The sequence below is a fragment of the Hemitrygon akajei genome, chromosome 21, assembly GCF_048418815.1.
Source record: "Hemitrygon akajei chromosome 21, sHemAka1.3, whole genome shotgun sequence".
NCBI lineage: Eukaryota > Metazoa > Chordata > Chondrichthyes > Myliobatiformes > Dasyatidae > Hemitrygon > Hemitrygon akajei.
The window spans coordinates 10,901,170-11,477,885 of NC_133144.1; the positions used below are offsets into that span (position 1 = coordinate 10,901,170).

The 576,716-nt window shown below is 44.4% G+C and overlaps 4 protein-coding genes, 1 non-coding gene and 2 pseudogenes across 16 annotated transcripts in view; 2 read left to right on the plus strand and 5 right to left on the minus strand.

The window, feature by feature from the left end:
- The first annotated feature begins 3,608 nt into the window (after positions 1-3,608).
- LOC140714458 (somatostatin receptor type 2-like) lies at positions 3,609-58,800 on the plus strand. The gene is made up of 3 exons (XM_073025751.1): positions 3,609-3,789; positions 18,393-19,790; positions 57,453-58,800. Exons 2-3 carry the CDS (start codon positions 18,608-18,610, stop codon positions 57,653-57,655), a joined length of 1,386 nt encoding a protein of 461 aa, XP_072881852.1. The 5' UTR covers positions 3,609-3,789; positions 18,393-18,607; the 3' UTR covers positions 57,656-58,800.
- LOC140714526 (U6 spliceosomal RNA) lies at positions 30,846-30,951 on the minus strand. Its single transcript, XR_012095895.1, has one exon. It is a non-coding gene; the product is annotated as a U6 spliceosomal RNA (small nuclear RNA).
- A 1,196-nt stretch (positions 58,801-59,996) lies between the features above and the next one.
- On the minus strand, positions 59,997-99,706 carry LOC140714081 (creatine kinase U-type, mitochondrial-like). 3 transcript variants are annotated; one of them, XM_073024799.1, is made up of 10 exons: positions 99,502-99,706; positions 97,464-97,634; positions 83,086-83,284; positions 74,091-74,186; positions 72,902-73,123; positions 71,811-71,896; positions 71,105-71,228; positions 64,383-64,517; positions 61,076-61,201; positions 59,997-60,249 (listed from the first exon to the last, which is right to left on the minus strand). In XM_073024799.1, exons 2-10 carry the CDS (start codon positions 97,610-97,612, stop codon positions 60,133-60,135), a joined length of 1,254 nt encoding a protein of 417 aa, XP_072880900.1. In that variant the 5' UTR covers positions 97,613-97,634; positions 99,502-99,706; the 3' UTR covers positions 59,997-60,132. The 3 variants fall into 3 exon arrangements, with proteins under 3 accessions (XP_072880900.1, XP_072880898.1, XP_072880899.1); XM_073024797.1 differs by lacking the exon at positions 99,502-99,706 and adding an exon at positions 99,183-99,206; XM_073024798.1 differs by lacking the exon at positions 99,502-99,706 and adding an exon at positions 98,176-98,308.
- A 29,974-nt stretch (positions 99,707-129,680) lies between these two features.
- Positions 129,681-160,256, minus strand: LOC140714512 (creatine kinase U-type, mitochondrial-like; annotated as a pseudogene).
- Positions 160,257-195,224: 34,968 nt separating this feature from the next.
- ppip5k1a (diphosphoinositol pentakisphosphate kinase 1a) lies at positions 195,225-446,849 on the plus strand. 8 transcript variants are annotated; one of them, XM_073024800.1, is made up of 32 exons: positions 195,225-195,307; positions 226,380-226,828; positions 248,872-249,067; positions 249,645-249,735; positions 257,366-257,451; positions 259,065-259,219; positions 264,086-264,187; positions 265,442-265,603; positions 267,974-268,095; positions 271,252-271,353; positions 280,413-280,499; positions 291,706-291,781; positions 294,597-294,706; positions 295,691-295,776; positions 296,294-296,419; positions 305,369-305,413; positions 307,778-307,899; positions 308,138-308,320; positions 318,424-318,565; positions 322,795-323,018; positions 331,232-331,359; positions 335,073-335,187; positions 335,680-335,787; positions 345,184-345,300; positions 346,420-346,587; positions 359,592-359,685; positions 380,585-380,710; positions 387,036-387,098; positions 392,067-392,246; positions 427,402-427,539; positions 435,982-436,110; positions 440,177-446,849. In XM_073024800.1, exons 2-32 carry the CDS (start codon positions 226,685-226,687, stop codon positions 440,488-440,490), a joined length of 4,041 nt encoding a protein of 1,346 aa, XP_072880901.1. In that variant the 5' UTR covers positions 195,225-195,307; positions 226,380-226,684; the 3' UTR covers positions 440,491-446,849. The 8 variants fall into 8 exon arrangements, with proteins under 8 accessions (XP_072880901.1, XP_072880903.1, XP_072880902.1 ...); XM_073024802.1 differs by lacking the exon at positions 392,067-392,246; XM_073024801.1 differs by lacking the exon at positions 305,369-305,413.
- A 57,048-nt stretch (positions 446,850-503,897) lies between these two features.
- LOC140714459 (large ribosomal subunit protein eL36-like) lies at positions 503,898-504,261 on the minus strand (annotated as a pseudogene).
- A 55,288-nt stretch (positions 504,262-559,549) lies between these two features.
- Positions 559,550-576,716, minus strand: part of map1ab (microtubule-associated protein 1Ab) — a 169,907-nt gene continuing 152,740 nt past the window's right edge. For 2 of the 3 annotated variants that reach the window (XM_073024808.1, XM_073024810.1), the window contains 3 exons: positions 574,214-576,716; positions 569,600-569,835; positions 559,550-566,384 (listed from right to left, as the gene is read on the minus strand). The exon at positions 574,214-576,716 is cut by the window's right edge and continues 7,551 nt beyond it. In XM_073024808.1, the coding sequence (XP_072880909.1) occupies positions 566,229-566,384; positions 569,600-569,835; positions 574,214-576,716 (2,895 nt within the window). In that variant the 3' untranslated portion in view covers positions 559,550-566,228. The remainder of the gene's footprint in view (positions 566,385-569,599; positions 569,836-574,213) is intronic. The other variant, XM_073024809.1, reaches the window with a different exon arrangement.

Consider the following 576,716-nt stretch of genomic DNA (forward strand, 5'->3'; position numbering starts at 1 on the left):
TGTTTCCTGTAATGGGGCATGTTTCCAGAGAACCAGAGGGCACAGCCTTCAAATAGAAGGACTCCCTCTAGAACAGAGATGAGGAGAAATTTCTTTAGCTGGGGGGGAGGGGTGGTGAATCTGTGGAACTCATTGTTACAGACGTCTGTGGAGGCCAGGTCATTGAGTATACTTAAAGCAAAAATTGATCATTCCTGATTAATAAGGGAGTCTGAGCGGGCAGGAGAGGGATAATAAATCAGCCATGATGGAATGGCAGAGCTCGATGGGCTCTTGGCCTAATTCTGCTCCTGTGTTTTGTGGTCTTAAGTTTGGCCATAAGGTAACAAGATAATAATGCAATAATACTGGGAATGCTGAGCGGATCTATGGGAAATGGGTGACATTCCAGTGGTTAAAGCTGATTGTCATCTGCACAAGTACCGGTACATGTGTGCACGGGAACAATGGAACAAAGCAGCATCACAGCCCCTAGCATCAGATAAAGCAGACAAACCAATTTTATTATCACTGACATAGGTTGTGAAATCTGTTTTTCTACAGCAGCAGTACAGTGCAAGACATAAAAATCACTACAAGATACAATATGAATATATATCAATAAAGTGTAGGCCTCCGTTAGTCTCGATAGACCATGGATTTGCGCCTTGGAAAGTTTCCAGGGCGCAGGCCTGGGCAGGGTTGTATGGAAGACCGGCAGTTGCCCAAGCTGCAAGTCTCCCCTCTCCATGCCACCGATGTTGTCCAAGGGAAGGGCATTAGATCAATAAACAACAAACAGGTAAATAAATAGTGCAACAAGAGAACAAAACAGTGTAGTGCTGTTCATGGGTCATTCAGAAATCTGATGGCGGAGGGGGAGAAGATGTTCCTAATCACTGTGTGTGTCTTCAGGCTCCTGTACCACCTCGATGGTAGCAATGAGAAGAGGGCATGTCCCTGGTGGTGGTGGGAATCCTTCATGGCAGATGCTGCCTTCTTGCAGCACTGCTGTTTGAAGATATCCTCGATGGTGGGGAGGCTAGTATTCACAAGAAAAACTTCACAAGAAAGAACGCAATTAGGGCAACAACAAAAAGAAAGCATTTTAGTGCAAAGAGGCCATAGTGTTGCTGTACTGAGGTCGTGTGGTTGGTTCAAGACCAGAATGGCTGAAGGGAAGTAGCTGTTCTTGAATCTGATGGTGAGGAATGCCGGTATTGAACTCTGAACTCCAGTGTCCCAAACAGTAACAGCATTGTGCTAACTGCTACACTACTGTGGTGTTCTATGCCACTCACTACAGTGAGATTGGACCAACTAAAGGCACCACCGTGCAAATTCTAGTAATCTGGAATAAAAAATGTTGGAAGTGGTCAGCAGGTCAGGCAGCGTATGTGGAGAGAGAAACTGAGTTCATGTTTCAGGTCAGTGATCTAGCTGTAACTCTTGTCAGAGGCAATCCCCCACTTAAAATGGAAACGTGTGAGAGATCTGTCGAGAGCCAGTTACACCTTCAACACAACTCAGATGGGACTCGGGAAAAGGGTGTTCTCGTCACTGCTTAGACTGCAGGAGAGGGTCGGGCGGCCACAGACTGGAGAGAGGGCTTGGTTCAGGATGTTCGCAGGAAATGCTGGAAGCAAACAACTTCTGATGGGAGGGCAGGGCTCATCTCGGAACAGCACAACATACTCAGGATTAGTAAACAACTGAGAAATCAGAGTATGCAGAGAGAGAGAGAGAGTCACTTAGACGCACACTCTTACACGTACATGCGAGAGCCCCTCTTGTGCACACACACGTGATCTAATTACAGTTTACAAGACCATAAGATGGGCATTCGGCCCATCGAACCTGCTCTGCCATGGCTAATTTATTTTCCCCCTCAATCCCATTCTGCCTTCTCCCGTAATATGTCTGATTATCCAAATATCCATATTTACTGGACATCTCCCCGGATTGTGGAATCAAGAACTACAAAACACGGGTTTAAGGTGAGAGGGGAAAGATTTAATAGGAACTGAAGAAGCTTTTTTTTTGCACAGAAGGTAATGTAAAGATTAAAGATAATCTTTATTTGTCACATATACACCAAAGCATCGATACATACAGTGTCTGCATCAAATCAAATGAGTGAGGATCGTGCTGGGCAAGTGTCACCATGCTTCCAACACCAATGTAGCGTGCATTGACTGACTCATTTACTGACTCTAACCCGTATGTCTTTGGATTGAGGGAGCAAACCCATGTGGTTATGGGGAGAACTCCTTACAGACAGCGGCTGGGATGCAATCCGATTCACTGGGACTGTAATAGTGTTAACTACGCCACTGTCCCACCCAGTGTATATATGGAATAAACTGCAGGAGGAAGTGATTGAAGCAGGAACAGTAACAACTCTTAAACTCTTAGACAGGTACATGATTAGGAAAAGTTTAGAAGGATGTGTGGCAAATGGGACTAGCTTGGATGAGCATCTTGGTTTGGCACAGACTAGAGGGGCTGAAGGGCCTGTTTCCATTCTGTATGCCGATGACGTACAAGCACATGATACGCACACATCTTTTAACCTGTTGGGCAGTCTGTGTTATCAGGTTATTTGGTAATACAGGTGCAAAAATATCCCACCTTTCCCCACACCCTCCTCATTTATGTTACCCAGAAGCATTCACTAAGATGGAATCTTACCCAGGACCGAAATAGTTTGGGTTCCTTTATAATTAAAGGCTGGGAGTGTTGAGAGAGGTTTCTGGCCAGATTTGCTTTGAACCGACCAATCTCTCCAGTCAGTGTTGCTGACCTGTTCCTTCCACTCTACTGTGCAGCCAATGGATTAATAACAATTAGCGGAACTGCCTTAAGACAGTGCATTGCTAACAAGGAAATAGAGCCCTGAAACTTAACCCACTCATTGTCGGGATCTCTTCAACTGACCATACCCCTTTCTCTGATGCCTTTCCCTTCTCCAGCTCACAGTTCAACGTGTTTCCCTGCTGCCTGTTGTCTATGGACATGTCTTTTCACTTGCCCATCATGGAGGAGGTACAGGAGCTTGAGGATAGACCAATATTTTAGGAATCGCTTCTTCCCTTCCAGCATCAGATTTCTGAATGGTCCCTGAACCAATGAGCACGGCCTCTGATCTATCTGTCACACAGGAGATTCTGCAGATGCTGGAGAAGAGTTCACCCCAAGTGACCTGAGTCCCGATGAAAGGGCTCAGCCCAAAGTGTTGATTGTTTATGCCTCTCCCTAGATGTTGCCAGACGTGCTGAGTTCCTCCAGCATTTTGTCTGTGTTGATTTAACTACCTAGCTACCTAAATGTATTTGTTATTATAAATTATAGGAATTTCTTTTTAATGTATTTCACTGAACTGCTGCCTTAAAGCAGCACATTACACAACGTCAGTGATAATAAACCTGCTTGGAATTCTTTTGTGCGCCCTGTACCACATTACTTTCCCTGCCTTGCTCACCCCCTCCCTCGTTCCTCCTCCCCTTTATCCCTGCTCTGACAATGTACACAACTGAAGCAGGAGTGCCCACAGGGACTGGGCTGGCTTGACAAAGGAACACAAGACAGAAACAGGAAGCATCTTGCTTCCTTTACGAGAAGCTGAGGAATTTGACCCAGTGGCCATCACCCCGGGAGCAAGTACTCCCTCCGAGGACGGATGGCCCTGTGTGGGGAGACAGCGTGAGGCTGGGGCAGATATCCCAGACAGTTCAAGTCAAGGTTGTTGGAAGCAATTTTCTCAACAGTAGAAAGTGTGATTTGCTCAGGAAGGGTCGTGGAGCAGAGCTGGTAAGAACATGAGTTAATTTTACAGCTGGAGTGACTCCTTTTCAGGGCAGAGTAAATCAACTGTTCATTTGTTAACTTGCATGACTTTAATTATTTTTGGAGCAGTGTTAGGGTGTTAGTATGTGGGCAGTGGGAAAATTATCCCCCTTGGAGTTATCAATCTCATTACTGGAGATTCTATGCTACTGGACCCTGTCTCTTCGGGTCCTACTCTACTTCCTGTTCTGAGAATATATGCTTAAAAATCATTTATCTTATTATTGGTGGAAGGGGGTTTGTTTAGAATTATGTTATGCGTGGGAATGTGTGTATGGTGAGAGTGGAGGGACTGGGAGTCAGGTGGTGTTGCTTAGGGTAGTTAGCATTAGGGTTAGTTGTTGGGCAACAACTGTTCCTTTGTTAACGCGTGACTTTAGCTTTTGTAAGAGCAGGTATCTGTTTCCAAAGAAAGGGCAGTCGATGATAACGTGGACGCCAAGAAACCACTTACACACAGTGGCCACTTTATTAGGTACAGCTTGTACCTAATAAAGTGGCCACTGAGTGTATGCTCGTGCTTTTCTGCTGCTGTTCAAAGTTTGAAGTGTTGTGTCTTCAGAAATACTCTTCTGCACACTACTGTTGTAATGTGTGGTCATCTGAGTTACTGTCACCTTGAACCTCTCTGGCCATTCTCTGAGCTCTCTCACCAACAAGGTGTTTCTCGCCCACAGAACTGCCAATTACTGGATGCTTTTCTTTTGTTTTATGCACTATTCTCTGCAAACTCTCGAGACTGTTGTGCGTGAAAATACCAAGAGGTCAGCAGTCTCTGAGATAATCAAACCAAAATGTCTGGCACCTACAATCATTCCATGGTCAAAGTCACATTTCTCCTCCATTCTGATGTTTGGTCTGAACAGCCACTGAACTGGACCATGTCTGCATGCTTTTGTACATTGAATTGCTGCCACATGATTAGCTGATTAGATATTTGCAATAATGAGCAGGTGTTCAGGTGTACCCAATAAAGTGGCCTCCGATTATATGTTTAGAGGAAGCTTTCCTATTTATTTTGCTAAAGACTAGAGTCCTATCTGTTGGCGGTGCCTTGAAGTGAAGTCCTGCTGGCGTGCCAGTTTGGATCAGCTGATTTTCTTTATCGCTTTAGCCTGAGATGAGAAGTCAGGTGTTCAAATCCCTCTTCACTGACTTGATAAAACCGAGGTTGACCATTCTCCCCAGCGCAGTGTTGAGTCTACACTGATAGAGTACATCGAGTACAGAGGACTACTATACTTCAGCTCCTGATGTTGTGTCGGCCTTTTAACCTACTTTGAAATCAATTAAATCCTTCCCTCCTACATAACCCTCTATTCCTCTTGTCTAGATACATATCTAAGAGATTCCTGAATGTCCCCAAAGTATCTGCCTCTGGCAGTTTTTTCCACACACCCACCACTCTGTGTAAAAGACCTACCCTCGATACTTTCATTATGCACGCTGGTGTTAGCCAATTCTGCTTGGGAACATGTCTCTGGCTGTCCACTCTGTCAATGCCTCTCATGATCTTGTACAACTCTATTAAGTCACCTCTCACCCTCCTTCACTCCAGAGAGAAAAGCCCAAGCTTTTCCCCGTAAGAAATGCTCTCCAGACCTCTCCAGGCCTGCTGAATCTTCTCTGCCCCCTTTCTAAAGCTTCCACATCCTTCCTATAATGCAGGATTTCTTAATTGGGGCTCTGTGAGAGTTTGCTAGGGGTTCCATGGGAGTTTGTGATTTAAAGAAAACATTGTTTTTTGAACTTCGCAGTGATGGGCAGTGACCAAGCAGTCCCGTTAGCAATCTCGTTAGAGGTCTCTCAGCCCAGTATGGCAGACCGCAGTAGGACCGTGTTTATTTGCTTGAGTCCATTCTCAGTTGTTAACACGAGATGGGGAGGCCATTGATAATTGGTGAGCACTGTATTACACGGAGGGGAGGACGATAGGCTGATAATTGGTGAGTGCTGTATTGTACAGAGGGAAGGATGGTAGGGTGATGGTGAGTGTTGTATTGCACGAAGGTAGGACTGTAGGCTGATAATTGATGAGTTCTGTATTACACAAGGGGAGGACGGTAGGCTGATAATCGGTGAGTGCTGTATTGCACAGAGGGGAGGACGGTAGGCTGATGAGGAGCGTGAAGTGCATTTTCTGAGCATCGAATGGACTCGCCCAACTTGGGCTGTGACGTAAACCTCTCCCTCCCGAGTTACCTCGCCCAACTTCCCCTTACGCACCGCAGACTGACTTATAGGAGTGAACAAACTACCAGTGTAGTAGAACATTGGAGGGAAATTTTCATTCTAAATTTAGTCCAGTGTGGCGATTTTTGAAGAGTAAGCGTGGGATGGAAGAGGAGGATTGTAGGCCTAGGCCTACGGACAATTCTGATAAGGTTAACAATGAACAGTTACAATCTTCTGAGTCATTTCACTGTACTAGTGCAACAACGGACACAAAAAGCCCGTCTTTATAATGAAAGCTACTTATCAATGGGCTTTACATGGACTGGTGATCCAAGTTGTCCTATTCTGTTGTGCCTCATCTGTGGCAAACAATTTACAAATGTAGCAATGGCTCCAGCAAAATTGAGAAGATTCATAACCTTGGCAATTGTGGAGATGACTTACAGCAGACTGAAAAGCTTGAGCATGTAGACATTAAGAAAGAGGATGTGCTGGAGCTTTTGTAAAACATTAAGTTGGATGGGATATACCCCAGGCCTTGGTGGGAATTGAGGGAGGAGATTGTTGAGCCTCTTGCGATGGTCTTTAAGTCATCAATAGGGACGGGAGAAGTACTGGAGGACTGGAGGGCTGCAAATGTTTTCCCTTGTTCAAGAAAGGGAGTAGAGATAACCCAGGAAATTATAGACCAGTGAGTCTGACCAGTGGCAGGCAAATTGTTGGAGAAGATCCTGAGAGGCAGGATTTATGAGCATTTGGAGAAACATAATCTGATTAGGGATAGTCAGCATGGCTTTGTCAAGGGCAGGTCGTGCCTTACAAGCCTGATTGAATTCTTTGAGGATGTAACAAAACACATTGATGAAGGTAGGGCAGTGGATATAGTGTTAGTGGATTTCAGTAAGGCATTTGATAAGGTTCCCCGTGCAAGGTTTAGATTTTGCTAAATGCTTTGAAGATGAAGAATGGCTGCAGAAACTAGCCTACAGACATTTTCATCATATGAACCTGTTGAACAAGTCTATGCAAGGCCCTGGCAAAAATATTTTGACTTCGAGTGACAAGATTCTTGGATTTAAAGGGAAACTGAATGTTTGGAAGAATGTGGCAAAAGAAATCTTGAAATGTTTCCACTACTGCTTGGGCTTGAGAGTGAGGAAGGATATCAGACAACCTCAGGTCTTATTGAAAATCACCTGGAAGAACTGCAGAACAAAATTGAACAGTAATTTTCCTCCCTTTCAACACAAGTGAGGGATCCTTTCTCTGAATCTTCTGCTTAGCCTGAGAACTTGACTTTGAGAGAAGAAGAAGAACTTTGTTAGCTGCACTCTGATCATGCACTCAGGATGAGATTTACTGACCTGCCCATGCACAAGTTCTGCATTTCTGTGAAAGAAGAGTATCCTGTCACTCATAGGAAAGCAATGGTTATTTTGCTGCAGTTTTCAACTTCTTAACTATATAACCATATAACAATTACAGCACAGAAACAGGCCATCTCGGCCTTTCTAGTCCGAGCCGAACGCTTACTCTCACCTAGTCCCACTGACCCGCACTCAGCCCATAACCCTCCATTCCTTTCCTGTCCATATACCTATCCAATTTTATTTTAAATGACAATACTGAACCTGCCTCAACCACTTCTACTGGAAGCTCGTTCCACACAGCTGCCACTCTCTGAGTAAAGAAATTCCCCCTCATGTTACCCTTAAACTTTTGCCCCCCAACTCTCAAATCATGTCCTCTTGTTTGAATCTCCCCTACTCTCAATGGAAAAAGCCTATCCATGTCAACTCTATCTATCCCCCTCATTATTTTAAATACCTCTATCAAGTCCCCCTCAACCTTCTATGCTCCAAAGAATAAAGACCTAACTCGTTCAACCTTTCTCTGTAACTTAGGTGCTGAAACCCAGGTCACATTCTAGTAAGTCTTCTCTGTACTCTCTCTATTTTGTTGACATCTTTCCTATAATTCGGTGACCAGAACTGTACACAATATTCCAAATTCGGCCTCACCAATGTCTTGTACAATTTTAACATTAGATTATTAGATTATGAGGACACTCAGTCCTCGTTTATTGTCATTTAGAAATACATACATGCATTAAAAATGATACAATGTTCCTCCAGAGTGATATCACAAAATAAAAAAAAGGACAAACCAAGACTCACTGACAAAACCACATAATTATAGCATTTAGTTACAGCAGTGCAAAGCAATACCATAATTCGATAAACGCAGACCACGGACGCGGTTTAAAAGTCTCAAGTCCCGATCGACTCCAATCGTCCCGATATCAGGCAGCATACGGGAGAACTCTCCCTGCCATAAACTTCCAGGCACTGACAATGCCTCGGAAGCACCCGACAACAGCAGACTCTGAGTCTGTCCGAAAACTTCGAGCCTCCGATACAGCCTCCCGAGCGCCAGCCTCTGCCGAGCGCCTTCGACCTCGTCCCGGCCGCCGAAACAAGCAAAGCCGAGGTCTCGGAGGCCTTCTCCTCCGGAGATTCCGGACCACACAGTAGCAGCGGCAGCGAAGCGGGCATTTCAGAAGTTTCTCCAGATGTTCCTTCACTCTCTCACGTCTGCCTCTATCAAATCAGGATTGTGCACGGATCCCTACTTAACATGTAACGGATATCCATTCGCCAGAGAGGGCACGCACGCTGCTTCCCAACTCCTGTACTCAATGCTCTGATTTATAAAGGCCAGCATACCAAAAGCTTTCTTCACCACCCTATCCACATGAGATTCCACCTTCAGGGAACTATGCACCATTATTCCTAGATCACTCTGTTCTACTGCATTCCTCAATGCCCTACCATTTATGTCCTATTTGGATTATTCCTACCAAAATGTAGCACCTCACACTTATCAGCATTAAACTCCATCTGCCATCGTTCAGCCCACTCTGCTAACTGGCCTAAATCTCTCTGCAAGCTTTGAAAACCTACGTTATTATCCACAATGCCACCTACCTTAGTATCATCCGCATACTTACTAATCCAATTCACCACTCCATCATCCAGATCATTAATGTAAATGACAAACAACATTGGACCCAGTACAGATCCCTGAGGCACACCACAAGTCACCGGCCTCCAACCTGACAAATAGTTATCCACCACTACTCTCTGGCATCTCCCATCCAGCCACTGTTGAATCGATTTTACTACTTCAATATTAATACCTAACGACTGAACCTTCCTAACTAACCTTCCATGTGGAACCTTGTCAAAGGCCTTACTGAAGTCCATGTCGACAACATCCACTGTTTTACCCTCATCAACTTTCCTAGTAACCTCTTCAAAAAATTCAATAGGTTTTGTCAAACATGACCTTCCACGCACAAATCCATGTTGACTGTTCCTAATCAGACCTTGTCTATCCAGATAATTATATATACCATCTCTAAGAATACTTTCCATTAATTTACCCACCACTGATGTCAAACTGACAGGCCCATAATTGCTAAGTTTACTCTTAGAACCCTTTTTAAACAATGGAACCACATGAGCAATACGCCAATCCTCCGGCACCATTCCCGTTTCTAATGACATTTGAAATATTTCTGTCAGAGCCCCTGCTATTTCTACACTAACTTCCCTCAAGGTCGTAGGGAATATCCTGTCAGGACCTGGAGATTTATCCACTTTCATATTCCTTAAAAGTGCCAGTACTTCCTCTTCTTTAATTGTCATAGTTTCCATAACTTCCCTACTTGTTTCCCTTACCTTACACAATTCAATATCCTTCTCCTTAGTGAATACCAAAGAAAAGAAATTGTTCAAAATCTCCCCCATCTCTTTCGGCTCCACACATAGCTGTCCACTCTGATTCTTTAAGGGACCAATTTTATCCCGTACTATCCTTTTGCTATTAATATAACTGTAGAAACCCTTCAGATTTATTTATATTTATTTACATATGTGAGCATGCTTTTTCTTGTTTAACAGGCATCAAGAGCAAGGATAGAAATCATCTCATTTCAGTTGAAAGTGAAATCTGTGTGCTTATCTCAAGTTGACCCAGAATTGAGAAATGTATTATGTTTCCCTTATGATTTTTTAAAATTTATGAAAGAGAAAGAAAGTGTAATTTCAAGAAAGGTAAGCTAAGCTTAGCTATCTGGTTTTTTTTTCAAGAAAGGTTGACTAAAAATTCATTCTGTACTCAAAAGAGCATTGACAATGGTTTTTGGATTATTATATCACACTAATATACTGTCAACTGTAGATATAAAAAAATTATGCAAGGATTCCCTGAGATCTGAAAATTATTTCAAGGGTTTCACCAAGGCAAAAAAAGTTGAGAAAAGCTGCTATACTGAAACAAACAGAACTGAACACACTACTCCAAGTGTGGTCTATAACCAAAGTTTTATGGAGCTGCAAAATTACCTCGTGGATCTTGAACTCAATCCCCTGACTAAAGATGGCCAAAACACCAGTTGCCTTCTGAACCCCCCTATTGACCTGTGCAGCTGCATTGAACGATCTGTTGATGTGGACTCCAGTTATCCCTCTGTTCCTCCACACTGCCAAGAATCCTGACATTATCTGGGTGAGACATTGAGACAGTTGTACTCCCACTTCAGAAGTAATTCATTGTGAGTCGTAATACAGGATTCCCTAAAGGTTAACTTGCTGGAATGATGGAGCAGACTAGATGGACTGAATGGCCTAATTCTGCTTCTATATCTTATTGTGGCTAAAATGAGATGAGGCGTCATGAGTAAATGTAAGGTGCTGTAGAAATGCAAGTAGATTTAAAAGATCCCATAGCATTTTGCATTTCAGTGCAATGTCAGCAGTCTGTTACGTTCACTCTGTTTCTATCTCCTCAGATGCTGCACGATTTGCTGGGTATTTCACATTTCTAGCAAGAATCAGAATCGGCTTTATTACTACTTGCAGCTGCTGTGAAATATTTAGTTTGAGATCCCTTATCTCTCTGCTATTCTTATCACTATTTACATGTTAACAAGCCCTTCGGCCCAGCTGGCCCCTGCTGACCACAACACCCTCCCTGCAAGTGGCAGACATATTTAAAATTGCAAAACAGGTTTCACTTTACATCCCCGCCAGATCATTCAGCAGAGATTAACAAGCCTTCACCACCAACTGTCAGCAGCAAGAGCAGGGTAGTATAACAGTCAGTGCAATTGCTTTACCGCACCAGTGATCACTGATTGTGGTTTGATTCCCGTCAATGTCTGTAAGGGGTTTGTACGTTCTCCCCATGACCGCGTGGCTTTCTTCCAGATGTTCCTGTTCCCTCCCACGTTCCAAAGACGTACGGATTAGTAAGTGTTAGTAAGCTGTGGCATGCTATGTTGGCGCCAGGAGGGTCAAGACCATTGCAGGCCACCCCCAGCACATCCTTGGATTGTGTTGGTCATTGACGCAAATGACGCATTTCACTGTTTGCTTCGATCTACATGTGACAAAAGCTAATCTTTATCTCTCTCAGGCAGAACCACCAACACTTGCGCATTTAAGATTTTCAGGCATTCCCTCTCCTCCCTCCACCTCACCTTCTCTCACTGCAGTCCCAGTTTTCATTCTACCTGGCTGTCACCCACTTTTGAACAGACCTCTTTATAATAAGATGGACCCTTGACCTCACAATCTACCTCACTGTGTTCCCGCACTGCACTTTCTCTGCAGCTTTTACACTTCATTCTACATTCTGTATTGTGTGCAAAGCAAGCTTTTCACTGCTTCTTAATAATAAACCGATTTCAATACCAATGACTTTGACCAAAGTATTAAAAAACACAGAGCAGTATAGCCCAGGATGGACCGGGAGAAAATAGCTAATACGAGGGGCATAATTTTAAGGTAATTAAACAAATGTATGGAGGGAGTGTTATAGCTAGGTCCGTTGCACAGAGTGGCAGGTGTGTGGAATGCCCTGAAAGGGGTGGTGGTTGAGGCAGATACATTAGGGACATTTAAGAGACTCTTAGATAGGTACGTAGTCCCACTTGGTGGCACAATAACATCAGCGCCGGACTCCAGAGCGAAGGTTCCCGAGTTCGAATCCAAGTCGGGTTGAGCATCGAGCTAGCAACTCGGCCTTGTAAAAACAAGAATAGCTTGCTACTGAAACACCGTCATGACGGTGCCCCGATAACTCCACTGCCGAGTTAACGGCTATTCTTCTTAGATAGGTATGTGGATGAAAGAAAAATGGAGGTTATGTGGGAAGGAATGGTCAGATTGATCTTAGAGTAGGTTAAAATTCGGCACAACATCATGGGCTGAAGTACACTGCAGTACTGTTCTATGTCTTATGTTCTAAAACATTTTGGGCCGAGGAGCCTTTACTGTTCTATGGTCTGTATTTGAACTGTGCCCCATCAGTGCACGGGAGCACAGGACGAAGAGCCAACTTCACACAGGCCCACAACTGAAGATGAAAAAAGCAGCGCTTTATGGCAGTTTTTGGAGATTGAGCTGTCCCCAGTCAGCGAACGGGATTGTGAATAAAAATAAGGCAAGGGCAAACAGAGTGGACATTGTGTGAGTGGTCCAGTGTGAGAATGGCTTTGGTTCATCAGGCTTGGGCGAAGTAAGTATCTCCTTCCTCTTCTTTATTCTTCGTGCCTCGTGTGTTAGGACACAGCTGATGCAGTGAGTATATCTCCAGCAGCTGTGCTGTATTCTTTGTGTGAGAGATGGGAATTCTGGAAGAACTCCAGCCTCCCGGATAACCACATCTGCACCAGGTACACTGAGCTGCAGCTCCTCGGAGAGCATGTTAGGGAACCGGAGCTGCAGACCGATGTCCTTCAGCTCATACGGGAGACTGAGTAAGTGATAGGAGCTACAAAGAGGTAGTCGCCCCTAGGTTGCAGGAGACAGGTACTGTCAGGAAAATGAAAGGAAATGGGCAGCCAGTGCAGAGTACCCCTCTGGCAGTTCCCCTCAATAGCAAGTATACCGTTCTGGATACTGTTGAGGGGGACAAACTACTGCGGAGGATATGCAGTGACTGGGTCTGGTGCTGTGGCTCAGATGAGAAGAGAGGTGAAGAGATCTGCAGTAGTGATAGGAGATTCCGTGGACACGATAGAGACACCCAGATGGTATATTGCCTTCCAGGTGCCAGGGTCAGGGATGTCTTTCTCTACAGCATTCTAAAGGGGGAGGATGAGCAGCCAGACATCTTGGTACATATTGGCACCAATGACGTAGGTAGGAAAGGTGAGGAGAGGTTTTGGGAGCTAGGTAGAAAGTTGCAATGTAAGACCATTAGGAAAGTAATCTCCGGATTGCTGCCTGGGCTACATGCCATTGAGGGTAGGAATAGGAGCATCTGGCAGATGACTGCGTGGCTGAGGAATGGGTGCAGGGGGCAGGGATTCAGATTTCAGGATCATTGGGATCTCTTCTGGGGAAGGTACAGCCTGTAGAAAAGGGACGGGTTACACTTGAACCGGAGGGGGACCAACATCCTTGCTGTCAGGTTCGCTAGAGCTGTTCGGGAGGGTTTAAACTAACTTGGCAGGGGGATGGGAACCCGAGGGACAGGGCTGAGGATGGGACAGTTGGTTTACAAATGGAAGCTTTGTGCAGTGAAACTGCTAGAAAGGACAGGCTGATGATAGGGCAAAACTACAGACAACAAAATGAGTTGCAATGTAGAAGGGGACAGTATCAAAATGGGTGATGAATACAGGATAGAAGGTGTTACATTTGAATGCACGCCGTACAGTATATGGAATAAGGTAGACGAACTTGCAGCACAGTTAGAGACTGACATGTATGGCATTGTAGTCATCATTGAATCGTGGCTGAAAGAAGATTATAGCTGGGAGCTTAACATCCAAGGATATACATTGTATTGAAAGGGCAAGCAGGCAGACAGACAAGGTGAGGTGGCTCTGTTGGTAAAATTGAAATCAAATCCTAAGAAAGAGGTGACGTAGGATTGGAAGATGTTGAATCATTGTGGATAAAGCTAAGAAACTGCAACAGTAGAAAGACCTTGATGGGAGTTATATGCAGGGCTTGGAACATTAGCAAAGATGTGGGCTACAAATTACAATGGAATATAGAAAATGCATGTCAAAAGGCCAACGTTACCAAAGTCACGGTGGATTTCAATATGCAGGTAGACTGGGAAAATCAGGTTGGCGCTGGATCCCAAGGAAGAGAATTTGTAGAACGCCTACAAGATGGTTTTTTAGAGCAGCTCATGGTTGGCCCACTTGGGGATAAGCTATTTTGGATTTGGTTTTGTGCAATGAACCAGAATTGATTAAGGAGCTTAAGGTAAAGGAACTCTTGGGAGCCAGTAATCATAATTTGGTAGAATTCAACCTGCAATCTGAGAAGGAGAAGATAAAGTCAGATGTATCAGTATTACAGTGGAGTAAATGGAATTTCAGAGGCATGAGAGAGGAGCTGGCCAAAGTTGATTGGAAGGGGACACTAGCAGGGATGATGGCAGAGCAGCAGTGGCTGGAGTTTCTGGGAGCAGCTCAGAAGGCACAGGGTAGGTGCATTCCAAAGAAGAATAAGTCTTTTAAAGGCAGGATGATGCGACCATGGCAGACAAGGAAAGTCAAAGCCAACATAAAAACAAAAGAGCAATAAAATAGTGGGAAATTAGAGGATTGGGAAGCTTACAAAAACCATCAGTAGGCAACTAAAAAAAGTCATAAAGAGGGAAAAGATGGAATATGAAGGTAAGTTAGCTAATAATATTAAAGAAGATGCCAAAAGTTTTTTCAGATGTATAAAGAGTAAAAGAGAGGTGGGAGTAGGTATCGGACCACTGGAAAAAGGTGATGGAGAGGTAGTAATGGGAGACAAGGAAATGAATAAGTATCTTGCATTTGTTTTCACTGTGGAAGACACTAGCAGCATGCTAGAAGTTCAAGACTGAAGGGGTAAATGTGAGTGAAGTTGCCATTATTAGAGAGAAGGTGCATGGGAAACTGAAAGGTCTCAAGGTAGATAAATCACCTGGAGTAGATGGTCTACACCCCAGGGTTCTGGGGGAAAGGGTTAGCTGAAGAGATTGTGGAGGTATTAGCAGTGATTTTTCAAGAATCAGTAGATTCTGGAATGGTTCTGGAGGACTGGTAAATTGCTAATATCACTCCACTCTTCAAGAAGGCAGAGAGGCAGAAAAATGGAAATTATAGGCCAGCTTGTCTGACCTCAGTGGTTGGAAAGATGTTAGAAACATAGAAAACCTACAGCACAATACAGGCCCTTCGGCCCACAAAGCTGTGCTGAACATGTCCCTACCTCAGAACTACCTAGTTTTACCCATCATCCTCTATTTTTCTAAGCTCCATGTACCTATCCAGGAGTCCCGTAAAAGACCCTATCGTATCCGCCTCCACCACTGCCGTCGGCAGCCCATTCCACACACTCACCACTCTGCGTAAAAAAAACTTACCCCTCACATCTCCTCTGTTCCCACTTCCAAGCACCTTAAAACTATGCCCTCTAATGCTAGCCATTTCAGCCCTGGGAAAAAGCCTCTGACTATCCACACGATCAATGCCTCTCATTATCTTGCACACCTCTATCAGGTCACCTCCCATCCTCTGTTGCTCCAATGAGAAAAGGCCAGTTCACTCAACCTATTCTCATAAGGCATGCTCCCTAATCCAGGCAAAATTCTTGTAAATCTCCTCTGCAACCTTTCTATGGTTTTCATGTCCTTCCTGTAGTGAGGCGACCAGAACTGAGCACAGTACTCCAAGTGGGGTCTGACCAGGGTCCTATATAGCTGCAACATTACCTCTCAGCTCCTAAACTCAATCCTACGGTTGATGAATGCCAATGCACTGTATGCCTTCTTAACCACAGAGTCAACCTGAGCAGCAGTTTTGAGTGTCCTATGGACTCTGACCCCAAGATCCTTCTGATCCTCCACACTGCCAAAAGTCTTAACATTAATACTATATTCTGCCATCATACTTGACCTACCAAAATGAACCACCTCACACTTATCTGGGTTGAACTCCATCTGCCACTTCTCAGCCCAGTTTTGCATCCTATCAATGTCCCGCTGTAATATCTGACAGCCCTCCACACTATCCACAACACCCCCAACCTTTGTGTCATCAGCAAATTTACTAACCCATCCCTCCACTTCCTCATCCAGGTCATTTATAAAAATCACGAAGAGTAGAGGTCCCAGAACAGATCCCTGAGGCACATCACTGGTGACCGACCTCCATGCAGAATATAACCCATCTACAACCACTCTTTGCTTTCTATGGGCAAGCCAGTTCTGGATCCACAAAGCAATGTCCCCTGGATCCCATGCCTCCTTACTTTCTCATTAAGCTTTGCATGGGTACCTTATTAAATGCCTTTCTGAAATCCATATACGCTACATCTACGGGTCTACCTTCATCAATGTGTTTAGTCATATCCTCAAAAAATTCAATCAGGCTCGCAAGGCACAACTTGCCTTTGACAAAGCCAGGCTGACTATTCCTAATCATATTATGCCTCTCCAAATGTTCATAAATCCTGCCTCTCTTCTCCATCAACTTATCAACCACTGAAGTAAGACTCACTGATCTATAATTTCCTGGGCTATCTCTACTCCCTTTCTTGAATAAGGGAACAACATCCACAGCTCTCCAATCCTCCTGAACCTCTCCTGTCCTCATTGATAATGCAAAGATCATCGCCAGAGGCTCAGCAATCTCCTCCCTTGCTTTCCACAGTGGCCTGGGGTACATCCCATCCAGTCCTGGTGACTTATCCAATTTGATACTTTCCAAAAGCTCCAGCACATCCTCTTCCTTAATATCTACATGCTCAAGCTTTTCAGTCCACTGTAAGTCATCCCTATAATCGCCAAGATCCTTTTCCGTAGTGAATACTGAAGCAAAGTGCTATCTCACACTTTTCCACTCTCACACTTGATTGGTCCTATTCTCTCTCGTCTTATCCTCTTGCTCTTCACATACTTGTAGAATGCCTTGGAGTTTTCCTTCATCCTGTCCACCAAGGTCTTTTCATGGCCCCTTCTGGCTCTCCTAATTTCATTCTTAATTTCATGTTGAAGTTGATTGTTAAGCGTGTGGTTTTGGGATACTTGGAGGAACATGATAAAATAGGTTTCCTTAAGGGGAAATCTTGCCTGACAAATCCTTTGGAATTATTTGAAGAAATAACAAGCAGGATAGACAAAGAAGAATTGATGGATGTTGTGTATTTGGATTTTTAGAAGACCTTTGACAAAGTGCCACACATGAGGCTACTTAACAAGCTAAGAACCCATGGTATTACAGAACCCACGATACCATCATGGATAGAGCAATGGCTGATGGGCAGGAGGCAAAGAGTGGAGAAAAAAGGGAGCCTTTTCTGGTTGGCTGCCATTGACTAGTGGTGTTCCACAGGGTCTGTGTTGGGACTGTTTCTTTTTACATTATATGTTAATGATATGGATGATGGAATTGATGCCTTTGTGGCAAAGTTTGCAGATGATGCGAAGATAGGTGGAGGGGCAGGTAGTGTTGAGAAAGCAGGGAGGCTGTAGAAGGGCTTAGACAGATTAGGGGAATGGGCAATTGGAATAAAGTGTCGGGAGCTGTATGACCATGCACTTTGGTAGAAGAAATAAAAGCCTAGACTGGTTTCTAAATAGAGAGAAGATCCAAAAATCTGAGGTGCAAAGGAACTTGGGAGTCCTCGTGCAGGATTCCCTAAAGGTTAATTTGCTGATTAAATCAGTGGTGAGGAAGGCAAATGTAATGTACGTATTCGTTTCGAGACAAGTAGAATATAACAGCAAGGATGTAACGTTGAGGCTTTGTAAAGCTGAGGCCTCACTTGAAGTATTGTGAGCAGTTTTGGGTCCCTTATCTAAGAAAGGACGTGTTGACATTGGACAGGGTTCACAAAAGTGATTCCAGGATGGAAAGGCTCATCATATGAGGAGCTTTTGATGGTTCTGAGTCTATATACACTGGAATTCAAAGCAATGCGGGAGGGGGAGAAATCTCACTGAAACCTATCGAATGTTAAAAGGCCTTGATGGAGTGGATGTGGAGAGGATGTTTCCTATAGTGGGTGTGTCTAGAACCAGAGGACACAGTCTCAGAATAGAGGGACATTCATTTAGAACAGAGATGAGGAGGGATTTCTTTAGCCAGAGAGAGGTGACGCTGGACTTTGTTGCTTTAGGCAGCTTTGGAGGCCATGTCATTGGGTATATTTAAGGCAGAGGTGGATAGATTCTTGTTTAGTCAGAGTGTGGGGAGAAGGAAGGAGAACGAGGCTGAGAGAGAAATGAATCGGCCATGCTGAAATGGCGGAGCAGACTTGATGGGCCAAATGGCCTAATTCTGCTCCAATATCTTATGGTGTTATGTTTTGTCTTTGCTTCCACAGGTGCCGTCTTGGCCTGAGACCTCCGGCTGGGCCAGCAGAAGCAACGGTGTGGCTGAGAAGGCCTTAAGTCAACAGTGGCCTGGTCCTGACCCTTTCTCAGCCTCTGCACCAAGGTTCCATCCGAGGGAACGAGCCTCCCACGAGGACTGAGCTAACAAGGCCCCGATGGGCAGCCCGGTGCTAGGGGGACCAGGTGCTTCTGTCATCACGATAACATGGACAATCCCCCCACCCCGTTGTTGGGGGACCTACAACCCGATGGCTACAGACAAGAGGAGCAGTCACCAGCACAGATGGCCGCCCAGGCCCTCCTCTACCTGCTCATCTTGGTGGTCGGCCTACCTCTCAACGCCCTGGTGCTGGCGCTGGTCTCCAAGTCCCGGCCCCTGAGGAGCATCACCAACATGTTCGTGGCATCCCTGGCACTGGCTGACCTGCTGCTCCTGCTGCTCGGCCCTCCCTTTGTCCTCGCCGCCATCGTTGCCCAGGCGTGGCCACTGGGCCCAACATTCTGCCAGATCTTGGGCTTCCTCACCTTCTCCTTGAGGCTGGTTTCCATCCTGTGCGTGGCAGGGATTGCGGTGGACAGGTACTATGTGATCGCCAGGCCTTTTGTACTCACCATCACCAGAGAGAAAGCAAAGAGGATGATCGCCTTCCTGTGGTGGGCCGGACTCCTCTGTGGATTGCCACCATTTTTTGGCATAGGCCTCTATCGGTTTTCCCCCTCCAAGTGTTTGTGTGACTACAGTTGGCCGGATGGAGGTTCCAGCCTCGCTTACGGTATCTACCTTTTTATCTGGGTGTATCTGACCTCTCTGGTGGTAGTCACCACCTCCTATTGCTTGATCTACCGAATTACACGGAAGCGCCTGTCGGCCAAGGCCCAGCGGTTTGCCAGTAGCCTGTCCTCTAGACAGGAAGGCAGCTTGGTCCTCACAGAGCCGAGGTCCCTCAGACTACTGCAGGCCAGCCTTCCGCGCAAGTGGGCCAGCCTCATCTCCTCCAACTCGACCTTTAACCTGAGCGCCGGGAGTGCGTCGGACGTGGCGCTGGAGTCCAGAACGGTAAAGACCATTGTTGGGGTAGTGACCACCTTTGTTCTCACCTGGCTGCCGTACTTCGCCTCCAGCCTTCACCGCCGAACTCCCTCCGGGAGTGGGTCTGCCAGGATGCTGGACTTCCTCGTGACCTGGCTGACCTTCAGCAACTGCGTCCTGGACCCAGTTCTGTACGCTCTGCTGAACCGGCAGTTTAGACGTCGTGCCAGGGAGTGGTGGAGCCAGTGGTTCAGAGTCTCTTCCCCACGGGCACCAGAGGAGGCCGCAGCACCACCCGCTCAAGGTGTGAACAGAACCAACGTGGAAGCCAGCACAGCTCCCTTCTCCATTTCACGAGGTACGGTCACCCCTCACGTTGCTTGCTGTGGAGGTCTATCATCCACAACGTGGATCCCTCAGAGCTGCCACACAACTTGATAGGGTGGCAAAACGTGTGTTGGCCTTAATTATTCAATGAACTGAGTTCAAGAACTACGAGGCAATGTTTCAGCTCTATAAAACTCTGGCCACATGTGGAATTTTCAGTGCTGGCCACCTCATTATAGGAAGGATGTGGAAGCTTTAGAGAGGGTGCAGAGGAGATTTGCCAGGATGCTGCCTGGATTAGAGAGCATGTCTTATGAGGAAAGGTTGCGTGAGCTTGGGCTTTTCTCCTCGGACCAAAGGAGGAGGAGAGGTGACTTGATAGGGGTGTACAAGATGATAAGAGGCATAGATTGAGGGCACAGCCAGAGACTTTTTCCCAGGGTGGAAATGGCTAGTATGAGGGAGTACGATTTTAAGGTGAGTGGAGGAAGGTTTAGGGGAGATTCAGAGGTAGTTATTTTTACACAGAGAATTGTGGGTGCATGGGACATTCTGCCAAGGTTTTGGTAGAGGCTGATATATTTGGGAGATTTAGGAGACTCTTAGATAGGCATATGACTGAAAGAAAAATGGAGGTTTGTGAGCTATGTAGGAGGGTTAGATTGATCATGGAGTAGGTTAAAAGTTTGGCACAACATTGTGGGCCAAATGGCCTGTACTGTTCTATAATAACTAATGTTCAGCCTCAGAGGGATAATCCGACTCATCACACTCCGGACCGGTGGGATTAACAATTCGGTGCTTATTTCTGACCAGAACTGCCCTGGGAACAAAAGAAGAGAGGAGATGGGGCATTTACATTGCAAGGTTATACAGGAGAGGTTTTGGTTCTCCCGGAGGTTGAGAGGAGATAAAGGAAGACAGCAGGGTAAATGGAGGAAAACTCTTCCCTATAGTGAATACTTTGACAGATTTAATGAGCCAAAGATTCAGGAGGGTCTAGTGAGGAAATGGTTTCTGTTGCTTGATGCTGACTGTCTGTGGGGGATGTACAACATAGATCAGTGGAGCAGGAACAGCCTTTCAGCCCACAACCAGTTACATTAGTCATCAAGTGGCCATCTAAACTAATCTCTCCTGCCTACACAATGTCCATTTCCCTCACGTTCATGTGCCTGTCTAAAAGCCTCTTCAAAGTGCCTAATATATCTGTCTCTACCAGCACCCTGGGCAATGCATTCCATAATCTTATAAACCTCTATCAGATGTACCTTTGGCGTCCACCACTCCAGAGAAAACAACCCAAGTTTGTCCATCCTCTCATTATAGCACATCCCCTCTAAACCAGGCAATATTCTGGTAAACGTCTTCTGCACCTTCTCCAAGGCCTCAGCACCCTTCCTATAATGGGATAACCAGAACTATACGCAATTCTCCAGATGCACCTTGATGAGTGTCAGAGAAATTTCCTATCACCAATGAGACTCAAACAAAGACACAGACCCAGGTATCTGGTTTAATTACTTTATTACATGATCATGGAGAGCCTGCTAAGAGACTCTACTAAAGTGAGTACAATTATGGTCTTTTATACCTTCAAATACATGCAGTGAAGCAGTTTACAGGGGCCAACAGTTCCCGCTTAGACCTTATTGACAGGTTTCTGAATGCTTCCCTACCTTACACAAAATTAGACATATGGTTCCCCATCAATTAGAAGACACCAAGCTGTTAGTCCTATAGCCTTGAAGGCTGAAGGGGTCTCTCCATTAATTACAAGAACCCAAGCAGTTAGTCACATAGTCTTGAAGGCCCCAACAAGACAAAATCTGCAGATGCTGGGAATTCCGAGCAACACCCACACACCACGCTGGAGGAACTCAGCAGGCCAGGCCCGAAACATCGACCGAACTTTTTTCCATAGATACTGCCTGGCCTGCTGAGTTCCTCCAGCATTGTGTGTGAGTTAGTCCTGAAGGTCAATGGTTCCTCCACACTGATTATAAAAAAACAAATCATTAGTAATGTAGCCTTCAGGGTTAGGGTTCCTCCGTATACACAACATCCAGTGCGTTATCAGTCTTCATTACCAACAGGACTTATTACATCTGTGCATTATCAGTTCTTCATTTCTTACGGGACATTGCTAATTAATACAAATAGACACACCCCATCTGCCTCTTAACTTGTGATTCTCATGATTTGGTTAACCCTTAAGTCTCAGGCTTAATTAGAGTTTTATAAAATTACAACATAATTTCCTGACTTTTGAACTCAATGCCTCGACTAGTATAGGCAAACATACTATATGCTTTCTTGGCCTCCCTATTAACCTGTGAACCTGTGTAGCCACTTTCAGTGAGCTACGAACTTGTACCCCAGGATCCCTCTGTTTAGCGACACTTAAGAATCTTACCATTAATAGTGTGCTGCCTCTTTACATTTACATTGGCATTTCAAATGTGAAAAGCAACACTTCACATTTGGTCTGCTTAAACTCCATTTCTCTGTCCATATCTGCAAGTGATCTAATCACCACCAATATTCGTATCATCTGCAAACTTATTAACCCACCCATCTACATCTACATCAGAGTCAAACAAAGCTTCCCAAATGGAATGGGATGGATTTGCATGGAAATACTTTGCAGACATGTCAGGTAGGATTTGCAGTGGGACTGATAGGATTATTTAGCAAAGAAACTGTATTGAATCAAAAATTAAGGAATGAATGCAAGGAAGCCATTCAGCCCATCCTGTCCGTACTACCATCCTATATTTCAGTGCCACATTCTTGCACTAAGAATCCCTTGATTCTCTTAATAGCTAGCAATCCCTGTCTTGAATGTTCTCAGTGAGATGGCTTTGCTAGACAGCTAACTTTGTCATCTCAGTCCTGAATGCCTAATCTTCTGTTGTCCGATTCTAGACCTCCCACTCGATCCTAGCCTAATAATGGGACAATTTACAGAAACCTATCAACCGATATGTCTCTTAAATGTGGGAGGGAACCTGACCACCTGGAGAAAATCCATGTGGTCACAAGGAGAACGTACAAGCTATGTTGGGACAAGGTTAGATCCTCAGTTGTCTTGACACCCAGGAACTTGAAGCTGCTCACTCTCTCCACTTCTGACCCCTCTATGAGGATTGGTATGTGCTCCTTCATCTTACCCTCCCTGAAGTCCACAATCAGCTCTTTCGTCTTATTGACGTTTGGTGCAAGGTTGTTGCTGTGACACCACTCAACTAGCTGGTATGTCTTGCTCCTGTACACTTTCTTGTCTCCATCCGAGATTCTAACAACAGTGGTTGTATCGCCAACAAATTTATAGATGTTATTTGAGCTATACCTGGCCCCATAGAGGGAGTAGACAGCGGGCTAAACACACACCCCTGAGGTGCGTCAGTGTTGATCATCAGCAAGGAGGAGGTATTATTACCAATCTGCTCAGATTATGGTCTTCTGGTTAGGAAGTCGAGGATCCAATTGCAGAGAGGTATAGAGGTTCCATTGCTTTTTAATCAGGACTGTGGAAATGATGGTGTTCAATGTTGAGCTATAGTCACTAAACAGCACCCTGATATAGGTATTTGTATCATCCTGGTGATCTAGGGCTGTGTGAAGAGCCATTGAGATTGTGGCAATAGGCGAATTGCAGTTCCTTAGTGAGGCAGGAGTTGATTCTAGCCATGACCAATCCCTCAAACATTTCATCACTATAAATGTGAATGCTACCGGACAATAGTCATTAAGGCAGCTCACACTACTCTTCTTGGGCACTGGTATAATTGTTTCCCTTTTTAAGCAGGTGGGAACTTCTGACCATAGCAGTGAGAGGTTGAAAATGTCCTTGATTACTCCCACCAGTTGGTTGGCACAAGTTTTCAGAGCCTTACCAGCTACTCCATCAGGGCCTGCTGTCTTGTGAGGGTTCACCCTCCTGAAAGACAGCCTGGTATCGGCCTCTGAGACAGAGATCACGTGGTCACTGGGTGCAGCAGGGATCTTCACAGCTGTAGTTATATTCTCCCTTTCAAAGCGGGTAGAGAAGGTGAATTTATTGGAGGGGAACGCTAGCAGGGTTGATGGCAGAAGAACAACGGCTGGAATTTCTGGAGGCAATTCAGAAGGCACAGGATAGGTACATCCTAAAGATGTTGGAGCATTTTAAAGGGAGGGTGAGGCAACCATGGTTGACAAGGGAAGTCAAAGACAGCACAAAAGCAAAAGAGAGAGCATACAATACAGCAAAAATTATTGGGAGGCTTGAGGTTTGGGAAGCTTTAAAAAACCAATGGGGGCAACTAATAAAAGGCATAAGGAGAGAAAAGATGAATGGTGAATGGTGAGCTAGCCAATAGTATAAAAGAGGATACAATTTTTTTCAGATATATAAAGAGTAAAAGAGATGTGAAAGTGGATATCAGATCGCTGGAAAATGATGCTGGAGAAGTAGTAATGGGGGACAAAGAAATGGAGAACGAACTTAATAAGTATTTTGCATCAGTCTTTACTGTTGAAGACACTAGCAGTATGCCAGGAATTCGAGAGTGTCAGGGGACAGAAGTGAGCATAGTTGCTAGTACTCAGGAGAAGGTGCTTGGGAAGTTGATAGGTATAAATATTCTGGACCTGAGGGACTAAACTCCAGGATTCTGAAAAAAAGGTAGCTGAAGAGATTGTGGAGGCATTAGCAATGATTTATCGAGAATCACTAGATTAGAATCATAGAGTGATACAAAAGTACAGCACAGAAATAGGCCCTTTGGCCCATCTAATCTGTGCTGAACCACTTAAACTACCTAGTCCCATCGATCTACGCCTGAACCATAGCCCCCCCATACCTCTCCCATTCGTGTACATATCCAAACTTTACTTAAACATTGAAATTGAAATCGCATCCGCCACTTGTGCTGGCAGCTCATTCCACACTGAGTGAAGAAGTTTCCCTTCATGTTCCCCTTAAAGATTTTGCCTTTTACCCTTAACCCGTGACCTCTAGTTGTAGTCACACCCAACCTCAGTGGCAAAAGTCTGCTTGCATTTATCCTATCGATACTCTTCCTGATTTTGTATACCTGTCAAATCTCTCCTCAGTCTTCTACATTCTAGGGAATGAAATTCTAACCTCTTCTGTCTTTCTTATAACTCAGATCTTCCAGTGCCAACAATAACCCAGTAAATTTTCTCTGTACTCTTTCAATCTTACTTACATCTTTCCTGTAGGTAGGTGACCAAAATTGCACAAAATACTCCAAATTAGGGCTCACCAACATCTACAACTTCAACATAACATCCCAACTCCTGTACTCAATACTTTCAACTATGAAGGCCAATGTACCAACAGCTTTCTTTATGACCTTATCTACCTTAACACCACTTTCAATGAATTATAGATCTGTATTCCCAGATCCCTTTGTTCTACACACTCCTTAGTGTCCTACCGCTCACTGTGTAAGACCTACCCTCTAGTCCCAGGCCTCCATTCAGAGAGGTAACCATCTGCTACCACTCTCTGGCTTCTCCCACAAAGCCAAAGTATAATCCAACTTACTACCTCATCTTGAGTGCAAGTGCCTGAACCTTCTTGACCAACCTCCCATGTGGGACCTTGTTAAATGCCTTGCTGAAGTCCGGGTAGATAACATCTACTCTGTTGCCTTCATTAAATTTCCTTGTAACTTCCTCCTGATGTCCTTCTACGGGCATCCTGCTTCCTCAACACTGCCTGCCCTCCACATACATTTGGATTATATGCAAACTGGACCAAAAATCTGTCCAGTCTTTCATCCAAATCATTGACATACAACGTGAAAAGAAACAGTGCTAACCCTGCAGAACACCACTGGTCACCACCAGCCAACCAGAAGAAGCCCCCTTCATTCCCACTCTTTGTCTCCTGCCAGTCAGCCAATCTTATATCCATGCTAGTGTGTCTTGTAACATTACAGGTTCTTATCTTGTTAAGGATAGACTTAAGAATTTCTTAATAATAGACTCCAACATCTTTCCATTTTTTCAAACATTTTTGGGGTATGAATTTTCGGGGTGCTTGGAGGCATATGATAAAATAGGTCAAAGCCATCGTGGTTTCCTTAAGGGGAAGTCTCGCCTGACAAATCTGTCACAATTCATTGAGGAAATAACAGACAGGGTAGGCAACGGAGAGTCAGTGGACATTGTTAACTTGGATTTTCAGAAGGCCTTTGACGGGAAGCCGCACAAGGCCACTTAGACCGTAAGACACAGGAGCAGAATTAGGCCATTCAGCCCATCGAGTCTGCTCTGCCATTCAATCATGGCTGATCCTTTTTTTCTTACCTCCTCCTTAACTGCAGTTCCAGTAAGAACCTATCAATCTCAGCCTTAAATACACCCAATGACCTGGCCTCCACAGCTGCATGTGGCAACAAATTCCCCTAATTCACCACCCTTTGGCTAAAGAAATTTCTCCGCATCTCTGTTTTGAATGGACACCCCTCTATCCTGAGGCTGTGTCCTCTTGTCCGAGACTCCCCCACCATGGGAAACATCCTTTCCACATCTACTCTGTCTAGGCCTTTCAACATTTGAAAGATTTCAATGAGATAGCCTCTGATCCTTCTGAATTCCTTTGAGTACAGACCCAGAGCTATCAAACATTCCTCGTATGATAGCCCTTTCATTCCTGGAATCATCCTTGTGAACCTCCTCTGGACCCTCTCCAATGCCAGCACATCTTTTCTAAGATGAGGGCCCCACAACTGTTCACAATACTCAAGGTGAGGCCTCACCAATGCCTGATAATGCCCATGGTACTACAAGAAGAATACTAGCATGGATAGAAGATTGGCTGACTGGCAGGAGGCAAGGAACGAGAATAAAAGCGGCTTATTCTGGTTGGCAGCTGGTAACTATTTCTGTTCTGCAAGGGTCAATATTGGGACCACTTCTATTCACATTACACGTCAATGATTTGGATGATGTAATTGATGGCTTTATGGTCAAGTTTGTGGATTATACAAAGGCAGGTCAGGACAGGCAGTGTTGAGGAAGAAGAATATCTGTATTTAACTCTTGGGTTTAGCTAGTGGCTTAACTTAGGGAAAGACAGCCCCCACCCCGGCCAAACTTGAGAAATCTTGTTTGGGTGGGTGCTGTGTGATGTGTTCCCCTGTTACAAACCAGTACCACAAAATAACAAACAGTACACAATATGCACTTAGATAATTGAGCTTTATAATTCTTAAGTTGATTATGGGGTTAGTAAAGAAGCACAAAAAAAAAAGCCTATTTTGTAACATTGGAGCTCACAGTTTTCCCGACTGTCGTTCTCCGTCGATTTTCTCCCCGGGCGTCGACTCCCGACCCCTTTCCAAGTCCATTCCGTCCCGCAGTCTACGACTTCCCCGTTCTGGCATCTTCTCTTTCCATCTTCTGCTGAACAAAAGCCCGTGAAATCCCTTCTCTCAGACCCACAAGAAAGAACAACCTGCCTGTCACTGGATGGCATACATTCCAAAGCCCCGTTATCTCCAGTCATAACCCAAACGTTGCTGCTACAGAGAAACCATTACCTCAGCAGTGAAACATTACAGACAGGCCATTATATTAGCAATGAAACCTTACAGAAACACTTAGATTAGGAGAATGGGCAAAGAAATGGCAGATGGTATATAGTGTGGGAAGCGTATTCACTTTGGTCGAAGGAATAAAGGCATAGACTACATTCAAAATTCAGAGGTTCAAAGATTTTGGGAGTCCTTGTGTAGGATTCCCTAAAGTTAACTTGCAGGTTGAGTTGCTGGAAAGGAAAGGAAATGCAATGTTAGCATTAATTTTGAGAGGACTAGAAAATAAAAATAAAAGATGTGATGCAGAGGCTTTATGAAGAATTTGTCAGATCATACTTTGAGTATTTGTGAGCAGTTTTTCCCTTATCTCAGCAAAGATGTGCTGGCATTGGAGCGGGTCCAGAGGTTGTTAATGAGAATGATTCTGGGAATGAAAGGGTTAACATATCAAGTATGTTTGATGGCTCTGGGCCTGTACTCACTGCAGTTTAAATGATTGAGGGGATTTCACTGAAACCTATTGAGTATTGAAAGGCCTAGATAGAGTGGTTGTGGAGAGGATGTTCACTATAGTGGTTAAGTCCAGCTTCGGAATAGAGGGATGTCCATTTACCAACAGAGATGAGGAGAGATTTCTTTAGCCAGAGGGTGGTGAATCTGTGGAATTCATTGCCAAGTCATCGAGTATATTTAAAACAGGGGATGATAGGTTCTTCATTAGTCAGAATGACAAAGGGAGAAGGCAGGAGAGTGGGGTTGAGAGCAATAATAAATCAGCCATGATGGAATGGCAGAACAGACTCGATGGGCTGAATGGACTAATTCTACTCCTATGTTTTATGGTCTTATAGTCACAAAATGACAAATTTCACAACATACACCCGGTGGCCACTGTATTAGGTACATCTGTCCCCTGCTTGTTAATGCTATTATCTAGAAACAGCCTTTCATGTGGCAGCAATTCAATGTATAAAAGCATTCGGACATGGTCAAGAGGTTCAGTAGTTGTTCAGGCCAAACATTAGAATGGGGAAGAAATGTGATCTAAGTGACTTTGACCATGGAATGATTGTTGGTGCCAGATGGGGTGTTTTGTGTATCTCACAAGCTGCTGATCTCCTGGGGTATTCACACACAACAGTCTTTAGAGTTTAGAGTTTACAAAGAGTAGTGTGAAAAAGAAAAAAAAAATCCAGTGAGTGGCAGTTCTGTGGGCGAAAATATCTTGTTAATGAGAAAGGTGAGTGGAGAATGGCCAGACTGGTTCAAGCTGACAGGAACTCAAATAACCACACATTACAACAGTGGAGTGCAGAAGAGCATCTCTGAATGCCCAGCATGGCGAACCTTGAAGTGGATGGGCTACAGCAGCAGAAGACACTCAGTGGCCACTTTATTAGGTGCAGGAGGTACTCAGTAAATGGCCACTGGTGTATGTCAATGTTAATAAGCCTGATTCTGAATCTGCTTCTGATTTCACATGTTAGCCTTGGTCGATGACCCTCCATCACATACAAATTCTATGAGTGATAGTGGGCAGATGTTGTTACACTCAGGATTTGGATCTATTCTTGTATGCAATACAGTGACCATGGCTTATTTGCAGAACAGAAACTTTGAAGTTTGGCAGCTGGGTAATTTAAAAAACATTGCAAATTACTAAATAATGAGGGAGACATTTCTAGGAGGACATGAACAGTGAAGTGAATTGGGCAGGCTTGTGCCTAATGCATTTCAATCGAAGAATTGTAAAATGCTAAATCCCAGGAGGAGGTTGTGTCTGATAGTTGATAAGCAGAGCAAGATGTTAAGATGTTTTGGGTAAATATTTCTGTGAATTGAGTTTATGGAATTAAACACAGATTTTTAAATCACTAGTCAGGTCTTGACTGGACACAAAGAGATTCTGCAGATACTGGAAATTCAGCGCAACATACACAAAATGCTGGATGAACTCAGGTCAGGCAGCATCTACTGAGGGGAACAAGCAGTTGACATTTCAGTCTGTGACCTGAAACATTGACTGTTTATTCCCCTCCACTGATGCCTGCCTGACCTGCTGAGTTCCTCCAGCCTCTGCAGGTCTCGAGTGGCCATGGTATGAATTTCTTCTGAACAAATCTAAACAGAGAACAGGGATTTATTGTACCAGGGATGGGGAACATCACTTCAGTCTGGACACTGGAAAAGGTTTGTATATGCATAAATTAAACCCAACCTAGCCACAGAAATATAAACCTCCCCCCCCCCAGCTTGAAGGCTTTTGATACCACCAGACTCTAATGTGTGTTGTGTGTGGACATAGGTTCTTCATAGAGTTTGTTGGTGGTGAAGGGAACATTTGTCAACAGTATTCAAAGTAACAATGGATCTTACTGTAACACAACAATAATGCCTTACTGATATTTGGGTGGGTCCACAGACTCTGGTTACCTCTTTATTTGCCCCTCTCATTGTAGTGTCCCTCTCGCAGTGCAGTACTCCCTCAGCACCACCCCTCCAAAATGTGGTACTCCCTTTGCACTACCCCTCCCACAGTAACCCTCCCTCTGTACCGCCCCTCCCAATGTGACCCTTCCCCAGTACTGCCCCCTCACAATAGAATCCTCCCTCAGTACTACCCTTCCCATAGTGACCCTCCCTCAGTACAACCCCTCCCAGAGTAACCCTCCTTCTGTACCGCCCCCCCAGTGTGACCCTTCCCCAGTACTGCCCCTCTCACAATAGAATCCTCCCTCAGTTCTACATCCCTTTTATTTTCACAGAACTATAAAAGTCTATTTACACAACAAATTTATAAAGTACAAACATTAAGTGTTCATAAGACAATGATTAATTCAAATTAAAATATGATTACTACTATCTATAAAACCCTGGGGACTCACCAATCCCCTACTGGACCCATTGCGGCTGATACTCCCCCTCCAAGGACTGCCGGGCACGAACGTATCTTCAGAAGAGGGGTAGAATGTTGGCCCTGGCAGAGTTCGCGACTGTCCTCCGCCTAGAGCCATGAATGACCTTCTAGGCCAGGCCCAGGATCAAGCCCACCAGGCGATCCTCCTCCCGACCCACCCCGTTCCGTACTGAGCGCCCGTAGACGAGGAGTGCGAGGCTGAAGTGAAACCAGAACCCGAGCAGCAGCCCCTTCAGATACTCAACCTCTCACACTCCGTATAAACGTGGTACACTGACCCCTCCCGGGCACAGAGTGGACAGGTGGGTGGGGTGTCGGTGAACCTGCTCAAAAACCTGTGGTACGGTACAACCCTGTGCAACACCTCCCACCCCAGGTCCCCATAGTACAGGGGAAGGACCCTGCATAAAGAGACCTCCACCGGGGACCTTCTCCGCTGCTGATGCTGTCCACTGGAAGCCACGAGCCCTCCTGCAGTCAGCGTCCCCAGCAGAGCAAGTGTGAACCAGTGCACGCCATCTGTACAGGGGAAGGACTCTGCATAAAGAGACTTCCACCGGGGACCTCCTCTGCTGCCAGATGGCACACAGACCACCAAGGCGAGTCTGGTCGGAAAAATATGGAATGCTTCACAAATGCACGTGTCACTCTTGTGCAGGGACCATGCTAAACATCTCTGTATTGTTCCAGATTTTAGTATACATGCTGCTGAAGTGAATACTGCCCCTCCACCTCTGTGTCTCTTCCTCAGTTCCACTCTTCCCACAGTGTGACCCTCCCTCAGTACCGACCCCCCACAGTGTGACCCTCCCTTAGTACTGCCCCTCCCACAGTGTGACCCTCCCTCAGTACCGACCCCCCACAGTGTGACCCTCCCTCAGTACCACCCCTCCCACAGTGTGACCCTCCCTCAGTACCACCCCTCCCACAGTGTGACCCCCCCCCAGCACCGACCCCCCACAGTGTAACCCTCCCTCAGTACCGACCCCCCACAGTGTGACCCCCCTCAGTACCGACCCTCCACAGTGTGACCCTCCCTTAGTACTGCCCCTCCCACAGTGTGACCCTCCCTCAGTACCGACCCCCCTCAGTGCTGCCCCTCCCACAGTGTGACCCCCCCCAGCACCGACCACCCCTCAGTACCGACCCCCCACAGTGTGACCCTCCCTCAGTACCGACCCCCCCTCAGTACTGCCCCTCCCACAGTGTGACCCCCCTCAGTACCGACCCCCCACAGTGTGACCCTCCCTCAGTACTGCCCCTCCCACAGTGTGACCCCCTCAGTACCGACCCCCCACAGTGTGACCCTCCCTCAGTACTGCCCCTCCCACAGTGTAACCCCCCTCAGTACCGAACCCCACAGTGTGACCCCTCCTCAGTACTGCCCCTCCCACAGTGTGACCCCCCCCTCAGTACCGACCCCCCATAGTGTGACCCTCCATCAGTACTGACCCCCCACAGTGTGACCCTCCCTCATACTGCCCCTCCCACAGTGTGACCCCCCTCAGTACCGACCCCCCACAGAGTGACCCTCCCTCAGTACTGACCCCCCACAGTGTGACCCTCCCTCAGTACTGACCCCCCACAGTGTGACCCTCCCTCAGTACTGCCCCTCCCACAGTGTGACCATCCCTCAGTACCGACCCCCCCTCAGTGCTGCCACTCCCACAGTGTGACCCTCCCTCAGTACCCGACCCCCCTCAGTACTGCCCCTCCCGCAGTGTTACCCCTCCCTCAGTACCGACCCCCCACAGTGTGACCCTCCCTCAGTACCCGCCCCTCCCACAGTGTGACCCTCCCTCAGTACCCGCCCGTCCCAGTGTGACCCTCCCTCAGTACTGCCCCTCCCACAGTGTGACCCTCCCTCAGTACCGCCCCTCCCACAGTTCTGCCCCTCCCACATTGTGACCCCCCTCAGTACCGACCCCCCACAGTGTGACCCTCCCTCAGTACTGCCCCTTCCACAGTGTGACCCCCCTCAGTACCGACCCCCCACAATGTGACCCCCCTCAGTACTGCCCCTCCCACAGAGTGACCCTCCCTCAGTATCGATCCCCCACAGTGTGACCCTCCCTCAGTACCGACCCCCGACAGTGTGACCATCCCTCAGTACTGCCCCTCCCACAGTGTGACCCCCCTCAGTACTGCCCCTCCCACAGTGTGACCCACTCTCAGTATCGACCCCCCACAGTGTGACCATCCCTCAGTACTGCCCCTCCCACAGTGTGACCCCCCTCAGTACTGCCCCTCCCACAGTGTGACCCTCCCTCAGTATCGACCCCCCACAGTGTGACCCTCCCTCAGTACCGACCCCCGACAGTGTGACCATCCCTCAGTACCGCCCATCCCACAGTTCTGCCCCTCCCACATTGTGACCCCCCTCAGTACCGACCCCCCAGTGTGACCCTCCCTCAGTACTGCCCCTTCCACAGTGTGACCCCCCTCAGTACCGACCCCCCACAGTGTGACCCTCCCTCAGTACTGCCCCTCCCACAGTGTGACCCTCCCTCAGTACCGACCCCCCCTCAGTACTGCCCCTCCCACAGTGTGACCCCCCTCAGTACCGAACCCCCACAGTGTGACCCTCCCTCAGTACCGACCCCCCACAGTGTGACCCTCCCTCAGTACTACCCCTCCCACAGTGTGACCCCCCTCAGTACCGACCCCCCACAGTGTGACCCTCCTTCAGTACTGCCCCTCCCACAGTGTGACCCTTCCTCAGTACCACCACTCCCACAGTGTGACCCTCCCTCAGTACTGCCCCTCCCACAGTGTGACCCTTCCTCAGTACTGCCCCTCCCACAGTGTGACCCTTCCTCAGTACCACCACTCCCACAGTGTGACCCTCCCTCAGTACTGCCCCTCCCACAGTGTGACCCCCCTCAGTACCGAACCCCCACAGTGTGACCCTCCCTCAGTACCGACCCCCCACAGTGTGACCCTCCCTCAGTACTACCCCTCCCACAGTGTGACCCCCCTCAGTACCGACCCCCCACAGTGTGACCCTCCTTCAGTACTGCCCCTCCCACAGTGTGACCCTTCCTCAGTACCACCACTCCCACAGTGTGACCCTCCCTCAGTACTACCCCTCCCACAGTGTGACCCCCCTCAGTACCGACCCCCCACAGTGTGACCCTCCTTCAGTACTGCCCCTCCCACAGTGTGACCCTTCCTCAGTACCACCACTCCCACAGTGTGACCCTCCTTCAGTACTGCCCCTCCCATAGTGTGACCCTTCCTCAGTACCACCACTCCCACAGTGTGACCCTCCCTCAGTACCGACACCCCCTCAGTATTGCCCCTCCCACAGTGTGACCCCCCTCAGTACCGACCCCCCCTCAGTACTGCCCCTTCCACAGTGTGACCCCCCTCAGTACCGACCCTCCACAGTGTGACCCTCCCTCAGTACTGCCCCTCCCACAGTGTGACCCTTCCTCAGTACCACCCCTTCCACAGTGTGACCCTCCCTCAGTACCGACCCCCCCTCAGTACTGCCCCTCCCACAGTGTGACCCCCCTCAGTACAGACCCCCCCTCAGTACTGCCCCTCCCACAGTGTGACCCTCCCTCAATACCGACCCCCCCTCAGTACTGCCCCTCCCACAGAGTGACCCTCCCTCAGTACCGACCCCCCACAGTGTGACCCTCCCTCAGTACTGCCCCTCCCACAGTGACCCCCCTCAGTACCAACTCCCCACAGTGTGACCCTCCCTCAGTACCGTCCCTCCCACAGTGTGACCCTCCCTCAGTACCCGCCCGTCCCAGTGTGACCCACCCTCAGTACTGCCCCTCCCACAGTCCAGCCCCTCCCACATTGTGACCCCCTCTCAGTACCGACCCCCACAGTGTGACACTCCCTCAGTACCGCCCGTCCCAGTGTGACCCTCCCTCAGTACTGCCCCTCCCACAGTTCTGCCCCTCCCACAGTGTGACCCCCTCTCAGTACCGACCCCCACAGTGTGACCCTCCCTCAGTACCGCCCCTCCCACAGTTCTGCCCCTCCCACATTGTGACCCCCCTCAGTACCGACCCCCCACAGTGTGACCCTCCCACAGTACTGCCCCTCCCACACTGTGACCCTCCCTCAGTACCGACCCCCCCTCAGTACTGCCCCTTCCACAGTGTGACCCCCCTCAGTACCGACCCCCCACAGTGTGACCCCCCTCAGTACCGACCCCCACAGTGTGACCCTCCCTCAGTACTGCCCCTCCCACAGTGTGACCCTCCCTCAGTACCGACCCCCCCTCAGTACTGCCCCTCCCACAGTGTGACCCCCCTCAGTACCGACCCCCCACAGTGACCCTCCCTCAGTACTGCCCCTCCCACAGTGTGACCCTTCCTCAGTACCGACCCCCCCCAGTACTGCCCCTCCTACAGTGTTACCCTCCCTCAGTACCGACCCCCCACAGTGTGACCCTCCCTCAGTACTGCCCCTCCCACAGTGACCCCCCTCAGTACCGACCCCCCACAGTGTGACCCTCCCTCAGTACTGCCCCTCCCACAGTGTGACCCTTCCTCAGTACCGACCCCCCTCAGTACTGCCCCTCGCACAGTGTGACCCCCCTCAATACCGACCCCCCACAGTGTGACCCTCCCTCAGTACTGACCCCCCCTCAGTACTGCCCCTTCCACAGTGTGACCCCCCTCAGTACCGACCCCCCACAGTGTGACCCTCCCTCAGTACTGACCCCCCCCTCAGTAATGCCCCTTCCACAGTGTGACCCCCCTCAGTACTGCCCCTCCCACACTGTGACCCTCCCTCAGTACCGACCCCCCCTCAGTACTGCCCCTTCCACAGTGTGACCCCCCTCAGTACCGACCCCCCCACAGTGTGACCCTCCCTCAGTACTGCCCCTCCCACAGTGTGACCCTCCCTCAGTACCGACCCCCCCTCAGTACTGCCCCTCCCACAGTGTGACCCCCCTCAGTACCGACCCCCCACAGTGTGACCCTCCCTCAGTACCGACCCCCCACAGTGTGACCCTCCCTCAGTACTGCCCCTCCCACAGTGTGACCCTTCCTCAGTACCACCCCTCCCACAGTGTGACACCCCTCAGTACCGACCCCCCACAGTGTGACCCTCCCTCAGTACCGACCCCCCACAGTGTGACCCTCCCTCAGTACTGCCCCTCCCACAGTGTGACCCTTCCTCAGTACCACCCCTCCCACAGTGTGACCCTCCCTCAGTACCAACCCCCCCTCAGTACTGCCCCTCCCACAGTGTGACCCCCCTCAGTACCGACCCCCCACAGTGTGACCCTCCCTCAGTACTGCCCCTTCCACAGTGTGACCCCCCTCAGTACTGCCCCTCCCACAGTGTGACCCTCCCTCAGTACCGACCCCCCCTCAGTACTGCCCCTTCCACAGTGTGACCCCCCTCAGTACTGCCCCTCCCACAGTGTGACCCTCCCTCAGTACCGACCCCCCCTCAGTACTGCCCCTCCCACAGTGTGACCCTCCCTCAGTACCGACCCCCCCTCAGTACCTCCGCTCCCACAGTGTGACCCCCCCTCAGTACCGACCCCCCACAGTGTGACCCTCCCTCAGTACTGACCCCCCACAGTGTGACCCTCCCTCAGTACCGACCCCCCCTCAGTACTGCCCCTCCCACACTGTGACCCTCCCTCAGTACCGAACCCCCCTCAGTACTGCCCCTTCCACAGTGTGACCCCCCTCAGTAACGACCCCCCACAGTGTGACCCTCCCTCAGTACTGCCCTTCCCACAGTGTGACCCTCCCTCAGTACCGACCCCCCCTCAGTGCTGCCCCTCCCACAGTGTGACCCTCCCTCAGTACCGACCCCCCACAGTGTGACCCTCCCTCAGTACCGACCCCCCACAGTGTGACCCTCCCTCAATACCGCCCCCTCCCACAGTGTGACCCTCCCTCAGTACCGACCCCCCACAGTGTGACCCCCCCTCAGTACCGACCCCCCCACAGTGTGACCCTCCATCAGTACCGCCCCACCCACAGTGTGACCCTCCCTCAGTACTGACCCCCCCAGTACTGCCCCTCCCACAGTGTGACCCCCCCTCAGTACCGAACCCCCCACAGTGTGACCCTCCCTCAGTACTGCCCCTCCCACAGTGTGACCATCCCTCAGTACCGACCCCCCCTCAGTGCTGCCACTCCCACAGTGTGACCCTCCCTCAGTACCGACCCCCCTCAGTACTGCCCCTCCCGCAGTGTTACCCCCCCTCAGTACCGACCCCCCACAGTGTGACCCTCCCTCAGTACCGCCCCTCCCACAGTGTGACCCTCCCTCAGTACCGCCCGTCCCAGTGTGACCCTCCCTCAGTACTGCCCCTCCCACAGTGTGACCCTCCCTCAGTACCGCCACTCCCACAGTTCTGCCCCTCCCACATTGTGACCCCCCTCAGTACCGACCCCCCACAGTGTGACCCTCCCTCAGTACTGCCCCTTCCACAGTGTGACCCCCCTCAGTACCGACCCCCCACAATGTGACCCCCCTCAGTACTGCCCCTCCCACAGAGTGACCCTCCCTCAGTATCGATCCCCCACAGTGTGACCCTCCCTCAGTACCGACCCCCGACAGTGTGACCATCCCTCAGTACTGCCCTTCCCACAGTGTGACCCCCCTCAGTACTGCCCCTCCCACAGTGTGACCCACTCTCAGTATCGACCCCCCACAGTGTGACCATCCCTCAGTACTGCCCCTCCCACAGTGTGACCCCCCTCAGTACTGCCCCTCCCACAGTGTGACCCTCCCTCAGTATCGACCCCCCACAGTGTGACCCTCCCTCAGTACCGACCCCCGACAGTGTGACCATCCCTCAGTACCGCCCATCCCACAGTTCTGCCCCTCCCACATTGTGACCCCCCTCAGTACCGACCCCCCAGTGTGACCCTCCCTCAGTACTGCCCCTTCCACAGTGTGACCCCCCTCAGTACCGACCCCCCACAGTGTGACCCTCCCTCAGTACTGCCCCTCCCACAGTGTGACCCTCCCTCAGTACCGACCCCCCCTCAGTACTGCCCCTCCCACAGTGTGACCCCCCTCAGTACCGAACCCCCACAGTGTGACCCTCCCTCAGTACCGACCCCCCACAGTGTGACCCTCCCTCAGTACTACCCCTCCCACAGTGTGACCCCCCTCAGTACCGACCCCCCACAGTGTGACCCTCCTTCAGTACTGCCCCTCCCACAGTGTGACCCTTCCTCAGTACCACCACTCCCACAGTGTGACCCTCCCTCAGTACCGACCCCCCACAGTGTGACCCTCCCTTAGTACTGCCCCTCCCACAGTGTGACCCTCCCTCAGTACCGACCCCCCACAGTGTGACCCTCCCTCAGTACCGACCCCCCACAGTGTGACCCTCCCTCAGTACTACCCCTCCCACAGTGTGACCCCCCTCAGTACCGACCCCCCACAGTGTGACCCTCCTTCAGTACTGCCCCTCCCACAGTGTGACCCTTCCTCAGTACCACCACTCCCACAGTGTGACCCTCCCTCAGTACTACCCCTCCCACAGTGTGACCCCCCTCAGTACCGACCCCCCACAGTGTGACCCTCCTTCAGTACTGCCCCTCCCACAGTGTGACCCTTCCTCAGTACCACCACTCCCACAGTGTGACCCTCCTTCAGTACTGCCCCTCCCATAGTGTGACCCTTCCTCAGTACCACCACTCCCACAGTGTGACCCTCCCTCAGTACCGACACCCCCCTCAGTATTGCCCCTCCCACAGTGTGACCCCCCTCAGTACCGACCCCCCCTCAGTACTGCCCCTTCCACAGTGTGACCCCCCTCAGTACCGACCCTCCACAGTGTGACCCTCCCTCAGTACTGCCCCTCCCACAGTGTGACCCTTCCTCAGTACCACCCCTTCCACAGTGTGACCCTCCCTCAGTACTGCCCCTTCCACAGTGTGACCCCCCTCAGTACTGCCCCTCCCACAGTGTGACCCTCCCTCAGTACCGACCCCCCCTCAGTACTGCCCCTTCCACAGTGTGACCCCCCTCAGTACTGCCCCTCCCACAGTGTGACCCTCCCTCAGTACCGACCCCCCCTCAGTACTGCCCCTCCCACAGTGTGACCCTCCCTCAGTACCGACCCCCCCTCAGTACCTCCGCTCCCACAGTGTGACCCCCCCTCAGTACCGACCCCCCACAGTGTGACCCTCCCTCAGTACTGACCCCCCACAGTGTGACCCTCCCTCAGTACCGACCCCCCCTCAGTACTGCCCCTCCCACACTGTGACCCTCCCTCAGTACCGAACCCCCCTCAGTACTGCCCCTTCCACAGTGTGACCCCCCTCAGTAACGACCCCCCACAGTGTGACCCTCCCTCAGTACTGCCCTTCCCACAGTGTGACCCTCCCTCAGTACCGACCCCCCCTCAGTGCTGCCCCTCCCACAGTGTGACCCTCCCTCAGTACCGACCCCCCACAGTGTGACCCTCCCTCAGTACCGACCCCCCACAGTGTGACCCTCCCTCAATACCGCCCCTCCCACAGTGTGACCCTCCCTCAGTACCGACCCCCCACAGTGTGACCCCCCCTCAGTACCGACCCCCCCACAGTGTGACCCTCCATCAGTACCCGCCCCACCCACAGTGTGACCCTCCCTCAGTACTGACCCCCCCAGTACTGCCCCTCCCACAGTGTGACCCCCCCTCAGTACCGAACCCCCCACAGTGTGACCCTCCCTCAGTACTGCCCCTCCCACAGTGTGACCATCCCTCAGTACCGACCCCCCCTCAGTGCTGCCACTCCCACAGTGTGACCCTCCCTCAGTACCGACCCCCCTCAGTACTGCCCCTCCCGCAGTGTTACCCCTCCCTCAGTACCGACCCCCCACAGTGTGACCCTCCCTCAGTACCCGCCCCTCCCACAGTGTGACCCTCCCTCAGTACCGCCCGTCCCAGTGTGACCCTCCCTCAGTACTGCCCCTCCCACAGTGTGACCCTCCCTCAGTACCCGCCCCTCCCACAGTTCTGCCCCTCCCACATTGTGACCCCCCCTCAGTACCGACCCCCCACAGTGTGACCCTCCCTCAGTACTGCCCCTTCCACAGTGTGACCCCCCTCAGTACCGACCCCCCACAATGTGACCCCCCTCAGTACTGCCCCTCCCACAGAGTGACCCTCCCTCAGTATCGATCCCCCACAGAGTGACCCTCCCTCAGTATCGATCCCCCACAGTGTGACCCTCCCTCAGTACCGACCCCCGACAGTGTGACCATCCCTCAGTACTGCCCTTCCCACAGTGTGACCCCCCTCAGTACTGCCCCTCCCACAGTGTGACCCACTCTCAGTATCGACCCCCCACAGTGTGACCATCCCTCAGTACTGCCCCTCCCACAGTGTGACCCCCCTCAGTACTGCCCCTCCCACAGTGTGACCCTCCCTCAGTATCGACCCCCCACAGTGTGACCCTCCCTCAGTACCGACCCCCGACAGTGTGACCATCCCTCAGTACCCGCCCATCCCACAGTTCTGCCCCTCCCACATTGTGACCCCCCTCAGTACCGACCCCCCAGTGTGACCCTCCCTCAGTACTGCCCCTTCCACAGTGTGACCCCCCTCAGTACCGACCCCCCACAGTGTGACCCTCCCTCAGTACTGCCCCTCCCACAGTGTGACCCTCCCTCAGTACCGACCCCCCCTCAGTACTGCCCCTCCCACAGTGTGACCCCCCTCAGTACCGAACCCCCACAGTGTGACCCTCCCTCAGTACCGACCCCCCACAGTGTGACCCTCCCTCAGTACTACCCCTCCCACAGTGTGACCCCCCTCAGTACCGACCCCCCACAGTGTGACCCTCCTTCAGTACTGCCCCTCCCACAGTGTGACCCTTCCTCAGTACCACCACTCCCACAGTGTGACCCTCCCTCAGTACCGACCCCCCACAGTGTGACCCTCCCTTAGTACTGCCCCTCCCACAGTGTGACCCTCCCTCAGTACCGACCCCCCACAGTGTGACCCTCCCTCAGTACCGACCCCCCACAGTGTGACCCTCCCTCAGTACTACCCCTCCCACAGTGTGACCCCCCTCAGTACCGACCCCCCACAGTGTGACCCTCCTTCAGTACTGCCCCTCCCACAGTGTGACCCTTCCTCAGTACCACCACTCCCACAGTGTGACCCTCCCTCAGTACTACCCCTCCCACAGTGTGACCCCCCTCAGTACCGACCCCCCACAGTGTGACCCTCCTTCAGTACTGCCCCTCCCACAGTGTGACCCTTCCTCAGTACCACCACTCCCACAGTGTGACCCTCCTTCAGTACTGCCCCTCCCATAGTGTGACCCTTCCTCAGTACCACCACTCCCACAGTGTGACCCTCCCTCAGTACCGACACCCCCCTCAGTATTGCCCCTCCCACAGTGTGACCCCCCTCAGTACCGACCCCCCCCTCAGTACTGCCCCTTCCACAGTGTGACCCCCCTCAGTACCGACCCTCCACAGTGTGACCCTCCCTCAGTACTGCCCCTCCCACAGTGTGACCCTTCCTCAGTACCACCCCTTCCACAGTGTGACCCTCCCTCAGTACCGACCCCCCCTCAGTACTGCCCCTCCCACAGTGTGACCCCCCTCAGTACAGACCCCCCCTCAGTACTGCCCCTCCCACAGTGTGACCCTCCCTCAATACCGACCCCCCCTCAGTACTGCCCCTCCCACAGAGTGACCCTCCCTCAGTACCGACCCCCCACAGTGTGACCCTCCCTCAGTACTGCCCCTCCCACAGTGACCCCCCTCAGTACCAACTCCCCACAGTGTGACCCTCCCTCAGTACCCGTCCCTCCCACAGTGTGACCCTCCCTCAGTACCGCCCGTCCCAGTGTGACCCTCCCTCAGTACTGCCCCTCCCACAGTCCAGCCCCTCCCACATTGTGACCCCCTCTCAGTACCGACCCCCACAGTGTGACACTCCCTCAGTACCCGCCCGTCCCAGTGTGACCCTCCCTCAGTACTGCCCCTCCCACAGTTCTGCCCCTCCCACAGTGTGACCCCCTCTCAGTACCGACCCCCACAGTGTGACCCTCCCTCAGTACCGCCCCTCCCACAGTTCTGCCCCTCCCACATTGTGACCCCCCTCAGTACCGACCCCCCACAGTGTGACCCTCCCACAGTACTGCCCCTCCCACACTGTGACCCTCCCTCAGTACCGACCCCCCCTCAGTACTGCCCCTTCCACAGTGTGACCCCCCTCAGTACCGACCCCCCACAGTGTGACCCCCCTCAGTACCGACCCCCACAGTGTGACCCTCCCTCAGTACTGCCCCTCCCACAGTGTGACCCTCCCTCAGTACCGACCCCCCCTCAGTACTGCCCCTCCCACAGTGTGACCCCCCTCAGTACCCGACCCCCCACAGTGACCCTCCCTCAGTACTGCCCCTCCCACAGTGTGACCCTCCCTCAGTACCGACCCCCCACAGTGTGACCCTCCCTCAGTACCGACCCCCCACAGTGTGACCCTCCCTCAGTACTACCCCTCCCACAGTGTGACCCCCCCTCAGTACCCGACCCCCCACAGTGTGACCCTCCTTCAGTACTGCCCCTCCCACAGTGTGACCCTTCCTCAGTACCACCACTCCCACAGTGTGACCCTCCCTCAGTACTACCCCTCCCACAGTGTGACCCCCCTCAGTACCGACCCCCCCACAGTGTGACCCTCCTTCAGTACTGCCCCTCCCACAGTGTGACCCTTCCTCAGTACCACCACTCCCACAGTGTGACCCTCCTTCAGTACTGCCCCTCCCATAGTGTGACCCTTCCTCAGTACCACCACTCCCACAGTGTGACCCTCCCTCAGTACCGACACCCCCTCAGTATTGCCCCTCCCACAGTGTGACACCCCTCAGTACCGACCCCCCCTCAGTACTGCCCCTTCCACAGTGTGACCCCCCTCAGTACCGACCCTCCACAGTGTGACCCTCCCTCAGTACTGCCCCTCCCACAGTGTGACCCTTCCTCAGTACCACCCCTTCCACAGTGTGACCCTCCCTCAGTACCGACCCCCCCCTCAGTACTGCCCCTCCCACAGTGTGACCCCCCCTCAGTACAGACCCCCCCTCAGTACTGCCCCTCCCACAGTGTGACCCTCCCTCAATACCGACCCCCCCTCAGTACTGCCCCTCCCACAGAGTGACCCTCCCTCAGTACCGACCCCCCACAGTGTGACCCTCCCTCAGTACTGCCCCTCCCACAGTGACCCCCCTCAGTACCAACTCCCCACAGTGTGACCCTCCCTCAGTACCGTCCCTCCCACAGTGTGACCCTCCCTCAGTACCGCCCGTCCCAGTGTGACCCTCCCTCAGTACTGCCCCTCCCACAGTCCAGCCCCTCCCACATTGTGACCCCCTCTCAGTACCGACCCCCACAGTGTGACACTCCCTCAGTACCCGCCCGTCCCAGTGTGACCCTCCCTCAGTACTGCCCCTCCCACAGTTCTGCCCCTCCCACAGTGTGACCCCCTCTCAGTACCGACCCCCACAGTGTGACCCTCCCTCAGTACCCGCCCCTCCCACAGTTCTGCCCCTCCCACATTGTGACCCCCCTCAGTACCGACCCCCCACAGTGTGACCCTCCCACAGTACTGCCCCTCCCACACTGTGACCCTCCCTCAGTACCGACCCCCCCTCAGTACTGCCCCTTCCACAGTGTGACCCCCCTCAGTACCGACCCCCCACAGTGTGACCCCCCTCAGTACCCGACCCCCACAGTGTGACCCTCCCTCAGTACTGCCCCTCCCACAGTGTGACCCTCCCTCAGTACCGACCCCCCCTCAGTACTGCCCCTCCCACAGTGTGACCCCCCTCAGTACCGACCCCCCACAGTGACCCTCCCTCAGTACTGCCCCTCCCACAGTGTGACCCTTCCTCAGTACCGACCCCCCCCAGTACTGCCCCTCCTACAGTGTTACCCTCCCTCAGTACCGACCCCCCACAGTGTGACCCTCCCTCAGTACTGCCCCTCCCACAGTGACCCCCCTCAGTACCGACCCCCCACAGTGTGACCCTCCCTCAGTACTGCCCCCTCCCACAGTGTGACCCTTCCTCAGTACCGACCCCCCTCAGTACTGCCCCTCGCACAGTGTGACCCCCCTCAGTACCGACCCCCCACAGTGTGACCCTCCCTCAGTACTGACCCCCCCTCAGTACTGCCCCTTCCACAGTGTGACCCCCCTCAGTACCGACCCCCCACAGTGTGACCCTCCCTCAGTACTGACCCCCCCTCAGTAATGCCCCTTCCACAGTGTGACCCCCCTCAGTACTGCCCCTCCCACACTGTGACCCTCCCTCAGTACCGACCCCCCCTCAGTACTGCCCCTTCCACAGTGTGACCCCCCTCAGTACCGACCCCCCACAGTGTGACCCTCCCTCAGTACTGCCCCTCCCACAGTGTGACCCTCCCTCAGTACCGACCCCCCCTCAGTACTGCCCCTCCCACAGTGTGACCCCCCTCAGTACCGACCCCCCACAGTGTGACCCTCCCTCAGTACCGACCCCCCACAGTGTGACCCTCCCTCAGTACTGCCCCTCCCACAGTGTGACCCTTCCTCAGTACCACCCCTCCCACAGTGTGACCCCCCTCAGTACCGACCCCCCCACAGTGTGACCCTCCCTCAGTACCGACCCCCCACAGTGTGACCCTCCCTCAGTACTGCCCCTCCCACAGTGTGACCCTTCCTCAGTACCACCCCTCCCACAGTGTGACCCTCCCTCAGTACCGACCCCCCCCTCAGTACTGCCCCTCCCACAGTGTGACCCCCCTCAGTACCGACCCCCCACAGTGTGACCCTCCCTCAGTACTGCCCCTTCCACAGTGTGACCCCCCTCAGTACTGCCCCTCCCACAGTGTGACCCTCCCTCAGTACCGACCCCCCCTCAGTACTGCCCCTTCCACAGTGTGACCCCCCTCAGTACTGCCCCTCCCACAGTGTGACCCTCCCTCAGTACCGACCCCCCCCTCAGTACTGCCCCTCCCACAGTGTGACCCTCCCTCAGTACCGACCCCCCCTCAGTACCTCCGCTCCCACAGTGTGACCCCCCCTCAGTACCGACCCCCCACAGTGTGACCCTCCCTCAGTACTGACCCCCCACAGTGTGACCCTCCCTCAGTACCGACCCCCCCTCAGTACTGCCCCTCCCACACTGTGACCCTCCCTCAGTACCGAACCCCCCTCAGTACTGCCCCTTCCACAGTGTGACCCCCCTCAGTAACGACCCCCCACAGTGTGACCCTCCCTCAGTACTGCCCTTCCCACAGTGTGACCCTCCCTCAGTACCGACCCCCCCTCAGTGCTGCCCCTCCCACAGTGTGACCCTCCCTCAGTACCGACCCCCCACAGTGTGACCCTCCCTCAGTACCGACCCCCCACAGTGTGACCCTCCCTCAATACCGCCCCTCCCACAGTGTGACCCTCCCTCAGTACCGACCCCCCACAGTGTGACCCCCCCCTCAGTACCGACCCCCCCACAGTGTGACCCTCCATCAGTACCCCCGCCCCACCCACAGTGTGACCCTCCCTCAGTACTGACCCCCCCAGTACTGCCCCTCCCACAGTGTGACCCCCCCTCAGTACCGAACCCCCCACAGTGTGACCCTCCCTCAGTACTGCCCCTCCCACAGTGTGACCATCCCTCAGTACCGACCCCCCCTCAGTGCTGCCACTCCCACAGTGTGACCCTCCCTCAGTACCGACCCCCCTCAGTACTGCCCCTCCCGCAGTGTTACCCCTCCCTCAGTACCGACCCCCCACAGTGTGACCCTCCCTCAGTACCCGCCCCTCCCACAGTGTGACCCTCCCTCAGTACCCGCCCGTCCCAGTGTGACCCTCCCTCAGTACTGCCCCTCCCACAGTGTGACCCTCCCTCAGTACCCCGCCCCTCCCACAGTTCTGCCCCTCCCACATTGTGACCCCCCTCAGTACCGACCCCCCACAATGTGACCCCCCTCAGTACTGCCCCTCCCACAGAGTGACCCTCCCTCAGTATCGATCCCCCACAGTGTGACCCTCCCTCAGTACCGACCCCCGACAGTGTGACCATCCCTCAGTACTGCCCTTCCCACAGTGTGACCCCCCTCAGTACTGCCCCTCCCACAGTGTGACCCACTCTCAGTATCGACCCCCCACAGTGTGACCATCCCTCAGTACTGCCCCTCCCACAGTGTGACCCCCCTCAGTACTGCCCCTCCCACAGTGTGACCCTCCCTCAGTATCGACCCCCCACAGTGTGACCCTCCCTCAGTACCGACCCCCGACAGTGTGACCATCCCTCAGTACCCGCCCATCCCACAGTTCTGCCCCTCCCACATTGTGACCCCCCTCAGTACCGACCCCCCAGTGTGACCCTCCCTCAGTACTGCCCCTTCCACAGTGTGACCCCCCTCAGTACCGACCCCCCACAGTGTGACCCTCCCTCAGTACTGCCCCTCCCACAGTGTGACCCTCCCTCAGTACCGACCCCCCCTCAGTACTGCCCCTCCCACAGTGTGACCCCCCTCAGTACCGAACCCCCACAGTGTGACCCTCCCTCAGTACCGACCCCCCACAGTGTGACCCTCCCTCAGTACTACCCCTCCCACAGTGTGACCCCCCTCAGTACCGACCCCCCACAGTGTGACCCTCCTTCAGTACTGCCCCTCCCACAGTGTGACCCTTCCTCAGTACCACCACTCCCACAGTGTGACCCTCCCTCAGTACCGACCCCCCACAGTGTGACCCTCCCTTAGTACTGCCCCTCCCACAGTGTGACCCTCCCTCAGTACCGACCCCCCACAGTGTGACCCTCCCTCAGTACCGACCCCCCACAGTGTGACCCTCCCACAGTACTGCCCCTCCCACACTGTGACCCTCCCTCAGTACCGACCCCCCCTCAGTACTGCCCCTTCCACAGTGTGACCCCCCTCAGTACCGACCCCCCACAGTGTGACCCCCCTCAGTACCGACCCCCACAGTGTGACCCTCCCTCAGTACTGCCCCTCCCACAGTGTGACCCTCCCTCAGTACCGACCCCCCCTCAGTACTGCCCCTCCCACAGTGTGACCCCCCTCAGTACCGACCCCCCACAGTGACCCTCCCTCAGTACTGCCCCTCCCACAGTGTGACCCTTCCTCAGTACCGACCCCCCCAGTACTGCCCCTCCTACAGTGTTACCCTCCCTCAGTACCGACCCCCCCACAGTGTGACCCTCCCTCAGTACTGCCCCTCCCACAGTGACCCCCCTCAGTACCGACCCCCCACAGTGTGACCCTCCCTCAGTACTGCCCCTCCCACAGTGTGACCCTTCCTCAGTACCGACCCCCCTCAGTACTGCCCCTCGCACAGTGTGACCCCCCTCAGTACCGACCCCCCACAGTGTGACCCTCCCTCAGTACTGACCCCCCCCTCAGTACTGCCCCTTCCACAGTGTGACCCCCCTCAGTACCGACCCCCCACAGTGTGACCCTCCCTCAGTACTGACCCCCCCTCAGTACTGCCCCCTTCCACAGTGTGACCCCCCTCAGTACTGCCCCTCCCACACTGTGACCCTCCCTCAGTACCGACCCCCCCTCAGTACTGCCCCTTCCACAGTGTGACCCCCCTCAGTACCGACCCCCCACAGTGTGACCCTCCCTCAGTACTGCCCCTCCCACAGTGTGACCCTCCCTCAGTACCGACCCCCCCTCAGTACTGCCCCTCCCACAGTGTGACCCCCCTCAGTACCGACCCCCCACAGTGTGACCCTCCCTCAGTACCGACCCCCCACAGTGTGACCCTCCCTCAGTACTGCCCCTCCCACAGTGTGACCCTTCCTCAGTACCACCCCTCCCACAGTGTGACCCCCCTCAGTACCGACCCCCCACAGTGTGACCCTCCCTCAGTACCGACCCCCCACAGTGTGACCCTCCCTCAGTACTGCCCCTCCCACAGTGTGACCCTTCCTCAGTACCACCCCTCCCACAGTGTGACCCTCCCTCAGTACCGACCCCCCCTCAGTACTGCCCCTCCCACAGTGTGACCCCCCTCAGTACCGACCCCCCACAGTGTGACCCTCCCTCAGTACTGCCCCTTCCACAGTGTGACCCCCCTCAGTACTGCCCCTCCCACAGTGTGACCCTCCCTCAGTACCCGACCCCCCCCTCAGTACTGCCCCTTCCACAGTGTGACCCCCCTCAGTACTGCCCCTCCCACAGTGTGACCCTCCCTCAGTACCGACCCCCCCTCAGTACTGCCCCTCCCACAGTGTGACCCTCCCTCAGTACCGACCCCCCCTCAGTACCTCCGCTCCCACAGTGTGACCCCCCCTCAGTACCGACCCCCCACAGTGTGACCCTCCCTCAGTACTGACCCCCCACAGTGTGACCCTCCCTCAGTACCGACCCCCCCTCAGTACTGCCCCTCCCACACTGTGACCCTCCCTCAGTACCGAACCCCCCTCAGTACTGCCCCTTCCACAGTGTGACCCCCCTCAGTAACGACCCCCCACAGTGTGACCCTCCCTCAGTACTGCCCTTCCCACAGTGTGACCCTCCCTCAGTACCGACCCCCCCTCAGTGCTGCCCCTCCCACAGTGTGACCCTCCCTCAGTACCGACCCCCCACAGTGTGACCCTCCCTCAGTACCGACCCCCCACAGTGTGACCCTCCCTCAATACCGCCCCTCCCACAGTGTGACCCTCCCTCAGTACCGACCCCCCACAGTGTGACCCCCCCTCAGTACCGACCCCCCCACAGTGTGACCCTCCATCAGTACCGCCCCACCCACAGTGTGACCCTCCCTCAGTACTGACCCCCCCAGTACTGCCCCTCCCACAGTGTGACCCCCCCTCAGTACCGAACCCCCCACAGTGTGACCCTCCCTCAGTACCGACCCCCCACAGTGTGACCCTACCTCAGTACCGACCCCCCACAGTGTGACCCTCCCTCAGTACTGCCCCTCCCACAGTGTGACCCTCCCTCAGTACTGCCCCTCCCACAGTGTGACCCCCCTCAGTACCGACCCCCCACAGTGTGACCCTCCCTCAGTACTGCCCCACCCACAGTGTGACCCTTCCTCAGTACCGACCCCCCTCAGTACCGTCCCTCCCACAGTGTGACCCTCCCTCAGTACCGACCCCCCCTCAGTACTGCCCCTCCCACAGTGTGACCCCCCCTCAGTACTGCCCCTCCCACAGTGTGACCCTTCCTCAGTACCGACCCCCCTCAGTACTGCCCCTCCCACAGTGTGACCCTCCCTCAGTACCGACCCCCCCTCAGTACTGCCCCTCCCACAGTGTGACCCCCCTCAGTACCGACCCCCCACAGTGTGACCCTCCCTCAGTACTGACCCCCCTCAGTACTGCCCCTTCCACAGTGTGACCCCCCTCAGTACTGCCCCTCCCACACTGTGACCCTCCCTCAGTACCGACCCCCCCTCAGTACTGCCCCTTCCACAGTGTGACCCCCCCTCAGTACCGACCCCCCACAGTGTGACCCCCCTCAGTACCGACCCCCACAGTGTGACCCTCCCTCAGTACTGCCCCTCCCACAGTGTGACCCTCCCTCAGTACCGACCCCCCCTCAGTACTGCCCCTCCCACAGTGTGACCCCCCTCAGTACCGACCCCCCACAGTGACCCTCCCTCAGTACCGACCCCCCACAGTGTGACCCTACCTTAGTACTGCCCCCCCACAGTGTGACCCTCCCTCAGTACTGCCCCCCCACAGTGTGACCCTCCCTCAGTACCGACACCCCCTCAGTACTGCCCCTTCCACAGTGTGACCCCCCTCAGTGTGACCCTCCCTCAGTACTGCCCCTCCCACAGTGTGACCCTCCCTCAGTACCGACCCCCCCTCAGTACTGCCCCTCCCACAGTGTGACCCCCCCTCAGTACCGACCCCTCACAGTGTGACCCTCCCTCAGTACTGCCCCTCCCACAGTGTGACCCTCCCTCAGTACCGACCCCTCCTCAGTGTTGCCCCTCCCACAGTGTGACCCTCCCTCAATACCGCCCCTCCCACAGTGTGACCCTCCCTCAGTACCGACCCACCACAATGTGACCCTCCCTCAGTACCACCCCTCCCACAGTGTGACCCCCCTCAGTACCGATCCCCCCGCAGTGTGACCCTCCCTCAGTACTGCCCCTCCCACATTGTGACCCCCCTCAGTACCGGACCCCCCACAGTGTGACCCTCCCTCAGTACTGCCCCTCCCACACTGACCCTCCCTCAGTACCGACCCCCCCCTCAGTACTGCCCCTTCCACAGTGTGACCCACCTCAGTACCGACCCCCCACAGTGTGACCCCCCTCAGTACCGACCCCCCACAGTGTGACCCTCCCTCAGTACTGCCCCTCCCACAGTGTGACCCTCCCTCAGTACCGACCCCCCCTCAGTACTGCCCCTCCCACAGTGTGACCCCCCTCAGTACCGACCCCCCACAGTGTGACCCTCCCTCAGTACCGACCCCCCACAGTGTGACCCTCCCTCAGTACTGCCCCTCCCACAGTGTGACCCCCCTCAGTACCGACCCCCCACAGTGTGACCCTCCCTCAGTACTGCCCCTCCCACAGTGTGACCCTTCCTCAGTACCGACCCCCCCCAGTACTGCCCCTCCCACAGTGTGACCCTCCCTCAGTACGGACCCCCCACAGTGTGACCCTCCCTCAGTACCGACCCCCCCGCAGTGTGACCCTCCCTCAGTACCGACCCCCCCCAGTACTGCCCCTCCCACAGTGTGACCCCCCTCAGTACCGACCCCCCACAGTGTGACCCTCCCTCAGTACCCGACCCCCCACAGTGTGACCCCCCTCAGTACCGACCCCCCACAGTGTGACCCTCCCTCAGTACCGACCCCCCACAGTGTGACACTCCCTCAGTACCGACCCCCCTCAGTGTGACCCTCCCTCAGTACCGACCCCCCCCCAGTACTGCCCCTCCCACAGTGTGACCCCCCTCAGTACCGACCCCCCACAGTGTGACCCTCCCTCAGTACCGACCCCCCACAGTGTGACCCTCCCTCAGTACCGACCCCCCCAGTACTGCCCCTCCCACAGTGTGACCCCCCTCAGTACCGACCCCCCACAGTGTGACCCTCCCTCAGTACTGCCCCTCCCACAGTGTGACCCTTCCTCAGTATCGACCCCCCTCAGTACTGCCCCTCCCACAGTGTGACCCTCCCTCAGTACCGACCCCCCCTCAGTACTGCCCCTCCCACAGTGTGACCCCCCCTCAGTACTGCCCCTTCCACAGTGTGACCCCCCTCAGTACTGCCCCTCCCACAGTGTGACCCCCCTCAGTACCGACCCCCCACAGTGTGACCCTCCCTCAGTACTGCCCCCCCACAGTGTGACCCTCCCTCAGTACCGACACCCCCCTCAGTACTGCCCCTTCCACAGTGTGACCCTCCCTCAGTACTGCCCCTCCCACAGTGTGACCCTCCCTCAGTACCGACCCCCCCTCAGTACTGCCCCTCCCACAGTGTGACCCCCCCTCAGTACCGACCCCTCACAGTGTGACCCTCCCTCAGTACTGCCCCTCCCACAGTGTGACCCTCCCTCAGTACCGACCCCTCCTCAGTGTTGCCCCTCCCACAGTGTGACCCTCCCTCAATACCCGCCCCTCCCACAGTGTGACCCCCCTCAGTACCGATCCCCCCGCAGTGTGACCCTCCCTCAGTACTGCCCCTCCCACATTGTGACCCCCCTCAGTACCGACCCCCCCACAGTGTGACCCTCCCTCAGTACTGCCCCTCCCACACTGTGACCCTCCCTCAGTACCGACCCCCCCCTCAGTACTGCCCCTTCCACAGTGTGACCCACCTCAGTACCGACCCCCCACAGTGTGACCCCCCTCAGTACCGACCCCCCACAGTGTGACCCTCCCTCAGTACTGCCCCTCCCACAGTGTGACCCTCCCTCAGTACCGACCCCCCCTCAGTACTGCCCCTCCCACAGTGTGACCCCCCTCAGTACCGACCCCCCACAGTGTGACCCTCCCTCAGTACCGACCCCCCACAGTGTGACCCTCCCTCAGTACTGCCCCTCCCACAGTGTGACCCCCCTCAGTACCGACCCCCCACAGTGTGACCCTCCCTCAGTACTGCCCCTCCCACAGTGTGACCCCCCTCAGTATCGACCCCCCACAGTGTGACCCTCCCTCAGTACTGCCCCTCCCACAGTGTGACCCTCCCTCAGTATCGACCCCCCACAGTGTGACCCTCCCTCAGTACTGCCCCTCCCACAGTGTGACCCTCCCTCAGTACCGACCCCCCCAGTACTGCCCCTCCCACAGTGTGACCCTCCCTCAGTACCCGACCCCCCACAGTGTGACCCTCCCTCAGTACTGCCCCTCCCACAGTGTGACCCCCCTCAGTACCGACCCCCCACAGTGTAACCCTCCCTCAGTACTGCCCCTCCCACAGTGTGACCCTTCCTCAGTATCGACCCCCCCTCAGTACTGCCCCTCCCACAGTGTGACCCTCCCTCAGTACCGACCCCCCCTCAGTACTGCCCCTCCCACAGTGTGACCCCCCCTCAGTACTGCCCCTTCCACAGTGTGACCCCCCTCAGTACTGCCCCTCCCACAGTGTGACCCCCCTCAGTACCGACCCCCCACAGTGTGACCCTCCCTCAGTACTGACCCCCCTCAGTACCGACCCCCCACAGTGTGACCCCCCTCAGTACTGCCCCTTCCACAGTGTGACCCCCCTCAGTACCGACCCCCCACAGTGTGACCCCCCTCAGTACCGACCCCCCACAGTGTGACCCTCCCTCAGTACTGCCCCTCCCACAGTGTGACCCTCCCTCAGTACCGACCCCCCCTCAGTACTGCCCCTCCCACAGTGTGACCCCCCTCAGTACCGACCCCCCACAGTGTGACCCTCCCTCAGTACTGCCCCTCCCACAGTGTGACCCTTCCTCAGTACCACCCCTCCCACAGTGTGACCCCCCTCAGTACCGACCCCCCACAGTGTGACCCTCCCTCTGTACCGACCCCCCACAGTGTGACCCTCCCTCAGTACTGCCCCTCCCACAGTGTGACCCTTCCTCAGTACCACCCCTCCCACAGTGTGACCCTCCCTCAGTACCGACCCCCCCTCAGTACTGCCCCTCCCACAGTGTGACCCCCCTCAGTACCGACCCCCCCACATTGTGACCCTCCCTCAGTACTGCCCCTTCCACAGTGTGACCACCCTCAGTACTGCCCCTCCCACAGTGTGACCCTCCCTCAGTACCGACCCCCCCTCAGTACTGCCCCTTCCACAGTGTGACCCCCCTCAGTACTGCCCCTCCCACAGTGTGACCCTCCCTCAGTACCGACCCCCCCTCAGTACTGCCCCTCCCACAGTGTGACCCTCCCTCAGTACCGACCCCCCCTCAGTACTGCCCCTCCCACAGTGTGACCCCCCCTCAGTACCGACCCCCCACAGTGTGATCCTCCCTCAGTACCGACCCCCCCTCAGTACTGCCCCTCCCACAGTGTGACCCTCCCTCAGTACCGACCCCCCCTCAGTACTGCCCCTCCCACAGTGTGACCCCCCCTCAGTACCGACCCCCCACAGTGTGACCCTCCCTCAGTACCGACCCCCCCTCAGTACTGCCCCTCCCACACTGTGACCCTCCCTCAGTACCGAACCCCCCTCAGTACTGCCCCTTCCACAGTGTGACCCCCCTCAGTACCGACCCCCCACAGTGTGACCCTCCCTCAGTACTGCCCCTCCCACAGTGTGACCCCCCTCAGTACCGACCCCCCACAGTGTGACCCTCCCTCAGTACTGCCCCTCCCACAGTGTGACCCTTCCTCAGTACCGACCCCCCTCAGTACTGTCCCCTCCCACAGTGTGACCCTCCCTCAGTACCGACCCCCCCTCAGTACTGCCCCACCCACAGTGTGACCCCCCCCTCAGTACTGCCCCTCCCACAGTGTGACCCTTCCTCAGTACCGACCCCCCTCAGTACTGCCCCCTCCCACAGTGTGACCCTCCCTCAGTACCGACCCCCCCTCAGTACTGCCCCTCCCACAGTGTGACCCCCCTCAGTACCGACCCCCCACAGTGTGACCCTCCCTCAGTACTGCCCCTTCCACAGTGTGACCCCCCTCAGTACTGCCCCTCCCACACTGTGACCCTCCCTCAGTACTGCCCCTTCCACAGTGTGACCCCCCTCAGTACCGACCCCCCACAGTGTGACCCCCCTCAGTACCGACCCCCCACAGTGTGACCCTCCCTCAGTACTGCCCCTCCCACAGTGTGACCCTCCCTCAGTACCCGACCCCCCCTCAGTACTGCCCCTCCCACAGTGTGACCCTCCCTCAGTACCGACCCCCCACAGTGTGACCCTCCCTCAGTACCGACCCCCCACAGTGTGACCCTACCTTAGTACTGCCCCCCCACAGTGTGACCCTCCCTCAGTACTGCCCCCCCCACAGTGACCCTCCCTCAGTACCGACACCCCCTCAGTACTGCCCCTTCCACAGTGTGACCCCCCTCAGTGTGACCCTCCCTCAGTACTGCCCCTCCCACAGTGTGACCCTCCCTCAGTACCGACCCCCCCTCAGTACTGCCCCTCCCACAGTGTGACCCCCCCTCAGTACCGACCCCTCACAGTGTGACCCTCCCTCAGTACTGCCCGTCCCACAGTGTGACCCTCCCTCAGTACCGACCCCTCCTCAGTGTTTGCCCCTCCCACAGTGTGACCCTCCCTCAGTACCAACCCCCCACAGTGTGACCCTCCCTCAATACCGCCCCTCCCACAGTGTGACCCTCCCTCAGTACCGACCCACCACAGTGTGACCCTCCCTCAGTACTGCCCCTCCCACAGTGTGACCCCCCCTCAGTACCACACCCCCACAGTGTGACCCTCCCTCAGTACTGCCCCTCCCACAGTGTGACCCCCCAGTACCGACCCCCCACAGTGTGACCTCCCCTCAGTACCCGCACCCCCACAGTGTGACCCTCCCTCAGTACTGCCCCTCCCACAGTGTGACCCCCCCTCAGTACCGACCCCCCACAGTGTGACCCTCCCTCAGTACTGCCCCTTCCACAGTGTGACCCCCCTCAGTACTGCCCCTCCCACACTGTGACCCTCCCTCAGTACCGACCCCCCCTCAGTACTGCCCCTTCCACAGTGTGACCCCCCTCAGTACCGACCCCCCACAGTGTGACCCCCCTCAGTACCGACCCCCCACAGTGTGACCCTCCCTCAGTACTGCCCCTCCCACAGTGTGACCCTCCCTCAGTACCGACCCCCCCCTCAGTACTGCCCCTCCCACAGTGTGACCCTCCCTCAGTACCGACCCCCCCCTCAGTACTGCCCCTCCCACAGTGTGACCCCCCTCAGTACCGACCCCCCACAGTGTGACCCTCCCTCAGTACCGACCCCCCACAGTGTGACCCTACCTTAGTACTGCCCCCCCACAGTGTGACCCTCCCTCAGTACTGCCCCCCCACAGTGTGACCCTGCCTCAGTACCGACACCCCCCTCAGTACTGCCCCTTCCACAGTGTGACCCCCCTCATTGTGACCCTCCCTCAGTACTGCCCCTCCCTCAGTGTGACCCTCCCTCAGTACCGACCCCTCCTCAGTGTTGCCCCTCCCACAGTGTGACCCTCCCTCAGTACCAACCCCCCACAGTGTGACCCTCCCTCAATACCGCCCCTCCCACAGTGTGACCCTCCCTCAGTACCGACCCACCACAGTGTGACCCTCCCTCAGTACTGCCCCTCCCACAGTGTGACCCCCCCCTCAGTACCACACCCCCACAGTGTGACCCTCCCTCAGTACTGACCCCCCACAGTGTGACCCTCCCTCAGTACTGCCCCTCCCACAGTGTGACTCTCCCTCAGCATTGCTTCAGAGTGTGAGAGGGAATTTAGAAACATAGAAAACCTACAGCACAATACGGGCCCTTCGGCCCACAAAGCTATGCTGAACATGTCCTTACCTTAGAAATTACCTCGGCTTACCCATAACCCTCTATTTTTCTAAGCTCCATGTAGCTGTCCAGGAGTCTCTGAAAAGACCCTATCGTAACCACCTCCACCACCGTCACCGGCAGCCCATTCCACACACTCACCACTCTCTGCATAAAAAAACTTACCCCTGACATCTCCTCTGTACCTACTTCTAAGCACCTTAAAAATGTGCCCTCTTGTGTTAGCCATTTCAGCCCTGGGAGAAAGCCTCTGACTATCCACACGATCAATGCCTCTCATCATCTTATACACCTCTATCAGGTCACCTCTCAAACTCTGTCGCTCCAAGGAAAAAAGGCCAAGTTCACTCATCCTATTCTCATAAAGCATGCTCCCCAATCCAGGCAACATCCTTGTAAATCTCCTCTGTACCCTTTCTATGGTTTCTACATTCTTCCTATAGTGAGGTGACCAGAACTGAACACAGTACTCCAAGTGGAGTCTGACTGGGGTCTGTCCAGGGTCCTATATAGCTGCAACATTACCTCTTGGGTCCTAAATTCAATCCCACAATTGATAAAGTCCAATACACCGTATGCTTTCTTAACCACAGAGTTAACCTGCGCAGCAGCTTTGAGTGTCTTATGGACTCGGACCCCAATATCCCTCTGATCCTCCACACTGCCAACAGTCTTACCATTAGTACTATATTCTGCCATCATATTTGACCAACCAAAATGAACCACTTCACAGTTATCTAGGTTGAATTCCATCTGCCACTTCTCAGCCCAGTTTTGCATCCTATCAATGCCCCACTGTAACCTCTGACAGCCCTCCACACTAAACACAACACCTCCAAACTTTGTGTCATCAGCAAATTTACTAGCCCATCCCTCTACTTCCTCATTCAGGTTATTTATAAAAATCACGAAGAGCAAGGGTCCCAGAACAGATCCCTGAGGCACACCACTGGTGACCAACCTCCATGCAGAATCTGACCCGTCTACAACCACTGTTTGTCTTCTGTGGGCAAGCCAGGTCTGGATCCACAAAGCAATGTCCCCTTGGATCCCATGCCTCCCTACTTTCTCATTAAGCCTTGTATGGGGTACCTTATCAAATGCCTTTCTGAAATCCATATACACTACATCTACTGCTCTACCTTCATCAATGTGTTTAGTCACTTCCTCAAAAAATTCAATCAGGCTTGTAAGGCACGACCTGCCTTTGACAAAGCCCTGCCGACTATTCCTAATCATATTATGCCTCTCCATATGTTCATAAATCCTGCCTCTCAGGATCTTCTCCATCAACTTACCAAACACTGAAGTAAGACTCACTGGTTTATAATTTTCTGGGCTATCTCTACTCCCTTTCTTGAATAATGGAACAACATCCACAACCCTCCAATCCTCTGGAACCTCTCCCATCCCCATTGATGATGCAAAGATCATTGCCAGAGGCTCAGCAATTTCCTCCCTCGCCTCCCACAGTAGCCTGGGGTACATCTCGTCTGGTCCCGGTGACTTATCCAACTTGATGCTTTCCAAAAGCTCCAGCACATCCTCTTTCTTAATATCTACATGCTCAAGCTTTTCAGTCCACTGTCAGTCATCCCTACAATCGCCAAGATCCTTTTCTGTACTGAATACTGAAGCAAAGTACTCATTAAGTACCTCTGCTATCTCCTCCAGTTCCATACACACTTTTCCACTGTCACACTTGATTGGTCCTATTCTCTCACATCTTATCCTCTTGCTCTTCACATACTTGTAGAATGCCTTGGGATTTTCCTTAATATTTTCCACCAGGGCCTTCTCATGGCCCCTTCTGGCTCTCCTAATTTATTTCTTAAGCTCCTTCCTGCTAGCCTTATAATCTTCTAGATCTGTATCATTACCTAGTTTTTTGAACCTTTTGTAAGCTCTTCTTTTCTTCTTGACTAGATTTATCACAGTTTTTGAATACCTTTGAATACCACAGTTCCTGTACCCTACCATTACCTTCCTGTCTCATTGGAATGTACCTGCACAGAACCCCACGCAAATATCCCCTGAACATTTGCCACATTTCTTCTGTACATTTCCCTGAGAACATCTGTTCCCAATTTATTCTTTCAAGTTTCTGCCTGATAGCCTCATATTTCCCCTTACTCCAGTTAAACGCTTTCCTAACATGTCTGTTCCTATCCCTCTCCAATGCTAAAGATTTTAAAGATAATCTCTCTGGCTCCTTGTCACACTTGGGGCTGGTTGGGTCAGAGGTGAGTGAGACCAGTTTTAGCCGAAGTTCTGGTCCCTAGCTGCTGTCTGATGTAGTCTTTAAGCAGAAGTGAGAATGACTGGATACCAGCAGTTGATACCGTCTCTCTGGTCTGATTGCAGAGATCCGGAAGTCCGTATCGGCGACGTTCCTTGGGGATTCACCACTCCGCAGATTCCCTCTGCAGCTCCGCTCCTCTTCCTTCCGGCATGGGGCAGCTGCTGGTTGGGAACGTCCCAGCAACACGACCCATGGGCCTAAGAATGGGAACCAGCAACAGACCGTGACCTCGGCAACAGACCGTGGCCCCGGCCCCAAGCAGTGACTGCGGCAATAGTCTTTGCTCAGTGACCCGGTATCAGTCCGAGTCCTCTCTCTGTTTAGTGACCAAGGCAACAGTCAGTAATCCCAGCAACAGACATGAGTCTGTGTCCTGTCACTGCTCAGTGACCATGGTAACGGGTGGCGAACCTAGCAACAGACAGGCATTTCTTCCAGAGGTCACCATTCAGTGACTCCTCTGGGAATGGCCAGTGAACCGGACAGTCCCGGCAATATCCAGTGACCACCGCTCATTCGCCCAGCCCTTACTCTACCCAGTACCGGTCCGTGGTCAGTGTCCTCCGGACAAGCTCCCAGTGACCCCGGGAGTGGCCGGGGTCGGCTGGGGAAGTATTTTGCCAGTATCGGGGGGAAATGAGTGAGGAAGGGAGAGTGTGTCGGCAGGCTGGAGATGCCGGACTGCCACTGCATTGTTTCCCGTGTGATTAAAATGCCGGTACACGAATGGGAGAGCGTAACTCTGGCCCCAGTACACAGCTCTGCCCACAGTTAATTCAGAAAGGTTAAGATGCTTCTCACAGCTCAGGTGCAAAGCCGGGGTGGGCGAAACTGCGCTCATTGTGAATCTGTTCGCTTTAATAACGGACCCTACCTTTCGACACCGGACTGTCGATTGGGAATGCTCAGGGTATGGGCGCGGTCTCTGCCTACTTGCCCTGCAGGTACCGACTCCTCCCCCACTCTGTCCAGCCGGATCACGGGGCGGTCTCGTCCCCACTCTCCGTCACCCGGGTACTCACTCCTGATCTGGGTCTCTGCTCTCCTGCCAACGCCGAAGCAAAGTCTGCTCGTTGAAATATTCTGCATAGTTGAACAACTACCACTGTCACACAGGAACGCCTTTCATTCCACAGGGCCTCTGTCAGTTCCCCGGGACAGAGTGCGGATGGCGACCACTCAGGGATCGGGGACGGTCCTCTCCCTCGGGATGGAACTGGGGAAGTTCACACACGCACACACACACACACACACGGAACGCAGCAGGTCAGGCAGCGTCTATGGAGGGGAATAAACAGTCGATGTTTTAGGCTGAGACCCTCCATTAGGACTGGAAAGGAAGCGGACAAAAGCCAGAATAAGAAGGTGAGGGGAGGGGGTAGGACTACAAGCTGGCAGGTGATAGGTGAGTGGGTGCAGGAGGGGAGATGCTGGGAGGGGATAGGTGAGTGGGTGGAGGAGGGGAGATGCTGGGAGGGGATAGGTGAGTGGGTGGAAGAGGGGAGATGCTGGGAGGGGATAGGTGAGTGGGTGGAGGAGGGGAGATATTGGGAGGGGATAGGTGAGTGGAAGAGGGGAGATATTGGGAGGGGATAGGTGAGTGGAAGAGGGGAGATATTGGGAGGGGATAGGTGAGTGGGTGGAGGAGGGGAGATATTGGGAGGGGATAGGTGAGTGGAAGAGGGGAGATATTGGGAGGGGATAGGTGAGTGGGTGGAAGAGGGGAGATATTGGGAGGGGATCGGTGGAGGAGGCAAAGGAACCTGATGGGAGAGGACAGTGGACAATTGGAGGAAGGTAAGGGAGAGGGGCACCAGAGCGAGGTGACAGGTAGAGAAAGGATGAGTGGGTAACCAGAACGGGGAATGGAAAGAGAGAAGAATGGGGGGGGGGAGAAGGAGAGTTAATCAGAGAGATGATGTTTATGCCATTGGGTTGGAGATTAGCCAGACTCAAGAATATGAGATGTTGCTCCTCCAACCTCAGAGTAACCTCATCATGGCAGAAGAGGAGCCCAAGGACTGACATGTCAAAATGGAAATGGGAAGTCGAATTGAAATGGGTGGCCACTGGGAAATCCCACCTATTGAGCTTGACAAAGTGGTCCTACACTCCATGTTGGAACCACAGAAGTCAGCTGGTGGTGTAGTGGCACCTGCACCAGACTTTCAAGGCAAGTGGTCCCGGGTTCGAATCCAGCAGGCTTCCTTGCACACTTTCCATCTGTGCTGGGTTGAGCACCAAGCTAGCAACTCAGGCTTGTAAGAAAACAGCCAAAATGCTAATGAGGTTGCTGCCTGATGCATCTCAAGGTGTGAAGAGGAACAACGATACCCTAGAGAAGGCCAAAGACCACACTGGAATGGAACAAGGGTCATTCCTCCCCATGGGAATCAGACAGGAATCTGGGAAGCCCCCTCTCAGGAGTGGGGCGGGTTCTGTGTGATTGCCCCCATCCAGTGATGAGTTAAAGAGTCTGCAAATCCCTCCATGGTATGGGACGTCCCACAGCTGCTGGGATATTTCACCTGCAGTCAGTCATCGGTACTTAGTTAAAGTCAAAAGGTGATGTGATCGAGTGAACAATAAAGTGATTACCAGCCACGTTATATTGGTTATAACAGTCGGGGAGTTTATTTAATCTGCTGTTGGGATGAATTCCACAGGGTTTGCAGCCATGGGAACACATTAGCGACACATTGCCCCCCCCCCCCCCCCAGGGTGTGGTTGATTACAGAGGGCTCAACGTTTGCCCTGGCTCAGCGGTGGGGGGATCTTGATGTCCTGTCCTCTCTGCAGCCGCTTCTCACAATCAGTCAGATAGTTCACGCCGTCAATCACCAACTGGACCAGTTCCACCTGGGGATGTGAAAAACATTCAGCCTTAGAGCCATCCCAGGGAGTCCAGGGATCACTGAGACCTTGGCTGGAAATGAAACGGACCCAATTCTTCCCCCTGCTCCCTCCTTCCCACTCCCACAACCCAATGTGCAAAGAATCCTGCCTTCCCTTCCTTTTCTCTTCCTCCCACAACCCATTCCATCCCATCCAACATCCTCCTGTGCTCTCTGCCCTTGCTTCTCCATCTCTCTCCTTCCTCAGTCCCTTTTACGCTCCTCTTTGCCTTGTTCTGATCCTCTTCCACACCCCCCATCTTCCACCCCTCCCCCCTTGCAATCATCTCCTCCTTGCCTCAAGATAGCATAGCGGTTAGGGCAACACTTAACACCACTAGCGACTGGGGTTCAATTCCTACCACTGTTGGTTAGGAGTTTGTATTTTTTCCAAGTGACTGTGTGGGTTTCCTCCAGGTGCTCTGGTTTCCTCCCACATTCCAATGACGTACGAGTTAAGGTTAGTAAGTTGTGGGCATGTTACGTTAGCACCGGAATCATGGCGACACTTGTGGGCGACCCCCCCCCCCCAGCATATCCTTGGGCTGTGCTGGTCATTGACGCAAACGACATACATGTCATAAATCTTCATCTTCTAATCTTCCTTCCATCTTCACCCTTCTCGTCTTTCCACCTCATCTTGCTCTTTTCATCTGTCTATATTCCACCTTCCTATCGCCTCCCCTTTCCTACCCCCCCCCCTCAGTCACTCCACTCCTGTTCTTACTTCCTCTGCTCCAGGATGCATCCGGAATGTGCTGGGAGCACGGGGAACGAGACCACAAACCCACCTCAGATTTTCCCAGCCGGTCCAGGTTGGAGATGTCGAAAACACTGCCCACAGCTGCCGTGTCCACTCCCCCTGTGCCACGTTTCTGTAGCCGCAGGTTCTCCAGGATTTTCGAGAAGCGAGGATCCTGAAACGGAAGAACCATCCAGCTGAATGGTGGCTCCACACCCTAGCGAGGGTGCCTGTCACACAACATGTTCCCCACCCCTTGGGTAGGAGCTAAAGGCTCAGGGTGAAAATGGACCCTTGCACGGACAGAAGATTGCTGACTGGCAGGAGGCAAAGGGTGGGATTAAAGGGGGCCTTTCCTGGTTGCCTGCCCAGTGACTAGTGGCATTCCTCAGGGGTCGGTGTTAGTGGCCGAGTTTGTGGATGTTCGGTGGAGAGCAGGCAGTGTTGAGAAAGCAGGACTTGTACAGATTAGGAGAATGGGCAAAGTAGCAAATGCAATACAGTGTAGGGAGGTGTGTGGTCATGCACTTTGGTAGAAGGAATAGAGATATAGACCATCTTCTAAACAGGGCGTAAATTCAGAAATCAGAGGGACCTGGCAGTCCTCGTGCAGGTTTCCCTCAATGTTAACTCGTAGGTTGAACTGGTAGTGAGGAAGGCAAATGTGATGTTAGCATTCATTTTGAGAGAACTAGAATAGAAAAGCTTGGGAGTAATGCTGAGGCTTGACAAGGCATTGCTCGGACCACATCTGGAATATTAAGAGTGGTTTTGGGCTCCGTGTCTCCAAGATTGGATGTGCTGGCATTGGAGAGGGTCCAAAGGAAACTTATGAGAATAAATCTGGGAATGAAAGGTTAAATGTACAAGGACTGTTTGATGGGTTTGTACTCACTGGAGTTTAGAAGAATGAGGGAAGATCATTCAAATATGATGGCAGAATACACTATTAATGGTAAGACTCTTGGCAGTGTGGAGGATCAGAGGGATCTTGGGATCTGAGTCCATAGGACACTCAAAGCAGCTGCACAGGTTGACTCTGTGGTTAAGAAGGCATATAGTGTATTGGCCTTCATCAATCGTGGAATTGAGTTTAGGAGCTGAGAGGTAATGTTGCAGCTCTATAGGACCCTGGTCAGACCCCACTTGGAGTACTGTGTTCAGTTCTGGTCACCTCACTACGGGAAGGATGTGGAAACCATAGAAAGGGTGCAGAGGAGATTTACAAGGATGTTGCCTGGATTGGGGAGCATGCCTTGTTAGAATAGGTTGAGTGAACTCAGCCTTTTCTCCTTGGAGCGACAGAGGATGAGAGGTGACCTGATAGAGGTGTATAAGATGAAGACAGGCATTGATTGTGTGGATAGTCGGAGGCTTTTTCCCAGGGCTGAAATGGCTGCCACAAGGGGACACAGGTTTAAGGTGCTGGGGAGTATGTACAGAGGAGATATCAGGGGTAAGTTTTTTACTCAGAGAGTGGTGAGTGTGTGGAATGGGCTGCCGGCAATGGTGGTGGAGGCGGATACGATAGGGGCTTTTAAGAGGCTTTTGGATAGGTACATTGAGCTTAGTAAAATAGAGGACGATGGGTAAGCCTAGTAATTTCTGAGCTAGGGACATGTTCAGCTCAACTTTGTGGGCTGAAGGGCCTGTATTGTGCTGTGGGTTTTCTATATTTCTATCTCATTGAAACCTACCAAGTGTTGGAAGAGTGGATGTGCAGAGGATCTTTTTAACAGCAAGAGTCTGAGACCAGAGGGCACAGCTTCAGAATGGAACCGAGATCAGGAGGAATTTCTTAAGCCAGAGGGTGCAGAATCTGTGACGTTAATCGCCACAGACAGCCGTAGCCCAAGTCATTTAATATACTTAAGGCAGAGTTTCATAAGTTCTTGGTTAGTAAGGGCATCAAAGGTTGCGGGAAGAATAGAAGAGAATGGGATTGAGAGGAATAATAAATCAGTTATGATTGAATGGCAGAGCAGACTCCATGGGCCAAGTAACCTAATTCTGCACCTATATCTCTTGGTCTTATGGATTTTATTTAAGGCAGTGTTTTGTCAGGACCTGACTGAGTTGACCTTTATTCCAACAAAATGCACTCTGTTTTGAGCATGGTGGCTCCACATCCTAGCGAGGGTGCCTGTCACAGGACACGTTCCCCACCCCTTGGGTAGGAGCTAAAGGCTCAGGGTGAAAATGGACCTTTGCACGGACAGGAGATTGCTGACTGGCAGGAGGCAAAGGGTGGGATTAAAGGGGGCCTTTCCTGGTTGCCTGCCCAGTGACTAGTGGCATTCCTCAGGGGTCGGTGTTAGTGGCCGAGTTTGTGGATGTTCGGTGGAGAGCAGGCAGTGTTGAGAAAGCAGGACTTGTACAGATTAGGAGAATGGGCAAAGTAGCAAATGCAATACAGTGTAGGGAGGTGTATGGTCATGCACTTTGGTAGAAGGAATAACGATATAGACCATCTTCTAAACAGGGCGTAAATTCAGAAATCAGAGGGACATGGGAGTCTTTACAGATGCTGGGAAATTCAGATGTGATATTCAGGACCTTGCACATCTTATGTTGTTTAAGTCTGCTTCTTTGCCATTACATTTGTGCTCATTACAACATATGGTGCAATTAACACAGCCTTCTCAGGAAATCCCAGGGATAAGCAGCATGGATTAGAATACAGGGTAAACCTACCTCGATCCTATCCCATCCCATCAAGGCTGGGACGGATTAGGTACAGAATGAGGCTCTACACAGACTCCAGCTGAGGATAACACAAATGGCATACAGGCCATTCCTGGGTTATGAATGCCCATCTTACTGACATACCTACAATGAGCTCCAATAATAATACTAAGTTCAAAAATCCAAGATATGTACATTCTTATAAAGGGCAGAGCTAGTTTCCTCTTTCTGTCCACTCTGAGTAAATGAGTGAACATTACTCTGTGTCAGTGTTATGTGCTTTAGAATCCATTCATTACAATACTATGGAATTACAGTTACCGAATCAAGTGATTTTTGTGCATTCTCCAACAGACGGACATCTGTAAAAATTCAACTATTTCATTTCTTGGAGACACCTTTATGTGTCTCCATCTTTGGGGATTTCACATTTGTGCCCCTGTCAAGATTCAGCTCTGTACATTGATTAAACCAGAAAGGATTGGAAACAGACTAAATCTCCTTCTACACTGTCCCACCACACGCTTTCAGGGCAGAGACAATGCAGCTTAGATACAGAACTGTTGCTGCCCTGAAAGACTGTATTTCAGCACCTTGGCCAGTGTACAATTTGACAGCATAACCTCCATTCTCAGGGAAAAGAAGCTCTGCACGTAGAAGGGAAGCGATACCTTGCTGAGCAGCGGCAGCTTCACGTGCACGCCAGCTCGAAGTCCAGTGCCCAGGTTGGAGGGGCAGGTGAGGATGTAGCCAAGACTCTCACTCCACATGAACTCCCAGCCCTTCTCCGAGATCAGTCTCTCCACCTAAAGGGAATAGGGTTTATATGAGAAGTCAGAATCCGGTTTATCATCATTGACATATAGTATGTCATGAAATTTGTTGTTTTGCAGCAGTACAGTGCAATATATATATATAATTACAATAAGAAATATTTATGTTAAACTAAATAAGTAGTGCAAAAATAGCAAGGTTGTGCTCATGGGTGGGTTCATTTTCCATGATGGCGGAGTGGAAGAAACTGTTACTAAAACATTGAGTGTGTCTCTCTTCAGGCTCCTGTACCTCCTATCTGATGGTAGCAATGAGAAGAGGGCACATACTGGGTGATGGGAGTCATTAATGATGGATGACACCTTTTTGAAGATGTCCTCTTGGAGAAAGCTTCGGTCTGAACACTTCCTGTGAGCAGCAAGTCCCACAGGCGGGCCACTCTCTGGGATAAGCAGCCGTACTCTCATGTCTAAATGGCATTTGGCTGGATAACAACGAGGTTTCAACACCGTTCGCTTTCAAACCTGAGTTAAACTCTTATGTCAGGGGTTTGATTGGAATCAGAATCAGGTTTAACAACTTTGGCATACATCATGAAATACGTGGTTTTGAGGCAGGAGCACATTGCAATACATAATTTAAAAAAGCTATAAATTACAAAAAATGAATAAAGTAAAAAAATGATGCAGTGCTCATGGGTTCATGGTCCATTTAGTAGTCTGGTGGCAGAGGGGAAGAAGCTGTTCCTAAAACATTGAGTGTGTGCGTGCTCAGGCTCCTGTACCTCCCTGATGGCAGCAGTGAGAAGAGGGGATGTCCTGTGTGATGGAGGTCCTTAATACTGGGTGCCACCTTTATGAGGCATCGCTGTTTGAAGATGCCACTTTATGCTGGTTACAGGACAGTACAGTCCTGAAGTCTGCAATGTTGCTCCTCCGCTTGCTCAGGTAACAGCTCTTCACAATCACTCTACCTGCTCTTCACAATCACTCTACCTGCTCTTCACAATCACTCTACCTGCTCTTCACAATCACTCTACCTGCTCTTCACAATCACTCTACCTGCTCTTCACAATCACTCTACCTGCTCTTCACAATCACTCTACCTGCTCTTCACAATCACTCTACCTGCTCTTCACAATCACTCTACCTGCTCTTCACAATCACTCTACCTGCTCTTCACAATCACTCTACCTGCTCTTCACAATCACTCTACCTGCTCTTCACAATCACTCTACCTGCTCTTCACAATCACTCTACCTGCTCTTCACAATCACTCTACCTGCTCTTCACAATCACTCTACCTGCTCTTCACAATCACTCTACCTGCTCTTCACAATCACTCTACCTGCTCTTCACAATCACTCTACCTGCTCTTCACAATCACTCTACCTGCTCTTCACAATCACTCTACCTGCTCTTCACAATCACTCTACCTGCTCTTCACAATCATTCTACCTGCTCTTCACAATCATTCTACCTGCTCTTCACAATCATTCTACCACTCTGGAACACGTGATCCAGATTGAGTTCTTCCAGATATCCACAGAGTCTGGTGTGGTCCTGAGGGCTGGAATATTGGAAATGTGCACAACCATGTTCAAAGAAGGGTGTAGGGAAAATGGACCAGTTAGGTAAACTCAGCAGTGCTGAAACCTAGAAATTAACAGGGACTGGTCAGAAGACACCTTCATGGATATGCTAAAGATTGTGTCAAACCTTAGTGAGGATCTCTGATGAAGTAACACAGAGGATCCACGGAGGAAACACCAGCAGCAGTGGTGGATGAAGGTTCGATTACAACATTTAAGGGAGGCTTGGATATGGAGGGCTGTGCTCCAGGTGCAGGTTGATGGGACTAGGAAGAACAACAGTTTGGCACAGACTAGATGGGCTGAATTGCCTTTTTCTATACTGTAGTGCTCTATGTCTGTAAATCTCCCTTAACAGTGGTTAAGGAGCAGGCGGGACTCTGGGCTTCACAAATAGCGGCATTGTGTGAAGGAGCAAATTAGTGACAAGGAAACCTTGGTTTGTCCACAACTGAGTGCCACGCATTAGGAAAGAAGGGAAGTGTTTGGAGAGGACGGAGATTTCCCAAAATGACTGCAAGTCTGCCTTAATTATGTGGGCAGAAAGAACACAGCATGATAGCATAGCGGTTAGCGTAATGTCTTTACACTGCCTGCAAACTCGGTTTCAATTCCTGCCGCTGTCTGTAAGGAGTTTGTACGTTCACCCCGTGACCGTGTGGGTTTCCTTTGGGTGCTCTAGTTTCCTCCCACAGTCCAAACACATATGCGTTCATAGACGTACGGGTTAATGCAGTTGGGTGGCATGGGCTTGTTGGGCCTGTTACCGTGCTGGATCACTGAATAAATACACAAAAGAACTACAATTGGAGCGAGAGTTGAAACTGGTTCTGCCAGCCATTTATTGAAGCTGGAGTTGTTCGCTGGTCACTGGAGGTTGTAGGGAAGTCAGAGGCCGGTGTGATCGAGTAAATGGAAATGGTTCTCATTACCAGAGGACCCTGGGCCCAGAAGTCATGCACTGAGGGAGGATGGCAAATCTGAAATGAGGATTTCCTTTATTTTAAACACCGAGTGTTTGGGTTGGAATGTCCTGCCATGGAAATCGTGGAGACAGATGGCATGGTAGAGTTTGGATGGATTTCCAAGTGGAAAGGATTTGCAGGGATAGGGAGTCAATTGTGTAGCTGACCCTGACATAATGGGCCGAATGGCCTCCTTCCAAGCCATAACAGTTCTGCGATTCTTCAGAGTTGCAGTCTGCCTAATCCCCACCTTCTCCGGTCTGTGTCATTTGGAAATTTTCCAGGCATGTTTACACCCCAAACTGGTTGGCGGGAGGCTCAAAGAGCCCAGACTGACAGCCGGGGTATCAGTGGCGGCCGGTGGGAGGGGCAGGGGCCTGTACTCAGAGCAATTCTAATCCCGGCCGGCCCCCATTGTGCTCACAGGAGGCAGTTAGCGCCTAAACACTTCGGGAAGGGGCTTCACTGCCTCAACACCGTCCCCTCCCCATTCTTGCCTCACCTGCCCCTGCCTCAGCTCCTCCGACAGTAAGTAATGCCGGATTAGATGGAAAACAGAACAATGGGAAAAATGAGACGGGTGGGGATGGGCAGGTGGGGAGTCTGGGATCCCAGTCAGGGGCTGTGGCAGGAACTGACGGAGGCGTCTGATTACAAGGAACAGAGGGAATGGAGAAGAGGGTGGATGAGGGGGAGGTGGAGAAGGGGGAGGGAATGGTGAGGGTGGGGGAGGGGGATGTGTTTGGATATGGGGAGGTGAGGAAGGGGAAGTGGAGGAGAGGGTGAAGGAGGGGTAGGCGGAGGAGGAAAGGGGGAAGTGGAAGAGGGGAATGGGGAGGTGGGGGTAGGTGGAGGTGGAGGGGGAGGGAATGGTGAGGGAGGAGAGGGGGATGTGTGGCTGGATATGGGGGTGCTGAGGGAAGGGGAGAAGGATGGGTAGGTGGAGGGGGAGATGAGGGTGAGGATGAGGGAGAGGAATGTGTGGGTGGAGGAGAGGAAATGAAGATGGGGAGGGGAGGTGAAGATGAGGAGGGGTAGAGGAAATGAGGGTGAGGATGGGGAGGGGTTTGTGTGGGTGGGGAGGGACGTGTGTGTAGGTGGGGGAGTTGAGGGTGGGGAGGGGGAGGGGTGAAGATGGGGAGGGGGATGTGTAGCTGGGGGAGGGGGAGATGAGGGTGGGGGGATGTGTAGGTGAGGGTGGAAGCAGGCGAGCTGAGTGTGGGGGTGGAGGAGGGTGGTGAGCGGATGTCGGGGGGGGGTATTGAAGGGATTTGCATGTGTGCAACTGAACTAAAGCTCACTTGCATAATAGAATGATAAATCTGAATGTCACACGGAGGGGAAGTGCTTCCAAGGCAGGAGGGATGGTAACCAGGGCAACATGGACTGCAAATGCAGTGACTGACAAAGAAACCGACAGGGAGAGAAGTTATTTTTGCACATCGAGTTGTTGCTCCGTGTGCAATAAAATCTGCTTCCACCAATGACTTTCAAGAAGCAACCACCTTCCATTTGCAACTTCTCAGAAGGTGAGGCTGCTCATCCGTGAATATATCAAGACCAGAACACCCCTCTGCCCCTTTCGGGTACGGTATGGAAACACCAATGGGGAAGTCTGCAGGAAGTGGTGGACCAGACCAGTCCATCACCAGCAGTGAACACATTCCCATGGAGCACTTTCACAAGAAACTGGCATTCACCATCAAGGACTCCCACTACCCAGGCCGTGCTCTTGCCTCGCTGCTACCATCGGGCAGGAGGTACAGGAGCATTAGGCCCCACACCACCAGGTTCAGGAACTGTTATTACCATACGTCCATCAGGCTCCTGAACCAGCATGGATAACTTCACTGGCCTCAACACCGAACGGATTCCATAACCTACGTACTCACTTTCAACACTCTACAACTCATGTTCTCAGTATTATTTTTTTCAAATTTGCACAATTTGATTTCTTTTACACATTGGTTATTTGTCAGTCTTTGCCTATGTATAGTTTTTCATGAATTGTATTGAATTTCTTTATTTTCCTGTAAATGCCTGCAAGAAAATGATCTCAGGGTAGTCTATGTGACATATACGTACTTTGATAATAAATTTACTTTGAATGTTACCTTCATGCAAGTGCCACACAAGTTCCATCTCCAACAAGAGAGTGTCTAACCATCTACCCGGACATACAGTGAATTTTCATCGCTGAGGCCCCCATCACCGATAAACAGAGGAGGTTGGGGTCACCCCATGATCACAAACTCAACTACCAACTGCATAACTACCACACAAAACTCTGGAGGGACTCAATGGGTCAGGCAGCATCTGTGGAGCGAAATGGATGGTCAACATGTTGAGTTGAAAGATCTCAGTCTGAAACATTGACTGTCCATTTCGCTCTACGGATGCTGCCTGACCTGGTGGGTTATCAATTTTATTTATTTATTTAGAGATACAGTGTGGAACAGGCTCTTCCGGCCCAATGAGTCCCACTGCCCAGCCACCCATCTATTTAACACTGGCCTAACCACAGGACAAATTACAATGACCAATTAACCTACTAACCAGTACGTCCTTAGAGTGCGGGAGAAAACTGGATCACCCAGAGGAACTCATAGGCAGAACATACAAACTCCTTACAGATGGCGTCAGAACTCCAATCTCCGGAACAGCCCACGCTGTAATAGCATCACGCTAACCGCTACGTTACCATGGGTTCCTCCAGCATTTTGTGTGCTGCTCCACATTCCAGCCTCTGCAGTCACTGGTGTCTGAGTAAGCACCATGGTGCTCCAGAGGCTGGGCACCTTGCAGCTAGTGACTCATCTCCCGACACCCAGCCCCTTCCAATTATTTGCAAGGAGGGGAATGGAATGGAATGCTTAACACCACTCAAAAAGCTCAACACCATGTCCGCTTGGTACCACTGCCGAGACGAGGGAACATTCCTCCCCTCCGTCAGTGGTGCTCTGGGGCCGTGCACCTCCTACCCCGTCTGCTCCAACACCCGTGACCTCCACCTCCTAGAAGCTCAAGTGGAGCAGGCGTATCTCTCTAACCCACTTTTTATAATGCTGTTTACATCGTAAATACATGCTGGCATTTATTCATACACATTTTATTCCATAACCGCTAGCTTTATTTTTATATAATTTTATATTCTTTAATATTGCTGAATGTTGGGTTTTTTTTGTGCATTTTGGTCCCGACCAATATGCTAGAGAAAATTTCTAATACATGTAAACATACACTCAGTGACCACTTTATTAGGTACATCTGTAGACCTACTCGCTAATGCAAACATCTAATCAGCCAACTCAATGCATAAAAGCATGCAGGTGTGATCAGTTGTTGTTCAGACCAGACAGGGGAAGAACTTTGACCATGAAATGCTCACTAGTGCTAGACGAGGTGGTTTGAGTATCTCAGAAACTGCTGATCTCCTGGGATTTTCTGGGACCTCTAGAGTTCACAGGGGATGGTGCAAAAACAAAACAAACGGCAATTCTGGGAGGAAAAACGCCTCGTTAATGAGAGATATCAGGGAAGTGTGTCCAGAGTGATTCACGCTGACTGGGAGGCAACAGTAACTCAATCAAACGTTACAACAGTGGGGTATGGAGAGTACATGTTGAACCTGAGATGGGTTGATCCTTGATCTCTCTAGGTCTTGCTGCATGTAGCCAATGGCTGCTCCACTTTTTTGAGAAGATGCAAATAGAACTTGATTCCTTGTCCTCCAAGTCCCTCACTGTTCTTACTTGGAAATGTCTCACAACTGCATCTGAATCCTGCACCATTCCCACCTTCGGTACACAGCTTGCAGCAGCTGAAAAATATGACTCACCACCACTTTCTCAAGGATAGTTAGGGACAGGGAACCTGATGTTGTGAGCAATGTCCAGTATTTAAAGGGAAAATGTTCCTGGGGCTCTGTGGAAAGAGTTTGGGGAATATGACTGTATGGATAAATCCACCAAAGAGCCAGCACAAGCACGATGAGCTGAATGGCCTCTTGCACTACCCAGAGTAGGTTCCTAGAGCTTTGGATTTTACACAGAATCTCATTCACCTCTTTGAGGCCTTGGCAGAACCTCTCAAACACCCTCTTCATGTTGCCCCCCTTCTCCATGGAGATGACTCGAGTGTGGTCCTCCTCATTAACCCAGATTAGGAAAGTCTTCTCATTGTTATGCCTGTAGAGCAAGAGGAGAGATCTCAGTCAACAATGGCCTCATCTTTAGCTGTATTCATACCTGGAAATATCCACCTCTTTACATTATCTGCATGAGATACATTGTTTTAAAATCCCCCCCAGATGCTTGAATTTCGACTTGCCACCTTCAGGTTTCAATTTCTCCTGCAAATGAACCCCTTCCTTCCCTCCATAGTCATCTGTCTGCCACCACCTCCCATTTCCTGACTCAGAACTTGTCTGATCACACGATTAGTACAAATGTAAAGAGGTTTAGCAAATTAAAGTCGGAGTCCTGTGTAGTTGAGTATTTTGGCCTCTGGTTTCACAGCATCAAGCTTTGTCCAATCCAGGACAAATCAATCTATGAGGCCAAGGGAGAATTCGGACCAGGGAAGGATGGAGGAAAGCAGAGATGGGAGGTGAGGGGCAGGGACAAGGGTGCGGTCTTCAGGGCAGAGTGGAGGGAACAGAGAAAGGGGAGAAGGAGGGGGAGAGAGTGAAGGTACTAAACTAGGTTTCTAAGGTTCTGCTCAACCATAACTCGAAGAGTTGGGCAGGACAACTAGACTGATGGACTCACCAGATCCCACGGGCATCAGGCCAGTCTCTGGCCATCCCCGATGAGGTCAGCAGAGGAGACACCGGTTTGTCAAACAAGAAATGGTCCTAAGGATGGAAAAGTCTATAGTTATTAAAGTGCTTCTGCATTGGACCAAGTCATGATCAAACATAACTAGCATTAAATAGTGATGAGAGATAACAATGCTTTCATGGCAGCTCTCAGTGTCCTATCACACTCTTCTAATGCAGGGCAAAGCTTCCTCTATACACTTTCAGCTAACTCCCCAAGACAAAGCACAGTATGGGTTGGATATAAGATACAGCTTCTTTGACACCATCACATCAGGGGCAGCGAGTGTAACTCATTCCCGAGAAAGGAAATGAAATCTACCACTATGGCAACCTGTGCTCTTTGAGACGGAGTCATGTTGCAAGTCACATTTAATTTGGAAGACTCCAAAGCGTTCCCGAGAACTCTTACTGATATGAGAGCCTTTGATTGCCAAGACATTCTTCTCTGCACTTGGTGGCTGTAGATCAGGAGCGCGGGGCTGAAGTGCAGCCAGTACTTGAGCAGCGGCCCCGCCACCTCTCACCCTCATACTGTACACCGTCTCCTCCCTCACATAGAGGCGAGGCGGCCACCTCTCACCCTCATACTGTACACCGTCTCCTCCCTCACATAGAGGCGAGGCGGCCACCTCTCACCCTCATACTGTACACCGTCTCCTCCCAGCTGCAGAAATAGCAGGGGCTTCTAGGGAATCTGTTGCTCTGTGCAACGCTCTCCACCCTGGATCTCCAATGTAAAGCTGCAGCACACCCAGGTACAGTAAAGAGACAACACTGGGGAGGTCCCTTATTGCTGGATGATAAAATATAGTGAACAGCATGTCCTGATGGCAGACAAGTGTATGGTGTGCATGAGCAGCCTGGATAAGCACTGCCTCAGTCATCGTAAAGTGACTCTGTGAGGACCCCTGCAAGGCGGCTTAGCTGCCCCTGCCCCGGGAGTGTGGAGGGAGCTGTTATCGATGTCTGACCCCTGCCCTGCTCCACTCCAATGCCCCCACCCCCTGCAGAAGGGGAGCTGCTGGTTCCACATCTTACATCGATGAGTTGCTGCTGCTCCTTGTCCGTCATGGTGGACAGACTGTAGTATCGTCCGGCCAGGTCTCCCTTCAGCCCAGCGAGGGCGTCCACGGTCACCCTCTCCACCTCTCTCCTCTCAGCCCGGGTACAGGCAGGGGGCATACTCAGCCCACGGATACTGCGCCCCGTCCTCACGCGGGAAGACAGCACGTAATTCTCATCAAACTGCCCGCCTCTAATCTGCAGTAGCGATAAAAACAGAGAACGGTAAAAATGCCAGACAAAGCTGTGAATAATTTGTCAATCTGGCAGTGGTTTTAAAGTGAGAAATACTGAACACAAGAGATGCTGGAAATCCAGAGCAACGCGCACAAAATGCTGGAGGAACTCAGCAGGTCAGGCAGCATCTATGGAGGGGAATAAACAGTCGACATTTTGGGCCGAGACCGTTCATCGGGGACTGGGGAGGAAGGGGGGGGGGGGGGAAGAAGCCAGAATAAGAAGGGGGACAGAGGAATGAATACAAGGGGCAGGTGATAAAGAAACCAGGTGAGTTAATTTTATAGGTAGATAAGAGCTGGCCAGTTCTGACACAAACTGGAAAGCCTGGTTATTTGAAATGATTGCGCTCTTTCATGGCTGGAAAGTGCCGAATTGGAGGATGAGCCGTTGCTCCTGGAGCTCGCACTGAGCAGTGTCAGAGATGCAGAAAACAGGGCACAGGGAATACACAAACCAAGAGTACAAGTGAGGTGGAGCAATCAGGTGACAGGGAAATGGAACCTCGGGCTCGTCAATGCAGACTGGTAAAAAGAACCTGGAAATCGAGTTGGGAAGTGTTAACAGAGTCAGATACATTATGGACATTTAAGCGATTCTTTGATGGGCATATGGATGAAAGTTAAATGGAGGGGTATGGGGGAGGGAAGGGTTAGATTGATCTTAAAGGGTCAGCACAACATTGTGGGCCGAAGGGTCTTTATTATGTTGTACTGTTCTATGTTCACCTCTCTCGCCCACTCGTATTGTGAGACTTTCCTTAAGTCCTTCGTCAAATATTTTGTCATTAGTTCTGACATCACAAGGTAACCCAGCATTAAATCATGTTTGACTGTGAAGCCTCAAAGTATTTTCCACATCAAAGGCGCCATATTAGCTGTTATTTGTTGGTCAATAATATCTCCCTGTGTTTTACATCTACACTCACTTTACTTGCGTCCAAGTCTGTGGGGTGTTTCATGGTCCTCGGATCATATCCATTGTGTCTTTCCATGATCACAGGGTCAAAAATATCAGCAAAGACCTGCAGCATTGAAGGAGACAGTGTTAGGAAATCATAAACACAAGATTTGCAGATGCTGGAAATCTGGAGCAACACACACACAAAATGCTGGAGAAACTCAGCAGGTCAGGCAGCATCTATGGAGGGGAATAAACATTTCGTGCTGAGACCCTTCATCAGGAGCATTAGGAAATGTTTCCCGGAGGTAATACCAAGGAACTCAGCTTAATATCTGGAGGACGGTTTCACCACAACAGGACAGTCACAGGTCTGTCACCTACAATCGCACATTTTGTAGTCCTACCAAGGTCAACTCGACAAGGACTCAGTCCTGTGATAGATGTACAAGGGTCTACAACTCACAGGGTCACAAGGTGCAAATATGAAGCCCTGGATCCAGAGGCTTAAGTACAAATCAAACCTACATGCAGGAGGGTGTCGAGATGACATTGCACTGTTAAAAAGTTAAAAGATTAGTTTTATTTATCATATGCACATTGAAACACACAGTGAAATGCACTGTACATATTGTCCTGTGTTCATCACACCAGAGCTCTGTCTGATTGAGATGAAGGATGAACCTTCCTTGGGCATTATTTCGTAGAAGAAATGGTAACTTGTACTGAATATGAGATGTTGCTGCTCTCTCTCATCATGGCAGTACAGGAGGCCGTGGACCAACGTGTCAGAATGGAAATGGGAAGGGGAATTATAATTCAAATGGGTGGCACCAGGAAATCTCACTTGCTGTGGTGAGTGGAGTGAAGGTGAATGATAAAGCGGTCTTATTGAACATGATCAACCTGGAGCTCTGCGTATGGCTTCGTACATTGAAGGTGCTACAGAAAAGGCTCACTAGGTTGATTTCTGTAATGTGGTTGAGCCATTTTGGACTATAGACAGATGAGAGGTGACCTTGTTGAAGCATATTGGATTGCAAAGGCGATCGACAGAGCGGAACCAAGAATATGTTTCTTCCAGTGGGTGGAATTGAAATATTGAAGGGCCTAGACAGAATGGATGTGGAGAGGATGTTTCCAATAGTGGGAGAGTCTAAGGCCAGAGAGATGCAGACTAGAAGGATATCCTTTTAGAAAGAGAGAGGAGGAATGATTTCTTTAGCCGGGGGGTGGGGGGGGGGCGCAAATCTCAGGAATTCATTGCCACAGGAGGTCAGGTCATAAAGTGGAAGTTGATAGGTTCTTGATTAGTAAGGGTGTCAAAGGTTACAAGGAGAAGACAGCAGAATGGTGTTGAAATGGATAATAAATCAATGATGATGGAATGGTGGAGCAGACGATGGGCTGAATGGCCTAATTTTGTCCTGTGTCTTATAGATGTATCTGGAGTTAGGGTTCACAGTTTTAGAATAAAGAATGAGTCATTTCCAATGGAGGAATTTCTTCTCTTAGAAAAATGAGCATCTTTGGTCATTTTCTTCTCCAGGATGTGGAATTGTGTTTCATGATTCAGGCTTCTTTGTGGTTACTCTTCAGAGCATGAGCATAGAGGAGAATGAAATGATCGTTCGCTCAGAAGTACTCTGAGCAAGTAACAGGCAGGATAGGCAAAAGAGAGTCAGCGGACATTGTTTACTTGGATTTTCAGAAGGCCTGTGACAAGATGCCGTGTAACAACACAAGAGCCTATGGCATTACAGGAAAGATACTAACATAGATAGAAGATTGGCTGATTTGCAGGTGGCAAAGAGTTGGAATAAAGGCTTCAGGTACTAGATGGGTGACCACAAGGAGAAGTAAGGGATCCCCTGTGGCCATTCCTCCCAGCAACTAGTATCCTGTTCGGATACTGCTGGAGGATGACGACCTATCAGGGCACAGGAGCAGCAGCCAGGCCAGTGGCAAGGTGACCAACTCTGAGGCTCACCAGGGAAAGGTGAACTCATGCAGAGTGCTAGTGATAGGAGACGTGATAGTTCGGGGTACGGACAGCAGACTCTGTGGCCGTGGAAGAGAAGCCAGGGTGGTGTGCTGCCTCCCACGTATCTCAGAGGGAGGGTGAGCAGCCAGGGGTCAAGGTGCACAAGGGTAGGGGGTGGGGATAGTGAAGAAGTCCTGTGCAGTGAGTACAGGGAGCCTGGGATGAGGCTGAAGAACAGGACATCCAAGGTATAGTAGTAACCTCTGGATTACTCCCAGTGCCACATGCCAGGCAGGGTAGTTTCTGCCCCAGCACCAGCTCCACACAATCATGTGCAGGGGGCAGAGTTTCAGATTTCTGGATCAGTGGGATCTTTTCTGGGGAAGGTATACCATGCATAGAAGGAATGGATTACACCTGAACCCGAGGGAGATCAATATTCTTGCAGGCAGGTTTTCTAGAGCTTTGAGAAGGGTTTAAACTAAGTTGGTAAGGGGATGGGAACTGAAGTGATGGGGCAGTTGCTATACAAGTTGATGCTGTACATTGTAAGACTGTAAGGATGGATAGGCAGGTGAGAGAGTAAACTTGAAATAGGTGATGAATATTGGACTGAAGGTGTTATATTTGAAAGTGTGCTCTATACTTTATTTCTTACATCCTTCACATACATGAGGTATAAAAATCTTTATGTTACGTCTTCGTCTGAATGTGCAATGCGCAAATTATAGCAATTTATAATAAATAGTATGTACAGTAAGATATACAACAGTCAATATAGTTTAGAATAGTGGTTGCCAACCCGTCGATTGTGATCGACTTTCCCAGTAGATCCCGAAAAAAAATCAAAAAGAAATACACAAATACTGTTGAGAGATTGTTTCCGGGTTGCGGGGTTTCAGTTCCGTTCTTTCTGCTCAGCGCGCATGCGTGTAGCTCCCTGCACTACACAGTGTAATTCAACACGTACAAACACGCTGGATGAACTCAGCAGGTCGGGCAGCATCCGTTGAAATGAGCAGTCAACCTGCTGAGTTCATCCAGCTTGTTTGTACGTGTTGATTTGACCACAGCATCTGCAGTGTACTTTGTGATTACACAGTGTACTTCAGTGGTCTCCAACCACCGGGCCGCGAGGAAACAATATGAGTCAGCTGCACCTTTCCTCATTCCCTGTCTCGCCCACTGTTGAACTTGAACCCACGCAAGGTCATCAATCGCCTAAACGCGGTGATACCCTCACACCAGGGATCACTGGTTCGCCTCGGGCGGCCGGCGGGAACTTCCGATGCTGCTGGTCCGGAGCGCGGCCGGCAGGATGGCGTCGCCTCTAAACCTGTTCACCACACCGAATGTTTATGGGGCACCCGGTGCTAAAATATTCACAGACGATCTAATTCAGGCTCAGGGTTCCGTAAGTATCAGAGCAGCTACCGCGCTGCGATTTACTGAAACAAACTTTTGTCGGCCGATAGATCCTACAAAGGGGGCGGGAGCCCTGTCGCACTCCTCGCTCGGTCGGTCGCTCTCTCTGGACTGCGACCGCCGCGGCCCCGGCACGGGGACCTCCGGTCCTGACCTCGTCCTCTCACCCCACCCACGACCCACCACCCAGACACCTTGGCCAGGTGCAGCTGGTCGTGGCTGGGGTGAGAGGACGAGGTCAGGACCGGAGGTCCCCGTGCCGGGGCCGCGGCGGTCGCAGTCCAGAGAGAGCGACCGACCGAGCGAAAAGATCCTTTGTAGGATCTATCGGCCGACAAAAGTTTGTTTTAGTAGATCGCAGAGCGGTAGCTGCTCTGATACTTACGGAACCCTGAGCCCGAATTAGATCGTCTGCGAATATTGCTTTGGTACCTTGAGTCCAAGCACCCTGCACTTAAAGACAAACCCGGTGAGTTTTTTGAGTGGAAAAAACGTGAGCAAGCGGGACAGAAGCTAAGTGTCGAGAGCCGCGAAAACTAAATTGCAGAATAGACTGGACATAAGAAACCTGCTTTGAGTATCGCTATATTTCCATCGTGTTTAACAGCCCCCGGTCAGCCGGTCCGCCAGTCCGCAAGAATATTGTCAATATTAAACCAGTCCGCGGTGCAGAAAAGGGTGGGTACCCCGGTGTTTATACATTATTTCTACCTGCGGGTTGCGGGGTTTTACTTCCGGTCTTTTCTGCCCCGGTGTGCATGTGTGTAACTAATTGATGTGGGGTCGATCTCGCCTTTGACTATGGCCGAGGTAGGGGATCTTGGGCTTAAAAAGGTTGGTGACCACTAGTTTAGAAATACAATTGTGTCAGCGTGAATTAATCAGTCTGATGGCCTGGTGGAAGAAGCTGTCCCGGAGCCTGTTGGTCCTGGCTGCAGTACTGCTTCCCAGATGGTAGCACCTGGAATAGATTGTGGTTGGGGCAACTCGGGTCCCCAATGATCCTTTTTACACACCTGTCCTTGTAAATGTCCTGAATTGTGGGAAGTTCACATCTACAGATGCGCTGGGTTGTCCGTACCACTCTCTGCAGAGACCTGCGATTAAGGGAGGTACAGTTCCCATACCAGGCAGTGATGCAGCCAGTCAGGACACTCTCAATTGTGCCCCTGTAGAAAGTTCTTAGGATTTGGGGACCCATACCAAACTTCCTCAATCATCTGAGGCGAAAGAGGCGCTGTTGTGCCTTTCACCACACAGCCGGAATGTACGTGAGGTCCTCGGTGAAGTTTATGCCCAGGAACTTGGAGCTGTTCACCCTCTCGACCCCAGATCCATTGACATCAATAGTGGCCAATAGGAACTGAATAAGTATTTTGCATGAGTCTTCACTGTGGAAGATACAAGTAGTATGCCAGAAGTTTGAGAGTGTCGGGGCAGAAGAGAGCGTAGTTACTATTACAAGCTGCTTGGGAAGCTGGAAGGTCGGAAGGCAGATAAGTCACCTGAACCAGATGGACTACACCCCAGGATCCCAAAAGAGGTGGCTGAAGAGATTGTGGAGGCATTAGTAATGATCTTTCAAGAATCACTAGATTCTGACATGGTACCAGAGGACTGGAAAGTTGCGAATGTCACTTCACACTTTAAGAAGGGGGGGGGGGGGGAGAGGCAGAAGAAATTTAATTATAGTTCAGTTAGCTTGATCTCAGTGGTTGGAGACTACTTTCAAAGATGAGGTTTTGCATTACTTGGAGGCACATGTTGAAGTAGGCCAAAGTCAGCATGGATTCCTTAAGGAGAAATACTGCCTGAAGAATCTTCTGGAATTCTGAAATAACAGGTAGGATAGGCAATAGAGAGTCAGTGGATGTTGTTTATTTGGATTGTCTTAAGACCTTTGAGAAGGTATCACACATGACAAGATAAGAGCCCATTATATTACAGGATAGATAGATGACTGGCTTATTGGCAGGAGGCAGAGTCAGAATAAAGGGGGCCGATTCTGGTTGGCTGTTGGAGACAAGTGAAGTTATGCAGAGTCAGTATTAAAACTGCTTCTTTTTACGCTTCATGTCAGTGATGTGGACGATGGAATTGATGGCTTTGTGGCCAAGTTTGTAGAAGGCAAAATGGTGGGGGGCGGGGGCATGTAGTGCTGAAGAAGCAGGGAGTCTGCAGAAGGACTTGGACAAATTGGGAGAATGGGCAAAGAAGTGGCAGATGGAATATACTGTAGAGAAGTGCATGGTCATGCACTTTAGCAGAGGATTAAAGTCTATTTAGACTATTTTCTAAACAGGGTGAATATTCAAAAATCAGGGGTGCAAAAGGGACTTAGGAGTCTTTGTGCAGGATTCCTTAAAGGTCAACTTGCAGATCGAGTTGGTGGTGATGAAGACAAATGCAAAGTTAGCAATCATTTCGAGAGTATAAGTGCAAGGACGTAAAGGTGAGCCTTTATAAGGCATTGGCCAGATCTCACTTGGAGTGCTCTGGGCCTCCGATCTGAGAAAAGATGTGCTGGCATTGGAGAGGCTGCAGAAGGTCATCCCTGCATCTAGGAAACCCCTCAGTTCTGAGGAAGATTAATTGGAGAGGATCCAGAGGAAGGTCACGAGAATGAAAGGGTTGATGTATGAGGAGCGTTTGATGGCTCTGGACTGTATTCACTGGAGATTGGAAGAACAAGTGAGTTCTCATTGAAACCTATTGAATATTAAAAGGCCGAGACAGAGTGGATGTGAAGAGGATTTTTCCTATGGTGGGTAAGCCTAGGACCAGAGGGCACAGCCTTAGATAGAGGGATGTCTATTTAGAACGGAGATGAAAAGGAATCTCTGTAGCCAGTTCATGATGATCTGTGGAATCGACTGAACATGGATGGCTGTGGAGACCAGGTCATCGAGTATATTTCAAGCAGAGGCTGATAGGTTCTCGATTAGTAAGGATGTGAAAGTTACGGGGAGAAGGCAGGAGAATGGGGTTGAGAGGGACAATAACTCAGTCCTGATGGAATGGGGGAGTAAACTCGACGGACCCAGTGGCCTAATTCTGCTCCCATCTCTTATGGATCCAATGAAGCATAAAAAAGTACAAAATAAGCATAAAACATGATTAATATAAGACAAGATATCACACCCCATGACGTAAAAGCAACCATACAAAGCACAATGTGTAATTGACTGCTGAGTATGGCCAGGAGATTATCTTAGACACTCAGTGGCCACTTTATCTCGTGCACCTGCTCGTTAATGCAATTATCTAATCAGCCAATCATGTGGCAGCAACACAATGCATAACAGCATGCAGACTTGGTCAAGAGGCTCAGTTGTTCAGACCAACATCAGTATGGGGGAAGAAATGTGATTGAAGTGACCTTGGAATGATTGTTGGTGCCAGACAGGGGGGTTTGATTATCTCAGAAACCGTTAATCTCCTGGGATTCACATGCACAACAGTCTCTAGAGCTTACAGATAATGGTGCTAAAAAAAAAACAAAAAAAAACCATCCAGTGAGTGGCAGTTCTGTGGGTACAAATGCCTCGTTAATGAGAAACGCCACTTTATTAGGAACATTAAGAGATGATGGGGATGATGGGACCGGTTAATGGGTGGGGTGATTGATCAGTTTGGGGGAAGTAATGGATTTTGAGTCTAGTGGTCCTGACGTGGATGCTCTGTAGCCTCTTCCCTGATGGATGTGGGACAAACAGGAACAAAAAGGGAGTCAAGGAGTTTCAGGAGGGAATGGGGAAGTGTTGTTGAGGTCACATAGTAATTGGATATTATCAAATGGCAGAGACTGAGGACTTGACTCACAATGTTCTTAATATATTCATGATCATTCTTATGTGCTGTGGACGACCATGGTCTTGATAACGATTGTTCTTGGTGAATCTTTCTACAGAAGTGATTGCCGTTGCCTTATTTTGGACAGTGTCTTTACCAGACAGGTGACCCCAGTCAGTTTCATTTGGATTGTTGGAACGAGGATCCTGTTCAGCTTCACGGGAATTGTGGGAACCATCTTCCCAGTCAGTTTAATTTTAAGGAATTTATTGGATGGGGGGGGGGGGGGTGGAAGATGGAGGATGTCAGAGGTAATTGTTTTGCACATAGTATAGTGGGTGCAATGTATGCCCTGCTGGGGCTGGTGGTAAGTGTAGATACATTCAGGATATTTAAGAAACTCTTAGAAAGACACATGGATAATGGAAAAATGGAGGGAGAAAAGGGTTAGATTGATCTTAGAGTAGGTTAAAAGGTTGCCACAATGTTGTGCTCCCAAGGGCCTGTACTGAGCTGTAATGTTCTAGGACCCATAGGAAGGATATGGATGCTCTGGAGAGAGTGCAGAGGAGGTTCACCAGGATGTTATTTGTGACGGAGTGCTTCAGTTATGATGTGACTAAGTTTGTTTCCTTGGAATAAAAGAGGCTGACTGGGGACCTCATTGAGAATGCAAATTCAGCCAGCTCCATCATGTGTATTAGCCTCTCCAACATCGAGGTCATCTTCAGAAGACAATGCCTCAAAAGGGTGGCAACAATCATTAAGGACCCTCATCACCCATGACATGCCCTCTTGTCTTTACTAACATCAGGGAGGAGGTACAGGAGCATAAAGACATATTCTCAAAGCTTTAGGAACAGCTTCTTCTCCACCATAATCCCATTCTTGAACAATGAACCCATGAACACCACCTCACCATTTTGCTCTTTTTCCCCCCCACTGTGCCCATCCTTCTGGGCAGTGTCCTTACAAGATGGGTGACCCCAGCCATTACCAATACTCTTCAGAAATTGTCTGCCTGGCATCAGTGGTGGCATAACCAGGACTTGTGATACGCACCAACTGCTCATACGACCAACCACCACCTGCTCCCATGGCTTCATGTGACCCTGATCACGGGGCTGAGCAGGTGCTACACCTTGCCCAAGGGTGACCTGCAGGTTAGCGGAGGGAAGGAACGCATTACACCTCCTTTGGTAGAGACGTATCTCCATCCCTCCACCTTCTTAATATATTACGATTTATAACCATATGACAATTACAGCACAGAAACAGGCCAAACACGAGGAAATCTGCAGATGCTGGAAATTCAAACAACAACACACACAAAATGCTGGTAATCTCGGCCCTTCTAGTCCGTGCCGACACTTACACTCACCTAGTCCCACTGGCCCGCACTCAGCCCATAACCCTCCATTCCTTTCCTGTCCATATACCTATCCAATTTTACTTTACATGACAATACCGAACCTGCCTCTACCACTTCTACTGGAAGCTCGTTCCACACAGCTACAACTCTCTGAGTAAAGAAATTCCCCCTCGTGTTACCCTTAAACTTTTGCCCCCGAACTCTCAAATCGTGTCCTCTTGTTTGAATCTCTTCTTACTACTTTACTGAATTTACTTTTTTACTTAACACATGACAACAGTGATTTCTCGCGAAGAGCTCCAGTGATAGTGAGATACTTTGGGATGCCCTCAGTATGCAGAAGGTGCCGGAGAAACTTGTCTGACACCAAGTGACATAAGCCCACACGTGTCCCTCCCAAAATCCACACTCACTGCCCAGCTATCCAGTGGAAGACAGTTCTCCTTTTACCTCATAGGACTCCTCGTCGCCTGCGACCATGCCAACGATCTTGATGAATGGGTGTCCAGGATTGTCCACCCCAGTCTGGATGCACTGATCCAGTGTCCAGCCATTGGGCGTGGTCTTGTCCCGAAGTCTGGCGTATATTGCAGGGGTCAGGCAGGAGGACATGCAGTTGTTGTGCTTTCGAAGGTCGGGGTAGTCAGCACTGGAGAACGTAAAGAAGAAGAATGTCACAACCACAACATCTTTGTAGGACTTTAAACAGCAGAGGCACCGAAAGTGCTTCACAGGACTATAATCAGTGAAGATCAAGGAGTCAAAGGAGGAGGCGATAATGCTACATGTCTGAGAGGAGGCTGTAGATGCCAAGAGGCACCGTGGGTGAAAGGGAATCTGACTAACAAATTTTATTCATCAGGATAGATGCTCAAAATGTTCAAAGTAAATTTTATTATCAAAGCACGTATATGTCACCATATACAACCCTGAAGTGTGTTTTCTTGTGGGCATACTCGATAAATCTATTGGATAATAACAATAACAGAATCAACAAAAGACTGCCCAACTAGGGCATTCAAACAGAGTGCAGAAAACAACAAACTGTGCAAATACAAAAAGAAATAATCATAAATAAATAAATAACCAATAAATATGGAGAACATGAGATGAAGAGTCCTTGAAAGTGAGTCCACAGGTTTTGGGAACGGTTCAGTGAGGGGGCAAGTGAAGTTATCGCATCTGGCTCAAAAGCCTAATGGCTGAGGGGCATCAGCTGTTCCTGAACCTGGGAGTGTGAGTCCTGAGGCTCTGGTGCCACCTTCTTCCTGACGGCAGCAGTGATAAGAGAGTGGTGGGGGTCCTTGTTTGATGGATGCTGCTTTCTTGCAACAGTATTTCATGTAGATGTGCTCAATGGTGGGAGGGCTTTACCCATGATGGACTGGGCTGTTTGCACCACTTTTTGTAGGAGTTTCCGTTCAAGGACATTGATTTTTCAATACCAGGCTGTGATGCAACAAGTCAATATACAGTACTCTCTTCTACACTCCTATAGAAGTTTGTCAAAGTTTTAGAACCTCTGCAAACTCCTAAGGAAGTAGAAGAGCTGCTGTGCTTTCATTGTAATTGCACTTACACACTGGGCCCAGGACAGGTCCTGGACTTAAAGTTGCTAACCCTCCCCACCTCTGATCCTCCAATAAGGACCTGATCATGGACCTCTGGTTTCCTCCTCCCGAAGTCTAAAACCAGCTACTTGATCTTGCTGAAATTGAGTGAGAGGTTGTTGTTATGACACCACTCAGCCAGAATTTCATTCTCCCTCCTGTTTGCTGATTCATCACCACCTCTGATACAGCCCACGACAATGGTGTCATCAGCAAACTGTACTCAGAGTTGAAGTCATCATTGGGATTCATTCAGGATGTGTAGATTCTCAGGGTCTTGTTCAACCAAGCTTGGACCGGTGAATTAAAACTGCTGAGATGCATCTTCATACTGAATGACAGACAGACACAGACACACACTTTTCCACACACACACACACACACACACACACGTACGTGCAGAGTTCATGTGAAACATGGTAGTGGGAATGGGCACTAGATGCAGTCAACAGAAGTTGATGACAATAGCTGGTTGTGAGCACAGGGACTGAGAACAGTCTCCAATTACACAGATTGTTTTGGTAGACTGGGGTGAAGGTCAGACAAAATGCTGGAGGAACTCAGCAAGTCAGGCAGCATCTATGGAAGGGAATAGATAGTTGACGTTTCATGCCAATAGCTTTCATTAGGACTGGAAAGGAAGTGGGCAGAAGACAGAGTAAGAAGGTGGGGGAGGGCAGAAGTACAAGCTTGCAGATGATAGGTGAGACCAGGTGAGGGGGAAGGATTATGGGTGGGGGAGGAGGGATGAGTGAGAAGCTGGGAGGTGATAGGTAAAGGGCTGAAGGGAATTTGATAGAAGAGGAGAGAAGACCGCAGTTTTTGTAAGCACCGAAGTAACACAGGATGGCCCATGAAAGTCATTGTGTTGAATAAATCATGAACTCTCAGTCATAGAACACTACAGCACTGAAACCGGCCCTTTGGCCCATCTAGTCCATGCTGAGCTATTAATCTACCGAGTCCTATCAACCTGCACCCGGACCTCAGCCCTCCATACTCCTTCCATCCATCTAACTATCCAAATTTCTCTTAAATGTTGAAATTGAGCCTGCATCCACCTCTACCATTGGCAGCTCGTTCCCCACTCCCACCACCCTCTGAGTGAAGAAACTCCCCCCGTTTCCCCTTAAACATTTCACCTTTCGTCCTTAACCTCTGACCTCTAGTTCTAGTCTCACCCAACCTTAGTGGAAAAAGACTACCTACATTGACCCTATCTATACCCCTCATAATTGTACATCCCTCTATCAAATATCTCCTCATTATCATATGCTCTAGGGAATAAAGTCCTAACCTATTCAACCTTTCACTATTACTCAGGTCCTCAAGTCCAGGTATCGTCCTTGCAAATTTTGTCTTAACTCTGTCAATTTCTGTTGAGAATTCCTCCTTTGTTGAGCAGTTTTTAGTTTGCACAATCAGCAAACTGTAAATTCAAAGCAATATTGTCCATGACCCTGCCCAGGCGCCATGGTAACATAGCAGTTAGAGTGACACTATTACAGCTCAGGAGTTCAATTCTAGAGCCATTCTGTAAGGAGTCTCTGCACGTCCTCCCTGTGGAAGGACAAACAAGAGAAAATCTGCAGATGCTGGAAATCCAAGTGACACACACAAAATGCTGGAGGATCTCAGCAGGCCATGGTCATTGTAAATTGTCCTGTGATTAGGTGAGGGGTAATAGGGGTTGTGGGGTTGCCGGGGTGGTGTGGCTCAAAGGGCTGGAAAAGCCAACTTTGTGCTGTATTGCCAAAATAAAAATAATTCTCTGACCTGAGCTCGTGTGTGACCGCAGCTTAGCTACGAGGAAATCCCCTCCCTGCTGACCGCAAGCCCCAATTCTAAGATTTCAGGTCACAACTTTAAGAACATAAGACTTGGGAACAGAATTAGGCCATTTGGCCCATCAACTCCACCATTCTATCATGGTTGATTTATAATTCCTACCCTGCTACCCCCACTCCTAACCTATGACAGTCTTACTAATCAAGAACCTTTCAACCTCCACTTTACATATACTCAATGACTTGGCCTCCACAGTCATCCATCACAATGAATTCCATAGATTAGCCCTCTGGCCACAGAAGTTTCTCCTCACTTCTGTTGTAAAGGGATAACACAGATGCCTTGTGCAGGAAGGCACAGAGTCGACTGTACTTCCTTAGAAGGTTGGCGTCATTCAATGTCTGCAGTGAGATGCTGAAGATGTTCTATAGGTCAGTTGTTGAGAGCGCCCTCTTCTTTGTGGTGGCGTGTTGGGGAGGAAGCATTAAGAAGAGGGACGCCTCACGTCTTAATAAGCTGATAAGGAAGGCGGGCTCTGTCGTGGGCAAAGTACTGGAGAGTTTAACATCGGTAGCTGAGCGAAGGGCGCTGAGTAGGCTACGGTCAATTATGGAAAACCCTGAACATCCTCTACATAGCACCATCCAGAGACAGAGAAGCAGTTTCAGCGACAGGTTACTGTCGATGCAATGCTCCTCAGACAGGATGAAGAGGTCAATACTCCCCAATGCCATTAGGCTTTACAATTCAACTGCCAGGACTTAAGAACTTTTTTTAAAGCTATTATTAATGCTTTTTGAGTTAGTGATTTAGATGCATATCATATTATTTGTAATTATTTGTATGTAATGAGTTTTTGCTACAACAAGTGTATGGGACATTGGAAAAAATGTTGAATTTCCCCATGGGGATGAATAAAGTATCTATCTATCTATCCTGAGGCTGTGCGTAGACTTCCCTACTATTAGAAACATCCTCTCCACATCCACCTTATCAAAGCCTTTCAATATTCAGTAGGTTTTAATAAGATCCCTCCTCATTCTTCTAAACTCCAGTGAGTACAGGCCCAGAGCCATCAACACTCCTTATACATTAACCCTTTCATTTCCAGGATAATTCTCATAAACCTCTCTGGACCCTCCCAAAACCAGCACATCTCTTCTTAGACAAGGGGCCCAAATTTGCTCACAATATTCCAAGTGCAGTCTGAACAATGCCTTAAAAAGCCTTAGCATTATATCCTTGTCTTTATATTCTAGTCCTCTAGAAATGAATGCTAACATTGCATTTCCTTCATTGTTACCGACTCAACCAGCAGGTTAAACTTTAGGGAATCCTGCACAAGGAATTCCAAGTTCCTTTGCACTTCTGAGTTCCGAATTCACTCCGTTTTGAAAATAGACTATGCCTTTATTCCTTTTACCAAACTACTTGGCTATACACTTCCCTAAACTGTAGTATGGCTGCTACTTCTTGGCTCATTCTTCCAATCTGTCCAAATCCTGCTGATTCTGTATGACACTTTTGGTACACTGCTAGAGGAAAAGCTCTCTGTCAGAGTGGCTGTCTTTTAAATATGCTGATAAATCCCATCGACTCTCTCAGATAAGATAGACCATCCATTGATGGACATGTGTTGGGTAGGGACGTGGAGTGTGGGGGACTGACTTTGCAATATTCATCACACCTCCAAGAGGACCACAACCTTATGTGCCTCAGTGATCCAGAGAGCCAAGTTGACTGGACTTTGGCTCTTGGTGGAGTCACCCATGCCAAATAGGTCAAAGAGCAGAGGTCAGGCTAAGAGAGGTCCACCGGTTCTCCAGGTTTGGTGGGGGTGGGGGGGGGAGTGGTTCAGCTCAAAGCTAACAAAACAGGACTGGTTAAAAAGAAACTGTTATGGAAACAACAATGATGAATCTTTGTATATGGGAGTGTGACAGTATTCTAGAGTCTCCGCCCGAGACCTGCAGCACCGACAATAATGCTGAGAGTATGCTACTGGCACGATGAAGGAAACCCTAAACACCATTAGGGATGGAGAACCTTCACCGCTGCCCTAAACACCAGCGGCATAACGGACAGTAAGCAAGCACGCTAGCGCCACAGACTGTGCATGCTCGATCAGAGATGGTTATTTGTGAAAGATTTCTGGCAGTGATTAGATACATTACAACAGTTGATGTCAGTGGGCAGCACGTTTAGCATAACACAATTACAGCTCCAGCACACTGGCTTCAATCCGTGCTGCTGTCTGTAAGGAGTTTGCACGTCCTCCCCACGGACACACGGGTTTCCTCCCACAGTCCAAAGGTGTACAGGGTCAGGGTTAGCAAGTCGTTGGTGCCAGAAGCATGGCGTCCCAGCACACATTCGGACGGGTTAAATGCATGTCGCTCTATATTCCAACGTTTCAACGTATGTGTGACAATAAAGCTAATATTAAACAAATCTTAACTACACATTAAAAATTACTGTGATAGTTCTGAAGTGTATCAACCTGTAATGACAACTGTTTATTCTTCTCCATTGATGCTGCCTGACCCTGCAGAGTTCTTCCAGCGTTTTGAGTGTGCTTGTTTTTAACTGTAAAGTGTTTCGAGATAACTTGGAGGTTTGAAAGGCACTCTAGAGATACGAGTGTTTTATTTTACAAAATTGCACATTGATGGGGGGGGCGGAAGAAACAGAATTGAGGTGTGCAGATGTAAGTTTGGTGGGGCAGGAACAAGCAGAAAATAAGGATCTACTTTGACAGGCAGGCTTATGGATCTTGGGTAGAAGGTAGAAATGGGAGTTGTGAGGTAAGGGGTCTATGAGGTTGGTGGCAGTGGATGGTAGGTCCACAGAGTTGATAAGATCAGCCATGGTTTGTGATTTTCCCTGGTAGTTTAATCACAGTCACGTCCTTAATGCATTTTCCTATGAAGCCATTCACAGATCCTGCATATTCATCAGTGTTGATGAGATGATCGTAGGCCAGCCACCTCCCGGAATGTGCTCCAGTCCGTGCTTTCCAAACAGTCCTGCAGGTGACACCATCACCTGTAAATCTGGCTTGACCTGTTTAACCAGTGGTCTGTTTGCAAAATGGATACATGATTTTAGGGATCTGAGGTGAGGGCAGGGTGGGGTGGGGATAGGATCAGCTTTCAAGGTGCCACACCTCTGGAGCCACCAGTCCGCCCCCATTCATCCCCAGTCATCATTCACCATCCCCAGAAATAATAATAAAGAGATGGCAGATGAACTAACTGATTATTTTGCATCAGTCTTCACTGTGGAAGACACTAGTAGTGTGCCAGATGTTGAAGGGTGCGAGGGAAGAGAAGTGAGTGCAGTTACTATTACAAGGGAGAAGGTGCTCAAAAAGCTGAAAGACCTAAAGGTACATAAGTCACCTGGTCCACATGAACTGCACCTTAGGGTTCTGAAAGAGTTAGTGGTAGAGATTGTGGAGGCATTAGCAATAATCTTTCAAAAGTCATTGGACTCTGGCATGGTGCCAGAGGAATGGAAAATTACAAATGTCACTCCGCTCTTTGGAGGAAGGCAGCAGAAAGGAAATTATAGATCAGTTAGCCTGACCTCAGTGGTTGGGAAGATGTTGGAGTCAGTTGTTAAGGATGAGGTTGTGGAGTACTTGGTGACACAGGTTAAGATAGGACAAAGTCAACATGATTTCCTTAAGGGAAAATCTTGCCTGACAAAGCTGTTGAAATTCTTTGAGATTACACGTAAGATAGATATAAGGGCTGATGGTGTAATGGCATCAATGCTGGATTTCAGGGCAAGAGGACGGCTCCCTTGCACGCTCTCCATCCGTGCCTGGGTTGAATGTTGAGCTGGCAACTCGACCTCGTAAAAAAAAACCTGGAGAGGGCTGGGCTCTGCCAAGTTTCAGACGCCCAAGACACGCCGTACGATGAGCAATCACCAAAAAGATTGGTGCAAAGAGCTGGTCATGACGGCGCCCCGACGACTCCACCAGGAGTTAGGGGCACGTACGTACACACATGATGCAGTGGATGTTGTATATTTGGACTTTCAGAAGGGCTTTGACAAGGTGCCACACATGAGGCTGCTAGCCCAGGTATTACAGGAAAGCTACTGGCATGTTTAGAGCACAGGCTGATTGGTAGGAGGCAGCGAGTGGGAATGAAATGATCCTTTGTTGATTGGCGGCCAGTGGCTAGTGGTGTTCCGCAGGGGTTCGGTGTTGGGACCCCTTGTTTTTACGCTGTACATCAATGATTTAGATGATGGAATAGGTGGCTTTGTTGCCAAGTTTGCAGATGATACGAAGATTGGTGGAGGGGCAGGTAGAGTTGAGGAAACAGGTAGGATTCAGAAGGACTTGGACAAATTAGGAGAATGGGCAAGAGAGTGGCAAATGAAATACAGTGTTGGAAAATTCATGGTCATGTATTTTGGTAGTAGAAATAAATGTGCAGACTATTCTCTAAACGGGGAGAAAATCCAAAAATCTGAGCTACAAAGGCCTTGGCAGTCCTTGTGTGGAACTCCCTGAAGGTAAGCTTGCAGGTAGAGTTGGAGGTGAGGAAGGCAAATGCAATGTTGACATTCATTTCAAAAGGACCAGAATACAGGAGCAGGGATGTGATGCTGAGGCTTTTTAAGACACTGGGGAGGCCTCACCTTGGATATTGTGGACAGTTTTGGGCCCCTCATCGAAGAAAAGATGTGCTGGCATTGGAGAGGGTCCAGAGGAGGTTCACAAAGATGGTTCTGGGAATGAAAGGGTTGTCATACGTGGACTGTTTGATGGCTCTGGGTCTCTACTCGCTGGAATCTAGAAGTATGATGGGGGGAATCTCATTGAAACCTTTTGAATGTTGAAAGGTCTAGACAGCGTAGATGTGGAAAGGATGTTTCCCGTGGTGTAGTCTAGGACAAGAGGGCACAGTCTCAGGATGGGAGGGGGGGGCATCCATTTAAAACAGAGAAGCTGAGAAATTTCTTTAGCCAGAGGGTGGAGAATTTGTGGAGGTCAGGTCATTGGATGTACAAGTTGGCCCTCCTTATCCGCAGGGGAATTGGTTCCGGGACCCCCCCCCCCCCCCCGCGGATACCAATATTCGCGGATGCTCAAGTCCCTTATTTAACATGCATCAGTGCGGTGGTCTTTAGGACCCAGCGGAACCCCGGACTTTATTTAACATGTCTCTGTGCAGTGGACATTAGGACCTTACGACGCAGCTCTGAATGCGCAGTGTTTCTGTTCACGAAAATAATCACGATCACGATTGAAAATAAAGTGGAAGTAATAAAGCGATCAGAAAGAGGTGAAATGCCATCGGTCATTGGAAAAGCGTTAGGCTACAGTCGGCCAACAATCGGAACAATTTTAATGGAGCATGTTAAAGGCCCTGCCCCGATGAAAGCTACAATTATTACTAAGCAATGCAGTGGTTAAATTATGGAAATACACATGATTCTTAAGTGTTTTATATGCATAGAAAGGTAAAATATGTACTATATACTAAGAAAAACATTTGACTAACTGATGCTAAATAATACTGGATGTACCTGTTCCGACTTCAAATCTGACTTAAAGACGGACTCAGGAATGGAACTCGTTCATAACCCGGGGACTGTTTGTACCTTTAAGTCATTTCTAGATTACTTGTAATACCTACTACAATGTAAATGCTATGTAAATAGTTGTTATACTGTATTGTTTAGGGAATAATGACAAGAAAAAATAGTCTGTACGTGCTCAAACAACGAGGGCTGGAGAGAGAACTTCCGGGTTTTCCCGATCTGCGGTTGGTTGAATCCACGCATAAGGAGGGCCGACTGTATTTAAGGAAGAGCTTAATCAGTTCTTGATTGGACATGGCATTAAAGGATATGGGGAGAAGGCTGGGGAGTGGGCTGGGGAATGGGGTGGAGGGGAAATGTGGATCAGCCATGATTGAATGGAGGAGCAGACTCAATCTTCCAAATGGCCTAATTCTGTTCCTATGTCTTACAATCTTATGGTCTAATTTCTGCTTTGTTGTATGCCATCTCTTTTGCTTATACATGAGCTTTGACTTCCCTTGTCAGCCATGGTTGTACTAATTTGCCACTTGAGCATTTATTTGATTTTTGAATTCATCTATCCTGCACCTTCCTCATTTTTTTCCCCCCAGAAACTCACACCATCGCTGCTCTGCTGTCATCCCTGCCAGCATCTCCTTCCAATTTACTTTGGTCAACTCCTCTCTCAAACCACTGTCATTTCTTTCACTCCACTGAAATATTGCTACATTAGACTTTACTTTTTCCCTATCAAATTTAAAGTTGAACACAATTATATTGCGATCACTGACTCCTTAGGGTTCCTTTACCTTAAGCTCCCTAATCACATCTGGTTCATTGCATAACACCCAATCCAGTATAGCTAGTCGGGTCAACAACAAACTGCACTAAAAGGCCATTTCACAGGCATTCAACAAACTCACTCTCTTGAGAGCCATTACCAACCTGATTTTCCCAATTGACCTTGCACGTTGAAATCTCCTATGACTACCATAACGTTGACAAGCCTTTTCTATTTCCTGTTGTAATCTGTGGTCCACATCCCAGCTACTGTTGGGATTTTACTGTCGGTGGTATAGAACTACCATCAGGGTTCTTTTACCCTTGCAATTTCTTAACTCAACCCATAAGGATTTAACATCTTCCGATCCTATGTCACATCCTTTTACTGATTTGAAGCCATTCTTTACCAGCAGAGCCAGGCCATGCCATCTTCCTACCTTCCTGTTCCTTTGATACAACCTGTAACCTTGGACATTCAGCTCCCAACAACAACCATCCTTCACCATGATTCAGTGGTGGAACGACAGAGACCAATACAATTTGGCACCAGTGGCATTGTAAGTGTTGCCAATCAGCGTTGAACTCGACATGGGACTCTAGCTCCAGATCTTTCCTCGGGGTTTTTTCCTGAAGTCTTCCATATGGTTGGGTATAGTTCCAAGGCAGAAGTTTGAGATCAGAGTTTTCCTTCCCCTAGATGAGCTTCTCCCCATGGCTGATGAGCCCCAGCTACCCAAATGACTGGTTTTCAGGCGCCAGTAAACTGCCTTTGCCCCTTCTCCTGTCAGTAGAAATGGTTCCTCTTGGCTTATGGCCAGGAACTGGACTTGGTTGTCAGAGGCTATTGAGATGCACACCTTTGGGAGCGTTTAATATGCAGTGGGAGCTCAAACCCACAGCTATGACAACCTTGAAAAAAATGAGCCTATGGCCAACTTGCATTCCCTCTGCAAGTGTAATACTTGCAGCAATGGACCCTCACCTGTCACATGCCAACTGATAACATCAGGATAATCTTATTTCTTATAATTATCTAAGGTACAATTCCTCAGACAAATCTGGTCAGCAACTTTTGTTTCTCAAGTATGGCAGCCTCACCTTTAACCTCTGATTTCCTCAATCTCATATCTCCTGCGTTATTTATTTAGACATTCAAACAGCCCCTTCTGGCCCAACAACCCCATGCTGTCCAATTACACCCATGTGACCAATTAATCTATGAACCCGCATGTCTTTGGAATGTGGGAGGAAACCCAGGCAATCATGGGGAGAACGTACAGACTCCATACAGACAGCAGCAGGAAAAGAACCTAGGTCACTGGTGCTGTTACAGCATTACGCTAACCACTGTTCTACTGTGCCGCCTCAGGTCACTAAAGATTAGTCTGCTGTTTTATGGCATGCTTTGTTTCATTTGAGAACTCAGCTCAATAAGGATGTGAACACTTGGCAGTTCTCCTCAAGAAATAAAGATTTGTTGTGCAATAGGAGATATCTCCTTCCTGTGACCTTCAGTCACAGCCACCGTCCTTAGAACATAGAACAGTCCAACACAGGAACAGGCCCTTTGGCCAATCAAATGGCTGACTAATCTCTTCTGCCTACACGAAGTCCACAATCCCTCCATATTCCACTATGGGAGGAGCTTAGGAGGACAATGGCACCTAACGGCGACTCCTTAGCTTGCATCTTTGGAAACAGCTCTCTTTCTACCTTTGATATTTTTTTTCCCTTTCAAGGTTCTTTTGAAGACGCTGACGCTGACCGGAGTTACACGCTGACTTCGGTTTTTTGGGGAAATGGGGCCTGGTCTTGGGGCCTCAATACCGGCTGCTTTTCAATGTACCAAGGATGCGGCCTGGTAGACGAGCGCGCCTTCAGGGTGCCGGATTTTCGTGGCTCGAGGTCAGTGTTGCTGCCTGGTGCATCGTGGGAGACAGAAGATCGAAAGGCTGCTGGCTGCGTGTCCAGAGACCCGAGTTGTTTGGGCACAGAGCTCGGAAAAAGCGACACAATAAACTTTTAACACCATAAATCGGAGAGTTGTTTTGTTATATCTCCCCTCTCACTGTGAAACAGAGACACTTCTTTTTCCCTTATTAGGGAGACAGAGAGAGAGCCTGTGGGATGTCGAATACCGGGTGAACGAGTAGTCTTTGGGGTACTGCAAGCTTGTGTCTTTATTGATGCTTTGCTGCACGCTTGTGTGTTTGGAGGAGGGTGCAGATGTTTCTTTGCTGGTGGGGGTCGGGGGATCATCGCTTCACTGCTGCCTGCGCGTGGGAGGAGGGAGCTGGGGTGGCTTTGCGGTTCTGACATTTAACTGTCATTCATTCTTTGGGGCACTCCTCTGTTTTCGTGGATGTTTGCAAAAAAGAAGAATCTCACGATGTACATTTTATACATTTCTCTGACATTAAATGTACCTATCGATTGATTACATTCATCTGCCTTACTAAATGTTTCTTAAAAGCCCCATAAACCTGCTTTACCACCACCCCAGGCAGTGCATTCCTGTCACCCACCACTCCGTGTTAAAAAAAAACTTGCCCCTCACATCTCCTTTGAAATCACCCCCCTCACCTTAAACACATGCCCTCTAGTATTAAACATTTCATCCCTGGGGAAAAGATACTCCCTATCTACTCTATCTATGCTGCTCAAAATCTTATAAACCTCTGTCAGATCACCCCTCAGCCTCGACCACTCCAGAGAAAACAATGCATTTGCCCAACCTCTCGTGATAGCACATGTCCTCTAATCCGGGCAACATCCTGGTAAACCTCTTCTGCGCCCTCTCCAAAGCCTCCACTTCCTTCTTCTAATGGGGTGACTGGAACTGAACGTGATACACCAGAGGCAACCCAACCAGGCTTTTATAAAGTTGCAACATGACTTCCTGACTTTTGAACTCAATGCCTCAACTAATAAGGGCAAATATTCCATATGACCTCTTAGCCACCCATCAACCCGTGCAGCCACTTTCAGGGAGCTATGAACTTGGACCCCAAAATCCCGTTAACAGTCTCTTTACATTTGACCTACCAAAGTGCAATGCTTTACATATGGCCAGGTTTGCCCAACGCTGGGCTCCTAGGCCTGAGTCGACGTAGCAGCAGCAGGTTAAACTCCATCTGCTATTTCTCGGTACTTATCTGCCTTACTCTGATTATTGCCCAGACTTTATTCCCATTTTCTTGCCAAGGTCTAGATAAGACAATATTCCTGCTTTTATCCTTTCACAAAGTAATAAATCATCATAAACACAAGAGATTCTGTAGGTGCTGGAAATCTAAAGCCACACACATAAAACACTGAAGGAACTCAGCAGATCAAACAGCATCAATGGAGAGGAATAAACAGTCAACATTTTGGGCCGAGACCTCTCATCAGGACTGGAACAGAAGGGGAGGAAGCCAGATTTAGAAGGTGGGGGAATGTAGCAATGGCAGAAAGAGAGGGGCAGGGGAGGGTTTTCTACAGTAGGTGACCCACGAACATCCATGTTCTTTTCAACAGCTTGCTCATCTGTTCTTTGATGTGGGATAAATCCAACAGCATTAACCTGGCATTAAGCTCTGTAATCTGCCAGTAACCTTATAATCATTCAAGAACAGTAGCCAATCAAATAGGCAAATGTTTTTGTGTTTGGAATTAATCAACAGATGGCGTGATGCACTGGGCCATCACCAGTGTCCCACCATCTACGGCTCTCCAAAGATTCTTTTTATGTGAACTATAATTAGATCAAACTGCACGGTACAGGTGTAAAAGCTGAAACTTCATTGCTGTGGGTTGCATTTCTCTTCCTCCTTCTCCTCCCACCTACCTCCATTCCAGTCCTGAGGAAGGGTCTCAGACAGAATCATTCCCCGGCCTACATGCTGTCTGACCTGCTGACCTCCTCCTGCAATTTGTGTGCGCTGCAGAGAAATGTATCAATTGCAATGTAGGTTTGTGGGTAGCCTGCTGTGGAGAACTCTCCCTACCCCTCTCCGGTGCTAAGTAACTCCACTGTTCATGATCCCAACTCATCCTTTTTCTAATCCACTCCCAAACTCACTGATGGCCTAGGTCGCCATAGGAGACAAGACAAAGGAGCAGAATTAGGCCACTCGGCCCATCAACTTGACTCTGCCATCCCATCATGGCTGATTTATTATCCCCTTCAACCCCATTCCCCTGTCTTTTACCTATAATCTTGAACTCCCTTGCTAATCAAGAACATATCAACCTCTGCTTTAAATAAGCCCAATGACATGGGTCAGTGGCAATGAATTCCACAGATTCACCACCCTCCAGCTTAAGAAATTCCTCCTCATCTTTCTTCTAAAGGAACTTCCCTCTATTCTGAGGCTGTGCCCTCTTGTCCTAGACTTCCCCACTTCCGGAAACATTCTCTCCACATCCACTGTATATAGGCCTTTCAATATTCATAGGTTTGAATGAGACTCCCCATGCTTCTCAACTCCAGCAAGTACTGGATCAGATCCCGCGACCCCCCGTTGGACCCTCTCCTAAGCCGTTTCTCAGACAAAGGGCCCAAAACTGAGCTGAAACAGACTTTACCCCAATTCCCGCATTTTTCCCAGAAATGAATTCCAGCCCTTCCGTTTGTCGGTGCCTGATTGCCCGCAGACAGACCCCAGAAGTCTGATTCACGCGTCCGCCGCGTTAGCAGGGAAACAGAGGGTTAAAAAGGGAAGTTATTTCACTTGCAACCCTTCACAGAGCGGGCCCTCTAATGATTAGCGTTCAGTCCCAGCCATTCTCCGAATCAATTTGGAAATTAGTTAAATTGCGGTGGACGCTGCGACATTAGATTCATATCTCGGCGCTGCCCGGAGTAGAATTCTCCTGTCGGTCTGGGTGAGGAGCCGGGGACATAGACTGTACTGGTACAGCGTTCGGGTGACCTTGGGGTAGCGGTTCAAGTAAAGTCTAATACTTAACGGGCAGTGTGCGGCAATGGGAACTGAACACAAAGACCGCTCCAGCAACCGTCAGATATCTATCGGGGGAATGATCTCGGCAAAGAATTATTATCGATCCACCGACCGCTTACTCTGCGCCCTCTGCCCCCTCCCATTGTCTCGTTACCTGGCGGGGTAGAGTTTCCTCTTGTCGGTCCCTGCCTTCAGGCCATCCTTGGTCAGTAGGTAACCGGCCGCCAGGGAGCCGGCTCCTACCAGGGTTAGGATTCCGCTCGTCTTCCTGTTGGTGAGGACCCGGGAGAAAGTGCTGGCCATTTTCAGAGCGAGTGTCACGAACCTGTGGAAAGCCGGTTAGCGAGAGATTGGTATCAGTGGCTGGAGCGAGCGAGCGTGATGAGAATGCAGACTCACGCGGCTGGCGATTAGAACAGCTTGCGCACTAAAATACCGCAGTCAAGCTCCCACCAATTTGGAGCCTACGGATCCGAGGACGGGAGCGATACCCAACACCCATCCCGCCTCCCTGCACCGGGTCGAAAATGTGAGATGTCCACCCCCCTCCCCATTTCAAGTCGATAATAATTTAGCCGTGCACGTATATACAGATAATTAAATAAAATCCCCCCCCACCGGACCAAGGTGCAAAAACACAGTGTACATATCACAATAATTTTAACAAATAAAAAAAGTATTCTGTAGCTGAAACACGCACAGAATGCTGGAGGAACTCAGCAGGTCAGCCAACATGCGTGGAAATGAATAAGCAGCTGACGTTCTGGGCCAAGACCCTTCATTAGGACTAATGCTGTTTATTCATTTCCACAGACCTGCGGAGTTCCTCCAGCGTTTTGTGTGTGTCGCTCTGGAATTTCCAGCACCTGCAGAATCCCGTGTTTATTCTGTAGATATGCAAGCGGGCATAAAGTGACATATCAATAAACAATGCCAGAGGTTGTTCAGAAGTCTCACACCCCGGGGGAAGAAGCTCGAATTCGCCTTCTGAACCCACCAATCCGCCACACCAAACGTTCTGTATACATCGACTGTCCCACACACCTACTTGCGTTTACTGCATGCATTTACATATACTGCGTGGGCAAGAGGGAGTATATTCAAAAACTCAATCTTTTCAAAGATTCAAAGTAAATTTATTATCAAAGTACACGTCACCATATCAGAATCAAGTTTAATATCACCGACATATGTCGTGAAATTAGTTAACTTTACGGCAGCAGTGCAATGAAATACATGATAAATAAATATAGAGGCAAAACGGAGTTACAGTAAGTATATGGAAGTTTATTAAATAGTTCGGTTAAAACAAGTAGGGCAAAATGAAAAGTAGTGAGGTAGTGTTCACAGGTTCAATGTCCATTTCGGAATCGGATGGCAGAGGGGAAGAAGCTGTTCCGGAATCGCTGAGTGTGTGCCTTCAGGCTTCTGTACCTCCTACCTGATGGTAACAGTGAGAAGAGGGCAAGTCCGGGGTGGTGGGGATCCTTAATAATGGACGCCGACTTCCTAAGGCGCTGCTCCTTTAAGGTGTCTTGGATACTACGGAGGCTAGGATCCAAGACAGAGTTGACTAATTTTACGAGTTTCTGCAACTTACTTCGATCTTGTGCGGTGGCCCCCCTCCCTCCCCCATGCGAGACGGCCGCATACAACCCGGAGAGCCATTTTCTTACGGACATTCACAATAGGAACAAGAAAGACATCTGAGTCAGTGAAAGACCGACCCCGACAGGACGAGCAATGTGCAAAAGACAGCAGACTGCAAATACAGCCGAGTGAGGCAGCGTGTACCGGCACATTCCACCACTGCTTGTTCCTGTGGGTGTTGAATGTTTCGGCAGTCTAACGCAGATTAACAGTTTAAATTTACCTAATCAAAATTGAGGAGCATTTACGAAGAAAGGGCGCAGGTGTGACAAGCCAAGTAGCTTCTTTCTGCTTTGTATGTCTCCATGTGGTCATATCCCCAGCCATCACTGCACCAGTTACCGATGCTTGGCTGCTATTTTTACACCAAGAGATCAGGTGTAAGTGTTTAAGATGGCAGTACAGCCTACCAGCCAAGGAATAAATTGTCAGAACACAAATTTCAGAAGTGAAGCAACTCTACATCAATGAGAATACAACGCCGGGTTAACCAAACATTTTATATTCAAGGAATGATCAATCTCACTATGAAAAAATCTCACCGCAGGAGAATATTGAGCTTGAATGCCGAGCGATCCGCGAGGACGGGAAGAAGGGAGAGGTCCTGTTACCTTGCTCCAATCGGATTGATGATAATATCACCTGGGTTTCCGTGTTTGAGTTGGCAACCAGATCTGCTTTCTTTCACAATGGATTATTCTTCCAACGTCATATGCTCCCGACTTTCCTTCAACGTCTCCTGCCAATTGAAGTAATTAGGATCGAGGATCAACTCTATTTACCAGATAATTTTACATGGACTAGGAATCTGATGTGGGCGCGCTGGCGCGACGTGCAACCCAAAGCAACATTCAACAACTATAATGAATAAAGAATTATATAAAATAAGTTAAAAATTATCTCCTCAGCTTTATAAGTAGACTGTAAACAAGCACGGGCATGCTATGACAATGCCATTAGCAGAATCGCAGAGTCGGGGAGTGTTACAGCAGGAAAATTGGGCTTTTTGTCCCATTATGTTCGTACCGACATTTTGGCTATCTACACGAATCCCATTTGCCTGCATGAGGACAGAATTCTCCACTTCTTGTTTGCTTAAGCGCATGTCTAAATGTCGCTTAGATATTGCGATTGTGTCAGATTCCACCACCTCCTCTGGACTAGGACCAGAAGGCACAACCTCAGGAGGGGACGACTCTCATTTACAACAGAGATGAGGAGGAATTCCTTTAGCCAGAGGGTGGTGACCCCGTGGAATTCATCACCACAGACGGCTATGGAGGCCAAGTTATTGAGTATATTTAAAGTGAAGGTTGGTGGGTTCTTGATTAATAAGAGAGAAGGCAGGAGAATGGGGTTGAGAGAGAAAATAAATTTGGCATGATGGAATGGTGGAACAGGCTCGATGGGCCGAGTGGCCTAATTCTGCATATATATTTTATCGTCTTATGGTCTGGTAGTGTGTTCCAGATTTCAAAAACTCTATGTATAAAAAAAAATTCCTCAGGTCCCCTTAAAACTCATCCCTCTCACTGAAAACTATGCACTTATGTTTTTCATACCCCTTCCATGGTAAAGATATTTTGATTATCTATTGTATCAATGCCTCTTATAAATATGTATACCATCACATTGCCTCTCAGGCTCGCCCAGCCTACCCTGTATCCAAAGGTCCTGTTCTGTGCTGTAATGCTCCATGTTCTTTCTATGTTCTATCCAATCTCCATTCCCCCCACCCCCCATAGCTAAGGTCCTCCATTCCTAGTAATATCTTGGTGAATCTCACCTGTACTCCCTCCAGTGCAGTCAAGTTCCTCCATAAGACATAGGAGCAGAATTAGGCCATTTGACCCATTGAATTTGCTCCATGGCTGATCTATTTCCTTCTCAACCCCATTTTCCTGCCTTCTCCCTGTAACCTTGCATGCTCTGTAACCCTTTCATGCCCTACCCTCTCCCTGTAACCTTGCATGCTCTGTAACCCTTTCATGCCCTACCCTCTCCCTGTAACCTTGCATGCTCTGTAACCCTTTCATGCCCTACCCTCTCCCTGTAACCTTGCATGCTCTGTAACCCTTTCATGCCCTACCCTCTCCCTGTAACCTTGCATGCTCTGTAACCCTTTCATGCCCTACCCTCTCCCTGTAACCTTGCATGCTCTGTAACCCTTTCATGCCCTGCCCTCTCCCTGTAACCTTGCATGCTCTGTAACCCTTTCATGCCCTACCCTCTCCCTGTAACCTTGCATGCTCTGTAACCCTTTCATGGCCTACTTTCTCCCTGTAACCTTGCATGCTCTGTAACCCTTTCATGCCCTACCCTCTCCCTGTAACCTTGCATGTTCTGTAACCCTTTCATGCCCTACCCTCTCCCTGTAACCTTGCATGCTCTGTAACCCTTTCATGGCCTACTTTCTCCCTGTAACCTTGCATGCTCTGTAACCCTTTCATGCCCTACCCTCTCCCTGTAACCTTGCATGCTCTGTAACCCTTTCATGCCCTACCCTCTCCCTGTAACCTTGCATGTTCTGTAACCCTTTCATGCCCTACCCTCTCCCTGTAACCCTTTCATGCCCTACCTTCTCCCTGTAACCTTGTATGCTCTGTAACCCTTTCATGCCCTACCCTCTCCCTGTAACCTTGCATGCTCTGTAACCCTTTCATGCCCTACCTTCTCCCTGTAACCTTGCATGCTCTGTAACCCTTTCATGCCCTACCCTCTCCCTGTAACCCTTTCATGCCCTACCCTCTCCCTGTAACCTTGCATGCTCTGTAACCCTTTCATGCCCTACCCTCTCCCTGTAACCTTGCATGTTCTGTAACCCTTTCATGCCCTACCCTCTCCCTGTAACCCTTTCATGCCCTACCTTCTCCCTGTAACCTTGTATGCTCTGTAACCCTTTCATGCCCTACCCTCTCCCTGTAACCTTGCATGCTCTGTAACCCTTTCATGCCCTACCTTCTCCCTGTAACCTTGCATGTTCTGTAACCCTTTCATGCCCTACCTTCTCCCTGTAACCTTGCATGCTCTAACCCTTTCATGCCCTACCCTCTCCCTGTAACCTTGCATGCTCTGTAACCCTTTCATGCCCTACCTTCTCCCTGTAACCTTGCATGTTCTGTAACCCTTTCATGCCCTACCCTCTCCCTGTAACCTTGCATGCTCTGTAACCCTTTCATGCCCTACCTTCTCCCTGTAACCTTGCATGTTCTGTAACCCTTTCATGCCCTACCTTCTCCCTGTAACCTTGCATGCTCTAACCCTTTCATGCCCTACCCTCTCCCTGTAACCTTGCATGTTCTGTAACCCTTTCATGCCCTACCCTCTCCCTGTAACCCTTTCATGCCCTACCTTCTCCCTGTAACCTTGTATGCTCTGTAACCCTTTCATGCCCTACCCTCTCCCTGTAACCTTGCATGCTCTGTAACCCTTTCATGCCCTACCTTCTCCCTGTAACCTTGCATGTTCTGTAACCCTTTCATGCCCTACCTTCTCCCTGTAACCTTGCATGCTCTAACCCTTTCATGCCCTACCCTCTCCCTGTAACCTTGCATGCTCTGTAACCCTTTCATGCCCTACCTTCTCCCTGTAACCTTGCATGTTCTGTAACCCTTTCATGCCCTACCCTCTCCCTGTAACCTTGCATGCTCTGTAACCCTTTCATGCCCTACCCTCTCCCTGTAACCTTGCATGTTCTGTAACCCTTTCATGCCCTACCCTCTCCCTGTAACCCTTTCATGCCCTACCTTCTCCCTGTAACCTTGTATGCTCTGTAACCCTTTCATGCCCTACCCTCTCCCTGTAACCTTGCATGCTCTGTAACCCTTTCATGCCCTACCTTCTCCCTGTAACCTTGCATGTTCTGTAACCCTTTCATGCCCTACCTTCTCCCTGTAACCTTGCATGCTCTAACCCTTTCATGCCCTACCCTCTCCCTGTAACCTTGCATGCTCTGTAACCCTTTCATGCCCTACCTTCTCCCTGTAACCTTGCATGCTCTAACCCTTTCATGCCCTACCCTCTCCCTGTAACCTTGCATGCTCTGTAACCCTTTCATGCCCTACCTTCTCCCTGTAACCTTGCATGTTCTGTAACCCTTTCATGCCCTACCCTCTCCCTGTAACCTTGCATGCTCTGTAACCCTTTCATGCCCTACCTTCTCCCTGTAACCTTGCATGCCCTGACTTAACTAGAATCTATCAATCTCCACCTTAAATACACCCAATGACCTGGTTTCCACAGATGCTTGTGGCAATGAATTCCACAGATTCACCAAGATCTGGCTTAAGAAATTCCTCATTTCCATTCTAAATGGATGTCCCTCTATTCTGAGGTTGTGCCCTCTGGTCCTAGACTCCCCTACTACAGGAAACATCCTCTCCACATCCATTCTATCTAGGCCTTGCTACATTTGATAGGTTTCAATGAGATCCTCCCTCATTCTTCTAAATTCCAGTGAGTACAGAACCAGAGCCATCAAACACTCCTCATATGATCAGCCTTTCATTCCTGGAATCATTTCGGTGAACTTTCTTTGAACCCTTTCCAATGTCAGCACAGTCTTTCTCAGCTAAGGGGTCAAAACTGCTCACAGTACACCAAGGAAGGCCTCACCAGTGCATTACAAAGCCCCTTGTTTATATCTAGACCTCTCGAAATGAATGCTAACATTGCATTTGTCTTCCTCACCACCGACTCAACCTGCAAGTTAAACTTTGGAGAATCCTGCACGAGGACTCCTAAGTCCCTTTGCACCTTGGATTTTTAAAATTTTCTCCCTGTTTAGAAAATAGTCTATACTTTTGTTCCTTTAACCTAAGTGCATGACCATACACCTCCTGACATTGTATTCCATTTGTCCATTCCTTGCCTCCCTGCTTCCTCAAACACTACCTGCCCCTCCACCTATCTTCATACCACCTTCAAACTTGGCCACAAGACCATCAATTCTGTCATCCAAATCATTGACGTACACAACAAAAAAATAAGTGGTCACAATTACCAGCAGCCATTCAGAATATGCTCCCTTTATTCCCATTCTTTGCCTCCTGACAGTCAGCCAATGTTCTCTCCATGCTAGTATCTTTCCTGTAATACCATGGGCTGTTGTCTTGCTAAGAAGACTCATGTGCTGCACCTTCTTAAATTCTAAGTACACACCTTCCACTGATTCTCCTTTGCCTATCCTGCTTGTAATTTCCTCAAAAAGTTCCAACGGATTTATCAGGCAAGGTTTTCCCTTAAGGAAACCATGCACTCTTTCTCCTATTTTATCATGTGCCACCAAGTACCTGGAAATCTCATCCTTAACAATCGGCCCCAATACTTTCCCAACCATTGAGGTCAGGCTAACTGGCCAGTAATTTCCTTTTCTTCTGCCTCCCTCCCTTCTTGAAGAATGAAGTGACAATTGCAATTTTCCAGTGTTCCAGAACTATGCCAGGATCTAGTGATTCTTGAAAGATCATTACTGATGCCTCCACAGTCTCTTCAACCTACCTCTTTCAAAATTCTGGGGTGTGGTCCATCTGGTCCAGGTGACTTATCTACCCTCAGACCTTTCAGCTTCCCAAGCACCTTCTCCCTGGTAACTGCAACTGCACCCACTTCTTCCCTGAGTGCTGCCATAACAACAACCTCTTACTCAATGTCAGCAAGATCCAGGAGTTGATTATTGACTTCTGAAGAAGGAAACCAGAGGTCCACAAACCAGTGCTCATCAGAGGTAGAGAGGGTCAGCAACTTTAAATTCTTCAGTGTTATCATCTGCACAGTTTGTTGTCTTCTGCACTCTGGTTATGGTTATAGACTTTTATTGAGTATGGCTGCAAGGAAATGGACCTCAGGCTTGATATGTACTTTGATAATAAATTTACTTTGAACTTTTGAACTTTGAAATACTTATCCAGTTTATCCACCTTTCCTTGGCCCCCGATTTCTAGATCTCCAGTGTCATTTTCCAGTGGTCTGATAGCTACTCTCACTTCTCTTTTATTGTTATATATCTGAAAAAACTTTTCAAATCTTTTTTGATATCATTGGTTAGCTTACCTTCATATTTCATCTTTTCCCTCCTTGTGTCATTTTTAGTTACCTTCTGTTGGTTTTTAAAAGCTTCTCAATCCTCTAGCTTCTCTCTAATTTTTGGTTTTATGCTGCTGTTGGCTTCCCTTGTCAGCCACAGTTATGTCACCTTATCTTTGGAATACTTCTTGTTTGAGATCTATCCTGTGCTTTCTGAATTGCTCCCAGAAACTCCAGCCTTTGCTGCTGTGCCATCGTCCTTGCTAGTGTTCCCTTCCAATCAACTTTGGCCATCCTTTCTCATGCCTCTGTAATTCCCTTTACTCCACTGTAATACTGATACATTTGACTTTAACTTCTCCCTCCCAATTCCCCCTCTCAAATTGCAGTAGAAATTCTATCATATTATGTTCACTGTACCCTAAGGGTTCCTTTACCTTAAGCTCCCCCAAAGTTAACACTACTACACCCAATCCAGAATAGCTGATCCCTAGTGGGCTCAACCACAATCTGTTCTAAAAAACCATCTAGTAGGCATTTTACAAATTCTCTCTCAGGATCTAAAATCAGCACCATTGAAGCTCCCCCATAACTATTGTAACATTGCCCTTTTGACATGCATTTTCTATTTCCTGTTGTAATTTATAGCCCACATCCTGGCTACTGTTCGGATGCCCGTATATAACTCCTATCAGGGTTTTTTTTTTACCATACTGTTCCTTAACTCTACCCACAATGATTCTAAATCTTCCGACCCTCATTCCAAGGATTTGATTTCATTTTTTACCAACAGAGCCACCCCATCTACCTACCTGCCTGTCCTTTCGATACAATGGATATCCTTAGATGTTAAGCTCCCATCTATAATCTTCTTTCAGCCACATCTCGGTGATCCCCACAGTGTCATACCTGCTGATCTCTAATTGCACTAAAAGATCATCTCCATATGTTGCGTGCATTCAAATATAACACCTTCAATTCTGTATTCATCATCCTTTCTATTTTGTCCCCTTGTGACACTGCAACTCATTCTACTGACTACAATTTTGCCCTTTCCTCATCCAGTCCGTCTTCACAGTCTCATTACACACTGACTCTGCTTGTGTACCAACTGTCCCATCCTCAGCCCTCTATCACTCTAATTTGGCCGAATCCTCATGCCAAATTAGTTTAAACCCTCCCCAACAGTTCTAGCGAACCTGACCGCAAGGATATTGGTCCCCCTCGGGTTCAGGTGTAACCTCCCTCTTTTATACAGGTCATATCTTCCCCAGAAGAGATCCCAATGATGAAGAAATCTGAAACTCTGCCCCCTGCACCAATTCCTCAGCCACACAGTTATCTGCCAAATCTTCCTATTCTTAACCTCATACGCAGGCAGCAATCCAGTAATTACGACAAGGAGAGCCAGCTTTTCAGCTTTCTACCTAGCTCTCCCACTCTAGGAAACATCCTTTCCACATCCACTCTATCTAGGCCTTTCATTATTTGGCAAGTTTCAATGGTATCTGCCCTCAAGCTTCTAAACTCCAGCAAGTACAGGCCCAGAGCCAACAAACACTCCTCCTATGTTAACTCTTTCATTCCTGGAATCATTCTCATGAACCTCCTTTGGGCCCTCTCCAATGCCAGCACATCTTTTCATAGAAAAGAAACTTCAAACTGATCACGTACTCCAGTTTTCAGTGCAGGACACACCTCTCACTCCTCTTGTTTAACTGTTTGTTTTTTATATCAGTTTAAGCAGTTGCTTTGTTACTTAGACAAGGTGTGCTGTAGTTTGTTTGAAGAGTGACAGGAGACACAGCCCTAAACTTGTTGATCTTTGTAACGAATTGTGTGCTCAGCCTGAAACTTGTGAGACATGTATTCATCAGACCTCCCAAATCAAAACTTGAAATGTCGAATTAACCTGCTCAGCTGGTTAATGCAGTGGACATTTTGCAACTCATTCTACTGACTGCTCCCCTTCTCTATCACCTGCCTATCCTCCATCACACACTGTCTACTAGCTTTCTCTATTTGTGAACTAACCTCATCTCCCCAGTCTCTTCAAACTGACGAGGAAGTGAAAGGTGTGAATGAGCAACTCACGTAAGGACTACCTCAGCGCAGCGCAAAACAGCATGGTGGCCATCCATGCAAGATGGCTCATGTTATGTGGGACCCTCTCCTGACAGACATCCTGGGCCTTTGGGTCCTACAAACAATTCCGGCTGAGTGGGGGTTAACACAGACTGACAAGCCTTCCCGATACCCACCATGACGGAATGGGGACCAGTCCACCTCACAGCCAGAGCACTGCCCCTTGCTGGTGTGGGCGTAGGTGCACCATGACTGGATGCAACCAAATCACAGACTTTCAGCAGCTCCCAGCGAAACCAAGGCTGTTCCCGCAGAGCGGCGCGGTTAACGCTCACCGCTGGGAGCTGCCTTCCCTCCTGCAGGCGATTTCCCGGGAGAAGAAAGTCCGTTACTGGCGATGGTCTGCTCGGAGGGTGCTGGGTGGACAGGCCTTGAGGCAGAGAGCCGCCCGCTGGGTGCTTACGCACACAAGTGAGCCACCGCCCTCTGCGACTGAGGGACTCAGGCGTACAGCAGAGACCCAGAGCCCTTCAGCCTCTTTTGAGTCCTGGAGACAAAAGCAGCAGGTGAGACCAAAGTGAGCAGCCGGCACTAGGTCACAGAGGCAACCGGATGAATTATAACCAGTGCCCTTCCCCAGCATAAGATTGTAAGAATTGGGCCCTACCAGCATTCCAGTCAGGCAGAGACTTTCATCTCTAAGTTCTGCCAGTTCGCCAGCCAGGCCTCCTCATTGGAGTTCAACCCACTAAAAGGCCAGCACACGTTTCTCCGACTCTTCCTGCCCTACGTTGACGGTTCCATTGGTGCTGCCTCGTGCACTCATGATGAACTCGTTAATTTTATCAACTTTGCCTCTAACTTCCACCCTGCCCTTAAATTCACTTGGTCCAACTCTGACGCCTCCCTCCCCCTCCTCGACTTCTGTCTCCATCTCTGGAGACATCTTTTACAAACCTACTGGTTCTCATGGATATCTGGACTATACCTCTTCCCACCCTACGTCCTGTAAAGACGCTATTCCCTTCTCTCAGTTTCCTCGCCTGTGCCACATCTGTTCCCGGGATGCGGCTTTTCAACCCAAGCCGTCCTTCTTTAAAGAACGGGGTTTCCCTTCCTCTGCCGTTGATGCTGTCCTCACTCGCATCTCCTCCATTCCCCGTACATCCGTGCCCACCCCATCTTCCTGCCGCCGCAATAGTGATACAGATCCTCTTACCACCCCATCAGCATCCCCATCCAACACATTATCCTCCGTAACTTCCTCATCTCCAAAGGGTCCTCTCCCCCTCCGCTTTCCATAGAGATCGTTTCCTCTGTGATTCCCTTGTCCATTCATCCTTCCCCACTAATCTCCCTCCAGGCACTCATCCCTACAAATGGTCAAAGTGCCTCACCTGCCCATTCAGGGCCCCAAACTTCACCTGCGAATCTGCTGGGGTTGTCCATTCTGTCCTGTGAGGCCTCCTGTACACTGCTGAGATCCATCGTAAGTTGGGAATCGCATTGTTGAGCACTTACACTCCATCAACGTGTAAATTCCGACTTCCATTCCCATTCTGACATGTCGATCCATGGCCTCCCAAGATGAGGCCACACTCAGGGTGGAGGAGCAACACCTTATATTCTACCTGCGTACCCTCCAACCTGTTGGCATGAGTATCGATTTTTCTTTCCAGTGAACAGCATCCTCTATGTTTCACTCTGATCTCTTACTTTCTCTCACCTGCCTGTGACTTCCCCCTGGGTCCTCTCCGCCTTCCTCGCCTATCAGATTCTTTCTTCTCCATCCTTTGACCTTTCCCACCCACCTGACCTCTTTCCCCTCCCCCTGCCAGTTTACTCTGGCATCTTGCCCCTTTGTTCTCAGTCCTGAAGTTCCATCACCTGTGCAAGGGTCTTTTACTCTGCATTGAGGAGAGATACCAGGCACCAGAGATCCCTTGTATTTGGCAGCAGGTCTAGAACTGCTCTGTGCCAAGAGAGGTGCATTTTACCCATCACCATGGGCATTGACTGTACTCCAATACCCCAGGGCAGTTAACCCCCAGATGTCCCAGAGGAATTCTATCATCAGCCCATCCAGCCCCAGAGACCTGGCTCTCAGTGGTTGGTTGAGGGCGCTGGTCAGCTCCTCCAAAGACTGCAGAGCGTCTGGCTGCTCAGCCCCCCCAGGGTTCACCCTCCCCACTGTAGGGTCCAGACTGCAGAGCATCTGGCTGCTCAGCCCCCCCAGGGTTCACCCTCCCCACTGTAGGGTCCAGACTGCAGAGCGTCTGGCTGCTCAGCCCCCCCAGGGTTCACCCTCCCCACTGTAGGGTCCAGACTGCAGAGCGTCTGGCTGCTCAGCCCCCCCAGGGTTCACCCTCCCACGTACATCCCCGCTGTAGGGTCCAGACTGCAGAGCGTCTGGATGCTCAGGGCTCACCCTTCCCACTGTAGGGTCCAGACTGCAGAGCGTCTGGATGCTCAGGGCTCACCCTCCCCACTGTAGGGTCCAGACTGCAGAGCGTCTGGATGCTCAGGGCTCACCCTCCCCGCTGTAGGGTCCAGACTGCAGAGCGTCTGGCTGCTCAGGGCTCACCCTCCCCACTGTAGGGTCCGGAGAGAGTCAAGCCTTGTGAAAGGAGTAATTCTTGGATGGAGGAGCTGTCCTCCACCAGCAGCCTGCAGGCACCCTGCCCCTTCTCCAGAGAATAGAAGAAGGGAGAGGTGTGGTCCAGATCTTGTGATATCTAGACCCGTGACCTTGGGACTTCTCAAACTGCAGCTCCCTCTGCACTTCTTTCTTCCTCTGTAGAGGAGCAGATTCCCAGTGGTCGGCCCCAGGCAGAACTTCAAGACAAACAGCTCCTTCATGAGTCGCCCGATCTCAAACACCCACTGCTTGGTCAACGCATGTGGCAAAACAATCAGGTATGAGCCTTGTCCGCATCTCACCAGAGCCTCAAGGAAGGGGAAACTCCCCTGTTCTTCTCTCCAAGTCCCCCAAAATGGAACGAATTCCGGAATCAGCCATCCTCCAGCATCTGCTGTTGAAATGCCAGCACGCGGACCCCGCCAGCGCAAGCGAAGGTCTGGGCTCCGTCCACACCAGGCGCTGGTCCCTACATGCCATCGGCCACGTGCGAAATGTGCGCCCTGAGGATATAAAAGTGATCAGTTTCTGAGCCTCCCCTCCAGACCTCCTTCAGAAAGCTCAGGAATTAGGGTGAAGGCTCCACTGGATGTCGACCAAGTCAAAGTAAAGGACCAGCTCCCTTAACTTCGGCACTGACGATCGGCTACTCTGGGGAGCAGAGTGATCCCACTCCTTTTGAGGTGCAATTGAAGTCACCCCCGAGGCTGATTCAATCTCAGTAGAACAGGCACCTCTCGGACCAGGCACACCCACACTTGGCCGGGCTCGGGAGCGTAAACGTTCACAAAATGCATCTAACGTGCCATCCTGGTGCATGGCGAAGTGAAGCCGCTCGAAGTGGTGCCCGCCCCGCCCCGCCACCCGGCCGTTCCAGGAACCCGGTGGATTTACCTCCTGCAATGGTGTGGGTTTCTAGGAAGCAGCTACCGCATATCTCCCATCCCTGAGGACCGAGAGATGGTGAAATTTGTGGTGAGTCCCAATGCCACCGTAGGAAGCTCCATGATACACCTAACTTTGATCCGTCACCAGTGCCCTGGGATGAAAGTGCGGGTTTCTCCTCTGAAACCCCCTTCCTCCTTCACCCACACCCCATTTCCAGGGCCTTCTGGAGTCTTTTAAACTGGTGTCTCTCCTCCTGGGTTACTCCTGCTCCTTCCCCCTTCCATTAAAGGATGGATGGCACGATGCCAGGGCAGTGATCACAGTTTACTGCTTCCCTCACTGGGCCTGCGTGAACCGCTGAACCTCCTCCAGAGGGACGGGCTGCCACTTGGTTCTGGGGTCAAGGAAGTCTGCCACCTCGGCTTCAAAAAGATTCCTCCTCTTACCCCTCGCCATAACACACGCCCTCACCTTCCTCCAGGCAGACCTCGCCTCTGTCCAATGAGCCGGCCTCACTCCGCGCGGTGGCCCCTGTGGAAGGCCCCACCATGGACGCCATCCTATCCCCAGGATGAGTGACAGAGGAAGCCCCACCACCCCTGGATCCGGAATTACCCCAGAGCCAAACCCTGAAGCGGGGCAAGGCAGACCACCCAGTACTGTACACTGTAACTACAGAGCAGACCCTCTTAGAGTTTGAACAAGGACATGAGCCGCCCGGGCCGCACTCACCTCCACATCCTACCTTTAAGCTGCATGAGGGGAGACGCCTCCCTCCACACCTGCTGGGGTACCCTCATTCTGATCAAGCAAAGGGGATGGTGATCCCTCTAGTTCCCCTCATACACCGGGGGCCAGATGCCCCTCGGCAGGGCACTTGGCCTCAACAGAGGTACAATTTGGGAGCCTATCCCCGCTCGCGCCTCTCTGCCCACAGGCAATCCCTGGTCCTCTGGGCACTCCCCTCCCCAGAGGGTACGCACACCTCGCCCGAAGGCACCTGCTTCCTCAGCCTGGAGGACGTCTGCTCAGGAGATGCTATCCCAGCAGGGAGGCCCTGTGGAGCAGGGATATCCTCCAGCTCTGGGGGTCATGTTCCAGCCACACAGTAAATCCTTACTGTCGAATGGCCCCTGTCTGGAGTCTCGGAGGACGCGTCTCTCCATCGCTTCAGCCCACCGGCATGTTGGCCTCCATGTTGAAGGCGTCCTTGGCCTCGGCACAACTTCCCCTGCCGCAGGCCTTTGCTGGATGCCAGAGGCCATAGTGTCCTCCGGGTCGGGTTCACCCACTCCCTTTCATCCTGGGGACAGGCTTTGAAATGTTTCTTCTTTTTCTTACCCTCCTTACCTGTTACCCCTCACCTCCATCCCTGGACACAGGAGGGGCAATGGAGGAAGGCTTTATGCCTCCAAGGTGGGGTTAATAGTCTGCCAGTTTGGGCAACTCTTTCAAATATACACAAGCCCTTTACCGGCATGGCATCGCAGACAGCCCATGCATGGCCCAGGGAGACTGTCCCTCAAACTGCCCCTCTATCCCTGCCCCATTCCCCATATTCCAGCTGCATAAGCAGGCGGTGATGGAAGGAGAAAAGGCTGTGAAACTCCGTGGAGGTGCCCTGCGCCACATTCGGGTTATTTTCGAACACACCTCACCCAGAGTGTGCGGGTGGGGCTGGGTGACTGCATCAGGGATATGGGGATAGACGGCGGGAAAGAGAACCCACTGCTGGGGGCCAGCTCTGGCTCCATCAGCACGAAGACCTTCCCTGCCTTTGGCCCCCTACTCAGATCAGAAACACATCTCTTGCAAACTGGAGGTGAATACAGTTGCAGGTTCTCGCAAATAAAACGGAGTGAGGTGTTTTGTTAAGAAAAACTGTAACAACTCAGTTATGGTACACCAAACGCTGAACACAAAAAGCGCAGGAACAGTACTTCACATAATTACGTCATGACATCAGACCAGCTTCTTACAGGGAGCCCCAGCTCAATGTCAGCGGTTGTGAATTCTGTACGTTTCCACCAATTACGCTACCCTACACAGCCCCCAGAATTCACTAAAACCAACATCGTGAGTCTGTCCAGAGCTCGGATGAGTCACCCGACTCGGGTCCTGTGTTCCAAGGATGGGGGAACGCAGGTGCCCCTGGCTCGTCCAGAGGCGTGTTGACATGCTCGTGTCGTGATGCCAGGGGCACGGCAGTAGAATCCTCCAAATCTCGGTGGGCTGGTTTAAGGCGATCTATCGAAACACATTCAGGTTTACCTCACTTATCTTTGGTAAAAGTCTTTTCTCTCCATTCCAAAAGGATGAACAGGTCATTGAAAGGGAGCCGAAGGGGATGTTGGTGTGCATCATGGTGGATGAATTCAAATGAAGCGAATGTAGGTCAACAGGAACCCAAGAGTGCTGTACACCATGACGGGAGGTAGGAATAGGTGAAAAGGAATTGAATTTACTGAGGAGGGGAACACTGTTGAGAGGCTGACCAGGCAGTTGTGACATCAGGAGTAAAATCACCTGGTCATATACCAACTCAGCCACGGACGACTGCAGTTCCTCTTTCAGAGCTGTTCTGAGTCCCAGCAGGACCCACGAGTGATGATCAACACTCATTACTCAGGGAAGGCCTCAGAACAGCCTTTAAGGACCTGTGAAACCGCTCGCATAGGCCATTGGACTGCAGGTGATACACCGTGGTGTGATGTAGCCTAACACCGTGGTTCCAGGCCATCACAGCCCAGAGGTCTGAAATGAATCGGGGACTGTGGTCAGAAGAAATATCAGGTGGGGTACCAAACCGAGAAACCCGGGTGCTGATGAACACCCGAGCTATGTCTGGGGCCGTCATTGCTGCTCGAGGGATCCCTCACCACCTGGTGGTACGATCCACCACGGTGAGGAGGTGTGTGAAACCGCGGGAGAGGGGAAGAGGACCAACAAAGTCCACGCTGACATGGTCAAGCCTTCGCTCAGGCCCCTCAAAAGGTGCCAATGGTGCCTGAACATGACGGATAATTTTTGCCCACTGGCACTCCACATAATCTACAGTCCAATTACGCAGGTCCTCTCTAAGGCTGTGCCACACAAACTTTAGTGCAACCAGGCTGGAATGCTGGAATGCTGGAGGAACTCAGCAGGCCAGGCATCTCAGCTTCTACGGAAAGGAGTACAGTTAACGTTTCAGGCCGAGACCTTCATCAGGACTGGAGAGAAAAAGATGAGGAGTCAGAGTTAGAAGGTGGGGGAGGGCAGGAAGAACCACAAGGTGGCAGGTGAAACTGTGGGGGGGGGGGGTGGTGAAGTAAAGAGCTGGGAAATGGATTGGTGAAACAGATACAGGGCTGGAGAGGGGGCAATCTAATAGGAGAGGGTAAAGGACCATGGAACAAAGAAAAGGGGGAGGAACACCAGAGAGTGCAGACAAGGAGATATGGTGGGAGAGGGAATAGGGGATGGGTACTGCTGAAGGAGGGGGGGTGGCCATTGTGGTAAGTTCGAGAAATTGACGTTCATGTCATCAGGTTGGAGGCTGATCAGATGGAATATAAGGTGTTGCTCCTCCAACCTGAGTGTGGCTTCATTGCAACAACAGAGGCCGTGGATTGACATGTCAGAATGGGAATGGGAGGATGGGAGGTGGAGTTAAAATGGGTGGCCACTGGGAGATCCCACTTCTCCTGGTGGAGCGTAGGTGCTCGGCGAAACGGTCTCCCAATCTACATTGGGTTTCAAACCTTATATTCCATCTTTAATTTTATATATAGAGTGTGTCTATATATATATACTAAATGCATTATGCCTAAACAATGGAGACTACAATGGAATGAGGGTGGATTTGGCTAGTGTTGACTGGGAACACAGGATATATGGTGGGATGGTTGAGGAACAGTGGGAGACTTTCAAAGAGATTTTTCACAGTGCTCAACAAAAGTATATTCCAGTTCAAAGCAAGGACAGTGAGGGTGGGGAGAGCCAGTCATGGATAACTAAGGAAATACAAGAAGTTATCAAACTAAAAGCTCGTGCATACAAAGTCACCCAGAGTAGTGGGAAACTGGAAGATTGGGAAAACTTTCAAAAGCAGCAAAGTACCACTAAGCGAACAATAAAGAAAGGGAAGCTAGATTACGAAAATAAACCAGCACAAAATACAACAATGGATAGTGACAGATTTTATAATTATATAAAGCAGAAAAGAGTGGCTAAAGTGAATGTAGGTCCCTTGGAGGACGAGAAGGGGGAATTGATTTTCAGTAATGAGAAGATGGCCGAGGCTTTGAATGACTATTTTATGTCAGTCTTCACGGTGGAGGTCATGTCTAACATGGCCAAGTGAGATGTTATGGATGTGATGGGAGGTGAGAACCTTGATACAATTGCTATCATTAAAGAGGCAGTGCTGAAAAAACTTGTGGGCCTGAGGATAGATAAGTCCCCTCGTCCTGATGGAATGTATCCCAGGGTACTGAAAGAAATGGCAGAAATTATAGTAAAGGCTTTGGTGAGCAAACACGAGGAAATCTGCAGATGCTGGAAATTCAAACAACACACACAAAATGCTGGTGGAACACAGCAGGTCAGGCAGCGTCTATAAGGAGAAGCGCTGTCGACGTTTTGGGCTGAGACCCTTCGTCAGGACTAGACCCCAAACTTCCTGGAGTTCTTTGAGGATATAACGAGGGCAGTGGATAGAGGAGAATAGATGAACGTTATTTATTGGATTTCCAGAAGGGGTTCAATAAGGATGCAACGAGTTGAAGATGATGTTTTAGCATGGATAAAGGATTGGTTAACTAATAGAAAGCAGAGTTGGGATACATGGGTGTTACTCTGGTTGGCAATCTGTGGTGAGCGGTGTGCTTCACGAACCGTTGCTGGGCCCGCAACTGTTCACGATATACATTAACTCTGGAAGAAGGGACCGAGTGTACTGTATCTAAGTTTGCTGATGACACTAAATTGAGTCGAAAGCAAATTGTGCAGAAGATACGGAAAGTATACCGAGAGATATCAATAGGTTAAGTGAATGGGCAAGAGTCTAGCAGATGGAGTACAATGTTAGGTCATCTACTTTGGAAGGAAAAATGGAAGATCAGATTATTATTTAAGTGGTAAAAAGTTGCAACATGCTGCTGGGCAGAGGGACTTGGGAGTGCTCGTGCATGAATCACAAAAGGTTGGTTTGCAGGTGCAGCAGGCTATCAAGAAGACAAATTGAATGTTGGCCGCACCTGGAGTACTGTGTACAGTTCTGGTCTCCTTACTTGAGGAAGGATATACTGGCTTTGGAGGCGGTGCACAGGAAGTTAACCAAGTTGGTATAGCTGCTGTGTAGAACAAAGGGTCTGATATTTTGGCCATTGGGTGCACGAGGTGTTTATGGTCAACGAACGCTGTGAAATGGCAACCCTCTAGAAGAAAATGTAGATAACCAGATAGAGACTGAGAAGCTCACAGTCAAACACGCTGTACTTCCTTTTGGGGGACGGAGCTGCCGGCTGAAGAAGGCGAGTGGCTGCCACACGCCTCCGACCAGCTGCTTGTGCACAGCATCCCCAGCATGTCTGAGGCATCAGGAGTAATGGCTGGGTGTGTCTTGGGGAGCCAGTGTGCCGGTAGGGTCATATTACAAAGAGCTTGTCTAGTGTCATCGAATGCCCTGGTCATGGGCACTGACCAGTCAAACACACGACTTGCCTTTAACTGCTCTATACAGGGGAAGCATAAATTCAGGACCTCGCAGAAGGAATCAGTGATAGAAACTCACCATACCTTAAAACTCCTGTAGTTTTTTAATAGTGCAGAGAGGTGGGAAATCCATAATAGCGGCTACCTTTGATGGGAGGAGATTATCATCTTCTGCAGAGATTTGATGGTTGAGAAAGTCAATGGTTGACAACACCAACTGGCATTTAGCCAGGTTAATAATCAACCCGTCTTGGCTTAAATGTGGGCGGCAATGAGATATGTGTTCGGATTTGGATGCACTGATGACAAGTAGGTTATCTAGGTAAACAGAAAGAAAACCTAAGTCTTTTAACACAAAGTCCATCAGCCGTTGGAAAGTCTGTGCTGCATTTTCATCCCAAATGGCATGTGCAGAAACTCAAAGAGGCCAAGCGGGGATATCACAGCTGTTTTGGGAATGTCAGCTGAGCACACAGGCACCTGATGGTAGCCACCAACTAGAGCAACTTTGGAAACAATTAACTTTCTGGCTAAGTGTGTTGGAAAGTCCTGGATGTGTGGGACCGGGGGTTGGTGAACTCGTTAAGATGTCGGTAATCGCCAATGGGCGGCAACCACCATCAGTCTTGGGGACCATATGGAGGGGTGAAGCCCAGGGGCCATTCGACCAGCAGACAATGCCAAGTCTTTGATCAAACTTGATCAAACATTTGCTGCAGGAAGAGTTCTTTACAAATAAAATAAGGATGGTGATTTCCCAGGAGAGTCCAAAAATCTGTAAAAGTTGAGTTTTCAGCGATCGGTATTATTTGTGTTCAGGCGGGTGTTCTAGTAGGCTCACCACTCTCACAGCACGGAAGTTTCCGGGTGACGCTACTGCATGATAGAATTTGGTGTGATTTTGTGGAGATTTCCTGCAGCGTGAACTGAGCCTTGGCTTCTACAAACCAAGGGACGGCATTTTGCTCCCAAAGCTCAGGCAGTTTCAAAGCAACTGCGCTGGCTGACGTGTCCAATAACTGTGGCATCGTCCAAGAGCATCGGGACCACCAACACAGGTTTTCACAAATAAAATGGCGTGGGGCGTTTTATGTTTAAGGAAAACTGTAACAACTCACTGAACACAAAGCGCGGTGACAATATTGATATAATTACATCATCTCGTCAGACCAGCCCTTAAGGTGAACAGCAACTCAGCATTGGTGGTTGTGAATTACTGTATTTGCATTTCCACCAATTACATTACCCTACATAGCTTTTCCATTCAGTTTTGCAGATGTTACAACACACCCATGGGCACCGACAGTCTCAGCCATAAAGTGCCGTTCCTACCGACTGAAGGAGGGACATCCATTGCACGACAATTTTTTCAAAGTTAATGATCTGAAAGGGAGACCCTCTTTGCGAGCTGTAACCCCAGATGCTGCAGACTGAGGTTCTGCCATTAGGGATCCGCAGCCCGCCATGGCCGTCACTATGCAGTTCGAAGTTAGACGCCAGTGCCGGCATCCAACCAGCAGAATATCTGCAAGAGGCCTTTTAAAAGGACAGCTCAGAGAGGGGAGGGAAACAGGAGTGGCCTGTGGACAGGTAGGGACGTCTGCGATGGAAAACCTACTGTGCCATCTGTCCAGCTGAGAAAGCCAAGGCGTCTCCCAGACCAGTCCGCCCTTCCTTCTGCCGCACTGAAGTCCAAGGTTTCGTCTTCACCCTGTTGCCCTGGGCCAGACACTCCAAATGGGAGGGTTTACCGACACCAGCAAACAGAACAGAGCCATCCCCACTCCCAGCGAAGCTTCAGAAACGAAACTCGCCAATCCACCAGCTGCAGACACCGCTCAGCGCTCGAGACACAGACCCAAAACTTCACAAAGCAAGGTCCTTCCAAGAAAAAACAGCTGCACTCCACTGCTAGAAATGAGGCTCCACTCTCGCAAAAAAGCTGACAGCCTCTAAACCTAAATCCCAAATTATTTTATAATTTAGGAGAGAGAATCCTACAGTGTGAACCTCACTCAGTAACATCCCTCTTTTCACAAAATGCAGAGGTTTAATTGCACAAAAATACACAGAATACAAACATCAAATATTTATAAGACAGTGAATATATTCAAATTAAAATATCATAAATAAAACAGTCAATTCCCTGGGGGGCCCACTGCTCTCAGAAATCCCCCGTTGTACCCTTTGTGTCTGCATGCTGTTTCTCCAAGGACCTATCGTCGGAGGAGAGGCAGGCAGTCGGCCCTGGCTGGGCCCTCGACTGTTTGGCACCTGGACCCATTAATGGCCATCTTGGTCAGGCCCACCAAGAGATCCTCCTGCTACCCCACCCCGTTCCGTACTGGGTGCCCATAGACGAGGAGTGTGGGGCTCAGAATCCGAGCAGCAGCCCCTTCAGATACTCCAACAGGGGCTGCAACCTCTCACACTCTGTATAAACGTGGCACACTGACCCCTCCCGGGCACAGGTGGACCTGCTCAAAAACCTATTGCATGGTACTGCCCAATGCAACACCTTTCACCCAAGTCCCCAATGTACCGGGGAAGGACCCCTGCATAAAGAGACCTCCACTGGGGACCTCCTCCGCTGCCAGATGGTAACGCGGACCACCAAGGCGAGTCCGGTCGGCAGTCGAAGACAAAGAAGTGACAGGTGTGCAGGAGCAGACCGTACAAGAAATGCTTCAGGGCGTCACAGAAGGGCACGGTGAGATGGCTCACGTTGCGCGGGACCCTCTCCCACGTCGTATCCCGAGGCCTGAGTCCGACAAGCGTTCCTGGCCCATCAGGTGTTGATGCAGCCGGAACCTCTCCACTTCCCTGAGCCCCTCGCCGTGTACGGATGGGAACCGGTCCCCCTCGCAGCTAGGGCACCGACCCCCACCGGAACGGGAGCAGCCTGTCTGGACAAACTCCATACCCACTGCAGATCTCGGTAAAACCGAGGCAGCTCCCTCAGAGCGGGGCGGCTGATGCTGTCCGCAGGGAGCCACGTGCCCTGCTCCAGGGGAGAAAGTGCGTCACCAGTGCGCGCCATCTCGGAGGATGGTGACTGTCCAGGTATCTCTGCAGGGCCCTGGGGCGGAGAGCCGTCAGCTGGGTGAGCACGCACACGGGTGACTGACTGGAAAACTCAGCACTGCACCAGAGAACCAATGCCTCCTCTTTCTCCAGATGATGTCCACCAGCCTCTTCTGGGTCCTGGAGATGAAAGCAGACTAAAATAGTCAGCCAGTACCATACCAGGGAGGGAACCAAATGATTTATTATCAGCTCCTACCCCGGTATGAGTTTGCACAAAGTAGGCCTTGACAGCGTCCCAGCCGGGCAGAGATTTTTGGCTCCAAGTCCTGCCAGGCCTCCTCCGTTGAGCTCAGTCAGACCCCAAGGTACAGGACGTCCGTGGTGATCCACGCGAGCAGCCTCAACCCCTCTGGTCAGGAGTCCACCCAGATGACCGCACTCTTTTCCCAGTTGACCCTTGCAGGGGACATGGCTGAGAAGATCTGCTGGCAGTCTCACATCTTCTGCAAGTCAACAAGGTCAGTGACCATGAGGAGGACTTCATTGGTGTAAGCCTCAAGGATGACCTCCATGTCCAGTTTGTGTAGGACCAAACCTATTAGCCTCCTACTGAGGAGGCACAGGAATGGCTCCACGCAAATTGAGTACAACTGCCCTGGCATGGGGCACTCCTGACTCAAAAGCACAAAGGCGCTGTCGAGGACCCACTAACTTCAGCAAAGCACTCCACAGCTGTGTTCAACAGTTGGACATGGGCCAAAAAGTGTGCCCTGAGCCCGAATGCTTGCTGAGTCCCAAAAAGGTACTCGTGGTCCACCCTGTCTCCTGGTCAGGGGAGAGGAAGGTGACTGACAGACCAGCCTCTTGGCATGGGGTAAATCAGATCCTGGACAAGGTGGATATTCTCCCAGATGGTATCTCTCGCAGAATTATGACCCTCCTCCTATCCATTTACTTCAGCCATAAAGGGTGCTTGAGTCAGTCAGAAGCTGCTAAAAAAGTCCAGGCATCGGAAACCACTGACTAGAGGTCAGGCTGTGTCTGTGGTCGTCTTCAGTTCCTCTCCGTCAGCTGGGACTTCTGAGAGCAGATATTTCAACTCACTTCCACATTCTGCTCTCATCCACCCCCCCACCCCACCCCCTTTCCCTCTGGGGCTGCAAGCCAGCTGTAGGCTTCAGGGTCAGATACCAACAGACGCATGTAAATGCATTTAAACACATATACCTGCACACAAATACACACACGTGGCCCACACAAATACATATATCTTCGTATGTATTCATGTAGACACACTTACAAACGCAACATACAGAACAGTTACACTGACATACATGCACACAAAATACTCATTTTACACTCATAGACACACACACACAATCACACACATTCACACTCACACACACATTCACACACACACACACACACACATTTACACACATTCACACACACATACAGAACTGTATAACCTCCTAAGTCAAAGTCAGTTGAAATTTACTATTGAAGTACGTACACGTAAGTTATCATATACTACCTTAGCAGTCATTTTCTTGAAGACATTTACAGGAAAATAAAGGAAATAAAGGACTTGAGAAACTGAGTTACAGAGAAAGGTTGAATAGGTTAGGACTTTATTCCCTGGAGCGTAGGAGAATGAGGGGAGACTTGATAGAGGTGTATAAGATTATGATGGGTATAGATAGAGTGAATGCAAGCAGGCTTTTTCCACTGAGGCTAGGGGAGAAAAAAACCAGAGGTCATGGGTTAAGGGTGAAGGGGAAAAGTTTAAAGGGAACTTTGGGGGAGGGGCTTCTTCACACAGAGAGTGGTGGGAGTGTGGAATGAGCTGCCAGATGAAGTGGTGAATGTGGGCTCACTTTTAACATTTACGAAAAACTTGGATGAGAGGGGTATGGAGGGATATGGGCCGGGTGCAAGTCAGTGGGACTAGGCAGAAAAACGGTTCGGCACAGCCAAGAAGGGCCAAAAGGCCTGTTTGTGTGCTGTGATGTTCTTTGGTTCTAGAAGGACTGCCCTGAGATTGTGTAGAACTAATCAGGGTGACTACTTGAGTCAGCAGGGAGCCCAGATGATCGGCCATTGCCCGGGCAAAGATCTTATACTTCGCACTGAGGAGAGATACTGGGGTGCCAATTCCTCAGGCAACAGAGAACCCCCTTCTTTGGCATCAGGGCTACAACTGCTCTGCACCAAGAGAGAGGCATCTCTCCCATTTCCAGGCTTCCCCCAATACCCCTGTATTAATCAAACCCTAGGATGCCCCAGAAGGCCGAGAGAAGTTCAGCAATCAACCCATCTAGTCCTGGGACTTGTCTTTCCGCAGCACTGGTCAGCTCTTCCAAAGACAGTAGAGCATCTACTGCTCAGCACCCTCAAGGCTAACCTTTGGCAAGTCCTCCCATAGAGCCCTGGGTGCAGTGAGATTAGAGCCTCATGAAAGGAATGGACTTCCGCAATAATTCTTGCTGGGTCTGTGATGGAGGAGCCGTCCTCTACCAGCAACTCCATGAGCTGCCTGCGGTCACCCCTCCCCTTCTCGAGAGAACGGAGGAAGGGCGAGGTGTAGTCCAGACTGCAGGAGCCTCAGTGCTTCCTACTTCCGCTGGGACTCATCCCAGGGGGCCGGATCTCCACTGGCCTAGTCGATCAGCTCCTTCTCAAGCCGATCGATCCCGGACATCCGTCGCTTTGTCGATCCACACGCATGTTCTTGGCAGAACAGTCAGACGTGAGCCTTGCCCACGTCCCACCGGAGTCTGAGGGAGTGGAGCCTCCCCTGTTCTTCCAGCCAGCTCCTTTGAACCCGGAACCGGCCGTTGTTGAGATGCCAGAACGCGGACCCCAGGAGTGTGGCAGCGCACCGAGCCCCGTCCACACCGGGTCCAAGCACGCAACACTCGGGAGATCGATTCGTGAACCTCCACCCCTCTTTGAGAAAATACAGAGTCGGGGTGATGGCTACGACCAAATCAAACGCTGCAACTAGCTCCCTCAACTTCCTAACTGAGGTTCGACTACTCTGAGGATGAGTGCGATCTCTCTCCTTGAGGGAGCAATTGAAATCACCTCCCAGGATATCGCACTCGCTATGATCTATGGGGCAATAAAGCAGGCATCTCTCCGGGCATCGCGCCGGGCTCAGGGGCGTACACGTTGACAAAATGCATCGACACACCACCCTGGTGCACGGCGAGCTGAAGCGGGCGGCCTGGCACGGGTCCCTGCACCTGCAATACCTCTGGCTGGAAAAGAGGGGCAAGACAAGAAGGCCACCCGGCTGGAAGTGGAGCTGAGGAGGCTCATGTGGACCCCCCCCCCAAACCCCCTCGCCATTCCAGGAGGCAGGTGGATTCATCTCCTGGAATGGTGGGGGCTTCCTGAATGAAGCTCATCCCCTATCTTCTGTCCTGGACAACAGAGAGATGATGGAATCTGCGGAGAGCCTAACCGTCACCATTGACATTAAGGGTCGCTACGCTGAACCTCATGATGCCTCAGCTGAGCTCTAGGAAGAAGGAGTGAAGCTCCCCTTCGAGCCCTCCCCGACTTCGCCCCGCAACCCTTCTTCAGGGACAGCAGCAGTCTCTTAAATTAGCGCCCCTCGTTGTGGGTCACTTCAGCTTTTGGAGGATAGTGCGGTTAGACTCAGTGACCCCTTGCAGACCTGACCAACCATCAGTGGCCAGCTGGCTTCCCCCCGTAGTTCTTTATGAACTGCTAGACCTCCTCCACAGAGACAGGCTGTGACTCGGTGCAGGGGACGAGGAAGTCTGCCATCTGGGCTTCAAAAGAGTCCTCACTGTGTCCCTCACCCTCGTCACCCTCCAAGCGGTTTTCACTCGCGCCCAGTGCGACCACCTCACTTCTCACTGTGGCCCCAATGGGAGATCTCACCATGGGCACTACCCCTGCCCCACCACCCCTGGATCCAGAGCCAGGTCCTGAGGTAGGGCAGGGCAGGCCCCCACCTCCTACCGAACACTCTGAACTCAGATCTCAGAGCTCACTAATCCTCTCGGAGTTTGGACAGGGGACACGACCCTCCTCACCTTGTCTCCCTCCCTAGAATCAGCTCTTGGAGAGCCCCCTCCCCTCTCACCCTCTCTCTGAATAGCTTCACGGGATGGCGATTCAGGGTTTTGCTCCAGTTCCCCTCATTTGCCGGAGCCAGAGGCAACAATCTTGGAAACTAATCTCACAGGTTACTCCTGTTCTACAGGGATTTGCCCCTCCCCAGGGAAAACACACTCTGAGTGTGCAGACTCAACAGAAGGCAAGTCTGCCTCCACACACGTCCCCTCTACATTGGTGCCACCCACCAGCCCGGAGGACTCACGATCGGGAGATGCCACCTCAGCAGAGGGCACCTGTACAGCCGGGCTGTCCTTCAGCTCTGGGGGGACATACTCTGAGCATGAGGCCTTTTAGCGCGGGTAAAACCTCCTCCTCATGTGGCCCCAGCTCTCCTGACTCAGGGGACACATTCTTCTGGCGTTTCAGACTGAGGCAGGCTGACCTCCATTTCAGAGGCATCCTCAGGCGCTGGCACCATTCTCCCTCGCCCGACTTCCCCAGGCTCTTGCTGGATCTCAGATGGCCTAGGGCCCTCTGGGTTTGGTTCAGCAGTAACTGCCTGATTCTGCTCTGGGTAAGGACCCCTGAGATGTTTGTTCTTTTTCATCCCTTCCTACCCACCACCTGAACCACCATTGACACCGTGCCCATCCCTGACTTCCACTGCTACAGGCACGGGGTGGGGGGGAGCAGTGGGGTCAGCGGGGAGAGGTCCAGAGGTGTCGCCCTGTGCCTCCGAAGCAGAGTTGGCAGCCTGACGGTTTGGGTAGTTCTTCTCAATATGCCCAAAGTCTTTTCAGGCATGGCACCTCGGGCGGTTTAGCCCATGGCATGGGATAATAATGCCCCTCAAAATATACCTGAAGTTGCCTGTCAGCATCCCCACACTGCTCCAGCTGAATAAGCTGAAATGAGAATAGATGCTCATAACCCTGCGGAGGTGCCCTGTACTGCATTGGGGCTATTTTCGATCGCACCTTGCCTATGGAGCGCAGGTAGGGGAAGAGGGCCTTGTCAGGGATTGGGGGGGGGGGGGGGTGGACATCTGAGAGTATTACCACATGCACGGGGGCCAACACCGTCTGCACCTGCATAAAAACCCTCCCCACCCTTAACCCGTGACTCAGGGCCAGAAACACACCCTTCGCCGACTTCAAATTGAAAAGAGTCTTCCTGTTTGAAACTGGTGACGCATCAATTCCTTTACAGCCTCCAGCAGTCTCCACTTTTATAGCGACATTCCTACCGACTGAAGTAGACACAATACATTGTACAGCATTCTTTAAGATCAGTAATTTGAACGGTGAGCTGGAACTCCCAACCCCACAGCCTCCGAATGTGACAGTTTGGAGCTGCAACCTGCCATGATGCAGTAAGAGTTCCAAAGTTCAGCACCCCCACGGGGATATTACCCAGTCTGCACCCCCGGAACAGTCAGAAAGGAACAAGACGGGACGGGAGGGGAAGCCCGCGCCCGCTCTCCCGCCGCCCGAAGTCTTCTTCGCCCTGTTGGCCTGGGCTCGGCACGGAATGGGAGGGGTTTTCCGCTGTTACAAGCGGAATAAATCTGTCCCGACTCCCGGCAAAGTCAGACTCGAAACTTTTTCAATTCGCCAGCTGAGCCCACTGCTCAGGGCTGAAGAGTCAGGACTGAAAATCTTCACTGAACAGAATCCTTCCTGGGAAGGAAACTGTTTCCGATCACTGCTGGCACGATACTGCACACTCCCAAAGTCTTCTAGTGGTCTCCAAAACTCTTTGCAGCTTTTGCAGCAAATTTTCAGCTACCCCCCCCCCCACAGTGACCCCCCTCAGTATCGCCCCTCCCACAATGACCCCCCTCAGTACCGCCCCTCCCATTGTGACCCTCCCTCAGTACCACCCCCCCACAGTGTGACCCTCCCTCAATACCACCCCCCCACAGTGTGACCCTCCCTCAATACCACCCCTCCCACAGTGTGACCCTCCCTCAGTACCACCCCCCCACAGTGTGACCCTCCCTCAATACCACCCCTCCCACAGTGTGATCCTCCCTCAGTACCACCCCTCCCACAGTGACCCCCCTCAGTATCGCCCCTCCCACAATGACCCCCCTCAGTACCCGCCCCTCCCATTGTGACCCCCTCAGTACCACCCCCCACAGTGATCCTCCCTCAGTACCACCCCTCCCACAGTGACCCTCCCTCAGTACCACCCCCCCACAGTGATCCTCCCTCAGTACCACCCCTCCCACAGTGTGACCCTCCCTCAGTACCACCCCCCCACAGTGATCCTCCCTCAGTACCACCCCTCCCACAGTGATCCTCCCTCAGTACCACCCCCCACAGTGACCCTCCCTCAGTACCACCCCCCCACAGTGATCCTCCCTCAGTACCGCCCCTCCCACAATGACCCCCCTCAGTACCGCCCCTCCCATTGTGACCCCCCTCAGTACCACCCCCCCCACAGTGATCCTCCCTCAGTACCCGCCCCTCCCACAATGACCCCCCTCAGTACTGCCCCTCCCATTGTGACCCCCCTCAGTACCACCCCCCACAGTGATCCTCCCTCAATACCACCCCCCACAGTGATCCTCCCTCAGTACCCCCCCCACAGTGGCCCTCCCTCAGTACCACACCCCCACAGTGATCCTCCCTCAGTTCCGCCCCTCCCATTGTGACCCCCCTCAGTACCACCCCCCACAGTGATCCTCCCTCAATACCACCCCTCCCACAGTGATCCTCCCTCAGTACCCCCCCACAGTGGCCCTCCCTCAGTACCACCCCCCCACAGTGATCCTCCCTCAATACCACCCCTCCCACAGTGATCCTCCCTCAGTACCCCCCCACAGTGACCCTCCCTCAGTACCCGCCCCTCCCACAATGACCCCCCTCAGTACCGCCCCTCCCATTGTGACCCCCCCTCAGTACCACCCCCCCCACAGAGTGACCCTCCCTCAGTACCACCCCCCACAGAGTGACCCTCCCTCAGTACCACCCCTCCCACAGTGTGACCCTCCCTCAGTACCACCCCCCCACAGAGTGACCCTCCCTCAGTACCACCCCCTCCCACAGTGTGACCCCCCCTCAGTACCACCCCCCACAGAGTGACCCTCCCTCAGTACCACCCCCTCCCACAGTGTGACCATCCCTCAGTACCACCCCCCACAGAGTGACCCTCCCTCAGTACCACCCCTCCCACAGTGTGACCCTCCCTCAGTACTGCCCCTCCCACAGAGTGACCCTCCCTCAGTACCACCCCCCCACAGAGTGACCCTCCCTCAGTACCACCCCTCCCACAGTGTGACCCTCCCTCAGTACCACCCCCCACAGAGTGACCCTCCCTCAGTACCACCCCTCCCACAGTGTGACCCTCCCTCAGTACTGCCCCTCCCACAGTGTGTCCCTCCCTCAGTACTGCCCCTCCCACAGTGTGACTCTTCCTCAGTACCACCCCTCCCACAGTGACCCCCCTCAGTACCCGCCCCCTCCCACAGTGTGACCCTCCCTCAGTACCACCCCCCACAGAGTGACCCTCCCTCAGTACCACCCCTCCCACAGTGTGACCCTCCCTCAGTACTGCCCCTCCCACAGTGTGTCCCTCCCTCAGTACTGCCCCTCCCACAGTGTGACTCTTCCTCAGTACCACCCCTCCCACAGTGACCCCCCCTCAGTACCCGCCCCTCCCACAGTGTGACCCTCCCTCAGTACTGCCCCTCCCACAGTGTGACCCTCCCTCAGTACCACCCCTCCCACAGTGACCCCCTCAGTACCACCCCTCCCACAGTGTGACCCTCCCTCAGTACCACCCCTCCCACAGTGTGACCCTCCCTCAGTACTGCCCCTCCCACAGTGTGACCCTCCCTCAGTACCACCCCTCCCACAGTGACCCCCTCAGTACCACCCCTCCCACAGTGTGACCCTCCCTCAGTACTGCCCCTCCCACAGTGTGACCCCCCTCAGTACCACCCCTCCCACAGAGTGACCATGCTTCAGTACCACCCCTCCCAGTGTGGCCCCCCTCAATACCACCCCTCCCACAGTGACCCCCTCAGTACCACCCCTCCCACAGAGTGACCCTCCCTCAGTACCACCCTTCCTACAGTGTGACCCTCCCTCAGTGCCACCCCTCCCACAGAGTGACCCTCCCTTAGTGCCACCCCTCCTATGGTGTGATCCCCCTCAGTACCCCGCCCCTCCCAGTGTGGCCCCCCTCAGTAACACCCCTCCTACAGTGTGACCCTCCCTCAGTATTCCCCTCTCCCAGTATCCTCCTCAGTGTCCCCTTCCCACAGCTTGACCCTCGCTCTATAACCCCCTCCCACAGTGTGACCCTTGCTCTGTATCCCCCTCCCTCAGTGTGATCTCCCTCAGTGGCCCCCTTTCAAGGTGTGACTCTCCCTCAGTACCAAGTCTCCCACAGTGTGACTCTCCCTCAGTACCAAGTCTCCCACAGTGTGATACTCCCTCAGTACCAAGTCTCCCACAGTGTGACTCTCCCTCAGTACCAAGTCTCCCACAGTGTGATACTCCCTCAGTACTGGTACTGGTTTATTATTGTCACATGTACCAAGATAGAGTGAACGGTTAGTTTTACATCCTATTCATACAGATCAAATCATTACACAGTGCATTGAGGCGGAACAAGATTACACAGTAGTAATGCAGAATAAAGTGTAACAGCTACACAGAAAGCACAGTGCAATTAAACAGTAAAACAAGATCATATCAGATAGCTTGTGAGGTCCAGAGTCCATTTTGTGGTGGGGAACTATTAATAGTTTTATTACAGTATGAAGCTGTCCTTGAGGCTACGTGCTGGGTTAGAGGAGAAGAGAATATGTCTAGGATGGGTGGGGTCTTTAATTTTTCTGATTACACTGGAGAGGAGGCTGGTTTCTGCGATGTGCTGAGCTGAGTCCACAACTTTCTGCAGTTTCTTGCCGCTCCATGCAGAGCAGTGCCGCACCAAGATGTTCAGCATCTAGACAGGAAGCTTTCCATGGCGCATTGATAAAAATAGGTAGGAGTCAATATGACGAAATTCTTTAGCCTCCCAAGGAAGTAGAGACGGGTTTTTACCCTGCCTGATGATTGGTGCAGGGCTGAAGGGCCATTTTCTGTGTTCTGTGATACTATTGTTGAAGATATCCTAGATGGTGCCCTGGTTACGCAGTGTCACAACACAGTATGCTGGCCCTTCACAACCCCTCTCTGAAACTGATATCTCTATTAGACTATAAGACCTAGGGGCAGAATTAGTCCATCTGACCCATCAAACCTGCTCTGCTATTTGATCACCACTGATTTATTTTCCCTCTCAATCCCATTCTCCTGCCTTCTCCACGTAACCTTTAACACCCTGTCTAATCAGTAATCTATCAACCTCCGCTTTAATTGTACCCAGTGACTTGGCCTCCACAGCCGTCTGTAGCAATGAATTCACCACCATCTAGCTTAAGAAATTCCTCCTCATCTCTGTACTTAAAGGACATCCTTATATTCTGATGCTATGCCTTCTGGTCCCAGACACCCCCTCTACAGGAAGCATCCCTTCCATGTCCACTCTATCTAGGCTTTCAATATTCAATAGGTTTCAATGAGATTCTCCCTCATTCTAATAAACTCCAGTGAGTACAAGCCCAGAGCCATCAAATGCTCCCCAATACATTAACCCTTTCCCTCCCGAGATAATTCTTATGAACCCGCTCTGGAACTTCCTCCTCTCAACTACCGTTGTCTCACAGGGTTCTGTACAGGGGTGTCTTTGATTCCCATACAGGAACTGACTGGATTGTTTCAGTTCCCCAGACAGAGTGGGATGGGGACCAGTCATACCTTCCCACAGGGAACTGGCAGGAGTCTGGGACAGTCCTCCCCCTCAGGGAGGGGACTGGAAAGATCCCCCACATAGGAATGGGATTATGGCCATTCCTCCCCTTTGGAAGCTGGGAAGCCCCCACTCAGGAATGGGACAGGATTTGTGTGTTTGCCCCCATCCAGTGATGTGTCAAACAGCCTGTGAATCCCTCCGTGTGATGGGACGTCCCACAACTGACAGGGGATTTCACCTGCTGTCAGTCATCGGTACTTAGTTAAAGTCACCAGGTGATGTGATTGAGTGAACAGTAAACTAATTACCAGCAGCCACGTTATGTTAGTTATAGTACTCAGGGAGTGTATTTAATCGGCTGTGGAAATGGGACAAAATCCAGAGTGTTTGCAGCCACCGGAACACATTATCTCCGAGGGCTTGGTTGATTATATGGAGCTCAGTATCTGTTCTGGCTCAGCATTGGGGGGGGGGGGGAATCCTGGTGTCCTGTCCTCTTTGCACCCGTTTCTCACATTTGGTTAAATAGTTCACCCCATCGATCACCAGCTGGACCAAACTTTCAGTGTTAAAAATTTTGACACACCCCAGAGCACAACACTGACCACACCTGTTGCACCACCAAAGGAAAAGCCACCCTCTTTCTCCCACATTGCCTCCATCCCACAATGCACTCTGCCCTCTTCCAACGTCCTCCTCCTACCCCTCTCCCCTTCCTTCTCCATCTTCACCTCTCTCTCCCACATCGTCTCCATCCCACAACCCACTCCGTCCCTTTCAGGGTGCGCCTCCACACTGACTGATTCTGAACCCATCTCTTGTTCTGCCTCCCACCCCTCATTCTCAGATTCATTAACACATGTCTGCTGAAACACCCAGTGAAGTGCGTCATGGAGCATTTCCACTCCGTTCTCTTTCTACCCTGGCAGATGCAGATTCCTTTTCTTTCATCTATCACACGTACATTGAAACGTGTTAACAACCAACACACCACAGGGTGAGCTGGGGGCAGCCCACAAGTGTCACCACACATTCCGGCACCAATACTGCATACCTCAGTGCTCAGCCGAACAACACAAACCACAGCAACAAAACACCAGCAAAGCGAATCTCTTTCCTCCCATGCACACACAAAGCTGCAAGAACTGCTCTTCTTTCTTCTTTAAAGTCGACCCAATAGCAGATGATTCCAATTGAAATAGCACTGTCATCGAGTTACAGTACGAACTGTGTCCAAGGCCTGATACCCACCACTGGTCAGGTTGTAATACCAACACCGAGCCCTGCTGAACGAGAGTAGGTTGAGTGAGCCAGGCTCTTCTCTCTGAAGCAAAGGAGCATATGAGAGATAGGTGTACCAGATAAGAGGCATAGACAGCGTGGACAGCCAAAAATTATTTCCCAAGGTGAAAATGGCTAATATGAGAGGACATCATTTTAAGGTGTTTGGAGGAAAGCATATGGGGAGTGTGGTAAGTTTCTCACACAGAGAGTGGTGGGTGTGTGGAATGCCCTAGAGGGCTGGTAGTAGAGGCTGATGCATTAGGGGCATTTAAGAAACTTGTAGATTGGCACATGGATGATAGAAAAATGGAAGAGTTTAATTAACCTTAGTGTAGGTTAAAAGGTTAGCACAACATCAAGGGCCAAAGGGCCTGTACTGTGTTGTTCTTAGAATACAGATGATGCCTCTGTACAAAATCAGCTCTTTCATGGTTCATTGTAAGAGATCATAAGATTATGTGCTGGTCTTTAGATCCTGCAGCCATTAATCTTTTTCTTTTTCCTCCCTTCACTGTCTCCTGCCGCTTTCCTCCATCTGCTTTTCCACTTTTGTGTATTTAATATTCTCTTTATCCTTGGGTGGTCCTACCCACTCCCTAGTTTTCCACTTGCTCCTGCTGTATATATTGAATGCCTTGGGATTCACCTGAACCCTACTTGCCAAGACCTTTTCACGGCCCCCTGACTTTCCTAATTCCCTTCTTTAGTTATTTTCTGGCTTCTTTACAATTCTCATGTCTCTGTTTGATCCCAACTTCTGAAACTTCACGAGTTTTCCTTCTCCTTCTTGGCTAAATTCATCGCCTCTCTGGATGTCCAAGGTCTCTAATCTCTCCATCCTTGTCTTTCGAATGTTGAAAAGACTAGATAGGGTGGATATGGTGGGGGTATCCAGAACTGGAGGGCACAGCCTCAAAATTGAGGTGTGTCCCTTTAGAAAAGAGGCGAGGAAGATTTTTTTTAGCCAGAGAGTAGTGAATCTGTGGAATGCTCTGGCAGAGACTGCTGTGGATGCCAAAACCATGGGTGCATTTAAAGCGAATATTGATAGTTCCCTGATCGGTCAGGGCATCAAAGGTTATGGTGAGAAGGCAGGTGTGTGGGGTTGAGTGGGATCCAGGAACAGCCATAATGGAATGGTGGAGCAGACTCGATGGGCTGAATGGCCTAATTCTGCTCCTGTGTTTTATGGTCATATTTCAGAAATATTTGTGTAATCTTGCATATATATTGTTTGATTAAACATCCTTGCTCATTTAAGTAATTCATTACAGGTTATATGTACAAATACTTGAATTGCTTATGTCATCGCACTACCATGACCAGTGAGGTCATGGTCTTTATACAGATTACAGAGGAGGAGGTGTTTGCTGTCTTGAGGCAAATCAGGGTGGATAAATCCCCAGGGCCTGACGAGGTGTTCCCTCAGACCCTGTGGGAGGCAAGTGCAGAAATCGCAGAAGTCCTAGCTGAGAAATTTAAAACAGCCTTATTGGCAGGTGAGGTACCAGAGGATTGGAGGATAGCTAATGTTGTTCTGCTGTTTCAGAAGGTCTCTAAAAATAAACCAGGCAATTATAGGCTGTTGATCCTGACATCGGTAGTGGGAAAGTTACTGCAAGGTATTCTAAGCGACCGGATATATCAGTATTTGGATAGACAGGGACTGTTTACCTGTGATAGACAGGGACTGTTTACCTGTGATGGACAGGGACTGTTTACCTGTGATAGACAGGTTTGCCACTGCTACACGGGGGGGGAGGAGACAAACCGGAAATGTAAGGATGGAGTTAAAGGGAAAGACAGTAAGAAAAGTTAAGAAAGACAACAGAATTAAAGGGGCAGAAAGCTCAGGAAGGGATTGGAGAGTATGGCCAAGTGCAATAGGGATCGGTGTGAGAAGCGAGGGGAGTAATGGATTAAAAGTATTATATATGAATGCACGAACTATAAGAAATAAAGTGGATGAGCTTGAGGCTCAGTTGGAAATTGGCAAGTATGATGTTGTAGGAATAACAGAGACATGGCTGCAAGAGGACCAGGGCTGGGAAAGTACAGACAGGTGGGCAGAGGGGGTGGGGTGGCTCTGCTGATGAGGAATGAAATTCAGTCCCTTGCGAGGGGTGACACAGAATCAGGAGACGTAGAGTCAGTACGGATTGAACTGAGAAATTGTAAGGGCAAAAAGACCCAAATGGGAGTGATCTACAGGCCCCCAAATAGTAGCCTGGATATAGGGTGTAAGATGAATAAGAGTTAAAATTAGCATGTCGCAAAGGTAATGCTACGGTTGTAATGGGGGATTTCAACATGCAGGTAGACTGGGAAAATCAGGTTGCTTCTGGACCCCAAGAAAGGGAGTTAGTGGAGTGCCTCCGAGATGGATTCTTAGAGCAGCTTGTACTGGAGCCTACCAGAGATAAGGCAATTTTGGATCTAGTGTTGTGCAATGAACCGGATTTGATAAGGGAACTCGAGGTAAAGGAGCCAATAGGAGGTAGGGATCATAATATGATAAGCTTTAATCTTTAATTTGAGAGGGAGAAGGGAAAATCGGAAGTGTCAGTATTACAGTTGAACAAAGGAGCCATGAGGGAGGAACTAGCCAAAGTTGACTGGAAGGATACCCTAGCAGGGATGACAGTGGAACAACAATGGCAGGTATTTCTGAGAATAGTACAGAAGGTGCAGGATCAGTTCATTCCAAAGAGGAAGAAAGATTCTAAGGGGAGTAAGGGGCGACCATGGCTAACAAAGGAAGTCAAGGACAGTATAAAAATAAAAGAGAAGAAGTATAACATAGCAAAGGTGAGCAGGAAGCCAGAGGACTGGGAAACTTTTAAAGAGCAACAGAAGATTACTAAAAAAGCGATAGGGGGAGAAAAGATGAGGTACAAAGGTAAGCTAGCCAAGAATATAAAGGAGGATAGTAAAAGCTTCTTAGGTATGTGAAGAGGAAAAAATTAGTTGAGACCAAAGTTGGGCCCTTGAAGGCAGAAATGGGTGAATTTATTATGGGGAACAAGGAAATGGCAGATGAGTTGAACAGGTACTTTGGATCTGTCTTCACTAGGGAAGACACAAACAATCTCCCAGATGTAATAGTGGCCAGAGGACCTAGGGTAACGGAGGAACTGAAGGAAATTCACATTAGGCAGAAAATAGTGTTGGGTAGACTGATGGGACTGAAGGCTGATAAATCCCCAGGGTCTGATGGTCTGCATCCCAGGGTACTTAAGGAGGTGGCTCTAGAATTCATGGATGCATTGGTAATCATTTTCCAATGTTCTATAGATTCAGGATCAGTTCCTGAGGATTGGAGGGTGGCTAATGTTATCCCACTTTTTAAGGAAGGAGGGAGAGAGAAAACAGGGAATTATAGACCAGTTAGCCTGACATCAGTGGTGGGGAAGATGCTGGAGTCAATTATAAAAGATGAAATAGCGGCACATTTGGATAGCAGTAGAAGGATCGGTCCGAGTCAGCATGGATTTATGAAGGGGAAATCATGCTTGACTAATCTTCTGGAATTTTTTGAGGATGTAGCTATGAAAATGGACAAGGGAGAGCCAGTGGATGTAGTGTACCTGGACTTTCAGAAAGCCTTTGATAAGGTCCCACATAGGAGATTAGTGGGCAAAATTAGAGCACATGGTATTGGGGGTAGGGTACTAACATGGATAGAAAATTGGTTGGCAGACAGGAAACAAAGAGTAGGGATTAACGGGTCCTTTTCAGAATGGCAGGCAGTGACTAGTGGGGTACTGCAAGGTTTGGTGCTGGGACCGCAGCTATTTACAATATACATTAATGATTTAGATGAAGGGATTAAAAGTAACATTAGCAAATTCGCAGATGACACAAAGCTAGGTGGCAGTGAGAAATATGAGGAGGATGTTAGGAGAATGCAGGGTGACTTGGACAGGTTGTGTGAGTGGGCAGATGCATGGCAGATGAAGTTTAATGTGGATAAATGTGAGGTTATCCACTTTGGTGGCAAAAACAGGAAGGCAGATTACTATCTGAATGGTGTCAAGTTAGGAAAAGGGGAAGTACAACAAGATCTAGGTGTTCTTGTATATCAATCACTGAAAGTAAGCATGCAGGTACAGCAGGCAGTGAAGAAAGCTAATGGCATGTTGGCCTTCATAACAAGGGGAATTGAGTATAGGAGCAAAGAGGTCCTTCTGCAGCTGTACAGGGCCCTGGTGAGACCCCACCTGGAGTATTGTGTGCAGTTTTGGTCTCCAAATTTGAGGAAGGACATTCTTGCTATTGAGGGAGTGCAGCGTAGGTTCACAAGGTTAATTCCCGGGATGGCGGGACTGTCATATGTTGAAAGATTGGAGCAACTGGGCTTGTATACACTGGAATTCAGAATGATGAGAGGGGATCTGATTGAAACATATAAGATTATTAAGGGATTGGACACGCTAGAGGCAGGAAACATATTCCCGATGTTGGGAGAGTCCAGAACCAGAGGCCACAGTTTAAGAATAAGGGGTAGGCCATTTAGAACAGAGTTGACGAAAAACTTTTTCATCCAGAGAGTTGTGGATCTATGGAATGCTTTGCCTCAGAAGGCAGTGGAGGCCAATTCTCTGGATGCTTTCAAGAAAGAGTTAGATAGAGCTCTGAAAGATGGCGGAGTCATGGGATATGGGGAGAAGGCAGGAATGGGGTACTGATTGTGGATGATCAGCCATGATCACATTGAGTAGCGGTGCTGGCTCGAAGGGCCGAATGGCCTGCTCCTGCACCTATTGTTTATTTAGGGATAGTCAACATGGCTTTGTGTGTGGTAGTCATGTCTAACCAATCTTAAGGAGTTTTTTGAGGAAGTTACCAGGAAAGTGGATGAAGGTAAGGCAGTCGATGGTGTCTACATGGAATTTAACAATGCATTTGACAGGGTCCTACATAGGAGATTGGTCAAGAAGGTTCAGTCGTTTGGCATTCAGGATGAGGTACTAAACTGGATTAGACATTGGCTTTGTGGCAGAAGCCAGAGAGTGGTAGTAGATGGTTGCCTCTTTGACTGGAGGCCTGTGACTAGTGGAGTGCAGCAGGGATCAGTAGGGAGTCCAGTGTGGTTTGTTATATATATCAATGATCTAGGTGATAATGTGGTTAACTACATCAGCAAATAAGCGGTTGACACCAAAATAGGGGGAGTAGTGGACAGTGAGAATTTGCAGTGGGATCAGGACCAGGTGGAAAAATGGGCTGAAAAATGGAAGATGGAATTTACTACAGACAAGTGCGAGGTGTGGGTCTTATATAGTGAGCAGTAGGGCACTGAGGAGTGTGGTAGGACAAAGGGATCTGGGAATTCAAAGAAAGTGGCAGCACATGTAGATAAAGTTGTAAAGAAAGCTTTTGGCACATTGATCTTCATAAATCAGTGTATTGAGTGCAGGAGATGGGATGTTATGTTGAGGTTGTACAAGACACTGGTGAGGCCTAATTTGGAGTATTGTGTGCAATTTTGGTCACCTACCTACAGGAGAGATGTAAATAAGGTTGAAAGAGTACAGAGAAAATTTGCAAGGATGTTCCTAGGACTGGTGGACCTGAGTTATGAGGAAAGATTGAATAGGTTAGAACGCAGAGGTCTGAGGGGATATATGACAGAGGTGTACAAAATTATGAGAGGTATAGATGGGGTAAGTGCAAGTAGGCTTTTTCCTCTGAAGTTAGGTGGGACTATGACTAGAGGTCATGGGTTAAGGGTGAAAGGCGTAGGGTTTAAGGGGAACATGAGGGGAACCTCTTCACTTAGAGGGTCGTGAGAGTGTGGAATGAACTACCAGCACAAGTAGTACACGTGAGCTTGATTCCAATGTTTAAGAGATGTTTGGGGATGTACATGGTCTGGGTGCAGGACACTGCGACTAGGTAGCTTAAATGGTTCAGCATAAACTAGATGGGCCAAATGACCTGTTTCCATGTTGTACCTTTTCATGATTATGACTCTATGACCACGTGATAAGCGTGTACCTCATTTAAAGTAAAGAACAAACTAAGACTCATATCTCTCAGCTCTCCTGTTTTCCTTTGAATTAGTTTAACATTTTGAAGTTATAAAACATAACATCCACCTCCTCTCTCCTCTATCTCCACCAATCCTTCCTTTTCCGTACTTCCCTTCTCTCTGTTTCCTCTTACTCCTCATCCCCACTGCCTTCACCTCCCTCTGTTCCCTCATTCCATCCCTCACTTCCTGGAGCCTTGTCTCCATCACCTATCCCTCCTCCCGATCCCATTCTTCCCCAGTTTCTGCCCTTCCCCTGGGCTCTGGTGTGCACCTGGAGCTGGGGGTGTGGGAACGAGACCAGTGACTGATCTCAGATTTTCCCAGCCGGTCCAGGCTGGAGATATCGCATAGACCAGCCACACCTGCCATACTCTCTCCCACTGTGCCACGTTTTCCCTAGCCTCAGGTTCTCCAGGTTTCTCGGGAAGCAAAGGTCCTGAAACACAAAATGCATCTGGCTCAGCGGTGGCCCCACAGCCCGGCGCGGCTGCCTCTTCCGGGGAGTCACGAGTTATAGGGGCCAGAAACAGGCCCTTCTGCCCACCTTGTTGCTGCCAACAGGGGTGGCATGGTAGGCTAGCGGCTAGTGTAGCGCTGTACAGCGCCCGAGATAAGGGGTCAATTCCTGCTGCTGTCTGCCGTTCTCTCTGTGACTGTGTGGGTTTCATCCTCCCACGTTCCAAAGATGTACAGGTTAGGGTTAGTAATCTCCGGGCACGTTATGTTGGCTCCGGCAGAATGGCACCTCTTGCGGACTGCCCCAGCACGCCCTCCAACCGCGTTAACACAGACGATGCTTTTTGTTGTACGTTTCGTATACATGCGACAAATAAAGCTGATCTTTCATCTTTTTTTAAGCCCTTGGTCAGGAACTTCTTCAGAATGGGATTTAACAGTCAGCCACTCAATCTGGAAACTGTCATCTCTAAGATCAGGCCTCCTGCCCCTGGTGTTCAGCAACCACCCAGGGTTAATTACCTCCATCTCTGGAGTGCCAGGCCCACCTTTATCCATGGCAATTGGAGTGTGTATCTGAGCTGCTCCAGTTGATCTGCGTTTGGCCAGTTTCGTCCCAGGCACAAATGTCTATCAATGAAATTCTCTGCCTCTCCTCTCTTCCCATTACCCATCAGGTCATCAATACAAGGGATTTGTGAGAGAAGACCTGCTCTGGTCATGGGCAACACACACAAATTGCTGTGGAACTCAACAGGTCAGGCAGCATCAATGGAGAGAAATGTTTCAGACTGAAACCCTGTACCAGGACTGGAAAGGTAGGTGGCAGGAGACAAGCGGTGTAGGGGGAGAAATACCAGATGGCATGTGATAGATGAAAGCAGGTTGAGGGGGGATGGTGGGTTGGTGGGGGAAGTAAGAAGCTGAAAGGAGATAGGTGGAATAAGGAAAATCAGCTTTATTTGGCACATGTACCTCAAAAGATACAGTGAAATTTGTCAATAGCATCAAATCAAGTCAGCGAGGATTGTGCTGGGGGCTGCTGGCAAGTGTCACCATGTTTCCGATGCCTGCATAGCAAGCCCACAGTTTGCTAACCCAGATCCACGTGTCTTGGAATGTGGTTGGAAACCGGAGGAAGCCCACACTGTCTCAGGGAGAACATGCTTCTACGGCCACTGTGCTTTTAACAGATCCATCACAACATCACCAAAGCAGGGGCGGCAGGGGTTAAATTCAGAGTAAAATCCCCCTACACTCACAAGGTAGAGAATGGGGTTAGATATAGAGTAAAGACCCTCCACCCTGTCCCAGCACACACTTCCAAGATAGAGACAGCAGAGTCAATCTACCATGCCTGAGCGCATACTCCTAGTGTAGAGATAGTAGAGGTTAGCTGCAGAGTCAAAATACCCTGTACTGGCACACACTCCCAGGGAAGAGAGAGCAAGGGATAGATATAACATCCCTCTACACAATCATTAGCCGTCACACACATTAGCGGGGGGGGGGGGGGTGGTTGGGGGGAAGAGAGAGCGAGAGAAAGAGAGAGATATTCGGGGAGAAGCGTTCAAAAAACAACCGTTTCACAGGGCTTGCTGCATTAGTGGCAGACCATTTGATTGGGGATTCATTAGCAGCAGCAAATAAAAGTATAGCAGGGTCAAAGTGGAGCAGCCATTGTGTGAGTGGACCAGTGTCGGAGTGGGAACTTGAGGCTTTGGCTCAAGAGGCTTCAGCAAGGAAGCACTGGTGAGTAACAAGGCTTTTGTAGTAGTTGAATAAAAAGTCACTAAATTACAGCTAATTAAATAAAGAGATGATGCAGGATCAGGCGATGTGCTGTAGCTGCATGATGTGGGAGCTGGTGGGCCCCATTGTGGTTCCTGGTGACCACATCTGCAGCTGGTGTTGGCTGCTCAAGGAACACAGGCTCAAGGTTGATGACCTGGAATCTGAGCTTCAAACACTGCGGCACATCAGGTCGGGGGAGAGTTACCTGGATTCTCTGTTTCAGGAGGTAGTCACACCCATTAGATTAGCTGCCTCAGATTCGGTCTGTGGTCAGGGACAAGAGGGTGTGACTGCGAGTGAGGTGGGTAGTGGGATCCAGGAGACAGTGCTGGAGGAGCCTCAGCCCTTGAGCTTGTCCAACAGGTCAGAGACTCTTGCTCTGTGTGTGGATGAGAGTGGGGGCTGTAGGAAGGACAAGCAACCTCACTGTCGCACCATAGTTCAGGGAACCATTCAAAGGGGGCAGGGGAGAGAAAAGAAATGTAGTGGTAATTGGGGATAGTACAGTCAGGGCAATAGACAGAGTTCTCTGTCGCGAGGATAAAGCGTCCTGAAGGTTTTGTTGCCTGCCTGGTGCCCAGGTCCAGGACATCTTATCTGACCTGCAGAGGAACTTGCAGTGGGAGGGGAAGGTGCAGTTGTCGTGGTCCATGTGGATACCAATGACATAGGTAGAATGTGGAAAGAGGTTCTGCATAGGGAATTTGAGCAGCTAGGGACTAAATTAAAAAGCAGAACCAAAAAGATGGCAATCTCTGGATTACTACCTGAGCCATGTGCAAATTGGCATAGGGTCAAGAAGATTAGAGAGTTAAATGTGTGGCTCAAGGATTGATGTGGGAGAAGTGGGTTTAAATTCACGGGAAATTGGCATCAGTATTGGGGAAGGAGAGAGCTGTTCCAATGGGATAGGCTCTGCATGAACCGTGATGGGACCTGGATCCTAGCAAATCGCATAACTAGGGCTGTGGATAGGGCTTTAAACTAAATAGTGGGGGGGGGGGGGTTCAGCAGATTGGAGAAGGATGGATAAAGTAAAAGAGAAAAGTGTGGATGAAGATAAAGAAAAAGCAAAAGAAAAAAAGGAGGAAAGTAAGAGTGGAGTGAAGAAAAGTCAAGTGCAAAAGAGAAAAAGATTACAAGATTTTAAAAGCACCATGAGTGTGAGGGCACCTTATCTGAATGCCCGTAGTATTCGTAACAAGGTCAGTGAACTTGTGGCACAAATCAATACAAAGGGAAATGAGCTAGGGGCCATTACAAAATGTGGTTGCAGGGTGGACAGGAATGAGAATTAAATATCCAAGGATATCAGGTAATACGGAAGGATAAGCAGGAAGGTAAGGGAGGTGGGGTAGCGCTCTTAATTAAAGATGAGATCAGGGCGATAGTGAGAGACGATATAAGATCTAAAGTGCAGAATGTTGAATCCATCTGGGTAGCGATTAGGAATAGTAAAGGGAAAAAAATCACTGGTGGATGTTGTCTATAGACCACCGAATAATAACATAACAGTGGCAGAGGCAATAAACAGAATTATCTGAGGCATGTAAGAACGGAACAGCAGCTATCATGGGGGACTCAGACTGGGTGAATCAAGTTGGTCGAGGCAGTCTAGAGGAGGACTTCGTAGAATGCATCCATGATGGCTTTCTTGAACAGCACGTTGCTGAATCTACAAGGGAACGTGCTATCTTAGATCTGATCCTGTGCAATGAGACAGGCAAAATTAGTGATCTTGTAGTTAGAGATCCTCATGGAAAGAGTGATCATAGTATGATTGAGTTTCTCATACAAATGGACGGGTTCAATCTAAAACCCATGTGTTATGCCTAAACAATGGAGACTACAATGGGATGGGGGAGGATTTGGCTAGTGTAGACTGGGAACACAGGATATATGGTGGGATGGTTGAGGAACTGTGAGAGACTTTCAAAGAGATTTTTCACAGTGCTCAACAAAAGTATATTCCAGTTAAGAGCAAGGACAGTAAGGGTGGGGAGAGCCAGTCATGGATAACTAATTAAATAAAAGAAGCCATCAAACTAAAAGCTCGTGTGTATGAAGTTGCCAAGAGTAATGGGAAACTGGAAGATTGGGAAAACCATAAAAAGCAACAAAGAATCACTGAGTGAGCAATAAAGTAAGGGAAGGTAGATTATGAAAATAAACTAGTACAAAATATAAAAACAGACAGTACAAGTTTTTATGATTATATAAAGCAGAAAAGAGTGGCTGAAGTGAATGTAGGTCCCTTGGAATTGATTTTGGGTAATGAGGAAATGGCCGAGGCTTTGAATGACTATTTTGTGTCGGTCTTCACGGTGAAGGACACGCCTAACATACCAAAGAGAGATGTTATGGATACGATGTGAGGTGAGGACTTCGGTACAATAGCTATCGCTAAAGAGGTAGTTCTGAGCAAACTTGTGGGCCTGAGGATAGATAAGTCTCCTGGTCCTGATGGAATGCATTCCAGGGTACTGAAAGAAATGGCAGAAATTATAGTAAAAGCTTTGGTGATGATTTACCCAAATTCTCTGGACTCTGGCAGATTCTGGCAGATTGGAAGACAGCAAATGTCATGCCACTGTTCAAAAAAGGATGTAGACAAAAGGCAGGTAACTACAGACCACATAATTTAACATCTGTAGTTGGAAAAATGCTGAAGCTATCATTAAAGAAGAAATAGCGAGGCATCTGGAAAGAAATGGATCCATCAGGCAGACACAGTATGGATTCAGCAAAGGCAGGTCCTGTTTGACAAACTTACTGGAGTTCTTTGGGGATATAATGAGTGCAGTGGATGGAGAGGAACAGATGGACATTATTTACTTGGATTTCCAGAAGGTGTTTGATAAGGTGCCACATAAAAGACTTAGCCATAAGATAAGGATGCATAGAGTTGGGGATGATGTATTAACATGGATAGAGAATTGGTTAAATCATAGAAAGCAGAGTTGGGATACATGGATGGTACTCTGGTTGGCAATGGTGGTACTCTGGTTGGTACTCTGGTTGGCACTCAGTGGTGAGTGGTGTGCCGTAGGGGTTGATGTTGGATCCACAACTGTTCACGATATACATTAACTCTGGAAGAGGGGATTGTGTGTACTGTATCTAAGTTTGCTGATGACACTAAATTGAGTGGAAAAACAAATTGTGCAGAAGATACGGAGAGTCTACAGAGAGATATAGCTAGGTTAAGTGAGTGGGCAAGGGTCTGGCAGATGGTGTACAATGTTGGTAAATGCAATGTCATCTACTTTGGAAGGAAAAATGGAAGTTCAGATTATTATTTAAGTGGTAAAAAAGTTGCAGCATGCCGCTGTGCAGAGGGACTTGGGAGTGCTTGTTCATGAATCACAAAAGGTTGGTTTGCAGGTGCAGCAGGCTGTCAAGAGAACAAATGGAATGTTGGCCTTCATTGCTAGAGGGATTGAATTTAAGAGCAGGGAGGTTATGCTGCAACTGTACAGGGTGCTGGTGAGGCTGCACCTTGAGTATTGTGTGCAGTTCTGGTCTCCTTACTTGAGGAAAGATATACTGGCTTTGGAGGCGATGCAGAGCAGGTTCACCAGGTTAATTCCAGAGATGAATAGAGATTGAGTCAGCTGGGACTGTACTCGCTGGAATTCAGAAGAATGAGAGGAGATCTTATAGACACATATAAAATTATGAAAGGAATAGACAAGATAGAGGCAGGAAAGTTGTTTCCACTGGTAGGTGAGACTAGAACTAGGGAACATAGCCTCAAAGTTCAGGGGAGTAGTTAGGACGGAGATGAGGAGGAACTGCTTTTCCTAGAGAGTGGTGAATTTATGGAATTCTCCGCCTAATGAAGCAATGGAGGTTACCTCAGTAAATATACTTAAGACAAAGTTGGGATAGATTTTTGCATAGTAGAGGAATTAAGGGTTATGGGGGAAAGGCAGGTAGGTGGAGGTGAGTCCTTGGCCACATCAGCCATGATATTATTGAATGACAGAGCAGGCTTGATGGGCCAGATGTCCTATTCCTGCTCCTATTTCTTATGTTTTTATGTTCTTAGCAGACACTTCTAGAGTAGGGACAGCAAGGATTAGATACAGAGGAAAGCTCCCATTGCAAAGATCCCAGAAATGGTACCTAACCAGGGATAATACATTCTGAATGTGAGATCTCCTGATGCTAAATAATTAGCAATTGTGCTCCAGCTGTTGTTTAAAAACTGACTCCGGTGATTTAAGAGAAAGCTTCTGATTCAGAGTTAATCCCCCTCTACATTCTCAAGGAGGAGCACTGTTGTTGCCGGGAAAGACCGCATTTCAGCACCTTGGTCAGTGTACCGTCTGACAGTAGAATCTCCATTCTCAGTTGTCATACCTTGCTGAGCAGTGGCAGCTTCATGTACACCCCGCATCGAAGTCCAGTGCCCAGGTTAGAGGGGGAGGTGAGGATGCAGGGAAGAATCTCATTCCACACAAACTCCCAGTCCTTCTCCAAGATCACTCTCTCCTGAAGGGAATAAGGTTCATATGAGAACTCAAAACAGCTACAATTCCCAAAAAGTGGATAAAGATAAAGATAATGATGATGAGTTTTATTTGCCACATGTACATTGAAAGATCGGAACATACAGTGAAATATGTCATTTAAGTCCGTGACAGGCACAGTCTGAGGATGTGCTGGGGGCAGTCTGCAAATGTTGCCATGCTTCCAGCGACCACAACTTACTGACCCTAATCTGTACGCCTTTGGAGTGTGGGAGGAAGCCAGAGCGCCTGGAGGAAACCCGCACAGTCACAGGAGAATGTACAAACTCCTTCCAGATGCCATTGGGAATTGAACCCCGATCAGAGATTGCTGGTACTGCAAAGTATTGTGATTCTGTGCTGCCCTACTGCTCTGTATACATGGAGCCATGGGAGTGGAGAAATAAGGCAGAGGTTGGGATGAAGAGAGGCAAATGCTATTGGAACACAACAAAAGAACATGCAAATAACTATTAGAAGTGGAAATATTTCCAGAGTTCTGGGGAAAAAGCTTGGGGAATGTGATTGCACTGATGACTCCTCCAAAAAGCAAGCACAAGTATGATGGGCTGAATGGCCCCTTCCACTACCCAGGGCAGGTTCAGGTGCTTTGGATCTTACACAGAATCTCATTCACCTCTTTGAGACCTCGGCAGAGCCTCTCAAACACACTGTTCATGTTGCCCCTCCCCCTTCTCCATGGAGCTGACTCGAGTGTGGTCCTCCTCATTGACCCAGACCTGGAAATAACCACCATTATAGAGTTATAGAACATGGAGACGGGCCATTCAGCCCAACTTGGCCATGCCAACCAACCTGCCCAGCCAGCTTGTCCCATTTTTGACATTTGGCCCACCTCTCTAATCAGGTACATTCTTGTCCATGTACCTGCCTAAATGCTGCAATTGTACCCACCTCCACCACTTCTTTTGGCAGCGCATTCAATATACTCACCTCTCTATCCTTGTCACTATCCAAGTGGTTTTAATGATAGTATCATACCGGTCTCAGCCACTTGCTTTGACAGCTCATTCCACATATTCTCCATGTTCCGTGTGGAAGAAGTGGCACTTCATGTCCCTTTTAAATCTTTGCCACCTCAATTTAAACCTATCCCTTCTAGCTTTGGACTTCTCTGCCCTGGACAAAAGACTGTATCTATGGACATAGATAATATCTATGCCCCTTATGATTTTGTAAAACAACCTAAGGTCACTCCTCAGACTCCTGTGTTCTAGGCAGTAAAAGTCCTAGCCTATTTAGCCTTTCCTCATAACTCAGTAGTTAGGGAGATGGTCAGCAAATTCATGGCCACAAAGGAGAACCAGGATGGTACTTCCGCCGCCTCCAACGGGATCCCACTACCAAGTACATCTTTCCCTCCCCACCCCTTTCTGCTTTCTGCAGGGATCGCTCCCTATGCAACCCCCTTGTCCATTCGTCCTCTATCCCCTATCACCAATCTCCCTCCTGGCACTTATCCTTGTAAGTGGAACAAGTGCTACACCTGCCCTTACACTTCCTCCCTCATCACCATTCAGGGCCCCAGACAGTCCTTCCAGGTGAGACAACACTTCACCTGTGAGTCGGCTGGTGTGGTATACTGCGTCCGGTGCTCCCGGTGTGGCCTTTTATATATTGGTGAGACCCAACGCAGACTGGGAGACCGTATCGCTGAATACCTACGCTTTGTCTGCCAGAGGAAGCAGGATCTCCCAGTGGCCACACATTTTAATTCCACGTCCCATTCCCAGTCTATCCATGGACTCCTCTACTGTCAAGGTAAAGCCACACTCAGGTTGGAGGAACAACACCTTTATATACCGGCTGGGTAGTCTCCAACCTGATGGTATTAACATTGACTTCTCTAACTTCCATTAAGGCCCCTCCTCCCCTTCTTACCTCATTTCTGATTTATTTAATCCCCCCCTTTTTTTTTCTCTCTGCCCATCACTCTGCCTGTTCTCCATCTCCCTCTGGTGCTCCCCTCCCCCTTTCTCCCGAGGCCTCCCGTCCCATGATCCTTTCCCTTCTCCAGCTCTGTAACCCTTTTGCCAATCACCTTTCCAGCTCTTGGCTTCACCCCACCCCCTCCGGTCTTCTCCTATCATTTTGGATTTCCCCCTCCCACTTTCAAATCTCTTACTATCTTTTATTTCAGTTAGTCCTGACGAAGGGTCTCGGCCCGAAACGTCGACAGTGCTTCTCCCTATAGATGCTGCTTGGCCTGCTGCGTTCCACCAGCATTTTGTGTGTGTTACCAGGATGGTGTGTTGCCTCCTAGGTGCTAGGGGCCAAGGTTTCTCAGAGTAGCTGCAGAAGGTTCTCAATAGGGAGGATGAGCAGTGGTCATGGTGTACATTAGCAGCAATAACATAGGTAGAAGGGGGGAAGAGGTCCTGTGCAGTGAGTATAGGGAGTTAGGGAAGAGGATAGAGAGCAAGACCTCAAGTTGGTAATCTCTGGATTACTCCCAGTACCGTGCTAGTCAGGGCAGGAATAGGATGATAGTACCGATGAATGAGTGGCCGAGGAAATGGTGCAGGGGGCAAGGTTTCATTGGGAAGGTATGACCTGTACACATCTGAACCCGAGGGGGAACCAATATCTTTGTGGGCAGGTTTGCTAGAGCTGTTGGGGAGGGTTTAAACAAAGTTGGCAGGGGGATGGGAACCGGAGTGATAGCACTGAGGATGGGGCAGTTGGTATACAAGTAGATGCAGTGGATCGTAAGACAGTGAGGAAGGACAGGCAGATGATTGGACAAAATTGCAGTCAGTGAGATGAGGTGAAATGTAACATGGGTGTAAAATTGAAAAGGGTGATGAATACATGCAGTATACAAAATAAGGTAGATGATCTTGTGGCACCATCAGAGATTAGCAGGTATGTCGTTGTGGGCATCACTGAGACATGGCTGAAAGAATATCACAATTGGGAGCTTAGCATCCAAGAATACATCTTGATTCAAAAGAACAGTCAGGTAGGCAGAGTGGGTGGCGTGGCTCTGTTGATAATAAATGAAATCCAACCTTAGAAAGAGATGACATAGCATTGGAAGTTACAGAATCTTTGTGAGTAGAGTTACGAAACTGCACAGGTTAAAAGGACTCTGATGGGTGTTATATACAGGCCCCCGGAACAGTAGCTGGGATGTGGGATATAAATTTCAATGGGAAATAGAAAATACATGTAAAAAGGGCAATGTTACAATAGCCATGGGGATTTCAGTATGCAGATAGGTTGGGAAAATCGGGTTAGTGCTGGATCCCAAGAGTGGGAATTTGTAGAATGGCTACTTTAGAGCAGCTTGTGGTTGAGCCCACGAGGGGAAAGGCAATTCTAGAATGGTTGTTGTGTAAAGAACCAGATTTGATATGGGAGCTTAAGATAAAGGAACTCTTGGGAGCCAGTGATCATAATATGATAGAATTCACTCCACAGTTTGAGAGGGAGAACATAAAGTCAGATGTATCAGTATTACATTGGAGTAAAGGGAATTACAGCGGCATGAAAGAGGAGCTGGCCAAAGTTGATTGGAAGGGAACACTAACAGGGATGATGGCAGAACAGCAAAGGCTGGAGTTTCTGGGGGCTATTCAGAATGCACAGGATAGATATATTCCAAAGATGAAGAAGTATTCTAAAGGTAGGATGAGGCAACTGTGGCTGACAAGGGAAGTCAAAGTCAACATAAATGGAAAAGAGAGAGCATAGAATATAGCAAAAATTAGTGGGAAGTTAGAAGCTTTTAAAAACCTACGCTATATATCTGAGAAATATATAATACATATATGATAAAATAATATCCTCTTTGATATTATTTCTTAGATACAGGTAGTCCCTGAGTTACGACCGTCCAACTTACGGACAACTCGTACTTATGAACCGAAGAAGGAGAATGCCATCCGCCATTTTAAGTCATTGCCGTTGACACTGTGTTAAGTGTTTAACTTTGTATTTGGCTTAAATTCTTCTTAGTAAGATTCACCCTGACACTGCCCCCCCCCCCCCCATTCCGGTCGGCTGGTGGCGCAGTGAAATCAGCGCTGGGATTGAGAACGGAGGTTCCTGAGTTTAATCCAGTGAGAGACCGCTCCCGTGCTGGGTTGATGTCAATCCAGTGACTCTCGTTCCATGTGATGGGTTGATGTCGAGCTTGCAACTTGACCTCGTAAAAAAAAACACTGCCACCTCCAGTTTAAATTCCCGCGCGGAATATTGTGGAGGATCAAATACCTAAACCCAGCACAGCCCCCACTTGTCCCATTTAACCTGGCTCAGTGTGGACCCGGGGAATTCAGTGCGGTGGTCCTTAGGACCCAGTGGACCTCGGGAGCCGGCAGAGCTCGGGACTCGCCGCCCGCAGTATTCCCGTTCCATTGATGGGAAGCGATCGCGATTGAAAATAAAGTGGAAATAATAAAGCGTTTGGAAAGAGGTGAAATGCCATCGGTCATTGGAAAATTGTTAGACTACAGTCGGTCAATGATTGGAACAATTTTAAAGGATAACGGATAAAGTGAGAATAATGGAGAATGTGAAAAGCCCTGCTCTGTGAAAGCTACGATTATTACTAAGCAACGCAGCGGTTTAATTATTGGAATACATATGTTTCTTAAGCGTTTTATATGCATAGAAAGGTAAAATATATACTATATACTAAGAAAAACGTTTGACTAACTGACGCTAAATAATACCGGATGTACTTGTTCCGACTTACGTACAAATCCGACTTAAAGACAGACTCAGGAACGGAACTCGTACGTAACCCGGGGACTGCCTGTATATAAAGCGTAAAAGAGATGCAAGAGTGGATATTGGACCGCTTGAGAATGACACTGGACATGTAGTAATGGGGAGGGGAAGAAATTGTGGATGAACACAACAAGTATTTTCTGTCAACCTTCATTGTGGAAGACAGCAGGGTAAGCCAGAAATTCAAGAGTGTCAGAGGGAAGAAGTGAGTGTAGTTGCTATTACCAGGGAGACGGTGCTTGGGAAGCTGAAAGGTCTGATTGTGGATAAGTCACCTGGACCAGATGAATTACTCTCCGGATTTCTGAAAGAGATGGCTGAAGAGATTGTAGAAGCATTAGTAGTGATCTTTCAAGAACCACTAGATTCTGGAATGCTTCTGGTGAACTGGAAAATTGCAAAAGTAACTCCACTCTTTAAGAAGGGAGGGAGGCAGAAGAAATGAAATTCTAGGCCAGTTAGCCTGACTTCAGTGGTATAGAAAATATTGGAGTCCATTGTTAAAGATGAGGGTTCAAGGTACTTGGAGGCACATGATAAAGTAGGCCAAAGTCAGCATGGTTCCCTTAAGGGGAAATCTTGCCTGACAAATCTGTTGGAATTCTTTGAGGAAATAATAGGCAGGATAGACAAAGCAAAGTCAGTGGTTTGCTTCGATTTTCCAAAGGCCTTTGACAAGGTGCCACACATTAGGCTGCTTAACAAGATAAAAACCCACGGTATTTTAGGAAAAATACTAGCATGTATAAAAAATTGGCTGACTGGCAGAAGGTAAATAAATAGAATAAAAGTGGCCTATTCTGGTTGGCTGCTGATGACTAGTGGTTTTCCCCACTGGGGGTCAGTATTGGGACTGCTTCTTTTCACATTATTTGGATGTCAGAATTGATCGTTGTAGGTTTACAGGCAATACAAGGATAGACGGAGGGGCAGTTAGCCACTGAGTCACTTGGACACTTTGGGAGAATAGGCAAAAAAGTGGCAGATGGAATATAGTGTAGAGAAGGGTATGGTTATGCACTTTGGCAGAAGGAATAAAGGCATGGGCTTCTTTGCTAAACAGAGGAAATTCAGAAATCAGAGGTACAAAGGGACTTAGGAGTCCTCGTGCAGGATTCCCTAAAGTTGTAACTTATAGGTTGAGTTGGTGGTAAGGAGGGCAAATGTAATGTTAGCATTAATTTCTACAGGAGTAGAATATAAGAGCAAGGACATGATATTGAGGCATTGGTCAGACCTCATTTGAAGTATTGTAAGCAGTTTTGGGTCCCTTACCTAAGAAAAGATGTGGGGGGAATTGGAGAAAGTCCGGAGAAGGTTCACAAAAATGATTCTGGAAATGAAAAGGTTAACATATGAGGAGTGTTTGATGGCTCTGGGCCTGTACTCACTGGACTTTAGAAGAATAAAGAGGGGGTAGGTTTCAAACAAATATTGAAAGTTCTGCATAGAGAATGTGGAGAGGACGTTTCCTATAATATAAGGGACTAGGACCAGAGGGTACATCCTCAAAACAGAGGGACGTCCATTTAGAACAGAGATGAGAAGGAGTTTCTTTAGCCAGAGGGTGGTGAGTCTGTGGAATTTATTGTCCCTGACAACAATGAAGGCTAAATCATTGAGTATAATTTAAATGGAAGTTGATAGGTTCTTGGTTAGTTAGGGCATCAAAGGTTCCAGGGAGAAGTCAGGAGAATGGGGCTGAGGGGGTAATAAATCAGTCATGAGGGAATGGAGGAGCAGACTCGATGGGCTGAATGGCCTAATTCTGCACCTATGTCTTATGATCTCTAACTCAAATCCTCCAGTCCTGGTAATATCCGTGTAAATTCTTTCAGCACCATTTTCAGTTTTATGATAACCTTCCTACAGTGGGTGAACAGAACTGTCCATGTACTCCAAATATGGCATAATTTGTTTTTAAATGTGACCCCCTCTCTCTTGTTGAGAGGCATTGTTTTTAAATGAGAGGAGAGACTGGACCAGATTTCATGGGTTCTGGTCAGCCATATCTGGAAGAGTTGGGCAGGACAACTAGACTGATGGACTCACCAGATCCCACGGGCATCAGGCCAATCTCTCGCCATCCTCGTGGAAAGCGTGATGCTAGAGATGGAAACGTTATTAAACCTGTTAATGGACAGGAGCAAGTTACAACTGAAACAAACAATAGCCACTGTTAACCATGTGTTATTTCTATGGAACATCCACTCCCTCTACATTGTCCTACTAAACGCTTCCGGTGTGTGGATGGTACAGGTTGGACACAGAACAAACTCCCTCTACCTTAGCAACATGCTGCGTTTGGAAATAGAAGTCCATCCATGTGGCACCTTGTGCCCTCTGAACGTGCCAACCAATTAGCATAGCGTCGGGCACAGACAGTTTGGAACGCCCCAAAGCCTTTCCAAGAAGTTTATAGATCAGAGAGTCTCTGATCACAGAATCTGAGCCAAATTTGCATGCCTGGGACATCTGAGGGTGTGACAGGATAATGTAGAAAGAATGGTCCTCTCCTGCTCTCCCTGCCCTGGGAGTATGAAATTGGACAGTGTAGAGGAAACTGTTCTCTCTATCAAACCACTCCTGTCCCTGCTTTTGGAGTGTTTGACAGGATCTGTAGAGGGAACGGTACTTTATGTCTACCCCTGCCCTGGGAGTGTGACAGGACAGTGTACAGGAAATAATGCTTAATGTTAAGCCCTGCATTGGGAGTGTGTGATGGGACAGTATAGATGGAACTGTTCGCTATGTCTAATCCCTACCCTGTGAGTGTGTGACAGGGCAGCACCCACTCCACTGTATCCCCTCCCCCCTCCCCACAGAAGGGGAGCTGCTGGTTCATTGCAGGACCTCCAGTGTCCATTATTAAGGACCTCCAGCACCCAGGGCATTCCTTTCTCTCACTGTTACCATCAGGTAGGAGGTACAGAAGCCTGAAAGCACACACTCAGCGATTAAGGAACAACTTCTTCCCTTCTGCCATCCGATTCCTAAATGGACATTGAAGCTTTGGACACTACCTCACTTTTTTTAATATATAGTATTTCTGTTTTTGCACATTTTTAATCTATTCAATAAATGTAATTGATTTATTTGCTTATTATTATGTATTATTTTATTTATTATTATTATTTTTCTCTGCTAGATTATATATTGCATTGAACTGCTGCTGCTAAGTTAACAAATTTCACGTCACATGCCGGTGATAATAAACCTGATTCTGATTTGGGTTCTTACATCGATGAGTTGCTGCTGCTCCTTGTCCGTCATGGTGGACAGACTGTAGTATCGTCCGGCCAGGTCTCCCTTCAGCCCAGTGAGGGCGTCCATGGTCACCCTCTCCACCTCTCTCCTCTCAGCCCGGGTACAGGCAGGGGGCATACTCAGCCCACAAATACTGCGCCCCGTCCTCACGCAGGAAGACAGCACGTAATTCTCATCAAGTTGCCCGCCTGCAGGCAGTAATCTGCAGTAGTGATAAAAACAGAGAACGGTAAAAAAAAATGTTGCAATTAATCAGCCATTGTTAGTGGGTGAGAAAGGTGGGTTAATTTCACAAGCTGGTCAGCTTTCAACAGAGCTGGTCCGTTCAGACACAAACTGGAAAGGCTGGTTATCTGAAATTACTGAGTTCAATGTTGAGCCTAGATGACTGTGATGTACCTGGATGGAAGGTTTGTTGCTTTTCCTTGGGCTTTGCTGGAACAGTACAAGAATGTAACTAGGAGAGAGATGGGGAATAAAGTGACCGGTAGTGTCCCAGCTGAGTTCTGTGGAGCAGCCACCCAATCTGCAATTCAATTTTATTCAATGTAGAGGGTTAATTTTGACACCTATTTCAGTACACAATTCAGGCAGAGGTGTAGGTGAAGTATGGCTTAAGCTGGAAGGACCTGTAGATAGCTATAAATAGGGTAAATGCAAGCAAGCTTTTTCCATTGAGGTTGGACGAGACTAAGACTAGAGGTCATGGTTTATGGGTGAGAGGTGAAATATTTAAGGGGCACTTGAGGGGAAACTTCTGCACTCAGAGAGTGTGGAACAAGTGGTAGATGTGATATTGATTTCAACATTCAGGAGAAGTTTGAACAGGTACATGAATGGGAAGTCATGAGCTGGGTGCAGGTCAGTGGGACTAAGCAGTTCAAGTAGTTTAGCGCGGTGTGGTGAACTACATATACCTGTCTGGACTGCTCCTGTGGCTCCTCCCACAGACCCCTGCAGGATGTAGTGTTGTTCAATAAAAGCCGATATCTCGCTTCTTACGTCTCAGAGTGAGTTATTGATGGTGCATCACGCGGACTGAAAGGAAAGGAAGAGGTGTAGCATCTCGTGTTTTCATGGAAAAGTGCTATCAGATGGGAATTGGTTGGTGGTTAAGATCGGACCAGGAAGTCATAAAGAGAATGTTGTTGAAGTTGCAGCAAGGCAGGGGTTACGGTAATATCCAGGCAAGGATAGTTTACAGTCAGCCCAGGCAAGGAAGGGCTTTGAAGGGCCTAGCAAGTGACCGAAGCCATTTTGCACACCGAGTTAAGGATGCAAATCACTCACTAACTAGGGGAACAATGACCAAATACCATTGGTAGTCTGTTTGTAACTTCTATTAACTTTTAACAGCTGTATTGTGAATGGTGATTGAGCTTGTAAATGGTTTGTTTGAACATACGCAGTTGACCAAATAGTCATTATCTGTAACTGCTGGTCAATTATCTATGACAATGTAATGGTTACCGCATCACTTTGCAGCACCGAGCGATCACTGATTAGGGTTCAATTCCCGCCACTGTCTGTATGGAGTTTGTATGTCCTGCTTGTGGGTTTCCTCCAGTTGCTCCAGTTTCATCTCAAAGACATACGAATTACGGTTAGTAACCCAATGGGCCGAAACCCTTCAGTACATGGACTGTACTTCTTTCCATAGATGCTGAACTTCTCCAGCATCTTGTGTGTGTTACAGTATCTCGCATTTCTTTAGAGTTTCATAATTATTTTTATCAAGACCCCAGCTCTCTGCCTGTCTTTGTGGCCTCCTGTCAGAGATGAAAGTTAGCCATTACAAGGTAATACATTGTAGCAGGAATGAAGTACCCAGCCCGTTCAGCACAAATCACCACTCTTGCCTTCATTTTACAACCCTCCAGTCTCTGAACTGCCTTAAGCACGGCCTCTGTGAATGTCCAGCAGTCTCCCCACCACATAAATTACTCCGTCTTTATTATTTAGTTATTTATTTCTGCCACATTAGGGCCAGGGCCATGGGATTTTTTTATTAAAGCCTGCCACTGTAAGTCTCTCTGTAAAACTTTACCACATTTTTGTCACTGATGCTGACATGTGAGGGTTGTCTGGTGAGAATTTTTGATTTTTGTTTGATTGTGCCCCTGTGAAGCACCTTGATGCAACTTACCATGTAAAAGTCAAATTTACAGTCGGTGTCCACTGGGTGTACGTTCACGGTCGTCTGTTGCTGAAGCCCATCCACTTCATAGTTCGACATGTTGTGTGTTCAGAGATGCTCTTCTGCACACCACCATTGTAACACGTGGACATTTGAGTTACTGTCACCTTCCTGTTGGCTTGAACTAGTCTGGCCATTCTCCTCTGACCGACTTCATTAACAAAGCGTTTTTGCCCGCAAAACTGCTGCTCACTGAATGTTTTTTTTTTGCGCTATTCTCTGTGAACTCCAGAGACTGTTGTATGTGAAAATCCCAGGAGAATCAGCAGTTTCTGAGAAATTCAAACCACTCCTCCTGGGACCAACAATCATTCCACCGTCAAAGTCACTTTGATCACATTTCTTCCACGTTCTGATGTCTGGTCTGAACAACAACTGAACCTCTTGACCATATCTGCATGCGTTTATGCATTGAGTTGCTGCCACATGATTGACTGATTAGGAATTTAAATTAACGAGCAGGGAAAAGGTGTACCTAATAAAATGGCCACTGTGTGGATTTCCAAAGTACGTATATGTTACCACTAACTATGTTGAGATTCATTTTCATGCATGCATTTTTAGGGAAAAAAAGAAATACAATAGAACGTATGAAAAATTACACTGATTATTAGTTGCATCCAAGTCTGTGATGTGATTCATGGTCCCTGGATCATATCTATTTGAGGAGATTTGATATGTCACCAAAGACACTCACAATTTTCTACAAATGTACTGTGGAGAGCGTTCTAACTGGCTGCATCACCGTCTGGTATGTTGGGGGTGGTGGGGGGGGGGTCGTGGAGCTGCACGGGATTGAAATAAGCTGCAGAAAGTTGTAAACACAGTCAGTTCCATCATGGACACTAGCCCCCACAACATCCAGGACATCTTCAAGGAGCAATGCCTCAAATCAGTGGTATCCATCATTAAGGACCCTCATCACCCAGGACATTCCCTCTTCTCATTGCCACCATCAGAAAGGCGGTACACGAACCTGAAGGCTCACATTCAATGATTCAGGAATAGCTTCTTCCTCTCCACCATCAGATTTATGGATGGACATTGAACCCATGAACACTTCCTCACTATTTTTTTCATATTTGCACTACTTATTTAATTTCACTTGTTATATAAACATATTTACTGTAATTTAGAGTTCTTATTATTGTGTATTACAATGTGCATTCATCACAACAAATTTCACAATATGTACCACTGATATTAAAACTGATTCTGTTTGTGTCTTTCCATGATCACAGGGTCAAAAATATCAGCAATGACTTGCAGCCAATGCACTGTATGCTTTCTTAACCACAGAGTCAACCTGCGCAGCAGCCTTGGGTGTCCTATAGACTGGGACCCCAAGATCCTTCTGATCCTCCACACTGCTAAGAGTCTTACCATTAATACTATATTCTGCCATCGTATTTGACCTACCAAAATGAACCACCTCACACATACCTGGGTTGAACTCCATCTGCCACTTCTCAGCCCAGTTTTGCATTCTATCAATGTCCCACTGTAACCTCCGACAGTCCTCCACACTATCCACAACACCCCTAACCTTTGTGTCATCAACAAATTTGCTAACTCATCCCTCCACTTCCTCATCCACGAAGAGAAGGGGTCCTATTTTGTATGTTTTTGTGTCCTGGATGGCGAGGGTCCTTCTTGAGGCACCCACCGCCTCTTGAAGATTCCTCAGTGGTGAAGAGTTGTCTCCTTGACGGAACTGGGTGAGTCTAAAACCCTCTGCAGCCTCTTGTAATCCCATGCACCGGTTCAAAATGCAAAACAAAATGTGCCTTTTTTTCAGAAGCAATTAGAATGCTCTCCTCAGTACATCTATAGAAATTTGTAAGTCGTTGTGAACTTACCAACTTCCATCAACCTCTGAACAAAGCAGAGCTTATGGCTTGCCTTCTTCATGAATACATCAATGTTCTGGGCATAGGGTAGATCCTCTGAGATATTTGCATCACCAACCGCAAGGAAGACTGCACTTGCTAAAACAGACGGGTAAAAGATCTCCAACATCCTGTTGCACACATTAAAGGATCTCAGATTCCTTAGAAAATAGAGTCTGCTTAACCCCTTCTTGTAATCAGCCTTGGTGTTGGTTTTCCAGTCAAGTCTGTTGTCGAGGTGAACACCCTCGACATTTGTCCTCCTCCACCACCGCAACTTCTTCTCCCAGAATGTATACAGGACTCAACACAGTCCTCTTCCTCCTAAAATCAATCACCATCTCCTGGGTTTTGGCCACATTCAGGAGCAAGTCATTTCTCCCGCACCACACCACAAACTCGTCCACCTGTCCTCTGTAGTCCTCAGGTTTGTACTGAAAGTCCGAGGTGTACAGTGTGAACAGAAACGGAGACAGGACAGTCCCTTGTGGCATTCCAGTGCCACTCACCACCATCTCAGGTACAGAACTACCCACCTGGGGTCTGTCTGTCAGGTAGTCAGCAATCCAGGAGATAGTGGATTTATCCGTCCCCATCCTTTGCAGCTTCTCACTCAGAAGGTGTGGCTGGATTGTGTTGAAGCCACTAGAGAATCAAAAAATGTGGTTCTCACAATGCCACCAGCATCATCCCGGTGGGAGTGAGCTCCTGCAACAGGTAGATGATGGCATCATCCACTCCCACATGAGGTTGGTAACAAACTGTAGAGGGTCCAAAGAAGATCTCACCTGTGGTCCAAGGTAAGTCAGGACCAGCCTCTCCAGCACCTCCATCACATGAGATGTGAGGGCAATTGGTCTGTAGTCATTACGTTCCTGCTTGGATACTGGAACCAAGCAGGAAGTCTTCCACAGCACCAGTATCTTCTCCTGACTCAGACTCAGGTTGTAAAGGTGCTGCAAAATACCAGACAGCTTGCTCACACAGTACCCTGGGGCTGATACTGTCCAGCTGTCTCCTAACCTGACCTGCAGTCACAGTCAGGTGGGGGAGGATGATCATCCCATTCAGGTAGGATGCTCCAAAGTTGGGGATTTGGAACACAAGCACTCACCAGAGGGGAAGGAGGGGTGGAGGGAGAAGGCTTCGGGGGGCAGGGAGGGTGTTTGGTTTGGGCAAGTGGGAGAGGGGGCAGCAGGAGGTCCCATGTTGAACCTGTTGAAAAACAAGTTCAATTCATTGGCCCTATCAATGCAGCCCTCGATCTTCCTTTCCTTCACCTTGAAGCCAGTGACCTGCTTCATGCCCGACCACACGTCCCTTATGCAGTTCTGCTGGAGCTTGTATTCCAGCTTCCTCGCGTAGGAGCCTCAGCTTTACCCTCAGTTCACTCTGTACTCGCCTCAGTACTTGTCTGTCTCTTGACCTGAAGGTCTTCTTCTTCATATCCAACAGTTCTTTCAGGTCACTGGTGATCCAGGGCTTATTGTTGGGGAAGCAGCGTACAGTCCTGCCTGGCAAGATGGTGTTCTCACAAAAATTGATATAGTCTGTGATACAATGTCATTTTGTTAACGTCCTCTCAGTGTGGTTCACATAACACGTCCCAGTCCTTCCTCTCAAAGCATTCCTCATTAACTTCCTGAGACCACCTCCTTACAATGCTTCACACACAAAATGCTGGTGGAACGCAGCAGGTCAGGCAGCATCTACAGGGAGAAGCACTGTCTGTGGTGAACTCCATATACCTGTCTGGACACGCCCCCTGCTGACTGCTCCTGTGGCCTCTCCCACTGACCGTGGCTCCTCCCACAGACCCCGGTATAAAGGCGATTGAGGCCTGAGCCCGGCCCTCAGTCTCCAGGATGTAGTATGGTGGTCAACTACTGCTTGTTCTTTCTTCCAGTCAATAAAAGCCGATATCTCGCCTTCACGTCTCAGAGAGAGTTATTGATGGTGCATCACTGTCGACGTTTTGGGCCAAGACTCGGCACGAAACTTCGACAGCGCTTCTCCCTATAGATGCTGCCTGACCTGCTGCGTTCCACCAGCATTTTGTGTGTGTTGCTTGAATTTGCAGCATCTGCAGATTTCCTTGTGTTGGTCCTTATAATGCTGTTGACCCAGGCTGCTGCTGTACAAGAGGCACAGACCTGGGTGTTATCAGAACTGGGTTGTGATCAGGTCTGTCAGGAGGGGGAAGGGCAGTGGCACTGTATGTCCTTTACATTTGCATACAGAAGGTCCAGTGATTCTATTGTCCTGTGCAGGGCAGCTGACATAGTGATAAAACATTGGTATTGTTGCCTCGAGAGAAATCCTAGTAAAAGCCACAAAAGGATTGGGATATTGAGTTTGTATTCTAGTGACAGTCGAAACAATAGTGTCGCACATTACACTGAATGTAAATAATAACTAAAACAGCAGTTGATAATTCCCGAGGCAAATAATATGATCGTATACCAATGGCTAAGAGTGTGATGTCCAGGCTACATAAATGTTCCTTTACAGTAACAACTGGGAATACACCATCTTTCATTTACAAGCACTGCTATCCCTCCTCCTTTCTTCTTGTCAAGGCACCATACACTTTATTAATCACCCTATTCACTTGTGCAGCAATATTCAGGGATCGATGGTTGTGGACCCCATGATCACTCTGTTCCTCCATACTGTCAAGAATCCCGCTGTTAACCTTGTACACCGACTTCAAGTTCAGCCTGCTGAAGTGTATCACTTCACACTTTTCTGGATTAAACTCTATCTGCCATTTCTCAGGCCAGCTCTACATCCTATCAATGTCCCTTTGTAACCAATGATAACCTTCTACACTATCCACAACACCACCAACCTTCCTGTCATCTGCAAACTTACTAATCTACCCTTCCACTTCCTCATTCAAGTCATTTATAAAAATCACGATGAGCAGGGGTCCCAGGACAGATCCATGTGGAACACCACTGGTCACTGACCATCAGGAAGAATCGACTCTGAGGGCAAGCCAAATCTGAATCCATGCAGCCAAAGCTCCCTGGATCCCATTCCTCTTGACTTTCTTGAATGAGTTTACCATGGGGAACCTCGTCAAATACCTTACAAAATCGACATAAACAACATCCACTGCTCTACCTTCATCAATTACTTTTGTAATTTCTTCATAGAATTCAACTAGGCTGGTGATGTTAATCAGTCTTACTGCCTGGGGAAAGCAACTGTTTTTGAGTCTGGTGGCCCTGGCATGGTTGCTAAGTAACCTCTTCCCTGATGGGAGTGGGACAAATTGTCCATGAGCAGGGTGTGTGGGATCCTTCATGATGTTACTGGCCCTTTTCTGTGTATATGTCCTTGATGGTGGGCAGGCTGTGCCAGTGATGCATTGGGCAGTTTTGACTACCTGTTGTAGAGCCTTCCTGTCAGCCGCAGTGCAGTTTCTGATCCAAGCAGTGATATAGTTTGTCAGGATGCTCTCCGCTGTGCACCTGTAGAATGACATAAGAATGGATGTGGAAAGTCCAGCTCTCTTCAGCCTCCTCAGGAAGTAAAGGTGTTAGTGAGCCTTCTTGACTGTGTAGGATGTGTTCTGGGACCATGAGAGGTTGTGTCTGATGTGCACTCCCAGGAGTATGAAACCGCTTGCAGTTTCCACCGCTGTGTCGCCGATGTAAAGCTGGGTGTGAGTGATGCGAGTTCTCCTGAAGGCGATAACCATTTCCCTTGTCTTGTCGACATTAAGGAAGAGGTTATTTGCCTTGCATCAGGCCTCGTGCTCTTCCACCTCCTCTCTCCAAAAGGTCTCATTGTTGTTGGTGATGAGCCCCACCACTGTCGTGTCATCAGTGATGTGATTGCTTGGGTGTTTGGCCGAGCGGAGTGTACAGCAGTGGGCTTGGCACACAGCCCTGTTGAGGATGATGGGGAGGGAGGAGTGGTTGCACATCCTGACTGTTGGTTAGGAAGTCCAACGCCCAGTTGCAGAGTGATGTATTGAGACTGAAGAGTAGCGGTTTGTTCACCAGGTCTGTGGGACATAGGTGTCCTTGTTTTCTAGTTGTGTCATGGCCGGGAACATGACAGGAGCAATGGCATCGGTTATAGAGCAGTTCCGCCAGAAAGCATATTGGCGAGTGTCCAATGTGGTGGGAAAGGATGCTTGCCATTACCAGATGTTCAAAGCACTTCTTGATGATTGGCATCAATGCCACTGGCTGGGAGTCATTTAGTTCTGAAGGTTCTTTGGTACGGGGATGATAGTGGCTGATTTGAAGCACGTGGGGACAGCAGCCTGGATGAAAACGTCCACGATGTCATCAGTGAGGAGGTGTGCATGTTCCCGGAGTATGCAGCCTGGGATGTTGTCTGCTCCGCCACCTTACGGAATTGACTCTCTTGCAGATTGCTTCTCACGGACTGTGGCTGCTCACCTGGGAGGGGGTAGCTCTCATGGCCACTGTTGTGTTGCATGTTTTGATGCATGCATAGAAGTTGTTCAGAGCATCAGGGAGGGAGGTGTCACTGCTACAGTCGATGCTGTGTTACTTTTTTTTTGTGCATAAATGGTCTTTAACCTCTTGATGCTTACAATGAGGTTCCCCTGGCTGATCTGAGAGCTGTTCAGTCACAAGACTTGAAGGCAGTAGGCTGGATTTTTAGTAGGGAGCGCACCTCAGCATTAAGCAAGGGCTTCTGGTTGGGCCCTGTAATGACCGTCCTTGTGGTACTAACATCATCTACAAATCTACCGATGTAGCCAGTGACAGATGAGACATATTGCTCAAGGTCTGTGGCAACTTCCTTGAACATCTGCCAGTTGGTCCATTCAAAACTGTCCTGAAGCATAGGGATTGCTTCATTAGTCTAAATACTGAGGTCCTCTTGACTGGTGTCTCCATTTTCAGCAGTGGTCAGTACGCTGGGATTAACATTATGGTGATGTGGTCAGAGAGGCCAAGATGAGGGCATGGGATGGCTTTGTAATTTCTATACCTATTTCTATAAACGCGGTCCAATACGTTAGTTGCCCTAGCGGCAATGATGATGTAACATAGAAACATAGAAAATAGGTGCAGGAGTAGGCCATTCGGCCCTTCGAGCCTGCACCGCCATTCAGTATGATCATGGGTGATCATCCAACTCAGAACCCTGTACCTGCTTTCTCTCCATACCCCCGATCCCTTTAGCCACAAGGGCCATATCTAACTTCCTCTTAAATATAGCCAATGAACCGGCCTCAACTGTTTCCTGTGGCAGAGAATTCCACAGATTCACCACTCTCTGTGTGAAGAAGTTTTTCCTCATCTCGGTCATAAAAGGCTTCCCCTTTATCCTTAAACTGTGACCCCTCGTTCTGGACTTCCCCAACATCGGAAACAATCTTCCTGCATCTGGCCTGTCCAATCCTTTTAGAATTTTATACATTTCAATAAGATCCCCCCTCAATCTTCTAAATTCCAGTGAGTATAAGCCTAGTTGATCCAGTCTTTCTTCATATGAAAGTCCTGCCATCCCAGGAATCAATCTGGTGAACCTTCTTTGTACTCCCTCTATGGCAAGAATGTCTTTCCTCAGATTAGGGGACCAAAACTGCACACAATACTCTAGGTGCAGTCTCACCAAGGCCTTGTACAACTGCAGTAGAACCTCCCTGCTCCTGTACTCAAATCCTTTGCTATGAATGCCAACATACCATTTGCCCTTTTCACCGCCTGCTGTACCTGCATGCCCACCTTCAATGACTGGTGTACAATGACACCCAGGTCTTGTTGCACCTCCCCTTTTCCTAATCGGCCACCATTCAGATGATAATCTGTTTTCCTGTTCTTGCAACCAAAGTGGATAACCTCACATTTATCCACATTAAATTGCATCTGCATGAATTTGCCCACTCACCTAACCTATCCAAGTCACCCTGCATCCTCTTAGCATCCTCCTCACAGCTAACACCGCTGCCCAGCTTCGTGTCATCTGCAAACTTAATTCCCTCGTCTAAATCATTAATATATATTGTAAACAACTGGGGTCCCAGCACTGAGCCTTGCGGTACCTCACTAGTCACTGCCTGCTATTCTGAAAAGGTCCTGTTTACTCCCACTCTTTTGTTACGAACCCCGTAACTGGGTCACTTACCAGCAAAGATGGAGACGTCCGTTGAAGTCTGATGATACTATTTTTAACAGTATTTATTAGTAAAATTACACAAAAATAATATCAATGCAAATATACAGATAATATACGTCGTCAATACTAAATCTAAAAGTGCGGGTATAATAATAATCAATAAGAAATAAGCTCTATCGTTGTCTAGGGGATAATGTACTGTCCGAAGGAAATATAAAGTTCACTCAGTTCATGCAGGCTGCAGCCTTTGGGGACCGCTGTGTGGCAATGGTTGGAGAGAGAGAGAGATTTTGGAGAAAAACTTGCCGGCTTTCCTTTTATGATTTCGATCCGTCAGGAGTCTCGTTGTTGTGGCCGTTCACTTGTGGCCTCTCCTTTAGCTAAACCGTTCTTCCGTGATGAGCCCGCCACCCAGGCAAGGGAGGACGCACACGAGCCCCCACCGGCTGTCGCTATTAAACGCTGTCACGGGATCTCTAGCGTTTCTCCTGGTGCGTCTAAAGGGGTTGTTCCCCAGACTCTCTTTTATCCTTACTCACGGGGTCTCAGATGTCAATCAGGTTGGGATGCTGCAATCCCTCAACCAGCCCACTCTGGTTGTCCCCTGAGGGGCTTCAATGAATAGTACAGTACTCAATACACAATTCCATCTCCAAGAGACAATGGCCGTTATCAGTGGTTCCGTTTCGCTGAGGTCAGGACACATTCCAAACCTTGTGTATTCTGGGTGCCTCTCTCTCATTTCCTGGGTCTCAGACCCGAATTAATAGTGATCTTGCGATTCTCAAAAAGGAGGGGGCGACTTTGTACCCTTCGGCCCCTCAGAGTTGCGTCACATTCATAACACCCCCTTCCTTCTAAGATTTTTACCACAGGTAAAAATTAATTAATACAGAGTCTTACAGGATTTCAGAATCTAACACAATACAAAAGAGTTTTTTTTCACTACAGAGTAATACAGTTATACATTCAATTCAGCATCTAAACAGTTAGCGATTACATTGTCACTTCCTTTAACATCTTAACATCTTGTACCTTAATAAATTCTTGTCGCATCAGACTCCAATTTAATAACCACCTATTTTTATTCCTTTTCTTCAGCAAACAAAAACTAAAGAGTTGTGATCTTAGCTTACGTGTATATTACAAAAGTTCATGCAAATACTAATCTTTATTTTACTTTCAAACTTAACAGTCAATCTTCCATGGGTTGTCTTTATTAGTTACATGCTTTGTCGAAATCCCTTAAAACCGGATCCTGTTATTTAAAGTGGCATCCCGTCAATCCTCGCCCCTTTTCCGGTTAACTCCCACGTGGTTAGCTTGCGCACCAGTGTGGAATAGGCTTTTGCATGCTCCTTTCATAGGAGTTATTTTATCAACAATGTTTTCTAAACTTAGCCCATTTGCCGAATTTCCACACAGTTCTTTATTTTTAAGCAAGTTGTTAATTTTATCTTCAGGACCCTTCATTCTATTAGTTTTCAATTTAAGATCTGCAAGCGATCCCTCTTTGTCCAAACCGCATTTCAAATTCTGCCTCTTCACAGCACACTCTTGAATAACAATAGTGTGTGGGGCACCTTTACATTCCAAATCAACCTGTAATTGATTTGCAGACACCGTGTTAACAAGCCAATGTTCCTCCAGCCTGGTTACGGCTTCTGACACCAATCCAGACCTTAAATTTTCTTCATTCAATTTAGGAACTACACTTCTCCCTTTCCCTTCAATAATAATATTCACCTCACCACCTTTTATCTCCTCACTAACCTTTAACACACCTTCAAACACAAACAACTGGGAATTCTCACTTCCCACTAGTACCAAGGTTAACCCTTTTTTCACTGAACCAAGTCCATCTGACCCACAAGGACTGCATTCCTTTTCAACTGAATCAAATACCTCAGACTTTTCCTGAGTTCCATTACTAGGTTCAGTACCACGTGCATCCACATCTGGCACACACTCAAACGGGACATCTGCCTCTTCCAGGCTTTCAATACCCGTCCCCTTTTCAAATTCTAAGTTCCCCTGATCCTCCCAGTTACTCTCTGGGCAACTCCCTTCCGGAGTAAACTCAACCCTGCGGGCTGAAACAACCTCATCTGCCAACCCAGCAGACTTCTTCAAGGTAATGGCATCCTTTTCATCTAGGACTGCCCTCATTTCATTATCGGGAACACCTTTAGAATTTTCAACTTCTTCAAACAGTTCTGTCAAACCAGACAGATCATCCATGCCCAACCCTGGACCTCTTAACAGCCTTATCTGTTTCTCATTTTTACTCCGTGCCTCTATAAATCTCCTCCTGGCTAAGGGCAGGTCTACCTCCTCTCTTTTACTCTCTTTCACCTCCCTATTCTCCGTTTTACCACCCTCTAACCCCTCTTGGTACAGGGTCGGTAAAAACATCTCAGCCAAATCGATACTGGCCTCTTTCTCAGCTGCCTTTCTCGACCTGCTGCGAGTGGTCGCGCATGCGGGGTAGATCTTGGAATCTAGGGGCAGGTCCTCAACACTTACAGGCTGGCTCGTCAGCTCCATGGCCGACCAAACGTCACCACCAGCTAAATCGTTACCCAGAAGGATGTCTACGTCAGTTCTCGGGAATTCTGATCGCACCCCTATTTCAACAGGTCCAGATACCAGCTCACAATTTATAATGATCCTATGCAAAGGTACAGCTTCGGTCCCTTTTCCTATGCCTCTCAAAGCCACCTCTCCAGTCTCGAGACCAAAATCTAGTACCATACTGCGAATCAATGACAGCTCAGCTCCCGTGTCTCTCCAGATCTGCACTGGAACTGGTGTGTCTCCCTCTTTCACAGACACGGTTCCTTCTGAAATAAATTTCTCAGGCCCCTCTCGTATTCTGTCTACCTGGGGCTTTCTCGTCGATTTACTGATCACCACAATACATCCTGTAGGGACTGCTGCTTTCCCTTTTCCTATCTCCTTCCTCGGAGCAAGGCACTTAGATGCAATATGACCCACCTTTCCACAATTAAAACAGGTCAAGCCAGGACCTCTCCTGCCGTCTTGCCCTTCCTCCTCCTTAATTTTACTACTAGCTCCCGGCGGGATCTCTGCCTCAGCCGGCGGGCTTTCTCTACCGTTCCCATGGTCTTTCTGGTAACTTTTATTCGAGGAAAACTTTGTCTTGTGGGTTAGGGCATATTCATCTGCGAACCTGGCAAATTCGGATATGGACTTATTCGGCTTCTCGTTCAAATACATCCGGATATCATCCGAAACACAACCTTTAAATTCCTCAATCAGAATTAACTCCCTGAGACGCCAAAAATCCTCTTCCACCATTTCTGCTGCACACCAGCGATCCAAGAGCACACCCTTTTCATAGGCAAACTCTGCATACGTCTGATTCCACCCTTTCTTTAAATTTCTGAACTTTTGTCTATAGGCCTCAGGTACCAATTCGTAGTCCCGAAGATTGGCCTGCTTTACTTCCTCATAATTCTCATCCTCCTCCTCCTCCACAGACAACGCAGCATATGCTCGTTGTGCCTTCACTTTTAACACACTTTGTAACAACACCACCCACTGATCTTTGGGCCACTTCTGACTCACTGCCACCTTTTCAAAATGCAAGAAATAACTATCAACATCCGTCTCCTCGAATGGAGGTACTAACCTAAACTCCCTACTAACATTAAACCTCTCCTCTCGGTCTGACCCTTGAGCTCTTCGCTCTTGCCTTAACTTCTCCAGGTCCATCTCATGTTGCCTCTGTTTCTCCTTCTCCCCATACTCCCTCTCCTTTTCGGCTCTCTCCTTCTCTTTTTCGGCCCTTTCCTTCTCTTTTTCAGCTCTTTCTTTTTCCTTTTCGGCTGCTTCCAGCTGTTTTAACTTAATTTCATGTTCCAACCTTAATTTCTCCAACTCTAACTGAGCCACCCCACTAGCTGGTACCTTTTCAGGGATATTTTCCAATACCTCAGCCGAAAACACATTCTTCACAATATAATACTGAGTTATGGCCCTCCGCACCTCCCGCTTTTTAATTGACAACCTCACCTCTGCGAGGTTTAGTCCTTTCGCAATATTTATCAAGTCCGACTTTGTGGTAGCCTCTAGCACCTCCAGAGTCGGGTTTTCTATGAATTCGTCTACGTCCATCTTTGCTGGTTTCCCATCTGGTTACCCGCGCAACCAGACCCACGTTTGGACTTAAAAGCCCGATTCACTGGCCCTCCAATTTGGTATCAAATCTCGAGACGAGGCCCCACGTTGTTACGAACCCCGTAACTGGGTCACTTACCAGCAAAGATGGAGACATCTGTTGAAGTCTGATGATACTATTTTTAACAGTATTTATTAGTAAAATTACACAAAAATAATATCAATGCAAATATACAGATAATATACGTCGTCAATACTAAATCTAAAAGTGCGGGTATAATAATAATCAATAAGAAATAAGCTCTATCGTTGTCTAGGGGATAATGTATTGTCCGATGGAAATATAAAGTTCACTCAGTTCATGCAGGCTGCAGCCTTTGGGGACCGCTGTGTGGCAATGGTTGGAGAGAGAGAGAGATTTTGGAGAAAAACTTGTCGGCTTTCCTTTTATGATTTCGATCCGTCAGGAGTCTCGTTGTTGTGGCCGTTCACTTGTGGCCTCTCCTTTAGCTAAACCGTTCTTCCGTGATGAGCCCGCCACCCAGGCAAGGGAGGACGCACACGAGCCCCCACCGGCTGTCGCTATTAAACGCTGTCCCGGGATCTCTAGCGTTTCTCCTGGTGCGTCTAAAGGGGTTGTTCCCCAGACTCTCTTTTATCCTTACTCACGGGGTCTCAGATGTCAATCAGGTTGGGATGCTGCAATCCCTCAACCAGCCCACTCTGGTTGTCCCCTGAGGGGCTTCAATGAATAGTACAGTACTCAATACACAATTCCATCTCCAAGAGACAATGGCCGTTATCAGTGGTTCCGTTTCGCTGAGGTCAGGACACATTCCAAACCTTGTGTATTCTGGGTGCCTCTCTCTCATTTCCTGGGTCTCAGACCCGAATTAATAGTGATCTTGCGATTCTCAAAAAGGAGGGGGCGACTTTGTACCCTTCGGCCCCTCAGAGTTGCGTCACATTCATAACACCCCCTTCCTTCTAAGATTTTTACCACAGGTAAAAATTAATTAATACAGAGTCTTACAGGATTTCAGAATCTAACACAATACAAAAGAGTTTTTTTTCACTACAGAGTAATACAGTTATACATTCAATTCAGCATCTAAACAGTTAGCGATTACATTGTCACTTCCTTTAACATCTTAACATCTTGTACCTTAATAAATTCTTGTCGCATCAGACTCCAATTTAATAACCACCTATTTTTATTCCTTTTCTTCAGCAAACAAAAACTAAAGAGTTGTGATCTTAGCTTACGTGTATATTACAAAAGTTCATGCAAATACTAATCTTTATTTTACTTTCAAACTTAACAGTCAATCTTCCATGGGTTGTCTTTATTAGTTACATGCTTTGTCGAAATTCCTTAAAACCGGATCCTGTTATTTAAAGTGGCATCCCGTCAATCCTCGCCCCTTTTCCGGTTAACTCCCACGTGGTTAGCTTGCGCACCAGTGTGGAATAGGCTTTTGCATGCTCCTTTCATAGGAGTTATTTTATCAACAATGTTTTCTAAACTTAGCCCATTTGCCGAATTTCCACACAGTTCTTTATTTTTAAGCAAGTTGTTAATTTTATCTTCAGGACCCTTCATTCTATTAGTTTTCAATTTAAGATCTGCAAGCGATCCCTCTTTGTCCAAACAGCATTTCAAATTCTGCCTCTTCACAGCACACTCTTGAATAACAATAGCGTGTGGGGCACCTTTACATTCCAAATCAACCTGTAATTGATTTGCAGGCACCGTGTTAACAAGCCATTGTCCCTTCAGCCTGGATACTGCTTCTGACTCCAATCCAGACTTTAAATTTTCTTCATTCAATTTAGGAACTACACTTTTCCCTTTCCCTTCAATAATAATATTCACCTCACCACCTTTTATCTCCTCACTAACCTTTAACACACCTTCAAACACAAACAACTGGGAATTCTCACTTCCCACTAGTACCAAGGTTAACCCTTTTTTCACTGAACCAAGTCCATCTGACCCACAAGGACTGCATTCCTTTTCAACTGAATCAAATACCTCAGACTTTTCCTGAGTTCCATTACTAGGTTCAGTACCACGTGCATCCACATCTGGAACACACTCAAACGGGACATCTGCCTCTTCCAGGCTTTCAATACCCGTCCCCTTTTCAAATTCTAAGTTCCCCTGATCCTCCCAGTTACTCTCTGGGCAACTCCCTTCCGGAGTAAACTCAACCCTGCGGGCTGAAACAACCTCATCTGCCAACCCAGCAGACTTCTTCAAGGTAATGGCATCCTTTTCATCTAGGACTGCCCTCATTTCATTATCGGGAACACCTTTAGAATTTTCAACTTCTTCAAACAGTTCTGTCAAACCAGACAGATCATCCATGCCCAACCCTGGACCTCTTAACAGCCTTATCTGTTTCTCATTTTTACTCCGTGCCTCTATAAATCTCCTCCTGGCTAAGGGTAGGTCTACCTCCTCTCCTTTACTCTCTTTCACCTCCCTATTCTCCGTTTTACCACCCTCTAACTCCTCTTGGTACAGGGTCGGTAAAAACATCTCAGCCAAATCGATACTGGCCTCTTTCTCAGCTGCCTTTCTCGACCTGCTGCGAGTGGTCGCGCATGCGGGGTGGATCTTGGAATCTAGGGGCAGGTCCTCAACACTTACAGGCTGGCTCGTCAGCTCCATGGCCGACCAAACGTCATCACCAGCTAAATCGTTACCCAGAAGGATGTCTACGTCATTTCTCGGGAATTCTGATCGCACCCCTATTTCAACTGGTCCAGATACCAGCTCACAATTTATAATGATCCTATGCAAAGGCACCGCTTCTGTCCCTTTTCCTATGCCTCTCCAGTCTCGAGACCAAAATCTAGTACCGTACTGCGAATCAATGACAGCTCAGCTCCAATGTCTCTCCAGATCCGCACTGGAACTGGTGTGTCTCCCTCTTTCACAGACAGGGTTCCTTCTGAAATAAATTTCTCAGGCCCCTCTCGTATTCTGTCTACGTGGGGCTTTCTCGTCGATTTACTGATCACCACAATACATCCTGTAGGGACTGCTGCTTTCCCTTTTCCTGTCTCCTTCCTCGGAGCAAGGCACTTAGATGCAATATGACCCACCTTTCCACAATTAAAACAGGTCAAGCCAGGACCTCTCCTGCCGTCTTGCCCTTCCTCCTCCTTAATTTTACCACTAGCTCCCGGCTGGATCTCTGCCTCAGCCGGCGGGCTTTCTCTACTGTTCCCATGGTCTTTCTGGTAACTTTTATTCGAGGAAAACTTTGTCTTGTGGGTTAGGGCATATTCATCTGTGAACCTAGCAAATTCGGATATGGACTTATTCAGCTTCTCATTCAAATACATCCGGATATCATCCGAAACACAACCTTTAAATTTCTCAATCAGAATTAACTCCCTGAGACGCTAAAAATCCTCTTCCATCATTTCTGCTGCACACCAGCGATCCAAGAGCACACCCTTCTCATAGGCAAACTCTGCATACGTCTGATTCCACCCTTTCTTTAAATTTCTGAACTTTTGTCTATAGGCTTCAGGTACCAATTCATAGGTCCGAAGAATGGCCTCCTTTACTTTCTCATAATTCTCAGACTCCTCCTCTTCCATGGACAACACCGCATATGCCCGTTGTGCCTTCCCTTTTAACACACTTTGTAACAACACCACCCACTGATCTTTGGGCCACTTCTGACTCACTGCCACCTTTTCAAAATGCAAGAAATAACTTTCAACATCCGTCTCCTCGAATGGAGGTACTAACCTAAACTCTCGACTAACATTAAATCTCTCCTCTCGGTCTGACCCTTGAGCTCTTCGCTCTTGCCTTAACTTCTCCAGGTCCATCTCATGTTGCCTCTGTTTCTCCTTCTCCCCATACTCCCTCTCCTTTTCGGCTCTCTCCCTCTCTTTTTCAGCCCTTTCCTTCTCTTTTTCAGCTCTTTCTTTTTCCTTTTCGGCTGCTTCCAGCTGTTTTAACTTAATTTCATGTTCCAACCTTAATTTCTCCAACTCTAACTGAGCCATCCCACTAGCTGGTACCTTTTCAGGGATATTTTCCAATACCTCAGCCGAAAACACATTCTTCACAATATAATACTGAGTTATGGCCCTCCGCACCTCCCGCTTTTTAATTGACAACCTCACCTCTGCGAGGTTTAGTCCTTTCGCAATATTTATCAAGTCCGACTTTGTGGTAGCCTCTAGCACCTCCAGAGTCTGGTTTTCTATGAATTCGTCTACGTCCATCTTTGCTGGTTTCCCATCTGGTTACCCGCGCAACCAGACCCACGTTTGGACTTAAAAGCCCGATTCACTGGCCCTCCAATTTGGTATCAAATCTCGAGACGAGGCCCCACGTTGTTACGAACCCCGTAACTGGGTCACTTACCAGCAAAGATGGAGACATCTGTTGAAGTCTGATGATACTATTTTTAACAGTATTTATTAGTAAAAATACACAAAAATAATATCAATGCAAATATACAGATAATATACGTCGTCAATACTAAATCTAAAAGTGCGGGTATAATAATAATCAATAAGAAATAAGCTCTATCGTTGTCTAGGGGATAATGTATTGTCCGATGGAAATATAAAGTTCACTCAGTTCATGCAGGCTGCAGCCTTTGGGGACCGCTGTGTGGCAATGGTTGGAGAGAGAGAGAGATTTTGGAGAAAAACTTGTCGGCTTTCCTTTTATGATTTCGATCCGTCAGGAGTCTCGTTGTCGTGGCCGTTCACTTGTGGCCTCTCCTTTAGCTAAACCATTCTTCCGTGATGAGCCCGCCACCCAGGCAAGGGAGGACGCACACGAGCCCCCACCGGCTGTCACTATTAAACACTGTCACGGGATCTCTAGCATTTCTCCTGGTGCGTCTAAAGGGGTTGTTCCCCAGACCCTCTTTTATCCTTACTCACGGGGTCTCAGATGTCAATCAGGTTGGGATGATGCAATCCCTCAACCAGCCCACTCTGGTTGTTCCCTGAGGGGTTTCAATGAATAGTACAGTACTCAATACACAATTCCATCTCCAAGAGACAATGGCCGTTATCAGTGGTTCCGTTTCGCTGAGGTCAGGACACATTCCAAACCTTGTGTATTCTGGGTGCCTCTCTCTCATTTCCTGGGTCTCAGACCCGAATTAATAGTGATCTTGCGATTCTCAAAAAGGAGGGGGTGACTTTGTACCCTTCGGCCCCTCAGAGTTGCGTCACATTCGTAACACTTTGCTTCCTGTCTGCCAACCAATTCTCTATCCACATCAATACCATACCCCCAATACCAATAAAATGTCCTGAAGGTTAACATGATTGAAGACTACTGCAATTATGAAGACACCATGTATTAAGAAACCTGTTAGGATGTCCTCAAGAAACCAATCAGTCTGGAAGAGCAAAGTATTTATCCAAATTAAAACATGCAAATGTTCTTGAATATAATCTCTTCCATGTGTTTTAAAGTACTTTTATCGAATGTTGTTTTAAGAATGGTTCAAATAATGTATCAAAATCTTTGGAGGAAAATACACAGGAGACTGGAGCATTGATCCTGTGAAGTGCCGTGTGACTGGGGAAGGATATAAGACCAAAATAATGAAATCTGTTCGAAAGGGGTGTGGAATGCCTATGAGATGGCTTTCTAGAGCAGCTTGCGCTTGTGCCCTCTAGGGGCAACGCAATTCTGAATTGGGAGTTGTGTAATAAACAGATTTGATTAGGGAACCTTAGGAGTTAGTGATCATGAGGTTCTTAATTGGTTGGGGTCGACCATGGATGTTGTGTCCCAGCTGTCAGTGTAATGCACAAGCCAGGGCAGTACAATATGGAGAACAAGTTGTTGCCATGTAGTAGGCTTCCCCAGTACATGCAGCTGATGAATCCAAAGGAAAGGCAGAGACCAACATGGTTTGGCACTAGCAGCATTGCAGGAGTTGCCTGTCAGTGTCAAACTCAATGTAGGACTGCTTGAGGGACTTCATCTCTGGACTTAACTCCTGAAGCCTTCTCCATGAACGGTACGGTCGCAAGGCAGTGTAGGCTTGAGATTAGAGTTTTCCTTCTCTTGGATGAGCTACCAACCACAGTTGTTGAGCCCCACCTGTCCAATTTTCTGCTAGCTATATGCAAAACAATTATAAACGTGGAGTAGGCATTTCAGCTGCCTTCTCCCATCACTCGTTGGCTTAGGTCTCTGTTCACTCTCCCTTACATTTCCCCTCCTAAATGCATATTTTTAAAAACGTGAATAAATGTGGGCAAATTTAATTAGAGTTGTTAATATCCTTTACACACTCAGTGGCCACTTTTCTAGATACAGGAGGTACCTAATAAAGAGGCCACTGCGTGAATTTCTGTTTGTCATAGAGGTATAGAGCACTATGGCACAGAAACAGGTCCTATTGTATGCCAGACTATTAATCTGTCTAGTACGTCCGTGGTCTTCTGCTGCTGTAGCCCATCCACTTAAAGGTTTGATATGTTGTGCATGCAGAGAAGCTCTTCTGCACACGACTGCTATAGCGTGTGGTTTGCGTTACTGTCACCTTCCTGTCAGCTTGAACCAGTCTGGCTGTTCTCCTCTGACCTCTCTCATCATCAAGGAATTTTTGTCCACAGAAATGCTGCTTGCTGGATGTTTTATGTTTTTTGCACCATTCTCTATAAACTTTAGAGACAGTTGTGAGTCCTGTAAGTCCCAGGAGATCAGCGGTTTCCGAGGTATGTGCATTAATGAGCAAGTATACAGGCGTACCTAATAAAGTGGCCACTGAGTCCATATCACCCATGTAAACATCACCCAACTTTGCCTCTCTCTATTCATCTTATTTTTATTTTATTTAGAGGCACTGCACACTTACAGGGTCTTCTGGCCCAGCGAGCCCACGCTGCGCAGTTATACTCATGTGACCAATTAACCTGATAATCTGCACGTTTTTGGAATGTGGGATGAAACCAGACCACCCACAAAAAACCCATGTGGCCATGGGGAGAACAACAAGCTCTACTGCAAGGAGACTGTATATTCGCTGCATGACCACATGGGTTTCTTCCGATATGTTGATCAAGGTTTCAAGAACAACGCTACTTTGAAACAACACCTAGTGTCACATTTTAATTCCCAAGGAGTGCTGTTTACTATCATTCCTGCACTTACTGACACACAGTGGCTGCTTGATAATATGCTGATCATTTGAATCATACTAGAACTGCTGCATCACGTCATATAAGACAGTGATAATAAACCTGATTCTGCCATCACCCTAAGCTCTGGAAGATCTCCCTCTTTGATAAGCTTTTGGCCAGCCATCCTAATATTTTTAACAATGCTCCCATAAGCAACCTGGACTAGTTTGCACAAGTAAAATGCGTCACAATCTAGAATCGACACTGAAATCAGGAGTAAAACCATTAACTGGTATTTCCTGCCATTTCAGGCACATGTTGACAAACATACCCCTCTACAGTCACTGCACTGAGAATCAGATTATTCAGGACTGGCACCGGAACATGACAATTTATGAACTGTATAGCTTAAACGTGGTTGGGTACCACTAATCCTTAAGGGACAAAGCCCCTTTTTTTGCTTGACCCACTAACCCACTTGTAAGCAAAACATTATATAAGTAACCTATGCAACCTAACTGATTATATAGAATCAGAATCAGGTTTAATATCACTGGCATATGTCATGAAACTCGTAAAAAGAAAAGCAGTGAGGTAGTGTTCATGGTTTTAATGTCTATTCAGAAATATGATGGCAGAAAGGAAGAAGCTATTCCTGAATCATTGAGTATATGTCTTCAGGCTCCTGTACCACCTCCCTGATGTTAGCAATGAGAAGAGGGCCCTTAATGATGAATGCTGCCTTTTTGAGGCTTTGCTCCTTGAAGATATCCTAAAGCTGACTGAGTTTACAACTTTCTGCAGCTTATATTGATCCCTCTATACCAGACGGTGATGCAGCCAGTTAGAATGCTCTCCATGGTGCATCTGTAGAAATTTGTGAATGTCTTTGGTGACATACCACATCTCAAACTCATAATGAAATATAGTTGCTGCCGTGCCTTCTTTGTAATTACATCAATTTGTTGGGCCCAGGGTAGATCCTCAGGGATGCCGACACCCAGGAAATTGAAATTGCTCACTCTTTCCACTTGAGACCCCTCTTTAAGGACTGGTCTGTGTACCTTCATCTTTCCATTTCTGCAGTCCAAAATCAATTTTTCAGTCCTGCTGACTTTGTGTGCAAGGTTGTTGTTGTGACACCACTCAACTCGTTGAAACCATAGCTATCAGTGAAAATTGCAAACAGATTCAAGTCAGTGCCAAGATCCACCTGAACTTCAATGCAGAGAGGATCATCGGGGTCTCTCCTCCAACCAGAGAGATTTATCAGGAGCGCTGCATACGTAGGGCCCTTAGCATTGTTGATGGTCCCTCCCTTCCACCTAACAATCTCTTTGACCCGCTGTCACCAGGCAGGAGGTACTGTAGCATTAGGACAAGAACTGTTAGGATGGCAAACAGTTTGCTCAGTAAGACCACCAAACCCAGGTCTCATCATGTATGAAGTGCTAGTATACTGTTTACTTTTTAACTTGTGTCATAAATGCACCTTATTATTTGTTACTTTATTTGTGGTAATATCACTTTATGTGTTATGTAAGTGAGTTCGGAGCAACGTTGTTTCATTTGATGGTATACATATGTACAGTCGAGTGACAATAAACTGAACTTGAACTTGATTTCCGCTCTTTCATTTCATGGTATTGCAATATAAAAAATAATATTGTCCTATCATCATGCAGACAAATCTACTGTGATATAATTAATGCATGTGGAATTGAAATAATAAGCAGAAAATGGGAAAAACCTCACAGGTCATGGAAAGAGAAACTGTTAACATCTCATATGGAGACCCTTCATCAGCATATGGAATTGGACATGTGATTCTACTTAGCCCATACTGAAACTATTATTCTGCCTACTCTCATCAACCTGCACCCGGACAATTGCCCCCCCACACCCATCCCATACATGTACTTATCCAAATTTGTACTGAATGTTCAAATTGATCCTGCAATATGCTAGAATTCACTCTGCAGTTTGAGAGGGAGATGTCAGTGATATTAAACCTCATTCTGATTCTGATTCTGAAATTACAATGGAGTAAATGGATCTACAGGGCATGAGAGAGGAGCTTGCTAAAATTGATTGGAAGGGGACACTAGCAGGGATGATGGCTGAGCAGCAGTGGCTAGAGTTTCTGGGAGTAATTCAGAAGATGCAAGACAGATACATCCCAAAGTTTACCAAATATTATAAAGGGAGGATGAGACAACTGTGGTTGACAAGCGAAGTCAAAGGCAGCATAAAAGCAAATGAGAGGGCGTAAAATATAGCAAAAATTAGTGGGAAGTTAGAGAATTGGGAAGCTTTTAAAAGCCAACAAAAGGAAATTTAAAAAGTAATGAAGTGTGAAAAGATGAACTATGAAGGTAAGCTAGCCAATAATATAGAAGAGAATACCAAAAGTTTTTTCAAATATGCAAAGAGTGAAAGAGAGACGAGAGTGGATATAAGAGAGATCACAGGAAAATGATGCTGGAGAAGTAGAAAGGGGTACAAATGAACTGAACAAGTATTTTGCACAGTCTTCACTGTGGAAGTCACCAGCAGTTTGCTAGAAATTCAAGAGTATCAGGGTGTAGTCTGTTCTCAGCAACTAATAAACTGAGGGATAATAAAAGTGAAACATTATCTCCTTTTATCTTTGTCTAAGCTGTATGGTGTTCCAATCTAGTCCTACTGCATCCCCCATTTATCCATTGATTCTCCACTTGATTGGTGGAATCAGTTGCAAATTCCCTGGAATGTGGAATCCCTCCTTTTGTTTGAGGCAATTCCTCAAACCCAAATGTAACTTTTCCGAACAAACACTAGTCTTTACTTCAGTCACTGCTCCTGTCATTCCCCTGTTGCCCAATGGTCTATTAAAGCTTGAATACCAATCTATGAGACCATTAGACCATAAGATAATGTGAAGCAGAATTAGGCCATTCAGCCCATCGAGTCTATTCTGCCATTCCATCATGGCTAACTTATTTTCCCTCTCAACCTCATTCTCCTGCCTTCTCCCTGTAAAGCCCTGACTAATCAAAAACCTACCCATGTCCTCTTCTGTCCATGTCCATTCTATCTGGGCCTTTCGCAATGCTTGATAGGTTTCAATGATATTTGCCCCTCATTCTTTTAAACTCCAGGGAGTAGAGGACCAGAGCCATCAATACTCCTCATATATTAACCTTTCATTCCCAGAATAATTCTTTTGAACCTCCTCTGGGCCTTCTCAAATGCCAGCACATCCTTTCTTAGATGTGGGGCCCAAAACTGCTCTGAATACACCAAATGCAGTCTGACTGATGCTTTATAAAGTCTCAGCATTATATCCTTGTTTTTATACTCCAGTCCCCTTGAAATGAATGTTAACATTGCAATTGCCTTCTTTACCACTGAATCAACCTGCAAGTTAACCGTTATGGAATCCTGCACAAGGACTCCTAAGTCCCATTGCACCTCTAATTTTGAATTTTTCTCCCCATTTAGAAAATAGTCTATGCCTTTACTCCTTCTACCAAATTGCATGGCTGCACACTTCCCAAAACTGTACTGCCCTCAAATTTACATGGTTCATTTCTAACACCTCTCTCCCCTTTCTCATTATCTTGTCTCCATCTCTTGAGACAGCCTATCTACTGATATCTTTTATAAACCCACAGATTCCCTCAGCTATCTGGACTATTTCTCTTCCCACCTTGTCACTTGTAAAAATGCCAGTCCCTTCTCTCAGTTCCTCTGTCTCTGCTACATCTGTTCTCGGGATGAGGCTTTACTTTCTAGAACAACTGAGATGTCCTCCTTCTTCAAACAAAGAGGCTTCCCTTCCTTTATCACCAACGCTGCCCTCACCCGCATTTCTTCCATTTCATGCACATCTGCCCTCACCCCATCCTGCCACCACCACACCAAGGATCCTACCTACCATCACCTACCATCCCATAAGCCTCCACGTCCAGCACACAATTCTCTGCAACTTCCGCCATCTCCAACGGGATCCCATCGCCAAGCACATCTTTCCTTTCCCCTCCTCCCCTTCACTTTCCACTTTCCGCAGGGGATCGCTCCCCATGCAAGTCCCTTGTCCGCTTGACCTTCCCCACTGATCTCCCTCATGGTTCTTACCCTTGCAAGTGGAACAAGTGCCACACCTGCCCTTACACCACCTCCCCAAAAGGCCCCAAACAGTCCTTGCAGCTGGGGCGACACTTCAGCAGTGAGTCTGTTGGGGTCATCTACTATCTCCGGTGTTCCTGGTGTGGCCTCCTGTACATTGGTGAGACCTGACATAGATTGGGAGGCTGCTTCACAGAGCTCCTCTGCTCCATCCCCCGTAAAAAACGGGATTTCCCGGTGTCCACCCATTTCAATTCTACTTCCCATTCCCGTTCCAAGATGTCAGTCCATGGCCTCCTCTACTGCCATAATGAGGCCACACTCAGGTTGAAGGAGCAACACCTTATATTCTTTCTGGGTAGCCTCCAGCCTGATGGCATGAACATTGATTTCTCCAACATCCAGTAATTGCCTCCTTCACCATTCCCCAATTCCTGTTTCCTTCTCACAACTTCTCTTCTTACGTGCCCATCACCTCTCTCTGCTCCACCCCCTTCTCTTTCTTCAATGGTCTTCTGTCCTCTCTTATCAGATTTCCCTTCACCAGCCCTCTATCTCTTTCACCAATCAACTTCCCAGCCCTTTACTTCACTCCCTCCCCCTCCCGTCTTCATTTATCACCTGCCACATTGTACTTCTTTCTTCCCTCCCCCAGCTTCTTAGTTTGTCTCCTTTCCCCCATCCTTTCCAGTCCTGAGGAAGGGTCTCAGCTTGAAACATTGTTTACTCTTTTCCACAGATGCTGCCTGACCTGCTGAGTTCCTCCAGCATTGTGTGTGTGTTGCTTTGGATTTCTAGCATCTGCAGATTTTCTCCAGTCTGTATTCAGTCTGCCTCCTTTTTGCCCATTCCCCTTATATGTCTAAGTACTTCTGGAAACTCCATGCTTCCTCAACGCTTCTTGCCCCTCCACCTATCTTTGTATCATCTGCAAACCTGGCCACAAAGCCATCAATTCCATCACCCAAAAAGTGGTTCCAAAACAGATCCCTGTTGAATACCACTAGTCATCGGCAGCCAACCCGAAAAGGCCTCCTTTTATTCCCACTCTTTGCCTCCTGCCAGTCAGCCAATCTTCTATCCAAGCTAGACTCTTTCCTGTAATACCATGAGCCCTTATCTTGTTTAGCAGCCTCACATACAGTACCTTGTCAAAAAGGTCTTTTGAAAATCCAAGTAAAACAATATTTATTCACTGACTCTCCTTTGTCTATCCCACCTGCTATTTCCTCAAACAGATTTTTTTAGGATTCTTCAGAAAACCATGCTGACTTTGGCCTATTTTGTCATGTGCTTCAAGTACCCCAAAACATCATCCTTATTAATGGACTCCAACATCTTCACACCACTGAAGTCGGGCTAACTGGCCTACAATTTCCTCTTTTGCCTTCTTCCCTTCTTAAGGAGTGGACTGACATTTGCAATTTACCAATCCTCCTGATCCATTCCAGAATTTAGTCATTCTTGAAAGATCACTACTGATGCCTTCACAATTTCTTCAACTACTTCTTTCAGAACCCTGAGGTGTAGTCCATCTTGTCCAGTTGACGTATCTGCCTTCTGACCTTTCAACTTCCAAGCTCCTTCTCCTTAGTAACAGCAACTGCACTCACTTCTGCCCGACACTTTCAAATTTCTGGCTTGCTGCTTCTATCTTCTACGGTGAAGACTTGACACAAAATGCTTATTGAGTTTGTCTGCCGTTTCTTTGACCCCATTACTACCCATCCAATGTAATTTTCTAGTAGTCCAATATCCTCTTCTCGACTCTCCGGTAGTGTTGAGGTTGCAGTGAGCTTGTAGAAGATTTCAGACAGATTAGGTGAATAGGCAAAGAAGTGGAAGATGGAATATAGTGAAGGGAAGTGTATGATTATGCACTTCGGATGAGGAATAAAGGCATGGAATATTTTCTAAACAGGGAGAAAATTCAGATCAGAGTTGCAAAGGAACTTGAGAGTCCTTGTACAGGATTCCCTAAAGGTTAACTCGAGATTGAGTTGGTAGTAAGGAAGGCAAATGCAATGTTAGCATTCATTTCAACAGGACTAAAATATAAAAGCAAGGATGTAATGCTAAAGCTTTATAATTCATTGTTTTCAGGCCTAGCTTGAGCTATTGTGAGCTGTTTTGGGCCCCTTATTTAAGAAAGGATGAGCTCGCATTGGAGAGGGACAAGAGGAGGTTCATAAGAATGTTCCCAGAATAAAAGAGTTAATATACGAGAAGTGTTTGACAGCTCTGGGCCTGTACGCACTGGAGTTTAGAAGAATAATGGGAGATCTCATTGAAACTTATTAAATACTGAAAGGCTATGATTTAATGGATGTGGATGTCCTGTAATGGGGGGATTTAGGACCAGAGGGTACAGCCTTAGAATAGAAGAGCAGCTCTTTTAGAACAAAGATGAGGAAGAATTTCTTTAGCTGGAGGGTGGTGAATCTATGGAACTCATTGTCACAGACAGCTGTGGAGGCCAAGTCATTGGGTATATTTAAAGGGGAGATTGATAGGTTCCTGATTACAAAGGGTATCAAAGGTTATGGGAAGGAAGTGGGAGAATGAGGTTGAGAGGAGTATTTGAGCAGTCTTGATGGGCCAAATGGCATGATTCTGTTCCTATATCTTATGGGTGTTATGCTCTGTAACTCTTCTTGTATCTGTAAAAAAAACCTCTGTTACCTTCGTTTATATTATAGGCTAGCTTACCATATTTCAACTTTTTAGATGCCTTCCCTTGTTTTTTTAAAAACTTCTTTATCCTCACTTCCCACCAAGTTTTGCTATATTATATGCCCTCTCATTTTCTTTTATGCTGCCTTTGACTTTATTTAACACTGCTATCTCATTCCTCCTTGAAAGTACTTCTTTGGGATGAATCTATCCTGCACCTTCCGAATTCCTCACGGAAATTCCAGCCATTGTCGTTCTGCTATCATCACTGCTAGTGTCCCCTTCCAAGCAACTTTAGCTAGCTCCTTTCTCATGCCTCTGTAGTCCCTTTACTCCACTGCAATACTAATATGTACATCTGATTTTCCTCTCAAATTGCAGGGTGAAATCTAAGATATTATGATCACTGTCTCCTAAGGGTTCCTTTACCTTAATCTCCCGAATCAAATCTGATTCATTACACACACCCAATCCAGAATTGTCTTTTCCCCAGTGGACTGTTCTAAAAAGTCATCTCCTAGACATTCTACAAATTCTCTCTCAGGATCCAGCATATTTCCAATATATTTTTCCCAATTTACATGCATATCAAAATCCCCCATGACTATTGTAACATTGCTCTTTTTACATGCCTTTTCTATTTACTGTTGTAATTTGTATCCGTCATCCTGGTTAATGTTTGGAGACCTGTGTATAACTCCCATCAGGGTCCTTTTAACCTTGTAGTTTTTAAACTCTATCCACAATGATTCTACATCTTCCAGTTGTACGTCACCTCTTTCTAAGGATTTAATTTTATATTTTACCAAGAAAGCCACCCACCCCCTCTGCCTACCTGCTTGTTCTTTCAATACAAGGTATATTCTTTGATATTAAGCTCCAACTGTGATCTTCATTCAGCCATGACTCAGTGATACCCACAACATTATACCTGCCAATCTCTAACTGTGCTACAAGATCATCTACCTTATTCCCTATATTGCATGCCTTCATGTTATAAGGTTATAAGGTAACATTATACCTTCAGTCCTGTGTTCATTGCCCTTTTCAAGCTTGCCCCATGTTACCAGGAATTAAATTCTTATCTCTTTCTTAACTTTTTGTCATTTTGTTTTATTTCTGAAGTGTTAGCAACCTCTCCTGCACTCCTCTTTCCTTTTACCTTATCATCACTTTTCCAAACTTAAACTATTTAACCTAATATTTTGTTTTAAGATGTACTCCAACCAATCCTAATGACTGGAATTTTACCCTTTAAGACTGTCTATACTTTCTCACAGTCTCACTACATACTGCATCTACTTGTATACAAACACTGCATCCTCTGCCCTATCACTAGAGTTCCCATATCCCTGCCAAATTAGTTCAAACACTCACCAGCAGCTCTGGTAAACCTGCCTACATGTATATTGGTCTCCTGCAAGTTCAGGTGTAATCTGTCTTTTTTGTACAGGTCATACCTTCTTCAGAAGAGATCCCAATGATCCAGAAATCTGAAACCCTGCCTCGTGCACCTGTTCCTCAGCCACACATTCACCTGCCAAATCATCCTATTCTTATCCTCACTGGCATGTGGCACAGGCAGAAATCTAGAGTTTACTGCCTTTTCACTTTCTACCTAGCTCCCTTATTCTCCCTTCAGGACCTCATCTCTTTTTCTACCTATGCTGTTGGTACCAGTATGTACCACAACCTCCACTTCTCACTCTACCCCCCTCAGAATGCTGTGGACCCAGTCTGAGACATTCTTGACCCTGGTACCTGAGATGCTACATAGCATTTGGGTATCTCTTTCACATTCACCGAATCTCCTGTCTGCTCCTCTTAACTATAGAATCCCCTGTCACCACTGCACTCCTCTTCTCATCCCCTCCCCTCTGAGCCATCCACCCCAACAGAATCCAAAGGGCTGCTGAGGGGTATGGCCCTAGGGGTACTCTGCACTGTCAGTCTATTCCCTTTCCCTCTCCTGACCCAGTCACCCAGCTACCTGCCTCCTGTAACTTAGGTGTAGCTCCTAGTCACCACTTTCTCATTCTCCCGTATCGGCCATCGGTCATTCACTTGCAGCTCCAGTTCTCTAAGACAGTTTTTAAGGAACTCTAGCTTGATGGACCCCATGCAGATGTAGTTATCAGGGAGACTGAAGGTCTCCCAGACTTCCCACATTTCAGATGAAGAACATACCACGGACCCTGGACACATTGTCACAGCACGAGTCAAAAAAGGGAGAAAATAAACTTAATAGGAACTTACTTAGAGCCTCTCCTTGTTTTTGCTGTACTGTGTATGTTAATCAAAATGGCTCCTTTGTTTGTTAAAAGTAAAAAATGCTTCTTTGTCATGCTAACTGGTGAGAGAGTGCTTTTCTTGCAGAGCGCTCTCGAAGCTTCTCGAAGCTTGTTTGGGTTATAGTTACTGATAACGGGGATTGTATTCATTTGCTGACCAATTGGGTTAGGTGTTATTTTCTCTTGTGGGTCTGTGAGCTGTGATTGTGCGGACTTTTGGATTCGGGAAGAAGACTGCGAGGAAGGTGGACGGGTGCGGCACTGCGGGTCGATCACCGAGGGTGGTCCCAGGTGCGGCTCTCTGGTCGATCACCGAGGGTGGTCCCAGGTGCGGCTCTCTGGTCGATCACCGAGGGTGGTCCCAGGTGCGGGGGTCGTGGAGGTCGGAGGAGAGCGAAGAGTGGTCGGAGGATTCAATGGTTGAGTTCCAACGATGTGCACTAAATAGACTGAACCCTGATAAGTTTTGGTGCCTTTTCTTTATTTTCTTTCCCTTCAGATATATATTGTATAGTTATTAATCACTTAGTTCCAGTAAGATTCATAAAGTGTATTCTGTAAACGTAGCTGGTGTCAAGTCAAGTCACTTTTATTGCCATTTCAACCATAACTGCTGGTACAGTACATAGTAAAAACGAGACAACGTTTTTCAGGACCATGGTGTTACATGACACAGTACAAAAAACTAGACTGAACTATGTAAAAAACAACACAGAGAAAGCTACACTAGACTACAGACCTACACAGGACTACATAAAGTGCACAAAAACAGTGCAGGCATTACAATAAATAATAAACAGGACAATAGGGCAAGGTGTCAGTCCAGGCTTCGGGTATTGAGGAGTCTGATAGCTTGGGGGAAGAAACTGTTACATAGTCTGGTCGTGAGAGCCCGAATGCTTCGGAGCCTTTTCCCAGACGGCAGGAGGGAGAAGAGATTGTATGAGGGCTGCATAGTGTGCGCTTGATATTGTGTGTGCGAGTTTGTATTAGTGTGTATTTCACAGCATCCAAGTATACGGGAGGCGCAGTTTGGCGGGTGGATGAATTTTCCCCTAGACATACACCAGCCGGTCACGTACACGTTACATTGCCAATGCCTGTTGAGCAAAAGCCTGGCAGCTCTAACGCTGCCCAGTCACATAATGGCCACTCCACTCACATCTCACTTTATTTTATTAGGTTGGGGTCAATATGCTGAAGAGATCCTTATGACTGCAACCTGCCAAACAGTACACTAATAGACTGTCCGTTTGGAGCTTGCACGTTCTCTGGGACTGAGTGGTTTTTTTCTAGGTGCCCCTGTTTCAAAATCAGAATCAGGTTTAATATCAAGGGCATATGTTGTGAAATGCATTAACTTGATGGCAGCAGTACAATGAAATTTAAACAAACAGAGAAGAAAAGAGTGTGTGTGTGTGTGTGTGTGTGTGTGTGTGTGTGTGTGTGTGTGTGTGTGTGTGTGTGTGTGTGTGTGTGTGTGTGTGTGTGTGTGTGTGTGTGTGTGTATGTGTGTGTGTGTGTGTGTGTGTGTGTGTGTGTGTGTGTGTGTGTGTGTGTGTGTGTGTGGATAAAATAGTTAAGTTAAAATTAGTAGAGCAAAAGAAACAGAAAAAAAAGTGAGGTAGTGTTTATGAGTTCAATGTCCATTTAGAACTTGGATGACAGAGGGGACGAAGCTGTTTCTGAATCGCTGAGTGTGTGCCTTCTGGCTTCTGTACCTCATTCTGGATGGTAACAATGAGAAAAGGGCATTTCTTGGGTGCAACTTACTTAGATCTTGTGCAGTAGCACCTCCCCCCCCCCCCCCCCCGTACCAGATGGTGATGCAGCCAGTCAGAATGTTCTCCATGGTATATTTGTAGGTTTTCAATTGTTTTAGTTGACAAACTAAATCTCCTCAAACTCTGCATGAAATATAGCCACTGTCTTGCTTTCTTTATAGCTGCATCAGTATGTTGTGTCCAGGTTAGGTCCTCAGAGATATTGACACCCAGGAACTTGAAACTATCACTCTCTCCATTTCTGGTCCCTCTATGAGGATTGGTATGTGTTCTCTTGCCTTACCCTTTCTGAGGTCCACAATCAGCTCTTTGGTCTTGCTGATGTAGAGTGCAAGGTTGTTGCTGTGAAATGACTCAACTAGCTGGTATATCTCCTGTACGCTCTCTCGTCACCATCTGAAATTCTGCTAACAATGGTTGTATCATCAGCAAATTTATACATGGCATTTGAGCTCTGCCTAGTCACATAGTCGTGGGTACAGAGAGAGTAGGTGCACCAGAGCTGATTGTCAGTGAGGTGGAGATGTTATTTCCAATCCGCACAGATTGTGATCTTTTGGCTAGGTAGTCGAGGGTGCAGTTGCAGAGGGAGGTACAGAACCCCAGGTCTGTAGGAATGATGGTGATAAATGCTGAGCTACAGTCAGTAACCAGCATCCTGATGTAGATGTTTGTATTGTCCAGGTGATCCAAGGTGGCATGGAGAGCCGTTGAGATCACAACAATGCGGAGGTTGGCAGACTACTTAGCTGCTGTAAATAGTTGTAGGTAAATGCAGTAGCAAAGCAACTAGGATTATTGCAAGTTTATGCTAAATGTATACTTGGTGGTCAGTGTGGACTCAATGAGTCAAAGGACCTATTCCTGTTTTTTTATAGTCCATGACTCTATGAAATTACGATGACATCTTTCACCACCCCAGGATATCTTGCAGCAGAAAACACAGTGGTAGATATAATTATAAAAGACATCTGATAGAGATATATAATATTTTGAGGGGCATTGATAAAGTACACTCAGTGGCCACTTTATTAGGTACACCTATACAGCTGCCCATTACTGCACATTAATGCCATTAATGCCAATCATGTAGTGTCAACTCAATGCATGAAAGAGGTTCAGTTGTTGGTCAGAACACACGTCAGAATGGGAAGAAATATGATCTAAGTGACTTTGAACAAAGAACAAGTGTTGGTGCCAGACAGAGTGGTTTGAGTATCAAAGAAACTGATGATCTCCTGTGATTTTCACACACAACAGCCTCTAGAATTTACAGGGAATGGTATGAAAAACAAAAGGAAAATTCATTGAGCGGCAGTTCTGTGGGTGAAAACACCTTGTTATCCAGAGAGGTCAGAGGAGAATGGCCAGACTGGTTCAAGCTGACAGTAACTCAAATAACCAGGTATTACAGCAATGGCAGAAAAGCATCTCTGAACACACAACATGTCTAACTTTGAGGTGAATGGGCTACAGCCGCAGAAGTCCATGGACATACACTTGATGGCCACTTTATTAGGTACAGCAGGTAACTAATAGAGTGGCTACTGAGTGCAGACAGTGGGAAACCTTTACCCATTGAGGTGTCTAAAAATTGAAAGTATAGCTTTAGCCTAGGGTCAAGTGTTTTAGAGGGCATTGGATGAAGAGTTTTCTCAAACAGAGGTTGGTTGGGAACTGGAATGCACTGGCCAAAGAGGTGGTGGAGATGTGAACTCACAATATCTAAGAAGTTTCTGTCAGGACGTAAAAGGCTACAGACTAAGGGCTGGCCTACACAGTCAGTGGAGTTGCAGAGTCAAACAGAATGGATATTGGCCCTTTGGCACAATTTCTCCATGCCAATTGAGAACCCCATGCAAGCTACTCCCATTTGCTGGTATTGGTATCTAAACCTCTGTTATCCATGTCCTGTACCTGTCCCAATGGTATTTTAACATACTGATTAGCATAAAGCTATTACAACACCAGTGACCCGGGCTCAATTCCCGTCGATGTTTCTTGGGAATTTGCACATTCTCCCCGTTACTACATGGGTTTTCTTAGCTGCTTTAGTTTTGTCCCACATTCCAAAGGCATAGGGCTTAATAGGTTAATTTTCCACATGGGTGTAAATGGGCAGTAAAGTCTCATTGGCCTGGAAGTGCCCATTACTGTATTGTATCTCTAAATAAAATAAAGATAAATGTTGCAATTATAGCCAATTCCTCTGGCAGCTCGTTCTGTATACCCACCACTATCTGTGTGTAGAAGCTGTCCCTCAGGGCCCTTTTAAATTGTTCCCTTCTCACCTTAAACCTATGCTCTCTAGTTTTGATTTCCTTTCCATTGGAAAGAAAGCTGTGTGTATTCACACTATCTATACCCCTCATGGAGATGGATACATAATGATCAGCACTGATATATAACTGCCATATGCATAAAAACAACTAACAAAATAAACACAATGACCATGGTACAAGACCGAGTGAGGAGGAAGGAAATACAGCATAGTCCGAGGCAATTTTCAGCTCAGTTCAGGAAGTGGGGAAGAAGCTGTTTCATTTGGCAGGGGATAGGAACCAGAGCACCAGATCAGTAAAACGACAAGACTATAAAATATAGGAGCAGAGTTAAGCTATTTGGCCCATCGAGTTTGCTTCTCCATTTCATCTTGGCTGATCCATGCCCCTCTCAGTCCCAATCTCCTGCCTTCTCCCTGTATCCCTTCATTCCTAACTAATCAAGAAGGGAAGTGACTGAGAGAAAGATGAATACCATGACCATTAAGTCTACAATGAAGGATGGATGGGAGCAAGATGGGACCAATGAGTCAAAGTGTTTTTATTTTAAACCTAGGGGTATTAAGAATATTGGAAATGAATTCAGAGCATGGAATTATGATGTTGTGGCCATACAGAGATTTGGTTAGGAAAGGGATAGCTCTGGATGTTTTATCTTCAAAGGTTTTGATGTTTTAGAAAAGATGTGGAGGGAAGTAAAAGGGCAGTGAAGGTGGGGGGGAGGGGAGGAGTGGGTGGAGGGTATTGTATTATTAATTTGGGACAACATCACAGCCACACTCAGTGGGGCCATAATGGAGGGCTCACTCACTGAGTCTATGTGGGTAGAACTCAAAAATAATGAGGTGAAATCACTCTGATGGGATTATACTGCACATCCTCCAATAATCACCGGGACACTGAGGAACAGATATGTAGATCAATTAGGGAAAGGTGCTGAAACAACATGGTTGTTGTCATGAGTGATGCTAGCTACCCCAATGTAGACTGGGATAAACTTAGTGCAAAAGGCTGAAACTAATGGCGCTGAATACAGGACACAAATAAAGATGGACACGGATGGCAAGATAATGGATCCCTGGATTATGAAAGGGGGTGCTGAATTTTAGTCAACAAGGAAAAGGAAGTCTATGTAAAGCTTAGGTAGCTACAATAAAACAGAGTCCTTGGGGATTATGAAGAAGCTAGAAAGGAACTCAAGAGGGAGTTAGAAGAGTCATGAGAGTCCATGAATATTTCTTGGCAAGCAGGTTTAAATAGTATCCCAAGGGATTCTATACCTAAATAAGAGCAAGAGGATAACAAGGGGATTGGTAGAACCACTCAAAGATAATGGAGGGAACATGTGCTTGGAGGTGGAGCACATGGGTGAGATCCTATAGGAATACTTTGCATTGGTATTTACCAAAGTAAAGCACATGGAGGAAAGTGAGATCAGTGCAAAGGCATTTTGAGGTTAAGGAAGAGGTAATGTTGGGTGTCTAGAAGAACATGAAGATGGATGTTCCCAGGAACTGATTGGATATTTCCCAGGTTGTTGAGAGATTAGATTGCTGGGGCCTTGATCAAGATCATTGTGTCTTCTCTAGTTACAGGCAAGCTCATAGAGGACTGGTGAGTAGCTAATGTTGTTCCCATTGTTTAAGAAAGGAAATAGGGATAATCCTGGAAACTAGACTTCTATGGCACATGTCAGAGATAAGGACATTATTGGAGAGGATTCCTAAAGATAGGACTGATGAGCATTTTGGAAAGCTATTGCATCCAGGTGGATTACTCTTTAGGGTGCTTCAATAAAAATTGGTAAGGGTCAACAGGCACATGCCAAGTTTCTTCAGGAGGTAGAGGCATTAGTGAACTTACTTGGCCATGCTTTCGACTGGTTAGACCAGCACAAGCTATTAGTGATGATCTCTCCTGGGAATCTGAAGCTCTCAATGCACCCAACCTTAACACCATTAATGTTAGCAGGAGAACGTGCACTGATCCCCCACCTTCCAAAGTCAATGACCTGCTCTTTTGGCATTGAGGGAAAGATTATTGTCATAACACTATGTCACCAAGATCTCTAATTCTTTCCTGTACTCCAACTCATTGTTTCTTGAGATGCAGCCCACTGTGGTGGTATCATCTGCAAACTTGTAGATGGAGTTAGAGCAGAGTAGAGGGATGAGGAAGTAATCTTACGGGGCACCTGTGTTTAGATGAGTATAACCTTGGTCATGAAGTTTAGGATCCAGTTGCAAAGGGAGGTGTTGAGTTCCAGGGTCTGGACTTTGGGGCTAAGTTTGCAGTTCAGCAAATGATGTTTGGTGATGAACTGATGTCGGTGATTGATGTGGGTAGACTTGTGGATGTTGTCTGCATGGATTTTAGTAAGGCATTTGACGAGGTCCAACATAATAGTCTCATCCAGAAGATAGAGATGCCTATTACCCACAGAGACTTGGCCATTTGCATTTGGAACTGGCTTGCCCATAGAAGATGGAGTGTAGTAGTCGATGGGAGGTGCATTATTTTGGCTGAAGGTTGTGAGTAGTGGTGTCCACAAGGACCCATACTGAAACCTCTGCTGCTTATGAACATTATAAGCCACTTTGATGAAAAAGTAGTACATTTGCAGATGATACAAATAATGGTGGCATTACATAGCAGATTGCCAAAAGATATGGAGGATCTAGATTACTTGCAGATATGGCTGGAGAAATGGCCAATGGAGTTTAATCTGGACGGGTCTCAGGTGTTACACTTTGGGAGATCCTTAGTAAAATACACAGTTAATGGTAAAACTTAACAGTGTCAATATACAAAGGGACCTTGGAGTCTAAGTCCATAGCTCCCTTAAAGTGCCTGCACATGTTGAATGCATTGTGAAGCAGGTGTATGGCCTACTTGCCTTTATTAGTTAAGGCCTTGAGTTCAAGAGTCTGGAAGTTATATTTATAAAACTTTATAAAACTCTGGAATAAAATTCTGGACTATTGAATTGATTCCTGGTCACCCTGTTTCAGCAGGGATGTGGAGGATCTGGAGCAGGTGCCGAAGATGTTTTCCAGGATGCTACATAGATTAGAAAGCACGTGCTATGGGAAGCGGTTGGACAAACTGTAGGTTATTTTCTCTGGAGCAACAGAAGCAGAGGGGAGACCTGATGGAAACCGATAAAAGTACAGGGCATTGATGAATTAAACAGATGGTATCCTAATCTTAGAGTCAAAACATCTAATGCCAGAGGGCATGCACTTAAGGTGGGAAGGGATAAGTTCAAAGGAGATGTGTGGGGCATGCATTTTTTTTACACAGAGAGTGGTGAGTGCCTGGAACGTACTGCCAGGGATGGTATGAAGGCAAATATGTTAGAGGATTTAGAGGTTAGTAGATAATTACATAAATTGAGGAATGTGGACTTGTGTAGTTAGAAGGGATTAGTTTAGTAGGTTTTTAATTAGTAATTTAATTATCTAGACAAAACTATGAGGAAAAGTTGAGGAACCTAGGACGTTTCTCTTTGGAGTGAAGGAGGATGAGAGGCAACTTGACAGAGGCTTGTATGATGATAAGTGGCGTAGATAGAGTAGACAGCCAGAGACTTTTCTCAGAGTGGCAATGGAATACACACATCTAAGGTGCTTGGAGGAAATCCAAGGGGGGGGGTAGTTTTTTTTTACACAGTGTGGGAAATGCATGGAACACTCTGCCGGGTAGAGCAGAGCATTCCTCTGGTAGAGGCAGAAACATTAGAGACATTTAAGAGACTCTTAGATAGACATGTGGATGAAAGAAAAATGGAGGGCTATGTGGGAGGGGTGGGTTAGATCGATCTTGGAGCAGGTTAAAATGTTGCACAACATTGTGGGCTGAAGGGCCTGTACTGTGCTGTAATGTTCTATGTGATGCACCATCAATAACTCTCGGAGACGTGAGTTAAGGTAGGCTTTTATTGGCTGGAAGAAAGCACAAGCAGCAAGCGACCACCACACAACATCCTGGAGACTGAGGGAGGAGCAGTGCCTCCAATCGCCTTTATACAGGGGTCTGTGGGAGGAGCCACAGGAGCAGTCAGCGGGGGGGGGGGGGGGGCGTGTCCAGACAGGTATATGTAGTTCACCACACTATGCTCTATTTTCTAAGTTCTAAAACATTGTGGGCTGAAGAGCGTTTTTCTCTGCTATTCTTTAACCTTGAGGTACTTGTACCTCCTGGCTGATGGCAGCTTTCAGAAGACAGCATGTCCTGGGCTGTGGAGTCCCAGATGCTGAATGTCTTCATCTCTTGCAGATGTCTGTGCAATTCTCTGCCCAATGAAGCAGTGGAAGCTACCCAATAAATATGTTTAAGACAAGGTTGGATAGATTTTTGCATAATAGGGGAATGAAGGGTTATGGGGCAAAGGCAGGTTAGTGGAGATGAGTTCATGGTCAGATCAGCCATGATCTTATTGAATGGTGGAGCAGGCTCGACAGGCCAGATGGCCTACTCCTGCTCCTATTCCTTATGTTCTTATGTCCATTGTGGTGGGGAGACTTGCACCAGCAATGGGAATGACTGAGTCCACCACAGCAAGGCATGAAACATGAACTACCAGGAAACAGGTCACAATGAACAAGGAACAGAACACACTATGGTCTCTTCAGCCCATGATGTTGTGTGTCATCTGTTTGTTATGTGTGGTGTCGTATGATGTGGGTGATCGTGGTCTTTCCATGATTGTTCTTGGCAAATTTTTCTTCAGTAGTGACTTGCCATTGGCTTCTTTTGAGCAGTGTCTTTGCAAAACAGGTGACTCCAGCTATTATCGATACTCTTCAGAAATTGCCTGACATCAGTGGTCGCATAACCAGGACTTGTGATATGCACCAGCTGCTCATATGACCAATCACCACCTGCTCCTATGGCTTTACATGAGGTGGCTTGCAGGCTAGCGGAGGGAAGGAGCATCTTACAGTTCCTCCGGCTCAGGTTGTCATGGTGACCTATTTTAACCACTTTCAATCTAGCCCTTCCCTCCTACACAGCTCCAGTTTTCTTACATCCATCCATGTTCCTATCTAAGAGTCTCCTAAATATCCCTATTTTGTCAGCCTCTACCACCAAGCACTCACCACTCTCTATGTAAACACCTACCTCTGACAACTCCCTTAAAATTTCTTCCACTTACCCTAAAAGGACGTCCTCTGATATTGGTTATGACCACCTGGAAAAAGAAGCTGGCTGTCCACACTGTCCATGCCTCTTACTGTATAAACTTATACACCTCTATCAAGTTGCCTCTCATCCTCCTTTGCTCCAAAGACAAAAGCCCTGGCTCACTCAACCTTGCCTCATAAGAATTCTCTCTAATCCAGGCAGCCTCTTGGTAAATCTCCTCGGCACCCTCTCTAAAGCTTCCACGTCCTTCCTATAATGAGGCAGCCAGAACTAAACTTTGTACTCCCAGTGTGGTCTAACCAGTTTTATAGAGAGCTATGATATTGCTCCCTGGCTCTTGAACTTAATCCCCCAAATAATGAAGGCCAACTCACCATAGACCTTCTTAACCACCCCGTCAACTTTGAGGGATCTATGGACGTGGACCTCAAGATTGCTCTGTTCCTCCACACTGTTAAAAATCCTGCTATTATCCTTGTATTCCATTCTCAAGTTCAATCTTCCAAAGCATATTACCTTTCTGGAATGACCTCTAGCTGCCAGTTCTCTGCCCCAGCACTGAATAACAATGTCCTGTTGTAACATACTGTATGATAACCTTTTACACTATTCACAACACCACCAACCTTCCTGTCATCTGCAAAGTCACCCTTCCACTTCCTCATCCAAGACATTTATAAAAATAACGAAGAGTAGGAGTCCCAGAACAGATCCCTGTGCAACACTATTTGTCACTGAACTCCAGGCAGAAATACACTCCATCTCCTACCATGCTCTGCCTTCCTAGGACAATCCAACTCCTATACCACACCAAGAGTTTTCATGGATCACTTGCCTCATGACTTTCTGAATGGTTGCACAGGAAGGTTGGGTTTCTCAAGACATCTTGAGCAGGACATTAACTTCCAAACAAGAGGAATTTAAGGAATCTCACAGTTCCAGTGTCCCAGGTTCAATTCAAACTCAGATGTTCACTGTTCAGAATATGTTTATCCTTTTCCACGGTCACGGGCCTCCCTCAGGGTAGTTTGGTTTCCCCCAAAATGCAAAGGTATACAATCCGGGCAGATGGGGCTCATCAACCATGGATGGTAGCTCACTTAGGAGAGAGAAAACTCCAATTTCAAACCTCCGCTGCCTTGCAGCTATACCCGCTCACAGGAAAGGCTTTGGGAGTAAACCCTGAGGAAAAATCCAGAGTCAGAGTCCCGAAGATGGCTGACTGCTGTTCCCAGCACCAGCACGGCAACTCCTGCGATGCTGCTGGCACCAAACTGTGTCAACTTCTGTCGTTCCTTTGGACCTGTCACCAGCATGGAGAGAGGGGTCCCACTGCACTGGACCACAGATGGATCTCCATATCAACTCTGCCCTGGCTTGCACCCTGGAAGACTCTATCAGAGGCGCAGTACCCATGAACGACCACGACTGATGGAGGCCACACATGGTGTGCAGGTGGGTGGTAGAACCTGCCAAGGTTGAAGAGAAAATAGTGCAGGATTAGAATAAAGTGTCTGTTTGATGATCCGTACAGACTCACCGGGTAAAGGGCCCATTTCTCTGTTTATGTGGCTCTATGATTCTATGACATTTCTCTTGAGTCTTTCACCAGTCCAGGACATCCCAAAGTGAGTAAGTGCTTTCAGGTTCAGATTCTTTAGTCATGCATCCATCGAAAGATACAGTGAAACGTGTTGTTTGCGTTAACATGCAACCTAAGTCTGCAAGTGTCACCACACATTCTGGCGCCAACATAGCTTGCCCACAATGTTCAGCAGAAGGACAACATTTCATCTGTTGGGGCCATCTATTGTATTCAGAGTTACCGTTGGGGCCTCTTCTATATCGGTGAGACCTGACATAGACTATGGGGATTGCTTTGTCGAGCACCTCCGCTCCATCTCCAAAAGACAGGATTTCCTGGTGGCCATCCATTTTAATTCCATTCCCTATTCCCATTCTGACATGTTGGTATTCTATTCATATACACTCATATTCTACCACGATGAGCCACTCTCAGGTTGGAGGAGCAACTCCTCATATTCTGTCTGGGTAGCCTCCAACCTGACGGAATGAACATTGATTTCTCTAACTTCTGCTAATTTCTTCTCTCTACCCCTTCGCTCTTCTTCTATTCCCTATTCTGGTTCCTCTCTGAGCTGCCCATCAACACCCTCTGGTGCCCCTCCTCCTTCTCTTTCTTCCAGGGTCCATTTCCCTCCTATTAGATTCTTCAGCCCTTAGCTCTTCTGCTTCTCACTACAGACCCCACCATCCTTCCCATCCACTTACCTTCCCCTTCACCTGGCCTCACTTATCAGCTTCCAGCTTGTATTTCTTTTCCTCTTCAGTGAGTGGATGGGATGTTGACCATTAGTGTGGACTAGTGGGTGAAGGGGATGGTGACAATTGGTGTGGACTAGTGGATGGAGAGGATGTTGACCATTGGTTTGAACTAGTAGGTGGAGGGGATGGTGACCATTGGTTTGTATCAGTGGGTGGATGCGATGGTGACCATTGATTTGGACTAGTGGGTGGAGGGAATGGGATGGTGACTGTTGGATTGGAAATATTGGGTTGAGGGGATGGTGACCATTGGTTTGGAAATTGTTGATGGATGAGGTGCTGACATTTGGTTTGGACTAGTGGATGGAGAGGATGGTGACCATTGGTTTGTATCCGTTGGTTGATGGGATGGTGACCATTGGTTTGGACTAGTGGATAGATGGAATGGTAACAATTAGTTTGGACTAGTGGGTGGATGGGGTGCTGACCATTGGTTTGGACTAGTGGGTGGATGGGATGGTGACAATTGGTTTGGACCAGTGAGTGGAGGGAATGGTGACCATTGATTTGTATCAGTGGGTGGAGGGAATGGTGACCATTGGTTTAGACTAGTGGGTGGAGGGGATGGTGACTATTGGTTTGGACTAGTGGGTGGAGGGGATGGTGACACCATTGGTTTAGACTAGTGGGTGGAGGGGATGGTGACCATTGATTTTGACTAGTGGGTGGATGGGACGGTGACCATTGATTTGGACTAGTGGGTGGATGGGACGGTGACCATTGATTTGGACTAGTGGGTGGAGGGGATGGTTACCATTGGTTTGGACTAGTAGGTGGAGGGGATGGTGACCATTAGTTTGGACTAGTGGGTGGATGGGATGGTGACTATTGGTTTGGACTAGTGGGTGGAGGGAATGGTGACCATTGGTTTGTATCAGTGGGTGGAGGGGATGGTGACTATTGATTTGGACTAGTGGGTGGAGGGGATGGTGACCATTGGTTTGGAGTAGTGGGTGCATGGGATGGTGACTATTGGTTTGGACTAGTGGGTGGAGGGGATGGTGACCATTGATTTGGACTAGTGGGTGGATGGGATGGTGACCATTGATTTGGACTAGTGGGTGGATGGGATGGTGACCATTGATTTTGACTAGTGGGTGGATGGGACGGTGACCATTGATTTGGACTAGTGGGTGGAGGGGATGGTTACCATTGGTTTGGACTAGTAGGTGGAGGGGATGGTGACCATTAGTTTGGACTAGTGGGTGGATGGGATGGTGACTATTGGTTTGGACTAGTGGGTGGAGGGAATGGTGACCATTGGTTTGTATCAGTGGGTGGAGGGAATGGTGACCATTGGTTTGGACTAGTGGGTGGAGGGGATGGTGACTATTGATTTGGACTAGTGGGTGGAGGGGATGGTGACCATTGGTTTGGACTAGTGGGTGGAGGGGATGGTGACCATTGATTTGGACTAGTGGGTGGATGGAATGGTGACCATTGGTCTGGACTAGTGGGTGGATGGGATGGGATGGTGACTGTTGGATTGGAAATATTGGGCGGAGGCGATGGTGACCACTGGTATGCACTAAAGGAAGGATGGGATAGTGTCCATTACTGAGTTTGGGATGGTGTCAATTAGGTTAGTGGTTGTAATAATGGCTCCATGCCACTAACCGGCCGACTGGCGCTGTTTTCCAATAGCCTGCTCGAATTGGCTGATTGCGTGTCAGCCCCGCCTCCGGACTGCTGGGCGCCGCGAGGTTAAGGTGTCAATCATTGGGCAGGCGACTTCCGGTATTGGTTGGCAGGTTGTTAGGGGCGTTTCTAACCGGGGCCTAAATGCCGAGTGAAGGCGGCAACATGGAGGCTGCAGGGAGTGAGGACAACTTAGCTCAGAGATGAAGCACCTCGGCTGTGAAGTGAGTGTTTAGTCTTTAAACAGCTGTGAGTGCATTCAGTGTGCTCTTTTAATGCCAATGAGCGAAATTTTGGAATAAATCATTTTGTAAGATCGAGTTAACATTGTTTTTAACAATGTATCATTTTTATTTCTTAAAGCTGACAGTTTATGCCTTAACTTGTAATTAGGAGTCGGATAGGTGTTGTAAATTGGTGCCAAAGAATGGTGACCTCACGTACCATTTGGTGGCGGCTTATTAGATTGGTAAATAGGGTTATTCCTGTCACATGTACTGAGACAGTGAAAAACTTTGTTTTACATGTAATCTGTACAGATCATTCTATTACATCAGTCCAGAGGTAGTATAAGGGAAAATAATAACAGTGCAGTATAAAGTATTACAGCTACAGAGAAAGTGCAGGCAGACTGTACAGTCCAAGGTTATAGCGAGTTAGATTGTGAGGCCAAGAGTCCATCTTTCATAGTCCCGTAACAGTGGGATAGATGCTGTCCTTGAGCTTGGTGGTACATGCCTTTGGGCTTTTGTATCTACTGTCCAGTGGGGGGGGGGGTGCTTGCGGTAGGGTGAAAGAGAATGTAAGGGGTGGGGGGAGTTTTTGATTATTGTTTGCTTTACAAATGTGCATCCAAAATGGTGCATGCCAGCCTTCAGATTTGAGGATGTGAATGCTAATGTGTTAGGTGCCTCCTTGTCACCAGGGTCTTGCATTCTGAGTATTTTAGCCTGATGGTGAGTTAAATGACATTGGATATTATTTTTCTTCCTATTTGTATTGGCTTGAAGCAAGTGAAATAATTGTGGCTCTGCAAACTAGTTTCATATTTGCTTCAACAGTTATCTGTACAGAGCTGTCAGTTTCCTTTTTTTTGAAATGATAGTTTATTCTGTAGCTGTATGACTGTGACAGGTGTTTGTGAAGTTTCATGCCACTCGTTTTTTTTTAGGCTGTGTTTTTTTGAGAATCTTTTGCTTTGCCAGCATAATCATAAACAGGAAGTGAGCATCGCAAACTTCAGCTTGGCTCATGAAAACAAGGCTAAGCTCACTGCATTGTGAGGGAAATAGTTGAATCATTTTGAATGTGTTGATGAGAGCTTAAATTTTTAAGCTTCTATATTTTGCTAACAAAAGTATAGGAGGGAGATTTAAAAATTCTGGCTGAATGGTGTCACACGAAGAACCATTTACCCAATGTCAGCAAGACCAAAGGGTCCTCTTCAAGGGATCAGAGGTGGAGAGGGTCAGTAACTTTAAACTCCTTGGCATTATGATTTCAGTGGATTTGCCCTGGGTCAAGCACATAAGTGCCTTACAGCATCACCTCTAATTTCTTAGAAGTTTGGGCAGATCCGTTATGTCATTTAAAACTTTAACAAAAATTCAATAGATGCACAGGGGAAAGTAAATGTGACTTCTTAGATGTAGTTAGTCTGAATGAAGTTGTTGATTTAACTGGTTGCAGATCTTGATTTGCACAATGCTTTGTTACCACATTCATTCATATAGTTGTGATTATGTTGTTTATCTTTAGGCAATTTCTTGGGGTAGAGGATGACTTGATTTTGCTGCAGTTCCGTGGGTTCTGAAGTGGCAAATGAGTCCAGTGTGGGATCCAGAGACACTATTGGGTGGAGTTTGATGGGACGTTTGCAGCAGATTGTTCTGTACTCTCTCCCCTGTTTATGATTTACCTCGATGTGGAAAGACCTGAAATGTTCAGTGCCTACCCATTTTGTCTTTACCATCTTCAGCTGTTATTTTGGGCTATGGCTTTCATAATTTGAGGATGTTGTTCTTTTTCCAAGAGTGGTTTGAGGATATCCTTGGTGTTTTCTCAGTTCTTTTGGGAATGGTGTGCCATGGTGGAACTTCAGCTTTGGGAGTTTGTCAGGTGCAGGGGTGGTTGCCCTCCAGAGCTGGTTGATTGTGACCTGAACATTTTTGTTTGTCTTGGAGATGGTGTTTTACCAATCTTGCCAATGTATTTGGAGAAATTCTCAGAAAAGGTGGCACTTTTCCCCGGTGCTTCGAGGTGGTTGCTTATGTCTCTGATGTATACAGAATAGTGGGGATTGTTGCTCTGGGTAGACCCTGAAGTCTTGATTGCAAAGGGAATGGTAGTAGATTTGAACAGAATTCACTGCTGTTGCCTGGTGGTGGGCCCGAGATGAGCACAATATAGATTATTATGCATAATCTCACGACCCACTGCTCAGCAAGGGCAGAGTTTACTGATCAGGGAATATCAGTTGCACATCATGGATCTTGATTTTTGGACAGTAGAATTGTCTGACAGCAAATTTATGAAGAATCTTCTGAATTTCGGTTGTTTAGTGTAATGCCCGTTCCTTTGTATGATAATGTGAAGAAATCAATAGATAATACAAAATAAATTTATTATCAAACTACGTGTACATCCCCGTATACTACTCTGAGATTCATTTTCTTGCAGGCATTTCAAAGTTCAAAGTAAGTTTATTATCAAAGTACATTACGTCAAAATGTACAGCCCTCAGTTTCGTTTTCATGTGGGCCTACTCAAAAGGTGGACAACCAGTCTGCAAAAGAGAACAAATAAATCAATAATACATGTCAAACATAAGATGAAGAGTCCTTGAAAGGGAGACATTAGGTTGTGGAAACAGTTCAGTGATGGGGTGAGTGAAGTTATGAAGTTATTCCCTCTGGTTTGTCACTGTAGAACAGTAGAATCTACACTCAAAGACTGATCAACACTAATATGCAAAAGAAGACATTGAGTGCAAATACAAAAAAAAGTAAATAATACTGAACGTGAATTGTCGAGTCCTTGAAAATGAGGCCATGAATCCATAGGTTGTGGAATGAATTCAGAGCTGAGGTGAGTGAAGTTATCCACGCTGGTTCAGGAGCCTGACGGTTGAATGGTAATAACTGTTCCTGAACCTGCGAGAAGAGAGGATGGCCAGGATGTGGGATTCCTTGATACTGGATGCTGCTCTCTTGCAGCACTGCTCCTTGTAGATATGCTCAATGGTGAGTAGGGGTTTTCCTGTGATGGACTGGGCTGTATCCACCACTTTTTATAGGCTTTGCTGTTCTTGAGCATAAGTGTTTACTGACCACACTGTAAGCACATTGACTGTGGTGTCTCTACAACACCTTTTTTGATAACCTGTAGATATGAAAGGTACAGAGTTGTCTTTGGGCAAAGTTTGATTTCATCATTGAGGTGTAATATAGTGCCTTTATATAGCCCTACCTTAATACTCTGCTCATGGACAATTCTTGAGCTGAAATATGTTAAAGTACATATAGCTTGTCACTTAGAGCAGACAGCCATGATTGGCAGCTCATCTAGAAAGAAAACTCTGTTCTCAAATCTCTGCTGCCTTGAGGCTATACCCACTCACGGGGAGTGCTTCGGGAGTAAACCCCAAGCTGGAGTCCCTAAGTCCCTACATTGAGTTCAATGCTGACTGGCAAGTCCTGTGATGCCACTGATGCCAAACTGTATCAGTCTCTACCGTTACTTTGGATTCATTAGTTGCATGGAGAGGGGGAACCTGCTGCAAGTGCAACAGCTTACTCTTTGGATCGTATTGTCTGGTTTGTGTACAGGTTTGCGTATTGACTGTGGGTGCTGCGCCAACAACGTAGACAGTTAGGTCGCAACATCCATGATCAACTCCAACCAATGGAGGCTGAAAATATATAGCATGTATTATGTGTAACCTGTGTATTTAAATTGGGTGAAATTCAGCCTGCAGTGGCTGAAAGTGGAAGTGTTCCATTATCTATCAGTTAACCCCTATAGCTCAGCATGGACAAAAATAAGCAAGTTGTTTAGGGAGAGTTGGTATGATTTTTATATTGGTACTAAACAAAGTTCAAAATAAATTTATTATCAAAGTATATGTGTGTATATACGATACAGATTCATTTTTCTTACCGCATTCTCAGTAAATACAAAGCATCGCAATAGAATCAATCAAAGACCACACATAAGGACAAGCAACCAATGTGTAAAGACGGCAAACTGTACAATACAAAATAATAAATAAGCAATAAATATTGAGAACATGAGTTCCAGACTTCTTAAAAGTGAGTACATGGATTGTGGGAGAAGTTCAGTGTTGGGATGAGTGAAGCTGAATTTTTATGTATTCAGGTCATTTTATAACCAGCACCTAATTGAAATTGCCTTGTCTTTTTTTTCAAGTTTTAATATTGTAGATAATTAAAGTGTTTCATAATTGGACAAAAATTAAGAGTTGCGTACAATGTCTTATTTAGTAACATATTTCTGGCCCAAAAGCATTTCAATTTTAATGCACAGCTGGAATTTCAGCTTTATTAGATTTATAACTCCATGGTTTAGTATCCTAAAGCAAGCCCCTTGAAACATGATTACAAGACTCTAACTAGGAGTATCCAGCTGCAGGGAATATCTGTATATTCATGTATTGCATTTTACGACTGTGAATTAATTTAAGTCTAATGGTCCTTTGAATTTTTTTCATACTCACCAAATTGAAATAAAAATGAGATATTTTACACGTTGGGTCACAATAATACCCAAGAAGTCCCAGTGCATGCTGTATTCTTAAAACATAAAGAATGAAGTGACCAGAGAATTAAAAACTATTGAGTTCCTGCAGAGGCTTGGTTTTCTGATGAAGAGTAAAGCTCCCTCTAGTGTATCTTAAGAGTTCTCACATGTCAGTACAGTGGATTCCAATTAATTGAATTTTGGCCCAATTAATTGGCCGCCCCAATTAACCGAAGTTTCATGGAAATAGTTAAAAGGAATAAAAAAGACATACTTCTTTATTCAGTTAAATGGTAATTTGTATTTAAATGAAATGCAGAATAAATTAGAACACTACCAATGTTACTACAGTACTGTACTATAAAACTGTGTATTAGACCAGTGATTCTCAACCGTGTTTTGGCCACGGCCCCTTTAGGAGCTCTTCTCAGTTTCCAGTGCCCCCCTTTAAAACAGGAATACAACACGAGCAGATAGACAGAAAATCATTTATTATTGAACACCAAGAAAACTTGAACATTCCGACATACTGGACAAAACTTTTTAAAAAAAAAGACTCTATGAAATTAAACATACAGTTTAATGCGATCCTTGAGCTTGGTGCTTTTCTGCAAGTTTTATGGCATTGGGCTCCAAATTAGACAATGACAGTCGGAAGTCACCTCTTGTTGCGATATCAATTCGGTTCCTGGATTTTGTCAAGGAAGCTACCTTGTAGAATCTGCTCTCAACCAAATACGTTGAGGGAAAGGCAATAAACAATCTTTGGGCTTTTTCCCCACAGTGTTACCAGGTGCACCAAATTCAAACGGTGTGTTGGAAAGATGTTATAAATAGGAGGGAAACTATTGACTCCAATGAAGGTTGCTGCTTGGGTATTTCATCGGTTCAGTTACCAGGGCCCCCACAAACATTTGGGGCTCCCCTTCTCACAGTTTTCAGACGGTGGCTCCCTTCAAATGTGCCAGGGCCCTCGTAGAGAATGGCTGTATTAGACACTAATAGTTATTGATAGAGGAATTAACTCAGTGTCCGCTGATGTGTTCTTTTGACTGTAAGTGAATAAAATCAGTGCAGGCACCTAACATAGACAGCGGACTGCCTTCAAACAATGCTTTTGATGATTGCACCCTCCAAATCTTCATTTTAATGCAACATTCAAGATGATTGTTGATACCTTCAAGTTCATTTTTTAAAAACTTGTTGAAGTAGTGAAATAATTTTATTTTCACTCCTGGCTGTTTCTGGCATCTCCAAGCCTGAATGCTTGAAACTGCAATGAACAAAACAGTTCTGAATTTTCTTACTGTTTATTACTTACCAACTATCAGTGACAAAAATCACTGCTTTTTGAACACAAACACGCGATTTAAAAACGATTTGCTCTAAGCACAGTGTAGTGTCTGACGGCTACATGACATTCGTGCAGTTAGAAACTGTTCGACAACGGTCTTCTGTTCCAATGAAGTGGCACAGTATCCCAAATAAACGAAGGGAATCCTGGCTATTTTCTCGATAGTTTTCCAAATAAGATGCTTTCCTAATTAACCAATGACCCAATTAACTGGAATCCGCTGTATAAGTGATCGAGTAAAGCTTCTCCTAGACTATCCCAGGAAACATTCCAGACAGGTACAGCATGAACTAAATGTTATCTGGAGCCTTACTATACTGTCCCCAACACTCCCAGAGCTGTAACAATTGGTTATTGTTTTATCTTGATTTTCCTCAATGCCCTGTTGCAATGAATTAATATGTATGGATGGTATGCAAAGCAAGTTTTGCACTGTATTTTGGTAACTACCAATGACATTTACATTATAAAATATCAAAACTGTTTTCTGCACTATGTTTTCTGCTTTTTAGATTTCTAGCATCTTCCTCTTTTACATAATACCACCATTTAAAAAAAATTCCCTTTTTTTTCCCCTCTCCCACCAATCCAAAATTTGATATCATTCCATTTCTATTTGCATTTTGTGTTATATGTGTTTCTGGTTACTCCTTTTTTTTTGTGTGATTTTTGGTCGCGGTGGACTGGCTCTACGGGTGCAGTCAATGAGCAGCACAGTGTAAAATTGAACTGAACTGAACATTCCTAGAGCAAACACGAGGAAATCTGCAAATGTTGGAAATTCAAACAACACACACAAAATGCTGGTGGAACACAGCAGGCCAGGCAGCATCTATAAGGAGAAGCGCTGTTGACATCTCGGCCCAAAACGTCGACAGTGCTTCTCCTTATAGATGCTGCCTGGCCTGCTGTGTTCCACCAGCATTTTGTGAACATTTCTAGGCTGTTTCAAGGGCTCTGCAGTTTGATGTTTAATACTCTGTGTTATTTGCATGTTTTTTTGCCATTTGTGAGATTTGTCGTGGCTGTCTTCAGGAAGATAAATCTCAGAGTCGTATACTGTATACGTACTTTCAATCTTTGGATTGCCACATTGTCTTTCTACATTACTGTTAATCAGTATTGAACACTGTAATCAAATGGACAGTCTTTGCTTTCCTTAAGCGGTATAATTTATTTTTAAGAAGACCTTGCAGTGAAAGACAACATAACTAGAAAAAACTGTCTCAACCCTGAATGTGGCACATATTTTGTAATCCTTAATGTAAAGAAAGCTGCCCCAAGATTTACAGTAGCAAGACAATAAACCAATATTGATGTCCTAATACAAATTGCATGCATTTGTTTTCATTAACCTCTCAATGTCTGTCGTTTGCTGTACTTGCAGAATTAATATATATTAAACTTCTGATCACAAACAAGAAAATGTGCAGATTCTGGAAATCCAAGGAATGTACACAAAATGATGGAGGAACTCAACAGGCCAGGCAGCATCTATGGAAAAGAGTACAGTTGATATTTCGGGCAGAGGCTCTTCAGCAGGACTCATCCTTTTTTTTTCCTCCAGTCCTGCTGAAGGGTCTTGGCCTTGAACATCAACTATTCTTTCCTCCGGCATTTTGTGCAAGTACCAAACTTTTGTTCCTGTTATCACCTCAGTAATGAAAGGAAGATTCAGTAAGAAAACCATGGTATTCCACTGTATTAAGGACCATGACCTTGGTTTATCAAAGAAAGAGGGAGAAGAAAATAACCTGCACTTGAAAGTTGCATACAGCTTCACAACTCTGATATTTTGGAGTAAGGAGAATAAAGTTTAATCTATGTAACTGCTGTTCCTTCATTTTCAAATTCCAATGTCTGTTGGGGCAGGGGCCCAGAGAAGAGGAGAAAGCAATACATTACAGAAACTGACCCTTTGGCACAACTTGCAATTGTGCTCACGCGGCTAGTCCCGTTTGTCCTTGTTGGGGATTCATAAAATATATTAGTTTAATATATTTTTAAAAATCTATTTAAACTAATGAAATACTTTTAGCATCATATCCAAAGCAGAAGGTGACAATTTCAAGTGTCAGAGATATAAGCACAACATTCAGCAGATACTTCCAGAAGAATGAGATCATTTCACACTAGCATACGTGCCACTTTTCAAAAGCAGCAGAGACTGCAGATGCTGGAATCTGGAGCAAAAAAATAGACAAACTATTGGGGGAACTCAATGGGTCAGGCAGCACCTTTGGAGGCAGGGGATATTAAATATTTCATGTTCAGATCCTGCATCAGGTGCTGAGTTTTGCCTCCACAAATGCTGCTTAACCTGACAAAGTCCTGAGTACATTAGGCCAAAGTTCTCATCAGAGGAAGTCAAATGACCAGGAGGCAATGTTTTGAAGAGGGGCAGAAGTGTCCTCCCTGATGTTTTGGAGCCAGCATGGATAACTTCATTTATCTCAATACTGAACTGATTTTACAACTCAGGTTCTCAGCTTTTAAAATTTATTGATGTACTAGACAACGGGGTGACCCGTTGGGGCACCGTTTGAGAGAAAGGTAGTGCAGTCTGATGTGACCAGAATGAACATTAAATTTTCCTGAATGCTATTGGTATTGCTTTGCTTTAGAAATTGAAGAAGAAAAACCAGTTTATTAAAGAAGAAAGGCATCATATAGGCAAATATAGGTCCTCCTTGTTTAACAAAGGGCACTTCTGATGGCAAAATTTCTGGTTGATCTGCCACCCTTGTGCCTCTCTTCATCTCTGCTGTTTGTTCTTTGTCTCTGATCTTGGAGACGTGCATTTCTCAACTCCTTTGTCTCTTCCGCTCTCCTCCTCCTGTGCCTGCTGTTGTTATTCCGAAGATGTGCATGCCTCTCCTCCTCTGTCTCTTCTTCTCTCATCTCTTTTGTCCTGATTCTTTGATCCTGGAGTCGTGCGGCCTTGGCCTCATCCGATTCTTGTTCTCTCCCTCTCCTTGTTGCTTCCCGACAATGTTTGGCATCGCCTCTTGACCATAGTGTCCCCCTTCTCTTTCCACGCGGCATAATTTGGCTGACCATATTTTTTTTACCCTAATGCTGGATAGAAGATACGAAGCAGTAACACCAAAGGAAGCTGATTATTCTTGATGACGTGGTTGCCGCTCTCCTGAATGGATGTGATATAGTCACCGCTGTCCTTTGACTGCAGCAAAGGGTTTTATGGGTGTCTCGAAGTACGTCATTACAGGTTACAGGATGTTATATAACCATATAACAATCACAGCACGGAAACAGGCCATTCCGGCCCTCCTAGTCCGTGCCGAACTCTTAATCTCACCTAGTCCCACCTACCCGCACTCAGCCCATAACCCTCCACTCCTTTCCTGTCCATATACCTATCCAATTTTACCTTAAATGACACAACTGAACTGGCCTCTACTACTTCTACAGGAAGCTCATTCCACACAGCTATCACTCTCTGAGTAAAGAAATACCCCCTCGTGTTTCCCTTAAACTTTTGCCCCCTAACTCTCAAATCATGTCCTCTCGTTTGAATCTCCCCTACTCTCAATGGAAACAGCCTATTCACGTCAACTCTATCTATCCCTCTCAACATTTTAAATACCTCGATCAAATCCCCCCTCAACCTTCTACGCTCCAATGAATAGAGACCTAACTTGTTCAACCTTTCTCTGTAACTTAAGTGCTGAAACCCAGGTAACATCCTAGTAAATCGTCTCTGCACTCTCTCTAATTTATTGATATCTTTCCTATAATTCGATGACCAGAACTGTACACAATATTCCAAATTTGGCCTTACCAATGCCTTGTACAATTTTAACATTACATCCCAACTTCTGTACTCAATGCTCTGATTTATAAAGGCCAGCGTTCCAAAAGCCTTCTTCACCACCCTATCTACATGAGACTCCACCTTCAGGGAACTATGCACTGTTATTCTTAGATCTCTCTGTTCCACTGCATTCCTCAATGCCCTACCATTTACCCTGTATGTTCTATTTGGATTATTCCTGCCAAAATGTAGAACCTCACACTTCTCAGCATTAAACTCCATCTGCCAACGTTCAGCCCATTCTTCTAACTGGCATAAATCTCCCTGCAAGCTTTGAAAACCCACCTCGTTATCCACAACACCTCCTACCTTAGTATCATCTGCATACTTACTAATCCAATTTACCACCCCATCATCCAGATCATTTATGTATATTACAAACAACATTGGGCCCAAAACAGATCCCTGAGGCACCCCGCTAGTCACCGGCCTCCATCCCGATAAACAATTATCCACCACTACTCTCTGGCATCTCCCATCTAGCCACTGTTGAATCCATTTTATTACTCCAGCATTGATACCTAATGACTGAACCTTCTTAACTAACCTTCCATGTGGAACTTTGTCAAAGGCCTTGCTGAAGTCCATATAGACTATATCCACTGCCTTACCCTCGTCAACATTGCTCGTAACTTCTTCAAAAAATTCAATAAGGTTTGTCAAACGTGACCTTCCACGCACAAATCCATGCTGGCTACTCCTAATCAGATCCTGTCTATCCAGATAATTATAAATACTATCTCTAAGAATACTTTCCATTAATTTACCCTCCACTGATGTCAAACTGACAGGTCTATAATTGCCAGGCTTACTTTATGTCATGCTTAAATTTAGAGAAGATCCGATGTTCAGTTTTTGAATCTAGTCAAGACTTTTATGCATTATGGGGACCATTTTTGAGTTATTTTCAAAACTTTTGATTTGTTGTGAAAGTACAGATGGTGGCTAATATATTTTATTATATGATAAGGGTTTTCCTCCCTTTTTCTTGCTTTTCCTTACAGCTCTGACTTTGGTAGTGGGTTTAGATTGTTTCTGTATAACAAAATTATTATATTTTAATATTATAATTTGATTTTAATTTTTATGAATACAGGGTTTTGTGATTGTAACTGTATTTTTAGTACAATGTATTTGGTACTTTTTTTGACTTATAATACATGACTTGTATTCTGTATTCCTTTATAACCATACAACAATTACAGCACGGAAGCAGGCCATCTCAGCCCTTCTTGTCCGTGCCGAACGCTTACTCTCACCTAGTCATCAGTTAATAACTAATCGGGGTGATTGATAAGTTCATGACCTAAGGAAGAAGGAGATGAGTTATTAACTTCAAACTTTTTGCATAATCACTCAAAGAGTTGAACTGCATGTGCATGCAACGAGAGCTGTATAACTCATCTCCTTCTACCTTAGGCCACAAGCTTATCAATCACCCCTCGTAAGATACAGATACATTTAAGGGGACCATTATATGTATTTGTTAGAACATTAAGGCACATTGTAAAGATGTAAAGTGCCAATCCAACCAATAAAATATCTAAAACTATTAAACATGGCATTTTGACATAAAGAAACTGCAATTACCCAGGCTTCTGAAATTTTTGTGTACTTTTTGAGTATTTTCTATTCAAAACTTTCTGATTCCACAAAGTATTTTTAAGATGCACTACCAGATTCCAACAATTTTTAATTCTTCAAACTGACAACAGAGGTTCTCTTTAAACTCTCAATGTTCTAAATGTAAAGATCAGAACTGCAAGAAAACTGTTTAATCTAAACATAGTAATGAGCCAACTGCTGATCAGAGATCCCACCATCACCAGTTATAGTTGGGAATATGGAAGGCAAATCTGTGGCCAAGCACCTCAACTCTATCTGCAAAAAGCTGAATTTCCCAGTGGCCAACCATTTCAATTCCTATCCCCATTCCTATTCTGACATGTTGGTTGATAGCATCCTCTTTTGCCACTATGAAGCCACTCTCAGGTTGGAGGAGCAACATCTCATATTCCATCTAGGTAGCCTCCAACCTGATGGCGTGTACATTGATTCTCCATTTGCAGTAGAATTTTCTTCTCCCATTACCCTCGTCTTCATTTCCCCACTTGGACCTCTAACTTCTTCTCCTCACCTGCCTATCACCTCCCTCTAGTGCCTCCTTCCTTTTCTTCCATGATCCACTCTCCTCTCCTATCAGATTCCTTCTTCTCCAGCCCTTTGCCTTTTCCACTTATCACCTCCCAGCTTCTTACTTCATTCCCCCTCCCCCACTTACCTGGCTTCACTCATTACCTTCTAGCTTGTCCTACTTCCCCTCTCCTCATCTTTCTTATTCTAGCATCTTCCTGCTTTCCTTCCAGTACTGATGAAGGGTCTCAGCCCGAAACATCAACTGTTTATTCATTTCCACAGATGCTGCTTGACCTGCTGAGTTCCTCCAGCATTTTGTGTGTGTTGCTCTGGATTTCCAGCATCTACAGGATCTCTTGTCTGGTTACTGCAGCAGCTGGTTCTCTGCAAGTGCCATAATGAAGACTGGGTCTGAGTGAACCCTATACCAACATCCTAGTTTGTGGAAGATTAAATCAACATAATGCATGTATTTGCTCATTTTACCCAAAAGTTAGCAATGGCTCCCTTTATATCTGTAAGGAGTTTGTACTGTATATCTTCCCCATGGAATTCATGGGTTTTCTCCGGGTGTGCTGGTTTCCTCCCACGGTATGGATTAGTAGGTTAATTGGTCTTTGTAAATTGACCCATGATTAAGCTAGGGTTAAAATTGGGAGATGATGGGCTGCACAGCTTAAAGGGCCAGGAGGGCCTGTTCCACACTGTTTCTCAATAAATGGGTTCTTCAGAATGTGACAGTGGTGATCAGGGGACAGATTAATAAATACGCTGCAATGGAGTGTGTTATTCGTAAACATTTGAAGGGGTTATCACAGAGGCACTCTCTGCCACTCCAGGTACATCATTTGGGTTGAGCATCCCAAGTAAAATTTATCTACATAGCAGTCCCTTTCACAAAATGCCGGTGGAACGCAGCAGGCCAAGCAGCATCTATAGGAAGAAGTACAGTTGACATTTCGGGCCGAGACCCTTCGTCAGGACTAACTGAAAGAAAAGATAGTAAGAGATATGGGAAGGGGAGGGGAATCCGAAATGATAGGAGAAGACTGGAGGGGGAGGGATGAAGCCAAGAGCAGGAAAGTTGATTGGCAAATGGCAAAGCTGGAGAAGGGAAAGGATCATGGGATGGGAGGCCTAGGGAGAAAGAAAGGGGGAGGGGAACACCAGAGGGAGATGGAGAACAGGCAAGGAGTGATTGTGAGAGGGGCAGAGAGAAGTAAAAAAAAGGGAGGGGAATAATAAATAAATAAAACGATGGGGTAAGAAGGGGAGGAAGGGCATTAACAGAAGTTAGATGATTTCTCTAACTTCTGTTAATGCCCCTCCTCCCCTTCTTACCCCATCCCCTATTTATTATCCCCTTTTTTCTCTCTCTCTCTGCCCCTGTCACAATCACTGCTTGCCTGTTCTCCTTCTCCCTCTGGTGCTCCCCTCCCCCTTTCTTTCTCCCTAGGCCTCCCGTCTTGTGATCCTCTCCCTTCTCCAACTATGTATCCCTTTTGCCAATCAACTTCCTACTCTTAGCTTTATCCCTCCCCCTCCTGTCTTCTCGTATCATTTCGGATTCCCCCCCCCCCCACCCACTTTCATATCTCTTACTATCTTTTCTTTCAGTTAGTCCTGATGAAGGATCTCAGCCCGAAATGTTGACTGTACTTCTCCTTATAGATGCTGCCTGACCTGCTGTGTTCCACCAGCATTTTGTGTGGGTTGCTTGAATTTCCAGCATCTGCAGATTTCCTCGCGTTTGAGTCCCTTTCTATGACAGTTGTGCTTTTGAAGCCTAATTGAAGTCAGTATTGAATAGAGCAGCCAGAACTCTACATCACAGTTCCAATGACCTGCGTTCCATCCTGATTTTCAGTGTGGAGTTTGCATGTTCTCCCCATGAATGTGATCTTTCTTTACACATCCTGAAGATGTGGGTTAATAGGTTAATTGGTCATTAAATTGCCCCCATTGTTAGGTGAATGGAAGAATCTTGGGAAGACTAAAGTAGGATTAATGTAAATGGCTGCTTGATAGTTTGGTATACGTGATGGTTTGTGAGGGTCTGTTTTTCTGTTGCAGTCCTCTGCCCTACTCTAGGGAACATGATGTTAGTCTTAGATTATCTAGGAACGCTTGCACTGTAAAAATTGTTAGTGTTAAAGTCTTGTTATAGTTTTATGTTAAGCAGCTGCCATATTTTAGCTGGGTCATCATCTGCAGCTTATGGTATTGTGTTACACATGTCACAGTAAAAACAGTCCCCGCATGGAATCTCTCTCAGGATCACTGTGAGTACTTGAAACTGACGTGCTTACTAGATCAGTCAACTGTCCCTAGAATTTGAGTAAAGTTTTGCAGAATTTATAAATAAAAATGTCAGATTCCAACACTAAAATTGCTAATCAATAGATTTTCTGCTGAGCTTTTGACAGTACAGCAGTGCCACTTTGTTTAATCCACTTGTAGGTCAGACTTAGTTTAAAGTAGTTTAAAGAGAAAGCCTACAGTGGTCTTCAGCTGCTTATTTATTCTACTCTGGTTGTTTAATCAAGAGGAAACACAAATAAGTCCTTTTGAAGGGCAGTAAGTTTGTTTGATGTCTTGAAAGACTTTTTAACAATCAACCATGGGCCACGGTATTTGAGTGTCCTCCCAGCAATGACATTCAAAGCGGTGTGCGGCTCGGTAATGTGTCTCATTAACTAGGAATGGGTTATCTGCAGTCATCAGAGTAGATAAAAAATAGAACTGATATTTGCGAGGAAAGACAGAATAGCCTTCTGAGTGACCTTTTCTATTGTAGGAAATATTACAAACAAGTGTGAACTGTAATATAGTGGAGCCTCATTATTTGAGATCTTAGTTGAGACATCAGTAGAACTTATTTTAAAGTGGAGAAATGGGGTTCGTGTAATAGGTCGGGTGTCACTGAGTGTTTTACAATGTACATTGGAACAACTGTGTGCAGGAATTATATTTGGATTATTATTCTATTGCTGCTGTGTATTTCAAAGGATAATAATGTATTTCAGTTATGTTTTGCACATTTTCATTTACAGTAACTGATATAGTATCTTGCATTTTCGTTTTCCTGACTGAGTTCAGGAAATAACATGCTGTTTATTTATCTCCCTGTAATTTATTGAAGTGCTAAAACTGCATTCCATATTGCTTGTAATGTTTAAATTTTCTATTTCTGGATTTTTTTTTCCACAGACTTGCTGACAAACAGTACCTTTGTATAATCATATAAAGTGAAATATGCATTTTTAAAAAGCTACAATATTGGAAATATAATATAGATTGATTTCAGCTGTGAACTTAAGTATCTAGAAAGAAACCCACATAGGGTCATGTTTATGGAAAATACATTAGAGATTTCTGCTGGTATGTTTGGTCTAAATTGGGGAAAAATGTTAATAGTGTTCTAGGTAGTTTGATTATTAATTTGATGCTATTCCATCTTGAGAAAAGCTTTTAAAATTATGAAGATTTTAATGAGAAATACAGAAAAGAACGACTCTTTTTGTGGGGAAGAGCATATCTAGAGACCATCAGCTTTAGATGGTCACCAAGAAATCGAACAGGAAGTTTGTAAGAAACTCATTTACCAAGTAAGTGGTGAGAATTTGGAATATTTTCCTGCAGGAAGTGATTGGAAAATAGTATCAATGCATTTAGGACAGTAGAGGGGATAAAGCTGATAGAATTAGGTAATGTAAGATGGACATTAAAAAATCCAGCAGATTTTCTTGAGATTCTGGCTAATTATTAATTATATTTTTGTGCAGTGAGAATGAACTTTGCTCTTCATTGTCATCATGTTCTGACTTTAGGGTTCTTGGTAATAGAAATGGGTCGGTATTTCTTATGCAGGCAACTTGGTAAAAATGAAATTCATGTGATGCTTCCATTTGAAATCTGAAACTATGATGGATCTGTTAAATCGGGTGGCTATTAAGTTGGTCCCAGAAGGCTCTGTACAATAATTAATTAAAAGAAAATGGCAAACAAAGTTCAAAAGGATATCTGTCCCGCTCTTTTCCTTCGCTACATTGACGACTGCATTGGCGCTGCCTCCTGCACGCATGCTGAGCTCGTTGACTTCATTAACTTTACCTCCAACTTTCACCCTGCCCTCAAATTTACCTGGTCCATTTCCGACACCTCACTCCCCTTTCTTGATCTTTCTGTCTCCACCTCTGGAGACGGCTTATCTACTGATATCTACTATAAGCCTACAGACTCTCACAGCTACCTGGACTATTCCTCTTCCCACCCCGTCTCTTGCAAAAATGCTATTCCCTTCTCGCAATTCCTCCGTCTCCACCGCATCTGCTCTCAGGATGAGGCTTTTCATTCCAGGACGAAGGAGATGTCTTTCTTTTTTTAAACAAAGGGGCTTCCCTTCTTCCACCATCAACTCTGCTCTCAAATGCATCTCTCCCATTTCCCGCACATCTGCCCTCATCCCATCCGCCCGCCACCCCACTCGGGATAGGGTTCCCCTTGTCCTCACCTACCACCCCACCAGCCTCCGGGTCCAATGTATAATTCTCCGTAACTTCTGCCACCTCCAACGGGATCCCACTACCAAGCACATCTTTCCCTCCCCCCTCTTTCTGCAGGGATCGCTCCCTACACGACTCCCTTGTCCATTCGTCCCCCCCATCCCTTCCCAACGATCTCCCTCCTGGCACTTATCCTTGTAAGCGGAACAAGTGCTACACCTGCCCTTACACTTCCTCCCTCATCACCATTCAGGGCCCTAGACAGTCCTTCTAGGTGAGGTGACACTTCACCTGTGAGTCGGCTGGTGTGGTATACTGCATCCGGTGTGGCCTTTTATATATTGGTGAGACCCGACGCAGACTGGGAGACCGTTTTGCTGAACACCTACACTCGGTCCGCCAGAGAAAGCAGGATCTCCCAGTGGCCATACATTTTAATTCCACATCCCATTCCCATTCTGATATGTCTATCCATGGCCTCCTCTACTGTCAAGATGAAGCCACACTCAGGTTGAAGGAACAACACCTTATATACCGGCTGGGTAACTTCCAACCTGATGGCATGAACATTAACTTCTCTAACTTCCGTTAATTCCCCTCCTCCCCTTCTTACTCCATCCCTGATATATTTAGTTTTTCTCCCCCCCCTCTTCTTTTCTCTCTCTCTCTGCCCATCACTCTGCTTGTTCTCCATCTTCCTCTGGTGCTCCCCTCCCCCTTTCTTTCTCCCTAGGCCTCCCATCCCATGATCCTTTCCCTTCTCCAGCTCTGTATCCCTTTTGCTAATCACCTTTCCGGCTCTCAGCTTCACCCCACCCCCGGTCTTCTATCATTTTGCATTTCCCCCTCCCCCTCCTACTTTCAAATCTCTTACTATCTTTCCTTTCAGTTAGTCCTGAGGAAGGGTCCTGGCCCGAAATGTCAACTGTGCTTCTCCCTGTAGACGCTACCTGGCCTGTTGTGTTCCACTGGAATCTTGTGTGTGTTGTTTGAATTTCCAGCATCTGCAGATTTCCTCGTGTTTGTCCAACTCAGTAGTTGCATTTCAGTTGCTATTCTTCATGACGATAGCATTGTACTGTCCAACCTTGCATTCTGAATCTTCCAACTGTCTGGCTTGTACAGAATGTCCAGACTGTCCCTTATGTTAATCTCTGGAAGTGAATGTGCAGTCAGGATAGCAAACAGGATGCTGCCCTTTATTGTAAGATCACAGGAGTACAAGGGTAGGGATGTCTTGTTCCAACTATATAGGGTGATGGTATGAGGAATATTAATGAAATGATTCAGTCTCCCTAAGGTAGCATGTGATTGGAGTGAAGATTCACTGGGTTGATTTATATGATGGTGGGTTTGTTACTGGAGGAGAAATTAGGCAGGTGAGCTTGAGTTTAGAAGACAGTGATAATCTTATTGAAACCATATAAAATTTTAAACAGCAGGCTAGATGTGGAGTTGCTGTACTCCTTGGCTGAGGTGTCTGGAACTAGGGATCACAATCTCAAAATAAAGGGTGGAGAAGAGGAAATTTCTTCACCCAGAGACTGGGAAAGTTGAAGTGTACATTTGGATATCTGGGTAATAGAAATAATATTGCCAGTTCAGCTTACGTACTTTGTTTAAATTCCTCCTCCTCTCATTGCATGGCCCGGGATACAAGCCAGATTACTGCTTCTGATAATGGCATCAACATTTACAGATGACACAAAGATATCTTCCAACTATATTAACTCTTCAGTGTGATTCAGTAAACTGCATGACTTTTGGGAACAGATTTTTGCCTTACTCCTTTGATTAAATTATCTGTATTACATCTTAATGTAATGACTAGCAAGTCCAATTCCGTATGCTGACGAAGGGTCTCCATAGGAGATGTTATCTGTTTCTCTTTCCATGGGTGCTCCCTGACCTGTGAGGTTTTTCCCATTTTTCTGCTTATTGTTTCAGTTTCACATGCATTAATTTTATCACAATAGATTTGTCTGCATGATGTAGGATAATTTTATTTTTTAAAATTGCAATGCCATGATGAAAGAGAGGAAATCAAGTTCAAGCTCAGTTTATTGTAATTAACTGTGGTATCGCCAAATGAAACAATGTTCCTCTGAACCAAAGTGCACAACACAGTACATAAAACTCATGTACCTTACACGTAAAATAATATTACAACAGATAAAGTAACAAATAATGTGCATTTATGACACGTTAAACAGTATAAAGCTACTAGTGCTTCATACAAGATGCGACCTAGTGGTTGCAGGGAGTTCAGTAGTCTTATTAAAGAAGCTGTTTCCCATCCTAACAGTTCTTGTCCTAATGCTACGATATCTCCTGCCTGATGATAGGGGTCAAAGAATTTGTTAGACAGATTGGAGGGATCATTAACAATGCTAAGGGCCCTGCATATGCAGCACTCCTGATAAATACTTCTGGGTAGAAGAGAAACACCAATGATCCCCTCTGCATTGAAGTTCAGGTGATACTTTGCACTGACTTATATCTGTTTGCAATTTTTTCTTGTAGTTATGGTTTCTAATCACAAACAGGAGAAAATCTGCAGATGTTGGAAATCTAAGCAACACACACAAAATGCTGGTGGAACTCAGTAGGTCATTTCATGTAGTGGCCTCATCCTCTACTGTTGCGATGAGGCCACACTCAGGTTGGAGGAACAACACCTTATATTCTGTCTGGGTAGCCTTCAGCCTGATGGTTTGAACATTGCTTTCTTGGCCTTTTGGTAATTCCCCCCCCCCCCCCCCCCCGCCTTCAACATTACCCAACAGCCCACTAAGTGGGTTAGTGGGTCAAGCAAAAAAAGGGGCTTTGTCCCTTAAGGATTAGTGGTACCCAACCACGTTTAAGCTATACAGTTCATAAATTGTCATGTTGGTGCCAGTCCTGAATAATCTGATTCTCAGTGCAGTGACTGTAGAGGGGTATGTTTGTCAACATGTGCCTGAAATGGCAGGAAATACCAGTTAATGGTTTTACTCCTGATTTCAGTGGCAATTCTAGATTGTGATGCATTTTACTTGTGCAAAATAGTCGAGGTTGTTTATGGGAGCATAGTTAAAAATATTAGGATGGATGGCCAAAAGCTTATCAGAGAGGGAGATCTTCCAGCGCTTAGGGTGATGGCAGAATCAGGTTTATTATCACTGTCTTATATGACGTGATGCAGCAGTTCTAGTATGATTCAAATGAGAAATGTGCAGAAGGTCAGAATTCTGGAAAGTGTTGTCATAGTGCTGGAGACTAGAGATGTGGAGGGGTGATCCCCTGTGGATATTTCAAAGCAAGGATGAAAATTTTGAAATCAGCATATCAGGCAACCACTGTGTGTCAGTAAGTGCAGGAATGATGGTAAATTAAATGGTAAATTTGGGAATTAAAATGTGACACTAGACTCCTGGATGAGTTCCATTTTATGCAGAGAATGGGAGTCTGTGCAGGAGAGCAGTGTTGTTTCAAAGTAGCATTGTTTTTGGAAATCTTGATCAACATATCGGAAGAAACCCATGTGGTCATGCAGCGAATATACAGTCTCCTTGCAGTAGAGCTTGTTGTTCTCCCCATGGCCACATGGGTTTTTTGTGGGTGGTCTGGTTTCATCCCACATTCCAAAAACGTGCAGATTATCAGGTTAAATTGTATCAGAGGGATAGGAAGGTAGAGGCGGTGGGGTGACTCTACTGGTAAAAAATGGCATCGAATCAGTAGAAAGATATAACGTAGGATCAGATGTTGAATCCTTGTGGTTTGAGTTAAGAAAATGCAAGAGTAAAAGGACCCTGATGTCATTTTGTATACAGGCCTCCTAACAATAGCTGGGATGTGGACCACAGATTACAACGGGAAATAGAAAAAGCATGTCAAAAGGGCAATGTTATGATAGTCATTGGCGAGTTCAACATGCAAGTGGATTGGGGAAAATCAGGTTGGTAGTAGATCTCAAGAGAGTGAGTTTGTTGAATACCAAATGAGTTGACTTTTGAGAGCAGTTTTTTTTTTTGTTGAGCCTTCCAGGGAGTTATCAATACTGGATTGGGGGTTATGTAATGAACTGGAGGTGATTAGGGAGACTAAGGTAAAAGAACCCTTAAGAGAAAGTGATCACAATATGATTGAGTTCAACTTGAAATTTGATAGGGAGAAAGTAAAATCTGACATAACAGTGTTTCAGTGGAGTAGAGGAAATTACAGTGGTATGAAAGGAGGAAGGCAGCAGAAAGGCAATTATAAACTTGTTAGCCTGACCTCAGTGGTTGGAGTCAGTTGTTAAGAATGAGGTTATGGAGTACCTGGTGACACAGGATAGGGTAAGGCAAAGTCAGCATGGTTTCCGTAAGGAAAAATCTTGCCTGATGAACCTGTTGGAATTCTTGGAGGAGATTACAAGTAGGATAGAAATTGGAGATGTGGTGGATGTTGTTTAGACTTTCAGAAGGCCTTTGATGAGGTGCCATACATAATGCTGCTTACCAAGCTAAGAGCCCATCATATTACAGGAAAGTTACTGGCATAGTTAGAGCATTGTCTGATTGGTAGGAGGCAGCGAGTGGGAACAAAAAGATCCTTTTTTGGTTGGCTGTCAGTAACAGTGATGTTCCACAGGGTTTGGTGTTGGGTAGGCTGCAGAAGGACAGATTAAGAGAATGGGCAAGAAAGTGGCTCATGAAGTACAATGTTGGAAAATGCACGGTCATGCACTTTGGTAGAAGAAATAAATGTGCAGACTATTTTCTAAATGGGGGGGGGAGGAATTCCAAAAATATGAGATGCAAAGGGACTTGGGAGTCCTTGTGTAGAACACCCTAAAGGGTAACTTGCAGGTTGAGTCGATGGTGAGGAAGGCAAATGCAGTGTTAGCATTAATTTCAAGAGGTCTAGAATGCAAGAACTCTGGGTTTGCTGGGTTGGCAGGGATATGATGCTGAGCTTTATAAGGCACTGGTGAGGCCTTACTTCGAATATTGCGAAGTTTTGAGCTCCTCGTAGGCTGGTATTGGAGAGCATTCAGAGGAGTTTCACAAGTGATTCTGGGAATGAAAGGGTTATCATACAAGGAACTTTAGATAGCTCTGGGTCTGTACTCGGTGGAATGTAGAATTATGAGGGGGGGATCCCATTGAAACCTTACAAATGTTAAGGCCTTGACATGGTAGTTGTGAAAAGGATGTTTCCCATAGGGAGTCAAGTTCAAGAGGGCACATCCTCATGATGGAGGGGCATCCACTTAAAACAGAGATGTGAAGAAATTTCTTTAGCCAGAGGGTGGTGAACTTGTGGAAGTTATTACCATATACAGCTATGGAGGCCAGGTTGTTGGATGTACTTAAGGCAGAGCTTGTTAGATTCTTGATTGGATACGACATCAAGCTTATGGGGAGAAGGCCGGGGTGGGGGGGGGGGGGGGAAGGATCAGTCACAATTGAATGGCAGAGCAGCCAAATGGTCTCATTCTGCTCCTGTGTCTTGTGGTCTTATAGTCTTAATTGGTCACATGAGTATAACTGGGCTGGAAGGGCCTGTTAGCATGTCATTTCTCTAAATAAAATAAGACAAATAGAGAGGCAAAGTTGGGCAATGTTTGCATGGGAGATGTACATTGAGGCCAATTTATTAGGTATACCTATATATTTGCTCATTAATGCACATGTCTCAGAAACTGCTCATCTCTTGGGACTTTCACGCACAGCATTCTCTGGAGTTTACAGAGAATGGTGTAAAAACATGAAACATCCAGTGAGAGGCAGTTCTGTGAGTGAAAATACCTTGTTTAATGAGCAAGGTCCCTAAAGAATGGCCAGACTAGTTCAAGCTGACAGGAAGGTGACAGCAACTCAATAACCACATGTTAAAACAGTGGTGTGCAGAAGAACATCTCTGAACACACAATATATTGAACCTTGAATTGGCTGGGTGAAAGCAGCATTAGATCACTAACATACTTGGCAGATTAATTGTTCAACATGGAGTAAATGGGGCCATACGACCTGTTTCTGTGCTGCAGTGCTCTATGATATACAGAAATGCACTCAGAGTCCACTATTATGTACCTCCTGTATCTAATAAAGTTGGCACTGATTGTCTAAAGGACATTAACAGCTGTAATTAAATTTGCTTGCATTTATTCACATTTTTATGTAGGTTCTAAACCGTATTGGTCTCTGCTGTTTCTTTGGATTCATCAGCTGTGTGTGGAGCAGGAGTCTGCAGTATGGGCAACAGCTTGCTCTCCAAATCATACTGCCTTGGCTTGGGTGTTGGTTTGCATATCAAATAGACAGCTGGGACACAACATCCATAGTCAACCCCGACCAATGGAAGGTCTCAGAGTTTATGAATTCTCTTATGGTAAATGATCACACTGGAATCCTGGATGGCAGGATTGGTGATGACAAGGAATTTCATTACACCTTGGTGTGTATGACAGTAAAATGAATCTGAATATGAATTCTGTGAACATGCTGATTATTTCAAGATTAGGGTTTTAGAATTTCTGTTGCAGATGAATTCCACAGAAATGCTGTTCCTTCCATTCCCACCACCCCCCACCCCATGCTCTCTCCTCCTACCCAGATCTGCTGGAACCATCAAGGAGGTGGTACAGTAGCCTGAAGACACAGTCAACATTTCAGGAACAGCTTCTTCCACTACGCCATTAGATTTCTGAATTAACAATGAATCCATGAACACTATCTCCCCTCTCTTTTTTGCACTATGTACTTATTTAATTTTCTCTTTTAACATATTTATTGTAATTTATAGTTTTTATTATTTATGCAATGTGCTGCTGCAAAACAACGAATTTCACAACATACTGTATGCTAGTGATATTAAATCTGATTCTGAATTGGCTGTGATAGTCGACAGCTAGTTATCACTTACTATGCATTTTATTTTCTTCAGGGTGAGAGAGAAATGCACAAGTGATTTTTCCATAAACTAAGTTGTAATGGGTCAAGCTGGAGCCTTTTAAATTAAAGGTGCAATATTATCCCTAGCTTATTAGCTGCCACAGGAGATACACTGAGGGTGTAGTTAGTCACGCACTTGTGGTCTTAATGCTGAATCATCTGAATGGGCAGAAGGAATGTTGCTAACTCTGGGAATCTGTTGGTTTATGGCTTGGGTTTGTAATTAGCATGACTTGCGGGACTGCTGATGCAGTGGGTCACAGCCACAAATGTTTTGAGAGTAGGCATTGTAGTTCATTTGTTCAATTACCAAACCCAACTTTGAGGCTTTGCATATTACAGCACAAAATTAGGTCCTTCAGTCCAACTGATCCAAGCCAACCAAAACGTCTAGCCGAGTTAGGCCCCTTTTCCCTGGTTTGGCCCCACTTTGATCACTCTGCACTAAATCATTTTTTTGTTCTAATTGTTCTTGTAAAAAAAAAAAGCATATAATTTATGTTTTATGCTATTTTTATGAATGCTGCTTGTATGATGTGTGCTGTGATACTGCTACAAGTTTTTCATTGCATCTGTGCATACATGTACATGTAACAATAAATTTGTCTTTAACTTTTACCTTCTCTATCCATGTAACTGTCCAAAGGTCTTTTAAACACTCATTTTATTTGCCTTTACCACTCCCTCTGGCAACTTGTTCGATTAACCTTACCACCTGCTGCATGGAAAAATGGCCCCTCAGGATAGAGTGTGTGGTATAAGTTTCTGATGTCTGAATAAATGTACAGGAGTACTGTTGTCCTGTTAAAATATTGATGTTTTTAAGCTTGTTTTGAGAAAATTCTGTTGAAATAGTTTTTCTTTCCCCACAGTGAGTACTTGCGTAGAACATAGAACAGTATAGTACAGAAACAAGCCCATTGGCCTACAATGTTGTGCCAAACCAGCTAAAAAGTAAATCGAAAACACCCAAACACTAATCCCTCCTACCTACTCAATGTCCATATCCCTGCATCTTCCTCATTCATGTGCCTATCGAAATGTCTCTTAAAAGCCTCCTAAATTATTTGCCTCTACCACACCAGGGAACGCAATCCAGGCATCCACCACTCTGAGTAAAAAAAACATACCCCTCATATCTATTTTGGAACCTAGCCCCTCTTGCTTTCACTGCATGCATTCTTGTATTAGACATTTCTACCCTGGGAACAAGGCACTCACTGTCTACTCTATCTATGCCTATCATAATCTTGAAATCCTCCATCAGATCTCCCCCTCAGCCTCTGCCGCTCCAAAGAGACAACCCAAGTTTGTCCAACTTCTCACGATAACATATGCCCTCTAAGTTAGACAGCATCCTGGTAAACCTCTTCTGCACCCTCTCTAAAGCCTCAACATCTTTTTATGGTGGAGAGACCAGAACTGTATGCAATACTCCCGATGTGGCCTAACCAGAATTTTATAAAATTGCAACATAACCTCTTGACTTTTGAACTCAATGCCTCAGCTAATAAAAACAAGCTTTCCATAAGCCTTCTTATCTATCCTTTTGACCTGTGTAGCCACTTTCTTGGAGCTATGAACTTGTATCCCAAGTTCTAACTGCTCAGTAACATTGTTAATGACCTTGCCCTTAACAGTGTACTGTATTCTTGTATTTGTCCTAGGTGTAACACCTCACACTTAACTGGATTAAACTCCATCTGCCATTTTTCTGCCCATATCTGCAACTGATTCATATCGTGCTGTATTCTTTGCCAGTCTTCTACACTATCCACAACTCCATCAATCTTGGTGTCATCTGCAAGTTTACTGATCCACCCACCTACATTTTCATCCTGGTCATTTATATACATCACAAACAGCAGAGGTCCTAACACTGAAACACCACTAATTACAGATCTCCAGGTGAAAAGAGTCCCTTCAACTGCTAACCTCTATCTTCTATGCGCAAGCCAGTGCTGAATCCAAATAGCCAATTCGCAGTGGACCCCATGCAACATAATCTTCTGGATTAATATTCCATGAGGGACTTTGTTAAAAACGCCTTACTAGAATACATGTCGACAACATCCACTGCCCTACCTTCATCAATCTCTCTCATCACCTTGTCAGTCTAGTTGGTAAGTTGTCTGCCCCACACAAAGCCATGCTGGCTCTCCCTAATTAGGCTATGGGTTTCTGAATGTTCATAAATCCTATCCCTAATAATTTTCTTCACAATTTTCCTACAACTGACATGAAACTCACTGGTTTATAGTTCGCAGGATTTTTCATTGTTCCCTTCTCAGAGGTATGACATTAGCCACTTACCAGTCCCCTGTGACGTCACTTGTGGCTAGAGAGGACATGCAGATACTGGTCAATATTGTTTCTTGCCTCCTTCGATAACCTAGGGTAAATCCCATCAGGCCTTGGGGACTTCTCCAACGTAGTACTCATTAGGAGGTCTAACACTTCCTGCTCTAAATGCTGCACTCAGCACTGGTCTCCTGGTCCTCCATATCCTTTTCCTTGGTAAGTACTGAAGCAAAGTGCTCATTAAGCACCTCATTCATATTCTCCACATCCAAGCAAATGTTCCCCTCTTTATCTTGGAGTGGTCCTACCCTCTTCCTAGTTACTCTCTTGCTCTTGATGTATGTTCAAAGTGCCCTTTATTATCAAAAATGTATATAAGCTATACAACCTTGAGATTAGTCTGCTTGCAGGCAGCTACAAAACAAGAAACTTGAAAGAACTCAATTTACAAAAAACCTAACACCTAATACGCAGAGAGGAAAAAGATCAAAACAAATCACGCAATCAATAAAGCAAACATCAGCATTCAGACTGAAATTGAGTCCATAAAGCTGAAGCGGGGAGCAGCCGGAGTGGGCCCATAGTCTCAGTCTCAATCCATCACGCGAGGCAAATTGTTGCGAAGCTTGCAGACAGTAAGCTTTGAGCAGCCAGAGCACGATACAGCCTCAGCACAGAGGAGAGCGGAGTAAAATGTTGCAGAGCAGAAATCACCTGATCCTCGCCTCTGGTCCCGACACTGGCCTGAAGTTTAAATTGTCCAAGCACGGTCCTGGACCCACCATAGTGATGTACACTGGGCTGCTTCCAGCCCATACTTGACATTTCCAAATCGGCATGGCACTTGGATGGATCAAACCTCACTCCCGGTTTTGGTGGCTGGGCTCCAAAACAATTCTGCTTCAACTTTTCTCCACTCCACTTGCTCCAACTATGTCTCTGATTCCAACTCCCTCTTCTCCTGGAACACACCTCAACCTTGCTCTGGCTCTGTCTCGCACCCACCTGCCTTGACCCTTGGGTCAGCCTTGCCTTCACTTGCCTCTTCATTGTTTGTGGAGATTGTTTACCACAATTTTCCATGTATGTATATTTCTATATGGATATAATTTTCCATATATATAGAATGCCTTGGGATTTGCCATAATATTACTGGCCAAGGACTTTTCATGGCCCCTCCTGGCTTTCCTAATTGCTGCCTTTAGTTCTTTTCTGGCTTCTTTACAATCATATACTCTTTGATCCTAACATCCGAAGTTTTGTGTACTTTTTCCTTTTTCTTCTTGACTAAATTCATCACCTGTCTGGAGATCCAAGGTTCTCTTATCTTTCCATCCCTGTCTGTCCTTCTCACAGGAACATACCATTCCTGTACTCTGTGCAATTGATCTTTAAACACCTTTCACATGTCTGAATTGGACTTGCCAGAAAAATGGTATTCAAAATTAACTTTTCTTTCCTGCCTACCGCCCTCGTAATTTACACTAATCTAATTTAAAACTCTCCTGCAAGGACTATACCTATCCTTATCTATAGCTATGCTGAAAGTTAAGTAGTTGTGGTCACTGTTCCCTAACTGCTTAGCCACTGAAAGGTCACTACCCAAAACCAGATCCACTACAGCCCCTCTACAGTAGATGATTCCAACAGGCTCACAGGTGAATTGTCACCTCTTGTACTGTATCTGGTGCTCCTGATGTAGCTTCTTGTATATTGGTGAGACCTGACCTGGATTGAGAGACCTTTTCGAGCACCTATGCTCTGTCTGCCAGATAAAGCGGGATCTCCCGATGGCCACCCACTTCACTTCTACTTCCCAATCCCATTTCAACATGCCAGTCCATTGGCCTCCTCTACTGCTGCGATGATGCCACACTTAGGTTGAAGGAGTAACACCTTGTATTCCATCTGGGTAGCCTCCAATCTGATGGAGGCTTCTCAAACTTCTGGTAATTGATCCCCCTTCACCATTTCCAGAGAGAAATGGTGATATTAAAGATAGAAAGATATTAAAGATAGAAATAGAGCTGTTTCTGAAGATTCAAGCCGTTAGGTGGCATCATCCTAAGCTCCCCTTCACCAGTTTCACCTGTCACCTACCATCTTGTACTTCTTCTTCCCCTCCCTCCATCTTCTTGCTCTAACTTCTCATCTTTTTTCCAGTCCTGATGAAGGGTCTCGGCCCAAAATGTTGACTATTCACTCTTGTCAATAGATGCTGCCTGGCCTGCTGAGTTCCTCCAGCATTTTGTGTGTGTTTCTTTGGTTTTCCTGTATCTGCAGATTTTCTTGAAACACACTTCAAACTGTCTGACCCATCTTACCTGTTATTTCAATACTTTTTATCTACCTTTCTTTCTGATTCTTCACTTACTAACTTGGGACTCCAGTTTTCAGCCCCTTGCAGAACTAGTTTAAACCCTCCCGAGTAGCATTAGCAAACCTAGCCAGGATATTGGTTCCCTTCCAGTTCAGGTACAACCTGTCCCTCTTGTACAGGTCACCCCTTCCCCAGAAAATATTCCAATGCTCCAAGAACCTGCAGCCCTGTCCCCTGCACCATCTCCTCATCCACTCATTCATCTGTGCTATCACCCCATTCCTACCTGCACTAGCTTGTGGGACTGGGAATAATTCAGAGATTACTACCTTGGAAGTCCTTTTCTTCAGCCTCTTTCCTAACTATAAACTCGCTGCATAGGACCTCTTTCCCTTTTCTGCCCGAGTACTAATATCCACCATGACCTCTGACTATGAGAATGTCCTGCAGCTGCTCTGATGCATCTTGGACCCTAGCACCCGGAAGGCAGCGTGCCATCCTAGTTTCTCTTTTGCAGCCACAGAATCTCCTGTTTTTTCCCCTATCTGTCAAGTACCATATCACTACTGCTTTGTCTGACATTACCCTTCACTGCTGTGCCTCAGAACCGATCACAGTGCCACTAGCCTGGCTCTACTGCTGTGTCCTGGAGGGTCATCTCACCCCCAGCAGTATGCAAAGAGGTATACTTGTAGCTGAGCCCCACCTTGGAGATTTGCACATTGAAATATTACTGCTGACTCTCAATGTTGCACTGAGAGAATTAAGCTGAAGCTTAGCTTAATCTCTCAAGTGGATATGTGGAAAAGCAGGGGAGTCATCCTTGCATCTAGTAAATCCTTCAGTTCTGAGGAAGGTTAATTGGAGAGGCATTGGAAATGGTCCAGAGATAGTTCATGAAAATGATCCTGGGAATAAAAGGGTTAATGTATGAGTAGCGTTTGAGGGTTCTGGGCTTGCACTTGCTGGAGTTTAGAAGAATGAAGGTGGATCTCATTGAAATCTATTGAAATTTGGAAGACCTAAATAGGATGGATGTGGAGAAGGTGTTTCCTATAGTGGGGGAGTCTAGGACCAGAGGGCACAGCCTCAGAATAGATGGATATCCCACTAGAACAGAGATGGGGAGAAATTTCTTTCACCAGAGGATGGTGACTCTGTGGAATCCATTGCCACAGATGGCTGTGGAGGCCAAGTCATTGGGTACATTTAAAGCAGAAATTGATAGGTTCTTGCTGTCTTGCTGGTGTCTCTGGAGTCTGGTTTCAATTGCAGTTCATATTAACATGATGAAAGGCTGTATGGGCATGACTGAAGTAGTTAAGTTCCTAATGGATGTAAACCATTGAAATAAGAGTATCCTTATTTCTCACCAGTTGATATTATTCCAGCAATCTAAACCGTGGAGGAAATTAATTAGAATTTGATTTATTATCACCTACTTATGTCATGAAATTTGTTGTTTTGTGGCAGTAGTGCAGTGCAAGGACAGAAAATTAGTATAAATGACAAAATAAGTAGTGCAAAAAAGAAACAATAATGAAGAAATGTTCATGGATTGTTCAGAAATTTAATGACAGTAGGAAAGAAGTTGTTCCTAAATCATTGAGTGTGGGTCTTCAGGCTCTTGTATAACCTTTCCAATAATAGTAATGGGAATGATAAACCAACATTGGAAGAAGTAAGGAAATGAGAGAATGTCATTGCGATTACATCATTGCAGGGAACAACCGAATTTCAAATATTCATTATTAGTTGACTCCTGTGACCACACTGCCATTATAACTTTGATAATCTTCACTTGTGCTGAGTTCTGTACCCTGACACTGAGTTCTACCTATTGGTGAGGATAAAGGTAGTGTTCTGTCTCTTGCTATCTTGTACTTTCAAATTGTTGGTAAAAATGGGTGTGAGTCTTTTCAGTGGGTTGGTGTAGCAGTTCCAAAGAGCAGCACTGCGCAATTGAGTACAAGGTACAATTGATCTCCAGTCTATGCTGAATTAGCACAAGTATTGGGCTGTTTCTACATTCTCAAAGTTCAAAGTAAATTTATTATTTATTATCACCGTACAACCCTGAGATTCATTTTCTTGCAGGCAACCACAGTAAATACAAGAAACAGTAGAATCAATGTAAGACCGCACCCAACAGGACAGACAGATAATCAATGTGCAAAAGATAACTAACTGTGCAAATACAAAAAGAAAGAGAAAAATAAATAAATTTTGAGAACATCAGATGAAGAATCCTTGAAAGTGAGTCCATAGGTGTAGAAATAGTTCAGTGATGGGTTGAGTGAAGTTATCCCTTGTGGTTCAAGAGTCTGATGGTTGAAGGGTAATAACTGTTCCCAATGAGGCTCCTGTACCACCTTCCTGATAGCAGCAAGAGGAGAGCATGGCATGAATGGTGGGGGTCCTTGATGATGGATGCTGCCTTCCTGCAATATCACTGTGTAGATATGCTCACTGGTGAGGAGACTTCACCATGATGGACTGGGCCATATCCACTACATTTTGTAGGGCCTTCCATTCAAGGGCATTGGTGTTTCCATACCAGGCTGTGATGCAGCCACACATCTGTAGAATTTTGACAGAGTTTTAGATGACATGCTGAATCTTTGAAAGAAGAGATAGTGCCATGCTGTCTTTGTAATTACACTTGTGTGCTGGACCCAGGACAGATCCCCGGAAATGATAACACGGAGCAATTTAAAGTTGCTGACCTTCTCCACCTCTGATCCGCTTATGAGGACTAGCTCATGGACCTCCGGTTTCCTCCTAAAGTCAATCATCATCTCCTTGGTCTTGCTGACATTGAGTGAAAGGTTGATGTGACACTACTCAGCCAGATGTTCAGTCTTCTTCCTATTTGTTGATTTGTCACCATCTTCGATTCAGCCAACAACAGTGGTGTTGACTGTTATATTTTCTAAGTCATAAAGTGTAATGGAAAAACTTGAAACAGCAGTAAAGGAGTCCTGATATAATTTTAGCTAGACTGGCCCATTCTTTAATGCTGAAAGTTTGAAAATTTCTTTTTAAGGAACTGATGCAAGTAAAAATGCGATGTTAAGAACTGGAGACACATAAAATATAATTTTGGTATCTTCCACTTAAAATAATTCATTGTTTTGTTTCTATTTGTTTCCTTTCTACTGCAGTTACTCTTGGGATGAAGAGGAGCTCTATGGAGGGTGCAGGAAAAAACCTTCCATTAAGCAATTTCTAGTTAGGCTCCACCTATGCAAGTCTGTGGTTGAGCTGAACTACTACGTGTATTCAAGACCTGGACTGTGCTGTAAGGACAGATTGTAAACTCAGCAAATCACTGGAATAGCAATGATACCAAGGCTGGAATTAGTACTATGGGAAGTTTAGTTATCTCTCTCTCTCTCTCTCGCTGTCTCGCTTTTGCTCTTTTTTAAACTATGACTAATATCCGTGATGAAAGGTCAAGCAGGTTGTCATGACAACCCCCACCTCTTTTGAGGGGGATCACTCGGCTCCTAAATTCTTTGTTTCTTCCGACGAGGATGAAATTGACAATCTGGAATCAAACATGAAGGCAGAAGACCTTGACCTTTACGATGATGAAAATGATTCAGACTCGGTAAGTGACTGTATTGCTATTAACTTTAACCACTTTTAATCTCTTCTGTTATTAATAATATAACAAATATATTGCTTAACCCCATTTATGCAGAAAAATGCTAACTATATCAAATTAAAAACATATTTTAGTGGAATGTAGGAGATTAGTTTTGCATTGAAAGTAATATTGCTTATATGATGTAATTTTATTGAATTGGTTGTACTTAAGATACATCTTTTTAAAGGTTTTTGGAGAAAGGTTTTGTGGAAGGAAATGCTTTATTTATATGTTATCCTTTCATGTTCAAAGAAAGTTGGCCAATTACGGCCAATATATACACAATGCTGGAGGACCTCAGTAGGACAGGAAGATTTCCTTCCCTGCCCAAACTGAACCGGATGAGTTTTACAACAATGCAGTGCTTTCATAACACCAATTCTTATTTAAAGTTTCAGATTTATGTACTCATTTGAATTTAGATTCTCTAGTGGCTCTGGTGGGCTTAAAGTTCACATTTCTGCTTTGCTGGTGCAGCACTTGTCCATTGCAGATCATAAACTACTTTAAAAGCACAGGAAGTTAGATTTCCTGGAGTTCAGATGACAAATTGAACACTTGACTGTACCAAAAAAAGCATTTTCCTTAAAGCAGCATTAGGAATCAAAGCAATAGCTTGCCATGCAAACGCTACATAAATAAATGCATCAAAGACTAGCTACTGAGGGATGAACTATCTGATCTTCAGTCAGATAGCAAACTGCTCTTCTCAGGACTCAGTGACTGGTGAGGAGGAAAGACGGGCTATGGTTCCTTGGCATTCACCAATGTAACTGCTAAAATATGTTGTGTGGACATCAGACCAAAACCAGCCCTGGCTTTGCGAATAAACAACCAACATCTCAGACTGAGACCCTTCATTAAGTCCTTTACATTAAATGCTGCTATACATAGCTAGGTGCATTGTTCTGCAAGATTGGATTTCGTGCTTTTTTAAATAGTGGTGTGCCTGTTTATTAATATATTATGCCTTCTTGAAATGCATTTTCTTGTTTTCTCTTGCAAAGTTACAGTACCTTATTGGTACAGTACTGTTAGGTAGATCTGCATCTATTTGTTTACTGACTTGCTCTTTATCTGCAACTATAAGCAGTGAACAGTGGTAGGCTATTTGGCTGTGTAGATTTCTCAATCAAACATTATTCTGTCACATCAGTGACATTGGTTTATTTTTCCATGCAGCCTTATCCTGTCAACCTCAAACTTTCAATGGAAGCTGAACATAATTTGTCCTTCTATGTTTGCACAATGGAGTTCAGATAACTTATCCCAGATGCAAGTGTACCAGGGACCTATTTTATATTTGACAGGACTTCATAATAAATTGAGATGTTCCTTTGCCCATTTTGTGCATTCTAGGCTGAGCAGCTGCCGTGTCTGCCATAAATTTCAGTATTTCTCTAAGTTGTATTAGAAATTGTGCATCCAGTTTGTTCTACTTTCAATCATTGTTGCATGGCACAATGATATGCTGTGAATTTGTGTGTATAACACAGCAAAGATTAAATGTTCTATTTGACAATCGTAGGAATTGAGCTACTTAGTACGTAATAACTTTTGTTTGTGTCAAATGTTCTTGGCATTATTACTTCACTGCTGATTGGCAATTGTTGATGGATGCCTTAGATAGTAATTTTTATAGATGAACAGCATATAAGATGGAAATATAAGGCTGCATTGCTGGGCACATGTGTTTACAAATACTGTTCTATTCTATACACATGTCAGCATGTTGGTCTCACAGGGAGTGATGTGGAACTGACCCCAGTACTAGCTTTCCTCTGTCTATGCCGCTCATTTCAGCAGTTACGTTGATGAATGCAAGGAACCATAGCCTGTCTTTCCTCCTCACTGAGACCTGAGAACAGCAGTTTGTTACATGAGTGAAGATCAGATAGTTCATCCCTCAGTAGCTAGTCTGTGATGCATTTCTTTATGTAGTGCTTGCATGGCATGCTATTGATTTGATTCTTAATGTTGCTTTAAGGAAAATCCTTTTTTAGTATAGCTAAGTGTTCAATTTGTCATCCAAACTCCAAGAAATCTGACTCCTGTGCTTTTAAAGTAGTTTATGATCTGATTTTGTTTAATGGACAAGTTATTGGACCAGCAAAGAAGAATCTGTACCATTGATGCAGAAATGTAAATTTAAATCTTATCAGAGCAGTTGGATTACTTAAATTCAAAAGAGTCAATAAATCTGGAAATTTAAAAGAAAGGTAGTTATGAAACCACAGGATTGTTGTATAAACTCATTTGGTTTGAGGAGGGATATCTGGCTGTCCTGATTACTACATGATTCAGTTCAAGGGCAATGGGGTGAACAATAAAGGATGGCATTGCCAGCAATGTGAACAAACTAAATTATGTTGACTGTCACTCAGTGCTGCTTCTTAAAGCATTTTCTGCAGTCTGTTTACCTAAACCTAAGTGCTCTCAATTTCAACAATTGCTGGTAACCATTGAAAATCAGATATAATTTTGGTTTCTGTTTTCTCAAACTTGAAATCCCTGGCCAACTCTGAAGTAGAAAGCAGCTTTTTTCAAAAACTCTTGTATGCTGTTCCATTAATTTCTTTAACAGAATTCGATATTTATCATTTCCACTGATTAGAATAAAGTAGTAAATCAAAGAGAACAAAATTGGCCTTGTATGTTCCTTACCAACTCTCTGCCACCTTCTTTTCCCACCCTATAAACATCTTGTTCAACTGTCAACATTTTAATGGCTTGGTTTTGTAATTTATAATTGGTTCTGGGGTTGATTGTGTGACCTCAAGTTTTATAGGGTGATTAAAACAGAAAAGAACTAACAAAATGCAAGGTGACAATAAACTTATTAGGGTGTGTTTTGTAATATAACAAGTTCGGTGTTACAGTTCATCAGGAAAATGAGTAAAATGTTTCAAGTATATTTAGAATCAAATTAAGCTTTTTTACACCTTATTACTTACTTCCTGTTATGCCACTAGCATTTGGGCAGCAATGAAGGTCCAACATATCTGGCAGTGTTCAGGCCTTACTACATCGTGTCAGTAGCTACCTCTCAGTTTTCCTTACTGTCAGCTATGCAAGTCCCGGTTGAAGACTGGGAAATACCGTCACACACTGATGCGGAAGGATTCTTCATTGCTGCTTCCATAACAGTTTTGCTTTACTAGTCAGAATTATTGGCCCTGACCTGAGCCTCTGTACCTGGAGGACTGGTGGACCACCAAAAGCCAAAGCTTAAAGCTCTGACTGCAGACAACATAGCTGTCTGGGTCATTGAGGCAAAAAGCCTCCAACAAGTTACCGTACGCTATCTTGAGATTCATTTTCTTGTGGACTTTTACAGGAAAATAAGAAATACAACAGAACTTACGAAAAGCTATACATAATGAAGACAGACAAACAACCACTGTACAAACAAAGATAAATCATGTAAATAATAAAATATAAATAATACTGGGAAAATGTGTTGCAGAGTCTTTGAAAGTGAGTCTACAGTTTGTGGAGTCAGTTCAGAGTTGAGGTGAGTGAAGTTATCCATGCTGGTTCAGGAGCTGATGGTTGAAGGGTAATAACTGTACTTGAACCTGGAGGCTCCTGTACCAGCTGCCAGATGGTTGTAGCGAGAAGAGAGGATGATGGTCTGGATGGTGGGGTTCCTTGATGGTGGATGCTGCTTTCTTGTGGCAGCGCTTCTTTAAATGTGCTCATTGGTGTTGGGTACAATAGGAAAATAAGTAATGAATCTAGGCGAAGGGAAATGGGATGAAATAGAACTGGGGGGGGGGTATACCTGACTGGAAGCTTTGACCATTTTTTTTTGCACGAGAAAGGTAAAGTCTGAAGGTTGACCTGATGGAGATCTTTAAGATCAGGAAAGGTCAAGCACAAGAGACTTCTTTTATGTTTGTCAGGAAAAGATAGAAGTCATAGAGAGGGAAACAAATAAAGAGGTAGAAACAAGTAAATCCTGTAGGGAGCTCAGAAACACCTATTTTTATCCTTAGAGTTGCAGGAAAGGTAGGTCTAATCTGGTTAAATATCAGGAAGATGGATTTACTTCTTCCCAGCTATATCGGGAACAGCCTCACAATAACTTAGTCAGCTAATCCCTCTTTTAGATATGAGATTATTTGTAGCTAGCCCTAGGAGCAAAAGGTTATTCAAACTTCTGACTTGTAGCAAAAAAATATAGGTAAGTAAATAACACTGGATTAAACGAAGGCTGGTATTATTTGCAAATGCGTCAGGCAAATAACTACTTAGTCACATGCAGTTCATAGGTGTATAATTTGCTTGGCTTTCAGTTTTTGCAACATTCTGAGTTACTGACTCCTGAATGATTATTAACTTGTTTTCCTTACTTTTTGAGTGACTCCTCGCAGTGCTGTGACTGAATATGTGATGTGCAGCATGTCACATGAAGAGCATTTGATAGCTCTGGGCCTGAATTCGCTGGAATTCAGAAGAATGAGGGGTTACCTCATTGAAACCTATTGAATGGTGAAAAGCCATGATAGAGCAATGTGGAGAGGATATTTCCTATGGTGGGGAAGTCTTTAGACCAAAGGGCACAGTCTCAGAATAGAACAAAGATGAGAAGGAATTTCTTTAGCTAGAGAGTGGTAAATCTGTGGAATTCTTTGCCACAGGCAGCTGTGGAAGCCAGTCTTTATATTTAAGGCAGAGGTTGATGGATTCTGATTGGTCAGGGCATGAAGGGATATGGTAGAAGGCAAAAGAACGGGGCTGAGAGGAAAATTGGATCAGCCATGATGAAATGGTAGAGAAGACTAGATGGGCTAAATGGCCTAATTCTGCCTTTTTATCTTATGGTTTAATGGTCTATTTATCTATTGCTTTCCTAATTATCTAATTTTGTGTCTCAGGATGCCCCTGTCAATGATTCTGAAATGTTCCACCTTGGTATGCATGAAATAATGTTTTTCCACTTATGTTGAAATCCAGAACTAGTTGGCATAACTATGAAGCTGATCACCAATAAACTCAATGGAAATTCAAAGTAAACCTGTACGTGGAAGTTTAGGGAATATGGCAGGTGATACCATGGAGCTGTACTTGCTGCCACTGGTGTTAGTGTAAACTGAACTACCCAACCCAACCTAGGTATCAGACTGGAAAACCTTCTCTGACATGCTTCCAGCACTTGTGTCTTCCATTAAACAAAAAGAAAATATTGTACTTGTTACACCAGATGCCCTAAATAATGTAAAGCATAAGTTCCCTTTTGTAGTCCCTCCATCACAATGAGCAGTAATATTCAACTAGCTTAATAATTAATCACTCTACTTGCATATTAGCCTTTTGTGAGTCTTAACTAGTACACTCTGATCCCTATGCATTTCCTTGCTGTTTAATGTCTCACCATTTAAATAAAGTCCTTCTCTACTTTTCATCCCTCTACTTGTTACCACATCTGAAGATAAATCCAAGGAAGGCGATGGGCCCAGATGGCGTCCCGGGACGGGTTCTCCAGGCCTGTGCAAGCAAGCTAGCTGGAGTGTTTGCTGACATCTTCAACTGCTCCCTGCTTCAGTCTAAGATCCCCTCGTGTTTTAAGAAGGCAATGATAACCCCGGTGCCGAAGAAAAGCAAAGTGGCATGCCTGAATGACTACCGACCTATGGCTCTAACATCAATTGCTATGAAGTGCTTCGAGTGATTGGTTATGGCACACATCAACCATAACCTACTGGTCAACCTTGATGCTTTGCAATTCGCCTACCGGAGCAACAGGTCAACGGCAGATGCCATCTCTCTGGCACTACGTTCCTCCTTTAGAACATCTGGAGAATAAAGACGCATATGTAAGGCTCCATTTCATCGACTACAGCTCTGCCTTTAATACCATCATTCCAAATAAACTGATTCCTGAGCTCCGGAACCTGGGTCTCAGCACTCAGATCTGCAGCTGGATCTTCAACTTCCTCACAGACAGGACCCAGGCTGTAAAGATAGGGGACAAGCTCTCCTCTACAATCACTCTGAGCACCAGTGCCCCACAAGGCTGTGTACTCAGCCCCCTGCTGTACTCCCTGTACACCCATGATTGTGTAGCCAAGTTTCCATCGAACTCAATATACAAGTTTGCTGATGATACCACAATTGTAGGCCGCATCTTGGGTAATGATGAGTCTGAGTACAGAGAGGAAATTAAGAACCTGGTGGCATGGTGCAAAGACAATAACCTATCCCTCAACGTCAGCAAGACGAAGGAATTGGTTGTTGACTTCAGAAGGAGTAGTGGACCGCATGACCCCATCTACATAGGTGGTGCGCAGGTGGAACAGGTCAAAAACTTTAAGTTCCTCGGGGTGAATATCACAAATGACCTGACTTGGTCTAACAAGCAGAGTCCACTGCCAAGAAGGCCCACCAGCGCCTTTACTTCCTGAGAAAGCTGAAGAAATTTGGCCTGTCCCCTAAAACCCTCACTAATTTTTATAGGTGCATCGTAGAAAGCAATCTTCTAGGGTGCATCACAACCTGGTATGGAAATTGTCCTGTCCAAGACCGGAAGAAGCTGCAGAAGATCGTGAACCTAGCCCAGCACATCACACAAACCAATCTTCCATCCTTGGACTCGCTTTACACCAAATGTTGTCGGAGCAGTGCTACCAGGATAATCGAGGATAAGTCCCACCCAGCCAACACACTTTTTGTCCCACTTCCCTCCGGGAGAAGGTTCAGGAGCATGAAGATACGTACGGCCAGATTTGGGAACAGCTTCTTTCCAGCTGTGATAAGACTTCTGAACAGATCCTGACCCAGATCTGGGCCGTACCTTCCAAATATCTGGACCTGACTTGCACTACCGTACTTCCCCTTTTCTATTTTCTAATTATGATTTATAATTTAAATTTTTATTATATTTACTTCGATTTGTACTTCAGGGAGCGCAAAGCGCAGAAACAAATATCACTGTGATGATTGTACGCTCTAGTATCAATTGTTTGGTGACAATAAAGTATTTGTATTTGTATTGTATTTGTATCTGTCCACTTGCATAACCTATTTATCTCTTTTGTAGCCCGTTTGTATCTTCATAATTTGCTTTGCTCCTTCTTTCAAGGACAAACTCGGTTTCATTAGTCAATCTATTATGAAAAGCATTTTCTGTGATTGGTTATCTTCACTCTTAAAATTCCTAAATTCAAATAGCATAAAGGTGAACTGTATGTTAGTATATATTTTGTTAGTGTATAGTAGGAATACCCTGCAGTATGTTAGAGTTGAACATTAAGAAGCATGCTGAAAATGCTGAACTATTTTGATCAGGGTCTGTTGTGTTCTTTCTGATTACCATATACATCCCTGAGATTTATTTCCTTAAGGGCCATATTAGAGTAATAACCATAAATCCATAATAGAATAATATACAGAACATGATAGAATCAATGAAAGATAACATAAACCAGCATGCAGAAGACACAAACTGTACAAATACAAAACAAAAGAAATAATATATAAGCAATAAATATCGAGAACATGAGATGAAGAGTCCTTGAAAATGAGTCCATAGGTTGCTGGAACATTTCAATGAAGAGAAGTTGAGTAAAGTTATCCCCTTTGGTTCAAGAGCCTGTGGTTGAGGCTGTTCCTGAACTATTCCTGAACCTGATGGTGTGAGTCCTGAGGCTCCTGTACCACTTTCCTGATGGTATCAGCAAGAAGAGAATATGTGGTGGGTCCCTGATGTTGGATGCTGCTTTCCTGCTACAATGTTTTGTGTGATTGTGCTTTACCCGTGATGGACTGGGCAATATCCACTACTTTTTGTAGGATTTTTTTTGTTCAAGGGTATTGGTGTTCCTACACCAGGCCCTGATGCAGCCATTCAATACACTCTCTACTGCACATCAATAGAAGTTCGTCAGAGTTTTAGATGTCATGCTGAATCTTTGCAAATTCTTAAGGAACTAAAAGTTCCATGCTTTCTTCATTATTATACTTAACTGCTGGTCCTCTCAAATAGTAACACAGAGGAACTTAAAGTTGCTGACCATCTCCACCTCTGATGAGGCCTAGCTCATGGACCCCTGGTTTCCTCCTCATGAAGTCACTAATCAACTCTTTGGTCTTGCTGACATTAAGAGGTTGTTGTTATGACACCACTCAGCCAGATTTTCAATCTCCCTCCTATATGCTGATTCGTTACCACCTTTGATTTGGTCTACAAGAGCGGTGTCATCGGCAAACTTAATTATGACATTATGCTTAGCCACATAGTCATAAGTGTAAGTGAGCAGAGCAGAGGGTTAAGCCTTTGCTGATGGAGATCGTGGAAGAGATGTTGTTGCCAGTCCAAACCGACTGGGGTCAGCAAGTGAGAAAATTGAGGAATTAATTGCACAAGGAGGTATTGATGCCAAGTTCTTGAAGCTTATTGATTAGTTTTTGAGGGGATGATGGTATTGAATGCTGAGCTGTAATCGATAAAGATTATCCTGATGTATACACCTTTGCTGCCTAGATGTTCTAGGGTTGAGTGAAGAGCTAGTGAGATGGCATCTACTGTGGACCTGGTGATCCAGTAGGCAAATTGGAGCAGATCCAAGTTGCTTCTCAGATAGGAGTTGATGTGTTCATTACCACCCTTTTAAAGTACTTCATCACTGTTAATATAAGTGCTGCTGGATGATAGTTATTGAGGCAGGTTATCATGTTCTTCTTAGGCACCAGTATAATTAAAGCCTATTTGAAGCAGGTGGGTACCTCAGACTGCCAAAGAGAAAGGTTAAAGATATTGGTGAACGGTCCAGCTGGTTGATCAACACAGGTGTTTAGTACTTGGCTAGGTATCCCATCTGGACTGGGTGCTTTTTGTGAGATCACCCTTCTGAAGGCTGCTTGCTCATCAGCCTCAGAGAATGAAATTTCTGTGAGAGTTTGTGATGGCTCTTCCGTGCTTTGACAGTCAGAGCAAACATAGAAGACATTGAGCTGATCTGGAAGCAAAGCTCTGTTTGTTGCCTAAGTCATTTGATTTAACTCTATAAGAGGTGATAGTATTCATGCCTTGCCACAACTGTTGTGCAGCCTTCACTGATTCAAGTTTCGTCTGGAATTGTCACTTTACCCGTGGTTTTTCAGCAATTGGACCTGGATCTTGTGTATTTTCTTGGTTTCCAGACTTGATTGCCTCTGATCTGGCCCTCAGCAGATTGCGGATCTCATGGTTCATTCAGGGCTTCAGGTAGGAGAAGACTCTGAATGATTTTGTGAGGGCACAAAATGAGAACTTGAACACGGCCCAGTCCACTGACTTGAAACAATCCCATAACCGCTCTTCTGCCTCCCTTGACTGGCTTTTTGCTGTCCTAATCTCTGGAGCTTTGCTCTGTAGCCTCTGCCAGGTACCAGAAGGACAGCCAAGTGATCTGATTTACTGAGATGTGGTCTGGGCACGGAATGGCCCAGACTACATTTCCTACAAGATTAAAAAATAACTAATGGTGGATGTGCATCTGCATCTTCACCTAAATCAATTTAGCCTTGATAGATTTAACTTGTTATATGGAATAGTATTGCAATCTCGTGGATTGAGTTAGATACTCTCCTAAGAGGGTTGTCTATTGGTGGCTCTCTGGTAGCTATAGAGGCCGATTTAGGACCGACATATTCTGGTGTAGTGTGGAGATGAGTAAGTGGTGACTGTGGAATTAAACCTGGAGTGAATTGTCATTTTCAATGCTATTTCTGTTGTCTTTACAAAAATGTCCATTGTATTCATGACTATTCTTCAGGTATATGAAGTGTAAAAGAGAGGCGAGAACGGATTTTTAGACCACTGGAAAATGAAGTTGGCGTAGTTGTAATGGGGGCAAGGAAATGGTGGATGAACTGATCAAGTATTTTGCATCAGACTTCACTGTAGAAGACACTTGTAGTATGCTGGAAGTTCAAGAGTTTCAGGGTCAGCCGTGTGTGGAGTTGCCATTGCTAGGGAGAATCTTCTTGGGAAACTGAAAGGTCTGAAGGTAGATAAGTCACCTGGATCAGATGATCTACACACTAGGGTTCTGAAAGAGGTGGCTGAAGAGATTGTGAAGGCATTAGTAATGAACTTTAAAGAATCATTAGATTTTGGAATGGTTCTGGAAGATTAGAAAGTTGCAAATGTTACTTGGCTCTTTAAGAAGGGAGGGAGGTAGAAGTAAGGAAATTATTGGCCAGTTATTCTAACCTCAGTGGTTGGGAAGATGTTGGAGTTGATTAAGGATGTGTGCTTTCAGGTTACTTGAAGGCACATGATAAAATAGGCTGTAGTCAGCGTGCTTTCCTCAAGGGAAAATCTTGGCTGACGTATCTATTGGAGTTCTGAAGAAGTAACAAGCAGGATAAATAAAAAAACAGGTGGATGCTGTATACTTGGATTTTCAGAAGGCCTTTGATAAGATGCCACACATGAAGCTACTTAACAAGTTAGGAGCCCTTGGTATTACAGGCAAGATACTAGCATGGATAAAGCAGTGGCTGATTAGCAGCAGACAAAGAATGGGAATAAAGGAGCCTTTTTTGGTTGGATGCCAGTGTCTGGTATTCCTCAATGGTCTATGTTGGGGCCTCTTCTTTTTGTGTTGTTTGTCAAAGAATGAATGTGTTTGTTGCAAAATTTGTGGATGCAAAGTAGGTGGGAGGCAGGTAGTTTTGAGGCAGTAGAGAGGCTATAAAAGGACTTGGAGTAGAAGAATGGGCAAAGAAGTGGTGGATAGAATACAGTGTTGCGAAGTGTATAGTCATGTACTTTGGTGGAAGAATTAAAAGGGTAGATTATTTTCTAAATGGAGAGAAAATTCAAGAATCTGAGTTGCAAAGGGATTTGGGAGTCCTTGTGCAGGGTTCCCTAAAGGTTAATCTGCAGGTTGAGTTGGTGGTGAGGAAGGCAAATGCGATGTTGGCATTCCAGAAGAGGTCCAGAATATAAGGGTGAGGATGTAATGTTGAGGCTTTATAAAGCACTGGTGAGGTGTCACTTGGAGTATTGTGAGCAGTTTTGGGGCCCCTTATCCGGGGAAGAGTTCAAAGGAAGTTATTGAAAACTATTCCATAATTGAATGGCTTGTCATATGAAGAGAGTTTGATGGCTCTGGGCCTGTATTCACTAGAATTCAGAAGAATGAGAGGTGACCTAATTGAAAACTATCGGTAACATAATGTGGAGAGGATGCTTCCTATGGTGGAAGAGTCTAGGACCAGAGGACACAACAGAATAGAGGGGCATCCTTTTAGAATGGAGATGAGGATAAATTTCTTCAGCCAGTGAGTGGTGAATCTGTGGAATTTTTTTGCCATAGGTGGCTGTGGAGACCAAGTCTTTAAATATTTAAGTCAGAAGTTGATAAATTTGTGATTGGTTTTGGCATAAAGGAATACAGAGAGAAGGCAGGAGATTGGGGGCTGAGAGGAAAAATAGATCAGCCATTGTGAAATGATGGAGCAGGCTCGATAGGCCAAATAGCCTAATTCTGCTCCTATATTTTATGGTCTTATTGTTGTGATCTGCATGGATGTAAGCCCTGATATTCTGGGCAATATTCTATCTGTTTTGATGGTGAAACAATGGGTATACTATAGTTAGGAAGTTTCTAAGGACAACAGTAAACCTGAGGCCCTGAATGTTGAATTAATGCTGAGTAGTAATACAAAAAGTGAACTTGATCTTTAATATTAAATTGGTTTTCATCCAGGAAAACAAACCAGTACCACAGTCCAGCAGTTGCTTAAGTCTCAATAATCTAACTCTAGGAGCCGGACATCTATCTGATTTGAATCTAGACTGAAATTTGGAACGTGGCTGTTCATTCTGCTGCTTTCACCCTGGATAGATGTATTTCAAACCATAGCCCCAAGATTTGTTATGTTGCATCTTGAGGTATCCGCTTGTAGCGAGGAAGGTGCATTTAAATAGTGGAGTGAGATTTACATATGGCATCAAGTTGTCCCATTGCTGTCTACCCCGTGGAAGTGAGCTGAGGTAAATTTTATTTCTCATTTCATTTAAAATAAAACATTTTTTGGCCATGTTACATAATCTTCATCAAAATTTCAGTGACTATTTGGTTGCTGCCCTGTAGGGAGATGTTAATAATCTCATGGCACCAGGTGGCCTAATTTCCCTCCAAAAATATCTCTGAATTATACCTTGTGTCTCCATGAACAGCCTAGATACAGTGGCAATTCATTGGAAAAAGTCTACAAGTTATAATGCATCAGAAATTTAGTGAAGGGAACGAGTTAAAACTGCCAAAAGACACCCTTTGCTCAACTAATTATAGGTTTAAATGTTGAAGAGGTAAAAGATAATGAAGTAGAAGATTTTGGCTTGCTGAGCAAATGAGCACTGCTCAGGAAATGTAGCTCCTGTTCTCAACGTTCTGGTGATTAAGTGATTTTTTTTTTACAGGAGTGAAAAATACCAGGGTTATTGTCGAGCCATTTATTATCTGTGCCATTTAGAAATGATTTAAGTTTGAATCAAATTAGTTTTACTTCAGTGGTTTGGCACAAAGGGAAGAAAACTATATGGCTTTCATGATACTGTCTTTTCCCACTTACCTGTCAAGAATTTTTGTAGAATGACTAGATATCTTTTCTAGCTCAACCATCAGATGATCGTTTTACAAAAGCTCCTATGATCCAATTAGCTTATCTCTGTATCATGTTTTCACTATGTTGATTGATAAGTCTAAATGTCCTTCAACTTAAGTTGATTCCTTGCTTTAGTTTATGTGATGTAATAGGAATCAAAATTTTCCATAGAAACTGACTTTTAAAGTGTTCATTATTATTCTAATATCCTGTAGCCTTCATTAAGTTCAGTATTGAACTCTTTTGCCTGAATATTCACTGTTTTGTCTGCTTTTAGCAATTTTTACACATTGAATTTTGGGAAGTACAATTGACTTCATGGTGGTCTACTTGGATTACTGGAGTCATATAGGACAGAAGCAGATTAAATGGTCTACCCTGACCATGTTAACCTTCTTGTACCACCAATACTACTCTCTTAATCCAGACAAAGTGGCTGCCCAGCCAGAGTGCTTCTTATTTGTGGCTGATTTATTAATGCACGTTATTCAAGCTTGTTTAATGTCATTACCTGTACAAAAGCGTAAAGGTAAACAAAATAATTGTTACTCTGGATCTGAAGCAGCACAAAAAAAGACACAAAAGATAAAGAACATAATAATAATAGTAATCAAAACACCATAAACATAAATACAGAAGATAGCTTATATATTTTAATATCCATAACGTGATGCCAAGTACATGAGGTGACTCTGACAGGAAATGATTAAGTAGTGATTGTTGGTGAGCAGGGTGATGCATGGAGAGGTGGGTTAGTGGGTGGGAGTTCTGATCATGCCTTGTGCAGGAAGGCACAGAGTCGACTGTACTTCCTAAGAAGGTTGGCGTCATTCAATGTCTGTAGTGAGATGCTGAAGATGTTCTATAGGTCAGTTGTGGAGAGCGCCCTCTTCTTTGTGGTGGCGTGTTGGGGAGGAAGCATTAAGAAGAGGGACGCCTCACGTCTTAATAAGCTGGTAAGGAAGGCGGGCTCTGTCGTGGGCAAAGTACTGGAGAGTTTAACATCGGTAGCTGAGCAAAGGGCGCTGAGTAGGCTACGGTCAATTATGGATAACTCTGAACATCCTCTACATAGCACCATCCATTCTTCTATACTTTCTCCTTGGCTTTGTAAAATTTTTAAAGATGCATTAAGTATAGGTAAACTACCACAATCTTTTTATGAAGCTTCTATTTCCTTAATTCTTAAAAAAGATAAAGATCCCACTGAATGTGCATCTTATCGGCCTATATCTTTGCTGAATATGGATTTTAAGATTTTTAGTAAAATCTTGGCTATTAGATTAGAAAATATATTGCCTCGGATTATTTCTGAGGATCAGACTGGATTTATTAAAAATCGTTATTCATCTTTTAATATTAGAAAATTAATTAATATTGCTTATACTTCTTCATCTAAAATCCCAGAATGTGTCATCTCCTTAGATGCCGAAAAAGCATTTGATAGAGTCGAATGGTCATATTTATTTAATACTTTGCAACATTTTAATTTTAGTTCAAAATTTATATCTTGGATTAAATTAATATATCAGAAACCTTTAGCTTCGGTTTTCACTAATAATCAAAGATCCCCTTTTTTTCAGCTATTTCGGGGTACAAGGCAAGGTTGTCCTTTAAGCCCTTTATTATTTGACATTGCTTTGGAACCCTTGGTTATAGCTATTCGTGAATCACCCAATATTTTAGGTATTACCCGTGGGGAGACGATGTATAAGGTATCATTATATGCAGATGATTTGTTATTATATATATCTGATCCTGAAAGATCTATTCCTGCTATTTCTTCTTTGCTTGCTCAATTTAGTAACTTCTCTGGGTATAAATTGAATTTTAATAAGAGTGAACTTTTTCCATTAAATATGCATACTCCAATTTATAATCGGGTACCATATAGAATTGTTACAGACTATTTTACTTATTTAGGTATTAAAATTACTAAAAAACATAAAGATTTATTTAAAACTAATTTTTTGCCTTTAATAGATCAAATTAAGCAACTTGCTAATAGGTGGTCTCCACTATCTATGTCTTTGGTAGGTAGAATTAATGCCATTAAGATGATGATACTACCTAAATTTTTATACCTATTTCAAGCATTACCAATTTTTATTCCTAAATCTTTTTTTGATACAGTTGATTCTAAAATATCGTCGTATTTGTGGCAGAACAAAAATCCTAGGTTAGCTAAAAAATATTTACAGAAGCCTAAGAAGGAGGGCGGTTTGGCTCTACCAAACTTAAGATTTTACTATTGGGCAGTTAATATACGGTATTTGATATTTTGGACACAAGAATCGATTACAGTTGCTGGCCCACAATGGGTAAATTTGGAATGTAAATCTGTGCAAGATTTCTCATTGATTTCAATCTTAGGATCTTCACTTCCCTTTTCGTTATTTAAAATGAATAAACAGATAACTAATCCTATAGTCAAGTATACATTACGAATCTGGTTTCAATTTCGTAAATTTTTTGGTTTGAATAAGTTTATACTGTCAAGTCCTATAACATCTAATTACTTTTTTCGACCATCTTCCATAGATCAAGCCTTTTATTTATGGAAAACAAAAGGTATAACATGTTTTCGTGATCTGTTTTTGGATGATAACATTATGTCCTTCGAACAATTATCTAATAAATATAATTTATCTAAAACCCATTTTTTTAGATATCTACAAGTTAGAAATTTTTTATATAATGAACTAAAGTCTTTTTCGAAAGAATGTCCATTGGACATTACAGAAAGAATTTTAGCTCTTAATCCTTGTCAAAAGGGTCTTGTTGCTATCATTTATAATATGATTATGAATCTACAACCAGATATATCTGAAAAAATTAAGAAGGAATGGCAGGAAGAACTGCATTGCCCTATTTCTACTGAGCAATGGGAAAAAATTTTATTATTGGTAAACTCATCCTCTATATGTGCTAAACATACTCTAATACAATTTAAGGTCGTACACAGAGCTCATATGTCTAAAGATAAACTTGCTCGATTTTACTCGTATGTTAATTCAACCTGTGATAGATGTCATTCTGATATAGCTTCGTTGACTCATATGTTTTGGTCCTGTCCTTGCTTACAAAACTATTGGAAAGATATTTTTAATATTATTTCAAGAGTTTTAAATATTAATCTCCAACCACATCCTTTTACTGCAATTTTTGGCCTACCAATGATAGATAATAAGTGTTTATCCGCTTCATTCCAACGAATGATTGCATTTATTACACTAATGGCTAGAAGATCCATTTTACTGAATTGGAAAGAAGCCAATCCTCCAACAGTATTTCAGTGGTTTTCCCAAACTATTTCCTGTTTAAGTTTAGAAAAAATTAGAAGTGTGGTTTTCGATTCTTCAGTTAAATTTGAGGAAACTTGGAGACCATTTATTCAGCATTTTCATATGAATTAAACGGTCTGATCCTGAACCTTATTGTCACTATCCTGAATTGTGTGGATGGAGGTTGGGAGTCATAGGCACTACTGTATATATATAACATTATGCGATTGCCCATGTTGGTTAGTTTTTTTCTATTTAGTTGTTGTTTTTTTTTTGGGGGGGGTTTCTCTTAATCATTTATATTATTATATGAGTTTGAGAGATTCTATGTATGGATCAATATATATTTGAATGTTTATCAATCTATTATGTACTCTCAAATGTCTTGTAACAATATTTTTCTTCTGTTTTTTTTAAAAAAACTAATAAAAAGATTTGAAAAGAAAAGAAAGCACCATCCAGAGACAGAGAAGTAGTTTCAGCGACAGGTTACTATCGATGCAATGCTTCTCAGACAGGATGAAGAGGTCAATACTCCCCAATGCCATTAGGCTTTACAATTCTACCGCCAGGACTTAATAACTTTTTAAAAGCTATTATTAATGCTTTTTGAGATAGTGATTTAGATGCATATCATATTTTTTACTGAGTTAAGTATTGTATGTAATTAGTTTTGCTACAACAAGTGTATGGGACATTGGAAAAAAAGTTGAATTTCCCCATGGGGATGAATAAAGTATCTATCTATCTATCTATCTATCTATCCATCTATCCATCCATCGCTTGGGGAAAGTAACTGTTTTTCAGTCTGGTGGTCCTGGTGTAGATGCTATGTGGTCTCCTCCCTAATGGGAGTGGGATAAACACATTATTGTGAATGTTATTAAATAGATCTGGAAGGTAGCATGCTATCACTGAAACTGACTGTCAGAGACTCAGTGAGGTTTGCATTTATCCATGTAGCTATGCTGGCTTTGGAAAAAATAGTTCTTATAATGTTGGCATTTGAAGGAATGTCAGCTATTTTGTGTAAAATGTTTCTCATAATATTCTAAATGCAATATTCATTAGGTGCCTTAAATTCTGATTAGTTTTTGATGTTAAATTAACATCAGCCAAGGAATCATGTATAAATTGTGGGCAGAGGGCTTAGGGAAAATTAAGTAATGAGACAGAGTTGAGTTTGGATGAGAATGAAAACCCATGTTCCATTTTGTTCCTCATATGTTGAGACTCACTTCATCCAATTCCAATGTAGCATCTGCAGGCATTTTTGTCTCTGTTCCTGATTCCTCCCCCCCCCCCCCCCCCCCGATATGAAGTGGTATTTAAATTTCCAGTCATGTTACTCAGTTTAATGAGTCTGTTCAGTACTGCATCTTCCCCATGGACTTCATTATTCTGAGATTCAAATTGTGAGCATTGAAGTTGAGAAGTTTGCAGTAGCTGTAAGTTTGATTTTTAAAAAATATATTATGAAGTCAACCATTGTTTTGACTTTCACAAATGCATTTATTTGTGGAGTTTCTCAGGACAGGCAGTGCTTTTGCACAGCAGATTTGGTAACTCTAACCTTTTGTCTGAATATTCAGTGAATGAGTGCGAGACCAAGCAGTTGTGGTGTTGGGATTTAAGAAGCATTGTATAATGACATAGTGTTTCTGTTCAGCTGAGCAGAACTCTACTAATTTTATCTCTTATCTGAAGTGTGGCCCCTGGAATGGGGCTCGAACCCACGGCCTGCTAATTAGAACAAAATATTTTCTAAAACTCAATTTATTTCTGGGATGTGGCTTTGCTGGTGATACTAATTAATTGATGCCATTAATTGTTTGCAAACTGGGGAAGTATAAACATAGAACAGTACTGCACAGGGACAGGCCCTTCTGCCCACAGTGATGTGCTGAATTCCTTCTGCCTGCATGTGGTCAGTATTCCTTTATTCTTTGGATATTTGTCCAGGTTCAAAATTTATTATATACACCCCCCCCCCCCCCCATGATTCTTACAGGCAACCACAAAACTAAGAAATCCAATAGAACTCCTTTTTAAAAAAAAGACTCAATGTGCAGAAAAAACAAATCATGCAAGCAATAAAGATAAGTAAATAACATTGAGAACTGAAATTCATGAAAGTGTGCCTACAGCCAGAGAGCCAGTCATCACCGCAGCTGATCCAGAAGACTGTTAGTTACAGGCCACAGCCTCAGTTCAGCACAGAGACGAGTAAACCTCATGGAACTGCAAGCCCATCCCTCATCTCTGGCCCCGACATCCGACCTTATCAATTTGGCCCAGCGCTTAAATTGGCCAATGGGTTATTCCTTCCTCTTGGACCCAGGCCCTGCTGCTTTGATATGTCCTCAGGCGCAAGGTCTGCCTGTTGCCTTGAGTTCAGCCAGTACTGAATCTTTTCAATTTGGCCCAGTGCTTCAGTCAGTCAAATCTCTGCTTATTCCTCGCTCTCGGGCCCAGGGTGCGCCACCTCAACTCTGCCTTGCCTCAGTTCTGCCACTTCAAATTGTTCTGTTTGTTCATGAGCCACACGTAGGCTCATTGCCCTCTCTCGGGCCCTGGCTCCGATGGCTTGATTTGGCCCATACACACCATGCCGCAACTGTCCTGCATTTTTCAGACTTCAGTTCACACTGCAAAAATGCTAGGTCATACAGGTGGTTGGAAAGCTCGATTCCAAAAGGGAAGTTACAGGCTATTGATTGCAGTGATCATTCTCAGGGGAAAAAATGTGATTAATTACCAGCAACACACACAAAATACTGGAGGAACTCAGCAGGCCAGGCAGCATCTATAGAAAAGAGTACAGTCAATGTTTCGGGCCCAGACCATTCAGCATGACTGGAGTGGAAAAAAAAAGATGAGGAGGCAGAGTTAGGAGGGGAGGGAGAAACACAAGCTGATGGGTAAAACTGGAAGGGGGTGAGGGGTGTAGTAAAGAGCTGGGAAGTTGATTGGTGAAAGAGATAAAGGGCTGGAGAAGGGGGAACCTAATTGGAGAGGACAGAACGCCAAGGAAGAAAGAAAAGGGGGAAGAGCACCAGTGGGAGATGATTGGCAGTCAAGGGAATAAGGTGAGAGAGGGAAAAGGCCAATGGTGAAGCGGGTCATTATCGGAAGTTCAAGTTGTGAAAGTAATTACTAGTTGTTTTTGCTGCCAGCAATCAACAGCACAATCTTAAACTGGCTTGCTATATGATGTCTTTACTACCATATCAACCTATGTAGCCACATTCATGGATCTGTGGACATGGACCCAAAGATCCCTTTGTCCAATAAGTAGTTAGTCAATCACATATACCCATATAAAAGCCTTTGAAATGTTTCTGTTGTATCTGCCTCCATTGCCGCCAGTGGTGGCACATTCCAGGCACTCACCACTCAGTGTTTAAAATAAAAACTTGCCCTGCATATCTTTGAACTTTTCCCTCTTTCACTTTAATTGCATGCCCTCTAGTATTATTCATTTCAACCCTGAGGAAATGGATACCAACTCTCTATCTATGTCTCTTAATAGCTCATGAACTTCTATCAGGTTTCCCCTCAGCCTCTATTGTTCTGGAGAAAACTGCCCAGTTTGTCCCACCTCTCTTTTATAGCACCTGCCCTTTAATCCAAACAATAGACAATAGGTGCAGAAGTAGACCATTTGGCCCTTCGAGCCTGCACCGCCATTTTGAGATCATGGCTGATCAATTACTATCAATACCCGGTTCCTGCCTTGTCCCCATATCCCTTGATTCCCCTATCCATAAGATACCTATCTAGCTCCTTCTTGAAAGCATCCAGAGAATTGGCCTCCACTACCTCCCAAGGCAGTGCATTCCAGACCCCCACAACTCTCTGGGAGAAGAAGTTTTTCCTTAACTCTGTCCTAAATGACCTACCCCTTATTCTCAAACTATGCCCTCTGGTACTGGACTCTCCCAGCATCTGGAACATATTTCCTGCCTCTATCTTGTCCAATCCCTTAATAATCTTATATGTTTCAATCAGATCCCCTCTCAATCTCCTTAATTCCAGCATGTACAAGCCCAGTCTCTCTAACCTTTCTGCGTAAGACAGTCCAGACATCCCAGGAATTAACCTCATGAATCTACGCTGCACTTCCTCTACAGCCAGGATGTCCTTCCTTAACCCTGGAGACCAAAACTGTACACAATACTCCAGGTGTAGTCTCACCAGGGCTCTGTACAAATGCAAGAGGATTTCCTTGCTCTTGTACTCAATTCCCTTTGTAATAAAGGCCAACATTCCATTAGCCTTCTTCACTGCCTGCTGCACTTGCTCATTCACCTTCAGTGACTGATGAACAAGGACTCCGAGATCTCTTTGTATTTCTCCCTTACCCAACTCTACACCGTTCAGATAATAATCTGCCTTCCTGTTCTTACTCCCAAAGTGGATAACCTCACACTTACTCACATTAAACGCCATCTGCCAAGTATCTGCCCACTCACCCAGCCTATCCAAGTCACCCTGAATTCTCCTAACATCCTCATCACATGTCACACTGCCACCCAGCTTAGTATCATCAGCAAATTTGCTGATGTTATTTTCTATGCCTTCATCCAAATCATTAACGTAAATGGTAAACAGCTGTGGTCCCAATACCGAGCCCTGAGGCACCCCGCTAGTTACCACCTGCCATTCCGAGAAACACCCATTCACCGCTACCCTTTGCTTTCTATCTGCCAACCAGTTTTCTATCCATGTCAATGCATTCCCCCCGATGCCCTGAGCTTTGATTTTACCCACCAATTTTCTATGTGGGACCTTATCAAATGCCTTCTGAAAATCGAGGTACACTACATCCACTGGATCTCCCCCGTTTAACTTCCTGGTTACATCCTCAAAAAACTCCAACAGATTAGTCAAGCAAGATTTACCCTTGGTAAATCCATGCTGGCTCGGCCCAATCCTATCACTGCTATCTAGATATGCCACTATTTCATCCTTAATAATGGACTTTAGCATCTTTCCCACCACCGATGTCAGGCTGACAGGTTGATAGTTCTCTGTTTTCTCCCTCCCTCCTTTCTTAAAAAGTGGGATAACATTAGCCATTCTCCAATTCTCAGGAACTGATCCTGAATCTAAGGAACATTGGAAAATGATTACCAATGCATCCGCAATTTCCAGGGCCACCTCCTGTAGTACCCTAGGGTTCTGATAAACCTCTTCTGCACCTTCTCCAAAGCTCCACATCCTCCCTGTAATTCAATTTTAGTCCCTCAGGGTGAGTAAAATTGAATGCAGTATTCTAGATGCGTCCTGACCTGAGTTTTATAAATCTGCAACATAACTTCCTGACTCTTGAACTCAGTGTCTCAACTGGTAAAGGGAAGTATGCCATATGACATCTTTACTACCTGATGAAGCTGGGCAGACACATTCAGGGATCTGTGCACTTCGACCCCAAGATCCCTCTACACCAAGTAGTTAATCAATCACATTAATAGGCATGGTTTCACACAGACCTATTTGGCTGGTTTGTTCAACAATACAGTCGTTACTTTGTTGTTTATACCAATTTTATATTTGGGTTCTAATTAAATGAGTGTAAATTCACTACCATCCATGATGGGGGTTGAACTTGCATCTCCAGATCATCAGTATGAGCCTCTGTATTACCTATCTGTGGATGCTTCTGTGCTTGAAACCTAGAAGACCCAAGCGAGCAAAATCTATGGTGTGCATAAAATAATGGCAAACTATAGTTCCTGTCTTTGGTTGGATCACATGTACTCATGCTTCATATTGCATTGGATAGGCTAAAGTTTCAATGTAAGCGAATGTAATACTTAAAGTCCATGGAGCATTCCATGGAACGTGCTGAGATTTAAGACTTGAAGCGACTATTTCTATAACACCTTTTGCAACCCAAAGATATCCCAAAGTGCTTCACAACCAATTAAGTACTTTCAGAGTATAGCTGTTATTCTAAGAAAATGTGGCACTCTACTGCAAACAGTAGTGTGATAATTACCAGATAATCTGGGCAGATGACTAGGATCAGATTTATTTTTAAAAAATCTAATTGTTTGACGTTTATAAACCTAGTTATGATTTTTTTTCTCTCTTCTCTCTCTCTCTGTCTAGCCTCCTGAGCGACAGATCCTGGTGGGGATTTGTGCAATGGCGAAGAAATCAAAATCAAAACCGATGACTCAGATCCTAGAACGTCTGTGTAAATTTGAGTACATCAGTGTTGTGATTATTAATGAGGATGTCATTCTGAATGAATCAGTGGAGAACTGGCCAGTCTGTGACTGTTTGATCTCTTTCCACTCCAAAGGTGAGCTATAGGAAGGATGAGAGTTGCCTGCACATAAGGTCTTCAAATATTTAAATAGTTCCTCTTAAGACACAATCATAAATATAACTAATTGGCTAAAGGAAGAATGTTTCTATGCTACTAGTGCAATTACCTACTCTGTCAGATCTTTGTCAGTCATTTGAACAGGCAAACAAATTTTTCATTTTGAAATGGTGAACTCAGCCTAAATTTGTGTTCTTAAGTATTTGACTGAAGTTTAAACCCTTTCCTACTGATTCACAGACCAAAATCCTACAAACTGAGCTGAAAGCAGAGATTATCTTTTTAGCATTCTGTGTTTGATATATGAAATTGAATCTAATTGGCCAGTTCAGTTAACTCTAATATGATAGTTCAAGAGTAGATTGTACCTCCTTTCCAATATGTTATGCCATTCCAAATGGAAGGAGCTGACATTAGATGTGCAAGACCGTAGATGTGGGTAAGACGTGGGCTTTGGTTTAGGGTGCAGTGTATTTTGGGATTCTGATTTTTTTTTTGGTGCTATTAGTGTGCAAAAGGATTGAAGTGGTAAAAAAATTTGTTTGTTTCCCAGGTTTTCCACTGGATAAGGCAGTGGCTTACGCAAAACTCAGGAATCCCGTTCTCATTAATGACTTGAATATGCAGTATTATATACAAGACAGGTATGTGCCATTTGTTAATTATTGCAAACATTCCAATTTATGAACATTTGTTCTTGATCCAAGATAACTGCAGCTAATTTAAGTCGTCAGCATGGTTTAATCTTTGGAATCACAGCTTTCTCGATTCATTCTTTGAATGATAAATCGGTCTGTTGTTACATGTATTAAGTTACCATAAGAAAACTTTTTGCATGCCATCTGTACAGTTCATTTCATCACATCACTGCATCAAGGCAGTAGTAAACCAGTAATAGAATGCAGAATAGTTTTACAGTAACAGAGATAGTGCAATGTGGGCAGACAATTAGGTGCAAGGCCATAACAAGGTGGATTATAAGGTCAAGAGTTCATTTTATTGTAATAGGGAACCATCCATCGGTAGTCTGGTAATGGTAGTACTGAACCTGTCCATGAGCCTGGTGGTACGTGCTTTTGTATCTTGTGCCTGTTGAGTGGAGAAAAGATGGAATGTCCAGGGTGGGTGGAGTCTTCCATTATGCTGGCTGCTTTCCCGAGAAATGTAATCAGAACTCTCTTTTTGCACTGCTTATATATTTTATATTTCTTATTGTTTTATGTATGTATTACATCCAGCTGCTGCAAAAGTTTCACAACATACTGTATGTCAGTGATAAACTGGATTCTGATTCTAGTTCAGAGTCCATGGAAGGAGGCTGACTTTAGTGATGTGCTGCATTTTGTTTACACATCTGTCTGCAGTTGCCATACCAAACCTTGATGCTTTGCATGGTGCATTGATAAAAATAGGCGAGGGTCAAAGGGGAGGTACCAGATTTCTCCAGCTTCCTGATGAAGGGGTGGTGCTGGAGAGCTTTCTTGTCCATGGCATCTGTGTGGTTGGACAGGACAAGCTATTTGTGATGTTCATTTCTAGGGACCTGAAGCTCTCAACCCTCTCGACCAGGGCACCATTGATGTAAACAGGAGTGTATGCAGCACGTCCCCCTCTGCCCTTCCTGAAGTCAGCAATCAGCTCTTGTTTTGAGGGAAGGGCTGTTGTCATGATACCGTGTCACCAGGCTTTCCATCTTCTTTCTATATTCAGGCCTCCAGAACCATACATTCTAGAAAGGCCCCAAACCAAATCAAAACCAAGTTTTTGATCTTTACTAAGTAGTCATAATGTGCATTTGCTAAGCTGAAGAGAGAAAGTGCCAGTGGTATTCCTATTCTTGACCACAATCATTGATTCCACCTCGTCCTTGGTACATCTAGTGTTGAAGGATTTTATAAGACTGTAGGCATAAGAGCAGAATTAGGCCATTCAGCCCATTGCATCTGCCATTCGATCATGGCTTATTTATTGCTCCTCTTGACCCCATTCTCCTGCCATCTCCCCATAACACTTGAATCCATACTAATCAAGAACCTATCAACCATCACTTTAAACATACCCAATGACTTGGCCTCTACAGCTGTCTGTAACAGTGAATTCCACAGATTCATCACCCTCTGGCTAAAGAAATTCCTCCTCATGTCTGTCCTAAAGGGATGTCCTTGTATTCTGAGGCGCTCCCTGCTTTCTGGTCCTAGATCCCCCTACAAGAAGAAACATCCTGTCCACACCCACTCAATCTAGGCCTGTCAATGAGATCATCTAGTGACGTAGATGACAAAGTGGAAGGGTGGAGTAGTAAGTTTGCAGATGTCATGAAGGTTGGCGGAGTTGTGGATGGCTGTTGTAGCTTGCAACAAGACATTGACAGGATGCATAGCTGTGCTGAGAAGTGCCAGATGTAGTTCATCCTGGAAAAATGTTAAATAGCCTGATTTTCTGATGCAGTGAGCATATATACAGGAAGAATGGACAGCTTTTAACATTCTGCAAGTTTGAAATATGTAGATTTATTTCTTCCTGGAATTTAATTAACTGACAGCTTTCTGTTCGAGCACGTTGGTAATGAGGTCCTTCATTGGGCTGCCTATAGATGTTGCATCCTAGCTGTCGACATGGTACTCAGCCAGGGCAGTACAATATAGCTCCCCCTCCACACAGCTGATGAATCCAAAGGAATGGCAGAGATCAATACAGTTTGGCACCAGCGGCATTAGAGGAGATGCCAGTCAGCCTGGAACTCAGTGTAGGACTGCCTTAGGGATTCCAGCTCTGGGTTTTTCCTTGGTGTTTATTCCCGGTCTTCCCCATGAGTTGGTGTAGCCACAAGGCAGTAGAGGTCTGAGATCAGAGTTTTCCTTCTCCTAGATGAGTTGCCAACCACAGCTGAAGACCCTATCTGCTCAGAATAAATTTAAGTGACTGGTGTTAAGGTTACAGTAACCCACTTTGCCCCTTCTCCTGCCAGTAGAAATGGATCTGCTGGCTTAGTACCTAAGCCATATGTGAAGGCCAGGAGGTGAACTTGGTTGTCAGAGGCTCTTTGAGACAAACAGCATTTAATAGGTAGTTGGAGCTTATCCCCGCTACCACCCCTGGCTATAACAACCTTGAGGAACCACAGTGGTAGGAATACAGTAATTCAGTGTTGTCTGTGAATCAAGCCCTTATTAGCAAAGTTGTGGAAAAAATTCTTTAAATTCCATGAGAAAATTTTGAATGTAGTCTCTGCTTCTCCCAAGCTCAGCCCAAACGTACCAACTGACCTGATGCTTTTCCCCTCCTTGTACCGATAACACACTTCAATTATAGACAATCTAAAAAAACCACACCATTTTAGTATTGTTTTCACAAGCCTAGCTTGATGTTATAAATCTTGTTCATAATGAATGACTGGGAGGTCACAATAGCAGGGGTGTCAAACTCATTTTAGGTCACAGGCCGGGTTGAGCAAAATGCAGCTTCATGCGGGCCGGATCAGTCGGACGCGTGCAAACGCAGCTTTCGTTGCCTCCGTTTTTTCAGCCTGCTCTCATGTGTTGCAGTCTCTGCTATAACTACAAAGTGTTTCACTTTACAAATTCTGTTTCTTATGAAGAAGACTGCCGAGCAAGACTGCTGAATAAACACTAAAAACCCTGAAAACATGGTACCTGAATAAACTCAGCATTAGCCATATCATATGCCATAGGCGCTTCGATTACTGGGGCCAACTTTAATAGTAATTAGATATTATCTCGCGGGCCAAAGATAATTCCACCGTGGGCCGGATTTGGCCCGCGGGCCTTGAGTTTGACATATATGCAATAGAGTATGAATAAATGGATTCATACTTTATACTCATTCTTCTGTTATGATCCCAGCCCCCTCCTTTGTGAGAATCGCCAGAGCCCTAGTGAAGGGGGGGTCAATGACCCAAGAGAAGAGAGAGATACGTGTGGTGTCCCTCGTTTCACGGCGAGGCAAAAGCTGGCAACTGTGGTCATTGTCTCGTGGAGACACCTTTGTGAATTGGGAACTGTACTACGTGTATACCCTCAGGGCAACGTGGGTGGAGAGATGGAGAGAGATTGCATCATCCCAACCTGATTGACATCTGAGACCCCGTGAGTTCAGATAAAAGAGGGGTAGTAAAGACGGCTCCCCAGAAGCACCAGAAGACGCGCTAGAAATCCTGTGACTGCGTTTAATAGCGACAGCCGGTGGAGGGGTTCGTGTGCGTCTTTTCCTTGCCTGGGATTGGCGACCTCACCACGAAAGAAAGGTTTTAGCTACAGGAGAGGCCACAAGTGAACGGCCACCCCCCAACGAGACTCCCGACGGATTGAACTCCTAAAGGTTGGAAAAAACCCGCCGGGTAACTGTTTCATTCAATCTCTATCTCTCTCTCTTTAACAAAGTGCACCACCGCGACACCCCAAAAGACGGCAGCTGGTGGAACTGCAGTGAACGCAAGAGACTTTTAGATATACAGCGGACAATATATACCTTACCCCTAGACAACGATAGAGCTTATTTCTTATTGATTAGTACTATCCCTGCGCTTTAGATTGAGTATTGACGACGTATGTTATCTGAATGTTTGTATTAACCTTACTTTTGTGCCCCTTTATAAATAAAAACTTTTAAAAATGGTACCATCAGACTTCAGCGGACCTCTCTATCTTTGCTGGTAAGTGATCCAGTTACGGGGTACGTAACACTTCTTCATAGATTGAATTACAGTGTATCTTTTGCATTCATTACCAATACATTAGAGTATTAATGTAAGTAGAAAGTTGTAAGTTAATCAAATTTCAGGAAGAAATAACTCTGTTTTCATTGTAGCTGAGACTTCACACTGGCCAAGTTTGAGAAGAGTTAATCACCTAGCTTACATCGACACATTTTGTTCGGTTTTGATTAAATTAATGATCCATTCTGTGCTGATTGTTCACAGCATTGTTTGCTGATGTGAAAAGGTGAAATTGCATTGAAAGATTTTTAAAGATTAGCTTTGCTTGTCACATGTACATTGAAATATTTTGAATCGTTGTTTGAGGCCTTGGGACAGAAGCTGTTGTAGATTTTGTGATCACAATCTATGATATACATCCCTTCTGCTCATCTGAATATGTGCCAGATTGAGTGACTCGGATATTTGCAAATGCAAAGCCAGCTGGTGAAAGGGAAATGCTCCCTGCAATGTCACTGTATTGAAACCCTGTCCTTGGCTGTGAAATTCACCTGTGCATATTTCCATCAAAATTATTGAAGAACCATTGGAAGTGGGAGCCCACTTGACATTCCACACCTCTTAATCTTGAATGCTGAGGACAATTTTATATTGTCCCTTGCCAGTTTTCGCTTTTGAAGATTAACAATGGGACTGGGATTTTCCCAGACTATAGAACATTTTCATGCTGACATTTAGGACAATCCTTCATTGGGCTGTTGGTGGCCTCCTGAGGATTCTTTTGAATTGGAATAATTGTTCCATCAACAACCTGACAAATCACTGTCCAAAACTAGTTTGATATATCATGTGACTGCCTGGATTTCTAGAAAAATATTGAGGCTATTTAGTTTATAAATGCTATGTACATACTTATAGAAAGAATTGATATTTACATAGGGCATTTCATAAACCTGTCATAAAGTGTTTTACAGCCAATATAATGCCTTATGAAACACTGTCATTTTAAATATAGACAACAACAACATGATTAAAAACAGCAGTAGATTTTGGCCAGGAAGGTAATCATCTTGACCAGCTTTGAAATATTTCTGAGAGAAATTGGAGAAATCTTAATTATCTTATTTGAAAGAAGGCCTCTGGTGTTTAGCACCTCTTCAGCACTACAGTGGAATGTCAGTCTGGATTTTTTTATGCTGGATTTGAATCCACTAATTGCTGAGCCTATAAACAACCCCTGAAGCCAGGACTGACACCAATTCCAATTAGAACTGCCCATATAAAGATCACTATAATTATACCCTCACAGCAAGGTAAGTTGTAAGTGTGGCACACAACTTGAATTCACCGTTGCCTCCTAATTGCACTTCACCTGAACCCTGCACTTTGCTTCATTCCAGTTCTGCAACAGCATGTGATCAGTGTCTATTAAATATTAATTGACTTGCCAAACAGCTCTTCAGTTTCCTTGTTAAAGACTGCAATTTTTATTACGTATCTTTGTTCTCAAGACCATCTTTGAGAAAATGCAGTGCTGATTTTCTGTTGCAAAATTCAAGAAATAATGATTAATACAGTCTTGCTTCAGATTTTTAGTTCCTCTGCAGGTGAACTCGAGGTGGCAGTGCCCATCTGTTAACCTGCATCAAGAATCCTCTCAAACAGAAGCTTTAGAAAATACAGATTACCTGAATACCTAAGGGACAAGAGAGTTCAGATAACTAAGTAAGAACTTGGAAGGTGTTCTGAGGGACCGGATATATAATTACAGTGGATTCTGGTTAATTGAGCGATTGGTTATTTGGGACAAGATCAAAAACCAAGCAAGAAAGTAGCTGGGATTCCCTTTGTTTATTTGGAACACTATGCTGCTTAATTGGGGAAGGAGACTGTTGCTGAACAGTTTCTAACGAACATCAGTCACATTCACTAGTGTGGCCATTAGACAGCACACCGTCCTACGTGTGAACTTTTTAAATAGCTTCAGTTGCATATGCTTGTGTTCAAAATGCAGTGATTTTTGTTGCTGATGGCCAGAAATGAACAAAAGTGCAAATGAAGCTATTTCACTACTTCATCAAGTTAAGGAGCTACAAAGAATTTGAAGGTATTGACAGTCATCTTGAAAATGAAAATTTGGAGGTTGTAATTGTTGGCAACATTGTATGAAGACAATAGGTGTCTCTGCTGATTTTGTTCATTACAGTCTAAAAAAAGTGATGCGGCCGAATTACTCTTCCAATAAATATTAGGTGCTTATGATCATGAGAAGGTCTGCAGATGCTGGATATCCAGATGACGGACAGTGAGGAAGATTATCAAAGACTGCAGTGGGACCTGGACCAGCTGCAACTGTGGTCTAAAAATGGCAGGTGGAATTTAATGCAGACAAGCATGAGATGTTGCTCTTTGGGAGGACAGCCCAGGATAGGGCTTGCACAGTGAGCAGGAGTGTGGTAGAACAGAAGAATCTGGGAATACAGGTCCATCATTCCTTGAGTGGAGAGTGTTTGGCACATTGGCCTCAAAGTATTGAATACAGGAGTTGGGTTGTTAGATTGAAGTTGTATAAGACATTGATGAGGCCTAATTTGGAGTATCGTATGCAGTTTTGGTCACCTATCTACAGGAAAAATGTCAATAAAATTGTAGAGAAAATTTACAAGACTTAAGGACCTGGGCTATAGGGAAGAGTTGAAAAGGCTAGGACTTTCTAGGGAATAATGTAAAAGATTGAGTGGAGATTTGCTAGAAGTATATAAAATTGAGGCATATAGATAGGATAAATACAAGCAGTCTTTTGCCACCGAGGTTGGTTGAAGCTAGAACTAGAGGTCAGGGGCTAAGGTTGAAAGGTGCAATGTTTAAGGGGGAATATGAGGGTAGTGAGTGTGGAATGAGCTGTCAGCAGAAGTGGTAGATGTAGGTTTGATTTCAACACTTGAGAAAAATTTGGATGGGTACATGGATGGGAGGGACGTGAAGGGCTGTTGTCTGGGGCAGGTTGATGGGATGAGACAGATTAATATCATGGCATGGACTAGATGAGCCAAAGAGCTTGTTTCTGTGCTGTTCTCTGACTCTATGACTCTATAATTTTATCAGAAGTTATCAGAATTGTAGGAGGTATATAGATGGTGTCAGTGAAATCACAAGAAAACTGGTTATATTTTGTGCTTATAATGACTTGGGACTATGAGAGATGTGTTTTTCAACACAAGAGATTCTTAAAGTAATCTTCTCTGTTTACAAAGATGACTTTTTTTGCTACTATTATAATGTTTTATGTTTCCAACATCTTTTTATTCCTCTTTATCATTATTATACTTGCAAGTTAGATATGGCCCTTGTGGCTAAAGGGATCAGGAGGTATGGAGAGAAAGCAGGTACAGGGTTCTGAGTTGGATGATCAGTCATGATCATACTGAATGGTGGTGCAGGCTCGAAGGGCCGAATGGCCTACTCCTGCACTTATTTTCAATGTTTCTATGTTTAAATTTGTAAAGTGGATGGATTTTAGTAAGGCATTAACATCTGTTTTCTGCATTAATTTAATGCCTAATTTAAGCATCAGAATTAGTTTCTTTTCATGTTTGCAGGAGAGAAGTCTATCGAATTTTGCAGGAAGAAGGAATAGATCTTCCTCGTTATGCAGTGTTAAATCGTGATCCAGACCGACCTGATGGTTGGTATTGTTTTATGCACACTTTATACAATGTAAAATTGCAGTGCTGTTGTGGTTCTCTAGTTAGTTTTGCAACATTTACAGTCCTGTTCAGTCTGTTATTTTAGTTTAAATGAACTTAGTTCTTTGATCTATTGTTCTTTTCGGAACCCATTCCCACTATCATGATATGCATATCACTTAGTGTCACTTTACAGTATGCACATAAAATCAGTCCGTATATTACAGCTATTTGTGCATTGTGCTTTATAGGATTGCTGTTATATTTATTGTGTTCTTAATGCTTATTATGGTTTTCTTTAATGCTGCACTGGATCTGGAGTAACAATCATTTTGTTCTCCTTTGCACCCATGCACTGAAGAATGACAATAAACAATTTTTAATCTTATTGAGATTAATATTAAATCTTCTGAGACTAGATGGGTGTAATGTTGTAATATGTGTTGATTTTGCCTAGAACGATGAATTCCATTTTTTTTAGCCAATTGTTGCCAATAGTTTAGGATGCCGAGTTACAAACTGTTCCATACCATAATCCAAAAGAATGTAAGATCTTGTTTTTGTATGTAAATTTTGAGCTTTATTACCAAACTCCAGTAATTGTTTCTTTCATAAAGAAGTTTCCCACAGATGACCTGTTGCTGCCTCAACTCCAGGTATCTTTGATAGGTCTGTCACCTTGGCTACTGTCAGTTGAGTTTGCCTGTTCTTCCTTGACTTCATGGGTTTCCTGTTGACGCTGTGGATTTCTGCCACATTGCTAAAATGTGCTGATAGATTGCTTGGCTACTCTAAATTACCCTGTATTGAAGGTAAATGGTAGAAAGAATCTAAACCAGTTGATGGTCATGCGAGAAAGCTGTAGGTGTGCATGGGAATGGAACTGATAGGATAACTTCACTGAGAGCCAGTATGAACCCAGTGGGCTGAAATTGCTCTTTTTTCATCATAAGTATGAAACCATAATTGCAGGAGTTTTCAACCTCTAATATGGCGAGAGAGGTATTCAAAAAGGCTGCATTTGGACTAAGTAGATTAGCTCTATTTGTCACAAATATACATCAAAACATATAGTGAAATTCTTCGTTATGTATCAAATCATTGAGGATTGGCTGAGTAGCCAGCATGTGTCATCACGCATTTGGCAGCAGTATAGAATGCCCACAATTTACTAGCCTGTACCGTACATCTTTGGAATTTGGGAGGAAACCGAGTCACCTGGAAGAAATCCATATGGTCAGGTGGAGAACGTACAAGCTCTTTACAGATAGTGGCAGGAATTGAACCCTGGTACTGTAAAGCTACTATGCTACCATGCTGCTAAGACTTAAAGCTACTGGCAGAGTTAATTTTTAAATATTTCTTTGCATGCTGAATAGAAAATGATAGAATAATCTTCCCTATTTGTTTGAAAATCAAATTTGGCTGTAACCCTCTGCTTTTTACAGAATATCACATGGCATTGGACATGGGTGGAAAGGGGTCAGGGTGAACTGACTAACACAAAATGGGACATGTTTGATAGATAAGCTTCCTCTTCCTTTCAGATTAATTAAAATTTGTAAAACCCTGAGATAAATCACTTGCACTTGTGTTTTATTTACCTGCACAGAGTGTAACTTGGTGGAAGGTGATGATCATGTAGAAGTGAATGGAGAAATCTTCCAGAAGCCCTTTGTTGAAAAACCTGTGAGTGCTGAAGACCATAATGTGTACATTTACTACCCTGTGTCGGCTGGTGGAGGGAGCCAGAGGCTTTTCCGTAAGGTATGATGATACACACCATTGCTGCTTGTATCTAGAGGCAAAACGTAGATGAGGCCACTTGACCTATCATTTCTATCCTATCCCTAAGAAAGAGCTCTCCTGTTGATCCTGTTTCCCTGCTTTCTCCCCATGGCCTAGAAGAATTTTATTTTCACTAATATTTTTCCAGTTCCATTTTTTAAGTTACTTTTAAATCAGCCTCTATCGTGTTTTCAGGTAGTACATCAGATTGTTATTTTTCATTTGTTCCTTTTAAAAGGAAAGGTCAAAAAAATTTGGAATTCCTCTCCATGTTCTTCCCTTGAGAAAGAGGGCCATTGTATTACTTTCCTTTCTGTATATGTCAGTCTGGTTCAGTGAGTGCACTCCTGAACATACAGTGTCCATAAAAAGTATTTGCCCCCCCCCACCCCAGAAGTTTTCATGCTTTATTGTTTTACAATATTGAATCACAGTGGATTTAATTTGGCTTTTTTTTTGACACTTTTCAACAGAAAAACACCTTTTCGTGTCAAAGTGAAAACAGATCTCTACAAAGTGTTCTAAATTAATTACAATTATAAAAAAATAATTGATTGCTTAAGTATTCACCTCCTTTAATATGCAGCCAGTTGGTTTTAGAAGTCACGTAGTTAGTTAAATGGAGATCTGTTTTTGGAGACCCATGAGCAGTCAAGGTGTTTCAATTGATTGTAGCAAAAATACACCTGTACCTGCAAGGTCCAGCTGCTGGTGAGTCAGGATCCTGGCAAAAACTACACCATGAAAACGAGAACACTCCAAGCAACTCTGCAAACAGGATATTGAAAAGCACAAGTCAGGAGATGGATTAAAATTTTCTTTCCAAATAACTGAATATCCCTTGGAGTACAGTTAAGTCAATCATCAAGAAATGGAAAGAATGTGGCATAGCTGTAAATCTGCCTAGAGCAGGCCATCCTCAAAAACTGAGTGACTGTGTAAGAAGGCGACTAGTGAGGGAGGCCACTAAGAAATCTATGACAACTCTGGAGGAGTTACAAGCTTCAGTGGCTGAAATGGGAAAGACTGCGTATACAATAACTGTTGCCTGGGTGCTTCACCAGTCACAGCTTTATGGGAGAGTGGCAAAGAGAAAGTCACTATTGGGGGGCGGGGGGGAGAACTCACATGAAATCTTGGCTGGAGTTTGACAGAAGGCATGTGGGAGACTCTGAAGTCAACTGGAAGAAGGTTCTATGGTCTGATGAAACCAAAATCGAGCTTTTGGCCATCAGACTAAATGCTGTTTAACATAAGCCAAACACCGCACATCAAAAACACACCATCTCTACCGTTGAAGCATGTTGGTGGCTACATCATGCTGTGGGAATGCTTCATTGCAGCAGGCCCTGGAAGGCTTGTGAAGATAGAGGTTAAAATGAATGCAGCAAAGTACAAGGAAATCCTGGAAGAAAACCTGATGCAGTCCGCAAGGGAACTGTGACATGGGAAAAGATTTGTTTTTCAGCAAGACAATGACCCCAAGCATAAAGCTGAAGCTACATGGGAATGGCTTGAAAACAGCAAAGTTAATGTCCTGGAGTGGTCAAGACTGAGTCCAGACCTCAGTTCAACTGAGAATTAGTGGCTGGATTTGAGAAGGGCTGTTCACTCACCATCCCCATGCAAACTGACACTGCTTGAACAGAATGGGGAGTAAAGAAAAATGAGGAAAAATTGCAATGCCTAGATGAGCAAAACTAATGCAGACCTATCCACACAGACTCAAGGCTGTAATTGCTGTCAAAAGTATATCTACTAAATACTTGAAAAAGGTGAGTTATTATATAATCAATTATTTTGTGTTTAATAATTGTTTCTACTGACAGGAGAAGGGCAAAGGTAGGTTACTGATGCCTTAAAACCACTCACTTCAGGCAGATGGGGCTTGTCAGCCGTGGTTGGCAGCTTATCTAGGAGAAGGAAAATTCTGATCTCAAACTTCCGCTGCCTTGCAGCTATACCCACTCATGGGGAAGGCTTTGGGAGTAAATCCTGAGAGAATAATTAGGAGCTGGAGTCCCTAGGGCAGTCCTACATTGAGTTTAATGCTGATTAACAACTTCTGTGATGCTACTGGTACCAAACTCTATTGGTTTCTGTCGTTCCTTTGGCTTCTTCAGATGCATGGAGAGGAGGAGCTTGTGACATGGGCAACAGCTTGTTCCCCATAATGTACTGCCCAGATTTGCGTCTCTAGACAGCTAGAATGCAAAATCGACTGTCAACTCCGACTGGAGGCCTCAGATCCTCAGAATAATTGTAATAAATTTAGACCGACTCATAGAAATTTGTTTTCACTTTGACATGAAAGAGTTTTTTTTGTTGACCAGTGTCAAAAAAGCCAAATTAAATCCACTATGATTCAATGTTGTAAAACAATAAAACATAAAAACTTCCTGGGGGGGGGGGGAATACTTTTTATAGGCACTGTAGTTTGTAGATTCAAGAGCAGGTCAGAGGCTGAGTTTTCTGCAGAAAATAATTAGTCTCTTGGATCCTTTCCACTGTTTTCAAGGTACTAGTGTGTTAGATGAGTTTTCTGGTAACCTCCAAGAAACTCAACGTAATCTAGGACGTAGCAGCCAACTGGATTAACAACCCATCGGTACCTGAACATTCACTCATGCCATAGGCAGACTGTATCCTCAATGTGGCTGTCTCCAGATGTGGTGTAGTTACATGCCTACATTTTCTGACGTAACCTTCCAAACATGTGAACTCTTTCACTAGAAAAGACAAAGGCAGCATGTGCACGGGAATATCAGTTGCAGATTTCCCTTGAAATACATGCTGTATATTATCTTGGCAATATATCATCATTCATTAAAGTTCAAAATAAACTTAATATTAATGCACATGTATATCACTCTTGCGATTCATTTTCTTGCAGGTGTTCACAGTAGAACAAAGAAATATAATAGAATCAATGACAATGTACACATAAAGACTGACAAATAACCAATGTGCAAAAGAAGACAAACTCTACAAATACAAAAAATTATAAATAAGTAGATAATACTGATAACACAAGTTGTGGAATCCTTAAAGTGACTTCACCCATTGCAGGTCTAAACCTGGGTGATCCATACATAAATGATTTCATTACAAGAATCTTTATGGATGGACAATAAATGCTGGCCTTTCCAGCACTGCCCATATTCCCAAAAATAATACAAAGAAGGCATAAAAGTGTGTAAAGTTTGATTAGGTTAGGACTTTATTCCCTGGAGTATGGGAGAATGAAGGAAGATTTGACAGAGGTATCGTAATTTATGAATGGTACAGATAGGGTGAATGTAAGCAGGCTTTTCCCACTGAAGATGGGTGTGATTACAACTAGAGGTCACAGGTCTGGGTGAAAATTGAATTACTTAAGGGGAATCTGAGGGGGAACTATTTCAATCGAAGGGTGGTGCGAGTGTAGAATGAGCTGCCAGCGGAAGTAGTGGATGTAGGTTTGATTTCAATATTTAAGGGAAGTTTGGATAAGTACATGGTTGGGAGGATATAGATGGTTATGGTCTGGGTGTAGGTTGGCATGGACTAGATGGGCCAAAAGGTCTGTTCCTGTGCTGCAGTGTTTCATGACTTTATGACTAAGTTGTTGATGCAGGTGCAATAATGATATTTAAAATACATTTGGAAGTATATGAAGTATATGAATGGGAAAGGTTTAGAGGGAAATGAGGCAATGGGACTAGCTTGGATGGGTATCTTGGTCAGTGTGGGTGAGTTGGGCTGAATGGGCTGGTTTCTATGCTATAAACACTGACTTCAAAACATAATTGAAACTGATACTACAATGCAATAACGTAAGGAAATCATATGTTCTTGGATGAGACATTAAATTTAGATCCAGTTGCATTAATATAAAGCACACTAAAGGAAGAATGACCCAGTAAGATTTGGGAAAGATGAGACTGATAAAGGCTGATCTTTTGTCTCTCCACCCCGACCTGTACTAATTCCATATCCCTTAATTCTCTTAACCTAAATATCTGTCACACTGTATTTTGAACATAACCAGCAGCTGAGCCTCCATGGACTTCAAGGATATGGAATTTCAATGATTCTTTTCTCCTTCTCAGTTCTCAATGGTTGATCCCTTAATTTGCAATTAACTTTTGGTTCCAGAGACCCCAACCAGAAATAATGTCATCTGTACATTTACCTTATCAAGTCCGCTCAGTGTTCAGTTCGTCAGTGATACTGCCTCCAGTGTAGCCCAACCTGTTTAATCTCTCTTTGCTAGGGCAATTCCTCTCCTACGTGGCCTGATAAGTATAGAGTATTTGCCATAACAAACTGAAACGTTCTGCACTATTCTCTGGTCTTGCTATGTTTAAAATCTTGTTCTATTAATTCTTTAGTTTTCTATTAAGAACCTCCTTGTTAGCCTTGCATGCCCTCTTTTAAAATGTACAACTCCTTTGTGTCCGTAGTACTTTCTGATTTGGATAGCACAAGAACAAACTAATAATTATTTATCACATGTACATCAAAACATACAGTGAAATACATGGTTTGTGTCAAATCAAATCAGCATGCATTTTGCTTTGAAGTCTGCAAGAGTCGCTATTTTTCTGGTGCTAATGTAACATGTCCACAACACATTAAACCTATCTCGTGCATTTTTGTAATGTGGGAGGACACTGGAGCACCAGGAGCAAACCCATATTGTCACAATGAGAATGTGCAAACCCCTTACAGGGAGCGGCGGGAATTGAACCCCAGTTGGTGTTGCTGGGGCTGTAATAGTGTTACAGTAATTGTGGTGCTACCAAGCTGTCCCACTTTGACTTGTTGATGTTACTTAATTTTACTTATCTGCTTTTTTTTAAGATTGGGAGTCGGAGCAGTGTGTACTCTCCTGAAAGTACAGTGCGTAAGACTGGTTCATACATCTATGAAGAATTCATGCCAACAGATGGGACAGATGTAAAGGTGCTGTGCACACTTCAGTAAGCTGTTATATGTTACTGCTCGGGACCATCATGCAGGAGTTCCTTTAACTTTACCCCTGCCTTTAAGAGGAAAAGCAATTTTGTTTGCAGTTAGTATTTCTATCAGGGTCAGAATCCTGCCATATAGGCTATAGTGCCTACTAATGGATGTAACGAGGAGTGCCCTGGTGGCTCAACTGAATGCAGTGTACACTTTTACCTTGGGCATACCAGTGAAGAGGTCTGCGTCCACCTCAAATCTGGAAATCATAGTCACCACCTTGGGGTAGGGACAGATGTAGATATATTTAGTTGGCAGAACAAGCACTGTGGGGGTGGATGTGAATGTGAATTATGAAACCTTATCAAATTGATCTGTGGTCAATGCATTATAGACCAGGTTTCATAATTTCCAATCCTTGACAAATAATGTATCAGAACATTTAACACTTAATGTTAAATATTTAGCAGTACGTACCAAATATAACTAGTCTTTTCACAGTTGTGTATGGTAGGATTAGTAGCTGAGAATAGAAGTGCTTTGTAACGAGTGGTTGTGAGACTGAGCCATGTGCTTTGGTTCCTAATCCACGATATCTTGCCTGGTCAAATTATTCAGGCAGTCACTCTTCTTGGGCATGATGAAGCCTGAGGCACATCCTTACTTTGCATTTGTGAATGAACTCGTAGTCAGTATGGCCTGACTCCTAGCTGAAAATAAAATTTAAAAAAAAACTGCAGATGCTGGAAAGAAACACCAGAAAATGGTGGAAATACTCAGCCGGTCAGGCTGCAGTTATGGGAAGAGAAATGTAGTTACTGTTTCCAGTTGGCATCCTTTCATCGAATTCCAGTGATTTGGATTTGAATTGATTCTGTTTCTCTTTCCCAGATGTAGCCTGACCTGCTCGGCAGTTCCTGTATAGTTTGACTCCTAGCTAATAGTGTAAAGAGGGAACATGAATAATCTGGAGCAATTCAGCAAGTCAGGCAGCATCTATGGAGAGATGCATCAGTTGTTGAGTTCAGTTGTACTATTGTAGAACTGATGAAGGGTCTGGGCCTGAAATATTGATTGTTTATTCCACTCCATAGATGCTGCCTGACCTGCTGAATTCCTCCTGCACTCTGCGTGTGCGTGTGCGTCTCTCTCTCTCTCTAGATTTGCAGAATCTCCTGAGTTTCTGTGTGCTGCAATAATCTGGTTTGTATATAGTGTGGGTGCATGAAATAAATATAATACTTCTCCTTGCAGGTATACACAGTTGGTCCTGACTATGCTCATGCCGAGGCTCGCAAATCTCCAGCCCTGGATGGGAAAGTGGAACGGGACAGTGAAGGAAAAGAGATTCGTTATCCTGTGATGTTGACAGCTATGGAAAAGCTGGTTGCCAGGAAAGTGTGTGTAGCTTTTAAGGTTAGTTGAAAATGTAGTGCAGGGAGCACTGTTCAACATTAGTTGCAAAAAATACCATATTAATAAAACTTTGGTATGATTTTATTGTTTGGAAACTTAATCGCTTGGCATCTGGCTCACTCATTAGTTTGGTATGTGAGCCAGTCATCCAGAGTAGAAACAGAAGGGGCTACAGAGCTGTGGTTGGTATCAAGGACACCAGGAATCAGAAACTTGGAACCAAAGTGCATGTATATTTCCTGCACCCTTTAAACTAAACAGTTTCTCTGGGGGAAAAAGTTTTACTATACTACTGTGAAATGTGAAAAATAAAATAGTACTTTTTGGGTATCAATATGGGTAATATCCTGTCATCTAGAAAATCTGCAAGTTCAGAATTACCAGTGTCCCAAAAGTGCCATTTTATTGGAGTTTTACCATATTAAAATATGCCAAATTGTAATGACATTTCAGAGCAATGTTTTTAATTTTCATGTAGGGGATAATCCTTCCGCAAACCTACCGGTATTTATTCCTGAGTCCTGGTGTCCTAGACCCCAGTGTTAGATAATGTGCCTAGTTTTTGGTGCAGAATGCTTTCCTGTTTTAACCCCATTCTGATATAACTTGCAGCCATTTCACCATTTAAAACTCAACTCTTTTTGAAATCTGTTATAAGAATAATTTTGGACCAGGCTTTCCCATTTTAGCTTTATGCCAATCATGGCTCCTCCACACAATCAGGTATCAGAGGAACTCAGCAGGTCAGGCAGAATCTATGGAAAGGAATAGACAGCAGATATTTTGGGGCTGAGTCCTTGCATCAGGACTGGAAAGGAAAGGGGAAGAAGCCAGAATAAGGAGGTGGGGTAGGGGTAGGAGTATTATCTAGAAGATGATAAGTGGATGGGGGAGGGGGGATGAAATGAGAAGCTTGGAGGTAATAGGTGGAAAAGATAAAGAGCTGAAGGAGAGGAATCTGATGGGAGGGGAGAGTGGGCCATGGAAGAGAGGGAGATTGTAGATGGGCAAGGAGTAGAGAAGAGGTAAGAGGGGAGCCAGAGTGGAGATTGGAAGGAGAGGGGAAAAGTTACTGGAAGTTAGAGAAGTTGATGTTTGTGCCATCAGATTGGAGGCTATCCAGACGGAATATGACATGCTGCTCCTCTAATCTGAGAGTGTCCTCATCATGGCAGTAGAGGAGGCCATGAACTGACATGTTGGAATAGGTGTGGAATTGGAATTCAAATGGTTGGCCATAGGGAAATCCTGCTTTTTACGGATGGAGAAAAGGTGCTTGACAAAGCGGTCCCCCACTCTATCAGGTCTCACCAAAGTAGCTGAGGCTGCGTCAGATACAGTAAGTGACACCAACAGTTTTGAAGGTGAAGTTTTGCCTCTCCTGTAAGTAGTGTTTGGGGTAGGGGAGGAGGTGAACGGGCAGGTGTAGCATTTCTTATGCTTGCTAGGTTAAGTGCCAGGTGGGAGATTAGAGGGGGAGGATGAATGAACAGGGGAATCAGAGTGCGATTCCTGTGGAAAGCGTAGAGTGGGGGAGAGGTAAAGATTTGTTTGGTGGTTGGATTATGCATCTTCAATGGGTGAGAGGGTAACAAGAATGGGGAATGGAAGAAGAGAAGGAGCTAGGTGGGAGAAATTACTGGAATTTGGGGAAATCAGATTGTTGTCCAGTACCTGCTTCTGGATGGTGAACAGGGATGAGATCTACTTGGGCTCAGAAGGATGCTGGATTCAATTTGATCAGATACCAAACGTCAACTGAGAATCAACAGAATCATAATCCCCAGCAAGGACCGTGTTTGAAATAGAAGGTTCAAGGGTACATTTACTGTCAGAGAAATATACATCCTGAAATGCTTTTTCTTCCCAACCATCTACGAAAACAGAGGAGTGCCCCAAAGAATGAATGACAGTTAAATGTTAGAGCCCCAAAGATTCCCTACCACTCCCCTCCCTCCTGTGCGTAAGCGGCAGCGAGCAACAACACCCCTCCCCCCACCAGCAAGCACCCGCTACCAGCACTCAAGTGTGAGCAAAGCAATAGCTATCTATCTATCTATCTATCTATCAAAGACACAGACTTGCAGTTACCCCAAAGACTACACTGTTCACCCGATAATTTGACATGCTGCTGGCTCTCTCTCTCTCCTAATAAGGGAGAAAGAGGTGACTCCATTCTATTTTCCAACGAGCAGGAGAGATAACAAACAACTTGCTGGTTTACAATGTTAAAAGTCCGTTACGTCGCTTTTTTCGAGCTCTGTGCCTGGAGATCGCAAGGTGGGGGGGAGAGGGAGAATAGAGGATTTCTAATGCTTTGAAGTAGGTTGCATTGATTTATGTTAACAAGCTCACTTTTGCTTTGCACAGCAAACAGTCTGTGGTTTTGATCTGCTGCGTGCCAATGGACATTCCTATGTTTGTGATGTCAATGGATTCAGCTTTGTGAAAAATTCCATGAAATATTATGACGACTGTGCAAAAATACTCGGGTAAGCATCAAGTATTTTAAAACTTCTGAGCAGGCTGCATTGGTGCATGGCTTTTCAAAGTTTAAGAGTATAACTTGACTTGAAAAGACCAATGTGGGGAGCAGTTTGAGGGAGAGGGAAAGGGAAGTGGAAGAAAGGGAAGTGGAACTCGGAGGGCCTCTTCAGGAATAGTTAAGTCGGTTAGTACTAGAGAAAGGGAAGTGAGGGAGTCTGGAGTTACACATGGTCAGAACATGTGATAATGACAAATTTCTTTCCCTGAGAGGAGTAAATCAAGTGGATTTTAGTTACAACAGACCAGTAGTTTATTGTCAGAATTACTGCTAACAGCTTTTTCATGTCAAATATGTTTATTAAATTTAAATTTCCCATCTGTCATGTGGGATTTGAGCAGAATCAATAATCAGACCTCTTGATACTAGCTCAGTAACTTGCAGTAAAATGGTTCCAGAAGGGAACAATTCAGCCCATGCCCGCACTGGCTCTTTGTTAGAGAAATTCATTTCTTCCACCTACCAAGTTCAAATAGTTCAATTTAATATCAGAGAATGTATACAGTATACAACTTGAAATTCTTACTCTTCACAGACATCCACGAAACAAAAAAAAAGAACGACAGAGACATCAGAGCCCCAAAGCACCCCCCACCCCCCATGCACAAGCAGAAGCTTCAACCCTCCCCTCCACTTGCACCAACAAAAGCAGTGACTTCCCCTCCTCCCCCCCCCACCCCAACACCATGCAAGCAATAGCTAAAGCCCCCAAAGAGACCTTGGTCTAGAGTCCAGAACCCAGCACTTTACTCTCTCAGACAGATTCTGTCTTACTAGTGGGGGAGAGAGGGATTGCTCCTGCAACAAGAGCGAGAGACCAGCAACTTGCTATTCCAATGTTATAATGTTCCACGTCGCCTCTCCAAGCCACCCTTTGAGGACCGACATGCTCTCGCTCACCATCAAAAGATAGATAGAGGAAAGGAGAGCGAAAGAGCAAGACAATTGCTCGAGTATAGGGCCTTCTGACAGCAGTGCACATTGCCTGCTATCCCGATGATTCAGTCATTGACATCAGCGAAGACCCAGGTCACCTACAGGACCGCAACCTGAAGGCGCACGTCTTCCAGCCACACCTGGAGATTTCGAAATGCCACGCCGCACAGCCAGTTCAAGAAGCCACCGCTCGTGGAGAACCATAGTTTGAGATGTAGCTGTAGATCATGGTTAGAATCGACATCTGGTACAAAATGTTGTGGTTAGTTATTGGAGTTCCAAATTTCAAAATAAATTTATTATCAAAGTATGTATATGCTACCATATACTACAGTGTGATTCATTTTCTTACAGACATTTACAGGGAAAAGAAAATACAGTAACCACAGGCTAGTGGAAAACCTTTTTCATTCAAGACTGTCTTAATGACACTTTGTCTCTGTCACATTAATAGGCTCTAGGCCACAGGATATGAGATACCATCTTTTTCTTTTATTGCCACGAGTTAGATCAGATTATGAATGAAGGGGCAGATTCTATGAAAGGTCAAAGGGTAAATGTATTTCTGTATTTACCAGGGTAATGAGGTCAAAGTAACTTTATTACCAAAGTATGTATATGTTACCTTGAAATTCATTTTCTTGAAGGCATTCATAGTAGAATAAAGAGATAAAAATACAATGCAATCAATGAAAATTAAACACTAAGACTGATAAACAACCAATGAACAGAAGAGGATAAACTGCAAATTAAAAAGTAAACAATACTGAGAACATGAGTTGTAAGGAGTCCCTGAAGGTGAGTCTGTAGGTCAGATCAGTTTGGAATTGTGGTGAGGAAGTTATTAGTCATTCTATTAACAGGGCATTACTGCAGGATCTCCTTAAGGCAGTGTCATATCCCAATAAGAGGTTGCCCATTTTAGATAGTGTTACGTACCCCGTAACTGGGTCACTTACCAGCAAAGATAGAGAGGTCCGTTGAAGGCTGATGGTACTATTTTTAACAGTATTTATTGATAAAAATACACAAAAATAATATCAATGCAAACATACAGATAATATACGTTGTCAATACTAAATCTAAAAGCGCGGGTATAATAATAATCAATAAGAAATAGCTCTATCGTTGTCTAGGGGATAATGTATTGTCCGATGGAAATATAAAAGTCACTCAAGTTCATTCAGGCTGCAGCTTTTGGTTGAAGAGAGAGACGGAGTTTAGAACTTGCCCGTTTTCCTTTTTATGATGTTGATCCTTCGAAATGTCGTCGGTGTCCTTTTCCTTTTAGCTAAGCCGTCTTCCGTGGTCAGTCCCACCAATTCCGAGGCAAATGGAAAAGGACGCACATGGGCTTCCCACCGGCTGTCGCTATTATGCTGTCACGGGATTTCTAGCGTTTCTCCTGGTGTGTCTCAAGGGGTTGTTCCCCAGACCTTCTTTTATCCTTACTCATGGGGTCTCTGATGTCAATCAGGTTGGGATGATGCCATCCCCCCAACCAGCCCACGTTGCTCATTCCTTGAGGGCGTCGATGAATAGCACAGTGCTCAATACACAATTCCGTCTCCAAGAGACAATGGCCGTTTCCCGTGGCTTTGTATTGTTGAGGGGCCAGGACATTCCAAACCCCCTGTGGATTCTGCGTCTCTCTCTCATTTCCTGGGTCTCCTGACCTGAATTAATAGCGATCTTGCGATTCTCAAAAAGGAGGGGGCTACTTTGTACCCTTCGGCCCCTCAGAGTTGGGGCACACGCGTAACAATAGGTGAACTAAAATGGTGAACTTTTGCTTTGAGGTGTGAATCTTTGGAGCACTCTTCCCCCAATGAGTGATGGAGTAGAATTTTTAAATATTTATAAGGCAAAAGAAGATGGTGTTTTAATGAGTAAGGAGTGAAAGGCAGGGAAGTGGAGTTGAGGTTATAACTGGATGAACTGTGATCTTATTGATTAGTGCCGAGTAGGCTGGAAGGGTTCAGTGGTCTATTACCATCGATTTATATATTTGAAAAGTTGCACCTAAGAAGGAATATCGAAAATACATAAGTAAACATTTGATTGAAGGGAAGCACTTTTTAAATTTGTACATATCTGTTGTTTCAAATGTGGTATTTATGCATTGGTGTATGGCAGTTTGGATTGAATTAAATTTATTTTATTCCAGTAATATAATCATGCGGGAGCTCGCCCCACAACTGCAGATACCATGGTCCATACCCACAGAGGCCGAAGATATCCCCATTGTCCCAACTACCTCGGGCACCATGTAAGTTGAAGCTTTCAATACAGGCAGTCCCCGGGTTAGGAACGAGTTCTGTTCCTGAGTCCGTCTTTAAGTCGGATTTGTACGCAAGTGGGAACAGGTACATCCGGTATTATTTAGCGTCAGTCAGTCAAACATTTGATTAGTATATATTTTACCTTTCTATGCATATAAAGCACTTAAGAAACGTATGTATTTCAATAATTAAATCAGTGCGTTGCTTAGTAATAATTGTAGCTTTCATCGGGGCAGGGGCTTTCACATGCTCCATTATTCTCACTTTATCCTTTATCCTTTAAAGTTGTTCCAATTGTTGACCGACTGTAGCTTAACACTTTTCCAGTGACTGATGGCATTTCACCTCTTTCTGATTGCTTTATTATTTGCACTTTATTTTCAATCGTGATCGTTTTCTGTCAACGGAACAGAAACACTGCGGATTCAGCAGCAGCCATGAGCGGCGGGTCCTGACCTGAGCTCCCCCGGGTCCTAAAGTCCACCCACAGTGAGACAGCTTAAATGGGACAAGTGGGGGCGGTGCTGACTGGAAAAGTGGTGGTGGGGGGGGGGGGGTCAGGGTGAATCTTGCTAAGAAAAATTTAAGCCAAATACAAAGCTACACACTCAACACAGTGTTACCGGCAAAGACTTAAAATGGCGGATGGCGTCGTGATCCGACTTAAAATGGCGGATGGCGTTCTCCTTCCTCTGTACATAAGTACGAGTTGTTCTTAAGTTGGGTGTTCGTAACTTGGGGACTGCCTGTATTCACGGATCTTAGAGACATTTCTGGTCAGGCCCGTTTAACCACGTGAAACTGTGTACAATGTCAAAGTGTTGCTAACTAACTGGGATGAATGACTTTAATATATAGAGAGATTAGAGAAACTTGTGTTATTATCCTTAGAGCAAATATGAGGGAGATTGAAAGGGGTATTTAAAGTCATTATCTAAATAAGAAACTTGTTATATTAGCAGGTGGTTAAAAACCAGAGGCAACTGAGATGCAAACGAATTGTTGTAATTGGTAATAAATTAAATAAAAAGGCATTGAAGTAGATTTGGGCAGAAAAATAAATACTGGAAGGGAAATGCACTCAGTGGCCAGTTTATTTAGTACACCTGTTCAATAATGCAAATATTTAATCAGCCAATCATGTGGCAGCAACTCAATGCATAAAAGCATTCAAGCATGATCAAGAGGTTCAGTTGTTGTTCAGACCAAGATCAGAATGGGGAGGAAGTGTGATCTAAGTGACTTTGACTGTGGAATTATTGTTGGTCCCAGATGGGGTAGTTTGAGTATCTCAGAAACTGCTAATATCCTAAGATTTTCACACACAACAGTCTCTAAAGTTTATGGAGAATGGTGTGGAAAATAACAAAACATCCAGTGAGCAGTAGTTCTGTAGACAAAAATGCCTTGTTAATGAGAGAGCTCAGAGGAGAATGGTCAGATTGGTTCAAACTGACAGGAAGGTGACAGTAACTCAACCACACATTACAGTGGTGGTATGCAGAAGAGCATCTCTCAAAGCACAACATGTCAAGCCTTGAAGTTGATGGGCTACAGCACTCCCTTACCTAATAAAGTGGCCTCTGTGTAATTTATAGGGCTGTTGTGAAGGGGCGGGAAGCAGGACTAACTGGAGAACTTTACACAAATACTGGCACAGTGGGCTGAATGGCTTGTTTTAGTGCTCTATTAACATATCTGCATCTAATAAAAACCTGGAGAAGCAAGAGACCTAATGCAAGAGATCCAAGAGACATCTGAGAATGTGTTAAGGAACTGAAGCTGCAGCTCAGTGACCTTCAGCTCATACAGGAGACTAAGGAAGTGATGGATAAGTCCTACAGGGAGGTAGTCACCCCTAGGTTGCAGGAGGCAGGTTAACTGAGTGACAGGGGAAGGAAGGGAAATGGGTGGCTAGAGCAGAGGACCCCTGTGGCTGTTCCCCTCAACAATAAGTATACCGCTTTGGATACTGTTGAGGGGGACAACCTACCTGGGGAAAGCCACAGCGGCCGGGTCTCTGGCACTGTCTGGCACTGTCTAGCACAGTAGCTCAGAAGAGAAGAGAGGTGAAGAGGACTGCAGTAGTGTAAGAAGATTCCATTACTTTTTTTTTTGTAATTTTTTAAATTAGTTTTTCAAAACATTTTACAAAATTAAAAACCCCAAATCCCAATGAGGAGCATTAATACAGTGCAAGATTAAGCATACAATAACAATATGCTACAAAGGAAGAGAATTTAACAAAAAATGCACCTAAATTAAAGACAAGTGAGCTTAGCGTCCTCCCCAAGCCCCACAACACAAGAAAAAAACAACAACTCCAGACCAACCACCACACAGTATAAAGAGTATAAGTCCGGACAGTTAAACTCCCAGACTGTGAATACACTTAGCAACAGAGGATAATAATGCCTACTACCAGAAAAAAAAAGGGAGCTGAAAGCAAGGGACCAAAAAGAAAAAAAAAGAACAAAAAAAACCTAGTCAAGAGGAAGGTTATGAAAGTACTCGATAAAAGGTCCCCAGACCTTATGGATCTTTAGATCCGAATTAAGAACCGATTGAATAGCTAAGGCAGATTTAGTAGGTGATCTGGTAACAGAGGACGATCGGTCCAGTTTAGGATCCAACCAACAGTTGAAATCACCACCCAATATAAGAGAGTATGAGTTTAAGTCTGGTAGTGAGGAAAAAAACAGTTCAAAAAAGTTAACATCATCAAAGTTGGGGGCATACAGGTTTGCTAGTGCAACTTTAGTGTTATATAGTTTACCAGAAACAATAATAAAACGGCCATTTGTATCAGATATTTTATTATGGAGTTCAAAAGGAATATTTGAATTAATAAGAATGGAAACTCCCCTAGCTTTAGCGGCAAAGGATGAATGAAAATGCTGACCCGCCCACTTTGACAGAAGCCAGGAGTTATCAAAACAACGAATATGAGTTTCTTGAAGGAAAGCAATGTCAGCTTTGAGTTGCCTGATATGTGAGAATACCTTCCTCCTTTTAACAGGGTGGTTCAGTCCCTTTACATTCCAGCTCACGAATTTAAGTGCACTAGCCATTATCAATTACTAATGCATAAAAGGCAGCAGGCATATAAAAAGCCAAGCAGTACAATAGCAGTCTGGGAGCAGAGATGTAAACATAGATTCGTAAGGTCAAAATATAAAAACATGTCCTAAGCAATAAAGAGATGTTGGAACTGGAAAACCCACCCCATCCGCACAACCCAAAACTAGACGGTTACCAAAACAAGTAGCTAGCTCTACCAAAAAAATTAACCCAAATACAAATTCCAGATCTGTGTCATTAACAACATTTCCGTATAAATATTATAGCAAATAATAACTAGTTTATGCACTAGAAAACATAACTACAGATTAGAACACCTTCTGCAGAAATATACAACTTAATACAGAGAAAATCGGAAGAAAACCAAAACTGACCTACCCACGAAACATTATAGAAGAATAAAGTAAGAGAAAGGGAAAAAAAGGTAAGAAGGAAAAAGAAAAAAAAGAGGAAGGGGAAAGTTATAAATTCAAGACGAGTGTTTATCAACCATTTACAGAGAAGGGAGAAAAAAATTCAGAGATTAGAAAAAAGGGGTGAAGAAAAGAAAAAGATAAAATAAATAAATATTTAAAACAAAGGGAAAATAAATCAGCAGTTGAACTGTGAACCGACAAACAGGGAGGCCTTCACTAAAGACTTCGAACCTCCAAAACAAGTTAGAATTAGTTGCAGAACTCTGTAGGTAAAGTTATACAAGAATAAAAATAGATTACCCACACACCAAATCCCGGGAGAGATTGTCAACGGCCCTTAAAGTTTCAATGAATAATGTCTGAGTGATTCAAGTGAATTCCGAGTCCAGAGAAAGTAATTTTACTACGAGGAGTACTTATCCACCATTTTATGAGGTCCGATCAGATTCCGAAGATGGCTGGATAGCCGGAAGACTTGCCACAAACGCTTCAGCTTCCTTCGCTGATTTGAACCACTTATATTTCCCGGTATTAAGCTTGATTCGTAGATCAGCAGGGTTACGAAGAGAAGGTTTGAAACCACGATCAAAAAGCACTTTCATTGTGCCTTTAAACTCAGCGCGCATCTTTAAGGTCTGGGGTGCAAAATCTTCCACAAAGCGAATGGTTGTAGCCTTGAAGGGAAGCGACCCCCTGCGACGCGCCTCTATGATCAGACTGTGTTTTACCTGGTATTGATGGAAACACAAGATTACTGGTCGCGGGCGGGAGCCCAGAATTCCAGGGGGAACGTAAACTCTGTGTGCCCGTTCGAGCTCGGGCGGCTTCGGAAGCAGATCTTTCCTGAATAACTCACAGAGAAACTCGGCGAAAAACTTCACGGTTGATCCCTTTTCAGTCGCCTCTGGTAATCCCAGAATTCTGATGTTACAGCGTCTGCTACGATTTTCGAGATCCACCATTTTGGAAAGAAGTTTGTTAGATTTTTCCTCTAAGCTGGAACAGAGAGTCTCCAAGTATCGAACACGACTTTCTAAATCTTCAGAAGTCGAATCGATGCGAGATAAATGTTCAGCATGTTTGTCCACTTTATTGTTGATCCGATCCAGTTTGTCTTCTAACTGTTTGACAGCGGTTTTAAATTCCTTTAAGATTTCGTCTCGGAGCTTTCCAAGCGCAACCAGCGTCTCGTCTGACGGGGTCATGGCTTCTTTTCCCCCGGGTTTAGAACTCTTGCGGAAGTCCCCAGCGGTTTTAAATTCCTTTAAGATTTCGTCTTGGAGCCTTCCAAGCGCCACTATAGTCTCGTCCGACGGGGTCATAGCTTCTTTTCTCCCGGATTTAGAACTCTTGCTAGACATTGTAAGTTAGATATATTCACAGGCAAGTAAGAGATACCGAAATAATTCCTAACTAAGGTTTAAAAAATGGAGACATTTAGTGCAAAGGTAGCGACAGTAACGGAACAAAAGTTCGGAGCAGCTAAACAATCGCCATCTTACCGGAAGTCAGAAGATTCCATTACTGTAGGCTTCAAGATGAGATTCTGTAGATGCAGTAGAAACACCCAGATGGTATATTGTCTCCCAGGTTTCACGGTCAAGGACGTCTTTGATTAGGTCCACAGCATTCTAAATGGGGAGGGTCAGCAGCCTTAGGTCTTTGTACATATTGGCACCAACAACATGGGTAGGAAAGGAGAGGAGGTCCTGGAGAGAGATTATAGGAAGCTAGGTAGAAAGCTGAAAAGCAGGACTTGCGGGGTACTAATTTCTGGATTGCTGCTTTTGCCATGTGCCAGTGAGGAGAAGAATAGAATGATTTGACGGAGGATTGTGGCTGAGGAACTGGTGCAGGAGGCAGAGTTTCAGATTTCTAGATCATTGGGATCTCTTCTGGAGAAGATACAATCTGTAGAAAAAGGACAATTTATACCTGAACCTGAGGGGCACCAATATCCTTGCGGCAGGTTTTCTAGAGCTGTTCAGGAGGGCTTAAACTAATTTGATAGGGGAATGGGAACTGGAGTAATAGGGCTGAGGATGGGATACCTCAAAGAGACTTCGCAGCGGAGTAACGAATAGTAAACACAAAGTGCACTGCAAATGCTGTGGTCAAAGCAACACGTACAATACGCTAGATGAATTCAGCAGGTCGTGTGGCATCCGTGGAAACAAGCAGTCAACGTTTCGGGCGGAGACCCTTGGTCAGGACTGAAGATGGGATAGTTGGTTTACAAACAGTATGTAGTGAGATTGCTGGCAAGGAGAGGCTGATGATAGGGTAAAATGACAGTGAACGGGATGAGTTGCAATGTAAAAGGGGTACAAAATTAAAAAACGTGATGTATACAGGCCTGAAGGTGGTATATTTAAATGCGCACAGTGTACGGACAAACGTAGATGAATTTGTAGTACAGTTAGAGATTGGCACATGTGACATTGTGCGTATTACTGAATCATGGCTGAAGGAAGATTATAGCTGGGAGCTTAGTGTCCAAGGATACACATAGTATTGAAAGGACAGACAGGTAGGCAGAAGGGGTGGGGTGGTTCTGTTGGTAAAAATGAAATCAAATCATTAGAGAAATGACAAAGGATCAGAAGGTGTAGCATCATTGTGGGTGGAGCTAAGAAACTGCAAAGGCAAAAAGACCTTGATTGGAGTTATATACAGGCCTATAAGCAGTAGCAAAGATGTGGCCTATAAATTACAATGGGAAATAGAAAACACGTGTCAAAAGAGCAATGTTATGATAGTCATGGGGATTTCAATATTTAGGTAGATTGGAAAAATCAAGTTGGAGTTCAACCCCAGAGAGAGAATTTGTAGTATGCCTACAAGGTGGCTTTTTAGAGCAGCCTGTGATTGAGCCCACTAGGCGATCAGCTATTCTCAATTGGGTATTGTACACTGAACTGGAATTGATTCGAGAGCTTAAGGTAAAGGAGCCCATAGAGGACAGTGATCTTAATATGATAGAATTTACCCTGCAAGTTGAGAAAGAGAAGCAAAGTTAGATGTGTCAGTATTACAGTGAGTAAAGGAAATTAGAGGCATGAGAGAAGAGCTGGCTAAAATTAATTGTAAGGGAATGCTAGCAGGAATGATGGCAAAGTAGAGATGGCTGGATTTGGAATTTAGCAATTTGGAAGGCGCAGGATAGATGCATCTCAAAGAGGAATAAGTATTCTAAAGGCAGGATGACACAACCGTGGCTGACAAGTGAAGTCAAAGCCAACATAAAAGCCAAAGAGAGGGCATATAATAGAGCAAAATTAGTGGGAAGATAGAGGGTGGGGAAGGTTTTAAAAACCAACAGAAGACACTAAAACAGAAGGAAAAAATGGAATGCAGAAGTAAGCTTGCCAATGATTTTAAAGATGAAAAGTTTTGTTTTCAGATATATAAAGAGTAAAAGAGAGGCGAGAGTAGATATCGGGCTATTGGAAAATGATGGTGGTGTGGTAGAAATAAGGGGCAAGGAAATGGCAGATGAACTGAATAAGTATTTTGCATCAGTCTTCACTGTGTAAGACACTAGCAGTATGGTGGAAGTTCCAGGTATCAGGGGTCATGAAGTGTGTGAAGTTACCATTACTAGAGAGAAGGTTCTTGGAAACTGAAAGGTCTGAAGGTAGGTAAGTCACCTGGATCACATGGTGTACACCCCAGGGTTCTGAAAGAGGTGCTGAAAAGATTGTGGAGGCATTGGTAATGATCTTTCAAGAATCAGTAGATTCTGGCATGGTTCCAGAGGACTGAAAAATTGCAAATGCCACTCCACCCTTCATGAAAGGAGAGAGGTAGAAGAAAGAAAACTATAGACCAGGTAGTCTGACCTCAGCAGTTGGGAAGATGTTGGAGTTGATTAAGGATGTGGTTGTGGAGTACTTGGAGGCACAGAATTAAAATAGGCTGTAGTCAGCATGGTTTTCCTTAAGAGAAAATCTTACCTGACAAATATGTTGGAATTCTTTGAAGAAGTAACGAACAGGATGGACAAAGGAGAATTGGTGGATTTTCGGTGTACTTGGATTTTTCAAAGGTCTTTGACAATGTGCTGCATATGAGGCTACTTAACAAGTTAAGAGCACATGGTATTACAGGAAAGATGGATAGAGAATTGGCTGATTGGCAGGAGGCAATGAGTGCGAATAAAGGGAGCCTTTTCTGGTTGGTTGCCAGTGATGAATGGTGTTCCATGGGGGTCTGTGTTGGGACTGTTACTCTTTATGTTATATGTCAATGATCTGGATGGTGGAGTTGATGGCTTTGTTACAAAGTTTGCAACAATATGAAGATAGGCAGATGGGCAGATAGTGGTGAGGAAGCAAAGGAACTACAGAAAGACCTAGACATCCCCTAATGAGCAAAGGAGTGGCAGATGGAGTACATTGTCAGAAATTGTATGGTCATGTACTTTGGTAGAAGAAATAAAAATGTAGACTATTTTCTAAATGGGGAGAAATTTTGAAAATCTGATTTCTAAGGAACTTGGGAGTCCTCATGCAAAGATTCCTTAAATAGGTACAGAGGAGATGTCAGGGATAAGTTTTTTTTTACTCAGAGTGGTGAGTGTGTGGAATGAGCTGCTGGCAGCAGTGGTGGAGGCAGAAACAATAGGGTCTTTTAAGAGACTCCTGGATAGGTACATGGAGCTCAGAAAAATAGATGGCTATGGGCAAGCCTAGGTAGTTCTAAGGTAAGGACATGTTCGGCACAGCTTTGTGGGCCGTAAGGCCTGTATTGTGCTGTATGTTTTCTATGTTCTATGTTAATTTTCAGGATGAATTGGTGATGAGGAAGGCAAATACAATGTTAGCATTGACTTTGAGAGGACTAGAATTTTAAAGCAAAGATGTTGAGGCCCCACTTGGAGTATTGTGGACAGTTTTGTGCCCCTTGTCTGTGAAAGGATGTGCTGAGCTTGGAGAGGGTTCAAAGGATGTTCATGAAAATGATTCCCGTATTGAAAGGCTATCATGTGAGAAGTATTTGATGGCTCAGGGCCTATAATCACTGGAATTGAGAAGAATGAGTGGGGATCTCATTGAAACCTATCGAATATTGAAAGTTCTCGATGGACAGGATTTTTAAATGGGGGTGTCTAGGACCAGAGGGGACAGCCTCAGAATAGAGGGACGTCCATTAGAACGGAGATGTGGGGGAATTTCTTTAGCCAGAGAGTGGTGAATCTGGAATCTGTTGCCACAGGTGGCTCAGAAGGCCAAGTCATTGGATATATTTAAGGCAGAGGTTGATTAATCCTTGATTAGTCAGGGCACGAAGGGATACAGGAAAAAGGCAGGAGGATGGGGCTGAGAGGGAAATGGATCAGCCATGAAGTGGCGGAGTAGAATCGATGGAACAAATAGTCTAATTCTCCTCCTATGTCTTATGGTCTAATGCTAAGTCTTAACAGCAACTATAACCTTGCCCTACACCATTCCTACACTTGAGTTCTTCCAGCATTAATAAGTCTTTGATAATGTGGATCCCTTTTAATGTTGTGTTGTGCTTTGATCAAACCAAACGATGTCTTGCAGGATGGAGCTGCGTTGTGTAATAGCTGTCATTCGCCATGGTGACCGAACCCCCAAGCAGAAGATGAAGATGGAAGTCATGCACCCAAGGTTAGTGATCTGATTGAAGGGGATGGAGAGAGTAACAAACATGGAGGGCTATTCAAGGGAAATATGGCTAACAGTTCATCTCTGGCAATTTTGAGAACTTAAATGCATTCCATTTGTGGCTGTGACCAAGTGTGTCACTCTCTGAGTGGGGAAGTATAGATTCACATCCTACTCCTGGTATTCCCAGGTTGATACAGCACAGAAACAGCCAGACGCAACAACAACAAAAATGTATGTGCAACACACACACAATGCTGGAGGAACACAGCAGGCCAGACAGTATCTATGAAAAAAGAGTAAACAGTCAACATTTTGGGCTTGCTGAGTTCCTCCAGCATGTTGTGTGTGTTTCTTTTTTTCAATTTACAGTATTTTTAAGAAGAAAAAAAAAACAAGATTTACAGAGTGCAACACATAGATACATCGCAACATAACTTGTGTACATTCATATATTGTAATAAAATTGATCAAAATGTTATAGCATAACACATAAAGGTATACCACTCTGTAATCAAAAATTTAAAGATGGGTCATACATCATAAAAGAAATTTTTTATATTAAAAAAAAAAGTCAACCCTCTACCAACTACCAAAGAAAAAAACTGATGGATGATAATGGATAATTAGGAAAAAAAAACATTTTCACTTAAGAAGAGAAGATAAAAATATACCTAAAAGTCTGTGCACTGTTAAACTTTATAAATTGGAAAAGTAATTTAGGAAAGGTCCCCAGATATCATAAAAAGATTGTTTTGAATTTAAGACTGAGCAGCGGATCTTTTCTAAATTTAAATAAGACATAATATCATGTAGCCATTGAAGATGTGTAGGAGGGGTAGACTCCAACCATTTAAGCAAGATTGCTCTTCTTGCTAAAAGAGAGGTAAAAACTAAAACCTGTAGGTTAGGAGTATTTGAAGTTATATCTTCATTTGCAATAATTCCAAACAAGGCAGTAAGGGGATTTGGGTCCAATTGGACCCTAAAAAGTTGTGAGAAGGTATGGAATACTTCCTGCCAAAACTTTTCAATTTTAGGGCAAAACCAAAACATATGAATTAATAGAGGCATCAGCAGAGTTGCATTTATTACAAAGTGGAGAAACATTCAGATAAAAACTGGACAGCTTCTGTTTAGAAATGTAAGCTCTATGAACCACTTTAAATTGTAGAAGTGACTGAAGAGCACAGAAAGATGATTTATTAACCCGTTTAAGAATTTTATTCCATCTATTATCAGAAATCTGACAATTTAGGTCATCCTCCCAGCTTTTTTTATTTTATCTAAAAAGTCTTGTCTAGAATCAATCAACAAGTTATAGATACCAGTAATAGAACCATTAACAAAAGGTTTTAAATTTAAAAGATTGTCCAGTAAATTTTTATCAGGACCTATAGGAAAAGTAGTTAATTGGAAACGTAAGAAATCTCTAATTTGAAGGTATCTGTAAAAATATGTTTTTGGGAGTGCAAATTTAGTTGACAATTGGTCAAATGAAGCAAGAGATTATGAGATAAACAGGTCCCAAAAACACTTAATACCTAGTTCATCCCAATCCTTAAAGACTTTGTCAGTCATGGAAGGGATAAAAAAAAAATTAAGGAGAATGGGAGATGATAATGAAAAATACGCTAAAACAAAAAATTTCCTAAATTGAGACCAAATCCTTAAAATTTGCTTTTTGTTATCTGTTATTTTATTTGCTGAAAAAGAAGAGTATTATCCAAGAAGAGAGACAATAGAGGAATTTTTTACAGAATTAACTTCTAAGGAGACCCATGATGGGCAATCTTTATGATAAATATAATAGGACCAGAAAGTAATATTCCTTATATTGGCAACCCAATAGTAAAACCTAAAATTGGGTAGGGCTAATCCACCCATCTCTTTATTTCCTTGTAGGTAAACTTTACTTAAACGAGCTTGTTTATTATTCCAAATATAAGATGTTAAAATTGAATCTAAAGAATCAAAGTAGGTTTTAGGAATAAAAATAGGTAAGGCCTGAAAAAGATATAAAAATTTAGGAAGAATCTTCATTTTAATCGAATTAATTCTGCCAATTAGGGATAAAGAAAGAGGAGACCATTTAGAAAGCATCCTTTTCACATAATTCAATAAGGGGTTTAAGTTTTCTTTAAATAAATTCTTGAAGTTTTTAGTAATTGTTACACCTAGATATATAAATTGACTTGTAACAATTTGGAATGGAAATTTGGCATTTGATGACATTGGGTCATTTAAAGGAAATAGCTCACTTTTATGTAAGTTCAGCTTATATCCTGAAAAAGAACTAAACTGGGAAATTAAAGAAAGAACCGAAGGTAAAGAAGTTTCAGTGTTAGAGATAAAAAGTAAAATACATCAGCATATAACAAAATTTTATGAGTCATACCTTCCCTTAGTATACCACAAATGTCCTTAGATTCTCGAAATGCTATTGCTAAGGGTTGCTTTGGATTTCCAGCATCTGCAGATTTTCTCATGTTTGTGGAACAACATGCATGTGACCAATGAGCACTGGTATTAATTAATCCCATCTTCAGTACATGGCCCATAGCTTTCCATGATTAGGCAATTCAAGTGTTCAACTAAATGTTAAAGTACTGTCAGCAATTATGCTTTCACCACTCTTGTCTCTCAGGCAGTGTATTGGAGCTACTCATTGCTCTGCATAGAGAGGAGACACCCACAATTACACTCTAATCACTTACACATTACCCTAAATCTATGCCCTAGCCCTATAATAAAATATTTCCTGCTGCCTACTGCACCTAATAAAGTGGCCACTGAATGGTCTTCTGCTGCTGTAGCCCATCCACTTCAAAGTTCGAAGTGTTGTGCCTTCATAAATACTTTTCTGCTCACTACTGTTGTAGTACGTAGTTATTTGAGTTGCTGTCACCTTCCTGTCAGCTTGAACCAGTTTGGATATTCTCCTCCAATCTCTCTCATTGACAAGGCACTTTAGGAGATTAGCAGTTTTTGAGATGTTCAAACCACCCCACCTAGACTAACAATCATTCCATGGTCAGAGTCACTTTTGATCACATATTTCCCTATTTGGATTTTTGGTATGCATAGCAAATGAGCCTCTTGCTCATGTCTGCTTGACCATTTTATGCAGAGTTGATACCACGTGATTGACTGATTATATATTTGCATTAATAAGCAGCTGTACGTAATAAAGTGGCCACTGAGTGTATACCCCTCATTTCACATATCTCAGTCAGCTCCTCCCCTAACCTTCAGTCTGTGTTGTGTCATCATATTTACTGAATTGAAGTAACAAATTTGTCATGACAGTTTTTTTAATTGTTCTTTAGACTTGGTGGTTCTTTCATCTTAACTGCAGGTGTAAAGAGGAGTGCTGTACTGTTACTCTCATGAATTAGAACCAATGCCTCACAAGGATCTTTGTATGAAAATGGATTTTATCACTGGGTGATTTAAAGAAAAAAAACTAGCACTAATTTCTAATTAACCTGATGGCAGTAGTCCACCAAACACCACATGTGTTTGTGTTTACTCTGTGCCTGTCCAGAGAAGAGAAGCTTAATGCTTCCTTAGCATATTAGAGCAAGGTCATTAAAAGACCTCTGCATTCTCTCCCACATGGCTTACAGTAATCACTGCTAATTCAAGTTAAGAAGCTTGCATTTCTGTAGTAAGTTTCAACACCTCAAAACATCAATCAGTAGTACATATTGGCAGTACCATCACTGTTATGAGGCTCTCCATGGTCGAAGTCAACCAGGGATGTTGCGTCCCAGATGTCTACGTCATATGCAAGCCAGGGCAGTATGATACAGAGAGCAACCTGTTGCCCATGTAGCAGGCTCCCCCTCTCTACACAGCTAATGAATCCAAGGGAATGGCAGAAACCGATATAATGCACAGTATTAGATTTAGCCACACGTACAGTTTTTCTTTTAGAAAAAACATATCATTGCCTGTAAAGACTTTGCGAAGTGTCACTTAGAAGATACAGTAAACATTTGGAAGGTGGTCCTGTGGTCAGATGAGACTAAGGTGGAATTTGGTCTCAACACTAAGTGGTACGTACATGTGGCTAAGAATCTAATATTGTGCAGCAGCCAGATACTGTAAAGTCTGGTGGAGGTAGTATCATGCTAAGGGAATGCTTTTCAGCAGCTGGGACTTAAAATCTTCTCAGAACTAGAGTCATAAAAAAGTTTCGCATAAAATCCGCCTTTGGCCCATCTAGTCTGTGCAAAAACCATTTAAACTTCACAGTCCCATCAATCTCCACTGGGAATCGTAGCTCTCCATATCTGTACTATCCATGTACCTATCCAAACTTTGCTTAAATGTTGAAATCAAGCTCACATGTGCCACTTATGCAGGTAGCTTATTCCACACTGTCACTACTCTCTCAGTGAAGAAGTTTCCCCTCAAGTTCCACTTAAACATTTCACCTTTCACCCTTGACCTCTGATGTAGTCCCACCCAACATCAGTGGAAAACGCCTGTTTGTATTTACCTTATTTATACTTTCATAATTTTGTATATCTCTTTCAAATCTCCTCTCAATCTTCTTCGTTCTAAGGAATAAATTCCTAACCTATTCAATATTTCCTGAGAAGTCAGGTCTTCCAGATAGGGCAACATCCTTATAAAATTCCTCTGAACTCTTTCAACCTTATTTACTTGTTTTCTGTAGGTAGGTGACCAAAACTGCAAACTATACTCCAAATTAGGTCTCATCAACAACTTGCACAACTTAAACATAACATCCCATCTCCTGTACTTAGTACTTTGATTTATGAAGACCAATGTGCCAATAGCTTTCTTTATGACCCTATCTACCTGTGATGCCACTTCCAATGAATTGTGGACCTGTATTCCCAGGTGCCTTTGTTCTGCTGTACTCTTCAGTGTTCCATTGTTCACTGTGTAAGACCTGCCCTGGTTGGTCCTACCAAAGTGCAACACCTCGCACTTGTCTGCATTAAATTGCGTCTGCCATTTTTCCAGCTGGTCCAGATTCTTCTGCAGGCCTTCTTCACTGTCCACTATACCCCCAAACTTGGTATCATCTGCAAATTTGCTGATCGCATTTGTTAATCACATTATCATCCAGATTGTTAATACAGATGACAAACAACAAAGGACCCAGCACCATTTCCTGCAGCACACCACTAGTCACAAGCCTCCAGTCAGAGAAGCCTCTACTACCACCCTGGTTTCTCCCACAAAGTCAACGTCTAATTCAATTATCTACCTCATCTTGAATGCCAAGCAACTGAACCTTCTTGACCAGCCTCCCATGTGGGATCTTTGTCAATTGCCTTGCTAAAGTCCAGGTAGACAACATCCACTACCTTGCCTTCATCCACTTTCCTGGTAACTTCATCGAAAAACTATAAGATTGGCTAAACATAATCTACCACACATGAAGCCTTGCTGAGTATCCTTAGTCAGTCCATGTCCATCCAAATACTTTTATATGTGGTCCCTTGGAATACCTTCCAGTAACTTCCCCACAACTGATGTTAGGCTCACTGGTCTATAATTTTCTGGTTTATGTTTAGTCTTAAAGCAGCGTAACAACATTGGCTATCCTCCAATCCCCTGGTATCTCTCCTGTTGCGAAGGATGTTTTAAATATCTTTGCTAGGTTCCTGGCAATTTGTGCATTTGCCTTCTGAAGGGTCCAAGGGAACACTTAGTCAGACCCCAGGGGTTTATCCACCAGGATTTGCCTCAGGACAGCATTTGTATAGGGTCTATGAAGTTGGTGCCGCTTTGCCTGTTCTATAGACACCATGTCCATCTCCTGAGTAAATACAGATGCAAACTGATTTCATATTACCCCGATTCTGACGTTCCAGAGGACCAATTTTGCCCCTTGCAATCCCTTTGCGCCTTGCAATCCCTTGGGATTCTCCTTCACTTTGTTGTGCTAGGGTAACTTAATACCTCCTTTTAGTTCTCCTAATTTCTTAAGTGTTCCTGGCATTTCTTATACTCTGTAAGCACCTCATTTGTTCCTACCTGCCTGTACCTGCTATGCGCCTCCTTTTTTCCCTGTTAACCAGGGCCTCAATACTTCCTGAAAACCAGGGTTCCTTACACTTGTTATTTTTACCTTTTATTCTGACAGGCACGTACAAGCTTTGTAGTCTTAAAATTTCACCTTCGAAGACCTCCCACTTAACCAAGTATAACTTTGCTAGAAAACAACCTGCCCCAATCCACACTTGCCAGATCATTTTGGATACCATCAAAATTTACCTTTCTCCCATTTATAATCTCAACCCGCAGTCAAGATCTATCTTTTCGTATACTGTATTTACTTTGAAACTAATGGCATTGTGGTCACTGGATGCAAAGTGTTCCCCTACACAAACTTCTGTCACCTGCCCTGTCTCATTCTCTAATAGCAGATGAAATATCACACACTCTCTCATTGGGACTTCTATGTACTGATTAAGAAAACTGTGAACACATTTGACAAACTCCATCCCATCTAGTTCTTTTATAAGGACTTTTATAATAGACCGTCCTGACGAAGGGTCTCGGCCCGAAACGTCGACAGGGCTTCTCCCTATCGATGCTGCCTGGCCTGCTGTGTTCTACCAGCATTTTGTGTGTGTTGTTAGTCCTTTTATAATATGGGAGTACTAGTCAATACATGGAAAGTTAAAATCACCCTTATGTTTCTTGTAACGGTCTGCAATCTCTTTACAAATTTGTTTCTCAAAGCTGTTGGGTGGTCTGTAATATAGCCCCATTAATGTGGTCATATCTTTCATATTCCTCAGTTCCACCCATAATGCCTCACTACTCAAGTTCTATAGTCTGTCTAGATAGAGCTCTGCTGTGACATTTTCCCTGACGAGTAATGCCACCCCTCCTCCTTTAATCCCTCCCGCTCTGTCACATCTAAAACAACGGAACCCCAGAATACTGAGTTGCCAGTCCTGCCCCTCCTGCAATCAGGTCTCACTAATGGCTACAGTGTATTGATCCATGGCCTGAGCTCATCTGCCCTTGCTACAATACTTCTTGCATTGAAGTATATGCAGCTCAGGATGCTAGTTGCAGCATGTTCAGCCTTTTTGATTCCTGATTGATGGAAATGCTACTAAAAACAGAGAGATCCTGGATTTTTAAAAAAACTTGCAAGCCTTTGCCTGAAAGCTGAAACTAGGGAGAAAGTTCATCTTTCAGCAGAACAACAATCCAGTGTACACTGCCAGAGCAACCATGGAGTGGCTTCAAATGAAGGCCCAGCCAGAGTCCTGAGCTTAACCCGATCAAACATCTCTGGCAAGACCTCCCTCAACATTGTTGTCCACCACCGCTCCCCAATTAACTTGGCACTGCTTGAGCAAGGAGGAATGGGCAAATCTTGCTCCATCACATTGTGCAAAGCTAAAAGAAACTTATCCAAAAAGACTACTGGCTTTAATGTCTGCAAGAAGTGGCTTAACTAAGTACTGAGCGAAGGGGGATGAATAGTTTTGAACTGTTGACATTTCAGTTTTGAATTTTTAGTTTTTTTAATGTTTTACAGTTTTTCCTGTGTTTTTAGGCTCCACTGTGGGGGGTAGGGGGAAGGACTATGTGATTCATAAATAAAAAAAAACTCAGTTAAATTGATCAAAGTCCTTACTCATTCATGTGAACAAAGGGTTGAAGACCGAATACTTTTTCAAGGCACTGTAGCCTCTAGCAATCAAATCCAACCCCTGGCCTTCACGCTACTAAGCCCAGCAAAACCATTTCTACCGACGGGAGAAGGGGCAAAAGCAGGTTACTGGTGCTTTAAGTCTAGTCACTTTAGGCAAATGGGGCTTGTCAGCTGTTGTTGGCAGCTCATATAGGAGAAGGAAAACTCTGATCTCTAACCTCTGCTGCCTTGCACTATACCCACTCATGGAAAAGTCTTCGGGAGTAAACCCCAAGGAAAATCAAGAGCTGGAGTGCCTAAGGCAGTCCTATGTTGAGTTCAAAGCTAACTGCCTAGTCCTGCAAAGCTGCTGGTGCTAAACTGTATTGGTCTCTAGTTCTTTTGGATTCGTCAGCTGCGTGGAGAGAGCAAGCCTGCTGCTTTCCGTATTGTACTTCCCTGGTTGTGTATCATGCTGAAGGCTGGGATGCAACATTTATGCTTGTCTCTGACCAACAGAGGGCCACAATTATCAATAACTAGTGGGATGCATCAGGGATTATGCTCAGTCCTTGAGTGTCCACAATCTGCAATGATTTGGATGAAAGACATTGAAGATTAACTTTATTTGTCACGTGCATTGAAACATACAGTGAAATGCATTGTTTGCATCAACAACTAACATGGTCTAAGGACATGTTGGGCAGCTCATAAGTGTCACCATGCTTCTGCACCAATATAGCCCACAGCTTATTAACCCTAACCCATACATTCTTTGGAACATGGGAGGAAACAGGAGCACCTGGTAGAAATCCATGTGGTCATGGGGAGAACATACAAATTCTTTACAGCCGGCAGTGTGAATGGAAATGCAATCCCCAGCACTGTAATGTGTTGGGAACCATTACGTTACACTGTGCCCAAGTGCATTATAGCCATATTTGCTAATGATACCAAAGTGTCATATTGTTGTCATATGGCAAAGGGATATAATAGAGTTAGTGAACAAGCAGAAAGTTGGCAAATGGAGTATACCATGGGCAAATGGGAGGAAAAATGTAAAAGCAAGTTATTAATTTAATAGCATATGACTGCAAAATGTCATGATGTAAAAAGATCTGGGGTCCCAATATGTGAATCGGAATGGGTCAGTACGTGGGTATACATGAGAATTAGAAAATCTAAAGAAATGTTTGCCTTTATTGTAAAGTGAAAATGGATCTAATACTTTCCTGGTATACATGGCGAATAAACTCTTCTTGGGTTTCTAGCCGATGACAAGTTGAGCTATCTTAATCAGGGATGATGCATGGATATGTCTAGTCTGGTGGTATTTATATCAAGACTTTGGAGTGTAACAGTGGGGAAATTTGGATACAACATTATAGGGCACTTTTGAGACTGCACTTGGAGTAATGTATATAGGTGTGGACTCCATATCTAAGGAAGGATAACTTACGAGGCAGTGCAGAGAAGATTCAGTAGGGTAATTCCTGGGATGAAGAGGTTGACGAATGAAGAGATGTTTAGTAAGCTGAGCCTATTCTCTTTAGAAGAATAAGAAGTGGTCTTATTGAAACAAGAACTTGGCTGTTCTGAGGGAATATTTCCTCAGTAGAGGTGGGGTACCTAGAACAATGAGGCAAAGCTTCAAAATGAGAGATGCTGATTTCAGACAGATGGGAGGAAATTTATTCTCTGAGTCATGAATCTGTGAAGCTCTCCTCCCCAAAGAACTGTGGAGGCAGAAACATTGTCAATCTCTGCATTGAATATGAGCTACAGGGGAGTTGAGTATGGGGTGGTGGTGGTGAGAGTAGGTATTGGAGACCGGGTCTGGATGCAACAGGGGCCCTATCAGCCTACTCTGACTTCTAGCTCTTGTGTTCCATCAGTTTGCTATCTGCTCAGATGGTTTACTTTGAAGCTGGATATAGCTCCCTCCAGTGGATTAAGCAGAGTATCAGCTTCCTGCATCTGCAGAATCTGGTGTTTATGTATTCTGTGATTCAGTTGTGTGCATTGAACCCCCTCCTTTACACACTTACATTCACGACTGTGCCACCAATTTCATCAGATCAGATTACACCACAGTAATGAATTCTGCAGATTAATTACAAATAACAACAAAATGGCATATAGAGAGGAGTGAAGAAACTGTCTCAATGGTGTAATAACCATAACCTCACTCAACATAAAAAAGTAAAGAAACGGAGATGGGGAGGAATTTCTTTAGCCAGGCAGTGGTGAGTCTGTGGAATGTGTTGCCACAGGTGGCTGTGGAGGAGAAGTCATTAGGTATACTTAAGGTAGTGGTTGATAGATTCTTGATTGGTCAGGGCATGAAGGGATACTGGAGGAAGGAAGGAGATTGGGGCTGAGAGTGAAAATGGATCAGCCCTGTTGAAATGGTGAAGCAGACTCAATGGTCCAAATGGCCTAATTCTGCTCCTATATCTTATGGTCTTACTATCTTATAGAAATGATTATCAATTTCAAGAAATCAAAAAGGTATGAACAAGCTTCACTATTCCTAAACGGTGAAACAGTGGAAAGGGACTCCAGCTTTAAGTTCTTGAGAGTGAACATCAGAGGAGCTGTCTTGGACCACTAGCACCATCTTAGTAGGGAAGGGTCAGCAGTACCTATACTATCTTAGGAGTGTATAGAAAATAATTCTACCCCAAAAGCCCTGGTAAACCTTTATTGATATGTAATTGAGAGGGTACTGACCTGCTGCATGATGGTATGGTACACTAGCAGCAACAAGATCGACCAAAAAGCACTTCAGTGCGTAATCAGGAGCGCTTAGAGCTTCACTGGGACATAACCACCAGATGTGGAAACCACCTACAACTCGCATGTCTATGGCCTCATCCCACCCCAGTTCTGTTCAATCTCCTGCCATCCTGCAGGACATGCAGAAACATCTCTGCATGGACCTCCAGACTAAAAATCAACATTTCCCCTAAGGCTGTTGTGTAACTGAGCATTGCCCCACTTTAGAGTTGTTTGTTTTTAATTCAGTTGTAAATTCAGTGTCACTCTAAATAATTCAGATTTTTTTTTATTAATCGAATTGCCAGTATGATGTTTTGCACTGATTGGAGTAGCACTGCAATCTCGTTGTCCTCAGCAATGACAATAAAGCTGTAACTAATCTGAAGAAAAATCTCTGTAGGAAGAAGGGACACCTGGACTTGGATATAACTGTAACGTCTGAAGCAACACCCACAAAGTGTTGGAAGAACTCAACAGGTCATGCAGCATCTATGGACCGTCAAATAAGCACACTCTCGTAGTCAAAGTTAAAGTTGTATATTCTTGTTTCCGTTCAAATGTCATTTAGACCTTTTCGAAGAGGCAGATTCAAGGAAACATTCAGCCTTCCAGTTACAGCTTTTATCTGGTTTAATTGTTGTAACTTTTGTAAATATGGCTTTCTTTCTAGTTTAGAGGAAAATGTGAAGTAGTCTGTAAAATTCATGCCTTCCATTAAATTCTCCAAACTTAGCTAATATATTTGGTTCTAAATTAATGCCTGAGACTTTCTTTTTCACATTCTAGATTCTTTGACTTGTTTGAGAAATATGATGGATATAAGACAGGAAAGCTGAAACTCAAGAAACCAAAACAGCTTCAGGTATGAGAGAATTCTCAGCAAAAGTTTTCAAGTGTTGCTTTGTGGGATCCTTACTGCAAGCAGCACCCTTTGGTTTCATTGGAAAGCTGAATGCCCTCAGAAACACCTTCCAGGGACCTACTGCAAAAAAAAAAGATTCTCCTAGAAACTTCCTATTTCTGCCACGGGGACTGCTGTGCCTGGTGTGTCAGGCTTCAGGACCTTGTGTTCAGCTGAATGTTAGTCCCAGTAATACTGAACTAAAAAGTACTATACAGGATTCTGCAGGTGGTAGAATCACAGCACATATTCAGCTTAGATACAGAACCACACTTAGTTTTAAGAGCCAACTCCTTGCTCCTTCCCCTGCCTACATACAAAAGTTTTTTGAGGTAGTGTTTGCAATAGCAGAAAGATTTTGAGTAAATCCTTAGATAATTGGTACAAACCCTTAAGTCCTTTATTCTGCATCATTATAGTCTGACTACTTCTCTTTATTGAAAGAGCATGCTGTGTTTCTTGTCATAATTCAAACCTTAGTTTGCAAACTCCTTTTTATCCTCTTGTGCCTCCTGTCCTGTGAAATTAATTTAGCCTGTGATTTATTGCTCAAATACATTTGGCTACATTGTGCAAATTAATGAATTAATTTTCTATCTACTGATAAAGTTGCCTCTAATGGAAACAATAACCTCCTGCTATTGTGCACAACATGGTAAGAAATGAAAAGAGAGAGTCTAAACTGTGGAGCTTAGATGACGCTGGTGCACTCAAAAAGGTGGTATTGATCATGAAGGTCCTCCATTTACCCAAGGCATGCCCTCATTTCATTGCCACTGTCAAGGAGAAGGTACAGCAGCCTGAAGACAGACAGACAGACACATGCGCGCGCGTGCTCTCTCTCAATGTTTTAGGAACAGCTTCTTCCCCTTTGCCATCAGATTTCTGAATGGACAATGAAACCATGAACGCTGCTTTTTTTTTTCTTTTTGTACTATTTATTTAATTTTTTTCATTGTGATTTATAGTTTTTTAAAATTACAGTGGCATGCAAAAGTTTGGGCACCCCGGTCAAAATTTCTGTTACTGTGAATAGTTTACTGTGAGTAGAAGATGAACTGATCTCCAAAAGTCATAAAGTTAAAGATGAAACATTCTTTTTGAAATTTTAAGCAAGATTAGTGTATTATTTTTGTTTTGTACAATTTTAGAGTGGGGGAAAAAGGAAAGGAGCACCATGCAAAAGTTTGGGCACCCCAAGAGATTTGAGCTCTCAGATAACTTTTACCAAGGTCTCAGACCTTAATTAGTTTGTTAGGGCTATGGCTTCTTCACAGTCATTGTTAGGAAAGGCCAGGTGATGAAAATTTCAAAGCTTTGTAAATACACTGACTCCTAAAACCTTGTCCCAATAATCAGCAGCCATGGGCTCCTCTAAGCAGCTGCCTAGCACTCTGAAAATGAAAATAAATGATGCCCATAAAGCAAGAAAAGGCTATAAGAAGATAGCAAAGAGTTTTCAGGTAGCTGTTTCCTCAGTTTGTAATGTAATTAAGAAATGGCAGTTAACAGGAACGGTGGAGGTCAAGTTGAGATCTGGAAGACCAAGAAAACTTTCAGAGAGAACTGCTCGTAGGATTGCTAGAAAGGCAAATCAAGACCCCAGTTTGACTGCAAATGACCTTCAGGAAGATTTAGCAGATTCTGGAGTGTTGGTGCACTGTTCTACTGTGCAGTGACATCTGCACAAATATGACCTTCATGGGAGAGTCATCAGAAGAAAACCTTTCCTGCGTCCTCACCACAAAATTCAGCGCCAGAAGTTTGCAAAGGAAAATTTAAACAAGCCTGATGCATTTTGGAAACCAGTCCTGTGGACCGATGAAGTTAAAATAGAACTTTTTGGCCGCAATGAGCAAAGGTATGTTTGGAGAAAAAAGGGTGCAGAATTTCATGAAAAGAACACCTCTCCAACTGTTAAGCATGGGGGTGGATCGATCATGCTTTGGGCTTGTGTTGCAGCCAGTGGCTCGGGGAGCATTTCACTGGTAGAGGGAAGAATGAATTCACTTAAATATCAGCAAATTCTGGAAGCAAACATCACACCGTCTGTAAAAAAGCTGAAGATGAAAAGAGGATGGCTTCTACAACAGTATAATGATCTTAAACACACCTCAAAATCCACAATAGACTACCTCAAGAGGCGCAAGCTGAAGGTTTTGCCATGGCCCTCACTGTCCCCCAACCTAAACATCACCGAAAATCTGTGGATAGACCTGAAAAGAGCAGTGCACGCAAGACGGCCCTAGAATCTCACAGAACTAGAAGCCCTTTGCAAGGAAGAATGGGTGAAAATTGTCCAAACAAGAATTGAAAGACTCTGAGCTGGCTACAGAAAGTGTTTACAAGCTGTGATACTTGCCAAAGGGGGGGTGTTACTAAGTACTGACCATGCAGGGTGCCCAAACTTTTGCTTTGGGCCCTTTCCCTTTTTTTTGTTATTTTGAAACTGTCAAAGATGGAAATAAAAAAGTAATCTTGCTTAAAATATTAAAGAAATGTGTCATCTTTATCTTTATGCCTTTTGGAAATCAGATCTTTTTTTTAACTTGTTTAGCTATTCACAGTAACAGAAATTTTGACCAGGGGTGCCCAAGCTTCTGTATGTATTGCAATGCACTGCAGCCACAAAACAGCAAATTTCATGACTTATGCCAGTGATATTAAACCTGATTCTGTAACCTGGAGCATTCTAATGTAGCAGTACAGTGGTTAAAGTAAGAAGCCCTGCAGTGTTGTTTGTCATATTGTCACACCTGACTCTTGATTCTTGCAGGAAGTTCTAGACATTAGTCGTGAGCTGTTGGCTGAACTGGGGCAGCATAATGACTGTGAAATTGAAGAGAAGAAATCCAAGCTGGAACAGCTGAAGACCGTGCTGGAAATGTAAGTTCTGTAAGGGAGGGGCACAGCAAAGTCATAGAGACATTACACAGCCCTTCGGTCCATCAACTACATGCCGAACTCTTACCCTTCCCAGTCCCATCGACCTGCAACTAGATCATAGCCCTTCATAATCCTCCCATCTATGCGCTATCCAAACTTAAGTTAAATGTTGAAATTGAACTCACATTTTCACTTCGACTGGTAGCTCGTTCCACACACTCACCACCCTTTGAGTGAAAAATGTCCATCTCATGTTTCTCTTAAACATTTCACCTTTCACCCTTAAACTATAACCAAATTTCACACAACCTCCGTGGAAAAAGTTTGCTTGCATTTACCCTCTATATACCACTCATAATTTATATATATCTATCAAATCTTCCCTCATTATCCTTCACTTCAGAGAATAAAGTCCTAACCTATTCAACCTTCCCTTATAACTCAGTTCTCAAGTCCAGGCAGGATCCTTGTAAATGCTTTGTGTACTCTTTTAATCTTATTGATATCTTCCCTTTAGGTACATGACCAGAACTGCATAGCATACTTCAAATTAGCCCTCACCATCACCTGGTACAACTTCAACATGACATCCCAACTCCTGTACTCAGTGCTCTGATCTATTAAGGCCAGTGTGCCAAAAGCTCTCTTTTTGACCCTGACTACCTGTGACAATGGGGGCAATTTTGTATTGTCAATGTTATCAGGGTTTCTTGGCAGTAATATATGTATTGATTTAAAAAAAATTAGACTTCAGATCTTGAAGTTTCTTTTAGAAAATTTAGACTTGGAGCAAGGCTTCTGTTGATCTCTGATCACTAGAAGATGGTAGCTCCTCTCCACCTGCCACCCTCCTGTTTAGTTGGTGATTATTTTTACTTCATTTACTACTGCTGTACTTTCTCTTGTTCTTTTAGGAGCTGACCTATGTAATCCAGGTCTTCTGTCAGTCTGTGCCTTTTTTAAAATTCGATTTTGTTGTTATAGGTATGGTCATTTCTCTGGTATAAACAGGAAAGTACAAATGACCTATTTGCCACATGGACAACCCAAAACCTCCAGTGAAGAAGAAGGTATGCATAGATATAAGCAATCAGATCTGTTTATTGTGTTTATTGAAAGATGACACCTCTCACAGTGCTACCCTCCCTGCACTGGATTGGGGGAGAGACCTCGAATGCATACTTTTGTTTCTTGTAGGACTTTGTCCCCTCCCCCAGTTAAGCATTTGTATGTTCAGAATAAGTTAACTCATCAACTGAATCATCCTGAAACCATGAACCCATCGATGCATCTTAACAGCTCAATTCTTTGAAAGGTATTCTAAGTCGTCCAAAGCCATCTTTCATCATAATTGATAGTCTTGGACATTTTACTGTATGAATCTCCAGATAATGATCTAGAACTAGAGTTCTAAATAATTATAGAGCCAGCAGACATTTTTTTTTGCATTTGGTGTAGTTTTAGGGGAAGGGTTGGGGCTGAGTGTTGTGAGCTGTATAATCTGTCACTGACTGCGATGCAGCATGCTATGGTACTAAACTTCTGTTTTGGTTGAATTGCCACTTGGTGCCTGTGTTTACTTTTCAGATTCAAGAAGGGAGGATCCATCCTTGCTTCTAGTGCTGAAATGGGGAGGAGAGCTAACTCCAGCAGGGAGAGTACAAGCTGAAGAACTTGGAAGAGCGTTTAGGTGCATGTACCCTGGAGGACAAGGTAGGTGCAATCTAGTACAACGGTGTCCTTTGAAAATACTAGAAACAAAAGTACTAGCTTCTCACTGCAGTGGGAAGTTTTTTTTTCCCCCTCCCCTCCTTGTTGACACTATATCACTGTGTCTCAAACCAACAATTTTCAGACCAGTTCTGAATCCAACGAGGCTCAGAGCATAAAATCCATATTGCCTCTTTACTTCTGACTGATATTTTAAGCGTAATATTTCTGTTAATAATGCTGTCTACCTTTTCTATTGTGAGTTTTGGAAACTGAAATACAGTTGATTCAGGTTAATAAGGCCATCAGATAATTGGGGTAGCCGCCTATGTGAAAACAATTCTGGAAGAACAAAAACTAAGCAAGAAAATAGCCAGGATTCCCTTCATTTCTTTGGGACACTGTCATTTAATTAGGACAGGAGACTGTTGCCAAACAGTTTCTAATTAGTATCATTTGCGATGCCCACTTGTGTGGCCATTAGACACTACACTGTGTTTAGAGCAAACAGTTTTTAAATACATCATTTGTGTAAACTTCTCTCTGGCTTCCAGCTGGGTACAGATATCAATTATAACTGACGTTTTGATGACAAGCTCTGCCAGCTTCTTCAGTCTAGTCATCATCCCTGAAGAAGGTGGTAGAGTTTGTCGTCAAAATGTCAGTTATAATTGATACCGGTACTCGGCTGGAAGCCCAAGAAGAGTTTATTTGTCACGTATGCCGGGAAAGCACTAGACCCTTTATCATTTATGTGTGTTTGTGTTCAAAAAGCAGTTATTGGTGTCACTGATAATAATAAGCAGTCAGACAACTCACTGAGGTTTTAAGCATTCATGTTTGGAGATGCCAGAAATGGCCGGGAGTAAAAATGAAACAATTTCACTACTTCAGCATGTTAGGAGGAACTATGAAGAAATTGAAGGTATCGACAATCATCTTGAATGTTACAATGAAAATGGAGAATTGGAGAATGCAGTGATCGAAAGGGTTTGTATGAAGGCAGTCCATGAACTGTACTCGGTGTCTGTGCTGACTTTATTCCTTTACAGTCAATCAAAGAACACTGCAGGATACACTGGATGAATTCCTTCATCACTAGCTGTTAGGAACTAATACAGTTTTATGGTACTGTAGTAGTATTGGTAGCGTTCTAATTTGTTCTAAATTTCATTAAATGCATAATTTTTTATTCAGTTAAATAGTAGTTTGTCTTTTTACCTTTTTAACTATTGCCATGAAACTTTGGCTAATTGGGGCAGTCACTTAATTGGGCCAAAATGTACTGGTTTGGATGTCCCAATTAACTGGAATTCATTGTATATGTGATTCACTATATTAAATATTCCATGTTCATTTAGCCCAAAAGTCTTCTGCTGATTAGAACCTGCTGATAATAAAACCAGAATTTTAGTGACTCTTATTGTAAGGTCTAGGGACATCAGGATAGTGTTGTAAATGTTCCATGAACTAAACAAACCTCAGCTAGAAATGTAATATTTGTACTACAGAGCATTCATCTCCAAGTGAAAGATGTGTTTGGATTCTGTGCCATTTGTAATGGAATACTCTGCAAGGATGTTTTGTCATTGGCAGTTGAACTCAATAAATCTAATTTGTAATAAAGTTTACCTTTATAACTGAAGCTTCCTGGCAATGTTTATGGCTTCAGTACACAGCCCTAGAGCTATGTAATAATTTGTCCTGCCTGCCTTCTCGTTGATTAACAATGAAATCTCTTCCCCTGTGGAAGGGATTCGTTACTGCAGTTCTGAAGATAAAGTGCCATCTTGAACTGCAGGCATTACAGTTGTCCAATACTGCTGTCACTTATTGCTGATCAATCCTATTTTAATATTGTGGGCAGGGTAACAGTACTTGGCTTGCTGATAAATGAAACTTCAGTCAGAGTGCCGCAGAGATCTGTTGATATCGAGAACCTGAGCTATAGACTCTTTTGTTGCTGATCTTTTGATACAGAGTAAATTTTCCATGAGTATATTTACATCAAATGGACTAGCATGATAATCATCAGCAGTGAACCATGCAGAAGTTGTTCTTGTCACCTGTGCTTGTCTGGTGGTGGTGGTAGGGGGGTGTCAGCCCTCTCCCCTCTCTTCCTATTAATGCTGAGGGAAATTTGATGGATATTGGGTCCTTAAGGCAAGGATACAAACACCAGTGCCCTTGTATGGAAATGCCTACAAAAAGTAGTGGATATGGCCCAGTCCATCATGGGTAAAGCCATCCTCACCATTGAGCATGTCATACAGATTGCCATCACAGGAAAGCAGCATCTATCATTAAGGACCCCAACCATCCAGGCCATGCTCTCTTCTGAGCTCTGCCTTCAGCAAGAAGGTACAGGAGCCTTGGGACTCACACCACCAGGTTCAGGAACAATTATTGCCCTTCAACAATCAGGCTCTTGAACCAGTGGGAATCACTCACCCCATCACTGAACTGTTCCTACAACATATGGACTCACTTTCAAGGACTCTTCATCTCATGTTCTCAATATTTATTGCTTATTTATTTATTATTATTTTTTTCTCTTTTGTATTTGCACAGTTTGTTTTCTTTTCATTGCACATTTGTTGTCTGTCATGTTAGGTGTGGTCTTACATTGATTAGAGTCATAGTCATTGAGAAGTACAGCACAGAAACAGACCCTTTAACCCATCTAGTCTGTGCCAAACCATTTAAACTGCCTACTTCCATTGACCTGCACCGGGCCATAGGACCATAGCTGTCCATACCCTTACCATCCGTGTATCTACCCAGACTTGTATTAAACATAGAAATCAAGCTTGTATGCATCACTTGCACTGGCAGCTCATTCCACACTCTCATGACCCTCTGAATGAAGAAGCTTCCTTTCATGTTTCCCTTAAACTTTTCACCTTTCATCCTTAACCCATGACCTCTGGTTGTATTCCCACCCATCCTCAGAGGAAGAAGTCTATTTGCATTTACCCTATTTATACCCCTCATAATTTTTATATCTCTATCAAATGTCATCTCAATCTTCTACATTCCAAGAAATACAGTCCTAACCTATTCAATCTTTCTTTATCTCGGGTCTTCCAAACCCAGCAACGTCCTTGTAGATTTTCTCTGTATTCTCTCAACCTTATTTACATCTTTCCTGTAGGTAGGTGACCAAAACTGCACACAGTACTCCAAATTAGGCCTCACCAATGTCTTACACAACTTCAACATAACATCCCATCTCTTGTACTCAATAATTAGATTTATGAAGGCCAGAGTGCCAAAAACTTCATATTCTATTAAGATTCTGTTGTGATTGCCCACAAGAAAGTGTATCTCAGAGTTGTATATGGTGACATATATGTACTTTGATAATAAATTTACGTTGAACTTTGAAAAGAACTCTACATGGCTAGCCTATCAGCATCTACAAAAATAAAAGTATCTGATGCTAAAGAATCTGCTGCACTTTTCTGATCTTACTGGAAGAAGAACCTGTTTCACTTTCCAAGTAAATGCTGTGCTCTAACATAACCCTTTTGTGTAAAAGCCATCGCATTTCATTGGATATATCCAAACTTTTCACTTGCAGCTTGTTCCGTATTCTCAGCATCGTCTCACCCTCACATTCCTTTTAAGTAGTTCACCTTTCACCCTTAACCCATAACCTCTAGTTCCAGTCTCACCCAACCTCAGTGGACAATGCCTGCTTATATTTGCCCTATCTATACCCCTCATCATTTTATATACCTCTATCAAATCTCCTTTCATTTTCCCACATGCCAGGGAATGAAGACCTAATCTATTCAATATTTACCCACAACTCAGGTCCTCATGTTCCAGAAACATCCTCGTAAATTTTCTCTGTACGCTTTAAATCTTTTTAATATCTTTCCTGTAGATACCAGAACTCCACACTATACTCCAAATTAGGCCTCGCCAACATGTTGTACAACTTCAACATAGTATCGCAACTCCTGTACTCAGTACTTTGATTTAGAAAGGCCAATATACTAAAAGCTCTCTTTATGATCCTATCTACCTGTGATGCTATTTTCAAGGATTTAAAGATCTGAATTCCCAGATTCCTCTGTACTACAGCACTCTTCAGTGCTCAGCCATTCACTGTTCAGGTCCTACCCTGGTTTGTCCTCCAAAGTGCAATGCCTCACACTTGCCTGCATTAAATTCCATCTTTCTTTTTCCTGCTTTTATTTTCCTCAGCTGGTCCAGGTCCTGCTGTAAGCTTTGATAGCCACCCTCACTGTCCACTTCACCCTCAATTTTGGTGTCATTTGAAAATTTTTCTGGTCCAGTTTACCACATTATCATCCAGATTATTTCCACAGATGACAAACAACAATGAACCTAGCAACCAAATGTGTTTTGAAAATGCTTTTAAAACAAAATATTAATGTTCCAGTATTTCTGGGGTCCAGTATCAATCACCAGTGTACCTCTAGCCTACTCTGCATTCTGTTATCGTCAGATGAGTCCATCAATAATGTGAGGATTTGTTGCAATTAATCTTGATGTCATTGGGCAAGGGAGGAATTAACTTTATTGTACTTTCTAGACCTGAATGTTCTTCATTAACTTGCGTTACAGTATTATAACACTCAGCTGTGCTGTCTGTATGGTTGAATAGCTTATATAAAGTATTGCTGTGTGGGTGAGTTAATGGATAACAACTGGAGCAGCTGAATTCAATTGCAGATTCCAATGAAATGGGGAAGTAATTTTAGGAAGGGAGGTGGCAAATAATCCAACCTTCACTGTTGACAAATAATCAATCACAATATGGTTTCTGTTGGTGGGTTTAGATTGGATACATCAAGAACATAAATGGTAGTCTGGTATCGAGGGGCCACTACACAGAATCAGAAAAAGCTGCAAAGGGTTGCACACTGGGGGCAGCTCTATTGTGGGCATTAGTGCCCCTTCCATCAAGAATATTGTCTAAAGGTGATGCCTCAAAAAGGCAGCATTCATCACGAAGGACCCCCATAACCCAAAACATGTTTTCGTCTCATTACCAGCATTAGAGAGGAGGTACAGGAGCCTGAAGGCACATACTCATTGTTTTGGGAACAGCTTCTTCCCCTCTACCATCAGATTTCTGAATGGACAATAAACCAAATCATGAACTCTACCTCAATATTTTTGCTCTTCTTGCACTACTTATTTATTTTTTATATATATTTCTTGTACTTCATAGTTTTTTTTCAATGTATTGCACTATGCTGCTGCTGCTGCTGCAAAGGAACAAATTTTACGACCTATGTCAGTGATATTAACCTGATTCTGATTCTAAATGGTATGAAATGTTACTGCAAGCATGTTGGAATAAATGGAAAGTACTTAAATCTGGTTCACTTCTTTCAGTATCGCAGCTATCAAATCTGCAACAGTGATTAACAGAAACCTTGAGTATGCACTGCACTTCACCCTCTTTCCCCCTTCTTTCTCCTTCTTTCTCTCCAAAATCTGCTGCCCTGGGTAACTTAGTTCCATGGCATTGAGCTAATGTTTACGTATATGCCGTGGCACTGTTAGACCACAAGACATAGGAGCAGAATTAGGCCATTCAGCCCATCAAATCTGCTCCTCCATTCCATCATGGTTTATCCCGGGATCAACTCAACCTCATACACCTGCCTTCTTGCTACATCTTTTGATGCCCTGACCGATCTGGAAACCATCAACTTCTGCCTTGAGTATACCTATGGACTTGGCGTCCACCGCAGTCTGTAGCAGAGCATTCCACAGATTCACCACTCCCTGGGTAAAAAAAAATAATTCTCCTTACCTCCATTCTAAGAGGTCACCCCTCAATTTTGAGGCTGTGCTCTCTAGTTCTGGATAAACCCACTATACTCTCCATATCTACCCTATCTAGTCCTTTCAACATTTGGTAAGTTTGAATGAGATCCCCCTGCATTCCAATAAATTCCAGTGAGTACAGGCCCAAAGCTGTCAAATGCTCGTATGTTAACCCCTTCATTCCTGGAATCATCCTCGTGAACTTCCTTAGGACACTGTCCAATGACAACACATCATTTTTGAGATATGGAGCCCAAAACTGTTGACAATACTCCAACTGTGGCCTGACTAGTGTCTTATAAAACCTCAGCATTATCTCCTTGGTTTTGTATTCTATCCCCCTTGAAATAAATGCCAACATTGCATTTGCCTTCTTTACTACAGTCTTGACCTGTAAATTAACCTTCTGGGAGTCTTGCACAAGGACTCCTACATCCCTCTGCATCTCTGGTGTTTGAATCTTCTCCTCACTTAGACAATAGTCCACACTGTTGTTCCTTTTACCAAAATTCATTATCGTATATTTCCCATCTGCCACTTCTTTGCCCATTCTTCCAATTTGTCTGTCTTGCTGTAATCGAATTGCTTCCTCAGCACTAACTACCCCTCCATTTATCTTCGTTTCATCCGCAAACTCTGCCATAAAGCCGTTGATCCCATTATCCAAATCACTGACAAACAATCTGAAAAGCAGCGGTCCCAATACTGACCTCTGAGGAGCACCACTAGTCACAGGCAGCCAACAAGAAAAGGCCCCCTGCGTTCCCACTCGCTGTCTCCTGCCTGTCAGCCATTCCTTTATCATGCCAGTGACTTTCCTATACCGCCATAGGATTTTATCCTGTTAAGCAGTCTTGTGGAACCTTATCAAATGCCTTCTGAAAATCCAAGCAAATTACGTCCACTGCCTCTCCTTTGTCCACCCTGCTTCCTCAAAGAACTCCTATCAAATTTGTCAGGCAATATTTCCCCTTACAGAAACCATGCTGACTTAGACTTATTTTATCATTAGTCTCCAAGTGTCCTGAAACCTCATCCCACTTTCCCAACCACTGAGGTTAGGCTAGCTAGCTTATAATTTCCTTTCTTTTGTCTTCCTCCCTTCTTAAAGAGTGGAGTGACATTTGCAATCTTCCAGCTTTCTGGGACCATGCCAGAATCAAGTGATTCTTGAAAGATCATGACCAATGTATTTGTCACCTCTTTAGCAACCCCTCTCAGAACTCTGGGGTGTAGTCCATCTGGTCCAGATGACTACCTTAAGATCTTTGAGTTTGCCTAGCGCTTTTTCCTTTGTAATAGCAGTGGCACTCACTCCTGCTCCCTGACACTCGGGCACCTCTGGCACACTGCTAGTGTCTTCCACAGTGAAGGGTGATGCAAAGTACCCATTAAGTTTATCAGCCATTTCTTTGGCCCCCATTAGTACTTCACCAGCATCATTTTCCAATGGTCCAATGTCAATTCTCACCTCCCTTTTACTCTATCTAACTGAAAAAAACTTTGACCTGCTTTATATTATTGGCTAGTTTGCCCTCATATTTCATCTTTTCCCTTACAGCTTTTTGCTGGAGTTTAAAAACTTCCCAAACATTCAACTTCCCACTTACTTTTGCTACCTTATGTAGTCCTTAACTTCCCTTGTCAGCCAAAGTTGCCTACCCCTGTCATTTGAGAACAACTACTTCTGTGGGACATATCTATCCTGCGCTTTGTGAACTATTCTCAGAAACTTCAGCCACCTTTGCTTTGGCGTCATCCCCGCCGGTTTCCTCCTCCAATCCGCCTGGGCAAGCTCCTCTCTCATGCCTCTGTAATTACCTTTATTCATAGCGATATTGATACATATAGCTTGTGCTTCCCCCTCTCAAATTGCAGTACGAATTCAATCATATTATGATCACTGCCTTCTAAGGGTTCCTTTGCATTAAGCTCCCTACAGTCCTGTTCTGCTTCTCTACTTTCATCTTGGTCTCTGTGACTGTTGCTGAGTCTCTGATGCTTGTTAATTGTCAAGTTGTCTGTAACCATGTACTTTTTTTCTGATCTGATGACAAATAATTTCAATTGTGGCATTTTGCTACTGGTAAGCTGCTCATGTGGATTTTGAACCCCATCCCTCCTTAAGATCAGCAGTGGGGAAAATCAAAAATGCTCTAGATTTTGGAAGTTTGAAATACAAACAGAAATGTTGACAACTCTGTGTAGGTCAGGCACCATCTGGAAAGAGAAATAGTTAACATTTTGGGTTATGAAAGGTCCCAGGCATGAAACTTTATTTCCCTCCATTTTTTAAAGGTGTTAAAGGCATTTGAAGCATTTTGTATTTTCCTTCAATGGTGGGAATTTCCTTGTCCTGTTTGACCAAGCTGAACTTTTCATCCTGATCTCTGACCACCACCCAACCTTCTGCCTCTGAAATTCATTCATAGCTTTGTCATCTCCTACCAGCTATCTAAATGTGTTCCTTGCTTAGTCTTCGTAGCTGCAGATAAGTGACTCTGTCCCAGTACCATTTTTGCCCATATGCCATGAGTTGTTGGTAGGCTCCTAAATCACAATGTAAGTCATATCCCTCTTCAGTTCCCATGCTGGTATTTATCTTCCAAGACCCTCTATTTATTCCTCAAAATACAAGGCTATAAGACACAGGAGCAGAATTAGACCATTCAGCCCATCGAGTCTGCTCTTTTATTCCAACATGGCTGATTTATTATCCCCCTTCAGCTCCATTTCTTCTGCCTTTTCCCCATAACCTTTGACACCCTAAGCAAGAACCTGTCACCCTCTGCTTTAAGTATACCAAACGTCTTTACCCCCACAGCCCTCCGTGGCAATGAATTCCATGGATTCACCACCCTCTGGCTAAAGAAATTCCTCCTCATCTGTGTTCTAAGGGTACAATTAAAGTAAATGTTCAATTTCTTCCTCCAAAGGCTAACTTCACTGTGCTTTTAGCTGCTTTTCCTAATGTGTTAACCACCAATTTGATTTTAACTCTTTGAAGCACTTTAGAACACTTTTAGTACAGCACTGTATGTGTTTTGAGTTTTTGATTCAGAATCTATACAGTTAGCCGTGAGGGATGAATAATGTTAATCTATTTGTCTTTCCCTCCTGTTTTTTATATGAATATAGATGATAGCAGCAAAGGTTTGAGCTGTGATTCTCCCACTGACTGTGGTAAGGGACTGATTGCTGAGTTTGTGATGATTAACCCCATTTTCATTCTTCCTGCATGCCTAGCCCTGGGGCCAATCTAACAATCAGATGCAGCAAACTAATTGTTACAGAGTGATTCATAAATAAAATGAGGGTGCTGTTGTTCTGAAGGTAACAATGGCCTGGAATCAGTGTTGTGATCATCCTAACTTTTGGAGTTTGCAATAGAGCAAGATTAGAAATTCCCTTTGATTTGGTACTCTGTATGTCCCACATGATACTGCTGTTGTCACTATCGTGATTGTGCAGAGAAATTAATTTGTGAAAGATTGATAATTTAACTTGTTTTAAACTGTCATGTGTTTTCTCTCTCTGCGTCTCCCTCTGTCTCCTCTCCACGTCTTTCCCCAAAAGAAAAGGCATCAAACACATGCAGCCTTAATTTTGAGGTCACTTGTTTAGGTATTGTTTTACCTTCTACCCCAAAATACAAAGTCTGTAACAAGTGTTGCCTGTTTCTGCCATTAATGCAGCTAATTCACTCTTTTCTGTGATTTTGTTTTTGCTGTTGTCTTGGGTATACCTGTCAATTTCTTAGATATTCTTTTGCATTTAATTCCAGTCGACTGGATTTCTATTTGTTCTAAGATTTGTGAAAGCTCATCTGTTTAGCTTTATTTGTTGTTCAAACTCACTGGTGAAGGCTTTACCTCTTTAAAAGGCATATGTTCTTTATCATGTTCTTCCCACTGCTTTTGTAACTTTATTTCTGCCTTGCTGTCTGTAGTGCTCAGGAGATGTCCCTTCATGTTCATAGAGTGCCACATTTTGGTCTACGTGGTGTAATACTTACAAGGCAATTCTAATTCTTTCTTCTGAGAAATCCTGTCAGAGACACATTGGTTAAGAACTAGATGAAAAAAAAACTTTTTTTTTGTAACATGTTTCATGTCTGAAGTTGAACGATTTTTCAAGGATTCATTCCATTAAGACATTGTCAGTACAGTTTGGAGAACAAGTCATGTGATCACCAGCTGATAATCCCAGTTATCTGCACATACATAGTAGATGCCATTCTTTCTCTGTCAATCGATCTTAACCTCTTACTTTGTTGTTCCTGTGTTCAACACACTGCACTTTCACTGAACCAGTAGTTAAACTTTTTTTTTTATTTCTTTGTATGCTGAACTATTCTAAACTTTTACAGATAAATAACAGGTCCAATGACAAGTCTCAATAAAATTGTTGGCAATTACAAGTCCTGTCTCTGAAAGGCCTCAGAATGTTTTTGTACTGACCAGCAGCATCCGCAAGTCTACTTATTAAAGAAAAGTTTCCCTGTCTAATAAATGTCTGAAGCTTTTTCTCAGATCTAGAAAAATGCCTGGGAACCTTGTTCGACCTGGGTTCACTTCCCAATTTTTCTTCTCTACAGACCAGTATTTTCCAAAGAGTTGCTCCTTTTGTGGAGTATGTTGATATTTCCTGCCTCCCATTCTATAGACAGGTTTGTCTAATACCGTTGCAACCGTCTGTGAAGAGTAAAGCCTTCTTTGTCTCTGATTCTCTGGCATAATTATTTGCTTCAGGGTTAGGTATTGGCAATGGACGAGAGTTGAAATTTCTTTTAACACAATTGTGTTGAAAATAGGAGAATGTTTGACTGGCAAAACGGTTCTACATCAAGACTAAGGAAGAAATGAAAATATGAGGGAGAATATAACAAGGAAAATCAGATAAAGAAGAGCTGTCTTTGTCAATTTTACAGTTCTAAGAGCAATGCTTACAAGTGACATGCACTGGTGTAAACCACAAAAACTAAATACTGACATCCAAGGAACTGGAAGCAGGATCATTCTTCCCTTATTCCAACTCTCCCCTTAAATTAGTAAATACCTCCTGATCACTCCTTGTATTTTAAATATCACTGTATATTGGCATGCAAGGGAAACACTAGAGAATTTAAAAAATTTTTCTCTATGTAACTATTGGTCTTTGAGAACAGTCAGTGCTGATTGAGCAGACTGATACCAGAATCAAAAAAGTTTAAATTAACTGGGCAAGTTTGAACAGATTAATTTTCCTTTGAGTAGTGAGTTGATTTTGAAGTGTAAGATGATTAAAGAGTAAATGGAGTAGATAGAAATTGTTTCCCCTGAGAGTCCAGAAGAGTGAGAGTCAGTAGGCTGATAAGTGGTGATATCAAGAGAAGGGTAGTGTCAATCAGGAACCCCACAGTCCTAAAAAGCTGAGAGTGGACAATTGAAAGTTTCTGAATTGCAGTTGATAACAATGTTGTCTTGAGAATTATGGAATTAAAAAAAGAAAGAAGCTGAAGTCTTTTGGTGATTTAGGCAGAGAGTTATGTGCTTGCTTTCTTCCCAGGTGATTATGCTGGCTTTCCTGGTTGTGGGCTGCTACGTTTGCATAGCACCTACAGACATGACCTGAAGATCTATGCCTCTGATGAGGGCAGAGTGCAGATGACTGCAGCAGCTTTTGCCAAGGTATGTAATGAAAAAAGTTTTGTATGTATACGAAGCAACTCCATTTAATTTGTTTTCAGTGGAATGTCAATATCATGGGCTGTGGAGAGTATCTGGCTGACGCTTGGTGCTCAGTGCTTGATACCAGTGTTAAACTTGTGAAGTGGAGAATGTGTTAAGCATTGTAGTATGGATAATCCCAAAGCTTTTCTCAGTTCCATGATCTTCAATACATCACCCCTGATCTGCAATGTTACAGGGACTCCTGGCACTGGAAGGAGAGTTGACTCCAATTCTGGTGCAGATGGTGAAAAGTGCCAACATGAATGGTCTTCTGGACAGCAACAGCAACTCACTGAGTAGCTGTCAACAACGTGTCAAAGCACGGCTCCATGAGATCATGCAGAAGGACCAGATGTTCATGGAGGAGGACTACAAAAAGGTAACAGAGGAAATGTCAATAACATGACTGGACCACTTGGGTTGGAAATAATTATATGTGAACAATTAGTTTATGGCATCTTCCAGTTGTAAAAGTTCCACATTAGGAACATCAAAGCTGATTGTATTGGTGATGCTTGTTGTTTTAAGGTAATGTTCATTTAAAGCAGAATGGGTTAATGAAACAGTACAATCTGCTAAGCCAGGAGCTCATGAGGTCAGGAACATGCAGCTGCAAGAAATATTTATGTACAATACAGAAACTGATGTTACTTGTGTGTATTGTCACGGTGCAAAAGTTGCTGGATGAAGTGGAGTGATAATTGGAAACTTGATTTTCTATAGCTTCATTTAGCAAGCAAATCATGTGTGCAAGGGCTCTGGCGAGAAAATCCTTCACTACTTGTTACAGGCCTGCTATGTATGTTTTGTGAGAGTGAAGATGAATGAGAGTGAAAGCAATCAAACCCAGTGGAGATTGAAGCTTATTGACAGTATTTTGCTAACTGTTAAAATGAATACTTCTGTATATAAAATTCAATGTGCACGTGTTGTCACCGGGCAAAAAGCTGCACAGCACAAGATTTTTCAAACTACTGGTCATTACAAATCAGAGGGAACATTGGCACCCTCCTCCGCTTTTGGCTGGAGGCTGGGATTGATGAAGGACAGCAACAGTTTGCTCTTCAGGGACTTGTGTGCTTTTTCTGGCTGGCACAGTAGTGTAGTGCTTAGTGTAATGCTCAATAATGCCACAAACCCTCGTTCAATTCCTGCTGCTGTCTGTAAGTAGCTTGTGTGTTCTTTCAGGTTCAAGTTTATCATCTGACAGTACACATATGAAACCAAATGAAACAACATTCCTCTGGACCATGGTGCACCTACAAAACATATACCACACACAGCACATAAACACATAAATAACTTAATCATATATATTTCTAAGTGCGCAGCACAGGTAAGCTGTAAAGAGTAAACAGCTCACTGTCCCAGTGACAAGATCTCAGAGGTGGCATGACCACATGGGTTTACTGCAGTGCTATGGCTTCTTCCTACATTCTGAAGATGTACAGGTTAGGGTTAGTGAGTTATGGGCATGTAATGATGGTTGGTACTGGAAGCATGGCATCTCTTGTGAGCTGCCCCCAGCACATATTCAGACTGGTTGGCTTGTTGATGTAAACGATGCATTTCACTATGTGTTTTAATCTTTCGATGTACATGTGACAAATAAAGTTAATCTTTATAAGGCATTTGGTTGAGTATTTAGTTACGAAAGGTATAGAGGGATACACACTTAATGTGAGCAAATGGGATGAGCATTAATAGGCATCACAGTTGATATGATCAAGAGGGGTTAAAAGGGCTCATTACTGTACTGTGCGATTCTATGCTTCTAGTGGTACCTCAGGGCTTTCTATCTTTTTAAGCAAACTAGAAGATCTCTTTTGTCTTTAGCATTGTATTCTGGGATGGGAGTTAACTCCAAGTTAGTTCATTTCTCAGAAACCTACTGAAGGTTAGTAGTCTGTGGCTTGAGGATGGTGCTCTTAATACACCATTCCTCAGGTAGCAAAAGTCTGTTCTGAGGCACAGTAAGCGATGGTGAATTCCATCATCAATCCCCGTTTTTGCAGAGAAATGCCTCTTGAGACAATTTTTTAAAAATTCTTTTCTTGGGACCTGGGCTTTGCCCTTCCCTATTTGTCCTTAAGATGGTGGTAGTGAGCTACCTTTAAAGTTCAATGTAAATTTATTATCAAAGTACACATCTGTTACCATATACAAGCCTGATATTCATTTTCATGTGGACATACTCAATAAATTCAGTGTAGAATCAATGAAGGACTGTACCAACTAGCCATTCAACCAGTGTGCAGAAGACAAATTGTGGAAATACAAACAAAAATAAGCAATAAATATTGAGAACATGAGATGGACAGTCCTTGAAAATAATCCAGATGTTCCAGGGTTGAGTGAAGATCCAATGAGATGGCATCTGCTGTGGCAAACACGAGGAAATCTGCAGATGCTGGAAATGCAAGCAACACACACAAAATGCTGGTGGAACGCAGCAGGCCAGGCAGCATCTATAGGGAGAAGCACTGTCGACGTTTCGGGTCAAGACCCTTCATCAGAACTAACTGAAAGGAAAGATGGTAAGAGATTTGAAAGTAGGAGGGGGAGGGGGAAATGCAAAATGATAAGGAGAAGACCGGAGAGGGTGGGGTGAAGCTGAGAGCCAGAAAGGTGATTGGCAAAAGGGATACAGAGCTAGAGAAGGGAAAGGATCATGGGGCGGGAGGCCTAGGGAGAAAGAAAGAGGAAGGGGAGTACCAGAGGGAGATGGAGAACAGGCAGTGATGGGCAGAGAGAGAAAGAAAAAAAAGGGAGGGGAAAAAAAACTAAATATATCAGGGATGGGGTAAGAAGGGGAGGAGGGGCATTAACGGAAGTTAGAGAAGTCAGTGTTCATGCCATCAGGTTGGAGGCTACCCAGCCGGTATAAAAAGGTGTTGTTCCTCCAACCTGAGTGTGGCTTCATCTTGACAGTAGAGGTCTAGGCCATGGATAGACATATCAGAATGGGAATGGGACGTGGAATTAAATTGTGTGGCCACTGGGAGATCCTGCTTTCTCTGGCGGACTGAGCGTAGGTGTTCAGCGAAACGGTCTCCCAGTCTGCGTGGGGTCTCACCAATATATAAAAGGCCACACCGGGAGCACCGGATGCAGTATACCACACCAGCCGACTCACAGGTGAAGTGTCACCTCACCTGGAAGGACTGTCTGGGGCCCTGAATGGTGGTGAGCGAGGAAGTGTAAGGGCAGGTGTAGCACTTGTTCCGCTTACAAGGATAAGTGCCAGGAGGGAGATCGGTGGGAGGGGATGGGGGGGATGAATGGACAAGGGAGTCGCATAGGGAGCGATTGCTGCGGAAAGCAGAAAGGGGGGGAAGGGAAAGATGTGCTTGGTAGTGGGATCCCGTTGGAGGTGGCGGAAGTTATGGAGAATTATACGTTGGATCTGGAGGCTGGTGGGGTGGTAGGTGAGGACAAGGGGGACCCTCCTCCCCTTCTTACCCCATCCCTGATATATTTAGTTTTTCTCCCCCCTCCCTTTTTTTCTTTCTCTTTCTGCCTATCACTCTGCCTGTTCTCCATCTCCCTCTGGTGCTCCCGTCCCCCTTTCTTTCTCCTTAGGCCTCCCGTCCCATGATCCCTTTCCCTTCTCTAGCTCTGTATCCCTTTTGCCAATCACCTTTCTGGCTCTCAGCTTCACCCCACCCCCTCCGGTCTTCTCCTAGCATTTCGCATTTTCCCCTCCCCCTCCTACTTTCAAATCTCTTACTATCTTTCCTTTCAGTTAGTCCTGACGAAGGGTCTCGGCCCAAAACGTCGACAGTGCTTCTTCCTATAGATCCTGCCTGGTCTGCTGCATTCCACCAGCATTTTGTGTGTGTTGCATCTGCTGTGGACCTATTACGCTAGTAGACAAATTGGAGCGGATCCAATTCACTTCTCAGGCAGGAGTTGATGTGTTTCGTCACCACCCTCTCAAAATACTTCATCACTGTGGGTGTAAGTGCTACTGGATGGTAGTCATTGAGCAGCACTAAGCTATGCTCTTCTTAGGCACTGGTATAATTGAAGACTGGTGAAGCAAGGGGTTAAAGATCTCAGTGAACACTCCAGGTAGTTGATCAGTGCAGATCTTTAGTACTTGGCCAAGTAACCCGTCTGGACTGGATGCTTTTCGTGGGTTCATCCTTCTGAAGGCTGTTTGCACATCGGCCTCAAAACCTGAAATCACAGGATCATCAGAGGATGTGGGAATTTGTGATAGTTCCTCCATGTTTTGATGGATAAAGTGAGCATAGGTGGCATTGAGGTCATTTGGAAGTGAAGTCCTATTGTCATCTACATCACTTGATTTAACTTTATAAGAGGCGATAGCATTCAAGACTTGCCACAACTGTTGAGAATCCTTTGTTGATTCAAGTATGGTTTGGAATTGCCACTTAGCCCATGAGATGGCTTTATGGAGATTTACAAGAGGTACATTTTCTTGGTTGCCAGATTTGAATGTCTCTGATCTGGCCCCTGCAGATTGCAGATCTCATGATAGATCCAGGGTTTCTGGTTGGGGAAGACACGCAATGATTTTGTGGGGATATACTTGTCTATAGCTATTTTTTATGAAGTATGTGACAACCATGGTGTATTCATTCAGATCCACAGCTGAGTCTTTGAATGCTGCCCAGTTCACCAACTTGAAGCAATCCTGTAGGCACTCTTCTGCCTTCTGCAACCACCTCTTTGTTGTTCTAATCTCTGGAGCCTTTCTCTTTAGCCTCTGCCTGTATGAAGGTAGGAGAGGGACAGACAAATGATTAGATTTCATAAAATGCGTCCTAGGCAAGGAATGGTAGACATTCCTTACTTTAGTATAACAGTGGTCTGGTGCTAAAAGTTACATGCTGATGGTAATTGGGCAGGAATTTCTTCAAACAGGCTTGGTTTAAGTCCCCAACAATGATTTGAAATACGTCAGGGTAGATCATTTCTTGTTTGGTGACAGCATTTTATAGTATCTTGCGTACTTAATTATAGTCGGCTTCAGGTGATAATAAACTCTGGTGATGATCACCAATGGTAGCTCACTAGATAAATAGAACGGACGACATTTGCTCGTTAGGTGTTCAAGGTCGGGGAACGCAAGTTTGGAGCATCACCACGAGTTTATCATGAAACACACACCTTCACCTTTTGCCTTCTCCACATCAGCAGTTCAGCAGGCTCTGCAAGAGTGGTGGAGAAAATGAACATTAGAAACTGCACTTGTCTAGACACTTCTGATATGTATTGTAGATGATAGAAATCCTTGGAGTGTTAAGAGTGATGCATTTGCCTTGAGTTACCCAGCTTCTGATCTGCTTTTGTAGCACAGTGTTCATGTAGCTGGTGCAACTGCGTTTCTGGTGTATAGTGTTTGTAGTTGATGATAGTTGAGGTCTTTGAAGCAGTCACGCTGCTTAGTAAAGAATGGGCATTTTGACCCATTGTTCTTGGAGATGGTTATTGCCTGGTATTTTTGTGGCATGGATACGCTTTGCTACTTATCAGCCTTGCTGCAGTGATATCCAGGTCTTGTTATATGCAGATAAGGACAAGTCCATTTGCCAACTTTAATTGCTGGCAGAGTGGGGGAAGATTTTGTTGCACACTGTAAATGTTGGTGGAGGACCTCTTGAAATTACTTATTGTAAAGCCCATTTTCTCTTAACGGATGAGTTGATGATAAGACTATAAATCATAAAGCCCATAAAGCCTGCTCCCCCATTCCATCATGGCTGATTTACTATTCCTCTCAACCCTATTCTCCCTTTACCCTTTGACGCATTTACTAATCAAGAACCTTGCAACCTCAGCTTTAAATATACCTAATGACGTGGCCTCCACAGCCATCTGTGGCAAAGAATTCCACAGATTCTCCACCCTCTGGCTGAAGAAATTTCTCCTGATCTCTGTTCTAAAGGGACAACCTGGTATTCTGAAACTGAGCCATCTGGTCCTGAACTCTCCTACTATAGGAAACTGGAGCATGGCCTCCAAAAATAAGCATATAGAAGCTTTGCATAATGTAGACCTGTGATTGAGGGCAGATACGTTTACCTTGGGTCTGGAGTAAGAGAGATCTATATGAAATAGGTTTCCATTGTCCTGTAGATTAACCACATTACTGCAGGAGCATTGTTGGAGGGAAGGTGCTGGGCAGAGTCTCTTCTGATGTTGCAAGTTGAAGTATTGTTTCAGAAGGACAGAAATATCCTTTAGCAGTCTGTTTTGTTGCTAAGGTGAATTGATATAGAAAGGTAGAACTTCTGTAGATGCACAGTGGAGAGTATTCTAACTGGTTGCATCAAAGCCTGGTATGAGAACACCAATGTCCAGGAATGGAAAAGATCACAAAAAGTGGTGCATACAGCTGAGTCCATTGTAGGCAAAACCCTCCCCACTATTGAGCACATTTACATGGAGCACCACCACAAGAATGCAGCGTCCTTCATCAGAGATCCCCACCATCCAAGCCATATTCTTTTCCTGCTATTACCATTGCGCAAAAGGTACAGGAGCCTTAAGTCCTACACCACCAGGTTAAAGATCAGTTATTACTTTACTACCATCAGTTTCCTACTTCACTCACCACAACCCTGAACTAATTCTGACCTACAGATTCACTCACATTCAAGAACTCTTTCCAGCTCATGTCCCCAATATTATTTTCTATTTGCACAGTTTGTTTCCTTTGCACATTGGTTTTTCATTAGCGCAAACACGAGAGATTCTGCAATGCTGGAAATCCAGAGTAACGCACCCAAAATCAGGTCAAGTCAAGCTTATTGTCATTTAACTATATACGTGTATGCAGTACTGTCAAACGAGACAATGTTTCTCTGGACCAGGGTGTGAAGCACAGTGGTACACATAACAGGCATGTAGCACACAATAACTTAGTAAAGAAAGAATTAAATCTACCAATAAATTATGCATAGATTAAACAAAGTAAAGTGCATAAATTAAATATTGTAGGGTACAGTACAAATTATCGGCTAACGCTGTGAAGGTGATGAGGCAGGGAGTTCAGAAGCCTAGTGGCCTGAGGGAAGAAGCCGTTTCCCATCCTGACCGTTCTTGTCTTTATGTATCAGAGTCTCCTGCCTGATGGTGGAATGTCAAAGAGGATGCTGGATGGATGGGTGAGATCCTTGATAATACAAAGGGCCCTGTGTTTGCAGCACTCCTGATAAATGTTCCCAATGGATGGTAGAGATGCTTATGATCCTCTCTGCTGTTCTCACAGTCCTTTCTAGGGGCTTCCAGTCCAATTCTCTGCTGCTTCCATACCAGATGGAGATGCATTTGCAACTTGTCAGGACATTCTCAGTGGTGCTCCTGTAAAACTCAGTTAATTTGGGGGTGGGGGGAGTGGGGAAGGTGTTGCTGGGAAGCTTGCCTCAATCTCCTCAGGAAGTGAGGTGATATTCAGGGACCAGGTCAGGTCACCCGTGATGCGAACTCCCAGGAATTTGGTGCACTTAACTCTCTCTACCAAGGAGCTGTGTATGTGCAGAGGGGGGTGGTTCATTTGCACCTTTCTTTAGTCCACAATCACCTCCCTGGATTTTTCCACATTCACACTTTGCTTGTTGTGTTCATACCAGTCCACTAGCCATTCCACTTCCTCTCTATACTCCGAATCATCATTGTTGTTGAAGACACTGTTGTGTCATCCACAAACTTGATGACACAGTTTGAGCTGAATCCTGTGACTCAGTCATGCATCAGCAATGACTGATGCAGTCATTGACCGCTGACCGCTGCTCAGCAGCGGGCTGAGCACACAGCCCTGGAGAGTGCCAGTGTTCAGTATAATGGGACTAGAGACATTGCTGCTCACACAGACTGACTGGCCTTTCTGTTAACAAGTCCAGGATCCAGTTACAGAGGGAGGTATTGAGACCCAGTGAGGACAGTTTTCTTTCACCATCAACTCTGCTCTCAAACGCATCTCTCCCATTTGCTGCACATCTGCCCTCACCCCATCCGCCAACCCCCCCCCCCCCCCACTCGAGATAGGGTTCCCCTTGTCCTCACCTACCACCCCACCAGCCTCCGGGTCCAATGTATAATTCTCCGTAACTTCCGCCACCTCCAACGGGATCCCACTACCAAGCACATCTTTCCCTCCCCCACTTACTACTTTCCGCAGGGATCGCTCCCTACGCGACTCCCTTGTCCATTCGTTTCCCCACCGATCCCCCTCCTGGCACTTATCCTTGTAAGCGGAATAAGTGCTACACCTGCCCTTACACTTCCTTCCTCACCACCATTCAGGGCCCTAGACAGTCCTTCCAGATGAGGTGACACTTCATCTGTGAGTCGGCTGGTGTGGTATACTGCGTCCGGTGCTCCCGGTGTGGCCTTTTATATATCGGTGGGACCTGATGCAGACTGGGAGACTGTTTCGCTGAACACCCACGCTCTGTCTGCCAGAGGAAGCAGGATCTCCCAGTGGCCACACATTTTAATCCCACGTCCCATTCCCAGTCTATCCATGGACTCCTCTACTGTCAAGGTAAAGCCACACTCAGGTTGGAGGAACAGCAGCTTATATACCGGCTGGGTAGCCTCCAACCTGATGGCATGAACATCGACTTCTCTAACTTCCGTTAATTCCCCTCCTTCCCTTCTTACCCCATCCCTGATATATTTAGTTCCCCCCTTTTTTTCTCTCTCTCCACCCATCACTCTGCCTGTTCTCCATCTCCCTCTGGTGTTCCCATCCCTCTTTCTTTCTCCCTAGGGCTCCCGTCCCATGATCCTTTTCCTTCTCCAGCTCTGTATCCCTTTTGCCAATTACCTTTCCGGCTCTCAGCTTCACCCCAACCCCTTCGCTCTTCTATCATTTTGCATTTCCCCCTCCCCCTCCTACTTTCAAATTTCTTACTATCTTTCCTTTCAGTTAGTCCTGACGAAGGATCTTGGCCCGAAACGTCGATAGTGCTTCTCCCTATAGATGCTCCCTGGCCTGCTGTGTTCCACCAGCATTTTGTGTGTGTTGCTTGAATTTCCAGCATCTGCAGATTTCCTGGTGAGGACAGTTTTCTCACCAGTTTCTGAGGTATCCTGGTGTTAAATACCGAACTGAAATCTATGAAACAGTAGCTTGGCATATGAGACTCAATTTTCCAGGTGGGACAGGACAGGGTGGAGGATAGGGGCTATGGCCTGTAATTTCCTTCTGCCTCTGTTCCTTCTTAAAGAGTGGAGTGACATTTGCAATTTTCCATTCCTCTGGAACCATGCCAGAATCTATTGATTCTTGAATGATCATTACTAATGCCTCCACAATCTCTTCAGCCACCTTTTCAGAACTCTGGGGTGTACATCATTTCCATTTCCTTGACTTCCATTACTACCTCTCCAGCATCATATTCCAGTGGTCCAATATCTATTCTCGCCTCTCTTTTACTCTTTATATATCTGAAGAAACTTTTGGTATCCTCAAGGTTATTGACTAACTTCACTTCATACACCATCTTTTCCATCTTTATGATCTTTTTAATTGCCTTCTCTTGTTTTTTAAAAGCTCCCAATCGTCTAACTTCCCTCTAATTTTTGCTTTGTTATATGCCCTCTCTTTTGGATTTTATGTTTGACTTTGCTTGTCAGCCATGGTTGCATCATCCTGCCTTTAGAATACTACTTTGGAATGTATATATCCTGTGCCTTCCAAATTGATCCCAGAAATTCTGGCCATCGCTGCTCTTCTGTCATTTCTGCTAATATTCCCTTCTAATCAATTTTGGCTAGATCCCCTCTCATGCCTCTGTAATTCCCTTTACTCCACTGTAATACTGATACATCTGACTTTAGCTTCACCCTCTCAAATTTCAGGGTGAATTCTATTGTATTGTGATCACTGCTCCCTAAGGGAGCACTCTAATCAATTTCGATTCATCACACAACACCCAACCCAGAATAGCTGATCTCCTAGTGGGCTCAACCATGAAAAGCCACCTTGCAGGCATTCTACAAATTCTTTCTCTAGGGATGCAGCCCCAACCTGGTTTTTCTAATCTATCTGTGTATTGAAGTGTCCCATGACTATTGTTACATTGCCCTTTTGACATGTCTTTTCTATCTCTTGTTGTGATTTGTAGCCCGCATCTTTGCTACTGTTCAGAGACCTGTATATAATTCCCAACAGCGTCTTTTTACCCTTGCGGTTTCTTAGCTCTCACCACAAGGATTCTATGTCTTCTGATCCTGTGCCACCTATTTCTAAGGATTTATGGCAAGACATACAACTTTGATAATAAGTTTACTTTGAACTTCAAATCGTGTTACTTTCAGACCAAATCAGCTATTTTTTTTAATCAAATAAATAGAATTGGTCAGTTAAAGTTGTAATGTTTGATGAGGGAGTTTTGTGTTTCTTGAAATTACAACTACATCAATCTCAAACAGCAGTAAATTTGGCTTCAGTTTCTTGTGTTTATTAACGCTTTGCTCCTGGTCTGTTTTCCTCCTTTGCAGCTGGCTCCCACTGGCAGTGCTTCTCTCATTAACTCCATGAAATTAATTCAAAACCCTGTCACCACTTGTGATCGGGTTTACTCCTTGGTTCAGAGCTTGACCTCACAGATTAAGAAGCGGTTAGAAGACCCCAAGTCAGCAGGTAAATATATGTTTTGATTCATAGAATTATTCAAAAAGTTTAAAAATGTAGGAGGAATAACTTCCTTAAGGTATAAAAGTAAAACTGTGAAAATAACCAGATGGTCAGGCAGCATTTATAGGAAGAGCTGATGTTTCAGGCCAATAATTTTCATCTGAATGGTTGCCCTGCTTCTCTTTCCAAAGATGCTGCCTGATTATTTGATTATTTTACACATTTTTTTGTTTTATTTCTAGTTCCCATTATTTATACAGCTGTTCTGTACTGGTTGTTATTGCGAAGGAACTAGAGGTGCCCGATATAATGAATCTTAGTGACACTGTGGAACATTACTTCCTTCTATCACTCGGCAGCACCTTCCATAACTGCTGAAAGTTCAAGTTTATTCTCGCACACATAATACATGAAGTAATATTCCCACAAATAAATTCAGATAATAAGGTGCATATACACTACAATTTAAAAAATAAACAGTATATTACTACTGGGACTTCATATGTAATGAGAGCTGGATGGTGGTAGGGATTTCTTACTGCCTGGGGTAAGAAGCTGTTTCCCATCCTAACAGTCCTAGTGTTGCAGTGCCTCTTGCCTGATGGTAAGGAATCACAGAGATTGTTGCACGGAGGGGAGACAGTGCTAAAGGCCCTGCGTGCAGTGCTCCCGATTAGTATCTCTCTTGGGTGGAAGAGCGACCCTGATAATCTTCTCAGCAGTCCTCGCAATCATTTATAGGGACTTGCAGTCAGGTGCCTTGCAATTCCTGTACCAGACGATGGCAGCGCAGTTGGTCTGGACACTCTCGATGGTGCTTCTGTAAAATATGGTTAAAGAGGAGTGTGGTGATGGGGGAGACTCACTCAGGAAGTGGAGACACTATTGTGCTTTCTTGACTAAAACGTGCTGTTAGAGGGACAAGTGAGATCTCAATGTCGCAAAAACAAAGGAGCTGGTTGTGGATTACAGGAGAAATGGAGACAGGCTAACCCCTTATTGACATCAATGGATCTGGGGTTTAAAGGGTGAACAGCTTAAAGTTCCTTGGCCTCTTTCACCTCAGACAGTTGGAGAAGTTGGGTATGGGCCCCCAGATCCTTAGAACTTTCTACAGGGCCACGATTGAGAGCATCCTGACTGGCTGCATCTGCCTGGTATGGGAACTATACTTCCCTCAATCACAGAACTCTGCAGAGTGTGGTGCGGACAGCCCAGTGCATCTGTAGAAGTGAACTTCCCACTATTCAGGACATTTCCAAAGATGTGTGTTTTAAAAAAAAACCCAAGGGATTATTGGGGACCTGTGTCACCCCAACCACAAACTTTTACAGCTGCTACCATCTGGGAAACAGTACCGCAGCATAAAAGCCAGGCCTAACATGCTCCAGGACAGCTTCTTCCACCAGGCCATCAGACTGATTAATTCATGCTGATACAATTGTATTTTTATGTTATATGACTGTCCTTTTGTACATACTATTTATTACAAATTACTATAAATTGCACATTACACATTTAGACGGAGACATAAAGTTTTTTACTTCTCATGTATATGAGGGATGTAAGTAATAAAGTCAATTCAATTCAATTCTGATTGTGCTAGTTAAGTTAAAGTAGAATATCCACAGTTCAAGATTACTCTGTTACAATATAGTGCTTTTATAACTTGCGCATACAAAGAAATTTGGTCCTGTCACTCCCCACTGATTAGCTTTCCAACCTCCCTCTTTCTACCTACTGCTCTCCAATTATCTGGTGCAATAAAATCTTGAAGTTGGTAGTTTCCTTCTCTCCCAGAGGACACTTTAAATGGGTCACGTTTGTGAGGTTTAAGCAGTCCTGATGAATGGAATTTTGAACAACCTTAACCTCTATGTTCAGGCAGCTGGAGAGAGAAGCTATCCAAATTTGCCTGGGCCTGGGGAGGCAGAGCTAATGCTTTGCATCCTACCGTGTGCTGCTAATGAATCCTCAGATAATGAGCATTCCCATGTGCAATAAGCTCTGACCAGCTTTTGGGCAAGGATTGATGTAGAAAGTAATATTCAAGATTGTTTAATCCCATTTCACATACACAAGTGTAAAGGAGAATTAAGTAGTTGCTGCTCCTGATCTGATGCAGTATATAAACAACATGTTTATATTTACTGTGTTTTTTAAAAATGTTGTGTTCTTCATCTTAAACACATAAGATAGCTTATACATATAGATTGATTGCATGCTCATAAAGTGATGCTAATTACAGGAGAATTTGTACATAAGGTGACTCTGACAAGTGATGATAAAGCAGTGGTGGTGGGGGGTGTGGTAGGGTGGGTGGAGATGTTGATTAGCCTTATTGCTTGGGGAAAGTGACCATTTTTGAGTTTGGTGGTCTTGGCTACGTAGCCACCTCCAATAGGAATCAGATAAACAACCCATGAACATGGTGGGTGGGATTCTTCAAGACAGTGCTGGCCTTTTTCCAGCACTTTTCTGTATATGTGTCCTTGATGGCAGGTAGGCTGGTGACGGTGACGCATTGGGCAGTTTTGACTCTGTTGTAAAGCCTTCCTGACTGTCACAGTGCGGTTTCAAAACTTGCACCACACCAGTGTCTGACAATCACAGTCTCCAAGAAGATTGATCTAAATAATTATTCTTGATATTTAAAGGCATTACCATTGTTGCACCTTCCACCATCAATAGCAAAGGATTGTCACTGACCAGAAACTTAACTGGAATAACCACGCAAGCCTTATGAATGTGACCAAAAAAAAAGTTTTGAAATGCTCAGCAGGCCAGGTTGTATGGGGAGAGAAAAACATGCAGGCTTCTGATCTTCCATTAAAGCTCTGGTCAGAGAGTGACTGTGGAGTGTAACTCACCCAGAGTCTTTTCACTGTCCATAAAGCACAGGCTAGGCATGTGATAGAATACTCCCCTCTTGCTTGGATGAATGCAGTTCCAATAATACCCCAGAAAGTTGATTCCATCCAGAATAAAGCTGCTTGCTTGATTGGCATTCATTAATCATCGCTCTCAGTGCCATGTGGCTGCAATGTGTGTTTTCTATAGGATACACTAAAGTAATATATTTGGGTGAATTCCTGAAACACTCTAACAGCACTGTGGGAGCCTGTTCACAAGAACACAACCTTCCCAAGGGTATTTTATTATTGCTTTAGGCCAGTTTTCCTGTAAGTCTCAAGTCCCATGTGAGAATAAGGTACAGAGAAAACCAGCAGGATGTGGAAGGTTGGGTGAGCTATGGGGGTTTCCTTTCTTGACGTATTTCTAACCAGTGTTCCCAAGCAACTTTTGCAGTGATTACTTTCTGGAGTAGTTGGGTACATGTAGTCATAGTGTAATTACTTGAGGCGAGTATGATATTCTCCTAAGGGGATATCTGTTGGTGGGTCCACAGATAGCTGTAGAAGCCAATCTGGGATCTGCATATTCTCATGTACTGTGGCCAAGAGTAAATGATGGTTATGGTTAGTGGAAGGGTCTTTTGGTTGTTCACTCCCTCCTTTTGCAGCTGCCACTTGTTCTCTGGGCACAAGCTGAAGTTGTTCTCATGTAACATGGCTCCCTCTTGAACAGATTTCCTCCAATGTCTTCCCAGTTTTTAAGATTTGATGTTGAATTTCTTCAGGCTGATTTTGATATCTTTGAAGTGTTTCTTTTGTCTATCAGGGGCTTGCTAACTTTGCTTCAATTGGGAGTAAAGGATGTGTTTGGGAGACGTGAGTTGGGTATCAGGATGATGTAACCTACCCATCGGATTTGATATTACTTTATTGTGGAGGAGATGCTGTTCACATTGGCCTCCTCCAGTACACTGGTGTTAGTGCATCTGTCCTTCCAGATGATCCTTAAAATCTTTTTTGTCAAGATATTTAGTGATATTGTTCCAAGGCTTTTAGATGCCTAGTGTAGGTGGTCCATGATTCAGCTCCATACAGTAATGGAGGAAGGACTACTGCTCTATTGACCAAAAGTTTTGTTTGGACCTGTAAGCCATGGTTTTCAAAGGCTCTTTCCCTTATTCTTGCATAGGCTTCACTAGCACTACTCAGGTACATGTACAAGTGTAACAGTGCATTTTATTAAGAGAAATTGTGGATTTTTGTTTTCACAGCTTCACAATTTTTCTTTGCTACATGCAGTGACTACTCCATTCTTTCTAGATTTTAGCTTGGTGGTATATAAAAGAACCTGTTTAACATGATGGATGTTGTAACTTGCAGACCTTCAGCTGTACCACAGTGAGACCCTGGAGCTAATGTTGCAACGCTGGTTAAAACTGGAGAAAGATTTCAGGATGAAGAGTGGTCGCTATGACATCAGTAAAATCCCAGATATCTACGATTGCATCAAATATGATGTGCAACACAACAGCGCTTTAAAGCTTGAGGACACCTTGGAACTCTTCAAGCTCTCCAAGGCCCTTGCAGATATCATTATCCCTCAGGTAAGAATTAATTGAACTAAATAGTAAGTGTTCACAAACTGGCAATACTTCTGAACTCAATTTTGAGTTTAACCATTTCACATGATCAACATTGCTGGTACTTTTCATTTCATATTTCTGCCAATCTCTCCATGCTCCTCTTCAGCATTTGCACCTCTTCTAGGCTGGCCTTTTTTGGCTTAGCACTACTGAATGAAGAAAATGTTGTTTTAAAAGGGTCAGCTTTCTTGTATGTGCTGGCATAAACTGCAGTTTTATTGCATTGCCATTAGGTGGCACTGATGTCACCTGCTGATGCCTGAAAGCACTGCATTTTAATGTATTCTGCCTCTTGTGTTTTAATTCCAGGTCCTCAGCTACAGCTTCTGTTTGGCAATTCAAGATAAACCTTGTAATTCAAATGACTTTCCAACAAACTAGATCCTCTTTAAATTGAATTAATGCCAGTGCACGGCTGATTTGAAGGCTACATCTCATACACTTACGCCACACACAGAAATAGAATAGATCCTGTTTTGAATGAAGCGTATCTGCATCAGTGCTCTCCACCTTTCATTCACCACTCACAGGAAAGCTCCCTGGCCATTCTTTGTTTGAATGACTCAATTCATTTTCAGGCAAAGAAAAGCCTTGCGCGTTTATTTTAGAGGAGAATTGCTAGACTATGCTGCTTGTGCACAGTTCTCGTCTGCATACTATAAAAAAGACACAAAATCACTTGAAGGTACAGAATAGATATACAAGGATGATGTAGTAAGTTGCAGCTAAAGAGGGAAAAGAAGGTTGGTGCTTTTTACTTTACGAAAGAGAAGGTTTAGAGGTAACCTCTTCAAAATTATTATTAGCTTAGACAAAATAGATGTGTAGAGACATTCTGTTATGGGAGAATGTAAAACGGGCTGTAAGTACAATAATCATTTGAACATTTTTTTACTTAGACACTGGGGGGTAACAATTTGGATGATTTCCTTTGGATGTAGTATCTGCAAGGAAATGAGATAAATGTTACAAAGGATACTCATGCAGGGTACAAATGTATGCATGGACAAGATGGGCAGAATGGCCTGTTACACTTCTGTGTATTCTGTGCAATTTAAAAGGGACTTTAACAAGGCAATGCAACATTTCAAATGAGCACAAACGGTATAGGACAAGAACAGGCCCTTTAGCCCACAGTATTGTACCATGGTAATTAAACAAAGTGCTACCTAAACTCATCCCTTCTGCCTGCACAAGATCTGTATCCTTCCAATCTCTGCACATCATGTCAAAGTAAATTTATCAAAGTATGCCTGTCTCACCATTAACTACCTTGAGATGTATTTTCTTACAGGCATTTACAGGAAAATAAAGAAATACAATAGAATTTATGAGAAATTATACACAAAGGCTGACAAATAACTGATGTGCAAAAGAAGACAAATTGTGCAAATAAAAAAAACATAAATAATACGGAGAATATGTGATGTAGAATTCTTGAAAATGAGTCTAGGTTATGGAATTGGTTCATCTTTGAGGTGTGTGAAGTTATCCAAGCAGCGCACACAAAATGCTGGAGGAACTCAGTAGGCCAGGCAGCATCTATGGAAAAAAGTAAACAGTAGATGCTTGGGACTGAGACCTTTCATCAGGAGTGGAAAGGGGGACAAATTGAGAAACTAGGAAGTGAAAGTTGGTAAAGGGCTGAAGAAGATGAACAAAACTGCATGCAGTACCGTGTACAGTTGCAGCATAACCTCCCTGCTCTTAAACTCAATCACTCTAGCAATGAGGCTGATATTCCAGCTGCCTTCTAGGTAGCCCTTTGTTTTTAGACATTTTGATCCTAGGAAAAGGATCCTGATTATCTACTATACATATCCCTCATAATCTCAGGCCTCCTCTTAGCCTCTATCACTCCAGACATATTCAGTGGTGTGAAAGCACATGGGAAGAGAAAGGACTTTCATTTAAATGGCAGAAATATGAAATAGAAGCATTCCATATACGTACTTAAATATCAAGAATTACGTTAACTAGTTCGTAGATGAGCCTGATTGAAAAATTTAATATTCTTTGAGATGAATGACCAGAGGGTAGATGTTGATGTGTACTCGGTGATGTGGTCTCTAATGGATTGTTTCATCCAGAAGCCACTGAATTAAATCTATGGAAGGATTTTTTCTTGGTCTCTGTTGCAATTAGGTTTTTATTTATTGTTTAGTGATCTGTTCTTTCCTTGTGTAGTTCTCATGCATAATAATTGAGATAATAACTAACCATTGAGGCCAATGTCAGAAATAGAAAGCTGTACATATTTGCAGTCAAAACTGTTGGGCTTTATTTACTCATTTGGTCTAGCATGTTCACTGTTTTGGCATATTTCACTTATTTAAATTATCATCTCTCCCATGCGTTAAATAGGTTTGTAAGTCTGCATCACTGTCTAATCATAAATCTCTATTCTAACGTTTCCCCAATGGTGACGCTTGTCACTGTGGACAAAGCTTTAGTATGCAAGCTTTGCAGGCACTGTCTGCACGTACAGTCTGCTCTGCTTGAGCTCCACCCTCCAAATTGCAATGGATGTAAATCTCCCATCTTTTATTCTTAGATGCTTTACTGATGTTCATTCTACAATTAACTGAAAACTTGCTCGAGTGTATCTTCAGTGGCACTAAACTCATGATTATTACCAATATCAATTACGTGTGCTCTTTGTCTCATTTTATATATAGTAATCTTCTATGTATTTCTTTTGTTGGATTTGGCAGAGTGCTCCATCCCTCTCTCTTTGTTTCACTGTTTGTCTCTCTTTCCCCTGCCTCTGCTGTTTGTTTCTTTCCCTATCTCAACTGAATGTGTATATGCACATGCTCAGAGAAAATAGATGCAGAGTCTGTCGTGAAATCAGTGAATGGGAATTCTGTCTGCAGTGTCTGATTGCATTCTTGACTGATAGTAAATGTGCATCTTAGCACACAGCATTATTTTCTCCTCTGTTTGCCAAATGGGAATTTGGCATTATCAATTGCAACAGATGCATTTGCCAGATTTTGGGGAATATTGTGCACTAGAGTATTGCAGACTGGTTTTATATTTTGTGATAGTTTTGACAGTATAATCTTCTTAACTCCTTGTCTTCCCTCACTTATTCCCATATTATTCAACTAATTATTTGGAACAGGAAATAAATTGCTGACTTGTAGAGAGTAAAGTTCCCAAGAAAACTAATTGAGGTTTCAGTCTGCTTGTCATTGTTCTGGGAATAAAAGTCCTTCCCCACTTGCTCCCACGCCGTTGAATATTTCTCACTTAAGAAGTTCAGGAGATGACCTTGAGGTCTTTTTTTATGAATGAACTGTCTAGAAACTTATGATAAGCTAACATAAAAACACTTTTCCTTTTTTTAAAGGAAATTTCCTGCGCCTATGTTGTGGGATAAGCAAGATATCTGAAAATCTAATTATGTGCTTTTACTTCTCACTGGATTGCCACATAATGGAATAATATTTTTTCCATAGTTAACCCAAAAGTGAGTTGCTGGCTGGTATAAGAAATCTTTTAATAGCAGCCTTAGCAACACCTTCACTGCATGTTTATTCCTGCTAACCCAGCCAAGGATTATGGCTGTGAGTTTATGTGAACAGAATTGAGTGAATTCAGTGATGAGCATTTGGTTTGCACAAATCCCAGCTTTTTGAGTCAGCTATGCACAGCATTATACACAGTGGCCACTTTGTTAGGTATGCTTGTACACCTGCTTGATATAAAATAATCTAATCAGCCAATCATGTGGCAGCAACACAATGCATAACATCATATAGACATGGTCAAAAGGTTCAGTTGTTGTTCAGACCAAATACCAGAATGGGAAAAAAAATGATCTAAGTGACTTTGACCATGGACTAATTATGGTACCAGACAGGGTTGTTTAATATCTCAGAAACTGCTGATCTCCTGGGATTTTCATGCACAAGTCTCTAGAATTTACAGAAAATGATGCTAAAAAAAAAATATCCAATGAACAGCAGCTCTGTGGGTTGAAAGCACTATATTAATGAGAATGATCAGAGGAAACCGGTTCAAGCTGCTGACAGGAAGGTGACAGTAACTCAACTAACCACGCATTAAAGAGCATGGGCTCCAGAAGCAAAAGACCACATTGGGTTCCATTCTGTACCTTGCAGTAGCCAGTGAGTGTATATTTTCTAACAATGTGACAGGTAATTTGCAGCTTTGTCAAAAGTCTTACTGGTTTCCCTGGGTGTGAAATATTGTTCCATTTCTTGTTATTTGAACATGGAACATAGAATACTGCATAGGACATAGAACATAGAACAGCATAGCATAGGAACTGGCTATAATGCCCACAGTGTTGTGCTGAATAAGCTAAAAAGCAAATCAAAAACACCCAAACATTAATCTCTCCTACCTGCACCTACACCACGTCCATATCCCTTTATCTTCCTTATATCCATGTCCCTATCCCAACATCTCTTAACAGCCTTTAATATATTTGCCTCTACCACCATACAAGGCAGTGCATTCTAGGCATCCACAGCTCTCAGAGTTTTAAAAAAAAACTTGCTCTTCACATCCTCCTTGAACCTATCCCAGCACAGATCCCTGTGGAACTCCACTAATTACAGACCTTCAGCTCGACTAATTCCCTTTAACCACTACCCTCTGTCTTCTAATCGCAAGCCAGCTCTGAATCCAAACAGCCAACTTGCTGCAGATCCCATGCATCTTAATGTTCTGTATTAGTTTCCCATGAGGAACTTGGTCAAATGCTTTACTAAAATCCATGTAGACAACATCCACTGCCCTACCTTCATCAATCTCCCTTGTCACCTTGTCAAAAAAACTCAAGTTGGTAAGGCACGTACAAAGCCATGCTGGTTCTCCTTAAGTAGGCCACTGGCTTCCAAATGCTCATATATCCCATCCCAAGGAATTTTTGACAGCAACTGACATGAGACTCGCTGGTCTGTACTTCCCAGGATTTTCCCTTGTTCCCTTCTTAAGTGGAGATACAATGTTAGCCACTTGTCAGGCCTCTGGAACCTTGCCTATGGCTAGAGAGGACTTAAAGATACTGGTCGAAGCCCCAGCAGTTTTGTCCCTTGCCTTCTTCAATAGCCTATGGTAAATCGCATCAGTCAGTGGGGACTTATCCACCTTAGTACACATTAGGAGGCCCATTACTGAAGCAAAGTACACAGTAAATACCTCACTCACACTCTCTGCATCCAATAAAATGTTACCTACTTTATCCTTTAGTAGTTATCCTCTAACTCTTGATGTATGTATAGAATTGCCCCATGATGTTATGCCATACTAATTATATCAATGACTCTTTCTTAATCTAATCCTTCTCCACATATTGATCATATCCTTCCCTTCTCTGTATATTCATGTTCTTATTTGATGAACAGGACTGATCCATGAGCTCCTTGTTCCCTCACCTTAATACACCTGCTTCCCCCCACACTCTGAGCTTAAAACCTTTACCCCATAATCATTCATCTCTTGGTTTATTGCAACCCCATTTCCTACTCCCTCACCTTTAGGCAGCTTGATGGCCCTCCCATCCATTTTCCACAGGGATCGCTCCCTCTGTGATTCTCTTGCCCACTCATCCCTCCCCACTAATCTCCCTCCTGGCACTTACCCCTGCAAGTGGCTAAAGTGCTACACCTGCCCATTCACCTTCCCCCTCACATCCATTAAGGGCCCCAAACAGTTCTTCCAGGTGGGGTAACACTTCATCTACGTATCTTGTGCTGCAATGAGACTACCCTTGGTACAGGAGCAACACCTTATATTCCTCCTTCCCTTTCTCCTCTGGTCCACTCTCCTCTCTTATCAGATTCCTACCTCTTCAGCCCTTTACCTTTCCTACCCATCTATCTTCAAATCACCTTCTAACTATCCTCCTTCCCCTCCTCCACCTTTTTCTTCTGTTATCTTCCCCCTTTCTTTTCCAGTCCTGAAGAAGTGTCTCAACGTTCACTATTTATTCATTTCCATAGATGCTGCCTGACTTGCTGAGTTCCTCCAGCATTTTGTGTGTTGCTTTGGATTTCCAGTATCTGCAGAATTTCTCATGTTTAAGTTCAAGTTTAATTGTCATTCAACCTTCCACATGAATACAGCCAAACGAAACAGCATTCCACTAGGGCCAAGATGCAAAACATAGAACCAACAGTCACACACAGCACATATAATTATGATATCAGGAAAACATGCAGTTACAAAAGAAAATAATTTTGTAGAAGTAATAATATAGCCCAAGTACCTGAGTGTCATGGCCTGTAGATTGCTGGTTCATGGATATTGTCCTGGAGCCATGTTTCTGCAAGAGTGCCTCACAGCAGTTCCTGGTATCACATAGTGCAACCACAGATGAAGGCAATCCAGCTCAGTTCCTGCTGAGCAAACACTGAAGGGCAGCAGCGATGGGAGGGGTTGGTCTCCAATTCAGCTTGAAATCTAGCAGCACACGAATAGCTTCCTGAGGTATGAATGAGGGCCTGGTTGATGGGGATAAAATGCTTTGCAGAATCAGCTGTTGGTTTGTGCTGCTGTATTCCAAAATAGCAGCTTTCTTCCATCCGCACCACTCCCCCTGGTTTTTCTCTCATCTCGCATCCGATAGAGCTACATAAAAAGTACCTCTTTTGACTGAGTTGTCTGTTCAGCTGTTCCTCTGGCATGGTGTTGAGATTTGTCTAACAGTGCTCCTGTGAGGCATCTTGGGATGTGGCACTGTGTTAATGAGCTATATAACTAACTGCTAGTTATTGAGGAGGTGGGATTGATTTATTAAGGGACTGGGTAACACACTGAGAAATTGTAGGGCTTTGTTCCACAGCAAACAGAAAACAGTTGGTGAATGTAAAAACTGCAGAACTAAAAGAAATTCAGATGCTGCTTTAAATGAGCAGTAGCAGATATTTGAAACATAGAAAGCTATTTGTACTGGATCTTGGCCGAGGCAATCCAATACTAGGCTCCTTGCTCTGTGACCCTGTTACCAATTTGTTCCTTAAAGCAAACATGTCTGGCTGTAATCTGTATCTGTGGCAAAATTTTTCCTGAAAAATAAACTTTCTGATAATCTGCTTCCTCAATCTTGCAATGCCATTGTAAATTGATGACAAGTTATCAAAGACCGTAATGCTTTCTTATTCACTCAGTCAAATCCTATCAGAATAAAAATTGCTGGTAAATCCAGCTTTGGCCTCGTAAAGCGCGGCCGATCTCTCTTTCTTTGAGTTGTTGTTTCCCATTGGTTAGCATATGCTTGTAACTTTGTGTGGTGCCTCTCTCTAGCGTTTATCAGTTTCCTGTAATGGAACGAATGGCCTGTACTTCAGTTGTGGCTGAACCATTGTCCATATATTTACTATCATCTCTTTCATTAGACCAGAAGAAAATAGGAGCAGAATTGTACCATTCAGTCCATTGAGTTTGCTCCATCACTTCATTGTGGCTGATTCATCGTTCCCTCAACTCCATTTTCCTGCCTTCTCCCTGTAACCTTTGATGCCATTACTAATCAGAAACCTATCAACTTCCACTTTAAATATACCCAATGACTTGGTCTCCACAATGCGGCATTGAATTCCACAGATTGATCACCCTCTAGCTAAAGAAACTCCTCCTCATCTCTGTTTTAAAGGGGTGTTCTTGTATTCTGAGGTTGTGCCCTCTGGTCCTAGGTTCCCCCACTTACGGAAATATCCTCTCCATGTCCACTCTGTCTGGCCTTTCAATATTCAATATGTTCAGATGAGATCCTCCCCTCATTCATCTAAGCTCCAGTGAGTACAGGCTCAGAGCAATCAAATGCTTCTCTTACATTAGCCCTTTCATCCCCAGGACCATTCTTGCGAACCTTGGGACCTTCTCAAGTGCCAGCACATCCTTGGGTAAAGAAAATGGGGCAAATCTTTCTTTCTGTGAGCTACCGTTCCCATCAGTGGGGATTATGTTTTGTAACGTTGGTTCCTCTCTATAGCTGTTATTAGTTTCCTGTAATGGTATGAATGGCCTGTGCTTCAGCTCTGCCTGAACTATTGTCCATAGGGTTTGCCATAATCAGTTTTATTTTCGATTCTTTGAGTGCAGAACTTTTGTCAGGAGTCTGAGAATGCTGGATCTGACCAAGCATCTTTTTATACTGGGCTGCATGTTACAGACTTTTACTGTTTTCCTTTCTGTAGGAATATGGCATCAATAAGGAAGAGAAGCTGGATATTGCCTATGGATACTGCCTTCCATTGATCAAGAAGATGCAGTTGGATTTACAAAGGACACATGAAGATGAATCTGTCAATAAACTGCACCCACTGTAGGTTGGGTATTGAAAGGATGAACCTTAGTTACTTTCAAAGTGCCCATGCACTTGTTCAAACTCTGTGCCATATCCTCCTATGGATAACATTTTGTTTCCAGAGGGAAAAGTCCTTAAAAGAAAATCTGTTTTGCATTTCTCTTTCCAACAACAATCAGACCAGCAAAAAAATAGTCAGAATCATAGCACAGAAACAGGTCCTATGCCCCATCTAGTATGTGTGGCCTGGTCTTCTGCCTAGTCCCATCTACTGGCACCTGGACCATATCCCTCCAAACTTCTCCCATTTATGTACCTATCCAATTGAACCCACATCCACTACTTCCACTGGCAGTTCATTCCACACTCGTGCCAACCTCTAAGTGAAGTTGTTTCCACTCAGGTTCACTTTAAAGTTTCACCTTTTACCCTTAACTTTTGACTTCCAGTTCTCGTCAGCACCCAACCTGAGAGAAAAGTGGCTGTATACATTCAGCCTATCTATATCCCTCATTTTGTATGTCTATAACATCTCCCCTCATACTTCTGTGCTCCAGGGAATAAAGTTCTACATTCAAACTTTATAACTTGGGTCTTTGCATCCAGAAACATCTTTAGAGTCCTAGAAAATTACGGCATAGAACCAAGCCTTTCGGCCCATCTAGTCCATGCTGAACTATTTAAACTGTCTAGTCCCCTTAACCTGCATCCGCACCATAGCCCTCCATACCCGTCCCATCCATGTACCCATATAAAAATTCTCGTAAGCATTGAAATTGAAATCACATCCACCACTTGCACTGGCAGCTCATTCCACACTCTCACCACTCTCTGAGTGAAGAAGTTTCCCCTCAGGTTTCCCTTAACCGTTTCACCTTTCCCCCTTAAACTGGGGCGTCTAGTTGTAGTCTCACCCAACCAGTTAACCACATTATCATCCAGATCATTGATATATACGACGAATAACAGCAGACCCAGCACTCCACTAGTCACAGGCCTCCAGTCAGAGAGGCAACCATCTACTACCACTCTTTGGCTTCTCACACAAAATCAATGTCTAATCCAATTTACTACCTCATCTCGAATGCCAAGTGACTGAATTTTCTTGACCAACCTCCCATACAGGACCTTGTCAAATGCCTTGCTAAAGTCCATGTAGACAACATCTGCTGCCTTGCCTTCATCAACTTTCCTGGTAATTACCTCAAAAAAAAACTCCAGAAGATTGGTTAGACACTATTTGCCACACACAAAGCATGCTGGCTATCCCTAATCAATTCCTTTCTATCCAAATACTCATATATATCCTGTCTGTTAGAATACCTTCCAATAACTTTCCCACTACTAATGTCAGGCTTATCAGTGTATAATTTCCTGGTTTATGTTTAGAGACTTTCTTAAACACCGAGACAACGTTAGCTATTGTCCAATCCTTTGGTACCTTACCTGTTGCTAAGGATGATTTAAATATCTCTGCTAGGGCCTCTGCAATGTCTGCAATTGCCTCCTCCAGGCCCTGGGGATTTATCCACTCTGATTTGCTTCAAGACAGCAAACACCACCTCTACAGTAACCTAGTGTAGAGAGTCCATTAAGTTGATGCCATTTTACCTTACTTCTATAGACTCTGTGTCTGTCTTATAATTAAGTACAGATGCAAAAAATCCACTTAAGATCTCCCCTATCTTATTTGGCGACACACATAGATTACCATTCTGATCTTCCAGAGGACCAATTTTATCCTTTGCAATCCTATGCTCTTAATGTATCTGTAGAAGCTTTTGGGATTCTCCTTCACCTTGTCTGTTAGAGCAACCTCATGCCTTCTTTTAACCCTCCTGATTTTGTTCTTAAGTGTTCTCTTGTATTTCTTGCACCCCTCAAGTACCTTATTTTTTTCCTACCTGCCTATACCCACTAAACACCTTTTTTTGCTTCACCAGGGCCTCAATATCTCTCGAAAGCCAGGATTCCCTAAATACCTTAATTAATCCTTGTAAGGTTTTTGTACGCTCTTTCAATCTTGTTGATTCTTAGGTAGGTGACCAAAACTGCACACAATACTTCAAATTCAACCTCAGCAACATCTTCTACAACTTCAACATAACATTTCAACTCCTGGATTTCAACTGCCCTGATTTATGAAGGTCAATGTGCCAAATCTCTCTTTACAACCCTATATACCTGTGATGCCACTTTCAAGAAATTGTCTGAAGAGGCACCTTATCAGGCCCTTGAGACTCATTCACCTTAATTTGCCTTGAGACAGCCAGCACCACCTCTTCTGTAATCTGGATGTGGTCCATGACCTCACTTCTCTTGTCTCAGTTCTATATGTGACTGTCTCCTGAGAAAATACAGATGCAAACAAAAGTCATTTAAGATCCTTGAATCTGTTAGCCCAACTCTGTACTCTTTTTCGCTTTTGAAGTCTTCCCATCTGCAAAATGACTCTTTGCTAGAAAACAACCTGTCAATCCATACCCTAGGATAATTTAAATATTCTATCAAAATTGGCCTCTCTCTAATTTGGAATCTCAACCCGAGGATTACTACTTTCCTTCTCCATTATTATCTTGAAACTAAGATCCCTATGATCACTAGATCTGTCACGTGTCCGGTCTCACTCCCCAAAAGGAGATCTTGTAATGCACTCTCTCTAGTTGGGGACTTTTTTATTGATTAAGGAAGCTTTCCACACTCTATCCTATATAGACCTTTTACAGTATGGGAGTCCCATACAAGATGTGGAAAGTTAAAATCACCTATCAGTTTCCTTTTTCTTGCAACTGTCTGCTATCTCTTTACAAATTTGCTCCTCTAAATCTTGTTGACTATTGGAAGATTCATAATACAATACTATTAGCAATGCCATCCCTTTTTTATTCCTCAGTTCCATCCATATTGCTTCAGTATATAGCCCTCCAGTGTATGTCCTCTGAGCACAACCCTGACATTTTTTCTTGACGAGTAATGCTACCCTTTCCCTTTAATGCCACACTTTATATCATGTTGAAAACAATGAAACCCTAGAGCATTGAGCTGCCAGTCTTGCCCCTCCTTCAGTCAAAATCATATCATGTGCAGATCCATGCTCTTAAGTTAATCTACTTTGCCTATAATACTCCTTACATTGAAATAGACACAATTCAGAATATTAGTGAACTGAGAGCCTGGCCGTTTTGGCTGGGTAGTTCAGAGTGGTTTGAGGGCAAAGAATGTAAAGTAGAAGATCCCATCCAATGTTACAAAGAAGAATGAGAGTTGTTGCCCACAGTTCAAGCTTAAGTTCAAATTCAGATTTTCTTGTCATTCAACCCTACACATGTACGTACCGCTAAGCGAAATAATGTTCCTCCAGACCAAGGTGAACAACACAGTACTTGCACCTCACACATATAACATAAGGTAATATTATCACAAATAAATTAACAAATAATAAGGTGCATATACAACACAGGTTAAAAAGAAAACAGTATAATGCTACTGGCACTTCATGCGTGATGAAACCTGGGTGGTGGCAGGGAGCTCAGTGGTCTTACAGCCTGGAGGAAGAAGCTGGTTCCCATCACAATGAGTGTTTAACCCTTCAGCACAATCCAGTCATTATTGGGTTACTGTTTGTGGCAACTAGCTTTTGTGTAATGTGTCGTGTCCTTTGAAATGAAATCCATTATCATTTGCTTTGGCACTACTGTGCTCACCTGATTATCTTTTGTGTTGTTGTTTAGCTATTCCAGGGGGGTGATGTCTCCTGGACGCCACGTTCGAACTCGGTTATATTTTACGAGCGAGAGCCATGTTCATTCTTTGCTCAGCTTATTTCGTTACGGGGGTCTCTTAGGAGTAAGTAGCAGCTTTACTGTAATACTATTATCTGTTGCTTAATGAGTTTGTGGTTAAATCTGAGCAGACTTTGAAAGGAGAGATTCACACACAAAATGCTGGAGAAACTGAGCAGCATCTTTGGAGGGGAATAAACAGATATCCTGAAGGATTTTGGCTCCAAACTTTGAATGTTTAATCCTCTCTCTATAGATGCCGCCTCTCTTGACGAGTTCCTCTAGCATTTTGTGTGTGTTGTTGTAGATTTCTAGCATCTGCAGAATCTCTTGTATAAAGGAGAAAATATATATTTTATTAATTGATCCATCATCCATCTCATCACTCCATGAACTTCCTTCCCCTTTCACTCCTCAATATTGTCTTTCTCTTCTCTCTCTCTCCCCCCCCCCCCCCTTTAAGCAGTTACCTCCCTCTGCTACCTTCACAGTCTGTCACAAGGATTCTTTAGTTACTTGTAATCTGAATTAATAGATTGCCTTCCCTGGTTTACAGGAGCTAAAGGACCAGCAGTGGAAGAGGGCCATGGACTATCTTGGGGCAGTCTCAGAACTGAATTACATGACTCAGATTGTTATCATGCTTTACGAGGATAACAATAAGGTAAGATCCATGGAAATGCTTGCCTTTCTCAGGTGCAGCAGAATGTATTTGCAGCCTAGATGGAGGCCATTCATCCCATTGGTTCTATGTTAGTTCTCTGAGCCATCCAGTTCATCTAGTTCCCAAGCTTTGGTGAAACCCAGCAAGTTTGTTTCCCTTCAAGTGCTTATCCAAGTTTCTTCTGAAATAATTGATTGTCTCCACTTCCACCACCCTTGTAGTCAATGTGTTCCAGGTTGTTACTCATTACAGTTTTAAAAAAAAGCCTTTCTCCATTCTCACTGAAAATGTTTCATATGTAATTTCTTATTCTTGTGTTTTTTGTTACTGAGAGCAGCTTTTCTTTGTTTATTCTTAAAAACCTATCATAGTCATAATCATAGATTGAATTCAAGAGTCGGGAGGTCATGCTGCGACTATACAGGGTACTAGTGAGGCCGCACCTGGAGTACTGTGTGCAGTTCTGGTCTCCGTACTTGAGGAAGGATGTACTGGCTTTGGAGGCAGTGCAGAGGAGGTTCACCAGGTTGATTCCAGAGAGATGAAGGGGTTAACCTGTGAGGAGAGATTGGGTCGCCTGGGACTATACTCTCTGGAATTTAGAATGAGAGAGAATTTTATAGAAACATACAAAATTTTGAAAGGGATATAGATAAGATAGAAGTAGAAAAGTTGTTTCCTTTGGTAGGTGAGACTAGAACTAGGGGACATTGCCTCAAGATTCATGGGAGAAGATTTAGGACAGAGTTGAGGAGAAAGTGTTTGTCTCAGAGAGTGGTGAATCTGTGGAATTTTCTGCCCAGGGAAGCAGTTGAGGCTTCTTCACTAAATATATTTAAGATATAGTATCAGATTTTTACATAGTAGGGGAATTAAGGGTTATGAGGAAAAGGCAGGTAGATGGAGCTGAGTTACGGACAGATCAGCCATGATCTTATTGAATGGTGGGGCAGTCTCAATGGGCCAGATGGCCTACTCCTGCTCCTATTTCTGATGTTCTTATGTTCTAGTCTTGTCCACCTCTTTCCAGTCTCATTCTCCTTTGCTCAACTGCAAATTGCTCCAGCTTCTTCCATCTAACCTGCAGTCTAAAATCAATCATCCCTTGAACCATTCAAGTAAATCCCCCTTGCACCCTCTTAATGACCGATTTGTCTTCCATGTTAACTAGAACTAGACACACTACTGTATGAGCTCTGTGAAGGAAAACATAAATTTTCTATTTTTGTAAGTAAGTCAATTTGTAAAGCTCAATATTTCATATATTGCTTTACTAACATGTCTGTTGCCCTTCATAGATCAATGCATATGCACCCTTGGGTCCCTCTGTTCTATGACAATCTCTTTTGAACTGTATCTGCATTACCTCTCCCATCTGTTCTGCATTGCCTCACTCTTGTGTTAACTTCCTAATGCCTCTTGTCAATTCATTCTGCTGGACTATCAGTGCTCTGTTATGGCTGACCTGGTGTTGGCCTTTGCCACACTTAGTGTTATAAGGTATTCTTGAAATTTCATTCTCTATTTCAACATCAAGTTATTTACATAAAATGATTCTAGCATGGACCACAGGGAAGCACCACTACCTGTCAGAAGACAACCATTAACCATAAACATGATATCATCGGCTCTTGAAACAATTATTTTAATATAAGTTGATACTGGCCCTCCTTTTCTGTGAGTGTTGGTTTTCTAAACCAACCTTTTGCTTGGTACTTTGTCAAATTATTTATTAATATCCATATCAACAGTGTCCACTGTATCCTGATCAACAGCCTTCTCAATTTCCTCATCGAAGGATCAGGGGTCGAGAGGGTCAGCAACTTTAAATTCCTCGGTGTTATTGTTTTGGAGGACCTATCGTGGGCTCAGCACATTAAGTACAATTATGAAGAAAGCACAGCAGTGCGTCTACTTCCTTAAGAGTTTGCGAAGATTCAGCATGGCATCTAAAACTTTGACGAACTTCTGTAGCTGTGTAGTGGAGAGTGTATTGACTGGCTGTATCACAGCCTGGTATGGAAACATCAATGCCCTTGAATGAAAAATCCTACGAAAACTAGAGGATGTGAACTTGTCCATCGTGGGTAAAGCCCTCCCAATCATGGAGCACATCGACAGGAAATGTCACAGGAAAGCAACATCCATCATTAGGGACCGCCACTATCCCGACATCCTTTCTTCTCATTGCTGCCATCAGGAAGAGAGTACAGGAGCCTCAGGACTCACACCACCAGGTTCAGGAACAGTTATTATTCCTCAACCATCAGGCTCTTGAACCAAAGGGTATAACTTCACTTAACTTGCCCCATCATTGAAATGTTCGCACAATCTCTGGACTCATTTTCAAGGGCTCTTTTTCTCGATTTATTACTTGTCTGTCTGTCTACTTATCTACTTACACACTCGCACACATTTTGTTGCTTTTTGCACAGGTTCTTCATTGATTCTGTTTTGGTTATCATTCTATTATCAATTTATTGAGTATGCCCACAAGAAAATGAATCTCAGGGTTGTATGTGATGACATATGTACTTTGATAAGAAATTTACTTTGAACTTTGAAATTGTTTATCAGATGCCATCTGCTTTCCACTGTGCAAAATAGCCTAATTGTGTGATTTTTTTAAACTTTTCCTTTCCCTTCCAGAAATCACCATTTACAACTCACCCATCCTCAAGGACAATCCCAGGCAGTAATCACCTATAGGAGATTGCTGCTGACAATTCCTAAGCCAATACTCACCCATGAACAGGCAGTGGACACTGTAATCCTACCTCATGGCTCCTTTCTCCATTCCTTAACTGACCCATTTCATCACCCCAGTTGTAAATTGCTCTTGAGAGTCTGCAGAATAGAGACTGAGCTTGAATATTTCCAGTTCATATGCCTCTTGGTCACTAGATTGGCCAAATTAATTTTTTTGTTATGCAGAAAATGTTCACGTATCTATAAAATTAAAAGGATAGCATTTCTTGAGATTTAAGGCACTGATGATCTGAGAACTGGATGAAGTCTATGGGACTTTTGATAAAATAAGACACAGACTAATTTAGAAAAACATTTCTTAGTTATAAAATACACAGCATCCTAAAATAGAGGCCATTAGGCCCATTGTACTTGTGGAGGTCTTTTGAAATATATTACTAAAATCCCAATTCTCTGCTCATTCCTGACACTTCCGGTTATAAATATTTTTCCCAGTACTTATCTAGTTCCAGTTTGAAAAGTAATGTTGAATTGGTTTCTAGCTTCCTCCTTCTTTCAGGCTGTGACCAATGAGTTTTTAAAAAAAAATTGGCTTTGATGTTACACAGCATCTTTACAGGTCCAATAAATAAGGTGGAAGACACACCTAGTGATCACTAAGTGTTTTTCTGTATGTTTGTGGTCTTCTGCTGCTGTAGTCCATCCATTTCAAGATCTGACATGTGTGTTCAGAGATGCACTTCTGCACACCGCTGTTGTAATGTGTGGTCATTTGAGTTACTGTTGCCTTCCTCTCACTTTGAACGAGTCTGGCCTCTTGACCTCTCTCATTAACAAGGTGTTTTCACCCACAGAAATGTCGCTCACTTGATGTTTTCTGTTTCTGCTGCAATGCCTTAAGATCTTTTGATTGGTAAATTGGCTCCTTATTGGCAAATGTACCAAGAAAACAGTGGAAGAACATGCCGTGCATGCCATTCATAGAAATCAATTCATTGTAGCAGTAGAATACAGTTACTGTGCAGAATAAAGTACCGTAGATTCCGGATTATAAGCCGCTACTTTTTTCCCACGCTTTGAACAGCTTTGAACACTGCGGCCTTTACTACGGTGCGGCTAATGCATGGTTTTTTTTCATGCCGCCAAAAACATTTTGCCTCGTAACAGTAGACCAATAAAATTGATGAGTAGTTCACAGAGGTCCAATGAAATTGTGCGATAAATCAAGCGCACTTTCACAATTAAATTATTGTAAATCAGTCATTTGTACTCACCCTCATCAACATGGAAAACACTCGAAGAAAAGCATTGTGCTGCCTTTATGGCAGTTATTTAGTTTATAATATTTTCGCTTAGTAATTCATTTGTTAGTATTTTCTAGTTAAAGTTAGAAGTGTTTTAAGTATATTTGTTTTCTGTACTACATACCGGGATGCTATGACGTCACATCCGGTTTCGCCGCGTCTTGTGGGGAAAATACCGGTTTGCGATAAACAGAAAGGAGGGGGCGAGCGCATTAGACCCGCTGCAAACATATGATGCAGCTTTTAAGTTAAAGGCGATCAATAACTTTTCCTGGTAGGCTGCAGTATATATTTTTTTACCAGTCGTTAGGAGATATTGGAATGTTGTTCGTGCACTGTTCAGTAAAAAAGTATACGCAACGTAATTTGTGTGTTACCGATACGTATGTATATTTAAAAGTAGCCGTGTTACAGGCACGGTTCGAAAAAAAGCATTTGCAATATGTATTTGTTTATGTTACCATACGGATTTAATTAAAAGTTAAAAAATCCTCACGTGTAATATCTTTCTGTGTAAATATCTCATATTACAACGTGGGACACCTGCGGCTTAAAATCCGGTGCGGCTTGTACAAGTACAAAATTGATTTTCTTTCTAAAATTAGAGCCTGCGGCTTTTAATCAGGTGCGCTCTGTAGTCCGGAATCTACGGTATTTGTTACAGAGAAAGTGCAGTGCAGGAAGACAACAACTTGCATGGTTTTAACAAGGTATCTTGTGAGGGCATGAGGCTGTCTTATCATACTAGAGAACTGTTCAATAGACTTATAATGGTGGGATAGAAGCTGTCCTTGAGTCTGGCGGTAGGTTCTTTGAGGGTTTTGTATCTTCTGCTCTATGAAAGAGGGAAGAAGAGAGAATGCCTGTGTTGAGTGGGGTTTTTGATTATACTGGCTGCTTTACTGAGACCATGTTTGAAGGGGAATAGTTGTTCTTGAATCTAGTGCTGTGGGACTTCAGACTTCCTGTACCTCCTGCTTGATGGTAATGCAAGAAGATGGCATGGGCCATATGGTGGGGATCTTTGGTGATGGATGATGTCGTCTTGAGGCAACTCCTCCTGCCAGTACTTCCGATGGTGGTGAGGGATGCGCCTGTGAAATCTTGGGCCAAGTCCACTACTCACTGCAGCTTCTTGGATTCCTTCATATTTGAATTGCTGTACCAGACCATGATGCAACCATGATACTTTCAACATCTGTAGAAATTTGTTGGTGTTCAATGAAAGGCTGAATCTCCTTAACCTCTTAAGAAAATAAAGACACTGGCATGCCTTCCTTGTGATTGCATCTATGGCAGCCCAGGGCAGGTCACCTGATAAGTTAACCCCCAGGAATTTAAAGCTGCTGACTTTCTCCATCCCCACTACAGAGGGGGCTTCCTGGGATGTAGACAGGCCAAATAAATGAACAATGGAAAGATGTGACTTTGGCAGGTGGAGGACTTTTTTTAAATGATGAAAGACTGAAAGATGTTGGTTTTCACCTTGGCTTTGGTGTCTTTGTGCTTGAATCATTGAAAGTTAATATACTGGGAGAATTCAATATTCAGCTTTTGCTGCAAGAGGATTTGAATATATTTATATGGTTACACAGAGCGCTGATGTTATTGCCTCTGCCACAGTGTTACTGAATGCTGGAGCAGTCGCAGTCTAAAGGACTGAATGGCCTGCTTCTGGCTTTTTATCTTCTTGTGTCTAAAGGAATTGATCACTATGCTTATTAAAGCTATTGAAGTTAATTCCTGTCACCATATCCTCAGGAATAGTTTAACCTGTCAAACAGTTGCCCCAATTTTTCAGAGTAGATTTCCTAAATCATTCAGAAATTTGTTTTGAAAGTGACTGCTCTTATTTGTTATTTATGATCGATGTGAAAACAGTTAAAAACTCCCTGTCAAATTCTCCATAAGGCCAGTGGCTCATATAGGGAGGGGTGATGGTGAGTTATAATGATGTGACAGAAGTTTGCTTTCTTGCATTAATAAGGCAGGAAGGAATTTCTCTCTGTAATAAGACCAATTAAATATTGTAGTGTTGTATAATAGCAATTATAGTAATAAAAGCGGAAAATGCTGGAAATAATCAGCAGATCAGACAGCATCTAGAGAGAGAATGTGATTGGAAATGGACGTCTATTTTTAGTTACAGAGAAGGTGGAGGAGAGGTGGGTAGAACAGAAGGAATATTTCTGGTAGGGCAAAAACCATGTGGATTTATGCAATAATCAGAAGCACATTATGCCTCTGAGATGTGTGTTGCTAGTTACAGGGTTCTGGCCTGCTGAGCTTGTCTGTTTGAGGTTCCTTCACTTCTTGACAGAAGCTAATTGGATTTTCTGCCTTCCCTAATTCTGACAAAGGGTCTGAGATGAAAACTTTCCTCTTTCTACGGACACTGACTGAGCCTGATGTGTTTCCAATATTTTCTGTTTTTATTTTGGCTTTTCCGTTTGCCTTTTCTTCCAGCTGCTTCCGTCTTGTAGTTATGTTACCTTCCTTAAGCTTTCTTACATTATGTGGACTTCTTGGAAAGACTGTTGAATATGCTCTCCTTTCTTTGCCCTGATCCCATACTACTACTAAAACTTACTACTGTAACTTAGAAGCAAATGGGCAGATGAAGCCTGGTTGACGAGGGGCATGGGAACAGAAGTGGAGCAGGAGAGTTACTTGTAAACAAAAAATATTGGAGTGAATTGTCATTACTTCTAATTATGCTGAATGACAATTAACTCAATTTTTTTTGTTCACAAGTAACTCCCCCGCTCTAATTCTGTTCCCATGACCCTCATCAACCAGGCTCCATCTGCCTGTTTACTTCTATCAGCTCTGCCTCACACTTCTCACCTCTTAATATCAGCTATCTTTCCTTTATGCTGTCCGTCCCCTTGCCAATTAACTAATTTCAATGGCCTCTGGTTACTGATCACCCCTCTTGGCTATTCAGATCCCTCATAATTCTGAACACTTACCTGACCTGTAAGGAGAGTAATCCCATCTTCTCTTGCTTCCACATGACTGAATCATAGAACGGTTCTAGTAGGGTTCCTCTGCATTCTCTGCAAGGCATTTTCTTCTTAACCCTATCGCTCCTATAGAAGCTTTCCAGCGTCCTCTGTCCTGGCCCAGTATTTTAAAGTGTATCCCATCAAAAATCCTTCCTCTCCCAGGGTTAAGGTATGAATGTTTCTGTAGCACTGGTTTTTACGGGATGGGGTTGCTAGCCCCATGCCCAAGCCACCTTCTTTTGTAGACTGGCTTGGAACTGTCCATGGCAGAGTTCTACAAGGCTTTAGAATCAAAAATAAAACCTACAGTGACAGAAAAGGCTATTTAGCCCATTGTGGCCATGCTAGTTGTAAAAGAACCTCCAGCCTAATCCCAAACCACCAGATATTCTGTAGATGCTGGAAATCCAGAGCAACACACACAAAATGCTGGAGGCCAGGCAGCATCTATGGAGGGGAATAACCAATCGAAGTTTTAGGCTGAGACCCTTCATCAGGACTGGAAAGGAAGACAGAACAAGTTAGAATGAAGATGGAGTGGGAAGAAGGAAAGGAGCATAAATTGGCAGATGACAGGTGAGACCAGGTGAAGGGGAAATAGGTATCTTTGGGGAGGGAAGGAGGGATGAAATGAGAAGTTGGAAGGTGATAGATTGAAAAAGTAAAGGGCTGAAGAAGAAGGAATCTGATAGGAGAGGAGAGTGGACCATAGAAAAATAGCAATATAAGAGGCACTTAAAGACTCTGCTGCCCCCCTCACTGGACCCCCTGCAGTTTGTGTATCCTCCTAACTGCTCAGGGGATGATGCCATCGCCACCACCCTCCACCTGGTCCTCACCCACCTGGACAAAAAAGGACACATATGTTCGAATGCTGTTCATAGACTTCAGTTCAGCATTCAACACAATCATTCCTCAGCACCTGATTGGAAAGCTGAAACTGCTGGGCCTGCAACTGGATCCTAGACTTCCTGACTGGGAGACCTCAGTCAGTTTGGATTGGGAGCAGCATCTGCAACACCATCACACTGAGCACAGGGCTCCCCCAGGGCTGCGTGCTCAGTCCACTGATGTTCACTCTGCTGATCCATGACTGTGCAGCAACACACAGCTGGAACCACATCATCAAGTTCGCCGATGACATGATCATGGTGGGTCTCATCAGCAGGAACGATGAGTCAGCATACAGAGAGGAGGTGCAGCGGCTAACAGACTGGTGCAGAGCCAACAACCTGTCTCTGAATGTGAGCAGAACAAAAGAGATAGTTGTTGACGTCAGGAGGGCACAGAGCGGCCACTCTCCGCTGAACATTGATGGCTCTTCCGTTAAGAGCACCAAATTTCTTGGTGTTCACTTGGTGGAGAATCTCACCTGGTCCCTCAACACCAGCTCCATAGTCAAGAAAGCCCAGCAGCGTCACTGCTTTCTGCGAAGGCCGAGAAATATCCATCTCCCACTCCCCATCCTCACCACATTCTACAGAGGATGTATTGAGAGCATCCTGAGCAGCTGCACCGTCTCAGATCGCAAGATCCTGCAGCGGATAGCGAGGTCAGCTGAGAAGATCATCGGGGTCTCTCTTTCTGCTATTACAGACATTTACACCACATGCTGCTCCTGCAAAGCTAACAGTATTGTGAAGCACCCCATGCTCCCCTCACACAAACTCTTCTTTCTCCTGCCATCTGGCAAAAGCATTTGGGCTCTCACGACTAGACTGCAACAGTTTGTTCCCCCAAGCCATCAGACTCCTCAATACTCAGAGTCTAGACTGACATCAACATCATTTATTATTATATTGTAATTTGTCCTCTACTGTGCCTATTGTCTTGTTTATTAATTATTGTACTGCCCTGCGCTGTTTTGTGCACTTTATGTAGTCCTGTGCAGGTCTGTAGTCTAGTGCAGGTTTTGTTGTTTTACATAGCCTAGTGTAGCCTTGTGCTGTCTCACATAGTCTAGTGTAGTTTTGTGTTGTTTCATGTAGCACCAGGGTCCAGGAGCAACGTTGTTTCATTTTTACTGTGTACTGTACCAGCAGTTTATAGTCGAAATGACAATAAACTTGAATATGACGTGATGTTCCTCCAACATGGGGATGGCCTAAACCTATCTTCTGGGCCTGCAAGTCATAATTCTTCAAATAAATGTAACAGTTTTATTTTCCACATCCTTCCTTGAATATGGTGGCCACAGTACTGCAGATAGGCCCAATCTGTGATTATCAAGATTAAGCATAACTTGTGTTTGTTCTGCAGGCCTCTGCTGCAATGCCCAATATCTTTAATGTTTTATTAATAGCTTTACCTGTAGGATCAGTCTTCTATTTTGTAACTTAGCTGTTGGTTTCTCAATGCTTACTGCTTTTTGCCAGGACCCTTCGTCTGAAGAGCGATTTCATGTAGAGCTTCATTTTAGTCCAGGGGCTAAAGGCTGTGATGAAGATGAAAATGCCCCTACGGGATCTGGCTTTCGTCCTGCATCGGCTGAGGTAATTCACAGTGGGCAAGCATAATCCATTTATGAAATACAATAAAGTATATAACTTTTCTGCACAGAATTTATTTGAATCCATTAGTCCAAAATTCTTTTTATAATTTTTTTTTGTCAGCTGCAGCCTAATTAGGAGACTTCATGTAACAAGGTTGTATATTCCATTCCTGCCCTAGAGACTTGGCAGTGTTGTTAACTCGCAGGGGAACATTTGTTAGCCTTTGCTGGGATATAGCATCAAGGAGGAGCTTCAGCCCAGGCTAAACATCTTGTGAATCTAATCAAATAGATTTTTAATTGATAGGGTTTGCAATTTAGCGTATTGTTAATTAAGCTTATTAAGTTTGCATGATCCTGATCACGTTTTTGGAAGGATTTTCATTTTTGTATTTCTCCTGAAAAAACAGTGAATCTCCCTGCAGCCATTGGAAAAAGAATCATTTTAAAAGATCAATTGTTGCTAACCCTGAGAATTACACTTCTAGCACAACGGATACATTTGAAAACTATTCTTTTCAAGCAAATCTAAAATTAAATAACTGAAATAAAACACCTTGTGTTCTCTTATTCTTTTACTGTTTAATATATTTGTGCTCTCACTGCTGGCTATAAGGAGTTAATACGTTCTCCCTGTGACTGCATGGATTTTCTCCGGGTGCTTCGGTTTCCTGCCACAGTCCAAAGACGTACCAGTTGGTAGGTTAATTGGTCATTGTAAATTGTCCAGTGATTAGGTGAGGGTTCTATTGGGGATTGCTGGGTGGCATGGCTGGAAGGGCATATTCTGCACTGTATCTCAATAATAAATAAATAAATGCCAAGGTGGAAAGGATCATGGACATATCCTAGCTTTACTTAGATTTTTGGATATGAATGCAGCTGCCGTGAAGACCATAAGACCTCTTTGAAGGTATCCAATTATTCACACTTTACCCTTCCACATATTTCTCCAAGTTATTCCAGCAGTTTATGTACCTGTCCTCGCATGATTGAAATTGGCAGCTATTTTGCAAGGCACTGGCATGACTTGCCTATTATTCAGCTCTGTCCTTCTGACCAGTTGTCATTAATTAAGTTTTTCTGAGTTGATGGTTACGTTTTATTTTAACCTCCGTAGAATGACGGCGGCTCCAAAACTGACCAGGGCAGCATGGAGGATCTCTCAGAGAATCGAGGGAATGATGATGTGGATGGATTTCTTCCAGCCTTGCCTCAGCCAGCCGATCCCTTTTATGCCCAAAGGAAGTCTGCCCTGACCAAGGCCCGGAAAATGGGCTCCATGGAGGTAAATGTATACCAGTGGGCTCTAAAGCACACCATTTTATATTTGGTGCATATTTTGAATTATTCTCTTGATCAGACTAGAACTAGAGATAATGGGTTAAGAATGAAAGGTGAAATGTTTAGACCATAAGAGATAGGAGCAGAATTAAGCCATTTGGCTTATCGAGTATGCTCCACCCTTTCATCATGACTGATCCATTTTTCCTCTCATCCCCATTCTCTTGCCTTCTCCCCATAACCTTTCACACCCTGACTAATCAAGAACCTAGCAACCTCCACTGTAAGTGTACGCACTGACCTGACCGCTACAGCCACCTAGTGCAACAGGTTCCACAAATTAAGTTCCTGCTCAGCTTGATTCTAAATGGACATCCATCTATTCTGAGGCTGTGCCTTCTGGTCGTAGACTTCCCCCCACTATAGGAAACATCTTCCCCACATCCACTCTATCTAAACCTTCCAGCATTTGATAGGTTTCAATGAGATTCCCCCTCATTCTTCTAAATTCAAGCGAGTTTCGGCCCAGTGCCATCAAACACTCCTCATCTCTCCTGGCGAGACGCTTGATCCTCCTTAGATGGAGAGATGTTGCCCCACCCACTCATGCGCAATGGCTTAACGACATTATGGCCTGCTTGGACCTCGAAAAAATTCATTATTCAGTTCTCAATTCGGATTTAAAGTTCCATAAGATCTGGGGGCCTTTTATCGAGTACTTTCATAACCTTCCTCTTGACTAGGGTTTTTTTTTCTTTTCAGTCCCTTGCTTTCAGCTCCCTTTTTTTTCTGGTAGTAGGCATTATTATCCTCTGTTGCTAAGTGTATTTACAGTCTGGGAGTTTGACTGTCCGGACTTATACTCTCTGTACTGTGTGGTGGTTGGTCTGGAATTGTTTTTTTTTCTTGTGTTGTGGGGTTTGGGGAGGACACTAAGCTCACTTGTCTTTAATTTAGGTGCTTTTTTGTTAAATTCTCTTCCTGTGTAGCATATTGTTTTTGTATGCTTAACCTTGCTCTGTATTAATGCTCCTCATTGGGATTTGGGGTTTTTAATTTTGTAAAATGTTTTGAAAAACTAATAAAAAAATTTAAAAAAAAAACACTCCTCATACGATAACCCTTTAATTCCTGGAATCATTCTCCTGAGCCTTCTCTGAACTCTGTCCAATGTTAGCACCTAAGGGGCCCAAAACTGCTCACAACACTCCTTACCAGTGCCATATAAAGCCTCAGCATTACATTCTTACTCCCAAGTTCCTTTGATTCTTGGATTTTTGAATTTTCTGCCTATTTAGAAAACAGTCTTCACTTTTGTTCCTCCTACCAAAGTACATGACCATACACTTCCTGACCTTGTATTCCATTTGCCACTTCTTTGCCCATTCTCCTAATCTATCTAAGTCCTTCTGCAGCCTCTGTTTCCTCAACCCTAACTGCCTCTCCACCTATCTTCCTGTCATCCGCAAAATGGGCCACAAAGCCATCAATTCTGTCTTCCAAATCATTGACACATGATGTAAAAAGAAGCGATTCCAACACCGACTCCTGGGGATTATCACTAGGCACTGGCAACAAACCAGAAATGTCTCCTTTTATTCCCACTCTTTGCTTCCTGCCCATGTCAATCCTTTATCCATGCTGGTGTCTTCCCTGTAATACCATGGGCTTTTATCTTCTTAAGCAGCCTCATGCGGCACTTTGTCAAAGGCCTTCTGGAAAATCCAAGTGCACAATATTTACCGATTCTCCTTTGTGTATCCTACTTGTTAATTCCTCATAGAATTCCCTTAAGGAAACCATGCTGAATTTGGCCTACTTTATCAAGTGCCTCTTAAGTACCCTGAGACCTCATTCTTAACAATCAACTCCAACATCTTCCCACCTGAGGTCAGACTAACTGACCTATAATTTCCCTTCTTCTGCCTTCCTCCTTTGTTGAAGAGTGGAGTGAACTTTGCAAGTTTCTAGTCCTCTGGGACTATACCAGAATATAGTGACTCTTGAAAGATCATTACTAATGCATCCACAATCTCTTCAGCTGCATCTTTCAAATCCCTGGAGTTTAGTCCATCAAGTCTAAGTGACTTATCTACACTCAGACCTTTAAGCTTCCCAAGCAGCTTCTCCCTAGTAACAACAATTTCACTTTTGCCCCCGACACTTTCAAACTTCTGGTATACTGCAATTGTCTTCCACAGTGAACACGGATGCAAAATACATAATTAGTTTGTCCGCTATTTCCTTGTCCCCATTACTGCCTCTCCAGTGTTATTTTCCAGTGGTCCGATATCTACTCTTGCCTCTCTTTCGCTCTTTATATTATTGGCTAGCTTACCTTCATATTTCATCTTTTCCCTCCTTATGGCTTTTTTAATTGTCTTCTGTTGGTTTTCAAAAGCTTCCTAGTCCTCTAACTTCCCACTAATTTTAGCTCAATTATAAGCCCTCTTTTTTACTTTTAATTTTGTTTTTGCCTTCTCTTGTCAGCCACAGTTGTATTATTCTGCCTTTAGAGTACTACTACTTTGGGATAAATCTATCCTGCACCTTCCGAAATTCTCCCAGAAACTCCAGCTATTGCTGTTCTGCCGTCATTACTGCTAGTGTTCCCTTCCAATCAACTTTGGCCATTCTTCTCTCATGCCTCTTTAATTCCCTTTACTCCACTGTAATACTCATACAGTATATGTATTATATGAAATATGATGTTGTAGCTATTAGTGAAACATGGTTGCAGGAGGGGTGTGATTGGCAACCAATTATTCCTGGATTTCGTTGCTTCAAGTGTGATAGAATTGGAGGGGCAAGAGGGGGAGGTGTTGCATTGCTTGTCAGAGAAAATATTACAGCGGTGCTTTGGCAGGATAGATTAGAGGGCTCATCTAGGGAGTCTATTTGGGTGGAATAGAGGAATGGGAAAGGTGTAGTAACATTTATAGGGGTGTATTATAGACCACTTAATGGGGAGCGAGAATTGGAGGAGCAAATTTGTAAGGAGATAGCAGATATTTGTAGTAAGCACAAGATTGTGATTGTGGGAGATTTTAATTTTCCACACATAGACTGGGAAGCCCATTCTGTAAAAGGGCTAGATGGTTTGGAGTTTGTAAAATGTGTGCAGGATAGTTTTTTGCAGCAATACATAGAGATACCAACTAGAGAAGGGGCAGTGTTGGATCTCCTGTTAGGAAATGAGATAGGTCAGGTGACGGAGGTATGTGTTGGGGAGCACTTCGGGTCCAGTGATCACAATGCCATTAGTTTCAATATAATTATGGAGAAGGATAGGACTGGACCCAGGGTTGAGAGTTTTGATTGGAGAAAGGCTAACTTTGAGGAGATGTGAAGGAGTGAATTGGGACAATTTGTTTTATGGGAAGGATGTAATAGAGAAATGGAGGTCATTTAAAGGTGAAATTTTGAGGGTGCAGAATCTTTATGTTCCTGTTATGTTGAAAGGTTAAAAATTTGATAGAGCCATGGTTTTCAAGGGAAATTGGAAACTTGGTTCGGAAAAAGAGAGAGATCTACAATAAATATAGGCAGCATGGAGTAAATGAGGTGCTCGAGGAATATAAAGAATGTAAGAAGAATCTTAAGAAATTAGAAAAGCTAAAAAGTTATGAGGTTGCTTTGGCAAGTAAGGTGAAAATAAATCCAAAGGGTTTCTGCAGTTATATTAATAGCAAAAGGATAGTGAGAGATAAAATTGGTCCCTTAGAGAATCCGAGTGGACAGCTATGTGTGGAGCCAAAAGAGATGGGAGAGATTTTGAACAATTTCTTTTCTTCGGTATTCACTAAGGTGAAGGATATTGAATTGTGTAAGGTAAGGGAAACAAGTAGGAAAGTTATGGAAACTATAATGATTAAAGAAAAGAAAGTACTGGTGCTTTTAAAGAATATAAAAGTGGATAAGTCTCTGGGTCCTGACAGGATATTCCCTAGGACCTTGAGGAAGTTGGTGTAGAAATAGTAGGGGCTCTGACAGAAATATTTTAAATGTCATTAGAAACGGGGACGGTGCCGGAGGATTGGCATATTGCTCATGTGATTCCATTGTTTAAATAAAGTGTTCTAAGAGTAAACCTAGCAATTATCAGCCTGTCAGTTTGACGTCAGTTGTGGGTAAGTTAATGGAAAATATTCTTAGAGATGTTATATATAATTATCTGGATAGACATAGTCTAATTAGGAACAGTCAACATAGATTTGTGCATGGAAGACCATGTTTGACAAATCTTATTGATTTTTTTTTGAAGAGGTTACTAGGAAAATTGACGAGGGTAAAGCAGTGGATCTTGTCTATATGGACTTCAGTAAGGCCTTTGACAAAGTTCCACACGGAAGGTTAGTTAGGAAGGTTCAATCGTTAGGTATTAATATTGAAGTAGTAAAATGGATTCAACAGTGGCTGGATGGGAGATGCCAGAGAGTAGTGATGGATAACTGTTTGTCAGGTTGGAGGCCGGTGATTAGTGGTGTGCCTCAGGGATCTGTACTGGGTCCAGTGTTGTTTGTTATGTACATTAATGATCTGGATGATGGGGTGATAAATTGGATTAGTAAGTATGCAGGTGATACTAAGATAGGTGGTGTTGTGGATGATGAAGTAGGTTTTCAAAGCTTGCAGAGAGATTTAGGCCAGTTAGAAGAGTGGGCTGAAAGATGGCAGATGGAGTTTGATGCTGATAAGTGTGAGGTGCTACATTTTGGTAGGAATACTCCAAGTAGGACATACATCGTAAATGGTAGGGCATTGAAGAATGCAGTAGAACAGACTGATCTAGGAATAATGGTGCATAGTTCCCTGAAGGTGTAATCTCATGTGGATAGGGTGGTGAAGAAAGCTTATGGTATGCTGGCCTTTATAAATCAGAGCATTGAGTATAGGAGTTGGGATGTAATGTTAAAATTGTACAAGGCATTGGTGAGGCCAAATTTAGAGTATTGTGTACAGTTCTGATCACCGGAATTACAGGAAAGATGTCAACAAAATAGAGAGTACAGAGGAGATTTACTTGAATGTTACCTGGGTTTCAGCACCTAAGTTACAGAAAAAGGTTGAACAGGTTAGGTCTTTATTCTTTGGAGCATAGAAGGTTGAGGTGGGACTTGATAGAGGTATTTAAAATTATGAGGAGGATAGATAGAGTTGATGTGGATAGGCATTTTCCATTGAGAGTAGGGGAGATTCAAACAAGAGGACATGAGTTGAGAGTTAGGGGGCAAAAGTTTAGGGATATCACGAGGGGGAACTTCTTTACTCAGAGAGTGGTAGCTGTGTGGAACGAGCTTCCAGTAGAAGTGGTAGAGGCAGGGTCGTTATGGTCATTTAAAAAAAAAGGATAGGTATATGGACAGGAAAGGAATGGAGGGGTTATGGGCTGAGTGCAGGTCGGTGGGACTAGGTGAGAGTAAGTGTTTGGCATTGACTAGAAGGGCTGAGATGGCCTGTTTCTGTGCTGTAATTGTTATATGGTTATAATACATTTGACTTTAGCTTCTCCCTTTCAAATTGTAGGGTAAAGCCTATCATTTTATGATCACTGCCTCCTAAGGGTTCCTTTGCTTGAAGTTCCCTAATCAAATCTGGTTCAAAGCATAACATCTAACCCAGAAAAGCCTTTGCCCTAGTGGGTTCAACCACAAACCTCTCTAAAAAGCCATCTTGTAGGCACACTGTAAATTCTTTCTCTTTGGATCCCGCACCAACCTTCCCCCATGACAATTGTAACATTGCCCATTTGACATGTGTAGCCCACATCTTGGCTACTGTTCAGAAGTGTGTGAGTGTGTGTGTGTGTAAGTGTAATATCCCATTAGCGTCTTTTCACCTTGCAGTTTTTTTAACTCTATCCACAAGGATTCTACTCTACCTTTCCCAGAAGAGATCCCAATGATCTAGAAATCTGAAACCTCGGCCCCTGCACCAGTTCCTCAGCCATGTATTCATCTGCCAAATCATCCTATTCTTATCCTTCCTGGCACGTGGCACAGGCAGCAATCCAGAGATCACTAACCTGGAGGTCCTGCTTTTCAGCTTTCTACTTCGCTCCCTAAATTCTCTCTTCAGGACTTCCTTGTCCTACCTGTGTCATTGACGTCAGTATGTACTAAGACTTCTGGCTGCTCCCCTCTCCCTTTAGAATGCTGTGGACCCAATCAGAGATGTCTCTGACCCTGGCACCTGGGAGGCCACATAGGATCCAGGTGTCTTTTTCATGTCCATAGAATCTTGTGTCTTCTCTAACAATGGAATCCCCTATCACTATTGCAGTTCTCTTCTTCCCACCCCACCTTCCCTTCTCATGCTCAGTGCCAGAGATCTGGTCACTGCAGCTCCCCTTCCCCCCACCGCCAACATTATTCAAAGCAGTACTCTTATTATTGAGGGGAACAGCCTCAGGGGTACTCTGCATTGGCTATGAAGGGGAGCCTGAAGCATATGTGTGATGGATGCAGGTTCGATTTCAACATTAAGAGAAATTTGGATAGGAACACGGATGGGAAGGGTATAGAGGAATATGGTCAGGGTGAAGGTCAATGAAACTAGGCAGAATAATAGTTTGGCACAGACTAGGTGGGCCAAGGGGCCAGCTTCTGTGCTGTAATGCTCTATCACTTTGACTCTGTTTAAAGAGGGAAGAAATTCAGCACCTCCAGTCTTTCCATCTAACAATAGTCTTTCATCCTGGTACCTCCTAGTAAACCTCTGCATAATAAACACAAAGTGCACTGCAGATGCTGTGGTCAAATCAAGACGTACAAAATGGCTGGATGAACTCAGCAGGTCGGGCAGCATCCGTTGGATGGGCAAACTGAATGTAGGATGGTGCTGAACTGAAATCTTTTTCGAGATTGTGGCTTCAGATTTAGTTGTTTTTTTTTTCCTTTTCATATGTTTGCTTTTGGGGACAGAGAGCTAAGTCAGATTAGAGATTAGGGACAGATGTGTGGGATTTAGAGGTCAGACTGGATAGTAGGCCTCTGCTCTGTGCTCAGTCCATTGACTTGGATGGGTGACAAAGGACTTCTGGAGTCTGGGCCTCAGCTCGACAGTTGAGGGGCAGCGATGTGGATGGGTAACACAGGACATCTGTGGATAAAGGGCTGTCCCAGGTTGGTGGGTCCTGTAATCGAATGCGAGCAAAAGGTATGACAGGTCAATCAGCAAGCTTAGAGTTTGAGCCTAGAGTTCAGGGTCCCATCCTCGTCAGGTATTCGATACCAAAGACTGGAGACCGATGGTTGATCAGAAGTTGAAGCTTGATGACCAGACGCTAGAGACTGGAGTTTGTGTGTAGATGGGAGGTAGGAACGGGTGCTCGTTTGCTACTGTTGTTTGTGTTCTGTGGTGTTCTACTGAGCACCTGGAGCATACTATGCTGGCACAGGGATGGGTGCTGACACTTGCAGGCTGTCCCCAGCCCATCCTTGGGTGCGTAGAGTGTTAATGGAATCAACACATTACACTGCATGTTTCCATATACATGTGATAAATAAAGCAGAATCTGTATTTATTTCAACAACACAAAGCTGGAGCTAGCTATTGGTTGTGAAACTACAAAATGATGGTAACCCTTGGGCAATATAGACAAGTTGAATGAGTAGGCAGTATAATGTAGATAAACTCAAAGTTATCTGCTTTAATAGAGAAAAATATAAAAAGGCTGAGTAGCATTTAATGAAGAAAGTCCAGATTGTTAATGGATGTTCTTTTACACTAGTCTCTAGAAGTACTGACTGAAGGTACAGCGGGAAGTTGAGGCAAATAGCACATTTGCTTTCAGTGCAAAAGGTTTTGAGTACAGGAATGAAGATGACTTACTATAGGGTCTTTATCTACTGATTTTATGATTTATTTAGAGATGCAGCATAGAACAGACACTTCTTACCCATTGAACTACTCTGCCCAGCAACTTGTTTATTTAATCAAAGCCTAATCACAGGACAATTTACAATGATCAATTAACCTACTAACCAGTACATCTTTAGACCTCCAGAGCAACAGGAAGAAACCCACACACTCACAGGAAAATATACAAGCTCCTTACAGATGGCACTGGAACTGAATTCCGATCTCCGGAACGCCCTGAACTGTAATATGAGATGATGTAGGTCAATTTGGCTGAATTCACTGGAACCTGGTAGTGTGAGAGTAGATCTTACTGAAACTTACATATTCTGGCAGAGTTTGACGGGCTGGATGCAGACAGAGGCTAGGGTGGAGGAGGGAAGTAAGAGGAAGGGGTCTAAAATCAGGGTGACAGGTTCTGTATATGGGGCAAGACATGTAGAACTTTGAGGAGGAGCCATTTCTTTACCCAGGGGGCGGTGAACCTGTGGAGTTGTCCATTGCAAAAAGCTGTGGAGGCCAAGTTAATATTTAAGAAGGAAATGGATTTCTAGATATAAAAGGCATGAAGAGGTGTAGGGAGAGAGTAAGAAATCAATACTGAAATAAGCTAGTCAGCTGTGATTGTATTGAATATCAAAGCAGGTTCAACATCTCAAATAGCGCAGTCCTGCTGCTTTTCAATGTTCCTATTTTACTAGTGAACTGTTCAAATGATCAATCGATTTGGTCCATTTTCATAATATTTTAAAACTTTATTTTCAGCATATGTCTGTCATTGGGAAGATTGGTATTTATTGGTATCTCTAGTTACCCTAGACAGATGCTGAACTTAGTTTTTGTTCTTGGTGATTTGCTGGATGACTTCAGAAGGCTGGAATCACATACAAATTATACTGGGTAACGGTCTACTGCTGCAAAGAGGATTTGTGAGCTATTTTGGTTTACAGTGACAATCCAAATCTCTGGAACGTTTGTCAAGTAACATAACCACAGCAACCATTGATGATTACCTCTTCAACCTTTCTACAATGATCCCTTGCATCCAGAGAAAACAAGAATAACTTTTGCTTATTAGATTTAATGTCAAATGAAAATCCACATGAATAATCTTATAAATAGGAATGCAGACAGTCTTATGAGTTGTGTACTGATTTAGATTTTCATTTGTTTTACTAATCTGTAGAGTGTTTATTTAGAAATTTTTGTTGCTTTTTTATGTTACTAATAACTGTAATACCATCTTTACATCTGAAGACTTTACAGCTGTTATTTAAAAATTCTCATCTTTGAATTTAAGTCCCTGTAGACACACCCTATTCGGTCTCTGTAATCTCTTTTAGCCCTATAGCTCTCTGTGATCTTTCTGCCCCTCAAACTCTTGACTCTGCTCATCCCTAGATGTAATTGCTCTGGAACGAACAGCTGTGTCAAGCTGCCAAGGCTCTAAATTGCAGATTTCTTTCCCCAAACCTCTTCTCTCTTTCCACTTTCCAAATGCTCTTTTTAAAAACGCTATATTTAAACAAGTATTTGACCCAGGCTTTACCAAACATCATCTCCATGTAATTTATTTTGATATCCCTTGAAGTGCTTGGAGTGTTTTTGCAAAGTTAAAAATGTTATATTAGTGGAATTTAATTTATTAAAAGCATCTCAACTAGAATAAATGTTTTTGAAGTATCTTTTCATTCACTGGGTACTTTGCCCTGATTATAGACCATTGCGTTGAAGATTGTTGAATCACAATGCAAAATCAGTTATTTCAATTTAAAGCTTCACATTTTAAAGAGATCTGTTTGGGATATTGACAGATGAAAGGTTATTTCCAGCATCACTAACTCACTTTGTAGCAGATAAACTCTGTTAAGACTCCAAGTCATTAAATCAAGGGCATAAATCCCTCTCCAAGATTTAAATGTGTAATTTAACTTTTTGTTTTGTTTCTCTGGATCTATTTGTCATTGGCAAGGCCAGCATTTATGGCCCATCGTAAATGCTCTTGCGAAGGTAGTAGTGAGTCATCTCCTTGAACTGCTTTTGTCCTTCTGGTGAAGGTGCTTTTACAGGCAGAATAGATGCTCCAGGTCTCGTATACAGTGGTGGTGAAGGACCACTGACTGATTTCTGATACAGAGGTGTTCTGTTGTGACTGCTTTCCTTGGCTGGTCCTGGAAATAAAAAAGTCAACTTATGAGGAGTGTTTGGCTCTGGGCCTGTTCTCATTGAAGTTTAGAAGAATGAGGGGGTAATCTCATTGAAACCTATCAAATGTTGAAAGGCCTAGATAGAGTAGATGTGAAGGATGTTTCCTATAGTGGGGGAGTCTAGGACCAGAGGACACAGCCTCAGAATACAAGAACATCCTTTTGGAATCAAGATGAGCAGGAACTAGTATGAGTGGTTGGTGAACCTGTGGAATTCATTACCACAAATGGCTGTGGGTGCCAAGTCATTGGGTAATTTAAAGCACAGACTGATAGGTTCTTGCTTATTAAGGGTGTCAACGGCTATGGGAAGAAGGCAGGTGAATGGGGTTGGGAGGAAAAATAAAACAGCCATTATGAATAGTGGGGTATACTTGATGGGCTGAATGGCCTGATTCTGCTCCTATGTCTGATGGTCTTGTTTGTCACGGTGGTAGAAGTTGTAAATTGGGAAGGTGTATTTAAAGTAGGCTAGGTGAGTAATTGTGATTAATTTTGTAGCCAGTACTCACTACAGGAACTGTGTGCTTGTGTATACAATACATGTTTATGGTGGCAGATGGAGCACCATTTAAGTGGGTTGCTTCGTCCTGGATAACATCACCTTTCTTGAGAGTTGTTGGAGTTGAAGTGGAGAATATTCTATCACATTCCTATTTGTGCTTTGTAGATGATGGAAAGTCTTTTTAGTGTCAGGTGGCAAGTCACAAAAGGATTCTTTGGCTCTGACCTGCATTGTATGTATGTATTTGTCAACTTGAGTTTCTGATCAGTGGTTGTAAAGACCTGGTGCTTTTGATGCCTTTGAATGTGAGGAGTCTGTGATTAGACTTGCTATTGTTGGAAATAGTCATGATCTAGTGATTTTTCAAGTTTGTTTATTCTCCGTCAACCATACACATGTATAAAGCTAAATTAAACAGTTCCTCTGGGGCTAAGGTGCAAAATGCAGCACACATAGTCACAAATAATATTAGTACAAGTCTCTGAATAACATAGCCTGAAGATTGACAGGTTGACAGTAAGTGTGAGCTGCATGTTTATATAAGACTGTATAATGTTTCTGACACCATTTCAATAAAACAAACAGTAGGATAAATATGTGAAACCGCAGCAATAAAAGATGAAAAACGGCCAGTGCAAAATGAAAATGTGTCTGTGAGTTGGGGAATGCATTGGGGGTAGGGCAGCAGGGCATTCGAATAGATAATAGGATACAGCACTGAGTGATTATTGCAGCAATGTCCTTGATTGGAATGTCTGGCTTCCAAAGACCACAGCCATCCCTCTTTGTGTGAGGTATAAGACCAGTCATTAACATGTTAATCCTTTGATGCTCATTGACTTCACTTTTACCAGGGTGCTTTGATATCACACTCAAATGTCTGGCTTTCTGCTCTTTGGTTCTCATTTGGAGCAAAGCCGTGTAGTTTGGAATGTGTGGCCCTGGTGAAATCCGTACTACTGATGGGTTATTAACTGCGGCTGCTTGGCCCTTGCATTACTTCGCTGATAATGAGTAGACCAATTTGAAAGTAATTAGCTGGATTGGATTTGCCCTGTTTTTTTTTCGAAAAACACATGCATAACCAATCTCTCATGTTGTGGGTAGATACTTGTGTTGTAGTTGTCAGCAGAACTATTCCAGAGATGGAGGAAACTCCAAAATTGCACCACATTTTCAGAGATTCTGTATATTGGAAAAATTGTGGAATGCAAAAGATTTGTATGTCTAAAGATTATAACTTGAAAGGAATTACTTAAAGAGATTCAAAGAAAATATTGAGTACTGGTATTAGTTCTATTTAAACACTGTATAAAAGTCAAGGGGATGCAGGAATCAACTTGTTGGAAGCTTGTGTAGTTTCAGCTTGGAATGTCCCTAGCCCAGTTTTCCTTGGTGGCAATTTGGATGAGATGGGGTATACATTTTTGTCGAGTATCTCTATTGTGTTCGCTCACTTATAACTACTGATGAGGCCTGGAGCCAGAAGATAGAACAACGCCAAAACTCAACAAAAAACAAAAATCTCAAAACTATTAGTCCTGAAGTACAGCTATTTAAGTAGTTTACCCAAAGAACATTCAAGATGTTCAAGGAACAACGACCAAGCAGTGGAAGTCAGCCTGGGATTGGTTGTCAGCTGACCTGGCTTTGGTTGTTTTAGCTTGCCGCAACACCTCCCTCTTGAAGATGTTTATCTGTAGGATTTGAGCTGAAGCTTGATTTGGATTGGAACAACTGGCTTACGCTAGCTTACGATCAGTCCCTCTTCATGGTTGCAGACTGTCACTCTCTTGTCGTGATGTTGCCTTCGGCTGTGCTGGTGGCTGGTTCAGTAGGGGTAAATTGAATCCTTCCAGGAGGAGATGAAGGTTCAACTCTGTGTTTGATGATCTGCGCGACGAACTTGTTGTGCCTTCGGGAGCATGTGGCTGCATCTGGTTGATGCGACAACGCCAGTGATGTCCTTCTACAGTAACTTTGTAGAGCACTTCCCCATTCATTTGTGACAATCTGATGTGGCACCCAGGGGTCTTTCCTGTTGCAATACTTTAACGTGAAATGTAGATTGCTTGTAACTAAGTCAAAGTGGGAACAGCACCTCAGTAGAGGTTGCTTGGTGAAAAAGGCTTAATGTAATATGAGCGTTAATGAGCGCGTTTTTGTTAGTTGGCAAGGTTGCTGTGTCTGTGATACTGTATACTGTACATCTTGGGGTGCAGACAACTGTTTTCTCCATGATCACCGATAGTCCTCCAGTGCAAAATAATTACTTTCCTGACTGTAGCGACTGTGTCTGTGATTGTACCTCGTGGTGTTTCTTTTGCTTTGTTTGCAGCAGAGCAGTTTGGCAAAGCAGGTCTTCTCAGATCAGCAATCAGTGAAGACCTGAAATTCCCACTTTTCCTTTTTATTAATGCCTCTCTTTGTTGATAGGTACTTTCGGAAAGTTCCACCAAGTACACTGGATACCGGCTCTTGGTCCCACCATATTCCAGGCAGATGTCTGATGTGAAACAGAGTGGACTGGGTAAGAGATGATGATTTTCTGAAACCTCTAGGAAATAATGATTGACTTGGTTATAGTTAGTATGTGGTTCCAAATTTTTATGCCCTGTAGGAATAATTCCAAGGCCATTGGAAGCATGAGGATAATTTTAATAAGATGGTACCTCGGAGAGTTAAGAATAGTATAGCTTTTATTAGAGCAAGATTAAGAGGAGGATTTGTATAAATATTCATATTTTGGAAGATTTTTAAAAGAACAGTGAGATTAGGAAAATCTTTCAATGAGTAGACTGGCAGAGCAGAAAGTTTCAAAATTCAGGCAGAAGTGGTAGTTTTTTTTTCATCATGCAATTAGACATTGAGTTCCTTTGGAGCCTGAAGTGACTGATGGTATTTGGTTCTCAAAGTCTAGCAAAGCAGTTATTTTTTTAAATATACCGCAACTTTCAGGACAGCATTTCTAGGAACTGAGTGTCAGGGAAATAAAGATTCTGGGATTATTTTTTGACTCCAGGTGTGTAAATGTAGAATCTAGACTTAAAGTTTTATGTCTATAAATGAGTTAAACCTTTCTGATTCCTGGTGAATGTGGGCTCATCAGTAATTGGGTGCAATTTGATACTAGACCATCAGTCAGGATACCTTGTATAGCAATTGAAACAATGTGGGATAGAGAGTGCACCTCACAGGTTGGGGTTAACCAGTATTCATTCTTGTAATACTGTTTCCTTCTATTTCCCCATCTTTCACCTGACCTCCACCTGACCCCTTTCCCTTCTCCGTCTGAACATCTGATCCTCCCATTTTTTGTCGCCCTTCTCATCCTCCACACCCCCAGCCACTCTTTACCCATCTTTATCCCACTCCACCTCCATCCACCAGCTTCCCACTCAGAAGGTCTGGGTCTTAGGACCTGGAACATCGATTGTTTATTTCCCTCCATAGATGCTGCCTGACTTGCTGAGTTCCTCCAACATTTTGTGTATGTTCCTCAAGATTTCCAGCATCTGCAGACTCTTGTGTCTCTGTTGTTCCAGTTCAAGATGGTGCTACTGAAGAGGGGCGACAGCTTGCTGTCAGTTCCTAAAGCAAGAAATGCAACTAAATATTTTATTAATAACACTTTTTTGTGGAAAATTGTGGTAAACTATCACTGCAAACAATGAAGAGGTGAGCGAAGGCAAGGCTGACTTGGATCAAAGTGTGTGGTTGTGAAGCAGAGTCCGAGTGAGGTTGAGGTATGTTCGAGACAGAGCTGGAGTGAGCAGAGCAGAGAAAAGTCGGAGTGGAGGAATTTGAGTCCATCCACCTAAACCAAGAGCAAGGTTCAAAGTAAAATTTATTGTCAAGAGTACATGCATGTCACCCCATACAACCCTGAGATTCATTCTCTGTGGGCATATTCAGCAAATCTATAGAACAGTAATTATAAACAGGATCAATGAAAGAGCAAGAGCATAGAAAACAACAAACTGCAAGTGCAAATGTAAATAAATAGCAGTAAATAATGAGAGCATGAAGTAACAGTATAATGAGTCCTTAAAGTGAGATCATTGGTTGTGGGAACATCTCAATCGATAAATGTAGTTATCCTCTTTTGTTCAAGAGCCTGATGGTTGAGGGGTAGTGACTGTTCTTGAATCTGGTAGTACAAGTCCTGAAGCACCTATACCTTCTACCTGATGGCAGAAGCAAGAAAAGAGTTTGGCCTGGGTGGTGAGGATCTTTGATGGTGGAAGCTGTTTTCCTACAACAGCATTTTATGTAGATGTACTCAGTGCTTGGGAGGGCTTTACCCGTAATGTACTGGGCCAAACTATTGTAGGATTTTCTGCTCAAAGGCATTGGTATTCCTATACCAGGCCGTACTACGGCCGGTCAATACACTTTCAACCACACATCTATAGAAGTTTGTCAAGGTTTTTGATGACATGCTGAAGCTCTGCAGATTCCTAAGGAAGTAGAGGAGCTGTCATGCTTCCTTTGCAATTATATTTAATGATGGGTACAGGACAGGTCCTCTGAGATAGTGACATCCAGAAATTTAAAGTTGCACTTCTGATCCTCTGAGGACTGGCTCATGGACCTCTGGTTTCCCTCTCCTGAAGTCTACAATCAGTTCCTTGAACTTGTTGACTTTGAGTGAGAAGTTGTTGTTATGATACCACTCAGACAAATTTTCAATCTCCCTCCTGTATGCTGATTTATCATCAGCTTTGATACGGCCCTCAATAGTGGTGTCATTCGCAAACTTGGATATGGTATTGGAGATGTACTTAGCAACACAGTCATGGGTGTAAAGTGAGTTGAGCAGGGGGCTAAGCACACATCCCTGTGGTGCATCTGTGCTGATAGAGAATGTGGAGGAGATGTTGTTGCCAATCTGAACTGACTGGGGTCTGCAAGTGAGGAAATGCAGGATCTAATTGCACAAGGGGGTATTGAGGGTCTTGGAGTTTGCTGATTAGTTTTTAGGAGATGATGGTATGAAATGCTGAGCTGTAATTGATAAAGAACATCCTGATGTATACATCTTTACTGTCCAGATGTTTCAGTGTTGTATGAAGAGCCAATGAGATGGCATCTGCTGTGGACCTGTTGCTCCTGTAGGCAAATTGGAGTGGATCCAGGTCACCACTCAGGCAGGAGCTGATATGGTTCAACACCAGCCTCTCAAAACACTTCATCACTGTGGATGTATGTGCCAGTGGGAGATAGTCATTTAGACTCTTCTTGGGTACCAGTATGACTGAAAGCCTGCTTGAAGCAGGTGGGTACCACACACTGCTGAATTGAGAGGTTGAAGATATCCATGAACACACCAACCAGTTAGTCAGCACAGGTCTTAAATACCCAGCCAGGTACTCTGTCCAGACTGAATGCTTTCCTTGGATTCACTCCCTTGAAGGCAATCCCACGTCATCTTCAGATGTTGAGACGCAAGGATCATTGGGATACATGGGGATGTGTGATGGTTCCTCCCAGTTCTAGTGTTCAAAGTGAGCATAGAGCTCATCTGGAAGTGAAGCTCTGCTGTCCTTGATTCCAAGATGCTCCACATCTGTCGAGCATCTGTCCTTGATTCCAGTCTAGTCTGGAATCTCCACTTTGCCCAAGAGATGGCTTTCCAGAGATCAAACCTACACCTCTTGTAGCATTCTTGATCTCCAGAGCTGAATGCCTCTGATCTGGCTCTCAGCAAATTTCGGATTTCCTGGTTCATTCAGGACATCTGATTGGGGTAGACCCTGAGCCTTTTTGTGGGGACACACTCATCTACAGCTGTTTTAATAAGGTCTGTAATGACCCTGGTGTAGTCATTCAGGTACTCGGTTGAGTTCTTGAACGTGACCCAGTCCTCTGCCTCCCATGACCACCTCTTAGTTGTCTTGATCTCCGGAGCCTTGTATCTTAGGCTCTGTCTGTATGTCAGTTGTGGGAGTACAGCCAAATGGTCCGATTTGCCAAAGTGCGGTCTCAGAAAGGAGCAGTAAGCATTACTTATCATACTATAGCAGTGGTCTAACACACTGGGACCTCTGGTGCAACAGGCTAGCTGCTGCTGATAATAGGTAGATGTATTTAATGTTAGAGAAATGTATACATATACACATCCTGAAATTCTTCTTCTTCGCAAACATTCACGAAAACAGAGGAGTGCCCCAAAGAATGAATGACAGTTAAACGTTACAACCCCAAAGCCCCCTCAGCTCCCCTCCCATGCACAAGCAGCAGCAAAGCAACAATCCCCCCCACCAGCAAAAAAGCATTAGCACCCTCCACTGAGCACACAAGTGCGCAGTAAAGCATCAATAAACAATTGGGCAGGATTTTCTTCAGACAGGCGTAGTTGAAGTCACCAACTATAATTTGCAATTAGGCTGTTTCTTGTGTGTATACAGCATATTGCAATGTTGCAAGTGCTTGATTATTATCGACCACTGTGGTAATGTAAGCTGCAGTCAGGATCACAGATGAGAATTCCCAAGGAAAATAAAATGGTCTGCATTTGATTGTTAGGTGTTCTAAGTCAGGTGAACGAGGTCGACGCGACCTTCACGTCTGAACACCAAAGAGAATTGACAAAAAATAGCACAGACCACCACCTTTTTCCACCTTCTTTCTCCTGAATTGTTTCCATCCACAGTAATAGCCCTTAAAAGTGCCATGCTTAACTGCTTCACTGGAACTTGGTGGTGGGATCCAGGTCCGGAGCATATCGATGCGGTGGGGCCAGGTCCTAGTGCTAATGATGACCTGGTGTTTGAACAATTGAAATGTGGGTCAGATGGACTGAAAAGGCAGGGTGTTGGGACTGGAGGTGAAGTTTGGGCTGATCCTGCTTGCTGCTGTATGCTGCTAAGGCTGTGTCCTGCTCCGGGCTTCGTGTCTGCGAGCTTCATGACGATTTGCCCCGCTTTATGATGAACTGGGGCTGAGGCTATGGGCCTGCTCAGGGCTTCAAGTCTAAGGACTCCCTTTCATTCTGAATGTTGATTGCTTTTATTGTTTACATGATTTGTGTATTTTTTTAATCTCTCTGCACATCAGGTGTTGCTCTTTGTTTTTTGATTGGGTTCTTTCAGGTTTCTTGCTTTGTGGCTGCCTATAAGCAGACCAATCTCAAGGTTATATAATTTATACATACTTTGATAATTGTACTTTGAACTTTGTTACATACCATGTAGCTGTACTGTGTCTACCCTGGGAGTGATTCATGCAGATGTAGGGTGCTTGAAACTGCGAAGTGTTCCATTTGCTGCAATGGGTAATCCTCCTTTTGACAAATTCAAATGTGCTCAAATTAAAGAAGAGGTGAAATATACTGTTTTAATTGATTGGCCTATAATGCACACACCTTATTGTAGGATTAGGAAGGGGTTGCCACAATCTTCTGGTTCCTTTTCACTGAATATCTGTTTAACAAAAGGCATGTGTCCTTCAGTGTTACGGAGCAGTCGTGATTGTAACTTGTGCACTGATTCTTCATCTTTCCTTATATTGTTGTTCTAGTGAGGAATGAATTGTGTGAGCAAAATGATTAGAAATAAACAGAGACAGTTTCTTACTCTCACCTGTTTCTACAATTGGGCCTTGCCTAGAGCTCGTGCGTAAGGCAGTCAGCTGTCTCAAGAGTCAGGGCAAGCTGACAGCAACTTGCTCTGTATGGTATCTTTTCTATAAAACACAGCAAATTGTTTCAACTGAGATCCTTCATTGGGGCTGAAAAGAAAAGAGGAAGAAGTTTCTCACAAAGTACACTGCAGATACTCTGGTCAAATAAACAGGTATAAACAAGCTGGATGAACTCAGCAGGTCGGGCAGCATCCGTTGAATGGAGCAGTCAACGTTTCGGGCCGAGACCCTTCATCAGGACTGAAGGAGGAGGGGGCAGGGGCCCTATAGAGAAGGTGGGGGGAGGGTGGAACGGGCCAGGTGAGAAACCAATCAGAGGAAAGATCGGGGGTGGGGGAGGGGAAGCAGGGAGGGGATAGGCAAGAGAGGTGAAGAAGGAATTTAAAAGGAAAGCACTATGGGTAGTAGAAGAAGGCAGAATCATGAGAGAGGTGATAGGCAAATAGAAGAGGAGGCAGAGTGAAAGTGGGATGGGGGAAGGGAGAGGGAGGGAATTACCAGAAATTGGAGAATTCGATGTTCATACCAAGGGGCTGGAGAGTATCCAGACGGTATATGAGGTGTTGCTCCTCCAACTGGAATTTGGCCTCATCATGGCAGTAGAGGAGGCCATGTATAGACATATCCAAATGGGAATGTGAAGCAGAGTTGAAGTGAGTGGCAATTGGGGGATGGCAGACGGAAGAAGTTTCTGCCCTCTTCCTTTCCAGTTTTGATGAAGGGTCTTGGCCCCAAAAGTTGACTATTTATTCCTCAGATGCTGCCTGACCTGTTGAATTCCACCAGCATTTTGTATGTGTTGCTCTGGATTTCCAGCATCTGCATAAACTCTTGTGGTTTGTGTCCAAAGTGCTTCCTGTATGCTTTATCAAACCACATTAACACTGAAACACATGAAGCATTAAGTTTTACTTATTTTTATTTTATTTTGAGATACAGTATGGAACAGGCCCTTCTGGCCCAACGAGCTGCACCACCCTGCACCCGCCTATTTAACCCTAGGCTAATCACAGGACAACTTACCTACTAGCAGTTACGTCTTCGGAATGTGAGAGGAAAATGAGCGCCCAGATGATTGCCCCAGTGCATTTTACAGCCTGTGAACTATATTTTGCATTGTTCTTGTGTATAAAATGCTGTCAGTATTTCACTCAATGGCTACAGCAAAAATGTATGCTCATTGGTGATAGAGAAAAGATGAACGGCTTAAGGAAGGATTAGAGCAGTGGTTCCCAACCTTTTCTATGCCCCAAACCCCTTAGGAAATGTTTGATTAATGTTCGCACCCCCTACAAAAGTAATATCACATTTGACGATGAGTCTAATTTCTAATTTTTGAACCACAAATTGAACCACATACAATACTACGGGTGAACAAGTTGAACTTAAAAAAAAAAGCTTTTAACTCATTGCATAAAGTGCAAATATAAATTGAGCAATTAGTTCTAATTTATTCAGAAAAAATTGTAAGCAGTAAAATCAATCCCAATTGTGAACATAAAATTCAATGACTTCTTTGCTCCTGCTTCTCATTCATGATTTGGTCAAAACGTGGAACTTCCTTGCTGACTGCGATCCGCAGGTCTGCCTGTGGATTCAGGCGATTCCTAGATTTTGTCTTGATTGACAAAAGAGAACTGAATCCAGATTCACACAAGTATGTTGTTGCAAATGGAATGAGGACATAGAGTGCTTTTCCACCAAGTCTTGGGAACATATCCAGTGCTGCACACCAAAACTCCTCCAAAGTCTTGCTTTCAAATTGCACTTCAAGAGCTCGATTTGACTGCAAATCAATAAGATCTTCCTTCGGCTCTTCATCATCTGACATTTTCTCCAAATTGTAGGAATATGGATTCATGATCCATTCTTCTGAAATCTTCAGGTCTCCAGCAGCAAAATATCCATCAAATGATTCTGACAGCATTTCCAAATGAGCCACAATTTCTTCATGCACAGTGGGAGTTATGGATCCAGCATCGTCAACCATCTCTTCTAGTGAAGGAAAATTTCCATCCTTCGACGCCAAAGACGTAACTTTTCTTTGAAGGCATTCAACTTTTCACAAGCCTTCAATATGTTTATCACTTTTCCTTGAAGAGAAACACTCAAGTCATTCATACAAGTGAAAATGTCAGCTAAGTAAGCCAGTGAGTTCCTGTGATCCCATTGCCCCAACCAGATCACATTCACGCTCCTCTAGAAAAACTTTGATTTCTTCCCGCAGCTCAAAGAAGCTTGTCCTTGTGACAACCAACAGACTTCTGTGTGGAAAAGCAAAACTGAATGCTCACTTCCCAGATCCTCACAAAATGATTTGAAGATGCGATGGTTCAAAGCATGCCCCCGATCCAGTTGATGATCTTCACATAAGTATCAACGACTTTCTTCAAATTTGGAGGCAATGTTTTTGATGCCAAAGCATGCCGATGAAGAAAACAATGGGTAACTTGCAAGTCTGGAATCTCCTTTTTCATCAATGCAGAAAAGCCAGATTTATTTCCAAACATAGCAGGTGCCCAGTCAGTGCACACAGAACCAATGACTTTGATATCTTCAAAGATTTCAAGTTCCCTGGCCCCCACCGCCTCATTTTCACCATGGACGTCCAGTCCCTATATACCTCTATCCCCCACCAGAAAGGTCTCCAAGCTCTCCGTTTCCTGGATTCCAGACCCAGCCAGTCACCTTCTACCACCACTCTTCTCCGCCTCGCAGAATTAGTCCTCACACTTAACAATTTCTCCTTTGGCTCCTCCCACTTCCTCCAAACTAAAGGTGTAGCCATGGGCACCCGCATGGGTCCTAGCTACGCCTGCCTTTTTGTTGGCCATGTGGAGCAATCTATGTTCCAAGCCTACACCGGTATCTGTTCTCCTCTTTTCTTGCGTTATATCGTCGACTGCATCGGCGCTGCTTCCTGCACACATGCTGAGCTCGTCGACTTCATTAACTTCGCCTCCAACTTTCACCCCGCCCTGAAGTTCACCTGGTCTATTTCCAACACCTCCCTCCCTTTTCTAGATCTTTCTGTTTCTATCTCTGGAGACACCCTATCCACTGATGTCTACTACAAACCTACTAACTCCCACAGCTACTTAGACTATTCCTCCTCCCACCCTGTCTCCTGCAAAAATGCTATCCCTTTCTCTCAATTCCTCCGCCTCCGCCGCATCTGCTCTCAGGATGAGACCTTTCATTCTAGGACAAAGGAGATGTCTTCCTTTTTTAAAGAAAGGGGCTACCCTTCGTCCACTATCAACTCTGCCCTCCATCGCGTCTCCCGTATTTCACGCACCTCTGCCCTCACCCCATCCCCCCGCCAGCCCACCAGGGATAGAGTCCCCCTGGTCCTCATCTATCACCCTACCAGCCTACAGATCCAACGCATAATCCTCCGTAACTTCCGCCACCCCCTACATGATCCCACCACCAACCACATCTTCCCCTCCCCCCCACTTTCGGCTTTCCGCAGGGATCGCTCCCTACGCGACTCCCTTGTCCATTCATCCCCCCCATCCCTCCCCACGGACGTCCCTCCGGGCACTCATCCCTGCAAACGGAGGAAGTGCTACACCTGCCCCCACACTTCTTCCCTCACAACCATCCCAGGCCCCAGACAGTCCTTTCAGGTGAGGCACCACTTCACCTGCGAGTCAGCTGGGGTGATATACTGTATCCGGTGCTCCCGATGTGGCCATTTATACATTGGGGAGACCCGCCACAGACTGGGAGACCGTTTCGCCGAACACCGGCGCTCGGTCCTCCAGCGGGATCTCCCTGTGGTCACACACTTCAATTCCACAGACTACTCCCACTCCGACATGTCTGTCCATGGCCTCCTCTACCATCAAGATGAGGCCACACGCAGGTCGATGGAGCAATTCCTTATCTCCCGCCTAGGTAGCCTCCTTCCTGCTGGCATGAACATCCAACTCACTGACCTCCGTTGATACCTCTGCTCCCCACCCTTACCCCCATCCCTATCTATTATTTTAGTCTGGTTCTCTTTCTCTCTCTTTTCCCCCCCTCACTATAATCTCTCCCCCCAGCCCTACCTTTCTTTCTCTTTTATTTCCCATAATTCTCCACCTTCCCCCTAGCCCATTTCCCTCCAGCCTATCACTTCCCAGCTCTCTACTTTATCCCTCCCCCCACTTCTTATCCCCCCTCGACCATCCCATGTTACTTCACTCCTGATGAAGGGTTTCAGCCCGAAACGTCGTTATTACCTCCTCCCATAGATGCTGTCTGGCCTGCTGAGTTCTGCCAGCATTTTGTGTTTTTTACTTTGATATCTAAATCATGTTTGGCAAAGAAGTCTTTCACCAGCTGCATCACATCCTTTGCAGTTGTGTTTGTTTTCAGATCTTTACAAAACAGGATATCTTCCTTCACAGCACCATCATTGACATACCTCACTAATGTGATGAGTTGACTACAACTGGAGACATCAGTTGACTCATCCAAATGAATAGAGATTTTAAGAGGACTAGCTCTGACATCTGAGATGACTTGGTCCAAAATATCTTCATTCAAATCACCGATTCGGTTGTGAATGAAATTATTTGATAGGGGCACCTGTTCAAATTTTTTTCTTGGGTCTTTGCCCAGGATAATTGTTGCCATTTCCAGTGCACATGGCTTGATGAGATCTTCCGCAATTGTATGGGGCTTCTTGGATTTGGCCACTTTATATGCCACTTGGTATGAAGTAAGTAGTAGTGGTTTTTCAACAGAAACAAAACCAAATTTTGGAAGAGCTCCTTGTGAATCAAAACGAGCTCTTTTGATATTCAATGACCGAACATAATGTCCTTCAACATCAGCTCTGCCATGCTTGTTCTTGAAGTGCTCTTGAAGCTTGGATGGCTTCAGATTTGAGTTGGAAAACACAACGCTACAAAGAATGCACTGGGGTTTTTGCAAACCATCATTTCCTGTTGTGCAAGTGAGACCAAAGCACACATAGTCATTATTCCTTCTTTTTGACATGATGAAAGGTTAATGAAGGGTTAAGGGTAAAGAGAAAAATATGAGCTAATATGAGAAAAACTATCTAAGTCAGGGATGACCGCTTTACTCAACCAGATACGCCTATAGCAAAGTATCGCGAGAAATACACTTTTGAATATTATATTACAATATTATCTCTGGTTACGCCAAGATAAATCGTCAGGTGTAAATGCTACGGGGACACGACGCGACTCCGTACTGAACTTACGCACCTATTTCTGATGATTACCGGAGATCTGAACTCCCATCACACGATTCAAAGTCCTCAGTGCTAACCATGATACTTTCTCAACTAACACAATTCAAAATTATCAACGATTCAAGAAAAAAACCTTTCAAGAGAAAAAAAAACCTTTGAAATTCAAAAACTACTTTAATGCATTGAGACAAATACGAATGAATGACTTCAGCTGGTTTAAAAATTTTTTATAATTGAATAATTTACCTACCATCTGCGGGTTTGGTTTTAACGCGAAGTCGTTACTCGATAGTTGATTCAGAATGTATAAAGATTTTGGCATTATGAATTGATTTTTAACTCTGAGATGTAACCTAGCTAACATTGATGAGATTCCTCAACTCTGAGGTGTAACTTCCCAGGTAACACTGATGAGAATCCTCAACGCTGACTCGGGCAGCGGGAGACTTGAGTGAGTTTACGTCTCTCTCGACTCAGGCAGCGGGAGACTGGAGTGTGCTTGGGGCAAACGTTACTACCACTTCTCAAGGCACACTGGCAGCTGGCTGAGTGATGACTCGTGACTCGTCACTCAAGGACACAAGCCACTCTTTGTCGCACCCCCTGAAATTCCATCTCGCACCCCAGGTTGGGAACCCCTGGATTAGAGCGAGATTATATTTATTTATCACATGTACTTCGAAACATTCAGTGTCGCTTGTGTCGAGGATGTGTTGGGGGGTCATCATGCAGTATGGCCAAAACTTGATAACCCTAACCTGTATGTCTTTGGGATATGGGAGAAAACTGGAGCACTCAAAGGAAACCCTTGCAGTCATGGGGAATATACAAACAGTGGTGAGAATTAAACCGTAATCTTGCAGCTGGCACTCTAAAGTGTTATGCCAACCATTACACTACGGGACTGCCCAAATGTTAGAACTTGAGGGGAGGTTGATTTTCGGTCCACACAAGTCAATGAGTGGGAGGGCCATAAGTTGTGAGAATATCAGTCTAATGCAGTTATTTATATGTTTTAGTTCCAATATCTTGATCATAACCAAATATTCAGGAGTTGAGTCTGCCTGGTGGCCATTACTCTTGCTTAGTGATGAGGATCATAGCCAATATGTTCTGTAAAGTTTGTGGAGGATAGTCTGGTTGTAGGAGTTTCCACAGACAAGTAGAGCATAGGCAATGGCTTTGGGCTTGCAAAATTGAATTCTAGAGATCTTGATCCACAACAGACAGGATCTCCCGGTTGCCACCCACTTCAACTCTGCTTCACATTCCCATTCAGATATGTCCATACATGGCCTCCTCTACTGCCATGATGAGGCCAGACTCAGGTTGGAAGAGCAACACCTCATATACCGTTTGGGTAGTCTCCAGCCCCTTGGCATGAACATCAAATTCTCCAATTTCTGGTAATTCCCTCCCTCCCCCCATCCCACTTTCACTCTGCCTCCTCTTCTATCTGCCTATCACCTCTCTCATGATTCTGCCTCCTCCTACTACCCATAGTGCTTTCCCCTTACATTCCTTCTTCACCTCTCCTGCCTATCCCCTCCTTGCTTCCCCTCCCCCACCCCTTGACCTTTCCTCTGATTGGTTTTTCACCTGGCACCTTCCCACCCTCCCCCACTTTCTTTATAGGGCTCCTGCCCCCTCCTTCTTCAGTCCTTACGAAGGATCTCGGCCCGAAACGTTGACTGCTCATTTCAACAGATGCTGCCCGACCTGCTGAGTTCATCCAGCTTGTTTGTACGTGTTGATTTGACCACAGCATCTGCAGTGTACTTTGTGCTTGATCTGTTAGGATCTGATGATGTTGTTAGGATCCCAATAACATTAATATGATAGTCCTTCACACCCCCCACCACCAGTACATCCACTCAGCCACTCCTCTTCACAGCCCCTCACCACCCCTTCATCCCCCATTCACTGTCACTTTACACTGACACTCCACAGCTCATGCCTACACTGACACACTCCTCTTCATAGCCTCTCACCACCCCTTCATAGCCTCTCACCACCCCTTCATAGCCTCTCACCACCCCTTCATAGCCTCTCACCACCCCTTCATAGCCTCTCACCACCCCTTCATAGCCTCTCACCACCCCTTCATCGCCTCTCACCACCCCTTCATCCTCCATTCACAGCCACTTTACACTGACACTACACCTTGTATCTACATATGCTTTGCTGCGACCTAGAAGTGTTCCTCTTGCCAAGAGTCACTTTGACATTTTACCATTTCCTGTCAGAGTCACCTAATGTACCGATACTCCTTTACATATATCCAGTGTATAAGCTAATGTATTTTATATACACACACACAAACTCTCACACTCTCTCTCTCTCACACGCACACACACTCACACTCATTTACTTGGACATTGTGTTTTATAGGTTTGCTTTTATATTTATTATCGATTTTTATGCTTATTGTGTCTTTTTTTGTGCTACATTGGATCCTGAGTATCAATCATTTCATCCTCTTTTTACACTTGTTTACTGAAGAATGACAATAAATAGTCTTGACTGTTGAATTCCGCTGAGTGCTGGACCAGCAAGTGAGATTGTGAAATGGCTATTTTCACTTCCCTTCGAGGGCATTTAGAAGAGACTTTGGAAGAGGTAATCAGGAGTTCTGTGGCATCTGTAGTCCATAATCTGCACCTTGCTTCTTCACCTACTCCCATGTATTCTTCATTTTCCCCTACCCCACCTCCCCCACCCGCCCACCTGGTCTCACCTATCACCTGGCAGCTTCTACTCCTTCCCCTCCCCTACTATTTTATTCCAGCTCCTGCCCCCTTCCTTTCCATATTGGTGAAAGGTCAAGGCCCCAAACATTGACTGTTTCCTCCATAGATCTTACCTGACCTACTGAGTTCCTCCACTATCCCCAACACTACAATCTGGCCAGACTTGTTCCCTGGATTCTGCTCCCCCTCACTCCCCTTCTTATCAGTTGTTAGAATGAGCAGTGTAGCTGACCTACTGAATAGACATAACTTTACTGCAGCCAATCGGAACATTCATTGCTACCCAAACTGAGATTCAACCTCGGTCTACTCATATAGATAGATGGAGCTATCTTAAACGTGCATCTGCTCTTCACATTTACCTGACTTTCTCCACAGAGAGGGAACTGTATGAGGGTTCGGATTTGTTCTCTGTGAATTTTATTTTCCATCCCATTTTATCTTCCAATAAGATGTAGTTTTCTTTCCTGCAGTTACAACCAAACCTTGTGAAAATAAAATACAGATCGCTGCCAAACCTCTTGCTTGTTATGCAGCTGCCAAATTGGAATGCAAAGCCTTGTTTAAGGTTTGGCACTGCCTCTGCATCCTTCAGGGAATTTAACCTATACAGAGTGAATTACAAGATAGAAGAGAAGTATTGTGTAGTGCTCTTTAGGCTCTTTGTTCTGAAGGATTTCTGGATAAATACATCGTTTGCAGTGGGAAGAGGCTCGGGCCCTTGTGGTCCTATTCATAGAACAGCATTCAGTGGTCAAAGAATCGCATGCCAACAAAAGCTCAGTTGATATAGGCTCTGCCAGTGTGCCACCGAGCGCTCCAAGTGACTTGGCTGTAGATCCTGTGGTTCCAAGTTACAAAAACAATCCGGCACACTTCGGCAGCAGCTCACTGGGTTGGCGTGTCCAGTGCTCTGTAAAAAGAGCAAGTTCATTCTTTGCAGATTCCACTGTTTACTCTCTGTATGCAAGTACAGATCACTAGTGTCAATTAGCCATTTGCAACATTGCACAGTAGCTAAACCCATTCTCAGTGATTCCACTTGGTATGCATACTTGTCTGCTTTCTAGCAAGTCTCACTACACTCGGTGACCGGGAGCAAAGCAACTGGCTGCCTTCCACAGTGTGGGGTACTCAGGCTGGTTTAGTATCTCTAGCTTCTTGAACGGTAGAGTTCAATGCCAGTATTTGGGGTCCCATCATTAGCTAGTCTGGAGTTAGAGGCCTGGCTCTTGGGCACTCATCAGCAAAATCTGGGATCGGTACCCGAAGTTTAATCAGAAGTCGAGGCCCAGTGTCTGTGAGTCCCAAGTCCACTGGGGGGGGGGGTGGGGGGGTGTGTGTGTCTCTACCCCAGCACATCTTTGGGTCTGCCGGTTGTGAATGTAAGGAAGCATTTCACTATATGTTTTGAAGTACAGTATCACATATCTAGCTAAGGTACCTCAGACTTTTGCACAGTACTGTATTTGTCAACATGGAGTGGAGAGTGGGTTTGTAAATCTGGCAGGAGCAAAGGATGTTGGGAATGATGTAGGCGGAGTGCTGTGGGAGGGATGTTGGACAGCTGGTACAGAAAGAGTGCCAGGGTGGCACGGGTACAGACTCACCCAGCCCTGAGACACCAGGCAAGGTCATTCGATTCCAAACAATTGGTTTACAGAATGTCTCTCTGGTGTTTCCCATTCCCTCCTCTCTCTCTTCCCCTTTTCCCAAATATGATTGCTCGCTCACTGCCCCCTTCCCACTCTCAGTCTACAATAGAGATCCATATCAGAATCAGGTTTATCATCAGACCAATTTGTCATGAAATTTGTATTTTTTTTTTGTTGGAACAGTACCATGTAATACAGAAAGTTATTGTGAAAAAGTCTTAGGCACCCTAGCGATATATAAGTGACAGTTTTGCACAGTACTGTAAATGTGATAAATAAATCCGAATCTGTCTGTCTGATGAGCCCAAGCTCAAACAAGTGATTGGTCTTAGGATCTGTCTCCCTTCTAACCAGTTGCTTATTGATGGGCAGGTTTTGCTGTATTGAAGGGAAGTTTCATCCTTGGTCACTCTCAGTGAGTGTGCATCTGGTAATTTAATAGATTAACCCTGAGCACACCCACTAGTTCCTGCATATTTCTATATCAATACATTCACATTTATTTATCACGTACTTTGAAACATACAGTAAAATATGTCGTTTGTGTGAGCAACCAACATGCTCAAGGATGTGCTGGGCAGCTCGCAAATGTTGCCATACATTATGGCGCCAACATAATGTGCACAATGTTCAATAGGACAACACAAGCAACAAGAACAGTGGAACAAGACAGCAACAGCAAAACAAGCCCGTTTTCCACTGACAGACCTCCAAACCCAGGACAAGCCACCTTCAGCCCATGGTCCCAGACTCTCAGACATTTGGAAAGGTTGCAGATAATTTTTTAAAAATAATATGAAAACACTGATTTTTGAATGATTAATCACTTTGTTGAGCATTGTCCAGCAAAGAAGCAATTCATTCTGGTAAAAGAAATATGCAAAAAGTGCTGATATTTGAAATTACGAAATTGTAAGTTCCACTTTTGAACTTTGTTTTAAAATTTAAGCTCTGGTTTAAGGGATTTTCTTCAATGTGCTATTAACAAAATGAAAGGCAACAGTGATTCAAAGCAGAATCAATTTTCATTTTGGCATTGCATAGTTATCTGTTATATCCTTTGTGGATTTTTTCAGGAGAGGGCATAAACCACAATAATTATTTTATTTTGTAATACATCACAGTAACAGGCCCTTCCAGCCCAACATGGATGTAACTGGGCAAGCCTATAGGTGCTGCCAGTTACACCCAAATGACCAATTCACCTGCTAACCCATGAATGTGGGAAGAAACGAGAGCATTCGGAGGAAAGCTATGCAGTCATAAAATGAATATACAGACTCCTTACAGTGGTGGAATAGACCCAGGTTGCTGGCATTGTAATAGTGTTAATGTGAACTGCTACACTGCCAAGCTACTCCAATTTTCTCATTTCCCTTGGTGAATGAATAGAATTGTAATTTATATGTTTTGCCTGTTTCCTTTACCATTTTCATTCCTTTCACTGGACTGTTTTTCAACAGTTTATTGTTTACTCTGCTACTTCACCTGAGTGACATTTTTCAACTGTGAACCAGCCTGGTAATTTTAGTAGACTCATCAAATTTAGCTTGTTAAAATTCACTGTCTGGGATCTTTGGGTAGCTTGTGAGCTGTTCTAGAGGCTGTGTCATTATTCTTCTTGGGTCCATCATTCCAACTGGAGCACAGATATTGGGGAGACAGCGAGTGGGAATAAAAGGACTCTTTTCTGCTTGGCCGCTGGTGACCAGCAGTGTTCCTCAGGGATCAGTATTGGGACCGCTGCTTTTCAAATTGTTTGTCAATAATTTGGCTGATGGAATTCATGGCTTTGTGGCAAAGCTTGTGGGATGATACGAAGATAGGTGGAGGGGTAGGTAGTGCTGAGGAAGCGATGTGATTGCAGCAGGACTTAGACAAATTGGAAGAATGGACAGAAAAGTGGCAGATGGAATACAGTGTTGGGAAATGTATGATAATGCATTTTGGTAAAAGGAACAATAGTGCGGACTATTGGGGAGATCTAAATGGGGAGAAGGTTCAATCAAACATCAGAGGTGCAGAGGGACATAGGAGTCCTTGTGCAAGACTCCCAGAAGGTTAATTTACAGACAAGAGAAAATCTGCAGGTGCTGGAAATCCAAGCAACACACACAAAATATTAGAGGAACTCAGCATGCCAGGCAGCATCCATGGAAAAAAAGTACATTAGATGTTTTGAGCCAAAACACTGGAGCCAACACAAAGGACTGGAGTTTTTTTTTCTCCAGTCTTGCCGAAGGGTTTTGGCCCAGAAAGTTGACAGTACTTTTTTTCATAGATGCTGCTGGGCTTGCTGAGTTCCTCCAGCATTTTGTGTGTGTTGCTAGGTTAATTTACAGGTTGAGTCTGTGGTAAAGAAGGCAAATGCAATGTTGGCATTTATTTCAAAGGGAATAGAATATAAAAGCAAAGAGATAATGTTGAGGCTTTATACGACATTAATCAGGCCGGACTTGGGTACAGTTTTGGGCCCCATATCTCAATAAGAATGTGTTACATTGGAGAGAGTCCAGAGGAGGTTCATGAGGATGATTCCAGGAAAGAAGGGTTAACGTGTGAGGAGTGTTTGGCAGCTTTGGACCTGTACTCTCTGGAATTTAGAAGAATGCAGAGGGATCTCATTGAAACTTACCAAATGTTGAAAGGACTAAATGGGTAGATGTGGAGAGGATGTTCTTATGATGGGGGTATCCAGAACTAGAGAGCACAGCCTCAAAATTGAGGGGCGACCTTTTAGAACAAAGGTAAGGAAGAATTTTTTTAGCCAGAGAGTAATGAATCAGTGGAATGCTCTGGCACAGATTGTGGTGGATGCAAAGTTTGTGGGTATATTCAAGGCAGAGGTTGATAGCTTCCTGATCGGTCAGAGCATCAAAGGATATGGCTAGAAGGCAGGTGAATGGGGTTGAGTGGGATCCGGGATTTTACGCTTCTATAGGCTGCTGACAGCAGCTTGCCAGAGTCCTGTCCTGGGCCAGTACGTCTTGCAAGGTGTAGCCCATCAAAGATCCTTCTCCCAGGGTTGAGGTGTTTGGAGCTTCTGTTGGTGTTTCTGTAGCTCTGGCTTTTTATGGGATGCGGGTTGTTAGACCCATGCTCAACCCTCCTCCTTCTGAAGCTGGACTTGGGACTGTCCATGGCAAGGTTCTGCAGTAGCAGAAAGTAAATGAAAATAACTTGTGCTTTTGAAGTTGAGAATCTTTAGATAATGACCAGAAGCTTCCAGTCAAGATGGAGCTGAGCTGTTATTTCTGTCAAGGTTGTAGTTTAGACTTGGTTATCTTTTGGTTCATAGGGTTGGTTTTGGGAACAGAGGAGAGGTTTAGGGGTCAGGTTAGGGTTTATGAACAGGAAATTGGAGGAGTTAGAGGTCAGGCCAATGTCCAGGCCTCCACTCTGCATTCAAAGGCCAGTGACATGGATGTGCAAGGAAGGTTATCCGTGGACATTTTAGGCTGGCATGCAATGTGGATGAAGACTAATGAGGGCGAGGGCTAGTGATAGGCCCCCATGGCAGCAGGTCCTGGGATTATAGGCCTGTGTGGGTAGGAGGCACAAGGGCCAGTGACCCCGTAGTCAACAAGTCTGGAGTTTGAGGCCTGGAGCTCTGGCTGCTGTCATCAGCTAATTCTGGGATAGATACCAAAAATCTAAACCTGGAGATCAATTGAAAATCTGGAAGTCGAGGCCTGCTGAGCAAAACCTAGGATCTGTAAGTCTACAGTCAATCCAATGACTGTGACTGCTGGAGGTCTAGAGGCTTCATGTGGTTGGAAGACTGACTGTATGTGAGTGGGTGGGAGGGTGATTTGTTCTGCCATTGTTCTGTTGCTGTTTGTGTCGTTCTGCTGAAGATTGTGGGCATGCTATATTCGAACTGGAATGCGGGCTACCCTCAGCACATCCTAAGGTTGCGTTAGTTTTTAACACACAATAGGTTTCATTGTGTGTTTCAATGTATTTGTGATGAATAAATAAATTTGAATCCGATATTGTAGCTAAGGTTTGTATTGCATCCAATTAGTGACTGACCAACTACACTTCTGTTTTACGTAGATTTCGATATATTTCTCTTACACGCATTGGATGAGCTTCTCAGTCAAGTTTGTTAATTCAAATCATCCATGAGTATATCCCAAGAATGTAATGCTGTTTGTTTTAATAAAACACAAAGCTATAACCTTTTGCAAAGCCACAAATATTATATCACACTTTAAGAAAGGAGGGGAACAAAAAAATAATAGGCCAAGTGGAATCCATTTTGCAGGTAATAGCAGGGAATTTAGAAAATCATAAGAAAATAAAGGAACGTTGACATGGTTTAATGAAAGGGGTATTGCGTATGACAAATTTGCAGGAATCCTTTAAGGACATAATGAACAGTATAGAGATTTCAAAAGGTGACCTGCAAACTGACCAAGATGAGCAAATACCGTATGCAGTTGGGGTAAAACATTGTCATGGATAGAGGAATGCTTCAATAATAGGAAACAATTGAGAAAAATGGATCATGTTTGGATTAGCAGTCAGCAGTCAGTGCCACAAGACTGATGCTGTTTGCAAGCTATAGTAACGACAATGAAGAAAGAACTGAAATTTTCTGATGACACAAAATAGGTGACTCAGCAACTTGTGGGGAGGGCATGAAGAGCCTGATCAGTTATAAATGGGTTAATGTGGATGGACTATAATATGGAAAAATGTGCAATTATCCACTTTGGAAGGAAGATTGAAAAGTAATTTTTACTTAAGTGAAGAGAGACTACAGTATGTCACTATACAGAAGGATTTGGGGGTATAGCACAAGAAACATGCAATTACAGCTAGTATTTGTGGAATGTTGGCCTCTAATGCAAAGCTGCAGAGTATAAAGATAGGGCAGTTTTGTTGCAGCTCTGTAGGGGTGTTGGTGACACGCTGCATGTAGATTTGGTCTCCAAATTGAAGGAAAGGAGGAATACAGAGAAAATTCTTGGGATGAAAGGGTTGATTAGATTCAATCCATCCTGGCTGTATTGAATAATGGAGCCAGTTTCAACCACCTGTGTGTCATGTTTTATGACCCACTTTTGTAATTTATGATTTTTTTGGAAATGTTCAGGGCAAGGTTTGTAATGGAAAGGGAAACAAGGTTAGGGTTATCCTTGGTTCTCTTAGGGTCAACTTAGTTATGCTACATTTGGCAAAGAAGATATTCACCAGGTTTCCCAGTTCTTGCTGGAAATGTTTGTCTGGGGACAGACACCGGTTGTGATTTCCTAATGGCTGAATAATTACATGATGCCTCCTTACTACTAAAACACCTGAAGCCTGCTGAGCTTCAGTGAGATTGATGGTGATTGTATGGTGGGCGTGGGGGGGGGGGGGGGTGGGGGGGGAAGGTTGTTTGCTGGTGTAAAGTTACAAATCTGCACTGATCTGATAAAACAATGGAACCAGCTGAATGGCTTTCCCCCTAGTTCTGCCTAGTCCAAGGATCTGCCAAATGACTTGAAATTCTTGTCATTTCAAGTGGCTGCAAAGGGTTGTAGATTCAACCAGCTCCATCACACGCTCAGCCTTCCCCACCAAAAAGGACACCTTCAAGAGGAAGCACTTCAAGAAGGCAGCATCCATCATTAAAGAGCCTCACCATTCGAGACGTGCCTCTTCTTGACACTACCATCGATGTGGAGCCTGAAAACTTACTGCTGTCAGATTTCTGAACAGTCCATGAATCCATGAACACTTGCTTATTACTCCATATATTTGCATGTAATTTATTTTGTGATTTATGTCTTTGTGCTCTACTGCTACAGCAAAACAAGAAATTTCGCATCACATAAGATAGAAATGTTAAACCTGATTCTGAGCATGATTTATAACTGTGCTTCTATATTTGAGCTCTATTTAGAGAATATACTTTGTAAGGCATTCATAGATACCAGCAAGAGTTACAGTTGGAGATTTTTATGTTCAGATTCCTAAATATAATGAAATTATTTTCATTTCAGTTTTAATGTGATCCCTAACTTCTCTGGTTGAAGTTCTGAATTGTTTCTAAATGTCATTGTGAGAATTATCTCCTGCTTATCCTGTTTAGTGCAACTTACAAATGCATGTAGCATGAGGGATTGTTACTAAACCATTTCCTTTGACCTAACACCTAACCATCTCGTGCAGGTTCCCAGTGTGCTGGTTTGTTCAGTACTACAGTACTTGGTGGCTCCTCTAGTGCCCCTAACCTCCAAGACTACGCCCGCTCGCACCGCAGAAAAAGTGGCTCCAGTTACTTTTCTCTGAAGGATGGTAGGTTGATAAAGAATTGTTTTCAATTTGCTGCTTCTGGAGAGGCCGGACTACTGCTGACTTAGTGCTCTTATTTCAATTGAACCATTCAATAAGAATGTTACTATTGTGGGGCTTTTTTTCCAAAAATCATTACTTTCATTCAAAACAACTAACTCCTGAATGATGGTAGTGCATGTTTGTGTTGTGTTAATATCTGGACACAATTGTGGTCGTTTGTTCTGGTTCTGTCAAGTCCTTTGGTCTACCACTTCAATGGAGATACTTCCAAGTTAATTGTTATTGAGTGGTGTGGTATTGTAGGACAAAAGGTACATCCATCTTGTGTGCTATTTTTGCGAAGCACTAGCTCAGTTACAGTGAATTTGGCAACATCTCCAATAAAGTGGCAGATAGAGGGATTTAATAAAACCAGAACAAACTATCCTACAGTGATATCAGACAAAGTGCCTCCCAGACAGTATCCTTCTGCACCTGCTACTGGGTGGGGAAAATGCCTTTAGAATTCAGGAGTTAAAAGTTCCAGTAAAATATCTGCAGCCATTTGAGCATTATCTTACCTCTAATATACTGTTAAGAAAGAGATCTTAAATGTTATTCATGTAATATTTATTGTCAACACGTGCATTTATTCGATTGGAAACATTTTGATGGTGTGATGAAGCTGGAACTAAATAGATAGTTAACTCTGTAAGAACTATCATTTGTTGGCTGTGCTTTGCTGTAATACAGAGACACAAGTCACATGCCTTTACATCTATTAGAAATTTGCTGTGCTGTTTTGGTGCAACATGCAGCATAAAGCAACAACATTCAACAGTTTTAAAGTATATAAAATAAAGTTAGAGGTCAAAGTACCAGTATAGAATAAAATGTGCATAAATACATACTAATGTACTTACACTATAGATAGCATTATAAAAAATGGTTTAAAGTGTTTACAGTGCAGTAGATAGAGGAGGTGAGGGGGCTAACTAGAATGACTGATCAGATTAACTGCCTGGGGGTAGTAACTTTTAAGATGGTGTGAAGTTTTTATTTTAATAGCCCAATAGAAATTTCCAGAGGGGAGCTTTTGGAAAAGGCAGCTTGCTGGGTGGATAGAGACACAAGGTGAGTGGAATGCTCTTCAAGTTAGATAGCCTCAGCTGGAGTGTGGGGAATGCCATCGGATGCCCTCCTCCTGCTGATTGTTGCCCAGTGTTTGCTGTGTGAATATTTTTCCAACTTGTCCTTGCTATCTGCACTGAAGTTGATGACTGTCCAATTGCTCATGGCTCTACACCCCAAAAAGAGGAAATCTAGAATTGGGACGCTCAGAATGATGTAGTTGGTAAGTTATCAGATGAGGGGTGTATTTGGATTAGAACATAGAGTAGTACAGGCCCTTTGTCCCATGATGTTGTGCTGACATTTTAACTTATTTCACAATCAATCTACATAGCCCATACTGTCAATTTTTCTTTCATTCACATGCCTATCTGAATGTCTTTTAAATGTACCTCATGTATCAGCCTCTGGCACCACCTATCACCACCTCTGGCAGTGCATTCCAAGCATTTACCACTCTCCATGTTTTTTAAAAAAAAGTTACCTCTGATATCTGTTCTGAACTTTCCTCCACTCACTTAAGAGGATGTTCTCTGGTACTAGCCATTGCTGCCTTGGGAGAAAGGTGCTGACTGTCCACTTTCTGCCTCTTATATAATTTTATGCACCTCTACCAAGCCACCTCTAATAATCCTTTGCTCCAAAGAGAAAATTACTGACTACTTACTTGAGTTTGATAAAATAGGGTCTATTAACTACCAAATGAGAAATCCGTTTCATGTCAACAGATACAATCCAATTTGATTAATTTGTCAGAGGCAGTGAGTTTCACACAGGGATGAAAGCAATCAGGCAATCACTATGTTAATAGTGGGGCAGGACATAGTGACATCTAAACTGTCTCTTCCATTGAAAGAGATATGATTCTCTATGAAAATATTAATAACAGTGCAGATATTAATGTCAGTCTGTTCTTGCCACTGGTACCTGTGAAGTGTGATTAGGAGTTGACAATTCAGTTATATTGCTAGTTTTTACTTTCTGCTTGGGAATAGTTGAACTATTCAACTTGTGTTTGGATGGTGGAAGAGGTATTTTACTTAGTTTTCTGATGCCTGCTTAATTTTTTAATTGAGTAGATCTGAACAGAGAGCATTGAAAGTTACAGGGAGAAAGCAGGAGAATGTTGTTGCAAAATTGAGTAAGTCCTGAGATCCATAACAAATGTGGTGATTGGGATATGGACATCACAAGCATGGGCAGCTTTAGTTAGTTATTAATTTATAGATTGGTCTCACTGCAGTGTAGTCCAGCCTTGTATTTTTCCTGGTAGTGATAGGCACTCTGCTGATTTGAGTCTTTTGTTAATTACAGTGTGGAAACATTTGATAAAGTACCTGCCATGGTTCTATTGGCTTGCATTAATTTAGTCATATGTACCTAGATGTGGGTCTATCTAGGGCTGGCTGGTGGTATAATGGCATCAGCACTGGACTTCAAGGCTGGGTCCCAGCCTGGACCGCAGCAGTATCTGCGCAGTAGAAAGGCCTGGCAATCTACTTCTGTATCTTGCCACAAAAACCCTATGGACAACTACACAATCCATAGGGTCGCCATGAGTCGACGACGACTCGACGGCACTCAACAGCAACAACCTAGATGCAGAAAAGAAGCAACTCCTGTTCCATTTTCACAAATCAGCTTTGTAACACTTAATCTCTTTTGTGATTCGTCTCCTGAATCCTTAGTCTTTCCACCACCAAGCAGACTTACTTAACCAGGAAAACTGCAATCCTTCAAGAGGGCATCTCACTACCACAAGTTCATGGACATTTCGTGATGGACAACATGTGCTGGCAATGTCTACATCACAAAAATCATCATCATGTCTGCAGTTAGAATACTGTACCAGTCTGGATCAATACAGCACCAACACTTGAAGTTTGGCACTGTTCAGTACACAGCAGCCAATTTGCTCAATCACCCTCATGTGTGATAATTTTTGTGTGTACTTTCTAGAAGATATACTCCAGCAATTTAACAAGATTGTTTCAAGAGATTCCTTCTGTTAAACAAGAAAGAAACAGACTCCTGAGATGTTCACCACCTGCAGTTTTCTATCCAAATTTTGATTTGTTGCTCCTGGAAATATTTTGGCATTCCTTCATTGCCTGGCCTCAGCCCTGAATCTCCCTACTTAATGGCACAGTGGAGGTATCTTCACAACTGAGGTTGCAAGAATTCAAGAAAGACTGGATGACTTTAGTTATGTGGTAGATAGGCTGAGTTTGTTTTCCCTGGCGAGCAGGTGTCTGAGGGGTGGTGACCTGATTAGAAGCATCTATATAAACCATTCTTAAGGTGGTTAATCAGAATCTTTTTCAGTGGTCAGTGTATCAAAAACAAGGGGATATAAGTTTAAGGTGAGATAGAGTTTTAGAAGCAGATTGAGGGGGGAAAAATTGTACAGAGTGGTTGATATCTAGGACGTGCTATCAGAGGTGATGATAGAGCCATATACAATCACTGTTTGAAAGACGCTTAGATGGGCACTTGAATAGGCAAGGTGTTGAAGGAGAAGGACCTAATGTAGGTGAATGGGGCAAGTAGAAATGGGCAAAAGGTTGGCATTGATATGGTGGGCCAAAGAGCCTGTTCCTGGCTGTCCAACTCAATGACTCCATCTTTCAATTGTGCCCTCAATTATAAGAATATATAAAAAACCATTAAGTTTCAGTAATCTTGCTATTGTTGCTTTAGCTTAGTTTGTAAGAACCATTAATTTATTGATGTAATGGTACTCAGGCTGAAGCTGTCTGAGCCGCTGTAAATTAATACAACATGTAGTAGAACAGACTAAATGCAGACAACGATGTGTTGTTACCATTGGCAAAAAATCTGCTGGCTCTTACTCCATATTTTTCTCTTGTTAATTAAATTGTCATTGCTGCTTTGGTGCCTGAAGAAGAGTTTGATCTTTCATTCTGTCATGGTATTTATTTTGCTTTCATCCTTATCTTGAGTCTCTTCCTTGTGCTCTGCAAGGAGTGCAGACTACTCAGATTGTCCATGTCCAGTTTTATCAGCATTATGACAATTTTATTTGAAGTAGTTAACAAAGAAAACAGTTCTGGTCATCAGCAGAAATTCCACTGTAAATAACTGGTTTTAGGTGGGTGTTCAGCTGGCAAATTCCAGAACTAGCTCTACCCTTTCCCACAGCTGTGGACTTCTTGAAACCATACCTTCGGGGCTTGTCTGTCTCTAGCATCCTAGCCCTCTCAACAATTGCATGGTAACTAATTATATTGTAAATCCATATTTTAAAATGTAATAGTTTGACTTCTGAGTTTGTAATATTGCAGTCTATGCAGCTGCATCCTTTTTTTGCTAGCTTCCATAAAACTCTAAAGGAACGTTCCTTTTTAATTTTCTTTTTAGGATTTGTTTTTGGATGCATTTAGTAGTTGATTTTTAAAGAGCTTTATCACTTTGGCAGGTGGTTCTGTTGGAGAATTAATCCAAGTTGACTTCAATTTGTCATCAGAAGCAAAAAACAAATAATATTAATGTGAATTGATTCACTGACCAGAACACTGACTGGATTTTCCATTCTGAGGGGTCATATTGAAAAATTGGCTTGAATTTGCAAATGTTTGAAAGATTTTGTACCATTAATCCAATCTCTATCAGGCTCTGTCTGGGACAAAGATTTTAAGACTGATTGATGTAAAAGATGTACTCAGGAGGTCAGGTTAGATGATTAGTTCAGTGAGTTGCACTTAATCCTTTGTCTACATAAAGTTGGCCAGTCATACCTTCAGGATCTCAGGCATTAAACTTGGTTTTAACAGCTTGGAAAGGATTGGTTTCTTGTCTTCTCACTCCTCATACTGGAAGCTTTTTTATTATATCTGTTTGTCTTTCTTGGGCATGAACCCAGGGGTTATGGAGCACAATGCTGAATCACCTCTATTGTACTTCTCCTCTTTCTTGAGGTGTCTACATTTGCACCTAATGTTGTCCCTTGGACAAAGATAACCTTGAAATAGGTGCTGAGCAAAAAGACAATATGACACAACTCAGCTTAATTCATCAACAATCTGATTGCCATGTCTTCTTTTGAGTTGTTTGTTTCTGCATCACCTTACTGATTCTATTATCTTGGAAACATAACTGAATTAATTGTTAATAAAAAAATATGAGAACAAATTTATTGTTTTTATTCTCTTACTCATTTGTGCTTTATTTCATTCCCTGGTAGATGTGAGTGATAGCTAATAAGATGGTTCAGAAGTGTATTGGAGTCTTTTGTAAGCTGTGAAGAATGGAATGTTGTTCTCAGATGGAGTGGGAGAAAAGTCACTGAGGCCTGCTTGTGCCAGGATTGAAAATACCACCTGGTTTCCTGTCCACTGCCTCATCTCCCAGATGTGCATAAAGTTGTAACATCACATTTACCATTGTGATGTTGCCACTTCAAAGCAACAATGCGGATGAGTGAGGCAGGAGTATATGCCTCCTATTACCCTTTGAGTGATAGCTTGGTACACAATTCCAAATGCCTACTTTTGCTTTCTCTTCTCCCATGAGATGAATGTTTAGTTGTTGATCAGCAATAGGTCAGATGAGCATGTCTAATTTCATTTCTGCTTCCTTGAAGACAGAAATAAAACTGCCTGGTGTAGGGCTGCTGCCCAGAGGTGATTCATTTTTGTCAACATAAGGGTACTTTCTGGCTGAATATAGAGTTGTGAACAGTTACCAAAGATATGATAAATCTGTTGATTTCCAACATTATCGATGGTCCTGTCAACACCACAAAGAACACTGACTCTTTGTTGATTCTGGCAGTTTAAGATATCTAATTTTCTCCTTTCAAAGCTGAGATTGTTTTGAAGTTTACCCCAATTTAGGATGATGCCTTTTGTTTCTCAAACTAACCTCTTTTGCTGAAATGGTCACATTAGATGATGCATGTGGTTCGTTGGATGGTCAATGAGGAATTAATTACTGAACCCCCCCCCCCCCCCCCAAAGCATGTCATCCCTGATTACTGATCACCAGAGAGTTGCAGCCTGCATTCACGACCTACTCATCTCTCCTGACAGCACAACAAAGGGAGAGTGTTGTAGCAGGATGCTTGGGTGTGGGGGATAAAAAGGGTTGGGGTTGCATTTTCTTTCAATCGGTTATCACCCTCTCATGTTATGTAGGAAGTTCTGTGTTAAAACTGAAGTGTTAGTTTTAACTTCAGTCCTTTTTGTTTCCTCAGAAATGTTATCTATGCCAGCCGTTAAAAGATTTTCTGTCTCGTTTGCAAAGCATCCGACTAATGGTATGTTTGCTTCTTTTCAATTATCCTTTACAGTCTTAACTTTTTGACTTTTTGTTTTTGCATGTTTCTTAAATGCACTTGTGCTTTTTTAAAAAATAAATCTTTTAATGTCCACTACAATCTTTCTCAATTTCCCCTTTTCTCCTTTTTTATATTTTTTTTCACTATATCAGCACTATCACACTAAAATCTTTTGATATGATTCCGTGATCTTTCTTTCCAAGAAGAGTTCCACACCTTTTTAACTTTTGTGTTGGTGACTTTTTCATCTGATAAATCTCCATCAGTTTGGATGTCTGTCAATCATTCCATTTCACTTTTCACTGGTGACTATTTGCACCTTTTGATTTTACTCCACTGTCCAGTTAACCATCGGAGAACTTGAGTATTTTCTTGCAGGTTTTGGGATGCGCCGCTTTTCTATCAAGTGGGTCATTTGGTGCTCAAGGTCACCAGACAGGCTGGTGTACTTGCTAGGAGAATGCTGTACTCTAGCTTGCTGTGCTCAAGTCTTGGAACTTTTGTACCACAATCCAAATGGTCAAACCACAGAGACCAGATGATTTTGAATAAGCAAATCTCAGCCAATATGCAATCAACTAAAGAAGGTGTGGGCAGAGGGGAGAGGAAGTGAGGCAGTGGGGGAGAACAGTGGTCCTCTACCTCACATCATGGTGCCAGTTGTATAGTACAGAAAATACATGACTAGGCATTTGGTGCCAGGGTTAACTGCTCACTATGTTCATGGCTGCAAGTAGGCTGAATGCTCTCCTGTCCAATAAGTTTTGTGATTCTGTCAGGATGTTGGAATCAGGAGGGTGATTCATTCCATGTGGTGCAGTGCCTTCAGAAAAAGTGTGACTTGAAAAATGTAAATCAGTTTTGCATCAAACTAACAAGCACTTCAAGTGAAGAAATGAAACTCAGCAATGCACTCAACTGTAACTCAGGTTATTTGCTTTCATCCATTTACATTTAGTAAATATTGTTTCCTGCCCGCAGCCAAGTCTCCATAAGTGAAGGATATTGACCAGAATATTTATTAGAACATCATGTATTTTTTTATGAATGTGATCAATTTGTAAACCTCACACCAAATTCAAGGTGGAGCCCATTATTGTCTTCTCATTAGTCACCAAGTACCTTTTCACAATCTGAGGTTTTCTAGCTGCAGAGTTCTTCATTTTTGTAAAAGTGCATACATCAAAGAAAGCTAAATCAGAATAAACAGATGCTATTCAACCGGTGAATCAAAATGTCACTGTCCCACTTAACAATTACTTTTATAACTGAAAACTGTTCCATTTGTGAGTGCCAGTGTCTTTCAAATTGAGCATTAATTTTTCTTCATTAATTATCACGTTCTTCCTTCCCTTCAGAAGGTGGTAATTGGCTGTACTTATACAGACCATACTAAGCAGTGTCTTCCTTACAAAGGACTTTCAGAAAGATAGTTGCATTCCATCCCTCCCAGAACTGAGAGAGAGAGCAGTCCACCATAGCACATTGACTTTGAGATTGCTTGATACTTGTTGCTCCACAAAGAATCAAATTCAGCTTTCTTTTGAGAATCCCTGTCCTATTTTCAGAAGAAAGCAGTGTGTGCTTATTCACATAGTTTCCATTGTTTGAAGTATATCTGAAGCTTTCAGAGGTATAAGTGAGTTTTCTATATAATGAAAAGGAATGATAATGTTGGGAGATACAGCTGATTCCCAGATATTTACTTGCAATTCTTGAGCGAATACTGGATATTTAACTGCAGTTATCTCATCTAAAATGAGGGAGCATTTGAGATGGCATTAAGAGTAGGAATCAAGTACAGTGGTACTAGAAAGTTAGTGAATCCTGTAGAATTTTTTCTGTTTATGCATAAATATGTAGAATGTGATCACATTTTCACGCAAGTCCTAAAACAAGATAAAGAAAACCCAATTAAATAAATAATACAAAAACATTATACTTGTTCATTTATTTATTGAAAAAATGGATGCAATATTACATGTATTTGTTGGAAAAAGTATTAACCTCTGGGGCTATGCCTTCTACAAAAGCTATTTGGAGTTAGCTCCAATCAATGCGATGAGATTGGAGGTGTGGGTTGTAGAGATGCCCTGCCCTATATAAAAAGATGCACAAAGTCAGGTTACTGACAGAGTCTGTTCTTAAGAAAGATCTGTTTATATGCACCATCCCTTGATCAAAACAACTTTCAGAGGACCTTAGAAGAAGAATTGTAGAGATGCATGAAGCTGGAAAAGACTAGAAAAGCATTTCTAAAGAACTGAATGTCCATCAGTCAACAGGAAGAGAAATTGTCTACAAATGGAGAAAGCTTGGTACTGTTGCTACTCTCCCTATGAGAGGGCATCCTGCAAAGATCACACCAAGAGCACAACGTACAATATTGAAGGAGATGAAAAAGAACCCAAGGGTAACAGCAAAAGACCTGCAGAAATCTCTAGAACTTGCTAAAGTCTCTGTTCACGTGTCTAGATTAAGAAAAACACAGAACAAGAATGGTGTACATGGAAGGACACCACGGAGGAAACCACTCCTCTCCAAAAATGAAACATTGCTGCACATCTCAAGTTTGCAAAATACCATCTGGATGTTCTACCATGCTTCTGGGGCAACATCATGTGGACAGATGAGACAAAAGTTGAACTTTTTGGCAGAAATGCACATTGCTATGTTTAAAGGAAAAAGGGCACTGCACACCAACACCTATCCCAACTGTGAAGCAAGATGGAAGGAGTATTATGGTTTGTGGTTGGTTTGTTGCCTCTGGGCCTGGACAACTTGCAATCGTTGAGAGAGCAATGAATTCAAAATTGTATCAAGACATTTTACAAGATAATGTCAGGGTAGCAGTCCGTCACCTGAAACTTAATAGAAATTGGATAATGCAACAAGACAATGATCCAAAAGATGAGTAAATGAACAATGGAATGGTTTAAAAAGAAGAAAATTCATGTTTTGTAATGGCAGAATCAAAGTCCTGACCTTAATCTTATAGAAATGTTGTGGAAGGACCTGAAGTGAGTACTTCATGCAAGGAAGCTCACCAACATCCCACAGTTGAAGCAGTTTTCTAAGGATGGATGGCCTAAAATTCCTCCAAGTCGATGTGCAGGATTGATCGACAGTTATCGGAAACATTTAGTTGAGGTTATTGCTGTACAAGGGGGTCACACCAGTTCTTGAAAGCAAAGGTTCACATACTTTTTCCAACAAATAAATGTAACATTGGATCAGTTTTCTCAGTAAATAAATGAACAAGTTTAATTTTGTGTGTTATTTATTTAATTGGGTTCTCTTTATCTCGTTTTAGGACTTGTGTGAAGATCTGATCACATTTTAAGTCATATTTATGCAGAAATAGAGAAAATTCTACAAGGTTCATAAACTTTCTAGCACCACTGTAGATTAAGATATTGTAAGCTTCTCAATGCAAAAGGTTTCATCCGATCTGAAGACTATTGATCCTCGCACCAATGTTGTTTTCCATTTGTATGCAATCAAGAACGTGTTGTTCCTACAGCTTCAAGGAACCTCTTTTCAATAAACTTTAATTAGCTGAATAAAGCATTTCCCTACTCACTACATTAGTAGAGATTTTCCTCCAATCCCTCATTTTCTGACCAGTATTTAGTTTCCCACCATAGCATTTACTTTTGCCCACTTGTAGTCAGTTGCTTTTTAAGAGGAGGGTCACCTCCTGGCAACACTAATTGATCCGGATCACCTTGCCTGGTGCCTTGCTGCTGTAGGATCAGTGTGTGGAATTGGTTTTCAGAAAAGGGAAAAGCTTCCCTTTGATGGTATTTGATGTTCATGCCAGAAATTGAAGATTGACTGCCATGTTATATTAGAAACATTCTTCATTCATTAAGAAGGTGACATGTTTTGAAGCTGCTTAATTAAGCTACATTTACTGTCTACCGTGTGTAACAGGTCAGCACTTGTAACCTGTGATCAAGGGTTCACCAGACTTTACTGTTCGCCAATACCAATCCGACTTTGGTTTAGTTAATGTGTCAACAAATTAAATGCCATGTTTCCATTTGAATATCATGTGAGAATCCTATATTTTGCTAATGAAAAGCTAGTACATATTTTCATTTCATCACTGAAGTGCCTAAGGATCTTTCTCCTCTCCCTGTGAGATGATTGGTTTCTCAGGTTCCACAGCAGAGCCTTGAATAGAACTCTAGTATAGCATTTGGGGCATGCTATACAGTCAGAGGTTCGATAAGACCTTAAATTGAAACTAGTCTTCCTTCTCAAGCTTGAATGCCCTAGGTTATCAAAGACCCCATATTAATAGAATTTTTAAGAGCATTTTGGTCACATTGGAAGTACCTTTACTGATGCTACATGAGGGTTTTCTTTCTTAACTTCATATTCTCTTGTCAGATTCTAATCAGAATTTCCAATTTTGGCTTGCCTTAGTTGTTTGCCAGTGAAAGAAGATCCTCCCATGTCTCACTCTACGAGTTGTGTGCAAACCTGACTGATACCCAGTGCCCTGCTAAAGGAGTTCAGCAATGCCTTGGGTTCTAACTTCCTAATGAACTGTTCCAATGAAGGCTTCATCTACCTGTTCATGTGGATGTCAAAGGCCTTGCTAAATAAACAAATGAGTATCTCTTGATATCAGGACAGTTCCCCCTCAGTCGTTGATGTTTGTGGGATATATGTACGAAAAATCTGTTCACTCTATGAACCACTTATATTCTGAGGATGTGATCAAACAATAATTAAAAGCAGGTTTCCTTTTTCTTTTTGACTTCCCAGTTTAAGAAGTACATGTCTATGTTATTTTGGTCAGTAAGAGTTTTTTTCCCTCTTCCCCTGTCACATATGGAGTTTAACAAATGTTTCCCCCTACAAATAAATGATTATTGTGTTCTTTTTAGTTGCTTTTTAAATTTTGATCTTTTCCTACTGGTGCCCACTCCCTAGATGTGTTGGATAATCGCTGCGTGGCACAATTGTTGAGGCGATTTTCAGCAGACAAGAGTTTCGCCCCGAATCCAGCCCTTGATGGTGCCTTGGCCCGGCACCTCCAGCAGTGCTCCTACCACATCCGGCTCTTCAAGAAGTGGCTGATCTCAGGGCAGGATGATATTGACTCCCTCTACGGTATCACCTGCACCTTACTGCTGCATGGTTGGCTTTGGGCGAATCTTGTTTCAGGCCATTGCAGCAATGATGCAGCTTGCAGATCTGCATCCATATGAGCTTTGCTGAGAAAAATAGGGAGGGTGGGAGGGGATGATTCTTGCCTCAGTAACCTGCAGATTGCAACATTATTACAGCAACAAAAGACCAAAGCTGCTTGCTGAATTTTAAGATTGTGTGTAGAAAGCTGCCAGTGCTAACACAATGTTAAGTGTATTTTGACAGGTTAAAAATCAGACCACATATCAACTAATACTATTTCATGATTGTATGGATGCATTTAGATGATTACCAGAGATTAATCCCAGAATACTGATTCACAACAGAAAGTGAGGTAACATTTCATTGATGAACTTTTGTCCTGCTGTTACCATGAATCTGGAAACATAAATCTATCTTTGAGACCAGATACGTCCAGAACATTTTCCGGTATCTACAATATTTTGGTGGTTTTTACACTAGATCTGTTTATTCACACAATTATTTGAAAGTCTGATTTTTAACCATTAACTTTAACTGTGCTGTGTACAAACATGTACACAAGTGTACAAGCAATACAGTGTTGGAGATGGTGAGTAATGATGGCTGTGTTGGACAGCAGTATGTGTAGGCTGCTTACATCCTGTCTGGTGATAAAGTCTTGTGGTTCACTCTGCCATTTATCAGCCAAGAGGAGCAGCAATCCTTTTCTTCTTTTGGCTGTCTGCCTGCCTGTTTTGTTTTAAACCCCAGTACATTTTAAGTGATAATGTTTTAAATTAAAGACTAGTTGCCGACGAAGGTTTTCTTGCAGGGAATATATGGAACAGTCCTGCACAGAAATAGGCCCTTCAGCCAAACATGTGCCGAACTATCAAATGCCCAACTAAATTAATTCTTTCTGCCAACGCACAAGGTGATATGTGGGATTTGAGGGCATTCTGTACTTCTTCACAACTTCCCTCCGAATTAGTGGCTGAATTAAAATGGCTTACTCTTGGGGGAATGAGCAAGCAGTAAATGCTGTTGAATAACCAAAGTCATAGAAAGTTGCATGATCCTGCAATTTTTAACTTGAAATCAATAGTACTTAGCAAAAGTAATAAAAAAGAAAAAAAAAACATTCTAGAATAAATCCATTTCAGGCATGGGTTATTAAGAGGAGAGTTTGCTGAATTTAATTCCAAACAAATCACTTTTTATTTTTCTTCTGGCTGTAATCCAACCTTGCAATCATGACATTTTAGCTGTAGAAATGGAAGCATTAGAACCTAACATCCATTTAAAAATAAATCCCTGCATGTAGCTCACGTATTAAAGGCTTGGGGACTTTCACATTGTCTTCTGATGCTTCAGCAATAGTCACTGCATGATCGAGCCTCGCAAATGAAGTGGTCCCTAATTCCACTCCGTTTCTAACCAAGTTATCATTGTAACTTCAGTTGGCCTTTGTCCTGAGATGGGCAAATAGCAAAGGATAGTGCACCAATGATATCTGATGATGATGAGGAGGAAAAATTAACTGGAGTGATGTCTCGAGCTGACTAGATCTTTCAGTGTTTCAACACCAGTCATTTGCAGAGCTTTGAATTTCTTACTTAGTCTGTACTTTTACTTCATAGTTCTATTTATCACATTCGCCAATTTTTGAGTTCCCTACTTGTATGCAATTGTTTTTATTCTGTTCTACATGCTTGTTATTGCTTTCTTCTTTATCTGCATTTCCAAAATTTTCTAATTCCTTTGGGAAGGGAGAATTTAAGCAGAAAGAAATACTATGTGATAAAGTAATATTTCATAATTTGTGATAAAATGATGTTATCTAAAGTGACCATGAACATTATATCAAAATATGACCCACTTTCCCTTAAGGTAACTGAAAATCATCCTCTAAATATTCTAGAGCAGTTTTTTTGTAAATACTAGCATATGGAGCAGTGTTCTTAGTCTGCATTTCTAATAAAATAAAGATGAATGTTCTGGCTATCATAGGCTACAGTTTTTTATTGATCTCAGGGAAATTGCTGTGTGCTCTTAAAGTCAGAGAAAGGAAGGCCACCTCAGGCAATCGCATAAATGTGGTACTTCCATACAAGATTAGAAAATCTCCCTATGGATAAATACTTCAGGACCAGGAAGTTTTAAATAAAGCAGTATCTTCTAGATGAAATGTTTTCTCTACCTCTGTGAATGGAACGTGGTTGAACGTTTGGCGTATCTGAGGAAATGGTTTCTGCACTCATTCTGCTTGAGGCTTGGACAGAGATGTTTATGTATACCTTTTATATTTTTAAACCAGAGAGCTTTCCCCTCTCCTCACTCGGTTTCAGTTCCTTCCTTGTAAATGATTCTCAAACAAGACCTATATCGGATACCATACTTAATATTTGGAGGAATCATTAGCTTTTGCATCATGCCACAAGAGTTTTCTACTGCAGCATCTCTTTTAAACCAAGATAAATTTGAAAAATATTCAGGCACTTTCTGATACTTGTTATTAGGCATGATGTATTACATAGTTAAGGATTTACAGACTGTAGCCCCGAACTATCTATATCCATCCCTCTCTCTTTGCTATTTTTTTTTTAAGAGATACAGTGTGGACTAGGCCCTTCCAGCCTGTGCACCACCTATAACCCCTGATATAACCCAGGCCTAATCACAGATTAACTTACAAAGACCAATTAACATTCTACCTGCTACATCTTTGGACTGTAGGAGGAAACTGGAGCACCCAGACAAAGCCCCCATATTCCAAGGGGAGGAAGTACAAACTCCTTATAGAGGACTCTGGGTTTGAACTCTGAACTCGGATGCCCTGAGCTCTAATAGCCTAACACTAACCGCTATGGTGCCATGGAGCCCCAAAGCACATCTCCCCTCTGTGCTGGGTTTCATGGGGAGGTGGGTGGACAGACAGGATATGTGGGGTGGTATTGTGGGTCTTTTTTTTTGGACCCTCGCTCTGTTTCTCTGTCTCTTTAATCTATTTTTATTTAACTTCAAGTTTGCAATGCAAATAACTTGCGATTCACAAGTTTGAATCGTTAAATAGAACTTTTCTTCTATTTCCCTTCGTGAAATGAATATGACTTTGGTCCCTATCAGTGACACTGCAGAGTATGATCTGGGGTTCACATTCTTACTGGCTGTAAGATGGTATAATTGATTTGCATTTTCTCTCGAATAACTCATGAGGTCAACTTAGGGATAGCAAGTATGGTTTAGCACTGTTGACCCAGACACCACCAATCCATTTGTAAACCTCACTGGTCAAGCTTGGGTATCTGAATCCTTTTTTTTTCTCCTCGTGTTTCCTTCTCTCATTTGCTTCCAATTGTTTTCGTCCAGCCTGTGAGGTTTAGTAAAAACACACAGCTTAATTAATAATGCCTTTCCAACTTGATTGTTGAGGGCAAGTGATCTGCCACAGTGGGCCTGTGCGGAATTGTAACAAGATGCTTAGTCAGAGGCAATATTGCATGTAGGGATGTCCGGGGGGAAGGATTTGCTCATTGGAAATATGTTAGTTATATGATTTTGCTCCGTTTTCAAACATTTATTTATTATCAAAGTAAACAAATCTGAAAATCTTCTCTGGGTAGCCATGAAACCAGGAAAGAAAAGGAAGTCAGCACAATGATCAACCCCCAAAACCAACCCTGCACAAAAAAATGAACAAAAACGGAACAGACATATCAAGCCCTAAATCTCTCCCCCCGCACAAAATAAAGCAAACAAAATGGAACAGGCATATCGATCCCCAAATCCCTCCTCCTGCACAAAAAAAAGAACAAAACAGAACAGGCACATCGACACCTGAATCCCTACTCCTGCACAAAACAATGAACAAAACAAACACATTGACCCCCAAATCCTTCCTCCTGCAGAAAATAAAACAAACATATTGGAACAGGCACATCAAACCCCCTCCCCCCAATCCCTTTTCCCACACAAAAAACTGAACAAAGTGGAGCAAGTGTATTGATCATTAAATCCCTCCTCCCGCACAAAAGAAACAAGAAAGATCAAGCGAAAAACACAGAATATAAAAAAATTAGAAAACTGAAAAAGTCTATAGTCCAAGACCACATCCAAAACACAGAAAATCTGGGAAACACTGTCCGGGTGCGGCAGCAGACCTTTCAGTCTCTGTAGCAGAGCCATCAAAAGGCAGCCATCCCTCCTCCGCACTTGCTTCAATGCTTCAATCTCCCTCGTTTTAATTGGCAAACAGTGGAAGCTTTAATCTGTGAAGTAGAGTTCAACAGCAGCTTGTGCCCTATCCCACAGGCCTCACGCCATGAAGTTCCCACATGCTACCTCTGCCTCCTGGAATCCTTGCAAAGACGGCAGAGTGTTGGAACCCCAAAATGATCTCCAAGCAGCTCCAACAATTCCAGAGTCACATCCAAAATGAAAAACAAATGTTAAAAGACATAAAAGAAGTGAAATATGTGGTTTCATGATCTATCCAGGAGATGTCAATCGAAAGAGCATTGTATGCAGGCACCATCTTGACTGGAGAGGTTATTCAACCTCTCAAATTGATATTTGAATCCTTTACCAAGTGAAAACAAATGTTATTTTAATCAATAAAACTTGGATAGTCCACAGTCTCAATACATTAGTTGTACTGGAGTGGAAGATTTTTCCAACTGTTGGATATTACTTCTTTTAATCTCCCAATATGCTCTTAATGTATTTTTAGATGTCACTTAGTGCAATAAATTATCCAGTGAACCTAAGAGTTTAAGTGGAAAGTTGGAAGTGGGCCTGGCATGTTTAAAGTATGTGGGGAGCAACACCTGGTGAACCATCAAATAGGAGACTATCAAAGTTATGAGTCGCACAGCGTTTCTTTTGACTGCTATTTCTAAATCCATTCACTGATCTACAGGGCTGCACCAGGTCACTTGGTATTTTGTATCATTACTGAGATAAATTGAATGGTGGAATAGCCTGTTCTGACTCAGTCCTAAATAGACCATCATCAGCAAAGGTACACCTTGAAAATGGGGATATTTTTATTTGGTTCGTTGGTGCAAGGTGAGCATTTATTACCCATCCCTACCTGAACGTAAGCAGGTGGTTGAGAGCTACTGCATTGTGGAGCTTCAAATTCTGAAATTCATTTGCTTTGTCATTGCTAGAAGAGGCATAGCAAAAGCTATTAAAAAAAACTTTGAGCTGTTGCAGGCATGTAAAATAACTTCACATTGTAACTGGTAAAAGCGCAGCCCTGGCCAAATAAAATGCATTGCATGTGGAATGTATGGCAGTTATTGCATTGGTGTGGTTTGTGATGTTTGTGAATTATGATTTCCCAGTTTTATGGCTTTGTTGTTACCACTTTGATGTCTCCCTAACAACAGCTTAGGACCATGTGCATGTCGCTGTAAAACACTGCCATGACAGACTCCTTTGCATTTTTGATGTGAATTAAGGCTGGTTTATCAGATTGTAGATTATATAGAACTACAATGGGTATAATGGGTTAAATGGTTTAATTGTTATTGATGCCATCAGTTTCTGGTTGATTTTCATCATGGTGTATTTTGTTTAACATTTATTGCTATTTATTTATATCTGCACTTGCAGAGTTTGTTTACAGTTAACAGTTCCTGATATTTAAGGTTTACAGTTATTGTTCCATAAATTTGCTAAGCATACCTGCAAAAAAAGAATCTCAGGGTTGTATGTGGTGGCACGTATGTATTCTGATAATTTTTTCTTTTAACTTTCAATTTGAACTTTGAGAAACTTGATTGAAACACAGTATTAATATTTCACTGATCCCATAATGACATTTGCCCACTTAGGTCTCTTGGATGGAGCTGATGTTTCTTCCTGAGTGTGAGTGTGTGTGTGTGATATGAAGTAGCATTTTCTTCATCTGTTTTGTAAATCCTTTTTTGTCTGATTCAGGATTAAATTTTTCAGCAAGAACTTTGACAAGTAATTTAGCTTTTTTTTTCCATCTGCAATTCTCTTTGCTGTTCTCAGCTCAGACAGTTGTAGAATGCTGTGTTCAATACTGCTGATGCAGAGTTCTATGTTGTATCACTACCACTGGAAATTAGGTGTGTTTGATTGATGCTGATTCCCCAGATAAAATGTTCTCTGCTGTTTGAACTGATCTGTGAGGAGTAGGCACTTGGATGCAATGGTAGTACTAAATGCCAGGAGGATGGAAGGACATTATTACAAAAACTACATTTTAAAACAAATCAGGTACCAAACCAAACTCTGTGGGATTCTAGACTAGTCAGACTTTACACTGGTTTTCTGGATTTACAACGTGATGCCAGGATTAGACAGTTTGTTGGGGTGAACCCAGAGCCATGGCCTCAAGCCGTGGATAGGTCTGAGATCATGTGGTGGCTTTGATCTTGGGAGCAGTTAAGAACATGGAACAGCCTACTGTTTCTTCAGCAAGAGCAGGTTCACCTGAAAGTCTGGCCCACCTCTGTTCGAACCAAAGGCATAGAGTCATAGAGCACTACAGCACAGAAACAGGCCCCTTGTCCCATTTAGTCCACCTGGACCATAGCCCTGCATATCCCTGCTATTCAAACATTTGCAAAGAAGAGTGAGTAATGTTTCTTCAGTTATTCACACACCAAGGGCTTTTAATTAATTTACTTTCCTGCTTTCCATCTACCCTCCCTGCAACCAACCCAGCACATTATCACATGCTATCTTCTAGCTGGAGTAGACTCAGAGTCAAACTGTATGGAAAGAGTCCCGTCAGCCCAACTGGTCCATGCTAGCCAAGATTCCCATCCAAGCCAGTCCAATTTGCCAACTTTTAGCCCATATACTTGTAAAACCTTTCCTATCCAAATATCTGCTCAAGTTAAATGTTATAATATTTTGAAAGTACCTACCTGAACCAATTCCTCTGGCAGATCATTCCATAGACCAGCCAATCGTGAGTGAAAAAAGTTGCCCTTCAGGTTCCTATTAAATGTCTTCCCTCGTTCCCCCCCCCCCCCCATCTTAAACTTCAGCCCTCTAGTTCTATATGTTTCATAATACACTAGGTTTTGCATTATGTGCTACAGGTTGGATGCGTCACTAGTACTTTAATCCTCAGTATTATGAGGTTGCCTTGAGGAAGCCACAGACGGTACATAGAAAAGAAGTCCTTGAGAGTAATTGTATATATTTCAGAGGTACTGGTTGTTGTAAGTTGTTATTGCCAGCTACGTAGCGGGTGCATCTACTTTAGAACTGGAACAATGTTGGTGGGATGCTACTGAAACATTGATAATGTGCCATAAATATGTCCCCTCTAGCAACCATTATGATCTCTTTATAGAGGCCATTTTCAGGCCTCGATACACTTTTTGGCCTGTTTTTGTGTCTCATGCCACAGGTGTCACATGAATTCCTTGTGCCATTGATTTGTGTACTGCCTCTTAAACAGTTCTTTTCCTGTGTCCATATAATGCCATTTTGTTATTTTCCAAAATCCCAAACATGGTTTGATTTTTTTCTCTCTCTCATGGTTACACCTCGAGCACTTAACAAAAACTCTCCATTAAAATAGATGCATTTTCTCCAGTTGCATCAAAGATGTAGGGGTAAGTGTTCTTGGAAAGGCTTTGTTATGTTTATTTGGAAGATGATGAGATCTCAAGGCATTGATTACAGATGTGCAGCAATTTTTCCTGTTGCTCCTTTGACCGATTTTGAGTAATTTCCATCACCAGCTCTGCCCTTTGTGCGTGTTAGTTTTTGAAGAGAGTTATCAATAATCCTTCGTGCTGTTGACTGTACAGTGCAGCATGCCACAGAAGGATATGAAGCAAGGAAAATCATGGGTACTGTGAGAAGGGTCAGAGCAAGTTCAAATATAATTGTTATTCAACCATACACATGAATGCAGCCAAATGAAACAGTGGGGCCAAGGTGAAAAACACTGTACCAACAGTTACACACTGCACGTCTAGCACATATAATTATGATAGCAGAAAAATAGAAATTAAAAAAATATATAGCCCAATTCCCTGAGTGTCATGGCCTGTATAGTGATGGTGCAAGGAAGCTGTCCTGGAGCCACGTTTCTGCAAGAACAGCTCACTGCAGTACTCATCTCACACAAGTGATGCTATGCTGCAGACAAATGCAATCCAGCTTGTCTTCACCGAGCAACACTGCAGGGCAGCACCAACTGAATCAGCCAGCTCCCATCTCAGTATGGCAAACCACCACAATGAAGCAGGATTGTTGCCCCAATGCAAACATGAAATAATATCCCTATTGTTGAAGAATGTTCCCTCATCCCTGCTGGAAAGGGTGTGTGTGAATATAAGGGGCACATTGCCCTCTGCCACTTCCCATTCTCCAAGCTTGTACATGGGAGAATTTCTGTGTCCTAGGAGAGTGAGATAGAGTATGGATGTACAAACCCCATTTCTAGAAAAGTTGGGATATTTTCCAAAATGCAATAAAATCAAAAATCTGTGATATGTTAATTCATGTGAACCCTTATTTAACTGACAAAAGTACAAAGAAAAGATTTTCAATAGTTTTACTGACCAACTTAATTGTATTTTGTAAATATGCACAAATTTAGAATTTGATGACTGCAACACACTCAACAAAAGTTGGGACAGAGTTAAAATAACATTGAAAAGTGCACAGAATATTCAAGTAACACCGGTTTGGAAGACTCCACATTAAGCAGGCTAATTGGTAGCAGGTGAGGTATCATGACTGGGTATAAAAGTAGCGTCCATCAAAGGCTCAGTCTTTGCAAGCAAGGATGGGTTGTGGCTCACCCCTTTGTGCCAAAATTCGTGAGAGAATTGTTAGTCAGTTCAAATGGAACATTTCCCAATGCAAGATTGCAGAGAATTTAGGTCTTTCAACATGTACAGTACATAATATTGTGAAAAGATTCAGAGAATTCAGAGACATCTCAGTGTGTAAAGGGAAAGGTGGGAAACCACTGTTGAATGCGCGTGATCTTTGAGCCCTCAGGTGGCACTGCCTAAGAAACCGTCATGCTACTGTGACAATTATAGCCACCTGGGCTCGGGAGTACTTTGGAAAACCATTGTCACTTTACACAGTCCATCGCTGCATCCAGAAATACAACTTGAAACTGTATTACACAAGGAGGAAGCCATACATCAACTCTATGCAGAAACGCCGGCGAGTTCTCTGGGCCCGAGCTCATCTCAGATGGACTGAAAGACTGGAACCATGTGCTGTGGTCAAATGAGTCCACATTTCAGCTAGTTTTCGGAAAAAAACAGGCGTCGAGTTCTCCGTGCCAAAGATGAAAACGACCATCCTGATTGTTATCAGCGAAAGGTGCAAAAGCCAGCATCTGTGCTGGTGTGGGGGTGCATCAGTGCCCACGGCATGGGTGAGTTGCATGTATGTGAAGGTACCATTGACTCTGAGGCGTATATTAGGATTTTAGAGAGACATATGTTGCCATCAAGGTGACGTCTCTTCCCGGGACGTCCATGCTTATTTCAGCAGGGCAAGGCCAGACCACATTCTGCACGGGCTACAACAGCGTGGCTTTGTAGACACAGAGTGCGTGTGCTTGACTGGCCTGCTGCCACTCCAGATCTATCTCCTATTGAAAATGTATGGCGGATCATGAAGAGGAGAATCAGACAACGGAGACCACGGACTGTTGAGCAGCTGAAGTCTTGTATCAAGCAAGAATGGACAAAATTTCCAATTGCAAATCTACTACAATTAGCATCCTCAGTTCCAAAACGATTAAAAAGTGTTATTAAAAGGAAAGGTGATGTAACACAATGGTAAACATGCCTCTGTCCCAACTTTTGTTGAGTTTGTTGCAGCCATCAAATCCTAAATTTGTGTATATTTACAAAATACAATTAAATTGGTCAGTAAAACTATTGAAAATCTTTTCTTTGTACTTTTGTCAGTTAAATAAGGGTACACGTGAATTAACATATCACACATTTTTGTTCTTATTGCATTTTGGAAAATATCCCAACTTTTCTGGAAATGGGGTTTGTACATCTTGTACATGTTCTTTAAATCTTGATTCAATAGAGGACAAGTATCATAGCCAGTAATTCATACATTTTAAGGATTTGCTGTGCAAGGTCATCAAGTAAGCGAGATACTTATGTTTGTGTTTATAAGGCTATTATAGTTACTGCAAACATGAAAATGTTGTCATCAGTGGAACGAAGTAGCTGAGGTCTGATCCAGCCTAGGTAATAAAGGATGCCCATACACGTTCCTGTGCCAGCATGGTGAATGTCTCTGAGTGTGAGATGGGAATATGTGCTGTAATAGCAAAGGAAAAATGGAAAAGTAAGTTTCAGAGAATGTACCTTTCATGAAATCGGCAAAGTCATGTTAAGCTTGAATGGACTTCTTTAGAACTGTACATTAGAAGAGTAAACGAACTGATAATTCTTCTCTAATCACAATTTTATTCTATATTTGAAATCAGATTGAATCTTTTGATGTTTTAGACATAGTGATGATCGGTGGGGGGGGGGGGGGGGGGGGGGAAGAACATGGACCAAAATGCTGACTGTTTCTTCCTGCATAGAGGTTACCTGACCCGAGTATTTATGAATCTGTTTTTATTTCAGATTTTCAACTCTTCTTTTACTTTAGGATAAAGATCACCAAATTGCACATCTTCCTTCCCTGAAGATGCTGATTCCTTCACTTGGCCAATACACACAACTATTAATCTTCAATTTTTGTGCTAGACATCACTAGAACTATATCTTTCCCTTTTTCTTCTCAGGATAGGGTTTCACAGATGCTAAGTATTGGACTATTTGTGGCTTGCATGAGTCTAGCTTGAGGATCAGTGAATGGTCTGGGCTGTCCCATACCTTTTTAGCACAGGTTGCAAGCTTTCAGGAATGTTAATTATAATAATTGTTACAATGAAACGGCGTGGAGGTCATATATCTCTGTCTCGTTTTGCTGATCTAATTGAAAGGACAACAAATGGAAACTTCCCTGACCACAGAGCTTGTAGATGGAGGAACAATTCTTCCCTGTATTCATTCTGCCGAGGTTGTGTACAATGTGAATGCGTAAGTAAGGGGTGGGGAGGTGGTGGTTGATAGCTGGACTAGTTGTTTGCAAGGGATTTGTATGTTCTCCCCATGATCGTGTGAGTTTTTTCTGGGTGCTCCGCTTTCTGCCCGCATTCCAAAGACATATGGGCTGTGGTTAGTAAATTATGGGCATGCTATGTTAGTGCCAGAATTGTGGTGACACTTGTGGGCTGCCTCTAGCATAATCCTTACTATTTGATTCAACACCAAACAATGCATTACACTGTATGTTTTGTATTTCAATGAATATGTGACAAATAAAGCTAATCTTTAATCTTTAGTAATCCAGAAACCTGAACTACTGATCCAAAGGTGCAAACAGAAATCCCAGCATGATAATTAGGGTATTTGAACTCCATTTACTCTCTCATGGGGTGTAGGAATTTCTGGCAAGGACAGAATTTAGTATTTGTAGTCAGTTACCAATTGCTTCACATTGATGGGTCTGCTGTTACTTTATAGGCTAGACTAGGATATGGATGGCAGATTTACTTTCCTGAAAGTTTTGAAAACCAGCTTGCTTAGCAATGGTTTAAGTGGCTCCAAGGTTATCATTCTGTAGACTAACTTTCAGGGTTTCTGCAGCTCATGTTATCAGTCTTTGTTATACGTGATTTTTCATGTATTCTGCTGTATTTCTTTATTTTTCTGTGGGAGCCTGAAAGAAAATGAATCTCAAGGTTGTATTTGCTACACGTACTTGGATAATGAATTTATGTTGAACTTTAATGCAGTTTTGACCTGAAGCATCAAAAATTCTTTCCCCTGTACCTGTGTCCTACTGCTTCTGTTTTAACTAATTTTCAGAAATCCCAAGTATTTAATCTCAAACGTGGCATCCGTCAGGGATGCCCCTTAAGTCCCTTTCTCTTTGATTTGGCTATAGAACCTCTGGCGATAGCATTTCGAAACTGTCCTGAATTGACCGGGATTTGGAGAGGGGGTGTTGAGCATAAAGTTTCTCTCTATGCTGATGACTTATTACTCTTTCTCTCAAATCTGTCTACGTCCTTACCTCTAATGTTTTCACTTCTTGACCAGTTTAGCCAGATCTCTGGCTATAAACTTAATTTACATAAGAGTGAACTTTTCCCAATTAATAAAGAAGCACAAGAACTAACATTTCGTGATCTCCCTTTTAAAGTAGTCCATAATCAATTTACTTATCTTGGAATTACAGTCACAAGGAAGTTTAAAGATCTCTTTCGTGAAAACTTTGCCAATCTTTCATATGCTATAAAACAGAATCTGGTACAATGGTCACCTCTATCTATGTCTTTGGTAGGTCGTATTAATGTTGTTAAAATGTATGTTCTCCCCAAATTTTTATACTTATTTCAATCTATCCCAATTTTTATTCCTAAATCTTTTTTTGATTCCTTAGACTCTATTATTTTGTCATATTTGTGGCAGAATAAGCATTCTAGAATTAATAAAATACATCTCCAAAAATCTAAAAAAGAGGGTGGCATGGCTTTACCTAACTTTCGCTTATATTATTGGGCAGCTAATATACGTTGTGCTACCTTTTGGTCTTTCTTCCATGGCCAACCCAAGTGCCCTAACTGGGTGGCAATGGAGTTGAGCTCCACTAAAGAATTATCTATCCCTGCACTTCTTGGCTCTGCACTCCCTAGTAGTCTGCCCAGATCAATAGCTAATCCTCTCGTTAGACACACTTTGCGTATATGGGCTCAGTTCAGGAAATGCTATGGCTTCCAGGGATTTTCCGTTTCCAGCCCTGTCGCACATAATCACCTTTTTTTACCTACTACGTACGATGCAGCATTCCATGTTTGGAATAGGAAGGGCATTAGACATTTTGAAGATCTTTTCATTGATAATCGCTTCGCCTCTTTTCAGCAGCTCTCTGTTAAGTTCAATCTGCCTAACGCTCATTTTTTCAGGTATCTCCAAATCCGACACTTTATTGCTCCTTTAATTCCTAACTTTCCTGAAATGCCTGCGAAAAATGCTATGGACCTATTTCTTTCCATCAATCCACTAGGTAAAGGTTTAATATCAATTATCCGAGATAAACTAGCAGCCTTACGACGGGCCCCTGTGGATAAAATTAAAATGGCCTGGGAGCAGGATTTAAATATCTCCTTATCCGAGGAGAGCTGGGACTCAGTTCTCAAATCAGTTAACTCAACCTCTCTTTGTGCTCGTCATTGCCTTTTACAGTTAAGATTGTTCATAGAGCCCATATGTCTAAATCTAAACTATCTCGATTCTACCCTAACATTAGTCCGCTCTGTGATAAATGCAAGAGGGGCGTGGCCTCTCTCATCCATATGTACTGGTTCTGTCCTAGTTTGGAGAAATTCTGGAAAGATGTCTTCACTACGTTATCGTTTATTCTGAATCAGCACCTAGAACCAAACCCCTTAATTGCTCTGTTCGGTTTTTGGGGCGAGACAGATTTATGTCTGGGTCCGACCAAGTGCCGAATATTATCCTTTGCCTCTCTCCTGGCTAGACGCTTGATCCTCCTTAGATGGAGAGATGTTGCCCCGCCCACTCATGCGCAATGGCTTAACGACATTATGGCCTGCTTGGACCTCGAAAAAATTCATTATTCAGTTCTGAATTCGGATCTAAAGTTCCATAAGGTCTGGGGACCTTTTATCGAGTACTTTCATAACCTTCCTCTTGACTAGGGGTTTTGGTTTTTTTTCTTCTTCTTTTCGGTCCCTTGCTTTCAGCTCCCTTTTTTTTCTGGTAGTAGGCATTATTATCCTCTGTTGCTAAGTGTATTCACAGTCTGGGAGTTTGACTGTTCTGACTTATACTCTATATTGTGTTGTGGTTGGTCTGGAGTTGTTGTTTTTTCTTGTGTTGTGGGGCTTGGGGAGGATACTAAGCTTACTTGTCTTTAATTTAGGTGCTTTTTTGTTAATTCTCTTCCTTTGTAGCATATTGTTATTGTATGCTTAATTTTGCACTGTATTAATGTTCCTCATTGGGATTTGGGGTTTTTAATTTGTAAAATGTTTTGAAAAACTAATAAATAAAACTAATAAAAAAAAATTCTTTCCCCTGCTCCCACATCCCCATCCTACAGATGTCATTCAAATCCTCTGGGTTCCTTTAGCAGGTTGTGTGTGGCTCTAGCTTCGGCATCTGCAGTCTCTTGTGTCTCTCTTGTGTACATCCCTAAAACAGCTTCTTTTTCCAGATTCATACAATGGCTACTAGACAGCGCCAGTCACCTTTCAAGTCCTGACCTTAGGTGCTGTCTGTTTGGTGGTTGTCTGTTCTGCCTGGGGCTGTTTGGGTTTCCTCCAGGTGCTCCAGTTTCCTCCAACATCCCAAAAATATGTGTCGATAGGTTAATGGCTGCTGTTAATTGCCCTATTATGCAGGTATGTGGGAAGAATTTTTTTAAAATACAAAAAAAATAATGTTAGATCAATGTAAGTTGGTATTGGCAGAATGGGCTGATATCTTACTTTTTATAATTTGAGTTTACATTCTCCTGCTACTGTAGTGGATTTTGAAATCAAGTTTCCAGATCAGAAGTTTAAATGTCAGGATGCAGGCCTAGCAATAAAACAAAGTCCTCTGCTGGAGTTTTCTACTCCAACTGGAGTAGAAAAACGTGGAAAGTTTCTAAGAATCCCTTCAATGGGGTATACCCAAGCCCAGTGTACAGGGCAGAGAAAAGGTTCTAAGAATCCCTTCAATGAGGTATACCCAAGCCCAGTGTACAGGGCAGAGAAAAGGTTCTAAGAATCCCTTCAATGTGGTATACCCAAGCCCAGTGTACAGGGCAGAGAAAAGGTTCTAAGAATCCCTTCAATGTGGTATACCCAAGCCCAGTGTACAGGGCAGAGAAAAGGTTCTAAGAATCCCTTCAATGTGGTATACCCAAGCCCAGTGTACAGGGCAGAGAAAAGGTTCTAAGAATCCCTTCAATGTGGTATACCCAAGCCCAGTGTACAGGGCAGAGAAAAGGTTCTAAGAATCCCTTCAATGTGGTATACCCAAGCCCAGTGTACAGGGCAGAGAAAAGGTTCTAAGAATCCCTTCAATGTGGTATACCCAAGCCCAGTGTACAGGGCAGAGAAAAGGTTCTAAGAATCCCTTCAATGTGGTATACCCAAGCCCAGTGTACAGGGCAGAGAAAAGGTTCTAAGAATCCCTTCAATGGGGTATACCCAAGCCCAGTGTACAGGACGGAGGAAAGACTGTCAAATATCTGTCCCATTTGTGTGGAAAAACAACAAGTCCCACGTGGACCTTATCAGCCACCTTGGAATACTAAGTCTTAGTGTGGCAACAAATCATCGTTTAATTCAAGAGGAGATGAATTAAGGCTTCGTAGGTCTAAAACAAAAGCTATTAAAGCCAAGACTATAAGAAATAGGAGCAGAATTTGGCCATTCAGCATATTAAGTCTGTTCTGCTATTCCATCATAGTTGATTTATATTCCCTCTCAACCCCACATAATAAAAATCTATAAATTACAGTAAACATATATATTTAAAAAGTTAAATTAAATAAGTAGTGCAAAAGGAGTAAGAAAAAACAAGTAGTGAGGTAGTGTTAATGGGTTCAATGTCAGTTTAGAAATTTGATGGCAGAGGGGAAGAAGCTATTCCTGAATTGTTGAGTGTATGCCTTCAGGCTCCTCACCCACATCCTCCCTGATGGTAGCAGTGAGAAGAGGGCATGTTCTGCGTGATGAGAGTCGTTAATGATGGATGCTGCCTCTTTGAGGCTTTGCTCCTTGAAGATGTCCTGGATACTGGGGAGGCAAGTGCCTGTGATGAAGCCGACTGACTTCACAACTTTCTGCAGCTTATTTCAATCCTGTAATCCTGTGCAATATTTCTTCCCCCCCCCACCCCATTCCCCACTCCCCATACTAGACGGTGATGCGGCCAGTCAGAATGCTAACAGTACACCTATAGAAATTTGCGAGTATCTTTGGTGACATACCAAATCTCTTCAAACTCCTAATGAAATATAGCTACTGTCATGCTTTCTTTGTAAGTGTATCAATATGCTGGGTCCAGGATAGCTCCTCAGAGATGTTGACACACAGGAATTTGAAATTCCTCACCCTTTCCACTACTGATCCCTCAATGTGTACCTTCATCTTCCCCTTTCTGAAGACTGCAATCAATTCTTTGGTCTTACTGGCCAAATGCTCCTTGTATGTTAACTGTTTCATTCCTGGGATAATTCTCATGAACGTTCTCATCTAGACAAATATGAAACTATAAATTACCATAAAAACTGGTTTTATTCATTAATTGCTAGAAAAAATAGCATCTCAGAGAGCATCTGTAGAAAGAGAAATGGTTAGTGTTTCAGGTTAGTAACCCTTAATCAGAACTAGCGAAAGATCCCGTACATGAAGCATTAGTTGTTCCTCTTTCCGTAGATGCTGTCTGGCCTGCTGAGTTTTCCAGTGTTTTCTGGTTTCTTTTCTGCCTTCTGACCCAGGACTAGGACTAAGTATCAGTCAATTTGTCCACACCAATAGTGTTGTTGAATGAAGAATTAGTGGTTGAATATCTTGTGCCTAACAGGTATCAAAGCAATGATTAGGAGATCTATTTTGGGAACAGTGTGTGGAAATTTTTGTCCTATTCTTTGTGGACCATTGCAACATCAACGAACAGTACTGTTCAAACTATAAATTATGTGGGTTACTTGCTGCATTCAAGCCTACAATATGTTATCATTATCACTTCACACCATCTGCTGTGCTCCATATAAGCAGCTTTTACAGAGCTCCTCTATCATTCTCCCTGATAGAAGTTAAATCAAGCTTTGCTCTGAACCTAAAACCAATAAAATTCACCTCAAGTGTAACAAATGACCTCTAGTCACAAACCAGCTGACTCCAACATCAGTTTCTGATCATTGTAAACACTGTTTCCCCCCTAAGCTGTGTGGGGGTGTGGATGCAGTAACTGAAATGTTCCCGCGCATATAGCCTTTGTTGCCATGTGGCTGGAATACTCTTTTATATCACGTTTTATTAAAGTGCCGCACAGTTCTCAGGCTGTGTGTTTTAAAAAATAATTCATGCTCAGAGCAATGGTTGGTCCATGAAGCTGTAAGTTTAAAAAAAAAGTTTAGAGGGACGTTGTTTATAAAACACTAACATAGCCCATTTTACAATTGCTTTGCATGCATTAGATAATATATCTGAGCATCTTTTACAGTTTGTAGGGGTATATTCTGATGTTCAGTTCTTTCCCCTGTCCCCTCCTCATATTATTGAAATTAAAACTCAATATGTCATTTATTTCAATGAATTCTGTACATGGAACTCAGGATAGTGGTATTCCACAATGGAACTCAGGATAGTGGTATTCCACAATGGAACTCAGGATAGTGGTATTCCACATTTCCATTAACATTCCCTCAACACACAAGCTTTTTGAGGCCTCACTTAACATTAACAAATTGTAGCTTGGTTTCTTCTTGCCTTCTATCCTACCTGTTTGCCCTGCACACTGAGTGTTGGACACATTTCTTAATAACCCAAAGCTCTTCAGTTTTCAGTGCAAACCCAATTTTTCATTTTTCATCTCTTGAGCAAGTAGATTGAGTCTGAATCCAATCCAAGAGATTCTGCTGCAGTGCTGAGGGAGTGCTGAACTGTCAAAATGTCATCTTTCATATGACACCTTATCATCCCAAGTTCCCCATTTGCATTTCAGGCAAAGTTTTCCACTTTGACCTGAACCAAGGTATCAGTCAGGAATATTACACTGCTCTCTGATGGAGCTTCCCATCTACAATTTGATAAGCAATTTTCTGCTCTCAAGCATATTACATGTCCTGAATTGTGAAGAATATTATCAGAAAGACATCACTCCTTGAAGATGTCCTGGGTGCTTTGTAGGCTAGTATCTAAGATGGAGCCAACCAAATTTATGACCCTCTGCAGCAGCTTTCGGTCCTGTTCAGTAGCCTCCCCCCCCCCCCCCCCACCTCCATACCAGACAGTGATGCAGCCTGTCAGAATGCTCTCCACAGTACATCTATAGCAGTTTTTGAGTGTATTTGTTGTCATACCAAATCTCTTCAAACTGCTAATGAAGTATAGTCGCTGTCTTGCCTTCTTTATAGCTGTGTCAATATATTGGGACCAGGTTAGGTCCTCAGAGATCTTGACACCCAGGAACTTGAAACTGCTCACTCTCTCCACTTTTGATCCTTCTATGAGGATTGATATGTAGTCCATCATCTTGCCCTTGCTGAAGTCCACAGTCAGTTCTTTTGTCTTAATGACATTGACTGCAAGGTTATTGCTGTGACACCACTCCACTAGTTGGTATATCTTGCTCCTGTACGCTCTCTTGTCTCCATCTGAGATTTTACTAACAATGGTTGTATCATCAGCAAATTTATAGATAGTATTTGAGCTATGCCTAGCCACAGAGTCATGGGAATAGAGAGAGTAGAGCAGTGGACTAAGCACATACCCTTGAGGTGCACCAGTGTTGATCATCAGCGAGGAGAAAGTATTATCACCAATCCATGCAGATTGTGGTCTTCTAGTTAGGGAGTCTGGGATCCAATTGCAGAAGGAGATACAGAGGCCTATGTTCTGTAACTTATCAATCAGGATTGTGGGAATGATGGTGTTAAATGCTAAGCTATAATTGATGAGCAGCATCCTGACATTGGTATTTGTATTGTCCAGGTGATCTAAGGCCGAGTGAAGAGCCATTGAGATTGTGTCTGCCATTGACCTGTTGTGGCAATAGGCAAACTACAGTAGGTCCTGGTCCTTGCTGAGGCAGGAGTTCAGTCTAGTCATGACCAACTTCTCAAAGCATTTCATCACTGTTGATGTGAGTGCTGCTGGGCAATGGTCGTTAAGGCAGCTCATGTTATTCTTCTTAGGCACTGGAATAATTGTTGGCTTTTTGAAGCAAGTGGGAACTTTCACCCATAGCAGTGAGAGGTTGAAAATGCCCTTAAATAGATAGATAGATAGATAGATAGATACTTTATTCATCCCCATGGGGAAATTCAACTTTTTTCCAATGTCCCATACACTTGTTGTAGCAAAACTAATTACATACAATACTTAACTCAGTAAAAAAAATATGATATGCATCTAAATCACCATCTCAAAAAGCATTAATAATAGCTTTAAAAAGTTCTTAAGTCCTGGCGGTAGAATTGTAAAGCCTAATGGCATTGGGGAGTATTGACCTCTTCATCCTGTCTGAGGAGCATTGCATCGATAGTAACCTGTCGCTGAAACTGCTTCTTTGTCTCTGGATGGTGCTATGTAGAGGATGTTCAGAGTTATCCATAATTGACCGTAGCCTACAATACTCCTACCTAGTTGGCACAAGTTTCTCACAAGTTGGTAGGGACAAGTATGTTTTCAGAAAGGCAGCATCCATTATTAAGGATCGAGCACCTAGGACATGCACTTTTCTCATTGTTATCATCATGAGATAACAGAAGCTTGAAGGCATACGCTCAGCAATTTAGGAACAGCTTCTTCCCCTTCGCCATCGGATTCCTAAATGGACATTGAACCTGTGAACGCTACCTCACTTTTTTGATAGATATTCTGTTTTTGCATGATTTTTGATCTTTTGTCTTGTCTTGTCCATATTGCACCAACCGCCACCACTGGGCTATTAACATGCAGGAGCAGTGTGTGGTTAAGTGCCTTGCTCAAGGACACACACACACTGCCTCGGCTGAGGCTTGAACTAACGACCTTCAGATTGCTAGCCCAAAGCCTTAACCACTTGGCCATGTGCCACACTCTCACACTTTTCATCATACATATACTATAATTGATTTACTTGTTTATTTTTCTTCTACATTATGTATTGCATTGAACTGCTGCTGCTAAATTAACAAATTTCATGACACATGCCGGTGATAATAAACCTGATTCTGAGAATCAAGTGTTACGTACCCGTGGGTATTTTGTACTTGTCACGTGACAGTGGTGTTGAAGCTATACTGAACTTAAGGTAGTGGTCTTGTGATGGTGGAGTGACGTCATTTTCCCGCCGGTAGAGGTCATGTGACAGGTTTTTTTTACAGGGTATAAAAGGAGGACCCCTCCCTGAGGAGGGGCAGTTCGTGGCTGGATTTGCCATTTTGACTCCATGCCACTGCGTGGTCCAATATTATGACGCAGTTTGGTTGAAAGATAGTTTTATTTAATGCCTAAAGTTTGAAAGGTCATTGCCGGCAGTTTCTTTATAATACTGTCAGTTAAAAATCAGTGGAGAGTGAAGATCAGAGTTCGGGAGCTAAAAGATCGAGGAAAGTCGATTTCGACGGTGAAACAGGTTCGACCTTGTTTGATCCTCATTCGGAAGGAATTCGTTGGCTGTCCCTATGTTAATCCCTGCGAAATATAGCAGAAGGATTGGGAACAGTTTTGTAAAGGAAAGGTCAGTGCCTTTAAGCCGTTTCATTTTCATCTTCGTAAATTCTCCGGGGAAAAGTAGTTTGACTGGGAATCGCAGCAACACGACGTGAAAGAGAATTTAAATCGTCTAAAAGGTCTCTCCTTTAATGGACTGTAAGCATTTTGAACTTTTGCAGTACTACTTTGAAGAACTGTTTTTGCAACATCGCTTTAAGAACTGTTTTTGCAACATCGCTTTAAGAACTGTTTTTGCAACATTGCTTTAAGAACTGTTTAAGCTGCCGCACAGCAGCTGACTTCCGGTTACGTTAGTGGTTTGTTTACTTTTGGGGTTTGTTTTTCAGTGTTTAATAAACGTTTTATTTGTTATAAAAACCCTGCCTCACTTATATATTTATCATTGCTGAATCCGTAACACACGTTTAATATCACTGATATATGTGGAGAAATGTGCTGTTTTGTGGCACCAGTGCAGTGTAATACATTAAAATAAACTATAAATTACAATAAGTAATGTATCTTATATACATATATAAATAAGAAACCAAAAAAAGAAGTTAAGTAAATAAGTGGTGCAAAAATAGCGAGGTAATATTCATGGGTTCATTGTTCTCTCAGAATTCTGATGGCGGAGCTGTTCCTAAAACATTTGAGTACAGTATGTGGCTTCAGGCTCCTGTACCCCTTCCCTGATGGCAGTAATGAAAAGATGACATGTCCTGTGTAGCGAGGGCCCTTCATGGTGGATGGCGATTTTTTGAGGTGTTGCATTTTGAAGATGTCCTCTGTTGTGGGGAGGTTAGTACCCATGAAGGAGCCTGCTGAGTGGGCAATCCTGATCCTACTCAGTGGCCCCTCCATACTAGATGATAATGAAGTGTTATCTAAATGCAAGTCTTTACAGAAGCGGATGAAATTTGCTATTTTGATGTTCACCACTGAAGTAATTCCCTTTTTATTCTGCTCTGCTCTGCATAAAATGCTTGACATACTCTGATCACTTCAGCTATACAGCTCTGGACAACTGTCTTGCTCTCTAGTCCGGTGATGTGACACCCCTACATCTAGCTGTTCAGCTGAGTAACATTTAATTCTTAATTTGGATTGCTATCTTTAGCAGACTAATCAAGTTAATGAAGAAATGAACCCTTTACTTTCCACCCACAGAGTGTATGTGAACAGTCTTCCCTGAACCACAGTCTTCCCCAATGCTGATCCTGTTGTAATCCCAATTGGATTCACTAGGGAAAAAATCTGCCTTTTAATAAGAGTATATAATTTTTGCTTGAGAATCTTCTCCACACTATGCCTTTCAATACTTGCGGTTAGCAGGGCTGTTGAACCTGGGCATTTGTAGCAATGCCTTTCCATTGGTGATGAGATTAGATTTATAACTTAATGCTTAGAAGCAGTGAGTGCTTGTATCCTCTATCTGAAGTTAAGCAATGCATCTCAAATATTGACTTTCTGGGCCTCCTACTACAAAGATACAAATTTGTTTTGAGCTTATTTCAAATTATTGTGCTCCCCTAGCAGTTTAAAGGTTTGTTCCATTGAGTTGTGTAGCATGGGGAATAGAATGGCTAAGGTCATCGTGGTCTTATGGCTGGCAATAGAGAGGCTCCAGTCAGCCAAACTACAAAGACGAATGGAAGCAAAATAATATATTTTTCTCATTAATGTATAATATTTTGTCTTGCTCTGAACTGCCGTGAAACAACTAATTTCACAAAACGTGTCAGCAATGATATGAAAAAAACAAGAGAAAATCTGCAGATGCTGGAAATCTGAGCAACACACAAAATGCTGGTGGAGCTCAGCAGGACAGGAGCATCTATGGGAAAAATACAGTCGATGTTTTGAACCAAAACCCTTCGCAGGACTGGAGAAAAAAAGCTGAGGAGTAGATTTTAAAGGTGGGGGGAGGGGAGAGAGAAACACCAGGAGATAAGTGAAACCTGGGGGGCGGGGAATGAAGTAAAGAGTGGGAAGTTGATTGGTGAATGAGACAAGAAGGTCATGGAAGAAAGAAAAATGGGGAAGGAGCACCAGAGCAGAATGATGGGCTGGGAAGCGGAGAGAGGGAAAAGGGGATGGGAAATGGACATGGTGGGTTGGGGGTTGGGGAGCATTATTGGTAGTTTGAGAAATCTATGTTCATGCCATCAGGTTGGAGTCTACCCAAATGAAATACAAATTGTTTGTTCCTCCAACCTGAGTGTAGCCTCATCACGACAGTGGGGAAGGCCATGGATGGACATATCAGAATGGGAATGGGAAGTGGAATTAAAATGGGTGGCCAGTGGGAGATCACGCTTGTTCTGGCAGACAGACCGTAGATGCTCTGTGAAGCAGTTTCCTAATTGGCCTGCGGGGTTCCCCCAGCATTTTGTCAGTGATGATAAACCTGATTCTGTTACTGATGAACAACAGGGCCAGTGATACAATCATTATTGCACAGCAAAGGGCCATTGGGGATATACTGATGGCCCCTGATAAAACAATCCAGTCGGTCTCATTTCACCACCCTCTCTGTGGCCTTGCAAATCATTCTCCGAAGCCTCTGGTTTCCTTTTTTCCATGAACTGTGAGTTGTACACTGTCACTACTGTCTCCATAGGGTCAGAACGGTTTTTGCCTTGCATTCCATTTATCATTTGTCCAAAACTTTAAGTATCTTCAGAGTGATAATGGCCAAGTCTGTTTTTGTGATGTTGATCAACATTGGACTTTGGTCAGGCTAAAGGGGGAATCTATCAGTTCTCTTGGTGGACAGGAATTACTGAAGCCTGAAATCCCTCAGCACCATCTTCAGGAACAGCAAATTTCCTACACCCATCAGGGTCTTGAACTGACTTGCACAGCCTTAAGCCTACCTCAGCAGTGAAATGCTGTGGACCACCTCTTGCACAATGATGGACTTGACATCCGTATCAAATACACAACATTTGTTTTGTTTTAAAAAACATACAATACTGTGCACTTGCATCTAGCTGGGGTGCCTAAGACTTGCACAGTACTGTATTTGTCAATGTGGAGCGGAGAGCAAGTTTGTAAATCTGGTGGGAGCAAAGGATGTTGGGAATGGCAAGTGTGGAGAGCTGCGGGAGAAGTGTGGGATAGGCGGCAGAGGGGGAGTGCCAAGGGGCAAGGGGTGGCGCGGGTGCAGACACTCTAAGATCTGAGACACCAGACAAAGTTATTTGACTCCAAACAATTGGTTTATTGATCATCGCAGAATGTCTCTGGTACTTTCCACAGCCTCTTCTCTTCCTTCCTCTGTTCCCAACCATGATTACCCTCTCCTTGCCCCCTTCCCACTGTCAGTCCATGATAGAGACCCATACCAGAATTGGGTTTATCATCGCTCACATATGTCATGAAATTTTTTTTATATGGCAGCAGTACAGTTCCATACATAAAATTACAGTACTGGCAAAAGTCTTAGGTACTCTCGCTAAATATGTGCCTAAGACTTCTGCACAGTACTGTAAACTAAAAACAAATTACACAAGGAAGAATACAGTTAGAACAAAAGAAAGCAAAGTCCTTTCTCCATCTCTGTCTGCTGCTCCCCCCCTTTCTTTCTCCCGAGGCCTCCTGTCCCATGATCCTTTCCCTTCTCCAGCTGTGTATCACTTTCACCAATCACCTTTCCAGCTCTTAGCTTCATCCCACCCCCTCCGGTCTTCTCCTATAATTTCACATTTCCCCCTCCCCCCACTACTTTCAAATCTCTTAGTATCTTTCTCTTCAGTTAGTCCTGACGAAGGTTCTTGGCCCGAAATGTCGACAGTGCTTCTCCTTATAGATGCTGCCTGGCCAACATGTTATGTTCCACCAGCATTTTGTGTGTGTTGTTTGAATTTCCAGCATCTGCAGATTTCCTTGTGTTTGCTCCTTTGTTGTTCAAAGTGCTCATAGTGTTGTTGTACGGAGGTAGTAATTAGGGTTGTGTGGGTTGGTGTAAGAACCAAATGTCTGAAGTGGAATAGCTGTTCTTGAAACGGGTGGTGTGGGACTTCAGACTTTACCTCTGCCCAGTGGTAGCTGAGATTTATATATAACTTGTGCTTTGTGTGTTTGCATCAGAATCAGGTTTATTATCATTGTATTAGTTAACGTGAAATTCGTTATTTTGCCTCGGTGTGCCTGTGATGGTCCTGTAAGCAGGTTTTTCATTGCACCTGCATCACTTTGTTCTTGTGCACATGACAATAAACTTGACATAACTTTACATAATGGCTTGGGATCTTAAAGTCATACTGAAATTCCAGGCTGAGATTCTTTAACATAAAAGGTAGCACATCTGATGGTGTACCCTCTCAACACTGACTTTAGTGTCTGTCTGGATTTCAGGACTGGGTATGAGTTTTGTGAAACCGACTTTTGAGGCCTGCAGTGGAAAGATGATAGGGAATGGTAGGAGCTGCCAATCATGCAAAAGTGCATTGAGGACATTGTACGTTGGAGGGAGGGGAGACATTGGCAGGAAAGTGGTTTTTCAAATTGATGCAATTTTGATGATTTTAGGATTTGCTGAATCTTTTCTCCCTTTGTTCCAGGAATTGCCTTGTTCATTGCTGTAAAGTATTTGAGGTTTGATACTATTTTCAGAATATTCCATCTGTTCTTACTCCAGCGGGTAAAGTTCTTGGAGCAACATACTCTTCTGAAAATACTTACGAAATTGCCCTTATGTTCACCATCTGATGTGCCAGGATTATAGTCTTTAACAATTAATTTCTTTCTTAACTTTATAAAACTTAATAGGTCTGTTTGTAGGATGAATACAGTGGATTCCAGTTAATTGGGGCATATTAGGACCAGTACATCTTAGCCCAATTAAGCGGCTAAAACATAGAACAGAGAAATCTACAAGACGTTACAGGCCCTTTGGCCCATGATGTTGTGCCAACCATGTAACCTACTCTAGAAACTGCCTGCCTAGAATTTCCCTGGCACATAGCCCTCTATTTTTCTAAGCTCCATGTACCTGTCTAAGAGGCTTTTAAAAGACCCTATTGTATCCACTTCCACCACCGCTGATGGCACTGCATTTCACGCACCCAAAAAACAGAGACATTTCCTCAGTACCTATTTCCAAGCACCTTAATCATCTTATGCACCTCTATCAGGTCACCTCTCATCCTCCATCACTCCAAGGAGAAAAGACCAAGTTCACTCAACCTATGCTCATAAGGTACACCGTGCAATCCAGGCAACATCCTTGTAAGTCTCCTCTGCACTCTCTCTATAGAATCCACATCCTTCCTGTAGTGAGGTGACCAGAACTGAACACAGTACTCCAAGTGGGATGTGATCAAGGTCTTGTATAGTTGTAACACTACCTCATGGCTCTTGAACTCAATCCCACGGTTAATGAATGCCAACACACCATATGCCTTCTTAACAACACTGTCAACCTGTGCAGCAGCTTGAGTGTCCTATGGACACGGACCCCAAGATCTCTCAGATCCTCCACACTGCGAAGAACTTTACCATTAATATTATATTCTGTCTTCAAATTGGACCTACCATAATGAACCACTTCATACTTATCTGGGTTGAAGTCCATCTGCCACTTCTCAGCTCAGTTCTGCATCCTATCGATGTCCCGCTGTAACCTCTGACAACCCTCCAGACTATCCAAAGCACCCCCAACCTTTGTGTCATCAGAAAACTTACTAACCCACCCTTCTACTTCTTCATCCAGATCTTTTATAAAAATCACAAAGAGGAGGGGTCTCAGAACAGATACCTGCGGAACACCACTGGTCACCAACCTCCATGCAGAATACGAACCATCTACAACCACCCTTTGCCTTCTGTGAGCAAGCCAGTTCTGGATCCACAAAGCAAGGTCTCCTTGGATCCCATGCCTCCTTACTTTCTGAAGGAGCCTTGTATGGAGAACCTTATTAAATGTCTTACTGAAATCCATATGCACTACATCCACTGCCTTACCTTCATCAATGTGTTTTGTTACATCCTCAGAGAACTCAATCAGGCTCATAAGGCACGACCTGCCTTTGACAAGCCATGCTGACTATCCCTAATCAGATTATGTCTCTCCAAATGCTTATAAATCCTGCCTCTCAGGATCTTCAACAACTTGCCCACCACTGAGGTCAGACTCACAGGTCTATAATTTCCTGGGCTATCTCTACTCCCATTCTTGAACAAGAGAACAACACTTGCAACCCTCCAATCCTCTGGTACTTCTCCCGTCCCTATTGATGATGCAAAGATCATTACCAGAGGCTCAGCAATATCCTCCCTCGCTTCCCACAGTAGCCTGGGGTATATCTCATCCGGTCCCGGTGACTTATCTAACTTCTTTCAAAAGCTCCAGCACATCCTCTTTATAATGTCTATATGCTCAAGTGTTTCAGACCACTGTAAGTGATCCCCAAAATTGCCAAGGTCTTTTTCTCTGAATACTGAAGCAAAGTATTCATTAAGTATCTCCGCTACCTTCTCTGACTCCATGCACCCGTTTCCACTATCACACCTGATTGGTCCTATTCTCACAGGGCCCATCCTCTTGCTCTTCACATACTTGTGGAATGCCTTGGGGTTTTCCTTTATCCTGCTCACCAAGGCCTTCTCATAGTCCCTTCTGGCTCTCCTAATCCCATTCTTAAGCTCCTTCCTAGAAACCTTATAGTTTTTAGAGCCCTAACAATACCTAGTTTCTTGAACCTTTCGTAAGTTTTTCTATTCTTCTTAACTAGATTTTCTACATCCTTTGTACTCCATGCTTCTTTAACTCTACCATCCATTCCCTGCCTTAATAGAACATACCCATACAAACTCCATGTAAATGTTCCTTGAATATTTACCACATTTCTGCCATGCATTTCCCGAGAACATCTGCTCCCAATTTATGCTCCCAAGTTCCTGCTTATTGGCATCATTCCTCCTACCCCAATTAAATGTTTTCCCAAATTGTCTGCTATCACTGTTCAGCATTACGGTGAAGGAGATAGAGTTGTGGTCACTACCTCCAAAATGCTCTCCCACCAAGAGATCTGACACCTGACCAGGTTCATTTTCCCGATACCAGATCAAGTACAGCCTCTCCTGGTTGGCTTATCTCCATGTTGTGTCAGGAAGCCTTCCTGAATACATCTAACAAACTCCACCCCATCTAAACCCCTTGCACTGAGATGCCAATCAGTATTAGAAAAGTTAAAATCTTCCATCACAACAACCCTGTTATTATTGCACCTTTCCAGAATCTGCCTCCCTATCCACTCCTTGATATCCCCGTTACTATTGGGGGGGGGGGTCTATAAAAAGACACCCAGTAGCATCATTGCCCCCTTCCTGTTTCTGACATCCACCCACACTGACTCAGTAGACCATCCCTCCATGGCTTCCTCCTTTTTCTGAAGCCATGACACTATCCCTAATTAGCAATGCCTCACCCCGACCTCTTTTGCCTCCCTCTCTGTTCTTTTTGAAACATCTAAACATCTGGCACACTCAGTAGTCATTGCTGCTCCTGAGACATTCAGGTTTCTGTAATGGCCACAACATCATAGTTCCATGTATTGATCCACGTTTTAAGCTCATCTGCCTTGTTTATGATACTCCTTGCATTAAAATAGACACATCTCAAACCATCTGGCTGAGTGCATCTTTGCTCTAATATCTGCCTATCCTTCCTCACGAACTCCCTACAAGCTGTCTCTACTTGTGCTCCAACCTGCCAATCCTCTGCCTCTTCATTTCGGTTCCCACCCACCCACTCCCCCCCCCCCCCCCGCAAATCTAGTTTAAACCCTCCCCAATAGCATTGGCAAACCTTCCCGCCAGGATATTGGTTCCCCCTCGGATTCAAATGCAACTTGTTTTTTTTGTACAGGTCACACCTGCTTCAGAAGAGGTCCCAATGATTCAGAAGTCTGAATCCTTACCCCTGCTCCAATTCTTCAGCCACACATTTATCGTCCACATAATTTTGTTCCTATACTCACTGTCACGTGGCACAGGCAGCAATCCCGAGATTACTACCTTTGAGGTCTTGCTTCTCAGCTTCCTTCCTAACTCCCTGTATTCTGCTTTCAGGACTTCCACTCTTTTTCTACCTGTATCGTTGGTACCAATATGTATGACAACCTCTGCTGCTCTCCCTCCCATTTCATGATATTGTGGACACGCTCAGAAATATCACGAACCCTGGCACCTGGGAGGCAAACTACCATCATTGTTTCTTTTTCACGCCCACTTATCTGTCCCCTTAACTATAGAGTCCCCTATTACCGCTGTCATCCTGTTCCATTCCCTACCCTTCTGAGCCGCAGGGCCAGACTCAGCGCCAGAGGAACGACCACTGTTGCTTCCCCCAGGTAGGTCCCCCGCCCCAATCAGTACTCAAAATGGAGTACTTATTGTTAAGGGGGACATCCACAAGGGTGCTCTCCACTACCTGATGCCCTCCCTTCCCTCTCCTGATGGTCACCCATTTATCTGTCTCCTGTGGCCCTAGGGTGTCTACCTGCCTGTAGCTCCTGTCTATCACCTCTTCACTTTCCCTAACAAGCCGAAGGTCATCGAGCTCCAGTTCCTTAACTCGGTCTCTATCCCAATTAGCCAAAGTTTCATGGAAGTAGTTTTTTAAAAATGTATAAAATAAGATTAACTATTATTGAACTGCTTAACAAATTGCATATTTAATGAAATACAGAACAATTAGAACACTATTGTTACCACATCAGTACTATAAAACTGTTTAGTTCCTAATAGTTATCAACTTTTAGTTCCTATAGAATATTGCAATGTTCTTTAGATTAATTGAAAATTGACAAAATCAGCGCAAACATCTAGTGCAAACAATGGGCTGCCTTCATACAATGCTTTCAATGATTCCAACCTCCAAATTTTCATTTTGATTGTAATATTCAGGATAAAGGCCGATACCTTCCTAACTTGTTGAAATAGTTTCATTTTCACTCACAGCTGTTAAGCATTCTTCATGCCTGAATGCTTAAAACCGTAGTGAGTAAAACACTTATGAATTGTATTACTGCTTATTTCTCGCCAACTATCAGTGACAAAAATCACTGCTTTTTTTTTAACACAAGCACACACAAGTGATGCTATTTAAAAGGAGTTCTCTCTAAGCAAGTGTAATGTCTAACAGCCAGATAGACTGATGCTAGTTAGAAACTGGTTGGCAACAGTCTTCTGTCCCAATTAAGTGGCGCAGAGTCCCAAGTAAGTGGCTGTCCCAATTATCTAATGGCATGATCAACCAGAATCCACTGATTTACTAGTGTAAAAGGTTCGAAAAGTACATTTATTATCAAAATATACAATTCTGAAATTCTTCTTCAGATAGCCTCAAAACCAAGAAAGAAAAGAATGGCAGTAAATCATCGACCCATTAATCCCTTCTCCCCGCACAAAAAAATGAGCAAAAAATGGAGCAAGCATATCGACCCTCAAATCCCCCTCCCCACACTCAAAAAAAAATGCAAAAGATTGGGCGAGAAACACAGAACATAAAAAAATTAAGCTTGGAGGAAAAGTCTATAGTCCAAGTCCATATCCAAAACACAGAAAACCTCCTGCTCAGCAGCAGGACTTTCACTCCGTGGCTGAGGGATCCCAACAGCGATCAAAAGGCAGTCTCCCCTTTCCATAGCAGTATGATCAAAAGGCAGTCTCCTCTCTCCGTAGCAGAGCGATCCCCACCAGTGATCAAGACGCAGTCTCTCATCTCTGTAGCAGAGCGATCCCACCGGTCGGTGATCAAGAGGCAGTCTCTCATCTCCGTAGTAGAGCGATCCCACCAGTGATCAAGAGGCAGTCTCTCATCTCTGTAGTAGAGTGATCCCACCGGTGATCAAGAGGCAGTCTCTCATCTCTGTAGCAGAGCGATCCCACCGGTCAGTGATCAAGAGGCAGTCTCTCATCTCCGTAGTAGAGCGATCCCACCAGTGATCAAGAGGCAGTCTGTCATCTCTGTAGCAGAGCGATCCCACCGGTCGGTGATCAAGAGGCAGTCTCTCATTTCCATAGTAGAGCGATCCCACCGGTCGGTGATCAAGAGGCAGTCTCTCATCTCCATAGTAGAGTGATCCTAACAGTGATCAAGAGGCAGTCTCTCATCTCCGTAGTAGAGCGATCCCACCAGTGATCAAGAGGCAGTCTCTCATCTCTGTAGCAGAGCGATCCCACCAGTGATCAAGAGGCAGTCTCTCATCTCCATAGTAGAGTGATCCCACCAGTGATCAAGAGGCAGTCTCTCATCTCCGTAGTAGAGTGATCCCAACAGTGATCAAGAGGCAGTCTCTCATCTCCGTAGTAGAGCGATCCCAACAGTGATCAAGAGGCAGTCCTCATCTCCGTAGTAGAGCGATCCCACCAGTGATCAAGAGGCAGTCTCTCATCTCCGTAGTAGAGCGATCCCACCGGTGATCAAGAGGCAGCCTCTCATCTCCGTAGTAGAGCGATCCCACCAGTGATCAAGAGGCAGTCTCTTATCTCTGTAGTAGAGCGATCCCACCAGTGATGAAAAAGCAAACAGCCAAACAGCCAGTGCTCACCTTCCATGTTGGCTCGTGCCCCATCCCAACAGTGATCAAGAGGCAGTCTCTCATCTCCATAGTAGAGTGATCCCACCAGTGATCAAGAGGCAGTTTCTCATCTCCGTAGTAGAGTGATCCCAACAGTGATCAAGAGGCAGTCTCTCATCTCCGTAGTAGAGCAATCCCAACAGTGATCAAGAGGCAGTCCTCATCTCCATAGTAGAGTGATCCCACCGGTGTTCAAGAGGCAGTCTCTCATCTCCGTAGTAGAGCGATCCCACCAGTCGGTGATCAAGAGGCAGTTTCTCATCTCCATAGTAGAGCGATCCCACCAGTGATCAAGAGTCAGTCTCTCATCTCCGTTGTAGAGTGATCCCACCGGTCGGTGATCAAGAGGCAGTCTCTCATCTCCGTAGTAGAGCGATCCCAAGAGTGATCAAGAGGCAGTCTCTCACCTCCGTAGTAGAGCGATCCCAACAGTGAACAAGAGGCAGTCTCTCATCTCCGTAGTAGAGCGATCCCACCAGTGATCAAGAGGCAGTCTCTCATCTCCGTAGTAGCGCGATCCCACCAGTGATCAAGAGGCAGTCTCTCATCTCCGTAGTAGAGCGATCCCACCAGTGATCAAGAGGCAGTCTCTTATCTCTGTAGTAGAGCGATCCCACCAGTGATGAAAAAGCAAACAGCCAAACAGCCAGTGCTCACCTTCCATGTTGGCTCGTGCCCCATCCCACCAGTGATCAAGAGGCAGTCTCTCATCTCTGTAGTAGAGCGATCCCAACAGTGATCAAGAGGCAGTCCTCATCTCCATAGTTGAGTGATCCCACCGGTGATCAAGAGGCAGTCTCTCATCTCCATAGTAGAGCGATCCCACCAGTCGGTGATCAAGAGGCAGTCTCTCATCTCCGTAGTAGAGCGATCCCACCAGTGATCAAGAGTCAGTCTCTCATCTCCGTAGTAGAGTGATCCCACCAGTGATCAAGAGGCAGTCTCTCATCTCCGTTGTAGAGCGATCCCAACAGTGATCAAGAGGCAGTCCTCATCTCCATAGTTGAGTGATCCCACCGGTGATCAAGAGGCAGTCTCTCATCTCCATAGTAGAGCGATCCCACCAGTCGGTGATCAAGAGGCAGTCTCTCATCTCCGTAGTAGAGCGATCCCACCAGTGATCAAGAGTCAGTCTCTCATCTCCGTAGTAGAGTGATCCCACCAGTGATCAAGAGGCAGTCTCTCATCTCCGTTGTAGAGTGATCCCACCGGTCGGTGATCAAGAGGCAGTCTCTCATCTCCGTAGTAGAGCGATCCCAACAGTGATCAAGAGGCAGTCTCTCATCTCCGTAGTAGAGCGATCCCAACGGTGATCAAGAGGCAGTCTCTCATCTCCGTAGTAGAGCGATCCCACCGGTGATCAAGAGGCAGTCTCTCATCTCCGTAGTAGAGTGATCCCACCAGTGATCAAGAGGCAGTCTCTCATCTCCGTAGTAGAGCGATCCCACCGGTGATCAAGAGGCAGTCTCTCATCTCTGTAGTAGAGCGATCCCACCAGTGATGAAAAAGCAAACAGCCAGTGCTCACCTTCCATGTTGGCTCGTGCCCCATCCCACAGCCTTCTCACCACAACATTCCCACACACTGCCTCTGTCTCCTGGAATCCTCTTGGACACAGCAGAGCACTCCAAGTGTTGATCTTTAAAGTTATCCGGAATTATTAACTGCATAAGAACAGTTAGTGTGGCTGTGATTGCTTCTTAGCGTTAAATTCAATGTTAATTCTGTAATATTAAATATGCGAGGTTGACAATCCAAAGCCCAAGGACTGGAGGCCCAGTGTTGGCCTTTTATGGGATTGGAAGCCCATGTGTGAGAGGGAGTGGCTGAGTGGGAAAGGGTGTCTGATTTGTTGCCTTGCTCTGTTCTGTTGTTATTTGGTGCTGTATGTTGTGTTAAACATTTTGGGCATGCTATGTTAGCGCCAGAATGTGTGGAGACACTCGTAGTCACACATATCCTTGGGTGTGTTGGTTGTCAACTCAAATAACATATTTCACTATGAAACAATATTTTCTAAGACCAGTCATGAATCAGTGTTGACAGGTGCAGGACAAGAGAGTAAACAGAAACAGTGAAGCAACAGTTTTTATTTTATTCATAGATGCAGTGCATAATTGGTCCTTCTGACCCTTTGAGCTGCATTGCCAGGAACTCATATAACCATATAACAATCACAGCACGGAAACAGACCATCTCGGCCCTCCTAGTCCGTGCCGAACTTTTAATCTCACCTAGTCCCACCTACCCGCACTCAGCCCATAACCCTCCACTCCTTTCCTGTCCATATACCTATCCAATTTTACTTTAAATGATACAACTGAACTGGCCTCTATTACTTCTACAGGAAGCTCATTCCACACAGCTATCACTCTCTGAGTAAAGAAATACCCCCTCGTGTTTCCCTTAAACTTTTGCCCCCTAACTCTCAAATCATGTCCTCTCGTTTGAATCTCCCCTACTCTCAATGGAAACAGCCTATTCACGTCAACTCTATCTATCCCTCTCAAAATTTTAAATACCTCGATCATATCCCCCCTCAACCTTCTACGCTCCAATGAATAGAGACCTAACTTGTTCAACCTTTCTCTGTAACTTAAGTGCTGAAACCCAGGTAACATCCTAGTAAATCGTCTCTGCACTCTCTCTAATTTATTGATATCTTTCCTATAATTCGGTGACCAGAACTGTACACAATATTCCAAATTTGGCCTTACCAATGCCTTGTACAATTTTAACATTACATCCCAACTTCTGTACTCAATGCTCTGATTTATAAAGGCCAGCGTTCCAAAAGCCTTCTTCACCACCCTATCTACATGAGACTCCACCTTCAGGGAACTATGCACTGTTATTCCTAGATCTCTCTGTTCCACTGCATTCCTCAATGCCCTACCATTTACCCTGTATGTTCTATTTGGATTATTCCTGCCAAAATGTAGAACCTCACACTTCTCAGCATTAAACTCCATCTGCCAACGTTCAGCCCATTCTTCTAACCGGCATAAATCTCCCTGCAAGCTTTGAAAACCCACCTCATTATCCACAACACCTCCTACCTTAGTATCATCGGCATACTTACTAATCCAATTTACCACCCCATCATCCAGATCATTTATGTATATTACAAACAACATTGGGCCCAAAACAGATCCCTGAGGCACCCCGCTAGTCACCGGCCTCCATCCCGATAAACAATTATCCACCACTACTCTCATCAATTTAACCCTAGCCTAATCATGGGATAATCTACAATAACTAGTCAACCCACTAACCGGTACAGCTTTGGACCAATATGTTCACAAGGAGGATGTACAAGCTCCTTACAGATGATGTTGGAATGGAATTCCAAACTCCAATGCCCCGAACTATATTAGCTCAGGTTATTTCCATCTGCATACAATTTTCATGACTGTATATTGAGCAGTGGGGTTCCTGCTCTATGTTGGTAACAGACTTTGAATCACTGAGTAAGATATCTAGATCTGATCATTTGCTTCCCACTATAACTACTCATTTCATTTTAATGGTGTGTGATATTTTTATATGTTTATGGAAATGTATTTGAGTTTTTGGAATTTCACATCTTGTAGTACAGCATCAGGGTTGTGGTTTAACAGATACTCCAAGTGATTAATTCAAGTTCAAGTTCAGTTATTGTCATTCAACATATATTCTGCCAAACGAAGCAACTTTCCTCCAGACCAAGGTGCACAACACAATACATACAACTATCACACAGAACAGAAAAACTAATATTACCACAAACACAGTGTTCCATATTTTATGCCAAAGTATATGGTTTTTTAAGAATATAACCTATTCCCTATTGCCTTCAATTTAGCTCTGTACTAGAAGTGTCACAGACCCTGAGGTGTTCTGCTGCATTGTGTTCATTTGCCTGGCTTGGTTTAGTTTGGCTCAGCTTGGTCAATTGCCTTTTCATTCCAAACACCAATTGCCTTGTTGTAGAATGGCCATTATATTGTGGTTCTCATCGTTGTCTTTAGGTCTGTTAAAATGTGTGAATTCAATTAATTTCAGTTTTTTATTTTGTCTCATTTTTCTTTAGGTTTTGAAGGGTGCTCTATGGTTCCTTCAATTTACCCTCTTGAAACGCTCCACAATTCCCTCTCCTTGAAGCAGGTGAATGAATTCCTTACGTCGATCTCAGAAATTTGCAGAGAATCTCATGAGAGAGCATCAAAAGGTAAAAAAAAATGCAAACCTTTATCTGAAACTGAAAAAGTGAACAATACTTTTTGTTACATTAATATGACAAGACACAGAACAAAATAATCTTGTGAACTCCAGCACCTGTCACTACCTGGGCACTGCAGGACGACTAACGGATAAGATTGGGAAAATGTCTAATAGTTGTTCTCAGGTTGGATAAATCATATTGATAGGCTCAAATGTTTTATCTGACAGGCGAGTGCTCAATGGGTAATGGGGCTTAACAAAGACTTAAAACAGGAAAGAATTCTATTCACCCCTTCCCAGGCATTTAAACACATTAGACAATGCAGAACACAATAAAGTAGAGTCTAGATTTCTCATCAGCCAGTTCCAATACCCTGGCTGGAACAATCAGTGTTGAATTTCATCAATGATTGTTGCTGATGATGGAGTTCCTTGCCTGTCCCACAGGCCACCTGGTTGTGTGGCCTTCAAAAAGTGTTAACAAATGAGCATTTGATGGCTCCAGGCATGTACTCAGAAGAATGAAGGATGATCTCATTGAAATCTATCAAAAATTGAAAGATCTAAATAGAGTGGATGTGAAAAGGATGTTTCCTATAGTGAAGGAGTCTAGAACTAGAGGGCACAGCCTCAGAATAGAGGGACATTTCTTTAGAACAGAAATGAGGAAGAATTTATTTAGCCAGAGGATGATGTATCTGGTGAATTCATTGCCACAGATGAATGTGTAGGCCAAGTCATTGGATGTATTTAAAGCAGAGGTTGATAGGATCTTGATTATTAAGGGCATCAAAGGTTATGGAAAGAAGGCAGTTGAATAGGGTTGAGAGGAATAATGAGACAGCCCGGATTAAATGGCAGAGCAGACTTGATGGGCCGAATGTCCTGGTTCTGTTTCTATGTCTTATGGTCTTCAGATAGTGACTTGCATCGTTGATCTCCAGTCTCCACCATAAACTCAGTGGCCACTTTATTAGATACAGGAGGTACCTAATAAAAAGGCCACTGAATGGATGTTTATGGTCTCTGCTGCTGTTTTTTCCCCTCTTACTATACCTAGTGTAGTAAATGGCTGTTATCCGTTCTTCATGCTAGATGTTGGTGTCCTAGGAGACCCAGAGGCTCCCAGGGAACTACATCTGCGTGAAGTGGATCCCTGTTAGCATTCAGGAGCAGCAGCTGGATAACCTTCGGCTTGTACTGGAGAGTGAGGAGATAACCAGAGTTACAGGGAAGTAGTCACCCAGAAGTTGCAGGAAGCAAGTAGCTGGGTGACTGTCAGGAGAAATTGAACTATGAATAAGCAGTTAGCACCGACCACCCTGTGGCCATTCCACTAAAAAATAAGTATACATTATTGGATACTGTTGTGGGAGATGACCTCCCAGGGGAATGCCACAGAGACCAGGTTACTGGCACTGAGCATAGGTCCATGGAACAGAAGAGAGGGAGAAGAGGGGGGCGGTAGTGATAGGGACTCAATAGTCTGGGGAACAGACAGGAGATTCTGTGGATGTGAATGACACACCTCGATGGTAGGTTGCTTCCTAGGTGCCAGGGTCAGGGTCATCACGAATCGCATTCATGGTATTTTGGAGAGGGAGGGAGAGCAGCCAGATGTCTTGGTACATATTGGTACCAACGACATAGGAAGGAAAAGCAAAGAGGTCCTGAGAAGAGAATTTAGAGAGTTAGGTAGAAAGCCGAGGAAACAAGACTCCTGGGTAGTAATTTCTGGATTGCTGCCTGTGCCACGCACCAGTGAGAATAGAAACAGGATGATTTCAATGCGTGGCTGAGAAGCTGGTGTAGGGGCAGGGCTTCAGGTCCTTAGATCATTGGGATTTCTTCTAGGGGAGGTATGACCTTTGCAAAAGTGATATGTTGCACTTGAACCCAAGGGGGACCAATATTCTCGTGGGCAGGTTTGTTAGAGCTGTTGGGGAGGGTTTAACCTAATTTGGCAGAGGGGTGGGAACTGGAATGAAGGGACTTGGGATAGGATGAATGATAAAAATGCAAAGAAAGCATGCAATTACAGCCAGCAGGGTGAGTATCAGTGCATTAGGAATGCAGAATCAAAAAGGATAGCAAATGCAGTAGTCAGTGTTATATCTCAGTACAGAGAGTATAGGAAGTAAGGTGGATGATCTTCTTGTACTATGACACATTATCAGGTATGATGTTGTGGCCATCACTGGATCGTGGCTGAGCAATGTTTATAATTGGGAGCTGAATGTCCAAGGTTACACAGTGTTTTAGAGGGAAAGGAAGGTAGGCAGAGGAGGTGGCATGGCTCTGCTAGTCAAGAATGGCATCGAATCAGTAGGTAGATATGACATAGGGTTAGAAGATGTTGAATCCTTGTGGGTTGAGTTAAGAAACTGATGGCAGTTATATACTGGCCTCCCAACAGTAGCTGGGATGTGGACCACAGATTACAATAGGAAATAGAAAAGGCATGTCAAAAGGTCAATGTTATGATAGTCATGGGAGATTTCAACATGCAGGTCGATTGGGGAAAATCAGGTTGGAAATGGATCCCAACAGTGTGAGTTTGTTGAATGCCTATGAGATGACGTTTTAGAGCAATTTGTCATTGAGCCTACTCGAGGATCACCTATACTGGATTGAGTGTTATGTAATAAACCAGAGGTGATTAGGGAGTTTAAGGTAAAAGAACCCTTAGGAGACAGTGATGACAATATGATTGAGCTCAACTTGAAATTTGATAGGGAGAAAGTAAAGTCTGACACAGCGGTATTTCAGTGGAGTAAAGGAAATTAGTGGTATTGAGAGGGGAGTTGGCCAAAGAAAATTGGAAGGAGGTGCTGGAGGTGTGTACAGACCACATGATGTGGATGCCAAGGAACTTGAAGCTGTTTACCCTCTCAACCGCAGATCCATTGATGTCAATAAGGGTTAGCCCGTCTCCATTCCTCCTCTAATCCATAATCAGCTCCTTTGTTTTTGTGACATTGAGGGAGGGGTTGTTTTCTTAACACCACTATGTCAGAGTGATGACTTCTTCCCTGTAGGCCACCTCGTTATTGTTTGAGATAAGGCCAATCAATGTAGTGTCATTGGCAAATTTAATTTGCAGACTGGAGCTGCTAATGTTGCCAAGTTTGCAGATGATATGAAGGTTGGTGGAGAAGCAGGAAGTGTTGAGGAAGCAGGTAGGCTGCAGAAAGACTTTGACAGATTAGGAAAATGGGCAAGAGAGGCAAATGAAATACAATGTTAGATAACTCATGGTCATGTAATTTGGTAATAGAAATAAATGTACGGATTATTTTCTAAGTGTGAAGAATAATCAAAAGTCTGAGATGCAAAGAGACTTGGGAGTCCTTGTGCAGAACAACCTAAAGGTTAACTTGCTGGTAGAGATGGAGGTGAGGAAGGCAAATGCCATGTTAGCATTCCTTTCCAGAATACAAGAGCAAGGATGTGATGCCAAGGCTTTATAAGGCACTGGTGAGGCCTCACCTTAAGTATTGTGAACAGTTTCAGGTTCCTCTTCTAAGAAAAGATGCGCTGGCTTTGGAGAGGGTTCGGATGAGATTCACAAGGATGATTCCAGGAATGAAAGGGTTTGATAGCTCTGGGTCTGTACTTGGTGGAATTTAGAAGTATGGGGAGTTCTTATTGAAACCTTTCGAATGCTGAAAAGCCTAGGCAAAGTAGATGTGGAAAGGATGTTACCCATGGTGGGGGAGTCTAGGACAAGGCACAGGCAGCTGTAGAGGCCAGGACTTTGGGTGTATGTAAGGCAGAGCTTGATAGTGGTGTCAAAAATTATGGGGAGAAGGCCATGTAATGGGGCTGAGGAGAGGAAAAAGATCAGCCATGACTGAATGGCAGAGCAGACTCAATGGCCAAATGGCCTAATTTTGCTCCTATGTCTTATGATATTTGCATTAACAAACATGTTGTGTTGTAGCTAAATAAGTGGCCATGAAGTGTGTAATTGAATTTATGTAATACATACAAAATGCTGGAGGAACTCAGCAGGTCGGGCAACATCTATGGAGAAGAATAGAATCTGTTTCAGATGGAGACCCTTCATCAGGACTGCCTGACCTGCTGAGTTTCTCCAACATTTTGTATGTGTTACTCTAGATTTCCAGCATCTGCAGAATCTCTTGTGTTTATTAAATTTATATTCTGCTTTTCAACAGTAAAGCCCATATTACTCTTAAAGATAAATTCATTTGAGCTACCTAAATTTAGAATATTTTTAAGGAGAAACATTCTGTGTACCAAGTATTAGAAGGAATCCTCTCAAGTAATGCAGCAGAGCCCCTAGATTTTTTTCCTTACTTACATAGGGTGCATAGTGATGAGCAGTACAGTAGATGTGACAGAGCCATTGTCAGAATCATGTTTAATATCTGTGGCATATGCTGGGAAATTTGTTTTGCAATTCTCATTGCATTCTCATCACTGAGAGTTACAGTGAAATTCAATGGCCAGGAAGGCAGTACTGCAACTTTCTGTGGTGAGCAAAAGGCATGACAAGGCACAGAAGACATCATGGTCAGCCACTGCAACCAAGGAAGGCCCTAGTTTGTGATGCTTGTTCATAACACTGGAGTTGAGCTTCTGAGGTCGAGAGAGTGGAATTGCTTCAGTGCAAAGCTTTTCCACTTTACAAACTCTCCCGCTTAGGTTTCCTGTATCACTGGACAACAAATTTTTTCAGAAGTGTTGCTTCCTCAGAATTTTTATTTGTTTATGATAGACTGCTTGAAGATGAACACAAATATAATTTCAGACCACTTATGTCATGTAGGAATTTGGAGAAACAACAAATTAACTTTTATTGAATCTAATGTGTTTAGTTGCATAATGGTGCTGATGCTTTGCAATAGTTCAACTAAGTTAAAAATATTTTGTTAATGATTTTCATTTATACTCAGTGTCTGAGGCTTCTCGCTTAAGTGTCCAACAATAATTCGCCAGCATTGATGGATTCCAGTTGCCCTGGTATCTTTTCTCCATGACCACAATGTCCTGGTGAAACCTTTCACCATGCTCGTCACTAACAGCACCAAGATTTGCAGGGAAGAAGTCTAAATGGGAATGCAGAAAATGAATCTTTAGTGACATGTTGCATTTCATGGTTTTATATGCTTGAAGCATGCTTTCAACCAGCTGCATGTAGCTTGGTGCTCTATAGATGCTGAGAAAAATTTCAACAACTTCCTTGAATGTCTTCCATGTGATTTTCTCTGGTCCCACTAGAAACTCTTCAAATTGCCTGTCATTGATGACCTGTTTGATTTGTGGACCAACAAAAATGCTTTCCTTAATCTCGGCATCAGTTATTCTGGGAAGCATCTGTCTCAAATATCAAAATCCTTCATAGAAATTTTTGTGCCTGGTTCCATCCTTATAGTCCTGAACCCAATAATTAGTACTAAAACCTGTCCTGCCATGCAGCAGCTGCACCGCCTAAGCATGCCCAAGCTTGCCTGGACAAGATAGGAAACATTCCAGCTTACATTGTAGGCAACATTTTAATTGACTTGAATTATGAATTGAAATAATAAGCATAAGTGATTTCAAAAAATGGTGCGTGACAGGGAAATTTCATGGTGATTTTCATGATCAGTAGCCCAAAATTCATAAAATACACTTAAAGGTATTAAGGAAGCAAAATCTTTGTTGTCCAGTGTTGTCAGACACAATGGACAACTACCACATTGCAATACATAAAGAACTATAAATTGCTCTGTTTGTGTGTTTATATGTGTATGTATGTGTGTGTGTAATTTCTGTTACTGTGAGTAGCTGAGCAAGTAAAAGATGACATGATTTCCAAAAGGCATAAAGATGACACATTTCTTTAAAATTTAAGCAAGGTCACTTTATTTCCGTCTTTTACAGTTTCAAAATAGCAAAAAAGGAAAAGGGCCCGAAATAAAAGTTTGGGCACCCTGCATGGTCAGTACTTAGTAACACCCCTTTTGGCAAGTATCACACCTTGTAAGTGCTTTCTGTAGCCAGCTAAGAGTCTTTCAATTCTTGTTTGGGCAATTTTCACCCATTCTTCCTTGCAAAAGGCTTCTAGTTCTGTGAGATTCTAGGGCCGTCTTGCATGCACTACTCTTTTGAGGTCTATCCACAGATTTTCGATGATGTTTAGGTTGGGGGACTTTGAGGGCCATGGCAAAACCTTCAGCTTGCACCTCTTGGTAGTCCATTGTGGATTTTGAGGTGTGTTTAGGATCATTATCCTGTTGTAGAAGCATCCTCTTTTCATCTTCAGCTTTTTTACAGACGGTGTGATGTTTGCTTCCAGAATTTGCTGGTATTTAATTGAATTCATTCTTCCCTCTACCAGTGAAATGTTCCCCGTGCCACTGGCTGCAACACAAGCCCAAAGCATAATCTATCCACCCCCGTGCTTAACAGTTGGCGAGGTGTTCTTTTCATTAAATTCTGCACCCTTTTTTCTCCAAACATACCTTTGCTCATTACAGCCAAAAAGTTCTATTTTAACTTCATCGGTCCACAGGACTTATTTCCAAAATGCATCAGGCTTGTTTAGATATTCCTTTGCAAATTTCTGACGCTGAATTTTGTGGTGAGGACGCAGGAAAGGTTTTCTTCTGATGACTCTTCCATGAAGGTCATATTTGTGCAGATGTCACTGCACCACCACTCCAGAGTCTGATAAATCTTCCTGAAGATCTTTTGCAGTCAAACAGGGATTTTGGTTTGCTTTTCTAGCAATCCTATGAGCAGTTCTCTCGGAAAGTTTTCTTGGTCTTCCAGATCTCAACTTGACCTCCACCATTCCTGTTAACTGCCATTTCTTAATTACATTACGAACTGAGGAAACAGCTACCTGAAAATGCTTTGCTATCTTCTTATAGCCTTCTCCTGCTTTGTGGGCATCATTTATTTTAATTTTCAGAGTGCTAGGCAGCTGCTTAGGGGAGCCCATGGCTGCTGATTGTTGGGACAAGGTTTAGGAGTCAGGGTATTTATAAAGCTTTGAAATTTGCATCACCTGGCCTTTCCTAACGATGGCTGTGAACAAGCCATAGCCTTAACAAGCTAATTAAGGTCTGAGACCTTGGTAAAAGTTATCTGAGAGCTCAAATCTCTTGGGGTGCCCAAACTTTTGCATGGTGCTCCTTTTCTTTTTTCACTCTAAAATTGTACAAAACAAAAATAATACACTAATCTTGCTTGAAATGTTGAAAAGAATGTTTCAGCTTTAACTTTATGACTTTTAGAGATCAGTTCATCTTCTACTCACTTAACTATTCACAGTAACAGAAATTTTGACCGGGGTGCCCAACCTTTTGCATACCACTGTGTATATATATATATATATATATATATATATATATATATATATATATGTGTGTGTGTGTGTGTGTGTGTGTGTGTGTGTGTGTGTGTGTGTGTGTGTGTGTGTGTGTGTGTGTGTGTGTGTGTGTGTGTGTGTGTGTGTGTGTGTGTGTGTGTATACACATGTATGTATACATACAGGAAACTGGAGCACCTGCAGAATTCCTATATGGTCATGGGATAACGTACGCAGCAACTCCTTACAGATATTGAATTGAATCTCAATTGCTGGTGTTGTGAAGTGTTTTGCTAACTGCTATGCTAAAATGTCGCCCCTGGAAGATTGGAATTGGAATGTTTAATTTGAAAATTTAAGTAGCCAGAATGTGGCTAATAGGTGAAGCAACATGCCTTGAAACATCTCTTCTAAACTTTGCTCTTTCTGATCTTTATATAAAGCCCAGGCTTTGGTCTTGGTGTACAAAGGCAGAATTGAAGGAAAAGGTTTTTTTGACACTCCCTTTCCTCACGGGGTGATTATTCTGATATACATCCAAGTGCACTGGCTAGCTGGTGTATATGTAGCGTTCTTGAATCTAGCCCACAGTCAAACCATACTCTTTTACACACCAAGGGAGACTGAATGGGCATCAGCACCTGTGCCTTGAAGTTTGCTCCTAGTTTTACTTTTTCTAAATTGCCTTTTTAGACCTGTCACCCACTGAGAAAAGAGGAAAATATGTATTGCATATGACTTTTGATTCTGCAATTTTCACTAGCTCCATGGCTACCAAGGTATGACCCTCTTAGATGCATTATCTTCCTTGCCAAAATTGTATGGTGATTGGAGACAGCACTAAGAGCATTTCTGCAATATCCTCCCATACCAGAGCGAAGTTGATTTGAACTGAAGTCCATTAGTCCACAGGAACTACACTTGCAGGATATACATTCCTAGATGATGGCTACGTTTTAATAGGAATGGGGGGAGAATTTGCAATCTTATAGCATGTTCATGACCTTGAAGCACCCAATTTATAATTCTTAAACTACTTCTGCTATTGTGGGAGTGAGCAGCTTTGTTTCTTTTGAGTTTTTTCACTAAACTCTGTGTGCTTATTTGTGGTTTACTAATTGACAGAGTTTTCAGCGATGTTTGAGACCATGGGAAGTAACCAGGCCACCGTGGATGCATATATCCCACAACAGGTTCTGCCCTCCTCAGTTGCCTCCCTCTCAATACGTTCTCGCACAGAGAAACCTCCATGGTGTAAGTAACACAAAGAAATATTGCAGCTTTCATGATGTACATCAGTTTGGGGAGTACAATGTTTACAAGTGGGGGAAAAAAAAGCTCCAGAGTTTGAAAAAGTTGGGTGAATTAACAATGTGTCTTGATTAGCTTTTTAACCTTATCATATATCCCAAAGTGCTTCATGGTGCATGGCTGAACACCAAGTTATATTGCATCATATGGGGAGGTGACCAAAACAGTGGTCAAAGTAAATCTAAATGACTTCAGAGAGCACAAGGATTGTGAAGGACAAAAATTGCAGAGGAGAGTGTACAGTTGCAAGAAAAAGTTTGTGAACCTTTGCAATTACCTGGTTTCCTGCATTAATTACTCATAAAATGTGGTCTGATCTTCATCTAAGTTACAATAAAAGACAAACACAATCTGCCTAAACTGATAACACTCAAACAATTGCATTTTTCATGTCTTTATTGAACACATAGTTTAGTCATTTCACAGGCTGGAAAAAAGTATGTGAACCCTTGTGTTTAATAACTCATAGAACCTCTTGTAATGCAATCACCTCCAGCAAATGTTTCCTGTAGCAGCTGATCAGACTTGCACAACGGCGAAGAGAAAATTAAGACCATTCCTCCATAGAAAACTGTTTGTGTTTTTGTTACAATGGACATGTGAACAGAGACTTTAGCAAGTTCTAGAAATTTCTGTAGGTCTTTTGCTTCTTGTTGCCCTTGGGTTCTTTTACACCTCCTTCAGCATTGCACATTGTGCTCTTGGTGCGACCTTTGCAGTACACCTACTCCTAGGGAGAGTAGCAACAGTACTGAATTTCCTACAATTGTAGACAATTTTTTTTTACTGTTGACTGATGAGCACTCAGGTCATTAGAAATGCTTTTTAATTTGCCTACCAACACAACTGATCAACAGATGTTAAATAGCCACAGCTCTACGCACCGTCCTTGCACATCTGGAGAAGAAGGATGCTTATGTGAGAGTGCTGTTCTTGTTCTACAGTTCAGCATTCTACAGCATAATTCACATTATGCTAGGCTTGATAGGCTTGATAAAGAGCTCAGCAACCTCGACCTTCACCCTGCCTTGTGCAGCTGGATTCTGAACTTCCTGTCAGATTGCCAGCAGGTGGTAAGAGTGGGCTCCCTCACCTCTGCCCCTCTGACCCTCAACAGAGTTGTCCCTCAGGGCTGGGTACTAAGCCCACTCCTTTACTCCCTGTATACCCATGACGGTGTCGCCACCCACAGCTCCAATCTGCTAATTAGATTTGCTGACTACACTACACTGATTGGCCTAATCTCAAATAATAATGAGGCAGCCTGCAGAGAAGAAGTCATCACCCTTACACAGTGGTGTCAAGAAAACAACCTGTCCCTCAATGTCACAAAAACAAAGGAGCTGGTTGTGGACTACAGGAGGAATGGAGACAGGCTAACCCCTATTGACATCAATGGATCTGGGTTTGAGAGGACGGACAGGTTTAAGTTCCTCGGCTTAAACCTCACCGAGGATCTCACGTAATCCGTACATACCGGCTGTGTGGTGAAAAAGGCACAACAGTGCCTTTTTCACCTCAGATAGTTGAGGAAGTTTGGTATGGGCCCCCAAATCCTAAAAACTTTCTATAGAGGTACAATTGAGGGCATCCTGACTGGCTGCATCACTGCCTTGTATGAGAACCATACTTCCCTTAGTCACAGGACTCTGCAGAGTGGCGCTGTCAGCCCAGAGCATCTGTAGATGTGAACTTCCCACTATTCAGGACATTTACAAAGACAAGTGTATAAGGGCCTGAAGGATCATTGGGGACCAGAGTCATCCCAACCACAAACTGTTCCAACTGCTACCATCTGGAAAACTGTATCTCAACAGAAAAGCCAGGACCAGCAGGCTCAGGGACAGCTTCTTCCACCAGGCCATCAGACTGATTAATTCATGCAGACACAACTGTATTTCTATGTTATGTTGACTGTCCAGTTGTACATACTATTTATTATAAGTTACTATAAATTGCACATTTAGATGGAAATGTAATGTAAAGGCGTTTACTCATGTATATGAAAGATGTAGGTAATAAAGTCAATTCAAATTTCTAGTCTTTTCCAGCTTCATGCGCCTCTACAATTCTTCTTCTAAGGTCCTCTGAAAGTTGTTTTGATTGAGGCATGGTGCCTATAAACAGATCTTTCTTGAGAAGAGCAGGCTCTGTCAGTAACCTGACTTTTGTGTCTTTTTTTTATATAGGTCAGGTCACCTTTACAACCCACACCTCCAATCTCATCTCATTGATTAGAACACCTGACTGCAAATAGCTTTTGTAGATGGCATTACCCCAGAGGTTCATGTACTTTTTTTGAACCTAGACTGTGATTGTTTGAATGGTGTACTCAGTTTTGACGAGAAGTTATTTAGTTGTTCGTGTTATTAGTTTAGGCAACTTATGTTTGTCTATTAATGTGACTTAGAGGAAGATCAGACCACATTTTATGAGTAACTAACGCAGAAAACCAGGTAATTGCAAGGGGTTCACAAACCTTTTCTTGCAATTGTAAGTCAGTTGATTGTAACTTCAGTTTCTATTATTCAAAGTTCAAAGTAAATTTATTATCAAAGTATGCAATTCACCATATACTAGCCTGAGATTCATTTTCTTTCACTCACAATAGAAAAAAGAAATATAATGGAATCAGTGAAAAACTACACACCAACGAAGACTGAGAAACAATCAATATGCAAAAGAAAACAACCTGCGCAAATGAAGCAAATTAATTAATTTGAAAAGCCGAGAACGTGTCAGACAGAGACTTTGGCAGTCAATGTGTCAAACATAGAGGATTTTTTTAAACCCAGAACGACCACTGGAGGACTGGTAGATCCTTCCAGGGTAAAGCTATGAAGCAGTGGGAAATCTAAGCAAACCATGCCTAAAGCACTTCATTTGTCATTACATTGCTCTTTCTTTACACAGATACTAGTCCATTTAAATGAGGAAGTGTGTAACTATCTGACAACAAATAGTTTGTGAAAGCGAATTCAAAGGTCTACCCTGCGTGCCATCAGTTAGTGCAACGCTGTAACAGCATAGGGTGTCGGAGTTCAATCCAGCATCCTCTGTTGGAACGTTATACATTCCTTCCTGTGTGCGCATGGGTTTCCCCCAGGTGCTCCAATCTTCTCTCACAGTCCAAAGGCGTACTGGTCAATGGGTCATTGTAAATTGTTCAGTGATTAGGCTAGGGTTAAATTGGTGGGTTGCTGGGCAGAGCAGCTCGAAGGTCCAGAAGGGTCTATTCTGCACTATATCTCTAAATAAAATAACATTTTAAGAGGACTCCAGCTAAGGCTGCATTACATTCTTTGTGTCTTAGAGGTGAATATCATACAACCTTTTAAAGTGGCAATGTAAACCTTCCAAATTGTGAAGGATATCAGATATCATTAGCACACTTAAACCAATGTACTTTTAATCCATCAGCTCAGATTGCTGTCACTATTTATCAGGGATCTCTCATCACTGGTGTACAGTTAGCCAGCTGAGAATATTCCCTTCAGAAACAACTCCAGGGTGAAGGAACAATGCTGGTTGTATCACTGGTTATTCCTTCACAGTTCAGATTGTGTGCTGATATCCCTGTGGTTAAAAATAAAAATAAAGTAAATGTATTATTAAAGTATGTATGTGTCACCATATACAACCCTGAGATTCAGTTTCTTGTGAACATTCACAGTAAATACAAAGAAACAAATAATAATAACAAAGCAATAAATATGGAGAACATGTGATGGAGAGGTCTTGAAAGTGAGTCCATAGGTTTTGGGAACAATTCAGTGATGGGTGAGTGAAGTTATCCATTCTGGTTCAAGAGCCTGATGGTTGAGGGGTAATAACTGTTCCTCAACCTGGCGGTGTGGGTCCTTCTTCCTGATGGCAGCAGTGTATCTGTAATCTGTATCTGCAGTATAATGTTTCGTAATTCAGAGGTAGGTTTCACCAGTATCTGTGTAAAGGTAATTTTCATTATTTATTAAGTTTTTTTTTAATTCCCCTGAATCTTTGAATGCAGATAGCAGCGGTCCTTCTAGCACTGTGTCAAGTGCTGGCCCATCTTCACCCAATACCTCGGACAACTCACCCCGCTTCAGCTTCAGTGAGAAGTCGTCGCTCACGCCACAGAGCAGCGAAGAGCAGCAGCAGCCTGCCCACACGCCAACTCTGAGCCAGCCTGCCGGGCACAGTCACAAGGATCCACAGCTGAGCAGCCAGGCACAGCAAGTGGCTCAAAGTCAGCAGCCATACCAGAATCACAGCGGTCCCCAGGCATCGACCAGTCTGACTGGGCAGGGACAGCAGGCAGCAGAAGATCTGGTAGAAACCTAACACCACAGGCCATGAGGCCCACTCCTGAACTTTTCTTATTAAAGAGATTGATGCTGTACTGTTTATACCTCCGGGGTATAGGCCTGAGGTCAGTCCAGTAAGTTACTGCAGCACTGTAGGAGCTAGACATCTCATGTTCGTACTGGTGGTCTGGTATCACCTTGCAAAATTGACCCCCCCCCCCCCCACCTGCAAAGTGATTGGTCAAGTTGGGTATCAGTACCTCCCATGTGATGTATTTGTATACTGTACGCATCTTACTCCTATTACTGTACAGAAAACCAGCTATTTCTTTTTCCATGCAGTTTGTAAATTTTACAAGGTTATTTAATGATGGTCTTTTGTAAATATGGAAATATATTTCTCATGGACATGGCTGGGATTTCAGATTCCAATCTCCTGTTCTTCCCTATATCTTCACAACATTATCATTGCTCCCAGTGAAGCAGAGAGGGAATATGATCTTTAGTATTTGAGTTCCTATTAGGTGAGATATAAAGAAGTAACTGTCTTCAACGTCCTATGAGCTGTTGACTGGACTGATTCTCAGTTTTGTCTCACTCCTGATAGACAGAATGATCTTGGCCAGGCAGGTGCTGGGAGAATCTCCTCTTCACATGTAGCATGGAGCATCACTGGTGAAGCAACTTTCAAGATGTGATCAAGGAGGAGTCATTTCAGGAGTTGACGCTCTAAAACCCTCATCCCTGGTTGTAGAGGTTCAGCTTCAGTGGTCATAAGCTGGAGAAGCAGAGTATTAAGCCAAAGATTCCTTGAATGCTGAAAATGGTCCATTTATATGGTAAGGATCAGATAAACTTTGTTAGCTTCCAAGTTTGAGTAATCTGCTTTCTCACAGACTATCTACTTGGAGGTCTGGTGAGAAGAGTTCTGTTGGGAAACACAAGTCCCACACAATGTGCCCCAGCTAACTAGTAAGAAAATAGAAAATCCAGTCAGCTTGTTTTTTTTTAATCAAAACTGGTATCAGCAACTCATGAGGCACTGGCTTTACAGTTTCAGGAGTAGAGCTATGTCTCTGAATAATAAGTCAATTTTCCTTGTAAATTTAAATATCTTAATAGATGAGCTGTGTGTTTTCTTTGAGGTGGATGTCCATGTTTATAAGTGCCTCATGTCAGTTCATCTGTGGTTCAATTTTGACTCAGCTGGTAGCAACTTTCCTTCTGCACCACAAGTTGTCAGTTCAACTCCCACTCTGAGGTTTGAGAGTAAGGGTTTTGGCAGACACTGGCAGTGCAAGTCTGCACTCTCACAGGTGAATGGAGATACAACATCAGATTGAACTCTCTGCCCTCTCAGAGGGACATAAAGGACCAGTGATGCTCTTCAGCTCAAAAACTATACCTGGGCTGCCAGCATCAATAAAATATTATCTGGCTATTATCATCTTGATGTTGTACACAATAATCTGCCAGATTTTCACTCTAAAGCACACCATCCTGAGGCTGTGGAATACAGTAAATCTATGATTGTTTTTATCTGGAGAGGAAAAATTGGTCTGGGTGGCACCTTCTGATCAAGCTGTGTGTGCACCAAGACCAGGTAACGTTTTTTCCCAATTAAGTGTTCTAAAGTTCCTTAGATTCATGTGTGAAGAACAGGAGAAGCAACAACAGACAGCGTCTCCCATGGATCCATGATCCCAACATGAGTTAATGCTTGCAGTTATTACTGTATAATAACAACAACAGATCCCAGCAGTAACAGCTTTGATGGGAATCAATCACTCCAGGGTCAGGATATCACAGTGTATAACAATTGGAATTGATTGGTTTGAAGCTGATTTTTGTGTTCTTTTGACTATACCTTTCTACGTGTTAAAGTTTAGCAATAGTTGCGCCAGGAAATGAATAACTGTTTTATGATGATGTGATGCATCTACTAAGTGATAGGTTGGTTGTGTGTTGAAAGTCTTCTAGGAGCACAGAATCAGTTCATAGATTTAGGTTGATGTTCCTGAAAACACTAAATAACTAGTTTTATTTTTCCTTCATTTTACATTAAGGAATCGGGTTCATTCTGCAGCACTGATAGTACATGATTTCTGCTCAGAGTTCAAATCCTTTCATGGCTGTGGAAAAGTTTTAAAACTGAATTTGATAAATCTGTGGGCTGGCATCAAAAAGAGTTTGGAGAACTTTAATATCCTTCAGTGAGGGAATTTGGCATGTATATTCCTGTACAAAATTTTCAGACCTTTGATTAAATACACAAGATATCAAGCAGCTTATGCCATAAAACTAAAGAACCTTGAGAACACCACTGTAAGGCTTCAAATGGTGTGTCAAGTCTAATTCTGACCACCTACAATGGGAATGTATCAAGGCATTAAAACAGGTTTACTTCTGGTTTGGACTCTATGAATCGCAATTCAAATGGACACAGGACAGAACCTTCCAATGTCCCCTGTTCTTCATTGGCACAGTGTTGCCAATGCGTTACCCCAGAGTAAATCAATGGACTTAATTTTTTTCACTAAGTCCTCATAGCTATAGGTTCTCGCATGGAAAAACCTGACACTGCCAGCTCTTTAGTCTGTGTTCTGCTTTTAAGAACCAAGACTCTTAAACACATCTAAAATTAAAGATTGAAATTCTTAGAGGAAAGATTTTTGTGCATTTGTTTAAAGTATCATTTTAAATCTTGGTATATTTCATAAAAATTTGGATTAGGTTAGTGGGAAGGAAGGAATTATACTTTACGCTCCTAAGCTAGTCCTCCCTGGTTATGATCCTGCGATACACACCGTCTAGGTTCAACATAGACTTAGAGTTTCTGGGAATTACAGCCTCCTTAACAGGGGAAACGGGGTTATTTCAAATAACGGTCTAGTTTAACATTGTCTACCATGGAAGTAGTAATTCAAAAGGCAATCAAAGACTGTTGAGCCCAGTCTGAGAAACTTGAATGGGTGTGTAACATTTTAGTACTTGGCATGGGTGGAGCCACTTAAGCTCTTTCAGTAACACCTTTTGTTGTTTCTAGGTGGTGTGCTGGACAGCTGGAAACGCTGAGCTTACCAGTAAAATAAGTGGAGAGGTAGCTGTTGCAGGAGCAGGGAGCTGAACTTAGAGGTTGTATGTGAGTAAGAGCTTGAGACATGTAGAATGCTTCCCGCAGCTTAATTAGTACAACTTTTTCATTTATTTTCATTGAATATTAAAGATTGGCAACATGTTTGTTTAATCCTTGTAAGTTTTAGTTAAATACAGAAAAAGATGGGGGCTGAAGACCCTCCTACTGATTCACTAATGGAGGTAGAGGAGCGAGAAGGGAGGTCAGTTAAAATTTGACATGAGATATTCACTGTGGAAGCATGGATTGGGGAGGAAATGTCACATGAAATTAATGCTGTGGAGGTCCACCATCCTAAAGCACAGAAACAGCAGGTAGCATTGTAACTAAATGTTACAACTGATTTGCACTCGCACCTCATAGCCAATGCAGTAGGAATTCAGTGAGAGGAGGCTGAGTGACTGGTTCCTGCATAAAAACTGCTTTAAAAAAATTCAAGTTCTGCTCTAATCTGTTGCATCACTTTTTCGGAGGACTTTTAACAGTTCCCACAAGCAATACCAGCTGGTGCCTTTAAATAGATTAAAAAGCGATATTAAGCTCTACTTTAAAATGACTCAGTAGCACTGGCCTATGATTTTGGTGAAAGGAACTGAGAGATCATTTTAGATTTGAGCCTGCAGTATAGGTTTGTGCAAAGTTTCAAACTTCAATTTTTCTGGCAAAACAAATCCCAAATGTGATAAAATACAGAACTCAATGTGATGTTATTTTGTTTTGTAAACCATTAGAAGTTGACCTTACTAAAGAGAGACGCTTGGCACATTATGTCAATTCAGGGTCATTGTGTGAACAATCTGGATTAGATCTCACTTTCCTGTTCTGTCTCTTGTGTCCTTAGGCTCACGTGACCCTAAATTCTGGAATTCCTGCCTTTAAATCTTCTTTCCTCATAAAAGTTTTATAACCTGGTCTTTAGGTAAAATCTTGTTCCATGTATTTTGTGTGTATTCATTTTTTTTGTTAATTGTCACGTGAAACACTCTGGGACATTTCACTGTATTATGGTGCGGTTATTGCTCATTAAGTTAAATATTTCTCCCTCAACTATTTCCACGTTCCAATAGCTGACTGCACAAGGAGATTTCTCCCAACTCCTTGTCACTCCCTTTCATAAGTTAAATTATTTGATAAATGATATTTTTAAATCCCTGCTATTTAGATTACCCTTTAACTGCTTGTGGTAGTGCCATCAAATAAATAACCAGCATGACACAAAAAAGCTAGAATTCAGAAGAGATTCTTACACGGGTTTCTGTATCACACTGCTCTGTTACCTTCTCTGGAGCAGAGCTACAACTGGTATGTCTGCAGGGGAAATTGGTGAGAACTTCTAATGTGACAGATCTGCCATTCTAATAGAGACTGAGAAAATAGCAGCTATGAAGAATTTTCAGTGCATCAAGCCTTTGTTAATGGGTATGAATGGGTTTGCTGAAATGGTTCATAGTACAGTACTAGGGATATGGTGTATTTAAATTATTAATCAGTATTTTTTAAGTGGCTTTGCCAAATAAAGCTGGGGGACTGTAGCAGAAATATGGTCTTCACTTGTGTAGAAACCATATAGGAGTGCCCACTGAAACTAAACATAAGAGTACTGCAACAAGATACATAGCACAGGAGGAACTCAGCGGATCAGGCTGCATCCATGGAGGGAAGTGGACTGTTGGCATTTCAAGTTAATACCCTTCATGTTGGCCGACTTGCTGAGTTCCTCCAGCTTTTTGTGTGTTGCTCCAGGTTCCAGCTTCAGCAATTTCTTTAGTGTCTCTCCAAAGTACAGTGGGTCTGGGAATCTGAACTATTTTTAAACCATTGAACAATTCAACTTGAAACATAGCAGAACCATTTTAAAAACAAAATGCTTTTGATCACTGAAAATGATGAAAAATCATTGAGCTACAAAAGCTTATTGACTTTTTTGATTGAGTTCAATCTCACTTAAAGGACTTGCACCACATATGATCTCCATCCCTTCTGTTTCCCAAGGGGGCATCCAGTCCCCAGAGTCCATTCATCCTGATTGTTTTGCCGGTAACATTCTTTATGCAAAGTCCTTTGTGTGATCTCTGTTTTTCTCTCTCTCCGACATTTCTATGGCTCTTTTTGATCTGGTGCTTAATCCCTGCTCATCAGATTGCTGCTGTTTGTTGCTTCATAGTTAATCCTGCAATAGTGAAAGTTATAAGTAAGTTTCCTTAAGCCGATTTGATGCACTCTCCCAGTAATTAACAGTGAGTTATTGAGTTGTACTTATCACGTGATGTTTGTGCAAGAATTGCATTGCTTAATCAGTTCTTTACTTGCATAATATCTTTGCACTTTTTGTATATTTTCTAAGGAAAATGTCAGAACAATATATTTGATAGATTGACCACTGTGCGTTATTTATATTACTGAATCGAAAGTTTTCAGCATGGTTTGGAAACTGGGTGTCAGAACAAGGAACAACATCACAAAATGATAAGCAATGCAGTTCACTCAGGTGTCAGTAGGCATTAGGATTTCTGTAGGTTGAATCTGCATCTCCTCTTGTATCTGGACAAAGATTGGATAGTGAGCCTCCTCATGATGCTTATACAAGATATTAGTGGAAGCTTTTTGGTAATTGCATTTGGCAGCTGAAATTAGCAGACCTTGTCAGATCAACGGGGAGCAATGGGATAGCCCTATTGTAGATTAAATAATCTTTGTATTTTGCCCAGCATTGCTTTCTTGCTATTTTCAACTTGTATGCAGTTGTTTTTTTATCTCTCTCTCTATTGAAATACTTAGGTCATTTTCCAGATCTTGAACTTTATTTGTGAGGTGAGGAGTTTATTATTCACATCAGTTTTGTGGAAATCTTCCCACGAGACTGACCTAACTGATAAACTCCACACCTAGCCTGGATCCCTCATTTCCCGTGGTAGACTTGGAACAAGTCATCCCTCCCTGGGTCAGATAGGTGGGTTAGAGGACAAGCTCGTTCAATGGATTTATTCTGTTAGTTATCCCGTATACTGGCTTGACCTTGTTGGGAAATCCCCGCCACGTAAATCTCTTATTCACATGCTGGGATGTTCTGTACAGCAGGAATGTGTAACCAGAAACCTCAGAGGGTGATGCACAGTTCTTTATCAGAGAGTAAAGTGTTTTTTTTAAAGATTGGTTTATTTCTTTGTGATGTTGGGGAAGGGAGATGGGAATTGGAATGCATGGGAAGGATTGTAATACTCATGGAATCATGATAACTTATTAAAATATTTTCCATTGTGTGTTTTACAAATGATTTCATTAATAAAGCTTGAGAAATGCAACAAAATCACTTACTTTTGTGTGGTATATCAGTGCAAGCTTGGGATGAATCAAGAGAGTTTGAATACAATTTACCTGGAACCTTCTAAAATCATACTAAAAGCATTAAAAGACTAGATGCTGGGATCTGGAGCAAAAGAAATCAAACCGCTGGAGAAACTTAGCAGGTCAGGAAGTTGAACTGAGCAGGAGTATGAGAAGATAACTACCATTTCATTTGGGTTCACGCTCAAGATTAAAAAGGCAGCACTTTTGTTTTTAGGAGTTGGACTGTGACAAATCACTGACCAGGAGTACGAGATGAGAGCTGCCTTTTCACTCGGGTTTGTCCTCTCAAGATTAAAAGCACATCACTTCACAGCAGTCTTTCCATAGTTGGACTGTGGCCAATCACTGAGTGGGATTCATTAGAAAGGGCAAGTAAAAATAAGGCAGGCGCAAGTGGAGTGGCCATTGTGTGAATGGCCCAGTGTTGGAGTGACTTTGGCTCATCAGGCTTGGACAAGGTAAATATCTGATAAGTTTCTCGTTTTCTTGTTTTTCTTCTTTGTTAGTCTTCATTCCTGGTCTGTTAGAGCACAGTTAGTGCAGTAAGAAAGTTCCAGGAGCAGTGTTTTGTTCTGTGTGAGAGATCTGGGAATTCTGGGAGACCTCCAGCTTCCCAGATAACCACACCTGTACCTGTTGCACTGAGCTGCAGCTCCTCAGAGAACGTATTTAGGAACCAGAGCTGCAGCTTGATGACCTTCAGCTCATATAGTAGAATGAGGGGGTGATAGAAAGGAGCTACAGCAAGCTAGTCACCTGTAGGCAGGAAACTGGGTGATTGTCAAGAGAAGGAAGGGAAACGGGTGGCTGGAGCAGTGTACCCCTGTGGCTGTTCTCCTCAATAATAAGTATACCACTTTGGGTACTGTTGAGGGGGATGACCTACCAGGGAGAAACCACAGTGACTGTGATTCTGGCACTGAATCTGGTGCTGTGCTCAGAAGAGAAGAGAGGTCAAGAGACCTACAGTGGCGATAGGAGATTGCATAGTCAGAGGAACAGAGACGAGATTTTGTGGACACGATAAAGGCACCCAGATGGTATGTTGCTCCCAGGTGCCAGGGTCAAGGATGTCTCGGATTGGGTCCATGGCATTCTAAAGGGGGAGGGGGAGCAGTCAGAAATCTTGGTACATATTGGTACCAATGACATAAGTAGGAAAGGTGAGGAGGTCCTGAAGAAAGATTTTGGGGGCTAGGTAAAAAACTGAAAACAAGACCTCCAGGGTAGTAATCTCTGAATTTCTGCCTGTGCCACGCACCTGTGAGGGTAAGAATAGGAGCATTTGGCAGAATGCGTGGCTGAGGAACTGGTACAGGGGCAGGGGTTCAGATTTCAGGATTATTGGGATCTCTTCTGGGGAAGGTACAACCTATGCAAAAGGGACAGGTTACACCTGAACCCGAGGGGGACCAATATTCTTGAGGTTAGGTTTGCTAAAGCTGTTCAGGAGCGTGTAAACTAATTTGGCAGGGAGATGAAAACCAGAGTGATAGTGTTGAGGATGGGTTAAGTGGTTTTCAAACAGAGGCGGTGTGTCGTGAGGCTGCTAATAAGGAAAGGCTGATGATTGGGCAAAAATGCAGTCAACAGGATGAATTGCAATGTAAATGAGGATGAAATAAAAAAGGGTGAATGCAGGACTGAAGATGTTATATTTTAATGCTCGCAGTATACAGAATAAGGTTAAGGAACTTATAACACGGTACAGATTGGCATGTATTGAATTGCGTATTGAATCACTGAATTGTGGCTGAAAGAAGATTATACCTGGGAGCTTAATGGCCAAGGATACATGTCGTATTGAAAGGGTAGGCAGAGGGGGTGCAGTGGCTCTTTTGGTAAAAATAAATAAATCAAATCATTAGAAAGAGTTGTCATAAGATCAGAAAGTGTAGAATCACTATGTGTAGAGCTAAGGAATTGCAAGGGTAAAAAGACCCTGATGGGAGTTATATACAGACACCCAGCCAGTAGCAAAGATGTGATCTACAGATTACAAAAGAAGATAGAAAATGCATGTCAAAAGGGCAGTGTTACAAAAGTCATGGGGGATTTCAATATGCAGCTAGATTGGAAAAATCAGGTTGGTGCTGGATCCCAAGAAGGGAAATTTCTAGATTTGAAAAACACAAAGTGCACTGCAGATGCTGTGGTCAAATCAAGATGTACAGATGCTGCCCGACCTGTTGAGTTCATCCAGCTTTTTTGTACGTCTTGAAATTTCTAGATTGACTGTGAGCTCGTGGTTGAGCCCACTAGGGTATCAATTAATCTGGATTGTTTTGGGCAATGAACCAGAATTGATTAGAGAGCTTAAGCTAAAGGAACCCTTAGGGAGCCAGTGATCATATTATGATAGAATACAATCTATAATTTCAGAAGGAGAAGCTGAAGTCAGATGTATCAGTATTACAGTGGAGTAAAGGGAATACAGAGGCATGAGAGAGGAACTGGCCAAAATTAATTGGGAAAGAACACTGGTGGCAGGGATGACAGCAGAGCAGCAATGGCTGGAATTTCTGGGAGAAACTTGGAAGGCGCAGAATATCTACATCACAGAGGAAGAAGTATTCTAAAGGCAGAATGACACATCCATGGCTGACAAGAGAAGTCAAAGCCAAAGAGAGGACATATAATAGAGCAAAAATTAGTGGGAAGTTAGAGGATTGTGAAGCCTTTAAAAACCATCAGAAGGCAACCTAAAAAGTCATAAAGAAGGAAAAGATGGAATACAAAGCCAATAATAATAATAAAGAGTGTAATGCTCTGTAAGGTTTCACTGCTAAGGTAATGGTTTCTCTGTAGCAGCAATGTTTGGGTTGTGACTAGAGATAACGGGGACTTTGGAATGTATGTTAGCCAATGAGAGGCATGTTGTTCATTCTGTGGGTCTGGGAGCAGGGATTTTGTGGTCTTTTGTCAGCGAGAGATGAAGAGAGAAGACGCGATTGGAAAGAGTTGGTAAACCGCCGGACAGAGTGGACTCGGAGCGAGGGTCTGATGGTCAGTAACGCTTGGAGGAGGTCAATGGCGGTTAAATGGACGATTCCATGCACTTTATAAAAGCCAAAGAGAAGGCATATAATAGAGCAAAAATTAGTGGGAAGTGAAAGGAAGTGCTTCAACTTGCACTTTAGACTATTTCATCAAAATGGGCCTTTTTTCTTCTTTATTTTCTTTACTAACCTTATAGTCAGATTAAGATTTATAAAGTTCAATAGTTTCATTACATATGGTGTAATGTCTGATATTTTGCGGTTCGGATTTGTAACTGGGCAACACATCACGCAGCATCCACACAAACGAGATTTCTCAGTTTGGCTGGGCCAGAGGCTGTCTTACCCTAGACAAACACGTGCTGGCCAAACCTCATGGTTACAAGAGGATACCAGAACATGGCCTCTGATTGTTCGTGGACTATCAGTGGCTATAAACGGAGCACCAATTGTGAGTTAAATAGCAGGGCTGGTTCAGGCATAAAAGGGAGACACTGCCTAGCAGAGCGGTCATCAGGGAGTGATCTGAGGCAGAGTGGTAGGGCTTTGGCTCATTTGGGTTTCAGCAATACCAGGTCGAGGCGAGGTAATTTACCTGTTAGGAATAGGAAGTTTGTCTGTGAGGCCAGTGTTCTGTACTGGGTGTCAGATGTGGGAAGTTCGGAGGCTCCCAGCCTCCCGGATGGCCATATCTGCACCTGGTGTGACGAGCTGCAGCTCCTTAGGGACCGGGTTAGGGAACTGGAAATGCAGCTCGATGACCTTCATCTGGTCAGGGAAAGTGAGGAGGTGATAGAGAGGAGCTGTAGGCAATTAGTCATGCCGGGGCCTCGGAAGACAGATAAGTGGGTAACAGTCAGGAGAGGGAAGATCAGGAGTCTAATACTAGAGAGTACCCTGTGGCTGTCCCCCTTAACAATAAGTACTCCTGTTTGAGTACTGTTGGGAGGGAGAAGGCCGACCTGGGGGACGCAACAGTGGCTGCGCCTCTGGCACAGAGTCTGGCCCTGTGGCTCAGAAGAGTAGAGAAAGGAAGAAGGGAGCAGTAATAATCGGGGTCAGACAGGTAATTCTGTGGATGCAGGAAAGAAAGGCAGATGGTAGTTTGCCTCCCAGGTGCCAGGGTCCGGATGATCGCGTCCACAATATCCTGAAGTGGGAAGGTGAATGGCCAGAGGTCATGGTACATATTGGTACCAATGACATAGATAGGAAAAGGGAGGGGGTCCTGAAAACAATACAGGGAGTTAGGAAAGAAGTTGAGAAGCAGGTCCTCAAAGGTAGTATTCTTGGGATTACTGCCTGTGCCACACGACAGTGAATATAGGAATAGAGTGAGGTGGAGGATAAATGTGTGGCTGAAGGATTGGAGCAGAGTGCAGAGATTCAGATTTCTGGATCATTGGGACCTCTTTGGGGCAGGCATGACCTGTACAAAAAGGAAGGGATGCACTTGAATCCCGGGGGACCAATATCCTGGCAGGAGGTTTGCTAAGGCTATTGGGGAGAGTTTAAACTAGAATTGCTGGGGGGGTGGGAGAGACGGAGACGGAGGAAGGGGTGGTTGGCTCACATATAGAGAAAGCTTGGAGACAGTGCGAGGGGGAAGATAGGCAGGTGATAGAGAAGCGATGCACTCAGACTGATGGTTTGAGATGTGTCTATTTTAATGCAAGAAGAATCATGAACAAAGTGGATGAGCTTAGAGCGTGAATCAGTTTTGGAGCTATGATGTTGTGGCCATTACAGAGACTTGGATGGCTCAGGCATGAATGGTTACTTCGAGTGCCAGGCTTCAGATGTTTCAGAAAGGACAGGGAGGGAGGCAAAAGAGGTGAGGGCGTGGCTCTGCTGATCGGAGATAGTGTCACGGCTGCAGAACAGGAAGAAGTCATGGAGGGATTGTCTACTGAGTCTCTGTGGGTGGAAGTTAGAAATAGGAAGGGGACAATAACTCTACTAGGTGTTTTTTATAGACCACCCAATAGTAACAGGGACATCAAGGAGCAGATAGGGAGACAGATTCTGGAAAGGTGCAATAATAACAGGGTTGTCGTGATGGGAGATTTTAATTTCCCAAATATTGATTGGCCTCTCCCTAGAGCAAGGGGTTTAGATGGGGTGGAGTTTGTTAAGTGGGTTCAAGAAGGTTTCCTGACACAATATGTAGATCAGCTTTTAAGAGATCTGGTATTGGGAAATGAATCTGGTCAGGTGTCAGATCTCTCAGTGGGAGAGTATTTTGGAGATAGTGATCACAATTGTATCTCCTTTACCATAGCATTGGAGAGGGATAGGAACAGACAAGTTAGGAAAGCGTTTACTTGGAGTAAGGGGAAATATGAAACTATCAGGCAGGAACTTGGAAGCATAAATTGGGAACAGATGTTCTCAGGGAAACGTACGGAAGAAATGTGGCAAATGTTCAGTGGATATTTGTGTGGGGTTCTGTGTAGATACGTTCTAATGACACAGGGAAAGGATGGTATGGTACAGGAACCGTGGTGTACAAAGGCTGTTGAAAGTCTAGTCAAGAAGAAAAGAAAAGCTTACGAAAGGTTCAAAAAGCTAAGTATTGATAGAGATCTAGAAGATCATAAGGCTAGCAGGAAGGAGCTTAAGAATGAAATTAGGTGATGCAGAAGGGGTCATGAGAAGGCCTTGGCAGACAAGATTAAAGAAAACCCCAAGACATTCTACAAGAATGTGAAGAGCAAGAGGATAAGATGTGAGAGAATTGGACCAATCAAGTGTGACAATGGAAAAATGTGTGTGGAACTGGAGGAGATAGCAGAAGTACTTAATGAATACTTTGCTTCAGTATTCACTACAGAAAAGGATCTTAGCGATTGTAAGGATGACTTACAGTGGATTGAAAAGCTTGAGCATATAGACATTAAGGAAGAGGATGCGTTGGAGCTGTTGGAAAACATCAAGTTGGATAAGTCTCCAGGACCGGATGAAATGTACCTCAGGCTACTGTGGGAGGCAAGGGAGGAGATTGCTGAGCCTCTGGCAATGACCTTTGCATCATCAATGGGGATGGGGCAGGTTCCAGAGGATTGGAGGGTTGCAGATGTTGTTTCCTTATTCAAGAAAGGGAGTAGAGATAGCCCTGGAAATTATAGGCCAGTGAGTCTTACTTCAGTGGTTAGTAAGTTGATGGAAAAAATCCTGAGAGGCAGGATTTATGAACATTTGGAGAGGCACAATATGATTAGGAGTAGTTAGCATAACTTTATCAAAGGCAGGTCGTGCCTTACGAGCCTGATTGAAATTTTTGAGGATGTGACTAAACACGTTGATGAAGGTAGAGCAGTGGATGTAGTGTATGTGGATTTCAGCAAGGCATTTGATAAGGTACCTCATGCAAGACTTACTGAGAATGTAAGGAGGCATGGGATCCAAGGGGGCCTTGCTTTGTGGTCCAGAATTGGCTTGCCTGCAGAGGGCAAAGAGTGGTTGTAGATAGGTCATATTCTGCATGGAGGTCGGTGACCAGTGGTGTGCCTCAGGGATCTGTTCTGGGACCCCTTCTCTTCATGATTTTTATAAGTGACCTGGATGAGGAAGCAGAGGAATGGGTTAGTAAATTTGCTGATGACACAAAGGTTGGGGGTGTTGTGGATAGTGTGGAGGGCTGTCAGAGATTACAGCGGGACATCGATAGGATGCAAAACTGGGCTGAGAAGTAGCAGATGGGGTTCAACCCAGATAAGTGTGAGGTGGTTCATTTCAGTAGGTCAAATATGATGGCAGAATATAGTATTAATGGTAAGACTCTTGGCAGTGTTGGAGGATCAGAGGGATCTTGGGGTCCGAGTCCATAGGACACTCAAGCCACTGCGCAGTTTGACTCTGGTAAAGAAGGCATACAGTGTCTTGGCATTCATCAGCCATGGGATTGAGTTTAAGAGCCAAGAGGTAATGTTACAGCTATATAGGACTCTGGTCAGACCCCTCTTGGAGTACTGTGCTCAGTTCTGGTCACCTCACTGCAGGAAGTGAAAACTATAGAAAGGGTGTAGAGGAGATTTACAGGGATGTTGCCTGGATTGGGGAGCATGCCATATGAGAATAGGTTGAGTGAACTTGGCCTTTTCTCCTTGGAGCGACGGAGGATGAGAGGTGACCTGATAGAGCTGTATAAGATGTTAGAGGCATTGATTATGTGGATAGCCAGAGGCTTTTTCCCAGGTCTGAAATGGCTATCACAAGAGGACACAGCTTTAAGTTGTTTGGAAATAGGTACAGAGGAGATGTCAGGGGTAAGGTTTTTACACAGAGAGTGGTGAGTGCGTGGAATGGGCTGCCGGCGATTGTGGTGGAGGCGGATACGATAAGGTCTTTTAAGAGGTTCCTGGATAGGTACTTGGAGCTTAGAAAGATAGAGGACTGTGGGTAACCCTAGGTAATTTCTAAAGTAGGTACATGTTCAGCACAGCATTGTGGGCTGAAGGGCCTGTATTGTGCTGTAGTTTTCCTATGTTTCTAAAAGTTTCTTCAGATATATAAAGAGTAAAAGAGAGGCAGGAGCAGATATCGGACTACTGGAAAATGTTGCTGGAACAGTAGTAATGGGGGGCAAGGAAATGGCGGATGCACTGAATAAGTATGAAGCATCAATCTTCGCTGTGGAAGACACTAGCAGTATGCCAGAAGTGTGTGAAGTTGACATTACTAGAGAGAACGTTTTTGAGAAACTGAAAGCTCTAAAAGTAGATAAATCACCTGGACCAGATGGTATGCACCCCAGGGTTATGAAAGAAATGGCTGAAGAGATTGTGGAGGCATTAATAATGATTTTTCAAGAATCAATTAATGCTGGCATGGTTCCAGAAGACTGGAAAATTGCAAATGTCACTCCACTCCTCAAGAAGAGCGAGAAGCAGAAAAAAGAAAATTATAGTGCAGTTACTCTAACCGGAGTGATTGGGAAGATGTTGGAGTCGAATATTAAGGCTATGGTTTCGGGATACTTGGAGGCACATGATAAAATAGGCCATAGTCAACTTGGTTTCCTTCAGAGAAAATCTTGCCTGACAAATCATATACACTGGAATTTAGAAGGATGAGAGGGGATCTGATTGAAACATATAAGATTATTAAAGGATTGGACACGCTGGAGGCAGGAAGCATGTTCCCGCTGATGGGTGAGTCCAGAACTAGAGGCCACAGTCTAAGAATAAGGGGTAGGCCATTTAGAACATAGATGCGGAAAAACTTTTTCACCCAGAGAATGGTGGATATATGGAATGCTCTGGCCCAGAAGGCAGTGGAGGCCAAGTTTCTGGATGCTTTCAAGAGAGAGTTAGATAGAGCTCTTATAGATAGCGGGGTCAAGGGATATGGGGAAAGGGCAGGAACAGGGTACTGATTGTGTATGATCAGCCATGATCACAGTGAATGGTGGTGCTGGCTAGAAGGGCTGAATGGCCTACCCCTGCACCTACTGTCTATTGTCTATAAATCTGTTGGAATTCTTTGAAGAAATAACAAAGAAGATAGACAAAGGAGAATCAGTGGATGATGTGTTCTTGGATTTTCAGAAGGCCTTTGACAAGGTGCCACACATGAGGCTGCTTAGCCCATGGAAAGATACTAGCATGAATAGAACATTGGCTGATTGGCAGGAGGCAAAGAATGGGAATAAACGGAGCTTTTTCTGATTGGCTGCTGGTGACTAGTGGTGTTGAGACTGCTTATGTCAATAATTTGGTTGTCGGAATTGATGGCTTTGTGGCCGAGTTTGTGAATGATGCAGAGAGGTGGAGGGGCGGGTAGTTTTGAGGAAGTAGAGAGGCTACAGGAGGATAGACAGATTAAGCGAATGAACAAAGAAGTGGCAGATGGAATACAGTGTCGGGAAGTGTACGGTCATGCACTTTGGTAGAAGAAATAAAAGCGTAGGCTATTTTCTAAGTGGAGAGGAAATCAAAAATCTGAGACACAAAGGGACTTGGGAGTCCTTGTGCAAGGATTCCAAAAGGTTAATTTGCAGGTTGAGTTGATGGTGAGGAATGCAGATGCGATGTTAGCATTCATTTCGAGAGGACTAGAATATAAAAGCAAGGATGTAATGTTGCGGCTTTATGAAGCACTAGTGAGACTTCACTTGGTGTATTGTGAGCAGTTTATCTAAGAAAGGGTGTGCTGACATTGGACAAGGTTCAAAGGAGGTTCACGAAAATGATTCCGGGATTGAAAGGCTTGATTCACAGGAATTCAGAAGACTGAGGGGTGAACTCATTGAAACCTATTGAATGTTGAAAGGTCTTGACAGAGTGGATGTGGAGAGGATGTTAATGATGGTGGGGGAGTCTAAGACCAGAGGACACAGCCTCAGAATAGAGGGGCGTCCTTTTTAGAATAGATATGAGGAGGAATTTCTTTAGCCAGAGAATGATGAATCTGAGGAATTTGTTGCCGCTAGCAGCTGTTGAGGCCAAGTCATTGTGTATATTTAAGGCAGAGGTTGATAGGTTCTTGATTAGTCAGGACATGAAGGGATATGGGGAGAAGGCAGAAGATTGGAGCTGAGGGGGAAATGGATCAGCCAAATGGCCTAAATCTGCTTCTCTACCTTATGGTCAGGCAGCACCTGTGGAAATGAATGAACAGTTGACTGGAGAAAGCCTGAAGCATTGACTGTTTATTCAGTTTCATAGATGCTGCCTGACCTGCTGAGTTCCTCCAGTTTTTAGTGTTTATTACCTGACCCACTGAGTATCTCTGGCAACTTGTTTTTATGGCAAGACTACTTCACTCAAATAATCTGTAAAGTGTCAAAATGTCCTGCCTAGGGTTAAACTTGCACTCGTCGTAATTTTTGGACCTTTTTTTTATCATCAGTATTTATCATGTCATCTGCTGTGCCAATATTCTCTTTACATTTGTCACTTGAGCTGATAAAATGGATTTGCTTTCTTGGGGCCACTTTATGAAACCCCTCTCCATCTTGTATATAAAATAAAATGCTGTTAATCAAACAGGCAATTTCATAATGAATATTAAATAATACTGCTTAAAGACTTAATGTGGGGATTATAGTGAGTAATTAAATCAAGAGCTTTAGTTTTAATGTCCTAGTAATTTAGTTGTTTAAACAAAATTCCGACTGCAAATTATTTGTAGCATGCACTTCAAATTAGCATAAAAAACAACTTGGGAATGATCAGGAGTAAAGTAACTCAGGCTCATTGATATTTGAACTGAATAGGATAGTAGAACTGTTCAATGTGCAGGAAGGACATTCTGCCCATTGTGCCTGTGTCTCGCCTGGCAAGAAAGGCCATTCCAGGAATTCTCGTGTGCCATAATTATGGCTATTTTTAGGAAAGGAGGTCCAGTTCTTGAAAATGGTTATAATAATGACATGTTAAGAACTTCTGCCATATCCATTCTGTTCCAAGAGCTCCTTGCAGAATTGTAGTGTAGATTCTGTCCATAATACTCTGCAATGGATGCAATAATCTATACAGTATATCTAATAAAAAATCGAAAGTAGTATCACCCACTACATAACCTTTCTGACCTTCCTGAAGTATTTTATGCTGTCAATCAAAATAAATTGTAGGAATCAATCTAACATTTGGTAGCAGTCAAATTATTTGATATCTGGTACACAAAGATGCTAACAAGTGGTCCACTGCAGGCCACATTGCAATTAAGACTGGAGTTGCACGAGGCTGTCTTTGCACCTATCCTTTTTTAAACTTGTTTGGTGCAGTGCTGTATCTCACTTCCCACTGGAATGGAGCTAATCCACAGGAAGAAATTGATTGACTCCAGTGCAGATGCAGATTCACATATATATTAGAGATTATTGTTACTTATAGATTTTTATTATGTATTGTACTGCACTGCTGGCACAAATCAAGAAATTTCATAATGTATGCCAGTGATATTAAACCTGATTCTGATATTCTTTCCAAGAAATAGCAGCTCCTGGCAATAGCATAATTTTAAGTGATTGGATGAAAGTATAGGGGTCGGATAGTATAGTCAGAGGTAGGTTCTTTTACACAGAGAGTGGTGGGTGCGTGAAACACACTGTCAGGGGTGGTGGTAGAGGCAGATTGATAGTGGAAGAGACATACAAGAGACTCTTAGTTAGGCAGAACCAAGAACACCTCTGCTTCGGTTATCAAAATACAGCACACAGTTAACACCTAATTACATGCATATTGAGAGCCTGAGGCTACGTCCACACTAGACTGGATAATTTTGAAACCACCTGTTTCACGTAAAAATGATAGGCGTCCACACCAAGCATTTTTGAAAATACCTCCGTCCACATTAAAACGGGTATTTGGGCGAATCTCCTCCTACTGGGCATGCGCAGGACACATCTACCGAAAACAAGCGACTTGTTTGGTGTCGAATCTTGCTGTGAAAGACTTGGTGCTCGTTTGTCCAGTTACAGACTAGAAAAACTTAATTGCCAAATGACAGGCAGCTGTTCTTTCTTGCGCAGGAGGACTTAAAACTTTAAAAAAAAATCAAATACTGAAGCATATGGAGGCAACCAACAGGTAGTTCACGGACAGTATGACCTGGCTGACGACGGACATTGAAAAACTGACTAACTCTGTTGCATTAATAAAGCACCTTGTTAAATGTATAAAACATGTCTGTATCAGTGTTATCTTGTATTTCCATACAATGTTACATTAGGCTGTTACACATCTAATGTCAGAGAAGTACTTGCATAGATAGGTAAACCACCTTCATACAAGCAAGGACAGAAAACAGGGCAAAGTGACCATACTTATTTATTCAGTAAGTTATAGGTCAAAGTATTTGGTGAGTACATTTCTAACTCTTCTGGCTTCAGTCTCGTTGCCGTCTGTTCTGAAATTGTTAGGTTGCGTTCAAGAAAACATTGAAATGTGGCGCTGCCGTCACCATCTGTTCCGGCACATCGTGACAGCATTTTTAGATTTCTCCGGTTACCCCGTCCACACTGCTCCGGCCAATCCGGCATTTTCAAATTTATACACCCCGGAGGGCGTTTTAGATAAGCTCCGTTTTCAGGGGAGGAAAATGTCGTTTCAGTGCGGACGGAGGATCAAAACGAAGAGAAGAAGCTTTGGTTACGGATTTATCCAGTCTAGTGTGGACGTAGCCTGAGTTCCAGGTCAGTGTGTGAGGAGATGAGCCTGGGAAGACAGAAGACTTCTACCAACCTGTTCTCTCTGTACAACATGCTGCTCCCCTTCCTGACGATCCAGGTCCATGGCTTAGACCCTGAAAAACATGGACTGCTTTCTATATTTTTAAGACAGAAGAAAGGTGTTGATAAAACTTCACCACCTCCTTGTTTACACCAGCACACCATTGACCGAGAATTTAAAAATTGATTAGCTTTATTTGTCACATGCATATTGAAGCATACAGTGCATTGCGTTATTTGCATCGAGAATATGCTGGGGGCAGCCCACAAATGTCACCATGCTTCCAGCGCCAGCATAGAATGCCCGCAACTTTCAAACCCTAACTCGTATATCTTGGGATTGTGGAAGGCAAATAGAGCATCCCGAGGAAATCCCACACGGAGGAAGCTGAAGGTCAAGGTCTCAAACTTGATACAAAGCTCATCATCATCCAGTTAGTTGTAGTGCTCACTATCCTGTGTATGAGAAATAGGTCATCTCAGGTAGGTACCTCCAAGCACAAACCAACACAATATCTGTAAATCCTACCAATCCATTGATAGAATATGTTAACCCAATGAGCATGCTGTTCTAGGTCAATGCCACCAGCATTGAGACAATGATCACAAATGCTCAACCAGTGCTGATGGTTGTGAGCAATATGTCTGCGTATTTCCACATGCCTGTTCAGCTGCTTTGAAATCTGTCATGGCACAAGATTTCCAGGGAAACAAAGTGCTTCAAGTGTGTTCTCAAAACCTCTCTGAAAATTACTACATTCGCAGTCACTCGTGGGAATGCCTGGGCCATGACTGCTCAAAGGAACCTCCATGAGACCATGATAAGGACCTACAGTATTGTGTACAGGCTTTGTTGCTGTGTGCCAGGAAAGACATTATTAAGATGAAAGGTGCCCAGAAATTTTATGAAAATGTTGCCATGACTTGAGGTCTTGAGTTACAGGGAGAAGCTGAGCAGGTTAGGATTTTATTCATTGGAGACTGAGGGGCGACCTTACAGAGGTGTACACAATCATAGGGTAAATGTAGCTGTTTCTTCTCTTCCCCCCCCCCAATAAAAAGGAAACAAAAATTAGATGGCATTAGTTTAAGATGAGAGAGGGTAAATTTAAAAGGGAACTGAGGGACAACATCTCACAGAGAGTGGTGTTTATATGGAATGAACTGCTAGAGAAAATGATAGAGGCTTGTACAATAACAATATTTAAAAGATATTTTGATAGGTACAAGATATAGAAAAGGCTTAGAAGGATGTGGGCCAAACATGGGCAAATGGGACTGCCTTATATGGGCATTTTGGTTAGTGTGGGTGAGTTGGACTGACAGGCCTGTTTCTGTGCTATATGTATGAGTATTTGATGGCTCTGGACAGTACTCACTGGAATTCAGAAGAATAAGAGAAGATCTCATTGAGACCTACCAATTGCTAAGAGGCATGGATACAGTGGACATAGGGAGGATTTTTCAATAGTGAGGGAATCTAGGACCAGAGGGCATGGCCTCAGAATAAAAGGACATCACTTTAGGACAGAGACTAGGAGAAATTTGTTTAGCCAGAGATGGTGAATCTGTGGAATTCATTTCCACAGAATGCTGTAAAGACCAAGTCATTGGGTATATTGAAAGCAGAAATTGATAGGTTCTGGTTTAACAAGGTCAAAGATTAAGGGGAGAAAGCAGAAGAATGGGGTTGAGTGGGAAAATAAATCAGCCATGATTGAATGATCCTGATAAAGGGTCTTGGCCCAAAATGTCAACTGCTTATTCCTCTCCATAGATATTGCCTGACCTGCTGAGTTCCTTCAGCATTCTCTGTTTGTTGCTCTGGATTCCCAGCCTCTGCAGATTCTCTTGTGTTTATGATCGAATGCTAAAGTGGTAGAGCAGACCCAATGGGCTAAATGGCCTAATTCTGCTCCTAATTCTTATAGTTTCATGGACACTATGATGGGAGTACATGGAAGTCAAGAGTGAAAGACAGGAGTGAACAACATATCCAAAGCACGTCCACCATCTACACTGGCAACACCCTGGCCCTCACAGTTTCCGCATACTGGCAGAACCTACAAATCCTTTATAGGGCACAGAACTGGTGCTGAAGCCTGAGGGATTGCCTCAGAGAATGAATAGATTAATAGATTGCGGACACTCAGGTCTTTGAGGGATTCTTCAAAATCTCGCGTGCCTTTTCCGTACAAGTTTCTGTTCAACCTTCACCTTCTAAAACTTGCCATTGAAACTTCCACTGCCCTGTTGAGCTGCCTTTAAAAAGAAATAATATTCCAAATAAGCTGCTGGTGAAGAAGCTGCACAGAGTGCGTCAAGATTACGTAGATCTCAGTTGGAGGAAAGTTAGAGGGCAGAGGTTAACCAGTCCAGAATATAAAGAGACGATTCACTGTCCTTTCAAAGTGGCTCATTCTGACCTTTTATATTTTCCTTCTAAATTCCCTGTGTTCAATTATGCTGAAAATTGGCAATATAAACAAGTCATGTTACCACAACACGCTCTCTAGTGGAGGCTCCAGTGACAGAAGAATGTCATTGCAGAGTGAAAACTTTATTTTGACCATTTTTGGTGCGAATGATTGCATTGGTGATTGCAGAATCAGAATCAGGTTTATCATCACTGACAAAAATTGTGAAATCTGTTGTTCTGTGACAGCAGTACAGTGGAAGTCAAAGTTACTGTAAGTTATAATAAATGCAAAAGAGGAATAGCAAGTAGGTGCTCATGGGTTCATAGACTGTTCAGAAATCTGATGACAGAAGGGAAAAATCTATTCCTAAAACGTTGAGTTTGGTTTTGAACAAAAGAAGGGTACGTACTGGATACCGAGGGTCCTTAATGAGCATTCTGATGCCATCACAGTCTAGTACGGAGGTGCCAATGCACAGGATTGTAGAAAGCTGCAGAGGGTTGTAAACTCAGCCATGGGCACGAGCCTCCCCACCATTGAAGACATCTGCAGAAGGCAATTCCTCAAGAGGGCAGCCTCCTTCATTAAGGACCCTCACCATCTGCAATATGCCACCTTCTTATTAGTACCATCAGTGAGGAGGTACAGAAGAATGAAGACATGCACAATGTTTTAGGGACAGCTTCTTCCCCTCCACCATCAGATACACACACACACACATACATTTTAAGCTTCCTTTAATTATTAATTTTATTAAAATTTGAAATGTGCTTTGGCTGTTGAGGCAAAATTGCTTTGGTAGAGATTACTTCTGTGTTGAAGGGAGGGTAGAAATCTGCTCTAAACTTTGCAAGGATGAGGAAGATAGAGCCACAACAGGGGGGCAGCTCTGTCTGGTGCCCACGCTGTGTGAGCAGACATCAAGAAAGCAGGCTGCTGTTCTTCTTGTGATACAGGCTAAGCCAATCTGGAAGCAATGAGCCGAAGCAGATATGCTGCTCAGAAAAGGAAGGGCGTACGCCTGAGTCATGGCAGGCAGAGAGGACAAGATTACTTTCAGGGTCTGCCTGACGTTGCATTAAGCTTCCTCTCTCTTCTCAAATGTCCTTAGCTGACTGTCACTAGATTTGGGGGACTGCTTTGTTGAGCATATCCCACTACAAGCAGGATTTCCCGATGACTAACCATTTTAATTCCAATCCCCATTTCCATTCCAACATGGTGTTCCATAGCCTTCGTTACTTTCACGATGAGGCCATTTTCAGGTTGGAGGAGAAATACCTCGTATTCCATCTGGATAACCTCCAGCCTGACTGCATGAACATTGATTTCTCTCACTTCCAGCAATTTCTTCCCCTCCCCCTTCTCACTTTTTCCATTCCCCATTCTGGCTCCCCACTTAACTCTTCTCTTCTCCTCACCTGTCTATCACTTCCCCCGGTACCCCTCCTCCTTCCCTTTCACCCATGGTCCACTTTATCTTCTTCCCCCACCCCCAGCCACCAACCTACCCCCTCACCTGGCTTCACCTATCACGTTCCAGCTTGTTACAATAGGTGCATTTAATGTCAGAGAAATGTATACAATATACATCCTGAAATTCTTCTTCTTCACAAACATCCACGAAAACAGAGGAGTGCCCAAAGGAATCAATGACAGTTAAATGTTAGAACTCCAAAGCCCCCTCCCAACCCCCCACCCATGCACAAGCACCAGCAAAAAAGCATCAGTGCGCCCCACCAAGTACTCAAGCGTGCAGCAAAGCATCAATAAAGACACAAGCTTGCAGTACCCCAAAGACTACTCGTTCAACCGGCATTCGACATACCACAGGCTCTCTCTCTCCCTAATAAGGGAGAAAGAGGTGTCTCTGTTTCACAGTGAGAGGGGAGACATAATAAAACAACTGGCCAATTTATGGTGTTAAAAGTCTGTTGCATCGTTTTTTCTGAGCTTTGTGCCTCTAGTTTCACAGTCAACAGCAAGCCTGCTTCTTACGATCTTCCTTGCTCTCCCACGATTAACCAGTCGGTGACAGCGATACCAGTCTTGAATCAGCCCATCTGCAGAGCCACGAAAATCCGGCACCCTGAAAGCATACTAGCCTTCCAGGCCCCGTCCTTGGCATATCAAAAAGCGGCCAGTCGTGAGGCCCTGAAAGTGGGTCCCATTCTTGCAAAGAACCAAAGTCAGTGTGTAGTTCCAGGTAAGGGTCTTCAAAAGAAACTTGAAAAGGAAAAAAAAGAGATATCAAAGATAGAAATAAAGCTTGTACTCCTTCCCCTTCCAGCACCTTCTTATTCTGGCTTCTCCCACCTTCCTTTCCAGCCCTGATGAAGGGTCTCGGCCCAAAATGTTGACTGTTTACTGTCCTCCATAGATGCTGCCTGACCTGCTGAGTTCCTCCAGCATTTTGTGTGTGTTTGATCACCTTTAAGGTGTAGGAGCAATCCCTTATATTCCGACTGGATAGCCCCCAACCTGATGGCATGAATATCGATTTCTTCTCCTGATAATATTTTTCCCTCCACCTCTATTCCCTACTTTGGCCTTTCACCTCTTCTTACCTGCCTATCACTTCCCATGGATCCCTCCTCTTTCCCTTTCTCCTATGGTCCACTCCGCTCTCCTATCAGATTCCTTCTTCTCCACCCTATACCTTTCCCACCCACCTGGCTTCACCTATCTCCTTCTAGCTATCTTCCTACCCTTCCCCACAGCTTTTTATTCTGGCATCTTCCCCCTTCCTTTTCAGTCTTGTTGAAGGGTCTTGGACAGAAACATTGGTGATTTATTTCTATAGAATCTGCGTGACCCGAGTTCCTCTAGCATTTTGTGTGTGATGAGGGCTGATTTTGCTCGCTCTCAGGGATGGCCACACCTCTCTCCGTAGCGCTGAGGCTGTGAAGACAGTCCTGGCTGCTGTGCTCCATGCCCGCTAATATGATGAACTGATAAACCAGGCTTTGGGCCTACTCTGGGGTTTGGATCGGAGGACTCACTGTTGGCTCAGAATGCTGTTGTTCGCTTCAATTATTTGCATGATGTGCTTTTTATCTCCTTGCACATCGAGTGTTGGTCTTTTATTTTTATTGTTACTTTTTTTTTAATTGGTTTATTTTGGGATTCTTTCTTCGTGGCTATCTGTGAAAAACCCTATCTCAAGGTTGTATAATTTAGACATTCTTTGATAACAAATGAGTCTTGAATCTTGTCTCTCGACCTGTGGCTGGTTCCAGTTATTCAGTCTAGCTGTTCTCTGAAGTGTTAATCTCCTGTGTCACACACACAAAATGCTGGAGGAACTCAGCAGGTCAGGCAGCATCAAAGGAGAGGAATAAGCAGTCGACATTTCGGGCTGGGACCCCTCTCTCTGTTCTGTATTCATGACTCCTTTATTCATCCGTCTCCCCTCTCTGTGTGATTTTTCTTTTCTCCTTAATGCCAAAGGAGGCGTCTTCGACATTGGTTCCACAACAGATTAATCGAATCAGTAAAGAGACTAAGGATCACATACAATAATACTGAATGAGGAGCATTTAATGATAGAATACTAAATAAAGCTCCCTTCTGCCAGGCAGCTGCATCATTAACTCATTCTGAACCCTCACTTTACTCTGACAGCTCACGCTAAATATTCTACCACATTATTCAAAATAGCTTTGATGCCACTTAATTGTGTGGAACCTGAAGTACATCAGGTATTGCAGGCATATAATTAGCCATATCCCTTTTGAAAGTTCTATCTGCTGTTAGGTGTGAAGGTGCAATCTCACCCACACCAACAATCCCTTTATAAACACAAGAGAATCTGCAGATGCTGGAAATCCAGAGCAGCACACAAAATGCTAGAGCAGCTCTCTCCTCCTTCCCTTCCTCCCATGGTCCCGTCTCCTCTCCTATCGGATTCCTTCTTTTTCATCCCTTTATATTTTCCACCTATCATTTCCCAGCTTCTTACTTTATTCCCCCTCCCCCTCACCTGGCTCCACCTATCATCCTCAAGCTTGTGCTACATCCATCCCCTCCCTGCACCTTCTTATTCTGTAAGGAGTTTGTGCGTTCTCCCCGTGAACACGTGGGTTTTCCCTGGGTGCTCCTGTTTCCCCCACAGCCCAAAGGCATGCAGGTTAATTGGTAATGTGTGTAATTGGACAGTGTGAGCTCATTGGGCAAGAAGGGCTGTTATCGTACTTAATCTCTAAACAAATAAACAAGCTAAGGATGTGCTGGGGGCAGCCCACAAATATCACTGTGTATTTTGGCACCCACAACGTTGAGCGAAGCAAGTCCCTTTCCTCCCACCCATTCACACAGTCAGGCCTCCAGGCCTGCAGCTTCATTGGATTTGCAGACGTCAGGCCTCTCACTTCCCCAGTAGACTCTCAGACACAGGGCTTCAGCCATCGGGCCTCGGCTTCCAGCCAACCTTTGGGCTTAGATCTTCTGTGTCAACCCCAGGACTTGGGACCAGGACATCCAAGAGCTGAACAGGGTGGGGAATATGGAGCAGACCAGGGCATTTTAAGGTAGGTGATTTTACTGGGCCTCTTGGTACACTGTGCTGTTAAAAGCAGCTTCTCCACTATGTCACTGGGCCGCTTTCCTGAGCCATCTCCCTTGTCGAATCCGGTCACGGGGAATGTGAACGCATCATCATCTACATGTAGAATGTCCCATGCAGGCAGTGGGTTGAGATCAGTCACTCCGGGGAGGGTCCGAGGCAGAGCATTGAATTGTCTCATAAATGATACATCACCAATCAACTAAGCAGCCGCTCCCTAGATACCACCAACATTCTGTCTCAGTCTGTCACGTGCCAGCTAGTCGCAGAGAAACCACAACAGAATCAGGTTTTACTACCACTGACATATCTCCTGAAATTTCTTGTTTTGTGGAAGCAGTAACACACAATACATAAAAAAACCTTGAAGTTACAATGAAATTATATTTATAAATAATAACACTGTGCAAAAAGAGAGCAAGGCAAAGTTAATGGGTTCTTGGACCGTTCAGAAATCTCATGCAGAGGAAAGATGCTGTTTCCTGAACGTTGAGTGTGTCTTCAGGCTCCTGAATGCAGCAGTACGAAGAGATCAATTATATCTCATTACTTGTCTCACCTCAGAGACCAAAGCTCGTTCTCCAGGATCAAGCACAACTTTTATCCCACTGTTATAAGACTCTTGAACAGACCTTGTGTACGGTAAGGGTGAAGTCTTGATCTCTCAGCCTACCTCCTCATGGCCCCTACACTCTGTGTGTCTCCCTGCCCTGCACTGTTTTGGTAACTGTATCACTGTAGTCCTCATTCTGTTATTACTTGATCTACTTATGTATGGAATGATCTGCCAGGAAGGCACACGAACTTTCCACTGTACCTTGATGCATGTGACAATGATACATCAGTTACTAGTTACAATCTTTGAGAACTGTCTTCTCTCAGATGAGATATTTAAACAAGACCCTCTCATTTAGACATTAAGTATCCCATGGACTGCTTTGGAAAACAGTAGTGACCCTGTATTCCCTGCCTCCCCCACCTACCATATGTACTGCCAATATTCAGCCTCAGAACTGCATTACAAGAATAAATTATGTAGTACCACAAGAAGCTATATGTTGATGGTTCCTTAAGGTTGTAATGGCTGAGGAGGGAGGGGTAGTGGGGACAAGCTCCCACTATCTATTAAATGCTCCCAATGGTGTGCATCTCAAATAGCCTCTGACAACCAAGTGCAGCTCCTCTCCTTCATATGTGGCTTAGCTACCAACCCGACAGAACTGCTATGTACTGACAGGAGAAGGGACAAAGGCAGGTCGCTGGTGCCTTAAAACCAGTTGTTTCGGACAGATGGGGCTCATCAGCCATGCTTGGCAGCTCTTTTAGGAGAAGGAAACCTCTGCTGCCTTGCAGCTATACCCACTCACAGGGAAGGCTTCAGGCCCAGAAAAATCCAAAGCTGGAGTCCTGAGGCAGACCTACATTGACTGGCAACTTCTGCAATGTTGCTAGTGCCAAGCTGCATGGGGAGGGGAAGTCTGCTGTTTGCTCGCCATATCATACTACACTGGTTTGCATACTTGCTTACATATCACATAGACAGCTAGGACTCTACGTCCATAGTCGACCCTGACCAATGGAGGCCTCACTATATGTTGATGATTTTTTAACTGTGCTGTAAGCAAGCACACTTCCGAAGTGTTCCATTAGCTTGTAAAGGAATCTGGGATTTCCCATGATGGTGAAAACTGCTCCATAAATTCCAGACTTTCCCTTGAGTAATTTGATTGCACACACGATCCTGACAGGATCAGTGCTGTTAAGCAGGTGATGGATATTCTTCACCGCATTGTATTTGGTTACTGTGTTAACACTTAGCCTTTGGGGTGTTGCTCAGATACTCGGACATAAACAAATGGAATGGTTGGCATGCTGGCTGTGATTTCTGCTGCCCTTGTTTGTTGGTGACAGTTTTGAGGATATCTTCGCAATCTCATTTAATTCACAGTGGTTGAATTTTTTTTTGAGTTCAGCTTCATTTGAATTCATTGTGATCAGGCTCCTGAACCAGTGTGGATAACTTCAGTCACCTCATCTCAAACTGACCCTACAGCCTATAGATTCACTATCAAAAACTCTGCAACTCATGTTCTCAGTATTATTGATTACAATGCCTATAAAAATTATTCATCCCCTCCTTGGAAGACTTCATGTTTTATTGTTTTACAATATTGAATCACAGTGGATTTAACTTATCTTTTTTTGACACTGATCAACAGAAAAAGACTCTTTTCTGTCAAAGTGAAAATAGATCTCTACAAAGTGATCTAAATTAATTAAAAGGATAAAACAGAAAATAATTGATTGCATAAGTATTCACCCCCTTTAATATGACACCAAATCATCACTGGTGCGGCCAATTGGTTTTAGAAGTTACATAATTTTTTTTTAACAAAGCAACTCAAGTTTATAGTTGGTTACAGATTGAAAACTCCAAACAAGTCAACATTCTTGCAAGAAAACAAAACTTTTTTAAAAAATTAGACTCATGCCAGCTGTAAATTGGGAGGTGATGTGGAGATTTGTGACGTATATGATTATATGATATATATGTACAATACATCTTATAGAAATGTTTGTTTGATGATGAACTTCAATAAAAAATAAATTACAAAAAAAAGAAGTCACATAATTAGTTAAATGGAGATAGTTTTTGAAGACTCATGTGCAGTCAAGGTGTTTCAATTGATTGTAGTAAAAATACACCTGTATCTGGAAGGTCCAACTGCTGGTGAGCCAGTATCCTGGAAAAAACTACATCATGAAGACAAAAGAACACTCCAAGCAACTCTACAAAAAGTTTATTGAAAAGCAAAAATCAGGAGATGGATACAAGAAAATTTCCAAGTCACTGAATATCCCTTGGAGTACAGTTAAGTCAATCATCAAGAAATGGAAAGAATATGGCACAGCTGTAAATCTGCCTAGAGCAGGCTGTCCTCAAAACCTGAGTGACCGTGCAAGAAAGGGATGAGTGAGGGAGGCCACCAAGAGACCTATGACAACTCTGGAGGAGTTGCAAGTTTCAATGGTTGAGATGGGAGAGACAGCGCATACAACAACTGTTGCCCGGGTGCTTCACCAGTCGCAGCTTTAGGGGAGAGTGGCAAAGAGAAAGCTACTGTTGGGAAAAAAACTCACATGAAATCTCAGCTAGACTTTGCCAGAAGGAATGGGGGAAACTCTGAAGTCAGCTGGAAGGAGGATCTATGGTCTGATGAAACCAAAATTGAGCTTTTTAACCATCAGACTAAATGCTATGTTTGATGTAAGCCGAACACTGTATGTCATCAAAAACACACCATCCCTACCATGAAGCTTGGTGGTGGCTACATCATGCTGTGGGAATGCTTTACTGCAGCAGGGCCTGGAAGGCTTGTGAAGGTAGAGGGTAAAATGAATGCAGCAAAATACAGGGAAATCCTGGAGGAAAACCTGATGCAGTCTGCCAGAGAACTGCAAATTGGGAGATTTGTTTTCTAGCAAGACAATGACCCCAAGCATAAAGCTAAAGCTACAAAAGGATGACTTAAAAAGTGGCCAAGTCAGAGTCCAGATTTCAATCCAATTGAGAGTTTGTGGCTGGACTTGAAAAGGACTGTTCACTCATGATCCCCATGCAATCTGACAGAGCTTGAGCAGTTTTGTAAAGAAGAATGGGGAAAAATTGCAATGTCCAGATGTACAAAGCAGATAGAGACCTATCCACACAGACTCAAGGCTGTAATTGCTGCCAAAGGTTCATCTACTAAATACTGACTTGAAGGGCATGGGTAATTATGCAATAATTATTTCGTGTTTTATATTTGTAATTAATTTTCATTTATAAAATCATTTTTATTGATTATTATTGAAGATCAACAAAAAATACATTAAGCTAATCAAGTCAATATATCATTATGTACAATGAAGAATTAAATTAGCAACTAACTGATTAACAAAGCTAAGCAACATATCAATAATAATAAGAAAAAATAAAGTATTAAGAATATTTTCTGATAGAAAGAAAAGAAAGAAAAACAAGAACCCCTACTAACTAAAAAAAAAAGAAAAAAAACAACCCATTGGGAGCACAACCCTGGAGCTATACATCATACAAGCTTCCATAGAAGAAAAGCATCAATCTGCCAACTCAAATCCATTTAAACAAAAATTGGAAGGAAACCATATTAATTAACTCAAATCAGATGATAGTAATGGGCAAATGAACCCCACCTTTTCTCAAAATCAAATTGAGGATCAAGAGTTCGATTTCTGATTTTCCCCAAACTAAGACATCGCATCACCTGAGAGAACCATTGTATCAAAGTAGGAGCAGAAGCATCTTTCCATTTCAACAAAACCCTTCTGGCCAATAATGTAACAAATGCAATTGTATGTTGGTCTGATAGAGAAATACCATGAATATATTGAGGGATTATACCAAACAAAACTCAATTTATTAGGTTGTAAATTAATTTTTAAAACTTTAGAAATTGTAAAGAAGTTTTTCCGGTGACATCATCGTCGAGAATGGCAACTTAAGTCACTAGCTCCTCCGGAAAAACGTGTATTAAGCCCCATTAACCCATCAAATATAATATTTTTTGAAAAATATTTGAACTGAAAAGAGGGGCAAGAATGGGGAAAAAGAATGGAAATAAAAAAAGCGATACTGCGGAGCCTGCGACTGAGAGGAGTGCAGCGAGCGGCTCTCCTACCCAACCGCGTGCTAGTGAGGTGGACACTGGGCCTCATTCAGATGAAACGGCGAATATCTTCGAAATCCTGAAAGAAATAATGGAGGTCCAGAAAGATATGAAGTAGCAGCTCCGTGATATTAAGTAAGAGCTCGCCAGCGTCAATCAAAAAATAGCGGTGGCAGAGACTTGAATTGAGAAAGTGGAAGATCGTGTTCAAAACGTGGAATGGATACTGAGTAAGACAATAAAAATATTAAATCACCAAGAAGGTAAACTGCTTAACCTGGAGGGAAGATCACGGTGGAAAAATATCAGAATCTACAACGTTCCCGAAGGAGCGGAGGGCTCGTCTATGACGGAGTTTGTCGGAAAGTTACTGCGGGACGCGCTGGAGCTTCCCTCGGCTATGGAGCTGGAAGTCGAAAGAGCCCATCGTGCGCTCGTCCCGAAACCTACCCGGGATAGAAAGCCACGCTCAATAATAATTAAATACTTTCAGTACAGCACCAAGGCGGAGATTCTACGAAGGGCCTGGGGTAAGAAGAGAGTGTTTTTCAACGATAAATTAATATATTTCGACCAAGATTACACCCCCCCCCCCTGCGGTCCTCCAGGAATGCAAAGAATACTCTGAAGTAAAGTGAGTACTAAAGCAAAATAAGATTAGATTTCAAACTCCATACCCTGCTAAACCGAGTGTTTTATGACGACGGGACGCAGTTGTACCAGACAGTGGAAGAGGCGACTACAGACGTGAAGGCCAGAGGGTTGCCCGTCAGCGTGACCAAAATGAGGGAAAGCCTGGCTGAGGAATTATCCTGCTCCGCTTGGGAAATAGTGCGAGAATCGAGAAGGCAGGAGATGGGAGGAGGCCAAGAGAAATATATCAGGAAGAGACCGGGAGTTTCCCAAAGACAGTCCTCACCCCCTTTAGAAGAGCCATAAGGTTTGGCTAACTTTAAAAATGCTGAGAAGCTATACAGAAGCAAAAGTACACGGTGATATACCTATCTCGAGAAATACTTATTATAATGTGTATTTTATATTACTTAGTTGTTATTCTTTATTCTCTCACTTACTCCTTTTCCCCACCAAAATGAGAATATATAAATGTATGTATGTAATGTGTGTGTGTGTGTGTGTATATATATATATGTATGTATGTAATGTGTGTGTATATATAGTGTGTGAGTATATATATATGTATATATAGGAGTACACAGGGAAATCTTTTCTGTGTAATGGATTTGTTCACTGACTTTTATGAATACTGCAATGGGGGCCCTAAACTCACAAGTAGGAGGGGTTATCCCCCACAGCTAGACATTTCCTCTAGCTCAACGCAGGGTCATCTGCTAGAGACCTCAGCCTTGGAATCACACGTTCATTGCCATTTTTCTTATTATTTGAGTTTCTTGGTTCTTATTTGTTCAGGGAGTAGATCGATGAAGTTTTGTTCTTATTTCAATGATACATTGACAGATAAATACAGATGGCTAAGGACAAGGTAAAATTCATTTCTTTTAATGTCAATGGGCTATTAAATCCAATCAAACGTAAGAGAATTTTATCCAAAATGAAAAAAGAACAAGCCCATGTATATTTACAGGAAACTCATTTAAGTGATAATGAGCATAAAAAACTAAAGAGAATGGGCTTCACTAATCTGTTTTTCTCCTCATATAAATCAGGACATAGGAGGGGAGTTGCTATTCTTATCTCAAGTAAGCTAAATTTTGAGAAAGTATTTGAAATGGGAGATAAAGAAGGCAGATATATTCTGGTAAGGGGGAATATAGAGGGCAATTCAGTTACTCTATTGAATATATACGCACCCCCGGGAAGTGATATTGGTTTCTTTCAGAAAATTACTGATATTATGGTAGCGGAAACAGAAGGTCTCCTGATATGTGGGGGAGACTTAAATTTACAATTACAACCAAACTTAGACTCTTCCAATAGAAAAACCTATGAAACAAAATCTTTACATAAGAAAGTTAATACACTTTTTGAGGATGTTGGTTTAATTGATATATGGAGGGACCTTTTCCCTGACGGAAGGGATTACACTCATTATTCTGCTCCCCATTCTGTATATATGAGAATAAACTATTTCATAACATTTGGAAAAGACAAAGACACTTGTGGAATTGGGACAATAGATGTAAGTGACCATGCATCTATATATCTATCTGTTCATTTTGACTTACAACCAAAGAATAATATTTGGAAACTAAATTCAAGTCTACTCAATGATTTTTAAGGAACAAATTAAAAAAGAAATTGGTCTCTACTTAGAACTTAATGATAATGGAGAGGTTTCACCTCCCATTTTATGGGATACTCTGAAGGCAGTCTTAAGAGGGAAAAGTATAGTGATATCTTCATATAAGAAAAAAAAAGGAATAAAACATTAGAGGAATTACAAAATAGGCTGAAGGAACTAGAGAAAAAACAGAAATTGAATTTGGCACAGGATACATTAGGGGAAATTAAAAGAATTAGGAATGAAATAAATAATTTGGCTTCTCAAGAAATCAGGAAAAACTTAATGTTTCTGAAACAGAGACATTATGAAAGTGGATCAAAATCTATGAAAATACTGGCATGGAAACTGAAAAAAAAAGATAGCAGAAAATACAATTCATAGAATTAGGGACCCAAGAACAAAAATGATAAAAAAAAATAAGCTAAGTGAAATTCAAGAAGCTTCTGAAGTGTTTTACAAAACGCTATATTCCGAAGTTCCAGGGGGAAGCATAACCCAAATTGACATCTTCTTGAATTCTCTAGAGTTACCCACATTAAGTGAAGAACAAAATAGAACGATGACTGCTGACATAACTGAAGTTGAATTAAAAGCTGCAATTAGTAGGCTTAAATTAAGCAACTCATCAGGATCAAATGGGTATACGGCAGAGTGGTACAAAGAATTTAAAAATGAGTTAATTCCTGTTTTACTCCCCACACTGAACTGGGCTCTAAAAAAGGCACAAATGCCACCCAGTTGGAAGGAAGCGATAATCTCAGCTATACCGAAAGAAGGCAAGGATAAAATGGAATGCGGGTTATTTAGACCAATATCCGTTCTTAATGTAGATTATAGGTTATTTACCTCCATCATGGCCAAGCGATTAGAGGAGCTTCTATCCATACTGATACGTAACGATCAGACAGGTTTTATACAACAATGCCAGACACAAGATAATATACGAAGGACATTTCACGTTATGGATCATATACAAAAAAATAAAATCGAAGTAATAGTGATAAGCGTGGATGCTGAAAAAGCATTTGATTTGGTTAATTGGAATTTTCTTTACAGAGTTTTACATAGATTTGGTTTCCAAGACACAATTATTAAAGCTATACAGACACTATATGACAATCCTACTGCTAGGATTAAAATCAATGGATATTTATCAAATAGTCTTACCCTAGAAAGGGGCACGAGACAGGGTTGTGCATGGTCACCACTACTCTTCGTGTTATATCTGGAACCATTAGCTCAATACATCAGACAAAATGAAGATATCAGGGGAATTACTATTAAAGGGACACAGCATAAATTGGCTTGTTATGTGGATGACATTTTGATCTATCTAGGGCAACCAACATACTCTTTGCCTAAATTGATGCAATCCTTTGAACAATATGGTCAATTATCAGGATACAGGATCAACACAGATAAAACCCAATTACTTTCATATTACTATAGCCCACCAAGAGAAATTAAAAGGCATGGCACACAGAGTCTTTCAAATATTTGGGCATCATTATGCCAAAAGATTTGGCAAAATTATCAGAATGTAATTTTCAGCCTTTATATTAAAAAATTAAGGAAGATGTGGCAAGATGGAACCTGATTCCTTTTTTCAGTCTCAGTTCAAGGATCGAGTCTATTAAAATGAATATACTGCCGAGACTGTTATATCTCTTTCAGACCCTACCAATAAAGATTAATCAAAATCAATTCAATGAATGGAACAAGATGTTATCAAGGTATATTTGGCAGGGTAAAAGGCCTAGAGTTCATCTCAAAACTTTGCAATTAGCAAAGAAAAACAGGGGATGGGGCCTACCTTCTCTTAGAGATTATTATTTTGCAGCACAGTTGAGAGCTGTGATACGTTGGTGCAACCCATCATATGACACTCAATGGAAAAACATTGAGGAGCGGGTACTTCCCATCCGCATACAAGCAGTTTTGGCTGATAACAACCTGCAAAGGTACATAAATACATAAATGATAACCCATGGGCGAAATTGACTCTTAAAATATGGAAAACTACTATAAAAGAATATAATCTAGAGGGAGATATTGCAATTCTTAAATGGTGTGCATATGACTTGGATTTTACACCAAATAAATTGGATGCTAGATTTAAGGACTGGACAGCTAAAGGAATAACAGTTCTTTGCAACATAATGAAAGAAGGAACACTTCAGTTCTGAAATGCTTAAAGAGAAACACTTATTAGAAAAACAAGATTTTTTATCGGTATTTACAGATGCAACAATATGTTAATCAGATGCTTAAAAATGTAACCAAGGCAAGTACATGCTTGACAGAGCTATTTAGAAAAGCATATAATTCAGATAATGGTAGTAGAATCATTTCAAGCATGTATAAGGGGTTGTCAAATCTTAAAACACATTCGACTTCATACATTAAAACAAAATGGGAGAAGGAAGGAGGGATAATTATATCTGAGGAAGAATGGACAACAATATGGAGATATCAATGGAAGTGTACCAGTTCACAGAAATGGAGGGAGTTTGGATGGAAAAACTTGATAAGATATTTTATTATCCCCTCTCAGAAATCCCATTATGATAGTAACTTCCCTGTTTGCTGGAGAAATTGTGGAAATCAAAATGCAAATCATTATCATATTTTTTGGGACTGCCCTGTTATCAAAAACTATTGGAGGGGGATAGATAGATAGATAGATAGATAGATAGATACTTTATTCATCCCCATGGGGAAATTCAACATTTTTTCCAATGTCCCATACACTTGTTGTAGCAAAAACTCATTACATACAATACTTAACTCAGTAATAATATGATATGCATCTAAATCACTAACTCAAAAAGCATTAATAATAGCTTTAAAAAAAAGTTCTTAAGTCCTGGCAGTTGAATTGTAAAGCCTAATGGCATTGGGGAGTATTGACCTCTTCATCCTGTCTGAGGAGCATTGCATCGATAGTAACCTGTCGCTGAAACTGCTTCTCTGTCTCTGGATGGTGCTATGTAGAGGATGTTCAGGGTTTTCCATAATTGACCGTAGCCTACTCAGCGCCCTTCGCTCAGCTACCGATGTTAAACTCTCCAGTACTTTGCCCACGACAGAGCCCGCCTTCCTTATCAGCTTATTAAGACGTGAGGCGTCCTTCTTCTTAATGCTTCCTCCCCAACACGCCACCACAAAGAAGAGGGCGCTCTCAACAACTGACCTATAGAACATCTTCAGCATCTCACTGCAGACATTGAATGACGCCAACCTTCTAAGGAAGTACAGTCGACTCTGTGCCTTCCTGCACAAGGCATCTGTGTTGGCAGTCCAGTCTAGCTTCTCGTCCAACTGTACTCCCAGATACTTGTAGGTCTTAACCTGCTCCACACATTCTCCATTAATGATCACTGGCTCCATATGAGGCCTAGATCTCCTAAAGTCCACCACCATCTCCTTGGTCTTGGTGACATTGAGACGCAGGTAGTTTGAGTTGCACCATATCACAAAGTCCTGTATCAGTTTCCTATACTCCTCCTCCTGTCCATTCCTGACACACCCCACTATGGCCGTGTCATCAGCGAACTTCTGCACATGGCAGGACTCCGAGTTATATTGGAAGTCAGATGTGTACAGGGTGAACAGGACCGGAGAGAGTACGGTTCCCTGTGGCGCTCCTGTGCTGCTGACCACTGTGTCAGACCTACAGTCTCCCAACCGCACATACAACGCCCTACAAGACATCTTTAAATGTGAAATACCCTTAGAGAGTAAGACCATATATTTTAGACATATACCTCAAGAATGGTTGAAAAGAGATAAATATTTAATGAATATACTGTTGGTGGCTGGTAAAAAGACTCTTACTAGGAAATGGTTATCACAGGAGAGCCCAACCTTAAATGCATGGATGGAAATTACAATGGACATTTACAAAATAGAGAATTTAACAGCATCTGTTAATCATAAGCTGGAACAATTTGATTCATACTGGGAAAAATGGTTTAACTACATAATGCCTCATAAGCCTGATTTTATTCTCACAAATCAATGAATCTGTTGTAAAAAAAAAGATCACTCCCTACTTGTACATAGTTCTTTGCTTTTGCTTGTTTTTTCTTTCCACTCCTTTCTATAAGTTTATACCTCAGATAAATACTTTGTGGAGATTTGTGATATATATGATTATATGATATATAGGTACAATGTCTGAAATACATCTTATGGAAATGTTTGTTTGATGATGAACTTCAATAAAAAAATAAATTACAAAAAAAAAAAGAAATTGTAGAGAAAGTAGATTTCCAAAAATGTTTTATTATAGAACACGACCAAAACATATGTGTCAATGTGGCTGTCTCGGTTTTACATCTATCACACTGAATATCAACATTAGGAAACATTTTAGACAAGTCTCTCCTTTGTTAAATAGTAACAATGTACAATTTTAAATTGAATTAAAGACTGACTGGCACAGATCAAAGAAGAGTTAACCAACTTCAAAATCCGCAACCAATCCTCTGTCATCAAAGTCATGTTAAGCTCTCTCTCCCAATTCATTTAGATCTCTTTGTTGAGATCTGTTTTCACTTTAACGTGAAAGAGTTTCTTTCTGATGATCAGTGTCAAAAAAGCCAAATTCAGTCTACTGTGATTCAATGTTATAAAACAATAAAACATGAAAACTTCTGGGGGTGGGGGGAGGAGTGCTGAATTCTTTTTGTAGGCACTGTAAATGATAGATTGACTGATTTTTTTTGCAGTTTGTCTTCTTATGCACACTGGTTGTCAGTCTTTGGTTGTAGTTTTTCATTGACTCTATTGTATTTCTCTGCTCTACTGTGTATGCCTGCAAGAAAGCGAATCTCAAGGTAGTATATGGTGACATACATACTTTGATAATAAATTTACTTTTATCTTTGAATTTTGAACTTCAGGCCAAGACACTTCAGCCTGAAACGTTGACTGTACTCTATTCCATAGATGCTGCCTAGCCTGCTGAGTTCCTCCAGCATCTTGTGGATATTGCTTGTTCTGTTGTTGGTGCTGCTGTTTCTGTTGTTCTATAGAATGTAGTGCACATGGTATATTGGTGCCGGAATGTGTTCCGAGCCTTGCGGGCTGCCCCCAGCACATCCATTGGTTGTGTTGGTTGTTAACGCAAATCGTGCATTCACTGTATGTTTTGATGTACAAATGATAAATGGATGAATCGGAATCCGAATAAAGTGTTACAGCTACAGAGGAAGTGCAGTGCAGGTATAATTCTCAGAAACATAGACTTTAGAGCAGAACAATTACAACGGTAGCAGCTAGGTCCAGAGAGAGCAGCTTGCAATGAGTCGCCACACCATGATCCAGACTAGAATGAGACATCCAAATTGGGGAAGTGTGACAGGAGCTTCCATGAGGTTAGGGAGGGTGATGAAAGAAGAATAAAGCTACATCTCCTTCAGTGAAGTTGTTCAACTGTCATACACGTGTATACAGCGTTCCTCCAGGGCCAAGGTACAAAACACTGTACTTACAGTCACAGTAGCATAGCGGTTAGTGTGATACTATTACAGCTCGGGGTGTAGGAGTTTGGAGTTCCATTCTGGTGTCCTCTGTAGGAAAGTTTGTATGTTCTTCCTGTATGCGCGTGTGTTTCCCCCACATGCTCTGCTTTCCTCCCACAGTCTAAAGACAACCCAGCTATTAGGTTAATTGGTCATTGTAAGCTGCCTGTGACTAGGCTAGGGGTTAAATCGGTGGTTTGCTAGCTGGCATGGCTCTTTGGTCTGGAAGGGCATGTTAAATAAAAATAAATAGTCACACTGCACACCTGGCACAGAACAGCTATAGTTACGACAGCATATACAATCAGAAAAATATTATTAGCCCAAGCCCCTGAGTGGTGTGGCCTGGAGGCTGATGGTGCATGGGATGTTATCCTGGAGCCACGTTTCTTCAGGAACAGAAACGGAAAGTAGGAGTGGCATTAAACTCTCCAGGGCTGATGAAAAGCCTCTCAGCAGTGCAGTGTAAAACATCCCACAGTCTCACCATCTAATGTTACGGTTTTTCTATTTCTAACCTTTCTTCCTTTGGAGGATTTTGGATAAACCTAAAGATACTATTTACAGTCACAAGCTCTGAATTGCTGATGGAATCACAAGGCCCATTGTCCATAATTCCTCCCTCTCCCTCTGAAGCAACGAAGCCCAAAACCCGCCTAATTAAACCAGGCAATGACTCTTGCTGCTTCCCAGCAGGAGGGTTGATTTCATTATGTGTAGGTGCCTGCCAATAAATCTGGCTGGTTTGTTGAAAGCAGGTTAGTCCCTCTCTTGGCCTCAGCTGCTGATTATCAGTGCTTCCTGCAGAGCAATATGTTGTGTAAACATCTCGAGCACATTCTCACCTTGTCATTTCCCACTGGAAATAAATTCAGGGACTATCATCTGTTTTATGGAACCCTTCTCTTGATATAATCTCCCTCGCCAGGGTTTAATCCCTATTGCCATGTAAATCTGCCTCCTATAAATTTTTCCCTTTAGTAAATTCTCTTCCTGCTCCGTCTCTTGCAATTTGTTCAGCACAGCTTTGTGGGCTGAAGGGCCTGTTCCTGTGCTGTACTGTTCTGTGTTCTATTTGGGAAGGGGCTTGAATGCAGTGGGATTGAGATTCAAGATATAAGGTTGTTTATTGCCATTATTCAGTACACTAGTGTAAAGGAGAACAAAATGATTGTTACTCTAGATCTGATGCAGCTTAAAAAACACAATAACATAAAAACACACACACACACACACACTACACATTTATATACATAAACTGATTGGATGTAGCTAAAATGATGCTAGATGCAGGAGCATCTGAACATAAGGTGACTCTGACAGGAAGTGATAAAGTGTCAAAGTGACTTTGGCAAGAGAATCTCTTCTAGGTAGCAGCAGGGCATATGAAAACACAGTGGGACAGAGTCTGTGTCAGTCTAGGTATGAGGAGTAGCGTGTATGGGGAGAAACAGCCAATTGGTCTGGCAATGTGGTCCGTCGCATGTAGGAGAACGGGCTGGTAGATTGGTTTATTACTGTCACGTGTACTGCGATACAGTGAAAAGCTTTTGTTTGTGCACTGTCCAGACAGATTGTGCCACATTGAGGTAGTAAAACGAAAACACAATGCACAGTTATAGAGAAAATTCAGGCAGAGAAATAAAATGCAAGGGTCACAACGAGGTAGACTGAAAATTTGTGTTCCTCTAGCGTATGAGAGGTCTGTTCAAGACTCTGATAACTTTGAGGTAGAAATTAGCCTCGAGTCTGGGGGTATGGGCCGTGGAATGGTTTTATCTTCTGGACAGGAGAGGCGAGAAGAGAGAACGACTAGCTCCGACACACACTCACAATGCTGGAGGAACTCAGCTCGTCAGGAAGTGTCTATGGGGCATTAATGAACAGTTGAACTTTCAGGCCAGGACCCTTCATCAGGGCTCTGTTTATTCCCCTCCACAGAAGCTGCCTGACCTGCTGAATTCCCCCAGCACTTTATGTGTGTCGCTCTGGATACCCAACATCAGGAGTCTGTGTTGTATCTGGATGTTCTCGATTATGTTGGCTGCTTTCCTGAAGCAGTTGTGGTGTGGGAATTTGTTGGGGAGTGGGGGTGGGTGGAAATCGTTGCACTCCCCAGAATCAGGTGTGACTGCCTGTAACTTCCCAAGGCAGATGTAACACAAGGCCGGCTCCCATCATTCGCTCCTTCATAGTAATGAGTAATGTGGGGTAATGATAGGGGCTTGAAATAATCCTGATTGCAGGTTGGATTCGCCTTTCCAAGCCCACGCTCCTCTGAGTCTGACAGAACCTAGCATTAAAAGGCGGGCTGAGGTGAGAGTGTAAGCAGCTTTCAATTGATGTTGTGATTACTGAGCCAGCTCCTCTACATTCACAGCGCTGAAGACTTGGTGGCATTGGTGTGCTTGTAAAGAGCTCAGCAGCATTCAAGCAGGCATGGCTCTTGACTAAAGCAGAGGGAGATCCCTTCCCCTAATAATTCACAGTCAGACACAGGCCGTAACTCAAGTAGGGAGGGAGTCATAAGCACTAGAGCTTCTGTAGGTGCTGGAAATGTAGAGGAAGTTCGAAGTAATTTTCTTATCAGAGTTTATATATGTCAACATATACTACCCTGAGATTAATTTTTGTGGACATTCACAGTAAGTACAAAGAAACTTGGTAGAATAAAGGGAAAAAAACACACAATGAAGACAGACAAATAATCAATGTGCAAAAGACAACAAACTGCAAATACAAAAGGAGAATACAATAATAATAATAATAAGTAAATAAGCAATAAATATCAAGAATGTGAGTTGTGCAGCAGAGTAACTGAAAGTGAGTCCATAGGCTGTGGAACCAGTTCAGAGATGGAGAGGAATAAAAAGTCGATATTTCAGTCCTGATGAAGAAGGGTCTTGGCCGGAAATGTCAACTCTTTATTCCTCTCCATAGATCCTGCCTCACCTGCTGACTCCCTCCAGCAGTTTATGTCTGTTAAAGTAGAGGGGAATTCCCTCCCCTAATAATTCACAAGGACATATGAAAGTAGCAGCAGGTATAGGCCATAGAGCCCTTCAAACCTGCCCCACCATTCAGTATAATCTTGGCTGATCTGCCCCAGGGTAAATTTCTGTGTACCTTGGTACTAGCAACTAACAATGGCCTCTCAATCAAGATCCTCTCACCATGGAAAGCACTCTAACCTCTGCCTGGTCAATGCCCCCTTGCAATATTACATGTTTCAATAATATCACCCTTCATTCTTCTAAGTTCTACTGATCACTCCGGTTCCCAGGGTGGTCAAGAGGACGGGGCAGAGATCTGGCACTGAGATCAATACCATCTCAATCTGCCTCAATGTGTGGTGTTGAGAATGACTGCCTGTAGTGCTTGTGCTCAGCTTTGTGCTTGGAGGGAGGGAAATTTGATATTGAGTGCAGACAGAGGAAAATAAAACCATATCACTATAAGACATAGGAGCAGAAAAAGTCCATTTGGCCCATCAAGTCTGCTCCACCATTTCATCATGGCTGATTTATTATCCCTCTCAACCCCATTCTCTCTGCCTTCTCCCCAAAACCTTTGATACTCATACTAATCAAGAACCTTTCAACCTCTGCTTTAAATACACCCAATGAGTTGGCCTTCACAGCAGTCTGTGGCAATGAATTCCACAAATTTACCACCCCCTGGCTAAAGACGTTCCTCTTCATCTCTGTTCTAAAGAGGCGTTCTTATATTCTGAGGCTGTGCCCTCTGGTCCTAGACTCCTCACTAGAGGAAACATCCTCTCCACGTCCACTCCATCTAGCCCATTCAATATTCAGTAGGTTTCAATGAGATCCCCTCTTCTAAACTCACTCCATCAGTTTCAAGAACAGTTACAACCGCTCAGCCATCAGGCTCCTGAACCAAAGGTGATAACTTCGCTCAAATTCATTTGTCCCATCAGTGAACTGTTCCCACAACCAATGGACTCATTTTCAAGGACTCCTCATTCATGCTGTCAATATTTACTGCTTGCTTATTTATGTATGTGCAGAGTTTGTTGATTTTTGTTATGGTTACTGTTTTATAGATTTATTGAGTATGCCCACAAGAAAATGAATCTCAGGGTTGTATATGGTGACATTTATGTACTTTGATAATAAAATTTGCTTTGACCTTAGTACTTTTGAACTTTGAAGTAGTTACCCTCCACCCCAAGGAACCATCGAGGAAGAGATTGCAGACACGTTGGTTCAAACACATCCCAGCAGAAGGAATAAACTTGTGGAACAAGTGCCAGAGGTGAGACTGGAACCCACAGAGATCACGTGAATCGTCCACTCAGGAGGAAATGCAGGAACCGATGAGATAAAGCAATAGGAGACACAAGAGACTGCAGGCATTGGAATCTGGAGCAACAAGCAGTCAGCTGGAGAAACTCAGTGGGCCCAGCAGCATCTGCGGAGGGGAGGGGCAGGAACTGTTGACATCAGGTCTGAGAGTGGAGAGGGAGAATGGTTCATATAAAGAAGAGAGTGAGAGGGTTGAGATTGACTCTTGATAAAAGGCAGTAACCTGCTGATGTGGATAGGGGTAAATCACAACATGCCAGAAGCTGGGAAATATTCCCGCTGGTAGAGTAGTGCTCTCCCTCCTCTCCTCCAGCCACCACCCATTCTTATTGGAGATGCCATCTATCACAGTAAGACATTGAACCAAACTGAGTGTCATTTTCCTTGCAGGACAACATTGAAAACTTTCTCTCTGTATGAATAAACTCCTCTCAGGCTTCCAGCCTGGCACAGGTATCGGTCCGCTGTCCCACCCTGTTTACAATCGAATTCCATTTCTTTCTTCGTGCAAGAACATTGCCTTTGTTAAAATTCTTTTTCTCTAGTTTTATTTCAGTAGTTTCCTTCACCATGGGAGCTCCAAAAAGCCATTGGCGCGGCATGGTAGTTTCCTGCCGTTGAAGGCAACCCTACCACCACTGCCAATGCCATGTTCTGCTACTGCTGATTTCTCCGGGTAACCCAAATGGGTGCACCTCCTGTGCTCCTTGATGCGGGTTTCCACCATGCATCCGGACTAGCCGATATACGCTGCTCCGCATTCAGAGAGAATCCTGAGAATGCCAACCGACCTGAGTCCCAAGTCATCTTTGACCCACGTAAGCTGTGATTTGAGCTTCCTTACGGAATGGCTACAAGGTGAAGGAAATCTATCGGGCCTTTAAAAGGGCAACAGGAAAATCAGTAAACCTAACAACAAGAAGGGGCCTGTCACTACTGCCTGTCTTCCCTACATTGATGACTGCATTGGTGCTGCTTCCTGCACCCATGCTGAACTCATTGACTTCATCCACTTTCCCTCCAACTTCCACTCTGCCCTCAAATTCACCTGGTCCGTTTCTGACACGTCCCTTCCCTTTCTCGATCTCACTGTCTCTATCTCTGGAGACAGCTTATCCACTGATGTCTATTACAAATCCTCAGACTCTCACAACTACCTGGACTACACCTCATTTCACCCTGTTACTTGTAAAAACGCCATCCCCTTTTCTCAATTCCTCCGTCTCCACTGCATCTGCTCTCAGGATGAGGCTTTTCATTCTAGAAAGAAGATGTCCTTCTTCAAAGAAAGGGGCTTCCCTTCTTCCACCATCAACACTGCCCTCTTCCATTTCACACACAACTGCTCTTACCCCATCTTACCCACCACCCTACCAGGGATAGGATTCCTCTTGTCCTCACCTACCACCCCACCAGCCTTCATGTCCAGGCACATAATTCCCTGAAACTTCCGCCACCTCCAACGGGATCTCACCACCAAGCACATCTTTCCCTTTCCCCCACTTTCTGCTTTCCGCAGGGATTGCTCCCTACACGACTCTGTTGTCCACTCATCCCTGCCCACTGATCTCCCTCCTGGCCCTTATCCTGACAGGCAGAACAAGTGATACACTGGCCCCTACACCTCCTCCCTCACTACCATTCAGGGCTCTAAACAGTCCTTCCAGGTGAGGCAACACTTCACCTGTGAGTCTTTTGGGGTCATTTACTGTGCCTGCTGCTCCCGGTGTGACCTCCTGTATAGACACAGATTGGGAGACCGCTTCACCGAGCAACTATGCTCCGTCTGCCGGAACAAGCGGGATCCCCCAGTGGCCACCCATTTTAATTCCACTTCCTATTCCCGTTCCCATTCCCAATCCGATATGTCCATCCATGGCTTCCTCCACTATCGAGAAGAGGCCACACTTAGGTTGGAGGAACAACACCTTATATTCCATTTGAGTAGCCTCTAACCTGATGGTTTGAACATCAATTTCTCAAACTTCCGGTAATGTCCCTCCCCTTCACCATTTCCCATCCCCCTTTCCCTCTCTCACCTCATCTCCTTTCCCGCCCATCACCTCCCTCTGGTGCTCCTTCCCCCTTTTTCTTTCTTCCATGACCTTCTGACTCTTTCACCAATCAACTTCCCAGCTCTTTACTTCACCTCCCTCCAAGTTTCACCTAACACCCGGTGTTTCTCTCTCCCCACCCCACCTTTAAAATCTGCTCCTCAGCATTTTTCCTCCAGTCCTGCCGAAGGGTTTCAGCCCGAAGCGTCGACTGCACTCTTTTCCATAGATGCTGCCTGGCCTGCTGAGCTGCTCCAGCATTTTGTGTGTGTTTCCCAATATTTCCACGGTTTCTGAAAGGATGGCCAGGATTCTGAAGAAATACCAGATCAATACCATCCACAAACTCATAAGGAAGCTTAAATCACAGTTCATGCGGGTTGACATACGCTGCTCCGCGTTGAGTCAGGTTTCTGCTGTCCCACCTTGTTTACAATTGAATTCCAGTTCTTGCTTAAAATGTATCCTGTAATTGCCAGCTGTCCTGAGCTCCAGGTCATCTTTGACTGGCATAAGCTGTGATTTGAGCTCCCTTAGGGGTTTGTGGATGGTAATAATCCAGTGTTTCTTCAAGATAATCTTTGTTAGATTTCCTGGTTTTACCATCGGCCCTTTTAAGGGACCAATAGATCGTAACGATCCCGCAAGGAAACTCAAATCACAGCTGATGTTGGTCAAAGATGACCTGGGAATCAGGATGGCTGAAGTTTACAGGATTCCCTGTGAATGTGGAACAGCGTATTTTGGCCAGACGGGATGCACGGTGGAAACTCGCATCAATGAGCACAGGAGGTGTATCTGTTTGGGTTACCCAGAGAAAATGGTGGTAGTAGAACACTGCCTTCGCAACAGCCGTAGGATTGACTTCAACAGCGCAAAACTACTGTGCTGCGCCGTTGGCTTCTGGGACCGGCTGGTGAAGGAAGCCATTGAAATAAAACTAGAGGAAAATAATTTTAACCAAAGGTCTCGCTCTAAGTAAGAACTCGAATTCAATTGTAAGCAAGGTGGAAGATCTGAAACCTGATCAACCAATCAGCAGGGATGGATGATGGGGGTCTAAATACCACTGAACTAGACGTGCCCAGTCATCATCCCTGATGAAGATAGCAGAGATTGTTAGTGAAAAGTCGGTTAAAATCAATATCTGGAGCCGGCTGGAAGCCTGAGAAGAGTTTATTCATTGTATACGGCAGGAAAGCACTAGATCCATTTTTCCCTCTCTACTTCAACAGCTGTAGAGAATATTGGGATGTCCCAAGAAGGATGTGAAGGGTGCTATGGAAATGCATAGTCTGAGTGGAGAGCTGTGAATTGGAGCAGTGTTCCTACTGCAAAAACAGTTTCCTTTTGTAGTGTACGTGTGATGTGGGGAAACATCCCAGAACAATTCAGCGTCTGATGATGAGGCTCATAGAAAACTAGGTAGTGAATAAGCTGTATTTGACTTCAATAATTGTCTCTGTTTCTCACTGCACTGATGCTGCTGAATGTGCCGAGTATTTCCAGCATTCTCTTTTGGTATCTCAGGTTTCCAGTACCCGCAGTATTTTGCTCTCTGTTTAAGGACAGATGACTAGAAGTTTGTTTGAAAGAGAGAGATTTGAAGGAGCAACTCAAAGGAATTGAGAGGTAAAGAGACAGAGAAGCTCAGGGAGTTTAGTTGGGTTTTGTTTTTCAGCCAGTGAACAGAAGCCCTTTTAAGGAAGAGATTGTCCCTGTATAGGTTGGGTTGACAGGCTCCAAGGAAGTCCTAACCTGCCTCTTCTGGTTGGCATGGACAACTTGGGCAGAAGGCCTGTTCCTTCATTGTAGCATCCTGTGACAGAGGATAGTGCAGTTCTCAAATTCCTTCAATAAGCTCAGTGTGATTCCTGAAAAGCATTCAAAATGGAGCAGTGATTTAGTGGAAGATCGAAAATGAGCAGTGAAGAAAGGAGAACCTGTCGCACTTGGAGAGCTCTAAGTTCTTCCCAAAGGTTCAGTTCTACCAGGAATTGAAGGAATCTGGGAGGAGCCTGACATAGAATCCCATTACATTCTGCCCAAATTTCCCTTGTGAGAGAGTGGGATGACTTATCTGAAGATAAGTGTTGCTGTTGAACCTATTTTATATGTGGTACACTCCCACCTTCTGTTCCTTATTGTCCTGGGAGTTCAATAGCTATAGGGTTGCAGAGTCATACAGCACTGAAACAAGCCCATCGGTTCAACTTGTCCACCTGAGCTAGTCCCATTTACAGAATTTGGCTCCTATTGCTCCAAACTTTCATTATCTATGTGCCAAATGCCCACGTCTATCCACATCCAAAAGTCATTGTACCTGCCTTGAATACTTTCTCTGGTTGTTGAAATTCTAAACTTTAATGGTTCAGTTTTGCAATGGTTGATGGAGTCGAGCTTGGGAAATGGATGAGCTAATTTCTCCGGGGAACTTGGTTTTGCTCTTGAAATAGCAGCCTTCACTCAGCTGTGTGTCAGTGTGGCTCAATATGTGCTTAAGGTCAGAGGTTATGCAGTCAAATTCCAGACACCCAGGCACAAAGACCAAGCTCTTGGGAATGCCATCTTTCTGATGAGACATTAACCAAAACCTCAACGGTCCTCAAGCGTTGGTATAAGTGATACAGAAGAATTTCCACCAGTTGGGGGACTAAAACCAGTGGCCAGGATATGAAGATGACATGTTATGACTGTACATATCATTAGTGAGACTGCATTTGGAGTATTGTGCTCAGTTCTGGTCACCCAATATAGGAAGGTTCTCATTAAGCTGGATCGGGTGGAGAAAAGATACACAAGGATGTTATCAGGACTGGTAGGCTTGAGCTATAAGGGGAGGCTGGGTAGGCTGGGATTCTTTTCCAAAGACCACAGATAGCTAAAGGGTGACTTTTCAGAGGTGTATAAAATCATAAGGGGTGTAATATATAGATGGCCATGGTCATTCTTCCAGGATACAGAATCCCATTTTTTATCCTACATTCTTTTCCTCTCTCCCCAGATACCCATCTACACACTTTGGGCAATTTACACCAGTCTTTTAACCTAGCAATGTGTACACTTTCAGGATGTGGGAGGTAGCCAGAACTCCCAGAGGAAACCCACCATCCCACAAGGAGACTCTGGGGAATTCACGCTGTGTGTGTTATGTTTTGTAACTCCAAACCTAATCAAAAGAAAGACACAGAGCCAGCTCGTGTACGTTTAGTTTTCTCTTTACTGAGGTGCACGCTTATGATGTGGTGGTGTGATGATGTATGACATTCACATACTTTTATATATAACCTGTGGAGGATTTCTTACTCTTGTAGGATAACATCTTTCCTGAGAAAGGAGGTCACTCTTCTTGGCAAGAGAGACTTGTGGCTGTGAAATAATCTCAGGCTCTGGGGCTCCTTCATGGTGGTTTAGGTACTGCAGGAAGTGGTTCTGCCAGCACTGTACAAATCTCTTCTCTAACAATTGACTCTGCTCTCCTCAACTGACCAATGTGTTGTCTCCAGATGACAGCAGACACAATCTCCACTGTGTAGGAGAATGATCCAGTTCTGTCCTTAATCTTTCCAAGTACCCACTTTTGATCACCTCTGTAGTCCCTTGCCAGGTCTGCTTGCCCAGGAATGAAACATCGAACCTCCTTGTTTGGAGGTCCTTCAATTTGTTTCAGCTGTTATCCTGCATACTCCTTCCGAGATCTGGTTTGAGTTTGGGGCGTGAGCGCAAGGGGTGACGCAGGAACAACATACTGTAGCTGGTGAGTTGTTGGGGATGCAATGATTGCTGAATTGCAAAATGGAAGGAGAAAATTGTTGAACTTTTGATTTGGTGTCAGTGTAGTGTGTTCTGTTGACATTGCCTGCAGTGCATTCTTTAGACTATTGCCAAGCCTTTCCATCAAGCCATTTGTAACTGGGAGGTAGGATGTTTTATTTCATTCATTTTCAGGATTGACCAAAACTGTTCCACCACAAACTGTGGTCCATTATCATTGATTAAATGTACTGGAACACCAGTCCTTGAGAAGAAACTCCAGACCATTCCCAGGGATGGAGAGGTGCTGCTCTTGACATCTTCTGGATGTGCTGGCATCCCAAACAGTGCATGGCAAGCTGCTCGATCTGCTGATCTATCCCAGGCTACCAGAGAAAGCTTTGAGCTAATGCTTTCATTTTGGCCAAGCCTAGATAACCAGCATGAAGGTCCTCCAACATTTTAGCTCTCAGCTTGGATGGTACAACACTCTCAATCCCTACATAAGGCAACCCCTGTCATGGACAAATTCATCCCCGGCTCTGATAAAAATGGAGGATCTGGAGTTACTGGTACACATTCCAGCCATGTTGGGACACCTTAGACGATGTGGGGTCTTTCAATTTAATGTCATAGAAATCTATACAATATACATCCTGAAATTCTTTCAGGTATTTCCTTTTCCAGGGGTAAATGGAACAATCCATCAGCATTTCCATGAATAGTTGTCCTCTTGAATTTGAACTTGTAATTGTGTCCTCCAAGGTAACAGCGCCATCTCTGCATTTGTGCTGCTGTTAGTGAAACCTTCTGTGGATTCAAAATACATACTAGTGGTTGATGATCAGTAATGAGGGGGAATTCTCACCCACACATGTACCGGCCGAAACATTTTACACCCAAACCAGACTCAAACCCTCTCTGTCAATCTGTGTGTGATTTTTATCTGCAGTGGTAAGGGAATGTGATGCAAAAGTTATGGGGTGTTCACTTCCATCACTCATGTGACATGTCATGTGACATGTGACATCCCTGCACCTATACATGACACAAGGTGTCATAGGCAAGCTTCGCTGGATAATGTGGACCATAATGTGTGAGTACAGTGTCTGACATCACCATTTCCTTTGCCTTTTGTAAAGCCACCTCATGTTTTTTGTCCACTGCTATTTCTTCCCAGTCTGTAGTAATGAGTTCAAGGGGTGGAGCACAGCAGCCAGATTCGGCAGGCAACTTAGTATAGTAATTGACATCCGAAAAAGGACTGCAACTGTAACACGTCGTTTGGCCTTGGGGAATCCACCACTGCTTGAATTTTCTCAGCACACTTGTGTAAATCTTGTGCATCAATGGTGTGACTGCAGTAAGTGATGCCTGGTTTAAAGAATTAAGACCATAAGATATAGGAGCAGAATTATGCCATTTAACCTATAAAGTCTGTTCCACCATTTCACCACAGCTGATCCAGTCTCCTGTCTTCTCCTACATCCTTGCTTTTATATTCTAGGCCTCTTGAAATGGATGCTAGATAGATAGATAGATAGATAGATAGATACTTTATTCATCCCCATGGGGAAATTCAACTTTTTTTCCAATGTCCCATACACTTGTTGCCTTCAATACAAATACTGCATTTGCCTTCATCACCACTGATTCAACCTAAAAATTAACATTTAGGGAATCCTGCATGAGGACTCCCAAGTCCCTTTTGCACCTCAGATTTTTGAATTTTCTCTCCATTTAGAAAATAGTCTATGCTTTTATTTCTTTTCCCAAAGTGAATGACTGTACACTTCCTGAAACTGTACTTCATCTGCCACTTCTTCATCCATTCTCCCAATCTGTCTAAGCCCTTCTGCAGCCTCCCCACTTTCTCACAACAATCTGCCCCCCACCTATCTTTATATCATTTGCAAACTTGATCACAAAGCCATTAATTCTATCATCCGAATCATTGACAGATAACCGAAAAAGAAGCTGTGCCAACACAAACCCCTGTGGAACACCACCAGTTACTGGCAGCCAACCAGAAAAGGCTCCCTTTTCTGTAGTCTGTCTGTATGTCTGTGTATGTCTGTAGTGAGATGCTGAAGATGTTCTATAGGTCAGTTGTGGAGAGCACCCTCTTCTTTGTGGTGGCGTGTTGGGGAGGAAGCATTAAGAAGAGGGACGCCTCACGTCTTAATAAGCTGGTAAGGAAGGCGGGCTCTGTCGTGGGCAAAGTACTGGAGAGTTTAACATCGGTAGCTGAGCGAAGGGCGCTGAGTAGGCTACGGTCAATTATGGATAACTCTGAACATCCTCTACATAGCACCATCCAGAGACAGAGAAGCAGTTTCAGCGACAGGTTACTATCGATGCAATGCTCCTCAGACAGGATGAAGAGGTCAATACTCCCCAATGCCATTAGGCTTTACAATTCTACCGCCAGGACTTAAGAACTTTTTAAAAGCTATTATTAATGCTTTTTGAGATAGTGATTTAGATGTATATCATATTTTTTACTGAGTTAAGTATTGTATGTAATTAGTTTTGCTACAACAAGTGTATGGGACATTGGAAAAAAAAGTTGAATTTCCCTATCTATCTATCTATCTTTATTCCTACTCTTTGCCTCCTGCCAAACAGTCAATCCTAGTATCTTTCCTGTAATACCATGGGCTCTTAATCAGATGATTTGGCAGATGAGTGCGTGGCTGAGGACCTGGTGCTGAAGGGAGGGGTTCAGATTTATGGATCTTTGGGATCTCTTCAGAGGAAGGTATGACCTGTACAAAAGGAACATGTTACACCTGAACCTGAGGGGTCCAATATTCTTGTGGGCAGGTTCAGGAGGGTGTAAACTAATTTCAGACAGTGCGTAGTGAGACTGCTAGCAAGGAGAGGCTGATGATAGGGCAAAATTGCAGTCAACAGGGTGAGTTGTGATGTAAAAGGTGGACAAAATTGAAAGGGACTGAAGGTGTTATATTTGAATATGTGCAGTATATGGAATAATGTAGATGAACTTGTGCCACAGTTACAGATTGGCATCAATGACATCGTGGGCAAGACTGAATTGCAAGTGAAAGAAGATTATAGCTGGGAGCTTAACATCCAAGGATACACATTGTATCAAAAGGATAGGCAGGTAGGCAGACGGGGTGGTGTGGCTCTGTTGGTAAAACATGAAAGCAAAACATTAGAAAGAGGTGACACAGAGTCAGAAGGTGTTGAATCATTGTGGATTGAGCTAAGGAACTGTGAGGGTACAAAAGGACCTGATAGGACTTATATACAGATCCCCAAACAGTAGTAAAGACGTGGTCTACAAATTACAACAGGGGATACAAAATGCTTACCAAAAGGGCAATGTTACAATAGTCATGGAGGATTTCAATATGCAGGTAGAATTGGAAAATCAGGTTGGTTCTGGAGATGGTATTTTATAACAGCTCATGGTTGAACCCACTCAGGGATCAGCTATTCGAGATTGGGTGTTGTGCAATGAACCAGAATTGATTTGAGAGCTCAGGGTAAAGGAACCCTCAGGGTGATTGATCATAATATGATAGAATTCACCTTACAATTTGAGAAGGAGAAGCTAAAGTCATATGCATCAGAATTACTGTGGTGTTAAGGGAACTAAGGTGGCATGAGAAAGGGGGTGGGTAGCCAAAATTGACTGGAAAAGAACACTGGCAGGGATGACGGCAGAGTTGGAATGGCTGGAATTTCAAGGAGCAATTTGGAAGGTGCAGTGTATGTATATATATATCCCAAAGAGGAATAAAGGCAGGGTGACTCAACCATGGCAGACAAGAGAAGTCAAAGCCAAAAAGAAGGCATATAATAAGAGTAAAAATTAGTGGTAAGTTAGAGGAATGGGAAGCTTTTAAAAACCAACAGAAGGCAAGTAAAAAGTCATCAAGAAGGAAAAGATAAAATACGAAGGTAAGCTCGCCAATAGTATTAAAGAGGATATCCAAAGTTTCTTCAGATACATAAAGTGTAAAAGAGAAACTAGAGTAGATATTGTACCGCTGGAAAATGATGCCAGAGAGGTAAGACCATAAGACTGTAAGACATAGGAGCAGAATTAGGCCATTCAGCCCATCAAGTCTGTTCCACCATTCCATTATGGCTGATCCCGGATTCCACTTGACTCCATACACCTGCCTTCTTGCCATATCCTTTGATGCCCTGACCAATCAGAAAATGATTGAACTTCCGTCTTGAATACACCCGCAGACTTGGTATCCACCGCAATCTGTGGCAGAGCATTCTACAGATCTGCTACTCTCTGGCTAAAAAAATTCCTCCTTACCTTTTTTTTAAAGGGCCACCCCTCAATTTTGAGGCTGTGCCCTCTAGTTCTGGATATCCCTACCACAGGAAACAGCCTCTCCACATCCACCCTATCTAGTCCTTTTAACAATCGGTAGGTTTCAATGAGATCCTCCCATATTCTTCTAAATTCCATTGAGTACAGGCCTAAAGCTGCCAAACGCTGCTCATATGTTAACCCCTTCATTCCCATAATCATGCTCGTAAATGGTAGCATTACCTTAAACAGCTGAGATGTTTCTGCTGCTGGACCGTCGAGTCATCAGCCGGGTCCATCTGTCTCCAGACATTTCATCCTCTAACCCAGAACATCCTCGGGATGGTGGGACAGCAAAACACAATCAATCTTCTACCCCTGATGGTCAGACTTCCAGCTACTATCGTCCCTTCACACCCAAAGCCAACAGGATGCTCTCTCTGCTGCTTGGGCCATTGTGTTAACGGTTCTCTTCCTGGTTCTCCCTTGTATCCCTAAAGCTGCCATTATCTTCCAGCATGACATGGTGGGAAATCCTCTTGCCCCCACTTTGACAGGAAAGTTCCACGTCTGCCAGCCTTGCTGTCTGCAGTCCGTCACCAGGTCTTCGTACCTCGCAAGCTTCGCCTCGTGGGCCTCTTGGCTTCGGGTCTCCCATGGTACTGTTAGCTCTGTCACCACGAGCTTCTTTGCACTCTCCGACAGTAGTAGAATGTCTGGTCGAAGTCTGGCCTCTACTATTGGTGGGAACACCAGCTTCTTTTCAAGATCGACCTTCACCTCCCAGTCCTTTGCCAAACTCAGGATACCATCTCTGCGCTTGTTTGTCGCTGCAGCATGTTCCCCGGTCCTGATGAAGTTGATAAAGCTTGGTTGGCTGTCGTTTTTGTGGTCCTTCTTCCTGCCTGTCTCCAAAGTGTGGGCGAGTGCTCTCAAAACCTGGTCGTGTCTCCATCTGTACCATCCCTGGGAAAGGGCAACCTGGCATGAAGAAAGAATATGCTCTAGGCTGGCTGGTCTCTGGCACAGGTGGCACATTGTGAAAGGTCTGAAGTTAGATGTCACCTGGAATAGATGAACCACAACCCAGGGTTCTGAAAAAGGTGGCTGAAGAGATTTTGGAGGCATTAATAATGATTCAAGAATCAATTGATTCTGGCATGGTTCTGCAGAACTAGAAAATTACAAATGTCACTCATTCTTCAAGAAAGGAGAGAGGCAGAAGAAATGAAATTACAGGCCAGTTAGTCTGACCTCAGTGGTTGGGAAGATGTTTGGTGTTGATTGTTAGGGATGTGGTTTCGGGATACTTGGAGGCACAAAATAGGCTGTAGTCAGCATGATTACCTCAAGGCAAAATCTTGCCTGACAAATCTGTTGGAATTCTTTGAAGAAATAAGAAGCAGGATAGACAAAGGAGAATCGGTGTATGTCGTGTACTGGAATGAGTCTCCTCTCAGAAACTGCAGTGCACTGATGTACCCAAACAATCTCCTAACTTCCACATTCACCTTGATGTTTCAATCTCCCTCATCACTTTAATCTGTGAAAAATGGAAGCTATAATTGCTGAATATCAGCTCACTCCCTCTTTAGCAGCCTGCCTGCCAAGAGCTTCGAGCACACTGCCACTGCCTCCTGGAATTTTCTTGGAGACTGCAGAGTGCTGGAATACCCACACCGTCTCCAAACAGCAAATCACAGTTCCAAAATCACATCCAAGATGAAAAACAAATGCAAAAGACACAAAACAACTGAAATATATAGTTTCTTGATCTATCCAGAAGATGCCAACTGAAGGAACATTGTACACAGGCTCAATCTTAACTGATAGGTCACAGCACTGGTCATTGCTGCTCTGCCATTACCCCTGCTAATGTTCCCTTCCAATCAACTTTGGCCAGATCTTCTCTCATGCCTCTGTAATTCCCTATAGAAAAAGGAGTTATCAGAAACCAGAAACACATATAACATGAGCCCAGTCCACAGACTGCATCGATTTAACCTTGCCCAAGACCCAGAATTCCAGCACCATCCTCCGGCAGCATAGAGCAAGAGGGAGAGCGAGACCAGTCAAACACAGGCACCTTCCTTTGGAAGCAGCAGGCAAGAGAGGGAGAGAGAGACCAGTCAAGTGCAGGAATATGGCGCTGAACACCCGCCCACCTTCCTCTCTCCTCCTCGTTGATTTCAATCTTGCTCGAAGCTTTAATTGATGAAATCAGTGATGAGTGGATGGCCCACACACCATCTCCAGGGTTCATGGCCTCCAGGCCACACACTCTGCTCGAAACCTCACTGTACTTCCTCGTAGACAGCAGAGCGCCAGATTGCTCAATCGGCCCAGAAACTCACCAACAAAACGTAAATCACAGGTTCGATTGCTCACAGCTTAGTGACAGAATCATATTTGAAAGAAGAAGTAAGAGGAGTAGTTTTGTGAGATGTCTGAAGGACGTCACCTTTGGTTGCTTTGATTGATGGTGCCATCTTCTTCAACAACAACTACTGTAAAAGCGATATATCTGACTTTATTTTCTTCCACTCAAATGGCAGAGTGAATTCTATCATATTATTATCACTTACCCTAAGAGTTCCTTTACCTTAAGCTCTCTTATCAATTCCGGTTCATTGCACAACACCCAATCCAGAATAGCTGATCTACTAATGGGCTCAACCACGAGCTGCTCTTAAAAAAACATCTCATAGGCATTCTAGAAATTCCCCCTCTTGGTATCGAGCTCCAACCTGAGTTTCCCAATCTACCAGCATATTAAAATCCCCATGACAATTGTAACATTGCCTTTTTGACATATCTTTTCTATCTCCCATTTTGATTTATAGCCCACATCCTGGCTACTGTCTGGAGGCTTTATATAACTCCCATCAGGGTCTTCTTACTTCTGCTTTTTCTTTACTCTGTCCACAAGGATTCTACACCATCAGATCCTATGTCACCTCTTCCTAAGGATTTGATTTTATGTTTTACCAACAGAGCCACATCACCCCCTCTGCATACCTGCCTGTCCTTTCTATACAATGTGAATTCACACTTGTGTTGTGCTCTGAGCCCATAATCTTCTAATCTTTTTAACACTATCTTGAGGTTTTGGAGATGTTCCTTTGTCATCCTCACTGGTAACAATGATGTCATCCAGGTAATACTGTGTGCCTGGGAAGCCTTGCAGCCCCTTGTCCATAGCTTTCTCCAAAAATAAGCCCATTATAGCAATAAAGCCCTTTGTGAGTGTTTATAGTGAGGAACACTTTGAACTCTTCTTCCATCTCCATCTGTAGGTAGGCCTCAGCTAAATGCACTTTGCTGAAGTGTTTTCCTCCAGAAAGATTTGCAAAGATATCCTCTATCCTGGGCGGAAAGTATTGATCTACGTTCAGTACTGGGTTGAAGGTGACCTTAAAATCACCACAGATCCTGACAGACCCATTTTTCTTGGCTACTGGGAGTCCTGGCACTCTCATGGGCTCCACTCAACCTTGGAAAGAATTCTTTTAGCCTCTATGTGATCTAACTCACTGGGTCTTTTATCACAGATGGCATAAGGAACTGGACAGGGTTTATAAAACTTTAGTGTAGCATTTTCATATAATACTATTTTACCCTTGATATGTTTGAGTTTTCCAATGTCATCCTTGAATACTGTTGTGGCACCATCCAGTACCTTTCTTAATTCATTTTCAGATGACTTTAAGGAAAGTTTAAGGAAAAACTTCTTCTCCCAGAGAGTTGTGGGGGTCTGGAATGCACTGCCTCAGAAGGCAGTGGAGGCCAGTTCTCTGGATGCTTTCAAGAAGGAGCTAGATAGGTATCCTATGGATAGGGGAATCAAGGGATATGGGGACAAGGCAGGAACCAGGTATTGATAGTAGATGATCAGCCATGATCTCAGAATGGTGGTGCAGGCTCGAAGGGCCGAATGGTCTACTTCTGCACCTATTGTCTATTGTCTATTGACTCTTTTGCTAATGGTGGATGGATCTCCAATCAATTTGTAGTTATCTCAGCAAGTCAAGGCCATATAACACTGGTTCTCCTGTTTTTACCACATACAAATCTTATGTGGCTTGTTGGTTGTTGTATTTCACCATTACAAATGTCATTCCTACAGGAATAATCTTTTCTCCAGTATAAATTCTTAGTTGGATATCTGCAGGCCTCAGTTCAGTATCTTTGAAATGATGTTCAAATTCATTTTATGGAATGACTGAAACAGCCAAGCCAGGGTTCAATTCCATATGAACTAATTTGCCGTAATTAACTTGGTATAAGCAATATTACTTGTGTTAGTTTTTAAATTGTAAATCTCAAGGCTACCTAGTCCTGTGTCACTCCCATCATTATCAGATTTTTCATAACAGCAGTGCTCTTTTTGAAACTGTAACTTGAATTTTTATCTTTTCCTCTTCCCTGTGCATTCCAGTTATTCTTGTCTACTTGACATGGTCTTTGTATGTGGCCTACTTTGTTGCATTTTCTGCAAATTTTGCCTTTAAATCTACATTGGTCCATTGTATGTGAGCCTCTGCCACAATGGTAACATAATTGGTTCAGCCAGGTAGGTTTCTGTTTAAACTGTCATTAGAGACGGGGATGGTGCCGGAGGATTGGCGTATTGCTCATGTGGTTCCATTGTTTAAAAAGGGTTCTCAGAGTAAACCTAGCAATTATAGGCCTGTCAGTTTGACGTCAGTGGTGAGTAAATTAATGGAAAGTATTCTTAGAGATGGTATATATAATTCTCTGGATAGACAGGGTCTGATTAGGAATAATCAGCATGGATTTGTGCATAGAAGGTCATGTTTGACAAATCTTATTGAATTTTTTGAAGAGGTTATGAGGAAAGTTGATGAGGGTAAAGCAGTGGATGTTGTCTATATGGACTTCAGTAAGGTTCCGCATGGAAGGTTAGTTAGGAAGGTTCAATTGTTAGGTATTAATATTGAAGTAGTAAAATGGATTCAACAGTAGCTAGATGGGAGATGCCAGAGAGTAGTGGTGGATAACTGTCTGTCAGGTTGGAGGCCGGTGACTAGTGGTGTGCCTCAGGGATCTGTATTGGGTCCAATGTTGTTTGTCATATACATTAATGATCTGGTTGATGGGGTGGTAAATTGGATTAGTAAGTATGCAGATGATACTAAGGTAGGTGGCGTTGTGGACAATGAAGTAGGTTTTCAAAGTTTGCAGAGAGATTTAAGCCATTTAGAAGAGTGGGCTGAATGATGGCAGATGGAGTTTAATGCTGATAAGTGTGAGGTGCTACATTTTGGTAGGAATAATCCAAATAGGACATACATGGTAAATGGTAGGGCATTGAAGATTGCAGTAGAACAGAGTGATCTAGGAATAATGGTGCCGAGTTCCTTGAAGGTGGAATCTCATGTGGATAGGGTGGTGAAGAAAGCTTTTGGTATGCTGGCCTTTATAAATCAGAGCATTGAGTATGGGAGTTGGGATGTAATGTTAAAACTGTACAAGGCATTGGTAAGGCCGAATTTGGAGTATTGTGTACAGATCTGGTCACCGAATTATAGGAACGATATCAACAAAATAGAGAGAGTACAGAGAAGATTTACTAGAATGTTACCTGGGTTTCAGCACCTAAGTTACAGGGAAAGGCTGAACAAGTTAGGTCTTTATTCTTTGGAGCATAGAAAGTTGAGGGGGGACTTGATAGAGGTATTTAAAATAATGAGGGGGATAGATCAAGTTGACGTGGATAGGCTTTTTCCATTGAGAGTAGGAGAGATTCAAACAAGAGGACATGATTTGAGAGTTAGGGGGCAAAAGTTTAAGGGTAACACGAGGGGGTATTTCTTTACTCAGAGAGTGGTAGCTGTGTGGAATGAGCTTCCAGTAGAAGTGGTAGAGGCAGGTTCGGTATTGTCATTTAAAGTAAAATTGGATAGGTATATGGACAGGAAAGGAATGGAGGGTTATGGGCTGAGTGCGGGCCAGTGGGACTAGGCGAGTGTAAGCGTCGGCATGGACTAGAAGGGCCGAGATGGCCTGTTTCCATGTTGTAATTGTTGTATGGTTATATTAAACATTGCCATTTGAATCTTGACTGCAACTCAATTGCATCTCTATCTTCTGTTTCCATTGATACAGCAATTTCAACTGCTCATTTAAGAGTGAGTTGTCTTTGAATGCTTTCTTGTAAGGTTCCAGAAACTGACCAATCTCTCAGTGCATCATTAAGCCTATCACTGATCTAGCCATGCTCAGACAACTTCTTCAATTCAGCCACATAAGCTGAAATGGACTGTCCTTCCTTTTGATTCTGCTTATGAAACTTAAAGCATTCTGCTATCAACAATGGATTTCGGTTCTAAATGTTTCTGCATTACAGTTGCAATATCAGCAAAGCTCATTTTGACTGGTTTGGTTGGAGCAGTTAAACTATATGCTTTTCTGCATATGGTACTTGTTTGTCATTTGCTTCAAAATACTGCTCAATTTGCACAGTATATACATATTCCAGTTAAGTGTTGTACAATCGAACTTGGCTATCCTTCCAATGTAGCCAGCCATTTCAGTTTTTTCTTTCTTTCTTTGTTATTATTATTATCACTCTATACTCACTGTTTATGAACCCACGTATTTTGGACATTTTCTGCTTTTTTTTAAAACTTGACTATCTCTGTGCTTCAACAGATAGGTAATCATCTCAGGTTTATTTTAAAACTTATTCATCACCACTGTTATGTTTTGTAACTCAAAAACATAAAACTAATTGAAAGAAAACCATGGAGCCTGAGATTACTCGTGTACGTTTACTGAGGCACTTATTTACTTATGACATAGTGGCATGTACTTTACAACCCGTAATGAATTATGTAAACAACAATAAATGCTTAATCAAACCCAATATTACTGAAATATTAAATACACAACAGTTGGCACCAGGTTGTGATTGAACCCAGATTACTGGAATCGTGAGACAGCAGCCATCCTGTGCTGTTTTAGTTTCAGGTGTCTAATTTTTACTTGCAGGTGAAGTTGGATGGATGACGATAGCTGTTACTTTCAGGTGAATTTCTCTTAATTAAAACATTTGCAAAAGTGAGCTTGAACCAGCACTGGTGTGATATAATAGCAACAAACGAATGAAAAATTTAAACACTTCTGTGCTGGAATCAACCTGACTTTCACTTTTGGGCCTAGTACCAGAAGAAGCCTTACTCTACCCTAGAAGACACAGTTGCCATGGAAACCAGTGGTGCTGCTGGAGCCAGGCATATAGTCAGCTGCAAAATAAAAGGTCCCCACAATGTGTTTGGGTTTTATTAAATAAACAGCACGGCAATTATAATCGTTTTCATGAATCAGTCAAAATTAAGGAGAGGGAGACAGGAAGAGCAGGTATGAATCATTTATATAGTTTACAGACATTGGGCTTTATGCTCCAAATTAAAATAGAATGAAATATTTTGACGGAGTTGTCACAACATTGATCTCAATGGAGCTGATGAGTGGCATCTGTCCACTTGAGTGATCCTTGCCAGGACAGTGGTTTATAATGTCTCCTGTCAACCCCCTGACACAGATGTGGTGTCTGCTTGGTTATCACACACAAGGAGAGGGGAGAGGAGGGGCATCTTTCTCCAGCTGTTTCAGAGTCCTCTCACTGGGACTCCACAAAGGGGAAAAGATTTCTTCTCTCCTGGAGGTTACTTGGAGTTAACCCAACAAGGTAAATGGGATTAGTTGATGGTCGGCATGGACATGGTTGGCTAAAGGGCCTCTTTCTATGAGATGGGGGGCAAGTACATGTAAGTGGCAAGATAGGCAGGCAGCGTGGTGAAGAAGGCATCTGGCACGTTTGCCTTCATAGGTCAGGGCACTGAGTACAAGAATTGGGATTTCATGCAGAGCAAGATCCCACAATGGGAAACTAATGACCTCGGGGTCTTAACAGGGGAATAAATATTCTCCAATGCTATTCTTCCAGTTGTGTGCTCAGGAGAGAGCAGACATGACCCTGTTGTTGAAAGACTATCGAATGGTTCCCTCATACAATAAGATGGAATGTTGACCTCACAATCTACCTTGTTATGATCTTGCGCTTTATTGTTTCCCTGCACTGTGCTTTCTCTGTAGCTGTTACATTTTATTCTGCATGCTGTTATTGTTTTACCTTGTGCTACCTCAATGCTCTGAATTGACCTAGAACAAAGAACAGTGCAGTACAACTTCTTCAGCCCACAATGATGTACTGATCTTCTAACTTTCTCCAGATTTAACCCTTTCCTCCCACATAGCCTTCCAATTTTCCTTCATCCAGGTGCCTATTGAAGAGTCTCATGTATCTGCCCTCTACCACCACTCCCGTAATGTGTTCCACAAACCTACTCTCAGTTTAAGAAAAAAACGACTTCTGACTTCTCCCCTATACTTTCCTCAAATCACTTTAAAAGTATGCCCTCTCATATTGGCTATTCCCACCCTGGGAAAAAGGCGCTGGCTGTCCACTCTATCTATGTCCCTTTTCATCTCATGATTTGTATGAACAGTATGCAAAGCAAGCTTTCACTTATGAATAACAAGCTACTCCCAATTCCACTTCTTGACGTCCTTTCCAAAAGGCATGCTGTGCTCCCTCAGTACTGCACTTGCGTTTTGTGCTCAGGGCTTGGACCTTGAACCATCACCTGCCTCAGTGTTACCCACTAAGCTGGGTCAGACACACAGAAAAATCAGACCCCTGTTCATCTCTGGGACACAAGAGATTCTGCAGATGAAGGACACAACTCAGGGCCCAAGTTGTTGCCTGTCCATTTTCTGTCATAGATGCTGCCTGATCTGCTGGGTTTCTCCAGCATTTTTGTGTGAGTCTTCTTCCTCCTCTGCTGAAAATTCCTGCGTCCTAAGTGTTCACTCTGTACTCTTGTCCTTTGACTAAGGAGGCCATTGTCTCTCCTCACCTGAATCCCTGCAGCACCCCAGAAGCTCATACCTGGATCTATCAGTACCCTGTCCACGGGCCTCTGTCCCCAAAAGCATGCCACAGCATCATCTCCCTGTTAGTTACTGTTGCTAAGGAAGCAGAACAAGTGCGTCAGTAACCACGGCAACACGATTGAAATTCAGGCCTCAAGAGGCCTCCCTGAACTAATGGTTTGAATTTCAACAGCACAAAAATCCTTCTTATTTTTTTCAGGCCATTTCACAAGTGCTCCTCAGCAATCATTGCCATGGTAACAACCCCCCCCCCCCCCCCATAGAAAGCATTTCAATAGGACTTGGGTTTTCAAGGCCTTGGAAAGTTGGTCTTGGCCTCATTCCCCACTACTGAGATAAGCCACAAAATTCTACTTTGCAAAACAATGTCCTGAAAAGCTTGCATCAGAAGGCAGGGAGAGTGACAGACTGAGTTTAAATGTGCAAGAGGAGAATTAGATCAGAAAGGCCATACAGACCACTCGGCAGATAATTTCTCTTGTCTCCCCCTGTGGCATTGTCAACCATCTGTGTTTTGACTGGACGACCCAGACACTCATTATTAACAATTATTTTTGGCGCTGTTGGTCGGCGAGGAAATGGGCTCCTGGGTCTCAGAAGTTCTCTGCCAACATGTAACTGGTGTGTGGGGACGGGTGGTGATCATAAAAGGGAACAGTGCTTTTACACTCAAAAAGAGGAAAATGGGCAAGGGGGAAGAGCGAGAGATGGGATGGAGGAGGAGGGAGAGGAGAGAAGAATGGAAGGAAGGAGGGAGGGAGGAGAGCAGAGAGGGAAAGTGGAAGGGAGGGAGGGAGGATGGGAGAGAGCCAGAATGGGGGGGAGCAGAAAGAGAGAGAGGAGGGAGGGAGGGAGGAGAAAGAGAGAGGGGAGAGGAAAGGAAGGAAAGAGTGTGAGAGAAGGAGAAAGAGGGAGGGAGGAATGGTGAGAGGGAGTGTGGGAGGGAGGGAGGTTCCTGCAAACTGAAGATTGTTGCTCCTGACTAATGGTTTGAATTTAAACAGCACAAACTTATCAATGGACAGAAATTGTTCAGCAAAATTAATGCCTGGGAACCTTTCACGCTTTTCAGGATGTGTCAAAGTGGTGGAGGGCTTTGAGAACTGCATAGCTAACTCCTACGAACACTGGTGTGGTATCGACCATACAAGGTGATGTTACGCAACACACACAAAATGTTGGTGGAACGCAGCAGGCCAGGCAGCATCTATAGGAAGAAGCACTGTCGACATTTCAGGCCATGACCCTTCGTCAGGACTAACTGAAAGAAAAGATAGTAAGAGATATGAAAGTGGGGGGGGGGGGGGAATCCGAAATGATAGGAGAAGACAGGAGGGGGTGGGGTGAAGCTAAGTGTGTTAAGTGTGTGGGGGGAGGGCAAGAACTTCAGGGAGGGAACCTTTGATCTTAAGGGTAATACCACCGACCAGCCACACCTGAGCGAGCAGACAGAGGTCTAACCACCCACACAAAGGATGGCATGTCCAGTACAGCACAGAGCTGAGGGACATGGTCCAGTTGGATTTCCAAACAGAAGTCTTCAGACTAGAGCAATAAGCAATCTGCTGGAGCAACTCAACGGGTCAAACAGCATCTATGGGAGGAAAAGAATTATCAATGTTTCGGGTCAAGACCCTGCGTCATAGCTGAATTCTCCAGCAGATTGTTTGTTGCTGCAGATTTCAACATCTGTGGATCCTTGTGTCTCTTGAATGGGACTGGGACTGGGACCTGAGGAAGGAAGGTTCAGCCAGTAATATGAGATGATAGTGAATTAATCCATTTGGGATTTGGAAAGAAATAATAGGGAATGTGGAGTTCTAGAAAGGTTTGAGACAAGTGGGATGAATACTATTGAAGGGGAGCTGAAAAAACACTGACACTAGTGTCTTTTTTTCCTGTGTCAACATTAAAAATGAATTTTATTGGTAACAACTTCATACAGATCAATCTTTCTTTGCTGCTGCTTTTCTCATTGTTGCCAATACATTACTGAGTTCTTCTCTCTTCCTCTTGGCCCGAATATAGGTTCCAACCCTCTTTTTAATGACTTTGAGTGCACGCTTATCTTTAGAGACTTCAGCAATTCTATTGAACGTTTCTCATAAGGGGCAAAGCCACAGACCTCACGGATTAGATCTCTGACAGACTTGGTATGCTTGGTCAGGTGCCCTCGTCTGCGGCTTTGCCTTGGGCTGGTCTCGTTCTTGGTGACAGGGTGACCTTCGTGCAAGCCGACTGCCACAGGATACCTGATTGCCATTTTTGACGATTATGGCAGCCAGGCCGGAAGGCAACATTAGTGTCTTTCATCTGACCAGTTTCTTTCTCCACAGATGCTGCCTTACCTGCTATATATTCCCCACATTTTCTGTATTTATTTCAGGTTTTGTGTTTGTGCTTTTTATTAATGTATACATTCAACTTTTCAAAAACCCCATTGTCAAACAGATCTCTGAATCTTTAAAACTCATCTCTCAGGATTGTATTGAAATTGAAAGGGTTTATTGATTTAGATTTATTTTACGTTAAAGTCTTGGTTGGCAGGGCTTGTTCCTCTGTTGCTTGCTGTACACTAGATCAAACCTTACCTCTGATCTTTAACAACTGGCTGACTCACAGACCTACTAGAGCTGGGCTCTTAAACCTCACTCCTGTTAGAAAGTCATAGAACACTCAGTGGAAAAAGCCTGCCTATATACACAGTGGCCACTTTATTAGGTACACCTGCTCGCTAATGCAAATGTCAAATCAGTTAGTCATCTGATAGCTTCTCTAAGCATAAGAGCATGCAGAAATGGTCAGGAGGTTCAGTTGTTGTTCAGACCAAACATCAGAATGGGGAAGAGATGTGATCTAAGTGACTTTGACCTTGGAATAATTGTTGGTGCCAGACAGGGTGGTATGAGTATCTCAGAAACTGCTGACTCCTGGGCCTTTCATGCACAACAGTCTCTAGAGTTTACAGAGAATGGGGCGAGAAACAAAAAAAATCCAGTGAGCGGCAGTTCTGTGAGTGAAAACACCTTTTTAATGAGAGAGGTCAGAGGAGAACGGCCAGACCGATTCAGGCTGAAAGAAAGGTGGCAGCAGCACAAATAACCTCACATTTCAACAGTGGTGTGCAGAGGAGCAGCTCTGAAAGCACAATGTGTCAAATCTTGCAGTGGATGGGCTACAGCAGCAGAAGACCACGAACACACACTCAGTGAGTACAGGAGGTAGCGAATGAACTGGCCACTGAGTGTGTTTACCCCATCAATACCCCTCATCTGTCAGCTGATTATTCAACATTACACTGTGGCAGCTTGTCCTGCACAAGCCCAAGACCACAAGAAGTTGGAGAGAGTTATGAACACAACCCAGTCCATTATGCTAACCAGCCTTCCCTCCGTTCACTCTGTCTACACTTCCCCTACCTCGGAAATGCAACCACATAATCAAAGACCCTCTTCTCCCTCCCTCCCCCCGCCCCCACCATCCATTGGGCAGAAGATACAAACCCTGTAGAACATATACTACCAGGCTCAAGGGTAGCTTCTAGCGCAGTGTTATCAGGCTCCTCATACACAAACTCTTGATCTCCCAATCTGCCCGTGCACCTTAACGTTTACCTGCACTACATTTTCTCTCCAGGACTTTATTTTGCATTCTCTTTCCCCTTGGAGTACTGGGCAGAAGTCTTAGGCACACTAGATTTTTTATAAGGTTTCAGATGGTACTGTTTCCACTGAGCTCTGATCTCAACATCATCGGGCTGTCAGAGATTACCTGGAGAGAGAGAAGCAAGCAAGGCAGGCAAGGTCTACAGAACTGCAGCAAGTTCTCCAAGATAATTGGATCAACCTGCCAACTGATTTTCTTATAAAACTGCTCAACAGTGTACCTAAGAAAGTTACTGCAGTTTTAATGGCGAAGGGTGGACGCACCAAGTATTGATTTGATTTAGTTTTTTACATTTTACTGTTCTTTATGGTAATTTTTTGATAATTAGGAACTTTTCATTATTCCTGAAAGCATCTTCTCTTTACAGAATTCTTTTACATGTGCCTAAGACTTGTGCACAGTACTGTACTTCTGTATGAAATGATCTATCCAGGTAGCATCAAACAGAAGTTTTTCACTGATGAAGGGTCTCAGCCCATTACATCGATTGTTTATTCCCCTCCATAGATGATGCATGATCTGCTGATTATTTTTGGTATGCTACTCTGGACTTCCAGCAACTGCAGAATCTCTTGCATTTAAAGTTTTTCACTGTACCTGGGTACATGTGACAGTAATAAACCAGTTACTGATTCCCAACAATTGCAAGGTAGAGGAGATTAGGGGGAATGGGGGAGATGGAGGGAGTATACGGAGCAGACTCAGACTGCTTCGGCTGTGGATAATTCCACATGACAGACACCTTGGAGAGGACATGTTCCGATGCTGTCTAATTAATGTGCAAATCACCAGCCTTTCCAACATCAAGAGATAATGAATACTGCGAGCCTTTCGTACGTCAAACGCTGGCACCTGCACGTGTTTACCAAGCCACAAATTAAAGCGTTAGACAAAAATTATATTACACTTTGGGTGACTGGCGTTAGCTGGCTGCTGAAAAGCTAAACCACTAACACCTAATTTGCTTCCAGCAGATGTGCATATGTTGAAAGGATTCAAAGCTGTTTCCAGAATTTTTATTTGAAAACTGTTAGCATTTGTTAAATCATCGCAGTAGCAGTTGTTCTGCAGGTCTTCACTGTCATTGAATCTCTGTCTCTGCAGCTGGTGAAATCCAAACTAGTCATCAAAGTCCTGCTCGGAGAAAGTCAGCCTGTTTGGCTAGGGGTGTTAAAGAGAGAGATAAAAAGAGACTGACTTTATTTGTCACATGTACATTGAAACATACAGTGAAATGTGTCATTTGCATCAGTGACCAACACTGTCTGAAGATTGTGCTGAGGGTAGCCTTTGAGTGTTGCCATGCTTCCAGTGCCCGCATCTTGCTAACCCAAACCGATTCTGTATATCTTTGGAATGAGGGAGGAAACCAGGGCACTTGGAGATTCATCGCCTGCTGGCCCTCCCCACTTTAGCATGGAATTAGTGAGGCTGCCAGCTCGTACCCTGTCGAAGTTCCGTTCTAATGAACTACTTCCATCGAGCGAGTCCAAAGACAGGCAGTCCGATTTCTCACAAATACCTATGAGAGAGAAGCGAGTGTTACCCAGCTTTTGAATTCATTAAAGTGGAACTCTCTCCAAGATAGACGTGAAGCACACGGCCTGACCTGTTTTTACAAAATGTTAAATGGTCAACTTGACATAGACTACCAATCCTACACCAAACCCAAATCTATTAGGAACAGATGAGGGCACTCATTTCAATTTGAAATGCTAACTACCAAGTCAGATGTGTACAGCAACTCATTCTTCCCCTGCACAATTAAAGCATGGAATAATCTTCATCCTACCATAGTCACACAATCAAACCCAATTAAATTTAAGACAGCTCTTCTTCTTCAAAAATCTCCTTTTTAAGTCCACCCTCTGCCACCTCCAGTTTAAATTCCATGTGGAATATTTTGAAGGACCAACAATCAAGAACCCGTGTTCCTTATTAAGGAACAACTTACTTGTAACTGAATAGTAGTGCTAAAGAGAGAAAAAAATAGTGAGGTAGTTTTCATGTCTATTGTCCATTCAGAAATCTGATAGCAGAGGGGAAGAAGCTGTTCTCAAGACATCGAGTGTGGGTCTTCAGGCTCCTGTACCTACTCCTCGAGTAATAAAAAAGAAGTCCGTCCTGGGTGATGGGCCTTTTTGAAACATCACCTTTTGAAGGTGTTCTTGATGGAGGGGGTAGTTCCAGCCCATGGTAGAGCTAACTGAGTTTGCAACCTTCTGCAGCTTTTTCCAATCATGAGCAGTGGCCCCTCCATAACCAGATGCAACTAGTTAGAATGCTCCCCATGGTACACCTGTAGAAGTGTGATAGAGTATATACCAAATCTCCTCAAACTCCTAATGAAATAAAACCGCTGGTGTTCCCTCTTCATAATTGTGTCAATATGTTCGGGCCCAGGAACTTGAAACTGCTCACCCTTTTCCACTGCTGACCCCTCCAATCTACAGTTAGACCATGGAATTCTCAAGCTCACCAGTTTGGGACATCCTGGCTTTGTTGATTGCTACTGCATGGGTTCATTGAATAATAATTCTACCCAAATGCTTTGATCTATGACCCCCTCACTACACCACTCCTGGAGTAATCCTGTTGTCCGTATCTTCCTGCCTATGTACTGTATGACACGTAGCCTGTATATCTGACACTGAGTCCCTTGTCTATCTTGTTTTTTGAAGGGATTGTCTTATAATTGCCTCTGCTTGCATGTGGTACAGTGACTGAATGGCAGTGTGCATTGGAAGCTGATCATTGGCTGAATATGAGAAGAAACTTGCAGCCATGTCTCTCCTAACAGAGAGGGGATCAACCCCAGAGCTGACTGGGTCTGTGGTATATCCAAGCATGGTCGTACATGAAATGATTGTTGGACACTGTTGGAAACCTTTTCTTTTCATTGAGTTACTTTGATGTTTGGTCACTGTCGTTGCGCAGGGAAGATCCTGCCACTAACCATTTTTCAGTCTATTGGTTGGAAGGAAAAATATTGATTAAAATCAGAATGTATTGTTATGGAAAACAGCATTCCTGCATGGATCATGTGATCTGACAGAAAATTTATGGAATTGAAGAGGAATCAATGTCCATATATCCCAAAATTCCTGTTGAGTGTCTTTAACACTAAGCAGAACACAGAGGCAGGGTTTAACTATTACTGCAAAGGATTGTATAGGAAATATTTCAGCTTGGCAGGATTCAATATTCATAGAACATAGAACAGTACAGCACAGGGATAGGCCCTTCAGCCCACATATTGTGCTGCACTAATCAATTTAGTAATAAAATGCCCCAGAAATCTAATCCTTTCTGCCTACACCATATCCATATCCTTCCACTCCTGTGCCTCATGAGCACTTCTGTCATATCTGCCTCCACCACCCCTCCAGACGGCTCATCCCAAGCATCCACTACCTTCTTGCCCTACACATCTGCTTTGAACTTGCCTCCTCTCACCTTAAATGCACACTTTCTGATATTAGACATTTCATCCTAGGTAAATAATGCCTCTCATAAGCCTTAAGACTCAAGTTTCTGTGGACCCCAGTGTAGTTGTTGGGCATAAGGTGCATTGTTGGGGTTGTTGTGATGATTTATTTATTGATTTACAGCATGGAGCCGCGCGGCCCAGCAAATCCCCCGATTTAACCCTAGCCTAATCATGGGACAACTTACAATGACAAATTAACCTACCAACCGGTACGTCTTAGAAACATAGAAAACCTACAGCACAATACAAGCCCTTCGGCCCACAAAGTTGTGCCGAACATGTCCCTACCTTAGAAATTACTAGACTTCCCCACAGCCCTCTATTTTTCTAAGCTCTATGTACCTATCCAAAAGTCTCTTGAAAGACCCTATCGTATCCGTCTCCACCACCGTTGCCAGCAGCCCATTCCACGCACTCACCACTCTCTGAGTAAAAAAACTTACCCCTGAAATCACCTCTGTACCTACTCCCCAGCACCTTAAACCTGTGTCCTCTTGTGGCAACCTTTTCAACCCAGGGAAAAAGCCTTTGATTATCCACACGATCAATGCCTCTCATCATTGGAATGTGGGAGGAAACCAGAGCACCTGGAGGAAACCCACATGGTCATGGGGAGAATGTACAAACTCCTTACAAGCAGCAGTGAGAATTGAAGGTGGGTCATCGGTACTTTAAAGTTGTGCTAACCACTCTGGTACTGTGATGTTCCATGTGCCACATCATCCATACGTTAGGGTACCGTGTTTAAGTTACCTTATACACATGGATGATGTCTGCCAAGCAACAGGAGAAACTCTGCTGAAGAGTCATAGAGCATAGAACAGTACATCACAGGAACTGGCCCTTCAGCCCACAATGTTGTGCTGAACTAAAGAATTTAATAATTAGACGGCCAACTAAACTAATCCCTTATACCTACCCAATGTCCATATCCTTTCATTTTCTTCATATTCATGTGCTAAATGTCTCCTGAAAGACCCAAATGTATCTGCCTCTACCACCACCCTCGGCAGCACATTCCAGACAGCTTCCACTGTCTGTGTAAAAATACTTGCCCCTCCCCTCATCTTAATACCCTCTGGTATTAGACATATCGACCCAGGTAAAAAGATGCTGTCTTTTTACTCTGTGAATGCCACATAATGGAGGGGGAGGGAAAGCAGCCAGATGTCTTGGTACATATTGGTACCAATGACATAAGTAGGAAAAGCAAAGAGGTCCTGAAGAGGGAATTTAGAGAGCTAGGCAGAAAGCTGAGGAGCAGGACCTCCAGGGCAGTAATTGCTGGATTGCTATTTGTGCCATGCACCAGTGAGGGTAGAAACAGGATGATTTGGCAGATAAATATGTGGCTCAAAAGCTGGTGCAGGTTCTTGAATCAATGGGATCTGGGGGAGGTGCAGCTTGTACAAAAGTGGCAGTTGCACCTGAACCTGAGGGGGCAGGTTTGTTAGAGCTGTCGGGGGGGGGGGGGGGGGGGGGAAACCAGAATGAAGGGACTCAGGATAGGATAGGTGGTTAAAAAACAAAGATAGCATGCAATCAGACAGTCAGGAAGGGCAGGCAGATGAGAGGACAAAATTGTAGCCTGCAGGTTGAGTGTCAGTGCATTAGGGATGCAGAATCAAGAAGGGTAGCACATACAGTTCTCAAAGTATTGTATCTCAATGCACGGAGTATAAGAAATAAGGTGGATGATCTTGTTGCAATATTACAGATTGCCAGGTATGATGTTGTGGCCATCACTGAATCGTTGCTGAAGGATGGTTGTAATAGGGAGCTGAATGTCCAAGGTTACACGTTGTATCAGAGGGGTAGGAAGGCAGGCGGACGGGGGTGGTGTCTCTGCTGGTAAAGAATGGGATCAAATCATTAGAAAGATGTGACAGGATCAGAAGATGTTGAATCCTAAGAAACTGCAAGGGTAAAAGGACCCTAATGGCAGTTATATACAGGCCTCCTAACAGTAGCTGGGATGTTACAATGGGAAATAGAAAAGGTGGGTCAAAAGGACAATGTTATGGTAGTCATGGGAGATTTTACCATACAGGTCGATTGGGAAAATCGGTATGGTAATGGATCTCAAGAGAGTGAGTTTGTTGAATGCCTACAAGAAAGCTTTTTAGAGCAGTTTGTTATTGAGCCTTCTGGGGGTTCAGTTATACTGGATTGGATGTTATATAATGAACCGGAGGTGATTAGGGAGCTTAAGGTATAAGAACCTAACATGATCACAACATGATTGAGTTCAACTTGAAATTTGATAGGGAGAAAGTAAAGCCTTATGTAGCAGTATTTCAGTGGAGTAAAGGAAATTACAGTGGTATGAGAAAGGGGTTGTCCAAAGTAAATTGGAAGGAGATGCTGACAGGGATGATAGCAGAGCAGCAATGGTGTGAGTTTCTGTGAAATGTGAGGAAGGCACAGGATAGATGTATTCCAAAAATAAAAAAATACTGAAATGGCAAAATAGTACAACTGTGGCTGACAAGGGAAGTTAAAGCTAATGAAAAAGCAAAAGAGAGGGCATACAACAAAGCAAAAATTAGTGAGAAGGTTGAGGATTAGGAAGACTTTAAAACCCTACAGAGAGCAACTAAAAGAATCATTACAAAAGAAAAGATGAAATATGAAGGCAAGCTAGCAAACAATATCAAAGTGGATAGTAAAAACTTTTCCAAGTATGTAAAAAATAAAAGAGAGATAAGAATGGATATAGGACCACTAGAAAATGAGGGATTTTGAAGAGTGTGAGGGAAGAGAAGAGAGTACAGTTACTGTTACAAGGGAGAAGGTGCTCAAAAAGCTGAAAGACCTAAGGGTAGATAGTCACCCGGACCAGATGAACTGCACCCCAGGGTTCTGAAAGAGGTAGCTGTAGAAATTGTGATGGCATTAGAAATGATCTTTCAAAAATCATTGGACTCTGGCATGGTGCCAGAGGACTAGAAAATTGCAAATGTCACTCCATTCTTTAAGAAAGGAGGAAGGCAGCAGAAAGGAAATTATAGACCAGTTAGCCTGACCTCAGTGGTTGGGAAGATGTTGGAGTCAGTTGTTAAGGATAAGGTTGTGGAATACTTGGTGATACAGGACAAGATAGGACAAAGTCAGCATGGTTTCCTTCAGGGAAAAGCTTGCCTGATGAACCTGGTGAAATTATTGGAGGAGATTACAATTAGGATAGATAAAGGGGATGCAGTGGATGTTGTATTTTTGGACTTTCAGAAGGCTTTTGACAAGGTATCACATATGAGACTGCTCACCAAGTTAAGAGCCCATAGTATTATAGGGAAGTTACTGTCATGGTTAGAGCATTGGCTGATTGGTAGGAGGCAGCAAGTGGGAATAAAAGTATCCTTTTCCAGTTGGCTGCCAATTACTAGAGGTGTTCCACAGAGGTCGGTGTTGGGACCGCTTCTTTTCAGGCTGTATGTAAATGATTTAGGTGATGGAATAGATGGCTTTGTTACCAAGTTTGCAGGTGATACAAAGATTGGTGGAGGGACAGGTAGTGTTGAGGAAACAGGACGGCTGCAGAAGGACTTAGACAGATGTGGAGAATGGACAAGAAAGTAGCAAATGAAATACTGTTTGAAAATTCATGGTCATGCACTTTGATAGTAGAAATAAATGTACAGACTATTTTCTAACTGGGGAGAAAATCCAAAAATCTGAGATGCAAAGGGACTTGGGAGTCCTTGTGCAGAACATCCTAAAGGTTAACCTGCAGGTTGAGTCGGTGGTGAGGAAGGCAAATGCCATGTTAACATTCATATCAAGAGGTCTAGAATGCAAGAGCAGGGATGTGATGCCAAGGCTTTATAAGGCACTGGTGAGGCCTTATCTGGAGTATTGTGGACAGTTTTGGGGTCCTCATCTAAGAAAAGATGTGCTGACATTGGAGAAGGTTCAGAGGAGGTTCATAAGGATGATTTTGGGAATGAAAGGGTTATCATGCGAGGAACGCTTGGTGGCTCTGTGTCTGTACTCACTGGAATTTAGAAGTATGAGGAGGGATCTCATTGAAACCTTTTGAACGTTGAAAGGCTTAGACAGAGTAGATGTGGAAAGGATGTTTCCCATTGGTGGGGTAGCCTAGAACAAGAGAGCACAACCTCAGGATGGAGGGGTGTCCATTTAAAACAGAGATGTGGAAAAATGTCTTTAGCCAGTGGGTGGTGAATTTGTGGAATTTGTTACCTCAGGCAGCTGTGGAGGCCAGGTCATTGGGTATATTTAAGACAGACCTTGATAGGTTCTTGATTGGACATGGCATCAAAGATTACTGGAAGAAGTGGGGCTGAGCGGGGAAGAAAAGGATTGGCCATGATTGAAGGTGGGCAGACCTGATGAGCCAGATGGCCTAATTCTGCTGCCATGTCATATTGCCTTATAATCTTATAGACTTTTATCAGATCTCCCCTCAGCCTCTGCTGCTCCAGGGACAACAACCCAAGTGTGTCCAACTACATGCCCTCTATTCCAGACAACACCCTGGAAAACCTCTTCTGCACCCACCCCAAAGTTTTGATATCCTTCCTATAGTGGGGTGATGAAAATGGAAAGCAATCCTCCAGATGCAACTCGAATTTTAAAAAATTCCAGCACGGTAGCCTAGTGGTTAGCACAATGCTTTACAGTTACAGGTGAGCTGGGTTCAATTCCCACCACTGCCTGTAAGGAGTTTGTACGTTCTCCCCGGGACTGCATGGGCTTCCTTCGAGTTCTCCGGTTTCCTTCCACATCCCAAAGATGTACCATCTAGCAGGCTAACTGGTTATTGTGAATTATCCCATGATTAAGCTAGGATTAAATTGGGAGATTGTTAGGCAGTGTGGGTCAAATGGCTAGTAGGGGCTATTCCGCACTGTAGCTCAATAAATAAACAAACAAAGACCTTTTGATTCTTGAACTCAATTCCTCAGCTAATAAAGGCAAGCATGTCACACACCTTTTCTACCACCCTATCAACTGAGTAGCCACTTTCAGTGAGCTATGAACTTGGACCTCATGATCCCTCTGCTCATCAGCACTGTAAAGGGTCTTGCTAGAGACCTGGATCTTTATATTTGATGGTAAATACTAAGAATTGTAAATGCCAAGAATGTCAACTACATCTCATACGCACAGACCTAACAATTCCTCGTACGATAACCCTTTATTCCCAGAATCATCCTTATGAACCTCCTCTGAACAGATCAGAATTTATTGAATGAACCCAATATCTAGCAAACCTGTAAAAAATGGAGTTGATTGGCTGTAGAGGTAATCAATACATTTTCTTACAAATCACTGGCATAAAACCATAACAAAATAACACAGATAAGAGCTGTCCTATTGATTTATACGTGCTATCTTTATATAGTGTCAAAATATAAAAAGCATTAAGTGGTATCGATACATTTTCTGCATTTATGCCCTTAATGCTGTGTACCTCTCATTGTTCAAATCAATAAAATTAAAAATAAATTCCTGAGACTAAACATCAATTGTATCTGTCAACATTATTTAAAAATGACAATTTCCAATGAAGCTGAGTATTTAGCCTAAGAACAGGCATTTGCCTAAGCAGACCCTGCCACTGTTTGTGGATGTTTCTGGTCTCATTGTGCTCTATTTAATTCACCCCTTTCTAATACCAACTGGCCCGAGCAAACCAAACATAAAAATCTGCAGCTGCCGATTAACCTGAAATAAAAGCAGGAAATGCAGAGAACACCCAGCAGGTTAAGTAGCATCTAAGGAGCGGGAAGCAGACTCTGTTATACAGTGTCTGCTCTGCTCTGAAAGAACATCCTTGTATTCTGAGGCCATGCCCTCTGCACCTAGACTCACCCTATATTGGAAACATCCTCTCTATGTCCAGTCTATTTAGGCCTTTCAATAATTGACAGGTTTCAATAAGATCACCCCCCACTTAACTCCTCAAAACTCTGATGAGTACTGGTCCAGTACTCCTCATTATCAAGGTACTTGTGTGTCACCATATACAACCCTGAGATTCATTTTCTTGTGGGCATTCACAGTAAATATAAAGAAACACAATAGAATCAATGAAAAGTTACACACAACAAACAACCAATGAGCAGAAGACAACAAATTGTGCATATACACAAAAGAACAAAATAATAATAAATATTGAGAACACTAGTTGTAGAATCATTAAAGTGAGTTCATATGTTGTGAAATCAGTTCATTGTTGTGGTGAGTGAAATTATCCACTCTGATTCAAGAGCCTGATCGTTGAGGGTTAATAACTGTTCCTGAACCTGGTGGTATGGGACCTGTGGCTCCTGTACCTCCTTCCTAATAGAAGCAGCAAAAAGAGAGCATAGCCTGGATTGTGGGGGTCTTTGTTGATGGATACTGCTTTCCTGCGACAACACTCCTTGTAGATGTGTTCAAAGGTGGGGAGGGCTTTACCTGTGATAGTCTGGGCTGTATTCACTATTTTTTGCAGGTTGTTCTGGTCTTGGGCATTGGTGTTTCCAAAACAGGCCATGATGCAACCAACCAGTATACTCTCTACCATATATCTATGAAAGTTTGTCGAAGTTTTAAATAACATGCAGAATCTTCACAAACTTCTAAGAAGGGAGTGATTCTGCTGTACTTTCTTTGTAATGGCACTTATAAGGGCCATAAGACGTAGGAGCAGAATTAGGCCATTTGGCCCGTCGAGTCTGCTCTGCCATTCAATAATGGCTGATCCCTTTATCCCCTCCTCAGCCTAGGACAGATCCTCTGGAATGATAAAGCTGAGTAAATTTAAAATTGCTGTCCCTCTCCACCTCTTATTCCTTGATGATGTCTGGCTCACGGGCCTCTGGTTTCCTCCTCATGTAGTCAATAATCAGCTCTTTGGTCTTCCTGACATTGAGTGAGAGGTTGTTGTGGCACCACTCAGCCAGATTTTCAATCTCCCTCCAATATGCTGATTCATCACCATCTTTGATTTGGCTAACGACAGTGGTGTTGCCAGCAAAATTAAATGTGGCACTTTTGCTGTGCTGAGCCTCACAGTCATAAGCATGATGCGACTAGAGCAGAGGGCTAAGCACACAGCCTTGTGGACCCTTCTCATAAACTTCCTCTGGACCCTCTCTCTGACTGCAATTTTCCCCATCAACAGCCTGTCCTTCCTTAGTTTCACAACACGCTGCATCTATTTGTATGCCAGCTGCCCCATCTTCTGCCCTATCACTCCAGTTCCCATCCACCCACCAAATTAGTTTAAATCCCACTCAATGGCTCTAGTAAACCTACCTGCAATGGTTATTGTTCCCCTCAATTTCAGGTGTGACCCATTCTTTTTGGACAGAAATCTGAAACCCGTCCCACTGCACCAGTTCCTCAGCCACACATTCATGATGGCAAATCATCCTATTCTTACCCTCCCTGCTGTGTGGCACAGGCAGAAATCCAGAGATACTACCCTTGAGGTCCTGTTTTTCAGCTCTCTACCTAACTCCTAATGTTCTCTCTTCAGGACCTCAACCCTTTCCCTGTCTACGTCATTGGTACCAATATGTACCATTACTTCTGGCTGCTCACCCTCTCCCTTTAGAATGCTGTGGACCCAATGTGAGAGGTCCCTGACACTGGTACCTGGGAGGCAATGTAACATCTGGGTGTCTCTTTCATGTCCACAGAATCTCCTGTCTGCTCCTCTAATTTTGAATCTCTTATCACTACTGCACTCCTCTTCTATCCCTACCCCACCCCACTTCTCTAAGCCACTGAACCAGAGACCTGATGGCTGGACCCTCCCCCCTCCCCCGCCATTTATCAATATCCAAAGGGGTATATTTATTATTGAGGGAAATAGCCACAGGGGTACTCTGCACAGGCTGCCCATTCCCTTTCCCCTCCTGACAGTCACCCAGTCTTTCGTTATGTATGTTTATTTGCAGGTCTTTATTTTCCTGTAAATGCCTACTGGAAAATGAATCTCAAGATACTGTAGTATATGGTGACGTAAAAATACGTACTTTAACAATAAATTCACTTTGAACTTTGATGAACTAGGTCTACAACTATAAGACAGTTCAGGCAATCATTGCTAACTCCATTGGGGAATCTGGGAGAGAAACCCGGAACAGAGGAGGATCCGAAACTCACTCCCAGGGGATTTGGTGGAAGTGTTTATTCATTTAGAGCAGAGGCTCGCAACTTTTTTTATGCCATAGACCAATACCATTAAGCAAGGGGTCTGTGGACCCCACGTTGGTAACCCTTACTTTAAAGATACAGCAGGAGTAGGCCCTTTGGGCCACACAGCCCCGCAACCCCTGACAACCCCTATTTAACCCTAACCTAATCATGGGACAATTTACAATGGCCAGTTAACTGCTTACAGATGACACTAGAATTGAACTCTGAACTCCGATGCCCCAAAATGTAATAGTGTCGCGCTAACTGCTACGCTACTGTGGCGCCCAAAAGAAATAATGTTTCCACCCGGGGTCAAACCGAAGACCCTTCACGTGTGAGGTGAACGTGTTAACAACTGCACTACAGAACCCACAGGAAGTTTCTTTTAAGAGGCTTGAAAAGCAAAGTGGGGAGAAAGGACAGGAACGTCATGTGATGGGAGAAGGTGGTGGGAAGCAGGAGAGAGCTGGTGTTGGGCAATAATGTTGGTTTGGAACAGAGGGGCTCAAACAGCCTCACAAACACCAGAGATTCTGAAGGTGCTAGAAATCTTGAGCAACACACACAAAGTGCTGGAGGAATTCAACAGGTCAGGCAGCATCTATGGAGGGAATAAACAATAGACTTTTAGAGCCAAGAGGACCGCAGTCTCATTCTGCTTGTGGTCTCCAGAACGTGGCATTATCCTGAGTGATTGTAACAACCGGTCTGACAACTCACTACACAAAGCCACCAAGATTTAATTAGAGTAATTTTTGTAACAAAGTGCCACTTTTTATCTTATATTTCATGACAAATACTTGTTTGCAGATCCCTAATTATGCAAGACCGTGTCTTTGATGTGCGGCACTAATCTGCCTGTAGCTGATGAGATGCTAAGAACAAGCCATCTTTAATCAACGGCCAGATTTTAGCTCTCTGATGCAGATTATAAATCTGTACTTTAAGTGTAACAAGGATAGACAAATGAAGGTATATCGAGCTTTCTTTTCCAAACTTTATTTAGTTACCTTTAAAGGTCTAGGATTTTTAAACTGGTTTGTTATTGTCATGGTGAAAAGATTTTATTCGCATGTCATCCAGACAGATCATTCCATAAATTAATATGCCCAGAAAGTACAAAAGGAAAAATAAAGTCTTACATACTGTGTAAGTGAATGAGTGGAATGCACTCATTCCACAGTGCATTGAGAGAGAACAAGGTAAAACAGTAACAATGCAGAATAAAGTGATACAGCTACAGAGAAAACGCAACAGAAGTAAACTATGGCCTTCCTCTAGAGCCCTTGAAATATAAAAAAATAATTTTATTTACTTACTTACACAATCTTTAGATTAAAATGTGATCAATGATAAACACTAGTCATTGTAGACCACACCTCCAGATCCCACTCTGTGTGCTTCCTCCCTGTGAACATCTAATAATGGAAGAGGGATACACAGCTGGCTCAGCAACCTGGGCCTGTGAAGGACCACCTGGCTAGTTTCAGGTGCAGATGGACCAAGAGGTCCCCTGACTCACTCGTACCAGCTACTAGCAGCACATGGCCTCACGTCCTCATTGTTACCATCAGGAAGGAGCGAGTGAAGCCTGAAGGCACACACTCAGCAATTCAGGAACAGTCTCTTCCTCTCTGCCATCCGATTCCTAAATGGACAGTCAACACCACTTCCTTTCTTTTTTTATTATTTCTTTGTTTGGACTACTATTCTTAATTTAACTATTTAATACACATATTACTTCTGTAATTTGTTTATTTTTCTTTATTGATTATGCATTGCATTGTACTGCTGCAAATTAACAAATTTCACGTCATATGTGGTAAGAAGAAAGCCTTTAACTCTGAGTGGAGTCATCGGGACGCCATTGTGACGGCGTTTTTTTTAGCAGGCTTTCTTGCTTTTACGAGGCTGAGTTGCTAGCTCGACACTCAACCCAGCACAGATGGAAAGCGTGCAAGGGAGCCGGCTGGATTCGAACTCGGGCGCCTTTGCTCTGAAATCCAGCACTGATGCCACTATGCCACCAGCCGGCTCACGTGTGGTAATGTTAAACCTGATTCTGATTCTGAAGGGTTCCACCCAACAACCTACCAAGAGTCTGAAAAATTTCTCTCAACTGAGCTGTGCGAAAGAAATGATCAGACAAACCAAGTGTCACTCAAGTAACCAGCTCTCCCTGCCCTGAGAGTGTACGATGGGACATTGCAAAGGGAGATATGCTCTGTCTAATCTGTAGACCCTGCCTTAGGACTGTATTGATGAGCCAGTGAAGAGGAAGTTATTACATCACCCACCTCTCTGCTGTCCATGCTCATCTGGATATTCAAGTGAGTAAAACATTGAATATGTTTCTCTATGCACGCACCTATAAATGATTGTATATTTATTGCTTTCCTTGTATGAACATCAAAAATCAGTGAGTTGTTTATTATGTCTCCCCTCTCGCTGTGAAACAGAGGCGCCTCTTCTTCCCTTATTAGGGAGAGAGAGAGCCTGTGGTATGTCGAATGCCAGGTGAACGAGTAGTCTTTGGGATAACTGCAAGTCTGTGTCCTTGCTGTTGCTTTGCTCACACTTGAGTGCTTGCTTGGTGACAAGTGTCGATGCTCTTTTTGGCCGGTGAGAGGAAGGGGGATTGTTGCTTGCTGCCGCTTACATACCGGAGGGTGGGGAGCTGGGGGTGACTTTGGGGTTTTAACGTTTAACTGTCATTCATTCTTTGGGGCACTTGTCTGTTTTTGTGGATGGTTGCGAAGAAAAAGCACTTCAGAAAGTATGTTGTATACATTTCTCTGACATTAAATGTACCTTTGAAACCTTTGAAGCATGTTCATATTTATGTGCTTACATGCAGTTATCCATATTAGGAGTGTGTGTGTGTGTGTGTGTGTGTGTCTATCTGTGAATATGAATGTGTTTGCATGTGTGAGTGTGTACGTATGAATGTGCATGTGTGTGCGTGCATGCATGCACACTTGACTGTGTGTGTGTGTATGTGTGTGCACGTATCTTTGTGAGTGAGAGAGTGTGTGTGTGCTTGTGTATTGATTGTGTCTGAGTGGATCTGTGTAGAGGGCTTTGTCAAGTTGGTTTCCGGGAGCTCTGCTTGCTGCTTCTCCAGTAGACCTCGTATCTCTCAGCAGCAACTCTCAGGGAGTGTGTGTGTGGTGTGTGGGCCCAGACGTTAATGGAAACTGTCACCAGCGAGGTGGGTGTCTAGACAGACACGCTGCAGGACCTTGTTTGTAGAATTGTGTCAGTGACTGTGCCATGAAGCACTCAGTCCATGTTTGTCACAATGTGTACAGAAAACTGACATGGCTTCTAATACATGGTCTGTCCTTTAAACCAGTCTGGGGTAGGTGCTTCATTTATACTTAAATTCTTAAATGCCCAGCAGAGGCAAAGCTCCCATTCATTTCCAGTGCACAAACACACCATGTAGTTGACAGGAAGTCCCCACGTTGTCCTGTCAGTCACCTTTAGGGCAGCACAGGTTAGACACAGGGTAAACTCAATGATACCCATCGTGGTCTGCCAGCGCAGGAGAAGCATCAACTCGGGAGGTCATAGCTCCTCTCTGAGCATCTGATGGGACTGCTGCTCAGATCCTTGTAGAACTTCAACCCCTTTCTCCTGCTCTGTGGGCACGAGGTGCAGTCAGGCTGAATCAGAGTCAGGCTTAATATGGCTGGCATATCATGTGAAATTTGTTGTTTTGTGGCTGCAGTACATTACAATACAAAATCATAGGAACACTATCAATTACAATAAGATAGATATAATTAAATTAAATAAGTAGTGCAATAAATGAGCAAAAAAAAAAGAAAAATCTGATGGCAGAGGGGAAGAAGCTGTTACTAAAATGCTGAGTGTATGTATTCAGGCTCCTGTACTCCTCCTTGATGGTAGCAATGAGAAGAGGGCATGTCCTGGGTGACTGGATCCTTAATGACAGATGCTGCCTTTTTGAGGCATCACTTTTTGAAGATGCCCTTGATACTGGGGAAGCTTGTGCCCATGATTAAGCTGGTAGAGCTTTTCTTCTAATCATGTGTAGTGGCCCTTCTATACCAGACGGTGATGCAGCCAGTTAGAATGCTCTCCACGGTACATCTGTAGAAATTTGCGAGAGTCTTTAGTGACATACCAAATCTCCTCAAACTTCTAATGAAATATAGCTTCTGTCATGCCTTCTTTGTAGCTGCATCTATATGTTGGACTCAGGATAGATCCTCAGAGATGTTGACACACAGGAACTTGAAACTGATCACCCTTTCCATTTCTGATCCATCAATGAGGACTGATGTGTGTTCCCTCAACTTCCCGAAGTCCACAACCAATTATTTGGTCTTACTGACATTGAGGGAAGAGACCTCTTCATTGGTCCATTGGCTGAAGCTGGTCATCCTGGCCCCACCAGGTCCAGGTAGCTAGGCATCGAGTGTTCTGCTTGAATTGACTGAAGGTAGGAGAAGAGGGGAGAAGATGAGAGAATGGGGTTGAAAAAAGAAATCAGCCGTGATTGAATGATGGAGCCGACTTGATGGGATGAATGGCCTAATTCAGCTCCTAACTCTTATCGTATAAGAAGCAGATGAGAGATGAGAACTGTGCTTGCTTCTGGTGTATGGATAGGGTTCTGAATAAACTGATGGGTGCCTGTCTGAATAGCTGTCTTCAAACAGTAGTTGGAGAACTGTGACTAAAATTATTGGCAGAGAAGAGAATGTGGGACTAATCTTGGAAAAACTCAATCAGGTTCTGCGCTCTTCCTGTTCCATCACCCAACGCCGGCTGGTCTCCCAGGATCTGATAACCTGACCATTCTTCCTCCGTCTCCTCACCCTGCCTCCCTCTCACTCCTCACCACACCTCACCTCACCCTACCCCATCTCATAGGTACATAGAAACATAGAAAAGACTAACAGGAAGGAGCTTAAGAATGAAATTAGTGGAGCCAGAAGGGGCCATGAGAAGGCCTTGGTGGACAGGATTAAGGAAAACCCCAAGCATTCTACAAGTATGTGAAGAGCAAGAGGATAAGATGTGAGAGAATAGGACCAATCAAGTGTGACAGTGGAAAAATGTGCATGGAACTGGAGTAAATAGCAGAGGTACATAATGAATACTTTTCTGACACTAAGGTTGGGGGTGTTGTGGTTAGTGTGGAGGGCTGTCAGAGGTGCGACAGAGGATGAGAGGTGACCTGATAGAGGTGTACAAGATAATGAGAGGCATTGATCATGTGGATAGTCAGAGGCTTTTTCAGGGCTGAAATGGCTAACACGAGAGGGCATAGTTTTAAGGTGCTTGGAAGGAGGTATAGAGGAGATGTCAGTGGTAAGTTTTTTACGCAGAGAGTGGTGAGTGTGTGGAATGGGCTGCCGGTGACGGTGGTGGAGGCGGAAACGATAGAGTCTTTTATGAGACTCCTAGATAGCTACATGGAGCTTAGAAAAATAGAGGGTTATGGGTAAAGTCTAGGTAGTTCTGAGGTAGGGACATGTTCAGCATAGCTTTGTGGGCCAAAGGGCCTGTATTGTGCTGTAGGTTTTCTATGTTTCTACCCCCAACCTTTGTGTTATCAGCAAATTTACTAACCCATCCCTCCACTTCCTAATCCAGGTTATTTATAAAAATCACAAAGGGAAAGGGTCCCTGATCAGTTTCCTGAGGCTCACCACTGGTTACCGACCTTCATGCAGAATATGACCCGTCTATAACTACTCTTTGCCTTCTGTGGGCAAGCTAGTACTGGATCCACAAAGCAACGTTCCTTTGGATCCCACACCTCCTTACTTTCTCAATAAACTTTGCATGGGGTACCTTATCAAATGCCTTGCTGAAATCATATACACTACATCTACTGCTCTACCTTCATCAATGTGTTTAGTCACATCCTGAAAAAATTCAATCAGGCTCGTAAGGCACAACCCATCTTTGACAGAGCAATGCTGACTATTCCTAATCATATTATGCTCTCTAAATGTTCATAAATCCTGCCTCTCAGGAACTTCTCCTTCAACTTACCAACCACTGAAGTAAAACTCACTGGCCTATAATTTCCTGGGCTAACCCTGCTCCCTTTCTTGAATAATGTAACAACATCTGCAACCCTCCAATCCTTCAGAACCTTGCCCATCCTCATTGATGATGCAAAGATCATTGCCAGAGGCTCAGCAATCTCCTCCCTCGCCTCCCACAGTAGCCTGGGCTGGGGTACATCCCATCCGGTCCCGGTGACTTATCCTACTTGAATCTTTCCAAAACTCCAGCACATCCTCTTTCTTAATATCTACATGTTCAAGCTTTTCAGTCCGCTGCAAGTCATCCCTACAAACGCCAAGATCCTTTTCCGTAATGAATACTGAAGCAAAGTATTCATTAAGTACCTCTGCTATTTCCTCCAGTTCCATACACACTTTTCCACCATCACACTTGATTGGTCCTATTCTCTCACATCTTAGCCTCTTGCTCTACACATACTTGTAGAATGCTTTGGGGTTTTCCTTTATTCTGTCCAGCAAGGACTTCTTATGGCCCCTTCTGGTTCTCCTAATTTCATTCTTAAGTTCCTTCCTGCTAGCCTTATAATCTTCTAGGTCTCTATCATTACCTAGTTTTTTGAACTTTTCATAAGCTTTTCTTTCCTTCTTGACTAGTTTTACAACAGCCTTTGTACACCACGGTTCCTGTACCCTACCACCCTTTCCCTGTCTCTTTGGAATGTACCTATGCAGAACTCCTTGCAAATATCCCCTGAATAATTGCCACATTTCTTCCGTGCATTTCCCTGAGAACATCTGTTCCCAATTTATGCTTCCAAGTTCCTGCCTGATAGCCTCATAATTTCCCCTTACTCCAATTAAACACCTTCCTAACTTGTCTGTTCCTATCCCCCTCCAATGCTATGGTAAAGGAGATAGAATTGTGATCACTATCTCCAAAATGCTCTCCCCCTGAGAGATCTGATACTTGATCAGGTTAATTTCCCATACCAGATCAAGTACAGCCTCTCCTCTTGTAGCTTATCTACATATTCTGCCAGGAAACCTTCAAAACACACCTAACAAACTCCACCCCATCTAAACCCCTTGCTCTAGGGAGATGTCAATCGATATTTGGGGTATTAAAATCTCCCACTACAAAATCCCTGTTATTATTACACCTTTCCAGAATCTGTCTCCCTATCTGCTCCTCGATGTCCCTGCTACTATTGGGTGGTCTATAATAAACACCCAGTAGAGTTATTGACTCCTTCCTGTTCCTAACTTCCACCCACAGAGACTCCGTAGACAACCCCTCTATGGCATCCACCTTTTCTTCAGCCATGATACTATTTCTAATCAGTAGAGCCACAACCCCACCTCTTTTGCCTCCCTCTCTGTCCTTTCTGAAACATCTAAAGCCTAGCACTCAAAGTAACCATTCCTGCCCCTGAGCCATCCAAGTCTCTATAATGGCCACAACTTCATAGCTCCAAGTACTGATCCATGCTCTAAGCTCATCCGCTTTATTCATAATTCTCCTCGCATTAAAATAGACACATCTCAAACCATCGGTCTGAGTGCGTCCCATCTCTATCACCTGCTTATCCTCCCTCTCACACTGTCTCCAAGCTTTCTCTATTTGTGAGCCAACCGTCTCTTCAGTTTCGTTCCCCCCCCCCCCAGCAATTCTAGTTTAAACCCTCCCCAATAGCCTTAGCAAACCTCCCTCCAGGATACTGGTCTCCCTTCTCACTCCTCACCACACCTCATTTCACCCTACTCCACCTCCCTCTCACTCCTCCCTCACCCACCACCCTCTGTTATCCCATCCACCCATTTGCCCTTCACTATGCACCTTAACCCACCCCAACCTATCCACCCTCACTCCCCCTCACCTCATTTTATGTGTTATCCTTACTCACCTCTTACCTCACCTCACCCACCTCCCCCCAGCTCCCATGTCACTCCACTCCATCCCCATCACCCTATCTACCCCACCTCCCCATCATCCCACCCCATCGCTCCATCCCCAATCCACCCCCCTCATCACACCCTCACCCCCAGCCTACCTCCCCTTCACTCCTCACCTTGCCGACCCACCCCCTCACCCCACTGCACTCTACTTGTACCACCTCATCCTGCAGCCCAAGCTAATCCAAACACTAAGGAACAAGCCAAAAATTTCTTTAGCCGGAGGGTGGTGAATGTGTGGAATTCATTGCCACAGATGGCTGTGGAGGCCAAATCATTGAGTACATTTAAGGTGAAGGTTGATAGGTTCTGGATTAGTCAGGACATTAAAGATTACAGGGAGAATGAAATTGAGAGAGGAAAAATATGATGAAATGGTGGAGCTCGATGGGCTAAATGGCCTAATTCTTCTCTTATGTCTAATGTCCTTATGGATCCTTCATTCCTCAGGGCACCCACAGCAGGCCTCAGCAAGCTCGTTGAAAGGGCGAGCTTTAACTGGCGTGGGAGTTTGCAGGCACGCGAATTATGTAAGCGAGGAGTTCAGGCTGAGACACTGGGCCACTGCATGGATCACTGACCATTCACTGCAGTTCAGATAACCCGCGGGCCTGGCTAAAGTGTCAGTACGGCGCAAGCAGGCATTGTGTGACAGGCAAAAACACAGACAGATTACATAACACAAGCTATAAATACTGAGATGGTCAGACAGGGACACTTCTGTCCAATTAAGTGTCATGCTTGGATACTGGGACTTGGAAAGGCCTGGGGCAAAAACACATGTTGTCTGGAAATTGTTGATTGCATTAAGCCTCTCCTTGTAGGCCTTAATTCATCCCAGGAAGGCATTAATAGAAAGTGAGTGTGCTCTTCGTGTGGTTATTTACTTAGCAGTTTGGGTTCTGGCAGTTCACAGCTGCAATTGATATATTGATCCTGAGTTGCCAAAGATCCATATTCTAATCTTACAGAACAGAAACAGGCCCATCAAGTCTACACTGACCACTAGGCACCTATTTACACAAGTCCTACATTAATCCAATTTTTATTCTACTCACAGTCACATCGATTCCCCCCACCCCACCACCTCATCCCAGGTTCTCACCCTCACCTACACACCAGGGGCAATATACAGGAGCCAACTAACCAACCTGAAGTCTTTGGGATACGGGAGGAAACCAGAGCACTTCCAAGAAGCCCATGTGGTCTCAGGGAGGACGTGCAAACTCCACATAGACAGTGGCTCAGGATCAAACCAGGGCTGTGGCTCTACCATCTTACCCCACTGTGTGGCACAATGCCAACCGGGCCAGGAATCGGTCTGGTGAAGGTTTGCTCATCTGCCTCTGCCAAATGAGTTACATTCATTAAGTAGGAAACCCAGACTCCAGAACATCTGGATATTCCTGATGTGTTCTTGCCAGGACTCTGTTGTTAGGGATACAGAACAGTAACAGGCCCTTCCAGCCTAACGAGCCTGCACCACCCAATTACCATAAGACGTAGGAACAGAATTAGGCCACTTGGCCATCCAGGCTGTCTCCACCATTTTATCACGGCCGATTTATTATCCCTCTCAACCCCACTCTCCTTTCTTCTCCACAAAACCTTCAACACCCTCATTAATCAAGAATCTATCAAACACCACTCTAAATATACACAATAATGTGGTCTCCACAGTCATGAAGTGATTCAGCACCCTATGGCTAAAGAAAGTCATTGTATTCTGAGGCTGTGCCCTCTGATCCTAGACTCTCCCACAATGTGACCAATTAACCTACTAACCTGCAGGTCTTTGGAAAGTGGGGAGAAGTTGGAAACCGACATGCTCCTGGGGGGAACGTACAAACTCCTTGCAGACAGTATCGGAGTAAGTGCTGTAACTCAGATTGCGATTCAGAGTGAACCCCATTCACTGATGCTGTCATAGTGTTGTGCTGCACAACTTGCAGCAAGTCATCCCTTTGCAACAAAGACCAACGAACCACTTGTTTCTCAAATGGCTTACTATTAACATTCAGTGATCCCTGAATAAAGGCACACAGGTTTCTCTAAATATCTCCAAGCATTTTGAATGTTTAGCCTCTAAACTTGACTTCTGAAATGAAGAACTTATTTTCACATCAGGACCCATGGAATATAAAAGTGAGTAGGATGTATTGACATACAAAATTGCCTGTTCATTCTTCTCCATAGATGCTGCCTAATCTTCTGAGTTCCTCCAGCAGTTTGTGTGCATTGCTCAAGATTTTCAGCATCTGAGGAATCCCGTGTATCTGGGATGAATTGACCTTGTGTAAAGCCTTAGACAGCAGTTGAAATGATAGGTAGTCTTGGAGATCTCATTACTGGGAGGTGAAGCTTCAAGCATTAAACCATGAAAGTGTAGCAAGAGTGCAAAGGGGGTGGGATATTAAAGGGTATGAGGAGGAAAGTGGGATGGGAGTGACAGAAGGGAAAGACCTTTGGTCCCACAGCACCAGGTTCAGGAAAAGTTGTTACCCTTCAACCATCAGGTTCCTGAACCAGTGTGGATAACTTTACTCACCCCAACACTGAATTGATCATTGAACATAACCTGTGGATTCACTTTCAAGGACACTACAGCTCATGTTTTCAGTATTAATTAATTATGTATTTATCTATCTGTCTGTCTGATTGTTTATTTGTGTTTCACATTGGCTACTTGTCAGTCTTTGTGTGTAGTTTTTAATTGATTCTATTGTATTTCTTTGTTCCACTGCCAATGCCTGCAAGAAAATTAATCTGAGGTTATCTATTGCGACATACATGTACTTTGATGATAAATTTATTTTAAACTTTGAAGTTTGAAAAGGTAAGGAGGAAAGGAATAGAATTAAACACAAAGAGATTCTGCAGATGCTGGAAATCCAGAGCAACACATACAAAATGCTGGAGGAACTCAGCAGGTCGGGCAGCATCTGTGGAGATGAACCAATGGCCAAGAACTTTCATCAGGCAGGAGAGAGATGAAGGGGTGGGAGGACACTGATGTGGAGCAGAAACACTGACATACTGCACAAAAGCCCAAAATAACCTGGAGAAACAGTGTCTTATTTTACAGTCATGTTTATTCCAGGTTCTGACAACCATGTACAGTACCCTGGACATACCAGACATTCCTAATGCTGGAATCTGGAGCTGCAAACAGTTGGCTGGAGGAACTTAGTGGATCAAGCGGCATCTGTGAGAGGAGAGGAATTTTCAATGTTTTGGGTAGAAATCTGCTCGAAATGTAAATGTATTATCAAAGTATGAATAAACTCAGTGGCCACTTTATTAAGTACAGGAGTGGAACCGAGTCTGGTCTTCAGCTGCTGTAGCCCATCCACTTTGAGGTTCGACATGCTGTGCATTCAGAGATGCTCTTCTGCACACCGCTATTGTAACGCGTGGTTATTGAGCTAATGTTGCCTTCCTGCCAGCTTTAATCAGTCTGGCCATTCTCCTCTGACCTCTCTCATTAACAGGGCATTAAATGTATCATTCTCTGTAAACCCTAGAGACCACTGCGCATGAAAATCCCAGGAGATCAGCAGTTTCTGAGATACTCAGACCACCCTGTCTGGCACCAACAATCACTCCACGGTCAAAGTCACTCAGATCACATTACTTCCCCATTCTGATGTTTGGTCTGAACAACAAGTGAACCTCTTGACTATGTCTGCATGCTTTCATACATTGCGTTTCTGCCATATGATTGGTTGATTAAATATTTGCAGGTGTACCTAATAAAGTAGCCACTGAGTGAATTTATCTACAACCCACCGTATACTACCCTGGGAACTCATTATTTGTGGGCATTCACAATAGAACAAAGAAATACAATAGAATCAATCAAAAACTACACACAAAGACTGATGGACAACCAATGTGCAAAAGAAGACATTTTATCAACCCTCCAAACTTTCCCGAGGTACCCATTAAAAATGTTGTGGATTTGTTTCTTCATATGAATCCATTGGGTAAAAGTTTAATTTCTACTATTCGAAATATGTTAATGATGTTGAGGCATGCCCCCTTTGACAAAATTAAAACTGCCTGGGAGCATGATTTAAATTTTTCTTTGTCCAACGAGGTTTGGGATTCAATTCTCAAGTCAGTTAATTCAACTTCTCTATGTGCTCACCACTGCCTTTTACAGTTCAAGGTGGTACACAGGGCTCATACGTCTAAAACTAAATTATCGCGGTTCTATCCTGATATTAGTCCCTGTTGCGGTATGTGTAAAGGGGGCAAGGCTTCACCTATTCATATGTATTGGGCTTGTCCTAGCTTGCAGAAATTCTGGAGAGATGTCTTTTTTTACTTTATCTCACATACTTAATTGCTATTTGGAACCTAATCCTCTGATTGCTCTTTTCGGTACTTTGGGAGAAGCTGACATGCATTTAACTCCGACTAAGCATCTTACATTGTCTTTCGCCTCTCATTTGGCCAGACATGCAGTCCTTCTTAGGTGGAGAGATGCTGCCCCACCCACTCATGCTCAATGGCTCAGAGATATTATGTTCTGCTTAGACCTTGAAAAGATTCATTATTCAATTCTTAATTCGGACATAAAGTTCCAAAAGGTGTGGGGACCTTTTCTTGAATATTTTCATAATTCCCGTTTAGATTAAGGGTGCATCCCTCCCTTTTTTTTGCACTTAAATCCCAACTTCCAGCTTCTTACGGTTAAGATTTATGGTTTTTTTATTTGTAAACATATTATAGTTCAGGTAGTAGGTAATATAACTTCTTTTATAAATACAGCTCTGTGGTGATAAAGTTCTGATTAACTTTTTTATATATCATAAAATTGGCTTGGAGTTGGGTAGTGGGAGGGTGAGGTGGTAACTAACTTTATACAATTCTACTATGGGTGCTTTTTTAATTGTTATGAACTGTACATTTGATATGTTTGTTTTGCACTGTATAATCTTTTTTTTACTTTTTTGTTTTGTCGCATTGTAGAGACTCATAAAAAATTAATTTTAAAAAAAAAGAAGACAAACTGTAGAAACACTAGGAATTTTGGTGACTGAAGTTATCCACGCCAGTTCAGGAGCCTGAAGGTTGTAGGGTAATAACTGTTTCTGAACCTAGTGGTGTGGGACCTAAGACTCCTGTGCCTCCTTCCAGAAGCAGGTACAATGTCGGCAATTCCTTTCCCCCTGTGGATGCTACTCGACCCCCTGAGTTAAATGTTGCTTCTCTCTCTGCACATTTGCTACCTGAGTGTCTCCAGCATTCTCTGGTTTTACCTCATGTTTACAGCCTCTGCTGGATTTTGCTTTCTGCCATTTCAGCTACTGAGTATTATTGCCCCTTCTGCCATTCACTGACAGCACCATAGCAGTTAGTGCAGTGCCAGCGATCCGGGCTCAATTCCCACCGCTGTCTCTAAAGGATTTGTATGTGACTGCATGTGTTTCCTCTGGGTGCTCCTTTCCACAGACGTATAGGTTAGGGTTAGTGAGTCACAGGCATGCTATGTTGCCACCAGAAGTGGGGCGACACTTGCGGGCTGCCCCACCACACCCTCAGAACGTGTTGGTGACTGACACTAACAACGCATTTCACTGTAAGTTTCGATGTTCATGTGACAAATGAAGCTAATCTTTAATTTTTATTCTAATCTTCCCTTTCATTCTCTCCCTTCACTTCCTGCCAAACACTTCCCCTGCATCTTAAAACCTACAATTCAGACAGACAGACAGGCATACTTTATTGATCTCGAGGGAACTTGGGTTTCGTTACAGTTGCACCAACTAAGATTCCCAGTTGCAAATCACTAATCCTGTTTCTCCCTCCACAGAAGCTGCCTGGCCTATTGTGTATTTACATGGATTTCTGTGTTTATCCTGTCTGGAAGGCAGCTTATCCCTGTCAAACACCAACAGATGGATAACGAGATTATTCCTCCCCAAGCGTGAGGCTGATCATGGGGTGATTCATTCAGTTATCCTTGGCAACAATGCATATGAGAATTTTAATTGTTCATCTTTCAGACATTGCAATTCAATATTTCCTGCTTAAAGCTCTAAAGTTTAAAAAAACAAGTACTGTATTTACAATAATTTGATATTTTACTCTATTGTTTCACACTAATTGGATTCAGGGAAGCTCTTTCAGTCACACTTAGATTGAGGGAACAAGACTGAAGACCTCCTGAATCCACAGGGACAGTCTATCCTCACCAAAATACAAACTGGTGGAGGAGCTCGGAGTCCAACAGCACTCTGGAGGGAAGGCAGTTGTGATGTTTCGTTTTGTTTTGGCCCAAATGTAAGCTCTCGACCTGAAGCGTCTACCATTCCTTATCCCACAGACAGTACAGCACAGGAGCAGGCCCTTCAGCCCACAATATCTCTACCAACACAGTACCAAATCAAACTGCCTGCACATGATCCATACCCCTCCATTCCCTGCCTGTTCATGTATCTGTCTAAAAGAGCCACAGGAGACCTGGTAGCCATCCATTTCAACTCTGCTTCCCATTCCTGTACTGACATGTCTGTCCATGGCCTCCTTTACTGCCATGATGAGGCAAAACTTAGGTTGGAGGAGCAACACCTCATATTTCGTCTGGATAGCCTCCAACCTGGTAGCATGAGCATCGATTTCTACACTTTCTCCTTCTCTCCATTTCCCATTCTGGTTCCCTTTTCTCTCCTCCTCAACTGCCCATCACCTCTGGCTCTTCTCCTCTTGCCCTTTTCCCCATGGTGCACTCTATCAGATTCCTTCTTCTTCAACCCTTTACCTTTTCCACCTATCACCTCCCAGCTTCTTACTTCATCCCTCCTCCTCACCTGAAAGCTTGTACTCTTTCCTCTCCTCCACCTTCTTCTTCTGCTTTTCCCCCTTCCTTTCCAGTCACGATGAAAGGTCACGGCCCAAAATATCGATTGCTTTTTCACTCCATAGATGCTGCCTGACCTGCAGAGTGTATGGTGCATACTTAATGCAGGTTGCTGTTTGGCTGAGAGATTCAAGTTTATTTCATAAGGATCTGGATCTGAATAGGAACTACACAAACAAACCATCTATCTCAAATGTGAATTAATCTGTCTGCCTCTCCTTTATAGATTTTATGCTAATTAGTCATCATTTGCATTTATCAATTATTTATCTCAGCCATTGGCTTGGTAACAGTTCTCCTGTCTCATTACTGGGTCCCTGACCATACACATCGAGCTGCCGGCTGCCTGCACAGAGATATCTGTCCTCAGGGACCCACCTAGGCTGGGAACTACTGGCAATTCATTCGGTAACGTAGGGCATCACTCAGCCTCAGCTGGTCGCTAACACACTCCCAGTGCAGCTCACCAACTGCGGGTAGGAGCTGGGAGCAGGATAATTTGCTTGAGTATATAGTGCCTTGAAAAAGTATTCAGCCCCCAACCCTTTGTTCACACACATGAGTATTACAACCAGGGATTTCACTCAATTTAACTGAGAATGTTCATTTGTGGACTATGGATTTTCCCAGACTTATAGTTTTTATATTCTGTGTTTTCACCCGTTCTTTCTCGTTTTTTCTTTTTGTGAAGGAGAAGGTGTTTGGGGGTTGATGTTCTTGTTCCGTTTTGTATGGGGGAGGAGTGGTTTTGGAGCTGATGATCGGGATGCCGTTCTTTATTGTGCGGTGGGGGTGGGTTTGATTCTCTCTGAACAACCTTCATGTTCTTTTTTTGTTTCATGGCTATCTGGAGAAGATGAATCTCAGAGTTGTATATGGATCCATATCTTGATGATAAGTGAGCTCCTTTTTCATAGCATAGCCCAAAAAACAAAAGGTTGTACAGCATGAAAAACTAAAAATTCCAGCACTGAAATATCTGCAGTTCAAAAGTATTCATCCCCCTTTGGTCAGTACTTAGTTACCTCTCACAGCTTATCTTTTTGGATAAGTCTCTATTACCTTTGCTCAATGTGTTGGAGCAAGATTTGCCCAACCTTCCTTGCAAAATTGCTCAAGCTGTGCCAGGTTAGTTGGGAGTGACAGTGCACAGCAATCTTGAGGTTTTACCAGAGATGTTGGATCAGTTTAAGGTCAGGACTCTGACTGGGCCACTCAAGGACATCAATTCTCTTCATTTGAAGCCACTCCATGGTTGCTCTGGCATTGTGCTTTGTGTCGTTGTCTTGCTAAAAGACAAACTTCATCCCCAGTTTAAGCTTTCTGGAGGTTTCTGTCCAGGATCTCTCTGCATTTAACATCATTCATTTTCTCATCAGTCCTGACCAGATTTCCCGTCTCTGCTGCTGAAAAGCATCCCCATGGTATGATGCTGTCTCCACCATATGTTACAGTAGGGATGGTGCTACCCGGGCCAAAGTGCAGTATTAGATTTACGCCACACATACTGCTTAATGTTGTGGCCAAAAATTTCCACTTTAGTCTCACCTGACCACAAGATCTTCCACATCTTTACAGTATCTTCTAAACGATGCTTTGCAAAGCCTTAATGGGCAAGGGTATGCTTTTTTTTAAGTGGTGTGTGTGGCGTACATCTAATACCATGCATCAGCCAGTTAACACTCAGGTTGACTGCTGGCATCACAGTAGCCCCTTTGCCATTCTTTAAGTTTAGAGGGGTGACCTGACCTGGGCAAAGTTTCTATGATTTCATACTTTTTTCCACTTTTTCTCATTGGACTGCAATCCAAGGTACATTCAGCGCCTTTGAGGTGGTCTTGCACCCTTCCCCAGATTTGTGCTTCTCCATTTTCATTTCTCTGACTTGCCTTGATGCTCTTTTGTCTTCATTTTGGTTTGGTAGGTTGAACATCTACCATACTGTTGGACCTTACAGAGAGAGGGGTACTTATTCTTATGAATTCATTGAAAACAAGTGACCCTCCAGTCTTCTACATCAACAAATTGGGTGAGTTGATAAGGTAAGATGCGGTATTGCACCTGAGAAAAGTTAGTGTGGCAATTACAAAGGGGCAAATGCTTTTTCAGCCTCACAATTCTGGTTTTTAATTTTTAATGAATTGTTGACAGGTTTTAGGATTTTAGATTTACATAATGCACAATGTTTTGTGGTTAGCTCAAAAAATCTTACTTCAAAAATGTTGAATTTAGAAGATAAGCCTGTAAAATGTGAAAATAGTTGTGGGGGCTGAGTACTTTTTCAAGGCACTGCAGAACATACAACAGTAGACACTTCGGCTACCAAGCTGTACTGACCTTTCAACCTACTCTAAAATCAATCTAACCCTTCCTTCCCACCTAGCCCTCCAGTTTTCTATCATCCATGTGCCTCTCACGGAGTCTCTTAAATGCCCCTACTGTTTTTATTACCTCTCGTGGCAGTGCATTCCATGCACCCACCACACTCTGTGTAGGGAAAAAAAACCTCTCTGTCATGGTCCAGTCCGTGGACTCCAGACTCCGGGTCTTCTGGCTGCCTCTGGTCTCATTTGGGGCTTAATCGCCGGCACCTGATTCTCATCTTGGGGCTGGGAATATAAGTGGCCCTGGGTTTGAGTGTAGATGCTGCTTTGTCTTGTTAGTATCTTGTGCCTGTGGGGATTTGTCTTGTTGGTATCCTGTCCTTGCCTCTGTTGGGTAAGTCAGGCTGTCATTGCTGTTACCCTGAGGCCAGACTGCTCCCTTCCTTCCTTCTGAAGCCCAGCCTGAAGCTGTGTCTGCAGCCCTGCCTTGCCTTGCCCTGTTAGCAACTGCCTCTGTGTCCATGCCTTCACTAGGTAGGTCTGGCTGTTTTGCTGCTACCTAGTGTTGGGAACTGTCTTGTTGTGTTCAGTGTTCTGTGTAATGAGTCCTGGCCCTATGTTCTGTACCCAAGGAGGGGTCCTGGCTCGGTGTTTTGTGTAATGAGTCCTGGCCCTATGTTCTGTACCCAAGGAGGGGTCCTGGCTCGGTGTTCCATGTCCCTGTCTCTCCCTAGGTTCTGTGTTCCTGTTCTCCCATAACCCAGGCTCTGTGTTCTGCATTCCTGTGCTTCCTTGACCAAGGCTCTGTGTTCTTGTCATGTCCATGTGCCTTGCCCAGCCTGGTGCTGGGGTTCCCCTGTCCTGTCCAGGAGTCTCTTGTCCTGTCCTGTGCCTCTCCTTGTTCTGTAGCCATGTCTTGTCCTCTCCTGGTTCTGGGAGTTGAAGCCTGAGTTAAGACCCAGGTTCCGGGTCCTTGTCCAGGCTCTGGCTCGGACTCCAAGCCCAGGCTCCTAGTTCCCAGTTCCATATCCTGGTTCTGCTATCCTTGTCAAGTCCTAGCCCGGGCCCGGAGTCCTTGTCTCATCTGGGGCCTGTGTCATGTCCAGCGTCCTTTCTTCCCCACTTTCCTTGCTTCCTTCTCATGCCTAGTCCTGTTCCTGGTAGTTCAGTGTCTGTCTTACATTTGGGTCCACTCCTGATGCCTCTCCATTATGACAACCTCTAATATCCCTTTATACTTCCCTTCAATCATAAAATTATGACACTTGTATTAGCTATTTCTGCCCCAGGAAAAAGTCTCTGGTTATCAACTTGATCTACGATTCTTATCTTGTACACCTCTATCCAAGTCACCTCTCATCCTCCTTAGCTCCAAACAGAAAAGCCCTAGCTTGCTCAATCTATCCTCATAAAATCTGCTCTCTAATCCAGGTATCTTTTCTGCACCCTTTGTAAAACTTCCACCTCTTTCCTGTAATGAGGTGACAGGAGCTGAACACAATTCTCCAAGTGTGGTCTAACCAGAGCTTTATGGAGCTGCAACATTACCTCGCAGCTCCTGAACTCAATCCCCCGACCACTGAAGGCCAATGCACCCTACACTGTCAGTTTGCTGCCTTGCATCACCGTCAGCAGCATCAGACACGGTGCTGTGGTCTGGATACCCCTCTCCTCCCCCACCCCACTGTCTCTCCCTGTCCCCCGTTTCCTCCTGCTGCTTCTCTCTCTATTACAGCCAACCCCTTTTGCTCACTCTCCTTATCCTTCCACAGTATCCTCTCCCCTCTTGCAAATCCTACTTAACATTTTCTCCATCTCTCCTACTTCCTTCACTCTCCAGATTTGATTCGGATCCATTTATTTTTCACATGTACATTATTGAAACATGCAATTAAATGAGTATTTTGTGTTAACAAACAGCATAACCTAAGATTATACTGGGGCAGGCCACAAGTGTTGCCACACATACCAGCATTCATCCCACTCTCTTGTTTTCCCCCTCTCCCTACCTATTTCTCATTCTCATGAGGGGGATCCCATTGAAACCTATTGACAATCAAAAGGCCTAGTTTGAGTGAACGTGGAGAGGATGTTTCCCATAGTAGGAGAGTCTAGGACCAGAGGGCACAACCCCAGAATACAAGGATGTCCCTTTTAAAACAGATGAGGAGGATATTTTAGCCAGTGAATCTGTGGAATTTGCTGCCACAGACGGCTGTGAAGGCTAGGTCATTGGGCATATTTAAAGCAGAGGCTGATATGTTCTTGATTAGTAAGAGTGTCAGCAGTTATGGGGAGAAGGCTGGAGAATGGAGTTGAGAGGGATACAAAATGAGTTCGGATGGAACAGATTTGATGGGCCGAGTGGACTAATCCCACTCCTATATGCTACGGTTTTATTCTCTGTCTGGAGTGCGTGGCAGTGACGCTCTCAGTGAATTGAGACAAAGCTTTTCTGGCAATCCTTGTTTGAGACAGAAGAGCCTGCAGATGCTGGAGTCTAGAGCAACTGACATTCAGCTGGAGGAACTCAGCAGGCTGAGCAACATCTGTCGGGGCTGTGGGGGAGGGCAGGAATCATAGACATTTCAGGTTAAAACCCTCCATTGGAATTGAGATTTATCTTCCTTTAATTTTCTCAATCTTCTCCTTGTGTTGCTGGCAGCAATTCTGCAGATGTTTATCTATCTCCTAACTCTTCACTTCCTGCAGAGAGGAGGGAGGGCTGTGTGCAGTTGAACAATAAATAGATTCCCAACCACAACATTTCAAGAACCTAACAAGAAACTAATAAAGATGCTGATTAGAATAATTAAATACAGCTGATTCAGTTAATGATCCTTTTGGTGAAAGAAATGCCCCAGGCTTTGGATGTTTAATGCCCTGTTAAATGGGCCCAGTGTGGCTGTTTTGCACCTGTGACTGCAAAGGAGCTAAAATGTTGGAGAAGTAACGTTACTACATATCAACACAGCAGTGCAGTGGGATCTGCTTGACCCGTGGTGAGAGTGGGGCGTGGTGGGGTAGAGGGGGGAGGACAAAGTGGGATGTCAACAGCCAAACCTGACCTTGGTTCATGAGAATGATCCTAGGAATGAAAGGGTTAATGTATGAGGAGTGTTTGATGCCCCTGGGCCTGTACTCCCTGGAGTTCAGAAGAATGAGGGGGATCTCACTGAAACTCAGAAATGTAGAAAACCTACGGCACATTACAGGCCCTTCGGCCTACAATGCTGTGCCAAACATGTACTTACTTTAGAAATTACCTTGGGTTGCCCATAGCTCTCTATTTTTCTAAGCTCCATGTACCTATCCAGGAATCTCTTAAAAGACCCTATTGTATCCGCCTCCACCACTGTCGCCGGCAGCCCATTCCACGCACTCACAACTCTCTGCATAAAAAAACTTAACCCTGGCATCTCCTCTGTACTTACTTCCAAGCACCTTAAAACTGTGCCCTCTCGTGCTAGCCATTTCAGCCTTGGGGAAAAAGCCTCTGGCTATCCACGCAATCAATGCCCCTCATCATCTTATACACCTCTGTCAGGTCACCTCTCAACCTCTGTCACCCCAAGGAGAAAAGGCCTTTTCAAATATTGAAAGGCCTAGATAGAGTGGAATGTGGAAAGAATGTTTCCTATATTGAGTGAGTCTAGGACCAGAGGACACAGCCTCAGAATCCATTTAGAAAAGCGAAGAGAAGGAATTTCTTTAGCCAGAGGATGGTGAATCTGTGGAATTCATTGCCACAGACAGCTGTGAAGGTCAAGTCATTGGGTATATTTAAAGTGGAGGTTGATAAGTTCTTGATTAGTCAGGGCATCAAAAGTTATGGGGAGATGGTAGGAGAATGGGGTTGAAAGGGATAATAAATCAGCTGTGACAAAATGGCGGAGAGGATTTGATGGGCTAATTCTGCTTCTATGTTTGTTCTTGTGTGGAGCACAGTGTGGCTTTCTATCATTGGCACAACAGTTGTGGGAAGGAAAATACTTAGTGAAGGTAGGAAAATGAGTTTTTGTTGAATGTGCTCTGTCTTCGGATGTCTCTGTATTGTCTTGGGCCCATTTAGAGTTGCAGCTAGCCCTCACCATAAGCAGGGCTATCAACACAGCATCCTTTGCTGAAGATAACAGCTCTCAGCTAAGGACTGTGGCTGGTGTTATGAGTGATGAACAGACCTGATGGACAATAGGGTGCAGAGTTAACCATTCCCAACCCTCCTCCTGAGAACTACGAACTATTGCTGTTGCTATGCTGCTCATGAGAGAGAGAGATAAAGCCCAGGCAAGAACATTTGCTACAGATAAGAGGGGGAGAGAGACTGTTGATTTACTGTATTACGACTATTCCTGGATTATTTACCTTCCACTACAAGAACTTTACTTTGCTCGTTAACATTCCTCAGGAGATAGCAGGAGTGGCCTGATTTGATGGACACAGTCATTCAGAGTTGATGGATAGCTGAGACCCCGTGAGTGGGGATAAAAGACAGGTCTGGAGAGACACCCTTCAGACACACCAGTGGACACTGACTGAGTGTTGTGAACCCACAGGAAGGTGGGGGCTTCGGAGACCGAATCAGGAGATCGGTCAGTAAAGCTCACAGTGTTACAGCAGGGCCGGTGGGGACTTGTGTGTGTGTCCACTCATGCCAGAGTGACGAGTCCACCACAGAAGAATGGTCTAGCTGAAGAACAGAGGGGTCATAACTGAATGATCACAACGATACGACGGATTAAGAAAGCAAAGGAAGGTTTGGCTGCTGTTCCTGTTACCTCTCGCTCGCTCTCTCTCTCTCTCTCTCCAACGGTTTCAATACAACAACCATAACCACCTCAGCATTTATGAACTGAGCTCTATATTTTCTTATGACAATTCATTTACCCCTAGACATCGATAGAGCTTGTTTATTATTGATTATTATTATTCCTACACTTGTAGGTTTATTACTGTTAACTTGTATATGTATATTTGCATTTTTGATATTGTATTGTGTAGTTTACTAATAAACACCTTTAGTTTGGTACCACCAGACTCCAACGGATTCTTCTTTCTCTGCTGGTCAGACACCCAGTTATGGGGTACGTAACAAATTGGGGGCTCGTCCGGGATTTAATTACTCAATTGGGGGCCAGTGAATCGGGATAAAAGTCCCTTATCTGATCTGGCTGTGTGGATAACTAGACGGGAAACCAGCAGAGATGGAAATTGACAAAATTTTAAAAGACCCGACTTCGGGGGCATTAGAGGATGCCAAGAAGGCGGAATTGGTGAGCGTTGCAAAATGATTAAATCTCTCGGTGGTGAAATCGTCGATGAGCAAGTTGGATATACAGAGAGCAATCGCTGTGCATTACATATCCGAGGGTGTGTTCACGTCGGATGTATTGGACCTGTTCCCTGAGAAAAAACCAGTCGAGGGTGAACTTCAGATACAGATAGAAAGATTAAGGTTGGTTGTGGAGAAGGAGGAAAGGGAGCATGATCTCCAGATACTCCAGATAAAGGAGATAGAAGCTGCAAAGCAGAGAGAAGAAGCTGATAGGCAGAGGGAGGACAGAGAGAAAGAGAGGCAGTTTGCGCTGGAAATGGAGAGGTTAAAGGCATCACAGGGAAGGGACCGGGCAGCAAACCAAAATGAGGGGTTCAAGATTGGTCAGGAGATCCAGTTAGTACCTCCATTCGAGGAGATGGATGTCGATAAGTTCTTCCTTCATTTTGAGAAAGTGGCTGTGAATCAGAACTGGCCTAAGGGGAAATGGGCTGTTCTGTTACAGAGCATACTTAGGGAAGGCTCAGCAAGCGTATTCGGCATTGTCTATGGATGAGTCTAAGGATTACGAGGAAGTAAAGAGGGCTGTATTGAGGAGTTACGAGTTGGTGCCAGAGGCATACCGGCAGAAGTTCTAGAACTTGAGAAAGCCGTGGAACCACACGTATTTAGAGTTTGCCCGTGAGATGCAAATGTGTTGTGAGCGTTGGTGCGCCTCAAAAGGGGTTGTTGGAGTTTATGATAAACTGTTACAGTTAATTCTGATGGAGCAGTTCAAAGGTTGTATCCCTGAGAGTATGAAGACGTACTTAGATGAGAAGGAGACAGTGACTCTGTCTGTGACTGTCAAATTAGCAGACAAGTATGACTTAACCCACAAAACAAAGTTTTCCCTAAATAAGAGCTACCAGAAAGGCAGTAGGGATGGCAGAGAAAGCCCACCGGCTAAGGCAGAGAATAAGCCGGGAGCTAGTGGAAAAGGTAAGGAGGAGGAAAAACAGGCTGGCAGGAAGGTTCCCAACTTTACGTGTTATAATTGTGGGAAAGCTGGTCATATAGCATCTAAGTGCTTTGCTCCGAAGAAGGAGACAGGAAAAGGGAAAACGGCAGTCCCAACTGGTTGCATTGAGTCGGTCAGCAGATTGATGAGGAAGGCAAAGGTAGATAGAGCACAAGAGGGGCGTGAGAAGTTTATCTCGGAAGGGACGGTGTTTATGAAGGAGGGAGAAACCCCAGTTCCAGTGTGGATCTGGAGAGATACTGGGGCTGATCAGTCATTGATTCTAAGGAAGGTGTTAGACTTTGGTCCTGAGACTGGGGAGGTTGTGTTAAGAGGTATCGGAAAAGGGACCGAGGCCGTACCTTTGCACAGGATATTTCTGAAATGTGACCTGATATCTGGACCAGTCGAAATAGGGGTGCGGTCGAAACTACCGATGGACGGCATGGACGTCCTACTTGGTAACGATCTGGCAGGTGGTGACGTGTATTCAGCAGTGAAATTAACAAGTAAGCCTGTAAGTGCTGAGCACCCGCCCATAGATTCCAAGATCTATCCCGCATGCGCAATCACTCGCAGCATGTCTAGAAAGGCGGCTGAGAAAGGAGACAGTTTAATTGAGTCCAGGGTTGATTTAACGGAGACATTTTTGCCGACCTTGTATGAAAAGGGGTTACCGGAGGAGAAGGAAAAGGATAGTGGGGTTAAGGAGAGTAAAGGAGAGGAGGTAGATCTACCATTACCAAGGAGGGACTTTATAAAGGGACAGAGTCATGATGAGGAGCTTGTGGCGTTGAAAGAATCAGCTCTTTCTGAGGTAGAGATTGATAAAGAACCAGGGGATACTATCTGAAGGAGGGAGTGTTAATGAGGAAGTGGAGGCCGACCACGCTGCCAGTCAATGAGGACTGGGCGGTGGTACACCAGGTGGTGGTTCTGAAGGTTTATCGGGATGAAATTTTGAACTTGGCTCACAAGGGACCGCTAGGTGGACATTTGGGAGTAAGGAAGACAGTAGATAGGGTTATGAAAGATTTTTATTGGCCAAATGAGGAAGGATATTGTTGACTATTGTAAAAGGTGCCATACTTGTCAGGTGGTAGGAAAGCCAAATCAGGTTATCCCCAAGGCACCTCTTAGACCGATACCCGCCTTTGGGGAGCCTTTTTCCCGAATCATCGTGGATTTTGTGGGTCCTTTGCCTAGAACTGCGAGCAGGCGGCAGTATGTCATGACCATGATGTGTGCTGCTACTCGATTCCTGGAGGCTGTGCCCCTGGGGAACATTAGGACTCCTGCGGTGGTAAAGGCCCTCATTAAATTTTTCACCACGGTAGGGTTACCTAGAGAGATACAGTCAGATCAGGGGAGTACCTTCACGTCCCGTGCATTTCAACAAATGTTGACACAGATGGGAGTTAAGCAAATTCTAGCCTCTGCATACCACCCGGAATCTCAAGGAGCATTGGAAAGATTCCACGCAACTTTAAAGACTATGATTAAAACTTACTGTCAGGAAAACACTCGTGACTGGGATGATGCATTACCACTTCTGTTATTTGCAGTGAGGGACACGGTTCAGGAATCTCTGGGGTTCAGTCTATTTGAGCTCGTTTTTGGTCACAGGCCCAGAGGACCTTTAACCTTACTCAAAGAAAAATGGTCTAGTCCGAATGTGCAAGTCAATGTGATTGACTATGTTTTGAGGTTCTGTGAAAGGCTCCATAAAGTTTGCGAGTTTGCGAAGCAAAATCTTAGACTCCCAGACTAAAATGAAACGAGCCCGATGATAAACGAGCCCGAGAGCAAGAATTTCAAGTGGGCGATAAGGTTTTGGTCCTGTTCCCTGTAGTTACCAACCTCCTACAGGCGAAGTTTCAAGAACCGTACAAAGTGATTAAGAAACTAGACTCATTGAATTATGTGATTGAAACACCTGATAGATGAAAGCCGAGCCAGTTGGTTCATGTTAACATGCTCAAAGGTTATCATAACGCGACCCCCACGGCGGCCGGTGCTGTCGCGAAGGCCGATGAGGCAGAAAGGATTGATAAGGAGGGGTCCGAGCGTTTTGAAAAGATAAGCATAGTACCCACCAGACTAGAGAACTGTTATTTTGGCCAACTTTGCTGATAAAGTCAGTCACTTGGAGCCTGAACAAAGAGAGCAACTGACACAGCTAATTAACTGGCATGCAGATTTATGCCCAGATGTTCCCAGAAGGTGCAAAGTAACAGAGCATGATGTTATTGTTACCTCAGCCCAGTCGGATTAAACAATCCCCTTATTGGATGAATTTGGAAAAGAGTAAGCTAGTGGAAAAAGAAATTGACCATGTGCTAGCTGCTGGTATTATTCGTGAATCTTTCTCTGCATGGGCATCTCCATGCGTGGTTGTACCAAAGCCGGACGGTAATATAAGATTCTGTACAGATTACAGAAAGGTGAATGCCATCACACAATCAGATGCTTACCCTATCCCCAGGGTGGATGATTGTATTGATAAGGTGGGTAAAACGAGATACGTCACTAAGATTGACCTGCTAAAGGGATACTGGTGTGTTCCTTTGACTGACAGGGTTCGAGAAATTTCAGCCTTTGTCACACCATCAGGGTTTTATGAATACAATGTGTTGCCATTTGGAATGAAAAACGCTCCAGGGACATTTCAGAGAATGATCGACGCTGTGATTAAAGGGTTAACAAACACAAAGGCTTACATTGACGATGTAGTAGTTTGGAGTGACACTTGGGATGAGCACATTGAAGCTGGGGAGAAACTGTTTAAACGAATGTCTGCAGCCCACCTCACAGTGAACCTCGCAAAGAGTGAGTTTGGCCATGCCACGATCATGTACCTGGGGTATGTGGTAGGACAAGGGCAATTGGCTCCTGTGCAGGCTAAAGTACAGGCTATTTCCGAGGTTCCTGTCCCAACAAATAAGAGGGCATTGAGAAGGTTTTTGGGCATGGTGGGGTACTATGGAAAATTTTGTAAGAACTTTGCAGATATTGCCCTCCCGCTTACAAAGCTCCTACAGAAGGAAGAAAACTTTGAGTGGAGCAGTCCTTGTCAGAAAGCTTTTGAGAAGTTGAAAACCATATTGTGCCACCACCCTGTGTTAAAAGCACCTGATCTCTTGAAAACTTTCTCCCTGGCGACTGATGCAAGTGATGCAAGTCCTATTGCAGAAAGCAGGGGATGGAAGGGAACACCCAGTGGCATATTTCTCTCGAAAGTTCAATGTGCATCAGAGAAATTACTCTACTGTGGAGAAAGAATTGTTGGCACTTATCTTGGCAATTCAGCATTTTGAGGTCTACATCTGTGCAGCAGAGAGACCATTAATTGTTTATACTGATCACAACCCTTTGGTATTCTTGGCTAACATGAAAAATAAAAATAGGAGGTTATTAAGTTGGAGTCTGTTGTTACAGGAATTCGATATTAAAATACAGCATGTAAAAGGGAGTGAGAATGTAATTGCTGACTGTTTTTCCAGATGTTAATTTGAAATTGTACTTGTATTATTCTTGTAGTTAAGACCACTTCTGTATTTAGTTAACTTCTGTAATATGCTTTATTAGTTAATTTTCACTCTGGTGAAAATTTCCAGAAGGATGGCGGTGTTATGAGTGATGAACAGACCTGATGGACAATGGGGTGCAGAATTAACCATTCCCAACCCCCCTCCTGAGAACTACGAACTATTGCTGTTGCTATGCTGCTCATGAGAGAGAGAGATAAAGCCCAGGCAAGAACATTTGCTACAGATAAGAGGGGGAGAGAGACTGTTGATTTACAGTATTATGACTCTTCCTGGATTATTTACTCTCCACTACAAGGACTTCACTTTGCTCGTTAACATTCCTCAGGAGATAGCAGGAGTGGCCTGATTTGATGGACACAGTCATTCAGAGTTGATGGATAGCTGAGACCCCGCGAGTGGGGATAAAAGACAGGCCTGGGGAGACACCCTTCAGACACACCAGTGGACACTGACTGAGTGTTGTGAACCCACAGAAAGGTGGGAGCTTTGGAGACCGAACCAGGAGATCGGTCAGTAAATCTCATAGTGTTACAGCAGGGCCAGTGGGGACTTGTGTGTGTGTCCACTCATGCCAGAGTGATGAGTCCACCACAGAAGAATGGTCTAGCTGAAGAACAGAGGGGTCATAACTGAATGACCACACCGATACGACGGATTAAGAAAGCAAAGGAAGGTTTGCCTGCTGTAGCTGTTACATCTCGCTCTCTCTCTCTCTCTCTCTCTCTCTCTCTCTCTCTCCAACGATTTCAATACAACAACCATAACCACCTCAGCATTTATGAACTGAACTCTATACTTTTTTATGACAATTCATTTACCCCTAGACATCGATAGAGCTTGTTTATTATTGATTATTATTATTCCTACACTTGTAGGTTTATTACTGTTAACTTGTATATGTATATTTGCATTTTTGATATTGTATTGTGTAGTTTACTAATAAACACCTTTAGTTTGGTACCACCAGACTCCAACGGATTCTTCTTTCTCTGCTGGTCAGACACCCAGTTACGGGGTACATAGCACTGGTATATCAGGAGTCAATCCATGTGATATAGATAGATAGCGCATCTTCAGCATCTCACTACAGACATTGAATGACGCCAACCTTCTAAGGAAGTACAGTCGACTCTGTGCCTTCCTGCACAAGGCATCTGTGTTGGCAGTCCAGTCTAGCTTCTCGTCTAACTGTACTCCCAGATACTTGTAGGAAAGATATGTTCCTTTCACTATATTGTCAAAGTACTTTAAACCAAGGAGCATATATTGTGATAAAGTTCAAAGTAACTTATTATCAAAGTGCATATATGTCACCATATACAATCTTGAGATTCACTTTCCTATGGGCATACTTGGCAAATCTATAGAATAGTAACTATAACAGGATCAGTGAAAGATCAACCAGAGTGCAGAAGACAATAAACTGTGCAAAAGCAAATATAAATAAATAGCAATAAATAATGAGAATGATAAGGAGTCCTTAAAGTGAGAGCATTGGTTGTAGGAACATTTCAATGATGGGACAAGTGAGTGTAGTAATCCCCTTCTATTCAGGAGCCTGATGGTTGAGGGTTAGTAACTGTTCTTGAACCTGGTGGTGTGAGTCCTGAGGTTCCTGTACCTTCTACCTGATGGTAGCAGTGAGAAGTGAGCATGGCCTTGGGTGGTGGAGATCTCTGATGATGGATGCTGCTTTCCTACAACAGCGTTTCATTAGATGTGCTCAGTGGTTGGGAGGACTTTACCCATGATGGACTGGACCATATCCACTATTTTTTGTAGGATTTTCCATTCAAGGGCATTAGTGTTTCCATACTAGGCTGTGATGCAGCCAGCCAATATACTCTTCACTATATGTCTATAGGTTCCAAGGTTGTCAAGCCGAGGAGTGGTAGTGGGGACAAGCTCCCACTATCTAACAGTGTTCCTTACGGCGTGCACCTCAAATAGCCTCTGACAACCAAGTCCAACTCCTGGCCTTCTCATGTGGCTTAGCCTCTAAGCCCAGCGGAACCGTTTCTACTGACAGAAGGGGCAAAGGCAGGTCCTGGCGCCTTAAAACCAATGCTTCGGGTAGATGGCTCATCAGCCTGGGAAGGCAGTCCATCTAGAGAGGAAAAACTCTGATTTCAAACCTCCACTGCCTTGCGCCCATACCCACTCATGGGAAAGGCTTTGGGAGTGAAACCCTGAGGACAAATCGGAACTGGAGTCCCTAAGGCAGTTTGAGTTCTGGCAACTCCTGCGACGTCACCAGTGCCAAGCTGTATCAGCCCTTACCCTTCCCTTGGACAACATCGATGGCATGGAGAGGGGAGACTCGCTGCATGGGTAACTGCTGGTCTTCCATACAACCCTGCCCAGGCCTGTGCCCTGAAGAGGGCGCAGGTCCATGGTCTCACGAGACTAATGGCTGCCACACACATGTCTACAGAAGTTTGTCGAAGTTTTAGGTGTCATGCGGAATCTCCACAAACTCCTAAGGAAGTTGTGCTTGCTTCACAATTGCACTTGTGTGCTGGGTCCAGGATAGGTCCTTTGAAATAGTAACACCCAGGAATTTAAAGTTGCTGACATTGAGTGAGAGGTTCTTGTTATGACACTGCTCAGTCAAATTTTCAAACTCCCACCTGTATGCTAATTCCTCACCACCTTTGATTCAGCCTACAACAGCAGTGTCATCAGCAAACTTGAATATGACATTGGAGCTGTGCTTAGCCACACAGTCCCAAGAGTAAGGAGAGTAGAGCAAGGGGTTAATCACACAGCTCTGTGGTGCACCCATGGTTGATGGAGCTCATGGAGGAGATTTCATTGCCAAACCAAACTGACTGAGGTCTACGAAATCCAGGTCCAATTGCACAAGGAGGCATTGAGGCCAAGGATTTGGACTTCTGAGCTGTAGCTAATAAAGAGAATCCTGATGTATATGCCTTTGCTGTCTAGATGTTCCAGGATTGAGTGAAGAGCCAACAATAGAAAATAGGTGCAGAAGTAGACCATTCGGCCCTTCGAGCTTGCACCGCCATTTTGAGATCATGGCTGATCAACTACTATCAATACCCGGTTCCTGCCTTGTCCCCATATTCCTTGATTCCCCTATCCATAAGATACCTATTTAGCTCCTTCTTGAAAGCATCCAGAGAATTGGCCTCCACTACCTTCCGAGGCAGTGCATTCCAGATCCCCACAACTTTCTGGGAGAAGAAGTTTTTCCTTAACTCTGTCCTAAATGACCTACCCCTTATTCTCAAACCATGCCCTCTGGTACTGGACTCTCCCAGCATCTGGAACATATTTCCTGCCTCTATCTTGTCCAATCCCTTAATAATCTTTTATGTTTCAATCAGATCCCCTCTCAATCTCCTTAATTCCAGCGTGTACAAGCCCAGTCTCTATAGTCTCTCTGTGTAAGACAGTCCAGACATCCCAGGAATTAACCTCGTGAATCTACGCTGCACTTCCTCTACAGCCAGGATGTCCTTCCTTAACCCTGGAGACCAAAACTGTACACAATACTCCAGGTGTGGTCTCACCAGGGCTCTGTACAAATGCAAGAGGATTTCCTTGCTCTTGTACTCAATTCCCTTTGTAATAAAGGCCAACATTCCATTAGCCTTCTTCACTGCCTGCTGCACTTGCTCATTCACCTTCAGTGACTGATGAACAAGGACTCTGAGATCTCTTTGTATTTCTCCCTTACCCAACTCTACACCGTTCAGATAATAATCTGCCTTCCTGTTCTTACTCCCAAAGTGGATAACCTCACACTTACTCACATTAAACACCATCTGCCAAGTATCTGCCCACTCACCCAGCCTATCCAAGTCACCCTGAATTCTCCTAACATCCTCATCACATGTCACACTGCCACCCAGCTTAGTATCATCAGCAAATTTGCTGATGTTATTTTCTATGCCTTCATCCAAATCGTTAACGTAAATGGTAAACAGCTGTGGTCCCAATACCGAGCCCTGTGGCACCCCACTAGTCACCACCTGCCATTCCGAGAAACACCCATTCACCGCTACCCTTTGCTTTCTATCTGCCAACCAGTTTTCTATCCATGTCAATGCCTTCTCCCCGATGCCCTGAGCTTTGATTTTACCCACCAATCTTCTATGTGGGACCTTATCAAATGCCTTCTGAAAATAGAGGTACACTACATCCACTGGATCTCCCCCGTCTAACTTCCTGGTTACATCCTCGAAAAACTCCAACAGATTAGTCAAGCATGATTTACCCTTGGTAAATCCATGCTGGCTCAGCCCAATCCTATCACTGCTATCTAGATATGCCACTATTTCATCCTTAATAATGGACTCTAGCATCTTTCCCACCGCCGATGTCAGGCTGACAGGTCAATAGTTCTCTGTTTTCTCCCTTCCTCCTTTCTTAAAAAGTGGGATAACATTAACCATTCTCCAATCCTCAGGAACTGATCCTGAATCTAAGGAACATTGGAAAATGATTACCATTGCATCCGCAATTTCCAGGGCCACCTCCTTTAGTACCCTAGGGTGCAGACCATCTGGACCTGGGGATTTGTCAGCCTTCAGTCCCATCAGTCTTCTCATCACCGTTTCCTTCCGAATGTCAATCTGTTTCATTTCCTCTGTTACCCTATGTCCTTGGCCCATCCATACATCTGGGAGATTGCTTGTGTCTTCCTTAGTGAAAACAGATCTAAAGTACTCATTAAATTCTTCTGCCATTTCTCTGTTTCCCATAACAATTTCACCCAATTCATTCTTCAAGGGCCCAACATTGTTCTTAACTATCTTCTTTCTCTTCACATACCTAAAAAAGCTTTTGCTATCTTCCTTTATATTCCTGGCTAGCTTGCGTTCGTACCTCATTTTTTCTCCCCGTATTGTCTTTTTAGTTAAGTTCTGTTGTTCCTTAAAAACTTCCCAATCATCTGTCCTCCCACTCACCTTAGCTCTGTCATATTTCCTTTTTTTTTAATGCTATGCAATCTCTGACTTCCTTTGTCAACCACTGTGGCCCCTTTTCCCCCTTTGAATCCTTCCTTCTCTGGGGGATGAACTGATTTTGCACCTTGTGCATTATTCCCAAGAATACCTGCCATTGCTGTTCCACTGTCTTTTCTGCTAGGCTATCCGTCCAGTCAACTTTGGCCAGCTCCTCCCTCATGGCTCCATAGTTTCCCCTGTTCATCTGCAACACTGACACCTCTGATCTGCCCTTATCCTTCTCAAATTGCAGATAAAAGCTTATCATATTATGATCACTACCTCCTAATGGCTCCTTTACTGCAAGATCGCTTATCAAATCCTGTTCATTACATAACACTAGATCCAGAATAGTCTTGTCCCTGGTCGGCTCTCGTACAAGCTGTTCCAAGAATGCATCCCTTAGGCACTCTACAAACTCCCTATCCTGGGGTCCAGCACCAACCTGATTCTCCCAGTTCACCTGCATGTTGAAATCCCCCATAACTACTGCGACATTACCTTTGCCACATGCCAATGTTAACTCCCTATTCAACTTGCACCCAATATCCATGCCACTGTTTGGTGGCCTGTAGACAACACCCATTTGGGTCCTTTTACCCTTACTGTTCCTCAGTTCTATCCACACAGACTCTACTTCTCCTGACCCTATGTCCCCCCTTGCAAAGGACTGAATCTCATTCCTCACCAACAGGGCCACCCCACCCCGTCTGCCCACATTTCTGTCCCTACGATAGCACGTATACCCTTGTACATTCATTTCCCAGGTCTGATCTCCCTGCAGCCATGTCTCCGTTATCCCAACAACATCATAGTTACCTATTCGCACCTGGGCTTCAAGCTCATCCACCTTATTTCTGACACTTCGTGCATTCAGATATAGAATTTTTAACCCATTTCTCCTCTCTCTGTTTGAATCACTGCCTATTGTGCTTAAACCAGCTCCCCGAACTCCCATCGGGCTATACGCCCCTAGAATTTTGTTGTCCTTCCTAAATTTACTTTTTCTTTCAACACATTTAACTCCATGTTCCTCTGTACATGAGTCCTCCTTATCACTTGTTCCGCCCCACCTTCCTCTACTACACACTTAATATTCCGGAACCGTGTAGTCCCCACCTGTCCTTTATTCTTCATCTCGCTATCCTCTCTCACATTCTGGATCCCCGCCCCCTGCAAATTTAGTTTAAACCCCCCCAAGAAGCACTAGCAAACTTCCCTGCAAGAATGTTAGTACCGCTCCAGTTCAGGTGTAAACCGTCCCTTCGGAACAGATCCCACCTTCCCTGGAACAAAGCCCAATTATCTACAAACCTGAAGCCCTCCCTCCTGCACCATCCTCTCAGCCACGTATTAATCTTTATAATCCTCCTGTTCCTTGCCTCACTCACACGTGGCACGGGTAGCAATCCTGAGATTGTTACCCTGGAGGTCCTGCTCTTCAGCTTCGCACCTAACTCCCTGAACTCCCTACGCAGGACCCCCTCACTCATCCTACCCACGTCATTGGTCCCTACATGAACCACAACATCTGGATTCTTGCCCTCCCTCTCGAGAATAACCTGCACCCGATCTGAGATGTCTCGGACCCCGGCACCAGGGAAGCAACATACCATCCGAGACTCCCGATCTTCCCCACAAAATCTCCTATCCGCCCCCCTGACTATAGAATCCCCTATCAATACCACTCTCTTCTCTTCCCTCCTCCCCTTCCTAGTCCTATTTATTTATTGAGTTGCTGCCAAATGATTGGTTGATTCAATATTTGCATTAACGAGCAGGTGTACAGGTGTACCCAATAACGTGGCCACTGAGTGTATAAATACTTTGATACTAAATTTACTTTGAATACCTGTTGTTTGAGGGTGAAATAATGCCACGTAATAACATTTAAAAGACATTTGGGTTAGAGTTCAACACCACTGTTAGCATGGACAAGATGGGCTGACAGGCCTGTTTCCATAATGCGTTACTCTATGACTCTAATGGCTTGGCATCTTTCAGTTCCATTGCAGTTGGCTATCTGGCCTGTTGAACCTGCTGTGGCATTCAATAAGATTGTGGCTGACAATCTGGCCATGGGCTTGGTTCCAGTTACATGCCTTTTTTTCATAACCCTAATTCCCCTGTTATACAAGAATCTATCTAACTGTACTTTTAAAATATTTAATGAGGTCATTTCTACTGCTTCCCTGGGCACAGCATTCTACAGATTCGCTATTCTCTGCAGGAAAGCAGTTTCTCCTCATCTCCATCCCAAATCTACTCTCCTGAATCTAGTTTCACCTAAGATTCCTGAAGATTTTTATAGCCAGGAATGGTCATGTGGACAAGCTCCCACTACCTATTGAATGCTCCCAGTGGCGGGTGTCTCAAACAACCAAGTCCAGCTCCTGGCCTTCATGTGTGGCTTAGCTACTAAGCCCAGTGGAATAGTTTCTCCTGACAGGAGAAGGGGCAAAGGTACCTTAAAAGCAGTCACTTCAGGCAGATGAGTCTCCTCATGGTTGGCAGCTCATCTACGAGGAGGAAAACTCCGATCTCAAACCTCCGCTGTTTGTGGCTATACCCACTCATAGGGAAGGCTTCAGGAGTAAACCCCAAGGGAAAAATCCAGAGCTGGAATCACCAAGGTAGTCCTACATTCAGTTCAATGCTGACTGGTAACTTCTGTGACACTTCTGGTACCAAACTGTATCAGTCTCCGCCGTTCATTTAGGTTCATCAGATGTATGGAGAGGGAGAGTTTGCAACAGGACAGCAGCTTGCTCTCCATATCGTACTGACCAGGCTTGCATATCTAGACAGCTAGGACACAATATCCATGGTCAACTCTGACCAACAGAGGCCTTCACTCACTCAACTACCCGATGGGGAAACAACTTTCCTGCCTCGATCTTATCTATTCCTTTCATATTTTTACATATTTCTATAAAATCTCATCTAATTCTTCTGAATTCCAGCCAGTATAGTCCTAGGCAACTCAATCTCTTATAGGCATTTCTGAAACCAAGCTGGTGAACCTCCTCTGCACAGCCTCAAAGCCAGTATACCTTTCCTCAAGTAAGAACAGTGGAACTGCTGTGGCCTCACCAGTACCTTGTACTGATGTAGCATAATGTCTTGGGGTCATGAATTTGCCATTCTATTTGCCTTCTTGATAAGCTGTTGTACCTTCAAACCAACCTTTTGTTATCCATGCACAAGCTCTCCCAAGTCCCTGTGCACACCAGCATGCCGCAATCTTACACTGTTTAAATAATAATCTGATCTTCTACTTTTCCTTCTAAAGTGGATGACCTCACACTTATCGGCATTGTATTCCATCGGCCAATCTTTCATCCACTCACTTAACCTATCTATAGCTCTCTGCATCCTCTGCACAATTTGTTTATCCACTCAATGTAGTGTCATCAGCAAACTGAAATACAATACACTCTCTCCTATTATTGTATGTCGTGAACAGTTGTGGGCCCAGCACCAACCCCTGAGGCACTCCGCTGACCACTGGACTGCCAATCAAAGGAACACCTATTTATCCCAATTATCTGCCTCTATTGGTTAACCAATATTCTATCCATGCTAATACCCTACTCCCAACTCCAAGCGTCCTTGTATTGTGGGTAAGTCTTCTACGCTGTGCCTTATCAAAAACCTGGAAATCCAAGTATACAACATCCACTGTTTCCCCTCTGTCTGCTGCACTCATTATATCCTCAAAGAACTCAAGTAAGTTTGTCAGACTGGAGTTGCCCTTCTGTCTGCCTGGTGGAACCACTTCCATCCAGATGCCTCACTATTTCTTCCTTGATGATAACTTCAAGCATTTTCCCCACTACCAATGTTAAACTAACTGGCCAATAGTTTTCCACCTTTTGCCCTCATCCTGTCTTTTAGACAGTGGTATTTACAGTGTTTTCTTTAGACAGAGAGTGGTAGGTGCATGGAACACCCTGCCAGGAATGGTGGTAGAGGCAGGTACATTAGGGACATTTAAGAGACTTTTAGATAGACATGTGGATGAAAGATTGATCTCGGAGTGGGTTAAAAGGTCAGCAAATATTGTGGACTGAAGGGCCTGTACTGTTTTATTCTGAACATGGTTATATAAAATGGAGGAGTAGCAAATAGGGGAAAATGCACAGCAATTAAAGGGTTAAATGAAGCCTGCTCTCTCACATAGCATCGTGTTCACATTGGTTGTTTGTCAGTCTTTTTTGGGTATACTTTTTCATAAGTTCTATCATTATTTTTTCCTATAAATGCCCACAAGAAAATTAATCTCAATGTAGTATATAGTGACATACATATTTTGATAATAAATTTACTTTGAACTCTTTTCCCTGCTTCACTCAGTACTTTGGAGTTTTCCCAGAGACTAAGTAATCCCTTAACTGAGCTTTAACTGTAGGGCTGGGCTGATCACTGGGTGAGAGCTGTTCTTTCAGAACCTCGTTATAGATATCGACTTGGTCCTGTTACCTGCTGCATTGTAAACCAGCAGTGGCTCACTCAGCCACTACGAGCCTTACTTACTCACACGGACAAGCTTCCATTTGCACATGATGGGCTCTGCCTTGTTCGGCGTTCTCTTGCCTCTGCATCTGGGTTCATGCCCCACTCTAGGGCCTTGAATTCAAAATCTAGCCAGCTGGCCCCTGTACTTTTGAAAGCCCCTTCTTTCAGTTCACAACAGGCTTCCAGAATTAATCTTAATGTAACTGGGTGACTGTCAAATGCTCTTCGGTATCGTTAAGAGTGTACTTGGGCATTCATCCGGGCAATGCTAGAATAGGTGCCTGTGCCTTTAAGTGGAGATGGTGACGTCATTACGCACACGCGGGATGGTGGGGAGACCATTTTGTTTTCTGCCGCCGAAGTTGTTGGGCCGTTGGGATCAAGTTCCCCCCCAGAGGTGCAAGGCATGGTGAGGAGTGGTGAGCATTTACAGTATCCATGTGAATTTGTGTATGCTTGCTGGCGAATCGAGAATATCGATAATTTGACATGTTTTACATGTGGAAGCTTTAGATTTTCACGAGTAAAGAACTCGACGCTGGATAGCCTGGCTTGCAAAGTTCCTCACCGGCCAAGTAGGTCAGTCCTCCTGTAATTTAACTACCAGGCATATCTTGTAAAGGTTGTGCCAAAGTGTACCTTTTGTTGGACTTTATTGTATCATGACTGATTGTGCACATAACGTGAATGTTCGGGGGTTCAGCACGTGTGTGCTATAAAGTAGTAGACATCTTAGATGTGATGTATACGCTTACATTTTTTTGCTGCTATGTATAGGATACAGGGTTGGGGGGTTCTAATGTTGTTTGTATCGTGTTTCTTCAGAATTGCCACTACCATATTAGTATTGTGTGATTTTCTTTGTATTTTTATACTGCATACACAATTGGTGAATACACAAGTGTGGGGATCGAAGGTTAAACGGAGATTGTGACAGCAGCACCTGATCGTAAAGTCATTCGCTTTGTTTTAAGACCCTCTCCTGGCACTTAAACATCTAAAACAGATAAAGGAATTAAAACCCGAAAAAGTAGCTGTCGTCCTGAGTGTGTACTTTTCCCCAGGCCACAACATTAAAAAGAGACCGAAACCATCCAGGAGGAAATCCTCGAGCACTTTGGGCAGTCTTTAGATTTGAATCTGGGTTTTCTTCTCTAGGTACATCAAAGCTTTTGAGATTGCTACCTTTAGATTGATAGCACATCAAGATTAAAGATTTAGCTTTAGTTGTCACATGTATATTGAAATATACAGTGAAGGTCGTCGCTTGTATCAACAACCAACAAAATACGAGGAGCACTGGGGGAAGCCCTCAAATGTCGCCATGTTTCCAGCACCAGCATAGCATGCCCACAACTTACTAGCTCCAACCTCTCACCTTTGGAACGTGGAAGAAACGTGCTCACGGGGTGGTTGTACAGGCTGTGGAGAACTGGACCCAGGTCGCTATTGCTATTGAGCATTACGCTGCCCTGTCACCCAGAGCCAAGAGGGTAAATGGGGTGAAGATAGAGTAGCCAAAAGGACTACTTTTGTGTTGAGTGGGTGACTGATGGTTGGCAAAGACTTGACAGGCTGAAGGGCTCCCAGTTCTCCCATGTGAGCCGTCTGGATACTGTCAGTTCGAAAGGACCCCACAGGTCCACCTGACAGGACCTTGGGGTGGGGTAGGTAGAGTCCTTGACCACACTAGGCCTAGTGCGATGGTGCTGAAAATTCCAGCTCCTACACCGAGCTCTACAGGGATGATGTTTCAGGAGTCTGGAATCAGACACAAACTCAGAATAAGGGGTGGGGCATGTGGAATGGAGATGAGGAGAAATGTCTTCACTCAGATGGCCAACAATCTTGTGAATTCTCTAATCCAAATCTTCCAGCGCTCTCAGTCATGAGCTTACTAGGAGAAGCTGAGTGAGCTAGGGATTTTCTCACTGGAGTGAAAGAAGATAAGAGGTGACCTGTACAAGATAAAAGACATAGATAGAGTAGGCAGCCAGCACCTTTATCCAAATGGATAATATGAAGGGGCATAATTTTAAGTGATGGGAGGGAAGTATAGGGAAGATGAGAGAGGTAATTTTTTTTAACAGAGTGGTGGGTGTGTGGAACGTGCTGCCAGAGGTTGTGGTACTTTAGGGATATTTAAGAAACTCTTGGGTACACAGATGAAAAAAAGATGAAGGGTACGCAGGAGGAAAGAGTTAGATTAATCTCAGAATAGGTTAAACAGTTCACAGAACAGCATGGGCTGAAGGGCCTGTACTGTAATATTCTATGTTCATTTGCAGTGAAGACTGGTAAATGTCTGGGAATTAAGGGCTGTGAGGGAAGTGGAGGAAATGGGGATGATTCTGGTAAAGCAGGGAGCAGCTCAGGGTCAGATAGTCCAATCCTATCCATAATTCCCATATTCCGACTGACAGAGTCTTTCCAAAAACAAAAGATGTTCGAGTTGTTTTTTTCCCTTCCAATGAAAAGCACATGAAACTCTTCCAAGATGAGGTAAGGTGGCAGCCATTCAAGACTTGGCAGGTGACCTTTCATCTGAGACGGAATTCAGACCTTTTAATAAAAGCCTCGGCTCTGAATCGCCGCTACCTTTGATGCAGTGGAGCCACCTTCACGCTCAAAATAAAATGATTAGTCCCCTGGTGAGTCAGCGTGTAAACCCCGTGACGCATTCACTGTTGGATCTGCAGCCTTTGAACTTGTCCCATTGAACCCCAGTTCATTGTGTGGTCCCCACCCTTCAGGGCATTCATTATCGCAAATGGAGGGAACCAACTCTGTTCCACCGAGAGAAAGTTTTTTTTGCATGGTTCTTGTCTTGCCCTGGGAGAGGCCAAGCTTTCACTAATCTCTCCCTCGCTCTTGGAACACAATGGCTTCCTTACAAAGTCTTTTTGCAGAGATGAATGACGGCTGTGCTGCCCTCCCCCTCCCCCTCCCCCTGCCCCACGCAGACAAATGCAAACCATGAGTCAACAGGTGATGTCATGGTCTGTACCCTCTCCTACAGCAGTCAGCCAGACCAGACGCACATCCCGTTCCAGAGAGCAAGATTATGCCATTGTGTTCTGAATGAATATCAGTTAGTTGGGACTGCAACCAGAGCCTGTCACTGAGTAAACATTTAAGGGATTATTTTTCCCACTGAAACATTAAGTAATTTGTACAGAAAAGCCATGAAATAAATAACCCTTGGTTTGTTCAAAACAAAGACTAGCCTTCTGAATTGACAAGTCTGTGCTCTGTTCCTCTCTGTGGAGTGCTGGAAATTTCCCAGAAACATACATTACGTCAGCCTCTTTCCCCCCTCTCTTCCAGCCCATCTCAGCCCCTCGCTCCAAGACAACGGAGCTCTGTAGAAGATCTCGGCTGGTTGCTAGTCAGTTAACAATGACTGTTAAAAGCAGTGCAGCATGATAGCGTAGTTGTTTGCGTGACACTATTACAGCTCAGGGCATCAGAGTTCGGAGTTCAATTCTGGCGTCCTCTGTAAGGAGTTGATATGCTCTTCCCGTGTGTGCTTCGGTTTCCTCCCACAGTCCAAAGCCATACTGGTTAGCAGGTTAATTGGTCATTGTAAATTGTCCCATGAATGTGAGGTGAGGGCCTCCATCGGTCAGAGTTGACCATGGATGTTGTGTCCTAGCTGTCTAGATACACAAGCCTGGGCAGTCCAATATGGAGAGCGAGCTGTTGCCCATGTAGCAGGCTGCCCCACTCCACGCACCTGATGAACCCAAAGGAACGGCAGAGACTGACACGGTTCGGTACCAGCAGCGTCGCAGGAGTTTCCGGTCAGCGTAGGACTGCCTTAGGGACACCAGCTCCTGATTTTTCTCTGTTTACTCCTGAAGCCTTCCCCACGAGTCGGTATAGCCACGAGACAGCAGAAGCTTGAGATCATGAGCTGCCAAAGTCGGCTGATGAGTCCCACCTGTCCTGTGATTACACTATTAAATAGGCAAGTTGCTGGGCAGTATGGTTCATTGGGCCAGAAGGACCTGTTCTGTTTGTTTCATTAATTAAAAAATAGCCGTGGGTGTCCTGATCAACAGGTAGAGCCCAACCAACTGGGAATGTTGGCAGTGAAGGGGGTCTGACCATAAGGCAGGACGACACAGTAGCATAGTGGTTAGCATAATGTTTTAGAGCACCAGTGATCGGGGTTCGATTCCCACAACTGTCTGTAAGGAGTTTCTACATTCTCCCCGTCACCTCATGGGTGCTCCCACATTCCACAGGGTTAAAGTCCTGTCCTCAGCCTTTGTGGCTTATCAGGCAGGTGCTTATGCCAGTTTCTGTGGCGTGAAGCGACTGGGAGTACGAGACCCAGATAGGACACCAATCTATCGTGAGGTTGACCCCCAACATTTTTTTGCCGGTACCCATTTCTCAGCTGGGTAGACTGGAGCATTATGTGGTTAAGTGCCTCGCTCAAGGACACACACGCTGCCTCGGCTGGGCTAAGGTAAGTTGTGGACACGCTCTACTGGAGCCAGAAGCATGGTGATGCTTGCGGGCTGCCACCACCAAATATTCAGACTGTGTTCATTGCTGCAAGCAATGCATTTCACTGTGGTTCAATGCACATGCGACATAAAGCAAACAGAACATAGAACACTACAGCCCAGCACAGACCCTTTGACCCACAATGCTGTGACAACTTTTTAATTTACTCTAAGATTAATCTAATACTTCCCTACCACATAACCCTCCAATTTTCTATCATCTATGTACCTATCTCAAAGGTCCCTAAGATAACTGTCTCTACCAGCACCCTGGCAGTGCTTTCCATACACCCTCCACGTCGTGCAAAAAGAAAACCTTGCCTTTGACATTCCTTGCTATACTTCCCTCCAATCACCTTAAAATGACGCCACCTTGTATTAGCCAATCCCACACTGGGAACAAGCCTCTGGCTATTCCTTCTATCTATGCCTCTTGTACCCCTCTATCAAGGCACCTCTCATTTTCCTTTGTCCCAAAGAGAAAAGCCCCAACCTGCTCTCAAAGACATGCTCTCGAATTCAGGTAGCATCCTGGTGAATCTCCTCTGCACCCTCTCTAAAGCTTCCACGTTCTTCCTATAATGAGGTGTCCAGAACTGAAGCCACTACTCACAGTGTGGTCTAGCCACGGTTTTATAAAGCTGCAACATTAACATGACTGGCGCCTTCTCTCCCCGAATCACCAGTGCACAGTGGCTGCAGCGTGCACCGTTCGCAAAATCCGCCACAGTTACTCAGAGGCTTTATTCATCAACACCTCCCAACCCTGCAGCCTCTACCACCAAGCGAAAACGGCATGAATGCGCCACCACCTACTGGATCCCCTCCAAGTTGCGCATCGTCTCGACCTGGAGATGAGTTGCTGTGTCTAGCTCTTGGATCCCCATCTCAGGAGCACTGTGTGAGCACCTTCCTCAAGCCTACAGTAGTGGTTCAAGGCAACATGTCAGGAGACAAGTGGGGACGGGCAATAAATGCTGGCCTTTGCAACATTAGTCGCTGGTGAATTCCAGGATTGGAATTCCCTGCTGGCAGGAGGCACGAGGGCCAGTGATCCTTGGTATGTGAATTGGCGAGTCTAGAGCTCAGGGTTCCAGTCAGGAGTTCAAAACTCAAAATGCGAGAGAGGGAGAGATTAGTAAAAGCCAATCCAGTGGGTATTAGTCAAGTAACTTAACCAATCTAGCCAACAATGAACTGAACAAACAAACCAGCGCAGGGGAAAACACCCCAAGACTTGCACAACTGATCTCAATAGATGTATTTTATTGGCAATAATCAGACTGTTCCCCTTTACAATAAATTTCAGTAGTTTGCAATTAAAGAGATACAGAATATTGCACACAAATTCTGAAGAACTAAATATTAATATTGCGCAGAGATGATTACTACAGTGTTGTTTTTTACACCATGGAACTGAAAGAGTAGGTTTTCAGTATGTTTACAGGTCCTTATAGTTAAGACAAGTTGCTTTTTATATAGTTTTCCAATTTTTTTTAAACCATTACATACAGGAATAACATAGAAATAAATGCACGCATGCAAAACAAGCAAGAGGACTTTTCTGAAAAAAGGTTTGAATTAAATTCCCAATGGTTTACTCTACAGCAGAGTTTTTCCCCCAAATTTACTCTCCTTGGATTTAATCTCCCAATAATTTGGAAGACTTTTTTTGTTTCCTAAACTGAATTCTGCTTTTATTTGTCTCGTGCTAAACATTCCCAGTAATGTGGGCATGGAGTTAAATCAGTCAGACAACATCTTCCATGAGATTAAGGGCTTGATTTATTCACAGTTAGACAGTAAACAGACAGCATTGTCAAAGAGGCCAAAAGTGAGCAGGAATTTACTTATTGAATATTATGTTCCTGATTTCCTAGCTAAAGTATTAACTTGTGACAAATTCTTTAAGTTGGTCTCAGTTTCTACACCCAATGTACAGTCTTTAATACATTTCCCCCTTTTTAAAATTTAACAGCATCAATTGAAAATTCCAGACATATCATTATATTTAAAAAGTCAAACAGCTTTCTATATATATATCTTTAAAGATAGGAAGAGGCAGACGGTGCTTGTTGGGTACGTAAGGAACATTCATAGTGGCACTTTTCCTACCTCAAACTCAGTGCATTACACTTAATTCTGCAGCTTATTGATATGGTTCAGGAAAACAAAATGGGGTGTGTGATGGATTAATACTGTTACACTAACTTTGAGCATTTTACAACAGAAAGAATTATCACTGGTCTGGGAGGAGTTGATTTTTTTTATTCTTAGTAAGCAGCTAGTAGTTTACCAGCTGGACACTAAGCAACCCAGTCATTAAAATAAGAACTAAGAGTTTTATAAACTCCAGAGGGAGTTCCCTTTTCCCCTTCTTCCAACGTGCTCTGTACAGGAGCTCGGATAGGACACTTGTGGTTCATTGATGTACAGGTCCCTTTTTAATAATGCTAGGAGTACACATTCAAAAGTCAAAATGCAAACAAAGGCCCACTCTACAAGAACAGAGGATTTGGGTGTCAGGTAGAGTACAAGACTTCCTGAACAGGACAATGACCATCCAGAGCAAGCTGTCTGGATGCAGAATGAAGTTAATGGAGTAAGACCAGCTTAAGAAAACACAGCAGCAGAGAGATCCATTTGTAGCCTTTTCCATAGTACGTTTTTCCAAGTTTCTCACAAATTCAGATTCTTATTTCCTTGACTAATACACATAACAATTCCTGTAAAATAGCTCTGGGCATCAGGTACCTACTTCTTTGCCCCCAACCTAAATCCATCCAGATTTTTTTGCAACCAATCAGAATTTAGAGGTACGCCTCCCCCACACACCTGCCTTGGTTGTCGTGCCTACACAGAATGTAAGACCAGCTCATTGTTTGCCTTGCTGTGGGAGGAAATGGAAGAAGCTTTTTGTTTTGGAGGCCTTCCAGTGTCGGCCTCCTCACATCATATAGAGCAACTAAGCTGAAGTAAACCTCACCAAGCCAGAAGCAGGAACAGACAGATATATCAGCAATTTTCACACAATGGGAAAACACAAGGATTGGACAGAGCAGGGCAGAAATGTGAATATTCCCTCTCATGCCCCTGGGTAGAGTTGAACAGGTGTTTGATTTCCTTTGGCAGAGTTAAAATGGAATTGTGAACAAGAGGTCACAAGGTTTGCGAACATCACTGGCCCCGCTCTCTGCCCATTTTCTCACTCCCTCAGGCAGAAGAAATGAGAAGTCCACCTTCCAGGCAATTACTTCGATCTACTGTGCTATGGTTTCCCCTCGAGACCCCAACCATTCTCCAAATCACTTTCACCCAGTTTTCCAAATCATGTCCCCATGTTTCAGGGCTCTACCATCTTCCTAACCCCTTCATCCCCAAACTTCTCTCTCTCTCTCTCTATCTCCACTCCCCATCTCTCTCAACTTTAGGGATGCTAACCTCCGTCACTCATTACTGTAAAGAGAGAAGTGCCATTACAGAAACCTTTTGGGAAGAATTAATTCCCCCCACCACTTACAGCTGTGACCATTTGAAATTCAATACAAAGCTCTAATGTTTGAAAATCAAAGAAATTAGTTTCACCCTTCACCACCTCCCCATCCCTCACTCACCTCATACAGGAGAGTAAAGACTTTTGTAGAGCAGGATAATCTCTGAGACGCAATGGCAATAGATTGATGAGCCGGTGGGGAACTGGGAATCGCAATATGCCTATCCTTTGGGAATCAGGTAATGGTTCTTTAAAGGAGTGATGTCTGGTTGGGAAGAGGTTAGGATTTTGTGAGGAAGAATTTATGTGACATGGTCTTGGCTACAAGGGTTCTCCCTACAACAGCCTGGTGCTGACATGGAACAAATATTCTGGTAACTGGATTAAAAAGTTCTTTTAGAACTTTCGCCTGGGGAAATTCAATGTGTGGGGAGAGTGACTATGGAAGTGAGAACTGATGGAACGCATTTGCCAGGGTCCAGGTCACCTCCACTGCAGTGGAAAAATGAACATTACCAGGAAAAATATATCCCAGTAAAAGCACAGAAATAAATTCATCATCCCTTAGATCTACATTTTCTTTTGAAAAGCATGAATTCTCAAAGTTCCAAAATTAAAAATGAGAATGAGCAAATTGCACCTCAATAAACGGGGCACAAATGTAAACATGTCAACTTGCAGCTACAATACTGGTTAGAGTTGTGCTTATAAATTAAGAACGTAATCTATATAAAACACTGAAACTACAAGACAAATAAATTATTAATTAAGCTTCATGAGATCTGGTCTCCTTCTGAATTTCCTGTAACTGAACGTCTGGATATAACCTGCTCTGTGATGATAGAAATGTACAAGAGTATCGGTACCAAAGACAAGTCGGGTTAGGAGTCTGCTATAACAAAGACAGCTCTCGTCCAATCCTTTTGAGAACACATACAACAGAGTTCCCAGTAGTCTACAAGCATGCCTACACTAACAATATTCCCTCTAAATACATAATTTTTTTTAAAAAATCTGCCTTCTCCCATGCACTCATCTTCATTGTAAGGTCAATGGGGAAAACACATCAGATGAGGGTCTCCCAGTTACTTGGCAATCACTATTTAATCCCTGTGCTTCAGGTATGTGCAGGAGGGAGGAATCGAGAGGTAAACACTCCCCTCATTATCGACCTGCCGCTACCAGAATTGGGATGCAGTGCAACGTCTTTTCCAAGGAGACCTCTCCGCCTCTGATAAGGACACAGCAGCTCGTCAAAAAAAAATTCATCACCTACTTCTGCGTCCACGCTAGAGTTTAATGCAGAAAATCTGGAGAAGGGAGTGTCCTCTCGTTCAGACAACTTACCAACTTCTCTTACTATTCTACTAATGTTCCAACTGACCTCACACACTTGTGCTAATCTAACTAACTGCACGGTGCTGACAGCTTTCAAAGAAAACAACTGGACGCACAATGGCAAGTCAACCTGTTTGCCTCGTCACTTTCATCCTGTCTGCCGCTCAGAAGATCCAGCAAGTATCATTGTTAACCTAACACGGTTATGTGTATACATTATATGTTGGCCATTTTGGGGACACTTTAGGAAATACAGACATTGTACACTCCATATTAAAGTCTGAACCAAGAGCAAATCTACATACCTTGGTTTAGAATGCTTGGACCATCCTATCCAGCTTTCTATATATACGTACGTTAAATATTTACACACACACACACACACACACACGCACACCATCTACCTTCCAATATATTCACAGGTGGGGAGTGACTGAAATAATCTATTCCCCCCCCCCCCCCCCACTAAACACAGTTCAATAATGCTCGTGATATGATCCACATGACTAACATTCTATCAGCGCCTCCTGTACACATTTAAACAGGCCAATGTCAGCCCTCACTTTCCTCTTCCTTCGTTGCTTTGTGTTTGCCTTCCCAGTGGGTTTTTGGTCTGGATTTCAATTATCAGACCATGGGCTGGTGGGGGTTAAAGACACCCCATTATATTTGGTTGGAATATTCAAATGATCTGCTACCCTGCGGTGGGATTGTGCTTCCTGTCATGGGTCGGTTTGGAGCTGTTAGCTGCATAGAACAGTCACCAGCACAGGCACTGAAAGTCACTGAGCGGTGGGTCACTCAGAGATGTGACTGATTTACTAGGGGTGGGTATTATTTACTAAGGAAGTTTACAGTGGGTGAGCCACCCCTCCAATCTTATAACCTGTAGGGCCGGTTTATTCTGCAAATCAATACTGAAGTCCCGTAAGGTGCAACTAGCTGGGGGGAACAAGCAGATTCGACCGAGTACAGTTTCGAGCACATGCTTAGGGAAGGAAGATATCCACACAGACAGTACAACAGAGCTGTGGTTTGCGCTGAATGCAATAGTCACCCATCTCCCCAACTAAACTGTTTCCAGGCTCTTTCAACTCATCCCAAGGTCACAGATCCAAAGGTTGCATCTGTTTTGGTCCGCACATGGTCAGTTTTCTACCTTGTGGGAGTTTAAAGAAAGGGGCAAAATAATTAAAGAATGAATGCAGATGGAGACATGACAGCGAAGCTTTGCTTACTACATGCCTGTCAGTGGAGTGCAGTAAATTGGCAACATAACGTAACGTAGCCAGTCCCAGCTCTGCATCGCTGCAGCAGTAGTGCATTAATTAGCTACATTCATCCTAATGTCTAAGGCAACCACACCTGGTATTTCAGCTTAATAGAGGCTACTTGCACACTTTGGTTTGTTAAAAAGGCAATATCCAACATTAGCCCTTCCTTCTCATGTTCTGATACTCACAGTGAGGGAGCTCTCAGTAACCTGATGGCATTGATGGGCCATTTATCTCCATGGGGTAGGAGCAAAAGGTCAAGGTAGGACCTCTACTCAGAGCAGTACCACATCAATGAGTCTCTATTTGTAAAAGGAACAGAATTATTCCATTAAAACCATCATGAAGATTGAACAGGAGGTATTACACAAGTGTTGGCCTGTAATGTGATGAACACTATGATGCAAGGTCACGGTCGTACACACTTGTCTTCTTGATGCCTCCATCTGTAGCCTACATGTTCCAACACCAATATTACTCCCCCACTAGGTACAAATGCATCCAAAGACCACCGCCCAGAAACACACTGCCTCAGGAACCAACACGGCCAAACACGCCTGTTACAGGGTGATCAGAAACTGCAGTGTGCACTTAAAGATGGACAATTCAAGAAACACAACTTAAACCAGATATTGCCTTCTTAAAGAGACAGGTGCTTTTGATAGGTTGTGTCAAGCAATTGAAACAAAATCCCATTGAGATAGCTTTCCAAGCTCACGCATCACAAGTTCTTTATACAACTCAGAATTTCATTACACAATTTAAATTAATCTATAGGTACAAATATAGTGAATTGGTCTTTATTCCAAGTTCGTTGTCTATCTAGTGCAGGAATAGTTTTGACGTCCCATCATTTTTAACAGGATGCTGTCTCTTTAAATACAATGGATTGCTATTGTTTCAGAGTCTCATTCACAGTTTACATTGTAATCCACGGCAAATGGTTAAAGTGTCTGATTGTTTGGCAAGTGCCTTCGTTTCCTTGCATGGATCATCTCAAACAGGTTTTATCAGTTGTTGCTTTGAGAGAAGCATGGGCGATGGACAAAAAAAAAATCAGCAGGTCCCTTGGAACCCAAGCAAGAGATGTCCAGCATGCAGTTAGTCTGAGCCGCCCTCCAACACCCAACAGCCCTGCCTTTTATACTTGCACCCAATAACATTGACTCCCCATCGAAGACCTGCCATAGCTGGCCTTATTACTGGGGCAACCCTGTGTGCTCTGGGCAGTTTGGAGAGTGCGGGGAGTGTGAAATCAGGCACAGCCCAATTAGGATGTCCCTTCTGCAGCTTCACTGGGCTTGAGTTGCTCTTTGCCCCTGGGCTGGCTGAAGACGAGGTTGGAGTACCGCAGTGCTTGCTATGGGAACCGGGAAACGTAGGACAGATTGAAGATTTCTTTCGCAAAACGTGTTCCAACATTAAGGTCCCTCAGAGGCAAAAGAACCCTTACCCACAAAAAGCATACTAGCTGTGGAGCCAGCGAACTGAATCATCGGCTGTTGGCTCTCAAATCGAGCAGTGGGACGAAACCTTGTAATGAAAACTTCATCTGTCACACCAATAGAGTCCCAACTCCAGTCACAACATATACGAGATGAATTACAAGCAAACAGCCACTCTGAATAGCAAATTGGTCTCCAAACTAGTCCCCTATTCACGAGGGGGAGAGGTCAATGCACTCACACTATCAATTGTTTCCTTAGCAGTAAGCTGCAAATCTAGCCTTAAATGAACCTAATTAAAGAAACGATTAGTGGAGGAATGGAATGATGAAGCAGGGTTTCTCCCGCGGGCCGCCGATCGAGGTTGGCTGGAGCTCAGAACTCGATCTTGCATGCGGGGAACGACTCGTCCTGCATCACGACGGTGCTGCTGCTGGCCAGTACCATGATGTTCAGGTTCTGCTGCCTCTCGTGGGTCTGCTGGTACCACTCACGCGTGACTTCCGTGTCGTGGGTCGGGATTAGCGTCACCTAGGACGGAGACAAAAGTTCCTCTGTTAAAGCAAGCCAACAAATTTTTAAAAAGCCTTTCAAGCCCGGCGAAGATTGACGAGGCCAAGCCTCTGTGGTTTGCTGAAGACACCCATTGTCTTTTTCTGTCCAAGAGCACCCCTAGTGCAAGAGGACATCGTAGGGCACTCCACCAGGCGAGCTGGAAAATAGGCCACATAATGAGGCATTAAGAATCAAAAGCAGGTTTATTATCACGGACATATGTTGTGAAACGATGGGAGGGGTATGGAGGACTATTGTCTGGGTGCAGGTCAATGGGTAGGAGAACAGTTTGGCAGGGACTAGACGGACCGAAAGGCCTGTTTCTGCACTCTATGACTTCTGAATTTATCGTTTTGCCACAGCACTGCAGCACAATAGTTAAAGAAATCCTACATTACAATAAGAAATATATAGAAAAATAAATTAGTGCAAAAACACAACAAAAAATGACGTAATGTTCCTGGTCCGTCCATAATTCTGATGGCAGAGGGAAAGAAGCTGTTGCTAAAGCATTGAGTGTGAGTCTTCAGGCTCCTGTACCTCCTCCCTGATGGTGGCAATGAGAAGAGGGCAAGTCCTGGATGCCGAGGCTTGGCTTGAATACTGTTACCTCTTACAAAGTTACATTCACTCCCAGATGAGCTCAATGCCTTCTACGCTCACTTTGACCATCACAAGCTCCCACATCCCCTGTGATTTCAGTCTCTGAGGCCTTCAGGAAGGCAAAGCCACAAAAGGCGTCGGGCCCAGATGAAATACCCCTGGCCAAATACTAAAGACCTGTTCTGATCAACAGGCTAGTGTGCTCACTGTAATCTTTAACCTCTCACTTCAAACAGGCTTCAATTATACCGACACCCAAGAAGTGTGGTGACCTGCCTCAGTGACTATCACATCCACAGTGATGAAGTGTTTTGAGAAGATGGTGATTGATGGAACATATCAAATCCTGCCTGAGCTGCAACTTGGATCAATTCCAATTGCCTACCAGAGCAACAGCTTCACAGCAAATGTCATATTATTGGCTCTTCACTCAACCCTGGAACATCTGGACAGCAAAGATGCATATACCAGGGTGTTCTCTATCGACATTCAATACTCATCCCCTCAAAACTAATCAATAAGCTTCAAGACCTTGGCCTTACTACCTCCTTGTGCAGTTGGATCCTGGATTTCCACATTTACAGACCCCATTCAGTTTGGATTGGCAACAACACCTCCTCCATGATCAGCACAGGTGCACCACAGGGATGTGTGCTTAGCCCCCTGCTCTACTCGCTTTACACCTGTGACTATGTGGCTAAGCACAACTTCCACACCAAGTTTGCTGATGACGCCACTGCCATAGGCCGAATCAGCATATAGGAGGGAGACTGTAAATCAGGCTGAGTGGTGCCATAACAACAACCTCTTACTCAATGTCAGCAAGACCAAGAAGCTGATTATAGACCAGGAGAAAGAAACCAGAGGTCTGTGCGCCAGTCCTCATCAGAGGATCAGCAACTTTAAATTCCTAGATGTTGTTATTTCGGAGGATCTGTCCTGGCCCAGCACATGTCCAATTACGGAGAAAGCATGACAGTGCCTCTACTTCCTTAGGAGTTTAGGGAGTTTCAGCAACTTTGACAAACAGATGTGTAGTGGACAGTATATTGACTGGCTGCATCACAGCCTGGTATGAAAAAACCAATGCCCTTGAACAGAAAATCCTACAAGTATCACAGGTAAAGCCCTCCACAACCATTGAGCACAAATCTATATGAAATGCTGTCACAGGAAAGCAGTATCAATGATCGGAGACCCCCACAACCCAGGACGTGCTCTCTTCTCACTGTTGCCATCAAGAACAAGGTACAGGAGTCTCAGGACTCACATCACCAGGTTCAGGAACAGTTATTACCCCTCAACCATCAGACTCTTGAACCAAAGGGGGCAGATTCATTCAACTTCAACTTGCCCCATCATTGCAATATTCCCAAAACCAATGGACATTGTCAATAACTCTTCATCTCCTCTTGACATTTATTGCTTATTTATTATTATTATTATTATTTCTTCTTTTTGTATTTGCAGTTTGTAGACTTCTGCGCTCTGATTGAACATCCAAGTTGGGCAGTCTTTCATTGATTCTGTTATGGTTATTATTTTATAGACTTCTTGATAATGTGCACAAGAAAATGACTCTCAGGGTTATATGTAGTGACGTATATGTACTTTGATAATAAAATTTACTTTCTTTGATGTACTGAGATACAGTGACAAGCTAGTCTTGCACACTGTTCATACAGATCAATCATTCCACAGTGCATTGAGGAGGAACAGGGTAAAGCACTAACCATGCAGGTAGACAATAAGGTGCAAGATCATAATGAGATAGATAGTGAGGCAAAGAGCCTGGTAACAGCAGGATGGGATTGAGCCTGGTGTAAGTGCTTTCAGGTGCCCGATGGGAGAGGGGAGGAGGGAGACAGAACGTTCGGGTTGGGTGGGGACTCCAGTTCTGCTGGCTGCTCTGGGCAGCTATCATCTGGAGAACCATCTACCTCAGGAGGGGCATACACCCAGCTCTCACAGTGCAGAGTGGATTTGATGCACTGATTACTCACAACTATTATTTGAAGGTCTCCCCTCACTATATCTGTGACCTCAAAGAGATACTCACAATCACATCATGAGGAAATAAACATACTTAGCATTTCTATAGCAACTCCCTTGCCCCTTTCAGGATGCACAAATGTGCTGTCAGACCTGTATGGTCACTGCAGCAGAGGAGCCAGTTTGAGCACAGTAAGATCCCAAAAACACAGATCAAGTAAGACCTGATCAATTGTTTAGGATGACGCTGATCCTTGTCAGCATTGTCCCAGATCTCCCGTGTACCTCGACAGAGCAGGAGGGGCATCTGCCCAGTGTTCCACGTTCTCCTGACACAGCAGTTCCCATGACCCTGAGTGGGTCAGGGGTGTAGGGGCTGCACACCACAGCACGGTGACTCAGAAAAGCGTGTCTGATGGAGCGTGTAGTGTGGGCGGTGGGGCTGGAAGTGTGAGGGGGAGCGAAGGGGTGTGTCTGTCTGTCTCTGTGTGTGGAATTGTATAGAACTTGCGAGTGTGAGTCTGTGTGTGTGTCTCTGTGTCTGTGTATGCTTGGAGAAACCAAACAGGAGGATGATCTGGGGACCAAATACCCACCTGAAGGTTGTTCCCCCATTGGGCCTTCCCATCCAACAGGGCATCCAACACGGCCCGGCTCGGCTCTCCGCTTCCAGGGTCGTTCCCGCTCACCACGTAATAGGAGGATCGTACACGCTTGAAGAATTCCTGGTCGACATTCTTCCCGCTGCAGTGGTTGGGAATGTACGCCAGGTCGACATACACAGGAGGGCCCGCGGGGACTCCTGAGCTGCTCTTGGTATTGGTGGGAGCTGCTGGGAGAGAAGCTCAGGGTGAGCGACTTTGTCAAAGTGGGCCCTGCTTTGAAACTCTACTGGCCCGCCCTGCTGCGAGGTGCCGTGGCCGGAACTATCCGCAACACCTATCAAACCATAAGACACAGGAGCAAGGGTGGGCCACTTGGCCCATCGGGATCATTCTACCATTCGGTCTTGGCGGATTTTTCCTTCCTCAACCCCATTTTCAGTTACTTATTTAGAGATACAGATTTATTTAGACTCACAGAATATGCAGTAACAAACCCTTCCGGCCCAACAAGTTTGTACCACCCAATTACATCGGTGTGACCAATTAACTACCAGTCTATACGTCTTTGGAACGTGGGAGGAAACTGGAGCACCAGAGGGAACCCCCGCCTCCCAAGGTAACAGGGGAAACATACAAACTCCTTACAGACAGTGGTGGAAATTGAATCTGGATCACTGGTGCTGTAACAGCACCCTCCGAGATGTTGGATTAGCCTGTTTAATTGTTATTTTTTTTGCAGTTTAACAATTAATTATCTGCTTGTATTTTTATAGCTACTTATATAAATATAACTGTTTAGTATTCTTCCTAGTGGTCACAGTATGTACATACAGTTGCTCAGTGTGTCCCCTAGTGGTCATAGTATGTACATACAATTGTTCCGTGTGTCCCCTATGGTTACATTTGTATGATTCCGGAAAGCTCTGTAAACTTCTCTAGTACTGCATTATTTGAATAAAATTGTGAGAGGAATAGATAGGTTAGACAACTAGCATTGTTTTTCCTAATACTAGGCAGAAGGGATTAGTTTAATTCGGTATTTTGTTCAGCACAGATGCCGTGGGCCAAAGGCTCTGTTCCTGTGCTGTACTGTCCTATGCTTCAAACAGGGTGTCTGCTGAAATCATCGCAGGATTGGGAATAAGACCACAGACAATTCAAGGTGTTGGCGTGGCATTTTGTAGCCAGGCTTGAAAGGGCAGAGGTTGAGTGAAGATTTCATTGAGGGCGACAGGTTCAGACAAGATAACACACAGGGAGCAACTCCCACTGCAACTAGACGTGCCCAGTGTGCAGGAAAACAGTTGTAAAAGCTCTATGATTACCTCCTCATGCATCGAAACACAAGGGGGAACCATAGTCACAAAGCACTACAGGACAGAAGCAGTCCCCTTGGTCCATCTAGTCTGTACTGATTCTGCTAACCCCCATCTACCTAACCCTCCACACCCTTCCCATCTACATACCTATCCAAACCTGCTCCAGTCAAACCCGTACCCACCAATTCCACTGACAGCTGGTTCCACGTTCACAACACCCTCTAAGTAAAGGAGTTACCTCTCACGTGCCCCTTAAACATTTCACTTTACATCCCTAACCTATGATTCAACATCAATTCCCCTCATAATTTTGTATACCTCTGTCAAACCTCCCCTCATTCTCCTACATTCCCGCCAATAAAGTCCAAACCTATTCAACCGGTCCCTATAACTTGGAGGACACGGAGACGAGTGTTGCTGATGGCGGGGTCACGCGTGTACAGGAAAGGAAAGATTTAGAGGATTTAGGCCAAATGCGGGCCATTGGGACTCGGTGAGATGAGCCAAGGGGCCCGTCTCCCTGCTCTATCACTGCACGGCTCGTTGCCAGTTCAGAATCCAGCGCCTTCAGAAAGGAGTTGGACAGACAGGAGAGACTGGAGTTTGCTGGGCCCTGGGGCACGAGGCTGTCCTGCAAGGAGCCATCATGGATTTGACCAAATTAACTCCATTCTAGGGTTACAGGTCAGTTTGGATTCTTCTCCATGACAGCTGAACCTGAAAGTTACATTCTGCTTTAATAACCCCTGACCTGAAGCCATTTGACCCTGGCGTCGACAGGCTCCTGAGAAGGTGACAGCAAGAGCTCTTTAAACCCTGGTTAAACCACACTTGGAATATTGTGTTCAATTCTGGTCACCTCATTATAGGAAGGACGTGGAAGTGTTAGAAAGGGTGCAGAGGAGATTTACCAGTTTGCTACCTGCATTGGACAAGTTGTCTTACGCGGATACACTGAGCGAGCTGGGGCTTTTCTCCTTGGAGTGACCTGACAGAGTGGAGAACCAGACTTTTTTCCAGGATGGAAATGGTTAATACCAGGGGCATAACTTCATGGTGATTGAGCAAAGTACAGTGGGGGGGGGGGTGTCAGAGGTAAGTTGTTTTACACAGAGAGTGATGGGTGCATGGAATCCCCTGTCGGGGGTGGTGGAAGGGGCATTTCAGAAACTCTTAGATAGACACATGGATGAAAGAAAAATGGAGGGTTATGTGGGAGGGAAGGATTAGACTGATTTTAGAGTGGGTCAGCACAGCATCGTAGGTCGAAGGGCTTTCCTGTGCTGTAATATTGTATGTTCTGTCTGGGGGAACCCAAAACGGTCCGCTCTCACTTTAACACAGCATCTGCTTGTTGCCGATTTCCCCGAACAAAAGGCATTTTCTTTTACAAAAACAGAACACATCCTTTGAAAAACAAATCCGTTAGGCAGAATGTTGTAGCAGAGACGGTGTTTATGGGCTATTTGACCAGTGTGCAGAAACAGGATTTTTTTTGTTGCTTCATTCTGTCCTGTTTGGGGACAGGCACAATTGTCTCATCACACTCTCCAAACAAAGAGAGAAGTCACTCGCACTCTGAAGCGGAGAAGTGCTAGAATGGGCGCTTGTTGCAAAACTGGGAGTTCAGGATTTGTAAGATTATGATGACATTGACCTGACCACCACTGGCAATATTGGAATGGGGGTGGACGCAGCACGTTCACTTCCCCCCAGTACTGACAGAGTAGCTGCAGTGTGCGCTGTCTACAAGATCCCTGCCCAGGCCACTCTGCCAGCACCGGCTAACCCACCCACCACCCCTAACAACCTGTAGGAGGCATGGGGACACCACCACCTGAAGGTTCCCCTCCTAGACACACACCATCCTGACTTGGGACAAAACCGGCTACACCCAGCAGGTCAGGCAGCATTTGTGGAGAGAGAAAGTCAGTCAACGGGATCCTTCAGATGAGGTGCCCCAGACCTTTCCTCTCTCCACAGATGCTGTCCGATCCGTGAGCATTTCCTGTTGTTTATCTTTCAGGTTTTCAACATCATCATCTTTCCGTTTTCAACCTAACTTCGAAGCCCATCACAGATGTCCATATGACTCAATTCGGGCAACTCACTGCCTCTGTCAGACAGAGTGGTCAGCAGCACAGGGGACTGTACTGTCTCCCTTTCTCTTCACCATCTACACCTCGGACTTCAACTACAACACAGAGTCTTGCTATCTGCAGAAGTTTTCTGATGACTCTGCCATAGTTGGATGCATCAGCAAGGGAGATGAGGCTGATTACAGGGCTACGGTGGGAAACTTTGTCACATGGTGCGAGCAGAATCATCTGCAGCTTAATGTGAAAAAGACTAAGGAGCTAGTGGTGGACCTGAGGAGGGCTAAGGCACCGGTGACCCCTGTTTCCATCCAAGGGGTCAGTGTGGACATGGTGGAGGATTACAAATACCTGGGGATACGAGTGGACAATAAACTGGACTGGTCAAAGAACACTGAGGCTGTCTACAAGAAGGGTCAGAGCTGTCTCTATTTCCTGAGGAGACTGAGGTCTTTTAAATCTGCCGAACGATGCTGAGGATGTTCTATGAGTCTGTGGTGGCCAGTGCTATCATGTTTGCTGTTGTGTGCTGGGGCAGCAGGCTGAGGGTAGCAGACACCAACAGAATCAACAAACTCATTCGTAAGGCCAGTGATATTGTGGGGGTGGAACTGGACTCTCTGATGGTGGAGTCTGAAAAGAGGATGCTGTCCAAGTTGCATGCCATCTTGGACAATGACTCCCATCCACTCCATAATGTACTGGTTAGGCACAGGAGTACATTCAGCCAGAGACTCATTCCACCGAGATGTAACACTGAGCGTCATAGGAAGTCATTCCTACCTGTGGCCATCAAACTTTACAGCTCCTCCCTCGGAGTATCAGATACCCTGTACCAATAGGTTGGTCCTGGACTTATTTTTTCTACTTGGCATGATTAACTTATTATTATTTAATTATTTATGGTTTTATATTGCTATATTTCTTCACTATTCTTGGTGGTGCGGCTGTAACGAAACCCAATTTCCCGCGGGATCAATAAAGTATGTCTTGTCTGTCTATCAGTGATTTGTGGGGAAGGACTGAGTAGATTTGAGAGGCATTTCTCCACCTTAGATCATAAGATATGGGAGCATTCTCGTGAACCTCCGCTAGTCCCTCTCCAATGCCTCCTTTCTCAAGGGCCCTGGGCCAGCAAGGGGAACATTCACTGTGGTCACTCTCCCCAAGGCCGGAGTTTGATCTCTTACCTGAGGTGGACTTGATCCCATTCACCAGCGCCTTGCCTGGGCTGGGCTGGCTGGACCTGGAGACGTCGTCCCTGTCCTCAGCCCGGGATAATTGAGTCTCGCCGGCCTTGGAGGCTCGAGTCGGTTTCTCAGCCGCCTCCCTCTCCTTCTTCTTGCTGGCTGACGCCTTCGGCGACCTCTCACCGGGCTCTTTGGGTGAGGCGGACTTGGCAGGAGTGGTGGGGTGCTTGGTTTTGCTGTCAGCCTTGCGGCCTGGTGAGGCTGCCTTGGACTTGGCCGTCTTCCTGGTGCCCTTGGCCTTGTCTTTCAGCTCCTTCCTCAGCAGCCGGCCCGGATCACCACCTAGCACCTCGGGGTCCACCATGCAGACGTCAGGTGGTGGAGGCTGGGGCTGGGGGTCCGCGGCAGGGGCGGGCAGCGGGTCAGGACCTGGCCGCGGGTGGAGTGTGGTGCCAGTGCCTTTGTCCACTGGCAGGAAGTCGCCGTCCTCGTCCGAGTCGATGGGCCCCTCAGCTGTAATGGAGGGGCAGTCCTCTGTCTCAGGTGGCACGTCCGAGTCTGAATTGAGGGGTGGTGACTCGCTGCCAGAAGTGGGTGGACTATCAGGGCGCAGTTGCCCTGGGACTTCCGGCCTCCAGGTATCCTCCACCCCCCTACTCGTGGCCTGGGGGCGAATGTCCTCCTCCATTTCCAGCTGGGGACTGGGGTTAATGAAGGACGGTGACAGCTCACCCTTCAGGAGCTTGTGGTCACTACAGGAGAAGCTAGACCCAGTGCCTCTGGGCTGAGGTCCAGACCCTTCTGAGGACCGCAGTGTCGTCCCCTGGGACGGAGGAAGTGAAGATGGCCGGGCTGCTAGCTCAATCTTCGAGGCTGGATCCAGGCTGGTGCTTGCATCCCTTTCCTGGCCCAGCAAGCTCCAGGCTGGCACTGAGGCAAAACCTGTCTCTGTTGGCCCATTGGCTTCTGGTGTGGCCAGGGGAGGTGGCAGGCCTGGGGCCTGGCGCTCAGTTGGGCCTCCCGCTCCTGGCCCAGGTTTGGCAGTCTGGAAATCCCCTCCCAAATCTTCAGCTTCTGCTTTAGGGGCTGACCCCTGGCACTCGATCCTGCAGGACAAGGTGGAGTCCTCAATATCACACAGATAGGCCGGGCTGTGTTCTACCAGGGTCACCTCCTCGGCTTCAGCAGCCTGGCATACGGCCTTGTCCGCAGGAACCAAGGGTGACACTTCATCCAGACTCCTTGCTGGGGTTCCAGCCTCGAGGGTCAGGTGCAACCCCTCAACAGGCCTTTGGGAACTGGTCCCCTCCGCTGAAGGCCCACTCCCTGATGAGTCGCTGGCACTCTGATCACGGGCTGGTCCAGGTGAGGAGGGAGCAAGGTCCTGGGTGGGGCTTGGAGCAAAGGCATCTTGGGATACTTCCAAATATTTGTCCTTCAGGCCTTCGTTGGGGAGAGGAACTGCAGACAACTTCTCCTTGGCCAAGGAAGAATATTCCAAGGTAGCAGCAGAGGGTTTCTCCTCCTTGTCTGCGCAGGAATGTTTGGCACTGACTGCCCAGAGCTCCTGCTGGGTGGTTAGGAGTCCCTGGCCAGTGGGTGGAAGGCCCTGGCCTAGGCCAAGGGAATCAGGGCCCCATTGCTCAAACTGCCCCTCCTGGGGTTTGGCTTTGCTGGGATCTTGCCCCTCCACCTTTGCAACTTTGGCAATCTCTCCTGTAAATATCTCGCTTGGTGGGTCCTCAGGAGATGGTGTGTGGGAAGGAGTGGAAGGAACTTTGGAATGCTCCTCCTCCTCTGCTGCTTTGGTGCAGGGGTAGTCCAGTTCGCAGGGAAAGCTCTGCAGGGCTTCCTTGTGGTGACTGGGAGTCAGGGTGCCTGGATCCTGGTGGCCAAGAGAGAGCTGTTCCTCCTCAGACTTTGCTGGACTCCGCTCCCGTGGCTGCTGTTCCGCAGTTCCCGGCAACGTGGGCTCCAGCTGGTGTTGCTGTGTCCAAGGGGGCTGGGGGCTGGGGGAGCGAGCCCTCCAATCTAGATCTGCTTGTAGACAGCTCGCTCCCTTTTCTCCTTTGGGCTGCTCCTTCTCTGACTTGTCCTTGGAACCTTTTTCCAGTTCAGAGTCACTACTGCTCTCACCCGCTTCCTTCCCATAGTATCCCAGGACACTCGACTCTGGTGCTTTCTGCTTGGCTGCACTGGTCCCAAACATGCTAGAATCAATGTGGGGCCCTTCTGTGTACACTAGCGAGGAGGAAGAGCTGTCTTTGGACTCCGGGCTGCTTAGGGCCAAAGTCTTCCTTCCTTCGGGAGAGATAGGGCTGAGAGAGTCTGAGGTTCCTTCGCCCAAACTGGGCTCCAGCTTCAGCTCAGAATGCGGCTTGTCCTCGGCATCAGTCAATGGGACATCTTTCGCTGATGGAGCGAGGGGCGAGGGAAGTTCTGGAATTTGGGAATATCCCAGCGGCCTCTCAGTCCTCGTTTCAGTTGTCGCATGTGTTGGTTG

Excerpts from the sequence above, each read along its gene's own strand:
- LOC140714458 (XM_073025751.1), top strand. The coding sequence starts at position 18,608 with ATGGACAATCCCCCCACCCCGTTGTTGGGGGACCTACAACCCGATGGC. Across the intron at positions 19,791-57,452 it reads TCCCTTCTCCATTTCACGAG|AGATCCGGAAGTCCGTATCG; the intron begins GTACGGTCACCC and ends GTCTGATTGCAG.
- LOC140714081 (XM_073024798.1), bottom strand. The coding sequence starts at position 98,228 with ATGTCACTTTATGCCCGCTTGCATATCTACAGAATAAACACGGGATTC. Across the intron at positions 73,124-74,090 it reads CAGACTTGGACGCAAGTAAA|ATTAGAGGCGGGCAGTTTGA; the intron begins GTGAGTGTAGAT and ends TCGCTACTGCAG. Across the intron at positions 61,202-64,382 it reads AGCTGCCGCTGCTCAGCAAG|GATCCTCGCTTCTCGAAAAT; the intron begins GTATCGCTTCCC and ends CTTCCGTTTCAG.
- ppip5k1a (XM_073024800.1), top strand. The coding sequence starts at position 226,685 with ATGACAACCCCCACCTCTTTTGAGGGGGATCACTCGGCTCCTAAATTC. Across the intron at positions 331,360-335,072 it reads GTCAATAAACTGCACCCACT|CTATTCCAGGGGGGTGATGT; the intron begins GTAGGTTGGGTA and ends GTTGTTGTTTAG. Across the intron at positions 335,788-345,183 it reads TTTACGAGGATAACAATAAG|GACCCTTCGTCTGAAGAGCG; the intron begins GTAAGATCCATG and ends GCTTTTTGCCAG.